This window comes from Myodes glareolus, chromosome 24 (assembly GCF_982192425.1).
Source record: "Myodes glareolus chromosome 24, mMyoGla1.1, whole genome shotgun sequence".
Taxonomy (NCBI): Eukaryota; Metazoa; Chordata; class Mammalia; order Rodentia; family Cricetidae; genus Myodes; species Myodes glareolus.
In genome coordinates, this window is record NC_142049.1 from 14,221,385 (window position 1) to 14,798,100 (window position 576,716).

A 576,716-nucleotide genomic window follows, 5' to 3' on the forward strand; every position below is an offset into this window, starting at 1 on the left:
TCAGCCGGTGAACATGAGAACCACAACTTAGTCTATGTAAGTTATCACACACAGAGCAACAATCAAAGTTGAAGTAGAAGATGTCCCCTTCCTAGAACCTGCTCAGTGGTTTCTAGGGCTGAAGGGCTGAGTATGTCCCATTGCCACCAGCAACTGTAGCCCATGGTGTGAAGTGCTGAATTAGGGTACACAGAACAATATACTGGTAAGACTAGATGCCGTAGCTACCGCTTTAATCCCAGCACTTAGGAGGTGGAGGCAGGCAGACTCTTGTGAGTTTGAGGCCAGCCTGGTCTACATAGCTACAAAGCAAAACCCTGTCTCAAAAGAAAAGGAAAGAAAGCCACATGTAAAACTAAAGGCATTCAGCTAAAGTATTTTAAGATTGATGACACATATGCTTTAGTTCCAAATATTATAAATGAAACAACTCCTAAAGAAAAATAAAAGAAGATTTATTAAAAACGATCGAATTCATTTAAAAAGTCACATACGAAGACTTTTTCTTTCTTTTTCTTTTTTGGAAACAGAGTCTTACTTTGTACTAACTAACTGACCAGAGGGCTGGGATTAAAGGAATGTATCACCACGCTCAGTGAGGACTCATCCTTTAACAGTAGATAGGGGAATGCAATGTCAAAAATAAACAACCAGGTAAGGCCATTTGGAGCAAAGGAAGAAACCTAAATGATACAGAAACAGAGGCTAAAGAGCCACAGACAGAAGGAGCAGCTAAACACACCAGCGTTCACAGAGCTCACACTGTATTGTAGATCAGGGAGCTGGTTACCTAGTGTTTCCAAGCTTCAGTCCCCGCTACGTGAAATAGCCCTTTCTCACTGGCAAGGAGTAAATAAGACCGCCACTGGGAAACATTTAGTACAGTTTCTAGCACACAGTAAGCCTGGATAGACAACAGTTGTTAATGTCATCGTCACAGCCAATGCTAACACAGGTCTCTGTGGCCCGAACAACCAGTCTTCTTATCTATGACAGCGTTAGCACTAACAGAGGACAGGAAAAAACAACCCAGGTGGCACACAACCGGCCGACATTACATCATCACAAACCTGATAACCGGCCAGGGACAGACAGTTCCATGGACATCAGTACTACAAACTTTAAGAACCAGGAGAGTCTTACGACACTTGAACTGTCTCGCAGAACATGAAGGAAAGGTACCGTAACTGTGGTTTGTTTCACACACCTCCTCCACATACAGCGAGAGATGACTCTTACTTAGCTTGCCTGATTTTTCACAATTAACAGGCAAAGTTTGTGCTGTCCTGTAAATTATTTTTAATGTATTATGGCACTGGGCTTTCTTTAGCCCAAGGCCTTACACATTGCAAGCATTCTTTTACTGAGCTACATCTGCAGTTAGGAAAGTTATTTCTTTTTAATATTAACCATATATAAGAGGTATGATATTAAAATTAGGAGAAAGTTTTATAATGGAGAACTCAGGTAAAAAGAGTCAAGGAGACGCGGGACTGAGGCAGACACGTGATGCACCAGACACAGCTGACTTTACCAGTAAGAGAGCTTCTTCAAGCTTGCAGGACAACCCACGCATTACATGCACGTTCACCCCAGTCTCACTTCTACAGCAGGGCTGCAGAATCCAGGAGTATAGCTAGCACAACTGATGACATGCATCTTATTATTTGTTTTCAAACAATTTAAATGTAAATGCCTGGCTGTAGTTAGTGGCCACCAACCAGACAGTGCAATTCCGGAAGGGGAGAAAGATGGAAGTTTCCTATTTGGTACTCTCATGATACTTAGGAAACACTGGTCAGCTGTCTTCACAATAGGATAAAAATTTAGATAAATCACCTATGTTAATCTACCACTCTATTAGAAGAATGTCCAGTGAACAATGGCTGGAGCTTTTCCCTAGGATTGCAAAGGCAACACAATACACAGAAGATCAAACACAGCTCATGACCTTAGTCACAACAGGACAGCCTCTAACACCCTGTTGTCACAGTCTGAGGATTCACCAGGACGTTCTGTCATTCCTAGGCTGATGAGAGTTGCTGAGGCTCAAAGACAGGACATGATGTCACCACCAAAGCCAGGAGCAGCAGACACACCTGCTGATATTTGCGCCCTTTATTAGCAATATGAAAGTATGAAGAAATAAGATATAACCATTACATAAAAGAAAAATTTGAAAATCATTATCATCTGTAAATGAGAAATCATAAAAATCAGGTTATGTTATTAAACGTAAGAGACTACTAAAGCTGTTGAATGTTGTTGATTAAAATATAACTCTCTCTAATCAAAAATGCTGATAATAATATACATTGTATAAAATTCTCAAAAAGTCAATTTAAAGTTTTATAACAGTATCCTAAGACTTAAGACAGAAGCCACATAATGTTGAGCTTTCCTTTGAAATAAAGCAAGTCAAGCTGTTTGGTAAAATCCTTCTAGCATTTCTTGTTTCTAGGTCACTTCACATAAACCAAATACATTCTCCCCACCCCCACACTCTCCATTCAAACCATGCTGATCCCTGATACTGATTTCCTATTGGCTCAGCAACCAACCATGGCAGAACTAGATCTGTTCAGAGAAAGGCTAATTAATATTTATTATTTTCCTTATGCTGTGAAAAGAGGAATATCATGTTTCCTCTCAGAATATGTCCCTGAACTTTTAAAGGCTAAACCATATGGAAGAGATCTACAAGAGTATATGAAAAGGCCAAGGATTTGGAATTCTAATTCAATTTCCCCTCATATTTTAGTACAAGCCTGTAGCAAGCATTTACTTTTAGAGGTATTTTCAGTGGGGAATTTAACAACGGACAATTGTGTGCTTGACACAGTCGGGTCGCTGTGGTCCCGTCGATACCAACTACACAAACATCAGGCTGGAATTAGATGACTTTAAACTTAAAATCAACTATTTCCAGACTACAAACGCTACTCCGTACTTATCAGCACATGTAAGTTCTGAAATGAGTTATGGCTGAGTTCAAATGTGCAATCTGCATTTTCAAGGGTCTCCCTAAAAGAACTTCCCTGTGGAGACTGGCTACCTGATACTGATTGCCCAAGAACGCCGTATAACGTTTTCATTTCCTCTTCCAACAAAACAATTTTCGTCCGCACTGAATGAACTCACCGCTACACAGTTTCGGATGAAAAGCAGATGGCCACCGGCCACATCATTTGCCACCATTTTCTTATTAAATAGGTCTGACATTTTCTCTAAGTGAACAAAATCACAAAGCGCTAGCTCTCAGGCCTCCGCCATCACCACTGACATCTCCATCTTCATTTGTGATGTGTACAGATGGGTCTATAAAATGCAAGAGCAAACAGGAAATTATCTGTGCACAGCAGTGTGGTTTTAAAGCACTGTCCACAGATCCTAGAGAGACCCTCATTAAAAGTGGGGGTTAAAAATACCCACTAAAACCAGATAGATAGTTCTCTTTCTTAGAATGTAGGTCATGACTCACGTCTAACAAACAGGATGTGGTGGCAGGCATGACACAAAGGTGACAGCTCTCTGAGCTGGATGCTGGGGCGCACTCACAGACACAGTTTAAGGAGAGGAACGACGTACTAAGCACAGTTCTAGAGACCGCACTCCACAGCCATTGCCTACACTGACTCCAGGCCATGCTGAGGCAGAAGATCACAGGAGAGCACAGGAAGGGGGAGGCTGCTCACCTTCCGGTCTGGAGAAAGGAGGAAGGCAGCAGTCAAGATAAACCCTTTAACGACACATCCTGGTGACCCAGTCTCCAGTGTGACCATCCCTGAGAGCGTCTACTAATTCCCATAGTAGCACTACCAATGGGAGAAACTCATTCAGGATTGGGGCTGCGGGGGTAATTCATATTCAAAGTGGGACAACTCAGGTCACCTGTAAAGTCTAGTTACCCCAGCAAGGCCGCAGCCCAGAGGTGGCATCAGCCTCCAGCGCTTGGACTGAAAGGCTCTTCCTACAACTCTAGTCCCTAGGCTGTGCGCTCCCAAAGCAGACACCCAGGGAACACACACACCACCCACACCAGGCAATGCACAAACTGCAGATGCACTGAAAACAGCCACCTTTATTTCGAGCCTGTAGGCTTTAAGGTTTCTAAAGCATCGACGGGAAACTGGAACATGTGGACTATTCTACCCAATCCAGCTAGCCTAATATTTCATTTCAAACTGTAAACAATGAAAAACGGTGTGGATACACCTGGTTTTGGTCAATGTACCCTAGCAACGCTTCATTGTTCCTAGCGACCAGCTGGCCATCCACCCACTGAAAGATGGAAGTGCTCAGCCTCCTCCTCCGGCCCCCTTGCGAGCTCTGAACAGCTGCTTTTATTAAACACCCTGGCTTAGGAACTTATGGCTGCTAACATACGCCGTCTGGGTTTAAATTAATGAACAAATGGAATTTGCCTGAAGAGGCTGTTCTAGGTTCTGAAGCTGCGAATCAGTCCACAGCGTTCTGAAGTCATTCGAATGGGTCATCAGGCCCAACTGACCATATCCAAACAGTTCCTGCTCCTTCTAATGAACACTGGAAGGGAAAACGGTCTAATTACTGAAATAAAGTTTACCTTTAAGAACCTGGATATAGTATTGTTCCTTTCCAACCATGGAGATACTGACAATCCAGGTAAAAAAGGCAAAGGCAGGCAGATCTCTTTGAGGTCAAGACAAGCCTGGTCTACAGAGTGAGCTGCAGGACAGCCGGGGTTATACAGTGAGTCCTTGTTTAGGAAGATCAAAATAAACAAACAAACAAATAAAAAAACCCTAAAAACGTCCATGATATAAATATGAAGAAGTTTAAACTGACTGCACTATGACTTGGAGTATTAGCCTGCTACAATACAACAGGAATGTCACATTCAATTTCGTAGGCATTTTATACTTTGGTTACTATTTTATGGTTACAGCAACAAAATATACTCCATATATTGCTATTTAATGTTCTGTCCTTCATGCTTTAGCTAAATGATAAATATAATAAACGAATCCACAGGACTCCATAGATAACAACGTTGGAAAACAAGCGGAGCTGTTCTGTTCCTACCAGAGGAAACAGAACTGTCAGTAACCTTAGTGACTAAGGCAGGCAGTTCAAATCATCTGTAAATCCTTAGGCCAGCAAGCCTGCGTGACTGGCTAGAAGCCAATATAACTAGTTGGTGGGAACTACGGGCAGAATCTTTGTTCTTGCCAGTTATGCAGGGAGCTCAGTTAGATTTGGAAACAATTACTGTCTGTCTCAACTCAACTCAGAGGGCAAATCAAAGAGGCCAGCCTGGCTCTGATATTCCTTCAGTGTTACATTCATAATCCTCTCGGGGGATGATCTTGCTTGTTGATGTGAAGAAACACAACTTTAACAAAGGGGATTCAGGAATTGCTAGGCAACAAGAGATGAGGGGCGAGGGTGGGCTTGGGTGGCAGTGTAAACCAGACCTCTGAAAAACACTCATAGCCCCAATATCCCTATACTCAATGATGAGTCTCCCTTGCAGTTAGTGGGGCATATGACAAAATCAGAGAAACAAGATTACACACCGAGGTCACCGGGAAAGCCCTTTTACCCCCAAATAGAAATATGAATCCTGCTAGGTGGCTATGATGAAGATCTACTTAACTGGATGAGAAATGCCTAGGTGGTTTAATAAAGCACAACCCAGGCTGCGTTTCCGAGACAGTCAGATCGTGAGGGTTCTGATCTGTGGAAGAGTTTGCCTCCTGGGAAGTAGAATTCTGGAATGGGGTGGAAGGGCAGCTGGAGATGGGCCTTTAGGGCAGTGCCCGCCGGTGGAGTTACATCTCATCCTTCCTGTGGTGGCTTCACTCTCCTCTTCCCATCCAGGCTCTCAGCTCTGCTTCCTGGGTACCATGATGTCACACCACATGCTCCTGCCTCACCAAAGGGCCAAGTTAGACGGCGAGGACTAAGGACTGAGGGAGAGTCACGCAGCTAATTAGGGTCCTAAGGCAAACAGGAAAGACACCTGGCTTTTCCCACTCAATCTACTTCACTTCAAAGTTGTGTGTCCCTTTGGCATATTCTTAAATATGTAAATGATAAACAGTATTGAGTCACTTTTACCCATCTCCTTCCACCACTACCCAATCTTTGGAAAATAAGAGGAATTTATGTATATGTACACGTACGTACACATTCCACAAGAAGAAATGAACAGGTTAGCTTACCATAGGTCTCCCTACATCAGAGGGCAGAACCATGGCTGCCTTGAAAGATGGATGAGAAAGCAATGATTTCAGTCCTTCTACTAACACTGAACCACACTGTGAACAGGACCTAGAACCCAGAAGCTAGACTCCACTGCCTGCCATGCCTAACACTGAACCACACTGTAGACAGTGCCTAGAACCCAGAAGAAGCTAGACTCCACTGCCTGCCATGCCCTATCGCTTCCACTGGAGAAGATTCACCGAGCCAGAGGCAGAGGCACCATCATGAAGGCCCTCATGCTGCCTCCCACCCCACCAAGCGTCTTCCTCTCCATGGACATCAGGCTGAGCTCTTCTAGTTATGCGGCCATTTAAAAAACAAGGGGAGGGGAGTCTAAGCCACAGTAATCCCAAAGAGGGCTTAGGACCAGGGGTGAGGTATTCCCCTCCTCCCAAAGTTCTGATGAAGTTGGCTATGGTCCCTTACAAAGCTAGGTCAACCATCAGCTACATCAGAACTTCAGTAGCATTTTCCAAAGTAGAAACAAAAGAGGGACTAGGGAGAAGCCAGGAATTCTACTAATTCCATGTCAAAAAAAAAAAAAATTTTTTTTTTTAAAAAAAGAATATATCTCAGCAGGAGCATGGCAACATATTTTGGCAAATTTCTTAGATGAAAGCCCACAAAATCCAGGCAAACCAGGATCTGCTCTAGACTAGGTCCTTGACTTCACAAGAATTTCCCATTTCGCAGTCACTGGATGACAGTGACTCTGCAGCTGGCAAGGCCCATGTGTTTCAGAACCCACGTGCACGACGGAATACAGCACTCCATGTCCCGGGTCTGACAAGGAACTCGCCTCAAGAGGAGCCTCAGTGCAGGAAGGGCAGGAATCAAGCAAGGGACAGGAACAGTATTTACAGGGAAATAATACCAACCAGTTACTTTTAGAGGCATCTCAGTGGTAAGAAGCACGGGGGGGGGGGGGGTAAGGTGTATACGTAAGGAAGAAAGAGACGAGTTTAAAGAGACCATGATAAAAAAAAAAAAAACCAGCTTCCAAAGATTTAGATTCAAACCTGCAGACCCAGAAACGTTTGGTCATCTATACTGACTCCATATGAGTAACAATTCTGTTTTAAGCTTCCAAACAAAAGGCACCCACTTAAGATAGAGCGTCACCATTTACTTAAGCAGCACATATGTTTGAACTAGACATCCAAATTCCTGACTCATATGCTGGGGACTCAATTATACTAAGTTAAATACTCCAGAAAAAATGTCAAACTATGGAAAAAGACGGGCTATTCTCTTTGGAAATGTCACTGAACGCCTCACGACCTGTTGGACAGCCCTCAAGGCTGGAGGAACAGGGGAGCCAGCAGCACCCTACCCAGCACGTTTCCTGGGGGCACTTCCTCCAAATCTTCTAGCTCTCTTCCCATCAGAAGATACAGGCTCTCCAGAGTGCAGCATGCCATGTGGGGGACAGGAGGCAGGTCCTCCCGCGGAGCAGAGAAGCCTAGTGGAACCTGCCAGAGAAAACGATGAAACCCAGGTGAGGAGAGGAGTAAGCTATCACGGGGCCCTCATGGTTTTAGTCAGTCACCTCTGTCTACCCAAAACACACAAAGCTGAAATGCTCTTTTCTATTTTCTGTGGGTTATGATAGGAAACAAGTCACACTTGATGAGTAAATCTCGAAAGACTAAAACCTCTCACATATTTAAAATGTGTCTGAGTTCCCACCTCTCAGCCCTGAGGTTAAAATTTTTCTGTGAGCTGGCAGCTCACTGGCCCAGAACCCCTGTCACTATGTATGAGCGTTATGCCACGCAACAGTTCTCCTGACTATACCATGCTTCTTTCGATATTCAACATTACAATTATTCTTTAAACTTGTCGGGACCTTCCTTCACCAGATCCCCACGTTGTGAAAAGCACTCAACAAGAACTGCGCTAGTGTCCTGAGACACCAACCGATAAAAAAACGCCAAGAAAAGCCAAGCCACGGCTTAATCTGAAAGAGAGCATATGCTGAAATACTAGGAACACTGAAGGAAAGACGGAACACACATGCATAAGAACACGAGGCATTGTCATGAATGATTCAAGGTGTGAGTTGCATATGTGTTCAGAAATACATCCACTATATCGAAGGACCCAGGAAGTGTATCAATCAACAAATGTGTGTGTGGTGCACACAGGCCCAGAGCTAGCACTAGATGGAATAAAACGTCTTATTAGATCCTACATATGCTGTCAAGACAACTGATACCATAAACACGCAGACTGATGGAAAAGGAGCAAAGCAAGAAAACTCATGGAGGCTCAGAAGAAACGAAGACTCGCGACTCTCAGCAAAGAGATGGCTTTTTGCCATGATACATCCCAGTGCCCATGTTCTGTATGACTGCAACTCTCAAGAGCAGCTCTAAAGGCCACACGGCAGCAAATCTAAAATGTAAGTAACACCTCAAGCCTGATGGCACAGGCCTGTGGTCTAGGGACTCGGGAGGCTGAGGCACAGGGACCACAGCTCACGGCCTGCCCGGGCTACAGAATGAGCTCAGGCTTTCCTAGGTAACTCAGTGAGACCCTGTCTCAAAACAAAAGTAAAAACAGACTATGGCTGTAGCTCAGTGCCTGCCATGCACAAGGCCATGGTTCAATCTCTAGTAGCACAGCACACACAGCACATATGCACACATGCACACACAGTACATATGCACATACTGCACCCCTCCCCCCGGACATTCTTCCCTAGTTAATCCTGCAAAGAACAGCCCAGTGACACCCTGGTGACAGCAGTGTAAACTCCCAAGGACACCCGGCTAAGTGAGAGCCAGCCCTTAAGTCTTAGGAAGTATGGGCTGATAAGCTGCAGTCTTCTAAACTGCAGGGTATGTTATAACCTGTAACACCCCGCAACAGCACAATAATACAGGGACTAACTTCACAGCAGGTCTGAGATAGTTCACATATCCTTTTAAAAAGCATCTCAGACTAGGAGTCCCATGGCGCTGACTCCATGGAGTCAACTGTCTTTGTGTTGCTGCGCTGCAGACACATAAGCAACCAGTCCCAACCTGCAGTCTCAGCGACAGATGACACACAGGTGGTCTATGTCAGTGCTTCACAGAACAATCCTGTTCACTGGGACAGTTCAGAGTACGTGATTCTCAGCGACAAGCTAAGATCTACCAGGCTCACTGCAGATGTGTTGCTGTAAGACTTCAGTTTCCTACAAATCACAGGCCTCCACATACCAGGTACTGTGCTCGGTCCATAGCCCAGCATGGTCTGCCCGCCCATCATGTAGCACTGGAGAATAAACTGCTAACAGTAGAGACTGGGAGCCAAATCTTACGGTGTTGGCTCAGGCAACTGTCCAAGCGGTCTGTCTGTCTGCTCTCAGATCTCAGATAGGCCTGGACAGACTTCGGGCTATGCGGGCGGCACCTCCCACCTGCTTGCTTCCTATATCTTTCTTCTGCCTGAGGCACTAAGACTTTGGCTCTGCAAACTTCTTAAAGACTGACCACTGCCTTGGCTCTAGAATAACATCGACTTCTTCCCTCTATCCCAAAGTGACTCTTACCTTGCTTGATATGCAAAGAAGGTCCGAAAAGCTGTTCACTGGCTCATATGGTTCCCAAATGCTACTATGGGAGCCATTTACACAAAATGTCACCAAGGCAACACAATAGATAACATAGGAATTGGGGTGCCTTTTGCCTATTCGCCCATTCTCCACCAAACCCAGCCAGTCTGAAAGTTACCAGACCCCTGAAATAACACCCCTGAATTTTCCTCCTAACTCTTACCCGTTGTAAAAACTCAACAGGGCTGTACTTGGGTCCCAGGACAAAAATTTTCTGTCCTCTTCGAGCAATGCCACTGAACACACGTGCAAATGCAATGAAGGCCTCTTGGCTGCTTTCTTCCTGGGGCACAGGTTGAGGGCTAACACTCGCCACATCTGGCTCGTCACCTGCCAGACACAAAAAGATATTCAGTGCCATGAAGGCTCACTTCAACTCAGGAACTGTTTGTACATACAGAAGACATAGCGAATATGAGCATTTGGCTCAAGAAGAGAAACAATATTGATAAGAACTAAGATGAAAGTCAAAAGAAAAGAACAATGTACCAAGTTAAGTGAATATTTTGCATCCAAGCCTGTTTAGTAATGCTGTACCTCTTGGCTCATCTCCCTGGGGACTTGCTAGAAGGGCCCCGCCATCCTGGGTGGAACCCTGCGGTGCCTGTCCCTGTGCTCCTGCTAGCTTCTCTGCATGTCTCTGCCGTGCGCGTTCACGTCTCTGGGCCATTTCTTCTTGAGTGAGCGGCCTACAGGATGTCACAAATATGTTATGATCTGGCAGCACCAAGTACTTCTCAGCTCCTTTAAGCAGCAACAAGTACTCATGTGGCCATAGAAGTGATGATAAGTCCCATGTCACCCAAGCAGAGGCTTCCCCAAGTTTCCTCCTGCAAAAGCAGTAAGGAGAGCAGGCTCTCTGGCCAGCTACATCCCCAGCAGCTCTGAGGTTATGAACTGCTGCACAAGTGCCCATAGCCCCAAGTAGTAGCAAGTGCAGTCACACAAAACCTTCCAGAGATACTCAATCATTCTGCTGGTAGCGGCCAACAAAGAGAAAGAAAAGAATGGCTAACGGGCAGTGATGCTTGGAAGAATGCAAAAGGTCACTATAAGGAAGGGGGCTTTCTTTTGAAGTCCTGAAATGTGTCTTCACGGATAAGACTGCTCACAAGAAGGCTGCAATGTTAGGCTGGGAACTCACAATTCGATGGCACTGAAAGGTCAAACTAAAGCTCTGAGCCACTCTCAGACACAGGAGACGCTCAAAAAGAAAAGGCAGTGTGTAAGAGGGATGGCTGTTTGCCAGGGGTCAGGCTGAATAGAGCCATTAGCAATAATGGAATAATGGAAATTCTTCATGAAAAGTGACTCTCGTTTCTATCAGGATAGAGAAAGTACTGGGAGCTTTTTTTTCTATTATTGATTTTTTTCATTTATTTTATATACCAACCACAGTTCCCCCCCCTTTTCTCATTCTCTCCACAACATCCAGTCTACCCCCCATCCACTCCGACTTGGAGCTTTAATACTGCAAAAAGCTCTATAAAAGGTAAGGTGAAGGCTGGGGATTTAGTTTAGCAATTTGGGTTTAGAAGGGAGAAACCAGGTAAGTGAAGGGTCCCCGGGACTGGCTCCCTTTCAAGCATGCATTCTCAAGACCACCCCTGCATGTCCCATCCCCACACAGAGCAGGACACTCCTGGCCCTGAGCTGTTAGAATCTGGCATATTACCATGTTCTGGGGCTCCAGACTGCCGGGACAACCCTTGAACATAGGCTTAAAGAGCTGCAGCAGCTGGCTACTCGGCCTCCCTCCCATGCTGCCCCTCGCCTCTGCCATCACCATTTCTCTTTCACTCTGTAATGGACACCATGAAACCAGCCTCAGTCTCTTCTTCCACCCTGCCTTGCCTCTTTCATCTCCTTTCTCTTTGAGCACCAGAGGCTCTACAGATAGGCACAGAGCACAGGCACTTGCTCCTTACCTTCTAAGGAGACACCCGCTCTTGGAGTTAAGGATACTTTTGGGGGTTTTAACTCACATTGTTTACTCTGCGCTCTTTAGCTACCCCCAGCTAGATGGAAACTACTGCTACCTGGCTTCCATACGGAGCATCCAGACCTAGGAGCTGGCCCTCATACTGGTCATATAGTGACCCAGCCCACTACAGGTAAAAGTGAGAAATCTCCTGGCACTGGGGGGAGCAACTGGACAGCACTGCAGGAAATGGGCTCGTCTTCATGGGAACCTCCAAACACCTGCAAATACAGGACCCGTCCAGCTTCCCCACAGCTGCTATCTGTCCTCTACAGCAGGGTCTGATTTGTCCACTTCTTGCCTCTTTCTTTAGCATCATCAACAGGCACATCTTCCATTCCTGCTCTTCTGCCCCAAGCCGCACCCTTCTGCTACACGTTTGCTTCATTTAGTCTCTGCTAAAAGAATGCCCAAGAGTAACATCCATGACTAGTTGTACACACGTGTACATGTGTACACACATCCCAGTACTGGGGATTACAGAGGGCCCCAGTCTAGTCTAGGAGGTAAGCTAGATCACGCGCACACACACACATGCAAACACACACACACACACACACACACACACACACACACACACACCTGAAAGTATGAATTAAAATACAAACATGGACCACACTATTCATTGCTATTGTTTATTATCATTAGTCTACAGTACAGGAATAGAAATAACAACACAGTGTCTGAAGAGAACTGGTCTCCCTAACGGGCTCATCACTGGTCTACACACCATGCTCACCACATCACATGTGCTACAGCACACATCCATCAGAGCAATCGACGACAGCACACAGTATACTCCACCTTACATTCAGGAAAACAGAACTTAGAAAGCTTAAGAAAAGCTGACCCAAAGTTAAATGATAATACATGAGCCATAATTTAGCTGCAGTTTCTTGGGTCCAAACTCTACAGACATCATCTTCCAGTTAGTAAAAATTAAAAATCATGACCTTAAGAAAAAGCAATTTAAATTTAGCTCTCATTAGAAAAGAAGTCCAGTTTTCACCTTTTATTAAACTCTAAAGCCCAAGTTCATGGCATGGCCCAGAATCACCATTTAAGCTGACATTCGTTGTATACACTCACAGTCTTGGAACTCAGGAGACTTGAGGCAGGAGGCTTGCCAATTTGAGGCTAGAGTTTTCAATTTTTGTTTGTTTGTTTTATCAACTTGATACAAGCTACAGTCATCTGGGAAGAGGAATCCTCAATTGAGAAAATGTCTCCGTCACCTGGCTGGCAGGCAAGTCTGTGGGACAGTTTCTTGATTAGTGACTGATGTGGAAGGTCCCAGCCCACCGTGGAGAGTGCTACCCCTGGGCAGGTGGTCCTGGGTTCTATAAGAAAGGCTGAAGCAAATCATGAGGAGCAAGCCAGTAAGCAGAGCTCCTCCATGACATCTGCTTTAATCTCTGCCTCCAGGTTCCTGCCAGAGTCCCTGCCCTGACTCCTTGCGTAGTGGTCTGCAGCACAGAGGTATATGCCAAAGAGGCTCTTTCCTCATTCTGTTGCTCAGTCATGGTGTTTACCATAGCAATAGAGAAAATTAAGACACCTGAGCTACATAATAAGAGCTTGTCAAAAATAAATAAATAAATACAAACCAGACAAAAATAATAAGCAGTTCTAGTGAGCAGTCAGTATAAAAGACATGACTGCTGACGGCTCACCCACTGAGTAATGCCTACTGTGCCCTAAACTATTACAGGCACCAGGACAATAGGAGAAGGACCAGAACAGGCAGAGGGAAATCCACAGGAGTGACTTAAGTAAGACATCCCGTATTTATTCAGAACCAAGAGGAAGCAGGGTTCTGTGGGTAAGGAAATAGCTGAGAGCAGTGAGTTAGCTAGGTACAGATCATCCCCACCACCTCCTAAGCAGAGAGTAGCCACTGTCACTACTGGGGACCAGAGGTGAGAACTGGAGACTGAATATTACGTTGGTACATAGATTTGGTTGAGAAAGAAAAAAGGCAGAAACAGAAGTCCAGCCAGCTTCAGGCTGTCATGCACAATGACCACACTCCAGCATCTGACGCCAGTGGGAGTAACGAGATGGCAGAGAAGCTGCAGTCGGTGCAGGTGAAAACCATGCTATCAGGCAGCACAGATAACAGACAGCAGGTGACTTCTGTCTGATGGAGTGGCTAGCTACCAAAGCTGGTTCTCAAGGAAGAAGCAGAGCCACAGAAAACCAGGAACAACAGGGCAGGTCTGCCTGGAAAATTCCAGTTTCTTACGAACCACAAAACAGCAAAGGCATAGAGTGTACAAAGGACCAAAGGCTGGCTGCCTGCTTATAGTTTGGGTGGGTGCCGAGTGTTGACATGCCATGGGATGCTGTGGAAGATACAGGCTGCATTCAAACTCTTCTGCAATTCCTCTATGTGACCTGGGACACATTATACATTTTTTCCTACGGCTCTTTAATTTTTTCACAAGTCAAACTGAAACAAGAGCTGTTGTGGGATCCAAGTGGCACAGTCAGTGGCGTTACAGGAATATCATAACAGCTTAATGAAGCAAAACCAACTGCAGAGTTAAAGCTTGACCTGTGACGTGGCTAACAGACGTGGGCCTCAGAAATGAACAAACAGATCAGCAGAACAGAAGAGAAAGCCCGGAACAATACCATACACAGAGAGTGCACAGAAACTACAGCTGGGCTAGCTGACAGCGAGAGCAAAGTCTGGCTGTGTTCGGCAGGTGCCCAGTGATCCTTTTCCGTCCTCTCCCCACTATATAGCATTACTTAGTGTATGCTAATTCACACTACAGGAGAAAGAATACTCTGCCCTGGCTTAGGACATCTACCAGAGCAGAGGTGCCCCCAGTGGCCGAGGTCCTTAACTCAAAGGCAGTAAAACTTATATGAAAAACATCACCCAGAAGACAGAAAGGAACAAGGTGAAGATGATGACTTTACTCAGATGTAGCTGGAAACACTGTATGGTATAAAGTAAGTATTAAAACAATATAGGTAAAGCAATCCTACGGAATACGATTGATTGCTCCACCAAAACACACTAAGATATGAAAGACTATTAAAGACAAAGACTCACAGGAGACATAAGGAAGCAGTAAAGGAATAGCTACCCTTATGTAAGTCCTAGGAAAAGATAAAGGATGAGTCACAGAGGAATTGTACGTGGTAAAAGCATGCATTGGAAGCCTCAGGAGTATGCTCTTCTATTCTTCAGTACTCTCTCCTGTCTGAGATATTCTTAGCGGCTACACATATAATCTCCAGGATATTTAAAAACTGTGCTATATGGAGTATTGACCGCTTATGTGGAGCAGTGAAAACACACAGCTACACACTCATCTTCAACTCCTCCCTTACCCACTCTCTGGCTTGCTCACTTCCTCCTCAGGCAGTACCCTTCATCCACACATGCACTCACTCATCGATTCTTTCATTTTTCTTCAGAATTCAAATTCTAAAAGAGTCTTAAGCTCAAACCACATTTTTTAAAAAAGTTAAAAAACAAACAACAACAAAAAAACTCTCTTACACAACCTTTCTCTTAAAGAATAAGCAGACTTGGGTTTGAAGAGAAGAGACTCCCTAGGATGAGGTGCAGCCTGAAGGACGAGCCAGCACAAGCACCAGAGGAAGAGAGAACGATCTACTGAAACACACTGCTGGGGGTGGGGATGAAAGGACATCATTCCATAGCGATTCCCCCAAATTCAGACACTTTATGATCTCCTCTATCTCTATATTATTTATAAAATATTTATCTAAATGGACAAATATTTTTCTTAAGACTTAAAATCTCATTGCATAAAAAGAAAAACTCTGCCACAACATAAAAAGCAATAAGCATAAATACACACTGAAAGAAGTGTGCCGACGAGAGCGGCCACTGCCCTCCAAAAGTGCGCTTTGTATTTTAGGAAAAACTAGGCGTTAAGACTCAGTGACAGTTTTTAAGCAGGAGAGCTAATCTTCAGGGGGAAGTTTTTGCAAAGATTATTCTGAAGGGGAGGGGGCGAGATGGTTCAGTGGGTTAAGGGTGCTTGCCACCAAGCCTGAAGAACTGAGTTCGATCACCAGGACTCCCATGGTGTAGGAAGGAACTGGCAACTAATTCCCCGACATTGTCCTGACCTCCACAAAATAAGTAAGCAAGCAAGTAAATAAATGTAAGATTTAAAAAAAAAAAAAAAAAACCTTTTGAAAAAGGGTCTGAGAAAGCTCACTCTGGAGCAGGGTGAGAAATACACTGGAGAGTCTCAGACAGGGGAACCAGCTTAAAAGTTGCTTCGATTATTTCCAGAGAGACCAGGGTCTCTAAGAAAGTATGCTAGGATCTAGGCTCTGCCTCTGCCAAGCCTCTTCTGGAACCGGACTGGGATATCTGAGCCAGAACCAGCATCCTTGCTGATGCTAACACATTTCATCTGGGAAGTGAATTTATACTAAGGAATGCTAGCTCCTCGTCTTCTCCTTCTCCTGCCTAGCCTTGAGCTCTGGCAGTGAACTGCCTGCTCCTCAGAAGGTGTAAGAAGAATACCCACCATGCCATACTTTCTGTCCCTGGGCCTGGGCCTGAACACTCCTCAGGGCCCTGCCATGGAATTAGTAACTCTTCTAATAAAAACTCCCCATTCCCCAGTATCCTCCTTAGTGTGCTCTTGAACCACCAACCCCATCCAAAACCTAACCGGATCTAATGAGTTGGGGAGGCGGGAGCTATGGAGAGAACACATGGGGAGCAGACAATGGAGAATGGATGGGTTTCCCAAGACTCTGAACTTGACAATCCTCTCCAGAACCTGCCACCCCTGCAGACACGGTCTACAGAGAACTGTTTATCAGACATCCAGCCTGCACTGAGGGAGACATATCTAGAGACAGGGCAGGCCGACTGCATTGTACCTGGCATGTTCAATGAAAGGCTGACTGTCGTTAATACAGCTATTACTAGCCTTTATGTTTATATCAGTTCAAGTCAATACTCCACAGTTAATTTCAACAGCTTTCTTCTACAGACGTGAGAAAAGGACAGATGAGCCAACAGATTCTAAGTGACCCCAGGGCAGGGGTGATGAAGAGCGGCAGCATCTGTGCCCTCCACCCGCACCCCAGCAACATGCCGACCAGCCAACCACAGGCCTTTGCCCTAGTCCAGCCCCACGTCCCCTTTTGCTTACCTTGGCTTGTTCTGAGGCAAGGCTTTCGCATCAACTGCAAACATTTTGGAAACAAAGATGATAACTGGAGCAGTGTCTTCACTTCCACATTTCATAAAAGCTAAATAAACAGGGAGCAAAATGTCACTGCTTTTCCCAACATTAAAAACCTTAAAGTTGTTGTGAACAGCAATTGCATTTAGAATGCAGCATCGTCTAAACGCATTAGCTCCTTACAGCTGTGATAAAGCAAGAGTTGAAAGATGCAGAAGAAGCCAAGCTGAAGGGTAGAGCTGGCAGGCTCTTCCCAGAGGCACAGCTGGTGACGGGGCTTGGCCACCTGCAGCAAAATCTAACCAAGGTTCCTCTGCATCCAAGGGAGAAGGCACAGAACAAAGTACTGCTACCAGGATCAAAGCCAACAATGGAGTTCCATAAACGTTTTTCTAATCCCTTATAAAGGCATGCTAAAGTAGAAAATAGACAAAAGTGTTGTGCCATTAGGGCTGGAGAGATGGCTCATCAGTTAAAGAGCACTGACTGCTCTTCTAGGGGACCCAGGTGTAGTTCTCAGCACCCACATGGTAGCTCACAACCGTCTGTAACTCTAGCTCCCACTTCTGGCTTCCATGGGCATCAAGCAAGCATGTGGTGCACAGGCATGCATGCAAACAAAACACTTGTATGCAAATAATGATAATATTACTAAAGTTTAAAAATAATGTATCAGAATGGTAACTGGTGTGGGGGGGTCTTTTTTTTATGTGTTCTTTTTATTGGCCAAATTAAGAAACTGTTTTGGCCTTTTGATAGGACAAAACTTAGATAGGCAGGAAAGACAGGACTGGATGCTGGGAGAAAAAAGGCAGCGTGGCAGACGACATGGCTCTCCTCTCCGAGACAGACGCTGGTTTGGATGCTGGTTAGACTCATGCCGCAGTCTAACCATTCTAACACATTAATGGAGATGGGTTAAACGAATATGTAAGAGTTAGCCAATAAGAGGTTGGAACTAATGGGCCAGGCAGTAATTTAATTAATACAGATCTCCGTGTGGTTATTTTGGGCATAAACTAGCCGGGTGGCATGGCATGGTGACAAGCAGCCCGCCAGCCAGGGCATAAGCCAGCTTGGCAGCAAAGCAGCCAGCTCCTCATACTCCAGGTAACAGAGTAACAACGCTCAGAAACATAGACTCAGTGCCATAAAGAAGTCAGCTCTTTCTAAGCAGCTAACATTCAACACAATTCCATGTCACAACCTCGGAGATACTTTTTCCAGAACCTAAACGCAGGCATAAAACCACTGATTACCAGCTTTTAGGAAACCCATTACCTCTTATCAAAATAATAAAACATTACTAAAAGAATACAAACATTAAAAAAGTTTCTACATCTTTTTTATAAAGAATAAAACATTAAAAAAAATCAAATAAACCAGGTGGTATGTCTTTAATCACAGCACTAGGGAGGCAGAGGCAGAGAGATCTGTGAGTTCAAGGCTAGCCTGGTCCACAGAGTGAGTTCCGGGAAAGCTAGGAAACCCTGTCTCAAAAAACAAAGATAAATAAATAGATAAATAGACAGACAGAAGAAAATAATAAAATATAACAAGAAAACTACAGGAAGTAAGGGTGAACAGTTTTGATCATGTTATAGCATCAGTCAAACTGCAGCTAGAGAACACACAATTGAGCTGCTTGGTCCAGAGAAGCAGGTGGAAATGTTGGGCGGTAGCTGGATTCTGAATATACTTTAAATGAAGAATCCCTAGTTCCAATAGAGTGGGTCCAGGGGTGTGAGATCTGTGTAAGAACCACAGCGGACTCCAGGACCTTTAGACTCAGAAGATGAAAGGGTGGGCGCAGCTCTAATTACAGCAGGAATTGGAAGAAGCAGGTTTGGGAGACGGAGGTATGTCAAGTCTGCAATGCTTCTGAAGCAGAGCGAGGGAAGACGGGGCTGGGGGTGGGGGTGAGCAAGTTATGCGAGGCTGGTGAGTCTGGGGCTCACAGAGCTCCTGTGCATGCACACAGATGGGGAAACCGAGTACACAGTTGTCACGGACAGTCGGAAGGAAAGGTGAGCTCACCAAGACTGCAGATAAAATGAGGTGTAAGGAAGGGAAGCTGTGTGTGACATCCAAAGTTAAAGTGCTGGGGACAAAGCAACATAGAAAGCAGCAGAGTATGGAAGTCAGGGAAGATCAGGTTCAGAGGAGGAAGCAGCAGTCAACTATGTCAAATGCCAGCGACATATGAGGCAGATGAGGATGGGAAACTGGTCATTTGAGTAACCAAGAGAGTCAACAGTGAGCCCAACTACAGCAGTTCGTGGACTGGGGATGCAGGGGTTACAAATTTCAGGATGAGAAGAACTGGAGACAATGAACACAGAGGAGGTCCAGGGTGTCCAGAACCTGGAATGCTGGTGGCCCTCATGAGGAGTGTGTACCAGTGCAGTCCCAGGAACCACTCTCTCTGTCCCTAAGAAACAGTCACAGCAGTGACTTCATAGCTCAGGGAACGCATGCTGGGCTGTTTAGGAAGAGGAGCAATGTGGGAGCATGCAATGAGATCAGAACAGCAAGCAGAAAAGAGGCGGTCAGCAGCTGCTACCCAGAGGGCTTAGCAATATGCTCTAGTGAAAGAAAAGCTTTGGAGAGGGGACATGGTCAGTTGTAGCAGTGGTTATTAGTGGAAGTGGATGTGCGGCAAACCGGGCTTCCTGTGAACTAACAGGCAGCCTGGACTGTAGGCAGTCAGTAGTGTAGTCCACCGCAATGTGCCCATCATTCCTTACCTGCTTTAAGCACAGCCTGGACCGTGGGCAGTCAGCAGTGTAGTCCACCGCAATGTGCCCATCATTCCTTACCTGCTTTAAGCACAGCCTGGACCGTGGGCAGTCAGCAGTGTAGTCCACCGCAATGTGCCCATCATTCCTTACCTGCTTTAAGCACAGCCTGGACCGTGGGCAGTCAGCAGTGTAGTACACCGCAATGTGCCCATTCCTTACCTGCTTTCAGGGCTTGGGTTTCCAGTGGAAGAGACTCAAACGTCTGTGATCCTGTGCACAGCAGTTTTTCCACACGCTCCGATGTCATGTCAAGAGGACTGGGCAGTTTCTGACACACCATAGCTGAGGCCTGTCGTCAAGGATTTTACGCTTTCAGAGTGACTGCACGGAGACAATTAAGCATGTTTATACAGAGATGCCTGGGCTGCAAGGGACACTGCTTTCTGACCCTGCTCTCAAAAAACCTGGACCTGCTTCCAAGATGGCCACTGGCTCTAAATACCGACTTCATGAGTCCTGTGAAAAGTTTTATTTATCATATACTTTATTAGATCTTTTACTGTTATTGCATTTTCTTTAAGAGGACACATATTGTTTTGAAAAGAATACTTCATAAAATTAATATTAACTCATGTTACATTAATTTTTCTAGCACTTCATATTGGTTCAAGATAGAAGAAGTAAACAGAGAAGACTTACCATTGGATTAGAATTGGTTATTTCTAGAGGGTTATCTGATTGTCAATGAAAAACTTTTTATCTATTTTATAAAATCTATCTCATTGCAAACCACTAAAATAAAGGATACCGAGAACAGCATGGGATATGGGGAGCCACTGGCTACAAATGGCATTGATCTGGACTTTAGGGTCTGAATGTCGCGCCTCCCGGGCTCCAATTCTTAATCCTAAAGAAGTCACAATTTTATCAATTTTTTCTTTGTCCCTATGGAAAAGATGAGAGAGAGAAGACATAAACAGATATGAATACGTAGCAAGGAAAATTATCTTAATTTTGACATCCTTTATTTTTTGCATGTTACTCTTCCAGAAGTAGGAGCCCTGACAAGCAGGCACTGCCCAAGCTCTACGCCATCACTCTCAGACTCCTTCAGAGTCGTGCACAGAGCCCTGCTGTACAATTTACTGAAACAAGCGACGCCTACTGGCACAGCTTTACCAACGAACGCTGGCATTCTGACTCTGTGCGCGGACTGATGTCTATATACAGCCAGCTTTACCAACGAACGCTGGCATTCTGATTCTGTGCGCGGACTGATGTCTATATACAGCCAGCTTTACCAAGAAACGCTGGCATTCTGATTCTGTGCGCGGACTGATGTCTATATACAGCCAGCTTTACCAACGAACGCTGGCATTCTGACTCTGTGCGCGGACTGATGTCTATATACAGCCAGCTTTCTTTTGCACTTGTCCAGGTTCCTCCCCCGTTCCTAAGCTGATCCCTCCCCTCACAATTACCGTTTCTTTAAACTGTGCTTACATAAAGCAAGGCCCAGCGCTTCCTTCACCCTCTGCTCTCAACACACTGCTGCTCCAGCCCTCGGTCTCCCTTACCCGAGCTATACTGCTCTAATTGTTTCCAAGCCCTATAACTGACTCACCCGTGAAGCCCTGTTCATTGTCCCGGCCAAGCTCAGCTGTCTAAGAGCAAATGACCCCACCCAAAAAGAAACAATTTTACAAGAGCCTTACTTTTTCAAGACCGCGTCATACAAACTCCAAATATTTTCCAGGATCAACTGTACAAATAAAGGTTTCTTTCCTTTGGCCTGTGCAGAAGAACATGTCAGCTTCAGTGCCTGAACATTGACACAGCCGCATCCTCACCCCAGCGCTGTCGTATCTATGCTAGAGTGCTTATTCAATGGTAAAGACAAGAGTCACGCTCTACACAGCCAATAACTCATTACCCATAAGCCACCAATTCTCTTCCTTTAGGAACCAGAGGGGTGCTGAAATAATGTGAGCGGTTGGGGGACATACCTCAGAGGCTACCCCACAACTACCATAGAAAAAGCCCACAGCCAAGCTTCAAGCTGACTTCACTCAGAGCATGGGGCTCTCTTCACAGGCTTCCATTTCCTGCGCTTCTGTTTCTTATGTTCTTAAACACGGGAAACTGTTCATAAGAACAGGACATTCCTTTCACTGCAGACTTTATTTTTTATTCATGGATACAGACACACACAGTACTTAAAACTGGAACTCCACAGAAATAAAGCTTGAGCATAAGACTTGTGCACCTTTTCCACTTCTGGGCCACATGAAGTCCTCTGTGAACTCTGCACAGGCTAAGGTCGAGATGCTTCTATAAAGCTGGACAATACAAGTTTTCTACAGCCAACAATCTAAGCAACACAGACCATCCTACCTGATCAACTTTCATAATCTTCTTAGCCTTCATGTTTATATAATAATCTCCCCACAGGGTCTTCAAAAGAACTTCCTTCCTGATGCCAATTTTTTGACTATAGATTCTGGCAAAGTGCTCAATTCTGAAAGAGAACCAATAGTGCATGTTATAGCAATAACAACGAATATAGCTGACACCTCACCCTTTCTTTGCCATATAGTATTCAAAATACTTTGTACGTACTACTAACCTAGGATTTTCAACCGTCCTACAAAGTTTGCTCATTTTATAGAAAGGGATAATGATACAAAGATATTCCACAGGTAGTGAGATTGGGATTCAATGCCACACACAAGCAGAGTGGCATTGAGGCCAGTGGCACCGTCCAACACTCCATACACTGGCATGAATCAGAATGTAGGCTGCAGCTCCCGTGTGAAATTTGACAAAAAAAAAAAATTAGGACAAGGAAGCAAAGGTGCCAGCCACCAATCATAACTCTACTAATTACAGAAATTACGTTTGGTTTTCACTGCCATAAGCACTGTTTAGATGGCTAAACACGCTCACTTGGAATGCAGCAGTCATATTTAAGTATTCACATAAACTGAAAGCATATGTCCATGAAAAACACATGCAGCACATGGATGTTTATAGCAGTTCAATGCACAAGTTCCAAAATTTGAAGCAAGCAAGCAAGCAAGCAAGCAAGCAAAGTGTCCTTTAAACAAGTCAACAGACACACTGTGGTACAATCAGAGCAGGGACAAAGACTCGGCAGTAAGCAGACACACTGAGGCAACCTAAGTGTTCACTGCTGAATGAATGAGGCCAATGAGCAAAAACTACAGCCAACTTGACTATGCGGCATTTTAGGAAAGTCTCAACTATGTGAGAGTTAAAATACCAGGGTAGCCACTGGTTACAGGGAGGCAGGAATGGATAGACGGAGCTACAGTGTAAACGTCATTGTTTTTATTGTTTTATATTTTTCTCCACTCCCCTCCCTTTCTCTCTCCCCACCCCCAGCCCTCTCCCATGATCCCCACGCTCCCAATTTACTCAGGAGATTTTGTCTTTACCATGTAGATTAGATCCATGTATATCTATCTCTCTTAGGATCTCTGAGATTATGATTTGTAGGCTGGTTTTTCTTTGCTTTATGTCTAAAAGCCACTTATGAGTGAGTACACATTATATTTGTCTTTCTGGGTCTGGATTACCTCACTCAATATGGTGTTTCCTAGATCCATTCATTTGCCTGCAAATTTCAAAATGTCATTATTTTTTTCTGCTGAGTAGTACTCCATTGTGTATATGTACCACATTTTCCTTATAATTTCCTCAGTCGAGGGGCATTTAAGTTGTTTCCAGGTTCTGTCTATGACGAACAACGCTGCTATGAACATAGTTGAGCCCATGTCCTTGTGGTATGGTTGAGCATCCTTTGGGTATATACCCAAAAGTGGTATTGCAGGGACTTGAGGTAGATTGATTCCTAATTTTCTGAGAACTCGCCACACTGATTTCCAAAGTGGCTGTACCAGTTTACACTCCCACCAGCAATGCAGGAGTGTTTCCTTTACCCCACATCCTCTCCAGCATAAGTTGTCATCAGTGGTTTTGATCTTGGCCATTCTGACAGGTATAAGATGGAATCTCAGAGTTGTTTTGATTTGCATTTCTCTGATGGCTAAGTATGTTGAACATTTCCTTAAGTGTCTTCTAGCCATTTTAGATTCATGTGTTGAGAGTTCTCTTTTTAGGTTTGTACCCCAATTTTTTTATTGGATTACTTGTTCTTTTGATGACCAATTTCTTGAACTTTTTGTATATCTTGGAGAGCAGCCCTCTGTCTGATGTAGGGTTGGTGAAGATTTTTATCCATTCTGTAGGCTGCCGTTTTGACTTGTTGGCCACGTCCTTTGCTTTACAGAAGTTTCTCAGGTAAACTTTTTCTATTTGATTCAACAGTTATTTATTGAGCAGAGGCTTTCTTTTCTGTTTCTTAAAAAAAATTTTCAAAAAGATTAATTTCTCCAAAATCTGTATTAATATTTACTGCTAATTTCTGGAGAAGTCAAACTATTCTATATGGATGATAATGTAGGGCACACGGCCACAGGTGAACTCCACAGGGGTCTCTGAGTGCTGAAGACATGTCAGTGCATGTTTACCAATGACAGCGAATGAACTCCATTGGTGAAGGATCATGGTCACAGAAAATCTACGTATAGATGACAGTGTCTGTAAAATTTGTACTTTCCTCTCAATTTTGTTGTGACCCCAAATCTGCAGGTTTATTTTTAAATTCATTTTATAAAAAGAAAGAGGAGAAATCAGAAACCAGCCATTCTCCTCACTGAGAAAGGAATCCTAAGTTAGCATACTGAACAATTTTTTTTGTTGTTGTTGTTTGTTTGTTTGTTTTTCTGTGTAACCCTGGCTGTCCTGGAACTCACAAACACACACCCACCTGTGGACCATTCTTCCCATGTCAGAGGTTAATGTGAAATGAATTAAGTGGTATTATTGAGAAGCTGCAGGAGCTGCAGGCAACAATCACGGGAGGAAGGAGAAATGCTGAGGTCATCAGGCAGTGGCTCAGAAAAGCACAAACAGGGCAGACCACTGAAAACAAGAAACAACTGACCCTTCTCGCTGAGAACAAAGGCAGAGAAAAATACCCAGAGGTCAAAATCCAAATTACCGCTCTAGCGGCTGAGGTTCTGAAGCTCTCAAGAGTCTCTTACATTCTCTGTAATTTGTCACAGTGTAAACTTCACTTTCAAAATGATCAAGTAGTTATTCATTTAGGAGAAGTTTTCCTCTTAATTTCCCTAAACTTGAGTTTCTATAAAACCCATATTACTTGTTACTATTGTTTTGCCTTTTTGAAATAGGAAACTCTTCATCGCTCTGTAAGTCCTTATCTCATTCCAGAGACCTGGAGACATCTGCAGCTTTCCATTAGAGAAACGTGGACAGAGTGCTACACGATGCTCTCTTCCCATCGAGGAATGGTAGCCTGGCTGTCCTGAAACTCAGAAAGCAGGTCAGCCCTGCACTGCCGACAGGCCACTCTTCAGCACCTCCTTTTTCTGTGCACATTTGATTGACAGCTCCCAGTCAAACCTTCAGTATCTGGCTGGACTCTGTTCACTGTGTTTTTTACATCATTATCTTTCGTGTGGCAAGTTTCTAGATGGCCTTTTCCTTCTTAAATTTAATAAAGAATATTAAGTTTTTGCCACAACTGTTTAGATGAGGATTTCTAGTTTGAATTTTTTTCTTTTATCTGCACTTATTTTTATGCTGAATTTATTCCTGTTTTTGTTTCTTCAGTTGCTTTGGAACAACTTCGTTCTTTGCATTAAGTATGGATTAATCTGGGCATGAGCTCTGTAAATTCGTCGGTTCATGTTAGGTCTTTGGTCACTGGATATGTTCAATGACTAGAGAATCTACATTAAACCCATAAGCTGAGCAATTATTCTCTGCATTTTTAAGCACATTCAGCAAAACTTCAGCAATCTTTTTGGTCACCAGTCCTGTGTTCAGTTGGGCACACCTACTGATGCCACCATTATGCCACCAGCACAGGACACATGGCTTCTTTAAAGTGACATCATTCAGAGGCTTGGTGGCATTTGGACATGCATACCCTTGACGACGTGGGTGGGTGGTTTCATGGGTGTTCTTAAAGTGAGCACAGAGATCTGAGCCTCTTGATTTGCATGATTTTGTAGGGTTTTCTGGGTCAAGAGAGTAGCGAACCATCTCCACAGGTCACCTCAGACCACTGACAGAGGAAGTACAGTGTGGTTTTGATTTCTTGTCTCCAGAATTCTAAAATATGCTAATTTGTGTTACCTAAATCAAGTTATATTTTCTTTTATATTTTAGAATATAGTCACATAAATGCACCATCTTAAATTCTAAAAGTCGGAAGACTCTATCAGCAATGCTGTCAGAACTACGGATTATAAGACACGTGCCCTGCTGCTCAGGCCACCGTCCTGACTCTTCCCGAGCCCAGCATTACTGCATGCGGGCAGTGTGAAGTCTTCAGATCATTCTCTGGACCCTCTTCGTTCAGTTTTTGTTTCATGGCAAACACAAAATCCTCTCATTCACACTGACCCATCCCCCACGGTCACTCAGAGCTTCCATCTGTTCTTTGTCACTATGGATAGACTAGTCAGACGCTTAAAATACTGATGTTCCGAACACAGCTTCTCCATTCTTGAATTCTAATTAACTTTCTCTACAGAACAATTTCAAACTAGCGCCCACAAATGCCTTCTGAACATATTCCAAAATTCTATAACCCTCTGCCTCAATGACTGACAACTGCATTATGGGACGTGACCAAGATACATCCTTTGCCCTCCAAGACCCCAGTGCATTAACACTCACTGCAGGAAGCCTGGGTTCGGCGCACAGAAACTAGCAAAACTACTAGGAAGGCTGTTTCCACCGTCTCATCTCTGTTTCTATTCTACAGGCGGTGGCCTCCATGTTGTAACCTAAAATAGCAACTCAAGGGTCCCAAGTAGTCTCCCCCAGGGCAGAGTCCCCGGATTAGGACTGATTAAAAGGGCACACTTTTAATCAGACAGCAGCTCTAAGCCCACCCTCTAGCCATACTCACCAGCGGTGCACTATTCGACACAGAACCATCCTCTAACCTCTCTGCTGTGCTCACTTCTACCTCTGCCGATACCTGGAGCTGTCAACGTTCCCACCCCGACTACAGAGGACAACTGGGGGACAAAGTCTACGCTCTCTCATTCCCAACAGCATTTTCTCCTCAGCTAACGTAACCCTGCTGAGAACAGGCGTGAGTCCATCCATCGATCTATCCAACCTTGTCTAGCACAGAGAGTGATGAGTAATACCTAAGACTGGAGAAATCTGAAAGGGATACGGAAGTTACCCATTTTCTTTCCTTTCAAGACTCTACTCCTTCTCCACCCACCTCCAATTTGTCAGACTCAAATGAGGATAAACCATGAAATTATGAAAATCACTACTGTGGACAAGCCCTCCACCTTGTGGTTCAGCAGCAGAATGCTCACAACTAGTGCATTAACAGGGCTGAGCTTGTAATAGAACTGAGTGAATCACTTTCTTTGAGTTTGGCTATAGTTTATGCTGACCTAGAACTCTCTATGCAGCTAGCTCATATGCCCTTCAAACTTGTGATCCTTCTGCCTCACTTTGCAGAAGTGACACATTATAACTATAGGCCTCTATGCCTAGCTATGGTAACTTTATTAGAAATCATTTGAGCCCAATCTTCTTATTTTTCAGAATGTGACCCCACCAAGCTATGGCACAGGCAGGGAAAACTTCATAATCCTCATTCTCTCTGTACACTCATGCCTACATTTATTTAGGTTTGCCATAGTCTTTTAGGCACAAGGACTAAGGTAACTATAATCCATAATTCGTTAAAAAGAGCCCCAGCGTGCACCAGTCAGAGTTAGGTCTCTAATCTACAGGGAAGACCTAAAAGTATAATGGTTTAAAAAGAATAAACCTAAGGTTGACTTTAATATTAATATCATCTCTGGCCCTTAGCAGCTGAGCAAATCCTCAGTGCTTCTAAACCTTAGATGACAGGATGGGTTTCAAAGACTGCTGTGAGAATTTAATCAAATAATTCAAATCAAATGCCCAGCATATGTATATACTTGATATAGCTTTTTTTCCATATTAACCTCTGTTAGCATTGGAATAAGTGTACTTGCTCGTCGATGAACAGAAGCTTTACAATACACGAAAGACGACCAAGAGGGGAACTAAAGTCAGGGTAGGAGACCAGACCATGTAACTCTGGCAAAAGCACAACAGAAACTCAAAGGGACAGCCTTTCCAACAACAACACGAGACTAGAAAAGCCATCAACTTCAATTCAAGCTGCATACGTTACACAAAGTTACTAACTCAAAATGAACCAGACTTACATGTAAACAAGAACGCCACAAGAGACATGAACGTGAAAGAGAGGCAGGTGAGAAAGGGGAACAAGAGACGGTGAATATGATAAAAATATGTATGTACATGCATGAAAATGTCAGTGAAACCCACTGTGCATAATTAACATGTGTGAATACAAACATTTAAAAAGGAAAGAAATCTTCAGGGTCTTCAGGGAGGCAGTTACTCAACTTGATAACTGTTCAAGTTCAAAGTGTAAAACTCAGAAAACGTGGTAAGTTGATTGTGGTAGTGTGAATGTAATTGGCCCCAATAATCTCATAGGGAGTGGCACTATTAGCGTGGCTTTGTTGGGGTGGGTATGGCCTTGGAGGAAGTGTGCCACTGTGGGGGCGGGCTCTGAGTTTCCTATGCTCAGGATACTTCCTAGGGAGTCAGTGGACTTCCTGTTCCCTTCTGGTCACGAAGTAGCCTGCACCACACCTGTGTGCACGTTGCCACACTCCCTGCCATGATAAAGAACTGAATCTCTGAAACTGTAAGCGAGTCACTCCAATTAGATGTTTCCTTTATAAGAGTTGCTGTGGTTATGGTGTCTCTTCACAGCAATAAAAACCCAAACTGAGACACCAATTCACCTAAATTGAAATCTTTGTTCTGTAAGACACAGCCAAGAGGATGCAAAGTCAAACCACAGACCAGGAGAAACACTTTCAAGGCACAGGTAAGACAAAGGCCCAATACCTACAGTTCACACAGAGCTTTCAAAGCTCAGCTGCAGAAAGACAACTAGACAAAATGGACAGGAAGAGAGATAAGACCACTGAGGGGGGAAATCAGCATGGGGAAAGACTGGAGTCAAACCACACCTATCGGCACACATCCCAGAGAAGGACCACACGACAACAGTGATGTCAGATCGTGAAGCAGCCACACAGGCACCGCTGCGGGAATGTGAAGCGCAGAGGCCCTTCGGAGAACTGCTTGGTAATATCTTTACAAACTACATTTCCTGGCTGGGGATGGAGCTTAGTTTGCAGAGTGTTTGCCTGGCATAGCCAGACACTTTATAATGGCCCCAACAGGAAAGCATCCAAATGGTCTTTAGTGGAAATCTATACCACTGAATGCCATTGGGGAGATAAAAAAGGACCAGCTATTACAGGCTGGGCACACCTAATCCAAAAATCTAAAATCTCAGACTTTTTAAGTACTAACACAGCACCATAGGCAGAAAATTTTCCAAGACCTTTTACATTCAGCTCCAGTCAAAACGTAAAACGCTGGAAAACGTTATGTCAGACCATGTGCGCATAAAGCAAGTGAATACCAGATCGCAGCTTCTGTCCCATCCCCGAGACACTTTGTATACATGTAAATATTAAAAAAAATCTAACTATGAGACACTTGTGGTTCTAAGCATTTCAGAAATGGATGACTCAAGCTTTAATATGTGCAACAATTTGTATCAGTATCAAGAAAATTATGCTGAGTAAAAAGGAAACTTAAAAAGGCTACAAGTTATTTGGCTCTGTTTCTATAGCATACTGTTTTGATTTAATTCCCCTAACATTCTTAAAATAGCAAATTACAGAAATTAAGGTCATCAGTGGTGTCAGTCTGGGTTGTGTAGGGCTTGGGGTGAAGCAGATGGAGCTGCACGGGACACCATGAGGAAGCTGTGAGGACGAAGAGAGGTCTCTAGCTGGCCCGTGTCCGTGCTACTGCTCGGTAAGTGACTCTCTTACCATTTCTACGACGTGAGCATGGGGCAAGGCAGGACACTGAGCAGAGGGTACAACATAACTCTATTACTTCCCGTGATATGAAGTTACGGCTACACAAGAGCAGTTAAAACACCAAGAGCCAGAGATGCGGAAGGGCTCACCCGAAGCCCCAGCCGTCTATTGCGCTGGTGAACACCACATTGCCCTGCTCAGGGGAGAAGTACAGCTGGGAGTCGTCGGCGTCCTCCAAGCCAGTGCTCCAGTCGTACACTTGATCGCCTTGTTCGGAATGGGTCTTCACCTGGGACTCTGTCTCCCTCTCTGCTCTTTCTTCTAGGACTTTAGAAGTAAAAAGAGTTCCTGTAAGTGCGTTAATCTAGGAGAGATGGCGAAATGGCAAAGTGTCATTCATATGCTTAGGACACGTGTGGGCGGGAACACGCTGCCTAGGACACGTGTGGGCGGGAACACGCTGCCTAGCGGTGACTAAGGCTAGAGCCACTGTCAGAGCTAGAGTCACTGCAGCTGACATTACAATCAACAAATACCTTACACATATTAACCTGTTCTTTTAAATTCCAACAAACCGAAGGCTTCTAATAAGGCTTCTGAAGGGCCATCTTTGGGGGTTATTTTAGTGCTGGGAGGTTTCACTAAGAACTCATCCCATTCAAATCCCCAGACTTCAGTCAATCCGTCTAGTTCCCATACCGGTGGTTTGCAGTTCCCAGCACTCTTCACCCCGCTTTCCAGTGTCTAGTCTCAAGTGAGTGATCTTACTTCCTCCCTCGGAGTGAAAGATGAAGTCTGCTACTCAGAATCCCAACCAGTCCCCATCTCCTAACCAACGCTCTGCATACATCTACAAAGGCTGTCGGCTCTTCTCTTGCAGCTCACTGTGGTGAGCAGGCTTTACGGTGTTTCTGCAAGGCAGGCAACGCCTATAGCTCTTCCTATTGTGCGGGGAGCCAGACTGGACACCCAGTCCCTCTCAATGCCCTACACTTGTCTTTCCTCCAGTTAGCAAGGAAACGTATCCATGCTGCTCTGCAAGATGCTCAAATTCCTCTGCACAACATAAGCTTCACATTTTTAAATGCAAGGCTTACATTGTTTCTGTCTTTTTCTTTCCTTTTATTTCTGCCAGGTCCCATTTTGTATCAATTTGTGCCATGTGCTCCCAACGCTTAAGCTATAATGTGCAATTTCCTTATGGAAACACTGCCCATGCCTTCTCTGGCTCCGCGACTGTGTGCCTGTGTTTTGTCCTCTGTGAACGCTCTTTCTCTAACTTTCCACCTGGCCAACACTTATGGTTCCCCAATCCCACGGTCTCACTGTGAGACTGTCTTCTCCTTTCTGGTTCAGACTGAGTTGAACAGCTCTCTTCTGTGCTCAGAAATTACATAGGGGCGCCTGGTTGCTCCCAAATGTCTCAACTGTCTGTCTCACTCGCTACACTGGGAGTGCTTTGAAAACAGGGACTCTGGTGTGCCCACCCTCTACATCCCTATACACTGATATCATCCTTCATATACGATGGACACTTGGCAATGCATACATCTACACAGACGTTTGCTAAATAAACAAATCAATGTCTAAACAAACTTTCATCTAAAAACAAAAATACCATAAAAATACATCACTTCACTTTAAAAAAAAACAGTAGCAAAACAAAATAAAAAACCAAAAAGCAAAAATTTTCAACATGAGAGCCTACAGTCCAAGTCCGACACAGATGGGTTCTGGGAAACAGAAGCAACTCCCAAGAGCAGACCAGTTCTGCCCCTCTGCACAGTTGGTGACTCCAACAGACAGGAATCTTACGTGACAAACTTTCAAATAAATGTATTTCTCCTAATACCCCCTCATATTCCACACTGCCTTACAGACTTTCAGCCCGTTTTTAAAGTACTAAAGAATACTATACCTGGGGCTGGGGAGATGGCTCAGTGGTTAAGAGCATTGTCTGCTCTTCCAGAGGACCCGGGTTCAATTCCCAGCAACCACATGGCAGCTCACAACTGTCTGTAATTCTAGCTCCAGGAGACCCAACACTCACGGCAAAACACCAATGTATGTAAAATATAAATAAATAAATATTTAACAAAAAAAAAAAGAATACTATACCTGTTCTAAAATATTCTTGAGGTGAGAGTAGGCCTCTTGGGGGGTGAATTTTAGCTCCACTATCAGGCGATCTATCTTATTAATCACTAAAACAGGACGGATGTTCTCAAGCCAGGCTTGTCGCAGAACTGCCTGTGTCTGATAAAAACAAAGCAAAAAACCCTCACGATCTGCAAAGACTAAGGCACATAAGAAAATCTCAATGACACATTCTCAGGCTGCATTATAACCACCCAGACTAAACTACACACACATACATGCTTACCAGGCGCTCTGCAAGTACACACACACACACAATTCAAAGAATCGTAGGACAAAGGCCTAGCACAGCAAATAGAGAGGTCACAAGTACAACAGTCCCAGAAGGGACCCCCACCACGGCCTTCCACGTGACCACTATTCTACTATCCTATTTGGTTGTCTTCACGTCATCCACCCTGTCAGGGGCCATGAACATTGCACAGGATAAGGCTGTACTTCTCAAGTTGAGCCCCCTGTGGCCCCAGGGGAACATGAGCAGAGACTGTATAATTAGAGCACATCTTCCTGGAATATTAAAAAAAATTATTTCCTTCCTCTATTACAAAAATTAAACCTTTTAATATTTTTTAAGCATTAAAACAAAACATATAATATACTAAGTAAAATTCAAAACTGACTTTGGATTTTGGGTTTCTGTTTGCTTGTTTTGTAAGATGAGATGCAAGTTTTAAAAAAAATCATTATGAGAAATGAATTAGCCTTTCTGAATTTTACTGCCATCAGTTACACTTTGATTCTGGCCTTAGTGGCAAATTCTTGCAACTTTGCTAAAAACAGAAACACTAGATTAAGGATGTAGAAAAACAGTAGAAAAATGTCTTCAGTAGGACGGATGCATGCGCATATTCGTGCACACACTCCGAGACCCCAGCAGAAGACAAGTGTCCTGCCTAGGGAGAACTAGCTCCATACCATGCTACCATCAGCCTTCTATGACTTGAAAACTTTTCCCATTGGAGCAGAGCCTCCAGGTCCCTCTCAAACCTATCATTTTCCCACTTTTGCTTTTAGAAGTCTTTCTTCTAAAAAGATATCCCAAACACATCTATCGAAGAGTGGTCGCTATCTCTTATGGCCTCGTTAGGATTCTGGTGACAAACTTCATCAGAGATTGGAACATTGTCAGATGTGAGATATAAAGCCCACTGTCTGGAGATAGCACAGAGCAATCGGCAGGGTCTCCTCCTCCCCACCCTCCTTGGCCAGCCACACATAAGACCATTTCGGACCATGGGCCTCACCTGTGGACAGACCCCCTCCACAGCATCCACCACAATGATGCACCCATCACAGATGCGAACCGCTGTTGATACTTCGGAGGAGAAATCCACGTGGCCAGGGGAGTCTATCAGATTTATCAGGTACTCCTCATTACCTGAAATAAAATTGGAAGACACACTTTCAGCTGTGCGGACAAACAAGCCTCTTCCTGCAAGCCTGGAAAGACGCTTCTAAGACTGAACAAAAGCTCCAGGAGCCAAAGCTTCAGTCGGCCGCTCTCCTGCCAACTGTACCACTGCACACGCGGAATCAAACAGCCTCTCCAGTGAACACTGAAGAACTTTATCAGGAGCTCAGTGTGTACCTACTATTGCACTACCAGCACATATCGCATTATTAAACTATCTATGAGATAAACAGCTCTATTATTTTATACATTAGTTAGTTGAGATGGAAAGAAACAAATGCTTAAGGGCTCAGAGGTAAAAGCTCTTCAAAGGGGCCTCAGATGCCTATTTAAAACAGGAAGTGGTTACCGAATTCAAACTCCTCTTACGCTTTCTCAAGGAATCGTGTTTGAAACTATAAGAACAGCAGTGAGATTCAGAAAACTGTGAGGAGCAGACATTACGTTCAGGCTCAACCTTCTTTAATATCCCCAACAAACGTATACTCACAGTGTGGGGGACACCTCGACTGTATCTGTCTGGTTTTAGCACTAAAATTCACGCAGCCCACCAAAGCCCCAGGAACACCAGGACAATTGGTCATCAACACATACAGAGATTCAACAGTGGCACAATTCAACAAGCCATATGAATAATACCCATACTGCAGAATACTGCACTTAACCCCATTACGGCCAAATCTGATACAATTACTCAAATGCTCTGATGTAAATACTTTACTTTTGCTCCTCCCCTTCACTCTGTGCTTATTAACTGCAACCATAGAGAATTACTACAAGACTAAACAGTATAATCTACGGACCACATAAAGACTTTTTCTGGGATATAATCCCAACAACTTAATGTGGGGTGACAAGATAAAGTACCACGGCAGTACCACAGCCAGAGCTACATCTGTGGCTCACTTATTTGTGCCTGTCGTTGTTCTAGGTCTATAATGTTTTTGTCAGCCTTCCAGAGTAGATGCCCCCTTTTCACAGAGCTGGATACAAGAGCACCTAAAATACCGATCTCTAGGACATCCAGCTAGAACCCACTCTGAGCCTCACAATCAAAACGGCCAAGCCAGGCAGGTGGGGTGGCACATGCCTATAACTTGGAAGGCTGAGGCAAGAGGATCTCAAGTTGAAGGGTTTGAGGGCTAAACCCTGACTAAATGAACAAATAGAAGCTGAGAGTTGTAAAAACCATTCCGTTTCAGAGATCATAACTTCAACCGCTAACTCGGGCAGCATACTGCCCTTCCACATGCCAAGTATCTACTAAGAGGAAGCTGCTAGGTTACTAGAACCTGACCACCTGCGGTTGCCTAAACCTTACATTCAGCATCCTTTTCACCCAGGACAAGCTTATTCCTCCTCCAGTATAAGAAATGGAATGTGCAGACCAAACAGAAACTCGCAAGAACTCATAAGCAAATTTGTTTTAAAACAACTCTTTAGTATACATAAACCTTTACTATTTATTAACAAAACGAATGTGCATACTAATGAGATAGATGGACTGATTTATTTTACATCAAGCCTGGGTGAATACTGGACAGGACAGGGCACAGAGCATCTCCAGTGCTGTCTTCAGGACTCATCAACAGTTTTATTTCATAACTGTCACTGTTGAGAACAGCACTTCATGTAAATGACTGCTATAAAATGTCAGAAGTGTTTACAGCCACTTCAGAAATACTCGGGAGTTCTGTCTACATCCCAAGCCAACACTTATTGAACAATATTTTTTGGAAACCTAAGTCATATCTTAAATAAGTGATATTTAAAATTAAAACTTCTAAGACAGTGTGATCCAAAGATGTTCTGATCTGATACTTCCGTGAGGCGGGAAGTCTCTGGTCTGGGCCGAGGGGTTCCGGGCAGCATGTGGCATGAGAGCATGCACCAAGTATACGCTGTGCACTCGGAGCCAAAGCTGCAATGATGCCACCCAAGGGAGCGCTGGCACAAACTCCTTGGGGGATCATACTTTTTGGCGTTCGGCTAATTCTTGGTTACTGCGTGTTCAGGAGCCATACTGCTGCTACCAAATTGTTCACCACGTCCATACTGAGCTGCGTCATCTCATATGGGGTCACAAGACACAACTGTGGGCTCCAAGAAAGAATCCCAAGGTATGCTGGCGCTTCAGTGGGGAAACAGAAACAAAACACGGTTCTGGGCTGGCAACAGATTGCATCCTCTGCACCGCTGCTCCCCTCGCCTCACAGTCTTCTCAGGCAAGTTTTCAAAGAGCTCTCAAATTCCCAGAGCTCTGCTGAACCTACCACACAAGGCTCCCCATACTCAGGGGCTTGGACCAAAGGTTCACTGTGTCTTAATGAAGTCTTTTACAGCCAGTGTTCTTAGCCCTGGTTCCAGTCATCATCTTAGATTAAGCACCATGGTCTCAACCAAATAAGCCAGAGGAAACTGAGCAAGCCTAGCATGGTCCAGGATCCTGGCACACAAAGCAACAGCCAGGAGACTTGGAACCACTAAGCATTCTCTTAGCCTAGCCCTTCACTGCATAAACATCCTAAAGCCCTCAAAAGTGAGAAAGTCATCCAAGGCCACACTGTTGTAACTAACGGTCAGTCTGCACATCTGTGTTCTCGACTGTACTTTGCAGGTCGGGAACTAGACACACTTGTTTCCACCTGCCAATCTCCAGACTCAAGGGTCAACAATTAACAAGCACTTCCCCATCCCTGGGTAAAGAAGTCTTAGAACGTGAGCATTCTTTCAGCTTCTTCGGAGATTCTAACAGTGGTTATGCAGCATCCTCAGGCCACCTCTGCCCTTACCCTTCAGTGGGGCTCCAGACCTTCCAGCAACTCTGAGAGAAATGAACACCCACCCAGCCATGTCTAATCATGCATCCAATTCCAGACCTTGGGAAGTTCACTCAAAGGTAGTAGACTCGGGGGCTAAAATGGCACAGAAAGCTAGTGACACACCAAGTGCTTTATTACAAAAAAGCTACACTCTGAAAAATCGGAGTACATGAACACATAAATTAGGGCAACACAGGGAGGCTCGCAGCACATAGCACACAAACATGTTAAACATCCAAAGACAGCCTGGAACAAAATAGTGTGTCAGTGTGCTGAAGCTGAAGGTTCTCAAAGGTATGGAACAGCGCTGCAGCCAGTTAACAGCCACCACAGGCAGAGCTGTGTTGAGAGCCATGATGGAGGAGGGTCATCTGTCTATGTGTTACTTTCATTGGTTAATAAAGAAACTGCCTTGCCTTTTGATAGGACAGCAGCTTAGATAGGCGGAGTAGACAGAACAGAATGCCTGGAGAAAGAAGCGGAGTCAGGCAGAGGCAGAGAGCCGCCGCCATGAAGCTGTCAGATCAGACATGCTGAATCTTTCCCGGTAAGCCACGACCTTGTGGTGACATACAGATTATCAGAAATGGGTTGAGTCAAGATGTGAGAGTTAGCCAATAAGAGGCTACAGATAATGGGCCAGGCAGTGTTTAAAAGAATACAGTTTCCGTGTAATTATTTCAGGTAAAACTAGCCAGGCGGCCCGCCACTGCTCCTACTACAGAGCCAGGACTTCCAACTCCACTTCTGATGCCTTTGCCATCCTAACCTTTTCAAAGTAACTTCAACCTGAGTTTTGTAAGCCGGGGAAAAAAAGACCTATATCCTTTAAAGAGCAGTCCACACATGCAGCTCCTGTCAGCGCCTACTCAGAGCTGCCTCTCAAACACCTACTTGTCATGTCTTCTGCTAATGTGTGGATGAGGGTCAAATTAAAAAAAAAACACATAAAATGTTATAGACTTACACATAGACACACATAATATGAAAGACAAGTCCTAATGTGCTGCAGGCTGGTCTTGAACATGCTACACAGCCAAGGACAGGCTTGAACTTCTGATCATCTTGCCCCATCTGAGTGCTAAGATTTATAGGCACACACAAACACACCAACACATGGTGCTGAAGAACAAATCCAGGGTCTTGTGCATGTTAGTAAGCATTCTACCAACAAAGCTTTATTCCTAGCCCCTTTTGCTTACTTATTTTTTTGAGAATTTTGTTTGTTTTGTTTCAAGACAGGGTTTCTCTGTAGCTTTGGAGCCTGTCCTGGAACTCACTCTGTAGACCAGGCTGGCCTCGAACTCAGAGATCCACTTGCCTCTGCCTCCCCAGTGCTAGGATTACAGGTGTGTACCACCACCACCACCACCACCAGGTGAGAATTAATTTTTATGAGAATTATAAATTAGAAGTTTCGTGTGTACACTGAATGATCTTCCCAATCTGTAACAGGAGCCTTCCTCCTCAGCTCTCTGATGCTCTGGAGCAAGTGTCAAAGTCAGGAGGATAGTCAGGACTATCCATTTGTAACAGAGATCCCTACTGTAACATTCGGGGACACACACCTTGCTGCCTTCTTGCCCAACTTTCTGAACAAACCTTCTCATGTTAGGGGACTAATCTAATAAGTGAAACACCAACTTAAAAATACAGACATTTTTTTAATGTTCCCGGCAATTGAGAAAAAGAAAATCAAACAACGTGAAGTCAATTATGGTAGAAATCTCTCAATTTCTGCTAATAGAGAGTGGGAAAACACTCTGCCATACCCTGCACTTTAAGACAGTATGGGCAATTGTTCCGGCAGTACCAAGCTGTCACCAGCACCTGGCTAAAGCTCCCCTGTGGACAGAATTCTTTACAAGGAATTCAGCAGTTTGTTTCCAGAACAGGACAGGCGAACAAACACCAGAGTACAGGAGGAAGCCTCAGAGGAAAACTTTCAACAAGAGAGAAACTCAGCATTCGGATGAAGATCTGAACCTGGTGCAGGAAAGGGATGAAAGGGATGCTGAACCTAAGTGACCAAAAGGGCAGAACTGAGTTATTTCGGGCACATTCCTAAAGATGGCACAGTAACACTATCTACAAGATTCACAAGCCGGTTGCAGAAGGACCGGCACAGTAACACCATCTACAAGATTCACAAGGCGGTTGCAGAAGGACCGCAGGTCCTCCCTCCACAGGCTGCGCTATCTCTGAATTAGCACCGTCCTTGTAGAGTCTAAAACAAGCCAACTAAGAGAGCTATCCTGTAGTCTGGAGCTGGCGTGTCTCCCAAAGGCTTAGTCCTCAGCTGGAATCTACCAGGAGGCAGTGGAACCCGGAAGAGGTGAGGCCCAGGAGTCTTCAATCATCCAGGGAGCACCCTCCAAGGGGCTGGTGGGACTCCAGTCTCCTTTTCCTCTCACTTCCCAGTGAGACGCTTCCTCGTCTACATGGCCCATCCCTGATAGGCTATCTCAACCACAGACAAGCAAGCAAGAACCAAAACCTCCAAATTCCTGAGCCGAAATAAACCTTTCCTCTCTAAGCTGATTATGTCAGATAGTAACTACAACAGAAATCCAACACACCTTATTATATAATAGAATTATAAAACATAAGACACACTCCATCTTCCATTTGTAGACATATTACATCGCATGTATTTGTATATAATATAAATTTCTTAACCTCATCCCTGCTGATGCATTCAGGGCCAGTCAGTGCCATGGCCTTGTTTCCCCAGGCACCCTGAAGTGAGAGAATGCTGCCGGATAGCTGCAAACTCGGATGGAGTGTCAGAGTGAGGTTCCGGAAGGAGAGATTAATGACTTAGAAGCAATGGACAAACGAGGTATCGCTTTGCTGTATAAACCCATCCTAAAGCCCTCTCTGGATCTGCCTCCAACCGGAAACGAACTGGACCCAGCAGTGCTGCTTATGGTCTCCTTCATTCACTCTGGTTTCCTTCAGTTAGATCCCAGTCCCTGGCAGCTATGGGGACTGTGGTCACAGCCTGAACTTCCACATCACAGAGACAGCTCTCTTTCCAAAGCTCTGCTGCTCTGGTATAAACCAAGCAGTTGGACCTCCACACGGTCATGGTTCTTTCCTTGCTGGCACCTCCCTCTGCTACATCATCGCCCTGGAAGGGGAGTCACAGACTGAGGTCCAATCCTCTTGCAAATCTCACCTTGCTAGTGTGTGTCTTTACTGTAAGATGCCGGGCCGATCAGAGCAATTGAGAGAATAGTAGTACTAAACTCAAGCCAGAGAGAAAAATGAAGGGAGACCTCGGGTAGAAAGAGCTCTGTACATGGACAACCGTGTGTCAAGGCAGACTCACAGGCCAGAGCTGGGGGAAGATAAAGACACAGAGGAAAAGACCCTACGTGGGGCGTGACTCCAGAGCACAGGGGGTAGGCAAAGACGATAGACCACTACATTTTAAGGAAAGGTGGCAAAGAGTTGAGAATTCTTTTCTGTAATACAGCCGCTAACAATGTCTGCTGAATTCGTGGGAAGGAGTTTGAGGGGCATGTTGAAGACTGCCATAAGGTTTCAGATAGATGTTGGGGAGACTGGGGAGGCCTCCTAGAAGGAGGTGGAAAGTTGGCAAGTCTGAAGAGAAGAAGTTTAGAGAACATATTTCATCGAGATGGGATTTTCTTGGGGGGGAGTGCTCCAGAGGGTTAAAGAAGCAGAAAGAATGCTGGAGGAGGATGCTGGGAAGACTGTGAGTTAATGACACCCCTGTGCTGTAGGAGGCAAAGAGAGGAAGTAACAGGCTCATGGGGCTTGATAAACTCAGAATTTCATGAAATGAAATTGGGTACCTCACCATGTGGGCAAAAGAGCAGGGAAGAGGAAGGGTAGTAAGGAAGGGAGTACTGGAATACTCCCTTCTTTGACAGCTGTTATGAAGTTTTTAACTTCTTGGTTGATCACATGTCGAACTTTCTGTTGCTGCTGAGCTGAGATCTATGCTGTCCAGGCTGCTCTAAAACCCAGGGGCTCAAGCAATCCTCCTGTACACAGCTTCCTGAGCAGGCGGGAGAAACGTACCCGGCCAGGGTCAACCACAATCATTTCAATGTGAAATGTCAGAGACGAGCAGTTCCAGTGATGCTGGAATCCAGAATGCAGCCATGGCAGCAGGTGAGGAAGCAGAAAACTAAACTGCATTGTTACCAAAAGGCCAGCCCATAAGAGAAGTCATTCTAGGGGACAGTAAGTGCTATCTTGGAGAAGTCGCATGAAAAGGGAAATTAGGATCAGGTGTCAAATCACCAGTAAACCGGGCGCCTTCAGGAGCTGAGAATCCCGAGGGAGGGGGGCAGCTGAGTGGGTGTGCCTCAGAAGGACTGGAAATACTAGATAGAGGACTAGCACTGGAGAGAGAGTCTGGGCAAGAATGGCAAACTCAGGTCCTCATTCAGAGACAGGGAGCGCAGGAGAAACATGAGGAGAGCGTGTGGCGGGAACGAGGAAGAGGGACTCCTCAGAGATGCCGAGTGTACTGCTGTTTGTCTTGGGAAGCTGCAGAGGAAGTTTCGGTAAGGAAGGAACAGTAGTAGGAGGGAGGTGTGAGAATCACAAAGAAATATGGAAAGGAGGCCATAAGAGAGGCCGAGCCATGTGGCTTACATCTTGGGCAGGGACCAAGGACAACAGGCATGCGGGCAATGCTGGCCACAAGATGTCCAAAAGTAATCCCAGGAAATCTGTGGTGGAAAGAAGTGAAGCTTCAGGAAGAATTAGTCAGGGCCTAGCCTAGCTCTCAACAGCCTCCTGATCCAAGCAAGTAGACTGGAAATGTAATTACTTGGTTCCTAGGCTCGCTACTGTTTTCTAGAAACTACTGTCCTTCATAAACTCTCTTGATGTCTGAAGTCCAGTTTGAGCAGAAGTGAAATAAGGACAGCCATCTCAGCGGGACGCTCTGGGGATAAGCAAAGCCATGCACAAGACATCTAGCTCAGAATTCAGCCATCACCAGTTTTGTCTTAAGCTTGGCATCAGTTACATGCTTCACAGACTGAAGAAAAGCCACTGTCACAAGAGGGGAAATAAAATCTGGTCTTTCAGTCAAGTGAGGGACAGGGAATCCTTCCCTCCTAGACTAACATGTGGACAGGAGGAAAGGGACACCTGTGCCACCAAACACTTTCCAGTACTCTCTGGTCTTGGGCAGCCTGGTGGGGAGCAGACGGAGTCAGTGCCCTGTGGCTCAGTCTCTGGAGAGTTAAGGCAGAGCCACAAGGCAGAAGCCACTATGAGTGTGAATCTTGAACCTTCTCACCACACTCACCCAGAGAGAAGACCCTGCACTTGGGCTCCACTGCAGAAAAAGCTGCTGTGCTCCCACCTCCCAAGGCAAAATAAATCCCGGCACAAGTGACTGCCACTTGGGTGAACCCCAAATGCCCACTTAATCAAGTTATGAGGCAGCTATATAAAAAGTATCTCTAGTTATTTTTAACTTACATTCAATAAATCATTCACCCCAACTCAAGGCAGTTTGTATCTCTGTTTCTGTGCAACCTCCAAAGAATCATGTATCTAGAACATTCTAAGATCAAGCTTCCCAAAGCCTGAGTTTAACAAAAACATGTAAGGCCACTCAGTCCCCAGGGTTCTCTGTCAGAAAGACGGTGAGGATGTGGATTGCTGAATTTCACGGTGTGCAGGTAAAACCTGAATAAAGTAGGTGAGGGCAGTGAGAGCAGAGACAGACTTGGGGCACAACAATTAAAACCGACACCAGAGGAACCTTGAAGTTAAAAAGGCAATAAAAGATTACAAGCTATAAAGTCTATAAAGTTGTACGGTTAGATCTGTAACCCCATTCTCTGAGTCAAGAATGGGACTAGAGCCCTTAAAATACGTGAGGTGGGTGGCATTAAACAAAAAAGAGCATACTTGAAATATTAAACACTGGGAATTGGTGTGATTAAAAGTTCCAAAACTAGTTTGATATAAAAATGGCTAAAGACTAATGTCAATGGAATGGCCACACTCCGCACAGCGCCTCCCTTGGTTCCAGAGATCCCATACTGTGAAGGATGAACCACAGGTCACTCCATTAGGGAAATAAGTCTTTATTATTTTCTTCAAAATATCAAAATATACAAATTGTATAAAGTGTTCTAACAGTACAAAAATATGTATTTTGAAAAGCACGAATTTTATCATTAGTTTCTGGGAATATCTACTGTGGCGGTGTAAAATGTATCCTTCCAGAAGCATGTACATGTTCATACCTCACAGAAAGACTGCAATTGGCTTTTCTGTCTCTTAACATACCATTTTCATATAATTATAAATAACTTATATAATTATAATTCTATATAATTAAGCATTCAAGCAGCATGGATGTAATAATTCATTTAGCCGTTCTCCTCTTAACATTTAAGTTACTGGCATGTTTTCACCAATACAAACCTTTTGTGAACATACAGCTCATGGCTTTTGTTTGTAATTTCTGTCAGAGAATTCCTGTGTTGCTACCAGAATGACAGATAGTACTGATCAGAGCAACAGGTGGCAGTGGTCAGAGCAAGCCACAGCTATGTAACTAGGACTCAAGCCCCATATGCCGGCCATGGAGCAGAAGCGGAATCCCGTCAGGAAAAGGAAGGTCGAGGAAGAGCCAGCCAAGTCCTAGCTCCTGACCTTCCTTGTGAAGAAATCAACACAGTCATCTGGTGGAGGGGGGCAGCTGTGAACTGCTAGTTCTTCTGCCCTCACGCCAGCGAGAGGTCCCCATCCGCATCCAGGCCTGGACAGGCTGACTCTGACAACACACCATTTGGAGTAGCCAGAATGAAATGCATGGAACATAAAGCAAAGAAACCGAGGCATCTGATTAATTCAGAAGGAGAAGGGGAGGGGCGTGAAAGATGAAAACCGAGTTCTCTAAAACATAGACAGGTTTACCTTCTGCATAGTGTAGTGAAATGGCGCTGGATTTCATGGTGATCCCTCTGACCTGTTCATCTTCTCTGCTGTCCATGTACCTTAACTAGAAAAGCACAACATATTTCGTTACTTTCCAGTGATGAAAATGCAACATGAAAATGGAGTTAGCTTTCAATTCAAATATATAAGCTACAACCGGCCCCCGTGGGTTTTTGGGCGGTAAGGAGCTAGAGAAGCGAGGTCAGCTGAGAGAACGCACAGACGGACTGAGAGGAGCCGCCACAAACGCATTCACACAACTTCCCAGAGCGCTGCTCATCTACCTCTCAGCCAGGAAGGATTAAAGGGTTCAAAACACCCACGAAGGCATCTGGGTTCTCTCTGCTCATCACAGTGCAGCCTTCTTTCCCTATCCTGAGGCCCTTGATGAGGCCCAAAAGAAGCAGAACGTCTTCAGAGGAAGAGGAGATTTACTCTTTTCCAAACTAACAGATTTTAAATATGTGTGCGTTTTCTCCTTTTTACAAAAATGAAACAGTAGAAAATAATTACAGAATCAAAACTTAGCCCATAGCTTTCCCAAGGCTTTACTGCTTACTAAAAAGTCCTACTTAGCAGTGCATCAATATTCTCTCCATTATAAATTCTTAATTTCATATAGACTCATCTCTTCCAACGGAAACCCTTGAGGACAATGCACTAATACGGGATCGCCACACTTTCTCATCCTACAGACTCCTTAGTTTTCAGGAATACTTCCATCCCCACAGCTCTGGAAAATGGTCATTTTGAATTTCAAGCTTTAAGTCTTACATAAATAAAAGAATTATATATATATATATATATATATATATATAATCACATTTTTGTTCTTCAATATTATTTAGTTGTTCAATGTTGCCCAAGTCAACCATTTGGATGGTCATAGCTATGAGTCGCTCATTATTGTAAGGTTCTCTTCACAAACCCACACTTACTCATCCACCAGTGACAGACATATGTAAAGTCACTGCTTCTCAGTGACTAACCGAGCTGTTAAGAAGTTTGCGTTGGTACTGGAGAGATGGCTTAGTGGTTAAGAGCACTGGCTGTTCTTCCAAAGCACCCTGGTTCAATTCCCAGCACATACATGGTGGCTCACCACTGTTCACTAACTCCAGTTTCAGGAGACCTGTACTGCCTTCTGGCTTCCACCAGCACTGCGCATCCACAGGACAAAGACATGCAGGCAGCAAAAACATCCACGGACATAGAGTTAGACAAGTCTAAAAATGTTTTTTTAAAAGAAGTTGGGATCATGTCTCTTAGACATTATCTAGAATAGAGATGTCTGAATCACTAAAGTCTCACATCTTCAGTGCTACCAGATATCCCCAGTGTTTCCCACTGGTTGGACCAGCCCACACTCAACAGTGACATGCTGTTTCGGTTTCTTCATGATTTCAACAATTTCTATATCAGATGAGTAATAAACAGTATTTCATTCCCAGCTGATGGGACTGATACTAGTGAGCATGCCCCATTGTTGGGCTTCTCTCCTCTGTAGTTTTTACTGTTTCAGGTAGAACTAATTTGTTCATGGGGCTGGGGAGATGACTAAGCAGTTAAGGGCACTGGCTACTGTTCCGAAGGACCCAGGTTCAATTCCCAGCACCCACATGGAATCTCACACCTGTCTGTAACTCCAGTTCCAGGGGATTTGACATCTTCCCACACACATACATGCAGGCAAAACACCAATGAATATAAAATTAAAAAAAAACATTTTTATTAAAAATTATTTGTTCTTCTACCACCATATACACAGTTAAACTAGACAGGCATGTTTAATTAAGTATTTAAGCCATCTGTGCTTTTCAGTGAATGATTTTTCCCAACCCAATACAATTTCTTAAATGATCATAGTATTAGGTTTATCGACATGAAGTTGTCTGTTATAATCTATTACTTAAATCTCTACTGCATTTCTTTCTTAGTATCATCTATTTCTCATTCTTTACCAGTCTTGCCGATAATGTCAGTTCTACTAATCTTAAGTCATTCATTGAGAAAACTCTCTCTTTACATATGCTGCACTTCACACATTTCCCAAGCACAGTGAGCCACGGAAAGTGGTATTAGCTGCTCAAAGCGCCAAATGTGCTTCAACAATGAAAACTGAAAATGAAAAAGCAAAATAAGGCTCTAGTCACAGGGATCACAAATTTCCACACTGCTGTAATTTTAATTAGTAAACTTCATAGTTTAGAACAAGTTATATCTACAGAAAGCGCAGCAAGCATGGCAGCTCTCACAAACCTCCTCCTGACAGCTTCTCTATTCACATCTTCATTTCTGTGTGGTGTGCTGCACTCTCGCAAGTGAGGGGTTACGGAAGTCGCGTTAGAGTAGAGTAGATAACCTAAGTGTGGCTCTCATTTTTACATTTGTTAGTTGTCGTCTCTGGCTTCCCTGGTGTTTTCTACACAGCATCTCTTTTCTACCTCAATTCCTTACACTTCATCTTCTTTCATTTTACTTTGGGTACTGTCCTTCTACCTCCTCAAGCTGGGAGAACATGAGTTCTTCATTACTAAACACAACCTGCTGGCTCCCACACAAATTTCCAATAATCTTCGAAGTCTCCCGGGACTATTTTGCTGACTTGATTTTGTTTCTCTATTTTCCCATCTCATTATTCCTCATCAATTCTGTTGATTACGTACTAGGTCCACTTCAGAGAGAAACATTTCTTTGAGACTACAAATCTTAAACCCTTTGAACATAAAGCTAGAACAACCTCTCTTTTAAAAATTGTATTACTTGTGTGTGTGTGTGTACATGCGTGCGTGTGTGTGTGTGTGTGTGTGTGTGTATTCATGCCCACATGCCCTGCACAAAGGTCAGAGGAAAATTTGTAAGAGTGTGTTCTCCCTTCCTATCAGGTGGATCCCAAGAATCTCATGAGGACATCAGGCCCCACAGCGAGCACTTCTGCCTGCATGACCATCTCATAACCCCTAAAGCAGTGTCTGCAACATGATCCTTCAGGCTTCCTTTGGTTCTTGCATTCCTTGGGCTAATCTTCAAGGTCTTACGCAATTTGACACGTTCTGTTGTTCTCTAAGTATAACTCAAACCAAGCACAACACCCAGAAACTGGTCTTTATTCTCGCTATTTTCCAGCACATAAGGACTTTTCTGCCTTTCTCTCAAACCAGTCAACATATCCACCTGTAAAATCTCGAGATCATGTAACTGCTGATTTGCCACAAGTCACTTCTGCCCTTATATAATATGTGATTAATACAATGTAACAAAAAGCAACATACAAGTGAACTTTTCTCAATACCTATTTTATCTTAACTTAATGGGTTGCCAGTTCCTTCTACATGTTCAGTTCACCAAAGAACAAAGCAAAGAGATCGTGACAGTATAGATAGCTAATACTCATTAATATGCAACATACCTTCCCTGCCAGGCGGCTGGAGATGATTCCATTACTAGATATAAGACAATCAGCAAGGGTAGTTTTTCCTGTTAAAATAACATTAGTTACAACACATTCGTTTAAAGGGGCTAGCATTCTATAGTGCTATATTTTCTACCTAGGGACCTCACCAATTTCACTTGAAAAGCTGTCAGGTTAATTTTAAGCCCAGACATTTTCTTAAATTGAGGCAGACTTTACAGAGTGAAGCATATAACTTTGGTGAGGCAAATCACTGCGAGACAGACCATCCTCTCCAGTGTTTATACCAGTTACTAATCTAGCCTGTAAGGAATCAGTAACTTACCAACCTTCCCACACAACTGATCGTACTGATAAACTTAGGCTCTCAGGGCTCAAAATGACAGACACAAAGACAACAATAGCAGTTACCTCAGGAAGGTAAGCTGGGTAAGTCACCACCAGAAAATAAAAGCACAGTCTTCTGTCATCGCTACCCATGTGTGACCCTCGACAACATTTGCTAGTTAAACTGTCACATTAACTTCCTAAGAAAATTCGTTTTCTTCTTGTTTGCAGTACAACCTCTGGAGCACTACACTGGAGTGGCAAAAGCTACCCAGGTTCAAAACTAAACCTGGAATCTACTTTACAATAAAAGAAATTCTTTGCATAATCAAATGTACATTTACAGTTACCTTTATCAGACTATTGCCAATCCATTTCAAGTGGCATAACCAGGTACCTGCGTTTAAAGAATAGCACAGGCTCACTCAAGTTCCACAGCTGGGTAGGCCTAACGAATGACTGGATTTTTCCTTCAATCCAGCTTTTTGTAGTCTGTGAATATATAAACTGGGCAAACTGTGTAATAGCATAAGCCAGGGACCAGTCAACAGGCCTTCTAGAGCTCTTATATAATGTGTTTTAATATATAACCCTAGAATATCACTTTCCTGCTGTGTGACAGTAGAATTCATTTTACTATGGCAAACATACAACCCTTGCAATGTACCACAAAAGAGGGGATTTCCTATTATTAAGTAAGGCGGAATTCCTTGAACAACAATGTTGGATACATACACAGTAGTGAATCTGCTATTTTGTTCTCAAAGCAAAAACAAAACAAAACAGAAACCAAAAGGAAAAAAAGAAACAAAAACCTTTGGCTAGACCTCATATCCTCCAAACAGGTGCATAAAATCATAAAACTCATGGGGTAGGTTAGTCACTGATTTTTATGCAAAACACAGTCTCAGTTGGCTCTACCTACAGAGTGATCCGTTCTCTCTCAGTTTCTGTCCCACCAACCTTCTCTTCAGAGCTCACATTAATGACAAGGGTCACCAGGTCGCTTTTCTGCCTTTCAACCCACCCAAGTACCTATACCAATCTAATCTCATCTACAATTCGAGTACTTCGTCCTGGCTTTCTTCCTCAATGGCTCCCAACCTGCTAATAAAAAACGTGAAGCAGCATTTTCACGACTAAGTATTTCACTGCTGACTAGAGATTCTCACTATCATCCTCTTACATAGGCTGCACACTGAAGCTCAAACGGGCCAGGTGATTTGAAAAGAGCTCGGGGTTTACTTCAAACGGGCCAGGAGATTTGAAAAGAGCTCGGGGTTTAAGATGGCTAACTGCAGGGCTAGAGCAGGTAACCCGTCTCTTATAGTCCTGCTGGCCTGCCAAACTCTAAGGGACAAGACCCAGCCTGCCTCCTCCCTGAGTCCACTCCCTCGCCTTTGAACGGCTGAGTAGTTTTGACTTCACGGGCCATTCTAAACCGAGTGGCAGCTACTGGAAGAAAGAGTTTCAGCTGGCGAGCAGACTCAGAAGGAAGCCATCTGATGGGGTCAAGGAGATGTCTACCTGCCTCCCACAAACAAGTGTCAGCTAACCCGGTCTTTACCGTATCTACACTGAAGTGCATCTTTTCCTCCTGTCCCTGTTCACACACTGCCACTTCTAAGGCTTGCCACCACCTATCAGCTAGAGTCCCCTCCCTCCTCGAAGGATGTATCTGACAGCTTCTCTTGGCCCAATCTGGCGACCCAATCCTCCAGTTCTCAAAACTCTTACCTATCATTCCCCCGCCTCCCAATCTCATCATGTTGCCCTGATTCGTCCCTAAAACCTCTACAGCTGGGCAGGTGGCCGCCTCAGAGATGTCTAGCTCCTCATAAATCTAACAAAACGCCGCAAACTTAGCAGATGCTCATGTGGTAGGCGATGAATTAAATATGATTCCTAGGAGATACTCTCTACCATGACCACAGATGTTTTAATATTTCAAAAACTTTCCCATAATGTAACAAAATTTCAAGTTCAAATGTAAAAGCATTAGGTGAATGAAATCCTATGCAGAGGAATGCTAATCACCAGTTAACCCGATTACTACAAACATTTTACAGTACACAGTACGCTTCTCTGACATCACACACACACACAACATCTTGGCAAGTATGACTTTCATCACTTCAATGAAACATAGGGAGACATGTCTCCTTTGTTAGTAAAAAGTCATTTTAAAAGCGTCTCACCATGGTCAACGTGAGCCAAAACACAGATATTCCTGATGTTGGCAGTGTTTTTCTGAAGCTGACTCATCTTATCAACGCCATTGAGCACCATGGTTGCTTACTTCCTGGGACTAAAAAGTAAAAGCAAATTACAAGTGATACAAAGTTTAAGGGTCAGGGTCACAACAACCACAAAAAATGGACAAACTGAGAAACAGATGCTGGTGTTCACGAGCCACCTCAGACTTCTCAACTGAGAACCCAAGGAATGTGTAGCCACATCGAATTCCCATTGCCCAGACGGGATATGGCAGTACTGGCCCAAGTTCCACTGCAAAGTCCACACACCCTTATGGTACCTGTGGAGTGCGCTGGGAGTTTCCGGATGATGAATCACGCAGCTGGGAGTCGGGTGCAGAGACGCCCAGCTAGGTGACAGCAAGCCCTCGGGCACTCTGGCCCTAGACGACCACGGGAAAAGTGGACATCTCTCCCTTCCCCATTTTAGCCCCTCCGAAAGTCTGACGCTCTTGTCAAGCTGGCTGACTTTCGTCAGACGAGAGGACCTCGGCCCCGCGACTACACCGAGAGTCCTTAAAAGTTACGGATCACGTGCTTTGGGACACAGCAGGTGCGTGACACATCGCCCATCCCACATCCCATTTAAAAAAAAAAAAAAGGCAAACCGAGGTCTGCAAACCCGTCCTCTTTACGGGCTCCGGGAGTCGCTGCCGGCGAGGGTCCCAGGCTCTGACGAGGTGCGGCTGCTCGTGCCCTGCTCCCCTAGCCCTACCGACACGACCCCCTCCCTCCGAGGGTCCCCACCACTGTCCGGTAGCCGGCCTTCCTAGCAAGCCGCCACTCACCGGCTCCACGCCGCACTCGACTCACGCTTCTAAGGCTCCAGAAGTAACTCAAGCCGGAAGTCGCCGGCGCCGGGAGGCGGGTCCTGCAGGCCTGCGACCTCTGACCCGCGCGCGCCTTGGACGCCGCCGGAAGTCGCGTCGCTCCTCCCCCCCCCCCACGGAATTCCGCGGTCGCCTTGACGACCGCGGACGCTGTGGCTGCGCTGAAGTGCCCGCGGAAGCCCTGCGGAGAAGGACGCTGGAGCCAAGGGCATGAGGAACTGGTGTCTGTGTCAGATTTGCACCTGCGGGTAAGAAAGGGCTGGCGGCTGCGGCGACGGCGGGGCCATAAGCACCACTAAGTCCTTGCTGCGAACACACACACACACAACACTCTCTCTCTCTCTCTCTCTCTCTCTCTCTCTCTCTCTCTCTCTCTCACACACACACACACACCCACCCACACACACACACACACACATTTACTCTCTTGCCTGAGGAGCGAGTGCCCCGCAATGCCCCCACTTAACCCTCTATGAAGTGCGCTCTTTTTCTCTGCTTGGCTGGCTCCTGGGGCAAAACTTTTTCTTCTTTGCAATCCCCGAGACTTCCTATCCAGAGATTTAAGGTGAAATACAGCCCGGGCCTGGTAAGTAGTATGAGCAAATATGGCTGGTAAGTGATGGAATCTGGTCAGTTCGTGCCCCCACCCACCAATTCTGCTGGTTAATTTAAAAGGAAGATAGTCAAGGTCTTCGGTTTGCAAGCCGGGGCCTTCCATCCTCCAAACTTTATTGTTATTCCTGTCCAGGCAGCGTTCTCTTGAGGTCTCTCTGACAAACAAAAATGGCAGTAGTCCCCACCCTAAACCCTAGACTTGGTCTGTAAGAGCTGCCTAACAACCTCCCACCACCAGTAAACACTTTCTTCTCTCCTCAGCCTTAGTGTTGACCCAGGGATTAGATCACCTTTGCTAAGTAAATATGAATAATGCCAAACCCTTTGTATTTCTAATCGCCTTCCAAGGGTAACCACCCACAATACATGTTGACTGAAAGCAATTTTTCCGCCTCTTTCATAATAAACATTGTATGTAAGTATGGGTGGAAACATAACTTTTAAGGTGTAAATCTGGTGTGTAAGAAAAAAATTATTTTAATCTTTATTTATTTACAGCATAAGTTCTTTTCCCATCTAGCCATTAAGAAATTCGTTATACTGGGGACTCCGCATTCTTCAAATAATATCACTATCCAAGGAGGTGGGGTACTGCCCATGTAAAAAGTCCCTTTAAGCTTTGAAGCATGGCTTGTAACATCTACTGAAATGTCACTTGAAGAAACTTAGCTCCTTCGCGAGCAATGCCCCTGCTGCTCTCATTTTTATAAACGAGGCACGAGAATCTCTTAACAAAATGAAAAGTTACTATGACTTGCGTAGTTCCACTCAGACAGTGGCTTTAAAATGTGACTGCCTCCATGGGACGCTGTCTCAGAATGGGACAAAGATTCTTCCCACCATCCCTCCCCACCCCATCTTTTCCTCCTGTCCTATTGGAAGGGAAGAGGGACAATGTTCCCTGTTGTTTTTATTGTTGAAGTTCATCTGTTAGGAACATTTGCTTCACCAAGCAGGAACAAGGGAGAAAGGTCTGTGTGGGCATACGGTTCCAGAGGGTACATTCAGTCCATCCAGCCAGGCATGGTAGAGTTCTTGTTCCTGGAACATGAAGCAAGGCTTCTTACATGCTGGCAGACTAAGAAGTAGAAAAGCCTTTGGAATCAGGGGCTAGGCTGTCATGTTTTAAGGGCTGTCATTAGTCACCAGTTTCTACCAGGTAGGTGCCAGCTTCCGAAAGCATTCCAGAGTGGTTCCATCAGCTGGGAAGCAAGGACTCACATTATGAACCTCAAATTCAGTTCCTTTGAGCTCCCATTAGGGACCTCTGATATCTTTCTTTTTTTCCCATGAGAAGAGTTTCTCTGTGTAACAGCTCTAGCTGTCCCATAGCTCACAGAGACCCACCTGCCTCTGCCTCCTGAGTGCTGGGATTATAGGTGTGCATCTCCACGCCTGGACAATTCCATCATTTCTATGAGCTGCCTCTTCAAAAAAGCAGGAAGATTTAACAACTGTAAACAGCTATAACTGCCAGCAAAACTGTAAAGCAGAAGGAAGAAAATTTCCTTTTAAGGACTGCAGATGCTCGACTCGGACGCTTTTGCTTTCTTTATAATTAATTTGTGTGTACTTTTTTTTGTCTCATGTTCACCCGCAGTCTCTGGTATGTCGCAGCGTGAAGGCAGCACTAGGTGGACAGTAAAAGCAAATTCCAGAGCTGACTGGTGTCTTGTTAATCCGTGCTGCTCTGTCAGAACCTTTATATGTATATGACCTGTGTACTCTGCTCCCGGATTTTCCTAGTCCCTGCGTGGGACAAAGTCACTTAAGCACTTTACAGCAACCTCTTTTTCAGTGGGCCTTGCCGAGTGTCTGGCCTCTCCTGACTTTAAAGAGTCTTAGACACATGGAAGAAAGATGTGTAATCAGGATGCTGCTTAACATCTCCCAGCTCTAATCTCTCGGCCTCTACTATATCCCACGCCTGCCCCCAACCACTACCAAAAGTGGATGCTGTGCTCTGCCTCCTTCCTTTCGTGGCTATGTTCTGAATCAGAGTCGCTTCCAAGTGTCTGTTGTAGGTGAAACCGAAACAGAAAGCTTGTCTGCCAGGCATCTAGGAAATTCCTTTGTTAGCTTTTCTCCTTCAGTAGCATAAAAAGTCACTAAAGTATTATGAGCAAAGCCAGTTTATACTACGTAAGGCTACACTGTAATTTGCTTAATATTTTTACAAGCTTCTATGCAGAGGGGTAAGCTGTGCTAAAGTTCAAAGAGGTGAAGTCATTGGGATCCGGTTAACATGCAATAACCACACAAGATGCTTGTAAGGCAAAATAAAGTTTCTGTTCATTTGTTTGTACAGACGGCATCGTTGTCCACATGGAACCACAAGGGTTTATGACAATTCTGGCATATCTTGCCCCACAACGGAGTATCTGGAAAAATATCCAAAATATGGCAATGTTCTTCCACCTCAGAATCTTAAACCCAAGCAAGAATTTCAAGCATACCGTGGTAAAATGGAAGGAGTAACTACATTTAAGTAAATATTGAGAAATGGTTTTTTATTTTTTGCTCAACTTTTCTGGCCTTAATAAAGTTTTCTTACTATTTTAATTTAACTATTTAGTTGAATTAAGCTGAACTAATTTGAGAAGCAAAAAGTGAATCACAACTTGAGAAAAACAGGTAGAAATTAAGTTACCTTGGCAAAGAGAAGGAAAGGGGAAATGAGGTTTTATTGATTTTTTAGTTGCCTAAAATATCCATATTTATGCAATTCACACTGTTACCACCATCTACAGGAATGCCTCTTCTTCCTAGTGTGTGTGTGTGTGTGTGTGTGTGTGTGTGTGTGTGCCCTCATACATGAGCATGCAAGCATGTGTATGTGTGGGTATGTCTATGTATATGTTCTAGTTTTTGCATCTCTGATTGGTATCTAATATATTAACCTGACAAGGCAATTTTTTAAGCATGAAAATTTAATCTTATCATGATCCTGCATTAAAGCATCTCTGTTGTTTAGCACAGACTAAGTCCCTTCTGTAACTGCTTCGTGGATTATCAAACTCTGCTTGCTTCTCTAGTTTGTTCTTCCTGTTTGGAATTCTCCCTCTTCCCCTAGCTGATACTCATCCAATCTGAAAATATCAGCTCAATTTTCCTTTGTAAATATCATCTCTGCCATCCTACCTTTTTAAATTCAGCTTTTGAGGCCAAGTAAATATCTCTCTTGTAACATCTCCTAATATCTTCCTATTTGTTATTAGATTCATCTCAGTGTTCTGCACCAGCAGGACGTATATCTGTTGTTTTCTCAGCATTTCATCCTCAGCAACCTAGTACAATACCCGTTACCTAGGTAGGTTCCCAACACTCCTCAAAGCGGGGCTTAGAACTCTCGCAGGATTTGCTCACATTGATCATATTGACTAGAAAACTGAAGGGTGATTTATCTCTACAAAGAGTGTCATTCTATACTATATGTTTCTAGAATATAGGAAGAGACTGTGTGAATGTGTGTAAGGTTTTTGATTTTGACAGCATAACTGTAGCTCAGTTAGGTGACTGTCAGGATTGACAGTATGTATCTTTAAAATAACTATGATGGACATGATAATATTGTCCAACTTTATAAGAAACTAAGGCATAGACAGGTTAACCAACTTATCCAAGGTTATGAAGCTATTAAATGACAGAACCGGGTTTTGGATTCAGGCAGTCCGTTAGCCTTGACTCTGGTTTTCCCCGTTCCATTGGACTATCTCAGCCCTGCAGTACCATCTCTGTCGCAATAGTGTTAGATAATGCACAGCGTGGCCGGATTCCCATTTCATTCTCATTCATGCCAGGGCTTCTGAGAGGTTCAGAATCTGAGTAAGACTCTTATCTGTGCTGTGAGCCAGAGTTAGTGATCATTCTAACAATGTACAGGAAGATCTTGTAGCTTCCCTAGGAAATCACTGTGCCTAAGTATAGTCTGTTGGTGCAGGTGATTTTTAACAAGTTGGGTACAGAGTTAGTCTTGACAGTCTATCAGTGCATCAAATCTTTCTCTTCTACATTAGATAAAAAAATAAAATGAAGTTACTTGAGAATTTTACTCACCAGATCAAATTGAGATGTTTCAATTTTTAAAAACTAGGATTTTTTTGTGTCTTTTCTTGTCATTGGATAGAACCTTATAAAACATTTTAATTGCTTCTTTCAAATAATCAACTATTAACATTTTAATATCTCCTTAGATTATTCAAGTAAGACAAAATTGAAGATTTCAGTACTGTAATAATCAAAACAAAAGAACAATGAAGCTGTTTCACACACACACATATGTGTATATTTCAGGTCAGATTATCGTCCCTACGAAGTAGTCAAACCACCTCGCCACATACCGGAAGAATATAAACCCAAACAGGGGAAAATTGATCTTGGTACTACCTACCAGCGAGATTTTAATCCTTTCAAAGTACAGCCTGTGCTAAAAGTCCGGCCTGTGGAAAGACAACCAACTAAAAAGGGAAAGTTGGACACTGTCCCAACTTACAAAGGTAACTTGTCATTGTAAAGACAAAGGTGCCCCGCACCTAAAACTGTCGGCTTTGACCTTCACCGTCACCTCATCATTTTCTTGTACTATCGTACTTAGCCACCAGCTAGGAAAAAGCATTCTTCGCTCTGACCAAAATAGTATTGTTAGCAAAACCCAGTCACAAGCGAACAACGTGCTTCCTGGGGAGTCAGGTGTCCTGGACTGTCCTCCACATTTCTCCCACATCTCAGAACATCTTAAAAGCAAAGGACTGCACTGGCCAAGGGTCTAGGCTGCTCTCGTCCCTTTGTCCCACACTTAGTTAGTGCTGTCTTTGGCACCCTTTCCTATCAGAGAAAGTGGGAATTGTTGAAAAGACAAAATAGCAACTGTCCTCTTGACACAAATCCCAGACCAATCTGTAAAACTAATGAATCAGTAGATTAACAAGTAGAATATTGCTTTTTTACTCTAAAGGCTAGATTAGAGGATGAAGCTTTGATCTAGGAGCAGATGATTCTTGGTACTGTAATTTGGAACAAGATAAGCACCTCCACCTCATGACAGACAGTCCTAGGTGGCAGCAGATAGGGCCTACCCCTCCAAGTCTTGCTTGCAGCAAGAAAGAGTGTGAGTATGCTTTCCCAATGTTAGCAGCTCATTACAAGAGTCGGCACTGGCAACTATATGACCACCCACCCAGAAATATCCTACAGGATGTTAAAATACTCTGTTACTCTTGGAAGTCTTCATTTAAAAACAGAGCTTCTTGATATGAACTATTCTAGGTTTTTTTTCATTAGTAACACACTTGCACATGCAGGCTTATATTCTTTCTCTTGGTTATGTGAAGTAGCTGAATGGGTGTACTCCAATATTAAACCTTTTGCAAGAGTGTTGGCATATATAGTTAAGTAGATAATAGCTAATGAATACTTTAAAAACTCTTAGCATTAAATGGGTAAGTAAAATGCAAGGTAGCAATATACTATGATCTGTTGGGGAAGTTAGGAGTAGTGCTATTTCTGATTTTGAAAAACTGAGTATATACACTGCTATAGAAAGGACCAGTTATAGAGACTACGGATGGTGAATATAATCATACATCACAAGCAAATTACTGAGATACTGATATGCATCAAAGATAATCTCAACATAAAAGATAATCTTTGGCATCTATGAAATCATAGTAATTTTCTTTTGTGAAATATATTTTAAAAACAGTAATAGTGTTTTCCTGGATGCTATGTGCATATATGTAACAAATACAGACACATAATGTTCCAGGTTTTCAGGCATGAAACAACAACCTTAACTGTAATTAATGTTGTGTGTGTAATTCTGAATACCTTCGTTAGAGCAGGTATCTATTACAGTCTAAGAGTAGAGGGTAGAGGGAAGACAGAAATAGAATATTGTAGAGAGGAAAGTACCCTTCAGTGCAGTAAGTGGATTTCTAGTTCTGAACACAAGGTTTCATAAAGCAGAAATGTGTCTGTGCTCAGCTTAGAAATTCATTCATATTAAAATGTAGATGCTAAAAATAGATTGCTGTGATTTGATAAAGGTCTTGGAACTCACTCTGCCCTGTGTTTGTTGTAGAGAATGCAGAGATATAGACTGGAGAGTTATTACTGACATTCAAAAATTTTATAGCCAGTATAAGGAAGTAAAAATCTGTACATCAAAAACTATAAAACACAAATTGAAAGAAGTGGAAAGCTGTTTTGTATCCATGGATTGGGATAAATAGTATTGAAATGTCTGTGGTACCAAAACAAGTCTACAGATTGAATGCAATCACTATCAAAATTCCAGTGACATTTTCTCAGAAATAGCAAAAATAATTCTAAAATTTACATGACACCACAGAAAACTAATAGATAAAACAGTTTGGAGAAAGAACAAAGGCTACGGTATAATATTTCCTGATTTCTAATTATTACAAGGCTTCCATAATTGGTACGCTAATAACAAGAAAATGAACACACAGATCATGGAACAGAATCAAGGGCTCAAGAATTTATATTAGCATATACAGCTAATTAATCTTCAACAAGGGAGCTATATATAAACAATGTAGAAAAAATATAATCTCTTTAATAATTTGTATTGGGAAAATTGGAGAACCCCATACAAAAATAATAAATGGGTCTTTGTACCACACACAGAAGTTAGAGCAGAGGAAAGACAGATAGAAGACCTGAAGTTGTAAATCTCCAAGAAGAAATACTAACTTGGGGATTTGTTTAGATAGGATGCCAAAAGCACAGACAACAAAAGCAAAAAAACTGGGATTACATAAAACTAAGAACCGCAAGAAGAAGTGAAATGGCAACCTATGTATTTGGAAACATTTGCAAACCATATATCAGATAAGGGGTTAATATCCAAAATATATAAGGAACTCAGCAGTTTAGTACAAAATAAATCTTATTTAAGAATGATCCTTGAATCTGAATAAACATTCTTCCAAAGAAGACACAAATGATCAACGAGTACATGAAAAAGAGAAGATTCTCAGAATCACTAAGATAGGGAGATGCAAATGGAAAACGAAGAAATATCTGTTCACATCTGTTCTGTTGGATATTATCAAAAGATAAAAGAGAACCCTTGCTGGTAAGAAAAAATAACTTTGTACTCCTCTGCATAGGAGTATAAATTAAGGATTGTTATTTAAAATGCATAAAGGATTAGCAGAATTCTAATAAAGATGGGATAATAAAAACCTGTACTAATTCAACAGAATGTAGGGCATAAGTTATGTGGGATGGGGAACATACGAGGGGAAGCTGATAGTGACATGTTCAAGCCTAACTGGCTCATTCAGTGCTTTACGTTTAAATACTTAAGAGTGGTTCTTCATATAAGAGACTTAAAATCTGATGTCAAGAATTTCTGTTTACATAAATTGTGGAAATTCTTTGAAAAAGATTATTCACCAAATTAACTTAAGAAATATAGTTCAAATAGATATCTGTTGCAGAAACTGAATTTGTAGAATTGCAGGTGTAATTTGAAATAATAAAGAATTATCTGGGATTTCCAATTTCTGAGTAAGATGCAAAAAACTGAAGAGAGTGTTCACAACCAAACATGGAAAACCTAAGTAGGTAATGTATAGAATCATAAATGCTCATGAATCCCTCAGAAAGCTGAGATCGCAAGTCCACTAACAGAGCAAAAACAGAAGAGTCATCAATGCAAAGTGAATGTTACAGCTTGGAGACAAGAGAAAGGAAACAAGCAAAACCAAAAAAAAAATTAATTCTCTCATTCATTACATCCCAACCATAGTTTCCCCTCCCTCCTCTCCTCCCAGTCCCTTCTCTCCCCACTCTGTCCCAGATCCACTTCTCTGTTTCCCTTCAGTAAAGGGCAGGGTCCCCCAGGGATATCAACCAAATAAGCAAGAGAAACTTCTTAACATGTAAGAAGAGCTGTCCCCGGAACTAACCACTGAGATCTACTATAAAGGACAGGAGCATGGCAACACTCTGCCTCTGTGATACAGGGTAGACCGAGCTGGAGAAGAACAACAGATACCCCTCCATGTACACACAGAAACCCAGTCACTGTTGGGAAAGGGCAGGATATGGAGAGACACATTCCCTGAAGTGTAGAAAGCTACAGATGGAACAGATGGATGAAAAACCTCCCCGCAAACCAGCCTCCAACCTGAACACAGGAGTTATACCAAAAACACTCTGCTGGTCCACTGAAGGTAAGCATAGCAACAGAGAGAGCCAAACTTAATTGTGGATTGAACCAAACTGCACACAATAAAGCTCTGGCAAATGAACATGGATTCATTTATGATGTCTGTTTTTTTCAAATTATAAAAGGGGGGAAGTAAGGAGGGGGGAAAGAGAGAAATTGTCATGAGACCAAAGGAAAACTCAGTCCAGGAAGGAGTCAGATAGTGGCTCTACCAGGGAATCAAAAAATTATGACTGATGGTCAGAAACAAGTGGAAAAATTAGCCAAGATACGGAAACTACAAAAAGGATTTAAAATTTAACAGACATGACAATGGCTTACATAGGTATTTGAGTAGATATGAGTACTCCCAGGGTGGGAGAGGAGCAGCGGACTTCAGATAAATCAATATAAACAAATTGTAAGGAGGGAAAACAACACAGTGCCGAAAACTGTAGAACACCTGGAAGTAGGCCTGACATACATCACTTAGAACACCAGAAGATGGAAAAGAAAATGAATTATCTGAAGATTTAAGAGAATATTTTTCCAACAATAATGAGTAACATCAAAATATTGACCCAGAAAGCTTTAAAACCCCCAAGCAGGTTACATTTATAATTTAAAACAGCATGTAGAAACATACAGACTGATTAATATGAGAGGCACTTTATTAATCCAGGCATGGTGGCACACACCTGTAACCCGGGCACTTGGTGAGTAGAGGCACAAGGATCAGAAGGTAAAGACATCCTTGGCCACACAGAGAGCTGAAGGCCAGCCAGAGCTACCTGAAACTTTGTCTCAAAAACAATGAAAAAGAGTGAGAACTAGGACCATGGAAACCAAAGGATAGCGTAGTTGCATCTTGAAATGCTGAAGGCTAGGACACAGCGGGAATCCGCCAATCATATCAACCCTTGGTGAAAATATCTTTCCTAAAGTCTTTTTTTCAGACAAGCAAAGGATTATCAGTAAATGTCATATGCAGTTTTAAGAGAAATTCTTCAGGTAAATGGAATATGAAGCAACAGAAACGTGGTCTTCATAAAGAGAAAAAAATTCTCAGAAATAGATGCAATGACAATATCATGTTTTTCTGGAGCAAAAATGCTGTCAATTTTGACTGTTTTACCAATTATAGAAGCACAAAGTAAAAGAGGTAAGAATGGAAAATGTGCTGTACCTTAGTTGTTACTCCTCAGTCATTTGATGTGTAACAAACAGACAACAGAAGACTGCTTTTATAACCGTAGTCCACTAAGATGATGTCCTAGCAAGGACAAAGACACTGTGTAATGCCAATATTCCCATAGCAAAAGAACTGTAAATCTTTGTCCCCATCAGTAAGGTGCACATCTGAGTATGTAAATCAGAACCATAACACTCAAAAGAACCAGGATTTGGAAAAATTTGTATTGTAAATTTTAAAGCAAGGGAAAACAAACTGGCCTGCAGGTCAGTGCAGCCCGCCGTTTTCTTTTTGTAAACAGAACTCAATTGACACAGCAGTTCTTTCCCATACTACCTATTGCTGCATTCTGGACATTGACAGGATTGGGCATTAGCAGTAGGCACTCCACGTTTAGAGACTTGTGTTTAAGCCTAAGACATGTCCTATTTAGCTATTACATCAAAATGTTTGCCAAAACCTGCTCTGTGGTAATCCTGTCACTGAGATTGGAAACTTAAAGTCGGCTTTAGCCTGCTTCATACTATCAAGACTTGTCTCTCTCCCTCTAGATACTCATTTCCTTTTTGAAAGCCCAAGTTGCTCTGGTATGGGGAAATACTTTCTTCGACTCTTGTTTCTTTCTCATAGTCACTGTGGCAGCAAAGACTTTTCCAAGATAACCGTGAAACTACGGATCTTCACTAACATTTCTGACTTTCCTTTAGTTACTGAAAAATAGTGCTGTAATTTTGTACTATACTTTCTCAAGAACAAAGATCCCTAGTAAGGCTTCCTGTGGACTAGAAGTGGAAAGCTGTCAGGTACAGAGGGAGCTGGAGAGAAGCGCACTGGCGAAGGTGTCCATGATCTTAGCATGATGGCAGCATCTTGCTTCATTCATCCCCCTTCTCTTGTTACTATCCTCCCAACCAGCTTCTCCGGCTGCCTATGTCTTGTTTCTGTACGAGTCTTTCAGTGTATGGCCCCATCTGCCATCGATCTTCAGCACTACCTCATGCCATTCTTTTATGTTCTTTCACCTGGTTCTTGATTTTCAACTTTAGGCTCACAATACTGGTCTAGTTCATCTTTTCTGGCCGTTTGGCTTCATTGAATTCTGGTAACGTAAAGATTGTCTGCTCTTTGACTGGGCTTTCACTCACTAAACATTAGTAGCTTAAATAATTGGTTTAAAACTCAGCAGGAACACCTGTGAATGGGGGCTTTTTTCTTCCCAGTTGATAGCCACATAGTAAGCATTCAAGGCTCAACTATTCCCTAGACTCTATTCTGTTCATACTCTATTCTCGTACTTTATGTATAAAACACTTGCCTTTTATAAATTAACTTTTGATATTTAAAAATATTCTGAGGATGCAGTAAATTTTATATTTCTTAGCTTACTACATTATCTAGTATGTAAAATACTTGTCACTTAGAAATTAATGCTTGGTGTTCTAAAAGACTTGTGTGGTGAAAGAAATTTTACCATATTTCTCAGCTTACTACTTTTCTGTCTAGAGATAGATTACACAAAGAAGCCTTCACTGAAATATAAACACTTCCACTTTCCATCTATGGTTTAAGCAAGCTGTTGGCTTTGAACTTCTAACTCTCAGCCTTAATGTTCACTTCTAAATTGCACATACAGTTTTAAACATACTGTTTGGGCTCCTGATCTTTAGATGGTACTGTATCTCTTGGGACTGTCTTAAAGCCCAATAATTCATGGAATCTTGCATCTTTGATCTTTTTACTAATAGGATTCATGGAATCTTGCATCTTTGATCTTTTTACTAATAGGATCCTGAAGGTCATACTGTGAGTTTTAAGATACTTAAAAAGTTTATCAAGTGTCTTGTAAATGTTTTGGTCTTGCAAACTTGTCTATCTCATGAGATGCATAATCAAGACATTGACTTCTTTCTCTTTGAGGCTTCTCAAGCCCTGAATCTTATAGCTGACCTTAGTATTTTGTGAGCTATAGTGAAAATGCTTGCCAGTACATTTTCTACTGTTTTCACCCACAACACAGTCTACTTAACTTTCTGTCCACACTCAGGCTCACGTGTACGATATGGCCTTGTGCGTAATCAGACATCTACTGGAAGTAGAAAATTAACTGTCCTCAAGGGGGAGATGCATAGAAAAAGACAGAAAAGAAACAAAAAATAACAAACATGATGGAAACATCATAGCTTGTGCTAGTCTTTATGTATCTAAAAGAAATCAGGATGGTTGGCAGTGAGAAAAATGAGTCAGGATTCCTTGAAGAAAGATCTTTTCCTCGGTATTTAAAAAAATGTTCTGTTTGTTCTAATTTTCAAGATGATTATAGATCTTGGGAAATTCAGAAATGTGAACTGTGTAAACCAGAGCAAACTTACCATCCCCCAGACGTGAAATTCGGAAACTCAACTACTTTTCAGGATGACTATGTCCCCCGGGAGATAAAGCCAAGGCAAAGCTTTAAGCCCTGCCCTGCGGTCAAGTGTTCTGTCGGCCCCTTTACCGGCGATACAAGTCATCGCCAAGATTATGTACCTCATCAGCTCGAAGTCAAGTTCGAAAGACCAAAAGAAGTTTATAAGCCTACTGAGCAGCCTTTTGAGGATCTCACCACGCACCGGAATGACTTTCAGGGCTTTACTGGAGAAACTGCAAAAATCTGCAGGCCCGCCTACACAAGAGTAACCCAAAATGCTCCATTCAGCGGGAGCACTGAATTCCGCGACAGTTTCCAACCATGGGAAATCCCAGCACCCAAAGTCAAGGAAGTAGCCGAGTATGTGCCGCCTCAAGGAATCATGCAGCTAAACAGCACCAGCCAACTGGACTATGTTCCCTATCAGGCCAGCCGTGTTGTTGCCATAAGGCCGGTTTCTCACAGAAGAAAAAGCAATTTTCCTTTCCAAGGAAAAAGCACCATGAAGGAAGATTTCCAAGCGTGGGAAAGTTGTCGTCAAGGGCTTATTAAGCAGCAGCAACAGATTCCCAACCCATCCGGAAAATTTGATGGGTTGAGCACTTTCCGATCTCACTTTGTGCCCCACGAGTTGATCCCAGTGGAGAGCTGCAAACCTCTAAATGCTACCGTGAAGAGCTCGGTTCCACTTGATGATGTCACCATGTATTCCATACAGTACACACCGAAGAAACAGGAAATCTGCCCGGCTAGCTATCCTTCTCCTCCAGGTTATGTATTTGAAAACACAAATTCCCAAGGACATAAGTTCTTTCGCAAGATCATTCCTGCAGTGAAGGCCTTTTAGTAATCAAATAATTTTTATAAGAAAACTAATGAGAGTTCAGTTTTTTAAGTGAAAACCTAAATTTTTAGTGAAAAATATTTTGAGAGATATATTATTTTTAGCTTTTTAAACAAGTTGGGACATATTGATCAGAATTAATTCCCACATTCATTTTGTACTAATAATTTAACCAAGAATTAAGCAAGAGCTTATTGTCACTCTTGTGTTTTGTGTTTGAGCTGGGGCCTCCCTAGTCTCTCCAGGCTGGCCTGGGACTTGCAGGCTCGCTGTGTCAGGCTCCTGATCCAAGATGGTTCTTCAATGGACGTTTCTGAAGGTTCAGTGATGCGCATGCTCACCTCCACATGCTGGCGTGTAGCTTGTCCTCCGCCTCTTGTCATTTTTACCTCTTCCTATAATTACACAATACTCTCTTTGTCATGTATCAAGTACATTGGGACCGTCTAGAACAAAATTGAAGATGAGATATGGATTGCACTTCCAAAAAAATCTAAGATTTATTCATTCATTCATTCATTCATTCTTTTTCATTCAACTTCAACATATTTGCAGAGCCTAGAACAAGCCAAGTTTTGGTTGATAATGTCAGAGACTTCTGCTCTGCTCCTTGCCTATTCAACATAGCTAGAGGCATTGTTCTTTGAAAAGGAAAGGCCCTCTGGACTGGAAATCAGAGGACCAGAGTTCAAGTACTAATATCATCAGTTTCTATTTGTGCCACTGTAAGCAAGCTGATACCTCTCCTCTGTGATTCATGTGTAAAGAATATGGGTTCTACCTACCTCACAAAAGTCAGTTGGGAGCATCGAGTCATGCAATACATTTGTATACATAAGGCACAAATGTGAAGGAGTGATTAACTAACCCTCAGCTACCTTTTGTACTTACTTTTTTTCAAATAAGGAGAGTTATAGACTTAATACTCATTACCTGGTCTACAGCAAGGATTGTAAAATAACCTGTGAGTTTATGAGTAATATGTATTTGTGAGAGGCATCTGCCCATTGTAGAGTCACAAGAACCCTGTAAGTAATGGCAGAGAATAGAGAACTTAGATTAAATGCTTTGGTATGAATGGCTGTATTTTCAAAGAGAAAACTATTTGCTAGAGCAGTTTTGGGGAAGCCTTCCAGCCCTGAGAAGATCTTCAGGAGAAACCTAGGTACCTGTGCACCCAGTGGCTACACCAACAATCACTGGTCACTAGCATGAGCTGTAACTACCTTGTTCGCCACTGAAAGTATACAGATAAGTGCGAGGAAGGAAGGGGAAGAGGTGCCAGTAAGGGCCATGGAAATAGCATACTACAGTTATAAATGCTGAAAGGCTCCAGTGAACTAAGATCAAGTGATTATTTTAATAAATGATTGTATATGGAAGAACAAGATTGACTTTAAAATGAATTTTAATGTTTCCATGGTTGTTTAAGAATATATACTGAGGATGAATTCATAGTATTTCATTCAATATTTCTAATTAATTGAAAGAAATTCCCCATATTTACATTTATTATAAATGTATAATGTCTAAAAAACTTTTTATGCGTAATTAATAAAATGGATTGATTTTCATGAAGTCATTTTTGTATTATTTTATTTGAGATACAACTTCCAAATAAATTCCTATCTAGATAAACCTATACATAAGTAGATACTCACTATTTTAAATAGAAAATATTACTATAATAATCAGAATTTAAAATTGGATAGTGCACACCATTCTCTTCACTCTAGCTCCTATGTTTAATATTCAAATCCCTCTGTAATTTGATGGGGCTGATCTCCTCTCTGAACAAAGGTCATCCTTAAGAAGTGTCTACTGGTGTTTTCTGAAGCAGTCTTCCTTAGGCTAAGGACACAATGACATACTGTTTGCCGTACTGTAACCTAATATAATAGATGTGAAAATAGAAGTTGGGACAGATCATAACCTAAGACATTCAACTGGGAGTCAGGAACATCTGCCTTAAGGAGTGCCGGCTGAGTTGAAGAAATAAGGATGAAGAGAAGTGGCAGGAACCACATCCTAATTTGCTTTCTGTTGCTGTGATAAAGACCATGACCAAAAGCAACCTTGGGAGGAGCCAAAAGCTACTCCCAGAGAGGACAGACTATACCGCTTATAGTCTACCATGAAGGGAATTCATCTAAGGAACTTAAGGCAGGAACTTGAAGGCAGAAACTGAAGGAGAAGCCATGGAGGAGCTTTACTTACGGGCTCTCCATGGCTTGCTTGCACACTTTCCTAGACCATAGGCTCAGGGCAGCATTGCCATAGTAGACTAGACCCTGCCTTGTCAATCGTTAATTAAGACAATGCTCACAGATGTGCCTAGAGGCCAATCTGATGGGGGCATTTCCTCCACTTAGATCCCCTCTCCCTCTAGGTCTCTAGTTTGTGCTATGCTGATAAACTAACCACACATTTTTTTGTCGTACTGTTTTTTTTTCTTTTTTTCTTCCTTTCTTTCTCCTTTATTCCTTTGCTTCTTTCTTTCTCTGTTTTTTATTTGTTCTCCTTCCTCTTGTTTGAGAGAAAGAAGGGGAGATGGCAAACATGAACATGAAGTTGTATGGGAAGGACTTGGGAGGAGTTGGGGACAGGAAAATAATATGAAAAAAATATACCATATGAAAAAAATTTAAACTAGCCAGCAAAACTGAACCCTTGTCAACATGACACATAAATACATCACTATCAAACTATTAAACCATTACCAGTCCTTTCTGGTTTATTCCCAAGATCTCATGTTAATATCACAATATAAAACATAGCACAGCGTCAAAAATAACTCTCTACTCTGTCTTTTTAAAAACTCAAATGGTGTCTTTAAAATAGTCAGCATCTCTTTAGAAATCCAAAGTGTCTCGACTATTGGCTCCGGTAAAATGAAAGTTAAATATTTTTACTCCAAAAGGGAAGACCCAAGACACAATTACAATTAAATCAAAGCAAAACCAACACCCATCAGTATAAGCAGCTTGGTACTCAATGTCGTGAACTCACTCATGACCTTCTGGGCTCCAAAGGGCATGGACAGCTCCACCTCTCTGACTGTTTATCATTTGCACCATACCCTGCTGGTCCCATTGGATCAGGCCAGCTCTGGCCCTTACCTGCTGCTGTCCTTGATCACACCTGTGTTCTGACCTCTCCAATATGCTGGGGTCTTCCGCGCTGTTTCACCTTCATCGATTGCCTCCTGGCCTCTATCCTAGGACTCCAAACCTGCCACATGATGCTAAACCACAGGATGCTAGACTCCTTTGATTCTGGAGCTTCCACTGCTCCAGAGGCTTCATCTTGGCCAATGGTCTCTTTGTGGACTCGCGTAAGGCCAAGCCCAGCTGTTCTCCATGACTGCTTTAGCTTTGCAGCTTCCATGTGGCCCAAACCAGCACCACATGTGAGCACTACTACACAATACCAAGTTCAGCTGCCAGCTTGAGAGGCCGCCTTGGACCTCTGTAGACTTCTTGTGCTGACGCTAAGAGAAGACTTTGAAGTTTTCACCTCAGTGATGCTAATCTCTTATTAATCAAAGCTAATTCTTCAGCCCACCTGACTCAGAAGCTAGAGATTTTTAATGAAAATATATTAGACAAGTAGTCCTGAGAGTCTTTACTTCCCTCTGCAACTTCACAAACCAGGACTCCATCATCTGACTTCACACTCTTATCTTCCAAGATCCTACAGAACAGTCCATTAAACTTTGAACACTCTGTGGCTTTTCCAGCCGAGTTCCAAAGACATGGCCAGTTCAGTTACATCAATACCATGTGGTCTGTGTAACAGTTTCTGTTCTAGTTTGATTTTTGTTGCTGTGATAAACGCCATGACCAACAGAAAATGGAGGAGAAGGGGGGGGTTATTTCATGTTATGTCTTATAGTCCATTCCGAAGGGAAGTCTGCAGACCTAGGGACCTAGAAGTATGAAGAGAAGCAGATATCGTGGAGGATTACTGTCTACTGGCTTGCTCTTCATGGTTTTCTTAATCTACATTCTTATAAAGCCTAGGACTACTTACCCAGGGGTCCTACAATGGGAAGGAACCTCCCATAGAAATCATTAAAATCAAGAAAATGACACAGGGACTGGAGACATTGCTCAGTTGTTAAGAGCACTTGTTCTCCCAGAGGATCTGATTCCCACCTGGTGGTTCATAGCCAATCCTAATCGCGTTTCCAGGAGATACAACAACCTCTTCTGGCCTTTTTTTAGGCATGCATATGGCCCACATCTATACACACAGCCAAAACCACATTCACATGAAATAAATTTTGATAAAGCAAAAATGTCAGGTTGGAGCGATGGCTCAGCGATTAAGAGCACTGAGTTCCAGAGGTCCTGAGTTCAATTCCAAGCAATCACGTGGCAGATCACAATTGGAATGTCCTCTTCTTGCCTGTAGCCATACATGCAGACAAAGGACAAAAAAATAAATCTTAAGAAAAAAAAGAAGCAAAAATGCCTGACAGATGTGCCTACAGGCCAATCTGATGAAGGCATTTTCTCAGCTGAAGTTTCCTCTTGCTCAATAACACTAACTTGTGCCAACTTGGAAAAAAACACAAGAACAAACCAGCATAAATGTGGATGCAAAGGAACCAGGTCTCTGGTAAAGTTGTCTCAGGGTAACGGCAATGGAAAGTTCACGATCCCAATTCACTCACTTCTTAAGTCTCCTCGAAATCCTACTCAGGGAAATAGATTTACACACTTTAGGAAAGCATTAGAAACTAGTAATATTCTCCAGTCTGCCTGAATCTAGAAAGAAAAGGCGTCTCCATTGATGCAGACTTGGATAATCCTGTATGGGGTGTCGGGGGAGAGTCAGAGTGAAAGTTTGCTAGGATGTTTCCACCTCTATCCTGTCTCATTTTTTAAAAATTGTGTGTCTGTGCCTGTGGACACCTGAGTTTTAACAAAGAAGCCAAAAGCACACTGAAAAAAAGAAGACAGCATCTTCAACAAATAGTGCTGGTCAAACCGGGTGACTGCATGTAGAAGAATGGAAATAGATCCATATTTATGAACCTGCATGAAACTCAATTCCAAACAGATCAAAGACCTCAACATGAGGCTAGAGACCCTGAATCTGAAAGTGGAGAATGAGGGATATAGTCTTGAACTTATTGGAATGAGAAAAGACTTTCAGAACACCCATAACACAGGCCCTAAGAACAACAATTAATAAATAGGACCTCATGAGACGCTTCTGCATGGCAAAGGACACTGTCATTCAAGAAAAGTCACAGCATACAGAATGAGGAAAGATCTTTACCAATTACTTAGCTGATAGACAGACATATAAAATATATAGAGAATTTTAAAAATCCTAACATCAAGGAAACAACCCAGTTAATCTGAGGTACAGATTTAAACAGAATTCTCAAAAGATGAAACACAAATGACTGAGAAACGCTTAAATGTTCAACCTTCTTAGTCATCAGGGAAATATAAATCAAAATAACTCTGAGATTTTATCTTACACTAGCCAGAATGGCCAAGATCAATAAAACTAATGACATCTCATGCTGGTGATGAAATACTTATCTATTGCTGGTAGGAGGGCAAACTTGCATTGCTAACTATAAAAGTCAATGTGGTGGTTCTTTGGGAACTTGGGATTAGATCTACCTCAAGATCCAGCTATACTGCCTTGGGCATATAGCCAAAGGACTCTAAACCAGACTGCAGAAATACTTGCGTGTTCATTGCTGCTCTATTCATGCTGGCCAGAACTTGGAAATAGCCTAGCGGTCAATCAACTAACGAATAGATAAAATGAAGGGTGGTGAATGTGCATGTGTGTTTATGTCTGTTTGCATGCACACACACACACACACACACACACACATATACACATACACACAGACACAACGCACACACATACACACAGAGACAGAGAGAGAGAGAGAGAGAGAGAGAGAGAGAGAGAGAGAGAGAGAGAAGAGGAAAATGTTTAGGAGTAAGCTTCTTTCCTTGCACTATGGATTCCAGGGATTGAACTCAGATCGTCAGGTTTGCAGGGCAAGTTCTTTCACCCGCTGAGACATCTGGCCAGCCCCATCTCATTTCTACAGTGTCTCTTGAGTACCGTTGTTGAGAGAATTAAGAGCACGGGCTCAGAAATTAGAAACAGAGGTTTTATAAAAGAATGATATTTATGGTCTTCGGGAGCTATATGCTCATAGATATACATGGTTGTTAAACATATACAGCCCGTAAGGGCTCCTGATGATCAAAGTTAGACAATTTGAATAACAAAATAATGTGGGAATTTCTTCACGCTTTTTACTGATGTGGAATATTTACAGTGCACAATTTACCTTTATTATTTTAATTGTGCAGTTCAGTGCTATTCACTGTTTTAATGGCATGCAACATCACCACCATCTATCTTTTTCTAATTTTAATTTTTAGGTACTTTTGTTTTGATTTGATTTTTAATTGTTTATTTTTTTCTAAAGAGATTTTTATCTTATTTTTATTGAAAAACTTTTTTTTTCATACAATACATCCTGCGTATGGTTCCCTCTCCCCTACTCCGCCCAGAACCTGCCCATCTGCCCTCCTACCCAACCCCCCCACTAGTCATCTTCTAAAGCCAAACCTCTACGCTCCTTCAGTGACGCCCCCTCACATCCCGGATCTGCAGCAATCGCTATTTTACTTTCTGCCTGTGTAGATTTGGCTAGAATAAGTCACATATGTGTAGAATCATTCTCGACCTTTCTTGACAATGACAACTTCTAAAGAGTGCTGTCCCAGGATTTTGTAGAATGTCCCTTAATCTGGGGTTATCTAAGATTTCCTTGTAAGTTTAAGAGGCTAAATTAAATGTTAGATTGTAAAGAGAGAGGTTGTTCTTCCATGTGCTGATAACATTTTTAGCTACAAATATCTAAAATCCTCTCCAAATGCCTTCACATGACCCAGAACAAAAGAGTGTTCATGTGGGTTCCAGTTCCACACATAACAAACTTGGAAGTCCCTACTCCACCCAAACGTATGAAAAGCCAAACAGACTGAACATGTGCGTCCATTTTTAGATCTGGGAGAGAGGGCAGGGTCAGGAAGAGCCCGGGTGGCACAAGCAGATTATCTCAGGAAGTTAAGACTCAGCGCAGCTGAGACGAAACCACAGAAGAACTGGGTATTTGGTCGAAAAGTCTGAAATTTAATTGTCAGCTTCCTGGAAGCTCAGTGGGCCAAATCTTGCAAGTTGTATTCCAGAGGACCCAGTTCTGAAAAGGGACACCCAATTGTTTTGAGGCTTGCCTCCAGGAATTCCAGATTCTCTCAGTAGGTATCAGAGAATAATGCCTCCATGCTTCCTGAAGGGCAGAGGAATTTATTCTTAAAACATCAGAACTCTTTGTTCTTTGTTTCTCTCCTCAAAAGAAGCGCTCCTTCAGTCATTAAATATGGACAGACAGGCATGATTGATATACCAGAAGTAAGGGAACAAAAGAAACAGAATTTGCCACAAATTAGCTTGGTTCAGTGACCCCTCAAGAAGAAACAGTGGCCCCATCATTTCCCCGGCTTCTTTGAAGGGCCAAAAAGCAACATCCGTCCCCTGTGTTTAGACTGAGACATGTGCCTAGGGTAAACTACGGCCACTCCAAGTCGCCACTGAGATTCTGGCAGAGCTTCCCAACCTTGCTGCCTTGCTGCCACCAACTCCCACAGAACTGTGGCCAGACCTGGAAGAGTAGAACGGCATGGCATAAATGAGTGTGGCCATCAAAATCAGCCACAACCGAGGGCTATATCACCACCTCTGGACACTGAACTGCCTTCATTTCTATAACGGGAATTGCATGATGGCGAATTGCATGTTGACTCCCCTAACCTTAAGAGGGCAGCTACAGCCTGGAGGCTACCACAGCCCTACATCTTAGGCAGACAGGTTCTTTTGTTATTGACCTTGCCAACGGTATATTTGTGATGTACTCAATACATTTGTCTTTTCCTATGAGAAAAACATAGCACCATCTTTCTTAAAGGACCTCCTAATGAAACATCTAGGAGGAAGTCAAGGTGTGGTTTTAAGGGTGATGTCCTTCTGTTAAAGACGACCTCCTGGTATTGAGGTCAACAGTTGATGGGAAAGAGCGCTGGGTACGCAGTGCAGGTTCAGAGAAGGGAAAGACGCAATCTGATGTCTTCAGATGAACAGTGTTATAGGGTCAGGCAGAAGAGATGGGAAAGAGAAACTATAGAACAGCGAGGGAAATCTACTGTAAAGAGGTCAGATTTGCTACAACTGCTTGCTACACAATAAGAACAGGGATTGAGCTGAGAGACAGAAAATAGTTCTTTCTCCTGTATACGCCAAGGAGTTGGGCTACCCTGTTCCAGGTCTTCAAACCCTACTGAAGATTTGCCTTGGCCAGATCCTTGAGTGCTGGGGAAAGAGGGTCTTTCACTGGAAAGGTCTGTCACAGAGGCTGTGTTCCCTACCCTTAATTACTGTAGGAGTTGTAATGGGAGACCAAGGAAGCCTTTGGATTTCACCACAGTGCTATTTTGATCTCAGTTGTTCTATTACCAATAAGGACCCAGGAGTCAGATATTAGATGAAAACCTGATAGATCAAAGAAGCAGAGGAGGAAGAAACAGCTGACCTTCCCCTTTTTACCTGAGACCCAGCAAGTGCATCTCTCATTCCACATGTCCTAGACCGAAAAGACCGTGAATCTCTATGCCCCTCCCTGCTTCTTCCTGTGTGTCTTCTCTATCCATCTCCCTAGGTCCTCCATACTCTCTATGGCTAATTCTTGTCAACCAGTTGCTGGCTCCACCCCCTCATCCCAGGTTAATTTTATTAGCACAGTCTTGGGGTTTCACGGAGTAACCAAATATCCTGCAACACCAGAGAAGTGCCCCAGCCAGAAATCATGGCCTCTGAGTCTCAACCGAGCTTCTTGGTGGTCCAAAAGGGGAGAAAGTTCAAAGAAGAAATTGGGCACATGGCCCTTCAGACAGGTAGAAGATGGTGGAGACCATGTGTCCTTTCAGGGAGACCTTTTGGTTACATAATGAGTGCTCCTAGAGCCCACACTAGACATGGTTCTGAGGATCCAGAATCCAGAGAATGCAAGAGAGGTCACTATATGTGAGGGGTTGATGGGTTTGCAAAAGAATTCACTACCCAGAGAGCAAAAGGTAACAACTATTGAATATACCGCGAGAGTGCTACAGTCTGGCTAGGACAGCGCACTGTGACCCACCATAGTAGCTTCCAGTCGCGCAATTTCTCCTTTATATAATGGCAGTTTGACGTTTGGTTTTGTATGGTGCTTAGGGTTAGAGGGCAGTAGCCCTTGGAGTGCTAGGCTGTGGCTAATTTTGATTGTGTGTGTCATTTACGCCATTCTGCCACCCGTGGCTCAACTATAACGGAACTGCTCTGAGGGTTGGTAGTGACAGAATCGAAGGATCCCTGTGGCATCAGCAAAGGGAGGCCTTGACCTTGGTGCTACCAACAGCTCTCTAACCAGAATTAAGGCCTGCTCAACCAGAGGGAAGCCAAGCCTGGCACTGAAAATCTAGCCAATTACCCAGAGCCAGTGAAGTCATGGATCTTGGAGAAGAACCTGCAACCTCCACTTTCCCAGCCCACCATAATCTCTAGCTACACTCTAAATATTTGTCTTGATACACACGGATAAGTGGAGTCCTCAACCCTCCTCGGAGAAACTTCTCTGAAACAGGCACCATTCCAGAAAACTACCACCAATCAAATGCAGACTTGTGGAGCCCAGTCCCCAGGAGATTCATCTATAATGCAACCCCCACAGTCATGGTTCAGGGACCACTACAAAAGAGAAGGTGGAAAGATTGCAAGAGCCAGAGAAACAGGGAGTTCATTGTGGGATTATGTTCCCTAGAAATGCCAGAAGCTGTCCCACGAAGTCTCACCAACATGATTGTCTAAACGTGAGCTAAACAAGGACCGAGATAGACATATGAAAATGGACAGGGGAGAGAGAGCTCACGAGGTCTTAACGCTGCACAAAGAACTATAGGCAGCTAAGAAATGATGGAAGCAGGAGTAATAGTCTTACCCAAGGAAGAACACATAAATGAATTATCCAAGATCAAATGATCAGCACTGCCTGAAAACATACATTCAAGTAAAATGAAAGGCTATATTTAGAAATCTATGTGAATATACATAAGTGCGTGTTATAACAATGATTGGGAAAGAGGCCATGAATTTGAAAAGAGCAAGGAGGGTCTATCAGATAGTTTGAAGGGAGGCAAGGGAAGAGGGGAATGATGTAATGGTGTTAGTTCAAAAAACAGAATGAGTCATTTAATAAAATGAAGGCCTTGGCCACACTGGAACAGGGCCTGCCGCTGGACATACTTGCTGGCTTTGCTGTGTGGGAGGACAGTGGCTGCCATTTGTTGCTGCCTGTGGGAAATATGAGCTGACGGGGTCACAGCCCTGGTTTTCAGAACATTTTCATGCCAGACTTGTGAAAGTTTTTGGTAGGTACGTGTCGTAGTTAGGCTTATATTGCTGTGATACATGCCACGAGGGAAGAAAGGGTTTACTTCACCTTGTAACTCTCAGATCACATTTGATGGCTGTACCTCACGGAAGGAATGCACTGCAGGAACCTGGAGGAAGGAACCGAAGCAGAGGCCGTGGAGGAGTGCTGTTTCACTGGCTTGAGTCAGCCTGCTTTCCTATACCATCCAGGGTCACCATCCCAAGGGTGGCACCCCCAGCAGTGACCTGGGTCCTCACACGACACATCAACCACTAAGACAATGTCTCAAAGACTCGCCTCCAAGGAAATCTGAGGTCTCCATCACATTAGCTGTCCGGACCATTCTGATGAGAGAAACAACAAAAACGAGCAAAAAAATCCAAAAATTTCAGAAACACGTGAGGGACGCAGTTGAGCAGCACAAGATCACCCAGGCTATTAGGGAATTATATTCACGACGACTGAAGGTAGCAGGTCCTTCTTATCTGGAAGGCCACGCTAAACGATTTTTGAAAGCCACCATTGGAAAAATCAGAGCAAGAATTAGACATGTAAGACATGACAGAAATATGAAATTGGGAGATTAAAACATCCATGACTCTAATGACGAGGTCAGCAATGGATAAAACAGTAGCAAGCAGAGCAGGTAGACAAGGAAGCAGAGATTAGAATAAGAAAGAACCACAAAGGATCTTTACATGAGGGGCACAGTGAAGGAACTCCTGACACCAACACTCCATTGTATGGTTAGAGGACAGGTTTTAATTGTAGGCAAAAGAGAAAAAATGTCCAGAGCAAAGAGAGAAAGAAATAGGCTGCGTATGGCTGACAGACTGGACAGGGCCAGGGCTATCTGCAAGAGAGAGGAGAATCGAGGGAGAATAGGAAAGAGAGAGAGAGAGAGAGAGAGAGAGAGAGAGAGAGAGAGAGAGAGAAGAGAAAATAATGAGAATATCAGGAATAGGGCTAGGCAGGAGATATAAAGAGAGCAAGGGATCTTAGTTGAGAAAGTCTAGGATGCTAGGGTAAGGGCTTTGAAATGTATGTCAAGTACTTGTGAATAGGGACTGAGGGAGATTGGAGGTCAGGGTGGCCTTTGATATGTAGCCATGAGTATATGTCAATGTGTACCCGTCAGAGGTAAAGGAAAATGACTCATTTTGGCAGATGTGAACTGGTTCACAAGTTCCTGAGGAATTCTGCCTTTATTTAAGCATCAGAAATCTCTCTATAGTCCAGGTTGAGCTGGGCCTAGATGCAATTTTGGACCAACTCAGTGGGCTTGCTCTCTGTGAGGCAAGGGGGCAGGAGAAGATGAGGTGTCCTGTGGACCTGATGGAAACACTAGGAATTTTTCAAAAAACAAAAACAACAAAACAGAAGCACTAACAAAAATGAAGAAAGCCCTTGGTGGGCTCATTAGGAAAGTGGTTAAGTGGATTCAGCTGAGGACTCTCTCAGCTTGACAATCTCTCCTCAAAGCCATGGAACTGAGAACAAAGAAAAATCCCCAAGTGAATTCCTAAGCCACGGAACTGAGAACAAAGAAAAATCCCCAAGAGCAGTGATGTAACCGCAAAAGAGGCAAAAGAGGCAATGTCCACATAGTGGGCACTGGAAGAAGAGAATGGTGAAGGACCTAGAATAGTAATGGCTGAGAATGTCTCCAAATAAATATGAGGTACTGTACCATACCACGGTCTCAGGAGATCTCAGACAACACCAAGGATAAGACATGCAAAAAGCGATAGCCGGTTGTGGTAGTGCAAGCTGGAAGGATATGCTGAAGAGCCAGAGGCGGGAGGGCCACACGCCAAGGCCAGCCTGAACTACACCTTGTTGCTGTAGAGATGGCTTGGTGGTTAAGAGCACTTCTTGCTCTGGCATAAGAATTCAGTTTGGTTCCCAGCACATGTATGGCTGGTCCTAACTACCTTTAGTTCCAGTTTCCAGGGAACAATGCCCTCTTCTGGCCTCCACAGGCATCAGATACACATGTGGTACAAAGACACCCATGCAGGCAAATGTTCGCGCACACACACAAAAAAGTAAATCTTTAAAACAACAAACCAAATAAATCCAAACAGACTTACATGCATAATTTTCAAGTTTTGAAAATAAAAAGCTAAGGCTAAGAACACTGAAAGAAAAAGCCCACCTTACCTACAGAGGAGTACAGACGAGAGTTACACTGAACTTTTCTTCAGAAATCATGCAAACAAGAAGCAAGCATTCATGCCAGAAGAAACAGACAATCTGAATAAGCCAATCTAGATGCTGGAACAAAGAAACCCGAACATCTTCAAAAGCAGACAGCAGTAGACACAGATTTGTTCACCAGACAACTCTACTAAAAACTGAAGAAGGAAATTATTCCAATTCTATATACTCTTTTTCAAAGGCTAGAAAACCTCTAAACACTTTTGGTAAAATGCCTCAACTCATTCTAAGAAGCTAGCGTCTTCTTAGACAAATATTACAAGAACAACCAGACAAATATTACAAGAAAACCACACATCGGGATGTCTCATAAGAACAAAGGCAAAAATCCTCAGCAAAATATAGGAAAATTTAATCTAACAATTTATTAAATAAACACCATGCATAACGACAGACTTTTAGTTATGATGTATCTGTGTAGATTCATGAGTTACAGCAAATACCGAGATGCGGAGTGAACACTGCTAGTGAGGTGGTTTACTCATGTTTTGAGACAAGGCATGTGTTGGAAATCTGTGCTTTCTCAAATTTTCTGTGAGCCTACAAGTCTTTCAAATACATAAATAAAGGAGCGTTAGTGTGCCCGCTGTCTATGGATGTACCACTACCTCTATACCTGCCCACTCTCTATCCTGGGATTCTACTACCTTCACTATTGCCATTTTTAAAAGTATGATTCAGAAGACATGAAGGACGGGGCTGTGGAATCGAGGTGAATTTCTATGATCTCTCAATCTTGTAACATACAAAGGACAATCTAGGATGTCAAACTCGCTAAGGGAGCTACTGTCCTGTAAGGGGACAGGCAGGGAGACAGTTACAAAGTCTAGCAAAAGCACAACCCAGAGAAGTCACCTGAGGATGCCACTGAATACTCAAAGTGAATTTATTTCTGAATTAAGGATCACCAAAGGGAAACATTACCTCCATGTTATAAAAACAGTAGTAAAATACAGTACACAGGAATGCCATTTGATGTTAACAAGATGAAAGAACAATACAACCGAAAGTTGGTTCATTTTAACCTTAAATACAAAGGTGAAGCAGTTTAATAAGAAATTTTGTTAATATGAAAAATATATGTCCCATGTCTTTATTACATACTGTACAAAATAAAATATTGCACCTTTGAGTCATATAATAAATATATACAGAGTATTTTACAAACGATCTTTCTTTTAATTTAATAAGCTCAGCAATCCAATGTGATTGGTGACTAACAGCTCAGACTGGGGTACGCTTTCCTTTGCCTTGTCCGGTCCAGACCGCCAAACCCTCCACCTACAGCAGCATCCATCCCAGTGTCGGTGAGGCTGAAGCTGGAAGGGAAGAGGCCTGTGCTCAGAGGATGGCGGAGAGGCCCAGCGAGCTTCTCGACAGGCAAATCCACAGGCACAGTGCGCTGTTCACATGTTGGTCAGGAGGTAGGTCCAAACACAACCTGCCTCAGGAAAGGTTGCGTTGTGTGCCAGGAGGTGTGGGCAGTATGTGTACGAGCCGTCGGGGACACTGAGTAAAGAAGCAGGACCGCTGGTTTGGGGGTTGTGTAGCATCTAAAGCCGTAACTGGTAAGATATTATGGAAAGGTCCCCCTAGCTGAATCAGTGCTGGGAGTTAATATTGAATGCTGAGCCTTCTTTAGCAGCAAAATCAACTTCAATGTCATGAACACCAGCATTGGCCTGAGAGACCCAACCCTGTCCTAAACTGGCCCAAACCTTAAAATCAGTTCTGGTCTTAGCCCTAATGTGACTTCCTTTCTTACTTAACTGAATCCCAGTGCTAGTCCAAGATGAATTCTTTCCAAGCACAACCCAAATCTCAACGCCAGGTCCTAACCCCAAAATTGTTGTTTCAAGCCCAATCCTATGGAGTCAGATTTACCGACAACATCACCTTCAATTAAACAATCATTTACTATAAACAATTCCTTTAACTATCATGTTTCAGATTTAGATTACTTTCTTATAATCTTTGCAAAATAAAATCATCAGGAATATTACTGTCTGCATAAATTACATCTGATCAGGCTCCGATCTCTATGTGCAAGAGAATAGTGCTCAGACAAAGCTTCATTCACAGCTCCAAAAAGGAAGCTTTGACTATACTTCAGAATCAGTAGAAAAGCTTAGCCTTTCCTCTCCTTTGATTTCCAAGATGCCTCATTTGGTCACAGAAGATTTTCTGTGTTAGGAGACTGGCAGCCATGTCTGCTGTGTTTTTCCCCACGGATGCTCCAAGAGCAAGGATGACATGCCATCTGTGGTGAAACCTTGGCTCGGCTGGTGTCATTAGCTGTTAAGGGAGATTGCCTCTTCTTCACGTAATAAACGTAGGGATCTAGAAAAATGCCACACGCACCAACATCTGAACAGCTACTGGCCAGAGCCCTTAAGTCGTAAATGCCACCCATGCGTGCTGACACTCTGCAACTGGAGAGAAACACTCAGCTGCAGAGTCTTCCGTGTGCACCACTCTCGTCCGGTCTTCAAATCACAGCAGGGGATGACGTGCTCGTGATGAGGTCCCAGGAGCAAGGGCATGGCTATGAATGCATTTTTGCTAATCCTAGAATACATTGTTTGTAGGAAACGGAATTAAAAAACCACCGGAAACGCTAACTTTACAAAACTGTAGCGAATTCCATCTCTGCTTGACCACAGACTCTAGAAACTTGAAGAAGGGTGTGGTTTTGAACCAGAGACATGGGGGAAAGAGCCTCTGTAGTTTTCCTTTCTCGCCACAGCAGCATCCCAACCCTGCCAACTTTATCCTTCTTGGCATGACTGGCAGCACCTTTGTCTGTAGAGAGCCAGGGAGCACAAGTTAAGGTGCTTTACGAACATGCAATAGTGAGTGCTGTCCGTGCAGTTTCCTGCAAAAAAAGAGAAAAGCATCCATATTATGCCGTTCCCTAGGGGATGAGCAGGGAGCTAGGTATGCCTGGGGCAACTGCTTGGCATTCTATGTCAGAAACACAGTGGACTCACTTCTCCACTTGGTCAGCCGGCTTCCCGTGGCACTCTGAGATCCCCATAGGTCCTCTGACCCAGGCTACTTCTTTCAGCACTGAAGGTAGGGCTTACTTTTTGTAGGGCCATGGGGCACTTGGAAAACTTAAGAAAGCTTCACACTTGCCCCCAGACAAGTTACAAGGAATTATATTCACCATGTAGTTTTAGGGTATTTGCTCACCTACATAAGCCCACGGGCTCGGTCTTAGCAGAGGAGACTGCTAAGGAAAATGTGTGTGTGTGGGGGGGGGGGGTGCCTCGAGAATCAGTGCTGCTGCCTGCACCCCATTCCTCCTATGTGACGTGGAGCGAGGTAGGCATATCAGTGTCTGGGTTTTGACAAGGCTTCTGGGGAGCTGGCGATACCTGGGAGGGGTACATACTATCACAGGAAGGCCCCAGACAATGCCTCCAGGGCGCTGGTTTTGTCCGCACACAATGTCTGTCAGCCACAGGTTTGCAGCTCCCCACGTGGATGCAGTCAACTTTGCGAGACTGGAAGCCCCTGCCGCAGACTGCTGTACAGGGCTTCCAGGGCCCCACACGCCAACATGCCTCACAGGACCCCGAGGTGCAGTTCCTCCGAAAGGCTGGTCTGAAATGAGAGAGAGAATGAGATAGAATATAAAATGAGAGAAGAGGTCTCTTTTTGCAGCCACCAGTCAAGCCCTTTCTCCTCCTATGAATTCCACACGCCCAGGGCTTCTTTGGAAAACTGATTTGCAGTGTCCGTGGCAGGATAAGCAGAACAGCAGGACAATGTGGCCGTAGTAAAGATGAGTAGGTACTCGAGAATTCTGACCGTTCCCCAGATGTTGGGAACGACCCCACATCTACCTATATTATCGCTGGATATGCTAGGAAGGCTCTGGAGATTGGCAAAGGTATTTGATAAAAGAAAGAGAGGAAGACTTCCTTTAGAAAAGGGGCCGTAGCATTTAAGACTTAATCTGTTAAGCACATGGGAATGAAGTAGAGATAGGTGGAAAGTACCCTCAGTGCCAAAATGAGGTTGAAGAAGTATAGGAGGAGAGCCAGCAAATGGCTGAGATGCCACAGGACGAGGCAAGGAGAGAGCGCTGGTGTTTGGGAAGTCAGTGGGGAGTGCTCACACGCAGGTGTACGCAAGGAAAAGCAACAGGGTGCGACGTCACTGCAAAGGGATCCTCACCACCAGGAAAGGTGTGGATGCGCCACTGACGGCGAGCACAAGGTCTCTGCATCCTGGAGTGTTCTATCTAAAGACCAAGACCTCAGGTGGGCCTGGAAACACAGGTTCGTAATTCCAGCTACTTGGGAGTCTGAAGTCAGAGGACTCAAGGGCCAAGTTTTGACTCAGCTACAGAAGGTCCAAAATTTAAAAAAAAAAGTTGGGTGTGTGTATATATATATATATATATATATATATATATATACACACACACACGCACACACACACACACACACATACACCCATACTATATATAAGGGTGTATGTATGTATATATAATGATATAGGTAGGATATATGGTATATATAGCATAGGTATGGTATACATACATACACACACATGTGTGTGTATGTATGTATGTATGTATGTATGTATGTATGTAGTGGTAGATCACTTAGTATGCACAAGGGCCTAAATTCAGTCCCCAACACTGCAACGCAGACACTAACACAGACACACACACACACACACACACACACACACACACACACGTATGTTCCCTGCTTTTATGCCATACAATTTAGAGTAACAACCATTACCCAATACTTATCAGCTTAGCATCTCCCCAGAAACATGACCTGACAAGGAAGGCACGGCCAAAGAGCTGTATGTTCCCAGGGACCTCTAACATCAAGTTAATGTTGATGTTAACCCTCCGACATCCAAAATCAGAGCAAGAACATACTGTAATCTGGAGCAAATCAATCCATGCAAGGAAGAGAGTTATTACAATGGCCATGATACGCTGCCTCAATTGTTAACAAGCCTTACGTTGCTGTTGATAAGTCCCCAGACACTCAGCTGGGCACAAATGGACAGGCCTGCAAGGTTGCCTGCCACTGGGTGTGTGCTCACATTTAGGCCACATGGTGATCTGCCTTCAGTGATTACAAAGATCAATTTATTTAGAAAGCGGGATCTAAAATGGAAAAGAAACTCGCCGGTTTCTGATGTTGGGCAAGATGATGACCTCAGCGGACGGCATCTCAGCAGACATGCCCTGAGGGATTTGTCCTTGTTCCCTTGGACGTATCACCGTGGGAGGTACATTTGTGAGACAGGTGTCAGACTCTGTCCCCAGAGACGACTGGGAGCAGGTCCTCACGTAAGGTGCTTCACTGGTTGTCTTTCCCTTTGAAATCTGGAAGATGTGGAACAAGAAGCGGAGCCTGGGATGACAGTGTCTGCTACATAGACCAGAGAGGTCGAAGGCTGTTTAGAAAAAGGCAGTAATAAAGCAAACATGAAAAGCTGCAGAGATGAGAGAAGAAAAACAAAGCTGCCGACTTCCTACTCTCCAGGTCCAGCCCCACTGGACTCTCTGGTCATTCCTGTGACTAGATTACAGTTTTACGGCATCTCTTCTAAGGAATGTTGAAATATCCCAGGATGTATAAGAAAATGGAGGAGACATTTGTGGAGACTTGACTTGTGAAGGGGACTGTTACACAAAGCGGGACGCAATGCTTGGATCCACCAGTAGGCGGAGACACCATCAAAGGGTTTCACTGGGAAACGCTACATTCCCCTTGATTGGTTCTACGAGGGCCAGAGAGGATTGTCCTGTAAATTTCTTTGTTTTCCCCAGATGATGTAAATTTTAAGGCCCCAAAGTTGAGTCACTTTGACAAACAGAGCAGACTGCACACTCTCTGGCTTTCTCCCACTGCAGAGGTTAGCTTCCTACAAATTCTTAAAGAATAGATTCAAGAGGTTAGTAAAAGGATGTTCACAGTTGTTAGGTGATCCTGTCTTATGAGTAAGGCTTTGCTCTCTTTGTAGAGACTTCCAAGTTGGCTTTTGTTTCTGGCCTGAGGGGTCTTAAGTAACTCAACTGTTTCCTCTTGATTAAAGAAAAACCCTTCCTAAACACAAAGGATGAGAGGACCGGGGAGCTGTTAACCAACATAGAAGTCAAAGCCCAGGACCTCTTGGAGGCTGAAAAGCAAAGACCAAAGTTGGTTTAGGTGAGGGCCTCGATCTTCAGAGCAGGGACAGAATGTCTTGGAATAGGGGACACCCAAGTCAGATGGAGATTGTGTAGACACCGACAAACTAAACCCAGTGTGGCCTCACGTGTTTACGAGTGTATGATGGCAGTAGGAACCAGGAAGTGACTGTCCTATTAGCTTGCATCAATTCTCACTCTGTTCCTGCTTCAAATAATCCCTGCAACACCAGCCAAATGAAACTATCCATTCCAAGGGCTGTCCCCGGGGTTCAAGCTTGGCTAGCTGGAAAGAACAGACAGAAGTGGACAGTTTTAAAACAGCATGAACTGCCAGGACATCTTCTGTAAAAGACTGCCTAGGATATCATGGCTCCCGGGCAAAGTTGGAAATCATCACTTTGAGAACGTATCTACGTCCTCAGCATTCCCTCAGGAACCCACAGGGTCTCGTATTTCTTCTAGTCAAGCCTGGGCTACTTCTACTCCTATGGTCCCCAGGCTTTCTACAATGCCACTCAACAGAGCCCCCACACCCTGAGTCTTCCTGTGGTTACATAAGGCACCCGAAAACAGCCCACCCACCACTGACTATCTCAGCCCCCAATGGGATATCCTGTAAAACACCATCTCACATTTACTGAGCCTCTGCTATGACCTCTGGGGGTGTCTCTGCTCCAGCCTGCTGCTCCTCTCTAAACACTTAAGTCCACCTTCTGAACCTTCTAATGCACACCTTCCTGAAACCCACAGAGAGCAAACATACCAATCCAGCAGATATCTGCAGGGAAAACAAGGTTCTCAAACTGCAGAGAAACCCCTCTTGGCAGCTCTTTCTAATCAACTTTGTCCCCTATCCACAAACTACTATACATATGAGGGAAAGTAAGAGCCCCGAAGAACACCAGGTTATGGCACAGGGTAGCCAGTCTAGCCAAGCAAAGCCATACAAAGCAAATGGAAGGCGTTTGACACCATCACATAAAAACAGCTCTGGGAAATTTTCCTTTACTGTTCTAATCCATTCTACTCTTTCGTTTCACTTCCATATCCTTTGTGTAAGATCCTATTTGATCAGATTTAGAGCCACCTGAAAGTTCCTTCCATGCCCCCTTTTCCTTCTTTTACATTTTCTGCCTCTTCTTTTTGCTGCTGTTGATTGAACCTGTAAGGTCAATCCAAGATAGATAGATAGATAGATAGATAGATAGATAGATAGATAGATAGATTGATACACACACACACACACACACACACACACATATGATTTTGCTATATCATCCATATGAAAGAAAGAGAGGGAAGAGGAGTGTATAAATATAACCGCGCGCGCGAGAGAGAGACAGAGAAACAGAGAGAGGGAAGAGAGAAGATAATTCAGTGAAGAAGGTGGAAGTAGAGTTGAGTGTGTAGCCCCACATTAAACACTTTGATTAGCCTTCGCCCTAGGAGTACATCAAGTAGTAGCTGACTAGGCTTGCATTGGGACAACCGCCTTGATCTGTAGCCTGGAGACTGTCCTGGAACAAAGAAGGATGGAGAAAGGGAGACCAACAGGATGGCTGTGAGGCTGGACCAGGTAAGAGATGATGATGCTTTGGTCAAGGGTGATGGTGGAGAAAACAAGCAAACAAAAAAAAGGAAGGTGAATTCAAGAAAAAGCACAAGGAATCAAAAATGCATATAAAGGGTTACAGGAAAGAACTCATATTTACTTAAAAATTAAAAGGTTAAAAACCTATCTAATGTTAATAAAAATGCAGATAACTCATATTGTTTAGACAGTTTGATGGTAATTTCGAAGTATGCTTATGAATTCACTTTGATTTCTAAATATCTACCCCATCAAAATGCAACTAAGCATGCAAACACATGCATTCTAAGATGTTTATTGCAGCCTTTGTTTGTAAGAACACAGATTGAAACAATATACCATCATGGACATAATGGAATATTAAATATCATACTTACATGAAGCCAATGTGTGCTGAGATAGAGCATGTTTATAATATATTCTTAAATATAAAATCAAGTTTCAGAAAAATATGTATAGTATGTTAAAATAAAAGGCTCCCTTCATATGCGCTGTTGTGTTGTAAACATGTCTTTATGACTGCAGAGGGAAACATCTGGGATGGGGCACATCTGTGTGTGGTCTCTATCTTCTCAGGAAAGTAGGAAACTGAGTTGTCTGCTGAGAATGGGGGCAGCTGCTACAGACATTTTCCATTCACAGAAAATGATTCTGGCTTGAAATCACCTTGTGGGAATAGGAAATACTGCTGGCTCTCCGCTGCCAAACCAGACTGCAGGCTCACAAGAGTAGCCAAGCCAATAGTCAAGGCCATTCCACTTCCTTCAGCAGGACTCAGGATGTGGAGCAGTAAGAAAGAATTAGACAGGAACTGTTTGCTATGACCAGGGCTGCTTAGGTGCTGATCCTATGCTCGCATTGGAACAGCTTAACTTCAGGGTCACATGCTTGACAGCATTCTGTTTGTAGACAAAGACAGCTAGTCCAAGGTCACACAATAAAAGAACAACAGAAGAAAAATCCCCTGTGGTTGTATAACTCGCAGGTTCCCTCACGCTTGCTGATTGCTGGGAGTTTGTCTCCTAGGGTAGGAGAATCGGGAGATGGAGTCGGGCCCTCCAGGTGCTCCCTTGAGTCATGTTCTACTCTACCACCTGTCCACGCGGACTTTTGTTCAAGAGACAAACGAACAGCCCCATAAAAACTGAAAAGGTTATTTTTAGTCTCTGCTAAATATTTGTACAAATATCCAAATCAGCACAGCTTCTAAATAGGAATAAATCATTCATTGAAAAGTGGGAAAATTTAAGCTGTAAACCCAAGTGAAATATTAGGCTTGAGCAAATATACATACACACACACACATATACACATGTATACACGCCACATTTTATATGTGCACACATATACGTCATATTATATACAAAACATATGTGGCACTTAAGTCATATATGTAACACATATATGTATATGAGTATACATATACACACATATATACATACACAATGCACATATATATGTGTATGTGTTTACAAATCTATTTGAGGTGCCACATTTTCCCTTTAGAGTATCTTTCTCTTTTTATTTAACATACAAATTGCTATCATTATGAATAGTGCTTATTGGCCCTATTTCAGTATAATGTACATCATCAAGGATGATATTGTATAAATTATAATTGAATATGAGTTTTCAATTATGAGAAATGGCAGAAACTAGGAATAATCCCACATCAGGCAGTCCTGGTCCCCGGAGGCGTGAGGGAAGGTGCCTGCCGCACTGGGCTGGGGTCAGTACCTCCTTCTGTCCTCACAGTCGGAGCTGGAGCCGTTGTGGGCACAGGGTGTGTGGCGCTGCTGTGTCCTCACAGTGTGGCCCATGCAGCGTCCGGGACACTGGAACAGAAGCACAGTGCAGTGGTTCATGCGCTCAGCCACCATAGGTACTGAGATCTGCACAGAGGTGGATTGACCAAGGACAAGTTGCAGGGGGTCAGCTGACCCGATGGCGAGTTAGAAGGGGTCCGACGATAGCTCTGCAGACAGACCTACCCTCCTCCCACCATTTATCCCCTGAAACTCAGACCACTTCGGGATGAAGGGCGAAGGATGGGATAAACTCTGCCTTGATTAAGCTTAAGCATGGAAACAGCTATATTTAAAACAAATAGTGAAGCCCATGTTTGATTTGTTTTTTTTTCTACCCCACAGGTCCTTTGCATTTATATATTATGACTTCCAGATTTGTGTTTTTATGGGATTCCTAAATATGCAAACAAGGGGGGTGTCACTGCATCTGCACCTGATTCTTGTGCCTTTCCTTGGCCTCTTTCCCTCCTGTTTGTTTTGTCCTAATCTGACACGCTAGTATTTGTTTTATCTCACTATATTTTATTTATTATATTACTATCCCCTAGAAGCTGGTTTGTCTTTTACTGAGAGATAGGAAGGGGGCTCTGGATGGGTGGGGAGAAACTGGAGGAAATAGGCAGAGGGGAAACCATAATCAGGATATAGGATATGAAGGAAAAAAAATCTATTTTCAATAAAAGGGAGAATACATGGCCTATCAACAATTTTAAAGTATCCACTACAGCATTGTTAGCTATAAATACTGTCTTGCATAATGGCTTAGTTGCATAGTTGCAGAACGCATGCAACTTGCACAACTTTGTACTCCTTGAGGTCATACCCTCTCTCCCCAGCCACCCAGTTCTTTAAAACTACAGACCTATTCACTGCCTTTATAGACTTGACTGTGTAAGTGGAATTACAGTTTTTGTTTTCTATGCCTGGATGACTTCCTCTGATATCATCTCAATACTGAATTCTTGTTAGATATTCTAAAACAATTCTAAAATTCATTAGTAACGAAGAGGTGATTACAGATAACACTGCCAACACCTAAGGTTACCTGGTTTCCCGGGTCGATGGCCTGTTGAACACATGGACGGACCGTACATGGTTGTCTCCCCAGAGGCCTCTCTTTGGGAGCACACGCCCTTGGGGACACCACCTGTACAGTCCCATTGGCCTTTGTCTGTGTGCACGTCACTTGCCGACTGTGAAATCCTTCGCCGCAAGACACAGAACACTCGGACCACACACTAGTAAACCACCTAGGAACAAAAGCTACAGGACCTTAGGAAGGGTTGTCACGTGAAGGATCATTTGTTGATCTTAACACTATGATGGGGTCTGGGGAGTCACATGCCTCTCCAGGACAAGGTTGCAGCGTAGGTGACTTCTAGTCTTCCTCCTCCCCTCCCCCCAGGGAACCAATGTAGTGATGAGTGTGCCCCCTACAAGGTTTAATAGAGAATTGCCACCGTGCACCAACTGTTAAAGTTCACACTTCCCTGTGGCTTCGCAGCGTGAGATTTACGCTTTCGCCAGGGTGACTCTTAGTATGATATATTCCGTTTAGGAATGACAGTAGTTACTAAAAGACATGACAGGTAGAATGTCTGCAACATTGGGAGTCCTTCCAAAGACATGCCTCAAAGAGGCTGGTGTGTCTGACACAGCAACTCCGCTTCTCACAGACTTCTGAGGCATGGGCAACCGCCTGCGGTGTGGACATTTCTATGGGAAATGGAGCTGTGCACCAGTAGGGTTCTCCTCTTTAAAACAATCTATCATTCTATCATTTTTAGCAGTGCGTACGTGTGTGTCTGCACGACTATGTCTGTGTTCACGGGTTTACATGTGTGTGTGCATGCGTGAGTTCATGTGTGCATGCATGTGTATGTGTGTGTGTGTGTGTGTGCACGCGTGCATGCGCGCTATGGTGCAAATGAGGGCATTGGACCTCCTGGAACTGGAGTTACAGACAGGTGTGAGCCCATGGACATGGGTGCTGGGCACTGAGGTTCTCTGCAAGAGCAACAAGCCTCTTACCCACTGAGACCTCTCTCTAGCCCTGACTACCCATCTTTTAATCAGAAAATTAGGGCTGAAAAATCATTCCTGCCTCACAGTTCTGAACTAAAAAATACAAAAACACCTCTTCGTTTTTAGTTGTTTTTTATTATTTATTTTTGCGTCATTGGATCAAATCCCTAATAGGCTGTGTGACACTCAGTCATTTATTTCAATTAACTCTTTCTCTGAGTATAGCTACCAAGCTATTACCCAATACAAATTACTGTGCCTTTTAAAAATAACTTTTTATATTATTTTATGTGTATGGGTGTTGTACCTACATGTATGTCAGTTCACCATGTGTGTGCTTGGTGCTTGCAGAGGCCAGAAGAGGGTGTCAGTTTCCCTGGAACCGGACTTACAGATGGTTGTGAGCTGCCATGGGGGTTCTGGGACTCGAACCTGGGTCCTCTGGAAGAACAGCCAGTGTTCTTAACCACTGAGCTGTCTCTCTAGCCCCTATTGTGTCTTTCAAAACCAGTAAAATCCAGTGTGCTGGTAAGACAGTGACTAACATACATACCTTGCCGGGCAATCCCGGGTGTTACAGGACTGAAACCCAGTCAGCGGCTTCCTGTGAGGCCCACAGAGGGCTTCACTCGCTTCCTGCCCACTGGCCATCACACACCGTGGCCTCTGAAGGCGGACCCCCAAGGGGCCACAGGTGGCAGAACAATGCGTCCAGTTACCCGGTTCCCAAAAAGGTTCTGCAGAAAAGGAAATGAAATGTCACCAACAATCCCATATAAGAAAGGATGATGCGCCGGAGGCAACAGGGCAAAAGAATACCACGAATCCTTCTGGGCTTAGCTACCTCCCTGCCTTTTAGGCAGCCCACACAGAATAGGCCATTGCACAGGGGTAGGCTTACTTTCTTTTGAGTTTCGACTGTACTTGCTGACTGGAAATAGCAATCAGAATGGGCTCCTTGGAGCTCAGCCTGGGAGATAGTCATCTAGGTCTACCAGAAAAACCCAGGAGAAAGAAAGGAGGCATTGGGCGGCCAGTGCTTCCCCAGCATTCTCTGAGCAGAGCCAAGAGGACAGGGAGGAAGGCCTCTCCAGGGGATGCCCTAACATCGTCCATTTTCCAAAAGCAGATCAGAGATGGAAGAGAATTTATCAGAAGGACCAGGGACCCGGGATTAAGCAGTCAGGTGAGATGCATTTGAGCCCCACCCTTACTTTTCCACGAATTCTTCACCCAAACATCACATCAGCCCTAACGCTGTATAAATGATTTGCTCTGGAGACAACTGGAAAGGTAAGAATGGGGTCTCCCTTAAAGGAGAAGCCAAGCGCCCCCAGTAGGCACGGCTTTTGTGTGACGCTTCCCCGCCGACACGCGGTAGACGATGAGGTAGGACGCGATGATGACAGGTTTGTGGGCGGCCACAGAGAGTGCCCAATTTCCCTGCAACGATGGTGAATAATTGATCGCTACCAGCTGTGTCCACATGATCTCTCACAGAACGGAGCGGCTTCCAAAACTTACTCTTTTCCATTCTGGGTTTTGAGTTCTCACCTTAAATTGCACATGGCATCTTTTGCAGAGCAGAACCATAAATCTTACCTCAGCTGGACTTTCAGAATCATAGTTTATTTAAAAACAGTATTTTTTTTCAATGTGGTTGTTTACTGAGACTCTCCAGGGTGAACAGGTAGTAGGTTAGACACTAAAAATTAATTTTTATTGACTCTTCCATGTTCTGTCATGAGGCTGCTAACTTTACTTTTATTTACAGGGCTGGAGAGACTGAATGAGGCTAAGTAAGTTGCCCAATGCCTGTCATGTGTCAGGGAGACTGGAACCCACATGTGCCTAACTCCGGGTCCCAGTGCAAGACAGGGTGCATGTGCCTTTCTTTAAAACAACTGGGCATTTATTTAAGGTATAATTTATGTAAAAGAAAATGCTCAGATTTCAATTTTATGAGCTTCCCAATTGCCTACACTCTTCTTCTGTGATCCACAGCAGGCGAAGAATGTTTTTTAACATCCTAAAACTTTCATTGTACCATTTTCCAATCAGCCTCTTCCCCTCTCAGGTGACCACATTTTTTTTTTAAAAAAAACTATCAGTATAACTTGACTTTGTTTCTTCCTGGGCTTTTGTATTTAGCCTCCTTTGCTTAGTATACTATGTTTGGGGATACACTCATGTCGTTGGGAGTATCAACAGTGCATCTTCCTTTACTGCTAACTAATACACCATTTCTCAATACGTCATAGTCTGCTTTCATCAGCTACCATGACAGCTCTCAAACCTTTTTACCTTTTTTTAATTTTATTTTATTTTATTTTGTGAGCATGTTTTCATTTGTTCTGTTTGAGTGAATACCAGTGAGAAGAACTTCTGGATCGAGGATGGTGTATATGTGTAACTACAAAGTGTCCAACAGTCTTCCAGTGTGCTCTCAGCTCACCATCAGACGGAAGCTTTAGTTGAAAGATCGCTCCCTGGAATTTAGTTCGTGGTTTTGTTTTCAGCTATGCTAGTAGGCATGACTTTGCATCGCTTGGCTTTGATCTGCATTTTCCCAGGGCCTCCTTGTGTAGCAATTTCCTCCAAAGCTCAGTGAGACCCAGGAGCTTCTAAAGGGACTTAAGTCACCGAAACCAAAGAGATGCACAGAATTCCTCCTTCCCCAAGTCTACATTAGCAGTAAGGGCTGCTGAGGAGGCTCACATCAGTCAGGCTGCCTGAAGAGACACTCAGACGGTTGGCCTGCTTGAAAGTCCCGCAGTGAGCTCCCAGGTCCCAGATGTCACAAGCAGTCACCCTGTTGGGGGATGGCGGGTTTCAGTGTTGTGGGTCCCTTTGAGTCATTCCTATTCCTGCAGTAGGCCTCTCCCATACTCCTGTAAGGTAGCTCTTTGGCTCACCAAGCTCCACTTCGTTGATATCCTTACTTTGGTCTCTGTCAGTTCCCTATCATGTCTCCCCAGGAACGGGGTCACACAGCACACTTGTATGCCACTTTTAATGAAGAGTCTATCAGGAGTTTTGTGTACTGTTTGGTAGTGAGGGAGTGGTGGCCTCTGTGAGCTTGAAGGAGTTTCTTAGGTTTCCCATGCAGTTCTCATCAGAAATAGGTCCCACCAAAGACAGACCGACATCACTCAGGTGGGAGATCGTTAGAATGAGGAAATAGGCTCTGCCAATGTTTTTCCAGTTGCGTTTGCAAAGTACATCACAGTCTGACACTCCCATATGAAACTCGTTGCTAACTCTTGACATTTTAACTTGACCCTTGAAGGCCTGGGTGGTTGGTTCTTCGCAATCCTTCCCCTCCTGTGCCCTCCTTACACGCATTCTCGTTTTGTTCCTTAAGCACACCACACTACTTTCCATGTGTACTGTGCACTGATTAATCCTCCTCTGGGAATATCTCTTTCTCACCCTGCTGCTCAGAGGGCTCCACCTCCTCCATTAGATCCAGGCTCACCCACCTCCTCCCCCGGAAGGCCTGTCCTGACTATCTTTCCCAAAGCAGTCACTACCAAACATTACATAACTTATTGATCTGATCATTTCCTCTGTAGTGCTTAGCTATGGACAAATAAACACATATTTGTTTACTTATTTCTTGTTCATCTTTCCTACCGGAAGGCCAAAGTCATACACGCTGTCCTGTTCAACGTGAGGACAGGGTATGCCATCTATAAGACATTGAAGCAACATTGGTGAACAAATACTTCTTAAAATAATATCCTAATTCGTCACGGAAGGGCTGACACACTTTGAAGCAGGTTCATTTAGGTATTTGTACACATTTCTGTGTAGGTACAAGTCTGGGTACAAGGTGCTAAAATGTCATAGGTAGTCCCAATAAGCCAAGTGTCGTCTACAACAAAGGCTTGGCCCTCCAGTAACATTGGTTTCGTGAACAGCTGCTGTCTTATTTGTTGCAGGGGTTCTTATGGTCTTTTTGCCCATGGCACATGCAATAGCTAAATGTTTTCTCACATTCTAGTTTCTCTTATTGGAGGGTCCTTCTTTCTCTTCCCAGAACACATGTCATGACATAAATGAAAACCTAGTTGACTCTTCCAGAAAGAAGCTGGGCCTTGCGCTGTGGCCATGTTTTTCTCGTGGTATCCTCTACACTGTCTCAGAAGAACTGTTCACATGTGTCTCCCTCTTGGACTGCAAACTTTTCAAAGATCAAGACTATAGGGCAGCAGCTCTAGGAAAAGCAAGTGCTCAGCACTTATCACAGAATGTCAAAAGAATACATCATTGACTGTAATAATGATAGTATTACATCTAAATGACTGTCTTAAGTAGCGATGTTATCAGTAACAAGTGGTGTAGTGTTGCTGGACAGCTTAACACCATTAATCCCTCCTATCCTCTCCCATGAATATCAGGAAGTATGGCTCATAGAAACTATATCTTCTCAGCCCCCATATACAAGACTATGTCCTACATGATACATGGTTCAGCCGTGAGGAACTGCTCAGAATTTCAAATTCCAAAGTGACATCATAGCTCTTACTAGTCCACATAGCCTGACAGTAGTTTTGGTTTGCCCTTGGGCCATCACAACCTATTTTTGAGAAACAGGAGCTGAGAGAATCATCAGTTTTCCTGACTGTCCTTTCTGATTTTCTTACCTCTACCTTACTTCCCTTGGCTGTCTGAAGTGGGTTACAAGCTCGGAATGCCTGGTGTAGGTTCCTTGTATCACAGACCAATGTAGGACAAGTTGAGCTGTATGGGAAATTGGTGTGTGAATTAGAAAATGAAAGAACTGATCCCACCACTCTTGGAGAACTCCTTCTCCAAGAGTTGGTATTTATTCAGGCAATGGTAGTTTGGAAGCTGGAAAATCAATATCGCCATCATCACAAACAATGACGTGTATTAAGGATATGAGCTCTGTTAGCTGCCTCATTGCAAAACCTGCTCCACCGTGAAAGGAATGGATTGAACTACCAACGGCTGAGGAGCAAGGAAAACGCTTGAGTAAATGCTCAGGAACAGACTGCAATGAGAAAATCATAGAGTCACCCAGCAAAAAAAAAAAAAAAAAAAAAAAACAAAACCATGCCCCAGAAAGGAAAGCCTGTTAAGAGTCAAAATTCCAAACCTTGAGGCAGCGACTCTCCAGTTGAGCTGTTGCTGTTTGCTCTGCCATTGGATGCCTGGAGAACACGCTTTCTCTGAGCCTTAGGAAATACAGTCTTACTGCCGAGTCCTCTCCGTTCTGAGGAAACAATGTGTAACACATCTTACCACGTGAACGCTGAGTGTTCTTGAAGACAGCTGTGAAGAGGAACTTTCTCTAACAGAACGCGCATGTGCCTGGATGCTTTGGCTCACACAGGTCTGGAAGTAGGTGGGTGTGTGCATGCGTGTGTGCCTTTATGCGTGTGTGTTCAAGTCTGCCTGTCTGTGAGTGTGTGTGTGTGTGTGTGTGTGTGTGTGCATGCATGCACACATTTCATAGGACCAGAAATCATCTTGACTAAAACAGCCCTCAGTCCAACACCCATGTACAATTGGGGTTGAGAGTTAGTCATAGAAGCAGGACATGTAAAGTCTTAATTCTGGCAGAAAAAGGCATGCTGCTTGAGAAGAAGAGCAGCTTCACGGTCACCACCTTCTGAGGACTGGTGTGACAGGGTGTTAGAAGGGACTTTAAGTAGGCAGCGGTGGCAGGGGGTGAGAACCATGAAACACTTGTGCCATTCACCTTTGACTCCAATGTCCACAAGTCCTGGCCCTGCGCTTTACATATAAAGGACCCATCAGGAACAAGGAGAATGGGACACTCACCCAGCAGGTGGAGCACAGAGGTTGACATCGCTTTCCCAAGAGCATTGACGGCTGTGCAAAGGTAGGCTCCTTCGTTCTCAAGGGAAACGCTCTGCAACAACAGGGATCCATTGAAAAGCAAGGAAACATTATCACTCAGAGATCCTCCTCTCTTCAACCAAGTGACATGAGGCTGAGGGACACCTTGGGAACAAAAACAAATATGACAAAGGCAACTCCTTTAGGAACAGGGCCACAGAACGGTGAGACAAATACCATTTAGTGTTTGGAGCACACGTCAGGAACTGGGGAAGGCATAGCTAATCGGAAATGGCTGATGGTGTTTTTATGGCATGTGCATGAGAAACCGTAGTGCAGCAAAGACTTTGGTCCATGGGGCACCTCGTCAGTTTATGTATGATGCTAGGGGATAGGAGCCAGTGAAATTCCCTCACTCTGGGAATGGAAGGGATTTTAAGTTGGACAAGTCAGTGGGGAAGTGGTTTGAAAAGGAGATGGTGGCACAGAGGATGATGGAAGACCCGAAGACATTGCTTCAACCACATCTCGAGAGTATTAGCATTTTTCTGGGCTGCTAAAACTCACAGCAATTTCCCTTGATTCTTAAAGAGTGAAGATTCAGTGGTGCCTGGGACTGAACAAGGCAGCTGGTTTGAGGGATCTCTTTCCTCCTAAAGTGCTCTTAAGGGGGATAACACCGAATGGCTTTCTGCCAAAATCATCTCACCACTATTATAATGACACATCTAAAGTACCATGTAGCAGGCAGAAGGCATGGCTCAAGATCCTGGTGGCTCTTTCAAATTCTCACTGTCACTCCTCCCCCTTAGGAGGTGGTCACTCTGTGCTCCATCTTATAGCCCAGGACTCTGTTAAGCCTTGGGAGTTCCGCATTGCTTTGTTCCATCCACTCTACCAAGCTGGCCATTCAAGTCTCTTAGGGCATCTGCTGTGTGTCTTTAGAAAAATCCGACTGACTTAGAAATGCATGTACATGAAGAAGCTACACATTGATACCTATATTGAAGTGTTGCCCCAGACCCAAGAGTTTTCCTTTTGCTTTGTATGTGTTTTTTTTTTTTTAAGAGAGAGAGCAGGGAGAGACAGTTGGAATTAGAGGGCATATGTGTGGGTGGGTGGGGGGAGGGTGGAGACCTAATGCAGTGGAAACTTCCTGGAATCCATGAGGGTAGCCCTAGTGAAGACTGCTAGCAATGAAGGCTATAGAGTCTGAACTGGCCATCGTTTGCAGTCAGGCAAGGTTGCCGGTGATGGAACTGTGCTGAATTTGGCTGAGTTGTTGGCCAAGGGGTTCCCGTGGAGATCCCTAAAGAACCCAGGATGTTACTGGGACAAAGGGCTGCTCCCCAAAACTGACAGCAGGGTTTCACTGCCAAGGACAGCATCCATACCTAGCTCATTGAACATAGAGAGGTTGAGCCGGTGCCTGCAATAAACCTTCACCCTTCCATTCTAGTTTCTTTGGCATGGGGAGGTACTGGCAGGCTTTCAAAAGAGAAAACTGGATATCAACCCCACCACAAAAACTGTGAAAGATGTGCTGGGGAAATGGTGGCCTTGAACTTGTGGGATTGGCCAAACAACGTCTGATTTAACCTGAGGCCCATATTATAAGTGGGAGCCCATGCCCTACACTGCCTGGATGTCCAGGAACCAGAGACTGGGTAGTCCAGTGACCTAGTGTAGAACCAAACACTACTGGCCAAAAAGAAAGAAAAGAAACAAAAAACCAGTGAAATGATGTTATACTCAGATCTGTGCCTTGTCCACTCACCACCAGAGAGGCTTCCTCTGGCAGCAAAGGCAAAGACCCATAGTCAGACATTATGTGAAGAGAAAGTATAAACTGGAAGTCTCCATGGTGTCCCTCCCCCCAGAGCTAGGGGATGGAAAGATGACAGGAATCGGAGGGGATGGAGGACACCAGGAGAACTTGACCCACTGAGTCAACTAATCAGGGCACATATGAGCTCACAAGGGCTGAAGTGGCATCAAAGAGTCTGCAGCAGGCCCTTGGCTTATATGCTATAGCTATTAGCTTGGCGTTTCGTGGGCACTCCTAACAGTGGGAGCAGGTATATTTCTAATTCCTTTCCCATCCGTTGGGAGTCCTCTTGGGTTACCTTGTCTGGCTTCAAAGTGATGGCTTTTGCCTTGTCTGACTGTATCTTGTCTTGCCATGCTCGGCTGTTGTCTCTTGGAGATCTGCTCTTTTCTGAAGGGAAACTGGAAAACTGGAGGGGGCAATCTTGGAGATGAGGGTAGGTGAGGGGGGACTTTGGAGGAGTGGTGGGAGGGGAGACTGCGGTCAGGATGTATTTATACAAGAAAAGAATATATTTTCCAAAAAAAAAAAAAAGAGAGAGATGCAATTGATGCTCAAAGCAGTAGGCACAGAGTGGAAAAGTTGCTGCCTGGGGTGGGAGGGAGGTCCTCCTCTCCTTCTTGTCTGGTACTTTGTTAACTTTGGACCTCACGCTGGATTCCAGCAGCCTTAAGTGCAGAAGGAATGCGAAATGGGAACAGGAATGTTATCATGTTTAGATGTAATATTTGAGGGCCTTAAAGCCCGAGTCCGAGTTGGTGGCTCTCTGGGGTTTCATCTTTAATCCTGTGGCTTTGTGCCATCTGTGTGTGACGGCGGGATTTCCAAAGGTGTTGCCTCAAGATTCTCATCCTCTGATTGGACCCCTTATGTTACAGTCTGCATCCCAGGACTGTAACATAAGTACCGGTGTGATGGGGTTTTGCAGATTTGACTAAGTTTTCAAGTCAGATGCCCTTAAAAGAGGATGCTTATCCAGATGGACCAATCCTATGCAGTGAGTCCTTCAGACCAGAAAAGCAGCAAGGTGCTTAGAGCTGAAAACCAGGATGGAGGAGGGGTGACAAGGCCAAAGGACCTGATGAGGGACACCGTCTTCCCCTGATGAGTGTGAAAGGAAGGCTCCATGAGCCAAGAAACACAGGTAGCCTGGAAGATCCGGGAGTTTCCTCCAGCTGACGGTAACAAGCAAGTGGGCCCTGGGGTCCTGCAATGAGGAGGAGCTGAATTCTGCCAACGACAGGAAGGGGATGAATCCCCAGAGCCCCCAGACAGGAATTCACCCTCAACAACACCTTCGCCTGACCTTTGATCCTCCGGACAGAGTAGTCAGCTCAGTCATACTCCACTGATGGACCTATTGATCTGTATTATAATCAATTAGTGGTGTCTTCAGCCTGGAAGTTTGTAGGCATTTGCTACAGCTGCAGTATAAAAGGAACACATTGACAGACATAAAATGGTGTTGAGAAAGCTAGGCTGACCCTAAACAGCCAGATCATGGAAATGACACGGACATAGATATTTTTAGCTTCTTCTGTACACAGATACATAGAAAAGCCAAGCTTTCCTAAGGTCACAGCTATTAAACACAGAAAATGAGATTCAGAGCCACGTAATTAGATTCAGAAAAAAAATCTCTTAACCAGCTCTAATGCATTTCTTGCTTTCTTTCTTTTTTTTATGGTTTTTCGAGACAGGGTTTCTCTGTAGCTTTGGTGCCTGTCCTGGAGCTAGCTCTTGTAGACCAGGCTGGCCTCGAACTCACAAAGATCCGCCCGCCTCTGCCTCCCGAGTGCTGGGATTATAGGCGTGCGCCACCACCGCCTGGCTTCTAATGCATTTCTTAATAAATTCTCTCTGAAGCAATTTATAGTAGTTGGAAGGGTTGGTTGTGCTATCAAACAAGATCATATGTATATATGTATACACATATGTAATACATATAGAATATGTATAGTAGTTACTGATTGCTATCAACTTAGAGGAAGTTATGAGCCTTATTTATCTTGTTTCCATCACTCTAATAGATGACTTAATTTTGGTAGGTGTTCAATTAAAAAAGGTAACAATTACCCCCAGTGCCTCTTCTCTCCTTGCCACCTGATCCTGGTCTACCTCTCTGGAACAATCCTTCCACCCCATCAGAGGCCAGGTCAGCTTCCTGAAAACCAGGTAAGCCACCATCCCAACCAACCCACTCCTGCCCCACCCAGCATCACCCCAAGTGTTCCTCTTCTCTTTGCTACCTGATTCTGGCCCACACCTTTGGGGAAACCTCCCACCTCCCACTCTAATAGAGGTCAGGCCAGAATCCTGATCCCCAGAAACCAGGCCAATTCCCTGAAAACCAGGCAGAAGCCTCCTACCCCACCAGTAGGAGCCAGAAGGGTCAAGGACACCACAAGAAAACCCACAGAAACAATTAACCTGGGCTCATAGGTGCTCACAGAGACTGAACTGTAACCAGGGAGCCTGCACGGGACCTGACCGAAGCCTTTTGCATATACGTGAAAGTTGTGTAGCTTGGTCTTGTAGGACTCCTAGCGGTGGGAGCAGGGCCTGCCTCTGGCTCTTCTGCTGGCTTTTGGGACCCTATTCTTCATACTGGGTCACCTTGATCAGGCCTAATATAAGACAAAGTGCTTAGTCCTACTACAGCCTGATATGCCATGTTTTGTTTCTGAATAGAAACGGAGGAGTGGATGGTGGGAGACAAAGAGGAGGTGGGGGAGGGGCTGGGAGGAGAGGAGGGTGGGGAAACTGCAGTCAGGATAGAAAAATTTCAAAAAGGGAACAACTCTATGGGACTAGATGGCTCAGTGGGTAAGAGTGTTTGTTTCTCTCTCTTTTTTCAGGGAGGGGAGAGGAAGAAAGAACAAACATTATTTATTTCTATAGTACATCCAAGGAGCAACACAAAATCCTTTGTGCAAAACCATGAGCAATTGTAACAATTTTCAGACATGCAGGATATCCCCAGGAACTGTAGCTACAGAAAGCTTGCCAAGGGTATCCTGCTCTGCAAGGATTTCTCCCTTGCTCTCAATGGTTCATTCCCATTTGGTTGGACATGACTTCAGTAGGCAGGTGAATGCTGGTACAGCTCAGCAGCCACAAACAATGTGTCTGCTTCTCCCCAGTAGGGCAACAAGATCTATCCTCCTGCGGGTGAGTTGTAGTTAGGGGATCCCTGGTCGAAAGTGGGCTATACAAGACCAACTTATATCTGCATTGGGCTCAAGCACAGTGAGGATGAAACTGACCTATCAGGGAAACCCTCCATTCACCACCTCTTCTTTGCATGATGGCGGGGATGGTACTTAACAATATGGGACATATGACCTGCACATACATAGATCAAAGTTAGATAACAGTCCATCTGTCAGTCGGGATAAGGATCCACCACACCCCTGCTCCGGGGAATTTTGCTTCTCCCTCTGCCTAAACTCATTTAAAGAACCCTAAACAGAGGGACCACTTAGGCTTCGTCCTGTTTCCATGGAGTGGATGCTATGCTTGTACTCTTACTTTGAATAAATCTGTACTATTACTACTCGTAATAGGGTTTTTTTTGGACCACCAGCCCTCAACTCATGACATGGAGACTCATTATTAGTTATGAAGGGTCGACCTTATCTTATGCTTTGTTTCTCTTCCAGGGAACCTGAGTTCAGTTCCCAGAACCAAGTCTAGCTGCTCACAACTGCCTATGACCCCAGCTCGAGGAGTCTGATGCCCTCTTCTGGCTTCTGAGGGCGCCTTCGCACATATATAGACATGCACAGATACATTCACATAATAAAATAAAACCAAATCTTTAAAATGGAAGAGGTGCTAAGAAGACCGCATTTTATTTTTTAAGGTAAATAATTATATCATTTACAAAGGGTTATAATTTTATCTCTCCTGATATTTACAATCCTGATTTCCTTTTCAGAATAATGCCATGTAATAACTTCAGCAGCAAGGGAATGTCTGCTTCTCCCCCAAATTCACGCACTGAAACCCAGCCCACGGTTCCTAATGAGCAGGCTAGATTACCAGTCCTTGAGTAGTTAAGAACCTTTCCCAAGGAATCCACATTCACAGTGCTGTTCCCCACACTGGACTGTGATGTCGCTGGGGTGTGGAACACTGACTTTCAAGAGGGCAAGCCAAGGTGAGATTCCTCCTAGATAGCTTTTTCTTTCAGCCATCAGATGTGGCTCCAGCTGACGGCCTCTGATTTAGCACAAAGCCCCCGGGAAAACCATCCAGATTCCCTGACCTAGGTTGTCCTGGAGTAGTGGCTTACCCACATAAGGCCTGTTAAAGCAGCCTAAGTATATGTGTAAATGAAAGGCCAGGAAAGTTCTCTGGGGCCCTGTATTAATAACCCCGGCTTTCTAAGGAGTAAACATTTTTTCCTTTGGAGCATCTTGGAAGGCGTGGGTCCTGTCTTTATAGGCAAGAGTTACATAGCAGACAGGGGAGAGGGAAAAGAGAGAGAGAGAGAGAGAGAGGGAGGGAGGGAGGGAGGGAGGGAGGGAGGGAGGGAGGGAGGGAGGGAGGGAGAATTTAGAATTTCTACTGCAATCCAAACAATTGGAAAGGGACAAGAGGAAAGGAGAGGCAGGAACAGGGACAGCCAGGGGGTGGGACACTTTTGCCCCATTCCCAGATCTTCAACATCTATTTTCAAACTGTCGGTAATGATGAAAGAATTAGTGGTATTCAATACTCCTAGCGGAAAGTAATCCAGGGTTCCTGTCCAGGTGGAGGGCAGGTGCGCCTGGACAGCTTACACAGTAGTCATAAACAAAGGGGGTCCAGGCCGGTCAGAAAGTGGGTCCAGAAGATTCTATAATGCTCAGACTCTGGAACTGTTGTAGCTTAGAAACAAGCACACTTGAACCCAAGCCTCTGGATGCTAAGGGTGTGGGGCTGAACCTGCAGCCAGGGAAACTCTACAGCGGGTAGGAACACGACACAGGAAACGATGTGCAGCCAGGCTGTAGATATGCATGGGAGACAAAAGCTCCCTTGCTAAGAAGCCAACTCGGGGACTTCACACCTAGAAACATCATGACCCTTGCAAATGCTTCCGAAGGACCGAAGAGACCAGAGGATTGCAGACAGGATTCTTCACACCGCTTCAAGATATTTCAGAGCTACAAGTGTGTACTCCATGCGGACAGCTCCAACATGTCAGAAATGACTTCAGCTTATTTATCTAACCTCAAAGACAGGCCATTCCCACAAGACTCACAGCTCTGAAATATCCGGCAGTCTGTTTCCACAGCGCTGGAATGGCTTTTGGAAGGTGAAAGCTGTGGAAAACGGCCAGCTCCACTGAGCCTGTGAAACATGTACAGCAAAGAGCCTGCCCCTCAAGGGTGTCTTTAAAGTGGTCAGTGTTTAAAAACAAATTTCCTCCATCTTTGAAAGGCCCATGAAATACTCCGCACCATAAATCCTTGGCGCATGCACAGCATTCTAAGATGCCAGCCCTTGACATAAATACATAGCATCCCTGAATGCTTCTGCTGTTTGCCTTTCTTTCAGCTATTTCACAATATTCCGTGAGTTCTTTTGTGCCCTCTTCTAGAAGAAATGAAGGCTTAAACTTGTTGGGACCATTTGGAGCCCTGGCCTCCAGCTGCTCTTCCCTGCTAGAGAGCTTTACTTTCCTTTTGATTTGAGTTACTAAAAGCTGTGTCAAAGTTGTTTCCAGCTCTGCTTCATGAGCACGTGTTGCCTTGAGGATCAGAGGATAAGGTTTTCACCTGTTGGCCCACCTGACTGTTGGGTATATAAGCCTCCATGGTGCTATTGAATAGGGGGCTTCTTACCAGTGACTAGAGGTCCGTGTCTCTGTCTCTCTGTCTGTTTCAACCTCCAGCCCCTTGCCCAAAGCTCACGAACTGTATGGTAGCACATAGAGCGCAGACAGGCAGTGTGTACTGCATAAACTCCTATGCCCTCCCCACCCCATCCCAGGAAGTCACAAAGAAATGATGCTGTAGATGTATAAAGTACGAGGTTTACTGACCACAGTGTGGGCAGCAACGAAAGGAGTTGCCACAAATAACTGTGACGATAGGCAGGAAGCACAGTGTCGGTGTCAGAGACAAGACATTAAAGTGACTGCCAGGACGAAGTTCCCAACTATAGGCCTAGGCTGCAGCAGAAGGTTGAGGAATGGCCTTTAGAGCTAACTGCATGCTCTTTTGTTCATTCTGGCATTGAAGGGCCTGACCATCACTCAGGCTGCATCCAGAACTCCAGACACAAAGCGATGGCGCTTGCCGTTCGCAGAACATTTAAATAACTGTTGATGTACACTTCCTTTTCTAGAAATGATGCCCGCAGACGGGCATAGTCAGTACCCCCAGCAATTTGTTCTGAGGCTTTAGAAATCTTTTGGATCATGCCATATATTCCCCAACTCTGTAATTAAAGGTCTTTCGCTAAGCTAAAGTCTCCTAAAAATTTCCTTGTGTCATGGAGGAGGATATCACCACGTTCCCTTCATGCTGTGGTTATCCCCGACTTCTCAGGACACTGGGATTATGCTTCATCAGAACTCGGCAGTTCTTCCTGTCAATCATAGTCTGTGAGCTGCTGGATACTTTTCTCCAGGGTCTCATGTCCAGACCACAAACTGTCCATGGCAATTATGCCACGTAATGTCACAAGGCCAGAGCCCTCCCGTAGCCCCTTGAAGAGTTAGAAGCAAGGGCTTGTGCACACCAGACACGGTGATATGAGGTGGTGTGGTGCACGCAGCATTGTACAGTTGGCATTGTGCATATGGAATTATATACATCACAAAAGCCCCCAACTCTGGATGTCGAGAACGCGGAGAAGAATCCTACACGGAGCCCAGATGGTGAGAACAGTGGGCGCTCCCAAGGCTCAACCTTATGACCAGCAATTCTGGTGACGTATTCACCTAACGCTGGACTGAAGGCGGACAAACTGCTATCACCCACTCTTTAGAAGCTGCATTTAAAATGAATGCTTATCCAGAGGGCGTATGCCATGCTCTACAGGGGGATTCTGGATCATACTCAAAACAAACAAAAAGAGGGAGAGGGTTTTTTTTGAGCAGAGGTCATTTTAAATAGACTTTATTTGACTCTAAATGTTTAGCTATTTCGAGGGTTGTAAATGGTTTTTTAAACTGACAACAAAATACAGATGATATTTATGAATATTTCAAATTCATAAATGAAGAAAAATAAATTTCCCTTAACTTAGAATATGGTCAAAAGAACCAATATGTTCAGTTCATAAAACAGAGATAAACAGGTAATCCTCAAATTTTATTTTTAAGTCTTCTGAAAACTACATTTAAATATTTGTAGGTAAATGTATTTTGGTAAAGATGATTATTTCTTTTTGCCTCCCCCCCCCATTTTATCAAAGCGGTCTATGACTTAAAGACATTTCCGAGTCACTACATGAAACAGAAACCGGTAGCCGAGGGGAGAAAGAGCAGATGGGGTGATGAGACTGTCTTTAGGAATTCAACCATATAATCCTGCTTTTCCACAAATATTCCCTCAAGATCCATTCCTGTAAGAGGCATTATTCAACCCAGTAAAGAGGGCTAGTCATCTGGCAAGTTCACAACGAAGTTCCTAGGTATATTCCAAAATATTTGAACCTAGGACGGAAAGACTGCAATGAAGAAAATACCTCTCAATTTTGTAATACAAATCTGAACTGATCGTGATCCCATCCATTAAGGGCTTTCCCTGTCTTCACTCATGAAGACAGAACACCAAGCATGAGACTTCAGCCCTCGAAGGCCCACATTTCCCACCCATTGCTCGCGCACACACCACACGGTTAAGTAGTGGGTGTGGAATTCCTACCTACTTTTCTCCTGCCCTCTTTTAACAATGGACAGCAAAAGATAATGATAAACGTACAGGGTTTAAACCTACAGAACCGATAAGCTTGTGCTTCCTAGAAGTGCAATTTGGCAAGGATGCATTAAACGTTACGTACGCTTTACTACTTCATGAAGCGGCAAGACCACCAGCATACCCACGACCTAGTAGTTCGAATCCTAGTTGGCTTCAAAAAAAAAAAAAACCCAGTTGAAATGTAAAACGCTCTATGCACAAAACGCTTCTTTCACTGCTATCTGTAATGGCAAAGAAGAACTTCCAATAGTTTTCCAAAATTGGATGGCTTACTTAATCTATACTTAAACAGTCATATACCAATATAGACACGGAGCCCACAAGAGAAGGCTAATCAATAAGATCTCCAGCTAAAACTGGAAGAGACAGGCAGGCAAACAGATGTGAAAGTACTGATACAAAAGCATCAGAACCATGGAAAATCGAAGTCACACGACTCCTGCAAACTCCTCAACTGCTGAATTCCAAAATACCGAAATGGGTAGGATGCGGGGTGAAGATTTCAAAAGTTTGCTAACAAAAATCGGTCAGTAACTTTAGAAGGGATACAAACAAGCAGACAAAATCGATCTAGGATCCGGAGAAGAAACAACCCAGGGTGTAAGTCAGCAAGATGAATAAGCCAACCAGCAGCATGGACAGAAAACTCAGGCAGGAAGCTTATATTTTTATAAAGTCATATAGCAACACTGGACATGAAAATCTCATCAATAAAGTCTGCAAAGCACAAGGGAGACTATCAGGGATGGAGGACAAGATCAAGGTCCAATACTAGTTTTTAGAAAATGGGCAGGGCCTGCCACTGTGCATGAGCTGGACTAGGATGCAGAGACTGCCGTAGCTAGGCCAGTTTTCATGTCAACACGACACAAACTAGTGCGACTGAGAGGAAAGGACCTCAGTTAAGAAATCACCTCCCTGAGGTGGGGCTGTGGGTGAGTTTATACAGTATTTTCTCAATTAGTGAGTATTCAGAAGGGCCAGCTGGACTGGTGGTCCCAGGTGCTTTAAGAAAGCAGACTAAGCAAGCCATGAAGAGCAAGCCAGTAGGCAGCAATCCTCCACAGTCTCTGCATGAATTCCTGCCTCCAGGTCCTTGCCCTGTTTGAGTTCCTGCCGGACTCCCATTGATGGTAAACAGCGGGGTGAAGTATAAGCAGAACAAATCCTTTCTTCTCCAAGTTGCTTTCGGTCATGGTATTTCACCAAAGCAACAGACCCCCCCTAACTAAGACAGATACCAAACTTAAAAATACACAGAATAGAAGCACAAGCTGGGGAGGAGGATTACTAAAGGCATAGAAAATCTGTTCAATGAAATTATAGTGCAAATTCACTCAAATCTAGAGAAAGAAATGGGTATTTCAACACAGAAGCATTTGGAATCCCAAATAGACAGGTCCAGAGAAGCATTTCTCAAGAACATATAAGATGTCAAAAATGCAAATCAAAGTGCTCTCTCTTCTCTCTCTCTCTCTCTCTCTCTCTCTCTCTGTGTGTGTGTGTGTGTGTGTGTGTGTGTGTGTGTGTGTCTGTCTGTGTGAGTCATGTCTATGTCTGTCTGTCCATCCGGGGATGGATGGTGGGAGATATCAACTTACTTAACCAACATATCAGACTAAGGTCAGACTTCTCAGCAGCAGCCAAAAAAGTCAGGGAAGCAGAGAACTGTATAGTTCAAGCCCTAAAAGTAAACAACTGCCAGCCGAGATCGTTGCTTTATTCAGCAAAGATATATTGAAGATTGATGGGGGAGAAAAAGAGCATTTCGAGACATGCGGCTCATGATTCCATGCCAATACTACAGAAAAAATTTAAAGGATCGTATACTGAGTGGGAGAAGAAAGACAGTCTCAATCGTAAGAGTACAGGAATGAATGCATTCCATGAAAATATGAGCAAAGGAGGGAATTGATCATGTCTAACGCAGAAATCTCATACTAATGAGGACAAAGAAAAGAACAAATAATAACAAACGGGAAAAGCTGTAAGACTCACTAAACACTTCTCAGTTATAATCTTACTTGTAAATGGTTTCAGCTCTCACCAATAAAGAGAATCAGACTGGCTGATTTAGATTTTAAAAAACAAAAAACAAAACAAAACAAAACAAAAACTTGACCCTTGGAGCTGAAGAAAGTTCTGTAAAGAGTTCTAACTGCGGACACTGATCCTGTAGCAGAAGACACAATGGAGGGAGTTCCTTTGTTTTAATAGCCTGCCTGCAGCAAGGTAAGACTGCAGGCAGAGAGATTTCTGACCAGCAAGTGGCACTGATCCTGTAGCAGAAGATACAATGGAGGGCCAGGAACACCTTCCCTTCCTCTCTCCCTTTTTCGGGGCATAAAATCCTCCAACCCAACCTGTGTGGGCGCCGCCGGGACGGGGCGGTGAGTGCAAACGGGCAGGAGGGAGATCCTTTGTTTTAATAGCCTGTCTGCAGCAAGGTAGGACTGCAGGCAAGCAGATTCCTAGCCAGCAAGGAGCACTGATCCTGTAGCAGAAGACCCAGCGGAGGGAAGAGCCATTGGAGAGCGATGGATGGAGACAGAGACAGAGACACACATTGGAACACTGGACTTAACTCCCTAGGTCCAAATGAGAAGCAGATGGAGGGAGAATGTGACCAAGGAAGGCAGGATCAGAGGGAACCCTCAACCGATGATGGATGGAGATAGAGATGGAGACCCACATTGGAGCACTGGACTGAGCCCCCAAGGTCCAAATGAGGAGCAGAAGGAGGGAGAACATGAAAAAGAATGTCAGGACTGCGAGGAGTGCGTTCACCCACTGATACAAGGGGACTGATCTAATAAGAGTTCACCAAGGCCAGCTGGACTGGGACTGAACAAGCACGTGATCCAGTCAGATTCTCTGAATGTGGCTGACATGGGGGCTGACTGAGAAGCCATTGACAATGGCACTGGGTCTTGTTTCGTCTGCATGGACTGGCTTTTTGGGATCTTGGTCTGTCTGGATGCTCACCTTCTTGGACCTGGAGGGAGGGGGGAGGAACTTGGACTTCCCACAGGGCAGGAAACCCTGACTGCTCTTGGGACTGGAGAGGGAGGAGGAGAGGGAGTGGGGGGAGCGGGAGGGTATTGGGAGGAGGGGAGGAAGTGGAAATTCTTATAAATAAATAAATAAGGAAAAAAAAAAGAGTTCTAACTGCTTTTCCAAAGGACCCAAATTAGTTTCCAGAACCCATAAAGACATCTCACAAGTGCCTGTAATTCTAGCTCCAGGGGTCTAGGCACCCTCTTCTGGCCTTTCTGGGCACCTGCACACACATAGCACACAGTTTCACACACATTCTCATAAAGAAAACCCTACTTGGTCATGGTGGATGATTTTTCTGATTTGTTCTTGGATTTGGTTTGCCAGTATTTTTTTTTCGAGTATTTTTGCATCAATGTTCATGAGTGAGATTGGTCTGTAATTCTCTTTATTAGTAATATCTTTGTGTGGTTGGGTATTAGGGTAATTGTAGCCTCATAAAAAGAGTTTGGCAATGTTCCTTCAATTTCTATTGTGTGGAACAATTTGAGGATTATTGATATTAGGTTTTCTTTGAAAATCTTGTAGAACTCTGCACTGAAACCATCTGATCCTGGACTTTTTTTGGTTCAGAGACTTTTGATGACTGTTTCTATTTCTTTAGCAGCCATAGGTCTATTTAATTTGTTTATCTAGTCTTGATTTAATTTTGTTAAGAAATATTCATCCAGAAAATTGTCCCTTTCCTTTAAGTTTTCCAATTTTGTGGACTACAGGCTTTTGAAGTATGACCTGATAATTCTCTGGATTTCCTCCGTGTCTGTTATGTCCCCTTTCACCCGACAGAGGGCTGATCTCCAAAATATACAAAGAACTCAAGAAACTGGTCATCAAAAGAACAAATAATCCAATAAAAAAATGGGATACAGACTTAAACAGAGAACTATTAACAGATAAATATAAAATGGCTGAAAGACACTTAAGGAAATGCTCAACAGCCTTAGCCATCAGAGAAATGCAAATCAAAACAACTCTGAGATTCCATCTTACACCTATCAGAATGGCCAAAATCAAAAACACTGATGACAGCTTATGCTAGAAAGCCTGCGGAATAAAAGTAACACTCTTTCATTTCTGGTGGGAGTACAAACTGGTACAGTTGTTTTGGAAATCACTATGGTGATTTCTCAACAAAATTATGAAACAACCTATCTCAAGATCCCACAATAACATTTTTGGATATATAGCCAAAGGATGCCCAATTATGCAACAAGGACTTGTGCTCAACTATGTTTATAGCAGCATTATTTATCATAGTCAGAACCTGGAAACAATCTAAATGCCTCTCGACAGAAGAATGGATAAAGAAAATATGGCACATATACACAATGGAATACTACACGAGGAAAAAAAATAATGACATCTTGAAATTTGAAGGCAAATGAATGGACCTAGAAAACATCATATTGAGTGAGGTAGCCCACACCCAGAAAGACAAATACAATATGTACTCACTTATAAGTGGCTTTTAGACATAAAGCAGAAGAAAAACCAGCCTACAATTCACAATCCCAAAGAACCTAGACAATAAAGAAGACCATAAGAGAGATATACATGAATCTAATCTACATGGTAATTAGAAAAAGACAAAATTTCCTGAGTCAATTGGGAGCGTGAGGAGCATGGGATATGGTTGAAGGGGAGGGGTAAGGATGGAAGAGGAATGAAGAAAAATATATAGCTCAATAAAAACAATTAAAAAAAGAAAACCTTAGTCCTGATTATCTGTCACCTCTAAGAAACATCTCATGGTTCAAAGTCAACTTATCAAGTAAGTGGAAGCTCCAACAAGCCTGGAATACCCAGCTATTCTGATACCTAGTAAAATAAAATGTAAACACAGACTAAAAGACATGAAGACCACTGCATATCAATAAAAAAGAATTTATCAAGAAGATAAATGAATTGTATGTTGGAGTCCCAAGTTTCATAAAATTAACAAGTCTGTTTCATAAAGGAGGAAAGGTTACACCCGCAGGCCACTAGGACCCGTTCGTATTTAATTTTGCATTTTGTTAAAAAAATCTCAACCACATCTTACTATTCCTCGAGAGAACTTTTTTCCCCATATTTTGACTTCATCCGTTTTTTTTTTTTTTTTTTTTAAGGCAAGATGGGGGTCAGATCCAAGCTATTCAATCCAGCCCTACTACCTATGGACATCTGGACATCTGTACACATAGATGAGTTGTGCATTCGGAGGACGTGAGACACACCAAGGCATGACACACTTCTCCCAAGGGCTGTTCAAATCTCCCCTTCCCTGCTGAAGGATTCCCCTCTGGGGTGTTATTTTGTTTGAAACAGCGGCTTTCACAGAAACGAAAGACTCCTTCCCAGATATATCAAATTCTGACTTCACTGAACTACAGATTCTTACATTATTTGTTTCTTTTCTTTTTATTACAACCAGATTTTGCAAATCATAACATAGGTAACTGGTTTCTTCACGGACTAGTAGTTTTGTTGCAAAACTTTCTACCTACCTATTCTGAGATAGTTTTCCCTGCATTGCTGGGTTCCTTACTCAGATATTTCCAATGTCAGGTGAGATCTAGTGACACCCAGCTCCAAACCAACTGGCTGGGTGTCCTCAGTTCTTTTCTTTCCTTTGTTTATCCTTTTGGTCCACATTTCTGCTAGGAACCTAAGGCCCAGGGTGAAATTTCCTTCAGGACATCCCCCACTCCAGTGACTCATTCTGTAACAGAAAACGAATGGCCAGGGAGACAGTGTTAGGGGCTCAAGGTCTCACAGCTAGGCAGAGGCAGGGCTGGTTTTTCTATTGCTATTTTTAATATAAGCAGTAGGATAATCTCTAAGGGTGGCTATAGATTAACTGTTAATATCTCCACCACGTGGGCAGCGTAGAACAAGCTGTCTAGGACACAGAATCACACCTTTGTCTAGAAGTTCTTGGTATGAGCTTTAGGAACCACGGAAAACAACTACCAGGGAATGGTTCAAGAGCAACTGGTTGTTTGGTTTTGCTTATTCATTTTTTTAATGATATATTCTACTGAATTACAAAGTTCTGAAAGCATTTGATTTTGTGAATCATGCTATATACTCATCTATGAAAAGACAGAAGACTAAATTAAATGATATCAACGTCCCTTTTACTACTAGAGTGTTTTCTGTTTTGGAGATGAAGGTAAGACAGACACATGACTCCTCCATGGTTGTCGTCTGTCAACCCACATTTTCTGACTTTGTAGGTTTCATCATCTGCCTTTCAAAAGCCGACTGTCTGTAGAAAGCCAAGCTGGCTATAGCTTCTGCACACGGGAAACACTTAAGTTCACTACAGGTTTGTTCAAAATGACACAGAACTCAACATGCTTGCCGCCCCTCCAGGGGCAGATTCACTTTGAAAGGGGAAAGACCTCCGGAGGATTTCTGGGGTCTGAGTCCCTAGCGGAGGGCTGCCGGGCACTAAAGATCGAAGGGACTGTTTCTAGAAAAGATGAATGGTGGGGAGAGGTGACTACTCCCAACTCTGAGCTTCACAAGGAGAGGAGGAGAAAGAAGAGGAAGCAGGCCCGCCCACTGGAGGAGACAGGCCCGCCCACTAGCGAAGACAGGCCCGCCCACTGGAGGACACAGGCCCGCCCACTGGAGGAGACAGGCCCGCCCACTGGAGGACGCAGGCCCGCCCACTGGAGGAGACAGGCCCGCCCACTGGAGGAGACAGGCCCGCCCACTGGAGGAGACAGGCCCGCCCACTGGAGGACGCAGGCCCGCCCACTAGTAGTATAACAGCACAGGGCAGGAGGGGCCTCAGAGCTGGGAAGGGATCAGACAATTTATATTTTCTTTGAGTGGATAAGAGACCAGGCCTGGGCTGAGTTTAAGGGTCTTCTCTGAGGTCTTTGTTTGTGAAAACGGTTCCCACTGCCTCTAGTCCCTGACTTCAGACAGCAAATAACAGGCCGCAGGCCTTTGGCGGACACCCCAACCCCACCCCGTCATTTGATTTTAAATGACCGGGAAGTTAAAATTTAAAAAGAAACCTTAAAAACGGAGGTTTCTCTTAATAGAAGTCACTTCTACTTTTCAGAATCCTCTGCAGGTGGAGGGCTACAGAAATTGGAGAAGGCTGTGGCTTGGCATCCCAACAGTTCTGTTCTGCTTTTCTCCTTGTCCAGGCTAGAGAATGCTGGACCGTTCTGTTAATGGTAGGTCCATTTTTGCCAGAAAATTCACATATTTGTGGGTGGAGCCAGTTGGGAGCCTGGGCGATCTGTCAAAAGTCTGCATAGGCCAAACAGCGCAAGGACTGCCAGGGGTTGAAAGCGAATACCTTGGAGGGAAGTGAATTTCCAGGGCGCATGGAGCCAAAGGTGTGCCTTTGGAAGCAGGGCAAGTAGGAGACCATTAGGGGGAAGGGAGCTGGGTGAGTGTGACCCCGGTCCTTTCATGACAACCATCTTTAGGTGCTACTGGGCAGCCCCAGAGGTCCCTGCTGTCACTCAGCATCTTGTTACTGGTTCTCCTGAATCCATTACCTCTGACAGAGAGAGAGGGCCGGCTCATACAACCCAGGAAGTTAGCTGAAGTTACAAGGCTCTGGACAGGACAAAAGGTTAAAAAAAGCAAAGGCTCCTCCCCAAGGTTGCATCAGCAGGAAGCAGTTGCTAGAGCAGAGGAGACTCTTTGGGAGAGCTGCTGACAAGTTTTGCAGAGAGCTTCATGGCTGTAGCTTCCGTGAATGGTCAGCCATGCAGGGATGGGCTTTTTGGTGATGTAACTGCTTGAGTCTTTTATGATCCTGTATCTGACCACCAATAAACTCATTGATTTAAACTCACACTAGATTTGGATTTTTTTTTAAATCTTTTTTTTTTAAATATAATATGGTTGGCGTCCATATTATATGGGATGAATAAACACTTTCCCACAATCCCTGTGGTGGTTTGAATAGTTATGGCCCTATAGATTCTTGTGTTTGAATGCTTGGTCCACAGGGATTAGCACTAATAGTAGGTGTGGCCTTGCTAGAGTAAATGTGGCACTGTTGAAGGAGGTGTATCACTGTGGGGGTGGGCTTTGAGGCCTTATAAGCTCAAGTCTGGCCAGTGTGGCACACAGCACGGTCTCCTGCTGCTGCCCGAGGATCATGATGTAGAACTAACTCTCAGCTCCTGCTCACCACCGTGTCTCGTCATAACGATAATGGTCTAAACCTCTGAAACGGTAAGCCAGCCCCAGTTCAATATTTTCCTTTATAAAAAAAGTTGCTGTGGTCATGGTATCTCTCCACAGCGACAGAGACCCTAAGAAAGATAAATCCCCAGTGAAAGAGTCAAAGTCACACACCATCGGATGGGTCACCATTAGAGGACATCAAACACAGCTACAAATCCTGGGGTGTCTTATTAGTCCTTGGAAACTGGAGGATATACTTGTTCAGATAGCTAAGTCACTTTCGAATTGGTAGACTCAATTTGGTATTTATGTCTAAGGAAGCGATCTAAGGTGACTCACACAACAGCCCATCCCTTTACACCTGTAAAATGTAGAAGGGTGCAGAATATATTGTCGGTCTACTCCTGGGGACTCTAGAGTCCTGGTTAAGACTTCAGAATGTCTGACTTTGAGTGGCAAAATAGTCCTTGTTCAGGCAGAAGCTGAAAATTTTACTCCTATTAAAGAATGTGTCTGGAGGACTGTGTGTAGAACTTGGTGGGGAAACACGTGCCTTACGTGAGTAAGGTCTGAGGGTGAGGGTCCATCACTAGCACCCCAAATACATGGTCTTTTATAAAGGAGCCAAGCTTGTATTAGCAAATACAGTGGGAAAAGCCACTGACACACAGGCTGCTGAGCCCCACTCAGGACTAAGTCTGAGTAGACAATACTGGCATTCCTAATCTTAGGCCTGGCTTTGCCAAGGCCATCGCATAGCAGGAAGATCTATCTAGCAATTTCCTAAAAGTCTGTTTTCCCAGACTCCACAGTCACCACACAACCTCATAGCTGAAAAGTTCTCTTTATTAAAGATCTGCCCACACACAGTGATCTGGCTTTCCCAGGATGAAGATTCCAGTGTGTGTGTCAGTCACAGCCCACATGGGAGGCAAAGTGGCAGTCTGGTCTTAAACCTCCCTCTCTCTCCCCACCGTGTGTGTGTGTGTGTGTGTGTGTGTGTGTGTGTGTGTGTGTGTATGGAATGTATGTGTGTGAGAGAGAGTGAGAGAGACAGAGATAGATAGATAGATAAATAGATAGACAGACAGACAGACAGACAGAGAGATTGATAAGAATATGCTAGTGTGTTTGGACATGAGCATGTAGGTGCTTATGTATGACCAGGTCAGAGGTCAACACTGGGTGCTGTCTTTATCACTCTTTACCTTATCTTTTGAGACAGGGTCTCCCACTGACTAGCAAGACTAACTGGCCAGCAAACCCTAGGAATCCACCAGTCTCTGCATCCTACCCCACAGAGCTGGGGTTACAGGCACATGCTACTATGCCCACCTTTTTTTTTTTTTATTGTTGCGTGCATGCTTTAGGTCTGAACGTAGGTCCTCATGTTTGCAGAGCAAAGACTTTCCTGACTGAGCTACCTCCCCAGTTCCCAGCATCAGTCTCATGATCCGGCATGAGCTCACTTCTGAGAATCAGATGTGTGGGAGAGTCCTAGACATCAGAATGTGAGTTCATCAGGATGGGGGGGTGGAAGCCTGAGATGCCAGTTGTCACCCTCTGGCTATTGTTGGCCAAATGACTTCACACTGGAAATGATAATACTTACCTTTTACAGGACAGTGGATTGTCACAGTGGCCTGAAGGGCTGCCTCCACAGTGCCTCCCACCACAACAGACAGATGACTGTGTTCTGGTTTGGTGACATTTCTTTCAATAGACAAGATGACAGGTGCCTCTTAATTCAAAGGGAGCAGAAACTATGTTAGGTTCAAGCTCTTGTTCACTGACAAGCATCTTTGATTTGCTGAAAGCAGGGAAGAGTGCTGGTCTCTTTAACCCCTGTGGTGCACAGAGACAAGCACACACACAGCTAGAGGTACTCAGTGCAGAGATGATGGGTGGATGGGTGGGTGGGAAGATGGATGGATGGATGGATGGATGGATGGATGGATGGGTGATAGGTAGATTGCAACTATCAAGTATAAAGTGAAAATATTTTATGTTCATAACCAAAATAAAGGTTAACTCCTTCTTGGTAATTTCACAAAGACTCGGTTCACAAGATGCAAAACCGCAGGGCAGAATAGCATCTCTCGCGAGCAGCCTCAGATGAGTTGATGCAGGCCTCAGCACCAGGGACTGTGACCACGTGACACTTCATGGAAGGATGGGTGTGAGGCAGGGCAATGGATCTTGATCTATCCTGTTGGCCTTGGTAGGTGCTAGCCTGGATGTAGAAGGCTCTTCAGGTCTTTCCCACTAACGTAAGAGTAAGTCAAAACTCAGCCATCACATCCAAAGCACCTCACTGTGCTCTCTGCTCAGCTGCACCAAGACATCAATAATAACAAAGCCTGCCCATGCACCAGGTGATGCAATCAGACATTTCAACAACAGTATAGAGTCCAAAAAACAAAAACAAAACAAAACCCCATATACAGTTTCTTTAGGGTCAGAGACAAGCTGACTTGTCAATCACAAAAAATATGTCAGGTTCAGGGCTTACTCAACGCTGCACCGCACTGGAAAAATCAGCTAGGCAGGAGCTCACAACTCTTGTGAACTTTCTTTTAACCACAAACATGTACAAAGTGTTTTCCTGCTGGGCTCTCAAAGGAATCTCAAAGTACTGAGTGAGCTCAGAGCCCATCAACCCTGCAGAGCTCAGAGTCAGTGTGGCACGGAGTCTCCCCTGCTCACACGATCTGAATAAATTCATGTCCACTTATTATGGGGGAGGGCTCCTTAAAACACTTCTCACACATCTCTACTCTGCAGGAATTCCTCATTTATGAAATCATATGACGCTATTAGCACTGTTTGGAGGAGAGGTCAGAATTTGGCATTTTAGCCAATGTGAAACAAACAGCCACACCAAACTTGTATTGAAGAAATAATAAGCACAAAGGCAGAGTCAGGAATTCATTCAAGGACATTTACTCCTTGAAACTGGATAATGAATGGATTCATTCCTTAACTCAGTCAGGACACATGCTTTGAACACCTACGTGCAGAATTTCTGTGATGTGGACAATGAGACCGAACACATGCACTCTTGTTCTCAGGAAGCCTGGACGACCGAAAGCTCCCTTCTTCTTTTGGAATGCCCAGGGCAGAGGAAAACCATCCCAAGGGAGGGTGCCGGGAACTCTCTTGGGGTGAAAGGGATCTTCGTTTGTCACAGCTCATCCTCTGGATCACGAGGCCCTCACGTCAGCTCCATCAGGAGTCTGGGCATGGGCTTAGGAGCACTGCTAGAGGAGAGGTCACCTATCCATAATAGGAACTACCACAGTTTGTGCTTGCTTCAAAGGAGCTAATGGTTACAGGCACAACATTCCAGGAGAAAACAGAGGCCTGAAGCAGAGGTTCTTAACTTGCAGGTCGCAACCCCTTTGGGGGTCAAACAACCCTTTCCCAGGGGTTGTCTACGCCCATCAGAAAATATGAGCATTTGCAATATGATTCATAATAGTAGCAAAATTACAGTTATAAAGTGCAACGAAAATAATTTTTTGGTTGGGGAGTTACTACATGAGGCGCTGTATTACAGGGTTGCAGCATTAGGAAGGCTGAGAACCACTGGCCTGCAGATGCTGCCTTGGGAAGGCAGCATCCTCAAGTCATCCGGACTCAGGAAACTTTCAGCACTAGCAGGTTCACCTTTCTCTGCTTGTAGATGACAAGTGTCACCACTAAGCTTAGCATCTAGGGGACCAAACTGGGTTCTAATCCCCGATGCTGTCTCTATTCTTCCTTGGTCCATTTGAGTCACAAAGAGAAAGAAAGAGAGAAGCGTGCTGGGGAGCGGCTCCCTTGTTTATGTCTAGTTCTAGAATGCAATCTTGCCACACGGAATTGCCGCCTACAACTTAAGCAACTAAAAATGATCTTCTATTGTAGAATGTATTTTGATACAGAATGACAATGTTCAGCACCTAGGAAGATGTAAACCTATATAATATTACAATCTCTGGGGTGGGGGTGCTGGCTAAGGAGTGGCAGGTATGTCGTTGAGAGAAAAGTACCAACTTTAAAGACTAATGATTCTCATTTCTTGGCTATTGGAACTTTAAAAAGTCAGTAACGTCACCATTGCCAGTGAACCTCCATCTCATTAATTCCCAATCTGTGGAAAGCGAGCCTTAGAGACCCTGTTTCCAGAGAGTTGGCGTAAACTAGGAATGTGTTTAAAAGATCAAACACCAAACACATTCCACACCTACCAAGGCAACGCCTTAGGCAGCACCCAGCAACTGACGCTTAAATAACACCAATGCCATTGTGATACACACTCTGGTTTTAGAAAGCCATCTTTCTAAAGCATTTCAGATGATAAACAAAGCAACATCGAGACCCCCATCACTCTAGACTTTGCCCACGAGCATTACCTGCGTATAACACCAATGAACTTTCCACATCTGAGCCGAGACGATCGGCTACGGAACATTCATATATCCCTTGCTCTCTCCTTGTCGGGTTTCTTATCTGTATCTCCCCAGTTTCATCCAAAATGATCCTGCAAAAGAGTTAAAACGAGGATAGACTCAAGTAGCCATGCATAATTGCTGTGTGGCCATCGCGGGTTATGGCGAATGGAGAGTGCAAACTCATAGGCTTTGGTCTGGCGCGGAGCATGAAAGGTAATCAAGTCCAGCCCCCTGCCTCGAGGAAGAAACTGCATATATGGAAGACTGGGGAAAGCTTTTCTCTTACATTAGCTCAGATTACAACAGGCTGGGATGTGGACCTACTGGCTTCTATTTTGATTTTATTAGTTTTTTTTTTTTTTAAAGCAAAACAATAGCAGGCAAGCTCTACATCCCAGCAGCTTCCTGGAAGAGAAGGGCAGAGAGAAGGAAAAGTCCATGTCACCTGATGTGAACAGACGCAGATGTCAGATTCAAGCTAGATGGGGCAGTCATGTGGCAGAGATGGGGGCTTTAGGGAAAGAGCAAAGACGTCCAAACTATCAGGGAAAATAAAACAAAACAAAACACAAAAAAACACACTTAGGTTTAGGTTCTGGCTAGCATCTGAAAGACATAGGGCACGAAATGAAAAGAAAGAAGGTTCTATCTTTCTGCATCAGACCTAGAACCTCATCAATCACACTGTGGTTTATGGAACTGTCCAAGAGGGCAGGAATTCTGGGAAGGAAAAGTAAAGTACCCACTGAAGCAATTAGTCTACCTATCTCTTTAGCATGGCTTGAGGTGAGCCTGGTCTGCTAAGGGCAGCCTCTCCTCCTTGAGGGATAGTAACCTATGTCAGGTGATTGACATATCAAACTTGAGTATTGGGTCTCCACTGAGCCAATGAGTCTAGTCCCTTGACCAGGAGTTTGTCCTTGATGGGCCTTTACCACTCTAACAATGCTAAGTGAATGAAGTTAGTCTCAGAAAGGTAAATATCCCTGGTTTTCCTTTTCTCATTTGTTGTTCCTAGATTGTGTATAGGTGCATAAAGTCTCTCTCTCACATACAAACACGTGCACACACAGGCACATGTGCACGCACACACGCATACACGTACATACACACGCATGCATGCACACATGCTCACCTGCATAACCATGAAAAAAGAAGTAAAATTGGCTAGGCAGATAAAGCACAATGGGAGGGAGCACTTTTTTTTTTTTTAAGGATGAAAAATGTGAGAATGTTTCCAAGAAAACTAGACTAGGCCACAATAAGGAACTATCAAGGAGACACTGTGTTCTGAGTTGACTCACTTCGCAGATGGCTGCAGCAATGCTCCATCCTTGGTCCATGTATACGTGGCCTCACTGCTGGGAGCAATAAGATTGCAAAGTATATTGATGACCTCCGTGTTCTTCGTGATGTACACTGTATTCCCAATCCTTGCATTTACTGTTTTGTTAAATGAAACCGAAGGGGGTAGGGTTTGCCTCATGAGGACAGGTCCTTTTGGCTTAAAAGTCAGCTTGCCTGAGTTCGCTACTGTGGGACTTTGGGGAGCTCTTGCCGTCTCCCCTCTGAGCTGAGCCTCCTCGTGGATACCCCTCCTCTGGACAGGCATCGGCTGAGCCTTGGCCAACTCAGCAACCAGCTGATAGATCATCTGGGATGCGAGGTCATCGTTGGCCTCTCCCGTCTCCATAAGCTGGCTCATGTTTCTTATGAGCTCCTCAAACTGGGCTGTGTCCATGCTGTACGCTCCCTGTTTCATAGCTGCCTCAAACTGCTTGTCCTTAAGCTCCCAGGAGTTGGTGGTCCCGGCAGAGGTCCTGCACGGCCCTAACAGAGCTCTCAGGAACGGCTGGTTGGCGATTTCCCCGTCGTGAAGGTCAAGTTCATTTCTGTTGTTCCACATCTCACGCATTTTATGCCACGTGGCTCCCAAACTATTGGCTTCCTCGCGGTCCACCCCGGAGCGGCCCCGCGTGTGCTCTCGGAGGGATGGGTGCGCAATGAGTCTGTTGTCGGTCCCAATGAGCTTGAGGACCACCGTGTCCTGTGCGGAGCCCGCGATGCACCTGTACACGCCGATGTCAGGGGTCGCCAGGCTGTGGATTTTCAGGGAGCCCGACTTGGTGATGCCAAGCTGCTTGGAGTTCTGCAGGCAATGCCCATCCTTCTCCCACTGGATCAGAGATTTCTGGAAGCGTCTTACTGGGCATTTGATGAGCACAGATGTGTTGAGCAGCAAGTAGGCTCTACTGCCGATGGTCAAGTTGATCCGCTTCTCCTCCCTCGTCTGAATATAGACTCTCCGGACACCGAGAATCTGGGGGCCCTGCTCTCCATGTCGTGACTTTGTCCCAGCTTTCACTTCTGCAGGGGAAAAAAAAGTAAAGAGATTGAGAGAAACCGCTCACAAGTAAAGGTCATTGACAGAGAATTTCTGAGGCTGACTGATCTAGGCCTACTAAGATACCTTTTGTTAAAATTCTCTAGAAATATGTGAATTAAACCAAGAAGATGTCTTACATCGACACTTTGGATAAACTTCACAGTCATCTAGTACCTAAGCAAGGATGCGTGCAAGTTTGACCATGTTCCTTGAGAATATGTAAGTTATTTTATGAAGCCCGGCTTTGGTAGGCATGAGGTTAAAGGATTCACTGAGACAGAGTGAAAAGTTCTTCTATAGTTGAGAGAGGTTTGTTCTTTGCCACAGGGGAGTAGCGTCTTGACTAGTCCCCAGTGTCTGGGTATGAGTCTCCGTCTGTAAGAAGCTTCTGCAGTACGCTGGCCACTCAACCACTGTCTGGGTTGCTCCTAGTTAGTTAGTTTGGCTTGGACCAGAATTCCACTAAATCTGAGGGAAGAGGTGAGAGAAGGCAAGTGAATATATTTAGAAGGTCTGAAAAGGAGTATGGGGCAGACAAATTTAGAATCTAGCCCAAATGTGTCCTCTAAACAACCAGAGGGGTCTGGGGGTGTAAAGGAGTGTGTTCAAAACAGAAAGGTATAGAATAGGCACTTCAAAGTCAGACATTCTTGAGTTTGAATCCCAGCTCTGCCAGAAGAATATGGCATTAAGTTTCCCTTTGTCTGCAAAGTGAGAGTGATAATAGGAATTTTATCCATCTGACAAGCATGAGAGTTAAGTTCATTTGCTTAGATCACACTTGGGCTCTCATGATTTCAACCACCTGCTAGACCACAAAGGCAGCCCAGAAGCAATGGGACAAAGTGAGAGAAACTCAGAGCTGGGGCTGAGTTTCATTTGTTCCCATTGACTATAGATTGTAGGTTATTTACCTTTCCCATAAGGTACCAGCTTTTGCCCTTGTTTTTGCCTAAGAACTCGTGTATTCTGGAGTGACGTGGGAGGAAGCCAGGTTACCAATGACGATATATGTTGGTTCCTGGGCGGGCCACAGGGTGAGCTCTGGTTTCGACTCCCAGACATTCTAATGTATGACTTGTACTTAAGGTACCATGGGTTTAGAAAGCTCCTCAGCTGACTGAAATGCTCAGCTAGTTTGAGGACGGTCACCCTTGAGCAAACCACTGGATCAGCAGGAAAAGACACTCTTGGTCCAGTTTCTTCTATTTGGTCACAGTGACCAAATAGTCACTACTAGTGAGGAGGGAGGGGAAATAAGGGTGTCCATATTGTCCGTGAGCATCCTGCTAAATCTCTGCCACACACATGTCCCTAAGATGACAGTGGGAGCATGAATGTCTGACCTTAGCACCGGGGATCGCAGCACTTTGCTTATTAAGTCGTACTTGTCTGCCATCAGGTTTCTCAGAGGTGGGCTGTGAAACCCACTTCTGGAAGGATGCGTGGGCAACGGATGGCTTTGAAGCTCAGTCTTTAAGAACAATGTCAAGTCCAAGATGGGGATTCATGTAGTGGTGTAAAATGCAAAAAAAAAAAAAGAGTCTTTCAGGACAGTAGAGTTCTCTATGCAAAGAGCGACTATTGACTAGTATGGCATAGAACCCTATACAGGGAACTGTCTAGCTGAATGACTCAGGTTGGAGACAATATAAGAGTGGTGTGGACCAGGGCCTACCAGTGGCCTTCAAGATGTACTTCATCCACGCTTAGAGTTGATAGCACCTGATTCCTTCCAAGACATGCCATGAAACCTGGATTCCCCCCTGGATGCATGCCCATTCATAGGAGACAAACCCTATGTCCCCACTCATCCTCTCCCCAGCCCTGCCTTGGCAGTTGTTCACACTGAGGGTAGAGAGCAGATCTGATAGCAGGGGAGCAGGGTGTGGATTGAGCGTATCCTGCAAGCAGACACCTGTGAGACTTGAAAGTTGCCAGGCTCCATATATTTAGTCAGTTTCCCCTTTGGTTCTTCCAGAGTCCCTTCAGAGCAGATCCCGAGAGTGTGGTATCATTGGACCAGAACTTGGAGAAAGGGGAAGACTGATCTGGTTTAGGTTTTCTGTCTCCTTTATATCCGGAACTATCCCAACATTGTAACTCTGGCCAAGCCCAATGAGACCAGGGCATCAACATCTACCGTATAGAATGGTCAGGGATGGATGGCATCTTTTTGGAGGGGCTTCTGGGCTACATGATGGTGCCAGCCCATCACTCCTACCTCTCCCACTATTGCAGGGTATGAGAGGTACCACATCTTTGGCTTTTATAAAACATGAAACCCTTTCTTCTACATGTCTTCCTTCTGGGTCTGACATAAAGGCCAACTCCAGGTGCCAGATGACATTTACAACACTTGCTTCAGTGCCTAGCATACCTGTCCTATCTCCCTTTGTTGTACCCCTGCCGTTACTCCAAGCCCTAGAAAGCATGCTGGATTTCTGCCCCATGCCATCCTGGCTGCAATTTACACTTGGTTTCTCCAGCATTTGACTCTTGACACTTCTTAATGGACTTTGATCCCTTCCTATTACCATGCTGAAACCATCAGACTCTGGACTTCAGTTTGGTCATTTGGCTGTTGCTGGTTCCCTCTCCTTTCACTAAGCGTAGGGATCCAGCAAGACAAGCTCATTTGAATCTATGTCAAGAATGCGAGGCATTAGTTTATGGATGTTCTTTAGGCTTCTTTGAGGGCTACGGATCAGAGGCTGCAGAGATGCTGTGGGTGGGACTCGCTAAATGAGTTAAGATGCTCCTGAGGCCCCATAACCATGGTATGGCCCAAATCAGTCTGAAAGAAAAGCTCCCCCTTTCTTGCTTCTGTTTTACTGTTAACCAACACCAGCCTGAGTTCTGCTCCTATCAGCACACTAATGTTCTAAGGAACAAGCCACCAGTGACCCCTAGTGACAAATCCATCGCCTTCTCTTTGGGGTTCTTACCCACACACTTCTTTCCCTACTAAGTTCTTCTCAGTTGCACTTACGTCCGAAAGGTAACCAACGTTGGCAGGGGTAACTGGCTTGAGTTCAGAGCCCAGGTCCTCCCCCTAGCTCACTATGTGACCCTTGCAACCTGTAACATTCGCCTTCTTAAAGAAACAGTGGCTGTAGCTGCCTCACACGGCTGTCCTGAAAATCATGGACGACTGCCTAGAAGTCTACAGAGGGGGCTAGGCGCAAACTGCAAAACTCAGAGATGCTAGCTAAGGGTGTGGGTTGCCCTAAAGTGAAAAGGACATCAGCTGATAGACACAACTGAGAGAAGAATTGACCTTTTAAAGGGCCATGCAGAAGAGGTGCCTAGTAGGGAGTGTTTGCCAGCGAGCAGCTGCAGTGCAGTTAGACTACATGGTGCACTGCTGGTCTTTAGGGGGAGTAACAAGACATCCTTCCTACCTGCCTCCAACCTCACTGGATCCCCAAATGGCTAAAATGAAGAGCAAGAAAAAGCGAACCTTTCCAAAACCAAGAATTTTACTTAAAGCCAGGACACTGTTCAGTGCAGATATTCTAAAACGGCGTCTGATTGAGGGGCCACACCAGTTGGGCTTGACTTATCTTGTCTAGAGACTTCAATTATAGAGAGGTTAAGCTTATGCAAGACCATATATTTTCTGGTTTGGGGAAGAAGCAGGGTGGATTTGAGGTGAAGGAAAGAGAAAAGTCAAAAGTACACAGTGCTAATACAGCCTTGCTGTTACCAAGGGGTCAAAGATGAGACCATTTGCATTGAAATGGCAGCGTGGCCACTGGAAAACTCTGCCTCTGGCGAATATCTAGTGATTTCTTAGTAAACATGGGGTGACCCACACTATCACCCTGCTTATTTTAGACAGCATAGACACGCATGCTTCACTGGCAGGGTCACACTATTTATTCTCAGAATTACCTCACCAGGCCAGGCAGTGGCGGCACACGCCTTTAATCCCAGCACTCAGGAGGCAGAGGCAGGCGGACCTCTGTGAGTTCAAGGCCAGCCTGATCTACAGGAGTTAGTTCCAGGGCAGACTGAAAAAAAAGAAAGAAAGGAAGGAAGGAAGGAAGGAAGGAAGGAAGGAAGGAAGGAAGGAAGAAAGGAAGAAGGAAAGAAATCCCAGTACCTCTAGCAAAGAAAAAAAAAGACAAGACAATCAAATCACCTGAAAGTAATACTAAGCTTAAAGATAATCAGAGACTCCAGCAGTAGGTTAAAAAAGGGCATCTACCTGGCAACAGGGTTGATCAAGTGGATGACTAGAAAAGCCAGCTAAGTGGACCGGCTTCTAATGCAGGAGTAGACGACTGGGAAGTAATAGGGATATCTGGAAGCTCCAGAGGTCACAGTGAGACATTAACTAAATAAGGCAGAACAGCAGAAAGCTTGGGTGCCACCCAGCCATGGCAACGGCGTGGAAGCATTGTTGAGGTTGGGAATGGGGTTATTACCGATCAGAAAGGTCACCAATAAGGAACTTGGTTGTCCTGTGTATTGGCAAGTGTTGGTAAGGAAGACAGAACCTGGTTGGATGTCCTGTAGGAAAGTAGAAAGTATCTTGGAGGTCTACATAGTGAACCTTGGAATGCTAAGGAGAATGGTTAGGGGCGGGGTAGGAGCAGCAGAGACAAGATGCTGGGAGAGTGTCCTGCTCATCATCACCTGGCTTAGTACTGCTGAGAGAATGGTCCATGAATGTTCAGAGGGAGCTGATCACAGCATGGCCAGACAAGTACATCAATCAGAAATGATGACCTGAGACCGGACAGGGACAGAATGGGAGGTCAGCTAAGGGTGGCTGGCTATTATTAGGAGTATTCTCTCTCCCATCGCTTCTATGGCCCGCGTGGTCAGCAGGCTAGGGAATATAGTGGGGTACGGAAAAATGCTTTGTTTGGCTTGTTTCATTTTATTCCCTAATGCTGGTGAAATTCTCTCCCCCAAATGTCATAACGATTGAGGATCCCCATCCTGTACATCACAGGTCCTGATGACCATAGCACTTTAAGGAAGCTGCTGGTTGTGACACTAATTTCTCTGTCCTGGGAGGCACTTTACAGCCTAGACGCACGGATAAAAGTCAGGTAGGCAAGTGACTCAAACAAACACCATGCTGAGCCATTTGCCGCAGACATTCCTGATTTCCAAGAGGCTTTAAAACTTGGAAGCTCGGGCTTTTAGGATGTCAAGATTTCGAAAATATGTTCTTAAAGCAGTCCCAGAAATGTTGATGTCCATGAATCAGCAGAGAGTGGCGGCTAAGACCGTGGGCTCAAGAGTCAGACAGACTTGTGGTCAAACAGGCCGAAGGGGCCAATTGGCAGACATGGAGTCTCAGGCAAAACTCAGGGCTTGTCTCAGTCCTGCATGCCTTGTCTCTAAATGAGGATACTGTCTGCCTCTCAGCGTTGCTGGGGCAACTAAATGAGGTAAACACGCAAGGTGCTTTCTGTAGTGTAAGATGATCAACAAATATCACTACTTTTCAAAGAGCTTGCTGCTCAGATTGGTTAGTTTTGCAAATTTCTCCAGAAAATACTATCAACAAACTAAGGACACGTGCGCACACCTGCACCAGCAAAATGGCAACAGTTCACCTCTGACATTTTGTCCTCACTACAGGCAAGCTCAGCGGGCTACCTGGCACATTGCATACCATTTTATAGGTGAGTGAAGACAATAAAAGGCAAAGCAGAAACTGGCCCCTGAAGCCGTTACCCCCACGGTCCCCATGGTCTCCTTATCGCCACCTTCCTGCTGTCTGCTCACAGCTGCTGCCGTGACAGTCCTGAGCTCACTGGCTCTGCTCCTCCCACATGCTACATACACACGAATGTGTGGACAAGCATCCTCCCACATACACGCAGAATACCTCTGAATAGGCTGAAAGCATGTTATTGATGTCATGGCAAACTTATGATTTATAAATATTTGGCGAGATAGCCAATCTGCCATTTGCTTAAAGTGTGTTGTTATGCCTACTGATTCTGATGTATACAGAATAAAAACCATTAAAGTACCTTTTATTAAATACTCAGCTCTTCTGCTTTCAATAATGCAAATACAGATACACTCCTGGCAAAGTAAGACAAGAAGCAATTCAGCTTAATCCCCACAAGGCACACTCTTGAGCAGACGTTCCTTAAAATGGACTTCCCTGAAAACTCTCTCTAGGGCTCCCCGATTCTAATATTCACCGCTGAAAACAAGTTGGAGCCTTGCTTGGGTTGCTTCACCCGGAACTGAGATAGGCTGAGGGCTGAAAAGGAAGAGGAAGAGGCTGAAGCATGGATGCTGCCGCCCACTTACTGCTGCACACAGGCATCTGGCAAGGTCTCACGAGGGGGAGCCCCGGCAGGCCCCTGCAGAGCGTCTCACTGAGGGGGACACGCCGGCCCTTGGCGGTCAGCCTTTGACACACCTGCTTTCTTCTCTGGAATCCAACGCCGCAAGTGACGGAGCACTGCAAACAGAGTAGGAACACGTCAGACTGAGGATGCGCAGGACAACCCACGGATAGAGCATGCGTAGGACAGTCCGTCGAGAGCAGCCGTCTTCAGGGCTGATTTTTGCTTCATGAAGAGCTTCTCACTGCATCTTCTCTCACCTTTTCCCTCATCTCCTTTCCTTTCTTTCTCTTCCTTTTCATTAATCCCCCCTTTCCTTATTTTCCTCCCGTCTTCCATCCCTTCTTTCTGAGTTTAGCAAGTAACTGACAGTAATTTATTGTCGGGGAATTTACGATTTCATTTTTGACGTTAGAAGTCATGCCTCGTTTATTTTAATTTTTGTGCATCGTATATGTGAGTGTGTATTTGTGTGTATGTGCACACCTGAACGTGAGTACGTGGGCACGGTCTTGTAGAGATCCAAGGATAAGTGTTTCCTCTACCATAGCTTTGAGACAATGTCTCTCACTGAGCCCAGAGCTCACCAGCTGACTAGACAGGCAAACACACACTCTCCAGGGGCAGATGCCTCAAACCACAGTGTCCTTGAAGTTTCCCAAATTTTGAGCTACGGAATCTTTCCTCTTCATGAATTATTTGCTTGGTGTATTGCTGTACTGAAGCAAAGCTGACTGATACAGAAGGAGTCCATTAAAGAATGACCCAAACTGCTCTACACAAGGTAACAGTAATAATCACCTAAGGTACGGGCAGTTTTAATTTAAGGCTTTAATGCAATTTATTAAGTGTATTAGGGAAAAACTGAATAAAATTACAGGATCTGTTGAAGGTTCATGTTTTTTTAAAAACCACAATTGATTTCAAAAGGAATACTCTGAAGTTATTACAGAAGATTAAAGAAATATGAAACTTGGGTAGTTATTTTAACGGCATGTCTGACTGAAGAGACTATCTAGGGACTTCCGCTAAGCAAGGCAAGAAAGCAAGCCCACGTCCAATATTCTACCACAGCTCTCCAAATGCGCGGTCAGCTTCCGTACGTCCTCCAGGCGATGCCAAGACTCCCAGCTTTTATATTCTCTTCCATACGGTAAATGGCTAATTGATTTAATTTTCTATTTAAGTGAATTTACCATTTTTTCAGTTTTGAAAAACAAATGAAGGTTGAATGAATGATCCTTTTGGTCCTCGGGGTTCACCAAGAAGGCAGATTAGCTGGTCCTCTGATCTGCTCTTGTTGCCTGTCCTCGTGAAGAGTAACCACCATGCTGAGACTACTCAAAGTCAAGCTTTCTGTCTCTCAGATCCTGTTCCATTGTCTTCTTGTGTTGGGTGCTCACGGCAAAATGTGGGGTCCATGGGTCTTTGGTGATTGGTCTGCTTACCTCTTCTGTTCTTATCCCTATGGGTTATTTAATTAAGTTAGCACCTGGGCAGGCCGTCCTCCATGCTGTATTTTCTTAGCCCATGATAGTCCATGATTTGCTCATAAACATTGATTAAAAGAAGTCAATGGTTCCATTTTATCTCAATATTTTCCTGTTTCTTTCATTCTGTTGTTGACAAACACCAATGAGCCATTGTCTTGCCTGCCTCCCATATCCATCAGTGACCCTAAAGAGCCATACCCATCCTGATTGGTGGCTCTTTTCCAAACCACTTCACGCCATCTATTCCAGCATGCGTATCATCTCTCTAATCGCAATAACTTCCTATTTTGTTGTTATTGCCTGTGAAGCAACATTTGGCTCTATTTGGTTTTTATTTTTTTTTAACTTTACACATTTTGTGCAATTTTTATTACATATACTTAGGATTAATACATATATAAAATTATTAATACATAAACACAAAATTTCAAAATATAGGCATTCCTATTAGGGCTGAGTTCTCTAAAGTCTCTAGCTCTCTGTATGTGCAGGTATGGGTTTCTGTGTTAATTTCCATCTACTGCAAGAAGACGCTTCTCTGATAAGGGTTGAGTGAGGCAATGACCTACGGATATAACAATATGTCATTTTGTTGCTATGTTCTTTTAACAGAATGATAGTAGTAGCTGGGTGGTGGTGGCACACACCTCTTTAATCCCAGTACTCAGGAGGTAGAGGCAGGCGGATCTCTGTGAGTTTGAAGCCAGCCTTTTCTACAAAGCAAGTTCCAGGACAGTCAGGACTCAGAGAAACCCTGTCTCGAAAAACAAACTAACAAAAAAAGAATAGTAGCTGTAGGCTTTTCCCTAAAGCCCATGACCGAGCTAGTCTCAGGTTCTTAGCCACCTTGGCAGTGTCAGGTATGGGCTCCATCTCATACAGTGAGCCTTAAATCCAAAAGGATGTGGTTGGTTACTCTCATAAAGTTTGTCCTACTATTGCACCAGTATACCTTGCCGGCAAGTCTTGATTACAAGCATAGGGTTTGCAACTGGGTGACATCCACGATTACTTTTCTTCTTCAGTAGCATGCAAAGCACCTTCTAGCACCATGGATGCTAGTCAGTTGGTTACCACTCGATCTCTCCATCTTCAAGGACACGAATCATGTCTTCAGCAGTGAGGCTTATCATCAGAATATGGAGAAGAACTAACCGACTTGGAAAGAGCCTGTGATGCTGGGGGAGGAGGTCTATGAGACCCCTTTGGCACTGATGTTTTTATGTCGTGGCTTAAGATGTCTCGACACCATTATATGGTGATTCCATTTGAACTTATTTCATATATGTATTAGATAACATACAAAATGAACTCTGGGTTTTTGTGAACATTGGTTTTTTAATTTATTTTTAAGTTTGTTTTGGGTTTTTGGGAGGAGTTGAGAGAGAGAATATGAAGTTTGGTAGGTAGGGAGGGGAATATGATCTGGGAAAAGTAGTGGGAGAGAAATAATATATGTTCAAAATATGTTGTATAAATTTTTTAAATAAAAAATTAGCTAAACGAAAAATTCAAAATAGGTTTTAATTTTGTCTGTATGAGTTTTATTTTTGTCCTTAACGTACCTTCTGTCTTTCCATCTCCTCCTACTGTCTTCTCATCACCACAAATCTCAGACTTCACTTCAGAGCCTCTTTTCCCCAGACCTCACGATGGAGCCTTTTTTGGGAATACAGAACCTGCCTGTCGTTTCCCCTGAGGGAATACCTTGTTTAGCTATTTGTGTGACTCTTGCTTTAGACACTGTCCCTGCACCCTGAGACTTCCTACTTCAAATTCTCCTGGTGCTTGGATGCACAGAGTTCATGCTGGCGCTCTGAAAGCATCAATCTGTCGGTGAACGGAGGAAATGTCGAGGATGAATTAACACATTTTCTGTGACTTGCCTTCAAGACCCTATCATCTATTGTTTCCTTTACCCACAACTCTGTTCAAATTGACAGCATTTGAGTGGTTGGTGGGACCAGGAAAGGAAGTTTTAGATTTTAGGTTGCTTTGTAATAACCCAGTTATTGCTGCCTCCTTGCGCTTCGCTTCCCCTTTGGCATCCTTCCTCCACCCGTAGTTCTTGGAGGACAGTCTCCATCACTCTCAGGGACAACACATGGTCCTCAGTGTCTGTATCCCTCTTGGTGCCCAAGGAAGTATTTGTCATCACTAAACTTTCCTTATCACTTTGATGCAGATGTCCACGGTGTTTGGCAGGTGTGTTTCACAACTTACACTTGTGCTGCAGCCATTTCATTGTTCACTGAAGAGTGTCTCTTTTATAGATCCTCTTTGTGGTTTGTTATTGACTTCAGATGTCGACAGTGTTTGGCAGGTGTGTTTCATAACTTACACTTGGGCTGCAGCCATTTCATTGTTCACTGAAGAGTGTCTCTTTTATAGATCCTCTTTGTGGTTTGTTATTGACTTCCAAAGGAGAGGAGTGAAAATTTTAAACACCATTGCTTTCATGTTAGCAGAAAATAAACAACTAAAATGTCCATATAATAAATGCTAACAACTTATTATTAAATACCACAGAACCAACTTTGTTCCTATAACACGGTGGTTAAATAACTATCAAACGTCTTTTCTGATATGCCTCTAATGATGGGATATGCTTGACACTGCCCCCTATTTTGTACGGCAGGATCATTTATAAGCCATTTTTCTGAGTAGAAAACTTAGAGAATGTTCCCTACTGTGGGAGAGGTGACATAATCTGTGTCCTAAGTTGTCACACACAGGACCTCAACCTTGTGCTGAACCATCTGAGAGTTCACTCAAGATGTCTGACAGGTTCCTTAGGAAGTCCTTGTGGTGACAGCATGCCCTAACCGGGCAAATATTTGTCTAAGTCTTTGCCATATGAAGGTCAGTTGGGCAGGGTATAAAATCTTTTTACATTTTTATTCCTTTAGGGTCTTAAATGTGTTAACTCTATTGTTTCCCAGTACAAAGGAGTATTGTGATATCTGATGCTAGTTGATCTTCTTTCTCTAATAAGCATCTTGATCCTCTTGCCTAGGTGCAAAAATACTTCTTTATCTATAAATTGCAGTCAATTTAGTAAGATGTGTCATGATAATGATCATTTCCCATTTTTGTCATTACACCCAGGTTTCCCATGTGTAGAGAGGAGTCTTTCAATGTGGCGATTTAAGTCTTTTGTTCTGTTCTCTTATTAGGTGATTTTCTTTCTTTGGATTTAAGATTCATTAGATTATTTTCTCTCTACTTTTTATATCATTTTCACTTGAACCATTTTTATTTCTGTCCGATTCTTTGCATACCTCTTTAATTACACTAATGAAATCCAGCTGGGCCGAGTGCTTTCTAGTTTATAGTACAATTTGAAAAACAGAAACCTCACCCCTCCTTTTTCAGTTCTTTCCCGCCCCTGTGAACTATCTTTTTGCAACACTCTATTATTATTTATCAGGTTCACTAGATTTTATATTTTCATTTGTTTCTGTAGCTTTCTTCATTTCTTCCAGCTCATTTTGTAGTTTTAAGTTAAATTTTCATGTGTTTCAAGGTAATTTTTTTTAATTATACTACCATGCCACCAATACTACGGCCTTGGGGCAATCTTTGTGTTTGCTGATGCTCCCATATAAACTCATAGTTAGTTCTCTGTGCTTGTAGAGTGCGGGAGAGTAAGGTGATAGAGCATTTCAGGCATCCATTGCCTTCAGGGTGAGAACTCCCTCTTCTTCTTTCTGGGGTTTAAATGTAGTTCACCATTTTGAGGTTTGTATTCTCTGGATGCTCTTAAGGAAGTGAACATTTTCTTATCCCTCCTCCCACATCATCCTCCTCGATGTGAGTTGCCAGCACATTCTCTCAAGGTCAGTGGAAGGCCGGAGTAGGTGTAAATTCTTCATTCGCACCCTTCCCTTGGGTTCACTGATCGACCTGCACTTACTTTGTTCAGGGTTCTAATCAGAGTGGGACCATTGCTTTGTCTGGATATGTGTTGTTGTGTCCATGTCCAATGGTTCTTGGCCCTACTTCTTCTCTTCTCTCTCACCCTCCAGTGGCTGAGTTGGCAGTCTCTGCTAGCGTGTTTGGCTTGACCTTTGCCCCTTGTGTCACTTATATGAAAATTACCCGTGTCTCTTTCCTTTTGCAGTCCTGATTGCTTTATTTTTGTTTCATTTTCTTTTTTGATCATTCAGTGAGGAGTCTGAGGATATTAGACAACACTGTTGCTACCATCAGTTGGCTTCTTCAGAAACCTATTAATGATTTAAAAGGAACTGCCGACAGGATCCATTTAGATGTCTTGGTATCTGCCATCTATGGCTGCAGCCACCCCTTCCAGGCCGGTGGGTCCTACATTCACAGCTCTGGCACAGATCTCCCTAGGCTGCGGTTGTTTATCAAGACCTTCACAGACCCTCAAGCTGTACCTGTCCCTTTCTCATCACCTTCTGAATATGTTTTCCCGTCTCTAGCTAACTTTAGAATCGACACACTGCCCATTAGCTTCCTAGGTCAAAGCTATAGAACATCCCTCTTTTTGCTCATTCACTGTCAAGTTAATGGTCAAATGTGTCTGTTACATTTCTCAAGTCTCTTTCAAAGCTGTACTTAAAATAATTTTTATTAATTTGTTGAGAGTTTCACACAATGTATTTTTTTATCACATTCACACCTAACCTGCCCCCCATTAACTCATCCCATCACCAAAGGACAATTTGTAAGACTGTCATTTATTTTTCACTAGACTTGTGGTGTTTACATAGACATCTGCCACTGTGCTGGTTTTAAGTGTGTACAAGCTGTATCAAGAATTATCTAAGTGAGTCACTTCTTATTAATGAAAGAATCACTGTCTGCTATTCTCTGTACCAACAGCTTCATTATCCCCAAGTCGTCTTAATCCAACCTCTAACTTCTAGGGCTTCTCTCTCCCATGTCTTCTTGTTCAATCACATGACTCAGACAGCCAGATTGTCTTAGCTTCTGAATATTCAAACGTTTCTGTCATACTTTTGAGGACCATGGGGATACACATGAATAACCCAAATCCTCTTGCGTCTGGTTACAGCCTTGCCTTTCCGTCTCACCTCCCACCATTTCCTTAATTTGTCCTGTTCTTGAGCCCTACGAGAGACTCATAAACTGAAAAGTCATATGCTACCTGGGATACCCTTTGATCTCATTTCCATAGAGACTGTCCTCATTTCCTCAAACTCAATATTAAAGCCATCTCTTCTAAAACCTTTCCCAGTACTGAAGTAGGAAGAGAGGTTTCCCCATTTCCCATACTTATGCACACAGGGCACCAGTGTTGGGTTCCCCTTTACGTGATAATGAGTCTTATTTCATCTACGTATCTTTTTAGAGTAGAGTGCACATTCATTTAAAACGGTGGTTTTGGTGCCTCTAGTAATCAATACAGCATTGTTCAGTAAATGTCTGTTGTTTGAATGACCAAGTATGTGAGGCTATGAAAATAGGACTATCGAATTTAGAATGAGCAATTATAAGTCAGTGTTTGTCATATTATAAATAGTTAATACATGTGGGTCAATGCCAAGCTATCCACAGGACAACACTGATAGAAAAATCTGAATCACCTATTTCCTTGACTCTATCGAGTACCAATTATAAAGGTAAAGATTAAAAATGCAAAAGAGAAGTCCAACGAAGTTTCTTGGACTTTATAATAAACAATCAAAAAGTTGGGGGTGGACAGGGCGAGAGACTGCCCAGCGGCTAAGAGGGCATACTGCTCTTGCTGAAGACCCAAGTTCTCTTACCGGCACCCATGTCAGGTGGTTCACTGAGGCCTGTAACTCCAGTGCACGGGTATCTGACACCCCTGGCACCACAGACTCCTGAACTCACACACACCCCCCACGCACATACACCTCAATTTTTTAAAAAAGCTTTGAAGTGTTTTGAGATAATAAAAGAATCCAAAAATTGAAACTTCTTGAGGGCAAGTCCATTGTAAGTACAAGCTGAGGGTTTCTCCCCTAGATTGTGAGCACGAGAGAGACACAGACATGGAGACACAGAGCAAGAGAGAGAGAGCAAGAGCGAGACTGTGAGCAGGAGAACATTTTCCACGTGCACACCGGGCTCACAACTGAAATCTGAATGACCTTGACCTGGCTCTGTGCCGGTTTCTCACTAGCGCTGGTCTGAACCTCTTCGGGAAATACTTAGCACCTGAAACGAAGGAGGAGCAGAGAGGAAGGGGTTAAGAATGGCTCTTACCTTTGACCAGTCTCCGGCAGTCAGCTGTGGAGGGCAGTCCGTCCTGGCGCAGGACTTATGAGAGGAGGCCTTGGGCCCCTGGCACAACTCATCTGACAAATTCAAGAAGCTCCCATCCGTTAGCAGCTGTCGACAGGCGACTCTCCGGTTCTGCGTCCCCCCGCCGCATGTTCTGGAACACTAAGTAAAGAGACTGTGAAGTGGTGCCCTTACTTTTCGCTGATGCAAAGCAGGGCTCCTGCCATTGCCATAAGTAAAACGGGTCATGGGTTGCCAGGCTTCTGTACCTGCTGCCACTCTTCAATGTGCCAGCTAGGCGGGCAATCGAATTGATTGCAGGCGCGTAAGGCGTGAGGTTTCTCATCTTGGCATTCCTCCAGAGGGGCTGCGGAGTCCTCAGGATGCAGGCAGTGTACGTCGCGGGTCTGAATTCCAACGCCACAGGTAGCTGAGCAAGGTCCCCAAGAGCCCACGTGCCATCTGTATCAAAAGCCAGGTGAGGACAAGGCAAAAGCAACCGGGAAAAGGTGAACCTTCAAATGAGGGGAAACCCAACAAGCATAGCTCATCGCAAGCTCCTCTCTGAATCTCTAGAAAAGCAGTTCTCAACCCTTTGGTCACAGCCCCTTTGGGAGTAGCCTATCAAATATCCTGCAGATCAAATATGTACATTACGATTCACAACAGTATCAAAATTAGAGTGATGAAGTACCAACAAAATAATTTTACAGTTGGGGTCACCACAACGCGAGGAACTGTGAAAGGGTCACAGCATTAGAAAGGTTGAGAACCACTGTTTCAAGTCTGTTCAGGCTCCACCCTGTGACATCTTCATGAATATATGTGATTGAGACACAGAAACACGACATTTAAAGGGAAGAAATGCCAGGGAAGTGGGTTAAAGGTCTCAGTAGTTTGGGAAGACCCTGAGTGACAGGGAGCAGGTTGTTTCCCCCATCCTGTCCCGCCACCGCCATCCATCAACGATAAAACCTGGACTTGGTTTTGGTTCCAAGGCAAAGATGATTTCTAGGACCGCCAAAAGAGGTTTTAAATGCTTACAAACACATCTCAGGAAATCGTCGGGGCACCTGGATTCCTTGTTTGTAATATCCTTGAGAAAAATTCCTTTATGTTGCGATTGGATTTGCAGCACATATATAATGTGATTCCTTTCTAATATGATCTCGGAAAAAAAATCAAGTTTCCTTGTGAAACAGCTGGAAAAATGAAAAAACTACAGCAGCTGCATTCGATCCATATTTCCAAGTCACTTCGACGAAGTGTACACCCCGCCTGAAGCTTCCACGCCCCATTTCCTGAAGTTCCGGGGGATACCATTTTTAAAAGTCTTTGCCCATCTGATCAGTGAAATGTTGTATGTCATGGTTATTTTACTTGTGGACATTTGATTTTTAGGGAACATGAATTCTTAACTGGCTACCAAAGAGATATGTCAAAAGCAAGCAATTTTTAAAATGCTTAAGACGTCTGTTCAAACAGATGCTGGCTCCAGGGTGTTCGTAGGGCAAAAATAAAAAAATAAAAATAATGAACTTCACAAAGTGAAATAAGATCATAGAGGTTTAAGCAGTTAGGGGAAAGCCTGTGATTCAGCATTCTAATCATTACTAAAGTGGACATAGAGTAATTACACACAGTACATTGATTGTGTGTGTGTGTGTGTGTGTGTGTGATTACATTGTTAAAACAAAAGTCTCTCACACACCAGATAAGCATATAACCATTGATGTCTGAATAATAGAATTTCTTGTTTTTGTATTTTTCTGACTTTTATTACTTTCATTCATTATACAGGCATTCACTACCAGAGAACAAGCTTACTCGAAAAACACATATATTTAAAAGTAATTCAATTTTCTTATTTCTAATTTTCTATACTAAACGTGTTTACTTTTCTATGGGAAAATGAAAAAAAAAAACCAGGAGTACTCATGGCATGATACAAAGAACAAACATTTTATTTATGGAAGGAAGTTTGCTAGTGAGGAACTAACAATCTAAGCATGGCGGTAGAGTAAGAAGCAGGCTGGAATGTCCATGTGTTAAAGGTTTGGTCTTCAGCTTGGTCTATTAACAGGTTGTGGAACCTTCAAGGGGTGGGGTTCGGCGGGAAGCTTTAGGTCACTGGGGACATGTCGGTTGTGGAACCTTCAAGGGGTGGGGTTCGGCGGGAAGCTTTAGGTCACTGGGGACATGTCGGTTGTGGAACCTTCAAGGGCTGGGGTTCGGCGGGAAGCTTTAGGTCACTGGGGACATGTCTTGGGAGGGGTGACGGCTTTCCAGCCCCTTGACCCTTGACCTTTCTTTCTTTTGCCACTATGAGGTGGTTGGGCTTCTTCTACCATAGACTCCTAGCATGATGCACTGAGCCCCCATGGACCCAAAGCAATGGCACCCATCAGTGAAGGACTGACACCTTCCAGACCGGGAAGCAAAACAAAGGTCTCCTTTCAGCAAGGCAGTTGCCTTCAGCGTTTGTTAAAGTGTCGGAAAGGTGACGAACATAATGCACATATAACATGAGCAGCTAGGTATAGGAAAAAGGGATTTCTAGTTAATGGTTTATTTGGGAAATCTCTTTGAAATAGGTTTCTAGGAAACAGCAAGGTGCTCCTTAAAGAAAAGGACTTGACATTGTTAGTTTAGCCACGGGATTCCTATGAAGTTTCAAGGACTATGTGAATCCCATTTGATGTCTAATTTTCCAAAGTAAAAAATGGAATTGGAATATTTTAACGGATACTAAGAAGCTTGCAGAAACCTGGCAGAAAGCTTCATATAGAAAGAAAAGAATGTTACACTTGAATATATATTCTAAGTCCTGCATAAAAGCAAAAATCCCAACTGCGTAGAAACATCTTAGTTAAGATATTTATGTTCCATCAAGATTTACATGTTGAAGCACTGTCTTCCAATAGGATGGTGTCTGGGATGAGGGCTTTCAGAGTTAGGGTGAGAGTGGTCACAAGGTCGCTCTTTGCTGTCGCCCCACCATCTGCAGACACATGGAGAAATCCGGGGTCAAAAGGCCAGGCAGAGCGTTCTCTCTATAAACTAGACTAGGGCTTCCACCTGTCCCTTTCCAGCCAAAGGGACAAGAAAGTTCTATTGTTAAAGTCACCCTCACAATGGTACTTTGTTCTTACAGCCTGAAGTCGCTAATATAGTAAGTTTTCTGATCAAACTGGAAGTGAGCTAGACAAGACCTAAATATTTTGAAACTATGCAATAATTTCCTAAATTACCCAGGTGCATGTATGAATTCACACGAGAAAAATGTCTGGAAAAATTATATATAAAAATATTAATGGAAGGAATTGCAGTCAGTATTTCAAAATGCATATTGATAAAAAAAATCATATGCCAAAACTTGTAGGGTACAGCTAAAACTGATTAGGAGAAAATCAATAGCCTTACACACACATTTGAAGAATAAAGATTGACGGTAACAATCTTAGTTTCTACTTCAAGAGGTAAAAGAAGCAATTAAAGTGAAAACAGTAGAAGAAAGGAGAGATAGATGATAGATGGACAGACAGATGATAGAAGATAGATAGATAGATGATAGATGGATGGATGGATAGATAGATGATAGATAGATAGATAGATAGATAGATAGATAGATAGATAGATAGACAGACAGACAGATGATAGAAGATAGATAGATAGATAGATAGATAGATAGATAGATAGATAGATAGATAGATAGATGATAGATTGAGTATAGGAATAGCAGAAATAAATAAGCTAGAAGATAAAAACATCTGTTTCTTCAAAAATCTAATCAAATTAGCAAGTCTTTGAGGAAATCTAAGGAAAAAGCACAAATCACTGATGTCAGAAATTTAGAAGACAGTCTTGAGAACTGAAATCATTAAGATGAATGTAAGTTTATAGTGAAAATTGTCAATAAATTTGAAAATCAAACCCTCCTGTTTCAGCATTCCAAGTGATTGGTGGGATCCCAGACACACACCACCACGCTAGACTTCTCTGTGTCATGGCTGTCAAAGCAGCCTTCCCTCTCACAAGAGGAGTCTGTCCTTTCAGAGACAAAACCAATGCATCTCAGTTTATGGGATGGGTATTTAGTTTTCACAGTTAGATCGCTCATTAAAGTAGGTTCTGGCTTTGCACGGATTCTCCACTCTATTCCTTCTCTTTATACTGTCCTAGGGTTTGTCAGCTTGACAGGGAAAACCTATGAAGTCAAGAAGTCTGGATTGCTGGGCTTGGCAGCAGCACCCAACTAAGCTCTGACTTCAATACTAGATTAACATTCTCAATTCCTCATTAGCTCGTTTTTATCTTTCCTTTACCCCTTTATAAGCCTATCCTATATTTCAAGTTGTTCTGCATACTTAAAGGGATTTTGTTTTGTTTTTAAGACACATTCTCATTACGCAGCCCAGGCTGGCCTCAAGCTCCCAATTCCCTCCACCTCAGACTCTTAAGTGCTGCAATTACAGGTCTGAACTCCCATGAACAGCTCAGACCTTCACCCTAAAATTCTGCCTCTACGATGTCTCAGGGCATGGACAAACATAAGCAAGGTCTTTACCACAAGGTCATGGAATCCTCACTCCCATCTGAAACTTCAAGAGCATAGTCTTTAGGGTTCATTCTGACTCACGGTGTCAGGGGTTTGAGTTCATGGTCCTTTGTGCTCTTGCTTCTAGGATTGCGGTGAGGGAGAGAGCATCATGTCAGCAGGAGCATATACATAGTAGAAACTGCTAGCTCACAGGAGATAGGAAGTGGCGAATGCCATTCTTCCCATAACTTATCTGTAGTTCACTGGCTTTTTGTTTCTAGTTTTCTAATGCTTTCTTTGTAACATGCAGCCACTCTTACTCCATTTCTGCCCATTTCTGTTTCATAACTTCTAGCTATTTCTATGGGCAATATTAATTAATTTCTATCTCCAAAGTCGTCAATAACCTCAGTCTTTTTCAGCTTTTCTTTCTGTGTGTTTTCATTTCACCCAGAATAAATTCATCTTGCAAATGTTGACTCTGTTGGCTATTTTCACTGGTGCTTTCTTGTGATTTGAAATTTCAATTTCATGTGCAGTTTGAAGGAAGTAGGTCTATTTCTCCTTTTCTCTCTCCCTCTGTCTTACCTTCCTTCCCTTTCTTTTTTTTTTTCCTCTGTCATTTGCTATAACTATATCTGAGCCTCTAGTCTGCAAAGGCCCCCAGGGCCAGCTTTCTTATCACATCACACTCTACTCATCTGTGAGCTTGTATAGCTGGTTCCCTGGGTTTGCTATTAGTGTATCCTTTTTATTTCCCCCCTCTATAGCAGACCGATCAGTCATCTGTACTTGGAGGAAACCATGAGGCGCCAACACTATTTTAACTGGAAGCTTATCAATTGGACCCTCATTGATCATATCTAAATTTTTGTAGCCTTGGTCATGAGAAAAGTCATAGGCTACATATATGCGTGCACATACAGTGTTTTGCTGGCAATGTGACTATATATCTAATTATTTAGGAAGGGTCCATTTCATTCTTTAAAAGATTCAGCTTAAACTTGTAAACGTTATAGGGAATGTCTTCAGCCTGATTACCTTTCAAATGCATGTGACTAGAAAAGTCAATTACGGTCACAAGGGACTGGAGATGGAACTGTTTTTATCCTGGCTGGGGGGTAACAGTGTCTTATCAGCTGACAAGCTGTGCGTGTGTGCATGCACACACACATGTGTATATGTCCATGTATATGATGTATATAAATTAATTTGAGAAATGAGTAGCAGGTTGGTGTGAAAAGCGCATCCCTCATGCCGGTTGCTCCTCTGCTCCCTCCCATGAGGCGCTGACTCCTGACAGAGCAGAAGACTGTCTTCAGACTTGTGGGGCCATTATGTAACCCTGCATGTTTCGACAAACTGCTGGCTCTCTCCTGGAAAAGGCAAACTCTGGAAAAATATCAGCCATGCAGCAGGACGGGACACAGGGAGCAACCTCACAAGAGCAAATAAGCATCCAACACCCTCCCTTGGAGATCCCAGGCTAATACATCAAGTGCATTTGCCTTAGGGTAAATACAGGTCCACCAACTGTCCACCCAGTCTCAGTGGTAAGTTTCACCCTGGGGTGAGATTTTACTGCTATTGCCCTTGGAGTCAGTAAATATTTATATGGAAAATATTATGCAACCCCCTGTCCCTGTTATTCCTACACCCCTGGTTTCTAGAACCTAAAACATTTTTGCAAACTTCCCTTTATTTTGGCATGGAACCTTTGCCTCCCCTGGCTTTTCTCCAACATAACTCTCAATCTTTGAAAAGGTTATTAAAGTTGCAACGTTGAAACAAGGGACAATATTTGCTTTTGTATAAAAACTCTTAGTTTTGCAGAGTGGCCAAAGTATATTGTCTGTTCCATTCTGTCCGGCTTGGAGGCTCAGGGCGTATGTTGCTGAGCACGGGGAGAGTAAGAGCTCTGGCTAAGGCAATGAGGAAGGAAGGTCACTGTGGTGTGGTCTGGTAAAGGGACAAACCAGCAAGCATTCCTCAGCAGCCTTAAGAAGCAGCTTCCAGACTTTGTCAAGCCTTGCTGTGGCTCGGAGGTCAAGTGAGGGAGGACACTGCAAACTAAACTCACCCTGCTCTTATCTCCTGGAAGGTTCTGGAAAAGATTGTCATTCTTAGAACTTGACCGGATCTGACCTTTATCACCCCTCAGAGAGTGCCCAGCTTTCGATGGCTTGATTGAATGAGTTTTGCTATGTGCCCATGGTGGGAATGGGTCACTCATCCGGCACATACTGTGTGTCCTGAATTTGAACGTTCCTTTGGACTGTGAGATGCTGGTGTCTGGTACTCTTGATGCTGAGTGGGGACTCTGAGCTGCAGCTCCTTGAGCCCCGATCACAAGGGGAGAGAGGGACTATTGCGGTGGGCAGTACCGCTAACCTCTAATGGCTAGCGAATGCCGGTTAGAATGTTTTCAACTTATTGAGGGAGGATTTCAAAGGAATCAACCACACTTCAAGCTGAGGAACATCCAACTCAGCAGAGATCACGAGTCAACGAAAGAGGTGAGCAAAATACAACTTGAAACCGTCAGCTCAAATCAAAGACTGCACGGAGCTGAGGGTGTGGCTTTAGGGGAGAGTCTTGGCTGGCACTTATGAGGCCCTGGGTTCCACTTCCAGCACTACAGAAGAAAAAAATCAATACTGGAGATCAAGGGACTTTGGTAATACTAAAATCTAACACTGTTTTCATTTTAAGATCAAGAACTAGGGTCAGAGATTCTCTCATTCAAAATCCTAAGAGACAGAAATGCCAGTGTGGAGATCCATCCATCCTATATTCCCATCCATTTCCACTTCTCTTGGTACCATCAAAAATCCCTCTTTATAAAGCATCTGAGGTCGGTTTCCTATTTATATTCTGATGACCTTCACATCACCAATGAGAAATGAGTCAGTGATTTCTTTTAAGGGAGAGAATTAACTAATGTCCTGGTAGAGAAAGACTCTGGGTCCAGAACTCAGTATAAGCAAAGGCCCAGAACTCATGAGACAGCACAAGCAAACATGGCTCACAGTAACCAAGTGTGGCTCCAGAGCAAATTCCTCAATGTGAGAGTGTGCGTTAGTGTGAGTGGTGTGTGTGTGTGTGTGTGTGTGTGTGTGTTTAGGCAGTGGTCTCAGAAAATGTGATTCAAGGGTTAGAGTTAGGATCACAACGAATTTTGATGTTACTATAAATCGCATTGAGATCCCCTCAAAATGCTGAAATTACATAATTTCCATATCCATAACCGAGAATTTCTTTGCAGATAGTTTTTGCAGTTGGTTAAGTTAAAGAGTGGCCATGAGAGAGGGCCCTAGACAACTCGAGTGGTGTGTTATGGAAAGGAAAAGTCTGGACACAGACCCGCTGAGGAGAAGTGCTACAAAACCACGGGAAGAATGCTCTTCACCAGCCACAGAACGCTGGAGGCCATGAGCATGGAGCGGGGCCTGGAAATGACTCTCCTTCCAGGGCCTCAGAAGGAACCAGGACTGCTGACTCTGTGGTTTTGGACTGCGTGTCCCCTGATTTGTGAGATGATGAGTTTCTCTTCTTCCAGCCACTTAGTCTACTGTGCTTTGCTAAGGCTGCCCCGGGAATCTAACCCTACGCCAAAGAAAGAAAGTGGATTTCAGTGCCCAGGTTAAAGAATGCCAACCAGAGGGCTCCGTATGAGAGAGTCACACTGTAGTCAGCCTACAAGTTAGAAAGAGAGAAGTCTCTCAGATCTTACCCCTGCTGCTCTTGCTGAGGACCTGAGTTCAGTTCCCAGTACCTACAGTGACCCTCTTACAACTACCTGGAACTCCAGCTGTAAGGGACCCTCCTCTGACCTCTGAGTACCTACCTCTAGACACACATATAAACATTAACTTTTCTAAATGGAGTAAAGAATTTTGTCAATGTTTTGGAGCCTCTATTCATCCTGTAAATTGCTCTCAATGGAACATTCTGGTTTACCCAGTTTTATTGGTGCCTTTCAGTGTCCTGGAGAGCACAGAGTTCTGATTTTAAAAAAAACCTAGCTTCAAGGTGCATGCCTTTAATCCCAGCACCTGGGAGGCAGAGGCAAGTGATCTCTGTGAGTTCAAGGTCAGCCTGGTCTACAGAGTGAGTTCCTGGACAGCCAGGGCTACAAAAACAAAAAGAAAACAATTAACAACAACAAACTAGCTTCCTGCCAATCTGAAGTGACATTTGAATCTAGAGAGACAGTCCCCAGTGTCGTGGGTTGTCTTTTCTTCTTTTAACTTGCCTCAGCAAACGCTATGAGAATTTCATGCTTCATCATTCTATAGTGACCATTTAAAGGCCGCACAAATGCTAAGCCATCTCTTACAGCCGTCCTCCCAGGGAGAGCGGGTGCTGGCTAGTGTAGAGAGGGGGATGGCAGGCAGCAAGTGCTGGAACCCGAGAGATGAGCTCCGCCAGGAGCAGCTTCCTTTTTGTGGTTTGGCAGAGCCTGAGCTTGGACTAGATAGCAGCTAATGAGAAATCTCCATTCTGCTGTTTGACTTTGTATCACGCAGCTTATTGACTGTGTGTTCTTGGGCAAGTTACCAACAACCTAAGAACCCATAATTCTGTTCTCAAATTCAGAAACCAGGGTTATTTGTATGTTATATGTTCATCACCACATCTCTAAACGGATGTGAAGTTATTGACGAAAATAGCAGAGAAGTGTATGATAGAACACAGGCAGTAGCTACAAGTTCATTCCACTGCTTGACAGATTTAAAGTCCATAGACAATTTCTACATGCTGTGAGATCCTTCAGACTCCTCTCCTGAGCTCTGGTGCACAGAGGAGCACAGTGTGGAAAGGAATGCACTCTGGACGTTTCTGGAGAACCCCACAGAGACGGAATTATCTTGATGGCTTCAGATACAGAAGCAGACTCAACTGCCTTCATGGAGAATGACATTGGTATCTATGCACAGTTAAAGAAAGGGTATCCCTATGGGGGGGGGTTCACAGAAAACCCTTGCTTTTCCAAAAAGATTTGATGCGGATTTCAGTACTAGAACGAGACGAAAGCTAAGAAACCCAGATAAATTGTTTGGCTCACTAAGGTTTCCCCACTCAGCACCAAGCTTTAGTATGAGCGATTCTTCCAATCGGCTTCACATCCTACACTATCCCAAATAAAGCCTTCCTTTGTACCTGTAGCAAGTGTTCCAAGACAACCTCCTTCCCCAGAAGACCCAGAAACCCATGCTTGCCCGAGTCCCTTAGATAAAATGACATTGCTTTTGTGTACACCCGCACAGCCTGTGATGGACTCTAGGTTACCCAGAGTACATGGTATGGTGGGAACAAACACTGCACAAAGAGCTTCTATATGACTACTCGGGGAGTAGCAACAAGAAATCATGAGTCTGGTGTTTTTGTTTGTTTTTCTGTTGGTATGATAGACACGGTGGCCAAACAGCAACTTGGGGGGAGGAAAGGGTTTGTTTCATCTTAACCCTTTGTAGTCTCTCATCAAGGGAAGACAGGGCAGGAACTCAAGGCAGGAATCTGGACTCAGAACCTGAAGCTGGGTCTAAACTGGAGAAGTATTGCTCACTCAGTGGGCTTGCTTCCAAGCTCATGAATCAATTACCAATCAGTTACCAGTTTCTTATAATGCCCAAGCTCACCGGCCTAGGGACGGTGCTGCCCATAGAAGGCTCAACCTTCCTACATCAACCAACAATTGAGAAAATGCTCCCCAGGTGTGCTCACAGGCTAATCTGATGGAGGCAACTCCTTAACTGATGACCTCGTTTCCAAAGTCTAGCTGATGACGAGATTAGTTATCACACTTGGATATGTCTGAGACAGAAAAAAATAACACCAAGTTTCCACAGTGCTAGAGATCAAACATAAGGCCTGACATACTCTAGGCCCTTACGTTGCCATCTATACTGAGTTATACTCCAAGGCCACTAAAACAATACTTTTAATCACGATTGGTTTGAGGGTGCAATGGTTGAACCCTTGGACACAAAGAGCTGACTGTGCTTGACTCTCACGGAAAGTTCTGGGTGCAGCAACAAAGTGCCCTGCTTGGCAGTGAGACCAGACTGCCCCCCTCCCATTTGCATCTCCTATCCTGTAATGGTTATTCTGGTGTGGACTACCCTGAAGTGCAGTCACCAAGCTGGGAATGGGAGGTGATGGGGCGAGACTTCCCTGTGTTGCTTCTGGGTCTTGGATTTTACTGCATTATCACATCCGAATCCAGAAAGATGGCTCTGAGAACAGCCAAGAAATTCTTAGTATTTCTGATGGATACCAACAAAATAAGAAACATAGGAATGGACAAAAAAAACCACTGGGTCGTCTCACTGTGGGTAAGGTTTTACCATACGAGGCAATCTGAGCTGGCCTCCTCCTGAGACACTCCAGGTTAGAGGACAAGGTTCATGCAGGAAGGACGCCCCTCTCCAAACTGTAGAGGACATGGTAACCAGACTGGCCCAACTTCCCTGGGCCTCATTCTTAAGCCATCAAGGCAGGAGGGGGTCAACATCACAGCCAACACATTTCATAGAGGAATCAAGGGAATTCAAGCATAACTCGTTTCCTGAATGCTCATAAAACACACTTATGTGCTCTTCGGATGGCAGACAGGGGACACAGTAACCTTCGTCTATCACTCAGAGCTCTAGACGTAGCCAAACCTGCCTTTAACAAGCGAAGGCAGCTCATCAGGTGGACAATATAATCACTAAGATCCCAGGAGAGGGGCAGGAGGTGATGGAATGGGCTCTCAATGTTTTGACATCTAATTTTTGTTAAAGCGAAGAGTGACTGCCATAATAAAGGGAGACAAAGGAAAAGGACACCCAGGGTCAGACTGGGAAAGTATGTGTGACAAACCAACAACCATCATCTTCTGTGGCCAGCAACACCCAGGGAGAGAGGACCCGGGTGGGAATCAGATTAACTTTTAGGGTCAGTCTTTCAAACCAGTGAGACCATAACAAATCAACCTTGGCTGTTCTGGGGGTGATGGCATTTCAAACTCCATAATCTGAGACCCGAGGCAAGATTGAAGTAAACGTGTCCTCGCCTGCTTCTTTGCTAGTTGTTAGTGTGGTAAACATTGACGGGGAGGAAAGGTTGTGTTGTGTGTGTTTCCTTTTCTTTTTTCTTTTTTTTTTCTTTCAGGTTACTGTCTATCATTGAAAGAAACAAAAGGCAGGAACCTGGAGGCAGGAACCAAAGCAGAGGCCATGGAGGAACTGGCTTGTTCCCTGTGGCTTTCTCAGCTTGCTGGGCCATCTGCCCAGAGGTTGTGTACTTCCCACCTTGTGCTAGGCTCTTCCCACCTTAGTCGCTAAGCAAGTAAATGAACCATAAACATGCTCACAGGCCAATCTGACGGAGCCAGTTCCTCAGGTATGGTACCCTCTTCTCCCGTGACTCTCATTTGTGCCAAGTTGACAGAAACTCAATGGCACAGGAAGGTAGTGGCATCTCTGTGAGTTTTAGGTGGCAAGGAGATCAATGAGTTACCCACAAATCCAGATGGAGCACCTGCTGTGGCCCATGTGACCTCTCCTGCAGATGCTCTATCACCAGACGAGGAGGATGAAGGGAACTCACTGGCTGACTTTCATAATAGCAGGCCAACTTATGCCCACCGGTGCTTAATGCAAATGAAAGGCAGGCTTAGGAGGAATTCTGCCTAGCTCTTGAATGTACTCCAAAGAAGCTGAGGTCAAAGATTAACTTGAACAAACGAGAGCTCTGAGCAGGCTCGGTTGATCTACTCTGATGAGCCTGTGAGTCTCTGTGCACAGTGAGTTTCTCATTGGTGGATGCTACTGTCCTGACAGCATTTCTCTCCTATCTGCGTAAGGCAGCACATACCTGGGCGGGCAGGGCTCTGTGTTACAGGCCTGACTCATGACTGGAGGGCGGTGAACCATGTCGCACAGGCTGTCATTGACGATCTGCTGCGTCTGGATATGTAAGCACACGGCAATGGCTTCCTGATAGCCTGGGAGGAGGGAAGAGAAGCAACCCATATAGAGAATAAGTCACCAGGTAAGGTGAAAACAGGATCTTGGGACTTGACATCCCTAGCACATTGCCCTTTGGACGGCATCAGGAACCAGCGATGAGCAATCCCCAAGACTCCAGCCCTTAGCACGCCTTCACCCACCTCTAGACTCAGCCCGTCTATTCTCTGACCTCCTCGCCTGGAGACATTGAGGAGCAGCCTACACTCAGAAGCAACTGCTTCCAAAGAATCCAAAGCTAGGTGAACCTCTCAGTCACGGGGCAGCTTTCCACCGTGTGCAACATTTTCCTGAGGGAGAACTTTACATATTCTGCTAAATAATATCTTTTTTTTCCCCTAGATGACCACACACTGATGAATCCAGTTGCACTTTGAATTGTACGATTAGAAAGCAACTAGTGGTGCTTTTAGGTACAGAAATGCCTGCCATTGCTCAAGGGTTTGATGTGCTTTTGTCTAAGTCTACAATAACCCATGAGGCCAAACAAACGGCCTTCAGGTCTTCATTTTACTTATGTAACAATAAGAAATTTGAAACTTAGAGAGAAATTAAGACTGAAATGGTGGTAAATTCAAAACTGCAGATTTGGCCTGAGGAGATGGTTCAGCTGCTAATGTGCTTGCTGCCCAAGGGTGAGGAGCAGAGTTTAGGTCCCCAGACCCAAGTAAATGCTCAGGGAATGTGGCCGTTCATCTGAATTCCAGCCTCGGAAGGCAGAGAGCTGGGATCCCCACAGCAGGCTGTCCGTGGAAACCAAATTCATATTCGTGAGCTCTGGGTTTGATTGAGAGACTGTTTCAATGAATAAGGCAGATGACGGATCAAAGATGATTCCTGACAACTCTTAGGGCCCCTATATGTACATGCACACATGTGTGCCCAGATATGTGCAGACATACATATAAACATGCACCACACACACACACACACACACACACACACACAGAGAGAGAGAGAGAGAGAGAGAGAGAGAGAGAGAGAGAGAGAGAGAGAATAGAAAGATAAAAATAGATAAATAAGTGGGGAAAAAAAACCCTGGAAGAATAAATTCCCTGCCTCTGGATTCAATGGCCTGTGTCTTGAACTCTGGGGGTTCCAGAGTGTGACATGGCTTTCACGTGCAGTGACAGCCCCTCATGTAAATGTGAACGTTCACAGGCATGCTTTCCCCTGGAGGCTAGACAGACAAATCTATGTGACTCCTAAAGCCAACACGCTCAATCAGTATCCTTCGTCTGTTGAAACAAAAGTGAGAAATTATCGGAAACTTGGAATTGGGTGAAATAAAGCTCGAACTTTTGATGAAAAATATCTGATATTTGAAATACGCAAACGCATTTGCTTTCATGCTGGATACACATTCCGCTACGTTACAAGTCTGTGGCCTGTTCTCCGAATGCCATGTTCCAATTCAACCATTTCACAGCATTTTGCAGAGGGCGGTCTAGGCCAACAGATGTCTAAGATGGCTAGTTTTCTTGTCCAGTTCTCTCTGGTAAATGCCTCCCTCTGCCTTCATCTGCATTGTTCTGCTCACTGCGATGGTGGACTGACAGCAGGCATTTTCTTGGAGTGTTTCAAACAAGCTCTGATTACCCCAGAAGACAAGAAGACATAGCTACAGCCTAGTAACTCTGACTTTTAGTTCACAATATCAGATCCCTTAGTAGCCTCACAGGAGAATGGATGTTCATTTCCTAATAGATTTTATTTGTTTATTTATCTAAGAAAACTGCAGTCATATTTCAAATACATTTCAATTTGTAATAAATTCTTTAGAGAATATATTCAGAATGTTTTGGAATTTTATGGAAACAGGCTGGGGGAAGGTCTTAGAACACCACTTGAAACCATCTGGATAGAATTTATAACACCAAGGGCATACTTTTTGTCAACAGAAAAAAGTTAAAATTCTATTAAATAATTTAGAATATTCATCAATATAGAATATATTTTCCAAAGGTGACCAAAAATATTTCCTAGACCACATTTTGATCCAACAGTGTGATGTTAACACTTCTTACTTCTGGAGTGGATTTGATCAAACAGTTATCTTTAAAACAGAAAAAGTATAAATTTAAAATTCATCAAAATAAGTTCATCTTATTCCTAACAAAATTCAGGTCACTAAATTTACATGCTTAGAACATGTTAGTGAATGTGTTCAGTGAAGTTTATAAAATAAATTCTTTTTGCTGCATGAGAATATATCCCTTATAGTTCATTTTTGCTGTGTTTTGATGAAAGTGTCATTTCTTATTTACACACACACACACGCACACACACACATGGCCATATGGCCAAGGACAAGGAAACATTCAAAGAAATATGTTACTGAGTAACTCTTTCATTGTGCAAACATACAGCACCCAAGACAGAAGTGGCATCTGTACATGGCATCATATTACGGGACTATCATCACATATGTGATGGCACACATATGCACGTGTGTATAAAAATACACACTTCAAAGTCTTCATCAAGAAATAAATGATGACGAATATAAAAACAAAGATTCTAATAGCAGAAGCAGAGCCAATAAAAAAAAAATACAGCTGGGAATGGTGGCACATTCATTCAATCCCAGCGCTTGGGAAGCAGAAGCACACAGATCTTTGCACGAGTTTGACTACACTGTGAGTTCTAACATAGTCAGGGCTACATAATAACATTCTATATCAAACAAACAAAGAAACAAACAAGAAGAATAAATACATTTTTTGTTGGTTTTTATCAGTTTGAGTTAGGTTATTGACAAGTTCATACCACACCCTCACATATAAGGGGTATGTATGTGTGAATATACATAGCTCACATGCCTGTGAGCTATGTGTATGATGTGTTGCATGTGTGATAGATGTGTATTGCTATGTGTATGACATTTGTGTGTGATGCGCATGCATGTGTGCACGTGCACTGGGGATCATATTGAAAAGATTTGCTAGTACAATTAAGTGCAGGCTACTACAGCCTTCAGGTAATAAGAAGAGAGGAAACAGAGTATGCTAAGGCCCCAGAGAAGTCCAGAGAACAGTGCCACGCTTTAGCAAATGTGCATATGGTTCAGTGTACCACACTGGTGGCTCCTTCTCAAGAACCTGTGACAACACCACTGGCAGAGATTAAAGGTGGTTGCAGGCTGTTTGACCTCACGATAGACAGACATCATAAACATCTCTGGAGCCTGACAGGAAGTGACCAGTTATATCCAGAGTAGCTGGAAAAAACTACAGCTCACGGCCTGTCAAGATTTGAAGGATTTTAGAGAGAGCCAAACAGTGCTGGCTAATGTACCATGTCAGGAACACACCTCCCTAGGGAGCATGTTGAAATGAGTCTAGAGTGAGCCGATTCAACTTTTACTGTCTCTCACTGCTTGAAGGACTCCTCAGAAGAAAGAGCCACTTTCTATATGCCAAGAGCACGCCAGTGTTAAGGTTTCCAAAGTGTGTAAAGAGGCATCCGAGGTCCCGAACTTAGAGAAAGAGAAGTTACGTTTGGGGCAAACCCACGATAGCTTTGGGGAACACTGAGACCATGCGTTCTGGAGATAAGAGACACGGCTTGTGTTTCAGGTCCAAGTGAACTAAAAAGGCTAAATTCCTAGTGAAGTGGAACAGACTTCCAGGAATGAGGGAGCCCCCAAGTGAGAGAGGGAAAGAAACGGAGGCAGCTAGGGCTCTTGTATGACACAGGCTGGCCTCAAATTCACTAGCAGAAGATAATCTCAGAAATCCTGACCTCCTTGCCTCTCTACTTCCCAAGTGTTGAGTTGACAGGCATGCCCCTCCACACTTGACTCGGCTACGGGTTCTTTCTCTAAATTCCACAAGGACAGCTCCACACACAAAACTAACTGTAGCTTTTCGGTCACCCGGAGTAGGCACAATGCCACTTTAGCTGGGCTCAGTGCCAAGGTGGCAATGCTACAGAGCAGAGCTCAGGGATGGGTGTGTTCAGAGACTGGAATAGACAGGGAAGGGACAGATGGCCGGGACACTGGAGAGCAAGGTTTGAGAATTCATCTCAAGGGTGAGGAGTTGAGTCACAGGGATTGCCCTTGAGTTCTGTCCCCTAGGGCCTTCCAAGCTACCCACTCAAGGAAGAGCCGAGTGCGCTCATGAGCCAACGGCTCAGAGGTAGCTGTTTCTTTGCTTTCTGACCTTCTTTGAGGTCAGAAGGTACTCAGGGAGCGAGCTCACTGTGCAGCAACTATCTGGCTGGACAGTTAAGTCAAGAGTTATTGGTCAGGGTGTCAGGCGCCCTGGATCACCCGGGAAACTAGGGCATGTCCTTGTTAGGAAAATTTATAGTTTTATATGTTTTCTTTTAAATCAAGTGTGTGTGTGTGTGTGTGTGTGCGCGCACGTGCATGCACATGCAGGCACGCATGACTATGAAGGTGAAGGCTAGATATCAACTGTGGGTGTTGTTCCCTGGAAGCCATCCACTTGTTTCTGAGACATGGTATCTCACTGTCCCAAGCCTCGCTGATTAGACTAGATTAGTCACTTTTGAGTCCCTGGGACCCACTTATCTTCACCATGCAGGCCACCACGCCTGGCTTTTTACAGGAGTCTGGGGATCAAACTCAACTGTGGTGGTTTGAAAGAAAATGGCCCCCAAAGCGAGTGGCACTATTAGGAGGTGTGGGTTTGTTGTAGAGGGTGTAGCCTTTCTCGAGGGAGTGTGTCACTGCGGGGTGGGCATTGAAGTCTCACGGATGCTCAAGTCACCCCACTGTCTTAGTTCACTTCCTGTGGCCTGCAAGATGTAGACTCTCAGCTCCTCTCCAGCACCGTGTCTGCCTGCATTCTGCCATGCCCCACCATGATGATAATGGACAGAACCTCTGAATTGTAAGCGAGTCACCCCTATCAAATGTTTCCCTTTATATGCATGACTATGGCTGTGGTCTCTCTTCACAGCAATAGAAACCCTAAGCTATCGGGTCTTCAAGTTTGTGCGGTCAGTTCTTTACTGAGTGATGCTCCTAGCGCCTTGCTGGTTATTTTCATTCTTCTTCTTTAAGGAGAAAGCTAGAAAGGCACCTGCTCCTGATGGAGGAGGGTCATCTGTCTATGTGTTACTATGTGTCTATGTCTATGTGTCTATGTGTTACTTTCATTGGTTAATAAAGAAACTGCCTTTGATAGGACAGAAAATTAGGTAGGTGGAGTAAAAAGAACAGAATGCTGGGAAGAAGAAGGCAGTGAGGCAGTCGCCATGACTCTCTGCTCCGAGACAGACACAGGTTAGAATCTTTCCCAGTAAGCCACCACCTCATGGTGCTACACAGATTACTAAATATGGGTTAAAGCAAGATGTGAGAATTAGCCAATAAGAGGCTGAAACTAATGGGCCAGGCAGTGTTTAGATGAATACAGTTTCCGTGTAATTATTTCGGGTAAAGCTAGCTGGGTGGTGGGCGGGCTTGCTTCTCCTTCTACATGCTCCTTGCTAATCTGTTCCTTAAAAATATCCTTAATGCTTAAAATAATTCCCAGGTTTACTTCACCCTCTAAGGAGAACCTGGCTACATTTACCAGTTATCTCCTCTGCCTAGCCTGGCCCTGCATGATGCCTAGCCTGGTCCTGCATGTCAGCTTTCCACACACAACCATCCATCCACCACAGGGGCAAACGTGCTTTGCACTGGCTCCTGATCCAGCAGCAAGCATGAACAGAAACATTTTCTCAGGATGCATCTTACTGAGCTTTGTGTCAGCTATAAGCAATCCCAGGCTGCCTAGTTCTTCGACACTGATTTTGATGTAAGAGTGCTTCAATATATCCTTTCTGCGTTTTTCTTACTTATTCCAAATTAACCAGTGAACCTCTTCCCCTCTTGGTGAAGCAGGTTCTTAGGCCAAAGGTATTGTCTTAGTCACTATAACTCTCAAATATATATATAAAGGGAAAAATATAGCTTTGCTATTTGAAGGAATTCATCCCTTTCAGACTTTTGCTAATTTACATATCTAGTTTATATGACCCAGTCATACCCTTCACAATAGACCGGGTAGCTATCCCTTAGGAAAGGGTTTGAATACCTCCCAAGCATGTCGCAGTGCAGGGTGTAAAGCCAGCATACTCCCAGTCGTAGGTCATCTCACTGTCTTTTTCCTGGAGGGGGCCACCCAGCTCTCGTGATACAGGACTCTGGTCACAGGCTTCAAGGAAGCAGCGTCGCTCAGTGGATGGTTTGAGGCCTTCACACTCCTCCTCTGGGAGCTCGGTCTCCGTCTCTGTGAATGTGAGGAGCACCCGACACCTCACCTCACGCACCTGAATGCCTGGCCCACACGTGGTGCTGCAGGCCGACCAGGGTTCTGGGATGAACCTGAGAAACACCAGAAGGCAGGAGAGAGGTCACACGTGGGCCACATGAGAAATGTTATGGTTCTGATGACTGTCAGTTATGTAGTTCATGTGTTTTGAAATCTTACAACTGACAGAATTCTTCATTAAAGGCACACTACTTTTGTGCACAAAAATCAAAGTTCTTGGTTAGGACCAGCGTGAAGCATTACAATATTGCTTGATTTTGTTTTTGTTTTCGTTTTTGTTTTCAAGACAGGGTATCTCTGTAGCTTTGGGGCCTGTCCTAGAACTTGCTCTTGTAGACCAGGTTGACCTTGAACTCACAGAGATCCGCCTGCCTCTGCCTCCCAAGTGCTGGGATTAAAGGTATGAGCCACCACTGCCCGGCACATTACAATATTTCTTAAGATGCAATAAATAAGCCATCATTTGGAGAAAATGACATGCCTTTATTCAAAGATATCCAATCTTTATTCAGCCAGTCATTGGTGAGTTTCCCCTTTGTACCAGGGGGAATAGTGTTGAATCTTCTCCAGACTTGAGAACTCAGCTGCAGGATGAGGCAGAGGCACAGAAGATGAAGCTGGGAAGATGTCCTTTCATGTTTAACAAATACCTGGGCCTTCAAATGTTCTTGAACATAGGTGGCAGTGCAAGAACTGGCCTTGGGCTGATACATTTATTCTTTACCCTGAGTTTATTCAACACATGAAGTCATAAGGGTTGTCAGACTGGGCCTCTCAAATCAAATCCAGCTTAGAACTGTTTTTGGAACCACCCATCAGCTACAAGTGACTTTTACAGTTTGATGCTGTTGGTGATGAAAGATGATAATATTTTGGGAACACATGAAAATTAAATAGAATCCACATTTTCGTCTCTGTAATGAAAACCGTACTCGGGACACAGCCACACTCATTTGCCACCCTCCCTTGTACGGCTGTTTTCCTGCTACTGGGCAGAACTGAGTGTTCACAGCAGATCATTTATTCTTTGTGAGCTAAAATATTTCCTCTCTGGCCCTCTTCAGAAAAGGTTTCTATTCCTTGTACACATTCATTAAAAAATAGGCTCAGTAGGGACATGTATTATGTAAGAGACTCTGAAGCAACTCTTTGTATCACAGGATATTAATAAATTGATAGAAGGATGGGGAGGTGGCTTAGTGGGTAAAAGTGCTTGCCATCTGAGCCTTCCAACCCGAGTGGGATGCCCAGAACCCCTGTACAAAGCTAGCTGTGGTAGTGGGCTCTCCTAGCCTTCCTAGGGCTAAGTGAAGAAAACAGAATGATCCAGAAGCCCACTTACCTGGAGTGTTCAGCATGGGGTCAGGGACAGGCCAGCTAACCTTGAGTGTGTAGCTAGGAGATAGAAGGTGCCTCCTTCACGATTCCTAAAAGTTATCCTCTGAGCTTCACACATGATCTGTGACACACATGCTTGTCCCTGTCACAGACACACACATGCACACACATAGGCACACATGCATGCACCCACATACACACATGCACACAAATAAGTTAATAAAAAAATTAAAAGAAAAAAGTGATAGGTGGAAGACTTCAGTGAGAGATTAAGCTTGGGAAAGTCTGGATTGAATAACACCAGTTAATGGGCTCCTCTACTCCAGCACCTCCCCCATGGCTACAATACTCGAGTTCACACTACACTAAGTCACAGCTATGATACTCGAGTTCACACTACACTAAATGAGACCGACACAATGTGCACCATCGCATAAGCAGAACTCAGGCTCCAGTGCGTCAGCGTCCATTCGCTAGACAGCGCGAGAAGCTGCTGCTGAGGTGTCGAGAAGCAGTTCCCAATACAGATGCCCCAAACTTACTAAGCCTCTGAACAGTGTACTTCCGAAAGCTTCCCAAGTCCTGTACGCAAGGACTACTAAGACACTTGAGCGATTCTCTCCCAGGAGCCCACAGCCATGCTGGGGTGCAGCTTACTCTGTCCTCTCGAGGATCAGTGTCTCAGTCTGATAACACCCACGCTTCCATCTATCTTGAAGTCTCCTCTCCACCCTCTCCAACTCCGCTCCAAACTAGCTGGTCCTGAAACTATGTTCTGCTGTGAAGTAAAGAAACTTGGCCTCGCTTGAGGAGCCGTCAATGAGGAGAATTGCTGCCCCTGCCTCCGACCCTGCTGCTGCAGACACCAGCGTCTCTCAAAGCTGATAGAAAAAAACAGAACTGAAAAGTTAAAATTGGGAATTGGAGAGATGATTAAACAGCTCAAAGCACTTGCTGTTCTATAAAAATAAATTTATTTTTATTTTTATTTTATGGGTATGGTGTTTGGCCTGCATATATGTCTGTGTACTGCATGTGTGCAGTGTCTACAGAGGCCAGAAGAGGGTATAGGATGCCCTGGGTACAGTTGTGAGCTGGCCTATGGGTTCTGGAATCAAACCTGGTTCATTTAGAAGAGAAGCCGGTGCTCTTATCTACTGAGCCATCTCTCTAGCCCCCGATATTATCTATTTCCTCTCTAGCTCTTGCAGAGGATCCAAGCTCGGTTCCCAGTGCCCACATGGTGGCTCACAAGTATCTGTAACTCCAGTTCCAGGGAGAGAGACACCATCTTCTGGCCTCCTTGAGCACCAAACACACGGATGATAGATGGACTTATATGCAGGCCAAACAATCCCACACATAAACAAACCTGAAAAAGTATTTCAAAGAGGTAAAATAGCTCAAATAATATGATACTAAGAATGTTAACTCACTAATGACATCTAAACATCCAAGTGGGGGCTTCTGGATTATTCAACCGTGTTCAAGCAATCATTTAATTTTTTTTAAAGAAATTAAGTTATGTTAATTTTATAAGCCACACAGTAATGTAAAACTCTCCATGAACCAAAGTTCAGGACAAAAAAAAATATTAAATGAGAAAGGATATTTTCTTCAAGGATGAGTTTTCAATGTGAACCAAATGAGAGAGAAGGCAAGCCTCAGTATTGCTGGTGCTTAGGGAAGTGGCCATTGTGCTTCTAAAAGGGAAACTCGGTGACAGAAAAGGCATTCAATGAGTCTGTCTTTTGGTCCAGAAATCTCACCCTAGTAGGGTTATCCTCCCTCGGTAGCTAGAAACACCTTACTTGAGATTTGCTACAGTTTGGTTTACCATGGTAAATTGACGAGCAGCAAGTCGCAGACAACCAGAGACCTTTAGGATGTAGAACAGTAATGACTACGCCATCTTCCTGGTTAATGCCCTTCGACTGCTACTGCCTCCAGACAAAGTCCAGGCTCTTTACTGAACCTTGGCTACTACCAATATCTGCTCCATTCTGCCATTACCAACCACCTCAATCTTGTAAGCCTTTGTCTGTACGCAGAGATCCCCAAGATCCAGAAAAGACGGGTCAGCCACCAGACGCACATCCACTGCCCCATACTGTCACACAGTATTTCTGATACCTTTGGGACATCAGAATCTCAAGTCACCAAATCATCCTTCCCAGGATGCTGCCCCTGATGCCCAACAGTTTCTAATGTCATCTATGACATTGTAGTGGTTTGAATGCAGCCGGCCCCCATAAGCTCATAGGGAGCAGCACTATTAAGAGGTGTGGCTTTGTTGGAGTACATATGGCCTTGTTGGAGGAAGCGTGTCACTGGGAGGGTTGGTTTTGAGGTCTCATACATGCCCAAGCCATGCTCAGGGCTTAAGACCATTTCCTGTTGCCTTCTTATCAAGATGCAGCCAGCACCATATCTGCCTACATGCTGCCATGTCCCCGCCATGGTGATGATGATATACTGAACCCCTGAAACTGTAAGCCACCCCAATTAAATGTTTTCCTTTATAAAAAGTTTCTGTGACCATGGCGCCTCTTCATGGCAATAGAAACCCCAACTAAGACAAACACCGAGACCCCACAATCCACTGTCATCTTAGAATCTCACAGTGTAACTTAGGAAGGAAGGAAGGAAGGAAGGAAGGAAGGAAGGAAGGAAGGAAGGAAGGAAGGAAGGAAGGAAGACACCTGAATTCCTGTCATCTGACTGGAAACTGAAGCCCCTTCTCTAGTAAAGGCTAAACCTCTCTACCCAAAATGCTTGGCACCAAAAGGTTCCTCAGATTCTGTCTGCTTTTTAAGTTTCGGAATATCTACATACACATTATCAAATATTCCGAGGACAGGCTCAGGTCTGAACACCAAATCCTCTGGTTTGCTAGATATCTTAGGCGTGAAGCCTGAAGGTAATGTGTGGTTCTAAGTGTGCGTGAACTCTGACTGCAGCCCATCGAAGGTCATCGAGTACCATGTTGTGGTCATACGTTCTCAGAGTTACGTTATTTTGTAATCTGTGCATACAGACTAGAGTTACCCAGCTCCTATGTCAGCCCATCAAATCTCTCTCTGTCCATCATTGACTAGCTTTAAACCAGGCCAGTACTTATTCTTTCAGCACCTTGGCGCACACGGCCCCCAAATGCAGACACTCATAACATCCCATATTAAATGACTGTCATCCCCACAAGCACACTCAGAACAGGATCTTCCCTTAAAGAAGCGCTCTGTGCTAGTGGGGGCTAGGAGAGCAGATTCCTGAAACACAGCCCGACTCGGTTTGAGCAAATACAATTTTCGCTCCCAGCAAAGCCAAAATAGCAGTGAAGACCGCATACAAATGTCTCCGTCTGTCCGAGTTCTTTAGTTTTCATATATGAAAAAAATGGGAGCTAGGGTCACAAAACCACGGAAACGCTGGGAATCCCAGAGACACACAGAAGGCACCAGGGAGGAATTTAAACGGGTCGACCAACGACAAAGAAACACCAATATTGACTGAGAACCTACCCCACAGCAGACCCCAGGAAGATCAGAACGACAGTTCCCTTGGCTTTCACTTTATAAGCTCTAATTTATTTTTATTTTTCTAATTAAAACAAAAGCCTTTTGAACACCCACACTCTATGTAAATTCAGAGCTCGGCCTTGGTAAACCGCAGTGGTGGGAGTATTTATCTTTTTCCGGCTGGCTTGGCAGGCTTTCCTCGAGGGAAGTGAAATACAGCTGGGATGATCCTCCCGTTTACTGTCAACAAGCAAGCATCCCAGACCGCAAAAGACAGTTGCCACACAAGGGGGAACTGGAAGCTGACCTGTGTTGCGGTTGTGTTTGGAAATGAAGGCAGTGAGTAGAATCAGGAGTGGCAGGAAACTAAAACCTTCACACCAGCCGGCCAAGGGCAGGTCAGCAAATGCCAGGCAATGCGAAAATACAGGAGGGCTTCATAGAGACCTCAGTGCGGGCGAAGGCAGGGGCGGGGTAGAGGCCAGGCAACAGGTGCAGGCGGCTCGGGGTTTCAGAAGGTGAGGAGAGCATAAGGGTCTCTTCAGGAGCAAAGAGAACGTCCGCTTTGCTTTGTGGTGGAGGGAAGGGGAACCCCTATCTAAGTCAGGTGCCGGTGGCAGAAATGCAGACTTGAAACAAACATGGGAGGAACTCAGTATAGCTATAGTGTATCCGTTATTGCTATCTACTAATTCATTAAAATGAACAGCGTTTTCTGAACTTCAAAGGGACCTGAAAGACTACCTGCCCTGTTAGCTTCAAAATTTGTATTCACAGCCAACCCTTTGTTTCTATGGCTGTGATAACACCAAGACCAAATGCAACTTGGAAAGGAAAAGGGTTAAATTTTCCTGTCCCCATCACAGTATGTCATTGAGGGACAAGTAGGGAAGGAACCCAGAGGCAGAAACTGAATCACAGACCACGAAGGAATGCTATCTACTGGCTTGCTTCTACTGCTTGCCCAGTTGGCGTTTTTATACAAACCAGGACCACCCTGAAGGGTTATCACTGCCCGCCCCCGGCAGGCTGGGTCCTTCCACATCAATTATTAATCAAGACAATGCCACACAAGCTTGCTTACACACCAATCTGATGGGGGCATTTTCTCAATTGATGACTCTAACTTGCGTCCAGTTGACAAAAACCTAAGCAGCCCACACTCCCTACTCCTCAGAGAACCCTGGGGTGCTCGTTAAACATGCAAGTGATGCCAAGTAGGACAGCACTAGAAAGCAGAGGGTCATGAGTTCAAGGCCAGCAAACGCAACAAGCTACTCCTGACCGAATTCATAGACATGTAGAAGAGAAATGAGCAGAGTCTGGGGCTGGGAAGGTAACAGGGACTGTTCCATAGGCACAGAGTGCACATGCTGAGAATGACGAGAATATTCTGGACAGGTCAGACAGTAGTGCAAGTGTTCTCAGTGATGCCGAACTGCTTTCAAGTGGTCAAAGTGCCAAGCCTTGTGTTTGACTATAAAACCATAAAAAGAGGGAAATGCATGACTGTTGCGAAAGGGGGAGAATGGTGGTGCCTCACTTCCAATACGCCTGGCCCAGAGTTTATTACAACTTTTGCTTGCTTGCTTGTTTGTAAAAGTGTCGCCCACTGTAGCTCAGAGTAGCCTTGGAACTCATTGTGTAGCCCAGGCTGGCCTCAAACTCATGGCAATCCTCCTGCTGTGATCCTTTCTGAGTGCTACGATTATAGATGGGAATCACCAGGACCCACTTCATTTAAAAGTAGCCTAAATGAGTGTAATGGAAGTGGTCTGCGGACTGCATTTTAAACTCGTCATTTCTTTTTAAAGCTTGTTTTCATTTTAGAGAGAGATGCACTGAACTAAGTGAGCGCTTTGATACAATGCCCTGTATCAGGTCAGTGGAGGCTGTGGATGCACAGTGTGGCCCTGAGGGGCTCACCATGAACGCATGGGGGTTCTTCGTTCCCTGTGCTGCCCTTCTGGGTAGGTTTGAAATTCTCTATTATTAAAACTCTTTCAAAAGAGAAGATTCACATGGAGTGTAGAAGGGATGACAAGGAAAGGCTGAGGAAGCAGGGGTGGGCAGTGTCAGCCTGTTGTATGAAGGTCAGTGTGGCCGAGGATCCCATGCAGGCATTCTGATGTCTTTGATGCTGCAACTCTGGGGCCACTCACCTGCGGCATCCACAGTCCCGTCTGTATTGGGAGTCAGGCCCGCCCAAGCCTGAGCTGAGGCAAGCCAGGGCTCTTGGCCTGCATCACCAAAGAGAGCTAAAGCATCCACATCCCTCTGGGGCTCCCTGCTGGGCTGGATCACACTCAGGAGGCACAGTGACAAACGGGAGTGGTGTGTTCAGACAAGAGGAGCAGATTGGTAAGGGACCTGGAAACCACAGCCTGGGAAAAGTGCTGAGACGCATTTAAGAATCATGGGCTTAGAAAAGACAAGTTCTTAGGCCCCGTGACAGGTTTCTCTCAAGTTAGGAAAGCACGGGATATACCATACACACGTCTGTTTCAGAAAATAGCTGTTAGAAGAAGCTATATTTTGGATCAAGAGAACACTATCTCTCCAAGTGTGGGAGTTGCGGATGGAGCTAGAAGCGACTTGAGCTACAATAAAGAATTGTGTTGTTCAACAACAGTGAGTTGTGCCTCAGCGTAGTGACCTCCACCCACCGCTGAAGGTGCTGAGTAGTTAAAAGAGTCCAGAGCGCTGTGGACTGCGAAACGGGCTACGGTACCGTGAGCACTGGAGCTGAGAGCCACCATTAGGAGCTACGGGCCTTGCACAAGGCCCTGTCTCTCCACTCGGTTCTCTTTATTTGTAAAAGAGGCAGGTTGGAGTTGACATCTCAGGGAAAGATGCCAGATGGAAAAAAGCCAGATGGCTGTTGAGATCCTCTTTCCTGTCCCATCTGTGAATCGCTCTCTTTGCAGCTAGCTTGTCAGCACTCCAGACTCAACTGCCCACTGTGGGATCAGCTGTCCTGTCCAATTACTCCGGTCTGTCAGGGTGCTGCTGTTCTGACGGACTCCTCGGCCTAGCCAGCTCAGACTCTCTGCTTCCTTCCTCTCTCCAGGTCTCTCTCTCTATATCTGCCTCAAGAACGCTGCTTTGATTTGCTCTTCATTCTGCAAGTCCATTGAGACCATTATAAGCTGGTCTCATCCCATGCCATGCAGACAGTAGCTGCTAATTTCTGACTTGGAATGGACCCTGGAGAGTCAGGCCCGACCTGTCCCCTTTATACTAGGAAGAAATGATCCACCAACACTGAACAATGGGGCCACAGGGTTCACAGGGGTGGCTCATAGGTCTAGACCACACTGTACCACACTTTCTGTCTTTCTGGGTCCTAACAGCCCTGGGATGACTTCTCAGGCCACCCTGGTCTATTTCAACATCATGTGTTTTACTAAGATTGGCCATGACTTAGGCTCAGGACGATGGGTTTATTTGTACAATACTATGATGGTCTTCAGTTAAACCACAAGTGCACATCCAAGAACTATCCCCACTCAAGAGCACAGGGGTCTGCTTTGAGTTAAAGAGCACAATCTTTTCCGTGCTTCTCACACACACTGCCAAGGCACAACTGCTGAATTGTGAAATACGGAGAATCCCTAGCCAGCCCGGGCTCTCTGGAGTCCGTAAATCCAGGTCATTTGGATACTAAATGTATCGTTGAACTTTAATGAGTACAAAAATGACATGTATCATACAAACTGGCTGTGCCCCGATTGTGTCCATAAAGGGCCCTGGACTCACTTGGGTTCCTCTGTGGCTATTCTGGTCTCTTCCAACTCTTGTGCTTGTTTCAGCCAAGGTAATTTAGCTTCCACTGGACTTTTTTCTGACAAAAAAAGAAAGAAAACAATTAATTGAATTGTTATCGATAAGTGAGAACTTTGATACACGCCTGTTATTGGCTGGAGAGTTCGTTCACTCTGGGGTTATACTTTCCAAATGCATAGTACATTTGCTTCTGGAATGAATAAAATTCCTGCTATTTTTTTTTTTAAATCAACACATTACAAAATTTAGCCAAAGTGATCCCTGTTATATAGTAGAATGTGGGTGAACATCCAAAAGTTAAACACACAAATGCCTTATATAACTCAACACCCCTTCTGCTCTTTTCATATTGAAGCTCGTATTCCAACAATATCAGAGTCTTCCTTTGCCGCAAATCCTTCTTGTCTCTTAAATGAATGAATTAATGGAGAAAAGCAAGTATCTAGAGGCCAATGAAGTGGAAAGACGAGAGCCTGTGGGTGACTTTACTCAAATCCCATTATTACCATGGAAAATGAAAGTCCTTTGAGGTTTCTACGACGGGGAGAGAACTAATCCAGTTGCGAAGTGAAGACTTTGGAGATGCTTCAGGGCGACTAAAGACACTGAGAACATGTCTATGGAAGCCCTGTTGATGAGACCGGTAGTAAGCAAAGGCTTTGAGATGGAAACCTATAATGATTGGCAACCACTGATCTTTCTATAGGATGGGCCCAGTCAGATCCATGTAGACTGATGAATTCTGGGGCTGTTTGCATAAAGAAGGAACCAACGAAGAATTTTACCATTCTGTCTGAAGTATAAAGGAAAAGTCTTTACAAAGAGGTGAGAGTAATCTCTTTCCATTTTCTTTTTATCACATCTATCTATCTATGTATCTATGTATCTACGTATCTACGTATCTATCTATCTATCTATCTATCTATCTATCTATCTATCTATCTATCTATCATCTATCTACCTACCTCTATCTATCTATCTATCTATCTATCTATCTATCTATCTATCTATCTTCCTTTCTTTCTTTCTATCCATCTATTATCTATGTGTGTGTGTGTGTGTGTTTGCACATGTTAGCACTCATGCATAAGTCAGAGAGAACCCATCTGCTTCTAGAACCACAAGGGTTCCAAGGATCAAACCAGATTGTTGCGGTTGGCAAGTACCTTTACCTCCTGAGCCAGCTCTCCAGCTATCTTTTTCTCTGTCATAAGGATAGGCACAGAGAAATAATTGTGGGGTAGGGAACAAATATCTGAGAAGTAATCAAGACTTGCTAGTCCTAAATTTCTGTGTATCCACATAGACCAATTAAGGCACACACAGAGTCACAGCTAAGTCTTCCCTTGTCCCATGCACTGAGACCATGTTAATGCCATCATGCCTCTGTTAAGGGGCACTGCCTTAGAGAGGCACCCACATCTTTTGGGAGCAATGAAGGAGGACAAGAGCTGTTCCGGGCGTGAGAACAGCAGACTCCTCCTTCCTTTTCCTCCGTTATTGATCCTCCGTCCCTTCTTCACCCTCCTCCTCTTTTCCTTCTCCTCCTCATCTTTCTTTCTCTTGACAGTGGGAATTGCATGAGGAAATATTTTATGTCCACCGTGAAATGTGAGCCTGAACCTAGACAGATGAGAACCACCCTGTGTGAACAGCGATCAACAGCAACCCAGTTTCCCCGCCAGATTATAAATCATGCTTGTCGACCTTCCTTAGTCAGATCTCTTGCAAACTGTCAGCAAAACCATCCGAAGAAAATAAGTGTGGACGGAAGCTGCCCGGTACTGAACGAGAGCTGGAAGACCCGGTCGGATTTCAACTGCAGCACACCTCGGGCTTACCTTTAGGCTTGTAGCACGGGACAGGGATGACACACTCCTCCTTAATGTGCAGCTTCATCTGTGGGTTGCAGCCCCCGACATGCTGCCCGCGATGGTTGATACACAGAACCACTCGGTAGCGCAAGCCTCGGCCGCAAGTCACTGTGCACTTTGGGGAAAAGTGGGAGAGCCCATGAGTGGGAGAGCTTTACCTGAACCAGGTGTACAGTCATCATTTTCAACATGCTGGAGGGGGGGAACTATGGCTCTGTGTGACCGCTAAGTACAAAGACCTCCACATAAGAAGGAGATGGAGGTTGATTTTCTGGGATACTTGTGTTTCAGGTTCCTCACTTACATAGTCCCCTTCTAATTTTCTTTGTTCTAATTTAATTTTAATTTTATTTCATGGGTATGGCTATTTTTCTGCCTGCACCTGGTGCCTGTGAAGGCCAGATGAGGGGGTGAAATCCCCGGGAAGGTTCTAAGCCACTTTGTGAGTGCTGAGAATTGAACCCTGGTCCCCTGGAAGAATGGCAGGTGCTCTTAGCCACTGAACCATCTCTCCAGTCCCAGATAATTATCAGTTCAAAGGTATTTAGGATGAGTTTACCACACAAGAAGAGCAAATGTGCAGAATTTCCCGTGCTCCAAATCAAATACGAAAGAAACTTGATGCTGGCTTTCTAAAGCTTAAGCTTCTCATAAGATATTACCCAAAGCGACTTGTGACATTGAGAGAAATTCTTCTAAACAATGACTGCAAGAAGATTTACTTCACCCAGGCACTGCAGAGGATTAAGTTATCCGTTCCATCTGCAGTGATCTGGCCGAGCTGTCCTAGAAAGAGACCACCAGGGATTATTTAGCCAGACAGTATGAGGCTGGGGAGCCAGCTCAGTCAGCAACGTCCTTGGGCAAGCATGAGCACCAGAGTCTGAGTTCCCAGCCCTCATGTAAGTAGCTGGGCATGCCAGGATGCACCCTGCAATCCTTGGCGGACGGGCACAGGGAGCTCCTTGAGGTTTGCTGGCCACCCTTGCTGAAGAAGTGAACTCCAGGCTCAGTGAGAGAAACTGTGTCACAAAGGAAGATGGAAAGGAACCCAGGATGACATCCAACACTGATCCGTTGCCTCTATACAAACAAACACATACAAGCTGCCTTAGATGGAACTAGCTATTGTAGACCAGGCTGGCCTTGAACTCACGGAGGTCTGGGAGGTCTGCCTGCCGCCGCCTCCCAAGTACTGGGATTAAAGGCGTGCGCCACCACTGCCTGGCTAAAAGTTAAACACAGTAAGAGATTAACAACACCGTGACGTCACAGAACACTGTGATTTGCTTTCCCCCGACTTTTCCTGCACTCTGTGTTGTCAACATCTAATGCCGCATTCTTATTCTTAATATCTATTGGCAATTTGACGACTACTTTTGCCGAAAAATGGTGTTATTTTCAAGTCACGCGAAGATCCAGTAAGACTTCTGAGTTTATCACACATGTACTAATAGCAAGCACGCAAGCACGTGCATCTTTTTAAATGGTTAGTCTTTAAAATAGTTTGCTGACACTTATTCATTGCACAAAGTGGTGGGCATTTTCATTCTTCCAAATGTGCCATGTACTTTGACCACATTCATCCCCATTACCCTCCCTGGTGGCCCCTCCTGCTTGTCTCCTTTGTTTTGCAAATAACCCTCCTTCTGCTGTGTGTGTGTGTGTGTGTGTGTGCGCGCGCACATATGCATTGTGTACATAACCATATGTATGTGTATAATCTACAGTCCACATCTGAGAGAAAACACGTCACGTTTGTCCTTCCGAGTCTTGCTTGCGGTTAGAGATCCAGGCCCCTTGGGTCCTAGGTAGATAAGGCTTTGAGCAAGACATGGAAACAAACCCCAAAGCCTGCCACCTGGAGTCTAAGGCAGTTTGACTGTAGTCATCCATCATTCCAGCCCCATCCCTTTCTCTAGCATCTCTGGGATTCTTGTGAAGCAATCTAACTCACACAAGCGCCATAAAACTGGTTACTTATTAGCAAAGCCTGCTTCTCTGGGGTGTAAAGGCAAAGATCCTGGATACCCATGAGAGTAGAGAAAGCAGAGACCTTCTCTATCTGATGGGCTAAGACCCTGCTTTTTACTAGACCATTCTCCTTCGCTTTCTCCCTACCCCCACCCTCATCCCTCCCTCCTTCTCTCCCTCCACCCGCTTTCTTTCTCCCTACGTCCCTCCTTTATTCCCTCCCTCCCTCCCTCCATAAAATCTAATACTTCACTTAAATCTAATACTCTGGGCTATGTGAGGCTCACAGAAAATTTGAGGTTTCACAGAGAACTACTGCACACCCCTTGGCCACCTTGCAAACTTATGGTCTGGCTGTTGCTATGGCCTGTCTGTACCTAAGGGACCCCTGAGTGGCCCTTTACCTGTGGCTTCATTGTCTATGCTCCCAGTGACGTGCAGTCTACCATAGCTCAAAAATATTAAAAGGAATCTTCCAGAAATAAACAATTCACATATTTCAAATAACTTTTATTAAAGTATATTATTAAAATTGCTGTTTTATTATTGATAGTGTTGTTAATCTCTTACTGTGATTAACTTTTAGCCAGGTGGTGGTGGTACACGCTTTTAATCCCAGCACTTGGGAGGCAGAGGCAGGTGGATCTCTGTGGGTTCGAGGCCAGTTCAATAACAGCTAGGGCTATTATACATAGAAACCCTGTCCAGGGGCAGGGATGGAAGCTCCCATTTCTTTTTTTTTTTATTTAAATTTTTTTATTCGTTTTACATACCAGCCACAGTTCCCCCTCCCTTTCCTCCTTCCACTCACAGCACCACCTCTCTCTGTCCCCAACCACTTCTCAGACAGGGTAAGGTCTCCCATAGGGAGTCAACTAAGCTTGGCATTTCCAGTAGAGACAGGACCCTGTCCTGGCATTAAGGCTGAACAAGATATCCCACCATAGGAAACAGGCTCCAAAAAGCCAGTTCATGCAGCAGGGATAATCCTGGAGAGTTCCTGAGCACCTGCTGAGAGATGGGCACTATCTTGAATTCCACCTCACCAACCTTCCTGACTCCTTGTAGAAGAGGGGGTCCCTCCCCCTCTCAACAGATGGGCTTCTCGGAGGCCACCGCCTAAGACCCTGGTCAAGTTCCCATGGCTCCTGAGAGACCCTGAATTCCTTCCCAGCACTCCCTGTGGCCAACTCCCAGCCTCTGCTCCTGAGCACAGACTTTCTCTCTGGCAATTCTCAGTGTTTTTCCTATCCAGCCATGGTGAATCCTGGGTAGCTCTCTGAAGGACTTTTTCAGCGTGCACACCATCACAAAGACTGGATATTAAAGAAATCTTTTACCACAGTATGTCTCTTTTTTTTTCTGTAATAAGGATCAAACACAGGAACCTAGGCATGCTAGGCAAGTGCTCTACCCCTGAGCTACATCCCTATCCCATCATGCCATTCTTGAAAGTTCCAAACAAATTCTGTCGTGAAGTATGTGACTGCACCCAGACCCTGTTTCTAGAAAATTGACTCACTCGTTCTTGAGTTTATCAATTTGAACTATGTAAGTATGTGAATAATATTGAAAACCCTCTATATCATATATTATAAAACCAGTAACAAAATGATTGCTGAATCCACATCTCATCCCACCAGTGAATACACACACAGTTTCTTGAGCCCCACTTCACTTACCAGAAAGGTTGATTTCAAGTGAAAACTTACTTTTTATGTATGATATTTTTATCATAATTTAAAATAGATTTATGTTGTTTTGATTGGATGTTAGAATGGAATTTAATAACAACTGAACTCAAGAGAACATTGACATTTAGAAACCTCTGGCCAAAGGAAACAGAAATGATTTTATTTACTATGTGCATTTTCTTGGAGAATGGGGACCAGGGTGATCCATGAAAGGCTTGAAAACAAACAAATACATTATTTTAAGGTAGAGCTTTGTAGGAAAGAAGCCCGGAAAGCGAATTCAAGAGGAGACTTACATAAATCAAATAGTCAAGGGGCTCATTCCTGCTGTCTGTAGACAATGGAAGGGACAGAAACGACCATGACATTTAGAGTCCCCTGGATATAGATTTTAAAGCACCATAACAGTTTTATTTTAAAATGTCAGCATTCACCACACGTTGGAAATGATATTCTTTGCTATTAAGCTTACCATAAAAATGTATATGTCAACCTAAATACAATGAGCAAGTCATTTTCCCTACTTCTTTTAGGAGGAGGGTGGATGCAAGCAGAGCTGATAGCTCTGACCTAAAAGTACAGACCACCTTCTCCAGGCTGACATTTCGTGTGGATATCCAAAGCCGACCGAGTGGCTCTCCACCCAGCCAACTCTCTTATCTTCCCATCCCACTGCCAAGTGCAAACTTCTTCCCGGACCCTTGCTGGACCCTTCAAATGGAGTGAATCTCTTCACCTTGTGGTCCCAAAGCATCACATACAGAAGCTGCACAACCAATCACAAAGGTCCGCAGTATTTGTAACTGTCTGCACGTATGGGCAACTAACTTCTCAGTCTTCGGGAGACGGAGGTTAGCTGTCTCTGTTTCCAGCACACAACCAAGCAGATGAATGTCTAATGTGAACATATTATAATTCCATGCAAAAGAGCTATGGAAACTTAAATCCATTATGTTTTCTCCTCTAGAAAATCGAGAGACTAACATAGTAAATAAAAGCATCTGTGTGGTTTACCTTGGACTAATCTAACAACATTTTATTTGTTCTAGAAGCCAGATCTCCTCTCTCCCTAGACACTCAATGTGACGTGAGGTCTTGTCAAACCTCTTAGGACGTTTCCCCTCTTTTCTCCTTCCCCTGCTCGGCTGCCTTGCTTCAATTTCGTAAAACATTATTTTCTCAAAAAGGTACCCAGGTTCTTTACGGTTCTTTACTGGATCAGACCCATTTCTAATGTCACGTCAGCATTTTCAACTTCACCTCCAGTTCCTAGAAACATGCTTTCTCTTTAATCTACATAAATTAGAAACATTTTCTCTCTCTCTCTTTTTTTTTTTTTAAAAAAAGCTTCTTTTTGTCAGTTTCTGGAGAATCTCATACATTGTAGTTTGAGTGTAGCCGTTCTCGTCCGCAGGCTCCTGCCAGATCCACCCTCCCTACTCTCTACTCCCCCAGCTCTTCCCCGTTGTTATTTTTAAAACACCCATAAAGTGTTGCCCGTATCCTTGGGTGTGTGACCATACTCTGGAGTCTGTCAGACCTACCAGGAGCTACAATTTTAAAGGGAGCTAACTCTCCATGGCCACCTCCCCACTCCATGCTGGATTTTGCCTGATTTGAGCTGATAAAGCTCTTTGTCCATGCTGCCACGCTGCTGTGAGCTCAGTGTACACCTGCCCTAGTGTATCTTTGTTTGTTTGTTTGTTTGGAGACAGGGTTTCTATTTGTAGCCCTGTCTATCCTGGAACTCACTCTGTAGACCAGGCTAACCTCTGACTCAGAGATCTGCCTACCTCTGCTGTCTGAGGGCTGGGATTAAAGGTGGGAGCCACCACCACCCAACTAACCCTCTTGTGTCTTAAACACTTATTACACCCATAGACCAGTGGATCTCTCCATCCTCATTAGAGAAACATCTTTTTATATTATATGATGAGTAACACAGAGATCCACAACTGGTCAAGGCCAGGGAGTGCCTATGGAGGGTTCAGCCCTAAAAGAAAACCCTATAGCACCCCTCCACCCCACAAGGCTCAGTGATCATTGTCGGAGAAGGGGCAGAAAGACTTTAAGACCCAGAAACGGTGGATGACTACACCAAAACAGTGTTTTCAAGCTACAGCTATGCTGCTTTTTTTTTTTCAACTTTTAGGTGCTCTGTTTCATACTTGTGTTTGTTTGACGTCTCCTCTTGGCCGTCAGGCCCAGCTGTGTTCTCTCTGAGCTCTGGCTTGCTCAGCATCTACTGTCTTCAAAGAGGGTTAAGCATTACAAGGACAATGACCTCCTCCCTGATAGCTTCGGCATTTTCACCTTCCCCATGTGCTACAGTCCATAATAGTAATAATCCTGACCTGCACTGATACCTGTGACCACTCTCCCAATGTCCTCTCTCTAGAACTCTTTGGATTTGGGTGTAGAAACTATGCTCACATACATTATTTATTTACGTATCTTTTTGTTCTCTATGTGTGATATGTATGTGTGCATGTACATTTGCATGTGCTAGGGTTCATATGTGTGCATGTATAGTTAGAGGTGAGAAGTTGATATGGAGTATTGTCCTTAATCATTTTCCATTTCATTTGCCGAGGCAGATTCTCTCACGAAACCCAGAGCTCACTTATTCTGGCTAATCTAGCTGTCCAGCTTGCCTCAGGATTGTTTCTCTTCTTCCCAAGTGCTAGGGTTGCAGGTGATTATTAGGACTGCCTGACTTTTTAAAGTAGATTCCAGGGAATATGAATTTTGACGCTCATGCTTTCATGGTGTGGTGGTTTGAAAGAAAATGGCCCCCACAGGCCCAAAGGGAATGGCACTGTTGAGAGGTGTGGCCTACTTGGAGGACATGATCGTTAGGACAGGCTTTGAGGATTCAGATGCTTAAACCACACCCAGTGTCACTGTCACTTCATGCTGGCTGCAGATCCAGAAGTCGAATTCTTCAACTACCCCTCTAGCACCATGTCTGCCTGCATGCCACCATGCTTTTCACCATGATAATGGACTAAACCTCTGAACTGTACGCCAGTCCCAATTAAATGTTTCTCCCCTTTATAAGAGTTGCCATGGTCATGGTGTCTCTTTACAACAATAGAAACCCTGAGAATGAAATTAATACAAGGGATTTGGGGCATTGCTATGACAGGTCTGAGCATCCTTTTGTTGGGAGGAATGTGGACTTTGGGACTTTGGGTTAGAAAAGCAGTTGAATGCTTTAAGTGGGGCTTCATGAGCCATACTAGTAGGAGCATGGAAGACAGTGCTGCTGAGGCTGATTTGAACTGTGGGGGCCTGGATCAAGAGGTTTCAAAAGAAAAGACTAGTAATATGTAGTCTATAGGTTGTTCTTGTGATGTTTTGGTGAAGAATTTTTTTATCCTTGTGTGAAAAGTTCCCCTGAGGCTAAATTGAAAGGTTTGCATTAGCTGGTTGCATGGCTATTTGTGTTCATGCTTATGAAGATCTATAATAGAAAGGAAGAATATGAGCAAGAAAAAATACAAAATACACAGTTCAGAGAGAAAAGGGGCACCAGGAAGAAGAATGGAGCTAACGCCTGTGTTCGGGAGATTAAACAGATCAGATAAAACCTGCTGTTAAATGCAATAAAGGGAGAGGTGACTCTGGGAAGGATCCTACCCAACCATGCTTCCAACTTGTGAAAGGGAATTAAAGGAAATCTTAGAACAGGATGTAAGCACTGCACATTTTTAATCCCATCACTGGTGCGGCAGAAGCTGGGGGACTCTCTTGAGTTTAAGGTCAGTCTGGTCTACAGAATGAGTTCCAGGACAGTCAAGCTTAGGTAGTGAGGGAAATCATCAAAAACAGAAAGCTGGTGAAAATGTAATTGTGTGAGAGGGTCATATTCCAGCCCCAGGAAGCAGAAGGACTTGGCAACCGGCCCTCTGTTTCTGGCTTTAGAGTCAAGGATAGAAGAAAGGGGTTATGGGATCTCCTTGCATGACTAAGAAAGGCCACTGAGGCCAGGCATGTGTCAAGGGTGTCCCTAAATGAAGGCCTAGAGAGGTCATTGTGTGAAGCTGTGAAGGGGTAGCCTGGATTTGCCTTGGAGACCCCAAGATGTTGGAGATGCCAGAGTCATGGGATACCTGCCAAGGAGAGCTGTTAACAGGGATGTAACCAGTCATGGAATATCTGCCAAGGAGAGCTGCTAACAGGAGTGGAACCAGTCCAAGAGAAAGAAGTGTGCTGCAGTCAACAAAGCCAAAAGGAATTCTGAAGAATGCTTTGACATCAGACATGGAGAGGCAGAGTTTGGAGTTTACCCAACTGGATTTTGGTCTTGCTTTGGTCCAATATTTCCTGACTGGTCTCCTTTTCCTTCCCTTTGGAACATTAATGCATATCCTATGCTGTTATATGTTGGAAGTACATGATCTTTTTTTTTTTTTTTGATTTTACAGAGGAGTATATTCAAAAGATTTCATGAGTCTCAGAAGAGACTTTGAACTTTGGACTTTTAAACATTGTTGAGACTGTGATCTTGAGTATGGGGGTCAGGGGGTGGAATGTGGTGGTTTGAAAGAAAATGGCTCCCATAGACCCATAAGGAGTGGCACTATTAGGAGGTGTGATCTTACTGGAGGAAGTGGTCACTTTGAGGCAGGCTTTGAGGTCTCAGTTCCTTAAGCTACACCCGGTGTCACTGTCACTTCCTGCTGCCTGCAGATCCAGAACTCTCCAGCACCATGTGTGCCTGCATGGCTCAAGCTTCCCACCACGGTGACAACAGACTAAACCTCTGAACTGTAAGCCAGACCCAATTAAATGCTTTCCTTTCTAAGAGTTGCCTTGGTCAGGTCATGCTATCTCTTCACAGCAATAAAATGCCTAACTAAGGCACATGGCAAGTATTTTATTCACTGAACCATCTCCTCAGACCCCTATTTACAACTTTTTTAAACCATGATCCGGTAAAGTTTCTGATCCATAGCAGTCATGAAAATCTCAGATTTAATAAAAGTGTCATGTTCTCAAATCTCACCTGAGACCACTCCATGGCCACCCACTTGGGGCAATCAAACAGGTTGCACGTTTGCATCACTTTGGGCTTGGGTGCATACATGCATTTCCATTCTTCTACTTGTAAGATCTCTGCATGCATAGATTCCTCCACACACACGAAACTCCGCCTCTGAATGCCTCCTCCACAGGACACCGAACACGCCGTCCAAGGATTATGTTCCCAGCTCAAAAGCAAACAAAGAAAATTACATTATCTATTTAATGTATGCTCATTTGTTTCAAGTATGAAAGGGCTTTCAAAAAGGGTGACTTTGTAGTACCAAGTCAAGGCTCTATCAAAAGAACACAAGACTTAAGTCTCCTAGGACTTTATATCCACCTCAGTTAGCCTTCAAAGGGCCACTATGAAGATTGAATTAATTAGAATACAGAGTATGAAAGGGTCTTTAAATGTTTCTCAATTATAAAGAACTAATCGACCGTATTACTGAAAATCATAGAATGACAAAGTCAAAAAGAACCGTACTATTTGGTCATGGCGATGCTGCCTGTGGTTCTCATCCTTGGGAGGTAAAAGCAAGAAGATCACAAATTTGAGGCAACCTCAGTCACATAGTCTGAAGCCAGCCTGGACCACATGAGATCCTGTTTCTAACAAAATAGCAAGGAATAAAGGAAGGAAACAAAGACAGGAGGGAGGGAAGAGACACTGGCCATCTAGCTAACAAAGAAGATTCAAGTTTCTGAGCAACGCCTCTAGTTCATTAACTCCCAACCTGTGAGTCATGACCCCCTTGGTGGTCAAATGACCCTTTCACAAGGGTCATATATCGGTATCCTCCTGCACATCAGATTTTTTCATTATGATTCATAACAGTAGCAAGTGTACAGTGATGAACCAGCAATGAAAATAATTTTATGGTTAGAGTCACTGCAAAATGAGGAACTGCATTAAAGGGTCCCAACATTAGGAAGGTTGAGGGCCACTGTTCTAGATCTTTTTTTATTGTTTTCTGATACTTGTTCAAGACAAGCTGAATGTCGCTGGCAATGGGCAGTAGCACGCCACATACAACTTTTCAAAGGCAGCTCGTCCCGTCTCCTTCTTAAATACATCTTTTTGTTTTTATCATTAAGCCTGCTGCTGTTTAACTTTATAAAAGGGGAAATAGCTATTCCTTCAGAACACTTAGCATCCATCCTAAAAGGGAGGGGACCTTTGACTCACCGAGGAAGAGGCTGGAAGTGGTCGTAGGGCATGATCTCCTTAAATCCATCGCTGCAAAGAGAACCAGAGGGAAAGTCACTTTCTGAATCTATCCACACGTGTGGTCATTCACTAACACAGGTTCCGTAGGAAAAACTCAATGAACACATTTGTTCTTGACTGGCCTGTGTGTGATATCCCACAAGACAGAAGTCTTTCCAATTGAAAACCCAAACTGCCAAGTGACTCATCAGCCACTCAACCAATTCCGCTCTTAAGAGAAACACTCGCACCATTGAATATCAAAATGAAAAAAGAACCAATGGCATCTTAATTAAAGGAAAAATTCCCTTCATTTAGATGTCTATTACTTTATTTTGAAAATCACTATACTGATATATTAATGCTCTGAACACAATGTCGTGTTGGCCTTCTCTTCAGAGAACCACTCTGCTTCCAGACCATCCTTTGAAAGGTCTGTTAATAGTGATGCCCATGTAGGAGTACAGAAAATGGGCATTATAGTACAGGAAATGTGAACCATGGACAAGGCTGCTTCTCCCACTTGCACACTGTGGCCTTGGCCAGCTAGACGGAAGCTGGAGGATCCAGGGGATTGATATTGGGCTGATATTTTAAGATACTGTAGGGAAGCCAGGAAACTTGCCCAGACAATCCAAGTCAGCAGGTACTAAATTATGCAGTAGAACAATTTCTGCATAGCTTTTCTGCTTTGGCATGGAAACTGCTTGCTTCCTTGCACAATGCATTATTTATATGGAATTAAATGTGAGCACTTCAAAAGTCAAGGCGTGGGAAGGGGTGACCCAGTTTTAAGCCTAAATTAGTAAGTGGGAGATATTTGTGACTGACAGACGGACTATGCAGGGATTATCCTGGCAGATCCATATATGTATGGAGCTTTGATACATGTGTTTGAAAGAATGTCCCAAAAGACTTCATTACAAAGATCTTACGGATGGATACATAATCCCATGAAAAGAGAGAGCTAGCCCAAGGAACCAGATCAACAAACATGTCTTAGATCCTATTAACTGATTATAAATATGACCTGCCACCGGGACATATTCAAAAGTCATGAAGCAGAAGCACATCACCTTGATAGACCCACTGTGCCCCAATCGGAGTCGGCCCACTTCTTTGGAACGTGCGGGCAGCGGCACTAACCTCGACGGGCACGGATCCATGCTGCATTCCTTCAGCTTCGGTTTGGGCTTCACATTTTCTGGGTAGTAATGGCAGTAGTGGTCAGGCACCACCCTTTTTAAGCGGATGTCCATGCATTCAGCTGAGTTGAGCTGATAACCTACAGATGGATGAGGGGCAGGGATGCTGCATCAGTTGGGCACCTGCTTGGCAAAGGTATTGACCACGTGCTCGTCTTCCTCTCTAAGAAACCTTGCCCAGTGGTCTCTATGGTATTCAGCTCTGCGACACACAGAGGGCCAGGTGAGAATTACCAAACATGGGTCCCAGGGCTTTTCATGGTAATTAAGGCAGAAAGCAGTGCAACCGGAGCCCAGGAGCTGGGTGCCTTCTTCGGGGAGTCTCAGATTCTTCTGGAACGGCTAAAACCGGTGGCCAAATGCAAATGCTTGAACTGACCGTGGTCTATTGATGCATATTACAGATGTCAATTTCAGGGTCTTTTAGGAACTGTCCAGACCTTGGTATGGTTTGGCTCTTCATGGTTCTCAGGCTATGCCTGTCTGTTCCTGATCACTGTGGTAGCTCCTCCCTACGTCCTGTTTCCTTGTTTTACCCCTTATTCTTCTACAGCAGAGCCCATTCCTGTCTTCTTCCTCTTGCCAGATACCTTTTCTGATTTATTGTTATATGTCCTTAAGTATGAAACTGTCTTGTATAACATTGTTTGGGGTGCATGCTTTGAATTCAATTGATATGTATGTATGTATGTATGTATGTATGTATGTATGTATATATATATATTATGATTAAATGTATAAACTTGATTAAGTTAGAAAATATATCTGTGTGCTGTGAGAGCAAATGCAGTACCTGGGACATACCAAGTAAGTTCACTGCCCTTGACCTAGCCCCCCAGTGTTGATGATGTTTAAAATGTTTTAAACCTGGTCTATTTTCCACTGAAGTTTTTTTTTTTTTTCTCTCCAGGGTAAAGTCTACAGTATTTTGAGAGCTGACTCTTGAGCATTTCCTTCACAATAGTCCCCTGTTTGCCTCTGCTCTGTTTACCCATCTGCTCTCCTGAGGTAGCCAGGGCGCCTTCCCTGTCAATCACCTTGCTGCCTGGGGAATTAGCTTTGTCAGTAGAGGCAGGACCCAAGGCTATCTCCCTACTTCCTCTACCACACAGGCTTTCAAAGGGGAAGGAATGCCGACTCACTCCTGATTTTCACAATTCCAATTTGAACCATTTTTTTTTTTCCTTTGAGGAAAGCAAACATTCCAAGGTACTGAGCATAGTAAACCTAAAGAAATAACTCAAGACAGGACTCGTCCCTTTGCCAAGAGCTCCATCTCTGGCTTTCCTGTCCTTACGTGTCATATCAACTGTTGTTTGTTTTCTCTTTAAATAAAGTAATTTTTTTCAAAGCTAAAATGAGCTCTATAAAATAAAATAAAACACTGAAGCTAATCTCTCAATGTCTGCCAATTGGTGTAAAGGTCTAAAAATACATTTCAAGTCCTGATTGTTCCGAGGAATCTGGCTTTATAAATGGCCAGGCAGCTTTCTACAAGACACGGTTGGAAGTTAGCTAACCTCAGAGGACCAGGGGACCGACTGGCAGGCATTACAAAAGGCAAGGTCAAAACCACAAGAATGAAAATTCAAGTGGCGTCAATAAAACGCTACCCTGGTGCCAGTGTCTGCCAGAAAGACTGCACTATCAGATGGCCGTGGCAGCCTCAGAGGCTTCCCAGACAATCTCGGGTGTATCGCGTGGGTAATTACAGACAAGAGCAGGCAATCCTTCCAGTACCCTCGGTGCCTCAGAGACCGACCAACTGATTTCCTTCATTATCCAAAAAAAATCTCTGGCATGCCAGTCATACAATCACATAGGTTTGATTACTAATATAATTAAAATGTGGCGGTGTGTTCTGTATGGGGGTTGATGTATTTTTATTTCCCCCAAACAGATATGGAATAAGATTACAATTCCTTGAGTCAGAGAAAAGTCTGGGTCCTAAGTGGAAACATTCTTCTAACGCGACTCGAGAGAGGTCATACAGGTGTTTATGATTAGGGAGAGAATTCCTTTTCCTCTCTAATTTTATTGTAGTTTAGAGATTTACCAAGAGTGAAGAATGAAGGCAGATTGTCTTTCAGTATCACGAACTAACGTGTGGGGCAGAGTGGGCAGCCCAAGCAGCCTCTCTGCCTTTTTCTGCCTCCCTCCCGCTGGGGCTGATCTCACTGGGAGGTGCCCCTGCGTACACTCATGCTTCCAGAAGGACGGATCGTCTTTCTGTGGGCATCAAAGTATGAAAAACAGCTCTCCCAAGAATTTGATCAATGGAACTATACCGAAACCTGTTGTAAAATGTCTCCCAGAAGGGCGTCTCCTTGGCTTTAGAGTCCAAACGGAAGTGTGTGTCTCTCTGAAAAGCTAAGTGTGAGAGACCAGGAATAAGGAAGAAAGGGAAGCCCGTGAGAGTAAGAATTAAAGAGCTCCCACTATCTCTTCGTGATCCATCATTTTGGGACCCATGAGGTACCGTTGTCTTCCCTGGACCTGCGACCACCCCCCCACCACCACCTAAGGGTGTAGGACTCAACATACTATACCACCCCGCTCTCAGGAGCTCTCCTCAGTGTCCTTTGAGTCCTGCATAGTCAGCCTTAGTGTCTCTAAGACTACATGGAAGGGCGGGGCCTCCGGGATCATTTTAGTTTTGAATACAGAACACGACTTTGAGGGTCGGAGTACCAGGTCGGCACCACATCCCTCAGCGTGTATCATTGAACCGTGCCACACAAAAAGCCATCAGGAAAAGAGAATCCCATCAGCAGGTGGGAAGTGGAGGCTCAAAGAGAGACAGACCAGGTCCTCAATCTCCACCATTCCTGAGTGCCCTAGGCCAGGCTGCCCTTGTGTGGTGGTTGGGATAGGATCAGAGACTGTCCGCATGAGGCAAAATATCCTACCAGTGCCCGCATTCCCAGCCCTGCTCCTGGCTGCCCCTCGCTGTGAACTTGGTATGCAAACGTCAGAGAACAGGCTCGACTCACTAAGGCCCAGGTTTATCTAGCTCAGACTCTCCATTGCTAAGAGTGGCTCTTCTGCACAGGCTTGGGGAGAGCTCAGGGATTCTGTGTTTCCTTGGAGCCTGGTGCAGAGTCCCTGATGGAAGATCTAAAGAAGCTTTTGTCGCCCGTAAAAATGCCTGTCTCGGGATAGATGATATAGCTTAGTTGGTACCGTGTTGATTTAGTATCATAAAGGCCTGGGCTCGATCCCCAGTCCTGCAAAAACTGATCATTGTGATGCCTGCCTATAACCCAGTACTTAGTAGGTCAACACAGAAGGGCCAGAAGTTCATAGTCCTTGGCGACATAGCAAGTTTGAGAAGACCCGGACCTACAGGAGAACCTGTGTCAAAAAAACAAACAAGCAGACAGTGTTTCAGGTTTGACAAAATCCAGAACTTGATAGTAAGCCCAGAGAAGGTTCAAGCTGGCAGGAAGTTAGTGTTCTTAACTACAGTTCTGTTTTCACTGCATTTGTCTTTGTGGTTGTGTTCTGTGTGCCCAGAGGCAACCACTCCCTATGCCGAGAGTTATGATTAAGTTATTTTTTTCTAAATATGTTTACATTTTAAAACATCGATTGAAAGAAAACTCCTCCAGCCACTTGGGGAGGTAACACATGCCAGGCAGAGATGGTGACGTCACTGTGTCTCTAGCCGATAGCCAAGGGCACTGCTCTACAGAGTAACCCTCAAAATGCAGAGGGTACCATGAAACCCTGGGGCGCCTGTGAAGCACAGCAGAGCCACCCTCGGAGTGCTGCCTAAGGAGCTGGAGGTGGGTCTGAGAGTTTACATGCTGGTGCTGCTGATGCTGGAGTTGGCGAAGGATGCTGATGCTGGAGTTTCAGACGGATGCTCTCCTGGCTACTTTTAAGTCAACTTGACACTACCTAGAGCCATCTGAGAGGAGGGAGCCTCAACTGAAAAAACAATGCTTCCACAAGACCAGGCAAGCCTTTAGGGCATTTTCTTAATTAGTGATGGATGGTGGAGGACCCAGCACATTGTGGATGGTGCCATTCCTGGGATGGCGGTTCTGGGTTCTTTAAGAACGAGGAGCAAGCCAGTAAGCAGCACTCCTGCATGGCCTCTGCATCAGTTCCTGCCTCCAGGTTCCTGCCCCTTTTGAGCTCCAGCCCAGGGTGCTTCCATGATGGACCCTGATGTGAAATAAACCCTTTCCTCCCCAAGTTGCTTTTAGTCATGGTGTTTTATCCTAGTAATAGAAACCCCAATTCAGATGCCTATAGGGTCATCACTGAGTGTCCATCACCGTGTGACTAAACAAACTGGTTGGTACTCAGAAAAATTCACTTTTTTTTTCTTTCATTCTAAGAGCCTTGACCCATTCCTAGGCTGTTACTCTTACATTCCTAAGGACACAGGCTCCCACTGGGGTCAGGGCTACCCGGTGCTTCCCCACAAGAGAGCCAGCATCTCCTTTCAGGGGAAGCTTGAGTCCAGGAAGATCTGATCTGCATATTCATGAAACCTGACACTGCTCAAAGAGTCCTCCTCCATAAGCCTAGAGTTCAGAGGAGAGAGGCCAGGACCCCCTCCCTTCCTGACTTTCTCGCAATGGGTGTTATTCTGTAACCTTCAAGGGAATAAATGATTTGGGGCTGGGCTGAGCTAAGAGCTATTCTAACGCTTGAAACAGATGCCTACCCAAGATGTGTCCTTTGCGCAGGGATAGAAGATGGTTCAGGAGGCACAGAACGGCAACATAATTAGCGCCTGATCATGCCACCTGATGAAGTGAAACCCTTGCTGAGTTTTACCTCAGTCATCCATAAAACAAATACCAAACAGACTTTCTCAGACTGTGAGGGAAGTGACCAAGTCCCCTGGGCATACAACTGGTTGGTATGCACAGGGATCCTTTCCTCATTCTTTGGGAACCCCAGTAACTTGGGGATCCTAGGCTGGCACCAGTTTAGAATCCCTACTCTCATGTTTAAAAGCTCAGTTCAGAAAGAGTCACTTTGGTATTGACTGTGGTTGTCTCCCCAACTATTCCAGGCTATTGTGTCTCCACACCTAGCAGACCAATGTCTACCGAAACCCATTTTATTTTCCATATGGGCACTTGGATTACACTTGACCCCAACCTTCTTCAACTGTCTATCAGGACCTTGAATTTAGCACACACAAGACACTTCCTTCTACCCCAGTCAGACAGTCCATCTCAATCAGCAATGTGTGTATCCTGACTCTCTGCTCTGGGTATCCCAGAATGGAGTCTGTGCCTCACCTCCTCCACATGTCACGGTGCAGGGAAAGAAGTCAGTCTGTCTCCACTGGTGGCTGATGGGCTGGTAAAAGAAGAACTGGACCACGCTGCCTTTGGCCGCAGTGTACCTGGTCTAGACAGAGAGAACGGTGATGGCATGGCATATTCCACACAGTAAGCCTTGCTCTTCCTGTCCTTGCTCATTTTAAGCAACACCCACAAGTATGACAATAAGTTCAGTTACAGAAGGACTAGGAGGGTTTTACTGGGATATATAAAAGATTACATAGGTTTATGTTTAACAAAATAATAATAAGTTCTAAAATGTAATAATGCCTGAATGGCATTTATAATAGAAGGCAAGGATGGTTTAGCATTTGAACCAGACCAAAAAGGGAAAAGGAGAAAATCACAAAAACACAGCAAGTTTTGATAAATTCCATTTACACTTGTGTGGTATAATGACAAACTCCATCAGGTAAGATCTCAGATATGCTACAGCAAACTTCATATAAACTGTGCACACAGCGAGCTCTGCCCTGCAATGACAGACACCAGAAGGAAAGCTGCTGTCCTCATGTCTGTTCATTGTATCACATGCCCCAAATAATGCAGTACAAGAAGAAAACACAAAACTACAGGAAGGGAAACTACAGCTGTCACTTTACAGATGTCACAATCCATATGTGTATACTTCAAAAGAATACCCAAATGAAAGCAGGGATGTGTGACTACAGTGAGAAGTCATGGCTATAGTGAGAACACAGTGACTACAGTGAGAACATAATAATCACAGTGAGAACATAGCGACTACAGTGAGAACACTGTGACTACAGCGAGAACATAGTGACTTCAGTGAGAACACAGTGACTACAGTGAGAACATAGTGATTATAATGAGAACATAATGATTATAGAGAAAATGTAATAACTACAGCAAGAACATAATGAATACAGTGCGAACATAATAATTACAGTGAGAACACAGTGACTACAACAAGAACATAGTGACTACAGTGAGAACACAGTGACTACAGTGAGAGAACACAACGACTATAACAAGAATAGAATGACTACAGTGAGTACGTAATGACTACAGTGAGAACATAGTGACTAGAGCGAGAACATTATGATTACAGCAAAAGCATGAGATATAAAACTCTATTTCATTTTCATCTGCTAGACACAGATATATAGAACAAGGGGGAGGAGATATTCGTGAAGACATCCAAACATCCAACACTGGAGATAGTGCATTACAAGACTAATGAGGTGCACATGCCGGAAATCCCAAATAGGACAGAAATGTTAAGTAACCAGATAAATGTGTGCTGATGCCATATTTATGAATTCTCAGGGTCTGCGTTAGAATGTGCTGATTTACACTTATTAACAGATGCAAAGAATTCTGTTTGTTTGAAAAAACTTCTGAGTTTATTATTTTATATTTAATTATTAAATCTACTCTTCTAGAATCTCATACATTATCCAGCCCTCTGTTTCTGCCTCCCCCTCATCCAAGGAGTTTTATACAAACTGACAAACTGACTTCAAGATAGTCAGAGAAATGGAAATCAAGAATATCAAAGATCATCTTCAAAAACATAGCTGGAGTCTTCAGAGCAGACATTAATGTACCGCTTGCCTGTACAACATGACATACGGTACTACTCCTGTATTGTGGCGCCTGTACTACAGGACCATTTGTGAGCCGGACAAGGGCCTGGAAATTTAAACACACAAAGATACACAGACAGAGACATGGGTCATCCTTGAAACAAGGATACCCCTTTATTGTGTCCAGGGGCAGCTTATATAGGGATCCTTAACTGATAGCTACACCCCAGCCGAACCCACCAGAAACCACTCCCCTGCCATCAGGAACTCCTGAGGGTCTTGTGCTCAGAGCAGCTGCAAGCATAACACGCAGTTTACAAGAAATTCAGGATCTTTCAAATCCAAACCTCAAACTAAACTAACAAAAAATAGCAATAACCCTTAGTAGAGACAACTCTGACATTAATGCTTTCTCTTTTTTCTTCTGTTGACAATAACCTGTCACTAGCTCACCCACCTGAATGCTACTTTTAAGTCCCCAGGGGCGGACAGGTGCCCTGACCACAGTGACAGTCATGCACACACAGAATGACAAATGAGAAATGTCCAGGGTCCCTTACAGCAGCCTAGTCCCCTGCTTGGATAGGAAAATGATGAAGTCACATCAGCCACAGGCTTGGCCGTTTTGAAATAATCCCTAAAATTATTTATGGAAATAGATTTTAGGATAAAATATTCATAGTTTACAAATATTTACGTATATAACTTAGCTGTGGATTTTGGCAATGATGGGAAGATTTTCAAACAGATTTCTTTGACACTTATTTACTTGTGCATGTGTGTATGTGTGTGAGCACACTCATGCCACAGCGCTTGGGTAACAGAGGAGATGGGAGGTCCCAGCAATTGGGCTCAAGCTGTCAGACTCGGTGGCAAGCAAGCATCTTCACCTGCCAAGCCACTCTACCAGCTGGGAAAGCAACCAGAAAATGGTTACCTACAGGAGCAGAAAATATCTGAATCGAATAAAAATGACTTCACCCAAATGACAGCTTATGGAGCTTACAGAAAGCAAATTTCAGGCCGAAAAGAAGACAAGTGTTTTTGTTTGGTTGGTTTTTGGGTTTTTTCCCTCTCTTCCCTGACAATGGGTGCTTGTTTCCCAGAGCAGCTTCTATCACAAAAACACGGATCTTCCTCAGAGTCATCTAATTGTATTTCAGAAGCTACTCCCCGTGAAATGCCCTCAGCCTGAATTTTCCCAAGCATTTGCCCACAGGTGCCCTGTTAGGTAATTTCCCACTAGGTAACCGGCACCTCTAGCAACTCCTCAGTTAGCAACTGCCCCCTAACAGCCCTGACTCAGTCAAGAGTATCTACTGCCCACTAGTGGCCAGGTACATATATTGCAGGAGCAAAATCTTCCTGTGCTGCAGGGTAAATGACCCCATTGGGACACAGATGGGACAGGAGCCACCATGCGAAAGTGTAAGGGAAAACAAGATTATATAATGAGGAACCCACAGAAAGAAGAAAAGGCACAGTGTCCCAGAACAACCTAGCTATGAAAATAGAGTTTCTTAAAGAATAAAAACCAGAATTTTTTCTTTTCTCCTGGTGAAGTATACGTTACATGTAAAATAGTTTTCAACAGCTCATTTCCTAAAAGCCCAGCGTTTATAAAATCTATGACATGAAGTATGATGACAAACATAGCCCAGAAAACCCACAACTGCTCTGGCAGTAGTGTAGAGTAGGTGACCTGTCCCCCATCCCCCGCCGCTGCCTCAGAGTTCTGTTTCAGGTGGAAGCCATCTTTATACCAGATGTTCTTTGTGGAATAAGATGGGAAGGGGTACAGGGAAATGCAGGGCACAGGCATCAGCAATCCCAGATGGACTTTTATTCCTCCCCTCCCACCCAAGGGAAGTCCAGGTGTTGCTTGATCCTGTGATGGTCCAAGACGAGACGAACTTAAGCCAAGTTCGTCTTACCTCAGACTTACCTCAGCCACAGCACAGCTGGGCAGCACTACAGCGTTCTGAACGAGAAAGAGAAAAATAACTGACACTAAAGACTATTTCCTAGAAACCCACATTATCTGGACAAGCTCTCAAGTCAGAGAAAAACATCATGGTCGTTCTTCCTTCGTTGGAAGTGTCTCTGACATTGCCAGGTTTTCTCTCCCGCCGAGCACACCGCAGCCGTGAAGAAAATGACAATGACAGTCTGTTCACACACAGTGAGTTGTGTGTGTGTGTAACACCCTCTTTGACAAATACACTTTTAAACAGCCCTTTGGGGCTTGAGGGCCCAAGTTTCTAGACAATGAAGCTGATGTCCAGAGCTGTTCATGCAGTCTGAGAGAGCCAGGGTTCAGAGACGGGGGACGAGCGGATTGCTAAAGCAGAGAGTACGCTGTCAAGTCACACGCTGTTAAGAGGTGAGTGTGTATTTGGTTAAGAATGTCAGAAATCGTCTTCATGTGTGCAAGTGATATGTGAAAACATAGTACTAAAACTGTTTGAAAACACACTATAAATGCACCTAAAGTCATTTTTCAAAAACACGTGTCCCTTTTGCAATGGTCACGGTGGTTTCCCTTTCTGATGTGCTCCTCAGTATTATGAAGGCAGGCACACATACATGACTGTCCATGCACATAGACATGTCTCAAAGAAATGCTTTGTTTCCTGGGAGAATGACTCAATTGGCAGAGGGCCTGCCATGGGAGGACCTGAGTCTGATACCCAGTGCCTGCATTTAAAGCAAAATCTTGGGATACTATACACATTAATAATTCCAGCATTGGAGAGGCAGGACAGGAGAATTCTGGGTTCCCAGTACTGACAGCCTAGACTGATCAGTGAGCCCTGGCCTACAATGAGTCTTCAAACACAGGTAGACAAGTGCTAAGGAGCAATAGCCAGGTAGACTTCTGACTTCTGCATGTATGCACACATGTGTACCCACACACAACAGCCCAGGTGGACTTCCGGTTTCTACATGCCTGCACACACACATGCACCCACACACAACATCCCGGGTGGACTTCCGGTTTCTACATGCCTGTGCACACACGTGTACCCACACACAATCGCCCAGGTGGACTTTCCATTTCTACATGCATGCGCACACACGCACCCACACACAACAGCCCAGGTGGACTTCCGACTTCTATATACATGTGCACACACATGCAATCACACACAACAGCCATCTATAGTTTATAATTATGTGTGATCTTGTTGAAAGAGTCAACAGGACCCCTTCAAGCTCTGTCCACGCTGATACTATAACCACTGTCTTGAGACACTAACCTCCGTGGACATCTCCCACATCCAATCACTGTCTCTTGCTCAGTCGGAGCCCTCTGTATTGACTCAATGAGGTTATCACTTTTTTTGTAGCAATTAAAAGAAAAAGAGTATGGTGTCTGTGTGTGTGTGAGAGAGAATCAAATAGGAACACTGCAAGAAAAGCCTGGAACCCCTGCTATAGTAATGGACCAGAGAGAGAACACATGACAGTCTCCAGGCAATGTGACTGTCAGAGAAGAATTTGGGGTTGGTGGGTTTAGGATCTCACACAGGAGTGACAGGCACCTGTGGAAGCCAGGCAGATGATAAAGACACTTGGAGCAGGAGAGATGGCAGCAGATACCTGTTCCTTTAATTCAACGTGAGGGATGCAATGGAGGAGAGCGTAGACCACGGCAAACAAGAGATGAAAAGCCATAGCCTCCTCAGCACAGAGCAAGCCAGCTACTTGTCAAATCCACTTTAAGAGCAGAAAAAAATATTAACAGCTGATATTTTTACATTTGCAAACAAATCTCTTCGCTTTCCAGCATTTTCCATTATCTGAGGCCCCATCCCTGTTGCCGTGATGTAACATGGACAAAGGGGACTTCAGGGACGGGCTTTGTTCCTGGCTTGCAGTCCCAGGGTACCGTCTGTCACAATGGGCAAGACAAGCAGGCCGCAGCTTGGAGCAGCTGACCTCATCACACTCACAGTCTGGAAGCAGAGGGGGCAAGCGCGTGTCTCTGCTCAGCCCCCGTCACCACGCACACAGTCCAGGACCCCAGAGAAGGAACACTCCCACACAAAGCAAAGCTGTGCAGGCTAACCCTGGCAGGTCACACTGCAGGCTGAAGTTGGACCCGAGGGACGCAGGTCAGCTTAGACCCGTCTCTCTGGTAGCACAACCAATGTCTCCACAAAACGTCTTCATCAAATTAATACATTAAAAACTAATAGTATAGGGTTTTGTTTTGTTTTTTAAGGTTTCAGGGTATTTTGTGATGATTAATATCGAAAGGATCTAAACTCATTGAGGAGGCAAGCTTCTGGCAATGCCTGTGAAGGAATTTCTTTCTAGACCAGGCTTCTAGGAAGAGCCCTCTGGATGTGGGTCCTGGTTAGATATAAAGGAAAGACTCACTGAGCGCGGCAGTTAATTTCTCTACTTTCTGACTGCAGATGAGGTCAACTACCGCATGACCCTGCCACCGTGACTTCCCGGCCGTGAAGAGCTGACCCTCACACTGTGAGCAGAAGCAAACCTTTCCTTCTTTCCTTCTTTCCTTCTTTAAGTGCTTTGACCAGAGATTTTGTTATTATGGCAACCAGAAAAACAACTAATATCATTTCCCTTCATATAGGTATAATTGGCAATCAGGGCAATTTTCATCCTACTAAAATTTGGAGGATTTTTCTGGAAAGAGAGGGCAAGTTCCCTCACTGGATTATCATTCCTCGGAAATTTTCTTATATACTAGATTAGTTTTAACCTGTTTTGCTTTGGAAATAGATGGACCGTTACACTTAATTCTTTTATAGGAGGGACGATAGTTCAGCTCTACCTAGAAGGAGAAGTGGGCTCAGGGACCTGGGAAGACAGTCTGAAAGGATGCTAGAGCAGGGCTCTTCATCAAATGAGACCCTGATCTCGAATCAGCTGCTGTGGTACAACAACACTCACAGGGTTGAGGGTGACAGGGACGGCCCTGTCAAAGGAAGCTAAGGGTTGACCCCTGATCTCTGTTTCTTCCCTATGATGGTGGACTTAACCATTATCCCTCAAATCCACCAAAGTCCCTGTGGATTTAAACTGAGCAGGGCACGTGGTGGTGATGAATATGAAATGATCTCCCTCTGGAAGAACAAGGATTGATTCTTAACCCTGAAAGTCTCTACTCGAGAGAACAAAACCGTTCTTGGGAGTGACCTGCTGTGAAGCAAACACAGATACACACTCTCTATGAACTCAATCATCACCGGCTTCCCGAAGAACACCCTTGCTGTGTTTCAACAGGATGCTCTGAAGATGGTCTGTCTACCTTGAAGATGAAATCAGCCATCAGGGGTCCGGGAGTCTTGAAGGTCTGTCTGTCCGCACCCTTCTGAAACTCTATCGTTGTGTTTTCGACAACAAAAACCCCGGGAGTGTTGAAGCTGTGTTCTCCTCTGTTTCCTTGAAGGGTTTTTGACTCAATAACTGGAAAGTTAAAAATAGAATTTAAATGTGAGAGTTACCCTACAGACATCTGATTTCAAATGACATTTTTACTATGCGTGACATCAGTACGTATGACCAACAAATACAGAACGATCTACTTAGTTGATGGCATTGATTTATACGGGCAGAAAGGACTTGCAAATTTTGGAGGGGCTAACAAGGGTGTTTTTATTTTGTTTTGTTTCAAATAGGTCTACTCAAGTTCTAGGAACCATTTCCACCACAGAAGAAAGAGGAAAGTTTTCTTAGTTTATGCCTTTTCATGAGGTGTCTAAAACCACAGAGCGAGGAAAGCCATGTCTCTTATTGCCCATTCAGAAGAAAGAAGCTCAGCTTTGCTTTAAAGTATTGTTTCTTCTCCAGCAAGTGTAAATTCGTGGAAATCTCTACAGAGCTCTCCTATGCAGTCTTCTCTCATCTGGTCCATGGGGATCGATGGCACAATAACCCAACCAGGAACTAAGGGAATATGTGTGCTGTGCTGGGCGGCTGAAGAACAGCGTTCTCTCTTTCCTAGGAACTCGGCAACTAGAAAGAGAGGGTGGGAATCTGGAGGCAGGGTGATCTTGGAGCAAGGGAAGACACCATCCCCTAAAGCACAGAGCAGACTTTCTATTAATTTCATTTTGCTGCCTAGGAGTGTTGCAGGTGAGTGCTTTCGTTCTCAGTTCCCACAGAGCCCTCTGTGGCATCTGCAGCAGGTAGCAAGGCAGAAGATCCCAGGAATTCACAACCACTCCACCACTATAAAGGAAGAGGATATGCATCTGTTTCTACTGTCCACAGCCCAGCTAACATCCCCACTGGTTTTCACAGTGAGGAGGGGGTGGGGTTGAGCCCAGTAGAACCACAGCCTCACACAGCGGGAAGTGCCATCAAGAACAGAAGCCTCTTCTGTGTCCAGATCTTTGAAGCTCATTTGTAATTGTCCATTTTAATATGATATTTATTTTATATGTATACATCTGTCTGTGAGCCCACATGTCAGTATCTGCACCAAGGAGACATCAGATCCCCTGGAACTGGAGCTACAGGAGAGTGTGAGCTGCAGTTCGGGCACTGAACTGGACCCAGGTCTCTCTCCTGCAAGAGTAGTAAGTTCAACTGCTGATCCATCCAGCTCTGGATGCTCTGGCTGCTCTCCAGCCCCATAAGGACAACTTTAAATATTTTAATCTGTACTAAAAAGAGAGATAAAGGAAAATAAAGAGAGAGAAGAAAGTAAGGAAGAAAAAAAAGAAGGAAGGAAAGAAGGAAGGAAGGAAAGAAAGAAAGAAAGAAAGAAGAAAGAGAAGAAACAATAGCTTTAAAGATAATGAATACATCTACTTGTTTCAAAAACTGAAAATGACCAGTTGTGGCTCCTTTGGAAAGAGGCAGAATCAGGTGACCAAAAGATGTGTTTAGACTGTGGAGACCAGTAAAACCCTCTTAGGCCAGCAAAATCCTTTCAGGTGGCTTCCAGCTAGCCCTACAGAACCAAGCCTGTGCTTACAGCAGATACATGTCTGCAGTGTGTCCTTGTCTTGTTCAGCATTGCTTTCCTTTGTTCATTATGTGTAGTGCCATGATTCTACTCACGCTCAGCAGACAGGACTTGGGGGGGGGGTTGCATTCTTCCAGTGGGTGGATATTTCAGCCTATAACATCTTGACCTTTAGGGTTCTTGTTAGTAGAACATTTGATTTAATATTATTTTGAATTTTTAAAGGTTTTTTTTTAAAGTGTGTGTGTGTGTGTGTGTGAATATCTACCACATGAGTGAAGTTCCCACAGTGGCCAGAAGAGGGCATTGTATACATTTGGACTTAAAGGCAGATGTTAGTCGCCATGAGAGTGCTGGGCACTGAATGTGAAGCAGTCAGCACTCAGACACTGAGCTATCTCTCCAGGCTTTTAATATTTTCTTTTAATTACTTTACTTATTTGTTGGGGTGGCACTGGTGTGGTGGCTCTCTCGTCCTATCGCAGAGGTCTTGGGGATTGAGTTAGGCTTGGCAGCAAGCACCTTTACCTTCTGAATCGTCTCACCAGCTGTGTCAAGCAGAGTTAGCGCCAAAGTTTTGCTATAATTCCATTGCCTTTGCATAGACTTTCTGATTGCTTGCATTTGGGGAGGGACACATGGCTGGAAAATCTGGGGCTGTGGGTTCCCTATAATAATATGGCTAGGATTAGAACATGCTAGAAATTCAGGATCTAAACAGCTCTAGGCAGATTGTAAGACGGGCATTCTATAATTAAATTCCATTCCACAACAAAGGGACTTGAAATTAACAGTACCAAACAATCTCAGTTTTCAATACTGCAGCCATTTGGAAGGCTGTAGTTACTACGGGCTCTAAAAGAATGATTTATGACTGCAAAATAAGCTTGATTTCAGAAATACAGCTCTTTTAAAAAAATGGTTATATAAAACAAGAAAACAAAACCCCTTCTGTACTGTGAAATTCAGACATGTAAACTACTCCTTTGCAAGGCAGCCAGCAGAGAAGCATGGCTTTCAGAAAGGCTTCCAGAGCTGCCTGTGGGGCTTCGGAAGGGAAAAGCTCCAAGCAATAGATCTGTCCCTTGGAGAAGTGAGAGCATTTCAGAACTCCCTCCAGAAGAGTGCCAGTCTCCAGGACAAAGCCAGGCTTCCTCTGCCAGCATGCTCTCCTAAAAATGAGGCTCTCCGGGGTTCTGTCTGTATTTGTTCTGCTTATTGGATGCTTATTCTATTCATACACCTTTAAAAACAATCTCTGAAAGCTGGCAAACCAGGCCTCAGGAGACCGAGGCAGGCAGCTTAGCTCAAGTCCAAAGCTAGCCTGGGTTACGAGCCAGCCTGGGTTACACGGGGAGTTCCAGGGTCACTTGGATAACAGAGTGAGGCTTTCTTTCAAAACAACATCACAATCTTCCAAAACTGAACTTGGGGAGCCACCGTCAGTGTCATTAGGGCAACACATTAAAAATACATTTTAAACAACTGCTAACATGTCAAGCCATAGAGCCTGCCCAGTTGCTTGCTTGCTTTCTTTGTGGTGTGTGCCTGTCTTCCCAGTACTGGGTGTTGAACCCAAGGCCTCACATTACTACTGAGCTAATTTCCAGCCCCAGGTCACCTAGATAAAAGATGCTATTTCATTATTCATTCCTGCTCAGCGTGTCCACCACAGGATACGATAGCAGCGGTTTCTACCATTCCCAAAGAAAAGCTCTTCCGTAGCCAGGAAATCCTCCGTCTATTTCTCATCTCTGCAGCTTTCTCTCTCCGGGTAACATCTTATGGAGTCAGGTGACATGTGACTTTTTGAAATTGGTGTCTTTCACTTGGTCAATAATTTCAAGCATCATCTACCTACATCAATAGCGTTCGTCAGAATGCCTTCCTTTTTATAGCCACATAATAGTCCACCTGAGTCCTGATTATCACCTCAGCAGTTGGTAGACATCTGCGTTGCTCTCTTTGAAGACTGGCAGGACTGACGCTCCTGTGGATATTCAGCATTTCATTTGTTTATTACTTATTTATGCAAATTTGTATGGATTGGGGTTTTGTGGGTTTTGTTGTTTTTTGGTTTTTGTTTTGTTTCGTTTTGTTTTGAGATAGTCTCACCTAGGCAAGGCTGGCCTTGAAGACCCAATCCTCCTGGCCCTGTCTCCTAAATTCTGGAATTGCTGGTATGCATCACCACGCCTGGTGCTTTTTAATAGTTTTTAGTCCAAATGAAATCTCACAATTTTTTTTTTTTAGTTTCTAACTATCACATTTTAATTCCTAAGGAGGAAGAATTGCCCCCACAGAGCGCTAGAGATTTTCAAGACTGTGGAAAACATGTCTCTAGAATGTTCTGATTTTTCACATCAAGAAATATCTTGCTTCACTAGTGTCAATCGCAAGGGATTGGAGAATTTTTGCTTAAGAGCTTATCACGGGGAGATGTTCGGTCAGTAAGCTGCTTCCTGCCCAAGCATAATGACCAGAGGTGGATCCTTCCCATCAGCAGCCACATCAAAAACAAACAAAACAGGTCCAGCAGCAAGTGCCTGTAAATCTAGCATGGAAGAGGCAGATGGATGGATGATCTATAGGGCCTGCTGGCCAGCCAGGCCAACCAGTTGGTGAACCCCAGGTTTAGTGAGGGAGCTTGTCTCAAAGAATAAGGTGGGCAGTGATTAAGGAAGACCCTGACATCCAACTCAGACTTTGACACGCACACACGCACGCACACACACACACACACACACACACTCACACATACACACATACTCACACATGCATGCACACACACACGCACACACACATTCACATATACACACATGCGCACACACGCGTGCACACACACACTCACACTCACACATACACGCATGCACACACACTCACACATGCATGCATGTACACACACACACACCTGTGAACACAAACACAAAGATTTTAGTGTGAGGATGACTGGAAATATCTGTCCAGGACCATTTTGTTGAAAACTTTCCTCAGGGATTATTTGTGGGTGAAATACTAGTTCTGGAGGGAGAAGCATACATACTACCAAAACTGTGGGATGCTTCAGGCTCTGAGAAATTCTTATGATTTAAAAAATAATTCTATGGTGGTGGCCCAGATTAAAAAAAAAAAGGCAACTACGCAGTATTTTGACTCTGTGACCTTGACTGTGTGGCTTGTTCTATGTGTGCAGAGCTGGCCAAATTCAACCAGTCTGAGTGGAGAGATGGCCCCGTAGTTAAAGAGAATGGACGGTTCTTGCTAGAAGCCTCCGAGTAACCATACTGGCAGCTCACAACCGCCTGCAGTAGGAGACTTCCTGTCTTCTGAACACAAGTAAGGAAGCCTGTGGCTATAAGGACTCCATGACAGACAGGAAGAATCCATGACACTTTCAGCGTCTATACATCCTAAGAAGCCAAGCACTCCTAAGGTAAGCGACGCCATCTAACACTGGCAAAGAAACACCTCTCCTGCATTCTGCAGCTTCTCTCCGCGCCCCACAAAGCCTTCACCGGTTTTCACCAACACCTGGACTGGGAGCCATGATATATTACAAGTAGTTTATCCTTCCAAGTCAGAGGTCATTGATGAGGTCTTTAAATGTTTTTTTCCCCCTTTTTAATCCCAAACTTCTGACAGCTCTAGAAGACCCTGGAATCCTTGTACAATCTTGCATACAATTTGATTTTCTCTCTCATGGGGGAGATTAAACCCAAATTGATATCTTTTCTACCCTGAAGCACGATTCATAAAAGCTCAGAGAGAGAAACTGGGGTTCAATCTGAAGATCCAAAAAGCAAAGCAGCCAGTCACTGGCTCTTACCTTGACCTTAGTCCAAAATAGAGATCCTGCCTCCAGGAATCTCAGAATGAGACTGTGTCTGAGAGCTGTCTCCTCCCATTTTATAATCCTTTCTAGTTCTGGGATTAAAGTCTCGCACCACTGGGATTAAAGGCACGCACCGCCTAGTTTCTATGCAACTAGCGTGCCTACTGGTATTAAAGGTGTGTGTTACCACTGCCGGGCTGTAAGTAAGGCTGTTTAAAAACCAGTGTGGCTGTTTTACTCTCTCGGTCCCCAGGCAAGCTTTATTTATTAAAATACAATTGAAATGCCACCACACCACCCTAAAGCATGAGAATGATTCATAGTGCACATATGCGCATGCACACACACGCACACCATTAATAATCAAAGAAGGAGGAGTGGGAGGGGACACAGGTAGGGCTTGAGAGCATCTGAGATGGGCTGGATGGAGAAAAGGGAGGGGCAAAGTGATGCATTCCAATTCAAAATATATTTAAAATATTTCCTAGAGACACAGACTGAGTATACTGGATAGAAATCTCTACCATAAACAATGAATTGGGTTTTCATTTGTTTGTCTGGTATTGCTTTCAGGAAATTGGGTAACATGCTAAGGGGAAATTCTACTTACAGAGACGGGCAGGTCCTTTCACAGTAATTCGCACGCTTCGACTGCCCAAAGGAACAGCGATCACGTTTTCTTCTTCTAGAAAAGAACACAAGGCAGAGGCAATAAAAACTCATGTTGAAGACCCATGAGTGTGAGTGAGTGCAATAAAACCCGGCAGCTTCTTGGAACACTGAATAACTGTACAGGCAAGGGTTCTGCCTCTGGGTAGACACCTGTGAGACCTGAGAGCAAGGATTCACACAAGCGTTTGCACACACATTCACAGCAGCCTTGTCTATAGAAGCCAAAAGGCAGAGGCCATTGGCCAGCCACACAATGACTCCTTTGCTGTACCTGTAGGTAAAGCAAACTCTGACGCATGTTCTCACGTGGATCAATCGGGAAGAAACTATACTAAGCGATTGCAAAGGGACCCAGAGCCAAGTTCGCACAAGCAGGAAGTAGATATTTGGTGTGGGAGGAAGAGGGCAGAAGGAGTTTTTACAGAGTGGGTAAAGGACTTCAGGTGCCAATCATTTCTTTTCAGACAGTCTCTCATTGACCTAGAGCACACTAATTAGGCTATACTACCTAACCACCAAGCCCCAGGCATCCTCCTGTTTCTGCCTCCTTAGCTCTCGGACTATAAACCTACGCCAACACAGCTGTTGTGTTTTATGTGGGTGCTGAGGACTGAACTTAGGTTCCTCATGCTTACAGAGACCTAATATATCCATCTCTCAAGCCCTTATCACCACCAATATAGTCATTTTTAAGTATATGCTTCAGGGGAATCATGGTCATCACATGTCTCCTGAACTCTATCAAAAGAACCCCCCCACACACACATGGGCACAAACACACATGCACACACACACACACACACACACGCATGCACACAAATAAAGTATGTTCTCAAGTGAATGGCTGATTCAGTGCTGAGAGACATGTCAATGTATCGGGTAACCAAAGGAACAAAGGATTACTTAAAACCATCTATATAGATAAAAAGCATTTTCTGAAATTCTGCATACACTGCTTATACTAGCCTTAAACAGCAGGGATAGAATAAACATTCTCAATTTGATAAAGAACATTATGGGCCATGGGTAGACTCAATGGTGAATAGCTAAAATGATTCCCATAGGGGAGAACAAATATTATCATCGCCATTATTTTTCCTGTAGATTCTTGTCATTGGGGCTAGAAAACAATAATATTTGTAAATATATTCTGGAAAAAGATGTTAAAATACCATAGTTACAAAAAAATAAATTCAAGAGATATTCTGATATTACACAGATGGCTTTCAAAAATTTTATTATCTAATTATATATTTAAAGATATTTATTCAATGCTATGCTATATATATGTTACAAGCATAGTGCATATTATGTTAATGCACAGCATTATGCATTGCGGAATATTGCTTTAAATATGTGAAGGTATGTTACATTTGTTTATGTTGCATTTGTTTAATTAAGTAAAGATGCATTACGGCTGCATTACGGCCTGCCTAAGGCACCTGACTGGTCTAGTAAAAAGCTGAACAGCCTATAGCTAGGCAGAAGAGGGATAGGTGGGGCTGGTGGGCAGAGAGATAAGTAGGAGAAGGAATCTGGGTTTGAAGAAGAGAGAATGAGGGAAGAAAAAAAAAAGGGAGATGCCCAAGATAGCTTGCTAGGCAATCACCAGACAGACAGACATGAAGTAAGATGTATAGATGAAAGAAAGGTTAAAAAAAAAAGCCCCAGGCAAAAAGTAGATGAAGAGAAACAGGCTATTTTAAATTTAAAAAGGTAGCTAGGAACAAGCCTAAGCTAAGGCTGAGCAGTCCTAACTAATAAGTCTCCATGGCACACGCTAGGGGCTGGTGGTCCGAGGAAGACTGCTACACTTTTGCAAGGCTGTAGGCATGCAAGCAAGCATAATATAAGCTAATGCAATAGCAGAAGCTAATGCAATAGCAGTGAGCATGCTCGCCATCAGGCTGGGTCTGCAGACACCACTTCCACTCCAAAGAATGAGGCTCTTTAGAGAGCCAATCACAGTTTGAGTCTCTACCATCACTCTACCATCATGGCACAGCAACTTCGAGAACTCAGGATGCTCTTAAAAATAACTGAGTTACGTTGAAAGGACTTGTAGTTAACCCCAAGGGTCCTCAGGTAGTCAACAATGAGACAACCTGAACATTATTAAGAACAATAATTACAGTAAAGCTAGTCACACAAAAGACATTGAAATCAGTGAGTTCCAATACTGGGGAAGTCCTGTTAGCTGCAGGCAGAACATGTTAGGAACCAGTTCTCATTTCTAAAATTGGTAAACAAAGAAAAGGAAAATGCACGTGCTGGGCCTTTCCATACAGACCTCTCTGCAGGGGAACCAGATGGTTGATGGGAGGATGTCTCTCTCATGGGAGTGTGTGAGTGTGTAAATGAGGAATAGGTAGAATGTGATCACAGGACAGACTTTCAGCAACTATAGAGCCAGCAGACCTGAACACAGGGGAGGTCTTTAGGCAGAGTCGCCGATTTCATGCAAAGAGGATACAAGACAGCCCGTGTTGAGCCAGTACTGAAATGCAGCACAGAGAACGGAGACTAGATAAATGATGATTTTCTCAACAAGAAATGTCAAGAGGAAAGAAGAAAGGAGCAAGTGCTAACCCCTTAAAAGATAGCAAAGCCAAGCATGGTGGCACATGCCTTTTAATCCCAGCCCTCACTCTGGAGGCAGAGGCAGGTGAATTTCTCTGAGTTCAAGGCTAGCCTGGTCTACAGAGTGAGTTCCAGGACAGCCAGGGCTAGCTAGTGAGACCCTGTCTCAAAAAAACAAAAAGAGAAAGATTCCAAAGAGACCCGAGGAAATTCCTGGTGTTATTTGACAACTAATTTGAAGAGATAAGAAAGCAGCAAGCAATGGAGTAAGAACTTCTGCAAAGGAGACAATGAGCAAGCATTGCAGTGACCTGCATTTCCAAAACCCTGGAAATTAACCAAGGGCTTGCAAAAGTCTGGGCAGTAATTACTCCAGAAAAACATAGGGCAAGACGAACAAAGACTCTGGGATATTAATTTGTTTATTTTTATTTTCCCCGTTTTCTACACCCATGGTAACCTTTTTAAAAAGTCTTTAACCTGAGTGAGGGCCAGCAGCTTGCCAGACCCTGCAAGAGTTGGGATGGGTTTGGAGCGCCTTAAAAGCCCAATTCCCAGTGGTCATTACTTGGCTTGTGTGGTAGTTGCTTGGAAGACCCCACTCACTAAACTGCCTGAATCTGACCTGTGAGCTTGCCTGGTGCAAACAGTCTCCTCTGTGGGAGTTTGATCAAAACAATCAGAGATTGTTTAAAATCAAGGATATATGAGGTCACTGGCAAATATCAAAAGCCCTCAGTGGAAAACCTGGAAAAACCATGTCCAATATATTCCTGGGAGTGGGTGGCCAAATGTATGTAGCACAGCCATAAGTATGTAGGGGTGTCATATGTGTGTAGGGTAGCCATATGTACGTAAGGTGGCTAAATGTATGTGAGGCGGCCATTAGTATGTAGAGATGCATTTTGCCCAGAAAGGTCCATGAGGACCTTGAGTTTTCATCTGTTAACCCTGAAGCAGAGTGAAGGTTAAAACAAAGCTGTCGACTATCTGGTTGTCTGTTGGAAACATACACACGCACACCACACACGCCCATGTACACACAAACACACACACACACACACACACACACACGGGCACACATACACACAGAGACAGACAGACAGACAGACAGAGACAGAATTTCAAAATATATGACAACAGAGCAAATAATCAGACACATCTAGAACGTTAAGCATTCTCTGGGACAACTAAAAAGAATACTTTAAAAGTCAATTGCTAAGTGTCTTTCAGCCGTTTGAGATTCTTCTGTTGAGAATTCTCTGTTTAGTTCTGTACCCCATTTTGAACTGAATTAGTTGGAATTTTGATGATCAACTTCTTGAGCTCTTTATTAATTTTGGAGATCAGTCCTCTATCTGATGTGGGGTTGGTGAAGATCTTTTCAATCGACTGACCATGTCCTTTGCTTTACAGAAGCTTCTCAGTTTCAGGAGGTCCCATTTATTTATTGTTGCTCTCAGCGTCTGTGCTAATGGGGTAAATTATATTTAGGAAGTGGTCTCCTGTGCCCATGCATTGAAGACTACTTCCCACTTTCTCATCTGTCAGGTTCAGTTTAAAACAAACAAACAAACAAACAAACAAGCAAACAAACTCACTTGTTTGCTGTCTGCCTTTACAGCCTCCCCATCCCATTTAAATAATTCTCCCTTGTGCTTTGAATTCGGTGTCTGGGTGTTTCCGGTACCGACTCTGGTGGGGATCAACCTCCCTTATAACTCCTGCCTAGAAGGTCCCACCAAAGAGATCACCGGGTAGTGATGCTTAGACTGTGATTGACCCCACAGCCTGTTGACGATTTTTGTTTCCTTGCCCGGACAGTTTGAACTTTCGGGACAAACACGTGGCAAATTATATATAAGGGAAACAGTTTTAAAATGGATTTTTAAACCCACAAAACAAAAACTTCCTTTGAATAATAATAAAAAATATTTGAGCAGATCTGTTGGAGGGAATGGAGTCACTACCAAATGCTGGCTGGGGTATCTTTGAGAAGGGTGTGTGTCACTCACCCGCTACCACACTTTTATGTAAAACTCTGTATGCAAGCTAGGGGCCCTGCCAGTTTATGCAGGGCAGGGGTGGGGCAGGGTGGCTGGGTCTCCACTGTGTTGCTCTCAGAGTGACTACAAAGGCAACAGGAGAGGTTGGAACTGTGTGTGTGTGTGTGTGTGTGTGTGTGTGTGTGTGTGAGTGACAGCATTTTATAAGGGGATCCTTCTTCAGAACTTAGTATCTTCAGATTCTAGGGAAAGTAATCTACACCTTGAAATTCTTCTAAACCAGAATCCTTCGTTTCAGTGACCGACCTGTCTGCCTCAATAAAAAGTTAGCACATTGACACATGGATTAAGGGGACAGAACAGAAAACTGAGAATTAAGCCCACAAAGCCATGGCTGCCTGACTTTGTTCTTTGTATGACAAAAAATATACATTGGTAAAAAAGCATTTTCAGGAAACAGTTCTGGGAGAACTGGATGCCCTCCTGTACCTCGCTCCTCCCTTAAGATCTTGCCCTCCCCGCTCTGTCCTCTGTCCCCCTTTCTATTTTCATCACACACACACACACACACACACACACACACACCCCGCTGCCTCCACCACAGCCACGGTCACCACCACCACCACCATTTCATCCTATGTTTGAACCACCAGGAAACCTGCTGCAGTTTCCTGTTCTCCCTCAGGGATCTGGCCCCAGTAGGGCAGGTGGGAACCAGAGGGTCTGACTGGCAGCCCCAAGGGCTGATGTTGTATCATAACACCCCACGGGGGCCAATAGCGAGGGCACATTCAAGGTCATGAGGCCTGAAGCCATGGCAAATGCTTTTCAGAACTTGTCTTCACTGACTTGTCTGAGCGTCACAGTCTAGCTCTGAGGGATGACCAAGGGTGAACATTGTGAGGCTGAAGCATTGTGGGGCGGGAAGCAGAGGCCTGAGGTATCGCCTAGAGGGCCTAAAGAATGACTTTAAAGGGCTTCAGGTGGCTCTGTACAGGGATTGTTATGAGTTTCAGAAGAGCCTTTCCATGCTGAGGAGCAGGCTCAGGCTGAGGCTGAGGTAGCGGTGGGAGGCTCTGATCTGCAGAATGAACGATGGTGGAAATGTGGAGACAGCCTATGTAAACAATGTCTCAAACACTTGGCAGAAGAGGTCGGTAAAGGATTTGGGCAGGAATAGAGGCCAGGGTGCTTGAAAGAAGTTTCTCGATATCGCCGTAAAAGAAATGAATGACGAAAACACCTTTCACACAAACATAAAATTATACACTCATATAGTTTGATATGCACATATGTACCCATCGACATGGATACAGGCACGCATTTTAAAAATTAGCCTTTAAAGATGGGAGAGACCTGGTCCCACATGAAGCCCTGACGGGAAAGGGAGGGGAGATAGAGGAGAGGCCTGAAGGGTGGAGTGAGGTCTCTGAGGAAATGGAGGGGCTGGTGTCCAGAGCCCAGATGGAGGGCTTAATTAGCCTTGGAAAGGAAGGCAGCCTTGTGTCTCTGCACAGGGAGAGGAGGAACTGGCGCAGCTGCAGGGCGAGGCCTCTGCTGTTGATTTCTGGGTTTTATTGGGATTTTTTTCGATACTCTGGAACCTAAACTACAATCACCTTTTATTTATTTTATTTATCAATATCTTTTTTAGTACTTGAAATTGAACTGAGGGTCTTCGGCATTTGCGAAAAGCGAACCTGTCTACCGCTGAGCTAGGTTCCCCGTCTTCCTCTTTTTATTGGGAGACAGGCTCTCCCTGAGTCGTCGGGGCTGTCCCTGAACTCGCGCTGCATCCACGACTAGCTTAGAACTTGCAATCTTCCTGCCTCAGCCTCCCGAGTAGCAGGGATCATCGGACCACGCCATCAGATCTAGCTTTGCAGTTGGGTTTTGCTGCATATACCGTCCGTAAAGTACGTATTTTCACATAGACCTGCGTATGTTAGTTTTCGGTCCCTGTAGGAAATACCTGTAGTCAGAAAGCTGTTTTGGCTCGTGGATTTGGAGGTTCCAGCTCATGACCCTGTTGCCTTGGACCTGTGGTGAGGTGCACCATGATACTGAGGACACAGAGGAATAAAACAGCTTAACTCCCAGCAGCTGGGAAGCAAGGAGAAGATCTCAGGGCCCCAGCATCCCCTCCGATAGCAGGGCCCAGTGTGAGGCAAGGTGCTATGTGCCTGTAATCTCAGCCATAGGGATGCTGAGCATGGCCTGAGTGCCACAAGTTTGAGGCTAGCCAAGGCTACACAGTGAGATTCTGTCACAAGAAAAAAAAAAGCAGAGTCGTGACTCCTAACCTACTCCAGTAGGCCCCACCTCCTAAAGATGGCACTATCTCACAGTAGCTACAGCCAGAGGCTGGTAACCAAGCCTGGTGTACTCTGGGACGGGGTGGGGCGGGGCGTATGACAATTGAGATTCAAACCATACTACTGAGGTTTGATACACAGCTAGTTGGACAGACAGATGTAGTGGCACTTGATACACACATTTTAGATTGTTGACGCATATAAAGCATTTGTTTTCGCTGCTTACTACCTACAAGCTGTCCACTCTGGCACAAGCCTTGTGCCCCATGGTTTATTTGTCCTGTCTGTTAGGATGGGCAACTTCTCGGCCTCCTGGCAAACTCCCCCTGGGTCTGGTGTTAGCCTAGAGCTTGGGATCGGACTGGAGCAAGGGCTAGTATAAGAAAAGCAGAAACAGGCTTGGGGAAGCCTCTCCATGATGCCTCTCCCACCATGGGCACACAGAGGAAGGTGCCAAGCAAGTCTGGGGCACCATCAAACCCTACCCATTCCATAGTGGCATACTCCACTGGCTGAAGGGTGTCCCACCGACCAGAGGCCTCCTCTGTGCTCCAAACCATCATATTGATGGCAAGAAGCCCACATCTGGGAACACTCAGATTTGGAGGCGGTGAGGGCGGCCAATGGTTCCTGCGGGACACTGATTATTTTGGAATTCTTCCCAAACCTCCTTACTGAAATTTGTCCTGTGATGTCCTCGATACTGCCAATGGCTGCGCCATCTTCCAGGGCTTTTCATCTCATTCCTTAGGTGAGAATCTGCATCATTTTTACTCCACAAACTCTGAAGAGAGGTTATAATCCCCAACTCTGCAGCCCAGCAACGTGGGCTGAAACGGCAGCTGCCTCGCCTAAAACTGGCATGTGGCCCAGGACAAGTTGCTTGTCTCCACTGTCTCAGATCCACCTGTGAAATCCTAAGGCTATTTGCGTTGGGAAGTTGCCTTCAGTGTCCAACAAGCAATACTGACGAAAGGTTCATCAAAGAACCTGCTGACACCGAAAGCTGGGGGGAGGTTGAGCATGTGCTGTGCTCCCAGGCACCAGGCTAAGAAACGTGAGACGGGCCACCATGTTTGCACTAGTGGAAATCTATCCCTGCAATGCAGAACAGTAAATCTGTTCGTGTTCCAATGTCTTGCCCAACATCATGGAGTTCCTAAACCAGAGATCCAGGGTTTGGACCACAAACTCCACCCATAACCGTTCTTCTGAGAGCCCAGCTTCCCTTGTTCACCAGAGTTCACTACAGATGCTTCTCGCGGCACCAGTGTTTGATTTTACAATCACTACAGACTTATGATTGAGCTTGCCACCACTGGTTTACACACACACACACACACACACACACACACACACACATACACGCACACATGCATGCGTGCACACATGCACACACCCACACGTCCATGCACATGCACACACACAGATCATTCTCAAACCCAACCCTTCCCTGTTATTGTTTTTCAGTCTCTAGTTTCCTGCTGTGGATCATGGTTTTGCTAAGTCACAAGATACACAGGAAACAGAGCTTGGTGTGGTGGTGTGCACTTATAATCCCAGTGTTTTGGAGGCAAGAGGGTCAGGAGTCTACATCATTCTCAGATACATGAGACCTCGTTGCAAAAATAAAAGACATATAGGAAAAATATTGTCCTCATAATTTTAAGAATTCAATAAGCATCAACTGTAACTTCCCCAGACTGTAATATATGTCAAATTGCTTATTTTCACTAAGTCCAACTAGAACTATGTCGTATATTTTTATTATTTTGTTTTTAAATAAATAATTTAAGATAACACAAGAAAAGTGCATTCCAAGGACCCTCATGTTAGTAACATCTCCATTTTCCTATTCTCTCTCTCTCTCTCTCTCTCTCTCTCTCTCTCTCTCTCTCTGTGTGTGTGTGTGTGTGTGTGTGTGTGTGTGTTTGGTCTTGTTAACTTGGCATAGACCTAGACAACATCTGGGAAGGAGTTTTAACTGAGAAAATACCTCTTCGAGATGACCTGCAGGCAAGTCTGTGGTGCATTTTATTTATTAATGATTGGCACGTGATGGCTCAGCTCACTGTGGGTGGTGCCATCCTTGAGTAGGTGGTCCTGAATTATATTAGAAGGCAGGTCCACAATCGCTTCTTGGCCTTTTGGCTAAGATCAAGTGTAGAAAGCAGGTACAGAAAGTCACTGAGATTCCCTGGGAAGCAAGCAAGAGAGAAGCATTTCTCCATGACTTCCATAACGGCTCCTGCTTCCAGGCTCCTTCCTGCGGCTCCTTCCTGCCTTGAGTCCCTGTCCTGACTTTCCTCAGTGATGAAGTGTGACTTGAGAATTGTAAGATGAAATATACTCTTTCCTCCATAAATCGCTTTTGGTCATGGTGTTTTATCACAGCAACAGAAACCCTGAGACACCCCTCCTTTATATGTTCTTTCTATTACCTAAATGCACACATGCACGCACACACACACACACACACACACACACACACACACACACACACGGCTCTCATATACGAACACAACATATATACCATTCAAAGAATATACAAGTTTCTTTTTTCAGGAAAAAAAGGTATCTGAATAGATACTAGTGTTTATCATAGCTAGAACCCATAAAATTGAAAATAATATGCTTGCCTTTACATGGAGCTAACAGGTATGAAGATGTTTGTCATCTGAAAGAGCATAGTGGTTGGTTATGCCACATATGACCTCAACCACCTGGCATGGCTTACACTAACGGTAGCATCTTCTGTCACACGGCGGAGAGCAGAGGCAGACGGCTTTTCAGAGCTACAGTCATGAAATCTGTTTTGAATTCAGCCGCCACTCTGTGGTGCTACTACTGGTTGTGTTGTATGGGAGAGAGTCAGCGAACAGACGCCCACATTCTAAATCGCGGGAGGCTTCCCAGCTCTTTTCCACAAATGGAGATAGGAGAAATGAAACGAGCCAACAAGCTGAAGCAGGAAAAAGGAGAATAAGAGGCAGATGGCATCAAAGGAGGTAGGAATTCAGCAAGGATTTGATTCAATGAGAGCAACCAGCTGCAGGCCAGAAGTGGATTCCTCTCTGCCATGCCTGGAGACACATTCTCTCATGACACCCTGAGCCCTAAGGCTACATCACATCAATGTAAGTCAAGCATTGCTGAGTCCCTGGCCTCTGTGCCAGTGTACTCTGAGCCTGAAGACATATTTGCTTACTGGCTAGAAATGCCTTTACCTCAAAAGAGCGAGGCAACAGGCAGTGCGTCTAGTCAAATGCGTGTTGATGCTTACCCTCATGGCCAGCTGAGCTTCAGGCATTAAGGTGGCGGTGGGGTGGGGCCTGTGATACTCAACCTCCACTCAGATGGCCCACAAAATTCTACTATGTCCTTCTTTTCTGCCTGAATGTGGCATCTGAGAAATTAAAAGTCTGGCAAAAATAAACTTGTCAGTTGCCTTGAGTGGGGAAATCGAGGCTGAAAAGCAGAAGTCTTAGCCAGAGGTGCATAGCAATCACCCAGGAAGTCTGGGGGTATATCTGACCCCCTGACCCATCCCCATGAAGATGTAAAATTGTAAGGCAGTGCTGAGGATTGTAAGGCGGGACAAACTGGACATGTGATCCTGATCTGCATGATGGGTAAGGACTCTTGAAGGTGGCCTCCACCAAGGAGGAACAGGGGTGGGTAGGTGGAGTCAGCCATACTCATCTCTATGAGTATCTAGATCTCCATTTCCGTTCTAGTCCCATCACTCTAAACCTTGGGTACGTTTCACCTCAGGCTCATTCGGCTGTCTTCTCAGGATAGTCTGGGAGAGCGTCTAAGCACACAGACCTGAAGCCACAGCATTCTAGCTACTCAGGGGTCATGAATCCTAAAGCGAGGCACTTCATTCCCTTGAGATAATCTCTCCATTTGTCAGATGGAGAGGCATGGTGGTAGGTGCCTGATAGCAGGAGATCAGAACATTCAGGAAAAAAGAATCGTGCCTGGCACAAAATAGACATGTAACCACCACCAGCAGCAGCAGCAGCAGCAGCAGCAGCAGCAGCAGCAGCAGCAGCAGCAGGAGGAGCAACACCCTGACAACTATTACTACTGATTAGACCCAGCTTTCATCTCTGTGGTGGATGTCATGACTCCTGGGAGGGCACTGGGAGCTGTGGGGTTTCTGCTTTATTCAGAGCCCTTGAGAATTGCTGCTACGGAGTTGGTGGTCCGTCGAGGTCAAGACAACATTCTCTCTCTGAGAATGCACCAGATCCCAGGGGTTGGAGTAGGTGTATGAAGGGGACTGAGGGAAGGTACTCACACACCGAGAAGGGAGTTCGTATACTAAGAAAAGCCCTCGCTTACAGATATTGACAGTGAACCACACAAGTACAAACGTTACCAAGGAGATTTCAGGACCAAAAAGCAACTTCACACCAACTCACTTCGGTGGGGCATAGAAATGTCCCAGACTCTTTAAGCCATCTCTATGAAACCTTTTCATTAAAATGTTGGAAAACTATTTCATATTACATGTTAAGTCTCATTTCTCCAACCCCTATTCAATCCCAAAGTCTAATTTTAAAGACAAGGAATAAGCTATAGTTATATTTTTAAGAATTCCAGCCCTAGAAAAAGTCTCAGAACTCCCCTGTGCTAATGCTGTAGATGAAAGAGCCAAGGCCCCAGTCAGTGAAGCAACTTGCCTGTGCTCGCGACTTTGTTGGCAGCCAAGCTGGGGTTATTACAACGCTCTTTGGCATCTAGGCAAAGCCTATTGCACAACACCATCCAGCACCACTGAAATCATAGCAGGAAGCAGAACCACGCCTGGCTCAGTGTAGACACTCATTAGTTCCATGTTAATTGAGCTCTGAGGGTGTGCTTGATACTGGCCCAGCACTAGGAATAAACTGGACATCATGACACGCGTGATGCTGACTCTCGTAAAGCCTCGCCAGTGGGAGGGGCAAGTTAAACACAGAGGAAAGGAAGGACTTTATGCAGCAAAAGGCTAAGCCGGAACTAAACAAAAGAGAAGGGTTGACTTCAGGCAGATTGTCTGAATGCCTGTCTGAGACGTGGCCCGACCCAAAGAGTGAGAACCAGATAGCCATGCTAAGTAACCGAAGAAGCATATTCCAGGACATGAGTGGGCCAATGCAAGAGAGAACGCACCAAGGTAGAAAAGCCCCTTGGCATTCTAGAGTCTTCCAGAAACCCAGTGTGGTTGTACCTTAAGATGCGAGAGGCAAATGGCAGCACAGGACATTATGGAGGTCAGAGGTCAGATGACACAAGCTTTGGGAAGGGCTGTGCATCTTACCAGAAGTGCAATAGTATTTCACAAACACGTGTGAAGTTTGTGGTCTACCTGCTTTGCCGTGGACACATAACCTATGATAATCCTTCTCAGCAAGGTCCACTTGCCACCTTTCTCTCTCTCCATGGGAAGCTTGGAGCTTTGCAGAAACATGAGAACTAACTTGGAATTCGCTTTGTGCCACGGGTAGGTTCTATGAATGATAGGGGTCATGCCATTAAAAATGGCAATCCCGGGGGTGGGACGGCAGGGGGGTTGGAGAGACGGTTCAGTCCTAAAGAACACTGTTGCTTTTGCACAGAGCTTGCTTAGAGTTACTGCACTCACATGGTGGCTCACAATCACCCACAGTTTTAGTTCCAGGAGATCCAACATCCTCTTCTGACTCCCCAACCAGGCACTAGGCACACGTGGTGCACACAGACATGCAGGCAGGCAAAGCATCCCCCCCCACACACACAAAAATAATTTTTATAAAGTAACAACAACTTTTGTTTGACTCTTCCTTCACCATCCAAAGATCCAGTGTCCCAGGAAGATGAACAGGGAGACAGAACGCTGAGGAGGAGGAAGAAGAGGAGTAGGAGGAGGAGGAAAAAGAAGAAAAATCAGTCTGTTATCTGTTAGCAAACCCCTAATCTCAGATTCAGCCTTCCTAGCATTGGATTGTGTTAAATCTGCAGGTTACCTCTGGAAGTGCCAATCAAAGTAGCCATGAGCAGTGTGTGGTGAGGAAAAGTCATACACATTACACTGTGAGACAGCCTCGTGGTCCACCCAGTCTGGAGTGGGAGCATCAGGATGCTGAGGGCCTGGTTATCATCACCAGTGCCCAAACTTGAGTGAGGAACTAGCATCCCAGCCTGGCCTTAGATGTCACCGTACAATAAATTTAGCTACCACTTGGCAAAATGAATGACAAGCACAGAGCAGATGAGCTAGGCTTCTTTACTCACCTCAGCGTGCCCTAATGTGGATGAGACTGAAGTAAGGGACAAACATGGATGTCCCCAAGTATGTGTCCATACTCAGGTGTCTGTGCTAGCTTCTCTATTGCGGTTCTGATGTGAATTACCTTGACTTAGTCCACATTATATACACACCTCAAAACATCAAACTGGGAACTGGTGAGATGTCTCAGTGGTTAAGAGCACTGACTGCTCTTCCTGAGGGCCCGGTGAGATTCCTAGCACCCACATGGCAGTGCACATTCATCTCTAATTCCAGTTCTAAAGGATCTGACGTCCTTTTCTGACCTCTGTGTGAACTGCATGTATGTTATGCCCAGATGTGCATGCAGTCAAAACACCCCATATACATAAACTACTTTTTAAATTTAAAAATAACTCATTATTTAACAATAAATAAACAAAAACCAAAAATTACTTTGTACATGTATAGAATTTTTAGTCAATTAAAATATCATTCATTTAGATTTTTAAGGTTGGTTTTGTATAATTGTGTGTGTGTGTGTGTGTGTAGTGTGTGTGTGTGTGGTGTGTGTGTGTGTGTGTCTGTGTGTGTGTCTGTGTCTACCTCAGAGGCCAAACAAGGGCTTTGGATTCCCTGGATCTGGAGCGGCAAACAGTTGTGAGCTTCCAGATGCGGGCGCTGGGAACCAAGCTCAATTCCTCTGCAAGAACAGCAAGTGTTCTTAATGGCCACTGGGCCATCTCTCCAACCTCATAATTTAAACCATTTTTACTTAATTACTGTTTTATACTGAAGACCACCAGAGTTTTCTCCCTTGGAATTTGAGTGGCCTCCAGCTTCTTTTCCAACATGTAAATCTATTTATGCTCGTTGTTAGTTCAGTCCCCGCCTGACTCCGGACAGGAAATTGGTGTGCTGTATCTGGATTCGTTTCTGATTTTTCTCATAGCTAAGGCTTTGGCTCCAGGCTCTTACACCTTGGGTCTGCCTCGCTGCGCCATGGAACTGATATCCTGCATGCAGCCTTCTGCGCTTTATCTGCGCTTTATCCAGCGCGAGGCTGTGCCAACAGCTTCTCCTGGCCATGTCTTGACTCAAGGAGAGTCCCGGGGAAGGCAGGAGTGATTGCTTGGCAAGACGTGGGCTTCGAGGCTGCATGGACCTTGTAGGCCTCAGGGATGCACGCTCAGGGGAGCCGTGGCTTCATTTCCCACATTTCTTTCGCACAGAGTGTGATTAAGGGAAGTGCTTCCATATGGCCTAGGGAACTCCCAGCCAAACTGGCTTCAGCTGGCCAGTTTCAGAGCCACGGCAGACAGGATGGGGCCACCAAGAGAAGGAATCAAGAAGAGGAAGCACCATGCTTTCATGCAAGCACGCCACCTTTAGCCTTAGTCTTGACACATGGGTTTCCAAGTGAATGAGATGCCAGATCTCACCACATGGCCAGCGCTCACCATAGCGCTCATTCCTTCTGGCAAAGGGTCTGCCTGAGCACCCTGGCTCTCCTTTCTGTACAGAAATTGAACAAAACCACTGGACATGTTTGGGATTCTTAACTAGCAGCATCCCAAGTGGGCAGGAAGCTCTCCGAACTTGCTGGCCAGCCAGTCTAGTGACAAAATGGCCAGCTCCAGGTTCAGTGAGAGACCCTGTCACAAGGGCACAAGGAAGAGAATGATGAAGCTCTCAGTCACTTGTTTCATGAGGTCCATAGAATGGAACCTCCATGAATTCAGCTTCCAAGCTTACCTGACCCTCACCATGATCCCTTTCTCTTCGTACTATCATTGGCGAGTTCCATCTCCTTTCCCACTAGTGACCACATCTCCCTGCCCTTATTCTTAGTGACCAACTCTTCTACCTAGTGAGGAGCCAATCAGAGCCGAGAGGATGGGACACGAGTCATTTTCCACCGTGCTCTCCAATTGGGCCCTGGATTTATCCCCTCCTTCCCCTTGGGAAACCCCTGTACCGCTCTCATCTTCTCTTCCCTCATCAGCTCGCTGTGGTCAAGCTCGTGTGTCTGAGATTCACAAACGCTGCTCTTGTGGATACTACAGACCATCCTCAAACTGCCAGAAATGGGGAAGGGGCAGTCCTGGACTCCAGCCATCTCTACAAGAGTGTTTTACTTTCTTGAGATGTGACCGGTTCCTTTGGCTTCTGTGACTCTGTTCTTTCTACGTTCTGTGTTCTCCAACCCACTCCTCTTCTCTGATTAAATGTTGGAGTTCCTCGTGGGCAATTCGTGGCTTTCCCATGTTCTACATGCTCTCTTTGGGTGGACCCAACCACATTCAGGACTGAGTCCCACTTGTAAGGGCATCTTCCCATCAGCCATGATGGGGTAGTATGTTTCTAACCAGCCTCCGGCCACAAACAACACACACTCAACAGCTATAGGAAAACAACAGAGGCTTATAAGGGGTTGACTATCCAGAGAGCCAAGATTCTTGAGAGAAGGAAAAATCCGGGGAGATGGGATGTTGCCCTAGATGAATGACTCTTTCTTGTGAATGCCTGATCTCAGAAGAAGAACAAATGAGCGTAACAAGCTGCCCAAGCTGAAAATGTTGCTTTGTCCTGTGTCTCTTCCTGTAGTCTTTACTCAAAAGAACCGCAAACTCTGATCTTGAAATTCCTCCTGCTCAGTATCTTTACGAATACCTCATCCTCCCCATCTCGGGCCACACTCCCTCAGACCAAGGCCCGAGGGTGACTTAAAAGGCATTTCCTATTTGAACTCCCGCTTCCAGGCTGTCCTTGGGGGGTGATATGTGAGTTCTCCCAAGTCACTCCACTGTCTAAATTGTTTTGATGACTCCATCTGACCCAAGATATCAACTACACCGGTGACAGGCTTTGTGGTTGGCCCCTGAACACCACTCTGTCTATTCCGCTTCTCCACGTGCATTCAGCCTTGAGTGGCAGATGAGCAGGACCTCAATAAATCCCAGCTTCTTTGGTGTGATGGAGTCTGCCTAGAATTTTAGCACCCAGAAGGTTTCAAAAGGGTCAGCCTAGATGCATGGCAAGACCCTGTCTCAAAAAAAAAACCAAAACAAACAACACAAAAACACAAACAAAATAGCAGCGTTTTTTTCTAGTGTCCATATCACACATGGAGTTTATATTTCATATAAATAAATAAATAAATCAGGAAGATTTTGTCCACCTATTCTCCATGCTTCCTGTTCTCCCTACTTCCTCTTCCCCCTTCTTTTGTCCAGTCTCCTCCACCTCTCCTCCATTCCTATAATGGTATCATTGACTGAGGGATAAATAAAATCCTAACTTTACACAACAACCAGACAGAAAAAATGGATAGGCGATTTAAAGACAGAAAGCAATAAGAAAAGCTGGGCGGAGAAACAGCTCAGGGCAGCCCTGGGAGCCAGGCTGTGCTCAGTTCCCAGTGTCCACCTGACAGCTCACAAGTGTTTACAACCCTAGTTCCAAAGGATCTCATGCTTGCCCTGGCTTCTATGACTCTGGCACACATGTGTTACATGTACATACTCAAGCATACATGTGCATAAAATATAAATAACTATTTATGAAATAGAAAGGTAGAAAAAAACATAGAAATATTGACTGGAAACTTGCATGGATATTCTCTCTTCGTCAGAGTCAGAACAAGCTCCTGAGGGATGGCTTCAACCTGGAGCTTATTTATTTGAAATTAAGTTTCCATGGAACATAGCTACATTTGTTTGTGTGTTTGTGTACTTCTATAGGACAATGGCTTTGAGTGGCTAGGACAGAGGTGTTAGGTCCCGCAAAGCTTAAAGTATTTACTAGCTGACCATTAGTACATACACAGTTGACCCCTGAAATTAAGGAGAGTCGCCTGAATTGAGAAGACAAAACATCCAAATAAATACAGCCTCAAAAGCATTGCTTCTACAAGACAAGCAGAAATAAAACCAAAATAACAAACTGAAAGCCACATTTGAAATAAGTGTGACAGATTAAACTTTAGCATTCCTGATACACAAAGTTTACAACAATAAAAAACTATGAAATGGTAAGGCAGATGGATGGCTTCAACAGATAACCAAAAATGAAAAATAAAATAAATATTACATCACTTTCTGTCTTGTTAGCAAACAAAAGAAGACAAGTAAGGTGAAATTATGACCTTAGTTTGCTTCAAAAATACTTTAGGCTATTTAATAACTAACTACCAAATGTTTTTAAAATTGCAAGATTTTGTAATGACAAAAGCTCAAAAAAGGGGGGGGACCTTTAAAGAGTTGGTAGAAGCGGCTTTTACACACTCTTTCAAAAAAGAAACTTGAAAACTAACAATGATTTTTTTATAAAGAAAGAAATCTGACTCTCTGAAAAGCGGCCAAAGTTAATTTCACCCAGACAAGTTCAACGTTAGGAACACGCTCTCTGGTAGGAATGGAAACACAGCCTGTTCTGCACTGGGTCACAAAACTTACTTTTGTCGGGAGCCAGGTGCATCTTGGCCTGACCCCGCACCAGCCTGCAGGTGGAGCCATCCCCCGCACAGACGCCACAGTTGTCTTCCTTGGCGGTACTTCCCAGCTGTCTGTCGCAGCCCACCGTCTGTGTGGGAAAGAGGGGGTAAGGCATCTCACTTAGGACGTTGTCCTGTTCAGCTTATAGGCTGGCTGTCTTTCTGAGCACACTGCTTTGTAAATGTCACTGGTGGGATGTCTTAGAGTCTGCGATCATCTATGTCATTCTTTTTTTTTTAATTTTCAAATTTCTATTTATTTTACATAAGAACCACAGCTCCCCCTCCCTTCCCTCCTTTCCCCAGGATTCCACAGTTCCCCTAGAATTACATGGTTGCAACTGTCTCTCTGCACCTCACTCTCCTTTAATTGTATTTCAGATACCTGCATAAGATCTTTCCTTCCCCCCTTTCTCTCCCACCCTCTCGCCTTCCCTTGAGATGGGCTCTCTTGTAGCCCAGACAGCCTTGAACTTGTTCAAGTGGAGCTGAGGATGACACTGAGTGTCTGGTCCCTCAGCTTCCACCTTCCATGTGCTGAGAGTCGGGCTTGCTTCAGCACATCTGGTTCCCGCAGTGCTGAGGACCCAGTTGCGGTGCTGGGCAAGCACTGGACCAACCGAGCCACATCCCCAGCTCCCCTTTCTACTCCCCCCCCCCTTTCTCTCCAACCCTACTTTTGCCTGATTCTCGTTTCTTGCACGCGATGTCTATGCCTCGGGCCCACAGTTTCTCTCTAGATCTGCTTCAACACAGAGAAGTCTAGATACATCCTTCATCTGTACCGTTCTGTCTACAATTCTTTACCATGAGCTGCTCTTACCCCTAGGCTGCCACCTCCATATAACAATATCCATCTGTCTACAAATGCTCTCGAGGAGAAAATCTAGGATTTGTGTTCTGAAACACGCTTCACCGCTATCTTCCAGTTTGCTGCGTTACTATGCCTGTGGTGTGTGTTAGTTTGAGATCCTCCTTCCAGGAGAAGGGCTGTGTTTCTTTTCGATTTCACAAATAGGACTTGTGCATAAAGATGGCCCAGCGATATTAGCCAGTCTAATAGTTTATCTCTACTTCCCACAGCCACCCAACTAGCATTGAAGTGGGGGGACTTTGGAGACAGACGGCCATGACGCATCCTGACTCACCCACCGCATCTTTCAAAATACAGGATGCTGGGCAGTTTAGACTCTCAGAGAATGATTTTCCTCCACAGCGAGGCAGAGCTAAAGATGCCAATGTGTTTCACAGACACTCTGGCAAGGGTTAAAGGTCACACACACACACACACACACACACACACACACACACACACACTTGCTCAGAGCAGTACACCGATGGACCAGTCTACGGAGTTCTGACATACGGTCATTCTGACTGCCTCTCTGTTGTCCCCTTGGACTCCGGGAGCCTGTGGGCTGCACTTGGCAGAGCTGTCAAATCACTCTATACTCCAGGTGCTGAAGAGAAAAGACGAACTGGATGGCGTTCAAACCACATCTATAGGCGAGTGTCTCCGAAATGTTGGTGTTGAAGGGAAGGCGAGAGGGAACGAAGGTTTCAGAGCAAGGCAGGAGACGTTCCAGGGAAATGGGGGACTCGCTGTGCTCTGGGATGTTTGCAGCCTCGCCCCAGAATGTCGGGAGGGAAGGGTCTACACTTGCTCTGTGCGATCACCACCAGCGAAAGCTACCGCCTTCAGCATTCTTTACGCAAACGGGAGAACGTCTCCAAGCTGGGCTCCTTGGTGGGAAAGCTGCGGTGGGCATTAAACTAGCAAATGGATTAAACTAGCTGCTGGATTCAATAGCTTTTGCATCCCTTCCATCCCGATAAGATCACTTTAAAGAATGTATTGAGAAAAGCTGATATATTTTTTTAATTTGTATGTTGCATGCATGTTAACATATGAGTCTGGAAGCACACATATCAGGAGACACATGTGACATTCAGAAGAGAATCCTGGGTGTTGGTCCTTGCCTTCCTTACCTGGCCCACGAACTTCCAGGAATCCTCCTACTCCTGCCACCCCAGGGCCGAGCTTCTAAATCCAAGGTGCCAGATCCAGCTGTATGTAAGTTCGAAGGATCCAGACTCAGGCTCTTGGGCTTACAGGGCAGAGCTTCACCCACCAGCCCTGGAAGAGTGAGCTGGTTTTGACTGGATGTTTACCCCACAGTCTGGCACTGTGCCACAAATGTAGCCCCTGATCTTTTCTCTCCTTCCTTACATCGATCTTAGAACCTTTCATCAATGGGATCTTTTATCGTCATCTTACAAATAAGGAGTCTGTCAGCCCATGGCTGAAGCTGAATGGCTTGTCCCCACGCACAGAGAGCACACGGTGCCAGCAACTGTTTTAAACCCCGATCCTTTAAGCCAGTGGTTCGCAACCTGCAACCTTCTTAAAGCTGCGACCCCCCCCCCTTTTTTTAGACAGGGTTTCTCTGTAGCTTTGGAGCCTGTCCTTTAACTAGTTCTTGTAGACTAGGCTGGCCTCGAACTCACAGAGATCCACCTGCCTCTGCCTCCCGAGTGCTGGGATTAAAGGCATGCGCCACCACTGCCTGGCATTGCTGCGGCCTTTTAATACGGTTCCTCATGTTGTGGTGATCCCCGACCATAAAATTATTTTGTTGCTACTCCCTAACTGTAGTTTTGCTACTGCTACGAATTGTGATGTAAAAATCTGATATGCGGATATCTGATATGTGAGCCTTCCAGAGGAGTCAAGATTCATAGGTTTAGAACGGCTGACCTGAGCAGATTCCCAACAGTGTGCCACACCTTCACGCACCTCTGCTCTCGGCAGAAAGACAGCGAGGATCCCTGTTCCAGAGGACTGTATGTGGATATTTACAGGCACATGTGGAACCGCTTAAGGGTGATGGATTCTGGAAACATACTTGCATGGTTGGGATCGGACCAGTGAGTAACTGCGTTCGTGAAACTTTCCCCATGGGAAATAATTCCGCCATGAAGTTATAGACACCGTCTTCCTGGGCCAAGCTCTGTCCGCACATGTCGCTGTCCCCGAGCGCTTATGCGTTTCGTGAGGATGAGAGCCACCCTCTCCCTGCTCATCCAGGATGGGCGTGTGCTGAAAAGTGAGGATGGGCTTATTTTGAAGAGTGTTTGGGGCCTTGCAAAATCTTAGGCAATCGAATCCCTCCCGAGCACTTGTATTTGCTTCCTGATTTTTTTTAAGAGTTAAAATCCATCCAGATCTCACAGCCAAACAAAGCATGTGAAAACATCACAGAAAAATGATATTTGAAAAGGTCTGATCGCCTGTGATTCATCAAGTGCAAGCCAGAGCCCTTGACACTGAGGCCGGCCGAACCCTGGCTCTCTAGATCCTCCACAGAGCACAACAAGCAACTCCTACAATATTATCTGAAGTGTTCTCAACTTCTGTGACATCTCCTAATGCCAAGATACCTAATTACAGTGATTCATAAACTACTAACTGATAAACCCATCAAGCACGTTAGCATCAGTTACATTATCCTTTACTATAATGTCAAGCATAAAAGTATAAATCAATAAGACAAGATTCTTATCTCGTAGGGTAGTTAATGAGGAAGTTTAAAGTTGCAGGACATAGGATAACATAAACACAGATTTAAAAATATGAGCAGTGGTTCTTGGAAGCCATAGTCATCTATAAACAGAAACTCAGCAAAGACCGTTGCAAAGTTCAGGCATATGGAGCTTGAGTCAGTGTCATTAATCCAAAAGAAGCAAAATGTGGATTTTTCCAGATAAATCAAATTTAATTCTTCAAGAGCCAAACAAATTTTTGAATGAACTTTTTGTCTGATACCTCTGAAAATTGGGTATTACTTTAGAGAAAATTTGAACTTGAGCTGGTGCCTAACTGGACGCTTTATCCCGACAGACTAGTGACCATGGTCCTGGAAGGTATTCTGTATATACTGTTGGGGAAGAAAAGCAAGCATCGCTGTCACACAGCTACAAACCATGGGACCTGCAGCAGCAACCTGCCTACAAGATATGCTGGAGCAATTGTTGCCCAAATGTCATGGAAGTAATCACCCAGGTTTTCAGAGCAAATTTAAAATCTGCCCCATGTGATGGAACCCATATCTGAAGCTGCTAAATGGCCAAGAACCTGAAACCAGATAGGTCATGGCCCTAGGGGAAAACCCAATACTATTATTCTGCTAAGAGAACATAAAATGACTGCTAATGACAGATGGCTCCACCTGTCACCGGGTAGATCAGTGTCTCACTCAACCCTCATCCGAGGAGCCTCTTCTTGCATGGAAATGAACAGAGATCCATAACTGGACAATGTGCAGAGAGTGAGAGACTTTGGAACACCCAGTCCTAAATGGAGTCTTCATCAAACCCCTCCCCTCAAGGCACAGGGATCTGTGCAGAAGAGGAGGAAGAAAGATTGTAAGACCGGGGATGCTGGATGGCCCCAGGGAAACAGCCTCACCCAGACACAAACAGGACCGATGAACATAGACGTTACGGAGACTGTGGCAGCATGCACAAGTCCTGCGCAGGTTCAAGCCAGACAAAATCCCAGCACGAAGAAGAAGTGAATGCAAAGCTCCACCCCTACCCAAGAGGCTGTGTGCAATTGATACCTGCTGGGAAAGGGGAGTGTCGCCGGGTCTATCTACCACACTCCAGGGCAGGCTCATCTGAGTGCTTGTATCTGTTTAAAATTCTAAATGTTTTGAAGTCTTGATCCCCAAGGTGATAGTGTTTGGGGTGGGGCCCCTAGGAGGAGGCTGGAGCATGCAAGTAGAACCCACTAGAATGGATTAGTTACTACCCTTGGAAAACAGACCTCGGAGACCTCTCTTGTCTCTTATAAGTGAGGGCCCAGCTATCTGAATAAAAGGAAGCGGGCTCCCGTTAAACAGTAGCGGTTCCGGTGCTGAGATCTGGAACATGCGGCCTTCGGAGCTGTGAGAAGCACATTTGTGGTGTTTATCACATCCACTCTGGAGTACTTTGTTATAGCACAGACAGAGGAGACACTCTGGGGGTTTACTTCCCTCTGGACACTCATTTTCCTTATAAACAAAATGTCTTGTCACTAGTGAGCTTGTGAGTCAGGTGCTTGGATAATGTCCAATCCCCAGAAAACACCCAGGGTTACTTGTTATTCTTTTCATAAATTCGATCGTAAATTTTTATAACAAATTATTTCTTACTTTAAGAGTTATTATTTTGTGTGGGTGTGTGCTTTGCATGTGCGTCTGTGTACTTCCTACATGGGTACAGTGTCTGAGGAGGTTAGAGGAGGGTATCAAATCCCCTGGCACTGGAGTTACAGACAATTGTCAGCCACCATGACCATCTGGACTCAAACCCAGATTGTCTAGAAGAGCAGTCAGTGAATTTAACTACTGATCCATCTGTCCATCCCCTCATAAATTATTTTATCACAAACTCTAAGGGATTTCATCTAATTAGCTGCCAAGAAATTTGATAAACAAAAATAAGAAATCAAACATGGTGCTGAAGAAGCATCTCAGCAGTTAAGAGCATGCGTTGTTTTTGCGGAGGACCCAAGTTTGGTTGCCAGCACCCTTGTCAAGTGGTTCACAAACACCTGCGACACTGGTTCCAGAAGGTTCGATGCCCTCTTCTGGCATCGAAGGGCACTTGTGCACGCATGCACAAACACACACACACACACACACACACACACACACACCCCAAGAAGAGGAGGAGAAGGAAGAGGAGGAGGAAGAAACAATCAAATTTGATCCGCAGAGCTGGCCTGGCAAGCAATAGAGCATTCAGCGGGACCCATGGCGAGGCCTGTGACTGTCTCCTGCTGCCTGCTTTTTCAGGCTCATGCAAGCTTGCTCCCAAGAGCATTGTGACATGCTCCTTTAAATGAGAAAATTGTAAACACACTTGCAAAAATTGTTGTCTGTGCCAGATACTCATCAGGGCTCCCTTCAGTGATCCCGAGGCCAGCAGAGTGACTCACATAGTTGACTCTCTCTCCCTGACAACTGCTGACATCCGCCACACTGGACAAAAAGGGAGTGTTTCCCTGAGGAAGGAAAGATGCTGCATCCAACAGGGAAATCTCTACATCTTTCAGTTCAGATGGCCTGCATTCACCTTGGAAAATGAAAACAGACATTACCCCTTCCTGCAGCATAGATTCACAAACGCATAATGGGAGACGCTCATTAACAGGCTAATCCAGAACTGGAATCTGCTAGCATCCTGCAGACCTCGTCCAAAGCTGGGAGTCACCGGAGCAAACAAGGATGCTGGATTTAGATAATAAAGGGAAGGGCTTTGAACAGTGAGGACCAGAGGAGGCCAGGAAACGTGAAGTTGGGTTGACTGAAGGCCCCTTGGTTACAGCTATCCTGTTGGGCACATAGAATGTTTCTGGAATTGAACATTTTTTAAAAGGGCATATAAGAAAGGCTGTATCTCATTTTTTTCCCAATGAAAAGGCCAAATCTTGGTGACACTAAGGGAGAGGCCACATGGCCATCAGCCAGCTCTGTGCAGATGACATCATACATTACAGGAAGTGAGCTGCAAGTCTATGCAACTTCAATTTAGAATCCTGGGATTAAATCATCCTGGGAAGAATAGCAGGTGTCCTGATTTTGTTTTGTTTTTATTTTAAAGGAAGACATAGAGATAGATGAGAAGATTAGGTGAGGACAGAGGCCAAGGCTGCCACAATGGATTCACAAGGAAGGAGCATGGAGACTGATTATCAACCACAAGAGGCCAGAAGCGAGAGGGATGGGCTGAGCTTTCTCTTTAGAAGGAACAAATCCTGCTGAAGCTTTGATTTGAGACTTCTGGCTTCCAGGATATGAGAAAACACATTTCTATTGTTTGAAACTATCAAGTCTGTAGCAATGTGTTGTCGTACCCACGGGAAACTAATGAAGTCTGCTAAGCACCAATGCTTTTTCTCACCAGGTCACAGGCTTTACACAAACCGAGGTCGCCAACTAGCTCTCATCACTCTACCTCCCGAGCCTGCGAATCCCCTGAAATAACAGGCACTGTTAACCTTCCTTGTGCAATAGTCTCCCAGCCTTTCTTCTCTCGCTTCTGGTCTTTACACGACACATAGTCTCTCCCATCCAGTTGGCATCAGGGGCACTTCCCTTGTCCCCTTCAGTGACAAGGCCAGTCCTCTGCTCTCCTTACTGAGTACCCAGGGGCATTAGGTTAGACATCAGGACCTTAGCATCACCCTGATGCGGGAGAATTGTCTGTATTCTGTCAATCATATTTTAATAAAACGCTGATTGGCCAGGCAGGCAGTATAGGCGGGAAAACAAGACAGGAAGTAGAGGTGATGCAATGAGAACAGGAGAATGCTGGGAAGCAGGGAGGTTCCTCTGCCATTCCCGCGCAGATCACCAAAGAGGCAGCATGTAACTTGCCCAGCAGAGAAAGGTACTGAGCCATGTGCTAACATAGATAAGAATAATGGGGTAACATAAGTTATAAGAGCTAATAAGTAGCCTGACCTAATGGGCCAATCAGTTTATAACCTTATGGAGTCTTGTGTGTGATTTTCCTTAGGGTATGCCGGTTGTGGGGTACCAGGCGGGACGAAAACCCCAACAAGCCGGCCCCCTCACACTACATAGCTAATGGGTCAATCAGTTTATAATCTTATGGAGTCCTGTGTGTGATTTTTCATTGGGACTTGCCGGCTGTGGGGTACTGGGTGGGACAGAAACCCCAACAAGCCGGCCCACATGTTACATCACCCCCCCGCCCAGATCCAAAATCTGAGCCAACGTATCTATTCACAGGTGTACCAAGCTCCTCCCATCTCGTTCCCACCCAACGTTTTCTGTCTTCCCAATGGCCTCACTAGTTTACCAAGTGACCCCCTTCTGCTCCCCACATCCGTTCACACTTTCAGTCCTAAACAATCTGCTGTCCCTTCCTAAAGTTCCCTCCTCTTCGCCAGTCATGCTACCCGCTGTTGGACTTTGCAGCCTTCATGTGTCCAAACTTGACCTCCCATTCTTTCCCCAGATCCTGCCCCCTCCAAATATCCGGGCACGCTACCAGGGAGCTAACCTTTCTACCAGTGAGCCCATCTGAGCTATTTCTTGGAAAATTCCTCAGGGGCTCTTCCGACAGGTCTCGGGAAACGTTAACAACATGCTTCTTTTCACTCGCACACGCAGTCCCAACTTCCATCACTATCGCACGACCACACATTACCTCTCAGCCCTGTAGAAGATTAGATACCCTTCCACACACCTGACGCTGCCTCCTGGTTCTGCATGCCATATGCGCCCATGCCTTTTCTTTGTATATCTAACTCGTTCTCAACTTTCTAACACCTCAGTGTCTAATATCGCTGCATTCAGAGTGAAGAAACCCTGATGAATTCTTCCCTCATTACTGATGCTCAAACACAGGGCCTTGCATATTAGGAAGGGGCTGTCCCACTGCGCTCAGCCACACCCCTCTACATCACCTTTACTGATAACAAGCTCATTTTGTTGCACGGCATTGACAAAATGTTGGAAGGAAACAAACATAATCCCACGAACTGGTCAGGAGTATGGTTAAGCAGTGGACAAGCCCCAGGGCAGACTGGTTGCAAGAGAGGGAAATCCTGGACGGCTTATAATGCAAAAGAAAGGAACAGCAAGCGTTGAGCATGGGAAGATTTGGCAACAGGGAGTGTTAGGTAAGACAGAGCAGGGCAGGCAATGGACAAAGAGAGGTCGGCAGGCAGTTAGGGGAGGCTAGATGCTGCGGTGTCAACTTCAAGAAGACTTTCCATTTTGCATTTGAATTTGTGATATAGTTGAGTTACGTTTGGTGAAGGAGGCCAATCTGTGTTTAGAGTTCTGGGATGGCAATATCCGGTTCTCCTAGCACAATCTGTCAGCTGTCCTCTCTCATTGCTCCTTCCTGGGTGATCACTTGGCTGGCTATGGACTTATTCCTAGGCTTTCTACTACAGCCCACTGGCCCGTTTGTCTCTTCTTGTGCTGGTTTCTTACTGCCTTGATTGCTGTCGCTTTATAAGGAGACTGGAGGCTGTAGAATGCCGGTCCTCCAACTTTGCTCAACTCCCTTAGGGGATGCTGATATAAGTGGAGTTGTATTTCCTTGAAGTCATTGACTTTTGTACAGCTAACCTGTTTATATACACTGTATTATCTGTAATCAGTTGTTAGTTCCAGGAGGCTTTATTTTTTTTTACTCAACATATGCAATCAAATCATGTATACAAAAAGATAATTTTGGTCTTTTCCTCAAACAGCATATTTTTCTTGTCATTTATTCCCAGTCTATTGAAAGGCAGTGGCGAGAAAGAGGAGGGGTTGGGGGATATCTTTGCCTTGTTCCTGATCTTAGCAAGCAACTGTCTAACTTCTTACTGTTAAGAATGATATTAAGCCAACTGTGGTGGCACACACCTTTAATCCCAGCATTCAGGAGGTAGAAGCAAGTGGATCTTCATGAGTTTAAGGCCAGCCTGGTCCATATAGTGGATTTCAGGACTTGTCAATGTTACACAACGAAATCCTATCTTGAAAACTTATGTTGTGCTCGCTCTCTCTCTCTCTCTCTCTCTCTCTCTCTCTCTCTCTCTCTCGCTGTGTGTGTGTGTGTGTATAATCAAGCAGTGGAAATACTCCTTGAAGTTTTCTGAAGGTTATTTTTAAACCCTTTCTGTCCTGAATGAGTGCTGGATTTTGTTAAATTCTTTTTTTTTCTGCATCTGTTCCTATAATTATAACTCTTCTTTTTTGTTGTTGTTGTTTTTCAAAACAGGGCTTCTCTGCATAACAGCCCTAGCTGTCCTGGAACTAGCTCTTATAGTCTAGGTTGGTCTTGAACTCACAGAGATCCACCTGCCTCTGCCTCCCATGTGCTGGGATTAAAGGCGTGCACCAACACCACCACCCGACTATGGCTCTTCTTTAGTCTGTGGATATGATAGAGTATATTAATTGACTTTTTGAATGTTAAATGATCTTTGTACACCCAGAATAAATATCAGCTGGCTATGTTTCTGTATATTTTCGGGTTTGATTTACTAATATTTGTTGAGATATTTGTATATGGGCTCATGAGAGAAAGAGTTTAGAAGATCTCCCTCTGCTACTTTCTGAAAGAAATCGTTAGGAATTGGTGTAAAATGGGGTGTCTGCTGTGAGAGTGTGGCTCTTAGCAATGTTAGACACTACACCTGTGAAGTCTCACCACCATGACTGCCCAAACATGAGCTGAACAAGGCCAATAACAGTAGAGATTCTAACACAGGCAGGAGGAAGCCCATGAAGCCTCAACCGTACAAAAAGAACTGCAGGCAGCTAAGGAGTACTAGGGCAGGAGACAATGCCTTCCCCGGGAAAGAACACACCAGCTGGTGATCCAGGGTGAGATGGTCAGCCCTGAAAACATACATATAAGTAATTATACAAACCGGGATGGTTGTGTTTATGTGTCTAGGAAAGTGTGTGTGTGTGTGTGTGTGTGTGTGTGTGTGTGTGTGTGTGTGCAATTAATGACAAAAGAGGCCGTGATTTTAAAGAGAACCAGGAGTGACTTATGGGAAGGTTTAAAGAGAGGAAGGAGAAACGGATGTAATTACATTATAATCTCAAAACTAAAAGAAATTAAAAAGAAAACTGTGGGAGAAGAAAAAGAAGAAGGAGAAGGAGGAGGAGCAGAAGAAGACTTGGTATAATTTCTACCTGATGTGTTTGAACATGAAGAGAACTCCTGAGGCAGAGGATTTACTCTTTTGGAAAGTTTGTGCTCATTGGTCTGAGTTCCTTAATTTTTATAGGGCATATTCCAGTTGTCTGGTGGGGGAGAATTGTTTGTAATCTGTCAATCATATTTTAAATAAATGCTGATTGGCCAGGCAGGAAGTATAGGCGGGAAACCCAGACAGGAAGTAGAGGTGATGCAACTAGAACAGGAGTATTCTGGGAAGCAGGAAGCTCCCTCTGGCACTCCTGCCCAGATCACCGAAGAAGCAACATGTGAGCTGCCCAGCTAGAAAAGGTACTGAGCCATGTGGCTAATGTAGATAAGGATAATGGGGTAATATGTGTTATAAGAGCTAATAAGTAGCCTGAGCAAAGGGCCAATCAGTTTATAATCTTAAGAAGTCCTGTGTGTGATTTTCTTTGGGGCTTGCCGGCTGTGGAGTACCGGGCGGGACAGAAACCCCAACAAGCTGGCCCTCATGTTACAGTTGTCTGTGTCTAAGTGTGCGGAGTCTGGCAGACCTGGCCTTTCCAGGTGCAGGTCATTTCTTGATCCAGTCTGCGAGCACAGGGCTACTCTTACTCCCTCATTGTCCTTCTAATGTCCACTGGGTCTGATCTGAGTAGCATCTCATGCTCACTTCTGATGCCATTTTCTTTCTGTCTTATAGCTATAAAATGCTACTGATGTTTTTAAAAATCTAACTTTAGCCACCTTTATCTCTTCATTTCTAATTCTTTTTCATTGGAATTTTTTCTCTCATCTTCATTCGTTATTTTCTTCTGCTTGACTCACATTGAACTGTGCTGCATTTCCAGTTTCCTAAGGCCTAGATGCACCGTCTTGGAGCCTTCTTTGGGGTTGGAAATTTCCCTCTGAGGGTGGCTTTCATTGTATCACACACATTTTATCACGTTGTATTTCTATGTTCACTGAATTCAAAATAACTTTTCTTTGTTGTGAGATTCTTGCCTATGTGTTATTTGTAAATCCGTTGTGTCTAGGTGTTTGGAAATTTTCTGGTGGTTCCCAGCAGTTGGGGGGACATAGGAATGCAAAGACAAAGCACGCAAAATTTTATGTTGGTAGAATGACTCAGATAATACTAGTGAGTACATTATAGCCTAAATTCCCAGTACTACAGAGGCTGAGATAGAAGGACCATAGGCTTGGTGCTAACCTGGGCTACACAGTTACTTTGAAAACAGTAACAATTATAGGGCAAAACTTTGCCTAAAGTGGAAATAAAAACAAAGGGAGGGAATGGTGACTATAAATCCTGCTCTGGGCAATGATACATTAACTCCATGCAGGCTCATCAGATGTAACATCTGTATAATTTGCATGGGATATTTGAGGAGTAGGAAGGATGAACATGCACAAGAGCAGGAAGGGGTGTGGAAACTATCTGTCTTACACTAAATTTTTCTAGGTACCCCCCTTAAAAATTATGTTAAAGCAGCTGAGGAGTCAGGTAGCAGAAAACTGTGTAGGAAGGTCCTGGAAAAGTTGGCAAGATTCCTGGATTTTAAGACAGCCCATCATAAACCACTGAGGGGGGCAGAGAGCACAAGTATGACATTTATAAGGAAGAAGAAGAGGAAGAGGATAAAGGAGGGGGCAAGGGACGGAAAGAGGGAGGGAGGAAGGAAGGGAAAGAGCAATGGAGGGAGGAATGGAAGAGGGAGGGAGGAAGGAACCTGAAAGTGGAAGTGGGTGATTGGAAAACAGAAGGAGGCAAAGGAAAGAGGAAGAAGAAACATGAAAGGCGGTGGGGAAGGAAAGATAGATATCGTGTTTTCTCTCACGCAGCTGGGCTAATTGTCATAGTTACTGTTACTGCCCAGAACCATCTAGAAGTGATGGAACACTAGAGATTTGCTGTTTTATATTAGCATTTATTAAATGTATGAATTAATGGGTTTCATTATGCATTTCACACACACACACACACACATTGCAATCATCTTCAATCTCCTGTTACCATGTCCTACCCCTTCCCACTGCTCCCCTCCTCTATTTCCAAGCCTTCCTCATACTTTCATGTATTAACTCTATATTTTCCTTTAAAAATTTGTTCTTCTGGGTCTGGGGAGATGGCTCACTTGATAGAGTTCCTAGGACCTTGTGACACACACCTATAATCCCAGCCCTGGTGATGGTGGGGGCACGCGGAGATAGGCTGATCACTAGGGCTTGCTGATCAGCCCAACTATGTTCAATGAGAGACTCTCTTAAAAGATGTGAAGGAAAATTGAAGAGGATGCCCGATGTCAGCCTCTAAGCCTCCACCTATTCTCATGTGAGCTAACATATCTACACATGCTCTCTCTCTCTGTCTCTTTCTCTCTCTCTGTTTCTCTCTTTGTCTCTCTCTCTGTCTCTCTCTCTCTCTCTCTCTCTCTCTCTCTCTCTCACACACACACACACACACACACAGAGAGAGAGAGAGAGAGAGAGAGAGAGAGAGAGAGAGAGAGAGAGAGATCCTTCAGAGATCAAAGGAAGAGGAAGGAAGTCTATGATGCCCCCTTAGTCCTCAGACTGGTTCTGGAACCTGCCTAAATTCTCAACTATTGCCATCCACTGGCATTGATGACTCGGTCCCAATGCTCTCAGTTCCCTCAAATCTCCTGGCCCACCTGCTGGACCGACTTTGATCCCAGAGGTCAGCACTGCCTGCTCAGAGCAGTGATCTCAGAGTGTGGTCCTGGAGCCCGCAGCAAAGCTTCGGTAACTCTGAGAACTCAAGAGAAACGCAAAGAACTGGGCCTCACTCCCACGGACAGAGTCAGAAATTCTGGACGGGAGTGGCAGGTTACACTATCTCAAACTCTTTGGTGGGCAGGCAGCGGGGGAAGGGGCTGTTTGTATGCCCAAGTTGGAGATTTCCTGATCCCAGAGAATTTAAGGAGTCATACATTTTGATTCTGCACAGGCAGAAAGCCATACTGCATTCAATAAGGAAAACATGATCGGAATGCCGGATATCCAGGATTTTGAACACCCTTCTCAGGGATCGGAAGAACAGAGGGAGAAGTCTATCATTTCCCTAAAGCCCGCATTGTACATTCTCTCCCAGGGAATACACTTACACTGAAATGATCCAGACCTCATTACTGAAAATGAACATGGACCGTCCCCAAACCCAGGCCGTGTGTGGCAGGTATGGCTTACCTGGCAGATGCCACTTATGCACATATCCAGTGAGTCAGCATTGCAGCGAGTTCCATCCAACACCTTGGGTGCCAGCTCCACCACCAAGCTCTGTCCCCGAGCATGACACTTGAGCGCGCATGGGGCAGCAGGGTCATTGTATAGTGGAATCCATTCATAATAGTGGCCCTGGTACTGCACGTCATTGTAGGCTGAGCACTGCTGGGCTCTGAAGTCTTCCGAATCTGCTGGGCAATCCTGTAGGTAAACGTAAGGAACTGTGTGGCACAGGCACATTAACCAGCCACGGGGGCAGGGGAAGGCTGAACCAGACCCTACCTGCCTCCCCTAAGACTCACCGTATCCCCTCACCCCTCTCAACACCCTGAGATCACAAACTCAACCTGCATTTCTACACTTCTGGATTCCACAGGGGTCTCTGCAAGGCTGACCTGCCGAGGGGAGCATTTTATTAATCCTATCCCTTTTCCGACCAGGTGTTTTCCCAGCTAATGAAGGCATATCTGGTGTAGGTGCTAATTTTAGTCTGTTTAGCCATCTCATGTGTAAACTACCAAATGAATAGCAGTCTCCTTTTTGAGTCACAGGGGGAACCAAAGGCCTTTATATTCAAGGTGATTCAAGGTCTTCATAGGAACAGTATCAGTATCCTGGCCCGTGGGAGTCATTGCAGCTGGGCCATTTGCTTCCATTTTAGCCCCAAACTGGTGTGTGTGTGTGTGTGTGTGTGTGTGTGTGTGTTTTATTAAAGTAGTTTAATTCTATGTAATAATGAGCTTAATCAGGATATTTTCATGCATGTGTATGATGTATTTTGATTCTATTTACCCCCATTACCTTCTCTTGCTCCTCTCCTACTGAACACTTTCCCCTGGCCAATCAGCTGTCACTCTACTTTCCTGTCTTATTTTGTGTTCCCCCAGACACCCCCACACCCACCCCTAGCAACTGTTAACTGCCTATAAATCCCCAGGAAGGAGTGTAGTCTTGTCCAAACATCTGTGTTTTGTGAAAGTTGCTGGCTGTGTCTCCATTGCTATTCGACGTGCCTGCCTTTTCTTTTCCTCGTCTCCCATTGCTCCTCACTGGTACCAAACATCTGTCCTCAGCAAGCTAGTGCAGAGTTCTGTGTCAGAAGCAAAGAAAACCCAACACCCTAGGGCACCCTCCCATGAACAGTAAAAAGTACAAGTGCTGAAGACTCAGGGGAGGCCTTTTTCTTACGTTATGCATTCCTCCTTCTAGATAGTTCCAAGGCAAGATGCTGGATGAGACAAGTGGGCACTCCCGAAAACTGTTTCTATTATGTTATACTTTCCCTGTTATGAAGATAATTAATGTTCATTCTGAGGACTTTGGAGGAAAGTTTATATTAAAATGAATAAGCTACAATTTACAAAGATTCCTCTACTTAAATATTTATACAAAGCTTGACTCTTTCCTAAGGGTTTATTTTTGAAAATAAAATTCTCAGAGTGCAAGTGTATGCATACTTTATGGACCACTCTAACATCATGACATGGCCTTCCAGGAAGGAATTATCATTATCCTTGCCCTATACAGGTTGTCTTTCTGGTTCCTTCTTCCCCATTTGGATATTATGATTTCTAATCAGACATGTATAAGGCAATTTCATTGCTTTCAATTCCGTTTCCTTCTTATTGTTTAGGCTTCATAGGTAGTCTTGTAAGTTTGCCTTTTTATACCCGGTCTTTGAAAATGTGGTCATCAAATTTGGTCATTTCTGCTGGAAACCTCTTCACTATGCCGTTTGGCTCTGGGCGCCTTGTGAAGTGGAGAAGGCTTAAATGTTTACGGAGCCTGCACTCTTAGCGTTTTTTACCCTGCAAGACTTCTTCCATTTTAATGAACTACAGACTCTTTTCTTACCCTGCCCTGAGGACAAATAAATATGAAAGGTATTTGTCTCGTTCCTTTATAGGTTGGCAGTTGCACTTAACTCTTTGAGCTTGGGGTTGGGGTTTTATGTGTCATTGTTGCTCTGTTTTTTTTTTTTCCATTTTATTTTTGAGGTAGGGTCTCTGCAGCCCAGACTAGCTATGCTTACACTTTGAATTTTCGTTGATCCTCCTTGCTCTGCCTCAGCCATGTGCCACTGTGACCAGTTTAACTCTGTTCTAGCTAGAATGATTCAGATGAATACTGTGAGGTAAAAAAAAAAAAAATCTCACCCTATTTTCTCAAAAAAAAGAACATGTTTCAGCATGCTTCTAAAACATAGTTTATTTTGTGTATCACTTTTCCCCATATTAAACCCATGTTTTACTGTTACAATGCGGCCAGACCTCCTAAACCTCAATAGAGCGACTCCATTTTGCTGCAATCCATCGTTCAGCTGTTCTGCTTCCTAGACAGAGAAAATCAAGCTACCTTTCCTAGGGTTGGATTGCGTTGGCCTACACCATTGCCATCTTTGGTAGAAGTACGTGTCAGCATCGATTTCCCAGAGGCTAGCTTGGTGTGTGGGTCCGCCGTCACATCCATTGCCCCACTAAGTATCACACTGAAGCCGGATCTGTATCATCAATTCGGCTCTAAGCTTAAAGGCATGCCATATGAGGGGTGTGTGTGAGACTTCTCAGAAAATGGAACTGTCTGTAAACTCACTTACCCATAAAGCTTAACTTGAACGAGTCATTCTTTTGGCTGTTGATGCTGTCCCAGTCTAGGGAGAGTTGCTCACCTTGCATTTACACACACAATGTTATGCACCAACTGGATTGTGTCTTTGGTCTTTGCAAACACTCTCAAGTCCTTTGGAAATAGTTAGGGAAGGAGCAGACTATGCTTACCAGACTTTCCTGAGGGCTCACTTGTACTACATTGGTGTAAAACATTCGAAACTCCCACAGTGTATTCATTTTGGTTGTCTTAGCGACATAAAATCTTATCTCAGGCCATGATGAATGAAGCAAAGCAAACCAAAGCAGACTGAAGTTGACAACTTTTCTCTTTAGAAATGGGGACTCTGTCTTCTGTGTGACCACGAGGAAGATCGATGACAAAATGACATCACCTACTTTCCCACAAGCCATGGTCAGTGTTCTCTTTCAAATTCTTCGAAACCAAAGGAAAGTGTGTAGGAAAGCTGGGAACAGATGTGGCCCCTTAATTTGGGTTCACGGGTGTGGCAAATACTCTGTAGGGGCTGAATGGTCTGGCAGGCTGAATTCTATAAGCCAGTAAAGTTTTTAAAAATGCAGTGAGTGCTTGCTAATGTAAGTGTAGGATGTCTGCCTGAGCTTAGTCCTTGCCCAATGGGTGGCCCCGTTTGTCATCCTTGGCCAGGACTGACTATCCAGAGGCACATCTGGTCTACACCAGGTCAAACTTCCCCAGGAATTTGAAATTAGACCAAAAAGGGGGGGCAGAGATGAGAAGTCACATGAATCTGGGGCAGTTCGCATCCCAGAGGAGGACGGATGGGACATGGAGGGAGAAGGAAAAGTGGCAAGCCATACATCTCAGAGGAAGGAGAAAGTCGCCTGTGTTTCTCACTTTTGGGGTTCAGGTTCTCGAAACCTGTTTCTGCTTAAATAATATTAAATGTCACATATTTCCACTGAGGGACAGTGTTGCAGTGTGTTCCTTTGGGTTCTCTGGAGCATATGACCTAGGACAAAGGTCATCAAGTATGTTCAGTAGAAGCATATTGCCTTGAACTTAACTGGTCAGAAGAAATACCTCTCAGGGGAAGAGACTTAGAAACACTCTGGGCATTAAAGTTTTCTAGTGAAGACTGAACTATTTCATGGGTTCCACTTTCTAAGCACTGGGGGAGACATAGGCAATCAGTTACTTGCTTTCATTTACTTTACATTGGTACAGCCTCAACTCTAAGCCTGCCCAGCCTGGCTTAGCTAAGCGCAGCTCAAGACATTGTAGGGATTATTTATTTATTTATTTATGGTATTAAAATAGCCTAGTCTAGTCTCATAGTTGAAGACATATAGGAGAGGGAACAGCTCCTTCTTAAAAGATTAATATTTCTTTAGGGCTGTGTGTGTGTGTGTGTGTGTGTGCGCGAGCGCGTGCGTGTGTGTGTGTGTTCACAGAGGTCAGAGGGAACTGTTGCAGCCCCCCTGGAGCTAGAGTTACAGGAAACTGTGAGCAAACTCTAGTCCTCTGAAAGAGCAGCAAGTATTGTCTACCACTGGGCCATCCAGCCCCAGGACATGGCTCTAATACAGAGCAGAAACAACAGCAATAGCAAGAGAAGATCCCCCAAGAGAAACACCTCGTGAAAGACTGGTAAGAAATTAGCCACTCATGGGCTCTACGGCATGAAATAAGGATCCTGCGAAGGCCACATCAAATGTCGCCTTTTCTGGAAGCCATCAGAAAGCTCACTGTGCAGAGTTAACTGATCGTTAAAAATCTGCCCATGTTGCAAAAATGTTCCTGCCAAGTTGTGATACACTGTTCAGTTTAGAAGGCATTCCCCTTTGCTTCTTCTAGCATTGCCTTTAATCTCATAAACCCAGGATTAAGAAAACACAAGGAGTCGATGAATTCATGTATTAGAACTCCTGACCGACATGCATGGCCTCTTCTGAAATCTCACAATTGCTCTGATAGGCTCCTGATAATTTTCTCTGTAGGGACCTAGGCTGAACATCAATCAGAGCTTTTGCCTAAAGACTGAAGTCATAGGCTTCACCATGCTGTACACAGACGTGTTCTGCTCCCTAATTTTTCATCCCAAGACCCCATCTCTCTTGACAGAGAACCCAGGAGCTCCTGAAACCACAGCCTCATATCCTGGAGAGAACGCTGCGCCTGACACCCTGTTGGAGTCCGCTGCAGAATATCTGTTTACGCTCTGAAGATGTGCCTTTGACCAGGTGCCTTCTGATTGGTTTAATAAAAAGCTGAATGGCCAATAGCAAAGCAGGAAAGAGGCTAGGTGAGCCTTCTGGGAAGAAACAAGGCAGAGATGTCAGGAGACCCTGAAGAAGTTGAACATACAGTACAGAGTAGAGATAACTGAGCCAAATGGCGGAATGTAGATTAACAGACGCAGGTTAATTTGAGGTATAAGAGCTAGTTAGGAAAAAAGTTTAAGCTAAAGTCAGGTTTTCATAATTAATAATTAAGACTCCATGTCATTATTTATGATATGGTGACCCAAAGGAAAGTCTGACTACAGGAGTCTCCCTCTCTTGCCATCTGAAACACAACTGATCCCCTGTACATGAGAGGAGAGAATTCTTCATCTGTGGGTTCCGAATGTATTTGCTATTGCCCTAAGCTTCTGAACAAAAGTCCATCTGTGGTGGGCAGAATTATGAAGCGCAGCTGTGGGGATGCCTTCCTCAAGCAGGGTCACCCCTTATATGGAGGATCGACCTGAACAAGGAGCAGAATGCAGACGGACACAGGGGACTTCATGTCTCTGATGTGGCTTCAGTGGCTTCTCATCCATTTCCTTCCTTGCCTGCATTTGCCTGACCTTGGTTCACTGAACATTCAGGCCTGTGCTGCTCACCCCGGGCTTGTCCTATAGCAACTCTTGGGATCATGGTGTTGCAAGCTATGTGCTTCTGTTCCCACTGTCTCGAGCATCATTTCACCTCTCACAAAGCTGGAGACACTGCTAAACTTCTTCCTAAGAGAGCGCCTGCCTTTCTCAGAAGAGCTTCCCGGAGTCTCTGCACTTCATCTGGAGCCCCACTATTTTGATTCGAGTATATTTTGCTAAAGAAGGAAATGTTTGGAATAAAAAGGAGTGGTCGTTTTTTTGATGTGTGTAGTAAGCATGTGTGCACGCCAAGGAACAAGTGTGTGTGCATGTGTTCGTACATGTGAATGGAGCCAGAGGACAACCTTGACTGTTATCCTGAATGATGTCGCTGACCTCCTTTGAGACAGAGTCCCTTATTAGCCTGGAGTTCACCAATTAGGCTACTGGTCAGTGAGCCCCAGGCTCCTCCTCTCTCTGCCTCCCTAGTGATGGGATTACAAGCCTGCCCCCATGCCTGGAATTTTTACATGGGTTCTGGGGCTTGAACTCAGGTCCTCCTGTTTGCAAGGCAAACTCTTTACCAACTGAACTACCACCCCAGCTCCTAATTTTGCATATAATTGCAAAGCAAATTATTCTAATTCGCTTTAGTGCTGACTCATGTACCAAACAAAGAGGCCTGTATAAATCCTTCCTTCTGTGTGACCTTCTGAACTACCTAGCAGGGGGTAAAACAGGCAGTCTGCTGTAGTGGAAACACCCCAGACCTGTTCCCATCTGGAGTCTTCCTTTGAAACTCTCAAAAAGAATTTTACCCCCTCAGCCTCACTCTGTCTTCATGTGTCCGTGTGTCTGTCCCTCAGCCTCACTCCCTAATTGTGTGTCTGTGTGTCCGTCCCTCAGCCTCACTCCCTAATTGTGTGTCTGTGTGTCCGTCCCTCAGCCTCACTCCCTAATTGTGTGTCTGTGTGTCTGTCCCTCTTCATGTGTGTCTCTACTTTGTAGAAGAGACTAGTTGAGATCTTGACATAAAAGCACTTGGGGCCTTGAAGGACTTTGAAGCTATTGTGTATGTCACTTCTATGGAGTCATAATTACATACTTACCAAGTTCCACCATAAATGTGAAATGCCTACAAAAGAGCACTGTGGATGGGAGGTACTTATATACATATAAGACTTCTATACATTATAGACTGCCATCAACCAAACAAGTGTTTAAAATTAACAGAGCAGTTCTCAATATAGTGTTGGTCTCACCGTCCACTGTAAGATAGGGTATGATCGCACAACATATTCTCGGACTTACGTGATTGCTGCATGTCTTGTATCTGATGTTCTGTCCTTCGCAGTTCCTAAAGGAAGAAGGGAACAATGGTTTTTATAGAGGCGGCCGGCATTAAAATGATGCAAAGACAAGGTGCTGGTTTCCTGTAAGATTTTAGTGCTGCGCACTACTGCAAAGATTCTAAGTTGAAACTCTGAAGAAGCAAACGTCCAAGGATCAGGGAACCAAAAACATCTCCAGGAGGTGTCCATAAAATAGAGGGTGACTTCTTTAGTGAATGGTACAATGATCATCTAGCTGTGTTCTTATTCTAGGGTCTACATGATCTCTGGAATTATGGTGTGTGTGTGTGTGTGTATGTGTGTGTGTGTGTGGTGTTCCAAAGAGATCAACACGTTTCTCTAAATTATCTGTTCTATAATGACTACTCTGTATATTACTGGACCTGATACCCTTCTTGTGTTTGTTGGCTTGTTTGTTGTGTCTTTGGAGACAGGGTCTTGCCATTTAGCCTGGGCTGGCCTAGAACTGACGATGTGGCCCAGTTCATCTCCCATCTCACCAAGTACTGGAATTAAGGCTTGTGCCGCCCTGCACAGTATGTGGGGTTGCTCTATATTGCTGAGTCTCACTTTTCTTGCTTTGCCACCCTTGAACTCACACCTCTCCATTGACACGCCAAGCTACCTTCACTTTATTTATTTATTTATATTTATTTTCATAGGCAGGGCCATGCAGCCCTGGCTGACCTGTGATGATCTTCCTATCCCTGCCTCCCAAGTGCTGGGATTACATCGCCACGTCTGTAGTCTGGAAGGGAAGCTTCTGTTCCCTTACGGCATGCACCCCTCTGTGGGAGGTGCCATCCCCAGCTAGATTTAGAAGGCTTAGGGACAATCAAGTTTTGGAGTAAAAGGAGCAGGGTAATGGTTGCCTCCCAAAGCATGACCCCTAATGCTTCTAATGCTTGACTCTGAAGACAGAACGTGAACCCATTAGTTGCTCCTTCTAAACTTGTGATTTAGAATGTCTTCCCAGATTACAGTCAGGGGTTGGCTAAGTCTCCATTCTCAGGGACCAAACCTCCCCATTGTTTCCCTTGTCAAGAGTCTACTCCTAAGGTTGGCTGCAGCCTTCACGAGAGGAAGATGTAGGAGGCACCAAGCCAGGAGGCTGGCAGAAAAGCTGTGCTAGGCTGGAAGACTTCGTTCTTCTGGGAACCACAGCTGCCTGATGGAGAAGGCCATTCATTGGCCAGGCTCACGACACTTTCCCTTTCATGTGGGTAACAGAGGAAAACAAACAAAGGGGTGAAAGGGCCATTTCAGTTACACTGTTAATTTTAGGGACGTGGCTGCTAGATCAGGGAAGTGCCATCCAAAGGCCTCTGTCATGTCAGTTTATAACCCTAAAGGGCTTTAATCCACTTAGAATTTGTTCTTTATAAGAACTGATGTCCTCTGATATTTTCCGTTGGCTATTCATTTTCAAAAACATTTTTACTATGGTTTATTCTTTTTACTCAATCAAGTTTCCTAATTTCAAGGAGAAAAAAAATTAAAGGGAAATGGCTCAAAAGAAAATCAGAATTAATATAAATATCAAGAACTAAAAACCTTTGGAGTACATAAGGAAAAGAGATTTCTTTAAAAGTAATTAAAAACTTAGAAATACTTTTTACATGAATTTTAATAATTATTTAATTTTACCTATTTAAATAAAAAACTTTTTTTTTCCAAATAGAAATTTAACCTAAAAGAGAAGAAAAGAGTCAAGTGTCTCATGGCTGTGTCTCAAGTCAGCTCTGCCAGCTACCTAGCCAAGGTCCACACCCAGCTGTCATCCACGATGTCCAGGAGTCACCTGTGTGAACATAGAGCCCCCAAATCCAAGCCTAAAAACCAAGCGCACCCCTACCACACATTCCACTTCAAGGGCTTCAAAGGGGACACCAGAAAACACAAATTTCATTCCAAGAGTTCTCCAAATAAATCACTGTGCTGGACTTTCTTCCTCATCCACAGAGTCTGTGGTGAACTTACTGGGGACCAGGATGTAGATAGAAAGATACCAGGGTGTTAGTGCTCAGTTAGCTTTACAAACCAGCCACCGGGCTGCCACGTTTAGCATTCTCCTTCATCCTCCAGCCTGACACACACTCCGCCCACAGGCGGCCTCTACTGATGTGGCCGGCTTGGGTTGCCGTTTAGTCGGAAAATGAATGGCTGCTTTATGAAACAAGCATAAAATGAAATGCAAGTTATTTTAGAGTTAAGGACGCGAGGGCCCTAATTCCCCAAGCAGGAACCTGCCAGCTTATTCTGGAAATATTCCTTTTGAGCTGCAGAAAATATTACTTGTGTGTTTTTAATACCACTATAATTAGCATATGAAAGACCTGATGCTTATCGGGAGCATAGGAAAACTCAAGAACAATGTTTCGACAGCAAGGTTTCTCTGCCCATTACAGAACTCATAGCACCCTAGAACGGAAGATTTTTAAAGTCTGAATTTATGACTGTCTAAAAAACATGCTGGTGTCACATGAGAATACATTACAAACATTAATAAAGTTTCCCTGGAGTTTGTAGTACTATAATTTAATATTCACTTGGTGATAGATTGATTCAAACACTAGTGTCATAAAGGTTCAGAAGCATATGTTTTGAAGAATAAAAATACATTAATTTTAAAATAGTAGTGGGGCTGAACCTGTGGTTCCTGGTACTGGCACTTGGCCAGAGGATCAACTCACGGTTTCTGCAGAAAAAAAAAAAGAGATGTGGTTGGTGCATGGTTGGTCGTGCAAAAGAACTGACTGGGATATTTCATTGGAGCCAAGTTCTGAAATAAATAAGAACTATCCATGGAGAAATAAATAAGCGAAATGGCCGCGCTCCTCTCTTTCCCTGAAGTCTTCATTTGAAGGAGCACACTGATAAGAGAAGCCGCTGCTGGGATGATCTCTAAAACCTCAGGGAAGGTTGTCTGTTTGGCTTTGTACAGAATCACCTCTAGCCTCCTCTTCCAAGAAAAACTGACCACAAGTGCTCAAGATTTATGGAGTCTTAATCAGTCTCTGTGGCTCTTCACGGGGAGCTGATAAGCCTTCCAAGGGAAGTGGGTTTCCTCCTTAATAACTCGGAGTACTTCAGGGTACTCCAGAGTGGCAACGAGAGATCTTACTGCAGGGCGGAGTCAAGAAGGAATAAGGCCTGTGAGGAACCAAACGGTGGTGCGAAAGATGGCTTGAATTCTTTAAAAGCCCACTATCCTTCTCTCATATGAATCCGATCCAGTTTGTGTGCAAGACGACATTACTGTCCCTTTGTGGGGGGCGTGGAGCAGGTGGCTGCGACTCGGGTTTGGCCTCATGCCTAGAGCCATGTGTGAGAGAGGAAATACACTGCCATCCATACACCTACTGGAGACACCAGCACAAGCTGGGATCCCAGCTGACCTTCTAGACATTACATATATGGAACACATAATTCTGCACACAGGCACGTATTTTATGCACATATATGCACACCAAGTTTAGGGTGTCTTGTAGGATCAAATCAGATCAATTCAGGGAGACAACAAATTCAGAGGCTCACAGGCTTCATAGCATATTTCAGAAATGGAATGAAATTAACATAGAAACAGATTCGGGTGCACTTAAGGCTCTTGAAATGATTGTATGTGGGTGAGCGTGCATCTGTATGTGCATGCATATGTATATGTAAACTCATGTGCATCTGCGCGTAAACATGGGTGCACATGCATATGGAAATCCATCCTCATTTGCAGGTCAAGGTCTCTCAAACCCAGAGCTCACCGATTTGGCCACTCTCACTGACCAACTTGCCCTGGGGATCCTCCGTCTCTGCTTTAAGAAGCCAAAATTACAGGTGGGCTGCCACACAGCCCAGAATCTGCAGGCATTATGGGAATCTGAACTCCACTCCTCAAACTTCCTTGGCAAGCACTTGAATCTCTAAGCTATTTCAGAGTCCCTGGGCATTGTTCTAGAGAGTCTTTGTGTTCACAAATGTAATTCAACTCATTGTCATGACATTACAGCAATCTAACTTGTAACTATTAATAAATGTCAACGTTTGCTTTATAAGTTGGGCTTTTATAACTTTGCTAAAGAATTTTTCACTACCCAGAAAGCATAGTGGTATCCATCTATATTATTTCAAACTTTATAATCATCGATGGACTTTAAGCCACTTGAAATTTATTTTTATATGGACTGACACACTCTAATACTTGTCCATTGAATACTGTTCTTCCAATTATAAAATGTTTTACCACAATTTATTTATGGATGATTTTGATATGAATCAATTGTTTTTCATCAACATTGATGATCTCAGGTAATTCTGCATTTTTAAAGGGCATCTGTAGTTCCGCAGTGAGAAATGCCTATCACCACAGAGTAACCTGCAGTGTCTGGGGGACACACGTCAGCATGTCTGTGGGACACACATCAGCACAGACCGTCGGACACACATCAGCATGTTCTGTGGAGCAGACATCTGACAGGCGCTGCAGATTGCCCTCTAAATTCTCTCCATTTCCTCTGTACTGCTCAGGATGTGGGTGGTTGTTTTCATTTTTACACACTGAGGTCAATAATTGGGCATTTTAAAATTTTGTAAATTTTCCTAATCTGGAGAACAAGGAAGCTCGTCACACCCTTTTTGTTGGTGGTGGCAGTGGTGACTGAATATTTTCTTTTGTTTTTCAAGAACGCAGCTTGCATCTCTCCGTTTCTGGTTCATATTTCTGTCTCCACCTATTTACTGTGGGCTTTGTTTCCTGGTGAGCAGGTGTTATCTGAACGTCTCAGATGCTAACTCACCGATCTTTATACTTATTGCCCATTGTTAAGATTATTACCCCCAAGAGTTACTGGCCTTGAGTTTATCAATATTTCCCTTCATAGATTTTATATGATCCTGATGGGGAATTAATTCTTTATATGGACCAGCAGCTCTAATACATTTCCACTGAATATTAACAAGGTAGCTGAGTCCTGTCTCCTCTGGGCGACTACAGCATATTCAGTACATACCACGCCCCCAAAGTGTACACTTCTCTGTTCATTGTGCCACTGTGATCTGCTTATTCCCAGTCCACTCCTATTAAAAGGTAAGTTTGGAATCTGGTAACAGGAGAGATGGCTCAGAGGCTAAGAGAGCTTGCTGGTCTTGCTGGCTTGCTTTCATTACCTTGAAACAAACTAGAGACACTTGGGAGGAAATAGTCCAAGGAACTGGCTCTACCAGAATGACCTGTGGGCCTGCCTGTGTGGCATTTTCTTAATTGTTGTTAGATGTCAGAGGGCCTAGCCCACCGTGGGCAGGTGTAGGCAGAGACTGTTCATTCATTTCCTGGCTGCCCGGACACGAATAATCACATAGAAACTATAACAATCACAATCCTGTTTGGCCAATAGCTTAGGCTTATTTCTATCTAGCTCTTACATCTTAAATTAACCCATTTCTATTAATCTGTGTATCTGCATGAGGTTGTGGATAACTGCTAAGGGTCCAGCGTCTGTCTCTTTTGGCAGCTACATGGCGTCTGTCTGACTCTGCCTATTCTCTCTATATATCTCTTCCAGCCTGGCTATATTCTGCCTTGCCATAGGCCAAAGCAGCTTTATTCATTAACCAATAAAAGCAACACATAAACAGAAGGGCAACCCACATCAGGCAGAGCTACTCCATGGCAGGTGGCCCTAGGAGGTATAAGAAAGGAAGTCGAATGCCACCCAGGAAACAAGCCAGTGAACGGTATTCCTACGGGCTGCCTTGACTCACATTTGAGGCCCCGCCCTGATTTTCCTCAGGGAAATGTAAGATGAAATAAATCCTAGGGTCTGACCTCAGCAACAGAGAAATGAACTACACTGCTGTTTGTCCGTAAGTCCGAGTTTCATTCCCATCTTCCCCGACAGTTAGCACACGACTGTAGCTCCAGCTCCAGGGGATCTTTCATGGTCCCCCAGCCTTCATGGGCACCGTGCACAGGTGCCACGCAGTTAGACTGGCTCGGACACACAAATTTTAAAAGTAAGCTTTGTGCCTGTTCATGGCCTATTTGCAAATTAAGGACTCATTGGCATTTTTCTGATGCTGAGATTTTCTATTTATTATCATCTGTTAGAGAGGGCTTACACATTTTTCATAGGCGTCATTGCAAAATATTTTGTAATTTCTTAATAGGTCACATGTTGCCTTTCGGAATGCTGCTTTCTAGCTCCTCCCACAGAGTCAGAGCCCAGCCGTTTATGCATTAGTCTTGCCTAGAATTCTCCAGCGGATTTTGCAACTGGCCCCCTTATTTGTATACAGGTGCTCTGAGATTCACTAGCTACTTGAGCTGTGAGTCCTGAGAGTTACTTCTTCCTTTCTAGTCCTTAAACAATGTGTGTTCTTGTCTCCCTACTTTGGCTACACCGGCTAGGACCCCAAGCACAACACTGAATATAAACAGCGACAGCAGGAAGCCTTCCCTTTACAATCATTGCTAAAGACCACGTGGCTTCCACTCATGATGGGCACCTCTGGGCCCATCAGGTGTCAGTCTCTACATCCAAGTTGCTAGGATTTTGCGTGTGTGTGTGTGTGTGTGTGTGTGTGTATGTGTGTGTATGTGTGTGGGGTGTGTGTGTGTGTGTGTGTGTATGTGTGTGTGTATGTGTGTGTGTGTGTGTATGTGTGTGTGTGTGTATGTGTGTGTATGTGTGTGTATGTGTGTGTGTGTATGTGTGTGTGTGTGTGTGTGTGTGTGTGTGTGTGTGTCTGGGGGGTTCAATCGTTCATCGGATGAATCACTGCCTGACTTTTCTCCTTCAGTCTTGGAACTGCTGTTGACACCTGGCTGTGGCTAATGTTTCCTCCGCGGTTCTGCACTTCAGGACTGCAAACTTGTGCTGCAAGAGCTCTCTTGGTGGGAATCCCTCTCCAGATCCCTCCCCGCCGCCAGGCATGTCAGGGTCACTTTTTACATCTGGCAGGTCCTCAGTGCACATGGTACCGGGTTCCAAAAGGACATTTTTCTACAGCTATGCAATGTACTTTGAACATGTCCAGCCCCTGTGCTTCATACCCTCCCTTTCTCGCCCACCACCCTCTGGTCTGTCTCCTTCACTTCCCGAGATAGATCTTTTCATGCCATGCGTGCATACATGATTTATATATCAGTGTAAAATCTAGAATACACACATGAGAGAAAACACATGACATTTGTCTTTCGAGTCTGACTTAATTTGATTAATACGATAAACTCCAGTTGCATTCACATTCCTGAAAATGACATAATTTTGTTCTTTATGGCTGAATAAAATTCCATTATATATATATATGTAACTCACTTTCTCCACTCCTCTGTTAACAGGTGGATTCCATAGCTTAGTCCCGGTGGATAACAAGGCCACCTTTATGCTGACTCTCCTTTGCAAACCTCCACAACCTGCGGGCTATACGCATTCAGCCTTCTTACCATACACAGTGTAAGAGGCCAATAGATGTGCCCCCGGAACTCTTGGGAGAACAGCAGCACCCGTGTTCTACAGTGGAAACTTTTCCCATTCATAATTAAGATCCACATATCTAAATTCCTTAGACTGGTATACAAAACTTGTTGAGGAAGTGTGTGAACCACAGAGGTCCTTTCTTTAAGCTAAGGTTGCAGTTCCTAAGCTGTATCTCACATACTCCCCAGGCCTGGGCTCCTGTATTTATGGTGGAATGAACCCTCTGAAAGCTGAGTTCCCACCTCCATCACCAGGACAGGCAGAGAATCGGCTATACACTCGCTGTCCTGGCCTTCAGTTTTCCCTGTGGATTCTCCCTTAATCACCTATAATTTTAGTTTGAAAAGCATGCATTTCTAATTTACTGGAGTTCCTGGGGAGTGGACAAATGAAACTTAGAGTAAAATTTCTGTGAACCACACACTTTTGTCAGAAATATTTCAGAGGTTTTGTCTACTGTCCACTCAGTTTCTCTTAAAGGTGACATCTTAAGGGAGTCTAGCACAGGGGCACACCCAGGGTGTCGCCACTCACGCAGTTAAAGTGCAGGATGTTCCCGCCATCACAGGGCTCCCACAAGCCTCCTTTAGTAGCTGTACCTCCTCTCTCCCCTCTTCATCTACCACTTGGCAATTACTAATCCGTGCTCCACTTCTAAAAGTTTAATCATTCAAAAAAAGTATCTCATGAGCAGGATGATGCCGAACTTTGGACTTATTTTTCAAAAGGTCATCTGAATTCCCTGAGATTTGCCCAGGTCAGTACATCAATGATTCATTTCTTTTAATGCTTCACCAGCAATTGGGAGGCAGAAGCAGGGGAATCTCTGTGAGTTCGAGGTCAACCTAGTCTACAGAGCAAGTTCTAGAACAGCCAGAGCTACGCAGAGAAATCCTGTCCTGAAAAACCAAAAAGAAATAAAAAAGAAACTGTATTTCGGAGTAACTAGACCAAGTTACACTCCCACCACCAGTTTGCAAGCAATCTAGTTGCCTGCATCCCTGGCAGATGTTCACCTGTCTATGAACGTTCTAGTCAGTATGTGATGGTGTCTCACTATGGTTTAGTTTACCAGAGCCAGCCGTGCTGAGCTCCCTCCCATGTATGTATTGACTATCTCTGTATCCACTTCACTCATTTTCTGATTAGATTTTTCTGCCCTAACAGTCGATTTTTAAGGCTTACAGCCTGCTGTTGCAAGTCATCCCCATCAATCATCTCATTGGTCGCTCTGCCAAAGCCGCTCTCTTGATTAAGTCTTCATATGGCATAGGCTGATTGATTTACTCTGTTCTTATTCCCACTTATTTCACCTACTCCAGGGCCTATGCTTTTCCATCTAAATTTTACAATAATCTCATCTCCATCCACACACAAAAATATCGTTTGTATTTTAGGAGAAACATAGTTAAACCTATACATCCACTTAGGAAAAATGATATATTTACCATATTGAGTCTGGCAACTTGTGGACAAACTATCTCTCCATGTATTTATAGTTTTCATTTGTTTTCAAGATCCGTTTCATTTTATTTACACATGTATCTGGGAGGGGGAAAGTCAGCGAGAGTCAGAGAAGTCATTGGATCGCCTGGAGTCTGAGTTACAGGCACTTGTGAGCCATTTGATGTGGGTGCCAGGAACTGAGCTTGTGGGCTCTGCAAAGGCAGCCGGTGCTCCTAACCGCTGAACCATCACTTCGCCCCACCCCCATCTTTCATGCCTGTCACTAGTACCTCCTAGTCCTCTATATAGTTCAGATAGATTTATGCTTAGGTTTAGGATGATTTTAAATGGTGTCATTTGGTAAGAGAAACACCATGGATTTTTGTATGTTTATTCTGCATCCCAGACCTTGCTAAAGTCACTTTCTAGTTGCATAGATGCTTCATCAACTCCTTGAGATTTTCTGTGTAGACAGCAATGTTCCCTGCAAGCAAAGGTCCTTCTTTCTTTCTTTGCTTTATTGACGGCACAAAAGTGCAGCCTTCTGCTGACAGACCAAGGGAAGAGCAGCCTCCCTCCCCCAAGGGCTTCATTCCTGATGTTAGGAGATTCCAGCTGCTAAGTCTCTGCTAGCTGCAGGCCTTTGGTGCTCTTTATCAAACTGAGGAAAGTCCCTTTTAGTCCTTGTTTCTCCAAGAGTTCCCTGTAATAGATTGGTGTGGACTTTTGTCAAACACTTTCTTTGCATCAACTGATAGGACCCTATGTATGGTTTCTTTACCCTGTTAAGATTACAATAACTGACTCTGGAAGATTGAGCCAGTCTTACTCACTCTGTAGACCAGGCTGACCTCAAACTCACAGAGATCTGTCTGCCTCTGTCTCCCCAGTGTTGAGATTAAAGGTGTGTGCCAGCACTGCCCAGCCCAGCCTTACAACCCGGGACTAAATTCATCTTGATGCACAATTCTCTTAAAGATTTGTGAACAATAATTGATCTATTTAATTTATAACTTTTATATTTTATATTTATGGCCTATATTGGTCTATAGTTTTCTTTCTGTATACGCTTTTTCTGGTTTTGGTATTAGTGTCATATTTCATTCACAAAAAGAATTTTAATATATTATATTTTCTTATTTTTTTGGAAAACTTTCTACAAAAATGTTGCAAATTCTTCTCTCAATGTCTTATAGACCTTGCCTGGCTAGGAAAGAATATTTATATTACAAATTCAAATTCTGCAATGGGGGGCTGTCTCAATTGTCTATTTTATACTAAGAATATCTTTGGCTTTGGAGAGCAGTGAAAGCTAAATTCTGATGCAATGGCCTGGGATTGCCAGAAATGACTCATTTTTTTCTGCAGAACTCAAAAAAGGCTGCCTGTGGTCAGGGAGGCTTCTGTTTTCAGTGAGCAGCAATGAGTGCAGAGACTCACAACTGGTCACGTGATCAGAATAAGTGACATCAGACCCTCCGTGTGCAGGGGACATCGCAGAAGAGGAGCAGAGAGAACACACGAGCCAGAGGAAGGGGTGGGGAGCATCCAAAAGTGGGATGCTATCTTCCAGACACAGCACAGACATTACACTACAATGAACTCACAGCCACCGTGATTATTTGTGCAAGACCTGCACAAGATTGAGTCCATCCGGTGGGGGGGCAGGCACAAGGCATCATCCACCTGGAGGATCTATAGCCAGTCAATAGGTACCGGAGAGAGAAAGACATATTCGTCAGGGGTGCAGCCCTTGGCGAGGTATCATGCCCCTATAAGCAACATTGATGACACTCATATGCCTGTCCAAAATGCCCTGATTAAGTTTCTTTATATATATGTGTGTGTGTGTGTATATATACATATATGTGTGTATGTATATATATGTGTGTGTGTATATATATCATATATACAAAATTAAACATTAAAAACAAAGAGCAGGGACATCACAGCATGGAGTAGTTAGCCCCTAGCTTCCTTCCCTTGCTGCAGCAGAAAGCTTTGAGGGTTATAACAAACCCTGACGTTCTCTGAAAAAGCCAGGTGGGAATCTCCTATTGCAGAAGCTTCCTGAAATATAAACGTGTATATGTGTTTATATTCATAAATGTATTCATAAAGTTTTAATGAAGGAACCCTATATGGGGGCAATGCCTCTCCCTGACGTTATAGGCTATCCAACAAAAAGCCTAATGCCAGATGTAGCTGCCCTCCCTTTGTGCTGTTGGTCACTGGGATCCCAGAAACTCCCAAACAATGCAGGCTGTAGTCATTGCTCTGGGGTATCTTCTAGAATGGATGGGATGGGTTGGAGAGGGGAAGTGATTAAAAGACACTATATTCATGCATGAAATTTTCAAATAATGAAAAAAAAAGGTTGTGGGGGATGGAGAGGTGGTTCAGTGGACCAGAGTTCAAATCCCAGCACCCAACCCATTACCATCCATACTCCAGGGTATCTAACCCTGTCTTCTGTCTTCTGGGGGCACATGTATGCATACACACACACACACACACACACACACACACACACACACACACAAATACACACACACACCACAAATAAATAACAAAATAAAATTTTACTTAAAAACCAGAGTTCAAACTAAAAGTGTCTGAAATGAGAGATAACTAAACACCAACACCCACACTGTACTGAAAACAGTAAGTTCTGAGGACTCCAGCTATCTGCCCATTTGCTTTCTAGATAATGGAGTCAGATGAGCCTTCTCTGAAAAACAGAGGGATCCAAAATAAAACCTCCTAGATCTCCATAACCCTTAGAGAGGTCTCTAACATGATTTGTGATAATAAAACAAGTGAACACACCAGAAAACAGCACTTTGGAAGGGACTGGGACCATGCAAGAAGGGAGCACCCTGCACATGTCTAACCTTGCCCTGGAGATAAAACAGAACCTGGGACAGAACACCTTTTATTTTAATTCAAGGAAGAGAGAGAGAGAGAGAGAGAGAGAGAGAGAGAGAGAGAGAGAGAGAGAATGAATAAATTTCCCAGGAAGCAAAGAAGCTGAGCAAACAGACAAAAGGAAAGAATATATATGAATAGGGTTAGGGTTTGGGGCCATAACAAGCCAACAAAGAAATTAAAAAAAAGAATTGGCTAATGAAAGAAGGGGCCTGAAGGGACTGTTTTCTAGTGAGCATCACAGGGGCATCTCTGTGTGTTTAGACAGGAAGAAAGAATAGAATCTGGACTTCAGATTTCTCAATCTGCCGTTTGACCTCATGGAATGGTGTGGTAATACCTTCTAATTTCTCATGAGAAATTATATCTATACCATCATATACCTGGGGAAAATTTACCACTGCAGTTCAAAAATAAAATGAAGACGGTTTTAGATGCCTGGGAATCTCTTGGAGGAGGAAGAACTTCATAAAAACGCAAGGGATGGATGCTGGCACTGGGCCAGCACAAGAGTGGGCACAGGGGAGAAAGATCTAAGCAGCCCGACCCTGATGGCTGAAGTATTTGTTACTGGGAGATTTCAGCATGAGGGAGTCATTCTCTCAGTCACCCCCTTCAGCTTGATGCTCACTAGTGCCCCCGCCAGGCTTCTGTGTAAGTTCCCAGCCTGCGCTCACGCAGACCGTCCTGCTTAAACTAAAAAGGGCCACAGAACAAACCCCAAATCTTTGAGTCTGGGAAAGGAAGTGGCAGAGAGGATGGGGGTTGATGGGGATGAAAGGAGGTTAGAGAAAAGGAAAGAACTCTGGGACAGCACCTGAAGAGTTCATCTTGGGTCCCTGACTGTTGGTTGATGTGTAAGTCACACCCAAGAAACCGAAGGGTGTAGAGACCAGCTGCTGCAGCCTGTCAGGGTGAGTTTTGTTCACCTGTGTTCATATCAGGATTTCCTGTGGGCCACATGAAGAGAGAGTCAGAACGAGGTATGCCTATGAGCCCATGAGGGCAGCAGTGAGGGTAACACAAGTAGATAAGTTCGGCAGGTACCCACGGGCCCAATGGTTGAGGGAAAGTCGTATTACAAGACAAGGTGTACTGGATAACACGCATCAGGGAAATGGGAGACAAGAGAGCTCAGCCGACTGGGGTCAGAGATGGGCAGGGGCTCAGAGAAAAATCCCAAAGCCCTCCTAGGAGCCAGCTTTAACCACCTGCCACGCCACAGAACACTGTCCCCTACTCACAGCAGTATGGTCCCTTTCCTCTCCTGCCCACACCTTCAGCAGGAAAGCCGGAAGTCGAGCCGTGCTTTGTTTACCTGCACACAGCCCACTTAGGGTGAAGAAGCCACAGCTCACAGGTTTCCTGAGATGCATCACATGGCAAGATTGGTTTACAAGCAAGACCAGAATAATTTCAGGTGAATCAAGAATATATAAACATGTAAATATTTTGGATCTATGGTGAGGGAATGAAAATCATCATCCATTAATATATTCTTCTAAATTCTTTTGAACAAACGTTTTTTTAAGGAAGACAATGGAACAAATATCACTTCTTTACCATTACAGCTATCATTAATTTAAAATTATTCATGTTCCTCATATTTGGAAGTTACATAGAGACATCCAGGCTGCTCCTTCAGTTTTCAAGTGGACCCTTCTCCTCTTAGTGACGGACCAGCAGTGGAGAGGAACTTGTCCTTCACCATAGAAGTCACTGTCCTCCCCTTGTGTGGACAAGGTATGTGGTCCTCTGACAAAGATCTCTGTAGGATCTACAAATCTATATTCATATAGATATACCCTGATATTATAAGATACAGCATGATTCTTCTGCATATCACAAGGTATTTAGATTAGTGGAGCCTTGATTTCCCAACAAAAATGAAAGAAAAGGGAGGGGAATCAAGTATAACCCTGATCGTCACTAAACTAAGCCGGGTTTCAAGTCTGTATCCATTTACCTAAGCTGATGTTCTATCAAAATTTTTTTAGATGAAACTACAACCATGCTCCGGCAGCCTTGCCATGCCTTCCTGGGTGGACCAATGTGGTGTCCTCCTTCTCAGAGACTCTGGCTCTTCATCTACTAAACCCTGTACTGTCTTGAGGAAACTGAAGGGCATACTTCATCACTGTCTAATATACCTGCACAAGATCTACGTGAACCACAAACTGAACAGAAGGAAATATGCTCCCCTTGTGTCTCTTCTCCGTAGCTGGAGATAAGAAGTAAAAGCCAGTTCACTCCATCACCCGACAGCATCGTACTGTGAAGACAGCTGCCGTAATCTAGGAGATTTTTGTCTGGGACCAGAAGATGAGAGTCCATCGACCTGAGGTTGTGCCTTACCCAAGAATCATGGTTAAAACTCTTCCATGGGTCACAGCCTCAAAAACAGCGAGTGCAGAATTCCCAGAGACTAGTGGGCTATTAAAATTAAACTGATGTGATATTTTAGTATAAATGGATCGAAGAGGTGAAAGCAGAACATGTATTATCTTCTTTATAAGACTTTAAAAAAAAGTATGTGTGTGTTGTATGCATTTGAATATGTGGGTGAGCTCACCCATGTATGCATATGTCCCCATAGCTCTCTCTTAATGTTTGAGGCAGGATCTCTCACTGAACATAGGTTCGCCACTTTGGCTAGACAGGCCAACCAGCAAGCCACTGTGATCCACGTGTCTCTGCCCACCTTATGAAGTGAAGTGAAACATACCCCCAGCAATGCTGAAACATGCATGGGCAGTCTGTTTATATTGGGTTTCATGGTCTGAGTTGATGAGGACAACTGACCAGGTCTCTTCCTTGAGGAACAGGTTCCACCGAGATACGAACTCAGATCGCTGAATTCATAGTCCAGAACATTAACCAATACACCACAGGAGCGGGTGTGCCCATCTTACACAGGGTCATAAGTGTGTGCCACAACTCCTGGCTTTTCTGTGGGTTCCAGGGACCTGAACTCGGGTCCTTACGCTTGTGAAGCACACACTTTACCCCTTGTGTCGGCTCCCCAGTTCCTACATCACCTTCTTAATCCATGGTGTGTTCACAGAAGAAAGAGATCTCAGTGGCAGCCTTGCAAGGACTGCTACCAAGACGACATAACATTTGTCACCGAAATCTGATAATACCAAGCTGGCAACTGAACTTAACAGGCCTTCACTTCTTGGGACCAAAGTGCCTGATTTTTCTGAACCCTGTGACCATCATGTAAATAGGATGCGGTGACATATCAGTAAGTAGGCTCATTCTCATTTAAATATGTTACCTTGAAGTTGACTGATGTTTATGGTAGATAGTAAGTCACCGAATAGGACACTTCAGAGCCACAACCCCTCCCCTTCTGTGTCACCCAGAGGCAGTGGCCCCCCAGGAGTGGCCAAGTCCTCACTGACCTTCCTGTCAGACACCTCCGCAGAGAATAGGAAGCTCCTCCGCCACAGGTCCGGGAACAGTCGCTCCAGTCGCCCCAAGCATCCCAGTTGCCATCTCTGTCTTCCTCGGAATGAGTGTTCCTTGAGGTCTGGGTGGAGAGGGGAATGCAGCCAAGTATAGAAGTCAATTATCGCCTAAGTCTACTATAAAGCACTTTTTATTTTATCTACTAAAAGTAGCTTGAAACTGTTTCAATTCTGGAGCAAGCAGTTCACGACGTAGCTCGAGCAGACGCTGCGTTTATGTGCACCCCAGGCTGCTCTCCACCTCACCATCTCCGTCTCCTAAGTACTAGTATTAAAGATTATTTTTATAAATAGGTAAACTCTTGGTTGGGAGAGACTTTGCAGCAGTTAAGAACACGTGTTGCTCTCCCAGAGAACTCAAGTTTGATTTTCAGCACACACATAGTAATTCATGACTGTTCATAACTCCAGTCCCCGGAGATCCCATGCCCCTGCTGACCTCAGCAGGTACCAAGCACACATATGATCATAAACACACATACAGGTGAAACACCCACACATAAAACAAAATGAATAATAAATCTAATAAAAAACTTTTTAGAAAAAAATCTATAAATTCTTAAAATATGTCAAAATGAATTCCAGATATCTTAGGAATTTATATTAAAGCACTGAAACCATAAAATACCAAGAAAATTATATGCCATATAAACATTGATAGTCTTATGGTTAGCATAGGAAAGACTATCTTGTATCTATTAGCAGAGGTAAAAAAGTAGAAAAGGCTGATGTGGTTTGATTTCTTTAAAATGAAAGCACAAACATTTTTTTCTCTCTGTCTTTGTACAAAGACCGCTTAGTGGACACACAGGAAAACACATCAGCAAGAGTACAGGAGCATGGGCTGCAAGAACGCACATCAAGTTGCCTCTGTCCCTGAGAAAAGTCACAAGAGGAATGGCATTGCTTTGCTTTCCTTTACCCTTTGTCTGAAGCAAATATGCCTAAGCCTTAGGAATCCACGTCGAGCCAGGTGGGCTTTCCTGGGTGATGTTTTCAGTGGTTTTAAAATTTCTTTTCTTTTTCTTTTTTTGAAGTATTTTAGGTCAAAATACAATCATTAGATGATAATTTCTTATTTAACATGGGCCAGTCTGCCCGTGGATAGACCAAGAGACGCCCAGAGAAATACAATGTTATGGTGAGAGAGCGGGAGGGCTTTGAATGACTTAGGCAACATTCTGTGTTGTGTCTCCCTGTTCTGGAGCATATTGAAAGGGTTTCTTTTTATGCTTAGTTATATGTATGCCTGTCTCTGGGGAGGGTTAGTAGTGTACTGTCATGAGTGCAGGCTACTTTGAAGGGCAGAAGAGAGGCATTAGATCGCCTGCAGCGGGTGTCACAGGTGGCTGTGGTCCTCCAGAACGGGTGCTGACAACTGAACCCCAGCCCTCTGCAAAACAGCACGTCTGAGCCACTGACCCATCTCTCCCACCCCTTCTACCATATTCTAAAACATAAAAACAATATGTCTTACTTAAAATCAAGCAGGTAAGCAAGTGAACAAAACCCAAAACCCTATCACTCTTGAAATGTGGAAATAAATGGTCAAGTCAGACAGAATTTAACAGGTAGTTCTTAAGGCAGAGAATGGAAGGGCACAGAGAGAAACCAGGACATAGTAATGAACGACAGCATGTGCCTGAATTAGATATTGCTCAGGTTGCCCTAAGCCCTCAGGCAAGTTACATCATAATTCCCTCTCCCAAAAAAGTTAAATTAAGAGGGGGATTGGTAGGGAAGACCTTCAAAACTAAAATGCAAGAAAAATAATGACAGGGCACAGAAAAGGTTTTCCAATAACTTTTACTCCAGTGCCCCTGGTCACCAGGTCTGACAGCTATTAATAGCATGGTGAACAGCCCCATAGAACAGTACTACAGCCTCAACAGAGAGACAGAAAGAATAAACATTGGGCTGCTGACCAAATCTGTCATCAGGAACGGGAGTTAATTAAACCCATACTATTGACTGTTCTAATTAAGAACACTGGTCAGGTCAATTTTCTGCCCTTAAAGTCATCAGACACAACTGTACCCTGTCTATAATGTAGTATAAAATATAAAATTCTAATTCATAGAAAAATACAATTAGCAGTTTAATGAATTCATCTGGACTTCTCGACGGGCAAGTCCAGACCGCTTAGGCAAATGCTTAAACTATACACAGCTGAAATTGGCTTTTCATCCTGTCACTCGATCTATGAATTGGTCGAATGTGAAAAGTTGAAAAATATCATCATATATTTTTTAGGCGAAAGTTGAGAGCCCCCTGCAATATTGCTTTAATTTGTTTTTACTCCCGCCATCCCATCTGTTCCATTTATAGTCAGACTCGGGTTTCTTTCCATAGCTCCTCCACCTTCACTTAGAGAAAACATCTTGATTCTAAAATAATTAAAACGGGCACATTATAAAATGAAAACATCTGGTTTCTCTGATTGGATCCGTCAGATATTTTTTTCCTCTTAAGAAAACAGAAAGCAAATGGCATCTCAAGGCGTCCTGGTGGTGTTTCCCTTCTGTTAGGATGGTTGGGTTCCACAGAGCCCAGAGGCATTTTCTGCCAACCACTGGCCCTGTTGCGCTTTCTTCCTAACTACAAAGTAGCAACAATGTCCTTGATTTTAGCCACTTCTCTCTTTTGGTCACTGTTTCCCAGAATTTCCATCCCTCTAAAGAATCCAACAATGAGCCCCACTCCCTTCCTCTGGAAGAACCCTCCTAGATTTTTCCAAAGCCTCCATTACCGGGCTAATACCCCAAACGCCTTCTGCTTTCGTGACTGTGTTCAATCTCTGCACACAATTAAGGATGCAAATTTTAAATCTCAAAATGTAGTGTCTAGACTGTGGCATTATATCTAAAAAGAGCCTAAGCCAGGTATTACCCCATGATCCATATTCCCATGTGTTTGTGCATGTATGCTTGCATGGGTGTGTATGTGTGTGTGCGTATGTGCACACATGTGGGTGTGTGCAGTGCATGTATGCACAGATGTGGAAACCAGAGAATAACCTTGGGTGTCGTTTCTCAGGAGTAGTCCACTTTGATTTTTAATTCTAAAACAGGATCTCATATCAGTTTGGAGCTCATTTTTTGACAGAGCTGGCTCACCAGCCCAAGAGAACCGTCTGTCTCAGCCTCCCCAGTGCTGGGATTACAAGCACAGGTTATCATATTTGACTTTTTTATGTGGGTTCTGGGAACTGAACTAAGCTATTTCCTTAACCCATGCCAAATTTCCTTTGATAAAGTTTCCCTCCCTTTTCCCCTCCATCTTCCCTTATTCCTTCTGTCTTTTCTTCCTTCCTTCCTTTCCTTTCCCCTCCCTACCTTCTCTTTCCCTTTCTTCTTATTTCAGACACACCATTTATTGGAACCCCCTTTGGAGACAGAATTACATAATGATTAAAGCTGTTATGGTAAGCTTTTAACCTTCATAACACTCAGGTTAAGCAGCTAGTCACCATTGTTCACACAATACTTAAAACACACAGGGAGAAAGGAAACCGTGCAGTGTCTCCATGTAGCTGATGGGTGTGTCACAAATGTCAGCGACTGTTGTTCTTAAAAATAACATCATCAAGATAATGATGGCAGAGCCAGCTCTCCAGGCAATGCTTATGCAAGATTTAACATTAATCACCAATGAATCTCTTCTTGGTGCTTTAGGCTTGGGAGATCAGTCTGCTGAGGTCTGTTTGGATCCTGATTCCAGCATCCATCTCTAACCCATGCTCCTTGATCTTGTAGCTTCCATGTGTCCCCCAAGTCGTTGATAAGCATGCTAGATGTGGCTTCTGAACCCAACTGAATTCCGTTAATAACTATATCTGCTTTTCTACAACAGGAAGCAGATCATGTTGCCCACTCATCAGAAAGGCCTGTGAAGATAGCTTAATATTACCACAAAAATAGGAAATAATGTCAATCGCCATTGTCAAGAATCAAGCTGCAGAAGAGAACTGTGGAGGATGGAGAGACAGTCATTCATGGGAACTGGGTAGGGCCTTACCAGGCTGTGTGGTGACCACCAGCCACCTGAGAGAAGAGGTATGTGGTAGCCTCACTATGACCAGCCCAGTCCCTAAAACCCAGGGGCCACAAAGACAGATAACCAAGACCAGGCAACTTTTGTTTACTAGTGGGCACCACTTCTCCCAATTCCCCTTCCCAGCATCGCCTTAAACTGGATGACACAGCTATTTAGACTCCGTGTGAACAGTCCTTTGTAAGGCAAGTTGTTGAATGAACCCAATCAAAGTCTGACTCACCCAACATCACATTCGTGCCTCTGTGGTAAGACCTAGACAAAGACCTGAAGAATCGTGTCCTTCCCAGGGCAGCTGCTGTTCATGCAGACAGTGGCCATGGGCCTGTCCTTGGCTTGGCTTTCATCCTCTCTAAACCCCACAGCCTCTCTGGTAAATATTCCCAGCAACATCTTCAGGAGAGCAACATTTTCAGAACCCTATGTGTCCAAGGAATGATGGGGCCACGGCAGAACCCCTTTGTCAACCCCCTCAGGCTAATCCTGTTTTCCTCAGTGTGACTTCTCACTGATGGTCCATTTCCTTTGTGACCGGGAATCCGGTCAAATTCAGGCACCGAATTACCATCACTGACAGCTAGCATCCGTAGTGTTGGATCCACTCCATCTGCAGCTGTGACCCACTGGACCACAACACTGTTTTGATATCTCAATGACGCCTTTTGTGTTTTCCACCAAACCCCCCCCACCTTTATTGCAAGTGGAGCTACACTTCTGGTTTTCCAAAGCCTGCCATATTATCTTGGGGATCTCGTGAGGGATGCGTGTTCCTGGCCGGCATTTGTGGGCTCCCCGACATCTGCTGGTTCAGTTATCCAAACAGACACCCGAGGTCAAGGTTCTGCACTAGGTGCCCTGAGAGGACAGATATGGATCCAGGTACTTAAGCTGCTCTAAATGAGCAGGAAGGGAGAGAGGTCGTGGGATTCAGGGGTGTGGCATTAAGCCTTAATTGTCGAGAAAAACAAATGCATAAACTATTTCCATGACCTTTGTTAGCAGAGGATAGACCTTTGTTAGAGCAAGGTCAGTTCTTTTCCATAGAACGAGGCGACAGTTCTGTGGGAACCATAGGCCCCCATCGTCTCCAACAGGAGAGTCTGTGATGCACATGAGCCCTATTTTTACTTGTCTCTATTTCCCCACTGCTAATGAATTATAAACACTTTTCAATCTGCTAATTATTTGCTGGTGACTGTTTTCTAGTATGATACAATGTGTGTGCATGTGTGTGCATGCACAATAAAACATTCAACTTAAGTTTTTTTTGTTTGTTTGTTTTAAAGAGCAAAGAGAAACACCCAAGGAAGGCCTATGAAAGCACATCTTAAGGAACAGTGTGCACTTTGTGTCATTTGCTTCAATCCATCAGGCTTAATGATTGCTTAGGAAATCATATTTTTCCCAAGTAAAATTGCAGCTTGGGAATAGGCTGGATGAAGAACAAGCCCCCAAGATATTGTTTACTCGTTATATAATCGTACTTGGCCAAAGCCTGGACTACGGCGGGAGTGAATGTGCTCACCGTCTCATAAAGCCTTGAGTTTTGCTCGCTCTTCTTGGATCCCCAGGCATAAATCAAATCATAAACTATTTCCCTGACAAGTTCTCAAATCTCTTGACTTCTACTGAATAGCCCTGTTCTGCTGGTCTAGCTCAAACACGAGTAATTAAACACAGATTGCACATCTAAGGCCACTTATTGGAAATGCCATATTAACAGCTCCGTGTTAAACACAACTCCAAATGAAATGAGTTCCAGTGGGAGATGACTTCCCAGGCATCAAATAAAGGTTCATTCCAGTGTTCCCACAAAGGTTATTTGAGGAGATCTCAGACCACTCAGATTCTGTTAACAGTAGATACATTCTTTCAGGTTAATACCACCTTCGGGTCTTGAGCAACAAACCTTTAAAATTATGAATGGGGCAGATGTCATAAAAATGTCAGTCAAATTGTCATGGAGATCAACAATTCAATTCAACCAGGTTTATTAAACACTAATATATTTAAACCCATGTGCTAGGTACCAGAGATAAATTCCCAGGACTCTGACACTTACCCTTCCTTGTCCAGTCCATACTACTTTCTGCTAAGATTCACTGGCTGGAAAGCCAACAGCCTGGGGAATTTGGCCAGCCTTTTCCTGGCCAGTTCTGGTCCCTGGTCATTTTTACCACCATAAGAGAACTTCTTTTTCCCTAATTCACTGGAACACACTTCATGCTAACAAGCATCTGCCTGTCAGACACACCTTACTCTGTAGCTTCCTATCTCATGGGTCCTGTCCAAGCTGCATCACAAACTCCAGACACAGTTCCTATTACTTTCCCAATAGAATTGTGTTGGTTGAATCCTGTGTGTGCATGTGTGTGTGGTGTGTCTATGTGTATGTGGTGTGTGTGTGGTGCATGTGTGTGTTATGTGCATATGTGTTAATCTGTGTGTGTGTGGTGTGTGCATGGTGTGAGTGTGTCTGTGTGTGTACTTGTTCACGTGAGTATGAACCAATGTACTTGACTAAGGAACTCAGCAGACGTCCTCATGCTTGAGTGGCAGGCACTTTATTTACTGGGCTTCTTCTGAGCCTCTTGAGGGGTATTTTATTCTATGTGTTTATATATTAACATATTTCTGAAGTATTAGCATTTGTTTTTGCAGCACTTGAGATCAAACTCACAGTCTTGGGGATGGGAGGCAAGGCAAGTGCTTTGCCAATGAATAACACCCTTAGCCCCTGAGGAACATTTTTTGAAACATGTCTTTGAGTGGACAGGGTACAGAGAAGCCATGAGACCTGGGCAGCAGTTTGGGCTAGTGTGAGCCAAACTCTATAAATCTCAGGATTTTTATCTTCATCTTTCTGTGTAAAGCATGTTGGGGGGGGGGTAAGGCTTTTGGTGAGAAAATACAGTCAGAGAGAGAGACAGAGAGAGATACAGACACAAAGAAAGACACAGAGACACAGAAAGAGACAGAGACAAATGATAGACACAGACAGAGAACAGGCATTCCTCTCTTTCCCCTCCAATCACTTGTAGTGTTCCCCACTGGCAAGAGAGAACTGAGGCAGTGCATGCTGATCATATCCCGGCCAGTGGGGAAGAGCGGCGAGCTTCCGCCATGCTTCCACGCCCATTCATGGAAAGCTTCCACCAATGCTTGCACACTCATTCATGGAAAGCTTCCACCAATGCTTGCACGCTCATTCATGGAAAGCTTCCACCAATGCTTCCACGCTCATTCATGGAAAGCTCCCATGCTCATTCGTGGAAAGCTTCCACCAATGCTTGCACACTCATTCATGAAAGCTTCCACCAATGCTTCCACGCTCATTCATGGAAAGCTTCCACCAATGCTTCCACGCTCATTCGTGGAAAGCTTCCACCAATGCTTGCACACTCATTCATGAAAGCTTCCACCAATGCTTCCACGCTCATTCATGGAAAGCTTCCACCAATGCTTGCACACTCATTCATGGAAAGCTTCCACCAATGCTTCCATGCTCATTCATGGAAAGCTTCCACCAATGCTTGCACGCTCATTCATGGAAAGCTTCCACCAGTGCTTGCACACTCATTCATCAGCTCACTGAAAATTTGCAGAGCAGAGGCAAGACTTCAGCAGACTGGGCTTTGGAGAAATTCTTCTGACAGGCAGAAGCGTGAGGAGGGATCTTAGAAGCTGAAGCTCCACTGAAACACTGCATGCAAGAGTCCAGCGCTCAGGTTCATCACATCATGTATCCCAAGGAGGAGGGCACAGATGTGACACCTGAAGGCAATGGGCTCAACGGGACCAACAGTGACAACTTACCACACCCAGGGGATAGGAGATGCCAGGACGATTCCCAGGTGTCTGTGTTCAGTTGCACATGGCAATCACATTCAAGGGTCATGACCATTCTCAAGCCCACCCTGTGGTAAGATTCTAGTGCCCGTCTGTATAAAATGAAAGTGGCTATGTCAATGACGTCTAAAAAAAAGGGCACGAATAGGAAACACCCCTGCAACTCTAACTTCCTTAATTATAACAGCACAGCCTACCAAAGGTGATTGTGAGTGTGCATTCGTGTTGGGGAGTGGCACTCATGTGTGTGCAGGTGCATGTGTGGGTGAATATATGCGGAGGTCAGAGGTTAACCTGAAAGACACCAAACAGGCTAAGTTATTTGTAAGGAAAGCGCTGTACTGATTGAGTCACTTCCCCAGCCCCTAAAGAATTTCACAAAAGAATTATTTGGCCAAGACTTAAACATACAAAGACTTCATACAAAAATCAAAATTTCTGGCTTCTGATGAAAAACGAAAACCTGTAACTAAGGTTCACATTACCACACGGTAATGATACTTGTACTGGGTGGCTTTTGTGTCAACTTGACACAAGCTGGAGTCATCAGAGGAAGGAGTCTCAGCAGAGGAAATGCCTCGTTGAGATCAGTGGGGGAGGACCCAGCCAACGGTGTGTGATGCCAGCCCTGGGCTGCTGGTCCTAGGTTCTATAAGAAAGCGGGCTGAGCAAGTCAGGGGAAGCAAGTCAGTAAGCAGCACCCTCCACGGTCTGTGCATCAGCTCCTGCCTCCAGGATCCTGCCCTGTTTGAGTGCCTGTCCTGCCTTCCTTTAGTGAAGAACAGTGATGCTGAAGTATAAGCCAAATAAACCTCTCCTCCCCAACTGGCTCTTTGGTTATGGCATTTCACTGCGGCAATAGAAACCCTAACTAAGACAATATTGTTAAAGGAAACAAGTGTGGCCACTCAACTCTAATGGGCAGAGCAGCATCTCTCCAGCCCTTCGGTTTGCAGTGAAGGCCACAGGCTACTATTTTTCATCTACTCAGAATGACTACTGGAAAACACACAGTGAGAAAGGAATGAGCAAGGCCAGACAACAAAGAGCAAAAACAGCAGCGTGTGGAGGGATTAGACCCCCGCATCATTGCTGGTGGGAATGTAAAGTGGTACAGTCATCGTGGGAAACAATATGGCAGTTGCGCAATAGAGTGTGTGTTCACCAGAAGACTCAGTAATTCTCCTTCCAAGTACATATCTCCCCAAACATTGTGCACATGGACTCAGACAGCTGGATGCCAATCTCTGCTGCCAAAGTAGTCATTAACAGTAGTCAGAAGACAGGAAAACCAAATGTCTACCAACAAGAGAACAAATAAGATAGGAATGTATATTTGCACATATTATTCAATATAGAGAAAGGATAGAATTCTGAAATATGCCACAGCACAGATGAAACTGAAGTCATGATACAAAAGAAGTCCGACATAAAAGAAATATGTCTAACCATTTATGAAGCACCCAAGTCATCCCATCCACAGGCACCTGTTAAGGGCTGACTGCCAGGAGCTGGAGAGAGCAGAGAACGGTTAAAAATGCTAAGTGTTGTCATGTATGTTCTAACACACAGGGAGACAGAGACTAGGACAGAGATGGAAAGACAGACGGACGGACGACACAGGCAGAACACCATTTTTAAAGGTAGAAAGGAAAAGCCTCGGGAAATGGAAACTTTTAAAGTTGGTGATGAAATCCAATCAACCAAAAGACGATGCAAAACTTTGGAAAAACAGAGTTGTAAAAGTCAAGGAGAAGGAACGGCGGCGAGCACTTGATCCACTTCAATGTGGAGCCCCTCTCAAGCCACAGGGCTGCCTTCGGGGGCTGTAGGAGAGAGCACACTCCAGCAAACTAGCTCCTCTGATGTGGCTGATAAACACCAGAAGGAGAATGGGATAGGGCTGTAAGGATGGCGTACGATATTATCTAAGATTTCAGGATCAGTTTCTAAAACATAGTAACTCCAGACTCCTAATGCTGTATGATCTTTGGTCATATATGTAGAAATACTACTGAGGAACTAAGTTGTTCTACTATGGTTTTAAATTCTGCGGGTTCCTTATTGTCTCTTTTGTGTCCCTGTTAAATTCTCATAAAGTAGGGCTGGAGAGATGGCTCAGTGGCTATAAGCACCTGCTGCTCTTCTGGATGACCTGGGTTTAGTTCCCAGCATTCACACCAGGAGGCTCAAAACCATCTGTAAGTCTAACTCTGAGGGAATCCACAGTTCTCTTTTTGCCTCTGAGGGTACCTGCACTCACCCGCACATATCCACACAGAGACACACACATATACACATCATTATTTTATAGCAAATAAAATGAAATGCTCTTCACTTAAGATGACTCTCATAGCATGACAGCATTTTCATGGCACCATGTCTGTGTACTATCCATGAACATGCAAGAAAATGTTCAGAATGTTACCATAGAAATTCTGGTTATTTTGGGAGGTGGATGATGAGTGGGTTTGTGGTTTTCATTGTAGCCTTTCTGAACTGCTAGATTTATTAACTAACAAGTGCTACACTTTCAAACTTATTATTCTAATATATAAATCAGTCCAGCTTGGGCCCAAGAAACAGCACCCATGATATCTTCCAAATCCTGGGCAATGCAAGGTCTGCCTGGCAAAAACTGGTCAAGAATTTGGGCCTGGTGGCTGGCGCCCTTAAGAGCATTTACGGAAACTGCCTTAGGACATCTCAAGCCCAGTTGTACAAGGTCTCCAGCCAGATATTTCAGATTGTGAGCTTCCAGCCCCACACGTATCCATGATGTCCTAGAATGTTGCTTCTCAGCTGGAAGTTTGCAAGTCCTGTGGAACACTTAGTAATGTCTGGAGACGTTTTGGGGTTTTGCAACCCCGGGCAAGGGGGACTACGACTAAAATGTTAACACATTCCAGTCCCCAGGGCAGCCTGAACAGCTACAAAGTATCTAATCTAAAGAGTGGCCTGGGGAGGAAACCATCCTAGAAGGATGCTGGTCATGTGACTAACCCTCTTTGCTCCCACAGTGATTTATAACAATTCACGCAAAGATGGTTATTTTCTAACCCGCTGTAACAGCCACACATCAGGAGGCTTTGCAGCTCTCAGATGGATTTTGCCTTCACTCTGCTCATCACCATGGATGAAAAGAGGATCCCTGCAGAAACCCAACACCTCCCATCCTCAGACAGACGCTGTCGAATGCGCTTGGTGCACTCTTGCCCATTAAAAACCACAGAACAGCTGTACGGAGCTCGTAATCCCAACATACCCTAAACCACATTCAAGTCTCTCACATTTGACAATCCACCGTGGGCTTTTCTTTCTCTGGAGTGGGGGGAAATACAGGCATAGTCTTTCCAGTTTCATGATACCAAGGTTTTAGGAAAAGCTTCTTTTTAGACTTTTCTTCCTGATTTATTTTCATTCACGGTTAGCCATTTTCACATAGAAAAGCACAGGATTTGTGCCAACGACTCATCAAGAATATTACCCAGACCACAGGCGAGGGGCATCGGCTTTAAACAAATTCCCTCAAGAAATATTATTTGACAGTTAGTAAAGTGAGTTGTGAAAGAAGCCAGCACGCCGTTTCCATCCCTGGCCTCTCTTTGCACATGCTGGGTCACTGCTGGGTGGAGTGTTACCCTCGGTGAAGAGAGAAAGCTGGCACAGAGAACTCAACATACCTGTGACCAGAGCATAAAGACAGGAAGAACCAACACAAAGCCTCAGCGCCTTAATGGAAAATGTTCCATGAGTCTCTCGGGTTAGATACCATCGGTCAGAGTGGACCACCAGGTGGAGAGGGTTCAGAGTCATCATGGCTTTGGCCAGGGTCTTTTGAGTTAAGCAAAGTTAAAGTTCCCTTTCCCCCTCGATAACATTCCCCAGATTCCATTTAGTCTCTGCCCTCAAAAATCTGGTTAAATCATTGGAAGCCCGGAGAAACATGCACTGAGCTCTAAAGGAAATGGGAAGGAAGCCATTCTCAGTTTGGTTACTTGGGGGGGTTACTTGGGTGGCAGATACAAGAGTCTTGATAGAGGAGTCAGACTACAGCAGACCGAACCCTAGGGCGGATGACCACACAGCGTTCAGTGTAGGAGGGCAGAGAGAAAATGTTCCATGTACCTTGACCAAAGGTCAGAGAGTTCAGGCCTATTCTTGCTCCTTCAAGGTTATGGACAGGAGGTTTGACCCAGGGTGTGGTTACTAACAGGATGTTTTGACCTAGGGCGTGGTCACTTGATGCTTTGGGTATTTGAGAGGATGAAGGATGGGCAGTTTGTTTGTTTCTTGCATTTTGGTAGGGAGGTCTTTTGTCTTCCCCTTCCTCTTTGGATTGGGAATATAATATCTATGGCAAATATACATGGGGGTTGCCCTCCCGACTCTATCCTGTGTCTGTGTCTTTTCTTTTGTAGTTCTGTTTTTGTTTTTTTTCTGCCTAACATTTCTGATCCACACTCACCAAACCTGGAATGTATGAACCCATCGAGGACGGACCCCAACAGATGGTGCCCAGCACTGGGCTCATGACAGTTTGTATCAGCACCCATGGATTGGATATAGTCACCTAAGAGTGCGGAGACCAGACAGTGGTGTCTGGGTAGTCTGACTTTTATCCATCTTCATCAGTTGACCTTGAACTTATCGTCGTCACCTGTGAAGCACTTGCTAAGCTTGGTGGGCGATGACCGCTGTGCCAGGCAATGAAAACCTAGAGACGTCTATGATGAAAGAAAGTTTCATTGGAACCATGGCAACGATCACTGTGGGAAAAAATGGCCCCAAAGTTGAAAGCCGAGCCAAGGAAAGAGAGCTTACGTGTACGTAATTGTGAATATTTATATAAGCACAAAACATAGGAACGTGTAATATACCCAAATATTAAATTAATAATTTTCAATTATACGTTTAGTAAACATTGAAAATCCCCAGTACAGAAAGTTTTAAAGGAGCAGCAAAAATTTCAAGGGCAACAGAGGGAAAAAAAATTAAAGCAAAATGTGTTCTAGACAATACAATATCAAAAAATAAAGAAAACGATGGGACTTGATTAAAAAATAAACATAATGAAAAGGATTAAAAATTAAGGAAGTTAGAAGAAACACAAAGACAACAGGACATGGGCTCCTTTCAGAATGTTTATAGCATTGTGCTCTGTGTTGTTTGCTCCATTTTCTACAATGTAATTGTGCTCTTCCTTGCTTCTGACAAAGTCTAAACCCTTTTATTGCATCATTTGTTTACATGTTCTCCTTTATTTTATTTATTTACTGGGACACACTATTTGTCCATCTTTATGGGGTACATTATGGTAACCTAATACATGCATACAACGCATAGTAAGAAAATCAAGGCTATAAACATCTCCACCCCTTCAATAATTAATCATTTTTATGGGCTAGGGATTCTGCACTCTTCTGGTCATTTTGAAATACATCATCTCACGTTGTTTTTCAGATAATCGGCGTTTTCTTCGATTTCATTGATAGCCAAAACAAATGATAATTAGAATCCACATGCTTCCAGCCCCTTCAAAACTTCATTTCCTTGACTGTGTTTTTTAAATAAGATGCAGAATATCTTCACATTTCTACTGTTATTATTAATGAATTGTATTCCCTACAGAAGGAGAGATCTATTCCAGGCTTTTATTTGTTCCCCAGATATTAGAGATCCTTCCTGAAAGGCTGGATTCTTACTCCTCACCTGGGCCCCCTCAGCAATTTCTTTATCCCTTGGATTAGTGATTAACCAGGGATACATACTGAATAAAAACAGAAAGCCATCCCCCACAGATAGGATCACCTCTGCAGTTTCTCCTGTGTGTTTATTGGCACTGCCTCCCTAATGCATGAGGCTTCTGCATGCACTTCCTCTTGAGAGCAGTCTCCATGCCCTGTGTAGTCAATTTCCCCAGCAGCCACCCACCTTCTTAGAAAAGACCCAAGCACACTGTCAGAACTCTACTACAGAGGAAAGCACAAACACCCCCAAGAGTGTGTGTGATGCCTTCCCCATGCTCCTGATTCAGCTAGACAGTTCTTCTACTTAACGTTGGCCAGCAATGCACCAAAAAGAACTGTATCCGTCTCTGTCATGGAGACTTAAACTCAAAACCACCGTGTGTTTGGCCTTGCCGCTAATCTGTGCATGACTCCAACATGTGGATAAGTCAATAAGCTTTTGCCTCTTTTTGTCCATCATAAAAGAGTTGCCAGACTCTTAGAAGCCTTAAAATTGTGTTCATTCACTGAAGCCACAATCCAAGGTCACCCAGTTAACACTAAGTTTCCATCCTGACATTGGCATCTCCATCGTCCCTTCCTCAGAGAAACCTCATCTCAATTAGAGGAAAGATTACGTGGCCACACAGTTCACATCTTTCTCACTGACTACCTGCAAGCCTCATGAAGCTTGGTTTTTTGTCCAGTTTCACTAGGACATTTCCAGCAATTATCACAATGTTGGATATAAGTGTCTGGTGAAAATATTTATAAAATGGAGGCATGGAGTCAAATTTCATGAGCAAACACAACTATAGAGTTAAGACTTTGGGTAATAAGCGAACCTGGGGAGAGTCATCTTCTGGTCAGTAAGACCAGGGTATAAAACTTCTCTGATTCATAAAATTTTCTCTATGAATCATCTTTAGTTTGTTAATATGTTTTTAATTGAAATAGAATTACATCACTCTCCATCCTCCCTTCCATCCCTCCAGGCCTTTCTAGCTACTCACCCTGCAACTGCTCCCGGGCCCCTCTCTCAAGCTGATAGCGTCTTTTTCTCTGATTGTCACTGTTGCTCACATGCATAGACGTAATATATGTGGCATGTGGATGCACAAGCACAGAAATACAACTTGCTGAGCCTGTCTTTGTTGTCTGTGTGTCTGTCCCAACAAGTACATCAACATCACAGCTCCTGCATCTAAGACTCAGGGAACGTGGAGGAAGAGGAGGTAGAAAGATTGTGTGAAAAGAGCGAGATGACCAGGAAGTCTGCTACGAAATAGTCTCTCCTAGAAACTGCTGCACTGTGGAACAATGGCAACAGCTACAGACGTGCTGACGCAGAAGGGGGAGATTTTCTCCTCGTCCCAACCCTAGACAAAGAACCCCAGGCAACTAATGATGGTTGGGATAGATTTTCAGCCTTTCTCTGGGATGAGCCCCTTTATTGGTTGTCTCATGCAGAGCCGTCAGCACGAAAACCGTACACAAATCCTCGTCAAACAGAAAATGACCAGTGTTCTGGGGAGTCAGCTTACCTCCCTTACTTTTCGTCTCGGTTTTGTTTTGGGTCCCGTGTTAGCTTTTCGTTGTGGACTTGACACCACACCATAGCGCAGAAGTCACGGAAGAGAAAATGTGTACCTTGCTTCAGTCTTGACGCATCTGGCCTCACACTGGTTCGTTCTGTCATTACCAGTGTTAATCCCCCTTTTCATTGCTCTTTAAGCAGAAGCTTAGGGGAAGACATTCCATCACCGAGTAAGGAAAGCTAATTCTGTCTTCCTTGTAGCTGGGTTGAGTTACCGGATATGTTGTAATTGATTAAGAAACAAAACCCTCAGGCTTGTAATAGCTGCTACACGATTCTGGTTCAGCTTGAATCCATAATCCGCTGGCTACAAACTTTATGTGGAAATATAGGGAATTGGAAGGCCATGAGAGCGGAGGAATCAATTAACATCCAAACATCCAAACCAAAGTTTCCAGAAGTCTGGTTTTACACTAACCCGGCCTTCAACATCTTTCCTGAGGACACAATTTGAAGAATGTAAATGAGCAGATAACTTTAGCATAAAGTCACAAATTGTTAGAACTAGATAGGGACTTTAGCTAATCATTTTTACAGATGGTAAACCAGGTCCAAGAAGAAGAGTTTGGATGGGACCTTGCTTATTGCAACTTGCAGTCCAGGGCTCTTTCTATCAACAGCAGTATCCGCCCCCACCCCTCTCTCTTTCTCTCATCCTTCTCTTTTCTCCTAGTGCTAAGAACTGAACCAAAGATAAGGCTTCATCACCAGACTACATCTCTAGCCCACCTTCCATTTTCAGGCAGAGTTAACCAGGCTGACCTTTGAACTCACCTGTACCCAAAGCTGAACGTGAACCTGTGATCTTTCTGCTTCAGCCTCCTGGGCAGCCAGGTTATCAGCTCTGCTCACCATGCCTGGCTTCAATACTCTCTTTACTCTTTAGGAGTCTCCTTCCCTTAAGCTTCTAGCACTTCCTGTTCTCCTACATGCCTAAGCCAGGTCCTTCCCTCTAGGACACAATTCAAACTCATCACACCTACAAGATGCTCAGACTACTTAGTACGTTCTGATGCCCGCAGGATGAAGTTCACAGACGTTTACTTGGCAGTCAAGATCCTCTTCCTTCTGCTTCCTACCAATGCCTGCATTATCCTTGCTTACCTATGAACACCAAAGCCACTGCATCCCAGGCTAGGTATGCATTAGCTCATCTCATTCTCCTTCTGACACAGCCTGGAAGCTCCTTCAAAAGCATTCTTGATTTGGCTGTGAAAGCGTGTTATCAAACAGCCTTCAGCTTTCTGCCATTTGCTGGAATTAAGTCAGTTGCTAGAGGTGTTTCTCTTAGGGTCACACTCTGGTCCAATAGAACACCTAAGATCCAATGCCCCTCGAGGAAGGGTCATTTCAGCTACTGCCAAGAAACAGTGGAACACATAGTGACTGACTCTTCTCTTAGACTGAGGCTATGTTCAGTAGCATCTCAATGTGAATCCATAAGGACACAGCTATATTAGTCCGGATAAGGGCAACTTTGTTGGCCACTTGCTTAAATGTAGATGGAGATCACTCATTCATTTCCTGGCTGCCTAGACGTGCATAATCACATAGAAACTATATCAATTACAACACTGTTTGGCCAATAGCTTATGCACATTTATAGCTAACTCTTACATCTTAAATTAACCCAGTTCTATTATTCTATGTATCGCCACAAGGCTGTGGCTTACTGGGTAAAAATTCTGGCATTTGTCTCCTCCGGCAACTACATGGCATCTCCCTGACTCTGCCTTCTTCTCCTCTAACTCTGCTTGGAATTCCTACCTTGCTCTATTCTGCCCTGTCATAGGCCCAAACACATTCTTTATTCATTAACCAGTGAAAGCAACACATATACAGAAGAACTTCCCATGCCCCTTAAAGCTTCTTGTAGATGGGACAAGACTGTCTTTATAGGCTCAGCTTCTCCCTCTGTTTACTCTGTTTACTTCCTAACTCTATGCCCACATCCATTTTGGGAGAACACTAGCATTTGTATCAAAATTCGTGAACATCCTTCTAGAAAAATACAACATGCAATACTCTTTACCCAAGAGAACTATTTTCAGTGTCTTTCAGAGTCTTTGCTCCAGGGCACTCACTCCTCTTTAGAAGGTCCATACCATACAACAATCCCTTCCTTTACATTCTATTGGCATGAACCATCTTGTCAATATCAATTACTCAGTTCCATGAAATTACCATCACCTCATGAGTCTAATACATGTGATAATATTGACAGCAATGAGTGTGGAACAAACCATGACTCAATCATCTGTGTTAACTCCATTCTCTTTCCCCAATTAGCTAAGAAGGTGTTCCCTAAGCACAGCGCACTCTGGTCTCAAAGGTTCCACATGGCAGACATTAGGTTAGCGATCAGTAGACCTTGGATGTGCTATTGCCTTCAGAACAAAGAACATGATGGTGGTTGTGTTCTCAGACATAGTAGAGGAAGTGAGAAGAGCAAGGGAGACAGAATAAAGGTTTTGTTTGTGGAGAATGTCATATGAGGAGTGTTGTACAAGGTCTTTCTTCCATGCCAAAAAGACTCCAGAAGGTGCCAAGTAGACACTTGGTGAGAGCCATACTGGTGCCAAGGAGTCTGGACCTGCCAGATCCAGTGATGGCTCCACCCGAGCTGCCTTCATCCATCTAGGATGACCCATGTTCTGAAATAGAAGACCATCACCATCCTCATATACATAACCAGGGAACTCAACTGCTTTTGCTTCTTTCTCACAGAGAGCAGTGAATGTTTGGGCAATCTAGGTTGACCTTGATTAAAACAAACCTGGGTCACATTTATGCTTACCATAATAAATCAACAAGACTACACCATGAACCGTGAGGGCTAAGTTTTAAATTTCGTGCCATGTGAGCATGCTGTGAATGAGAATGAGAAATTTCCTCAGACTCAGGGAAAGAGTTTAAAGGTTAATCGTGGAGGACATCCCTCACCCTGGGTCATTTCTGAAAAGGCAAGAAGCATAAGCATCCTGCTACCTCCTGCACCCAGGGACCTAGCAGGTACCTGACAGGAAACCTAATGAACGGGAAGTGGAAAAACTTACGGAAGTTTTTCTCTACCAGGAAGCAAACAGTCAACAGCAGGGACTCTATGGATGCCTGCTGATACCAAATAATGAGACACTGTTTCAGCACTCTTTGGGAGCAAAGAGGAGCCACAAGATGAGCGTCAGAGGGAAAATAGAAAGGAGAGGACTCCGTGGACCTGGAAAGCAAGAGAGCTCAGGAATGACCCAACCTCGCTGTCAGCTGAGGGATTTTCAGAGACTTGCAGCCAGAGGGCAGCCAGATGCTTCCTGACAGAGCTTCCCAGGAAAGCATCCGCTCCACATCTTGTGGGCAACTTCCTCTTTCACCTAACCCACTCTCATTTCTGCTAACATCGTCATTTTCTTGCTGTCCACATAAAGGAAGCTAGGAGACAGTTTAGTCCGTTGATTTCCTCCAAGAACAATCTATGGATAGTGTTTGCCTTACATTGTCGAAGCTTATTCCACAACAAGGAAAACCTCATGTTACTGTACTTTAAAAAGAGGTAGAACTTGCTTTGTAGACCAGCATGGCCTTGAACTCACTGAGATCCTTCTGCCTCTGTCTCTCAGGTACCGGGATTAAAGGCGAGCATCACCATCACCCAGCAGGCAAAAAGAAGACAAAATCTCCTGAGTAAATTGGGAGCGTGAGGGTCACAGGAAAGAGTAGAAGGGGAGAGGAAGGGATGGGAGCAGAGAAAAATACATAGCATAATAAAAACAATAAAAAATTAAGCACATAAAAGAGTTAGAATTCCCTTCAAACCTGAAATGTTCTATCTTCCCATGACACTAGCTTCAGCATGGCGCTGTTATCATAAATATCATCCACATGGCCCAGAGTCCTTATAACATGACCAGGGTTTGCAGCTTAGGAATCAGGAGCATGAGCAATAAGCCTTGGCTCCTCTACTCACTCCTCAAGAGCTGGTGACTTCGGCCTCTTAGGATTCTCCTCCACCTAAAATCCATCACGAGTAAGGACAGTATAGCACTGAATTTGTGGTAGACACCAATGGCTGACCTCTCCTCGCTTTAATAACGGAATCCTCTAGAGACTAAATTGAAGTTCAATATGCAATAGGGTTCTTGCTTTCCCAACCTTTCTTGCAATCTGAACAGTCTATGATTTAGGGGTGCTAAGTGACACAGAATGGAGCATCTTCACTGGCTGCAAACAGTACCCCCCCTCACTTGTGCTTGTTCGTGCACACAGATACGTGCGAGTGTCTGTGTGTGGAAGTCCAAGATCAGCCTTGGGTGCTGCCCCTCAGGAACCAAACACCTTGTTTTTTTGGCAGCACCTCACACTGGCCTGAAGTTCGCCAAGTTAGTTCGATTGGCTGCCCAGAAAGGACCAGAATTCCTGTCTTTAACCCATCTGCCTCCAATGCTGAGGCAACAGAGATGAACTAAGATACCCAGCTTTTTAGAGGTTCCAGGGGGCTGAACTTGGGTCCTCGTGTTTGTATGCTGAGTACTTTACCACCTGAACTACATCCCCAGGCCTCGGGATCAAATTCTTGACTAATTGGATGTCTGTAATTACATGCCTCTTCTCTCCCTCCTTGGACCTCAGTGTGGTGCTTGAAGCTGCAATAGTCATTTTGCAACCACAAGAGAAACAGCCACATACAGGGTACAAAGAAAGGAGCCAGGCCAGGATGTTGAATAGCGTCACCTAGGCACCATACCAGGCCTATTTATTAAAGCAACAACTGCTTTACCTTGCATTTGAAACAGTCATACCCAGTGCAGGGCTGCTGTGAAGGCTGAAGAACACGCATCATGGAAGTCAGCTGTGCCTCACACAGCTTAGCTTAGTCTGGCTCATAAGCCTGCCGCTCCTTCCTTGACAATAAGTGACCATTGCATTTACTAAGAAGATTGTTTTTCCCAGTGACACTAAATAATCCAAACGTCTCTTTAAGCACAATTTGTCTCATTTTGTGAATGCAGATAGCCCCATAGAATAAACACGCTGCTTTGACATTATAGGAGAAAAGAAGGAATTCCCAGCACCTGGTCCTGCTAAGAAATCAGTGAATGAATGTCGGAGCTTGCGGAGTAAGGGTGGAAGAGATGAGATGGAGGAGCCCAAGGGAAGCCAGATTCCACTTAGGAGTACGTTCAAGGGGTCTAGTACCCAGCACAGAGCTTCCAGTTACTAACATCACAATGCATGTGTAAAATCTCTGAGAAAGTGGTAAGGGTTCCTCTCTCCAAAATTAATAATAATAATAATAACTAGCTAGGTAATATGTATATAGTCAATTTGACCCTTCCATACCTTACACATAATCTAAAACATTTTAACTGATACCTGTCATTAAGATTAATTTTTAAAAGAAAGCTATTGTGCAGAAATAGCACTTGTATGTCTGTGAGGTGAACATACAGAAATTCCTCATCATAAAAACGAATGGCGGTAGAAAGAATTGTGCTCCATCTGGGCGGAAGTTAGGCCATCTCAGGCGTGAAAATCTCAGCAAAAGTGTTTTTGGGGATGGAGGCATATTGGCATACACCTATTGCCCCACAATTCAAGAGCTAAAGCAGAAGAATATCAAGCTTACGGTCAGTCTGTGTGAGGACAAGAGAGACCAACAGGCAGACCAACAGACAGACAGGCCAACAGACAGACTGCTAATGTCTTTATTATATACATATCACATTATATACACATATCATATTATATACATATGTATGTATATATATATATTTTTTAATTTATATGTTCATTCTCTTGGTTCTATTCTTCCAAAGAACCTAATGAATACACTTCCCCTCCTCATCATGGCTCTCATCACGTAATTTTACTGAACATATTGTGGATGGTTGTTATATTTCTAAAAGACATTCATGCAAAGGTCATGTTCAATATATCCAAACAAAGTAGCATAACATGGTAAATTATAAAATACAGACAAGCATCTCTGGAGCAAAACAGCGCTGGTGTTTTCTGAGGGTCGGGAAAGGTGTTTGGATGCTTGTGGAGCACTAGAAAGGGAGGAACGGGAACACGGCCTCTGCCTGACACTGTTGCTGAACTCAATGAATCTTGGCTTTTATAGCCCAGCTCCTTGATCTGCTCAGCCTTCAGAGTCAGTCTCTTGAAATCTAAAATAGGTCGAGCTCCATTTAGCCTCATTTTTGCTGTACTTGAGCTACCCTCAAAATGCTTTAAGTTTGCTGTCAAATTTTTCATGAAAATTACTGCCACAACACAGAAGGATTGGCTTCTGACTCTGACAGGACTCTGAAATATCTTTACACACCACCAGTCCCAAACAGAACTCTGAAAGGATGGCTTTACGCACCACCATTCTGGATGGGGCTCTGAATGAATGGCTTTACACACCACCAATCTAGACAGCACTTTGAAAGAATGAATTTACACACCACCATTCTATATGGGACTCTGAACGAATGGATTTACACACCACCATTCTAGACAGGACACTAAAAGAATGCATTTACACAGCAACATTGTCATTAGAAAAGTAGATGGAGCCTCTTCCAGATGAGGTTCTTCTGGTTCAGCAGTATAATCGCTGCCTGCTTTGAGGGTCTCCCCAGAGCAAGTCCAGGGGTTTCTCACTCTCAAATGTCAGGACAGCAGTGTATTTTCTCAAGAGTCCCTCTTGCACGAGCTGGTATCAGGCCCAAGTTTGTCATCATGTCCCTGGAAAGACGTATTAATTTCCTCGTCTACCTCCAGCTCTGTCGAGAAGCCAGAAAGTTTCCCCGGGACACCAGGGTTTCTCTAGAAGTAATGAGAACCTCCCTGGGAAGACACAGACAGCCTCTGGAAATGACAGGGGTGTGCTTCTATTTCTTTACTTCAGATTGCCTCAGCATACTGAGCAGTGTGCCTCCAAATCTGTGAGGCTTAGAATCTTTGTCTTTGACCATAGAAACTCTTGATATTGGTTAGTTCTGATAAGCAGACCCAAGGAGGGATTAGGAACTTGAATCTGATGTCATCATTTTCTGAAAGGGAACCAGATTATGTACTCTAAAGTGGTGGTGAGAGATCAGGGTGCCAGGCCAGACACTGGAACTCTTGCCCTTCCTATTGGCAGAGGAGGGAACAGTAAAGATTCCTCCACTGTTTCTCAGCTAAAAGTGATCCCACTTTTAGATCCTCTGGGATCTAAAAAAAAAAAAACCCTGGGGTCACTTTTTAGATCCTCTGGAATCTAAAAAGGTGACTCATTCTCCTAAGCTCCAGCAATGACTTTTGCTTGGACACCTGATAGTCTTTTAAAGCTTGTGTTGTACCATGCAGCATCCACTAGACAAAGACTAGAGTTCCCTGCATCCGCCAGGCAGAGGCTAGAGTTCCCTGTCCACATCCGCCAGGCAGAGGCTAGAGTTCCCTGTCCACATCCGCCAGGCAGAGGTTAGAGTTCCCTGTCCACATCCGCCAGGCAGAGACTAGAGTTCCCTGCATCCGCCAGGCAGAGGCTGGAGGTCCCTGTCCACATCCGCCAGGCAGAGGCTAGAGGTCCCCGTACGTATCCATACCCCTCTCAGAAGTGGCTGCACCGTCTTCGCTGGCAGGTAAAAGCGAGCAGACAGTCTCACCAGACACAGGTCTGACGTAGAAAAAAAAATCACTACTTGGTAAGGAAACTTGTGTATGTTCAAGGCAACAAACAGGATCCTAGACAGGTAGCCCGGGCAGGAGCCTGACACCCCTTGATTCTGCCAATAGCAACTTCGGGACAGAAAGAGGATGATTTTTTTAAAATCAGCCCAATATTATTTTAGGTCACAAATCACAATTAGCATAATGGGCAAACCAATAAAATCCTTACAGCGGCCGTATTCACTTAGACGCCAAGTGCTCCAGAGAGAACGAATCGTTTTTATTTCTTTTGTAATGTGGAAAGAAAATAGTGCCGAAGAGTTTTCCCTTCGAAAGAGCCCACACAGGTGCACCTTAAACTGCTGTCATGAACACTGCTGTCTGGATTTAGAGCTACTATGATTTCATTGTCTACATTCTACGGTTAAAATGTTTGAAGCTGTCCAGCATCAGCTTAAGACCTGCACATGCCAATACCGGCGTTGATACAGAGCCTTCCCCCCACTTATGCTCAGGGCCTCCCCACACTTGCCTCCAATAGGAGCACCAACCTTTAATGAAATGTCCATCAGTGACGCCTGTTATTCATGTCCCATTCCAGATGTCCACCCAATGGGGAAGGGGCTTCAGGCCCACTTTGTGGTTGATATCAACGTTCCTTTCCGCTTTCCTGGGAACTAAGCCAAGCAAGTGAGCTAAAGCATTCAAAATAGACATCAAAATTAATAATTTTTATTCATATGAAATTCGGGGTCATGTGCCTTATTTTACGAAGTACGAACGCTGTCAGCAAGCTAGAGGAGGCTCTAAAATCAAGTCATTTCCCCTGTAAATTTAATAAACACTAGTTCCTGCAGACAGCAAGGAACTTCCATCCGACAAGGCTGAGCAGGCATGGCCCAATCACTTGAAAACGCCGCTCTCCCATGTAGTGCATTACAGAGCGAGCTGCCTTCCAGACCTCTAGACCCGCAAACTTTCTCTGGTGAATTTCAATGATGTAAAATTCCATCCATGTAATGTGCACAGCCACAAAAATGCCCAAGAACAATTAGCCCCGGAATTCCAGTCACTCCCGAAGACGATGACTCACCATCTCCCCGCGGCAGGCTCGGGACCTAAACTGTAGACACCCATGACTAAGTCTCACCCCATAGAGAGAGCCTCCTCTGTCTGTCGACTCCATCAGCGCCTCTACACCGGCATCGAATGGCACCATATTGAGGTTCCTTGGGCCCATTGTCTCCTTGGCTGAGCTGCGAACAGTTTGAAAACTGAAACTGTCTGGTTACTCACTTTGCCCCTGAGGCTTGGTATGTGGTAGGTTCTTGACTTGTCTTGACTGAATGAATGATTCTGTTCATTTTTTTTTTCTTCTCGCTTAGGAGGCTGGAGAAGATATTTTTCATTACCTTTCCCATATCAATCTCGTGATTGCACCCAGACGGTAAAGTTAATGAAACACAGAACACAGAAATGACGTGGCGGGTTGTAATAAATGTGTCTTAGGCAGTCCTCAAAAGTACGTCTCCCCCAACACAGTGCAGGACTGTGCTCTTTCCGGGGGCCACAAGTCACCCAACTCCTGGCTTGTTGGGGTTTCTGTCCCTCCCAGTACCCCAACAGCCGGCCCTCATACTACACCGTGTCATTAGGACAACATCCATGGCCTACACTCACTTTAGTCTGACAGGGATCAAGAACAACTGTCCTAAGTGGACAGTTTGAAGAAACCTTCCCTCCAAGGCAAAGAAAGAGAGGCATGCACATGAGATGTTCTGATGAAAATCCAATACCATCTAAGGAGGAGAGGGGCTAATCTAGCTACAAACGAAGAAAATTCAATAAATTCTATTTCCATGAAACGTCAGGGGAACACAATTCATGGTTTTGTGGGGTAGAGTGACCCGGCTAACACAGGCAGACACGGTTCATGCAGCTTCTGGCACAGCTGAAGAAGGCTTCTTATAACCCCAATTCATTAATAAATGTGACAGCAAAACCCTGCCATAAATTATGATGCCTCGTTATTCAAACAGAACATAATTTTTCCAGGACAGTTAAAATTCTAAAGAGTCCTAAATAGCCACCCCAATTTGTTGCTCTGACTGTCCTTATCCATGCCTGATGATTAGGCAGAGGAAAAGCCCCTTGAAACAGAAAACAGAGGTGACTCATCCATCTGGCATTATGAGGGAAAGTCATATTTTCCAGGTGATGAAGGGTGTGCTCTGAGCAGCATTTTTACTTTCAATCCTTTAAGATAGGAACCCCATAAGTCAGCCTTTCGAGAAGAGAGCCTGCCGAGGACTCAAGAAGCCCTTAGTGCTGGGGACTGGGAACACCAACTGCTAGAAAAAGCAACTGGTCAGTTCTCTGTGGTTCTTTGTTGTTGTGACAAAAGTTACATATATTTAAGATGCACCGCATAAGGCTTTGGCATACATGTACGTCCTGAAAGGATGGCGACGGTCATGCTAACGAATGTTCCCCTCTCCACACATGGTCACTGGCTGGCCAGGAGGCAGTGACAGGAGCTGGAAGCCATTCTCACAGCTTCACACCTCCTCCCAAACACACAGTATTTAAAGCTAACCTGATGGGCTCACCATTGGACCTTCGGCCTTTTTGTCCTATGCCATTGCAACCGAGTGTGCTCTGACCAGCATCTTCCTGTCCCTTCCAGCCTGGTGACCATTCTCCTGTATCACCATGCATTACCTCCCACATGTAAGGGAATTCATGCTGGGAATTCATCCGTTGTCCTTTGGCCTCTGTCTTACTTCCGTTGGGACAGTGCCCTCAAGGTATACCCCTCATTTTACAAATGACATAGCTTGCTTTTTTAAAAGGCAGAACAGAACTCTAATGTGTGACTGTGTTGTTTTCTCGATCTGCCCCCCACCAGTGGACACGAGTTCTCTTTATATCTTGGCTGTTGTGAGCGGTGCTTCAGTGAACAAGGGGCACAGAAGAGCTGCCGTATTATATGGGAGCTCTGATTATGATATTCTCAAGCGACTCAGTACCAATATCATGATGGCCGCATGGGTTTACACTCCCATTGTTGGGACTAATGAGTCCTGGCCTTCAGCTGTTCTTCCCTGTCTAGAACCTTCTAATGGAAGTTATTAAAAGCTGTGCTTAGCTTAGAGGATCAGGGGATGAGATTTTTCACCTGTTGGCCATTGACTGCCGTGCATTTAAGCCTCCATGGTGCTATTAAAAGAGGGCTTTGGTACCAGTGATTGAAGGCCTGTGTGTCGGTCTGTCTCTGTGTGAGTATTCTCAACCTCCAACACCTTTCCTGAAGCTCACGAACTGGGGTATAGCACAAAGAGCACAGACCAGGGCTGCAGTACGCAGCATCCCATCAATATTGCTCTGAGATTTTCTTGTCTCTTTGTCCTGATTTTCTCATGAAAATACGATTACATCTCTATAACAACTACCCTAACAGGTAAGGTAAGGCTTGCCATGGTTTCATTAATATTTTCCCATTGGCTGGTAATTTCATTATTTCCATATACCTGTTGACCCTTTGCATGTCTTCTTCTGAGAAATGTCCTCTCCCCAGTTTTTAAAATCTGGTTAGTTGGAGATGGCTGACTTCCTGATCTCCTATTGTTTTGGCAAATCTACACTAACCAAAACAGGATTGACCTGACATGAAGACAGGTATGTAAAACCATGGAATAGAACAGATGGCCCCAAAATAAATCCAAAGATACAGACAAGTAATTCTTGACAAGTGGACTAGGAATATATAATGACAAACGGGTGACCTAGGGAACCGAAGAGTTAAACACAAAGAGATGAAATTGAAATCTTAGGCCATAAACCAAAATCAACTCAAAAGCTACAAAGACTTAAATATAAGATCAAAAATACTTAGAAGAAAATGTAAGAAAAAAACCTCCTTGATGGTGATGTTTCTAATCTGACTCCAGATAACATGCAAAGCAAGCGGGTTACATCAAACGCAAAACCTCCACCCAGCAATGCAAACAGTCAATGGGTCGAAAGACAGAACAGAGGCAAGAGAACATTTGTAAGTTACACACAGGATAAGAACTGGATGGCCAAAATGTGCAAGGAGCTGACACAGCTCACTAGCAGAAAACAGATCTGCTGTGATTCTAAACACTCTCAAGCTGCTAAGCTTTGGGGTCCCTGGGGATAGTTCTCCCTTGCTGTAAAATGTGCTGTGTCTGCTTTGAACAGGTCCCTGCCCTATCATCTCACTCCCTGGTCCCTACGCTCTGCTCCTCTGCACACAGAGGGAACTGGACCCACTCCGTGGAGCAGCCTCCAGACTCAGACACTCTTGGGTCTGCATCCCAGACCTTGGACTTAGTTTCCGATTCGTTCCTTTGCTCTTTATCCTATCATTCTCCGCTTGCAGAATCCACTGGTTCAACCCATCTCAGAGGCCAGGGCCACCAGTCCTATTCACTAGCAGGGCTGGAGAGGAAGCTCAGCAGTTAGTGCACTTACTGCCCTTCCAGAGGGCCCAAGTTCAGTGCCCAGCACCCACGCTGGGCAGCTCATAAACAACTGTCAGCTCCGGCTCAGGAGATCTGATGTCCTCTGTCCTCGGACACCTGCATGTGTGTGGCAGACACTCACACAGGCATACACAAACCCACAGATAAAAAGTGAAAAAGATACTAAAAGCTCCTGCCCACTTGCACCTTCTCTGGGCAATCGGTACTTGTCCTTCGCATCGTTCTGTGGACTTGCAAAAGCACTTGACTTATGAAATCATTTTTAGACATCATTCATCTCTGAAAGAAAATCTCAGGTCCTGCAAGCCAGATACCATTTCACTTAACTATCTATTTAGGGACCATTCTGTCCCCACCCCACTCCCCAGGACAGAAAAACACAGTTCCTGATAATCTTTTTAAAGTTGAGATCTATAAAGATGCAGACTTTATTACCCAGTGGATTTTTGTTGGTTGGTTGGTTGGTTGATTTTGCTTTGCTTGCCTCTAAAAGGACGGCTCTAGCTGTTCTGGAACTCACTACATAGACCAGGCTGGCCTTGAACTCAAACTTTAATTCCAGCACTGCCTCCCGAGTGCTGAGATTAAAGGCGCCACCATGTCTAGCTTCCCAGGGGAATTTTCAGGTTTTGATTATAGTATAGCTTGGCTTACCTGAATGGTGACAGTGTGTGAGCTTAGCCTCTTTTCTTGCTGACTCACTAGTTCGCTAACCTCTCATCTCTATGATAAAGAAACAATTAAGGACAGATTATTTGTCTCATTATTTACGAGGGCCCCAGCTGTGGACAGCTGGCTCCTTTGCTTTTAGGCTCAAGGTAGGCAGAAACACCATGGCGGCAGGATGCGTGCTCACCTCACGGTGACCAGGAAGCGAAGAGGAGAAACAGAAAGCAGCCAAGGCCAGTATGTCCTTCACAGGCACATCCCCAGTGACGCACTTCTTCCAGCTAGTTCCACCACTTGCCCATAGTCTATCCAAACCTTTAATCTGCCCATTAAATATGAACCCTCGGGACCCAGTGGTCTCTGGCCATGCCTGCACAGATGCACAGGGTGACTGTTCCTCCCTTCCTGAGCGTCTCCAATCCAGTTGTGCTGGCGGTCATGAGTAACCATCTCCAGCCCCTTCTAGACTACAACATCCCTTGCTCTCTTTGAACTTGTGTTGAGGGCCCAGCACATGACTGCACTCTATTTTTAAGGTCGTCATTCTGGAACTGGGGTGCCAGCTCTCATGCAGTGTGGTGAAGGAACATCTCTAGGTTGTTGGTTTTAAGGTGCCGCCAACGTAAAGACTTTACACACTCTGGTTGTCACCCTGCACTCCAGGTGCTTACATTTCTGCCCCCAGCAACATCATGTCTCCTCACAACTCGCCAAGACCTGTGAGCCTAAATAATCTCACGCATATGATACCTTCACCGCTTCCTGCGGCTTCTCATCTACTAATACACCCTAAGATTGACTTATTTTACCTATCATCAAAGCTTTGGGGAGCCAAGTTCTTTGTTTGGCTTGCAGGTGTACTTCCTGAACCTGGGCCGTAACTGACACCTAAGTAACACTGGCCTAATGAATGAACATTCAAACCATCATCCCCCTTCTAGAGGACACTTCCCTGCAGCCGCCTAGGATGTAAACTGATCCCGACTGGTGGTGTTTTATACCAGGACCATTAGATACATTCCTTAAAGGCAGAGACCATGTCTTACTCATCTCTGTATCCCCAAATCATCAGTGAGGCTCAAGAATATAACCCACTAATTTAAAAAGATGGAAAAACAAACTTTACACAATCTTTAATCATGAAAACATTCTATTAAATGATTTAATATCAACAATCCTAAGTAGGAAAGTGGATTTTTTTTATCTCAAACCAATTATTATGCTTTTCTGTTTTTAATAATGACGGATATTCACTTTCATCTGACAGTACAGTTTCAACCAAACCAAATAAAGACGAGGAGTAGGTATGTATGGGTCTCTGTAGGTGAAACCAAACATACAGAGTTCTCCCAAGACTGAACTCTGGAGATTTATCTGCTCTGAAGTGCAGGTCCGAGCAGCTCAGTGCAGGCAGCCGGAGTTGCCGCAGGAATGTGAAGTGTCTCTATAGAATAAAAATGGAAACACAAACTCTTCCGCCTTTTAGCAAAATTATTTCATAAATACCAAAGAGAAAAATTAAAAACATAAGTAAATATAAGTGAATCTTCTTAAGTAAAGCTTGGCATTCATGTCTCCAATTCTTTCCCTTGGTTAAAGTGACCTCTAACTTTCAAAGTAGCCCAGTATTATTAATCACGTCCCTGAATGCTCTTCACCGCTATTTAAGAGGAATATTGATCAAGCTTTAATTATTATGGTATTGTATAATTGTTTGTTCTAAAATGAAAACGAACTTCTTGGTTAATAATTATGCGGAAAGGGTCTGTTTCACTTATAATTAATAAAAGAAAATTTGAGAAATACATGGAAAGTGCTTTTGAACTTTAAATACCCATAATGCAACAACTTGAAGTTATCCATAATTAACACCTTGGTCTTTCTTTCTAGTCCCCCAAAAAAAGAAACTGGAGATTTGTTATCTGATTTCATGAACTGAAACTGATCCTCAACCTTAAATACTTCATTATAGTATTTTCTAAAATTTTAAATATATAAATATCATTAAAGTTTGTAATATCCCATCTCAGAAATCTTATAATTACCATTTCTCATTTTTGATATTTATACATATTTATATCTATACATTTAATATTTTGCATATTTATTTACATGTTTCTTACATATTTATATTTATATATTTAATATTTAAGATTATTCCTGGGCTTTGAATAATATAAATAAATATTTCAATAATATAAGCATTTTTTTACTTATTTACTATTTACAATTTACAATTGCTTTTATGAAGTCTCAGAAAAGACATTTTTTTAGGCCGCAAAGTAAAGATAGTTGATCAAAAGTACCATGCTAGTCAGGGGCATGGTGGTACATGCCTTTAGTCCCAGTTCAGAAAGGCAAGCAGATGTGTCTCTGTGAGTTTAAGGTCAACCTGAGCTACATAGCCAATTCCAAGGCAGCCAAGGCTACAAAGTGAGACCTAGTATTCAACAGTACCCAATAAGCCTGGTCTTTCCCACAACAATCACTGGCCTTAGATGAGCAATTCTTTTTGCTTCATGGAGCAATGCCACGACGGAGAATGCTGATTGGCCATTGCTTGGATTTAGACTTCACTGACTATAAACAAAGCTGCGGTTCCTGTATGATTGTTCAGAAGGCACGTGAAGTCCCTTTGGAACAGCACATTGCTGCCCTTCCCCTACGCATTAAGTCCCGGTACTTTGTGTCTGTTTGCAAATTTAAATTGGATTGTAGGTGATTTTACTTCAGCCTTTTATTTCAATGTTCTTTTGATAAATTCGCATTGTTAAGCACCGTAAGCAGACAGTCATCAATACTGCCCACTTATTTTAAACCTCTTCACTAGAAATTTGAGACATTTATTTAATAATCTTTTAAAGAATAGTCTTATTTTTCTTTAACTCCAACTCATCTGGAGTTTATTCTGGAATCTGATAAGGATTTCAATTAACCTTTTCTCACTAGCCAACAACTCCTTATAATAACAATAAGTGGAAACTTGCTGTACATATTAAATGTTTCTTGAAAGCATCTGAGGCAATAGTGTTGCTTTTTAACGTGGTATTTTGCCTGCATGTGGGCACCATGTGCAAGATGTGCCCGAGAAGGCCAGAAGAGGGCATCAGACCCACTGGAACTGGAGTTACAGACAAATGTGAGCGCCCCTGAGGGTACTGGAAACCCAGCGCAGGGCCGACTAAGAGCAGCCAGGGCACTCAATGGCTGAGCCATCACTCCAGTCCCTGAATTACAGCTTCATGGCTCAGTATAATTTTTAGTTAGCTACACAACTTTAGATAAATATTCTCATTTTTCTTTTTCTCAACACAGATATAATTGTGCCTTTACCTCCTCTTTTGTCAATAATTGCCTCAGCAGAATGTTCTGAATTTTCCAAGTGTTTTTAAGATTTAGCTTAAAACATCTTAGTACTTATTTGGGTTATTTGGATGCAGCATGTTGCTGGTATTAATCTGTATACATCTTAGTCTTTTTCCACTTCTCCTACTTTCTAATTATTTTGAAATCAGGAGGTTAAAAAATATCTTGTAATTGATACATATGCTTAATGATGGGGCTTATTTCACAAAAGCCTCTGACAAACTGAAGGCATCTTACAGTGTCTATTTAATTTCCTTTTCTCCCCCGCCTCTCCCATTGCCCTTTCCTATAGGTCAGATCTGTGAGACCTCCCTTCCCCACCCTACACTGACAACTCCAGTCCTTTACCCATCAATTTATTTCCACCTCACTTTCTTCTGTGCCCAAACCATTTGGGGTCTTTTCTGCCTAATTCCATTCCCTGATGAGTCCAGAATGCTCCAGCACCTTCTGGGTCTTGATTTACTTTGGAATCTACACCTTCATCTCTTTTAGCCTCTGGTCACCTGCCCTGTGTTTTCCCCTGAGTCGAAGCCAGTGTCCTCTTAATGCCAAGCAACTGATGCTCCACGTTTCTCTTGTTGCTGGTTGTAAATCTGGGTTAGAAAGAGGTAACATCTAAGAGTGTTTAGGGAATGAGAGTACCCTCTCTCAAGCTAGAGAACATTTTGTAGGCTTTATGATATATATACATTTCCATAAAGTTTAAATGCCTAGAAGTAGGGGCTGAACGGGGGTCTTGGGGGGGGGGGGAATACCCCCTGCACCCAATCCTTCTGTCAGTCTGAGCTGTCAGGATTCTTCCCAAGAGGAGAGAGAACATCAGGACCCCACACTCTAGCGACACTGGTGCCCACACCAGGTGTTGACACAGCTGATAAATGCCTCCTGGTGCCAGCAAGGCTTCCTGTGCTGTGCAGTGAGGGCTGGGGCTAAGGAAGAGCTCTGGAACACAGCCATAACAGGCTCACACCTGGCAGACTCCGTGGAAACTTGGGGCACTTTCTTCAACTCTGCCAAGGGTTCCGAACCCAGGTAAGGGCAGCCCTGGCTGGCTCAGAAAGCACAGCTGCCCCTTCTAAACAAAGTACAGGGAAGCAGAGAAAAAGAAACAAACAAAAAAACCCAGCCAGCTAAACCCGCACAGGAACCGAAGTCTTCCGACAATGTCAGATGAAGCCGGGAGCGCTGTTTGAAAGCCTTGTCCTAATATTTTACAAGGAACTCTCTCTCTCTCTCTCTCTCTCTCTCTCTCTCTCTCTCTCTCTCTCTCTCTCTCTCTGTGTGTGTGTGTGTGTGTGTGTGTGTGTGTGTGTGTGTGATATTTTTTAACAAAAACTCTCAGTGAAACAGCTTGTGAACTAAAAATTTTAAATGCTGTTTTAAGTATTTCTGTTAAAGGCTTGCACCAAACTCAAGCCATTATGAACCCCTGTGCTAAAGTGAGTTGAATCGGGGACGCGCATTATATTCTAGGAGCCAGGGCCCTAGGACAGGGCAGGAAATGAAACCAACTGCTTCAAGCTCGAGCACAAAAGAGACTCAACTTGTAAAATATGCTAGCAGTAACACTCTCACTGCCAACATTAGTGCATACTGCTGTCATGAAAATATCCTGGGGCTTGACATGGCTATTCAGATTGTAATATCCACGGACATATTCTAACCTCATATGCTCTAAAAACGCAAAGACCCTTTGTCGCCAACCTCTGAATCAATCAGTGTCCCTCAAGTGAGCTCTACTGTCAGAACGCAAGAAACGTCCAGGATGCTTTGGCAGAGCCTAGCAGAAGACTAGTTATTGGTGGCTCCTGTCTCCTGGGAACACTCACCTGCTCCCCCAAGAGCAGCTTCCTGGTTAATCCCCTGGAAGAAGCCAGTCCTCTTCACAGCAGTGCTTGGTTTGCTTTCTGCTTTGTTTTCATGCTGTTGCTGTTTTATGGTTATCACTTCTGATTAAATAAGATTTTTTTTAACTGTATATGAAAGTAGACAAAATAGCAAAATGCACCTCCAAGTGCCCAGGACCCAGCCCCACCACCGGTCATCAGGGGTCAGCCTGGCACTGCCCATACCCACCTTCCCACACTATTTTGAAGCAAATGAGAAAATCCTATGACCTCACCAGGAAGTACTGGTGTGTATGTGTGCAAAGAGGAACTTTCTGAACCCTGCACAGCAACCCCTTCACACCTCAAAGGCAGCCGACAGGGCATTTCTTCAGTTTTCTTAGTCATGATATGTTAACAGTTGATTGTCTGTCTGCCTGCTTTCTTAAACTAATATTTAAACAAGACGCCGACATAGCAATTGGTTAACATATCTTCAAGTCTTATTTAATCCCTTTTGCAGCTATATCCTGGTATCTTTACTTTTCTTTTTCAACATAGTCGATAAGGAAACTGTTATTTAGCCCAGAGTTCTTCAACCCTTTTACTCTCACGAGTCCTCATTGCGTGCTTCCACGTCCAGCCTGGACTAAGCTATTTTGCAGAGTTCTGGTTCTTCCAAAGCAGGCAATGGAAGTGGTAGTCAGAGGCTACCACTAGGCGCGAGAGGCCTCACCAGCACTCAGATGCCCGCTGACTCGCGTTTAAGCCTTTTCCAGGGAAGAGAACAAGAAAATCTGTCCTATTGCTGACTTGAGGCAGCGCACTGCAGGGTGTTCGCCAGGACTTACTAATTCCACGTGGGCACCACCGAATTTTACTTAAGTCCCTGTTTTACATCAGCCATCACCTTTCTCCTACACCAAGAATATGTGCCCTCGTAGAATAAGTGTCCTCAGAAATACCAGGCATTCAAGAGTAATCAATATACACACATCCCAGTGAGCCTTGGACCTAATAAAAAGGCAAAAGTTAAGTCTTAAAAAATCTGACTTTCTTCATAGGAAATTGTGTGGCAATTCAGAACTCTGTAGAATTAAAAGTGATCTTCCATTAAATCCCAGTTGGAAAGGAACAAGGGACTCACCCAAATGGAGGAGGGGGGTCTCTCCTCCATGTCTGTCTGTCCCATGGAGAGAGTTGAGCCTTAAGGCAGAGCAGTCAGGATGCAGAGACAAAGGCCAACCCTTTCCTTCAGCCATGCCTCTATGCTAAGTGTTTGGAGAATATGATATCATTTCTTCACTTTTGCATGCAGAGAATTAGAAACAGAACCTAACATATACATACATAGAAGAAGTCAGATATCTTCCTTGTTAGGAAAAAGATGAATACAAGATTTGAAATTTTCATTCACTCCTTAAAGAGAACTCAGAAATAGTTTTAGTCCGTGCATCCTCTGGTCTCATCACTAGGTATTTTGAGTCTCAGGAGCAAGCAGAGTAGTTGCATGGGCCAGCTAGAGAGTTGTCTTTACCCTAGTAGAAGCTAGCAACAAGATCTCTATAAATAAATGCAAAACAGGCAACTGTTTCCCAAAGAGCAGGACACCACTCCCGATGGTTCTTGGAGAAGAGGGAACCTCAGCCAAGTACTGCAGGAAATGCAGACTTCCAAAGAGCCTTGGTAGCCAATGGCCGGGCATGGGCCAAGGTGGGAAGGCATAAGATATGAATCTCGGTTTGGACACAGCACTGGACAGAAGGAACCGTGAAGAAAGGCAAGTCAATGCTAAGTCCTGTAGGCCTGAACACAGTCTGTGACAGGAGGAAATGGGACTCATCTAAGGATCTCATGTTTACCCTTTGACAAAGGCTATAATCGCCAAGAAACCAATATTCATGGAAAACACAGTCCCTGCCCCCAAAGAGGCTAGGAGCCTAACGAAGGAGAAAGAAGGAAAGGACCACTGTGCTGGGAACAAAGAAGAAGGAGAGGACATGAGATCAATAGGGATAATGGAAAACTTACTTGATGGAGAAAATGCTGATGACGTCAATGCATCTCAGGGGAGAGAGGGGTCTCATAGATGCTAATCTGCACACAGCTCAAATGTGCTCATGCAAGCCGCCACCCATTATTAACTAGAAATGGAAACCTGTCCAGAAGGGCTATGCATTTGCACCTACGCAGAATGAGGGACATAAGCGAAGTGGTTTCTGGGAAGAGGCAATGGGAAGAGACCCTGGGGGTATGAGGCTCAACAGAAAGCCACCCAAACTCAAATCCTAATGGTGTTTGCTCAGGGAAGTTCATAATGCAGATCCTTACAGAGTGTGCGGCTTGGATGAAGAAGTCCCAAGACTCACTCCAGACACACACACAAAAAGATCCCACCTTCCGTCTTCCCACTCCCTGCATCTGCTCTCCATGAAGATTTCAAGGCTGGGAGGCAGGCGATGCCGGAAGGAAGAGAAATCCTAGAATGAGGTGGGTCAATAGAAGAAGGAAGGAATGAAGGGGTTAAGGAAAGGAACATGGACAAGAAGGGAGCAAGGAGGAAGACAAATGAGAACGTGGGCCCTGTCTCACCTGGGAGGAGGCATCACACCCAGAGGTGGGAAGCAAAGGTGAGGGTGGTATCAGGGACGAAGTCCCTGAAGAAGAAATAGTGGAGCAGAAGGGTCAGCAAACATTGGCCTGTAGCCATGGGGGTGGGGGGAGCAGAGGGAAAAGACACTGAAGGCGGCATGCTGGGTCTGCAAAGAGAACACCTGACCTAGACATGTGCTGGTCGACACTGCAGAGTGCTTAACAGCAGAAGAGAGGGGGTGTCTTCAACAGTCACATACCTGTGCCTCATGTGTCTCTGGGATGTCTGTCAAGCACCGTGGCCAGACCTCAGAACCCCGAGCTCACTAGAGGAGCACAACTCAAGAGTGGACCATGAAGTCCAGGCCAGAAAGTGGCACAGAAACTGAGACATCCATAGTATAGTAAGACAAGGCATGGAGCACTGTCTAGAAATGCAGGTAAGATTGAGATTAGAAGCATCCCGAAAGGTAACGAAAGCAGAGAATGATACAATCGTCCATCGGCATCCTTCCTCACTCAACCTCAGCATCCTCAGTGTCCCCAGTACCAGAAGAGCCCTCAAGATATTTCTGAACTCCCTAAATTCCAGATCCCAGGAAACAACCCGGGGTGTTAAAACTCTAAGAATGAGCAGACTGGGGCACCCCCTGGAGGATCTGGTCTCCAGAGCCTTAGCTACCAGGACACTCATTGAAAGCTCCGCTGGTATTTTTGCGACATAGGCCAGAACTGGCCACAGTAAAGGAAATGTTTCTAAACTCCAAAGAAGCCAACCCAAACAATTCCTCAAATCCCTCGTGATGGGGAAAATTCCATTATGGCTTCTACACCTAGTCCTTCCAAGTTCAGCTTGGAGAGACTCAAAGATGTCCTTTCTCGCCTGGCGTGGCTCCTTCTGGCCTGGGCAGCAAAGGGACTTATCTTCATTCTGTGTCTCTGTTGATCTTTAAAATCCACTCACTTGGCTATTCCTGAGAACAAAGCATGGCAGCCTGTGAGTCTGGCACTCTCTGGAGAGACTAATAAACTCAGCAGCAGGAATGTTGCTGACTAGGAGGAGAGGATCAAAGTGGCCAAAGAAGCAGAGACAATCAGAGGTCAGAGGAAAAGCATCCACCCCTACCAAAGGCTGTCCTCCACGGTGCAGTTACTTCCTACAACAAAGCTCAGAAGACCACCTGAGTACAAGACAAGAAAATGCCCAATAAATGGATCTGTACAATACTGACCCACTCACCTGACACCCCAGGAAATGTACACATATAAGGGTCGTCTTGGCACTGATGAGTAGGAGACTCTGATTGTCTGAGAGAAGGTGAGGGGTAAGAAAACTGGACCTCTCTTGATATAAAAAAAAATTAAAAAGTTGGTGGTTAGTAAGAGTGTCTCCTGGAGGCTATGAAGGGGGGCAACTGAAGTTAGGGAGCGGGCAGTGTTATCTGAAGCATGGCAAGGCCCAGGCTGGACACTTGGGAAGGGTGGCTGAAGTAGAAGCTGAGTAAGGGTCACTGGAGCTAGAGAAGACCAGAAGTGATGGGTGTCTGGGGAAGCTTGGGTGTCTACAATCCCTGAACAGTATTGGCAATGTGGCAGAACTTCCGAGGAAAGAGATGGGGAATGAGGCTTTGCTAACACTTTGGTGAGTGCTCAGGTGCCACCCAGCGGGAAGGCACTGGTCTCCAGTGGGGAAGCCTTGAGAGGAGAGAAGTCTGGCTAGGTGGGGACTCGGGAAGGGCAACCGAGGCATGAGGAGTCACAGGAGGCGAGCCGTCTCAGCACCGGGAGAAGAAAATAGGACGATGGGACACGGACTTCTTGGTTATGAGAGGGCAGTGGGAGGCACTGGGAGTGCAAGGTCAATGCCAACAGGTAAAACAGGAGAACTCAGAGCAAGGCATGAAGAGGGCTGAAGAGAGGAGAAGGTGGAGAAGAAGGGAACACGTCCAGCAAGGACTATGGGGGATGGAGCTAAGTTGCTCAAAATGACCTTGTCTTGGAGAGTTTTAAAACTTGGAGAATCTTCCTGTAAGGACTGACTGATCTCAAAGAGGAGGGGTAATGGGGAACATGGTTCTCTAGAAAGGACGTGTCTCCCGGCATCTGCAGCTGGAAGAGGCGGGAGCTACATTTGGATTTGCCATGACTGACCCTACCCAATGTCCGCCATTTCATCCTCAGGCAAAAGTGTAAAGTAAACGAACACGTGAACAAACAGCAGTCCAGTGTCCCCAAATGAGTCTAGGAAGAAGAGAACAACGCCTGTGCCGTTCAAGAACCAGATACTGAACTTCAAGGTACAGATGAATCCATTGCTTCTTAAGAAATAACTAATTTGTGAAAACCTCTGAGATAATGAAACTCAGAATCCACACAGGCCAAAGTCAGTCACAACAGCGTGTTGCTCACGCAGGGTTTATGTGTTTTCTCTGTGCCTGAGTTGGGACAGGACACACAGCCTTCTAAATAGTGCATCTTCCTCGTCCCCTAGCAGAGAGCACAAGCTCGCTTTCCCATTAGATGGCTAAATCTTTGGAATATTTAAGGAGCATGGTAACGTATTCAACCAAGATTACTCATCAACAAAAGAATGAGCCAGTCAATCTCTAACGGCTTGCTGCTGTGTATAGACCTAACGCCCAGCAGCCAGGAAGGACATGGAAAGTCGCCCCGGCAGAGCTGATGTAGGTGACTCACTCTGATCAGCGAAAAGACGGCAGAACTCTGCAGACACAAGAGCAGGGTTCATCTTCTTTTACCAGAAATTTCAGAAGTGGCTATAAGCTTTCTGAGCTAAAAAACTATTACAGAAAGAACTTGAAAATCCCAAGCGACAGTTCTGAGGCCTGCCAGCAGCTAAACCACAACGCAGCTCCCGGCCAAGATGTCCATGAAAAGTTGGGAAGGAGTTGCTCTGAGAAAGATGTACTTGTAGCACACAGGCTTCTCCTGAGAAAGAATGCATAAATCAATAGTTAAATAAGGGAAAGTAAAATTAGGTCTGGCATAGTAGCATCAGAGGGATGACATTTAAGAGAAGTTTGGGGTAAGACTATACAAAGACTTCATTATTAATATACTGTTGTTATTACTAGTTTTAAAAATTCATTCAAACATTTCTCTCATACTTTTCCTGCCCACAGATTAGAAGTAAGAAAAAAAAAGTCCCAACTGTGCTTAAGGGCAGAGAACAGGCACTTGGCTTTGCTATGTCTGGCTGTACGATCCTGGACAGGATGTCCTTTCTTCCTGGACCTCGGATTCCTCACCTGAAGAGCCAGGTCACTGGGCTCTCTTTCAACTCTGATAAGCACCTTCCAGAGACCTGTCAGAGCCACACATCCAGCCCTCTGGGTCCCCAGGGATGGGGATGTAAGAAAATACAAACTGGCCACACACTGTGAATGAAGACATCACATAAGTAGGCAGGTAGTGGCATGCAGGAAGAGAGAGAGAAGGACCAGCCAGGGTGGTGACTAAGATGCCATGGCGGATGGGGGTGTGCCCTGGCTTGTTTTCTGTGGCTGAGAGAAGCATCGGGGCCATTGGAGAGTAAACGGTTCATGTCACCTTACATTTCACAGTCCCCCATCTAAGGAAGCCAAGGAGGGAACACAGGGCACGAGCTTGAAGCAGAAGCAACAGAAGAACATTCCATAACGCCTCACTCACTCCGGCTCTCTCGGCTAAGTCCTTTCTAGAGCCCAGGCCCTCCATCTATCTAAGGTGTATGGCCCACAATGGATGGGCCCTTCCATACCAATTATCGATCAAGAAAATGTCCTACAGATTTGCCCACAGGCCAATCTGATGAATTCTTAGACTGAGCTTCCTTCTTCCTACGGATGTCAAGTTGTGAACCAAGAAAAGCCTTAACAGATGTCACGAACACAGACTGTTTTTCAAATGTAGGATCACATGCAGTAGAACGGGCGTGTGACTTCAAGGAAATTATTGAAACTTAAAACAATATAGGTGGAAGCAGGGCCTGTTTATGACAATTTCGCAGGCTTTTGGGAATCTATTCCTCATATTGGGTTGCCCTGTCTGCCTTAATACTAGGGGAGGAACTTGGTCCTACCTCTACTTGATACACCATCCTTTGTCAAAACCCATGGGAGGCCTGTACCTTTCTAAACAGAAACAGAAGAGGAGGGAAGAGGGGGCAGAGAAGAGGTGGGGGAAGGGAATAGGAGGAGAGGATGGAGGGGAAACTGTGATTCAGGTAAATAAATTAATAAATTTAATAAAAATATTACATGGAGGCAATTTCAAATATGAAAGAAAGGTTAATTCACTCAGACACGGCCAGGATGAAGCAGCACAAAGGCTAAGTTAGTCGTGGATTCCGTTCCTGGCGTCTGCAGTAGACAGAGACACATTTACAGGTCAAGAGGGAATGGCAGCGTATACAGACAAATAGATCTAAAAGGACTGCCAGTGTGAAGGAGACAAGGTTGTTTCTTTCCACGTGGCTGAGTCTGAATCCGTAAAGCAATCCGTGAATATCCAAGTGTTGTCTGCGGATTCCTTTGACCACCCCCCCGCCAAAGCTCTCCCTGACCATAATGGTGGGCTCAAGGTCTGGAAAGTAGTGAAGGTCCCTGGGCAATCTGAGATAGCAGCGGGAGAGAGTCTGGGATGGCAGGCGCTGCAATGTGGAGGGCACTGACCTTCATTTCGCAAGCAGCCTGGGCGTCCTTGACTAAGTCATTTGCACACTTAGAGTCCCTGCTTCCCTGACTCGTGGAACGAGGTGTCGGGACTGGTCTCCACCAGCTGTGCAAACTCCCTAATTCTCTAGGTAACAGTCTGTCACTCTGCTGGCCGGACGGCCTCAGTAATCAGAAGGAACCAGTTCACGCGGCAGCTGGGAGACCACGCTATTTGTGGTTTCAAGACTAGGCTCTTTTACAGCGTGAGGAGGGAAGATCGCGAACCCCACTCGCTCTGTTTTGGAAAACAGTGAAAGGATCTGAGGTCTGCAGATGTCAAATCACTGTTAGATTACGAGCTCATTAGACGGAAGCAACTTGAAGGCTGCCTGGCTCTGGTCCTGCCTGCCGCGCAGTGGGCAGCCGGCTAGCTTCAGGCTGTCCTTTCCCTAGGAGCTGCTTCCACTCCCGAAAAAACCACGATGCGGCTTTTATGTGGATCATTAAACACAGCCTACATCACAGCTGTGCTTTATGGGCCTACGGGTTATTACTTTTCCAGGCACCTAATCCAGGAGACATTTTGGAAAGTGACCTGAAGGTCGTCGTGAAAATGGGCCCAGGATAGAAACACTTCCAAGAGTCCCGAGGGAGTGGTCCGAGAAAGCCGACATCCACACACCTACCACCTGCTTCCTACTTTATCAAATGAGTGTTTGGCAGTGAGGAGGAGCCTCGTGAATGCACCTCTGCCCCAGCCACGTTACGGTCCATGTGGCAGCCTCCTTTGTACACGCCATCTGTCATTCTGGCTTCAGGAGGTGAGAGCGAGCTACCTCTAGCACAAACACTCACATGTGGCCGGTAGGTACCCAAGTCACCTGGCAGTACAGAGCTGTCCTGGGTAACAGCCACTGATGCCACACCTCTTTGGGGCTGCCCCGCCCCTTCCCCAGGTATGGAATCCTTGCACTGACTGCCCTGGAGAACATTTAGGAGCTGTCTGGGAATTCCCACGCAGGAACAGTGGTGGAGCGCCACGCAGAACGCGGTAGTTCATCTCATCTGAGACAGTCTGTTACAGTGCTCCAAGCGATGGCCAGACACTAAATCTTGGGTGAGACTGAATCCAAAGCCTTGGTCAAAGCTCTCGGAAACATGATGAGTGGAAAAACCCAGACACCAAGGAGTACTTGCCATGTATGCTACCCACATAAAATCAAACTGAAAAGTAGGCAAAGCCAGCCTATACTAAGGACAGAAGTCAAACGCATTTGGAGCTCTTGGATGGTGGGTGTTGATTAGAAAAGAATGCAGGGACCCCTTATGGAACTCAATGCTCTATTTCTTCATTTTGGTGAAAAAAAAGGTTCTGAAAACTCCGTCAAGTTCTAGAGTCAGATACGTCTTGCTTTTGCCATGTGAGGTTATGCCTCGATAAAAGTTAATTTAAGATTTATCTGCATTTTCAGTTGGGGGGGGTAGTGTAGGCACAGTGCAGGTGCAGGTGCCAATAGAGGTCAGAAGAGAGCATGGACTTCCTGGAGCTTCTGTAGAAGGTAGTCGTGAGTCATCCCCTGTGGATGCTGAGAATCGAACTCAGGTCCTCTGCAAGAGCAGCAATGCCTTAACCGATGAGATTCAGCCCCAGGAAGATTAAATTTAAAATGTTATATGGGAATCCTCTGACATGAGAATATACACTTCTGTCTTTTCCTTCAGCGTGAGCTTATCTGAGAGTCTATGAATTGCATGTTTGTCCATCATATGACCGGCAGTAATGATTGTGAAAACAGGATGCTCACATGGGCCAGGAGAAATGCGTACATGGGCACCTTGAAGTAGTCAGTCTGTCTCCAGAAAGAGCTGTCACCAATGCTTCCACTCCAATGAAGACAAACCAATAGGCAGAGAAGCCATGTGCCTAAAGTCACACAAGTAAAATGGCCAAAATGATACTCAAACGTGAACCTAGATCAGTCCAGCTCCAGAGCGTTCTTCCTAACTGATCTTAACGTTTGCTCTTGCAGCCGCAAGACAACGGTTTGCGTTTGTGTACTAGGAGGTTCTGGATCAACAGGCAGTCTGCTGTGTCACAGCCCTGCTCCTCCTTCCTCACCCTGGGTGTAGAACAAAGGCCACCAAGGGTAGGTAGTTCCATAACAGCCCCAAGGATTCGGGGATATAGAGGCCTGGGCAATGGGCTTCCCTATCTGCCCCCTCTGCTCCAGGCTGTCATTTATATTAGTCTGTCAAGCTAGGTGAGACCTCAGTTCCTACTCTAACCAACAGCTCAGTGCAGGTCCAGCCAGCTCTCGAGCTGATCCTGTTCCAATGGTTGCACAGTATACGCACCCTTGTCAATAGATTAAGTCTGTCAAGAGTTGCTCCTCCTGAGGGATGTCGATCTAGGTGCTGGCCTTTGGCCACACAGCGATAGACAAGACAGCTGGTCCCAAAACATCAGCCATCCTCTCCCACGCCATTGTGTGCCATGGCATGGCTGGTGATGGTGACCAGTTCCTCACCTCTACTTGGGCCTTTAGGTAGCCAGAGCTACCCGGGTCCTATGTTGGTATAAATCTCCACTCACTGTTTTCTGCCACTGCCCCTGGAATTCTGGTATTCATCTATCAATCTCTACATCTTGTAGAGCTGGCATTGCAGGTCACAACTTGAAGATGGTTCCAAAGAACTGTCTACTCTTACCTGTCAACGCTGCAGACTGAGACTGAAAGAGAGTCATGGTCCTAAGTGCACAGTTTACACAACATAGCCAAGCATGGTTCAATTCTCTGGTTAACTTTTGTGAAGTGATTTCACATAACACACACACACACACACACACACACACACACACACGCACGCACGCACTGCACACATTCAGGTGCTGGTGCTCCTGAAAGAATTTGTAGGGAGAACCGAGGTCCATGAGCTCACAGGTAAGCACCAGAGAAACCAGGAAATGGTAAAACCTGCAGGATTGTCTCTTCAATGGAGAGATGCATAACCTGCTTTCTGCCCAGAAGGCTGGGAATGCGGGTGGCTAACAGCCCAGTGATCTGCGTTATCTATAACCCCAGGCCATACCATGCTTCTACAGGCCGGACAAGAGATGCCTAATAGTCCAGGTGACATTTGCATTATCTGTATGGCCAGGAGCTCCCTCAAACTCCCATACCCAGGACTGGAGGTGCTAATAGACCACATGACTTCTATGTTATCTGTATGACCTATGTAACACCTGATCTTCCCCTGGGCTCTTAAGATAACAAATGTACCCTATCTGTTTTGTAGACCCCATCTTCATGGAAGAAGTAACATGTACTTTGAGAAGTATCTCAATGTGATTATGCCTCCTTGTGCCCGGGGCACTGTGTCACACCAGGGAACTTTTTTCCACATTGTACTATCTTAAATGTGCCAAAACAAACTGCCCGGGGCCAGACCCTAGGAGCTTGAGCCAACACAGGTTTGAGCCTTGCCTCATCCACCCTGCTGGCTGTGGTGCTCGCAGAGACCCCCATGAGAAGTGAAGTGAAGGCTCAGAGGGCAAAGAAGCCAGTCCACGCAGTCAGAATCCGTAGATCATTCTCTCTAGGAGAGTAAATTTAGCACAGCCATAGCATTCCTTCTGGGCCAGTGTTCCCAGCAGAGCTGAAGTGCACACAGATCAGGTGTTGGGACTAATGTGTCCTGGTCTTCAGCTGGGTGTTGGGACTAATGAGTTCTGGTCTTCAGCTGCTCTTCCCTCCTAGAACCTTCTAATTAAAGCTGCTAGAAGCTGTGCCTAGTTTAGAGGATCAGAGGTTGGCCATTGACTTGTATTTAAGCCTACATAATGTGAATAAAGGGGGCTTTCTGAACCAGCGTTTGGAGGTCCGAGGGTCGGTCTGTCTCTGCGTGTGTCGGTCTGTCTTTGTGTATGTATTCTCAACCTCCAGCCCCCTTTCCCGAAACTCGCGAACTGGGTTCTAGCGAACGGAGTGCAGACACGGGGGCGCGGTGAGCCACAATCAGGAAGTCACTGCAGCCTCAGACCCCAACAGGATGTCAAGGGTCTGTTGTGTTAGTCCTGCCCCGAGGAACACACTGCTGGATTAGGCAGATGCTGTGTGTGCAGTGTGCATCTATGTGTGCACCTGTGCACCTGTGCACCTGTGCTCCTGTGCTCCTGTGCACCTGTGCTCCTGTGCTCCTGTGCACCTGTGCACCTGTGCACCTGTGCACCTGTGCTCCTGTGCTCCTGTGCACCTGTGCACCTGTGCAGGCCAGAGGAAACTGGCCGCCCACCTCTAGCACCTTCTATCCTATTCCCTTGAGACAGTGTCCCACTGAATCTGGAGCTCAGGTTATACCTTCTCTGGTGCGGGTGCAAGTCAACAAGCCTCACTGATTAGACTGCTCTGCGCTGGCCTTCCAGGCACCCGTAACCGCGCACAGCTTTCCGTGCAGACACTGCTGACGGAACGCGAGTTCTTCTGCTCACACAGCACTTTCCACACGGAACCTCTCCCCAGCCCTTCGCCAGCATTTCCGGGGTAGAAAAGGCTGTGGTGGGGCTTTCTGCAGAGGCCTTACCTGGTCATCATAGCGATATGTGAGGAACTGTTCCCCCGTGGTGTCTTCAAGGAAGCTTCCCTGAGGAGAGAGCGCGAACTCGGGAAGAAAGTAGGCTCCAGGAGACTTCTCTGCTGTGGCCTGAAAGGCAAGGTCACTTGGTCACAAATAAGACACCAGGAAGGATCCTCTAAGAGACAGAGTCCAAAAGGATCCCACTACAAACCCTCTCCTAGCAAGAAGAGAGAAACGGCCTCTGAGCAAGGAGCAAGGTGAGGCACATGGGACATCTGTGCTGGGACACTTTAGGCCAGGATATCCCAAATTGGCACACATGGCCCCTTTCTCCTCCCTCCTCCGTGTTCCACCTTCCAGCAATAGAGACACATAACAATTACTTGCTCAAGTTTTATGATTGCAAATCCATTGTTTTAGGATTTTCTTTTCCTTTAAAGACAAATGTGTTTTATTTTTATCTATGTGCATGTCTCCTGTTTATCTGTATGAATGGATACCACTCTTTTACAGGTGCCCCATGCCTGTCTGTCTGTTTGTATGAGTGTGCGCTATGTACCTGTGTAGGTACTATGGAGTACCTATGTGGTACTCCAGAGCCTGTCTGTTATGCCACGTGTACGTAGGTGCCTCAGAAGGCCAGAGGGGGCATCAGATGCCCCTGGAGAGGGATTTGTCAGCCCTGTTACTGACATGGAGCTGGCAGCTGGGCTCAGGTCCCCAGGAGAACTGCAAGAGCTCTGAATGCTGCTCCATCTCTCCAACCCCCTCGAATTCATTCTCTTTCATCCTTTTGCCCCTTCCTTCTTTCTTGCTTTCCTTTATTCCGCCTTTTTCTCTTCGATGTGAAAGATTGGGGCGGTTTTTCCCCCACACTGCAAACAAGATGTGTGTGTTCATGACAGGAATTTTTAGAAAATGCAGACGGCTATCAAAGACAATGAAAAGTCACCCACAATCCCTGCAACCCATAATGACAAACTTTGTTATTTGACCATATTTTCTTGGAAGTTTCTTTTTTTATTTTATCACAAGACTTTACATGTTTTCGTAAAGACCCGTGTTTAAATAAACCCCTTTCCCAGGCTGATTTGTTTACAAGTTTAAGGCTCCATTTGTTCCTTGGAAAGCTCATTCATTTGCATGCAGCTCATTGATCTGAAGCACCGATGATTGGGGTCTTCACCAGTAAAGACTTCCGCTGTGCAATATTCCTCAGATAATATGGGCCTGGATCCACGCCCATCTCAGCACCCAGCACGTGCCTGCAGAGCCAGTCAAGAGTGGCCGCAGGGTGTGAAATGTTTCCTTAAATCACTGCCTTGGTTCAGTCAAGGAGGGATTTGACAAAGGAAATGGCATGCCTCGTGCTCAGTCTTATCCAGGTAACACACGCGGAACAATGATTGCGCACACCCGGACTGGGGCCCCTCCCTCTGCTTGGGGTGGAGTGAGGATAAGACAGAGGAGGAGATCTCAGGGACCACCCGGGAAACTGCTTTCTGCAACAGAGAAACTGCTTTCTGCAACAGAGCAGCGGGAGACAAAGCACTCCTGATGGCTCTGTTGCCCCAGGGGTCACCTTTTCATGGTGCAAGGGGACTGGAGATTGAGCTCTGTTGGTAAAATGGTGCCTAGTTTGCATAAAACCTTGGGTTTGATTCCCAGCACCAAAGGAACCAGATTCAGAGGGAACATCTTTAATCCCAGCACTCAGGAGGGGAAGGCAGGAGGATCAGAAATTCAAGAATATTCTTGCCTATATAACGTAGTTGAATGAATCAGTCAATCATTTATTTGAGTAATAAACTGAAAAGAAAAATAAGCACATAATAGTTTAGTTAAAGGACGGGGAGCGGATAACTCTACTAAACTGGCCAGCACCAGACACAAAGAACTGTAAGATTTTCTTCATAAATTTCGTTTTAAATGAAATTTAAATTGTTATTAGAGCTCTAACCCTACTCTCCTAGTTTGCTTTCTACTGCTCTGATAAAACATTCTGACTAAATTCAACCTGGAGACAAAAACATCAATTTAGCTTACGTCAGAGTCCCTCATGAAGGGAAGTCAGGGCAGGGGCGTGGACGCAGAAACTGATTCGGAGGGCACGGCTACTTACTGGCTTGCTTTGCACAACTTGTCCAGGTTACTTTCTGATACACCCTAGGACCACCCACAGTGGTCTGGGCTACCCCACATATATATCGGTTATAGGGTATTCGACCACACTGTGAACCCCAAGTCTGCATTTGGAGTAATTGAATAAAATCAACCTTGAGTCAGGGGGCAGAGCCAACAACTAGTAGACAGGAAGTAATCATAGAGAGTCAGAGGGAGTCTGGAAGATGGATAGAGAGGCACGCCAGAAGTAGTAGGGAGGGACTTTGAGTTTGGTGAGTTTGTTGGTTTGGGGGAGCAGAAAGATGTGCTCTCTCTCTCTCTCTCTCTCTCTCTCTCTCTTTCTTTCTCTCTCTCTCCATTGAGTCTTCACTCTACACAGTCAGCAGTCTAGCCTATTTGGTGAGCTCAAGGTCAGTGACAGACCATGTCTCAAAGGAAATGGACTACATTCATGAGGATGACACTCAGAACTGTTCCTCATACATATATGACACATGCACACATACGTACATGTATATGTACATCATATATTCATGTGTGCATAAATGAATGCATGCACACATACATGCGTGCATACACACACATTTTTAATTATGAAGAATGAGTTTTTAGTGTGCAGCAAGTTGCAATGCATGAATTTCAGGCCGACTTGTCAAAGCCTTAGTGTGTTCTCCAGCAACAACCTTAGTCAACTCAATAGCACCCTTGGCTGATATTCAGAATTTAGGAAATGATTTTTTTTTAACTTTCAAAGGCGTTATTTTCTAGTTCATGGCAGAAAGTACTCTCTTTTGTGTCATTTAATAGTAGGTCATTAGTAGTCAGCTGTATGGTAGATACAGAAAGTTCTGTACATCCATGCTAAATGTAATACAGCCTTCCTTGCTCTTTTCTCCCCAAGTAGAACAGAGGATGAGGGTAATCAATGATGATGCAGAATGAGTTTGTTGTTTTGCAGGTGATTTGCCTCTGATTTGGGGGCCCGAACTCACATACAAACATCACTAATTAATTATAAAGATAAGTACCAATCATTGAGGGCTGTGTCTCATTTATTTACTATTTTTAATTGAAATAAAAATTTAGGCAATATACTCTCAACAGACTATTTCCCTTCTCCAACTCTTCCCAGATCCTCCCCACCTCTCCACCTACCCAACTCTACACTCTTTCTTTCTGTCTCTATTTAAAAAAACAAGCAAACAAAGTAAATACACACACACAGAGCCCACAAAAACTATACTGTACAAGCAAAATAACAATAACAACATCAGACAAAATTATCTCAAACAAAGCAACATGAGACAAACCTCTAGAAGCATCCCTCCACGTTGGTTTTGTGTTGTCCACCTGCTGTTGGGCGTGGCAGCCTGACCACAAGTGTATTAACACACCAGAGGAAGACGCCTTTGGAGAAAACTCATTTTCACTTTGCATGCAGGTGTCAATTTGTTTAGCTATTTGGTTAGGGATAGGAGTCCATGTTCACATCTCCTCTCAGTGTTGGGACCTCACTGGTGTGATAACAAGACAGGACAAATACACCTTGCAGGTTAAGAGTTCTGTTTGCCGTGAAGAATAAGGTCCTGTTTTCCTATGTTTGTTTATCTGCACTTAGTGACTTGATCACGAGTGAACAGGGGGTACATGGCAGAAATATGTCAGGATGCACGCTTGCCCCTGATTGGATGAAGGCAGGAGATACATGGGTAAGAGATACATCAAGATATATGCTCACCCCTGATGGGACCTGATGGGAAATGTCATGAATTATGGGGTTTGCCTCTCTAAGATCTTGCAGACATGACTCCTGTCTATTTCCTGGGACCCCAGAGAATGCCAGCCTGCTTAGTATTTAATTAAGGCTTTCTTCAGAATTGGTTTTAAATGGTGGGCGTGGTCTTATTCCCAGCCAGTGGGACCAACACTGACTTGACCTTGTGCGGACCCTGTGCGTGCTGTCTCGCACAGTCTCTCTGAGCTCATTTGTGTGCCAGTTCTGTGGTGTCTGAAGAACACTGCTTCCTTGAAGTCCTCCACGCCCACCAGATCTTACCAACCCCTCCCCTCAGGGCTCAAGGAGCCAATCAGAAGTGGAGACACAAATACGTTTTTTTAAAGAAAAGAGGGCAGAAAGAAAAAAAGCCATGCACGTTTCTGAGAATCTACTATGAACTAGGATTTGTCTTCTAAAAAATAAAGTCTCACTAGGCATGGTGGCACACACCTTTAATTCTAACAGTAAGGGAGCAGAGGCAGGAAGGTCTGAGAGTTCGAAGCCAGCCTGGTCTACATAGTAAGTTCCAGGCTAGCCAGAACTACATCGTGAAAGCATCTCAAACTTAAAAAAGTCTTCTCTTTGTCCTCACAGCTACCATGTGCGTGGGTATTGTTAACCTTGTGTCTACCTAAGAAGCAGCACCATTTAACAAGTGACAAAAAGCCTCCAGTACTGAAGGGAACCTCACCTCTATTCTATCCTGCTTCCTCCCTTGCCACTGTTGCTTGACCTTAGACTGATTTCATAAACAAAAACTGAGCTACTGAAATATCAGATAGAGACATCTTGCTTTTTAAGCAAAGAAAAGATTACAACACAGTCTCTAAGGTTGTTCCAAAAGAGATAAGGGCGTATTGTCATTCACGTCGTGATGACAGCAAGGAAGATGGGTTTTGTGTGTTCAGGAAGCAGCTTCTCTGCGTCTGCCCCGAGATCCAAAAGTGGATCGCTCAGGATCCCGCACCAGTTGAGCTGTGTCTCTGCCCGTGCGTGACAAGGTTCTCAGGAGAGCTGGCCCATCTTTCAGGAAAGACGGTCTGGTCCGCCCATGGCTTCGGAAGGCCCATGCCTCTGACACTTCCACCCAGAAGGGAGGCGACTACTTAACTGTCAGGGAAACTAAGCATGTGGCTTCTTAGGGGATGAGGAGACCAAAGAGGTCAGGGCATCCAAGTAGCAAGAGCTGGAGGCCAGGCCAGGGAGAGAGGGCCAGATAGGAAGTGTGAGAGCTTCCCAGGGCGTCGAGCCAGGGCCAGGGAAAGGCGCTGCCAAAATGCATCCTCCACACCAGCCACTGTCCACAGCTGCTGAGTCACTAGGGACAGATGTAGCAGGAATCCAGATGAGATCCGGGGAAAGGGAATGGGAGACTTGGGGGTACAGCTGGGTTCCCCGCCCCCAGCCCAGCTGAAGGTTGTAATTCTCACAGGAGGAAATACATACAGCCCAACAAGAACTAGATGGCCGCCGCTGATGCCTCCACTCACACCCTGGGAAGGACCATGATGGGCTTGGAACGCTGTAAAAATTGTGACAGGATAGATATTTGGTCTTCAACCGCAGTTTCTAACGTAAGATTCCTAAGACTGTTGTAAATTCTGGGGTAACAGAAGACACATCTTCTGATGCCCCCCACTCTAGGGGGGCTCTTGGAAAACGTCAAGTAGGAGCTCGTACTGGTGGCTTTGTGTGTTAACTTGACACAGGCAGCCATCAGAGGAAGGAACCTCAGCTGAGGAAATGCTTCCTTGAGGTCCAGCTGTAAGGCATTTTCTCATTTAGGGGAGGGCACAGCCCACAGCGTGTAGTGCCATCCCTGAGTTGTCGGTCCATTGTGTACGGAAGCAGACTGAGCAAGCCATGGGAAGCAAGGCAGTAAGCAGCTCCCCTCCATGGCCTCTGCAGCAGCTCCTGCCTCAGGGATCCTATTCTGACTTCCTTCACTAAATAAACAGCCGTGTTGTAGTGGAAGCCAAATAAACCGTTTCCTCCCCAACTTGCTGTTGGTCATGGTGTTTCGTCACAGCAATAGAATCCCTCACTAGGGCAGGGCTGGTTGGGACCAGACATGTGGTAGATGATTGAAGCTTCCATCGCATTCCAGCCACTGCGGAATGGGGGGAAACTGAAGCTACAGCTGACATCAGAGACACCATTAACTATATAATAAAACTATATAATAAAATCTCCATAAAAAACTCAGGTGGGGCTCAGGGCGCTACTGAGTTGGAGCCCAAGTCTCTTTGCCCTTAGGACCATCTCTGACTTATCCCGTTTCTCCTCCTCCGATTGTTCACTTGTATCCGTAATTGTATTCTTTCTCGTGTATTTTGTTTAAGTGACTTGTTTGTTTGAGACAGGACCTCATGTTGTAGCTCCAGTTGGCCCAGAACTTGCTTTATAGATCAGGCTAGCCTCAAACTTGGAGGTGATCCTCCTGCCTGTACCCCCGGATCTTGGTGTTAGGACTACCTTCATGTGCCATCAAGCTTGACTCTGAATTCTTGATTAAAAACAAAAGAGATCAGTAGCTATAAGGGAGGTATTTCCAAGAGTTCCATGAGCCACTCTATCCAGTTAGAGAGAGTCTGGCTCACTGCCAGCGTGGACGTGTAGCATTTCTCACCAGTATCAGATCTGAACTTGGAGAGAGTAGTTTTGTAGGGCTGCACCCTTAACCTTGTGGCTCTGATGTTACCTTCAGAGAGACAGCTCCAAAAAAATGGGGGACACCCAGCCAGTGGCTGCTGGAGGACTGTGTCTAGTACTTACACCTCCTTGCTTTTTATGCCGGCAATATTGTGTTGACTGACGAGCAGGGTAGGAAAAATCACGCTAGGTGGATTTTTTGTTTTCTGTCTTTCAGGATGCTGTCCTGAGAAGAGAGGGCTATGGAAGAGAAGAGGGTATTCCTATCTAAACAGGACCTAAGGCACCTCTAAAATCAAGCAGTCAGCAGTTAATGGGAACACAGTGTGACTTGCCACTGAAATTCAGCAGGCCGATTTGAACATTGCTGGCTCAGTCTGAGCCCTGTAGGTGGGATACTCATCTCTCTCCGGAGTGTGAGCTCAGCCAAGCACCACATCACTAACTTACAGAGCCATGGTCAGTCGAGGCCCCCAAGTCTTTTTCCCATGGGCTGCTGTTGAACCACGTTAAACCACGTCCTTGCACTCTGGGCTGAGACCGGACTGTCCAGCTTCCTGTTGTTCACATTCTCTTTCCATCTGGCTCGTCATCCCGGCCTGTCAGGACTGTTTTGGATCCCAGCTTCACCCCTGTCCATGCATCGCTTTCTCCTTGTTTCACTTCCGCCCAAAGGCGAGGCGTGTTCTCCATCAGCATCCTTGTCACCAATACACACCCTGAGCAGGCACAGGCTGAAGCCTGGACCTTTGCCTGTCTCCAGGCCCACGAAGAATCCACCCTGGGAGAGTCTCCTCACTCCCTTCAGATGGTTCCATGATGGTCATCAGTGAATCAAGAAAGAGGTCATCCAGTACTCATATCTCGTGATAAAGGTGTTGAGGAGGGTATGATGCTCGATGGAAGAACCGAGATTCCATCATTCCTGAGAATGCCTGGAGCACAGGCTAAATGCCAAGAAGACAAAGCCCGAGCCATGACTGCCGAGTTCTGCCCGTGATGCCAGGGCACTGAGGAGGTCTTCCAATGTTGCTGTCAGGAACAGTGGGCCAGTTCTAACCAGGGCAGCCACACTCTGCGGGGGAGACTTCATCTTCTGGATGGAGGGGACACTCCTGCAAGTGGAGTCCCCCGAAATGATGGCATGCCACAAAGACAGATAGGTGCAGGGACAACAGAGAGAATCTCAGACTCTCGGCCAGCATCAAGTCAGCAAGGACCACTCTCTGAGAATCTCAGACTCTCGGCCAGCATCAAATCAGCAAGGACTACTCTCTGAGAATCTCAGACTCTTGGCCAGCATCAGGTCAGCAAGGACCACTCTCTGAGAATCTCAGACTCTCGGCAAGCATCAAATCAGCAAGGACTACTCTCTGAGAATCTCAGAATCTCGGCCAGCATCAGGTCAGCAAGGACCACTCTCTGAGAATCTCAGACTCTCGGCCAGCATCAGGTCAGCAAGGACCACTCTCTGAGAATCTCAGACTCTCGGCCAGCATCAAATCAGCAAGGACCACTCTCTGAGAATCTCAGACTCTCGGCCAGCATCAGGTCAGCAAGGACCACTCTTTGAGAATCTCAGACTCTCGGCCAGCATCAGGTCAGTAAGGACCACTCTCTGGTCCCCTCTGGCCCTTGAGCCTCCTGGCCAGGATGGCACATGGGACTCTAGGGTTTGTCCCTTTTAGGACCCAGAAGAAAAATTCAAGCGACTAACAGTATAAAAACTCAGTCCACACATCTTTCTTCCAGAAACCACAATATGCATCTTGTTTCTTGAACCTGAAATGAAGGTTGAAAAAGAAACTTTCCAGATAATTTTGGTTTTTAAGGAGGATTTCATCATTCTGAGACATTTAAGTATTTGGTTCCGAAACATCCTGATGAAATATAAAACACATTTGTTCTGGCAAAGGTTGGGGTGTGGATTTTTTTTATTTTTTTATTTTTTTTAATTTTTTTTTACAAATTAACTCCAGGACCAGGCATGGTGACACACGCCTTACCCTAGCCCTTGAGAAGCTGAGGCAGGGGGATCTGAGTTTGAGGCCTTCCTGGGTTACATAGCAAAACCCTGTCTCAAATACAAAAACTAATTAGGATTTTAGTATCGCGCATCTCTGTTTACCATCAAGGAACCACATCTGATAGAGAGCAAGCGAGGCCTGGTGTCTTAAACAGCATCTAGGTACAGCTTCAGCTCAGCTAAAATACTAGGTTTACACTTGACCTCCTTTCTAGGTCGTGTGTTTTTAAAAAGTGTGAGTAGCAAAGCAGGTGGGGAAGGGCGAGGCGGGTGTTCCAGAGAGAAGGTTCCAGAAATGTAAATAAGTCACATTAAGACCCTAGCAAATTGTAATTTAGATCTAAATGGAGTTCACCATGTCCACATCTCTCTCCCTCCCTCTCTCTCCCTACCACCTCTCTCTCTCTCTCTCTCTCTCTCACACACACACACACACACACACACACACACACACACACACGCATCCTTCACCAGCAGAGCTCTGAGCAGTCAATAAAAAGATCTTGCTGAAACATGTTGGGCCTTTCAGTTTCCTGAAAGAACAAAAAGTTGAAAATGGCATCTTCTTACTCCTCGACCTCTCCAAGAATCCGGTGCTCAGCACCAGGCATCATACAGGCTCCTCTGATAACGTCGTTCTTTCCCAGATGCCAACCCAAGCCGCTGACGCCCCAGCATGGAGCCCCGTGTGTCCCTTGCCTGCACGCTCCCTCTGCGACGGGAGTGGCATAGCATGAGGATTCTAAGACTCATCTGTGACTCCAAACGGAAAGTCTCCCCGCCAATACACAGCCCTCATCCCCTTTTCCCGGGTTCTGCCTCCCCACCCCCGCAAGCTTAGTGAAGAGTCCATTTCTCAAGCCCTTGAAGTAGGCTGCCCCTTTCGGAAACGGCTGTAGCTTGAAAAATGCCACAGGGAACTGGGTCTGCCTTAGAACACCTCAGGAAACTGAACAGGGCGAGCAGGGCCCCCCAACTGAAGAAATGCCTGAGGTGAGAGACCCGGACACCTAAAGCCCTGGTTCCGCTCTTCCTCTTTCTAGTCTTCCCTTCCTGGCCCCATTGCCCAAGAGAGGGAGACAAAAACCGCTGCCAAGGAAGTCAGTGGAGAAAGAAATGTGCGTAGGGGGATAAAACTACTTGGGGAGAGTCCTGTGCAGGAGTGGGGGACCAGGGGTCCCCTTCATTCTCACCCTGGAAGGACTGCAACACCCCTGACAAGAGACCAGAATTCTGTGCTGAGGTGAGATCCTACATGGATCCGAGCAGGAATTCCGTGCCTGTGATGAAGGAGACTCTCCAGGCCCTGACAGGAATGCTGTGTGAAGGGACAACAGTCTCCAGGCTCTGGCAGGACAGCTGCATGAAGAGGGATCTTTGTACAGACCCTGACAGGAATGCTACGCAGAGAGACCACACTGCAGGCCCTGGAAGGAGTGAAGTGTGAAGCGAGACCATTCTGGGGACCCTGGAAGGAACAGTAAACTGAGGATGAGCCGTACATAGGCCCAACATGCATTCCATGCCGAGAGAAAATGCTCGCTCTTCGTCCTGGATTCTGCACTTTGACTCTGAAGTGAAACTTGTATTTTCCCACAATCTATCTCTCTGGCAGAGGCAAAGCATATTGACCTTTTAGGTGAAGGATGAATAACTATTTTATTTTAGCCAAGTGATAAGAAGGAGAGCCCTGAAAGGAAGGGGTATCCCAGGTAAATCTGGAGGTCTATAAGGCCTGTTACATCACTCAATCAACACATGTTCATTATAACCTCCTATGGTGCCTCACACCTGTGATTCCGGCCCCGGAGAAGCTGAGGCAGGAGGATAAGCCTGAGTCTGAGATCAGCGTCAACTATAGGATGAGACTTTGCCTCACAAAAAGACCTAAGTAAATAAATGCTCGGCATGTGTCTTCCGTGTGTCCAGTGGTGTTTCTAACACTGACACCTAGACAGTCAACAAAGCAGACAAGAATCACAGTCCTAAAGAGTTCAGAGTCTAAGTCGGCGGAGCGGGAAGTAAATAGAGAAGCCAAATGCACGTGAAATCCTACAGGAAGTGAAGGGGCGGGGACAGAATGCCAATGACAGTGGAACATTGCGAGGTCAAAGCCAAGTAGGTGGAAAGTCCCTAGGGAACCGCCTTCTTGTCTGAGTCTCTAAACTAATAGGAGTCTCTTGCCCTTTTCCTTGGGGATCCCAATATCTCTAGGCTTTGTTGTCTGCTCTACCTACAGCCCCAGGAGCCCTTTGCTCCCTGGCCCATGTAGCTCCCTGGCATCAGGTTTAGCTTCCTGCTCCTCAGGCCTTCTGCCTGCTATCCTCTGTGGCCGGCCACACCTGCCGTCCATCTGTCCAGAAAACCACAGCCTGGCGCTGGTCACGCCCTCGTGACACAATCCCAGCGTGTGCAAATAAGGCATGCTAATCAGTAATCACCCACACATGGTACTCTTTGCTGGCAGCATGGTGACGTTACTGAGTGGCATGCAAACCTGCACGCAACCCTCATATAACCCCATGCATGAATCTGTTAATTCAGTAGCAAAGGGGGGAAAAAGCATCGTAGCTGTTCTCTTTGGCAATGAGACACCTTCCAACCTGACAGCATCCAGAAACCCACTCGGGACATAGTCATATTTATTCTAGGCCTTCCTCGGCCCTACAGCTGTATAGCTTTCAGGAAACAACACGTCTGTGGGGGCTGAAACCATACAAGCTTTCAAAGTGAAGCAAGTCTCCCAACTGAAAGACAAGATGGAAACCGGCTGTTTGCACACACTCTGAAAGTCGCTTGTGTTCACCATAAACTGGTTTGTTTTTCTAGGTTTTCAAGGCAGGAAGTGTGCAGAGGAGCCGCCAAAACTGGACGCTCAAACCTTTCAGAGCATTCTTAAGCAAGCAAGGCAGATAACGGTTTAGACTTGGGGTGTCTGTGCTCTGGGTATAAACGGCAACACTCCAAGCCCCACGAACCTCAAAATCTTGAAGTTTGGCATCAAAGATATAGGACTTCCTAAAGATAAAAGGTGATGCTTTCATAACAAGATACAAACATCCGCTTTTGTAGCCCAGTGGCCAGAAAGGCACACTGGCGTTCTAAGTCAGCAATGTACTATGTCCTTGGTTAAAAGGGCACTATGTTATAACATTATACAATCTGTTTAACAAAAAAAGGGGGGAGCATGCTAACTATAGTCCTTGATCAAATTATATGTTAGAGGTGATACACATCTCTGGATTTAAATTGACATACTTTTAAAGTATAATTTTTAATTTCTGAATAATGTAATTAAATTTATTTTGGGTCTCTGAAGCAGAACCCAACTGGGATGTATTTGTTTTGACGTGAAACTGTCCCTTAGTTTTGAAACCCAAGTAAACATTGCGTTCGCTGAAGTCTGTGGTCCAGATATATGGGAAATCACACTTCTAAACCAGACCCACGTGGAGATACTAGACACCTGTTGCAATGAGTGACGGAAACTCTGGTCCACAGAGGGCCAGGGTAGCCTGCGAGGCCAAGCCACCTCCGCAAGAAACAGAGTGTGTGAATCTCTATGCAGAGCCCCAGGACTTTTTCCAACATCACTAAACAAAGCCAGGTGGACTCACCAGCACCCCAGGCAGGCGGGCAGGCCAGAAGATGCAGGTGGAGTAATGTTTCTTTACTATGTCTTTTAATTATTAAAGTAATATTATTGCCAACTTTTTTTTTTAATCCACTGAAGAGAAACCAAACAAACTAAAAAGAACGCCTCTGGTGCTTTTGTCATGGGTTATTGCATTTTCTTTCATCAAAATCAGGCCCAGGAGAGAAACGAATAAAGATCCTCCCTGGGTCGAAGGGCCTGAGATGCAGCCACGCAAGGGTCAATGATGGGAAGTAGAAAGTTAACTTCTAGACAAGGAGGCGAGCTCAAAGAGCTCCTGGGTTGCTTGCCCTCGCTGCATCCAGGCCGGTGTTGTGTTCCCAAGGAGGCAGCTTGCATATTTTGAAAAATCATACATCCTCTTAAGATCTCGGACTTCTCATTTGGTAAATGGATTGAAAGCCGTTCCACTTCCCACAGTCGCTGTGCCGCTGTAATTCACGTGGGAGAGCTCCGTCAGCCAAGGGGGCCACGCAGATGATCAGTGCTATGCTTATTGAGATCCTAGGGTTCCAAAAGCAAGTTTTTAATTTGCGAGTTAATGCAAGCATGCACCGAGGACTTTCCATGGCAGATGCTGTGCTATCCGTGAGAGCAAGTATCGCACGCCATGCTCTCCGACTGCTCACCATCTGGGTTGGAGTGCGGACTGAGAGTCAAGCAAACCGGCGATTACCAAGTCACATGATACCAGTCATACAGTAGAGGAAAAGATGGGGCAATTCAGCGGCACACAAGGGTGTCACAGAGGCGGTGACCACCAAGGAGAGATGTGAAAGATAAGCAGAAATCACCCAGAAAGGCGGAGAGCGAATGGAGAAACAGAACCTTCTCAAAAGCATGTGCCAAGGTGGAAGGCTGGAGAGAACAGAGCAAGCTGGATGGAGTGGAGCACAGCCCTACACAGCCGGAGCACTGCGTATAAGAGGAGTGGAAAGAAGAGAATGTGGCGAACCATCGGAATCCCAATGGGGAGTGGACAGCAGGTCATGAAATCCATGTTCTCCTTCAGAAGACTGGGGGAGGGCATTAAAAGGTGATATGATTATAGACAGAAGGAGGGGTGAGTGACAGAGGCAGGGGAATCAGCTCAGGGACCAGTAAATCCTCAGGGGTGAATTCATGGCACCAACAACTGACAGAGGAAAATTAGTCATGATGAAGTAATATCCCAGGGCAAAGGGTATGAAAAATATTATCCCACTTTATATGGCATACTGGGGAAAACTGTAAATAAAAACTGACCAGGAAGGAAAGAAGGAAGGAAGGAAGGAAGGAAGGAAGGAAGGAAGGAAGGAAGGAAGGAAGGAAGGAAGGAAGGAAGGAAAGAAGGAAAGAAGGAAGGAAGGAATATTTAACATTCTTCCCATGAATAAAAAAAGAGTCACATGGACTTTAGAGCACCACAAAGCCTTCGAAATATAAACAACTCTCAACTTTTAAAAACCCTTTCAGAGCAGAGTAAAAAGTAAAGAATACCCAGTTACTCATTTTGTACATTATCAAAATCTTGCTAACAAAACCAGACACAAATGACGTAAGAATGAAAATCACCTATCAATCATACTCTTAGGAGCAAATGAATCAAACCGTACAAAACGAAGCCACGGACGGCAGGATAGATGGGTGCGCTGTGGTGTATTCGTAACCCAGAGGACAACAGTAAAAGTGAATGAGCTCAGCTTCACACATCACTCGAGATAAAACTTAAAACCACAACAGTGAGCAGGGCTGATACGGTATGATTTCATGTGTATAGAATCCAAAACAGGATAACACCAAATAATACGTTATTATAAACGCACACGAGGGGCTAGACTCTAATGACAAGCAAAGGAATTATGACGCAGCCTTTACCTTTTGCTATGGTTACTTCCAAACAAAGAAGGATGCAGTAAGAAAAAACGCTCCACTTAAGGACCCATGGCGGGTACATGAGCGAACATTAGATCACACTTCCGGGGTGGCCTCATGTACGGCTGTACAAGCTGGGCGCCCCACAAATGTATATGGTCACGCTGTGGTTTGATTATGCAGCGTTCCTCATAGGCTCCTGAGTTTGGACGCTTGGTCCCCCAAGCAATGGTGCTGTTTGGCACGCTCCTGGAGGCTGCAGAGGTGGCGCCTGTCTGGAGGAAGTACGTCACTGGAGGCGGGATTTGGGATTTGATGGCCTGGTCCCATTTCCTGCTCGCTGTCCACTTTCTGCTTCCAGACTGTGGATGCAGCGTGACAGGCTGGCCTCACTATCCTGCTCTCGAGTTTTCCCTACAATGATGAGTTTTATCTGCTCTGGACCTGGGAGCCAAAGCAACCCTTTTCCCTTGACTTGCTTTTGGTAGACTATTTTGCCTTCCTTTAAACAATGTATCACATAAATTATCTTGTGAATTTATGTGTGTATAGTAAAACCCATTTTAGCTAGGATTATATGTTTGTAGGTGTAAGGTTATCTAATATTAAATATTAGATAAGCAAAGCCCTCCTGGTGAATGGCAGATTAGTCAATAAGTTCTTTAGTACAATAGGTAAAAATCAGAGGGAAATAAGTGAACACAGGTTTTTTTCTACATCTGTACACCAAAATCAATCCATGCGGATAATATATAATATTTCACATATTATATATACATGTATATGTATATATAGAGAGAGGGGGTGATGATTTCACCATTTTCTAGACTCTAAGACCTGGGAAAGAAGACTCCACCACCAATCTAAACTGATTTTCTACTGGAAGCTATGTTTCTTTCCGAAGTTTTTAAGCAGATCTGTAATCACCAGTTTAAGGTATTTACCTGATACGTCGGACACCAGACGAGTGGCTTCCTTTCACATGTGTGGCCATGGTTTTGAAGTGTGCTCATGTGTTTCCTGAGGCTTTGTCAAACCCAGAATTTTAAATAACATGGCAAGACACCTGTTCTTCATCATCTTCCTACTTCTTCATCTACATCCAACCTAAGTGTACATCTCTGTATACCCCTCCATTCCCGCCCACAACCCAGTGAGCCCAATGAGTCTTTCTCCACTTTCTGCTGGTCCCTCTTTCTTCAGAAGTGGCCTCGACTCCTTCCATTTCTCTTTCTCCTTCCTGCTCTGTCCTCTGGGTCCCTCAGCTCTTCCCTCCTACTTCTTATTCTGTGGTTTCCCTCTGCATTTCCCTCAACTCCTTCCCTGAATTTGCATTGCAAAAATAAATCTCATTTTATTTTAGCGCAAGAGGGATGTTGTGGATGTAGCGAACTCTCCTCAAGTGCCGGTTGCTTGCGGTGGTTCTGTTTCCTCTACCAGTACCACACCTGTGAGAGACATTTGACCTAGATGTGCAGTTCCTGGCCCAGAAGTTCCTAGGCTCCCTTGAGTATAAACACATGGGCTCCTTTGCTTATTTCTGTAGCCAAACACCTCACAAGAAGCCACCTGAGGGAGCGAGTGTTCACTGTCTCACAGTTTATAGGGCACAGACAGCCCATCACAGTGGAGAACGCATGGTCGGGCAGGCCCATGGTGGGCATAGGGTGTGGCCAAGACTTCTCACTTCCAAACCAAACAGGAATCAGAGAGAATGGACAGGAAATAGGACCCGTCTATAATGCCTCAAAAACCAAACCACCGTACCCCGCTTGCCCTTGTGAGGATCCGCTAGAGTTCTACCACCTCCCCAAGCAGAATATTCAAGTGAGAAACTAGCATATGAGACCATGAGGGACCATTGCACAATCAAAACAGGATCAGAAAGTTTTAACTCTATACAGAAATCATCATCTACTGAGAAGGGGACATAGAAAAGTTGGGCATTGGGGGAGGTACCTGTAATTCTAGCACTGGGGAGGTGGAGGCAGGAGGATCCCTGGGGTTTGTGGACCAGTCAATCTAGAAAATTAGTGGACTCAGGGTCACTGAGAGATTTGAGATTTGTCTCAAAACGAAGAAGAAAAAGAAGAAGAAGAAGAAGAAGAAGAAGAAGAAGAAGAGGAGGAGGAGGAGGAGGAGGAGGAGGAGGAGGAGGAGGAGGAGGAGGAGGAGGAGGAGGAGAAGGAGAAGGAGAAGAAGAAGAAGAAGAAGAAGAAGAAGAAGAAGAAGAAGAAGAAGAAGAAGAAGAAGAAGAAGAAGAAGAGAAGAAGAAGAAGAAGGGAGTAGATGAGAAAAATACCCTGGCCTCCACATATTTAAACATACATGACCATACACACACACACATGTACCCACACACGTACACACCATTCACAAGAAATAGTAGAACACTGGTGCAGCACCTTTGAGTATGTTTATAAACTGTTCCCCAAGAGGATTCACTGAGAGAAAATCCACCATGAATGTGAGAGGCACCATCCTGGAGACGGAGGTCTGGAAACAAATGCCAGACTCCCCTTTCTCTGCTTCTTGCTGCACCCAGCGGTGAGCAGGCGGCGTTTACTCCTGCTGCCTAGCCTCCCCACCATGACTGACTTTCTCCTCCAAGCACGAGCCAAAATAAACCTCTTCTCCCTCGAGCTGTTACTTGTCATGTATTTAATGGCAGCCATGGAAAAACTCGGCGGGTTTAAAAATAACTGGGAGGGAATAGTGGGGGGGGGGGTAGGGGAAGAAGTGTAAGAGAGGAAACGGGCAGATTTTGATCAAAACCACACCATGTGCACATATGAAATTTTCAAACAATAAAGACACTTTTAAAAGTAACCAATGCAGAGATTGAACAAATGATAGGAAAGAGGCTTCATGAGACGTGACTAGGACCTCATGGCTTAGACGCCCTGCCTGAGGGGTGATCCCACTACGCCTCACTACCAGGTCAGACTGAAAATGACAACGTCCGAAGCCCCCAGTGGACCTGAACAACTATGTTAGCCCACGATGCCAGAACATAGAGTTGAACCAAAATGCTGAATACAGCTTACAACATGCAACACCTTGCATTTTGGAAGCTGCTAGCCAAGAGTAAATCAGGGTTATTATAGTTACATCCTTTTTTTCCCTCTGTATAACAGTCCTACCTGTCCTGGAACTAGCTCTTGTAGACCAGGCTGGCCTCAAACTCACAGAAATCCACCTGCCTCTACCTCCCTAGTGCTGGGGCTAAAGGTGTGCACCACGGCCGCCAGACTCTATAGTTACATCTTATACCTAGATGATGTCTGATGGTCACTGCAGACCTGCCCCGTGCCTAGCAAGACACTAGTCACAGCTGAGAACCACCAGAGCAGTCGGCTATAGACAGGAGGAATGGTGGGAGGCAATCACAAACCTGGGAGGAAACCAGTCCCTGGCCTGATTTGAAGGCAAATCTGGTCTAAAGGAAAGTGTCTGCTTGCTCAGGAGAAATGGTGTTGCTGCTCAAAAGCTGACCTGCGTTCACTCAGAGGTCCCTGACAGGTTATAAAACAGAGGCATCTGCTGCCTGGCTTAGCCAGAAGCCCAGACTGGGAGGGAGAAGGGGAGAAGAGACTGGAGGGAGCCCATCGTGGGGTGTCTATGTGTACTCGGAGAAGTCAAGATAAAAGAGGCATCCTCCTTACTAGGGCTCCCTGTGAGGGAGGTGAGGGAGGGGGCGCCCCCATGGTCAGAGCCTGAGGTATCCTGGCTCATAACTAGACGCACACCACAGCTCATTTGAATAGCTCCAGCAGCCCCAAGAGGTATTGGAAATCATCTCTAGCACTTTTTAAAATTAAGGCAGAAAGCCCGAGGCCCCAGAGGTCGAGGTCTGAGTGCTATCTAATAAAAAACAGAGGCTGCCGGGAAGCCCCTCCATTTCCTTCTCACCAAAGCCACACAGGGTGCAGGATGAATCTGCTGGGGAAGAAGAAAAGACTAGACATTTAGGATGAAACATTGAGGAACCAGGTGGCATCAAGTTAAGAAGGGATATTTTTAAATGGCACACGGCAAAGGCACACTATAAAAGACGAGATGGGTAGCCGCTCACATTCTCATCCAGCAAACATTTCTGAGCCTCTGCCGCACACCACACTTCAGGAACTTGGATACATCAGGGAACAGCGGGGACTCGAAATCCCTGACGACACTGGAGAAAAAGACTACACTCAAATCCAAATGGATGCTTTTGGCCACCACAAAACGGTCAAATACGGGCTGTAATATGAGGAAAGATATCAAATCAGGAAAATGTCAGTTTGTTAATGCTGACTACTAATTGAAAAAGCACAAAAAGCATTCATAGAACATAGAAGTCAAAAACCACAAAGTGGAAATATGGAATGACAGAAATTTCACCAGCCATGGGAAATACCGATAGCAACACCAGAAGGATGCTATCTTAGAACCGTGAAATGGGAACACAAGACCCAGTGGTCCTATGTCAGGGGCCATGTGGTCATGGCAATGGGACCCTTTATTTAGCAGATAGACCACAAATTAGTATCACAACTTTGCACATTTATATTAGCGATCACTAGTAAAGTTTAAGCATTTTTGCCTGCCAAATTTAGTTCCTTAGATAAGATCTTAGACAGATAATACACGCAAAGATGCTCAGAGCAGTTTTCAAAGTAAATTAGAAAGAATTCAGCTGAAATTGGCCAAAGGGAAAATAAAAATAAATTTAGATGTCCTTTGCTGCCAAATATTGTAGTACAGAGAAGAGAGATTACTTAAGGCTATGTTTAATAATATGGATGAACCTCGCTAGTGCTGAGAAAAAAAAAAAAAAAATCAAGTTGCGGGATACGCTCATATAATTCCATGAGTTCTATTTCTATAAGGTTTTAAAAGGACAATACAGCTGTGCAGGTTTTGTTTGGGCATATAGCAAACGTTCAAAATTAAAGAAGAGAACTAGAGGGCTGGAGAGATGGTTCAGAGGTTAAGAGCATTGGCTGCTCTTCCAAAGGTCCCGAGTTCAATTCCCAGCAATCACATGGTGGCTCACAACCATCTGTAATGAGATATGGTGCTTTCTTCTGGCATGTAGACATACATGCAGGTGGAACACTATGTACATAATAAGTAAATAAAATTTAAAAAATATTAAAAAAAAGAAGAGAATTAGAAACTCAAACTTTAAAATAACCATATCCTCCGGGAAGCGAGGTGGGGGGAAAGGAGACGAGGCCGAGCTTTGTGTGGACGGAGTTTTATTTCCTGAGCTGAGAAGTGGAGCAGGAGGGTGTGGTGTACTGTTATTTGACCTGCTTCAAGTATTTTTACATGCGTGAGCATTTTGCTTCTCTCTCTCTCTCTCTCTCTCTCTCTCTCTCTCTCTCTGTGTGTGTGTGTGTGTGTGTGTGTGTGTGTGTGTGTGTGTGCCACATGTGTATAGTGCCCACAGAGGCCAGACAGGTGTGTCGGAATTCCTGGAACTGAATGGTAGTGACTCATCAAGTAGGTACTGAGAACCTGAACCCAGGGAACAGCTCAGCAAGCTCTCCAGTCCCTGCTTTAATTCTTAAAAGAATTACCTAATGTGATGTTATTTTGTTTGTGCTTTAACAAATAAACTTGCCTGAAGATCAGAGAAGCAGAGCAACCGGCCACTAGTTCTTCCCTCTATGAAATTCTTAGCCCGGATGTGCTGAGCTCCTGCCTTCTCCCACCTTATATTCCTCTCTCCACCCAGTCATATCTCTTCCTGTCTTCGCCTCCCTAGTGCTGGGATTAAAGGTGTGAGCAACCACCGCCTGGTTCTGTTGCTTTTCGAGACTGATTTGATCTCACGTAGCTCAGGGTGGCCTTGAACTCACAGAGATCCATCTGCCTCTGCCTCCCAAGTCCTGGGATTTAAGATGTGCGCCACCACGGCCTGGCCTCTATGGCTAACTAGTGGCTAGCGCCACACTCCGATCTTCAGGCAAGCTTCATTTGTCAGAGCACAACCAGAATATCACCACGACATAATTATTCCGTTCACAATTAAAAGGTTCGCATCATTTCCATAGTAAGCCAATTCAATAAACTAAGGCAACATTTCAAAAACATGGAACAGCTATCAGACATAAGCAGGGATGCCCAATGGTTAGTGTAGAGCCATCCTTTATAACTGTGACTTAGCAATTATTGCTTTAGACTTCAACTACACTATGAAGCTCTGAAGCGGAGCTTCATGAAGGCTATGAACAACATGAAGTTCATAGCCTAGAGCTTGTGTTGCCTGAGATACTACTGTATGACGGAGGGATTTTAGGTAGTTTTTCTAAAAGCAGATTAAGAAACCCCCTGAAATCATAGTGAACTGTCCTAGCAGCTCAACAGTACTCCAGAACTTTAAGATGTCTTGAGGCAAAACCCAGAGCTGATTCCATCGTTTCCTCTGGAGCTGCCCCTTCAGGGAAAGCTTGGGTTTTGAACATACGAGATGGGTGTGGAAGGGCCGTGAGACAGTCAGCCGAGCAAGCGCTGCAGGGCACAGAGGCACTGAGTAGACTGCCAACTCAACCTGAACTTCTTCCAGGAAGACAGGGAGTGACAAATGAATCCTACTGTGTCCCAGGACCTGTGCAGGACTGAGGGGAGTGACCATGACCAAGGGGTGGAGAAGGAAAAGTCAGACAAAGCCCAACAAGGAAGAGAAGGAATTTCCGTGTACAGAAAGAACCCAGCTGCAAGGAAGACTACTGCGAGGTTGGTACTGTCAACCCGACAGGATCTGGAATCACCTGGGAGACGCACCTCCCAGCATTGCTCTAAGGGATGAGTTAGTCCCTGGGCACACCTGTGAGGCAGTGTCTTGACTAGGTTAATTCATATGGACTGTCTTGGTCATTCTTTTGCTGGGTAGAGACATCATGACCACGGCAACTCTTATGCATAAAAACATTTAATTGGGATTGACTTATAGTTCAGAGGTTCAGTCCACTATCATCATGGTGGGGAGCATGGCAGCATGAAGGCAGACATGGAGCTGGCTGCATCTTGATCAGAAGGCAACGGGAAATGATCTGCGGCACTGAGGGAAGCTGGAGCAAAGGAGACCTCAGTCTGTCCCCACAGTGACACACCTGCTCCAACAAGGCTGCACCCCCTGTGAGTTTATCGGGGAGCAATTGCATTCAAACTACCACAGGACCTGCATCTTCACGTTCACTGCGGGCAGGGATCCTGGACGGTATAGATGGCAGAGTGAGTTGAACACAGCATGTGTCCATTGCTTTCCCCATCTTGTCTGTGAGTGTCATGGGACCAGCCGTGTGATGCTCCTGCCTCCTGACTTCCTCACCATGGAGGACTGCACCCCTGAACTGGGAGCCAAAGAAGCCCTTTCTCCCGGAAGCTGCTTCCCTCCGGGTGTTTTGTCATAGTAACAGGGTCAGAACTAAGACAAACACAATGAGGGGGGACTTCCTGGCAGCAGGAAGATTGGGAAAGACTTTGTAGATGACTTAAATCTTAAAGGGTAACAAGGAGGGGGACAGAAGAAAGCATGGGGCAGCAGAAGCCCAGCGTGACTCAATGGCGGGTTCTCAACCCACCACACCATTCACAGGAAGCAGTAATTCCTGCTCGAGGGCAGAGCAGGGACTCGGGGACACGCCTCCCGACCGTTACAAAAGCAGGTCTGAGGAAGCGTGTCCTCTCACCTGTCCCGCTAATGCCTTAAATGAATGCGTAGCCAAATGCCAAATATTTCCAAGAGAGCATCCTGGTACTCATCCACTTCCAGAAGAGATCAGGTATGTTTTGAAGGCATTCTTCCTCCACCGTGAAACAAGTGGCCCACCTGACACCAGGCTGTAGGGCCGTGGTTCTCACCTTCCTGATGCTGTGACCCTTTAATCCACTGAGTTCCTCGTGTGGTGGCGACCCCCATCTGTAAAGCTATTATTGTTGCTACTTCATAACTACAATTTTGCTACTTTGATGAATCATAATGTAAGTATCTGATATGTGACCCCTGCGAAAGGGCCTTTCAAGCCCCATGGGGGTCACAACCGACAGGCTGAGAACGGCTATTCTAGAGAATTGGGGGGAAGTGAATGAGAAGCAAGCCGTGTCTATGAGCGAGAAACAATGTTTTTGTAGCCGAGGAAGTAAAATTAGCTCACCTCTAAGAAAGCCAACATTTGTGCAAAAGTCACTAGATGACATCTGTTCACTTACGGAAAATCTGAGGTAAACAGCATAGTCCGGGCCAAGCCAAGGGAAACACCAATTAGTATTATTTAGACTACCACACTGCCGTACTCCCCTGTACAGTAAACAAACACCAAATCCCTCTCCCGTTTGACACTGCTGCTCAGTAAAAACACACCAAGTTCTTTTTCCTTCCAGTCCACTGGTCAGGGCAGGAGCCAGTCCCCTGGATCAGTCCTGAGGCTTCAGTTTCCTCTCGCCAAATTCAGTCTGAAAATGTTAAAAGCAACGTTCTGAAAGCAAATAACCTCGAAGTTGAAACACCGTGTCAGTCTGAGAAGTATGACAGACACAGAGTCCTGAGCACTCTGTCACCCACAAGAAGACCAGCCCTTCTGCCAGAGCTCACCCACTATGTGCATCCCCGCCCCGCGAGTCAGCACCCTCTCTCGGCTATGATTGGCGGTCATGGTGTCACGGTGCTCTGTTTCAAGGTACCCTTCAGTGGGAGCCCAGCGCTGTGCCAATGCCTATGTCTTTAATTTCACATCATCTTTGTGGGCTTTGTAGCAACTAGGTCATCCCAAGAACCAATATTTGGCAAAACAAAGAGACCAAAATCATGTAACTTTGAGAACCATGTCTTGCTGTAATTATTCTACATCATTGCCGATCACCATTACTTTTCAAGTGTGCCCTCTACAAGTTGGACTTTAGCATGGCTATACATACACTGACACGGGGGCGAGGGTTACTAAGTATGTACTAAGTATGTACTGATTATGTACTGACCTTGACATTGGCTCCAGCTCTAGGCATCCGCCAGATGTTGATAATGCATTCTCTGTGTGCCAGGGGAGGGGGTGACTGTCACGTATTTAGTGCAAATATTGGCAGGCTCTTTTGATAGGGCTGACATTTATCAGTTAAAGAAAACAAAAAGGGAGAGGAACGTGGAAGGGGATGGCAGGTGAGAAAGACAGGAATACAGGAAGATGTGTGGAAGGAAGGGGTGGGTAGAGTAACTCAGCTGCTAAACACGGGCCCTGATGCCACATGCTGTCCAGAGCCAAGTCTGTAACTTCTGTTCCAAACACCCAAGTGTGCAGATCAAAACCAGAGGCTGGCCATGTTCTAGAGAAGGTACCGAACACCTCAAAGAGACAGAGGAAGGATGCTGGATTGCGGACACAGTAGGTGAACAAACATTCGTGCCCCTTCCTCTAAGTCCGTGGTTCTCAGCCTTTCTAATGTGTCACCCCAATACCGTTCCTCATGTTGTGGTGACCCCCAACCATAAAATGACTCCACTGCTGCTTCATAACTGTAATTTGGCTACTGTTATGAATCATAGTGTAAATACCTGATAAGCAGGATTCTGATCTACAACCCCCTCGAAGGGGTCCCAACCCACAGGTGGGGGTGGCAGAAAGGAGTTTTAGCTTTCTTGGTGTTCTAGGATTCCTTTTATAGGATGGACTAAGTATGGGCTCACGGTCTGAAGCTTGGATTTCCATTTTCTCATTAGCTCCTCTAAGCAACACAAGTTTCCAATCAGAGACTGTCAATCAATGCATTTGCTAATTGAGCTTCTAAATTATGTGCTAATCCCAGCCTTGTAGAGCAAAACAGAGTTCTGAGTGTGGCGAGTACTTCCACATGGCACTTATAAAAAATGCCTACGCCCCGTGTGCCATGCATCTTTTGAAGTACACGCCTCCCCTGGTTATTCCTAGAGTGGAAAAACCCTGTGAAAGCTATCTAGGACATCGCTGTGGTGCTGGCGAGGGAAGTTTCTTGGGAGCCAAGGGTTACTCAATACACTCTCTGAGTCCTGGGATGGACATCACAGAGGAGCATCTGACAACACAGAGAAAACCCAATAATGAGGCCAACAGGGCCGCCTCCTGTCCTGTTCTGCTCTAGGAACTTGCAGGGCTATACTGAGGAAGAACCCGTGGTTGGCTTAGTATAGCATCGGCATTTCTCGGCACGTACACAGATATGCCTCAGGGTCTTTTCAGTGGGTTTATCAGTAGGACTACATAATAAACAGTGGTGAATTCATCCCACTATAGCTTGGTTCATTGTCCTCTTGTAAGCCTGTTTAGTAATCTTCCAAGTGTCAGGCTCTAAGTACATTGATAGGGACCCACCAGACATCAGCAATCGTAGGCCAGTCACACAGTGGGAAACACTGAGAGAAACAGACCCTCTCACAAACAAGTCTGAGCAGAGCTTGCTAGAGTGTAGCCACCAGCCACTCCAGGCTTCCCTTTCCTGCTCAGGGCATGGAAACGCTCTCCTGGCTCTGATGCTGGAAGCCGTGAATGCATCCCAGAAAGTGTTTCTAGAACATTCAGCACAAGTGCTCCTCCTCCAGAGCTGTGAATGGTGATGCCTGCCACATGCTAGGCCTCCCAAGAGAGGGAAGCAGGGTTCCAGGGTCAGGCCAAAGCCAGCAGGCTACCCTCAGAGGCCAAGGTCACAGGGCCTGGCCTGAGAAGGGAGAGCAGTGTGCGGACCCCCACATACACAACGGAGTCTGGGAGGGTCTCCACGAGGGCGCCATGGCTGGAGGGAGGGTTAATTGCAGCTGTGCCCCTAACCAGGGCCCCGCGGATGCTCTGCCTTCTCTATGTGAAGTGTTTGCTCTGGAAGGAATTTGGTTTGAGTGTCCACGGGGTATTGGATTAACTTTGCTCTGCCCTCCCCACACACCCCGATCTCTCCCCACACGAGTAAATGGTTGCCAACAAATAGGCCATGTCCCCTCCAGGGCGACCATGCTAGTCACACTCAGGTTGACTTTTTTTCTAGCACCTTCTTCGGTTTTCAGGCCCAGCAGATGCGTGGGCTGTCTGCCGAGCTCACAAAGAAAAGCAAGCTTGCAAGAAGAAAGAAGGAATTTGCAGGCCGTGCCTTCACACCAGCGACACATCCCCATGATGGTATCCTCCTTGTCACCTAGAGTCCTGTCTTCCAGACACACCCAAGTGCCAGCAGGTCTTGTTTCCAACCACACCACAGTTCCCTTCATTGGTTTAGTCGTTTTGAACTCTAGCGTGTATTGGTCTCTCGTTCATAGACTACAGATTCAGAAGATTCATTTCATAGCACGGTTTAAAACAGGCTCCGCCGTGAGCCACACCGGTCCTTAGAGCTCCACGACCTGGAAGCAGAGAAGATGGCGAAGTGGGGAAGGCGCTTGTCGCACAGGCAGGACAGTCTGGGTTTGAATCCCTGGAACTCGTGCAAAATCAGGTGCCTCCTTGCACGTCTGTAATTCTACAACAAGATGGGAAGGTGGAGTAAAAGGAACTTTCCAGAAGCTCTCAGATCAGCTAGCCCGGAGAAACGGAGAACAACAAAGAGACCCTACCTCAAACAAAGTAGAAAGTGAAGACTATGTGCGAAGTCATTTTCTAACACCCACAACCACACGCACAAAACACGCAAACAACATTTATGCATACACATCATACCCACGGAGAACAGTAAAACTTCCCTGGCTCTGTTGGTAGCAGTGCCTGATTCTATTTGGATTTGAGGGTGACAGAGATGAACATGTCCACACTAAAAGCTTTAAGAGCATGACAGCAGTGCTCCCTGGGGCTACTAACGGACAGTCTGGTAATAAAGAGAGTCTCGGGAGTAAAATGGCTCGAGGGCCACTACTAGAAATGCTGGAACAGCTACCGAGCAACCCAGAGACAGGAGAAGTGGGAAGGGCAATGGAATCCCGTCTTACCTAACAGCTTGGCCTGCTTAACACTTTTAAGCAGAGTGTTGTCTTTGTTTATAAAAACAGCCAGGCCAGCAAACGGCGAAACTGAGCTCCTAAGGCTAGGACACAAGGAACTAGGAGACAGATCGCTCCTCAGTGTCAAAGTACACAGAAAAAGGAAGAAGGAGGGAGGGAGAAAGGGAGGAAGAAAGGGAGGAAGAGTACCATGAAGAAATGTGGAGAGAACCACCTGCTCTAATTCAGAGGATTGTAACTAATTGTCAAATACAGTAATTTATAAAAATGTTACATTTCTAAATAGCTTCAGGGTAGAAGTGACATTAAGTCTTTTCATACAATCCAAAAATTAAAACATCAAGGCCATATCCTCAAAAGAGGAAGTAATTCAGAAATCCATAGCACGATAAGTTAATTATTTTGAAAAACTTAGAAAATATTCTCTTTTGCCCCACACTGTCAGCTGTTTCATTTCTGGCCATACGAAAGTCTCTGGGACACAAAACCTTCCCAACTTGATCTGTGAGGCACAAGAAGTTAGATACTTGTGTAAGTTAATAACTATGGAGAAAGCAGTTGTCCGGCTAGAGAGACGACACGGTGGTTAAGAGCACTTGCTGCCCTTGCGGAAGAAGCACCCACGCTGTGAGTCTCACAACCTCCTGTAACTCCAGTTCCAGGGCCTCTGACTCTGACGTCTGTTGTCTGGCTCTGTGAGCAGCTGCGCACACACACACCACACACACAGACACAGACACACACACACACACACACACACAGAGAGAGAGAGAGAGAGAGAGAGAGAGAGAGAGAGAGAGAGAGAAACTAAGCAATTAAGCAATTGCCAAAGACACACTTCCCCAAAACATTCTGTATCTTTTTTATGTCACTGGTAAGTTCTTTTCAAACTTTCAAGGGTTGTTTCTCTGCTTCTCACGCTGAGTGGACAAAAAGGGGAAATGATGTAGTTTACTCCCGAGACTCTCTTTATTACCAGGCTGTCCACTAGTAGCCCTAGAGAGCACTGCTGTCATGCTGTTAAAGCTTTTAGTGTGGACATGTTCATCTCTGTCACCCTCAAATCCAAGTAGAATCAGGTGCTGTCATCAACAGAGCAAGGAGAGTTTTGTTGTTCTCCATGAGTGTGATGTATATGCCTTTGATGAGGTTAGCAAATCCTTGATATGAAAACTCGAAGCACACCGTGAGGACTAACATCTCTTATGGATTCAGGTGCAGAAATTTTGACTAAAATATTTTCAAGTCCAATCCAACGGAACATTAAACCCACAATACCCCATAGCCAATCATAGCTACTGCCAGGGACGCAAGAAAGTTTCAATATTAGAAAAGCTACTAATATGATTCCATATGTTACAGAAGAGTTAAAAGGGAGTGTGGTTATCTAAGCAGCAATGAAGACCTCTGATGAGCGAGCATGCTGGGAATTCCAAGTTTACACGTCCACCACTGGCAACAGGTGGTTCTCTTACAGCTAAGTAGTGGTCTTTCAAAATCAGAGCTCATTCTAGAGTCTTGAAATCTTGCAACACACACTTGTAAACAGAGAACAGGGTCAGTTAATGAGAGAGCCCCCAGGCGGGCCATGAGATAAACTGGCTACGTCTTAGCCAGGCACTTTTTCATGAAATCATTTGAACTGGAATAAAGTAGAACGAAAAAAAAAGAGAAAAAATATCAGGGCGAATGACTCATAAAATGGCGATGTTTTCTGAAACCTTGTAAGTAACATGCAGGGAAGAATCTTAGTCAACAGTGCATTGGACTCAGAGGGCTCAGGTAAGCTGCTTTCTGCGTTTTCACTGCTACAGAATTTGTTTGAGCTCAATGTAGGGATCATGTGTGAGACAGGCAAAAAGACTCAAAGCTTCTACCGATCTGGTATGGAAATCTGTCTCGTGAAACGAAGCTCAGGCAGATTGCAAAGCGAGCCCTGACTGTAATCGTCGTCTACTTTTTCCAAACCTGGCAGCAATAATTTCCAAAAGTCTTGACCACGTACGTAGTGATTAAATGAAGCTCTCTGGACCTCAGTGGAAAACCCCACAGTAATGATAGTAGACTGTTTTCAGAAATTGTCTAATATTTACTTCTCACCTTTGCCCCATATGTATGGTCTCTCAGAGCAGAGCACGCTGAATTGGACTTGGTCACGTGACTAGCCTTGAGCTCAGAGAAGGCATCCTGAGTAGCTTCAGTTGCAGTGTGCGGCATGTGGGAAGTGGGGACCTCAACTGACAGGTTGTCCATATCCGATTGGCCTGTGGTTGTGCCTGTGAGCCAGTTTCTTGGTTGTCAACTGATGTAGAAGGACCCAGCCTATTTTTGGGAGGTCCCATCCCTTGTCAGGTGGGACTGGGCTGTGTAGGAAAGTTAGCTGAACCAGTCAGTAAAAACTGTGATCTCTATGATCTCTGCTTCAGTTCTGCCTCTAGGATCTTGCCTTGAGTCCCTGCCCCGATCTCCCTCGGTTATGAACTACTATGGCCTGGACATCTAAGATGAAATAAACACTTTTGCACCCAAGCTGCTTTTTGTCAGTGTTTTCTCACAGCCATGGAAAGCAGACTAGGCGGGCAGGTGAGGGCGCTTCCCCAGCCCCTCCTTTCCCTACAGTTATATGACATCCGCAGAAATGGCATTTGAGGGAGCCTGGCTGACCAGTGTGCATTCCCATCAGCACCGAGAAAAATGAGCATCCTCTGGCTAGCCTCCTGGTCCCAAGAGAGAAGGTGCATAAAGAAAAGAGAGGAGGGAGGAGAAGAAGAATGTTCATCAGCACAGAACCCTGACAAAATCAATATGCCCAGATGTTTCGAAATAGGAAGGAAGGAAGGAAGGAAGGAAGGAAGGAAGGAAGGAAGGAAGAAGGAAAGAAAACAAAAACGCAGCCATCATGACTTGGATATAAAATATTCCCTAAGGCTCTTGTGTTGAAGCCTTGGACACCAGACAGCTATTCAGAGGTGGAGCTTTCTGAAAACTATCGGTTCATGGGGTCTCTGAATGTATCAGTGGGTTAATATATTAATTACAAATTAATATGTTACAAATTAAATATAAATTACAAATCTATTACTATATTAAATTTGGTGCCATTATTGGGAACCGGTGAATCTCTAGGAGGTGGGGCCTGACTGAAGAAAGTAGGTCACTGGGGACACGTCCTGGAAGCCTTTATCTTGTTCATCCTACCCAGCCCAGCTGCCTGGTCGCCATGAGGTGAGCAGCTTTTTCTGCCACATGTTCCCACCACCACCATGTCTATCCTGCTTCACCTCACGTCCAAGGCAACAGAACCATTTAAAACCACGAGGCAGCGTACGCTTCTCCTCCTTGATTTTCTTTTCTGCGCGTTCACATGTTTCCTTCATTCTCAGCAATAAAGACATGAAAAGAATTCCTAATCGAACCTATTAAGAAAAGACAGCGTTCTCTCTCCACCCCGTCCCTTCCACCCATCCCAGCCTCCAGCAGTGTCCCTCAGTGGCAGACCGCAGTATACACTGAGCCAAAAGAACTTGCCACAAGGGCTCCTCTCCCAGCCCATGAACCTTGTCATATCTTGGCTTCCATCTGGGGCCTCTCTGGAGGCACTGAATGCTTCTTCCAAGAACCACTCCGGGTTCCCAATTTCACCAAATAATAGACAAACCTGGACTTATCAGATGTCCAAGAAGGAAGAGAGGCCTTGCCACAGAAGGCTAAGCACGCTACAAAGCGGCCACAGCTTTCCAAGTATGTGTTAGCACAGGAGGCCGCTGAGAGATTAAATAATTGAACAGATTCTGAAATGTTTCGATACTGAAAAAGAAAATAAGACCAGAAGGAAACTCAGGTCTGCATGTATTTCCTCTCAACATGATATTAATTCTGAATAGGATGCAAAGGCAGGGAGTTCAAATGGACTCTTATGGCAGACTGTTTGAAAAGTTTCAATGTTGGTACACCAAAACCACGTATAAAATATAATACAAATGATGTCTTGGTTAGGGTTTCTATTGCTATGAAGAGACACCATGACCACGACAACTCTTATGAAGGAAAAACCCTTAACCTTTATCATCATGGGGACATTCAGGCAGACATGATGCTGGCTCCATCTTGATCAGGAGGCAATAGGGAATGGACTGAGACACTGGGTGTGGCTTGAGCATACATGAGACCTCTACAGTAGCAGACTTCCTCCAACAAGGCCACGCCCACTTCAAAGCCACACCTCCTACCACTCCCTTTGGGGTCCATTTTCTCTTAAACCACCATAAATGACAAAAATTGGGAAACTATTGGCAATATGTAAATGAGAAAGGACTAATCTTTGTTCATGAAGAATACTTACAAATGGATAGTACTTAGAAACGGATTTTCTACTTCAAACGCTGCGTGTGTGCTGTATATAAACCTGTGTGTGTGCACGTGTGCATGTAGATCGAGGCCAGAGATCAACATTAGCGTCTTCCTCAGTGATTCTCCATCTTAATTGCTGGGACAAGGTCTCTCATTGAACCTGGAATCCACCAAATGGACAAGACGAGCCAGAGGGTGAGCTCCAGGGACCCCTGTGTCCCCACTTGCCCTGCTCAGTGCCGGGATTACAATGCCTGGCTCCATGTTTGTCTTTATATGGGGGTTGGAAACCTGAACTCAGTTCTTATGCTTGTACAGCAAGGACTTCATCCATTGAGCCATCTTCTGGCCCCAAGTTTCTTCTGCCTTAAAGATAAAATCTATAAAAGCAATAATACAAACGGTCCAAATGTTTTTTGATTTCTGGGTTTTGTTTGTTTGTTTTTCAAGACAGAGTTTCTCTGTAGCTTTGGAGTCTATCCTGGAACTCGCTCTGAAGACCAGGCTAGCCTTAAACTTTCAGAGATCCACCTGTATCTCCTTCCTGAGTGCTGGGATTAAAGGCATTTAATCACCACCACCACCCAGCCCAAAAGCATTTTTAAGAATATCTCACTAAGTCAAGCATGGTGACTCATGCCTGTAGTCCCAGAAATTGGGAAACTGAAAAAGACGGGCACCTGATCAAGACCAGTCTCCACTGTACAATAAATCCAAGACCAGTCTGGACACTTTTAGGAAGGTAATATGATAATATAAATCGAAAAACTTAAAATTTTCATAATAGAGTTAATCCCAAAACAATGTCTAACCAAGAACCTTTTTCTGTAACTCTATTTAAATCAAATAATCCCAGGCATACACAATGGATTTGTGTGTTTGAGGATGGTTTTGCAGGCACAGCTACAGCCAATCTTTGCAGCCAGCAGGAGAATCTGGGAGAGTGTGCCTAATGCTCAACATAGAAGACCTAGTTAATGAACTCTGATATATTCAAATGAGGCAACATTATAACACGGTAAATATTATCAGAGTAAAATACTCCTCACATTGTTCAAACTTTTTAGTTATCAAAATGAGTAATATGACTTCTTTTCATGTGTTTGAAAGTATGTATGTGAGTGTGTGTGTGCGTGTGTGCATGCGTGCACATATGTGTTATTGCATGTGGAAGCCAGAGGTTAATCTGGAATATTGTTACTCAGGCATTGATCACATCCCCTTCTTTTATTTTGAAGAAGAATTTCTCATCAGCCTAGGGCTGATCAAATAGTCTAGACTTGCAAGGCAGTCCCAGGGATCTATCTGCCTGTCTCCCCATGCCCAGAGCTGGGGGGCATTGCAGGCATACTCTGTCAGGCCTGAAATTTTTATGTGGGTTTCGAGTGTGAAGCCCAGGCCCCCATGCTTGCTGCAAATGGCAAAACACTTGCCAACTAAGCCATCTCTTCAGTCCATTATCACTTCTTTAAATAAACATATACGCTAATATTCCGGGGTCAGAGATGCGTACAGGGAACTCCTAAGAAGCGGGTACAATTCAGGTCTATTTGGCTTAACCTTTGTTCTTTCCTGCACTTCTCACACTTCCATCCTGAGTTCTAAAACACATATGCACACATGCACACATGTACACACACAAGCATACACATGCATGTGCGTACACACATGTACACACAAATGCATACACACACGCACACAGGTAAGTTTAAAAGAGGGGACTTTACTAAGCTGTAAATTACTTTTATTAATATGCTAGCTTGTCCTCCTGATTTTAAAAGCACTTGCAAAGGAAAATTCTATCAAGGGATTAAATAAATACTTGGAGAACAAATGGGTTTCTGCGAATCTGGCCACAATAATTTATAGCATACATTGGCTGGAGCTGTTCAGCACTGACAAATTCCAGGAAGTAATTGCATAAAATACTTGGAGAGGAAATTGCTTTATGCTTCCATGCTATTTCTGGAAATTAGCATCTTTGTAAAAATAAACCAGGAGTAATCACAATCGTAAACCCTGAACCGTGATTTCCAAGCTGCTAGGCCTGAGCTTTTGGACCATTAGGGACAGTGAGAGAACACGGACTGTTAATTTGCCCGTTATGAGGCAATCACATACAACTGTGGCTCCCTTCTTCCCCTTGTATCTTCACCGTCCTGCTTTCTTTCGGAAGCATCCCATGTGGAGTTCAGATATGCTGACGTGCAGTTTGCTTGTCATTCCGTTTCCCTCCCAGAAACGGTTACATAACCCGCGTGCTGCATCTCCACCTTCTTCGATCCCCATCAGCCCCTCAAACCTAGACATTTCCCAGGACCAAGGTGAACTTCCAAGTTCTTGTCCTAAGCCTAATTCAAAACTTGAGAGGATTTTCAATCTTTTCGTTTTCTCTCAAGTTCGCTTCATCTCTTACCATGTTCTGTCCCCTCTAAGGGGTTCTTAAAGGTTCTGACCTTCACCTCGTCTTGTTGACAATTAGTCCCCTCCACCTCCACAGCCTAGGACCATAGTGCCAGGACCCTCCCAGGCATCATCTGCTCCAGCGAGGCCCCCGTGAGTCCCCAGCAGCCCCACCGAGTCCCGATAGTGCTCCCCGCCACCTGCACGATATTCCGAAGACTGTGCTTCCTAGTGCTTACAAAGCTCCTCCAGCTCCTCCCCATGGCAGCCACAATCTGTCCCTGTTTCTTTTTACCCCTTTGCCCTTCCTCTCATGTTTCTACACCTCACGTGCATCGTGTCCATGGAAACCCAGAGGAGGAAACAGATTTGAGAGATACTTCTGAGCTGGCAACTCATGGCCAATTGGGTACAGAGCACAGACAGCAGAAAAGGCATCTGGAGTATTCCTGGGGATCAATGGCTAGTTGATGATGAACCAATGGGGGGAGGGGAGAGGAGCTAGCATGAATATGAGCAGCTGGGGCTGAGGTGATGGCTCGGTGAGTAGATGCTCCCTGTGCAAATGTGAGGACCTACCTTCAGAGCCTCAGCCCCCACGAGAAGAGCTGACTGTGGCAGGGCCTGCTTACAACCCCAGTCCTGGGAATGTGGACACAAGGGGGGATTCCCTGGCCCGCCACTCTATCCAATCGGCAACCTCCAAATACAGTGGGAACTCCTATCTCCGAAAATAAGGTGTAGAGTAATTGAAGAAGATACCTGATATCAACCTCTGCACACACACACACACACACACACACACACACACACGCACGCACGCACAGCACCTACAGAGAGTAGGGAGAGAGAGAACAAAAACAAAACATGTATGTACATTTGTGTGTCTATAGTTCTACTAGTTGTAACCTGAAATGGAGTTTTTATGAACTGAAATCCAGGTTCTGAAGACTCTGCCTCTCCTTTATCCTGGGTCCCACTCAGGAGAAGCGCTGGCACAGCCTCCCCGATCTCAATATCTTTACCTGCACAGCCAAGTCCTTTCATCATGCACAGAACATTGATGGGTTTCGGTACTAGGCCGTGGACATACTTTGAGAGCCATTATTCAGCTTACCGCACTTCCCAGAGGTTTCTATACCCTAGACCCCGTGGTTCCTTCAATATTATAATGATTAAAACAATAGAGGCTTGGGGTGGGGGAGCAACTGTTGTCTTCGCTGGGAAAATCAGGTGCTAAGGAAAGACCCAAAGCAACAGCAAGCGCCCGGAGCCTAATAGGCAGGAAGCGGAGGGAGGGTCCTCCTGCTTGAATGGGAGGAGCCTTCAGCTTCACTTGGTCAAGCCCCGTGCCTCCCACAGTAACTTGTAGCCAGCAAATATAAGAGTTCACATTTTTCATGGTTTAAGAAGGAGAATCTCGTTTTTATTAATTAGCTGAAGCACCCTAGACAGCTGAAATACCCTTTCAGCTGAGCCTCACACATCTGTTCGTCTCCTACTCACTACCTTGTAGCCTACTTACGAGGCAAGGAGAGCAAAACTGAGGGACACCTACAGTCCCATCCCAACATTAAAATCATAATACAGATGGACAACTTCTTACAAAGCTCAAATGAGCCTGGCGGAAATATCAGAGGCTACCCTGTCCACTTCTTCAAGAACTTCCTTGGAGACCAGCCCCACCTAGAACAGTTAGCAGCTTCTCGCCTCGGCTCGTGTCTTTTGAGCGCCCCCTACAGCTCCATGGCCGAATATGCAGGCACAATGCTAATTTCAAACCTCTAACAAGCAGCCACATTAGAGTTGATATTCATTGCCCACATCCTTGTTTTGTTCCCCATTTTTCATGTCGCCATGGATTGCCTCCTGAAAACAGCTCTAAGTGCTGGGCACTGCTGTGGGCTCCTCTCTACAAGTGTAAGGACAGATGGGATGCACAGGTGACTGACCCCGCCATACATAACAGTGGTGGTGTTGGGATTCCAGCAGTGGGTAGCATGGATGGCTGAGACTCCTGCCCGGGAATCGTATGTCATGCCCTTCCATGTGTGCTACACTGTTCATAGAAACAGCACTGCCACAGGCACACGGAGAAGGGAAAATCCAAAGAGGTCACTGAGTGATTCAAGCTGGGCAAACGCTCCCTTAGAACAGAAGGCAGCAGACAGATTCAAAGCACACAGAGATGGTCTAGAAGGGAAAGGGACAAAGAGAAATACTCTGTCTTGGAGGTTCAGCCCCCTTGGCCAGGAAGAAATATCTCTGAAGTTCATGGATTCTATTTTAGATCCTTTGGTGAGATGGAAAAGTAAACCATCTTGTTCTTATAACTGCACTGCACCATGCTGTCCAGAAAAATCCCTAAGCCATGCCTTTCAATCTTAACTTTTTTTAAGATTTATTTTATTTTAAATTATATGTATGGGGGTGCAGTGCACACGCATGGCGCAGTTGCTCCTGGAAACCAGAAGAGGGAGTCAGGGCCTCAGGAGCTGGCAGTTACCCCAGGTCCCAGGAACTGAACTCAGTTCTCTGCAAGGGCAGCAGAGATCCTGACTATTCAACTTCTCTCCATCCTCTTAGCCTTTGTTCTAACAAAAATATATCCACTTAAAATATGGCGACAGAGGAGTACCGTCAAATGGGATAAAGGGGATGATATCCCTTGCTAACCAGTTGTGTATAAACCGCAGAATCGATGGAGTACTGAAAGGGGCTTAAAGGCAGTAAATCCAAGAGAACACAGCAAGGCGCAGGGGCCTCTACTTCGTTTACCCGGGGTATAGATTTTCATCCATGCCTGCATGCTTGTTTAACAGACTTAAGCCCTTAAGTACTAGGCTGTCTGCTAAGACCATGAGGGCTCACAGACCACAGCCAGCAGTGAAATCCGCAGGGAAGCGTTGTCTTGTTCTAAGTCACAAAAGACATTGCACGGGATTAGCAGCCACCCTCAGGACATGGTATTAACTGAAATGTTCCCCTGCATTTGGAGGTCAGGGCCCACACACTTTCTTGGCGGAATCTGGCTGCAAACATATTTGTCTGGATTTCACTTTGTTATAAACCAAAGGGTTGTAGAAGAAACCTGGATGTTCCAGCTATCCTGAAACGGAAGAAGGCCCAGCAATCCTGGGTTTGCATTCCAACTTAACAATGACAAACCGGAGGGAAGCGGGGACTGCTCTTATGAAGGGAAACCGAGTTCCATTTCTCGCCATCTCTACTGCTCCCTACTGTCTCTTCGGCAGTGCCAGCTGCTCTCCTTTGAGTTTGCCAAGTAGAAAAATAACTATGCAATCTATGAGCTCAGTTTCTCAGGCTGGGTGAAAAAAACAAGAGTCTAGAGCAGTTTCTCATCCTGTGGTTCGAGACCCTCTGGGGGGGGGGGTCGAATGACCTTTTCACAAGCGACTAAGACCATCGGATATGCATTACATTACAATGCATAACAGTAGCAAAATTACAGCTATGAAAAAGCAATGGAAATAATTTTATGCTTGGGGGTCACCATAACATGAGGAGTTGTTAGGAGGACTGAGATCCAGTGTCCTAGAGAGAGGACCGCACCATAGTGGGCTGTGTTAACGGAGTAAATCCAGAATACTCACTTAGTGGCTAACCTAGTGTAGGCATCAGCCTCTTCCTGACCTCTAACCGTGTAGCCTCGCTGGGCTCATGCACACAGCCACCGTAGGCAGAAAAGACGGGGTTCACCCAAGCCCCAAGTTGCAAGTGGTACGTGGGTCCGCAGTGGTATCAAGTTCCTGGTCTCTGAACGATGCCTACAGAGACACCAACCACAACACTATCTGCGCGAGATTCTCCCGACGCAGTGTTAACGCTGGTCCTATTAACATCTTACACGGCCTGGAATCATACTGCTATGCAAAGACAAGCACGCTCTGCATTCTCAGTGTCCCCCATCCTGTTACCTGCAGATGGCCGGGGCACATGAAGATCACCCATGCCAGCAGCCACCGGGATCCAGTCCAGAAAGACAGAGGGTCCAATATCCTAGAAGCCTCCCTCACCGCCTACAAAAAAGAAAAACAGAGAAGACCTAATTTCCAACCAGCTCTGGCTCCAGAGATAGTCTGTGAGCTGAGAGACCAATCGGAGGGCTGAGACCCTGAAGCCAGGCAGTGTCTCGGGAAGGTTTGTGTTGGCCCAGGATGGGACTGCCTGCGGCAGAATGGAGACAATATGGAGCTCCCTTTAGGATGAGCCCTCCAAGACTGGGGAGGATGCAGGAACTGTCCCCACCCCCAGGCAGCAACTCATACTCCCAGCGCTCCAGAAGTCGAGACACCCCTGCACCAGCCACCTCCCGGCCTGATTGTCAGCACCAGGGTGTGGCGTTTGGCGTGTCTAGGGAAGTCAACCTACAGCCAAGGGTCCGGGCACCTGCCATTTTAGGCTCCTTGAGGCAAAAATGAGTCCAAAGCCACCTACACTAGGCCAGAGAGAGGAAGGAACCTGCCTACGGTCACACTCTTAAAAACAGTGACTCTAGGAGTGGACCGCAGATCAGATAGTTTGAGGCATTTCTCACTATACATACAATGCCCTCTGCTTCCACGCCTGTGGCTAAAAGAGCTGGGGTGGGGGAGGACAGTCCTGTAGAGTGAGTCTCTTAAAGGTGAGGAAGGACTAAGCCCAGGAGGGCGATGGGGAACTTTTTTTTTCTCTCCAAGTGTGTTTTCCTGTCAATTTACAGAGGACTGAATTTGAGAGGAGACTGGAAAAGCCGAGGTCACACTCGACTCCCGCTTCGCCTCGCGGGCGCCTTGGCGGAGTCGGTGTCCGGGGGCGGGTCGGTGGCTTCTCTCCATCTGGAGAAAGCATTAAGGCCTGGCTTAATGCGATCCGCAAATGTGCTGCTGTTTCCGACCTGAGGCGGCAACTCTGGGACGAAGAGAGGCGGCCAGGGCCGGGCCGGGGACCACGCGCCCCTCTCAGCTGGCTCGCACACTCCAACGCCCGCCACCCTCACGCCTACTATTCCTGGCGTGCATCTCGCCTGGGTTCTCTGCGCTCCAGGCGTACGAGCTTCAGTACCCAACCCGCAGGACCTTCGGACTCTCCAGACTGCTATCAACCCGCAGTCCACTGACCCTGCAGGGTGTCCCGTCATCGAGAGCGCCCCTCGCTCTCTGAGGACCCAGGAAGGTTCTGCCCAAAGTTTCCGGACCCGGTGGTGTGCGCCTACCCAGATCTATCTAAGTCCCATAGGGTGGTGCTCAGGTTGTGAAGCCCCGCTTAGGACCAGCAGAGGACCCTACTTGCCAGTGTCATTCCCATCAATTTGCTCAGCCTTACCATCCTAGGAGAGACCTGTCTCTGGATCTCCGTTGGTGTCCCTTCTCCCAACCCGGCGCCGCAGCAGCGTCTCTGGGTGCCGCGGGGATGTGCGATGCGGAGACGGAGATGAGCAGCACCAATTCGGCTCGGCGACACCTCGTGCGCAGCGCGGGATCCCGATGGTCCCCGACGCCGGCCTCCAGCCCGCGCCGCCGCCAAAGTTAAATGGGGCTGGGACGCGGCCGCCCCGCCTGTCCCGCCCCTCCGGGCGCGCGGAGCGCAGGGCTGGCCCCGGCCCAGAGGCGGAGGGCGCGCGCCGCCACCTGCGCCGTCAGTCCCGCAAGTGCGTGTCGCGCCCCGGGGCCGGTCGGTCCGTGCCCGCTCTTCGTCCTCCGCTCGAATCCCCAGTCGCTGGGAACGCGAGGACGAGCTGGGCAGCCGAGCCGCAGCCGGGCGGCTCTGTTCGCGCGGAGCCGCGGCGGCGGCCACGGGGAGACTCGGCTGGAACGCTTCTCCGCCCGCTTCCTGGAAGCCACTCCTCGCCCTGGGCCTGCAGCCAGGCCTGGTGCCAGGAGCCCCGGCTGCCGCCGCCGCCGGCAGCGCGCTGGGGAGAGGCAGCGGCTGTGCCGCGGGCCAGCCGGGCCAGCCGGGCCAGTGCAAGGATGCCATCCCCTCCCACCTCCGCTGCCTGGCCCCGGCGCCTGCTGAGTCGTGCCCCGCGAAGGGCTGCCTGGAGACACTGGCTCGTGCATGGAGCCTTAGGAGCTTGACCAAGACCCATCAGCAGCCTTTGCAATCCAGGGACTTTCGACTGCAGGGGACCCTGGGTGACCCAGCAGGAGCACCTAAACCTGCTATATGAAGCCCAGGGTATGAAACTGGTTTGGGTGACCCGGAACTCCAGACCTGTTCGAAAATAAATTCAGCACCAGAGCCTAGGGTTTGGAATGAAGGCATCTCAGTCGGGAATGGAGGCAGGGTTGAGGTTGCCTTGGGCACTTTTGAAGGGAAGAAAAGTCAGGGAAGACACACAAGAGCCTCGGCTTCATTCCAACAACAGGAGTCAAGGGTCAGGGTGTTCCTTTTAAGGTCTGCAGCGCTGTACCACCACCCTTGGTTCTGCCGAGCGGTGTGTGTGTAGTCAGCCATCCCCAAAGCAGTAGTTCCTAGCGTTATCTCAATTTCTGGGGAAATAGCTTGCCCGCGGTAATCAGAGAGGCCAGGTCGGGAACTGGTCCCTACTTCTCTCGGGAGTCTGAAACACTTACATCCCAAGTTGCTCTCTTGACCGCTGGACTGTTGGTGCTTCCAGACGGTCACAAGCATTGCCAAGAGTTTCCCCTACCTGCCTTCCTCGCCTTTTCTTCCCCTCCCCAGTCAGATTGCTTCCTCCCACCAGAGAAGCCTCTGGTGTCCCTCCACTCCAGGCAAGAAAGGGATTGGAATCCTAGGGAAAATGAGCAGGTGGCGACGGATGAGGAGAGATTCAGAAGGAGTCAAGAGAAGAGGACAGAGCTAGACTGTGACTGACTCACCTAGAGACGACTAAGTCTCTCTGTTCACCCCAGTTTAGCTCTGGAACGTGGGGCAAACAATGTATTTATGAATACTGGGCTTTTACTGTGGTGGGGAAGACAGGCTCAGGTTCCCATGAGCCTCTGGTTACATTTTGTCAGCCAGTTGGCACAGGGCCTTATTTTATAGACGTTTCTGTGTTAAGACACCATAACACACGTTCACACGTTCACACTGACCTGAGCACCTGTCCCTCCCCTGACAGAGACTGCTGCTCTCTATTCAACTGTGTGTCACAGCCTCTTGGGCCCTGGGGACACACAGACAGCACTGTATCCAAGGGTGGCTTAAAACAGTGAAAGCGCAAACAACAAAATGTTGCGATGAGGACTTTTAGGAGAACAGTGTACACAGGAAGAGCTGAAGCAGACACAGGGAAGGGTGTCTTGTGGGACCTTCGTGGTGAATGTGCACACCGGTGAATTCACAACCTTCAACTGGTCTTCAGATGGCTTCAGAAATGCTCTGTGCATTGGTTATAGGGTGACAGGTGACGAGTGTTTTAGAAAGACATCGCAGAGGAGAAGGATCCATGGTGTGCTCATCTATGTCAGTGAGTCGGTAGAGGAACAGCCGTGTTTACATTTCAGAACATCTTTGACACATCACGTGGTGGTGTGAGTGAGAATGGCCACCAGGGGATCACATATTTGAATCCTTAGTCCCCAGCGGATAAATGGTTGGTGAAGGATGAAGAGGTGTGGCCATGTTGGAGGAAGAAGACCTGTACATCAGCATGTAAAGCCCTCAGCTACTGCTCTGGCACCAGGCCTGCCTGCCGCTGCCACGCTCCCCACCTTGATAACACACTAACCCTCTCAAACTGTAAGCAAGCCCCCAATAAATGCTATTTTTTTTAAATAACAGTCTCTTTGGCCATAATGTCTCTCCACAGCAATTAAACAGTGACGAGGACACACCAGTATCTGTTCGAGGCATTCGACAGGTATTATTGATTCAGCCACTGGGGTAGCTTATTGGGTGGTGTCTTGCTTTGACCCAGCATAAAACACTTAAGAGATTTCTTTTGCCTCACAGGTTCAAAGGCGCCAGTTTATTGCGGCAGAGCAGACATGGTGAGACAGAGCGAAGTTCTCATCTTGGTGGTCAGAAGGCAGAGGAAAGGAAAGGGACCTGAGACCTGCCAACCGGTCTTTAAAATTACAGCCTCAGTAACCTCCCTCCTCCAGGTAAGACTCTACTCTCCCAAGTTTGGACCACCTGCCAAAACAGCACCATGGGCTGGGCAGCAAGCACCCGTGCAAGAGCCTGGGGGGAGCATTTCACATTCAAAAGGCAACAAGTGAATGTTTTTATTCCTCTTTTACAAATGAGGCCCCAGAGTAGAAAGATTTAAGCACCATATGTTCTTAGCAACTAGGCCGATCTCTCAAACCATTCGCCTTCTAAACACTGGCCTTCAAGTATCATGGAAGTCATTGGAAAACTCGCATGAATATTCAAGGAGAAATGGAGAATTCAAAGAACTATTGTGTGTATGCCTTGGCAGCTGCATCAAGCTCGACTCCCTGTGTGCACGACAGAGCAAGGCCCTGAGGATGCCTCCCGAGATGGGGACATTGCTGGGAATGTTTAAGTGGCTCTGCTCTTAGGTATTAAAGTCTCCACAGAACTTCCTGTCTCCTTTTCCCTCGGGCGCTTTTGATTCCTGAGGTGGCCTCCAAGGAATGTGTCACACTGTAAACTGGGGCCATAACAGGCTTTATTTCTTCGGGTCCCATCTAGAGTCAGGCTGTCCTTGCAAAGAGTTGACTGAGGGAGGAAACCAGAAAAATAATACCACCCTCACTCTTACGGAAGTTCCGCCACTCTGGTAATCCTGGCATGTTGAGGCATCTCTTATGGGTGGCTGAGGCGCTGTGAATTAGGATTACAAAGGGTTATAAAGAGCAGACTCCACCTCTCTGCACCTCAGAAACGTCCCAATGTGACAGTTAACCTTACCGGTCACCTTGACTGGATTCACAACCACTGAGGACATTATAAAGCATATGCCTGGCGTCATGTTTCGAGATGTCTGGATCCATCCTGATGTGTCTGACCTAATGAATGCATTGGTCCCTTGATGGATTCATAATGCAAACACATAACTGGGAGTGTTGAAAGACAGGGGTGGACCTACTCAGAGGAAATAGGCTACTGGGGGGGGGGGGGCGGTGTTTAGAGGCTCTGGCTTCCCCTGGATCCTTCCTGTATTCCCTTTTCTTTGCTTCCTGGCTGCTGTGGTGGGGACTGCTCTGTTTTCTCACGCCGCTCCCACCATGATAGAGTGACATCTCTGAGACTGTGGAAGTCCCAGGATGTTGGACACAGCAGAATCTGAGACCTTCGCCAAGGAGAGCTGCGAATAGGAAGAGTAGTCAGATAGAGGGGGCGTGGATCACAAACAGCAAAGCTGGAGGGATGGGGCCCTCCAAAGCCATTTAAAACTGAAGCCCCAGATACTCGACGGGGAGCTGTAGGCTTTGATTATTTACCTGCTGGGTTTGGGGCTTTTTTAGAATAGGAATTTATTTTGTGTGCTATTGTATGTTGAAAGTTTGTAATGGCTTTTTATTTTTGGCAGGGCGGGGTGTCACAGTTAAGAGACTTTGAAACTGTGTTGAGATTATTAAAGACTATGGGAACTTCTGGAGTTATATGAAATGCATTTTGCATCATGAGGAGGTCATGGGTCTCTGGGGGACAATGGGCTGGATGTGGTGGTTTAATGAGAAATGTCTCCCAACAGCTCACGTATTTGTACATGTGGTCCCCAGTTGGTGGGACTGTTTGGGGGGATTATGGAACTTTCAGGAGGTGCATGCTTGCTAGAGGAAGCACATCACTGGCAAATGGCTTGAGGGCCTATAACCCCCCACACACACACACACCCTACCTCTGCTTCCTGTGTGTTTGTAAAAATGTGACCACCCAGATTCCTGCTCCTGCAGCCACGCCATGCCTTCCCCACTATTGTGGACTCTCCCTCTGGAAGAGAGGTCTAAAATAAACCCTTTCTTCGTTAAGTTGCTTTGGTAGTGGTTCATCGCAGCGGCAGAGAGGTTCCACTTACCGCATACCCTTACTCTTGGTTCTGCTCTCTGCCTGGACTCCAACCCCATGGAATTCCTGGGGGATGAGGAGGTTGGCAGTCCTTAAAGGTAGGACAGTACAAGAAAGACTAGGGCCTCATAATGTTTTCTGAAGGATGAAGTTAGGTTTGGTAGCCGGGAGATTCTGTGAGCCACACCCCAAAAGGTTAACTTCTGCTGGCTTCTGGGGCGAGGAAGATGCTGGCCTGGCTCAGAGGTGTTTGCAACTCACACCTTGAGAATGCTATACATGTACACAACACAGGTCCTCAGAGACCCTGCTGTGGACTGTGGACAAACACAGACGCCTTGCAGAGTGTCTTCATCACCTTAGCATGCCCGCCCTGCCCCTGAGAAGATCCTATCCCTGCCCCCAGGGGCCGCAAGATGACCTAGATTACCTACACCAAGAAGTACAGGTCAGGAAACTCAGTGCCGGCCCAACATGGGCCATGAATTGGGAGACTGAAGGCAAGTCATGTCACTGTCTGAAGACAAACCTTCCAAGTCCACGAGTTAGAAAGCTGCAGCAGGTCCTACCTGAGCACACTGTGGTCTGTTTTCTCACTTGCCATGTGGACTATAATACTGCTCACTGTTTGGGTGTGACTTGTTGCCCAAGGGTTCAGATGTTGGTAGCTTGGTCCCCAGTGCAGAAGTGTGAATGGGAGGCTCTCGGGTCTTTGAGCACCACCCTCAGAAGGGGCTAAGGTATTTCTCGTGGGACCTGATTTAGTTCTTAAATTTGTTATGAGAGCAAGTCTATCCATAACACCGAATTCTCTCCTCCTCCCTTACTAGATACTTAAGCACTGTGGCTATTTGGATTGTAGCTTACACATCAAAAGCTTCAAAACTAACATCCATATAAGAGAACACATACAATATTTTCTTTTACTTAGGATGTATTATTTTATTTTAGTTTTGGTTTTTCGAGACAGGTTTTTGTGTGTAACAGCCCTAGCTGTCCAGGAACTAACTCTTGTAAACCAGACTGGCCTTGAACTCACAGAGATCCACCTGCCTCTGCCTTCTGAGTGCTGGGATTAAAGGTGTGCACCACCACCACCCAGCTAGGATATTTTTTATAGTTCCATTCATTTACCAGATAATTTCATAATTTTCTTTTTTTTAAGAGCTGAATAATATTCCACGGTATACGGGTGCCACATTTTTGTTATCTGTTTGTTAGTAAATAGACATCTAGGCTGCTTCCAGTTTCCGGCTACAATGAAAAGAGCAGCAACAAACACCGATGAACAAGAATCTCTGCAGGAGGATGTAGAGTCCTTTGGGTATATGCACGAGACTGGTTTAACTGGATTTTAAGGTAAATCTGATAGGGGAGTTCAGCCAATCACATTCTGTTTTGGGGGCGTGCCGCCCTCAGGCTAAAGCCTGCCTATAAACCTAGCAAGCCCACTCCTCTAGCCCCCTTTTCGCCTGGCTCCTGAGTCCGGACAGATCGTTTGAATTCTGGTGTAAGCTGTTGTAAGTCTTACTTCTGTTTATTAAAGATGTATATTTTGTATCAAGATAGTCTGGGGACTTTTCATTACCAGTCACCCTGCGGCTTCATAAATCCATTCCCAGCTCTCTGAAGAACTGACACACTCATCTCCATAGTGGCTGTTGCAACTTGTACTCCCACCAGAAACGAAGAATCGTACCCCTTTCTCCACATCTTCACCAGCATGAGCTGTAATCCATTATATTAACCTTGGTCCGTGTCTGGGGTAAGATGAAATCTCATAGTTGTTTTAATTTGCATTCCCCCGATGGTTAAGAATGCTGAACACTTCCAAGTGTTCTCAACCTTGTGTTCTATCTTTTGAGAGCTCCCTATTTAGTTCTGTGCCCCATTTTCAATTGGGTTATTTGTTTGCTTGGTGTTGGCTTTTTTTTAGTTCTTTATATATTCTCGATACTAACCTTCCATGAGATGTATAACTGGTAAAAGGGATTTTCCCATTCTGAACGCTGCTGCTTTGCAAGAGTGAGCCACAACCATAGTTCAGTCCCCCACTCATCCTTGCCTCCTCGTAGGAGATGGGAATGAACACAGAGACCCACAATGGAGCATGTGTAGAGTGAGAGACTTTAGGGTGCTCAGCCCTAGGTGGGATGTCTTCACCCAAGTCCTGCCCTTAAATCTCAGAGATCTGAGCAGAGTAGGAGGCATGAAGACCGTAAGGGAGACAGACAGGCTGGATGACTTCAACGAAACAGCATCTTATACATGTGTGAACAGGACTGTTACACATAGGAACGCACAGAGACTGTGGCAGCATGCACAAGTTCAAGCCAGACAGGGTCTCAGCTCCGAGAGGGTGAAATGGACACGGAGTAACCAAGAAGCTATTTGTAATTGATAGCCACTAGCAAGGGGAAAATGAGTTTCCTCGAATGGAGTGCCTCTGGGTATATAAACAACATGGACATGGACTGAGGGCAGGGCCCATGTACAGGAATAGTTGGGAAAAACAAAGCAAACCAGCAAACAGAAAAACATGGTTTCTGTGGACTTTTTGTTTTGTGTTGACACTTTTTCCTTACTGAATTTTTGAGATTTTTCTTTTTAAAAAGAGAACAAAACCAAAACCAAACAAACAAAACCAAACAATGTGTTATGGATATGTATACATTCTTAGAAGTTCCATGCATCTTTATGTCCCAGTCAGTTATACATTTGGCACTTCATCTTGAAGTACTGCCTTCTAAAGGAATTATCCTGAGATGCCAAAAAATATGATGAGGAGATTTTTAAGCAATTGTGGTGTGTATGTGTGTGTGTGTGTGTGTATGTGTGTATGTGTGTATGTGTAATGTGATTATGAGTTTTTAGGCTATGACAAGTATGTGGAGACCAGAAAACAACTTTGTGGGGTCTACTTTATTCCATTTTCATATGGTGATCAAGAGGAGGTGATCACCCTTGCACACCAGAGACATCGCTCACTAAGCTGTCTCACTGGTGCCCAAATAAGCCTAGTTGGAACATTACATCAGTAAAATATTGTCTTCTTTTTACATTGCAAACATATTTTCATTGTAGGACAGAAAAAAACAGGACAAATTGAATAGTAAATCCTATTTGCAAATAAAAAAAACAAGCTTGGTGGTGGTGGTGCATGCCTTTAATCCCAGGACTGGGGAGACAGAGGCAGGGGGATTTCTATGTGTTTGGGAGAGAGAGAGAGAGAGAACATAAAGTTGGTTAAGTCGAAAGGTGGAGAGGGTCTGGGAGGAGTTAAAGAAAGAGAAACATGATCAAAATATATCGTATGAAAAATTTTTCATTGACAAAAGAGCAGGCCTAATCCTTCTCTTTGGTGTCCTCTCTGGCAGTAGAGATTTCTCATTCCCACACAAGCCCCCTCTGTGGTGACAGGACTCACTATGAGCCCTGGATCTGAGCTGATGCCAGGGGTAAGCCCTTGAGCATCTAGAAATGGGGTCTACATAAATTTCCTTTCTTTGTAAAGCTATGCATCCTCAATAGTGTCATCGTGATGAGAAAACGGACCTTACCAGATCTCTAATCCAGAGCTTAAGTCTAGGAAGGGACCCCTATCACAGCCAGACCAATAACAGGAAAGCAAACCGGCACACAGATTTAAACATTACACACCAGCAAGCAAGAGTCTTGCTTAAGATTACCTGTGCTTTCCCCTTAGTCCCAGTAAGTTTGCTCAACTGATTTTTCCAGAACAAATTTGAGGCTATGAATTAAGGAGAGGCAGGATGTCCAAGAAGAGGCATATTGACCACATAAAAGTAAGGCTGAAAATAAATTCCAACACTTTAGTCTGTTATAACTGGGTCATCTCACTGGAGCCCGAAAGAGACACCCAGGCATGGCATAATGCTGTGTTCTTGTTCATGAATTCAGGTTACCCAGGGACATATTTGAGTGTTCAGTTCTGTCTACAGATATATGGAAATAAATGCTACTGCTTACAAAAGTATTTGCTCACAAAGGAAGGGACAACAGAATCCCAGTTATCTATTGTAACATGAGGGGCCAGCTTGTTGGGGTTTCTGTCCCGCCCAGTACCCCAACAAGCCAGCAAGTCCCAAGGAAAATCACACGGAGTCTACATTAGGTTATAAACTGATTGGCCCTTAGCTCTGGCTACTTATTAGCTCTTATAACATATATTACCCCATTATCCTTATCTATGTTAGTCACACAGCTCAGTACCTTTTTCAGCTGGGCAGGTTACATGCTGTCTCTTCAGTGATCTGCGCAGGAGTGGCTGAGAGAGAGCTTCTGCTTCCAGAATACTCCCAGTCTCTTTTCTCCACCCCTACTTCCTGTCTGGCTTTCCCACCTATACTGCCTGCCTGGCCAATCAGCGTTTTATTAAAATATGATTGACAGAATACACACAATTCTCCCGCACCAATCTATGGAAAGCGATATAATATAAGCGGTGAGGTTAGCTATGTTGCTCTGGCTCTCCTCCGGGGCCACCGGCTCACACCGCCACAGCACAACCGTACTGTTCTGGAGAACACATTGCTTTATACTGGAGAATACACAGACAGAGTCAAAAATCATTTTTTTCAGTAAGATCGCATATTGTGCTTAAACTTTCTCACTTAAAATACTACTTTCCCTAAGGAAAGGAGTTACTTATTAATCTTAGTACTTCATTCTTTATCCTTCACTTTCTAAAAGAAATTCCGTCTGGGATTCCATCCCTAACAACTCAGGAACACCATGTTTTCCTCTGTGAATGATCCGTTTGAAGGAAAAGAGTGGCGTGAAAAACATTAAATCGCCCCTACACCCTACACTAGTGAACCCTTGATGGTCATTTTCTGACATGCCACCAAGTGTTGTAAACAAAGGCATCTTCCCTGAGGTTGGGCCACCTTCACTGGTGACCAGCACGAGATAGGGCCACATGCTTTCCTTAAGTCCCCTCCCCCGAGCTGAAAGGTCTTCCCTCCCCTAAAAAAATAAGTTCAATAAAAACATTTCTACGTATTGCATTTTGCTGAGCACATTAACTTAGGCAGGATTTTGTTAGCCAGTTAAGTGTTTTCCCTTTTCTTTTACACAGATAATGTTGTGTGGCTGAGGGTGAAGACCCAGTTTCTTCCAAACCCCTCAGTTTAGGAAGGGTCCGGTCAGCGTGATGCAGCAAGAGGCAGTACACGGTCGCTGACCATCTACCTCCTGTCAAATCTCTGCACGGACTTAGAAACACGGTGGCCACACGTGCTATGCAGAAGTCAATGAGATAAATACACCCGGGGTGAAAGAACAGGAAACTACAAACTCCTAAGGCAGTAACTAGCTCAGTCTCTGGACTGGTAGAGGGTTTATTTTGTTAGTTTATTTTAGGGTAAGTAATAATTTGGGTTAAAAGTATAAGCATAAGTACTAGCTCTTGCTACAAAAAAATCACCTCAACGTTTCGCTCTCTGTGTATTCTCTAGCGCAAACAACCTGTCATATCAAAGGTGTGTTTCAGGAGAGTGTAAGGTAGACGTGGTGGCAAAGGCCCCTGGCCCTGGCTACTAAAAACTGGGGATGGACATCAGGAGGTCAGAAGGTTGAAGGGAGCCTGCACAACATAGCACACCTCGTCTCTTATATTCTATCTCTTGGATATGACTTACAAAATAAATAATACAAATGGCTGTGAGGTAGATCGAACAATGAAGAACTTTCTCACATATTCTAGAACAAATCCTACTGAGGGAAACAATGTTGCAAGCTTGAATTTATTCCAAAGGACCAGGAAACCTGCTGTGGCACTGTCTCTCCCAGAAATGACACTGAAGCTTTGCGCACCTCAGCAAGGGGGAAACTAACAGACGCACTGATGTGGACGGAAGGTATCTCTTCAGGACTCTGCCCCTAGATCAAGAAAGAAGGGCAACTAAGGGATGCTGAGAGCAGGAGTCTTCCTCAGGGATGAGCCTGGAACTCATATACACACAAGCAGTGACAAATGGATCAGCAGGCTATATTTATATATTTATGTATGTGTGTAAAACAACAACAATAACAATGATGATAATAATAATAATAATAATAATAATAATAATAATAATAATAATAATAAAAGGGACCATGAATTTGAGAGAAAGCAAAGAGAGGCATGGAAGGAGCTGAAGGGAGGAAAGAGAAGTAGGAAAATTATGTAAGTATATTTTAATTTAACTAAAAATTTTTTCAACATAATAATGCTGAGAAAATGATGTCGACATGTAAAAAAATAAAATTAGATCCACATCTATCACCGTGCACAAAAACTGACTCAAAATGAATCAAAGACCTAAGTGCGAAACCTGAGACATCCAAACCGCTAGAAGAAAACCCAGGCAGTGCCCCACATGGCACAGGGGTAAACATTGGCCAGGAGCTGAGGCCAACAGGTGACAAACGGAACCTCATTAACCTAAAGAGCTTCTGCACCGCTAATGAAGCCACCAAGTGAGGAGAAAGCCCACAGAAGGGGAGAGAGTAGCCGCCGGCTGTGCAGCTGAGCAGAGGACTGAAATCCAGAATACAGAGAGAACTTAGGGCCTGCAGAGAGGGCTCCGCGGTTCAGAGCACTGGGTGCTCCTGCAGAGGACATGGAGACGTGGTTCCCAGCGCTCACATGGTACTCACAATCACCTGTAACTCTAGTTTCGGCAGATCAAAAACCCCCTTTTGACTTACATAGGTAATAGGCATGCACATGGTACACATATACACATGAAAGCAAAACATTTGTACACATAGTAAGTCTCAAAACAAAAAAAGGAAAGAAACATTAAACCCCCCCCCCCAAAAAAAAACCCACAAAAGTTCCATTAGAAAAACGGGCCTGGGATCTGAGAAGAAAGTTCTCAAAACAAACAAACAAACAAACAAATAAATAGAAATAGCTAAGAAATATCCCCCAAAAATGTTCATTGCCCTAACAGTTAGGGAAATGCAAATCCAAACAACTTTGAGATCCACCCCAATCCAAACGGCAAAGATCAACAACCAACAAGCAATGCTGGAGGAGGTGGCCGAAAGGGAACTCTCAACTGTGGGGGCTGCAAACTCTCTAGCCACACTGGAAATCAACACGGAGAAACTCCAACAGCTAAAACAAATCTCGCACATGACCCAGCTAACCCATTCCTTGGCATGGCCTCAAGGACTTGAGAGCCACTCCACAGATAGCCGCTCAGCCATGTTCACGGCTGCTCTGTTCTCAATAGCTGAGAAATGGAAACAGCCTGAATGTCCCCCAGCAGATGACTGGGTACTGAAATGCAGTACACATACACTATGGAATATCATTTTGCTGTAAAGAAAACTGAAATCAGGAATTTTCCAAGTAAACAATGGAACTGGAAGATCATACTGGGGAAAGGAACATAGATCCGGAAAGACAAATGTCCCGTGTTCTTTTCCACCTGAGATTCCTAGCTCCGAGGCTTCAGATGTGAGTGCTTGTCCTGGAGTTACTACAAAACTGTTAGAGCCCGTGGTGACTCCAACACATCCACTGGATGCTTGGAAGCCTCTGATCTGACGGTGCTGTCTTTGCTCAATCACACAGCTCCGATCAACACTGCTGTGGAGCCATAGGCTCCTGATTTTACGATATTTTGCTATCTGATGCTTCTATCTGTAACTGCTATCTGTTCCTTTACTTTCTCTTGCTATCGATTTAAGAAATGCACCCAACCAAACCTAAAAGCTATCATAAATCATTCTCTATATACAGATCAGCATAAAATGAAAATCTTCTCCAGTCAACCTTTAGATTCCAATAATATATCTGCAAATCGTATTTCTGGCAAGGAGTTAATAAATCATAAATGGAATTTATACAAGTCAATGGTAAAAAGTAAAATAAAACAAGAGCAAGGAGCCCAAATAATGGTCAACAAAGAAAGGTGCTCAGTATCAGCAATCAGGAAGAAAACAAAACCACAGTGGGTTGCAGTGAGTGTGCTAATCTTTGGTTTTTCTTTCCACGGTTTCTAGTGGGTCACTGCAGTCTGAAAATATTAAATAGAAAATTCCAGAAATGAGCAATTCCTTGTTATAACTTACAGACCACTCTGAGTAATGTATTTAAATCTTACACTGTCTTGCTCCATTGTGCCCAGGACATGGACCATCTCGATGTCTAGTGTGTCCACACTGTATCCACTACCTGCTCACTTAGCAAGGTGTCTGCTGTCAATCTCCTGCAGTGGAATAGCAGCACTTGTGTTGAAGCAATATTTACTGTACTGCATATGCCCTTCCTAATACATCCTCAGTACGAAGTTGGAGATGCCAACTCCAACTTGGGAAAAGCTGTAAGGTGTTTGATTTAAGCAAAAATTAGGAGCTTCTTAATAGGTAAATTAATCATGTGCTAAGGTTGATAAAAATCTGTGGTAGAATCTATGAAATTGTGAAGACAAAATTACTTTACCATCCCACCACAGACAACAGACGTGAGAGCCACAGTACATGGAAGATGCTTAGTTAAGATGGAAGGGCACTAAATCTGTGCACACAAACCACATAGGCAGAATCTGTGTGTGTGTCTGTATTTCTGTCTCTTTCTCTGTGTATGTGTATCTCTGTCTCTATGTCTCCGTATGTCTCTCTCTCTCTCTCTCTCTCTCTCATGTGCGTGTGTGTGGGGTATATCCCCTGCAGTAAGGGGAAATGACTGTCACCTCACATTATCAGAGACAAGTGATAAGAGGTGATGAGGGGTTGGAAAAGGGGGGGTGCCACGACACTCTAGGTGGTAATGTAAATTGACGTAATGTCATAGAAAGCAATATGGAAATGTAACCAACAGCACAGTCATACAACCTTCAGGAAATAGAGGTACTTTAATAATTTAATAATTAATTCATACACCAAATCAACATAAATCCAAGTTCAGTCTGCTTGTCCTTTTAACCCATTTAAAATAAGTTTAAAATTGACCAGGAAACTGGAAATGTGGAAGAGCAGAAACCTAGTTAGAATTTATGCACCCACACAATAAATTATTATATAGCTAGTTCAAGGCCCTAGGTCTTCAATTAACATACAAAGTTGAAAACACACTACACACTCCCATTTGTGCACACACATGAATCCAAAAATGTACAAGGGCAATATGGGAAGAACACAGTGAAAACCGCCACAACAATAATTCTTTTGGGGTTGTGCACTCCAAAGTAATTTCCCTCATAACTTTAACGACAGCCTGAAATGTCCTCTAATACATCTGCATTACCTTTCACAATTAGAAAAATAATGCTATTTAATGTTCAAACTTGTTTAGCCATCTGAAAGGTCAGGGACCCTTTTTCCGATAGAAGAAAATTCACATGACCTTCTTAATGATGAGAACAGAAAACTCAGTGCAAGCCGGGCTGTGTGCTCCTTACTTTGTCAAGCTGACACAAGCTAGGGTCATCGGGAAAGAGGGAGCCTCGGCTGAGAAAATGCCTGCCGATGGCCCTGGGTTTCTATAATAGAGCAGACTGAGCAAGTCAGTAAGCCGCCTTCCTCCAGGTCTCTGTGGCAGCTCCTGCCCCAGGCTCCTGCCCCAGGTTCCTGCCCCAGGTTCTTACCATGATGAACTACATAGTCCGTGGGATAAAATAACCCCTTCCCTCCTCAGCTTGCTTTTGCTCACTGTCTTTACTGTAGCATTAGGAAGCAAACCAGGAAGGCAGCAGAGTCCAGAAAGCTGCGAGGGCCTTGAGACAGGAACTCACGAGGAAAGGCTCTGACAGCTGGATCGAAGCAGCTGGTGGCAAGTCTGTGCCAGCCTTCTCCACTAACATCATGTAGAGAGGGGACCCTGCCAAAGAGCTGAGGCCAAAAGCCCGTGGAAGACACCAGGCATATGACACAGGCACAGTCTCTGCCCCTTCCTCGGCAGCTGTCTGGCCATTAACCAAGTTCTATTTTTAATTGCTTTTAAATGATCTGATGTAAATTGCTAAATTCTTTCAGTTATTAGAAATTAATCTGTAGCTCTCAATTAAGTTCAATTATTACTTATTTCCCCTAAACAAGCTATTCCAGTCAATTACAAGCATGGGGAGTGCCGCTGGGTTTCTCAAGTAAATTTCTAATAAAGCAAACCAAGAATAACAGCCGGGTAGGAAAACAGGCTTGTTTGTGACTTTACACGGAGAAAAGATATCATGAGAACCATTCTGGAAGGGTGAAGACCATGGGCGTGGGGAACGACTGTGAATTAAAAGTTCAGCTCTGACACTTGACTGTGTGGCCAGAAAAGTGACCTGGCCCTCTGTGACGTAATCCTAGTATCTGAAGAAGGGCACCAAGGGGACAACATAGGACAGTGTTGTGGCCACTTCACAGATGCTGCTTAGAACAGATTTGCCAGTTAATATCCTGTGAATGTTTAGAATTACCACTCCCAGTAGACACTGAATGTACAAGGCACATGTGTGTGTGTGTATGTGTGTGTGCGCGCGCGCACGCACACGAACCTGTTAAGAAAGGGAGCTCAGGAGACTAGAAAACAACTTAGGTCACCTTGGGGGACCAATCTGGCCTCTGGGCTTTGGTTACAAATGCCGGGGATCAACAGGGCAGGTCCCAGTGACTGACGGACACTCAGGTGCCAGAATCCACTACAGTAGTCAGAGTTCAAGCTCTGCTTCTGCCACGGTTTGGTTGTTGGACCCTGGGTGAGCCACTCACGACTAACCTTCTCTGCAAGGGGGAGCAATGGCTGCCTCTTCTTTGTGTGGCAGGGTTGTTGTGGGCTCCACTGAGCCACAGCACATGACGAAGTCACACTCAGGGTAAGACCTAGGCTGTTCCGTAAACCTAAGTTATCGGACACTCCGTCCAAGAGACCATGCTCCTGCCTCAGCATCCACAATGGTTCGGCTTGAAAACATCCCTGACCACGTGTGACAGCAGACAAAGCTGATGTGGGCTGTTTTATAAACTTAACACTAGGCGAGGAGGTTTACTAGTCTTGGGCTGAAGAAAGGATGAACCACGTTTAAATCGGTGGCGGATAAAGGGCCACACCATCATCTAAGGACCCCGTGTGGGACCGGGTCAGTCGAGGGGCACAGGAGGGATCTGTGCTGAAGTCCATGCTTAAAAAACAATTTAACATAAAAAACAGCCGTAGTCTTTTATGAACACAGTGTGTCATGTTTATTGGGCTGTTCACAGGTAAGCTTAAAACAGGAAGAGACGGGATGCCATCAAAACCTCAAGAAACAAACTCTTTAACTTTCTTAGCTGCAAAGGGTGCGCTCCATTGCAGCTAAGGACCAGACAGGCCATTTGTTCACATGTCTGTAATGGGCGCAATTTACTTTTCTTAGCAACAGGAAGCACATACATTTAACCAATGACTTTTTAGAACAAGAAGAAAACTATCTTTATGAGTTAGGACAAAGAAATCGATTACACAAATTAAATTGATACAAAATACATTTTAAAGAAAACACACATACAAAAGTGACTAAGTGGGCCAGAGAGGGAGGGTGTCACAGAACACACTGAAGAAACACGGGTGCAAATTCATTTCAGTTACGAAATCAGGTCCAACAGACACATTTTACCGAGGTAAAGGCACAATGACTTCCACATAATTTATGGGGAAGAAGCCGGATTCCCCACGCAGCATTCCTTCGTACCAGTTTTCATCTATCTGATTGGTTAGTGTAATGACGTCCCCTTCTTTAAATCCTAATTCTCCTTGGTTTTCTGGCTCAAAGTCATAGAGACCGCGACAGCAGGGTTGGTCCTCGGGAATGTGAGTACCTGTCCATGTGATACAGAGACAAAAAGTACAGGTTAACACGACAATCACCCCGGAAACAAGAAATGGGGAGGAGCCTGTGCTCGCTCCCCTGCCCACCCCAGTGCTGGTCACCGTTGCTCTCAGGTACTGTTCGTGGTCCCTCCAGCTTCCTCAGCTCTCCAGCTGCCTCAGGCAAGCCTCTGTCCCCAGTGCCTGTCTTCCCAGTCCTCTGAGGGAGCAGATCCGAGTCCACCCCACCTCCACTCAGCTTGACCCAAAAGCTAATCACCAGGCCCCAGTCCTGTCTCAGGAATGCTCAGACTTTCCTTGTGGTGACGGATGGTACTCGGGAAAGCTAAAGGGCAAAGTTGAGGTGGTGTGTGACACAAGTCTAGGAATTCTGAGGTGGTAACACGGGACAAGAAGAGAGCAGTCAGAACAGGAACCTAACATCCACAGAGTCGACGGATGTGGCCAAAAATCTAAAACATGGTCACTGGAAAAGAGAAAATGTGTACACGGATTTGGGTCAGGTCAACTCTAACTCACTGACTCAGAGAAAACCAGCATGAAGCCTGTGAATACCAAGGGTGTGTTTGAATATATATTTGTCAATATATTTCCATGTATTTGCTTCCATTAAATAATATTCTTGGACTTAATGCTGCGGACCTGGCCCCCCACACGGCTGCTGGCCATTGTCACCTGTACTAATTTCCCTTTTTTATTGGCATCCATCAGCACACCTGATCTTAACGATCCTGTAACTGGACGTTTGAGGCCCTCTCGTCCTTCCTCCCTTCTCTCCTTTCCTTCTCCCTCGCCTCTTGGCCTTGCCTCTGCATTTTTTCTCGCCGCTCTCTTCCCTGTTCCCGTCCTTCACTCTTACCTCCCACCCTCTTCCTTCTTCCTGTCTCTTTTAGTCTTTCTCAGCTTTGAGAGATAACTCTGAAGAAAGAAGCATCTCATGACATAATCACACACACGAATGTCTGCACTCTTTCCTGAGAGTAACTGCCTAGAACAGGATTTGATCATCATGAACATGAAGTTGCCAAGATGTTTGACATTTGCCATTGACTTAATAGTCCACCTTTATTTTAACAAATTAGAAGCCCTCATATACTCCAAACACTGGCCTCCTATCTGCCAAGTCTGGTACAAACTATTCCCAGCTTCTCATCTGTCTGTATTTTATTTTTGCCGTCTGCGCTGGCAACTGGACGGTAGGTTTTCTATTTTGCTTTGGAATATATAATTTCAGGACAATAAAGGAGGGTAAATGAGGCTTTTCATTCATAGTTTATCCTCCACAGTCATGTATGGTTATTGAACAGAATTTTTTAAATAATCTTTAAATTTTATGTGCACTGGTGTTCTGCCTGCATGTGTGTCTGTGTGAGAGTGTCAGAAAACCCCTAGAGTCTTAGGCTGCCATGTGGGGGCTGGGAATTGAACCCAGGTCCTTGGGAAGAGCAGTCACTGCTCTGAAATGCTGAGTCATCTCTCCACCCTCTTTGAACAGAATTTTATTAGAGAATTTCAATTAAATCTTTTCATGTTACAACTTTTGTTTTTAATCTATTTAGATGTTAGCAAAAAGAGGAAAAAAATATTATGTTTTAATAATGCCAATGCAGTTATAAATTTTAAAACGATCCTTTCTCTTTATTGATTTGAAACACTGCTTTTATATCTTATTGTTGAGAGTCTTCCTACATAGCCCAGACTGACCTTGAACTCAAAAGGAACCTCCTGCCTCCACTTCCCAAGTGTTGGGATTGCAGGTGTGAGCCAGCACACCTGGCTTTATCACTCACCTATCATGAGCATGGGGTCTATTTTGAGATTTTTCAATTTAGTTCAGTTGATCCATTTGGTCACAGCACCCTCTCTTTTCATATTACAGCTTTGAAGTAAATGTTAATAATTAGTACAGCAAGCTCCTGTATTCCATTATAGAATTTCCTGGCTATTCTTATAATTGTAAGAATAAACTTTAATGTCACTGTATAATTTCCATTTTGACTGGATTACACTTCGTGTTTTTTTCCTTTGAGTTGTAATAAAATTAATTTTAAGAGATTTTTTTTAAATGATTGGCCATTTGAAAAGGCCACAGTAATGCAAGTACCACATTTTGACTCTGTGGCAGGATCACACTTGCTACTATTTTAAGATTTCTATGCCCATACTTAAAGGTGAATGACTTCAGCAGGCTTTGGAAACACCATTGATTTTACTTTTTGGAGGTGACTATTTCTTCTTCGTTTTCTAGATATTCTAAAGATTTTCCACAAATTCCCCCAGCCTATAAGTTGGTGAACCTAGGGCATTTTCCAGGCTAGTTTAAGATAATGGACTTAGCATATCTAAAGTTAGACATGTCTTCCCACTCCAGCTCTCGGGAGTCACTGCAAAACCTCAGAGTTTCCCACAGTCCCCTGTGAGGAGCTGAAACTGTAATGACAGGCAAGCACTGAAGGGCCTTGACCAAGTAAGATGATGGAGAAAGGCTAGGAATATGGACCACTGGTGAGACCAAGGCTGTCTCTAGGGATGGGATGGAAGGAAGCTTAACCCCAGCCCAGACTGTGCACACAAAGAAAGGCCATAGGCATTAGATGGAAATCAGCCATCCAAAAAGAGATTGGGAGACTCTGCCACCAACAGCTGCCTCCCGTATGAAAGGTTCCCCTAGGCTCCTTCCTAAACATGGAGCCAGCAGAGATCATTCCAGAAGGAAGTGCTGGCTCCTAGAGCAAAACCAATTTCCAGTATCCCAACTGAAATATCTGACAAGCTTCTCTTCTGCCGTTCAATTTTATGGTTTCCATTTTTGTTTCCTTTTCCCGTTGCTGTTAGGCCAGTGGTGGGCTGAACGGGGCTCATACGGTTGAATGTCTGGTTCCCAGTTGGTGGACCGTTTAGGAAGGACCAGGAGGTGTGGCCTTGCTGCAGGAGGAGCATCACTGCAGGTGGCTTTGAGGTTACAGAAGTGCCTGCCAGACCTAGTCTCTTTCTCTCTGCTAACTGCCTGCAGATCAGGATACAGTCTCTTAGACAGTGTCCCAGAGCCATGCCTGCTGGCATGTCACCACGTTCCCCTCCATGGTGGTCATGGACCAACTCTCTGACATTGCAAACAAGCCCCAAATGTTTCCTTTGACAAGTTGCCGCGGGTCGTGGTGTCTCTCTACAGCAATAGAGCAGTGACCTTGAGACTGTGCAGGAGAGTTGAGGCTCTGTAAGAGGCTGTATTTCTTCCTCACATATGGGGTTCACATAAAGTCAACAAGAGGAAAAGCCGGAGAGAAAGAATGGCAATGGATGATCCGGGTACTCCTGTGGTTGGCCAAGGAGGGCTCCCAGACCTGTTTAAGCAGGTCTAGCAATGTAGGTTATCTTTTTCAAATTTCCAGATCCTGCCAGCCTGGGGGAGGGAACTGAGAACCACGAGCGCCATAGCTTTCCCTGCATGTTTGGAAGTGGATGGAGCTTCAGCTGCTGGGGGGAAGAGAAAGCAGAGGTGATGAGGCCTCTCCATCTGCTGAGAGGCAGCCTCCACCCTTCAGGTGACCTGTAGGCTGACCAGCCTCTTGGAATCCGTGTCGATCCCCACAGAGATATCCTGGACCTTCCGGATGTTCATGGCGCATGGATGGCTCCTTCCTGGAGAGACCTGAGCTGGCTAGTCAATAAATCCCTTTTGTTACACTGATGGCAGCCAGGGAGACGAATGGAAATGCTGGGGCTTAGCTTCACTGTCCTAAGCTTTAAAGAGTAACGTTCAGTGATGGCAAAGCACCAGGGAGCCGAGTTTCCAACAGGGGATGCTCCACTTTGACTTTGGTCACACAGTTCCTAATGAAGGTGGACAGGGTCGCACACCAAGAACCTGGGGCTGCAAGTCAAGGTCCACATCACTGAGGAACAACCGTTTCAGGGTGACACCTAAGAGAGCCAGGTTCTTTCCATGGCCCTACCACTAGTGGACCTGACTGAGGAGGAGCAGGAGGAATAGACTCCATGGGCTCTGAAAGCATCTCCTCAAACACTGTCCAGGCAGGAGGCAAGCAGCGAGTTCTGCACCAACCTCCTCTTTTGGAAGAGGTCACGGGCCAGATATCAGGCCAGACAGAAACACCAAGGCTCCAGACCCCAAACCATGGCCTACCTTACTCTAGGTCACCTTCCACACAATGTGATGCTGCTGTGATGCTGTGATGCGTGGGTCCTCACACCCACTGTGGGGCTCACTATCTAGTGGGGTTCACTACCTAGTGGGGTTCACTATCTAGCTCTCCCTTCCACTTACGCTATCAGCCACTTGCAATGACCAAAACACATTCTGAGTAGGAGACAGCTGTCCAAGCCAACTTGTAAGAGCATACATGTGCATGCTCACACACACACACACACGGAACTCATCAGAAAACAGACACATGACTCACTTCTCACTTCACACATTACATACAGGCAAGGGCCACGGCCATGTTGCCCACTTTGATATTCCCAGAGAGGCAGCGACCGGCATGCATATCACTGCGCCAATGGATAGGCACTACACAAGGTGCATCATGAGACTGCGAGGAAGACCCCATGAAGGAGTCCCTTTGCGCCCTTTCTGCACTGCCTTGCTACCAAGCACACTCCTTGGATGTAGACAAACTTGTCGATGAACAACAATCAGAACTCGGGCTTACCCTCATGGCAGTACGACACTCTGAAAGGCTTCCTGACACATTCTTCATCCTGGGGCATCGCTGTTACCCGGGGCCCTCTACCAAGCAAGCCCCACTACTGCAGAGGGAGCAAGAGCCTGGATGTGAACCAAGCGGTCCATGTCAGCTTCTAAGTTCTGAACACTGCACTTTCAGATGTGAAACACTGAGAGGTCAAGGTGTTCAGGCTTCTGTGCCGGAGGCTAGGGACATTTTGCAATATTTAAGAAACAGGCAGACTCTGGTTCCGAAGAACCAGGGCTACAAGACCTCAGAGCCCAGAGATTTTATTCAATTTGTGGAGATGGAGGGGTTTCGTCTTGTCACTTAGGAAAGAGATAGAAGCACTTCCTAGAGGGGAAGGACCTGGAAGAGAAGACAGTGGCCCACAGCGCAGTAATGCTCCCTAGATTACACCCAGAGGAAGACGTCAGCCCGCCTTTCCACTGGAACTGTGGGGCAAGGCAGGCTCCCAAAGTGCTCTGAGCCAGGGAAAATGTGGTGGAATGAAACCAAAGAGGGGCTTGAAGTAACCACCACCTGCTCCCCACAAAATGTAGACAGATCTCCCAAGTGCCGGCAGGAGTGAGGCACAGCTGGGACCCCACAGGCCACCTGCAGGACATCACAGATGCTCAGCACACACAAAGCTGACTTCTCAGAGGTGGACTGCAGCCATCCGCAGACCGCCACCTGCGGAAGCAAGTCTCCCCACAGGCGACCCTCACTTTCAACAGCTTGGGAAGGACAAGGGGTCGAGGACATAGCTAAGGAAAACCACCAGCTCCAAGAAGGGGTTCATCTCTGAGCCAAGGGCAATTATTTCCTGAATCTGTGAGTAATAACCGGGCCATCGGTGCTCTTCACTGGAAGACACTGAATTACCTTGAATGGCAAGATTACATCTTTTTCCATTAAGAGAAATGGAAAAAAGATTAATCTTTCTCTTTTTTTTCCTCTTTCCATTTTTGGCAAAAAGTGGAATGGAAAAATGATCAGGCTGTTTCCGCCGCTGGTCTAAATGGAGACTCACACCAAGGCCAGCTAGAGAAATAAAATTTCTGCCCACCTGAGAGAAAGTGGCTGGGCCTTCCAGGACACAAAATCCACATCACGGAAGCTGGAACTTGCAGTCAGCCAAGTTCCTCAGTGCTTCCTCAGTGTTTGGGATACCTATCTGAAAGATGCCTAAATGCTTGGCTTCCCATTGCCAGACAAAGGCAAACAGCTCTCCCGGCCAGCATCCCATTTCTGTCCCCCATGGTCTCAGAGACCCGAGCCCCCCCTTCACCCCTGCTTTTGCATGCAGTTGTTGGTAACCAGAACCGTGGATAAAACGTGCACACGAGTTTGTTACTGGCGAGCACAGGGTGTGTGCTCTAGTTCAGGGAATAGATACCCAGGACCCCATGGAGTCTACTGGGGAAGGCCACAGCCCCCTCCGCCCACTCTCAGGAGGCTGTGTTTGTTGTCTCTTGCTCCTGAGACCTGGTTTTAATGTAACATGAGAGGAGAGGGGCAGGGTCAGCTGGAGGACCACTCTACCTCATGCATCTCTGAGTAGCAGTGGGAAAGTTTATCCTGCTCCATGTTTCAGGCAGTCTCAACTCCTCTCCTTATCTGAGCCAATCCCTACCCTTCAGCTGAGATCCTCAGCCCAACATGTCCAAGGGAGCTCTGAGGCCTGGGAATGCTGAAGACACACCCTGTGCCCGAATCCTACCCACCCTCAAGGGACGTTCTTCCCTATAGGGGCTTCTGGGCTCCCTTCCTGTAGCTGGAGCCTGCCATCTGCAACAGCATCCACTCCTTAGAAGCTAGCACGGACAGAGCAGAGCGCCTGATTCGCTCTCCCTCTCCCTCCTCCCTCTTCTCCCTCCCCTTCCTCAGGCTGGGAGCTGCTCTCAAATGCTGTTTCCACACTTGGCTTTGAGGGCAATGAAGGCTGAGGGGGCGGTGGGCAGCTGGAAAAGCGGAAGCTCGTCCATCACATCTCATCCTGACTGTCTTCCAGGTCACCAAAGGAGCTCTTCTCCTCTGCTGGCCTTCATTCCAGGGATTCCAAGTCCCAGAAAGCACTCCCTCCAAGCACCTTGAATGAAGGCGCACTGGATCCCCTTCACACACACCTACTTTCTGGGAGTCAGGGGAGTGGAGAACAAGTCACAGGGCCCACTGTCAGCATGGGTCCTGCGGAGGGACAAGGCGTGGGGTCTCCAGGAAGCTACTGACCTGAGGAGGGAGGACTCTTGGTCTCTTAGTAAATGCCCCAAACTCTTGTGCCTTTTGAAATTTTGATCCCGTTTTGTTTTTGTTTTGTTTTTTTAAAAAAAAAAATATATATATATAGTTTTTTTTCTTGCCTCCCTTGTAGCCGGGGTTGCGACCTGTCACTTTTCCCGCTGCCAGTGGACCTTCCCGAAGCAGTCCCTCAGGCCCTTCTAATCTGCTGCCTTCAGTCTGTGGTAGGCTGGGAAATCAGACAACCGATTATGTAGTATCAACAGTGGCCGTGCTGTGGGCGCTTATACTGTAGCGAGTACCACGCTTTACGTTATCCTTAGAACAACTCTACCCCTGCTCTACATACAGAGGACAGAATCGGGACCCGGAAGTACGACGCGACAGAGATGGGATTGTAGTTCTCTCTGAATCCCAGCCCCCTTCCTCCTTGGCTACAACTGCGGGGAGGGGGTTGAGGGTGTGACTTGTCTTCTATTCTCTCCCATTTCTCGTGGCCAAATGCTCAACAGTGTTGCCGTCACCTAAGCTACGCTAAGGCCCAGAGGAGGAGCCTGGCCAGCAGAGGGTCAGCATGGTCAGCATGGCAATGGGGAATGAAACCCAAGTATCCAGGAAGCTTTGTTTCCATGAGACGGACACCATATAGATCTGACTATACCTGAAGAATCTGACTCAATAATTTATTTCCTAAACATGTTGGGGCAAAACCACAATTCAACATCTTCTTCCTCTCCCCTTTTCTTCTCTCCTCACTCGTCTCCCCCTCCCCCATCTTGTCTCCAGGTCAAGCTGGCCTCAAACTTCCAAGCTGAGGATGACCTTGAACTTCTAATGTGCTAGACTCTACCTCCCAAAGTCTGGGTCCATCACAACATATCACTAGGCTCCGTTAACACAGTACTGGGGATCCAGCCCAGGGCTTCAGGTAAGCAGCATGAGCTCCGCCTTCTGAGCTCCATACCTAGCCCCACAGTCTATCTCTAGCTCAGGCTCGTGCATGGTCACCAAGTGTGTGCTCAGTGTGTGCTCCAGGCCAGGCACCATGCTCAACCTGTACCAATCTATTTCTTTTGAGTTAGGAGGTGCATATTTGGTTCGGGCTTTCTCTCCAAAACTTATAATCTCTGAGTTAAATTCTGGGTTCTTTGGAGGCTAATCCTTTTCCCATGGCAGACTATGATGCAGCATTGGTGTATAACTCTGACACACACACACAAGTTTGTTTTCACCATGCCTAAATTACAATCTGCATCCATCAGACTAGACAAAAACTAGCAGTCCCCGGGCCCTGGCCCTGGCACAGGTCACCAGGGTTTCCTTGAAGCCCCGCCCCCACCTCCAGGGAGTCCCTATCCCAGCCAGCCTTAAACTCCCTCTGTTGACCCTCTGGTCTTCCCAAGTGTTGGGATTATACAACTTAAAATTTAAATCTTAATCTCTAATGAATCAATTGTAAATTGCTAAGCCTATATATATATCATATATATGTATATGTATATATATATATTTAATAACAGCCCACTATTTATTACAATAGGTGGTGTATTGAAATGCCTAATGGGGGAATGCAAGTTTATTCATTACCATCGTCACATCATAAGGCATGTGATTTATTCTAACCTTACACCAACCTTCAGCATCCACACAGGTTCGTCACTTGGGGTTAATGAAAAGACCTTGTGCCCTATCGTGACAAAGGTCAGAGTTGTCTATTGGGATGACTGGTGCAGATTCTGCAGAAGTGGCAATCTATTTAGTTACCCCATGACTGGTGGCCCCTCAACTAGAACCAGGTCCAGTGTTTATGAGTTGTTTTTGCCAAGACATGGGGAATGGGAAAGACTGGCTGGCATCAAAGGTGGCTTTCTGGAGACTGGTACAGGGACCAGTCGGCAAATGTCCCCAGGCAGAGCTACTTCTTGCTTCATACAGCATGGGTTAGTCACTAATGCGGGAAAATCAGAAGACTGCGCAAATAAAGGGCTTCGGGTGTTCCTCTAAGAATCATCAAGACTGGCCTGCTCATCCTGGGCTCTCATTCTCCGGGAAAGGGAAGTGCCACAGATCACCCCTTCAGGGTGTCAGTGGTGTACATTCCTGTGGTCCCCTAGAGCTGTTCCACACAGCCGCCCTGCTCATAATCCCCAGAGACAACGGACTTCTACACTCTCTCTTAAATATCAGCACCTACCAATATTTGGATTATGCCATTTGAAATGTTAGCTTGTAGCTTAGCCATGTTGTTATAAAATACATAGGTGACTATAAGGTACTCGACATTTGAGATAATATCATACAGCCATTTCCACTAAGTTCTATTGAAATTCTCAAAGCCAAGAGAGAGGCTATGTCTTGTGGCTCTCAGAAGCTTCTGTGGCAGAGAATATAGATAAATTCTGGGAACCTATTCTGTACAGTGAGGAAGCCTTTCCCTTCCATCGCCTCCTTCAGCTTGGGAAAAACAACAAAGGGCTTCAGCTACTTCTCCACGCCAGCAGCTACTGACCAGCACACATACCACCTTACAATCTGCTTTCTAATAATGACTTCTTAATATAGGAAATGTTAACTGCTCAACCTGGAAACAGTTTAAGATGTTGAGAATGCCAGGGACTCAGAGACAACATAGCAGATGCAGCATTCAAAACTAATAGCACCTCAGCATAGGAAGTCCAATGTCTTCATTCAACACAAGTCCACATCCGTCTGGAGATGGTAAGAGACCTATCCAAAGCTGGCCCTGATTGCCAGCATCTGAACTACAGTGTGGGACTCCTGTCCCTGGCTTATCTGGCCCTGGCAATGACACAAGTCACAACCACCACTGAGAGCTACAGAAATGGCTGTGGAGGAAGCTGGGAGGGGGTGACAGACCTGGTAACTGAATGAACTCCATCCTCAGGACTCTGTGAAATTTTAATTTCCTCTTCGGAAATTTAGGTCAATAAATGTGTGTGCTCCTATTGCAAAGTGCGTGTCTTTTTTAACTTGTAAGCCCTGCCTTTCCCTTTCAAATACATGTTTATTTTCCAATGTAATCCCGGGAGATTGGCGCCCATGAGAGGAATGACTTGGGCTTGAGAAGCTATTTCTGAGCAGCCTTTAAACTGTCGAGAAATTTATAAAAGTCTCTTTTATACCTAAGGAGAAGTAGAATGTCTTAGCACAAGTCGTCGGAGAGATTTATTTTGCCTGTTCTGACAGCCCATGGCACACATCTGTTAACGACCCTCAGCCTTCTCTGCACACATGAAGCAGGTCTCAGCCTGAGGCCTGTTAACCCTTAGCTGTCACAGTACTCATTAGGACCTTCAGGAATCTCAGAGGAGAAGGGGGGAAAGAGCCTCATGAAGAGATGCCACCAAAACCCCAAATCGTAAGGCTGTGACAGAGAAACCTAAGCCTGTGTCCGAGGTGTGTCTCGACCTTTCCGCAAATGCCTCTCTCTTAATGTCTGCCCTTCGTGTATTAAAGCCTTCCCCAATGCCTCCAGCACAGCTAAAATACATACGCAGGGAAAAGGTGAATTACAACCTGCTCTCTACTTTACTGTAGAGCGAGTTACAATGCAGAGCCTCACACAGGGTTCCAGGGGTGAGGAAGGTTCTGGAACACAGGTCTCAAGGGCCACACTGTTTTCTAACCCATGACCTTCAGAGGACTGCCCAGGTACAGTTAGTTCAGCTCAGGCTTTCCTTGGCTTCCGTTTCTCTTCGGGGACAAAGGGACAACTTGAGCTGATGAAACAGTGTGGCCATGTGCACGGGAGCTTGGACAGACCCTCCTTTCTCCTGGCCAGGGTCTGAACTTGGCCTCCTTCCACAGCGCAGGTCCCCTCCTCCACCCTGGCTCCACCACTCGCCCCTTTAACTACCTAGCAATGATGCTATCGGCGACTCCATCACCGTTCCTCGGTGGCGGCTGCCTAACTGACCTACATCCTTTCATCACCCCCTGCCCTTTTCCCTTCTCTAGAAAGAAGAAATGATGAAGAAAATGTTCTTGGAATCCATTCCTGGCAGAGTCTTCAGAGCTTTGCTTAAAATTGTTACTGAAATGCTTGACATTTTTCCTCTCCTTTATAAACATTATGGGCAAATCATTCGGAACCCTAATGGAAAGTAATTTCCCATTAATGCAGGCTGTAAAATGCTATTTTCTTTTGAAACTGTGCCTGGGAAACAAACAGTACGGGGCCCTTTTACACTCAAAAATTCCACCTTCAAATCAGCAAAGCTCAGTGATGGGTGCGTGACACAGGGGTCCCAAGGGAAACTTCAAGGCAGTGGCTCACACAGGCACAGGGCCACCGTGGCACTAGGGAGACTCCACAGCCTCAGGCTTCTGGAGACAGGCTCAGAACAAATCATTCCGAATGCTCTTAAACATTCTGCTACATTTGCCAGGATTTCCTGTATGTGTGTGTGTGCGGGGGGGTGTCTATGTGTGTGCACATGTGTACATGTGTCTATGTGTACTTGTATGTATGTAGTCTGTGCATGCTTACAGTGTGTAGGTGTGTGTACATGGTCTGTGCATGTGTATGTGTGTGCCTGTACGTGGTCTATGCACGGTGTGCGTGTGCGTGTGTGTATATGTGTGTGTATGTCTGCATGTGGAGGCCAGAGATCAATGTCATATGTCTTCTTCTATCATTCTCTATCTTAACTCTGAGGCAGGGTCTCTCACTGAACCAGCTTGGAGTTCACGGATTCTGCACACCTGCTAGCCATTCCTCCCATCTCTGCCTTCCCAGCACTAGGCTTACGGGTGCACACGGCTGCGCCTGTACTTTCATGTGGGCACTGAGGATCTGAACGCGGGTCCTCTGGCCAGCATGACTAACATTTAACCAGCTGGGCCATCACTCCATCCCCAGGCATCCCTTCTTGATGGTATCAGACAGGACATCTGTGAGGGACGCTATCTATTCCTGCTGCCCACCGACTGGGTGACCGATAGAGAACTCCCACGTGACTCCCTGAGCGTCCCCTTATATCGGTAGCAGAGATGCATGTGTGGAGCAGACTGTCTAACCTGACGCCATATGCGGTTTAGTTGCCACCATCATTCCTGCTACTGTGGCTTTGTTGCCATTAACACTCTCTGCGACACTGTATGAGAAAGAGAGGAGGCCCATGTACAAGGCAACAAATAATGCGCCGGCACACTGCAGGCACCACAGTGCCATGTCCCTACCTGTCCCTGACATTTGATCCAAATACTTTACTTCTCACAGAATTCAACAGTCTCCTTACTGCCAATCTGTGACCAGGACAAAAGAGAGCCAGGTCTGTCTCAGGGCCAGGAAGAGGTGGTGTTCTGGGGGAATTTTATCTAAGGTTCTAGAATCCTGTCTCTAAGAGCAAAGCCCTTGCTGGGTACATGCTGGACAGGAGGAAGGGGAGGCCAGGACTAGCTTGAGGACTGGGGTCTGGTCTGCTTTACCCAAAGCTAACACCCTGGAAGCGGAGGCTGGGATTGTACTCGTTTCCAAAGTTTAAGTTCATTTGTTTATAGCCACCATTTTTATAAACAGAAAGCTTGAAATGGCATCTAGAAAACTCTGGATTCAGAGTAAAGGTTTGCTTCAGGCCAGAAATCGGCAAATCATAAAATGTACACAACCTGTACATTTTCATCCAAACAACAGAGTTCTGAGACAGGGAGGTGGGCACTACTGAAAACTGGTACTAGGACAACGGACACACAGTGAGCGGCCCAGCAGAGCAGGCTGCAGGTGACCCCAGCAGACAGCCCGAAGGGCAGTGAGCTTCCCAGCAGCCAGAGAAAGCGTGATGTTTACACAGGGCACACAATTTCCTTAAAGCAGCCATGCCGATTCTTCAAAGCCACTGACTTTCCCAACGGAAAGTTTGCATTTACTCAAATATGTGTCACTGAAATACAATTTTAAAGATCTCTTCAAAACAGATAAACATTGTCCATAGCTTCGCTTAGCCTAATGCAGCTGTGTTTATGGCCAGGCAGTCATGGGGTCCACTTAACTTTCTTTTCTACTGCACTTCATACTTGCCCGTGGTTCCGTATAACCCACACACCACGGTATTTAAATAGATGCACAGTATCTTACTTAATCTGCCAAACCCTATTTATCCTTATCCAACGATCAACAAAATGTCCACAAATAAATAACTAGCCACCAGATTGTTTCTGCATATAACTTCTCGGAGATTATTTACCAGCTATATAAGAACACTCCGTGCTTAAGTTATTTCTTTAGAGTGTATTTCAAGGTGTGAAGCCAGTGAAGCGCCAGACACTTGAAAGACAGAGCTACTAAGATTTCCCATGAGTCATGTCAGGGGTTGGCAAACTGTGAAAGCCGAACAACGTGAAAGCCGGTTACGCTCATTCACTCCTCTATGGACATGCTTGATATCGTAACAATAAAGTTCGGTAGTTGTTACGAAGACCACACGGCCCTGTAGAGACCATACGTCTAACATATGTACTGTCTGGCCCTCCACCAAAATGTCTGCCCACACCTCAGCGATTCTAATGTATGACTCCACAGCGCTTGTGAGATTGTGCCCGAGTGCCACATTTTAACAGAAATGGAGTCTGGAGCCCCCAACAGAAGGCCATGAGAACCAGAACAGATGGTTTCTTCCAGAACTTTCTAGGGTGTGCACATGGAAGCTGCACACTGCCTATCGGACCCTTCCTCTTCCTCCTCCATGGTGATAGAACTATGGGTAAGATCCGGATCTCCAGCTGGATGTGTCATATGACTAAGCCCTGGCCAGCGGGATGGAAGGGGGGTGATGTGAGTCACTTGGGCTCAGTTCTTTAAGGAGAAACTCTGCACCTAGATTTCTATCCATTTCTTGAGTCTCTTGGGAAAGGTGGCTACTATTAGCTCAGGCATTGGCACAGTAAAACCTGCCACCAGAGACAATGACTCAGACGGCAGCAAAGGAGAGAGCGCGTATGTAAGAGGTCTGAGAGCCCGTGATGCCAATGAGGTCACAGCAAAGCATTTGGTCTAAGTTTTATATGCGACAACCTTGGAGGCAGACTACACCCAGGAACCCTAAAACAGAAGACGGGAAAACTAAGACGCTCATGCATGTTCGTTACTCCTGTTGAGGCTGGAGAGAGCATACGAGGCTGAGAATCACCGAGACTCTGAGAAAAGATATCAGGAAAGAGCGGGGGCTGAGAGTCTGATGCTAGGAAAGCCTTTGCTTCAAGAGTGTTGGAGATCTGGAGGTAGGCAAACTGCTGCTGCAAATACTTCTCAGAGAACTGGCCCAGAGGAAAAAGGCATGTGCCCATGACATAATGGTCTGTCAGACATGTGCCCGTGACCTATGGTCTGTCAGACATGTGCCCGTGACCTATGGTCTGTCCTCCATTCGTATCTGCAGCTTCGAGCAGCCTCAAATCAGTCTCTATAAGCTGAGCGAGGGAAGCACGGATCTCACGAGCAGGAAAGACATCAAGCTGTCTGAGGTGCCGTGTCTAAGAGGGGACTGTGGTCCGGGCATCCACAGTTGCTGAGAACACACGGGGCAGAAGTTCACTGTGGTTTCGATGGAATCAAACTATGACAGGCTAAGCAGTGGTGGTGCCTGCCTTTAATCCCAGCACTTTGGAGACAGAGGCAGGAGGATCTCTGAGTTCGAGGCCAGCCTGCTCTACAGAGTGAGTTTCAGGACAGCCAAAGCTACACAAAGAAACACCCTCCTCTTGTACTATTCTCCCCAGTCATTATACAACGCGAACGCCTTATGATGTTGCATGTGGCAGTCTTTTTTTCAGTTTTGTTTGTTTGTTTAATGGGATTTAGTGTTAGCCTAATAGCAAAATCTCGACATAACTAGTCTGAGAATGATGCTCTTAATGACTCTTAAGGGGGTAAATGCCATTTAAATCATTGAAATTTACATAATGCATTACATCACAATCAAAATTGAAAACTAGCAGGACATTCTGTAAACTACAACTTCAGACCAGAACTCAGAAATAAGTACGATGGGAAAGAGACAGTTCAGTTCAAATACAGCTAGGCACCTTTGCTGAAGGAGACTTTTAACTGGAGGCTCAGTTGCTATGTTAAAATTGGACATTAAAAATATTCCAGGGATCGGAAGATGGCTTTGTGTGTAAAAAGGGCCTGCCTGCTGGGCAAGCATGAGGTCCTGCGTTCAGATCTCCAGACAAATAAACACTACGCCTGCAAACCCCAGCACTGAGGGACAATGACAGGTTTGGGTCCCAGTACCCAGGGAGGCCCTCTTCTGGCCTCTGTGAGCACCTAAACACAGGTACACATACCTCCAGGGAGATCTGGTGCCCTCTTCTGGCCTCTGTGAGCACCTACACACAGGTACACATACCTCCACACAGACACACCTCTATATGCACAATCTTTCAAAATATAGTTAAGGGGCCAGGGACACAGTTTAACTGGTAGAGTGCTTGCCTAACATGCAGGAAGCCTTTGGGTCATTCCCCAGCACCATATAAACCTGGCATGGTGACACACGTCTGTACTCCTGGCCAGAGTCAAAGGGAGATCTGAAGTCCTTGGACAATGAAGTAAGGGGCCACAAACCAAGGAATGCACGTGTCCTCCAGAGAATGGAAAAGGCAAGACATGGGTTATCGCCTAAACCTTCCATTAAAAAATGCCAACATCTGGCTGGATCCCCAGAACTGTATGATAAGAAAGAAACATGTCACTCTATGTCACAGAATGCAGAGCACTTCTTCTGGGAGCAGGAAGTGAGTCTGGGGACAGAGAGGGAGCTGCCAGTCATGGCTGTAACCCTCGAGTGCCATTTTCTTTTAAAGCTATATGCAGATTACCTTGAAAGAAAAGACCTGTGACCACGTTGGAGAAAATGCAGGCCTAGGCTTCTCTAGCTGTGTGTGCTCCAAAAAGAACACCTGGACATCCAGGAGCAAAGCGGACGAAAGCCAGCCCAAGTCTCACACCTGTGCAAACAAACTCGCTGTGGACTGTGGGCTTCAGAAGAAGGATGGGGGAAATGTCTGCAGCACCCAAGGCAGAGAATGCTCAACACTCCACACCAAGTGCACAGCTTATAGGAAAAAACAAACAAACAAACCTGAAACATGGGGTTCCACAATTAAAAGTTCTGATCTGTGAAGATCTCATTAAAAGAAGACAAAGAAAAGATACAGAGAGAATGTGCTAAAACCTGTATGTATATCTCAACAGACTTCTGTTTGGCCTATGTAAAGAACTAACAAGGCGCAGCAGCCGAAATAGAAATAATTCAACTGTAAAATGGGTGAAGATGGGAAGAGACGCGTCATCCAGAAAAACACAAGCAGCTTGCTTTCTCTTGGGCCACCAACCAGCTCCCAAATCATGACACACAGACTTCTATTATTAATTATGAATGCACAGCCTTATCTTATGCTTGTCCCACTAGCTCTGATAATTTAACCTGTTTCTCTTCATCTACATTTTGTCTTGGGGTGTTTTGCCTTTTTTCATTCTGCATGTCCTACTCCATGTCTAGCTGGCTGGTCCAGGTGTCTCCTTCTCTTTCTCCCTCATTTTCTCTCCTCTCTCCCTCTCCCTCTCTAGCCTATAACACTTCTTCCTACTTACTCTCTCTGCCCACCAGCCTCTCCTACCCCTCTACTGCCTTGCTCTTGGCCATTCAGATTTTTATTGGACAAATCGGGCCTTAGGCAAGCAAGGTAAAACAGCAACACATCTTTATATCATTAAGCAAATGCAGCATAAACAAATGTAACACGCCTTCATGTAGTTAAAGTGATAGTCTGAAACAAACAAGTGTAACACATCTTTACAGAGGTAAAGTGCTATCCCCCAGCAAACATGCCAGCAGGCAGATGCACGACTCCATTCATCAATGTGGCTGAGATAAGACAGCAGATGCCGGCACAGACGAGGAGAGACAGCGGGGGAGAGACAGCGGGGGAGAGACAGCGGGGGAGAGACAGCGGGGGAGAGACAGCGGGGGAGAGACAGCGGGGGAGAGACAGCGGAGGAGAGACAGCGCCACACACATTGCTGGCGGGAACATAAGATGGTTCAGCCACTGTGGGAGCAACGACAGTTTCACTGAATTTGCAGAAATAAGCCCCGGATGACAAAGACCTAACTTAAATATTAGGGAACAGGCTTTTTTAAAAAGTAGCAGAAAACCATAGCAGAATAATCCGGGGGACAGGAAGATTTCTCAGCAGGTCACAAAATGTACATACAAATCATAAACAAAAATATTGATAAAGTTGGCTACACCCAAATAACAGTGTCTCTGTCCTTTAAACAAAATTAAATGGCGCAAACAAAACAAAAACAAAAACAAAAGCGTCTCCCAAAGTCTGAGCCTAAGTGGCTCCCTGGGGAAAAGTTATTAATAACCCATATGTAAGAGCTCCACAAATCACGAAAGCATGACAAATTTTCTAAAATAAAACAAATGATAACTTAGATAAATACTGATCAATTCAAACAGAAAAATCCAGAAAGGTTAAAAGGGAGACAGAACACTATGTTTTATGTAGAAATGCTTGACAGAAATTGAGGTCTGGCACACGCTGACACGGTGCGGCCATTTTGGCGTGTCACTTAGCAACGTCCACCACATTTAAACACTAGCACATCCCTGCCGCCAACCCTTACTGCCTCACTGACTTGGCAGTTTCATTTCTAGAAAGTCTTGCTCAGCTGTATATGGAGGCAGATAAGGGAGTTAGGGTGGTCACTGTCACAGTTAATAGGGGCCACGCAAAAGTACGAAGTTGCTAAACACAGTGGGAGAAGCCTATGAACAAGATGGAAACCACCACAAGAAAGCAATGCATTTATAAAATTATAAAACAATACAGTTGCTTTTGTTTTGTATTTACAAAACAAAAACATTAAGACTCTGTTACATGTGAAATACATGTGCCAGCCACAGGTAGGACAATAGCCATACTCCGTCCTTAGGAGAAGCGAAGTCTAGGGAAGAGATCTGATGCGGTTGGAAATCATGGAGAGACTATAGGAAAATAGGCATCATTTGAGTTTTTCTTGGTTTGTTTTACTCCAGATTCTACTTAAAATCTAACAGTACAGTACTTGAGGCAGTGTCTGGTGCATCTCAGGTGCTCAGAGAATGCTAATTAAACCTTCCTAACAGTTGAGAAGCTATTTTGAAGGTGTTGACCTTTAAACATAGAAGATACCATAGCAGCTATGGGCCTTTGGTCAAGGGGCTGTCAAAAGGCCACATTAGAAGGCATTAGTACACAAAAGTACAACAATAATTCTTCCCGGTGCTGGGTTTCAAAAATCTGAACACTTGACCATTGGAATTGGGGAAGCAGGAACTCATCAGTCAGCCAAAGAAAAGTCCACCCGTTTCTCAGCCCATTCCCTCCAAGAGCCTCAGCAACATACAGGACTGAACACGCCTAACTGGAGACCCCGCTTGGCACGCTTCGGACGGCTAACTTACCTGATATCTTTGAGGAAGTGCTGGTGGGGACTCCATTGATGTCACTGGGGCTTGTGTTCACAGGCTTTGGCACGTAATCTCGCCTGGGGAGTTTGGAGGCAAACGCTATACTGCAACACACATGGGAGGCCAAGTCAGACCTTTGTCCCAGACAGCAGAGACTCCCTAGTCCACAGGCCTTAGCTTTTCTTGAGGAGGACCAGACCCAGAGGGATTGTGAGAGCAAGGATTGTGTACCCTGAATTCTGAGAGCCCAGAGTGTCAGGGACACAACCCACGTGTAGTTCTTTCAGTCTGTACTTTAGTCTCTAGTTGACATTCTTCTGGAAAAATGTCCTCATAATGTCCCTGAGGCTTAGCAAGAAGACACTGCCCTAGGCTAGCTGCCTTCTTTCCTCTCTGACACCTCAAAGAAGGCCACCTGTCTACAGAAGTGGATGCGTCAGGAAGGCTCCCCTCTGTAACAATAGCACCAATTGAAGCAAAAATCTCGCTGAATTTATTCATTACCGTAATCCCATGTAAAACCATGTTCTGCTATAAAGTCTAGTCAAAACGCAGGGTAGGTTTAGCCCAGTAACTCGATCAACGGGATTGCTGTGCAAACTCTAAATAATATTACTGATTTGCAGAACGTCGGTGGTGCACTGACTGCGAAAGTCCCAAGGCAGGGAACAGAGTTTATCACTCAGAAGCTACCACTGAGTCTTTCGGTGTCCAGGGTATCGCAGCCCGATCACATTTTTCATGGGCTTTACAGGGTTCTGAGTGTCACCTGGCTCCTTCCATACCCCTAGATGTTGGGGGTGGAGCCTGCACTCCACTCCTCAACAGGTAGACAGAGAGTGAACCCTTTGGCAAGTCAGCAAAGAAGCCACAAGAGTTACCTCTCAGGCCACCGCGCTTGTATGCTCTACACATGGGTCACAAGAAAGAGGGTGGGGATATCAGTAAAAAGAAAAAGGAGAAAAGCAATGCCAGCCCTTCACCCAGTTCGGCCCTCTAATCCCAAGCTACATATTCATTATCTTAGCCTCGCCTCATGCCCACCCTGAAGGTCAGCTAGAGAGAATTCCAGCCAGGACGGCAGGAGGGACTGGAGGGCAGACGCTGGCTGCACTCGGCAGCCCCCTGCCCTAAGCAAGGCGAAGGTGCTTACCGATACTCTAGCTTGTTCTGCAGCTCCTGGAGGATCTCTGTGGACTGCCTGTGATAGTCTAACGCTGCCTCTACAAACACGGCCAGCTGGCTGACTTGCTCTACCTGTGGCAGAAGTGCAAAGTTACTCCATTTTGGCCAGAGTCCTCGGGACGTCCAGAGCAAACAGGAAGCCTGGTGACAGCAGCCTGGCTCTGCCAGGCAGCTTGGCAACTGCCTCAGCCCTGGTCCAGCCCAGCTCATCCTATCTCGGAGAGAATTTTCTTACACAGCATCTGACCAGCTCTGGGCACAGTCTGGCTGTATCCTCATCCCGCCATCTCTTCTCTCCCGGCACAGCCACCCGAGGGTTCGCTGGCTTCCGCAGATCCGTGTTGCTTTCACGTACCGTTGCGAGCTCTTTCAGCTGCCCGCCCTTTACTACGGTCGCCCACTTATTCTGAACCTGGGTTTACTGTGCGTTTACAGTCTACATGGATCCCACTCAAGCCAAGAATGCCATGGGCACATGACTAAGGCCGGCCCTGGCACTGCATATACTTTACCATGCTCTGTGGCTAGAAAGGCGACACTCGCCTTCCATTTCCAAAAACACAATAAACAAAACAAAGACAGCCTGGCCCCTGCAAAATCCTAAGGATTTCTTAAATTTCATCTCCTTGGCTTTTAAGAACACGTTTGAAGAAGGCCCGCGCCATAGCCTGACATGACCGCAGTGGACTCTGCTGAGGAAACAGTGCTGCCTCCCTGTGACACTGGAGCTGCTTGCTCACTGAAGACTGCCGTGACCTGCCTTACACACAGCAGTCTGCTTTGCAGCCACTTTGAACTAAGCCTGCCATTTGCAAACTTAAAGGACAGCGAGAGGCAACCAAAGGAAGAACCCTCAAGCACTTGGGAGTGCAAATCACCCACTGTTTCTCTCTGGACAGCTGGAGCTACATCTGGAATGCTTCGTGATAGCTGACTTTGGGGAGGCAATGGATCCCAGGGCCCCCAAACGCTTGGGAGACAGCGCAGCACTACCCATGGTGCCTGCAAACAGGGGATCCCCAGGGAAAGCCCTGAGCATAGTCGCTAAACTCAGCTCCTCCTGCTGAGCGCAAAGGCAAGTCAGACCCAAAGTGGATTTGTCTATCACTGTTGGGAACCAGAAGCTTCCAACATTCCCCCCCCCACACACACACACACCCTCACCCCAGGATGTAAGCTGTGTGCTGGGAACCAGCAGAGATAATCTCTGCTTCCAAGGCTGCAACTCAAATGAAATGCCTAGAAAGACAGAGCCATGCTAAAGCAACAGACTCAGGCCCTGCAAAAGCCAAAGGCTGCCCAGGTGAAAGACCTCCTCCATTGGCCACACCAAGGAATCTGAATAGCTGCTTGTAGATATCACTGGAGGGTGAAACTGTGTTAGGCTGCATTGTACAGCAGGGCCCCGTGGCAGACAGTTTACATTAGGAATCTTGAAGTGAGGTGGTATCCTGGACTTTCAGGGTGGTCCCGATGTAACTATAAACTGCTTTGGGGCTGAGAATACAGCTCAGCCAGCAGAATGCTGGCCTTGCATACGTTGAGCCTCGGGTTCAAATCCCAGGGTTACCTAATCCGGAGGTAGTGACAGTAATGCCAGCGCTTAAAGGTAGACACGGGAGGGCAAGGAGTTCAAGGTCATCCTTGTGGCAGAGCAAGTTTGAGGCCAGCCTGAACTACACTAGACTTTTACACACACACACACACACACACACACACACACACACACACACACACACACGTGCGTGAGACAAATTTTTAAGAGGGAGACAGGAGGCACAAAACCAGAGTAGAAGACAAGACCACCAGAGCGGGAGGCTTGAAGGAAGTCTGCTGCTGGGTTTGCAGATGGAGGAAGCCAAGCTAGGAGCATGAAGCTAAGGAGGCTGGAAAGGGGGCAAAGCAGGCTCCTGTCAAGCCCCCTACCCCATCCCTTCCCTGCATCACCAGATTTCCAGTCTCCAGACTGGAAGACAACGGACTGATATTCTTTAAGCCACGGTGCTTACAGACGCTTGATACAGGAGCCGTAGACAATGAACAACACTGCTTTCTCCTCTTCTCTAAACGCGAGAAATCTAAGGGGCTGAGCAGCACTGCTAGGGACTCCATTTCCTGGGAATGGAAGCTGTGGCCTTGAGACTCATGGATGCCATGTGCCACCTCAGCTCTGTGCTATGTATCCTTGGTCTGGGGGAAGCAACAGGCAGTACGGACTCACCCCGTCCCATGCCAGCAATGAACGCTGCATAAGAACCCATGCCTCCTATGCACACATCTAGTTCGATGGCCTCTATCTGGCTGCAAACCAATGCATAAGTACTAGACTGTGAGACTACTTGGAGCGTCGTGGCCATGGGGATGGAGGCGAACCATAGATGCCAGGGATTTGCATCACCACGAGCTGTGGAAATCTCAGGGACACTCACATGGGGTCTGAGCATGAGTCAGGCCATTTGAGCCAACTACAATGGACCTGGGTCTACCCAAAGGAAGAGGGGTCAAAGGCTATAGCTTACAAAAGGTCTTCTAGCTCGACTGTCTGCAAGAGGACCACAGAAATGGGTCGCTGAGAAGAAACCCAGATGCCTGGGAGCCACAGTATATTGGCAGACATGGATAAAGAAACACAAGTCTTTGGAAGCTGGCAAGCAAGCCACGCTCACCATGATGGCCATCTTCTGTTTCAGATGGGATAACAAGAGAGTTCTCACTGTCGGGCTTAAGACTGCCATTCTTCTGGAATCCTCAGAGTGGAAGGAAGGGAATGTCTGGTCATAAACAGAGATGCCTTATCCAGTGAACTTGAGCTCAGATCCACAGAGTCCACATTAAAAATGATAACAAAATAAAATAAAAACAAAAACCTGACTGCAATGCTGTGCACCTGCCATCCCAGCGCTGGAGAGGCAGAGACGGGGGTGGGGGGTGGGGGGTGTCCCTGGGGCTTGCGGGCAGCCAGAATAGTCAAATCGGTTAAGCTCCAGGTTCAGGGAGAGACCAAGTTTCAAGAGTAAGGTGGGGAGTAACTGAGGAAGACACCCAAAGTCAACCTGTGGCCTCCACCTGTGCACGTGTACACACACACACACACACACACACACACGCGCACGCGCGCGCGTGCACACAGAGACACAAAATACACAGAGACTCATACGAATGCATGCACAGAAACAGACACACACATGTATATCCACAGTGACAGACACACAGTCTCACAAAGAGACAGACAGACACACACATGCACAGAAACAGACAAACATGCACAGAGACAGATAGACACACAGGCACACATATAAACACACAGAGAAATAAACAGACACAAAAACACACACACACACAAACACGCAGAGACAGAGACACATAGAGAGAGAGACACATAAACACACACAAAGACCTAAAGAAAATACTATTTCTCTGGACCAATGAGAAAAAAACTAAGGAATCTGGAATCCAGTAGTTCCATTGGTTCTGTGGATGAAGGGAGGCCTCTGGCTGGAGGAGTTGTCAGCTACTGAATGTTGCAAGAGCCTGGCCTCTCTGAGTTGGAATCGATATTTTTAAATGTAATGTGTCTGGTTTCTTTTAAGGTCAAAGGCTGACATTTAATCATGTCAAGTTGTACGGAAGAAACTTCTCAGAGAAGAGTTCAACCTGTGGGTGAGGTGGCATCTCCAAGAAATGGCAGTGGACCCTCAGAACCACCCTTCTGCCGGCTACAGCTCCACCGAGCATGAAGTGTGGTGGGCACACTTCTCCAAAAGGCGTCCACTCTGGGTGCCAGTCACAATCTGGCACACAAGGAGGCAGTCGTGTGCCTGGTCTTAAAGGTCCCTGGGAATCGAGAGAGCCAAAACCACTACTCCATGGTTTAAATGGCTGCCTGAGGAGTAATGGAGTTGCTTGGCCTCAGCTAAGAAGTGAGGTCCTCCAGGCCTTGAATCCAGTCCTTCCCAACAAGATCAGCAAAGGCTGGGATGTGGGGGTCAAAGGACATGCTCCCCTACTTTCCCATCCTCCAATCTGCCTGGAATAGATGAGTAAACCAGGTGACGTTTGTTTAGGGATGGTGGAGCAAACAGTCTCATACCATCCTTTCCTTTGTTCCACCCCAAAGGTAGTTCCAAACGGCTACTGTGGTGCCTACAGGTGTACAAAGTGCAAGCTGGCCTCAGGTGCCCTCAGTGTTGAAAGGGCCTGTTACAGAGCCAAGCTGCTGCCATCCTGGCTCCTCTCTGCTCTGCTCCCCCTCACCCCTTCCCCGAAGCTCTCCAGCCCAGGGCTTGGCCTCCCTTCCCCAGCTCCTCTTTCCTACATCACCCAGCCATTTTGGCCACGAGCTCTCTTGGTCTTCCCTGTCTCCTCTCTCTCTCTCTTCTCTTCCTTTCTCACTCACTGCCCCAACCTCATGATTAAATTCAATCTGGACTCTTGCAGATGCCTCTGGCTGTACTTATCAGATTTACAGTAAAAACCTTCTCCTCACCCACACCTTGGAACAATAATGTCCTCCTTTGCATTCAGCGTCAATGCTGAACCTGTCTGAGGATGGGGATTCAGGGGAGAGGCCAGGGGTAGGACCACCCAGCGACGTCTGGTTGGCAAGGCAGAAAAGGGAGGTCCCAGCCTGCGGCTAGGAATTTCTGTCCCTTTAGTTCGGCTCCACTTTACTACTGGTGACAACAAACAGTCCACCACAGTGCTGCCGCTTCTAGAAGGTGTGGCCCTAGCCCTTCACAGCCTCCAAGCTCATAAGCACCAGTGTGAGCCAGCCAACATGTCGGCCAGGCTTCTCTATCCTGGTAAAAGCCTCAGAGGGCTGGAGGGTGAGGCAGAGCTTCCAACATCTGTCCCAGAGAGCATCTGTCAACCTCAGCTCCAAACCACAAATGCTGGGGCCTTACACGCAAAGGCTGGTCTCCTGGGCATCTCCTGGGACAAGGCCACCCCCAGAGATAAGCAAGTCTCCCGGAGGGCTTCAGTCAGGGTTGCTGACTATCTCTACGGCAGGAGGTGAGAGCTACAGAACATTCTAGAGCGGCTCCACAATTAAAATCTTAGAGTTTCTCCACACACCAGTCATGCTCACACAGCGATGGTTTACTCATGCACATTAACAGCTTCTGTCTGCTTTAAATACTTACATCATTCTCTAAAAAATTAAACATGCTTCTCTCGGCCAGCTCCTTTGACTCTTCAAACTTTTCTATCGCTTGTCTGATTTCTTCCTCGGGTATCTTACCTACTCGCCTCTTTTTATAATCATAATCCAGGCGGCGGCCTTCCAGTTTCCTCAGGTGGTGCTGGAAAGAGAAAGAAAATCCCTGCGGACACTCACACCGTGGCGGGCGGCCACATGCGCGTGTCATATTCCTGATCTCTACAGAAATACACAGTACTTCCCAGCCTAAACTCTACCTGTCGCTGTTTGAGAATTTCACACATGTGTACACGTTCCTCAAAGCCACACCCCCATCTCTCCCCTCCCCTGCACAAGTGCCCAGCACTGAATGGTCTTCATGGTCTTGGAAAAAGAGCACATAAAGTTGGGGAGGGGAAGTGGGGGGGGGGATTGGGGACATGCTTTCTTTGGGATGGAAGAGGTAACACAGGTGAGCAGACTCAGGGGTGTCCAAATAAGGAGGGGGTACAAAATAAAAAGGTTTTATGTCTCATTCGGTCTTCCTGGATCCTTGCCTCATGTTTTTTGCTCTTAGAATAACGCTAAATGCAGATAAAGGCATCTGAGGCTCCCCAGGACTCCTGCCTTCCCACCATCTATAGTCCCCTCCTTGGTTTTTGCCCTGTGCTCTAGTCTCCTGGCCATCAAAGCCCTGACCCTTCAGCAAGATGTGCTGCCTATTTACCCAGCCCAGTCTGCCTGGACGGCTCCTTGGAGGCCTTCCCTCCCCAGCTATGCTGAGGAAATGCTCTCCTCAGGATCTCCCTGCTCTTCTTGCCTCTCCGCCATCAGCAACTGCTGGCTGTCCTGCCACCGAACACTTATGTGCTCCCGAAGGGCACACGTTCCATCTGTTTGTCAGTAAATAGTCCAAGCTCTCCTTGAACTCACGATCTCTGTGGCTACCCTATTAAGACTCTCTGGGCCTAACAAGAGGAAGACAGACCCAAGTTTCAAATGATATAGCCACTGAAGGGAGACCTGTCTATCACGCTGGACGGCAGGCAGTTATTCTCTACAATGCCACAAGAGGGCGCCTGGACCTTCAGGGCAGAAGTCTGGCCTCCGGGATGGCTTGGAGTCATTGCGCACACCTGCAAAAGCAGCCAACCTGAACATGACCTGGAAGTTCCCAGGGACACTCTGGACAACCATCTCTTGCTGGTTTCCAGATGAAACTTTCAGTTCCTAGATAATGATTTCCTTGAGAAAGAACGGAAAGTTATGACCGTGAGTGCAATGGAGCCAAGTGTACAATGGATAGGATGTGATATTAGCAATGAAAACCACACCCCGGAGAATGGAGTCTTTGTGCTCTATGAGAGGAGGCTGCAGGAATGTGATGCTGCGTCTGGTGTGTGGATGGCTGCAGAGAGATGAAGCCCTGAACGTGGCAGCCGGCTCGCACCTCCCCTCCAGAGACGGTGGATCCCAGTACTCTCCCGGGAAGCCTTCTAACAAGTCCAGTTTTGTGCAGAAGCCTTGTCACGGGTTTAAGTCACGGTGTCACTGGGCAAGGACAGAGGGGAAGACTTACCCCAATCTCTTTTAAGTCTTTTTCTTGCAGTAGCTGCAGGGGGTCAATAAACGTTTGCTTCACATTAATATCCAGAGAATCTTTCACCTCAGCCATGAGTTTCATGGATTCACCAACTTCTACCAACGCGTTGCCTTGAACAAAACAACACAGAACTTCCTCTCAGAATCATACTCTAGGTTAACGGTGATGCATTGTGTACAACGAGGCTTCACTCTAAGGTCTCTACTTCCTGACTCAGAGAGAATAGGAAAAAGGAGAAAGTTCGCCTGTTTTCCTCACGTGTTCCCCTGCCAAGAGAGCTGGTAGACCAAAGCACTTCCCACTTTGGCCACTAGATGGAGATAAAGATCTTTGGTGGAAAATCGGGTTTGGAACCTGGCACCAGGGGTTCCTTAGAGTTCAGGGATAAAATCTCTTTGTAAACAGTGAAGGGATTCATTCATGGGGATACATGTTTAACCAATACAGATTACAATGGAAATAAGGCCTCGCTAGTCCTGTTTCAGAAGCAGTAAAGTATCACTGCCTGCAGACAGTTCTAACCTTCTGGAAACCTCCCTATGCTCTCAGGTGTCCGGGATGCCCTGTGACCGTAGGGACCAGCATGCTCTGGGAAGGAATATTTCCTGGATGCGGACAGCATCTTTAGTGGGTTCTCTCTGCCGGAAGGGCTCTGCTCAAGCCTGACCTTTGACTCAATCGAGAACATGGACAATTCACTCATGCATAAGACAGGGAGAGCAGTGGCTGCTTACTCAATTTTTTTTTTAAAAAAGTAAACTCATAGCTGGGTCCTTGCCAGTTAGAAGCAGAAACCATCTCTGGAAATTAAGGTTGGCCAGGATGCCAGTCCAACCCACTGAGTACCACTGCAGCTAGGGGGTAGGGGGTCTGAATTGAGCTGTCTAGAATTTGATTTCGGGTCATTCCTACACGGAGGAAGGAAGTCTCTTCCTCACTTGGATACTCTCCTTCCTGTCCAGCTGTGTGACCCTGACATTCACTGTCACCAGAGCCCAGGTATTGACTATGGCAGAAGCGTTTGAAATATGCCTCTTTTGGGGGACTGTGGAGATGCCCGTCAGTAACGTACTTGCTGCGCACACTTGAGGACTCAGGTTTGATCCTCAGAATCCATGTAATAAGAAGAGCCAGGCCGGCAAGTGCACTTGGAATGCCAGTGCTGGGGAGGTGGAGACAGCAGGACCCCTAGCGCTGGCTGACTGGCCACGGTAGCAATCAGCAAGCTCTAAGTTCAGTGAGAGACCAGGCCCCAAAATACACAGCGGAAAGATACTGAAGAAGACCTCCAGCCGCCACACGCGAACGGGCGCACCTGCGCATGCGCACACACATGATGTCCTGCGCATTGGCCGTCTCTGACTCACAATCTGCCTCCCGCTCCACACGAAGAGCAGCACTGTTCACTATCACGGCACGCCCTCATTCCTGCACTTAGAAGGGTCAGGCGTAGGGCCCCAAGCAAAAGACCCAAAGGAAAGAACCTCCGCAGACCAGACTCTCCCTGGGGACAGCAACCGTCCACTTGTCACAGAGCCCTGATGAAATCAGCCCTCTTCACAGGAGTCCCAGTGGCTAGCTCACTGGGTTGTCACAGGGCCTGTCACCGTGACCAGGTGACAGCATCCTTGTAGCCCAGGGTCTCACCTTCACGGTGGGAAAAATAGGGCCCCTTGTTTCCACTAAACCTTGGAATAAAATAAAAGCCACATTTACGCGGCTCTAAGGATACTACACCCTCTGTCAGGAATTCAGTAACTACCTTTGGGGCTTTCTGAGACAAGGCCTCCCAGTTATTTCAGGCTGGCCTCGAACTAACAATCCGCCTGCCTCATTCTCACAAGTTCTGGGATTCTAGGTATCTAACACCATACCAGGGGTGACAGTGTATACTTGTAACCCCAGCACTAGGGAGGTGGAGATAAAAGGGTCCCCAGGACTCCTGGCCAGTCAACCTAGGCTAACAGTTCCAGTGAGATCTTATCTCAAAACACGGTGGCAGCTCCTGAGGAATGACGCCAGAAATTTATCTCTGGTCAGTCTACGGTACACGCGCATACACACACATACACACAGATCCTCCCTATCTGCAGGGTTTTCAGAGCTTGTGAATGACAAGGCAAACAAAGAAGTGTGTATCAAAACAAAGTACAGAGTTCGAGGTCACCCTGGTGGGGGTTGCAGGCCAACCAGGGATGCAAGATGAGATCTCGTCCCCAAACGAAACAAAACCAAACCAGTCTCTCCGGATGGATGGATGGATGGATGGATGGATGGGTGGATGGATGGATGGATGGGTGGATGGATGGATGGAGAGAATATAGTGTGTGCACACAATGGAATTCTATCAAGCTGGAAAGGAAAATGAAATAATTAATTTTGTGGGGGAAAATGGTGGTGCTGGAAAATATTATATCCATGGAAATTAGATTCAAAAAGACAAATATGCAGATCCTAGGTTTTTATTTGTTTTATTATAGATGTGTGTGTGTTGTTTGTGTGTAAAAAGAGAAGGGGATGGTTTGGGGTCATGAAATTGTAAAGGGACCATAGAGGGGACAAAGAGATCTCGAGTGGGAAGGGTGAAGACCGTAACAAAATGCATGGTAGAAACCACACTCCAGGAGAGGATGGAGAAGGACCAGAGAAGAGGGGCCGGGGGGGGGGGGACACTGGGGGAGGGAGGATCAAAAGGCTTATCCATATCACGCTGGTGGAGGGGTAAACAGAGGGGGGATTTAGGAGATATGTGTGCACATATATGTGTGTGTATATACATACTGTGTTTTAATCTTTAAAATTAAGAAGGATGAACAAGAGATGCAAAGGCTATCTAACAGTTTACCTAAGCCTAGCACGGAGATGGGAGTACAGATACTAGCATTTTCCTTACCTATGCTTTCTAACCTCCCCCCTGTAATGAATACATTCTGGTAGTATCTAAAAACTATTACATTGCAAAGATACAGGTTTTGTGGACAATCAAAAGCCAACCCAGGTGTTCCCACTGTGCCAGCTGAGCTGGGGGTACCCACCAACAGCCCACCCCGGTGTCCCCACTGTGCCAGCTTAGTGTAGGAGGTCCTTCTTCTCTTTGTGTGTTGCTTTCATTGGTTGAATAAAGAGACTGCCTTGTCCTTTTGATAGGGCAGCCCTTAGGTGGGTGAAATAGACAGAACAGAATGCTGGGAAGAAGGGAAGCGTGGCAGACGCCATGCTTCTCCCGCCCAAGATGGACGTTGGTTAGACTCATGCTGGTAAGCCACAACCTCGTGGTGAACAGATTAATAGAAATGGGTTAATCAAGATGTGAGAGTTAGCCAATAAGAGGCTAGAGCTAATGGGCCAGGCAGTGTTTAAATGAATATAGTTTCTGTGTAATTATTTTGGGGCTAAGCTAGCCGGACAGCGGGACACAGCCTGCCACTCACCTTGTACTACACCACCTGAGCTGTGGTATCCACCCAAAGCCCACCAGGTGTTCCCGCTGTGCCAGCCGAACTAGGGTACCCACCAAAAGCCTACCCAGGTATGCCAGCTGAGCCAGGGGCACCCACCCAAAGCCCACCAGGTGTTCCCGTTGTGTCAGCTGAGGTACCCACCGAAAGCAGATTCTTCTCCAAGCTCCTTGCCATACTTCAGCATGCAATCCCCCAACAAGCCTTCCGTCTGCGGGTAGCCGGTGGTCTTCACCTGCCCTCGGAGCTTCGACATAGTGTTCAGCATTCCCAGCTTAGCTCTGTAGGCTTAAAACATTATTATTTGTCATGCCTTAAAGTCACAAGGTACAAGGACAATCACATTGCCTTTCACAAACACGGCTACCCAAACTGGGGTCCTCACAGACAACACACCAGCAACTCCAGGCACACACCAATCCACCTTCATTCTCTGACACAGTTTTCCAAAGCCTTTGCAGGGGGTGGGAGCGGGGTGCGGGGCACACTGGCACAGTCACAGCAGCCATGGACATTACAGACCCTGCTATGTTTAACAAGCACCTGCCGTAAGGAAAGGTGGCCTCCAACGCGGGACAACACTGACACCTGTGCAGCCGCTGTCCCCACTTGTGCTGGGGACAATGTCAGTGAAGACTGGAAGGACTGTGGTGGCAGCTGCCAAGCTGCCAGTTGGTGATCAAATCCTCATTCTGCTCCCAAGAAATGACTCAAATGGAGGACTCATAAGGTCAGAAAGGAGGGCTGGGGCATGTAGACAGGTGACAGATGACACCACAGTGAAGTCACCTGCATTGCTGCCCCCTCTCCCAGGTGTGACTCAGCAACTTTCCCCGGGGAGGCAGTGGGCAGTTGTGGCTTCTTACATTCTTTTTGTCTCTAACTTAAGGCACTGAATATTTCTTATTTTTAGCATGATGTTTTGAACAAGAACAGCCCCCACAGGCTCAGACAATTGGTTATTTCCCCAGTTGGTGGAACTATTGGTAAGGATTAGGAGGTGTGACCTTGCTGGAAGAAGTACATCACTAGGGTGGGCCTGGAGGTTTCCAAAGCCATTTCCAGCGTGGGCTCTGCCTCCATTATGCAGTTGTTGAGATGTGAGCTCTCATCTGCTCCTGCCACCAGGACCTTGCTCCACCAGCCTCAAACTGGAACCCTCTGAAACTGTAAGCCCAACTGAAGACTTTCTTTTCTCAGTTGCTTTTCTTATGGTGTTTAACACAGAATTAGGAAAGTAATTAATACATCTGGGCCACATGCTGTGTTGGTATGGGAATGTAAGAGACCCCCCCCCCCAGAAAACATCTGCCCTTCCTGCAGCTACTGAGTGGCAGAATACAGCGGGACTCCAATCAACTCCGGGGTGATGCCAGAAAAGAAAGATGCTGCAGGAAACTTCAGGATACCCTTAAAAAGCCCAAGAATGTCTATCAAGTAAAGTACAGCAGAAATTTCTACTGTGCAATCAATGGACTGTGGTGGGCCGGTTGACAAAATGGCAAATGTCTTTGGGAAATGGAGACTACAAACTGAACACCACGCTAAGGATCCAAGGCACCAGCTGTGGTATCTAGGCCATTTATATTTAATATAATCCAGACAAGTGTTTCTCAAGCTTGACCACTAGCAGGCAACTCGGGCATCTTGCTGAATGCAGAGTTTGATTCAGTTGGTCTGGGGTGAGCTAGGGCTCAGTGTGTCCAGCCATCTCACAGCTGGTCCTGCTGGGCTGCAGGCTACACTCTGAGTAGCAATCATGGTATCTGTCTTTCAAGCCTTGACAAGCTCAGCCTTAAAGCCCTTATCATCCAGGTCTCCAAATCTCCAAACCCTAAAGCATCACCCAGCCATATAAATTCAATCACACAAACAACACACACACACACACACACACACACACACACACACACACACTGGTTCCACTTTCCACACTGTCAGAGTGAGTGTCCTGTATGTGGGGGTAAGGACCATTACATGGGATTAGAGACTTCTGGTACATCAATCTTTATCTTCATGATAACCAGTAGATTCTGCCCAGGGTAGCCAGCTGCTCCCTCTTCCATTTCAATGTCAGTTCTTAGAGGGTGGAATCTGACTGTGCATTCTAGAACCCAGAAAGCCTCTCACATAGTGACAATGCTTATGGAATTTTATAAGCTAATACATCAGGAAAGGAACTCATCACTCTAGTCACTGATGAGGCTAGACAATGAACTTGTCATTGGGAATTTTAAGGCTTTAAAGCCCTGTACACACATTGCCCCAGGATGATCTGATTGAATGCATGCTCTTAGATGTTCAGAGTGTGGGTGTGTCTCTTCTGATTCCTACGTAAAGGACTCACAATGACTCCTGCAGCAAATCCTGAGAGGAAAGGCTCAAGGCTTGTGTGTCCTCTGCTGGTTCTCATCAGCCTGTGGAAACCACTGTCTAGGACCCAGGGATGAAGGCCTGTGTAGAAACTGACGCTTGCATTTTCCATACCACGCCTACTGCTGGTCATGTGAACATGCCTGGACTTCAGCATGGGGCTCACTGTGAGCCCCTTTAAGATTAATATACATATCTATTAGGACAAGGTAAAGGACTTTCTTGTTAATTAAGAAAAGATAACTAAAAAACATTTTTTTAAATGTGCAGCAGGGTTTTGAGGGATACAGATGTCCAGAGATGTCCACTGAGGGATGCCTGTGCTGAGACCAAAACTCCATCCTAACCATGTGCACCAAAACACATCCAAGTGGCTGCTTCCCCATTAACCAGGGCTCACTACAGCCACATTGTGTTCTTGGAGGTTCCCCAATTGAACTTCATTATTTGAACACAGGCATTGTTTCCAATTGTGTCAGCCTCATACAAAGGAGTCGGGGTCAAGAGAGTCCATGAACACAAGTGTGCAAGGAGATGTTTCAAGACGTGCTCTGACATTACCTGGATTGGGCTGCAGATATTCGGTGGCTTTTGACAGGATTTCTGCAACAGCCTTATTTGTAATATCTACTTTCTTTAGAGAAAGACAAAACAAAGGCTAGTGAGTTTTAACAGAACCAACAAAAAAGCATTTACCCCCCATTTACCTTCTGAGGCTACTGTGATTCTTTTTTATTTCTTTTTATTTTATGTGAAGTGGTGTTTTTCCTGCATGGATGTCTGTGTGAGGGTGTCGGACCCACTGGAACTGGAGTTACAGACAGTTGTGAGCTGCCATGTGCAAGTTGGGAATTGAACCTGGGACCTCTGGAAGAGCAGCCAGTGCTCTTAACTGCCGAGCCACCTCTCCAGCCCTACTCTGGCGATTTTAACACGGAAGTTCTCAACATCTTGGGGAGAGGTGTTCTTTTCTCTGTTGTGACTCTGAGAAATCTCCCCCTCTTGGAGACACTGGAGAACACCGTACAATTCTTCTTCTGTATAAGAGCTAGAAATATTCAACACATTATGACTCTACTTGATGCACAGAAATACTTGGAGAACTTGATACTAAGACTCACAATGAGCCTGCAGGGTGAACTTGAATAACCGTGCTTCAAGTATCATAATATAATGATATATATATCGGCAATAATATAATCTAATATGCTAAAAGCTGCCCTGGCAATAGTGAGACAAACACACCATCATAACTAAACACAACCGCCATGCCCTGCCAGACATCAACATAAAGACTGACCCTGTCCTTCTGCCATCCCTGCACTGCCGGTTGCTAATTAACATAAAGTTAATAGAATATCCAGGAAAGCCATGTTACAGAGTTCATCCATATTTTATAGACCATCAATAACCCGCAAAAAAAAGGAAAAGGAGACACCATTCACAAGAGCAATACAAAAACTGTGTCCTAAAATATAAAAAGGGATAAACCTCATGAGAACACAGACTATTTAAAATTTCACATTCCTACATGAAAAATCTAGTTTTAGAATGATGTAAACCTTCCCACAAATTAGCACATCAAATCTCACCACGATTATCAATTTTTGGTTAAAACATGGTAAGTTGATGTGGTGGGCTTGAATAGGAATGGCCCCCCATAGGCTCAGAGATTCGAATGCTTGGTCATTAGGAAGTGGTATTACTTGATAGGGATTAGGAGCTGTGGCCTTGTTGGAGGAAGCACGTCACTGAAGATGGACTTTAGGGCTTCAAATTCTCAAGTCAGGCCTAATGTCTGTCTGTCTCTCCTGCTGCCTGCAGATCTGGATGTAGAATTCTCAGCTACCTCTCTAGCACCATGCACGTCTGCCTGGGTGCCACCACGTTTCCCATCAAGGCAATAATGGACTAAACCTCTGAAACTGCAAGCTAACCCCTATTAGATGTTTCTTTTACAAGAGTTGCTATGGCCATGCTGTCTCTTCACAGCATTAAAACCCCATCTAAGACAGAAGCTAGGACCAGGAACCGGGCTGTTGCTGTGCTAGGCCTGGCCACACTTTCATTTGGAGGAATATGAAACACTTTTGGGCTTTGGATTAAAAGGTGATTGAACATTTTTGTTTTGATTGATTGATTGTTTTTTGAGATAGGGTTTCTCTGTGTAACAGCCCTGGTTGTCCTGGAACTCACTTTGTAGACCAGGTTGGCCTGGAATTCACAGATATGCACCTGCCTCTGCCTCCCGAGTACACCACCACCACCCAGTGCTATTAGATATTGTAAGTAGGACTTTAGTAGGATCATGGAAGACAGTGGTGCTGAGGGTGATTAAACTGTGGGGGCTGGCTCAACAACTATCAGAGAGGAAGACTATTAAAAAGTGGCCTCAAGACCATTCTTGTGGCAGAATGGCAAAGAATGTGGCTGCTTTTGCCCTCGTCTGAATAGTCTGCCTGAGGCTAAGCTGAAGAGTTCTGGATTAATGGCACTGGCAGAGGAGATTTCAAAACAGCCTGGTATTGACTGTGCTGTGTGATTATTAGTGGTCAGTCTAATGCAGGTCTATGATGAAAAGGAGCAAGCCAGTAAGCAGCACTCCTCTGTGGCCTCTGCATGGGCTCCTGCCTCCAGGTTCCTGCCCTGTGTGAGTGATAAACAGGAACATGGAGGGGAAAACCAAACAAACCCATTCTTTCCTAACTCGCTTTCTGGTCATGGTGTTTACTTGCAGTAATAGTAACCTTAACCAAGACAGCTGACAATATAGTGAGATTCATAATTCACGCTATATATAGGATTAAAATATGGAGCATGTTGGCAAAGATAGGCGGTCAGAAGAAAAACTGAGAAGAAATAACTTACAAAGTTTAAAAACAAAAAGCCCAAACGCCTCCCCGCTGAGTAGCTGGGATGTGTGCACAGGAGGGCGTGTCTGCACTAACAAACCATTACACAAATATCTTTGGCAAAACTCGGGAAAAAAATAGAAGAAGGTGGAGATGCAAGCAAGTTGGGGAAGGCTGTGTTATGAGGCGCGTTCTCCAGTTGATTCAATCTGGGATCCCCAGGCCTGAGTCACTAACTCTCCCAGGCGTAGCCCAACACAGGGGCTGGGAGGCAGAACAGGATTCTGAGGATACCATGGGCTCAGGGTCATTGGTTAAACCAGGAAGACTGTCTCTGGGGGCTGAGAGATGGCTCAGCAGTTAATAGCACTGGATGCTCTCCCAGAGGACCTGGACTTCATTCCTAGCACCCACATAGCAGCTCACTATGGTCTGTCACTCTAGTTCCAGGGAATCTGATGCTGTCTTCTAACTTGATGGATATCAGACACACACATAGTGCACAAATATGCACACAGACAAAATATAAAACAAAATAAAATATAAACATGAATTAACACTAAAATGATTTCAGACTATCTTTTGGAAAGAGCATTTGTACTTTCCTCCATCCTCCCTCTTGGTCATAGCCTGCACTTTATGATTCCGTAGCTTTTCATTAAAACAAAACAAAAATATCACTTGAAATTTGGCTTCTTTTTGTTATTTTCTGTCTTATCCATCTTTCTTTTTTTACCTGCATTGATTTCATTTTTAAGATTTCTTTTATTTTTTTTTTTTTGATTTTTGAGACAGGGTTTCTCTGTAGTTTTTGGTGCCTGTCCTGGAACTAGCTCTTGTAGACCAGGCTGGCCTCGAACTCACAGAGATCCACCTGCCTCTGCCTCCCAAGTGCTGGGATTAAAGGCGTGCGCCACCGATTTCTTTTATTTTTAATCCTGCACATGAATGTGTCTGTGAGAAGGTGTGCACCCATGACTACAGGTGCCCTCTGAAGGCGGAGGCACGGGATCCCATGGAGTTGGACTTACAGGCAGCTGTAACGTGGGTCCGCAGAACTGGTCCGCATTCCTCTGCATGAGCATTTCTCCACAGCAATCGCTGGGTCATCTCTCGAGCCCCCATATTATCTCTACCCTCTGGAGTGATGTCATTGGCTGATATTTCCCAGGTTTGGACTCTGTGATGTCCTTGCTTTCTTTCAACACTGATTTCCGGGCTAACTGCCCTTGAGATGTCGCTATTGGTCACGGGTGTGGAATGCAGAGTTCTGTGCCTTGTAGTAAGTATACCTAATTCCACTTTTCATTAAATCATCTTTAAATGAAGAAATAATTTTGCATTTTAAAAGGAGATTTATTTTTATTTTATATAAATAGATGTTTTGCCTGTGTATGTGCCTGCCACCCTTAGAGACCAGAAGAGGGTGCTGGGCACCCAGGAACTGACGTTACAAAAAGGTTGTGAGCCACCACGTAAGAGCTGGGAGAGAAATCCTGGTCCTCTGCAAGAATAGCTCGTACAGGCTGAGCTATCTCTCCAGCTAGTTTTGAGGATCTAAACAGGCAAATTTGGGAGCTATCTTCCCAGTGATTCCTGCGTTCTCTGATTTTACTTTGAGAAACTTCTCCCCTGCAGCCCAGCCCATGGTTCCTTTTAACTGCAGCCCAGAACCTGGAAAGAACGAGGAAGGCAGGTGCCTACTTTCTAACCGCCAAAGTCATTAGCATTTTGCTTAATCTTCCCTGAGTCTATGAGAACCTTTGGCCCATCTGTTACTAGCAACAGAGGCGGGCAGGGTCTTCTCTGACTTGAATCCGTTCTCTGTGTATTCCTGACAGCTTTTACCTTACACATTTAGAAGGTGTGTCACATGGTACAAATTAATTTATAATTCCCATACTGCTGATAAGTCACACTGGCTTCATTTTTTATATAATTTCTTAAGTTCTTTTGGGGGAACTGGGGGAAGGCGGAGAGAGGAAATGGCAATAATTAAGACACAAGTACGAATTTTTCAAAGAATGCATTCTAATGACTAATTTTTTAAAAAAAGTTTTCTTTTCCATTTAATACATTTTTGGTACCATGCTGTACTCCTTTATTTCTGCGTAGTTGGCATTTGTTGTGGATTATTTTTCCTGCTACTTTGTGTCATGTTTTAGGTGAGTCTAATCTCCTCCATAAAGTCCGTACAGTCCTTAGTCTCATAATGTATAGTACAGTCACATAACAGCCCACTTCTCTATATGTATATATCATAATAATATTATATATTTGTTATACTTATATATATTAATATAATATGCTCTATTATTATAATAATATCTGGTTATCAGAGTACTGTCATTTCCCAGGATGCTGTGCTATGGAGGAGGAGTCAGGGAGGACCCCCATCTCTAGGCAGTGGTTTCATGCTATCCTGACAACTGAAGATCCACCTTGCAGAAGAGACCGAAGCAGAGAGAAGGTCAGAGTGGGGCCACACCCAGAGCAGCCCTGCCCAGCAGCACCACTGAAATCGGAACCACACTTCACACAGAGCTCCTGGTGTGCTTCTCTTCCTGGTGCAGATGCAGCTACACAAAGAAACCGCTTTCCCCGCTTCTCACCGTCTCTGTCTCTTTAAGGGGCTTGTTGAGAACAGGTGCATATGTGATTCTGAAAGCCTCACGGTTACAAACAGATAAAACAGCTCGTCTGAGTTCACCCTGGCAGAAAAGCATTTGCTGTGCGGCTGCTGAAACAGATGGGCACAGCACCCTAGATTCCTGTGTGGTTAATAGCTGCTCTCTATCGGAAGAGCCCTGTCCCAGAAATCCTTGACTCTCCAAGACACTTGAGCACAATTACTTGGGCCCAGAAGTCGCCACCAAGGCCCACCTTCTGTGCATTTTGACTTCTGGCCCCTAGAGGGAGCCCGTTAGTCACATCACATTTCCTTCCTCGCCAGGCCCAGATTGGTTGTGGGTCAAGCCAGGGCCTGACTAGAGCTGAGAAGCATGGAGGCCCCACCTTCCAGACTGGGCATCCCACCCTTGTCTTTGAACATTCTGTATTTCCACTCCAGGTAAGAACCCTTACGGTAGGAGGCTTTCTCACGTGGCAAGGACAGCTCACGTCCCGCCAGTTACAGGCGCAAACAGCCTTACCTTTTCCATGTCCAGGAACTCCTCATCCAGCTTCGTTCCTTCGGCCCCGCTAATTTTTTCACTAAACAGCTGCAAAAAAGCAAACACAAGTACTTTCTCTCACTGAAGAGAGTAAAACAAAACACCGTGAAAGTATCTTGGCTCTGTTGTTTCAATTTTAAACTAGGTCCTTTTTGGAAACCATTAGGGGCCAACAAGACAGTAAAGGGGCTTGCCGGACAAACCAGGCTGCATGCGCTCTAGCCCCAGAGCCTATGTAAACAGGGAAGGGGAAAACCAACCCCACTAAGTTGTTTCCAGACTTCTATATGTGCACTGTGGTGTGCACGCACGCATGTGCACGCACACATGCACACAGACAGCCACTCACTCTCCAGAACCAGAGCCACCTAGCTGACCCACAGCTGAGGAACACACCAAAGAGTCTCATCAGCTGCCCATGCCCCCCCCAAACCTGGAGACCCTAAGCCCCAAAACAGTGCTGTTTTAAACCACTAAGTCTGGGGTGTTTCACAGGAGAATCCACTTGCCAGGGTTTCTCTTTTCAGGCTGAGAAGAGAGGTCAGACAGCCTCATCCCAACCCTTAATATGAGACGTGACCCTCAGAGGAATACGTGAGACTGTGCTCTACACCAACAGCGGGAAGCAAAATCACCTCAAGTACTGGTTCCTAACCCGGGAGGTAATATCTGAGTCTCTAATGGAAGTTATACAATCTCTGGCCTTCGAGCTTGTTGCCATGGGAGACTGCAAAAAGTGGCCGCCCGGCTTTGTAGTTCTGCCCATTGAGAAACAGCGGCTCCCATTCTGCCTCCGTTTCCTTGGGTCAAAAGATGGCATCAGAGCTGCGCTGTGGGCTTCAGATACTCCAGCAGCGGCTCTCAGCCTGTGGGTCACGACCTCCTAATATTACAAATCTACCCGGCATATCAGATATCTACATTACAATTCATAACTAGCAAAATTAGTTATGAACCAGCAATGATAATGACTTTATGGTTGGGGTCACCACATCATTAGGAGCTGTATTAAAGAGCCACAGTGTTAGGAAGATTGAGAACCACTTAAAGCAGACACCTCCAGGCATTCTCTGAGATCCACAGTGATCAAGGCCCACCCAGCCTGTAGGAGAATGACCACATGGGGGAGCGGAGCCATCATAGACTACCACCCCGTTTGGGGTGAGCCTCTTATGCAGTAATAGGTGACTGGCCTGGAACTAGAGAATCCCATGCACAGCTCCTGATCTATCGCGTCTATTAGCGCTGAGAATTAGTCCTGACCCTCCTCAGTCAATTCTCCTTGGCTGTTACCAGTACATTGGCTCTATCAGAAAGCATGGCGGGACATACATAAAGGGAGTATTTCTGTTTTTTTTGTGTGTGTGTGCCTTTTCGAGACAGAGTTTCTCTGTAGCTTTGGAGCCTGTCCTGGAACTAGCTCTTGGAAACCAAACTGGTCTTGAACTCACAGAGATCCACCTGCCTCTGCCTCGCAAGTGCTGGGATTAAAGGCGCGCACCACCACCCAGCATATTTCTACTTTTGAGACCAGAAATGAATATGATTTCTGTTCCTTTCTCATCTGGAAATATATAATGCCTGGTTTTGTTTTCAGTTGCAGGTTATAGTTGTGACAATTCGCTTGCTTTACCTGAATTCCCCCAGGACACTTAGCTATTTTGAGACATTAACTAGGAATACACACATGACCTTAGATATTTAAGACACTTGACCGCCGAATGAGAACTTCTCCCATAGACTCAGGTGTGTGAACACATAGGGTCCTGGTTGGCAATGCTGTTCGGGCAATGCCTTGGTGGAGGAAGTACCTCACTGGGGTGGGCTTTGAGAGTTCATAGCCTCAAACTACCTCCAGATTGCTCTCTCCACTCCATATTTGTAGTTGAAGATGTGATCTCTCCTGCTTCAGCCACTGCTGCCATTCCTCCCTGCTGCTAGGAACTCTCCAGAACCATAAGCCAGAGCAAACCCTTGCTTCTCTAAGTTACCTGAGTCCCGGTGCTCTGTCCCAGGAACAGAACGCTAACCACTACAGCCATACGCAGTATGTCATCACTGGACAGCCTTGAACAGTCAGCACCCGCTGTACGCTGAGCACCCACTGTGCGCCGAGCACCCCACCCGCCACATAAACATCCTACAGGTCACCTACCCTCACTGTAGGGAAACCCTGCCAGACTCTAAATATTGATATTCAAGCAAACCTAAGTTGGGAAGGTCTTTAACTCCAGCATTTAAGAAGCAGGGTATTTTCTGTGAATTCCAGGTCAGCCAAGACTACATAGTGAGTCATAGGTAGATTATAGATTAGATAGATAGATAGATGGATAGATAGATAGATAGATAGATAGATAGATAGAGATGCATACATACATACATACATACACTAAAACATGTGGAATGCAGCAAAGGTCATTTAAAGATTAAACACAGAAAAAAGTACTTTAAATCAATGCAAACCAACAAAACTACAGTACTGCAACCTAATGTTTCAAACTTTATCTAATGGCCCAAGCTAGGTAGTCTGCCAAAAGGTACCAATGTAGTATGTTAGAAACACTGTGATCAAGGCATAGATAGCCATATAACACACCAAGACAGCAGACATCCATGACAGACATATGTAGATATAGTATGTTAGAAACACCGTGATCAAGGCATAGATAGACACATAACACACCGAGACAGCACACGTCCATGGCAGACAGATATAGAACTTGTCACTAGAAGCCAGATAGAAGCAAAGGATAGAAAGAGGATCCCAGAAAGTCCCAGGAGAGAGCCTAGGAGGAGGATGTGGTATTTCTGGAAGAGGGAAGTATAGACAAAGCCATGACATTAATTTTTCTAGTACAAAGGCAGAGAACTATTAACGTGACTATACTAAGGACTAACCCCAAAGGAGAAGGGCCAGATGGCCAGGTAGGCAGGTCACACAGGTAGGCAGGTCACACAGGTGGGCAGGTCACACAGGTGAGCAGGTCACACGGGTGGGCAGGTCACACAGGTGGATCACAGGGGCAGACAGGTCACACAAGCGGGCAGGTCACACAGGTGGGCAGCTCACACAGGCGGGTTACACAGGTGGCTCACACAGGTGGGTCACAGAAGTGGGCAGGTCACACAGGCAGGTCACCCGGGTGGGTCACACAGGCAGGCAGGTCACACAGGCAGGTCACACAGGCGGGTCACAGATAGGTCACCTGGGTGGGTCACATAGGCGGGCAGGTCACACAGGCAGGTCACACAGGCAGGCAGGTCACAGAGGCAGGCAGGTCATGTGCCACTCCTAACCATGAGCAGTGCAGAGTTAAGCAGGTTAAGTGCAGGAACAGATCTGAATTTCAGAATTACAGTCAAGTGGATCATAGGGAAGGCCCCTGAAGAAGAACCAGACGACAGGCCAATCCAAGAGCTGACAGGTAGCTATGTAGATCTGCTGAAGGGACAGTTCTGGAATTCCAGTCTCATGTGTCCCCACCATAAATCACGTATCTCACCGGGCTCACTATTGAACACTGTAACCCTGTCAACCAGACCTGCCTCAGGAGGCCCGGGGCCATCACCAGATGGAACCGTGCCCAGCTCCAACTTGGCAGCACCAGTCATATCAGAAATAGGAAAACCAAAGCTGCTTTCCAGGACCAGAACAGAGTAGTGACGCTGGGGAAGGGACAGACCTGGGAAAACCAAAGCTGGGGGGCCTCCAGAGTCCCTTCTATACGCACGCACGAGGGGCTAACGGTAAATACCATCACAGCCTCGGCGCCCTCTGCGCATAATATGTTTTCAGAGAAATCTGACTTCTCCATTTCTTCCATTTCTTTAAAAGGATTTATTTTTATTTTGAATTGGGGGGCAGGTTCTGAGTCCAGAAGAGAGCACTGGGTCCCCTGAAGCTGGAGAGCTGACACGGGAGCTGAGAACCGAACTCAGGTCCTCTGCAAGGGCGCTGCTCACTTCTAACTACTGAACCATCTCTCCGGGCCTCGCTTCTTCATTTTCTGTAAGACTAAACAGCAATAAAGCCAAAATCTCAGATATATATGTATATGTATGTATACAGCCAAACGTCTACGTAGGGACTTTTGAAATTTCTCCTGCATCATGTGTTTCCCTGCATCATGTGTTTCCCAGTGTGTGTGTCTGAAACCAGAGTTCTGTGGAGAAGAGGCAGGAGAAAGGCTCTAGGCTACACAATCGTAGACAGGAAAAACACAAAAAGATTTCTTTACAAAAACACATCAGGAACTTTTAAATGGGCACTTCCAGACATGCAAGGGACATGTTGGACAGACCTGACAGTGTTTGTCATCTAATGTAAAGGTTAAGCCTCCTTGGTGCTCTGGAGACACCCTGGCCTCCCCAGGGATGCTCACCCTCCCTGCTGCCTCCGTCTTTACTGTGTGCCTTTTAGCTGCCATGAGCTGCTTCCAACCGCTTAGAAAACACGGCAAGATCGGGCGCGTCACCAGCAGGGACAGATGAGCGAGAGGGGTGTACGAGCTCTTCTAACTGTGGCCCTTGAAGCTGTCTGTGGGGGCACCGGAGCAGAGGAGGCTGAGGGGCCAGGAATGGAAGGAAAGAAACGGCATGGGGGAGGGGGTGTGCAGGGGTGTGTTCAGGGGGGCGTGTGGGTGCGTCTTGGTTTGGGGGGAGGGTTCCTGTCTTGTAACACAGGCTAGAAAATGGGAGCAGAAAGCTCCAGGCTGGAATAAGCAGCCATCTCTCTCCCCGTGAGGTTACAGAGCACACGGTAACCAAGGAAACCAGGATCTAAGAGGCCAAAATTCCGGGAAAAAAGGAAAAGCGTAAAGAAGCAATCCTGACAGGCTGTTCCCTTTCCTCTCGGTGCTTGGAGTATGTCCTCCCTGGCGCCGAGGCGAGGCTTACAGAAAACAGTACAAGGACACGGCTAAAGGCTAACCATCCAGGCGGAGACTTCACTACCACAGTCATCGGGAGACAAACACCGGAGCTGAGGCTTGTCCAACGAGACGGGATTGTAAAGGGGATGGGAAAAGAGGCATCTCCTCAAAATGCATATAAAAATCGCTAATGTCCAGTGTGGTCACATTAGAAGGTGGGGTCATGGGGATGAGTGGGTCAGGAGGAGGTGCTAATTGTGTAAAACCTCTCGGATTGGGATCTGTATCTCTGTTAGGAAACCCCAGAAAACCCTCTTCTCTCCAACCACAGGCACACACAGAGAGCTGGCTCTTGTGAGCCATGAGGTAGCCCCTGCCCAAACACTTCACCTGCCTTTGCTATGGACTCCACAGTCCACAAAACTCAAAACCCAGTGTCTGTCTAAATCGCCCACTGTGTGCTATTTTTGCTGCGGCAGCTCCAGGTACACTAAGACAATATCCAAATGAGTAAAGGGCATATGACAATATTCCACCCTTGCTATTATGGTGGCAATGCAAAACACACCTTGATGAGATGCCACTAAATCACTATCAGAATGGCTAAAATCCCTTTAAGACATGAATATCAGTACAAGTGTTTCCTGCAATTAACGGAGCAACTAGAACGCTCACGCATCACCGGCAGGATTACACATTGCCTGAACAGCTTTGGAAACAGTCTGGCAGCATCTACCGGAGATGCGTATATAAATCCACAGATCACTACAGCCTGTGACTCAGCAGCTCCCCTCTCAGGAACTCACAACAGAAACTCCCATACAAGCAGCAGTGTTCAAAACACTTAGCCTAGAAGCAAGGCCAATGTGGACAAGCCAAAGGACAGTTGCTGTGTCTGCAACACAACACGACACACGTGCTTAAAGACACAAGGACTCAGGCCTCGAGTCAGCTGCAAGCAAATGTCTGCTCAAGGGTGTGCATTGTGTGGTCTAGTTTTCATGGTGACCTGACACAAGGCAGGGTCATGTGGGAAGAAGGAATCAATAGAGAAAATGCCTCCATGGTATTGGCCTGTAGGCAAGACTGCAGTTCCTTTTCTTAGTTGATGACCGATATCACAATGTCCAGCTCACTGTGGTGGAGCCACCTCTGGACTGCTGGGTTCTACAAGACAGCAGGCTGAGCAAGCCATGAGGAGCAAGCCAGTAAGCAGGATCCATCCATGGCCTCTGCACCAGCTCCTGCCTCCAGGCTCCTCCCTTGTTTGAGGCTCTGTCCTGACTTCTCTGGGGGTCCGACTGTGATATGTGGAACTGCAAGCTAAAAACCCTTTCCTTCCAAATTGTTTTTGGCTGTGGTGTTTTCTCACAGCAACAGAGCCCTAACTAAGACAGAAATGTGGGCTGAGTCATAAGGCGTCACTTTAACAGATACGATCGTGTTTTTGGAAGGATTGTGGTAGCCTTTTAGCTTTGGGCTAGAAGGCTGTTGCGGGTTTAGAGCCCAGTGTACTGTTCTATGTGGGATATGGGAAGAGGAAAAAGGCTGAGAGAGAAGCAGTTGGTGGAGGCCTGGATTGTGACGTTTCAGATAGAAGTTTGAGCTGGGCGGTGGTGGCCACGCCTTTAATCCCAGTACTCAGGAGGCAGAGGCAGGTGGATCTCTGTGAGTTCGAGGCCAGCCTTGTCTACAACAAGTCCAGGACAGCCAGGACTAGACAGAGAGACCTTGTCTTGAAAACACATAAAAAATAAGAAGTTTGAAAGTCCCTTAAATACTCTATCAGGGCCATTTAATATTTTGAATTAGAAATCCGTGGTGTCTGGTTGGTCACCTGGAGGTGAAGAGGCAGCTGTGATTAACTAGAGCCCAGAACCACTGAAATAAGACTTGTTTTTCTGAGACAACTGATACTGGTCAGCTGGGACGGAAGAATCAGTTTTGATTAAGAGGAGGCCAGCATCAATGAGTCAAAATTTTCCGAGATGTAGGCCTGGCAAGGGCAGCGAGTGGCATCAAGTGGCAAGAAGCCAGGCATCAAGCACAGACTTCTAACACTGTTGAGTTTCAGTTTTGATTTGATTTGATGTGACCATGACCTTGTTCTTCCCTTTTGGAGCAAGATAATATGTAACGTTTATTTATTTTTACAGGAGCCCACAGTTAAGAGACTTCGGAATTTTACAGAGACTTTGGATTATTTAGAGAAATGAAAGACACTTTGGATGTTTCAAAGAGACTTTAAAGATTTTGGAATGTTTATGCATTCATTTATCTTTATTGATGTGGATGCGTATTTTCATATTTCATTCACCAGCTATAATCTGTTGCTGTCATTACTCCAATGTTGAAGATATTAATGACCTAGCCTGTAGAAGCCCCTTTAAATTGGTTTTTATGTGATTTAGATACTCCTCCATTAATATTTGACCAATATTTAACTTTCTGACATAGAAGTGCCACATTCATCTTTTTTATCAATTATTTCATTGTTTTTATTGTGCTATGCATTTTTCTCTGCTCACATCCCTTCCTCCCTTCTCCGCTCTACCGTGACTCCCACACTCCCAATTTACTCAGGAGATCTTGTCTTTTTCTACTTCCCATGTAGATTAGATCCATGTATGTCTTAGTGTCTTCTTTGTTGTCTAGGTTCTCTGGGGTTGTGGATTGTAGGCTGGTTTTTCTTTGCTTTATGTCTAAAAGCCACTTATGAGTGAGTACATGTGGTAATTGTCTTTCTGGGTCTGGGTTACTTCACTCAATATGATGTTTTCTAGATTCATTCACTTGCCTGCAAATTTCAAGATGCCATTATTTTTTACCACTGTGTAGTACTCCATTGTGTGAATGTACCACATTTTCTTTACCTATTCTTCGATTGAGGGAAATCTAGGCTGTTTCCAGATCCTGGTCATTATGAATATATTTGTTCACATGTCCTTGTGGCATGACTGAGCATGCTTTGAGTATATACCCAAAAGTGGTATTGCTGGGTCTTGAGGTAGATTGTTCATAATTTTCTGAGAAATCACCATACTGATTCCCAAAGTGGCTGTACAAGTTTGCACTCCCAACAGCAATGCAGGAGTGTTCCCTTTACCCCCACAGCCTCTATAGCATAAGTTGTCATCAGTGTTTTTGATCTTGGCCATTCTGACAGGTGTAAAATGGAATCTGAGTTGTTTCGAGTTGCATTTCTCTGGTGGCTAAGGATGTTGAACATTTCCTTAAGTGTCTTTCAGTCATTTGAGATTCCTCTGTTGAGAATTCTCTGTTTAGGTCTGTACCCAACTTTAATTGGATTACTTGTTCTTTTGATGTCAAGTTTCTTGAGTTCTCTGTATATTTGGTCACATACTGGGGATCCTGCATATCAGATTCATAACAGTGGCAAAATTACAGCCATGAAGCAGCAATGGAAAGAACTGATGGTCAGGGTTGCCACAACAGGAGGAACTAACTGTATTAAAGGCTCACAGCATTAGGAAGGTGGGGGACACCGGCCTAGAAGGAAACATGGCAAGCAAGGCTGGTCTGTGTCATCCTCCTGTCTCAACAGCTGAAACAAGACCCCTGCCTGGCAATTCAGAGAGGGTTGTCTCTGATGGGTAAACTTACATGAGCTCAGTAAGGGGTTTCATCTTTACCGCAGGAGCCGATGTGCTGTGCTGTGCGGTGCGGTGCGGTGCGGTGCGGTGCGGTGCGGTGCGGTGCGGTGCGGTGCGGTGCTGTGCGGTGCTGTGCTGTGTACCCTGAGCCCTGACAGTTACTGCGAGCTTAGACACCATCGCAGCAGGGCGAGAGAAAATCAGCAACCCTGCCGCGAGCAGACATAAACACTGCAAAATTGAGCCAAGATGGCAGACAGCTTGCTTATTCTCAGCTCGACCAGGTGTCTTTAAGTAAATGTGTAAATATGGAGAGAGGCAGAGGACCCACCCATATCAGGGCTGGAAAGCCAGGAAAGGTGCCAGCGACAATCCATGAACGGTGTGAGGGCTCCCCGAGAATGGAGAGCAGATGGGCTCAGAGAGAGAAGAAAATCATCACCAATATCCGTGGGGGGTGCCGGAGGAGGGCGGACAGAAAACAGCTCCCGAGATCAAAGTGAATACGGGGAAATTCCAGGCCTAAATTATGTAAACATCAAAAGAACAGGAGTGATCCCCGAAGCACAATATGGGGATCATTTAAAAAACTGCGTGGTGGCTTAAGGAGACAGCTCAGTGTTTAAAACGCTCACAGCAGGAGCCTGACAACCTAGGCTCAGATCCCCAGAAGTCATGAAGAAGCCAGCAACAGCCTATAATCCCAGCACACCCCTATCAGGAGAGGAGAGGCAGAGAGAAGGGAAGAGCTGGAAGCTCTCCCTCTGGGTAGCCAGGCTGCAGACAGAACAAGAGACACCTGTCTCAAAGTGGAAGGTGAGGCTCAACACTGAGCTTGTCCTCTGACCTCTGTGCGCAAGCCATGGCACATGCACACCAGCGCTCATGTGATCACACGCACTCATTACTAAATAATAAATAAACGGAAGACAAGAGGACCGATGATCCCCTCCCACTCCGTGGCCACATCTCTCTCACAGCCAAAGGCAAATTCTGTAGTTACGGCATCTGGGTTCGAATCCCCGCTTCACTGGTAAAGGAACTGACTCTGGGGAAATTACCAAAGCCGAAGCGCTCTGCACCTTCAGCTTGTGATGTGCACACTGTGGGTGATCATAGCTGCTGCTCCATGAGGCTTAACGTTTGGGAAGTGCTTAGAGCAACATCTCCTACTAGACTTCACTAAAGAACAGACATTAACAGACCTGCTATGCAACAGACACCCTGGGTGCTTGTGCATGCCTGAAGTCTGTGCTCATGCTTGGGTGAACTCCCCTGATGCTGAGTGGGCTCTAGAGCAATGTCAGGATCAGGGAGAAGCGATAGGTCTTTCCAGACAGTGCTATTGACAGGAGTTAAATATGAAAGCAGCCCGCCCAAGAGCGATGCCCTGCATTTCCAGAGTGGAACCCTTCTCTGCAGCCTTCCGCTGGTCCGTACAGATATGGTGCAAACTCCTCTGACCACCGCACCCACCCGAGTTCAAGAAAGAACACAATTGGGCAAAAAGGCAAAACCTACCCCAGCCACTCCCACATCTCAGCCTAGACCTCCAGTCTAATGGCAACCTGGAATCAGAAATCTGAGGAAAACCAGACGTGAGGAAAACATGTCTACAAGGAAGCCAAGGATGAACCAGAAGAAACGGCTGGCCACAGCATGGGGGTTGAGGCCTTTTCATTAATATTTGGTCACGAGTTTAGATAGTATACTCAGGAAACAAGAAAAGGCTACTGTGGAAAAGAAACCATCAGAAGAGCCAACTAAGAATGGTTGAAGCTGAGATCGGAAGTGCTCCCTAGGAAGACAGATGAAAGAGATGAGAAGCAGGAAGAGGTCTGGCTTCAGCCCCTCTTAGCCGAGGCTGCTCTGGACCACCCAGTCCCTGAAGGCCTTGCCTACGATACCAAGAAAGGCTGTTCTCGGGCCTGGCGCGGGCTTGTTGCAGGAACGGATTCTGAGTCCGTGTGGACAAAGTCAGAGGACAATTCTGGGGGTTGGTTCTCTCCTTCCATTGGGTTCCAAGGTTGGCACTTGCGTTGTCACAATTGGGCAGGAAGGACTTTCACCTGCTGAGTCAACATCATTTTTATATAAAATTACATATAGCCAGTCCTGGACCTAAGATAGTTCTTTCAACATAGATGGTACTTTATGGATTTGAGATAATACTGAAAACTACAAAATGTTTCTCTTTTGGTTTTGGGGTATTGTTTGTTTTGCCTTGTTTTCTAAAATAGAATCTTGCTATGAGACCTGGCTAGCCTGGAACTCAACACCAGGCCGATCTCTAACCCATGACTCTCCTGCCTCTGTTTCCTTACTGCTGGGATGACAAAAATGAGCCACAATGTTTTTATCTTCTATCTAAATCAACAGAAAGGAATGCAGCCCTTTTATAATATGAAAATAAGTTGAACATACTGGTCTGAAAGCTTTCCAGAGGGAGGCAGTTATATGTCAGCACCTGCTTCACAATAATAAAACCAAACAATAAAATAATAACAGAAATTAAAACTATTAATATCCTCTGTGCACCAAGCTAAGAGTGTTTGATTATGGCTCCTCCTCTATATTCTGGAGACCTTGAGAGTTCTACCGTTTCCTGGCGTTTAATGTTGCTCAGAACAATTATGGGCGGCGGGATTGTAGTCAGCTGTCTGAGTCTTTTATTTTTATTATTTGGAGCTAGTGTTTAATTATTTTTCTTAGACCAAAAACTTAATTTCTTTCTGAAGTCCAGTGGATTTTATTTCCCCATTCAATTTGCTTGGCCTGCCCAAAGACCCCATGAGCATCAGAAGCAGGCCAGTAGATTGGCAGAATATTAAAAAATCTAGCGGACTGGTTTAAAAATCTCAATCTACAGAGACAAAAGTACAATGAGCCCGAGGCTCAGACCAGCTGGAGGAAGAGAGGGAGGGAGGAAGTCTTCATGCCCACAACACCAAGCGAGAGGAGTAAACCCTGGGAGCAGGTCTCAAGGTGTTAAGAAGGCTGTCTGTCATAAAGAGCCTCGGCAAGGTCAGCTCCACCCCAACACTTGAAAGGCGTCCCAAACTGTTGCCAGAGGCTCAGCAAGGAAATGGGAGGAGTCCGCTCTGCACACCTGCCAGCACAGGGCAGCTCAAAGGCCTCTGGCACGGGAATCAAACAAGTAGAAACTTCCTGCCCACTCTTTCTCCCCACCCCACCACTGCCACCTCCCCACACACCCAGAGGGCAGGAAGGGGGAGAACCTCAGGAGGACCAGCCCTCCCCACGGCAACAGGCTGCCTGAGGTCAGCCCCAGTTGAGGAAGGCGCTCACATTGTAATATCCTATGAAACTGATAATCACGTTGTCCTAGATCGGGTTCTGTCACTGTAACGAGCACCATGACCAAAAGGAACCTGAAGAGGAAGGGTTTATTTCATCTTATAGCTTCCAGCCCACCACGGAGGGAAATCGGGGTAGGAACGGAAGTGGAGAGCGTGCAGGAACACTGCTCACTGGCTAGCTCAGCTTGCTTTCTTAAAGAACCCAGCACCACCTGACCAGAAGGGGCACCGCCCACAGTGGACTGGGCTCTCCCATTTCAGGCCAGTCTGATGAAGGCATTTTCTCAACCCATGTTCCCTCTTCCAGGTGATTCTGGTTACTGGGCAGGTTGACATGAAAGCAGCCAGCATGCATGCGGAACTACGCCCGCGAGAATGGTCTCTGCAGTGTGCTGCAAAAACCCTCAGAGAGGACAACGTGACGTGAAGGTGGGTCATCTCACGGGAGTTCTTCCATGTCCCCTGTGTGCACGCTTTCCTCTGACCTCTTCCCCAGAAGGTTCCCTAGTCAGCCCAAGGGCGGGCTCACAGGAATCTTACTTGACCAGGTGTGACCCACATCCTGCACAGTCTTCAGGGCCACCTCCTATTAGTTCCCACAGCCTACTGGCTACCAGTTTGTCCAATCCACACCTATTGGAGCTGCCTCCCAAGGAGACCAGACACATACCCCTCCCCCATGCTCTCACTTCCCACTCCCTCCTCAACCCAACTAAAGTCAGCTCTGTCTGCTGCCCACTCAGTGATGAGACTCTCCTCTTCCTTGTGACAGATTTCATTCCAATCTGGGCAACACAACGCTACGCTGGAACGGTTCGTGTTTCCCCAATGCCCCTTCCAACTACCCGCAGTCATGTTTCATAGCTAATCAGACCTAAATAGAAGTCAGCTGGGGTGGGAGTTTCTGGAGAGCCTTTTGTTCCTTAGCATCAAGTGCCCCCTTTGTTCTTCTCCCCACATTGTGCATGAGATGTCTTGAGGCGGCGGCAGTCAGCAAAGATGGAGCCCCTGACATTACCAAATGTAGAACAGGCACTGTAGCCTCCCACTCCTGGGTGTCAGGAGAAAAGCATGCTCAGGTCAATCAGCTCTGTAGCTGCGTTTTCTGTCACGTGTAGGCACTCCTGAAGGCACCCTGCACAGCCTGGCTCCACGTGAGCAGCTCTACCAACCACCCAACTTCTACACCCCCAGGGTGAACACCTTCCGGGGTGTTCTAACTCTACTGACCGCTCCTCTCCTAAAACTCTTCTTGGTCTCCTTCCCTCAGTCACCAGGGCAACCGCTCTTTGCTCAGCCAGGATGGCGTCATTTGCCTCCTGCATCTCCTTTGCCCTAAACAACCTTCCTGTTGCTGTGATTCTATGACCACATATAAGCTAACCACTTGCATATGCTACTGACTTGAAAATCCTCAAGTCTCTTGAATGTCAGTATTTTCACACCTAGTAGGCTTTTGGAAATGTTCTTGGAAAATACTCCCACACACTTGTCCACGAGCCAATCTGGTAGAGGTATTTTCTCAAATATGGGACCCTCTTACCAACTAGCCCCAGCCTATGCCAAGTTGAAAAAAACCCAACACAACTAGAATCTAGACTTCACAGAAATGTTAAGGGTGTGTGTGCAGACGGATGGATGAATGGGCAACAGGTAAACAGGTGTGTGTGCAGACGGATGGGTAGATGGGCAAGAGGTAAACAGGTAGGCAGGCAAGTGGGTAAAAAGGTAGATTGGTAATCTTCCTGTTTAAAGAAATTAGCCCCCAGAGAGTCATAATTGGAAAGCATGGATATATTTGACTTGTCTTTAAAAAAAAAAAACAAGATGTATCCTTCATGATCGAATAAAGAGTTTTGTTGGAAAATGAGCAGTCATTAAGTGGGTCCCATGCAGGAGCAGCGCTCAGAAAGAAAAGCTCTTTGACCAACACAATCAAAGAATTGGGGTCACAAGGACCGCACAGAGCTCCCGCTCTCTCTCTGATATAGCTCTCAACACATACACACACACTCATGCACACACGCATACACACATACACACACACACAACCTATCCAGTCCACTTCCCAACAACTCTGGGTCCATTTTTCATTCCCATGAATAAATGCTCGGGCTAGCTCACCGTCATCTCACCCCTAAGCTTCTGACAGTCTCCACCTGAGGTCAACTTCCTACCCGGAACCTCTGAAACAGCTCCTGAGAGCTGCCCTTCCCAAAATGGTTCAGTGATTCCCCATGAGGCCTTAGGCAGCCTTGGGACTCAGCCTGGTCGTCACCAGCAAGAAGGACCTCACCAGATGTGACCTTTTGACCGTAGCCTCCAGAACCATGAGCTGAATAAATTTTCATTCTTGATAAATTAGTCACCACTTATAAAGCCTTTGTAAACTTCTGCATTCTTCATGGCCACAGAAGGCGGACTAGGATGCATGGGCTAGATGCGCAGGACTGGCTGCTATGGGCGGGGTGCCCCTGGCCTGCATGGCGTTAGCTGTACGATCTCTAAGCATATGGCCTCCTGGCCTAGGAGCCACCAGCGAAGTGAAGAAAGTGAAAACAAATTTCTCACCATTCAATAAGAAATGGTTAAAAAAGAAAGAAAGAAAGAAAGAAAGAAAGAAAGAAAGAAAGAAAGAAAGAAAAGAAAGATGACTGATTCATTATTCGTAGTTTAAATAATTTTCTTCTAGATCACTCTATAAGAAACATGTTGGGACATAATATAATAAAAGTTTAAGACAACTCTGGGGGAGAAAAAACCTGAACAGGATGTCACAAGAGAAACACTTGATCCATCTGACTTTTCTTCAACAATAAGATGCATCCTTCACACCAAACAAAGCAAGAAAGAATACAGATCTAGGTTTAAAGTCAGGAACTTGTAGATAGCAAGGCCTGATGGAGGAGGGGCTGACTCAGCCAAGCCTTGCAGATTATAACCCACACAGGCAGCCTGGGTAGCCAGAGCTCCCTAGCTCCAGTTTCTCCCCTCACTCACTCCAGAAAGTCAGGGTTCAGAGGATCTTCCTGCAGGAGCAGGGGCCAGGAGCAGTAGAAATGGCCACATAGAATGTATGAGCCATTCTTCTTTCTCCTGGGATTCAGCTTCATGGTCAGTTGGCCGCAAGAAGCTGAGAACCCCATGAAGACTGCCCCTCTCTCCACCACAGGGGCTTAGTGCCCCAGGAGACCCTCGAGGTTTCCACCACACAATGGCCTCATGGGAGGGAAGAGTTGCTAATTTCACAGTCATCATTTTTGGAGGTCTGAAGTAGCTAGGAAATAAGAACAAGAATAAAACAGGAAGACAAAGAGGGCGAGAAGAGAGGAAGACGTGGCATTTCAGGCTAGCCCCAAACTGAATCCCCATCTAGCCATAAAGGCCTTTCCAGGCTTTCCTCAAAGTCCCCAAACTCAGCCTTGGGGAACCCAAATCCACTTAGGAGCTACATCAAATCTCCGACTCATATGCAAACGTCCTTATGAAGCCCAGGATTATGTACAGTGAACACACACCAATTTAAGTAAAGACAATGCAAAACCAAATGTTCTTCAGCTTAAAAGAAACTTTAGAAAGCCTGGGACGCAGGAAGGAAGGCAAAACATCAGAAATTGTAAATATCGAGGGTGGGGAGCTGTTTTGGAGATCTTTCTGCTCTGTGAAAGGATAGGGAGCTTGCTCCCCTCAATAGGAGACCCCATAAGAGAAGTCAGACTCAGTGCCCTCTAATCCCTTCCCTGCCTCTTCTGCATGCTCCCCTCCTCTCAGGGACCAAGGCTCCCCAAGTTCCCAAACAGAGTCTCCCCCAGACTGCAGCCCTTCCAAACTCCTCCAGGGCCTGTCAGGCACCAGGACCACATTGTTCGCTTGTTTGTGCCAGGTCATCTTATCTCAAGGCTAAAGGATCACAGACAAATGAGATGCCATCGACACTGTAGTGAAACCAGCAACAATCAAACTTACTGTTGGTCTATTTTGAGATACGATAGGAGGGGAGGTAGAAACAGACACTATATTCTTTACTTCCTGGGAAAATATCCATGGCCTCACCTAACACTTCACAGCAGTGGAAAGTTCCACGCCAAGCTGCTTTCCACCGTCCGAGACGTATTTTAAACTTCTTTTAGAAACTGGCTTAATTTAAATTGTCATCAAAGAATTCCTAGGTAAAAAATAATGGTGTTGGTTGCAGAACCACCCTTCATAAGTATCTGACACATGAATGCAGATTTGGGGACATCTACACCTCTGGGAGAGTTGAAGCCTTAGGGAGGTGACTAAGCGGTACACAGCAAACAAGACCATCTCATCGTTCAGTCACATTGCAAAGAAGAGAGAAGCAACAGCCGTGGCCCCCAGTTACACTCTGAAAGAGGCACGTGGGAAGCAGGGAAGGGGCAGCCTTTAAGCCCCGCCTCTGAGCTTTAGGCTTCAAGTGGTCACCTCTCCGCTTCTGTCCCCTGCACCTAAAGGCAGGAGGAGCTCCTGGGAGTTTCTAATCTCGGGCTTACATCACCCATTTGTATTTTTTTCAGGGTGCCAACATCCACATAGACAAACTCTAATACAAAGCCTCTTTTCTACGGGATGCGGAGCGTGGCTGCTCTGCTCTGATGGAGCCTGGCTTAGGAGATTCACCTTTGCCCTTGGTGTGTTTGCATCTGTTATACACAGTAACTGTGCTCCCAAAATACCACAGGTTGCTCTGCCAAAGACGCCGCTCAGTCAGTCACAGAAGGATAAACAAAGCAGAAGGAATCAGCAGTAAAACAGCTGGACAGGCAGGAATGCCAACACTGGGTCACTGACATGTGGAACCAAGTTCTCACCCCAAATTCACTCACGTAGTGAATGCTCAACAGTCAGCCAGAGAGATGGTACGGTGGGTAAGCAGACTCACTGGACCAGAGAGATGGCTCCACCACGCCTGCCACCTGAGTTTGATCCACTGAACCCACACAGTGGAGAGAGTCAATCGTTCAGCGTTGTCCTTTGACCGCCATGCACGCACACTGGGACACAGTCCACACCGGGACACAGTGCACACCACACCCCCCTCCTATGAAACAAATACAGCGAATGTTTGGAAATTTTTAAATACAGGCCAGGTATAACGATACAGGCCTTTGATTCCAGCACCCGGAAGACAGAGCTCAGTGGATCTGAGTCCTTCCTAATCTACATACCAAGTTCCAGGCCAGACAGGCTAACACAGTGAAAGTCTGTCTCAAAAACAAATTAAAAAATAGAAAAACTACATTTCTTTGGTTTGGGATTTCTGCGTAGATTTGTATTGCATCTATTCAGGCAGTCAATACATTGTTTGACAGACAGATAATTTCTACAGTCAGGCCAGCATCTATTACCTCAGAAACACATTTTTTCTTTGCAAATGTCCATTATACAATATATGGGTACAAAAGATTGTCTGTGTGTGAGTATGGGCATATGGGGGGTACTGTGTGGGGGTGGGTGAATGTGTGTGTGTGTGTTTGTGAGTATGTATGTATGTGTGAGAGTGTGAGTGTGTGTTACATGTGTGTGACCATGTGTACAGATGGGCAGTGCTGGTTGTGAGTATGTGTGTTACATGTGTGTGACCATGTGTAAGGATGGGCAGGGCTGGTTGTGAGTGTGTGTGTTACGTGTGTGACCATGTGTACAGATGGGCAGTGCTGGTTGTGAGTGTGTGTGTTACATGTGTGTGACCATGTGTAAGGATGGGCAGTGCTGGTTGTGAGTGTGTGTGTTACATGTGTGTGACCATGTGTAAGGATGGGCAGGGCTGGTTGTGAGTGTGTGTGTTACGTGTGTGTGACCATGTGTACAGATGGGCAGGGCTGGTCCTCCTCTACCGCTCTCGTTCTCTCGCTGCACCTGGAGCTCACCAGTTCAACTGGACTGACCGAGATTCACTTTTCTCTCCCCACCCCCACCCCAGGTTATACAGCACAGTGCCACACCCAACTTTTATGTAGAGCTGGGGATCTGAACTCGGGTCCTCAAGCTTGTGAAGCGGCATTTTAGCCACTGCGCCACCCCCCTCCCGCCCCCCCGCCCACCGCCCCAACATCATATATCCTAAGACCCGAAACCTCACTCCTGGCATGTCTTCCTCCACCCTCTCCCTCTCTGCCAGCCAGAGAGCTCTGACAGTTCTCTCTGCAGTCTGTACTTCAGGGGCCTGTAGCTCACCTGTCCCTCCGCAGACAGCATTCTCCACCCCACCCCCAACCCCTGAAGCTGGGATAACTATGCATTAGTATGGAAATACAACGAATCAATAAACTGTCTTCAGCCACACACAAATTAGTAGCAAGTAGATTAGACCTCTGGGGAAATCACTGTCCCTGGGTCTCAGGTTTCTGGTCCTTTTATTCTAGACCATTCAGGGACATTTATATAACAAATAGGCTTAGAATATCAGTGTCTCTCCCCAAAGGAATGCACACACAGGTTTGCTGACTATCCAGTATAGCTGACAATGTTTCCCTTGGTGGCAAAGGTCAGGTAAGCTTACAGCCCATTATAAACATCCAGATCCCTAGGCTCACACTTCCTAGCCTCCCACACAATCCACCTGGGGCTCAGCTCACTGGGGCCTCTGAGTGCTGAGGATCAGGACCAGCATAAGGCGGTGCTGCCCAAGGGAGTGATAAATCCATTTGCCTCTGAGTGGGAAGTCCTGGGCCTCTTGTCAGCATTCATGACACTAGCAAGGAGGGCAAAATCTCAGAATTAGCTCTTGACTAACTGCAAAATAAACCATAAACCCAAGAAGAGTAAACAAACAACCATTTCATAACCTGGAATCAGGAAAGAACTGTTGGACAGAATAGGTAAAAACACAGCACAAAACAGAAAATTCTGATAGACTTGACCATATTAAAATTAATCCATTGATGAATGAAGTTCATTAAACAAGGAAAAGAATCAGGCTAGAGAGATGGGTCAAAAGATGTTTTCACACAAACACTATGGTCTGAGTTTGATCCCCAGCATGCACATAAAGTCAGGTTATGATGGCACACACCTGTAACCAAAAACCTGGGGGAAGAGACAGGAGGATCCCTGGGGCTTGCTGGTCAACTAGTCTAGCCAAGTCAGCAAGCTGCAGGTTCAGTGAGGGACCTCATCCCCCCCAAAAAATGAGAGTCTTTGGGGAGGACACCCAGCATCAATCTCCACCCTCCATCCCCCCACACACATGCACACACAACACAAATATGTCCACATATGCACACACAAGAAGGTATTTGCAATAAATAATATGTTGCCAGACATAATGACAAATGCATGTCCATAATAACCATGAAGCTTATAAGTCAAAGAAAAGAAGATAATTATATAGAAAAATTAGCAGAGGAGCTAAATGGGCCCCCCACAATAACAGAAATCAAAGTGCACACCAAAGTGCAAAAGAAGCAAGGGACACAGCTCTCAACATCACTCAAAAAAACCTCAAGAAAATGCAAGTTGAAATTTTCATGGAAAGCCATTTCTGCAAACTGCACAATGCATGCCACACAACACAACTGTTCGACTCCTAGATCCATGTCCCTAGGGGCAGTGGGAGACTGTCCATTGCAGCTGCATTTGTAACAGTCAGAACCCTAAAAGCAGCCCAGAAGTCTAACCACAGGGGAATGGACGAGTAAAGCATGGGATGGCCATGCGCTCCTCCCACAGGTGGCAGCAACAGGACTCTAAAACCCCAGGAAATGGGTTGTTTCACGTGCCCCTTGACGGCAGGGTACCATTCCAAAGGGGAAACATGGGGAAAGGAGCCCCCTGATAGGGAACCTTGGTGATGCGTGTGCCCTTGTTTTCCCTTCTGGGTTGGCAGGCCAGACCCTCTCTGAGAAGCTCTCACCTCTTCCGCCCCACTTGCCTCTAGCCCCAGCCCGTCAGGCCACCTGAATCTGTATAAACCCCATGGTGCAGCCTGTTTCTCAGTACAGCTCTTGACCAGCAGCAATGACTGGCCAGTGCCTAGTTCTTAGGGCTGCACACGTCACTAAAGGAAAGCCGTGCCTCTCTCCAGTGAACCCTCTAGACCTACCAGAGGAGGAAGGTCTGCCCCACCTCAGTGCCAGGACCAACGCTCCTGATACCCACTCTGGTGACCTGCTCTCCCTAGGCTCCTTCAGACTCTGCTCCTGGTAACACCCCACCGCACCAAGAGCTCACAATGGCAACACCAATGAATGACCTCTCTCAGTTCACATCCCAAGGGCTGCACAGAGTTTAACAATGTAGCACTTGCCCATAATCACTCTCATTTGGTACCAGGCTTGAGAGCTCAGAACTCTAACACCTGCTGGCAAGCCCAGTCTAGCCAGCCTCCCAAAGCACAGGGTAAGTCAGCTGGCATCCCAAAGGTTGCTCGGGGTTCAGAACTGTAAAAATTCCCAGTGCCGCCCCCATCCCCGCATGGCATCCTGCCAGCCACCAAGAATTTGGATGTCCACTTCTCCATTCAATCTGTCACAGTGTAAGTAAAAGTCCTCAGTTCTCCGCCCTGCTCTGTCCACTTCATTCTCTGGTGGAAGAGAAGAAGCCAGTAGTCACATGGCAGATTCTACACTGTGATGAAGAAACCATAGCTTCATAGAATACCGCATCAATGGAAAGTCTAAAACAAGAGTGATACAACATGGTGGTGATCTTGCTAAGTTTCAGAGGAGACAAATTAGCCCCTGGTATTCAGGAACGCTGTGGCGGCTGGAATGAGAAAGGCCCTCATATATTTGCATGCTTGGCTCCCAGTTAGTGGAACTCTTTGGGAAAGATTAGGTGTGGCCTTGTTGGAGGAGGTCTGCCACCAGAGGTTTGCTTTCGGGTTTCAAAAGCCCATGGCATTTCCAATGACTTCTGTCTCTGCTCGTGCCTGTGGATCAGATGCAAGCTCTCAGCTACTGCTCCCGCACCATGCCTGCCTGCCTCCCACCATGCTGTTTGCCATGAGGGTCATGGACTCTAACTCTCTAGAACCATGAGCCCCCATTAAATAATTTCTCTCATAAGCTGCCTTGGTTATGGTATTTCGCCATGGCAATAGAAAAGCTAACTAAAACAATGTGTTGTGGAATATTATTTTAACTATGTAAAGATGTGTTACACGTTTATGCTGCTAAATATTTAACTGTATAAAGGTGTGTTACATTTGTTTATGCTGCATTTGTTTAACAATATAAGGAGGTATGTTTAATTATGTAAAGATGTGTTACATTTGTTTCACCTGCCCTTCCTAAGGCACCTGATTGGCCTAATAAAAAGCCAAACAGCCAATAGCTAGGCAGGAGAGGGATAGGCGGGGCTGGCAGGCAGAGAGAATAAGTAGAAGGGGAAATCTAGGCAAAGGAAAAAGAGGAAGAAGAAGGTAAGGAGAGAAGGAGGAGAAAGAAAGGGACACACCTGGGGCAAGAAGCCATCACAAGCTTATCACATGATAAGCAGTGAAAGTAAGATTAAGATATACAGAAGGAAAGAAGAGTAAAAAGCCCCAAGGCAAAAGGTAGATAAAGATAAACAGGTGAATTTAAGTTAAAGGAGTGAGTCAGAAACACGCCTTAAACTAGGCTGAGCATTCATAGCTAATAGTAAGTCTCCATGTCATGACTTGTGAGCTGGTGGCCCAAAAGGAAAAGCCTGGCACACAAACGCTTAAGTTCTACAATATAAATAAAATTAGTGTGTCAGTGTCACACAAGGTAAGAGAGGAGAGGAGGCACAATCACGAAGACCACTAAGGGGGGGGTGAAGGGACTTGTGATGTCATGTGTCCTCAACGGGGATACACTAGCATTTGCTTCCTAATAATCTACAGGTGTGCTGTATGCCCCTAAACACTGTACAGGAGAGAAAAATCAGACTCAAGAAATGCCTGAGGCAGGAGGCTCACTTTGGGTCACAAAACACTACCAACAAGGCAGAGTACCTCACCGGCTGCCACCACCCTGACCTGGACTCCCACACTGGGTCACCAGCCACTCGTTTACCTAATTTTTTATCTGTATATAAGTGGACATGACTGAGTAGTGACATTAGGGCCGGGAAGCTGTGCTTAGCAGAGCGGCTAACTGCTGAGACAGGCATGCGTCCTTCAAGAATCATGCCTTTCTGCATAAAATAGACACAGTCCAACTGAAACCAAGCTAATGCAGCAGAGCTTTGCCAGTGTATGCAGACAACACTAGGAGCTCAAACTGTCCACGGCATTAACTCCAAATTAATTATTCGGAATTTTACTGGATCTGTAATTTCATTTGTACTTAATGTTAAATAAGTTTGGAGTTTATAATTGTTGTAGAGCTGTGATTACAGTTAGCACTTTGTGTTCATGCATGTTTGACTAACATAACAAAACCAAATTCAAATTAACACAAGCAGTCTCTGAGAAAGGGGTTGAGAAGGCTCCGGAGGAATCAGCGCCCACTCCTGCCCCTCCCCCTTCTCTTTCAAGAACAAGCCCACAGCTTGCCATTCCTGCAGGTACTTTCGAGAAAATTTATGCCAACTCACAGAGGTGATCAAAGCTGGGGACCATGTAAGACAGAGAGGGAAGATCTGGGCCTGGGACAGTCCTTTGAAATGCAAATGGCTGTGACCCAGGGCCCAGGCTGGGGCAGCACTGGGGCACAGAAGCGCCCAGTTCCTTGTCCCCAGCAACTGCTAAAATGAGTCGCTGAAGACTCATGGCTGGAATCAATATGAAATAGTTTTCCTATTTCAGAGACGAATCTAGACGTTATCACGGCTGTTCCTTCTGGAGGCGCCACAGGAGGCAGTCCTGAGCAGGCTGCTCCAGAAACAGAGGGAACCCATTTGTTTTCCCAAACGGCCAGAGGTTCTCGGTTAACCATATACATTTACAATGTATGGCGGATTTGAATGGCAGCGCTTGACCATAGATCCCATTGTCCTTGATAGTGCTGGTCAAGGAAACACAGGCCCTTTTGGTCCAATCTTCATTACTAATGTCACATCTTACAGAGCACACCGTGTTTCTATCTCTCTGTATATATCTGCGAATGTGCTGGGTTAGGAGGCCACAGGAGAGTTCATGAGGTTTTCACAGGTTTGAGAGCAAAGCTGTAGACATGAGTCTTGATGGTGAAAAGGCAAGCCTGAGTCCAGACAGCTGAATAAACAGACAGACAGACAGATAGACAGACAGAAGGCCCAGATGGGCAAAGAAGACAGGCAGAGAATTTGATGAAGCCTTATTAGCAGCAGGGATAGAGTCAAACCAAAGCCCCTGAGACAGCAGGGGGCTCTCTACCTGTTGGTCTCTCTCTCTCTCTCTCTCTCTCTCACACACACACACACACACACACACCAGTGGTCAGGTGGCAGGTTGGAAAGGGCCCTTCCACATCTTATGAGGTCCAAATGAGGGAGTTGCCCCTCTTTTTCAAGTTTAAGTTCGCAGGCCTGTTTTTCCTGCTATGATTTTAACACACTCCTGTGCCCCTGGAGTTCCCATTTCTCCCAGGATTTTTATAGGATGGCACCCTTCATGCTTCCAGAATTAAGCTATCTATGAGCCTGGGGTGTATGGGCAAACCATCAGGAGCCCTCACCCTCCATCTTCAAAATGGAGTCCATAGCAGCTTGTAAAATTAAGACCCTCAGCAAGGACAGTCTGGAAAGAATGGCTATTCACACAGTGTGGAAGAAACGGAGCACGGCACAGCCTCATGGCCACAGCCTTTCAACTTCTAGAAACCCCTCTCTCCTCCTTCCCACGGAGGCAGCTTAGGCAAAGCCTCGCCCATGCTGGGGTGGCACTCTGGTGATACGGCACCCATGCTCCTCCTGTAAACTCTCTGGTTCAGGAAGCTGTAGTAGGGTAGAACAATTTCTTCGGTTTGTCTCAAGTTCCCTAGTGACAATGAACAGACACCTGTTCATGATGCCCCAGCCACACACTCCATCTTCACCTTGGTTCTCTCCTTCCATCCCATGCCTGTCTTAGAAGGACCCACCACACGGTCCAGGATAACCTCTCTTAAGAGCCTTGATCCAACCCCAGCTGCAAAATCCCACCAAAAACAAAACAAAACAAAAAAACCCTAAAGGGGTCTGGCCAATTGGACATAGACACCTTGGGGGACCATTGTGCAGACCTCTGTGCCCAGGCCAGACAAGTCCGGCTTCTGACAGCTGTGATTCGAGATGATCCCAAGATTTAGCCGAAATGTCAATAAGTCCCAAGCACATAGACCCCCAGCCAAAACACAGCTCACGAATTGATCAAGGTTGTATGGTACACTGTGATTGGTGCCCACACCAAAGGGGAATGCCGTTTTTAAAAAGCACGTTATTTTTTAAGGAGGACAAGAATTCAATTAATCAGGTTTATTTAAAAAAAGTTTTTCAGTTGTTTTCTGTGTTTTGGATTTCATGAGATAAGGTTTCTCTGTGTAACAGCTCTGGCTGTCCTGAAACTCACTTTGGGGACAGGTTGGCCTTAAACTACACTAAACTTAGCATCTATCTCCCTCTCCCTACTTAACCTCCCTGACCAGAAGACACCTGTGTCCCACTGGCCTCTGAGCATCCCTCTGTGCACTCCTAATAAGATTGGGAGGAATTTTTCTAAGACAGACATCCTTCAGAGCAAAACTTTCAAAGGAGACAAGTTGTTTTGTTTTGTTTTGTTATGTTTTATGTGTGTGTGTGTGTGTGTGTGTGTGTGTGTGTGTGTGTGTGTGTTTTAAGAGGGGCGGGGAGGAGCCACTCTCATCATACTGCACAAAAGGGTTACACATTATAACCCAAACTCCAGAAACTGAGATTTTGGCCCCTGGCCTCCTGTGATCCATCACACACAGTCCCTGCTCACAGGAAGAGGTCCAGGGCATTGAAGTTGAGGGGGAAGGGAGAATTTCTGGGCAGGAGATACGACTTGCCAAAGGATGGGGTGGGAAAGACACTCTGGCGAATGAACAGCACCTGGAGCCTACAGAAGCAGGAAAGGCCTGAACTACTTCCTGGTAGTCCGTGGTCTGTATCTCAAGTCATGGCCAGTTTTGCAGAAAACAAGTTTTCATTGCCAAGTAATTAACATTCCATAAGTTTAACATTAAAAATCTTGACCTGGTTCTACCTCAATTAAAGTTTCCCAAAGAGCCCTCCCCAACCCAGTGCCTTCCCCCCACCCAACCCCAGGCTGACTCCAAGCTATGCTGAACTCGGCAGAGTGGGAAACCAGAGGGAAGACCTGCAGATAGGTTCAGCAGGAAAAATACAGGTTTCCAGCAAGCAAGGGAAACTGTGATCCAGCTATGATGAGCACATCATGCAGCCCATGAGACCATTTGAAGACGGGGCATCTGGATTTGTCACGTGTCTGTGATTCATTCTAAAGGATTCTTCTTAAATTGTTCTAAGGAGGAAAGAGATGCGGCCCTCTTAGCCTGGGAACGGCAGGGGAAGTGACGCTAGCAGCTCCTTCTCTGACTGTACCCTCCCCAGTGTTGTCTGCAGAACACCATCTCCTGCTTAGAGGCAGCTGGTAGGGAAATGGGGGAGGGAGGTGTCAGTCAGGGTAGTGAGAAGACGCACAGGCTACACAGAGATTGAGGCTGAGAGAGGAAAAGGGAGACGAGCTTCAGATGAAAGCTCAGCTCAGCAGCTTCCCGGAGCCAGGACCAGCTTTGACAGCTGACAGGCTCTGAGGCTAAGGCTACTGCCAAAAACTAACGCTTAGAAGCATAAGGGGTGTGTGTGTGTGTGTGTGTGCACATGTGTGTGTATATGAGTGTGGAGACCAAATGTCACACTGCTACTGAACCATCCACATTTCCCTTAAGATGAGGCCTCTCCCTGTCCTGAATTCATCCAAGTAGGCTAGGCTGGCTGCCCAGTGAGCCCCAGGGACCCACCTGTTCCCACAGGCTGTGTTCCAGCCACTGGCATGGGGTTTATGTTTCCTGAGATGTTGGCAGAGTGTAGCAGCTAAGCATCCTGGCCACCATGTAGCCCCGCCCACCATCCCTGTCTCAGTTCCTCTCTCCAGCAAGGTAGTCTGACAGGTTGTCAGACTGTGTAAAATCCTAGCATCCTCTCTAGCCTGCACCAGCTGTGAGGCTTTCCCTTCTGTAAGCATGAGATTCCTGGGGGATTTTCAGTTTCTGGAAGTCCACAGTGTCAATGGTGTGACAGCCACGGCGGGTAGGGACAGACATCTCTTTAGAATACCTTCATTCATGCCAGGACAGATACAGAGGAGGGGACAAAAAATTAGAGGCATTGTGATCCCAAAACTGAGAAGCCGGTAGGGCTTCAAGACCAAGAAAATAATATCTGTGGGATTTACAGACAGCAAACACCAATGGCAGGCATGACAGCACTGTGTAGGAATATATATATCCACTTCTTCATTTCTCCAGGAAAATGAGAACTAGGCCATCAAGATGGGTCATCAGGTAAAGGCACTTGCTGCCAAGCCTGACCACCCAAGTTCAGTCCCCAAGACTCATGCAGTAGAAGAAGAGAAGACTGACCCCAAGTGTCTTTGGATCCACACACATGCACACGCACATGCACACTCACATGAGCACATGTACACTCACATGAGCACACGCACATCCATGCATACACACACACACACACACGTATAAGTGAATAATGGCAAAATACCTTATTATTTCCTTAAAATAAATGTTAATGCTTGAATTACAGGCACAGCATAATACCTACTATCAAGTAGGTTCAGAGGGGAAAGACCCTGCCTGCCCTTTCTCACTTGCTGAAAGCCAGTGAGTGCTTGAAGGCTCCAGGCACCTCTGGAGATGCCTGAAGATGCAGATGTCAGCCACTCTGCCTACCTCTGCTTCTTACTCAAAATTAGATTGGCAGAATGCAGACCTGTATAGTTAGCCACAGACTCCAGGGTGCTAGAATCCATGGTAGGCCTTTATCTAAACCACTCTTCTGATTGGTCAGTTTTCTCTTGGGGAAACCCAGCTGTACCCCTGCTTAGCCCTTTGAAGAGCCAGTGAACAGGTGAATCAGCGCCTTCTCTCTTTTCCCCTGGGCTGTGAGGAAGCTCAGCATCCAATGTCATGACCAACATTTTATTTGCACACATCTATATGTGCGCTTACTCCCAGGTCCCTCCCAGAGCCTCAACTTTTTCCTAAGCTTATTTATATTTTCTCTGCTCGTGGCACATTATACTTACTTAAATTTTATACTTGGAGAAAATTTCCACCAAGCTACTTCAAATATAAAGATGTTTACAGTGTAAATTAAATGTTGCCAAAAGCATCTCACAGACAGACAATGGTTACCATAAACACAACATCTCTTAATAATAATAACCAGGGGCTGGAGAGAAGGCTCAGAGTTTAAAAGTACTGGCTGATCTTCCAGAGGATCTGGACTCAGTTCCCACATCCGCATGGCAGCTCACAACTGGCTGTTAACTCCAGTCCCAGGGGAGCCAATGCTATGTTCTGGCCTCCAAAAGCACCAGGCATGCACGTGGTACACAGACATGTACGCGGGAAAAACACCCACACAAATAAGATAAATAATGATGATAATAAATAAAATTTGTAAGCAAGAATCATTTATGCCACCAGATTGGGTATTCAGTTCCAGTCTCCCAGAGCATAACTAATTTTCCCCCTAAAAGATATGATACAGTGGGCCCCAAACCACATTTAAAATTCATAGAGCTTCTAAACAAAGGCGCTTTTCCATGAACAAAGACATTGCATTCATATGTGCATAAAGCAGAGATTCTTTTTGCTCCTCAACACGCTGGCTACACGGATGAGGTATTCCGAGCCAGGCAGAGCCACACCACAGAACCGATATGCGTTCTGCATGACGTCCAATCATGGCCCATGCTCAGGGCGACAAAAAGCACTTTGTGTGGCCAAAAAGGAAAGAGAAACCCCGCGACTCTCCTCTGACACTCTCTTCTGTTTCCCCAGAATACAAGGCATTGATGGCAGACGCATACATTAATATATTCATTCTGAACCCAGCCCTGTGCATGCCCCACATAGATGCTCAGTGTAGGGGGTGCGGGGCTTGGAGACAGGACCAAGTAAAGGAGATGCAAAACTCCACACCAAGGGGAGCATCTGAGCAGAGGTTTTGGGTTAAAGTTTTTCCGAAACAGTGAAACTTTAAGTAGGTCTTGTGAAGTTAATGGGGTCAGGGGATCTCCAAGAAGTAACCGAAACCCCATCAAGGCCCCAAAAGATACTGGAACTACTCTGAGGCCAGCTTCCTGAATTATTCCTATCTGTGGGTAGCTACAGAAACAGTACAAACACGGTGTCTTTGCTGAGCTTCTCTCTCTTCCCCTTCTCGCTTTTGCTTCTGCTTTGATGTTTTAAACAGGGTCTCACTTTGTAGCCCAGGCTGACCCAAAACTCAAAGCAATCCTCCTGCCTCAAGACTTCTGAAAAGCTGGGCAATGGTGGCACATACCTTAAATCCCAGTACTCAAGAGGCAGAGGCAGGCGGACCTCTGAGTTTGAGGCCAGCCTGGTCTACAGAGTGAGTTCCAGGACAGCCAGGGCTACACAGAGAAACCCTGTCTCAAAAGAACACAACCCTGAACAAACAGAAGGAGTTATGAGGATCACAGGAAGGAACCACCACACCCGGCTCCCTCTTCCCTTTAAGCAGTAAGTGTTTTATCTTCACATTTATACCACAGCTATGGACTGGAAATATAACATTTTTAATTCAAGGGCTTTCATTTCCCCCCTCTGTTGAGTGGCACCGTTCTGAGAAGTTCTGACCCCCACCCACAACAGAGAGCCCCCCAGCACCCTGAACCCGCTTCCCTTAGCTCTACTCTTTCTTACCCCAAAAGAGTTTAGCATTTACCTGACATATCATACGCACATCAGGGTTCCTGACACATCCATTCTAGGAGTCCAGAAACGTAAAAACCAGAGCAGGCAAATCACTGGGGCTACAATGAGGCCAGCTGCCAAATCTGTAGCTGCACCTATGGTCGGGAAGCCCCAACCTCAGGAAGGAACCCACGCACAGTTCTAGGGAGGGTCTGTGGCTCGAACCTGTGATTACACAGCTAACGTCCAAACATTTGGTAAACTGAACATTCACGAGAATGGTCCCGAGCATCCAGCACATCCACAGCAGCAATGCGAAAAGGGAGAAACTACATTTCGAGTGATCATCTGGGGACAGCCATTTGCAGCAGTGTGACACCGTCTGGAGAGATATGGTTCTTGGAAAGCGGAGACAAGTGGTACAGTCAACAAACAACGCAGAAAGTAACTAAAGTCGCTGTTGTGTAGGAAACATCTGCAGTCTCTCTCTGATGTCAAGAAAAACTGGGGAAATGGGATCTCTCTCTTACGGGGAAATATGCTACATTTATGTTCGTGGGAGAGATGTTCTAGAACCCTCCAAATGAAGCCATTTTACCACAGCCCGCTTCTCAAAGGGCCCCAGGGACGCCCTCCTCCCCCTCTTCATGTCCATCCCCAGGCTTCCATTTCTGGTCTACAGCACACAGCGCTGACTCAGCAACCACACTTCCAGTTCGTTCTCTCCCCTAGAAATTAGCCAAAGACTCGCTCACTGCTGCTCACGATTCTAATCAGGAATGTATACTGTGAATCCCAGCTCCCGCCACCGCCTTGGAGCACATCACTGTGTGTCTCGGTCTCTCGCTGGTGAAATCTGATTGCTAACATTATTGCTGGCAAAATAATTGGAAATGGCTTTAAGATCCAAAAATAAATTATTGAAATAAATTACAGTTTGCCCATATTATATATTCAACAAAAAATTCTGTTGTGTGTCTATGTATACGGATGAGGGCGCACGCTCACGGCACACTGCTGAGTGAGAAACGAGTGCAGGGGTTCTCAACCTGTGGGTCACAACCCCCACGAGGGCCAAACAACCCTTCACAGAGGCCACATACCAGGTATTCTGGATATGAGATATTTACATTATGACTTATAACTATCAAAATTGCAGTTATAAGGTACTAATGAAAATAATTTTATGGCTGGAGTCACTGAAACTGGAAGAACTATATTAAAGGGTGACAGCATTAGGAAGACTGAGAACTGCTGAGCTGCGTGCATTATTTTTACATCTTGTGAAAATATGCAATATGATAACGAATACACACCCAATATTCAGAGTAATCGATATGGCAATGGGATATTGGTGACTTTTTTCTTTGAATCTTTTCCTAATGTCTCTTCTGTGAATAAGTTAGGACCTGAAATATGTGATTCATTTTCAAAGAAGCAATTCAAACCAAATACAATTCAGTGCCCTGTCATATTTTATAAAGGGTTGTATCTGTGTGTGCCTGTGTATATGTGAGTGTGTACACATGTGTGTATACATGGAGGCCAGCAGTTAGGATCAAGTGTCTCCCTCAATTTGTTCTCCACCCCCTTTTTTTGAGGTAAGGTCTCTCACTGACCTTGAATCACCCATTAACCTAGACTTTCTGGTTAGCAGGTCCAGGGATCTTCCTGTCTCTGCCTCCCAAGAGCTGGGATTACAGGCATGGGCACTGAAGGATAACACACCCTGCCCCTAACCAACTCAGAAACTGAAATTCAACCAATGCTTGAGCACAAAAACCAGCCAACCCCAGAGCATGAAACCAACCAATCTCTGAGTACAAAATCCAACCAATCTCTCAGCTTGTCCCCAACTCAGGAATGAAGATCCTACCAATTCCCACCCTCAAACACTACCTTGGAAAGCCCCGCTCCTTTAGGAAGCCTATATAAAGTCTGTACCTGCTCAATCCGGGGCTCCCCCTTTCCACCCTGGCAGAGTCTGTCACTCTCTTGGACTCCTCCCTCCCAATAAATCTCTCGAGTGAGGTTTGTGGTAATAACTCTCTTTCCCTGGAGCAAAGATGTCTGTGTAACAAATGACCAGAGCAGAGCGGAGGCTACGTTTCTGTGGGGCTCCCTCAGCACGGCAGGCTGTAACGTTGACCAGAGCAGAGCAGAGGGCTACGTTTCTATGGGGCAGCCCCCTCAGCACAGCAGGCTGTAACATCTTTCACTGGGAGCAGAGCAGAACTGTAACCCTTTGACTGGGCAAACTTTCCCTCACTGGAGAATTGTTACTCTGGGACAACTGATGGGAGCTATAACATTTCTCTGGAGCAGAGCAGAATAGAGCCATGACAGCCTCACTGGGAAAATTCTTCCCTGCTGGAGCAGAATTGTTACTCTTACATTAAAAAAACCTTTCCCCGACAAGGAATGGAACACTTTGTTGGGGGAAACTGTCACCCACAGGGACAGAGCTGTATTTAATTCTTGGCTTTCAACTGCCAGGATACCATTCCCTTCCCAGACGGAGGTATTCCTTGGTTCCTCACTGCCAGGATACCTTTCCCTTCAGAGCTATAACACAGGCACTATGCCATACATTTCTACACGAGTGAGGAGACTTGAACTCAGATCTTCAAGCCTAGGCATCAGGCATTTTACTGACTGAGCCATCTCTCCATCTCAGGGGTTGTGTTTTTTAAAAGAATACATTTATTGAGCTCCGTTTATACAGCGGATGTGTCTCACACAATCTCGGCTACCTCACACTGTCAGGACACAACATACAGTGAACTCTTACACTGCGGTCATGTTCTATAGAATTGTCACAATCTAAATTAGCACATAGCAAAAAAATCATCCTTGGAGGAAATATACCCTCAAAGTCACTGATTCCATAAACGTGTGTGTGTGTCTCTGTGTGTGTGTGTGTCTGTGTGTGTCTGTGTGTGTCTGTGTGTGTCTGTGTCTGTGTGTGTCTGTGTGTGTCTGTGTGTGTCTGTGTGTGTCTGTGTGTGAGTCTGTGCCTGTATAGATCCTGGAAGATCCCCCAAGCTCTTAAGAAAAATATTGATGCCCAGTAGTTAGGCAAAGGTAGTACACAGGTACCCAAGACAGGCAGCAAACAAAGCCTCCCCATTCTCTCGCACCCACCTGCCCGTTCATTCACTCATGCAGGAATGAACATGTCACCAACGTGCAGAAGCCAAGTTCTGCAAGGCCTGGACATAAGCTTTAGGTCCCTCTCAGCTGGTTGATGTGGGAGACAGACACCTACAAAGCAAGGCCAATGAACTCAGGCCAATGAACTCAGGATGTGCGAGCAATTGGGTGTGGAGGTGGTGGCCTTGCTGTGCCTACACTCAGTACTCCACCCTGGGCAGCCACGGGTATAGATCCTTACCTCGGGGCACCTCAGACACCACAGGTAACCCCGAGATAGATGCTATTGGTTATGACGACCTTGCTCAGGAATTCACTCCTGAACAGGTCATTACACCCTCTGTGAGAAGATTATCATGTAGATATACAGTGGTCCCTGGGTCTTAAAGCATAACCACACCTTCCAAGGCCTTGAAATCATTTTTCAGAGGATAAAGCTTGCATCATTCCTAGAGAGAAGCCAAGTCTCCCTGTATGTATCTGCATGGGAACTAATAAAATTAACATTATTTTCTCTAACAAATCATCCGGCTTTTAGATAAAGCATATGACCACAATAACCACCTCCGAAGATACCAGACTAACAGGATGCTCAGGAAGAGCTGTAGGAATAAGCTTGACCTCAGAGAAGACCGTGGAAGTGATTGAGGAGCTCCTATGGCTCAGCAGAAGGAGTCAGTTCTGGCTTTCCCCATGCAGCCCTCAAGAAGCAGGCCACACCCTTGACATTTCCTCCAAGACCAGAAATGGAGAGAGACTTGACACTTGAGAGTGCGTAGCCTATGGGGCCCAAAGACCTCCTTTACCCAAGACTGAATCTCTGACCTTCAGCCTACAGAGAGCCAAGCAGGGTACAAGGGAGCATGCTCATGAATGAGAGGCTCACACAGATGCAGCAGAGGAGAGAATCTCAGGAAATACCCACATTGTTCATCACTTTAAGATCTGAAAGAAGGAACACCCTGTTCACCTGTTTGTCACACTTGGCCTTCACTACTAATAATTTCCGTCCTGCTCATTCGCTCACAAACACACACAGAGGTGGTAGCGGCAGTGACCTAGGACAATTCTGTCCAGCAGTATAATTCCAGTCCTCTCAGAGATCCAGATCTACTCCAGGAAACAGACAGAGCACCAAACCTATGCTCCTGGGTGTTGCATGAATGTCAGGCTCTGCCCAGGATCTGGAGACTCTATTGTCAATAGTCAATAACATGGGCAGAGGATATTAAACCATGAGAACCCTAGCCTAGCAGCTGTAAACCTGAAGCAATGAAAACTATGTGACAACTAGGCAAAGCGTGTGATAGCCCATCAGTACAGAGCATTAGAAAAAGATAGACACATATAATACATACGAAGACCAGACACAGAATGGGAAAAACTGAATTCTGGAAACTAAACATAGACCCTGAGAGGTCAGCATGTCCTGACCATCCCATTGGTATATGTCTCAATCCTAGGGTTCAGGAGGCAGAGCCAGGAGGGTTATGAGTTCCAGTCTAGACTGGGCTACATATGAAGTTCCAGGTCAATCTGGCAGAATCTCAAAACAACCACACACACACACACACACACACACACACACACACACACACACACACACCCCGTCCCTTAGTTAGCTGAGCTGTCTGGGGCTAAGGTCATTCATTAGATTGCTGGTGCTGATGTTGCTGTCTGGGTATAATGATCACAGTAAAGTGTGCTGCTAAGAGTAAGCTCTTCAGTCATGCGCATATGTGCATCCTCTGGATGCTTTTTAAATATATTCACATCTTACAAGGGTCACACATTGAACTTCTGAGACTCTGAGTGTTGAAAAAAATTATAAACGGCACTGACGGGGGAGGGGTTTAAAGTCACCAACAGGAAAGAACAAGTGAAATGGGCACTTTCTAGTTTGCTTAAAAAACACACTCGTGTGTGTGTGTGTGTGTGTGTGTGTGTGTGTGCGCATGCTTGCACACCCTTATCAGTCCTCCCCTTCTACTTTGAGACAAGGAGGGTCTCTCATTGGCTGGTGTATACACTAGGCTGGCGGGGCTTTTCATTTTAACATTACTAGATTTATAAGTGAGCATACAAGACTCACAGATTGTTTTTATAGGTTTAAGGGAAAATCTGTTTTTATATTTATGGCTTCAGAGAATTAAATATTCAATAAAATACTGGTAGTCATCAATCTCCCTTCTGAGCCACCAAATATTTAAAACCAAGGGTCAAAGAATGGGTTGGAGAGATGGCTTGCTCAGAGGTTAAGAATTCTTGCTGATCTCACGGAAGACCCACACCCACAACTGCCTCTAACTCCAGATCCACTGGATCAGACACTTTTCACTGACCTTTTAGAGCATCCACATACATGTATGATGTTCACACATGTGGATACACATAAAACACATAAAAAATAAAACAGCAAAGCACAAGAAAATTAGAGCCCTTGACCACTAATGGTCAAATATGCAATAAACAAGGAACTGGGCCAGATAACTTCACCCTCCTTAGCAGGGCAGCAAGGAAACCACAGGAGATGCATCTAAAGCAGCAGGTAACATTTCAGCCAAGAAAAGTACACCACACATGGCATGACCCAGCTGGGCACAGTCTGGAAAGTGCAGGCACAGGTGATCCTGGCAGCCGCGGCTTAGGTCGGCAGTCATGTTTGAGAGGAGCCTGGCAACCATCGGTAGCAGCCTGGGTTTACCCTGAAGAGCACTGCAGGGAAATTTTAGTGGTGACCTGAGGAGATTTGTGTCCTAGGAAGACTCCTCTAGCAGCAGGGGAAGACGACCTGAGGGAGGGGGTGGGGAGCACAGGTAAAGAGGTGGCAAGAGAGGGGACAAGCACTGAGACCGTGCAGGACACAGTGGTTTAGCCAGCTCAGAGCAGTTCGGAGGCAAGGTCTCAGAGTGTGACCCTAGTGTCTAGCACAATGTCAAGGAAGCAACTGGTCACGGGGTGACCTGAAGGAAAGATGAACAGGACCGTGGCATCCACAACAAAGCTCCGTGTTTGGCAGAAACTATGTGCCGAGCCCTTTGCCAGGAGCTTAGCGGTTATTCTGTTTGTCTGTCTGCCTTTAATCTACTCTCATCTCCACGTCGATCCTTCAAGGCAGGTGTGTTTATTTCTAGAGCCTGAGAGACAGGAAGGTTAGACCATTTGCCCAAGTTCACCCGGCCTCTCAGAAGAAAAGCCTGGATTCAATCAAACCTGGGGAATCCAGCCCAGGGTTCCTGGCCCAACAACCACAGCAGTTGTTCTCCTGGTTTTAATCATCAGAGTGAGGAAAAGATTTGGATTAATGAAAAATTAAGTGCAAGTTTTGGGGTTGGGGTGACAGCAGTCAGGAAAGGCATGCCTCATAAGCATGCACACCAGAGTCAAATACCCCAGAGCACACTTTAAAAAGCGGTGGGGGGTGGTGGAAGAGAACACGCCTGTAATTCCATCACTGTGAAGGCAGAGAGAAGTTGCGAGGTGCACTGGCCAGCCAGTCTGAACCACTTCGTGAGTCCAGACCAGAAAAACAAAACAACCTGTCTACAAAAAAAAAAAAAAAAGGAAAAACCAAAGGTGGACAGCACTTACACTTAAGCAACAAGAACCAAGATGATCCTCTACACACACACACACACACACACACACACACACACACAGAGTCAGTGAAACATTGATCATCCTATCTGAAGTGGGGAAAGGCTGTCAAGAGCTGAAAAGACATGCTGGGAAACAGAAATGTAGCTTTGGGGATTGTGACAGATGACAAGCGTCCCAATGACAGATGACAGGCGTCCCCATGACAGATGACAGGCGTCCCCGTGAGAGAGGACAGGCGTCCCCATGACAGATGACATGCATCTCCATGACAGATGACATGCGTCCCCATGACAGATGACAGGCATCTCCATGACAGATGACATGCACCCCCGAGTACAGGTCGTGTGAAAGGACAAAGACTGTGAACCAACACCAGGTGGTCATGATTTGAAAAAGGTGACAGAAAGAGGATGGACAGACAGACAGACACAACAGACAGCAGAGTCCAGAGCTTTCCCAGCAGAGTGGAGGGGTGGGAACCACACCAGATGTTTCAAGGAGATGATCACATGCGACAAAGCTACAAATGCCTATGGGTTCATCTTGTAGGAAGACACTGGAGACCCTGACTGAGCTCCTCACGGGATGAAGGAGAAGACAAGTGACAGCGAGCATGGTATAGGAGGTTCTTCTGTATTTGTGCTGCTTTCATTGGCTGAATAAAGAAACTGCCTTGACCTTTTGATAGGGCAGAACTTAGATAGGCGGGGAAGACAGAACAGAATGCTGGGAGGAAGAAGGCAGTGTGGCAGACACCATGCTTTTCCTGCCTGAGAGGGACGCTGGTTAGACTCATGCTGATAAGCCACAGCCAAGTGGTGATACAGATTATTATGAATGGGTTAAATCAAGATGTGAGAGTTAGCCATTAAGAGGCTAGAGCTAATGGGTCAGGCAGTGATTTAATTAATACAGTTTCTGTGTGGTTATTTCAGGTGTAAGCTACAACAGTGTCAGTCACTGTTGCAAGCTTGAGGACTTGAGTTAATCCCCAGAATCTACACTTAAACAGCCAGGCACAGTGGTGTGTACATAATCTCAGTGCTGAGGAGTCAAGGACAGGAGACTCTGTAAAGACCTAGAGCCAATCTTGCCTATTTGGGGAGCCCCATGTCCCATTAAGAGACCCTGACAAAATAAACAAATAAGGAAAATGACTCCTAAGAAATGACAGCCAAAGTTGACCTCTGGCCTCTAAATACATGTATACATGTGAGTGCACATATACAGAGGAAAATAAAGTAATATGAGCTATGCTTTATAAACTCTGACAATCAAGGTCCAGGACAGAGTGAGACACGGAAGACTGAGGGAAGCATCAGGGGAGGAGTCCAAGTGGAGTCAAAGGATTGTAGACAAAGAGGCAGAAGGAGAAGACAGGGCGACTGCTGTGCAGATGGGGAAGAGCCCCCCTGAAGAAAGAGTGGAAGCAGAAGCCATCCTGAGACACAGATGACCTATCTTCCCGACAAAGACTGCTGAGAGGTCAGCATGCCGGGAGGTTCTCTCCAGCAGCAGGTTTTCCATGGGTTGGAAAAATAAGAAACGACAGGTGTCAGATTGTTCCAGAGTATATAACATGCACAAAAGACACCAAAAAGATGAGGAAGATGGCTCGGTGGAGAGATGGTTAGGTTGTCAGTGATGTGGGATTCCTCTCTGTATGCTGTAAATACCATTGGTTAATAAAGAAACTGCTTTGAGCTTATAGCAGCACAGGGAAGAACAGAGCTTGGGGGGGGGGGGAACTAAACTGAATGCTAAGAGAAAGGAGGCAGAGTCAGTGAGAAGCCATGTAGCCCCGCCAGAGACAGACACTGCCAGAACTTTACCTGGTAAACCACAGCCTCGTGGCGATACACAGATTAATAGAAATGGGTTAAGTTAATATGTAAGAGCTAGCCAGTAAGAAGCTAGAGCTAAAAGGCAAAGCAGTGATTTAATTAATACAGTTTCTGTGTGGTTATTTCGGGACTGAGCTGTCTGGAACAAACAAGGGGCCTTCCTACAACAGGTCAGGAATACATGGTGCTTTTCCTGGGGACCTGAGCTCAGTTCTCAGCATAGGCAGCTCACAACCACCTGTCACTTCAGCTCCAGGGTATTCAACACGCTCTTCTACACTCACACACGTGTGCACACACACACACGTTTTAAAACCAAATTAGAAAGATAAAGGGTGGGCTTTGTGAGAGCAGGACAAGCAGGTAGGAAGGGACAGGGAGCCCTAAAATGCCCTAAGATAAGCAGCTTTGGGAAGCGGAAGCAGGGAGGAGGGTTCTCGAAAGGAACCCAGTCTCTCAGCAGAACTGAGCTAACAAACAAGTTGAATGGAACCTTACTGTTCACCACGAAGCCCAGTAAATGTCCAAAGCGGAGAGTCAAGACTTGCAATCTCCCCATCCCCCCCCCTAGAGTCACCAAGCTCCCACTGTGACACCAGCTGCTGCCACACCCACAGGACCTCATTTAGCAAGAAATGCCAAAACTGCTCTGGCCCCTATTGACCGCACTGCCTCCCACGTCAAGAGAGGACAGAGCATAGGAAGAGGAAGGTCCTTGGTGGGTAGGAGGAGCAACACAGAAGACCCAAAGCCAGAGGGCAGAGTAGAAACCCCAGTTCTATGGCTTGCAAGCTTTGTGGCCCAGGACAATACATACAGGTCTTCGAATTCTCCACAACCAACCTCATGCTACCTGAGCGGGACACTCTGTCTGTTGTCCTGCTAACAGCAGCCCAGGACACCTGTGCTGGGCCTGAGCAGCTGACCCACCCAGAGGCAGACTCAGTGTGTGGACTGGCTTCCTTTCTGTTTCCTGGCTGCATCCCATTTCCTCTGGGAAAATGCAGACCTTTTGGCCAGTACTTCAATAATTCATGCTCCTAAATCTCCCCCAGGACTAAAGACCTGTCTTGCGTCCTTCCCCCACCCCGTAAGTGTTTCCATTCTTCCTCTTGTTATATCCCTTTGTTAAATCCCTTCTATTACATCCCTGTTGCATTTGTCCCACATCAAGATCACGTTGGAATGGTGGGCCATGTGCTAAGGGAAAAAACCCACCACCTTACTGTTATCATTCAGAAGGGGGAGGGGAGAAGAGAGAGAGGCAGAAGCTGCCTCTCCAGAAGAAGGGTGGAAATAGTTTGGGGTGGGATGGGGGACTGCCCAGTAAAACCAGGAGGGGAGTGAGGAGGGAAGGCCGCTCAAAGAGCACTGTCATGAGTGGGAGGGCTCTGGGTGATGCGGGAGGCACCTCCCAGCTTTTCTTACTAGCTCCCTGTCCATCACACTGGGGAATCAATAGAAGGCCAGGAACTCCCTGACAGCCTCCTTTGCTGGCCAAGAATAATGGAAAGAACAGAACAAATGTCCTCAAGCGACAAGCAGGGGTCCCAGGTGTCCCCAGTGCACAGCCTTCATCCAGCAAGCCACAGAATTAGACGTGGTAGAACAAAAATAATAGAACCACCACACAATTCAGCCATTCCATTATCGGGGACCATCTGGTCCACAGAAAGGACAGTGATGACACGCTAGAGACACGGTTGCACTGCCAACATCATCTCAGCCCACATCACAACAGCCCGGAAAGGAAACAAGCCGGGTGTGCATTTGCTGACAAACGAATAAAGGAAACAGGGCACAACGGAATACTACTCATCCATAAAAAAGAATGAACACGTGACTCCATCCATGGTGTTAAGTGAGATAAGCCATACAGAAAGACAACTGTTCCATGACCTCTTTCATGTGGAATCCAAACCAAAGGGTGGTTGAGAGGCTGAGAGAGTGGGGACAAGGTGAGGAGGAAAGCTGGCGGCCGGGCTCTCAGGACGGCACTGCAGTATGCCGTCTCATGGCACAGTGACCAAGGACAACAAGGTGCTGTGTGGGGCTTTAAGCTGGAACAGAGAACTCCGGGTGTTTTCATCATAAACAAGGAAGAGAAACAGTGGATAGATGAGTGTAAGTGTGTATGTGTGTGAGATAGCATGTGTGTATGAGAGTGTATGAGTGTGTGTGTGTGTGAGTGTGTGTGAGAGTGAGTGTGTGAGAGTGTGTGTATGTGTGTGAGTGTGTGTGTGTGAATGTGAGAGTGGGGGTCTCCAGTGATGTAAAAAGGGCAAGAAGAAGGTGGTGGGCAGGAAGATAGTGCCACCTGCAGACTTCCTAGAAGCCCTCTCTCTCAAACTTCTCTTTTTCTTGGTGACTTTTTATTCAGAAATTTGTCTGTGTTCCCTTAAGCAGCACATATACTAAAACTGGAAGAAATTTATCATCTATCATAATTTCTATATCAATCCTGGTAGAATACATTAGCATGGTGTTAATGTGTTCCACTAGCACCTATATGTGTTTGTATGTGCATGTATGTATTCATGTGTGGACATACTGTGTGGATGTATGTGTTATGTGTGGAGGTCAAAGGTCATTACTGAGCGTTTTCTATCCCTCTACAATATCTCCCACTGAATCTAGAGTTCACAGTTTGGCTACACCGGCTGGCCAATGAACGCCAAGGATCCTCCTGTCTCCCCACTGGGGCTTTTTACATGGGTATAGGATTGCAAACTCAGGTCCTCCTGCTTGTGTGGCATGCATCTTACCATTGAGCCATCTCCCCAGACACTATCCTCTGGGCTTTATATAAACTAAATAAAAGATTGACTGGACCGTGAGTCTACTGTATATTAACACCATTTCCTTCCTCCTGCACCTCATCAGGAAAATGGGCTTAAGGGCCTTGAAGCAAGCTTTTCTCCCCTCCCCCAGTTGTTCATGGTAGTTCAGTATATTCTCCAACAGACCAAGGGCCTCAGAGGCCAGGTACATAGGAGGTGGAAAAGCCAGACTTCCTGTCAGTCCTTGTGGATACATTCCCAGCCAAGTTTGCATCCTAGAACACACGCCTGAGGTCATAGACCACCTCCCCCTCCACCCACACACACACTCCTCAGACCCCACCTCAAACTTGAAGCTTGGGGAAACGACTTAAAGAGCAAAAGTACCACACAGATCTCCAACTTTGAGTCTGGCCTATGTGAACAGAGCCACGCTTAGCTCCAACACCACAGCAGCCCACTCAGCCTTCAAAATCCATCCACAGTGCCTCCCTGGAGAAGGCGGCCTTGCTACACTGCAGTGCCCAGACAATGCTCACCCATCAGGGCTCTTGGTGGAATGATAAAATTAACTCCCAAACGACACTGTCTAACATTGCTTCCTACGGGGCCGATGAGGTGTGGACCTTACCCAAGGTCCTTCTCACTTGTTCCCATTAGTGTCCACCCCTCATTCAGTAAATGCTTACTGACCTTCCAGGCCCACGTGGGGCCTGTGCTGGCCATGGTGGGCAGGGCTTCCTCTTCATCTCCATGGTGCCAATTTCCAAGTATCACCCGGAAGGAATTGCAGCCCTCAAGAGCTCAGACCAGCTGAGACTGGCAGTTGCCTCCTGACCAGCTGGACTAAGCCACAAAGAAGACATAGCTCAGCTATTCTAAACATAAACAAATTCCCAAGGACTTTGGGATTGCTCTGACTGGGTTTCCAGGGGCCATCCCACCCAGACAGAAAGCCAGGAGTGGCGTCCCTGCTTGGCTACGAGAGGCTGGACCAGGTTACAAGTGAAGCTGATTGTGACATCACAGAGACAGTGAGCACGCATTCCTTGCTTGCCTTCAGAGTGCCCCACCCCCTACCTCTTCTGCCCAGAGTAGATATTTCCAGGCCACAAACAGCAGTTTCTACCCACTGCATTGATCAGAAAAAAAGTGGTGACCCTCACACTTACCAGTGAGCAACACAGAAGCCACCTGGGAAAGTGAGCATGAAAAGCATCCCGCTAAAGAGCATTGCTGCCATAAAAACAAGCAAAAGACAGCAAAGCAAAGGCAGCAAAAACCCATGAGGAGATAGCTCACGTGGCCAGGCGTGAAGACCCCTCAATGACGCTTCTCTCCCTGCCTGGATAAATACATTTGTTTAAAATGGTACAGAGACAGGGTATGGCTCCCTGCTGTCTGTCCATCTGGCTCCCTCTGAGCACACCCACTGGTCACCACCGCCCCCACGCTGACCTAGGTGTCTGCTTCCCAGGCAGGCCTAACTCCCTCTCCTTGTTCAGCTGGAAAGGACAGACCGACTTAGCCGCTACGCTTTAAATGCCACTGGGTTCTGACGAGGACGTGGCTGACTTTCTCAAGATCACACAACAGTCTAAACTGAAGTCTTCGGAATGCCACGCGCACCACCACCCCCACTGTCTGAGGTCAGGTGACGTGAACTAGCTGAGAGGTGTTTGCCTCAGCAGCAGAAGCGGTGAGCACCCTAGAGAAGTAAACTGACTGACAGGTGGGGAGTGATGGAGGGGATAGCTGTCATAATAAAGGAAATCTGAGGCAGCTTTCTGCCTCTTCCCTTTGACTTATGTGCACCTTCACCAGTGGGTAGGTCCTGAAGGAATGAGGGAACAGACGGCTGGGTCTGGACAGGAGTCACATGTGACAGTTTGGTAGTTTTACCCTTAAAAAAAGTAGTTTGACTGTGCCAAATATGATGATTTGACAAATAAAATACAAGCTTTAGAAATACATACAATTACTGATAAGATACAAGCCTTAGAAAGACTTACTAACAAAAATAAGAATGTTTTGGCTGATGCAACACAAGCCTTAGAAGGACTTACTATTGATGAAATACAAGCTTTCAAAAGACCTACTACTAATGAAAATCAGACAGGGGAATTTAGAGCAGAACCTATCACACCATTGCATTATGAAGCTGAAGGGAAGACCTAAGGTTAATAGAACACCACTGACCTTAATTTATCCAGTTACCATACAAGAATGTCCACCCGATGACAGGCACCCTCAGAGCTATGCAGAAGTTAATGGGAATCCTGTAGACTTGTTAAGAGTTGAAGAGATTTAAGGAAGCAGTCGTTTTATTTGGTTTCCATTCACCATTTGTGAAACATGTTAAATTCATGGACCGCTAGGAACACATTACTTCACAAAACTGGAAAGATTTAGCTACAGCAGTAGTGGAAGCTGGTCCTCAGTTACAATGGAAAACACGGTAGAAGAGGAAACTAAGGTCATAGAACAACAAGGTAGGGCTAGAGATCTTGAGATTTCCCAAGACCAGCTTTTACATGAGGACCAGCATGTCGATTTGTAAAGGCAGTCTCTGTTTATAATAACACCTTGATACTGTGCCGTAGAGCTGCTTTGAATGTGTGGGACAGGGCTGATGAAGAGGAGAGAGGGATGAATCATTTACTAAAATTATACAAGGCCCCAAAGAAGCCTTCACTGAATATTTACAAGGATTGACTTCACTTGTAGATAAAATGTTATCTGATCCAGCCAGTTGTTAGACTAATATTAATTGAAATTTGTCTTTTAAAAATGCTAATTCAGAATGCAAAAGGGTGATTAGACCTTTAAAGGCAAGATCAGTACCCAAAAATGAATGGATGTGAAATATACCTGATATTGGATCTCACATTTATGATGATACTTTGATAGGAGAATTGATTTCTAAGAATTATAAGAAAAATCAAAAGGTTAGATGTTTAATTTGGTAAATTAGGTTATCTGGAAATGGACTGTAGGCAAGGTATTCCTAGAAACAATGTTTGTTCTAGGGATAATCCAAACAGAAGGCCCCAACCTTCTGGAGTATGCAGAAGGTGTGGCAAAGACCAGCACTGGACTAAAGAATGCAAATAAACAAGAGACAGGTAACCTTTGCCACTGGGAAATGCTTTAGGGGACCTTTTGCAGACTCCAAAGTCAATTTTTTTCAATCATTCCCTGTCAGCATTGGGGAAACTCTACCACAGAGCAATTAAAAGACTTAATGCCTGTTGTTAAAAACCATACTGCTTTGGATAATAGAACAGCATCAGTAGATAAAACTAAATTTTCAGGAGAGGCCATAAAACAAGTATTTTGACAAACTTCTATAAATGATCAAAGACCAAAGCTAAAAATACAAATAAATGATATTATGATTGAGGATTTCGTAGACACAGGTTCAGATATAACAATAATCCCACCAAAGTCTTGGCATCCAGAGGTATCTCTTCAGGAAGTAAATGCTCAGCTTCTAGGGTTTATAACTTTATCTCAGGTAAAACAAAGTGAAAGATAGGTCGAGTGTATTGGGTCAGAAAAAGACAGGAAATTTAAAGTCATATATGGCTAATATAACAAATATATGGAGATGTAATTAGATGCAGCAATAGAAAACACAATCCTCCAATCTCAGAAACAAACTGTAAATTAACATATGCTTCTAAGAAAAATATTAAAGGTATTATGAAGGGCAGTCACCAAATGTTCAGGTTGTGCATAGGCAGAGAAAAACAGCTGCTGATATTTAAAGGGTACTATCAATGCTTCCTTTAAAATAGTTAACTGATAAATTTGTGTGGGTGGAACAATGGCCTTTGACCCCAGAAAATTGACAGGCATTAGAACAGCTGGTAGCCAAGCATTTAAATGCTCAATATATTGAAGAATCAACCATTCCTTGGAACTCTCCTATATTTGTTATTAAAGGGAAAACTGGAAAATGGAGAATGTTAACAGATTTAAGAGCAATAAATAATGTGATTCAGCCAATGAGTTCTTTACAGTGAAATTCCATTGCCTTCTTTATTACCTAAGGGATGGTCTATTATAGTGATTGATTTAAAAAAACTGCTTTTTTACTATACCTTTACAAGATCGGGACAGAAAAAAAATTGCCTTCATAATGATTACTTATAATAATTCCTAGCCCGTTAAAAGGTACCACTGGAAAATTCCTCGACAAGGAATATTAAACAGCCCTACCTTATGTCATTAGAACTAATTCATAAAGTTTCCTCAATCTATAATTTACCATTATATGGATGATATCTTACTGGCTGATTCAGATACAGATACTTTATAAAAAAAAGTTTGATGAGGTTAAGAGAATTTTGCCTTGTTGGTGATTACAAATTGCTCCTGAAAAAAAATATAAAGAGCTGTTACTATTAATTATTTAGCATATACAATAGGTTTACAGAAAACTCAAACACAGAAAGTACAAATCAGGAAAGATCAATTACAAACTCTTAATGATGTTCAAAAATTGCTGGGAGATATGAACTGGTCCACAATTGGATTAACAACTCAAGAACTAAGTTATTTATTTCAAACCTTATAAGGTGATGAGAACTTGTAGCCCAAGGAAGCTATCAGCTGAGGCTGAGAGAGAATTGGCTCTGGTAGAAAGGAAATTACAGGATGCACATGTAGACTGGATCCAGAGCTTCAACTGTATTCTGAGTTATTTTACTTCTGCTCACTCTCCTAAAGAAATTCTTATGCAGAAAGAGTATAATATCATTGAATGAATATTTTTACCACATAAACAAAGTAAAAATTAAATACCTATGTAGAAACGTTTTCTTATTTGATTCTGAAAGGGAAATTGAGAGTTCATCAATTAATAGCAATAGAGGTACCCAGCAGAAATTGTGTACCTTTTTGCCAATGTTGAAATTGTCCCATTATAGGCAGAAAATAAACATTGGCATGGCAAAGAACTTGCAGTAATTTCCTGGAAAAGATTAGGAACAAAAATCCCAAAAGCAAGAGACATCAGTTTATGAAAAGAACTAATTGGATTCTCCCTCATATAATAAAGGGACCACCAATATTTGGAGCTCCTACATTCCATACTAATGCAAACAAATCAGGAAAGGCGGGCTCTAAGTCAAGAAAATTAAGTAGAATGGCTCAAAGCCCTTATGAATCAGTTTGGAAATCAGAATTATATACTATTCTCATGGTATTATTAGATTTTCTAGAATCTCTTAATATAGATATTGACTCTCAATATGCAGAGAGTTGTTTTACATATCGGAACTGCTGAACTTATTCCAGATGATTCAGAATTAACTTTGCTATTTATTCAACTACAACAAGTAATCAGAAACAGAAATCATCCTTTGTATATAACAATATTAGATCCCATCGGGTCTACCAGGCCCTCTAGCACAAGGTAATAATGAAATTTATCAGCTATTGGTAGGAAATGTGTTAGAAACCTCAGAATTTCATAAGAAACACCATGTCAACAATCTTTTTATTTTTTATTTATTTTTTTAAATATTTATTTATTTATTTATTTATTTATTATGTACACAATATTCTGTCTGATTGTGTGCCTGGAGGCCAGAAGAGGGCACCAGACCTCATTGCAGATGGTTGTGAGCCATGGTTGCTGGGAATTGAACTCAGGACCTTTGGAAGAACAGGCAATGTTCTTAACCGCTGAGCCATCTCTCCAGCCCTCAACAATCTTTTTAAAAAAGATTTTGCTACCACTTGGCAATAAATCAAAGAAATTATAAGGAAATGTCGTACTTGTTCTTTGTTGTAGTGGCATTTCATTTGTCTTTTAATAAATAAAACTTGCCTGAATATCAGAGAGTAAACAGTCCCACTGGTAAGACTTACAGACCAGGTAGTGGAAACACACATCTTTAATCACAGTAGCCATACTAGTTGCCATAGAAACCGGGAGGTGCAGGCCTTTAATCCCAGCCCTAGAGAGGATTATTAGATAGGAGGAGACAATACTCAGACACAGTCTCGATCTGAGGTTTCCTAGAGACAGGATCTCTATTTTCAGGATTGAAGTCGAGGTAAGAGCCAGTGACTGGCTTTTCTTTTTCTTTTCTGGTCTTCAGGTTGAACTCCAATTTCTGTCTCTGAGTTTTTATTAATCATGCTTCACTTTGTATAATCAAACTCTATTGCCAGCAGGAAGTAACCCAAAAGGTACTCAAAGAAATAAAATTTGGCAAAAGGATGTGTTTCATTTTGCAGAGTTTGAAAAATTAAGATATGTGCAACATTTCAAAGATACATATTCAGGATTTTAATGGGCAACTGCTTTAAGCTTTGAAAAGGATGATTCTGTAATTACACTTTTATTAGAAGTCATGGCCATTATGAGGATACTTATACAAATTAAGAATGACAACTTTCCACCGGGGCGGGGGGGGGGGGGTCAGGAGCAAAGACGGCAGATTGGCTTCTCTTTTTCGTTTTCTTTTCTTTTCTTTCTTTCTTTCTTTTTTTTTTTTGAGACAAGGTTTCTCTGTAGCTTTGGTGCCTCTCCTAGAACTAGCTCTTGTAGACCAGGCTGGCCTCGAACTCACAGAGGTTCACCAGCCTCTGCCTCCCAAGTGCAGGGATTAAAGGCCTGCACCACCACCCCATGCTTCTCCTTTTCTATACATTTACATTTTTCAATTAATAAGGTGAAGAAAAAATAATTTATAGAAAAACTAAGTCTGTAGTTCATTGGTAGAGCTCTTGTCTCCCATACAGGAAGCTCTAGGTTTCAAGGTCTCATGCTGGAAAAAAAATCCACTAATTCACTGAGTAAGCAGTAAAAATCAAATTCCAGATTGCACAGTGCTAAATAGAAAGGAAGGAAGATACCCTCCAAATTGGGAGGGAAAAGACTTAAAAACAAAAGGATAATGGAGGTGATTTTTTTTTTCCTATGACCCATACTCTTTCAGATGAAGGATGAACATCACTTCAGGACTCTCAAGAAAGAAACCGCGGCACTGACAGCAAACAGCGCTTAGTGCAGGAACTTCCAGGATGAAAGCGGAGCAGTTTGGCTTGGCTCAGCATTTATTAGCAAAACTAACGAGGGAAATTCGGCTAGACATACTCTGGTGGCCTACTTTATGGCAATAATAAGTAAGGAAGGCAACACATGAGAATTCAGAGAGGAAGACGCCAGGTGTGGTGACACGCCCCGGCAATAGCAACACCTGGGAAACTGAGGCAGGAGAATGAAGAAATAAAGGCCAGCTTTGGTTGCAAAGCGAAACCTAAAAAAAATTCAGAAGCAGAAAGTTTCTAAAAGAGAGAAAGAGAGAGGGAGGGAGGATTATGGGGCAGGGAAGGGAAGAATACAGGGGAGGGGAGAGAGGGGATACAGGGGAGGAGAGGGGATACAGAGGATGGGAGGGGGATACAGGTGAGGAGAGAGGGGATGGGAGAGGGGTATACAGGGGAGGGGAGAGGAGGGATACAGGGGAGAGGAGAGGGGATATAGAGGAGGAGGAGGATATGGGGTGGGGAAGAGGAAGGTAGAGAGAGAGGGAATATTGTAAAGAAGATGAAAGAATGACTTCAGTATTCAATGTTTTGTCCCCCAAAAAAGAAATGTCACAAGAAGGCAGAGGTAGAGCATCTGCCTAGCACACATGTGGCCCTGGGTTCAAATCCTGCATCTTACTTGAGGAGGTTCTCAGAAGGCAGCTTGGCAGGAACTACTATATTCAGACACATGGTCGTTCATGAAGAAGGCAACTGAAGAGATGTTTCAAATATGCGAAGTCTCAGAAAACACACGGCAGAGCCTTCAGGAAGCAGACACCTGAAGGTGGGCTTTGTGTCTCAGAAGAAAAATCAGCTCAAAAAGCAAAGCAAGCTTAATGGAAGTGTAAGGATAATTTTAGGAGGGGAGAGACACAGAGAGAAGAGGGGAAGCCATTAGCATGGCTTATCAAAGCACAAACTGAATGACACCGGATTTAACGGCCATGTTGGAGGAAAAGGGTTACCAGTAAACTAGTAAACCAATCAAAACCCCTAAAAGCAAAAAAGGAAATTTGAGACTGTGTACCCAAAAGACTGAAAAGGCTATTTCTTTCCTTGATTTCAGCAAATGTCATAAATATTTATTAAAGATTTGAAAAAACTAATAAGAATCCATTACTCAAATTAGAAATGGTGTTAACTGTGATCCAATGAAGTGGCTGATAACAGGGGACAATGGGAGGAAGTGAGGCAGGAAGACAGCTACACTGACAATAGCTTCTTCAACAGAGAACAGACAAGGACCATCCACACCAGCCCACCACAAAGGACCCGCTTCTCTAAAATGGCGCCATAGCTTCGCACTGAGAACTAAGGCCAACTTTGGGGTAAATAGTAAACCCGGAGGCAACACTACCACCAGCCTGGAAGGAAATTAGGCAGAAAGGGGATGAGAGAGGTGAGCTGACAAAGCTGAAGGGGTTGGGGGGGTCAGGAGCAAAGACTTGGGGAAAGTGGAGGTTTTGAGTTCAGATCTCCTAAGCCCTGGAAAGGGACGCAATGTGACAACGGGGTCTTTTCAGATTTCTGAGTCCTGTTTCCCTGCTCAGGGCCAACCCTCCCCCAGAATGACCAGATGGCTATAAAATCCGAGTATCTAGATCAGATTTGAAAGTGGGGCAGCTCACAACTGCTTGGCAGCAGCTCTGACAAAGTCCTGGAAGAGATAGGGCAGGAGAGAATTCCTAAGGGACAGGTGGGTGTCACTGGCCAGAACAGAGCACAGTCAGATAATAAATAAGAAAACTGAAACAGAGGATGTGTGAGACCCACAGACACCCTGGCAAACACCATTCGGGAGGTCCAGGGAGGACTGGTGCCTGCTCCAACTCAGCAGACTCACAGAAAGTGACCCCATGGCCCAGCAACGTGGGGAGACCCTGCCAGACACTTCCTCCCTCTGCTTCCACTGTGTAAAGTGCCTACAAGGTGTCAGGTGCTGGGCATGGGCACACAGTAAACCAGATGCATTTGACCCCTGGACTCACAGTGACTGTGTGGCCTGGCACAGCTAGTGGCCACAAATGGTCATTTAAATTTTAATTCCAACTTTTTTGTTTGTTTGTTTTTACACCCCAACCAAAGTTTCCTCTCTCCTCTCTTTCTAGTTCCTCCAAAAAAAAAGTTCTACAAATATTTTTAATTTATTTTTTGTTTTCAATATATCCCGACTCAGTTTCCCCTCCTTCCACTCCTCCCAGCCACCCCCCTCAACTTTCCCTCTCCCCTAGATCCACTCCTCCATTTCCTTCCCAGCAGACCTGCAGGGCGAGCACAGAACACAGCATGTAAGCTACAACAAGGCAAGGCACCCCCCGCCCCATGACAAGGCTGGATGAGGCAACCCAGTAGGAAGAAAAGGGTCCCAAGAGCAGACAAAGGAGTCAGAGACACCCACCCCTCACTGCTGTAAGCCGCACAAAGACACCATGCTACACAACCGGATCACACATGTGGAGAACCTAGTGCAGACCCATGCAGGCTCCGTGCCATTAAAACTTTTAAAGCTAAGAACAGTTTCTCAGCCGCATGCTCCACGTTTTCAAAGACCCAGAACAGCTATGACTGGCAGTGGGGATGTGGCCGTTTGACTAAGAATGCCCCACATAGGCTCCTATATTTGAAAAACCCTATCTCAGAGGGTAAGGGGGAACAAAGGGGTGAGATGGCCCTTTTATCTCTAAACGCCGTCACACAGTCCTGGGACAGATGTGTCCACTGAGAACCAGGACTAGACTTCAGGCTGGCGTTACTTCCCCTGCCAGCCTGAAATCTCAGGTCTCGAGAGTTTCTTCTGCCTTAATGTGACTCAAGGCAAATACAAAAGAAGTCATTTCTAACTTCAGAGACCTGTATGTAGGAGTGAGGAAGTTGTTAACCAAGGGTGCCACCTCAACACAGCAAAACGGGCAAATGGTCGAGATCTGGAGTCACCTGGCCTCCAGTTTAACCCCTACCCCAGCTCCCAAAGTCACCTGCTACAGTCAACTTATCCCTAGGCCTAAGCCATCTCAGCCACAGTGAGACACCAGCAGAGAGAAATCTCAGCCAACATCCCCGTCCATGTGGGGGCCTCAGAGTGCCACCTGTGCCATTTTAAAGTTACACAGTGTCTACGTGCCTCAGTTTCCCCAGCTTCAGAGAGAAGAGGAGCAGTATCTTTAATGTGGAGTTGGGAGTGATAAAACCAGGCGCAGGGTGTCTCCAGCCTCTTTGCAGTAGAAATGGAGTTTGTCACTACTTGTCAACGAAGAAACGCCAATTTGCATCAACAGACATCAAAGGAACAAAAAGAAAAGGCAATAGCTACCTTAAAGGTAAGAGGATTAAAGGGAATTTTCAGAAAGATGAAAGGCAAATGCTGGCAAAGATGTGGAGAAAGAGGCTCCCAAGGCCTTTGGTGGGAATGGACCAGTTCAGCCACTGGAGAGAACAGTGTGGAGGTTCTGCCATGGCACACCCAAAGGAAGAGAAGCCGGCATGTCAAGGAGTCAACAGAATGCCCATATTTATGAAACTGTACTCACAAGAACCAGATAGGGAATCAAGCTAAGTGTCCGGCCAGCGTGGTACCAACACCCCATGGAACATTATGCCACCCTAAGAGGCAAGGCATGCTGTCATTTATGACAACATGCCTGGCTCTCAAGGACATTATGTTAAGAGAAAGAAGCCAGGCACCAAAGACAAACACTGTATAGCGTCCCTTGTGAGATGGATCATTGATCTCATGCTATGAGAATAGAATAATAGTTACCAGACACTTAGCAGAAGGGGGCTGGGCAGAAGCAGATCAATGGATGCAAAGTTATTTAATAGGAAGAATGTGGTTTTTGTTCTGTGGCCCGCAGGGTGAACATAATTAGAACCAATACTCTATCTCAAAAACTTAGAAGACAGGAATTTGAATGAGTTCACCTCGAAGAAACAATGAAAGAATAAGATGATGGATGGATGTGTTAATTCCCTGAGCTGATCTCTACCCAGGGGACACAAACATCAAAGAAAGCATCAAAGAGCCTCCTTATATGCACAAATGTGTCAATTAAAAAATTAAAAACTCTGATTTTCTATTATAGCAGTTTAATGATAGGCATGATAGTTTTAAATACATAAATAAAATAACTTGGGGAAATAATTTTCTGCTCAAAGGAATAACAATTTTCATCTTTTAAAGTCGAACACATCCCTCCTGCTATTTTGATACAGTTCACAACACTTAATAACTCTGGTAAATTTAATCACAAAGATAAAAATCTGACGAAACTTGGTAATTATATAATATAAATTCAGATTTGGTGATAGAACAGAGCAGGACCATCAAGTACCTCATCTCACATACTAACACAGAGAACCCACATTAGACACAGCAGGAGAGGGACTTACTATCTCCATTTCAAAAGTGAGGGAAAACAGGCACAGCAGTGCACTCAAGGTCACTGAGCAGAGAGGTAACCAAGGAGCATCCCCTTGCTGAGGGAAGCTGATGGCACCAACATCCCCAGCAGATGCCCGGTCCCACGGTGTGACTGACATCCCCAGCACCTGCCTGTTCCCACGGTGTGACCGACATTCCCCACAGCTGCCCAGTCTCCCACGGCGTGACCAACATCCCCGGCGCCTGCCCACCGGGTCCCACGGTGTGACCAACATCCCCAGCAGCTGCCTGGTCCCACGGTGTGACCGACATCCCCAGTGCCTGCCCACCCGGTCCCGCGGGGTGAATCTACAAGCTCGGGACGGTTTACTGCCAGCGCCTGCCACTCTCAGCCTTCAGGCTTTTTTCTCCCGAGCCAAAGCAACAGTTTGAGCCCACATGCCATGGCTGCCAGTGCCACTAACTCAGCAATGACAGTTAGGGCAGTTGGAAGATCCATGACCGCCTTCTACCTGCCTGTAACCCTCTCAGGGTCCCAGCTGTCTGTCTACCCCTGCTCCCTCTGGGGAACAGTGCCAGTCACTGTGAGAGGTAACTAAATAGAGCACCTGTGTGTGCTCTCCAGTCTGACTCTCCTCCCAACCTGACTTCTGGCCTGAGGTCACCTTTGAAAGTAATACAAACAAACAAACAACTCCTTGGTTCAAAGTCTGTTTACTGTGAAACTCAACCAAGAAAGCAACTGACACACTCAGTTCTATACCACACCTCCAGGGAAGAGCAGGAAGAAAACCCCAGGGTGTCCTTGATGTCAAACCTGCATCCCCGTCAACCCTTAGAAGGGGCTGAAGAAAATACACCTTGCCTTTAACCCACATATTAAGCAGAGATTCTCAAATGTGCAATACAAAATGTTATCGTGTCTTAGAGGGTGGACAAGAGCTGAGAGACAAAGCCACCATCCCACCAGTGTGCTCACTCTGCATTGCCCCCTTGACACTCAGTCCATCGCTACCTCACTGACTCCCTTCTGATCTCACCACCCAAAATGTCCCCCAAGAGTCCTAAGTGAGCAAATCAGACAGAGCCTTATCAGAGAAAGACTCTGTATTATAAGCTAGGCCTTGTTTGACCAAGACTGTGACTTTTTTTTCTGGGAAAGATATTACATACACCCACTAACAACTGATTCTTAAACACCTGTGCCCTGGGCTGGAGAGATGACTCCGTCTGAGGACCTGCGTGAGGAGGCTGACAGCTGGACACAGTAGCACATCTGGGTCTCGGTGCTAGGGAGGTGACAGGTCGGTCCCTGGAGCTGGCCCCCCCAGCCTAGCTGAATGGATGAACCCTGGTACAGTAAGACCCTCTCTCAAAAACTAAAGTCGATACGGTAGTCTGAATGAAAATATTCCCCACAGGCTCATGGTTTTGAACAACTAGACCTCGGTTGGTAGTTTTGTCTTGGGGAGGTTTAGGAGGCCCGGCCTTGCAAGCTTCAAGAGGTTAAAGAGTCTCCCCACTTCCGGTTTACTCTCTCTACTTCCTGCTCAAGGGTTAAAGATGTGAACTCAGGTGCCACACCTCTGCTCTGCCATCATGGACTCACCCCCTGAAGTTGTATGTTGAAATAAACCCCTCCTGTGAGTTAAAGCAATGAGGCCTTTGCCTGGAAAAAGCCTGATCCAAAACACCAATCTGAGCCATTGGAATCCAGCTGGGATAAAGTTCAAGAACATTGGTTAACTTCTTTAAGCAAACTGAGCCATCTGAAACGAAGTTTTGCCGCACACACATCACTTTCACTTCTGAGATGCTAATATTTGAAGGATCAGCCAGAGTAGCATTATGGCCTCAAGAGAAACTACTCCCCATCCTTGCACCCTATCTCAAAAGATCCCTGAATGGGTCACTGAGCAAAGCCGTTGCTCTACTTCTTCTCTTGTTGGCTTTTGCACAGTCGGGGGAGGCTGCCCACTCAAGTCAAATCCTTCCTCCCACTGGTCCACACACACAGGACTGTCAGGCCAACAGCTCTCTGCCACAGTCTTTGATGGCTGCTGCCAAGCTCTTCCTATGGGCAGATGCTTAAGTCAGCTCAGCCCATTCTACCTCCCCGTAAGTTTTCCGAGAACATCTTCCCAGCAGACCAAGAGCCATCTCTGCAGGGACCATTTCAGCACCTGAGCAAAAGTGCTGGCAACGCCATGTGCATCATCTGCCCGAGCCTGACAAAAAGACATTCTGTGGGTAAAGATTCAAAGTCACTCTCCTCTCCAAGCCTAAAAGATGGAAGCCTGGCACACGGCAATGGACCACGCTAGTTCATCACACTTTGTCTTTTAGTACCTGTTACTTTTCAGAAGTTTAATTATTGATATTTCAAAACTAGAAAATCCCATCTAAAAATCAAGACTTTGAACACCCCTCCCAAAACAAGGAAGACCTCAGCAAACTGTAGGCCAGAGAATCAGAAGCAGGTCGGTCATCGAGGCCCCGCTTACTATCATCGCTGTCTGCTGGATGTCCATGAACACTATCAGATAACTCCCCGTGTGTCAGCCACGGGAGGCTTGGGACACCATAAGGAGTAAACAGGACAAAAAAAATGATGCAACAGTAACATCAGAGAAGAAGGGGCTTAAAATCGGAGGACACGAGAATTTCTGCTTCGGAAAGACAGAGCAGCTGTGCTTGCCAAATTCCTCCCAGTGACTACTGCTAAAGCTCTTGTCTACAGCTCAAACCCAAGAAGACTCAAGAGGAGACAAGAGGCAACCTGGTCAGAGACACTGGGCATACCCCCGCAATGGAATGTTAGCAAGTTTCCTAATTACTGGAGCTGAAGGAACGAGCAACCTAAAAATGGCCGCAAACTCAGAGAAACACTGTTCCAAGAAAGGCCTGCTCTCTCTCAACCATAGAGCAAGCAAGTGGCCAGCTAGAGAGGCAAAAAACTCTTAAGCTGCATTATTCGGGCCACACTGTACAGAAAGGAATAAGGTGAATGATAGGTAGATGATAGATAGATAGACAGACGGACAGACAGACGATAGATGGATGATAGGAGTACTGACCAACCCCGTGGCCCCACACAGTTCATATCAGCAAAGGGTGAGAGGGAGACCAGACTTTTGCCTTTGGCCAGACTGTGACAAGATGACTTACCCCGGCCCCTCCTTGCCCACAGGATGGTGTCGAGTAGACATATGACACTGTCATCTTAAAGCAGAGTAAAAAGCCACTTTCCCAACCTTTAGTGTCAATGGAGGCCATGTGAGGAGCCTAACTTCCATTTTTGACTGACAGTAATGAGGTTCCTGCGGTCCTGTCAAGAGGAGTATGTCAGAGTCTGGCAGTGGTGGTGCACGTCTTTAATCCCAACACTTGGGAGGCAGAGGCAGGCAGATCTCAGTGAGTTCAAGGCCAGACTGGCCTACAAAGTGAGTACCAGGATGGCCAGGGCTGTTACACAGAGAAACCCTGTCTCAAAAAACAAACAAAGAAACAAACAAAAAGTATGTCAGATAGGTTGAGCAGAGAGTCAGTTCATCCACCATGACTACTGATAATGAGGCCACCCCTTCCATGACGCAGGGTGAGACCAAGTGGGAAGCAGTAGCAAGGTATTTCCACCCCTCCCAGATAGAGAGGCATCATGGGCACCTGGTGGCCATCAGAAGGCCCAGTCCCTCAGCAACAAGGAGCTATTCCTCCTCCCAAAGCCAGCCGAGTCTTAGACAGGAATCTCGACTCTTCCTCCGCCTGGAAGGAATGATAGGGACATCCCCCCCTGAACAGAGCAATGCCAAATACAACTAACAAATCATGACCATTTAAGTAATATCCGGAGTCTCATCCTAGCAAAATGCCCAGATTTCAATTGAAAAACCATTCATTCCAAGAGCCAGGGAGATTTCGGTTGAATGAGGAAAGGCAAATGGTGGATGGCAACACCAGGGTAACAGAAACATTGCAGCTGCAGCATCGATCTTGAAGGGAGCACCAGGTAACTGTCAGCATGCCTTAAATTATTGAGCAAAGAAGGCATCTCCACAAAGACATACTAAGGATGCAAGCGAGATGCTAGAATTGGAAGTTCTAAGGTTGGAACTTAAAGTTCTGGGTGCAGCTCACCCAGAGTGCGGGAAACAGCAAGGAGGTGTGGACTGGAGACAGGGTCGTGTGAATTCCTCTGCCTGAACAACAACAACAAAATGAGCTGGGAGAAAAGGGACATGGGAGATGATAGTGAAACATCCAATATTCATGTCACTGGAGCCCCCAAAGGAAAGGAGGAAGAGAACAGGGCTGTTAAGCACGTAAAGAAATAGGGAGTGAAAACCCCAAATTTGGCAGAAGACACAACCTACTGACTCAAGAAGCCAAGGGAACAACTACAGGGTGAGATGAAACCCACACTGAGATACACCATAGTCAGACATCTAAAAACTAAAGACACTGACAACGTCTTGAAAGCAGAGACAGAAATGACATCTACCCTCTTGAAGAAACACGACTCAAATTATAGCAGATCAGAAAAAAAGATGAACTTGACACAAATGGCCAATAAACAGATGGGACGGATGCAAATAAAACCTACAGGTAGCTTCCACCCACTCCAGTCAGAATGGCTATTACCAAGAAAACAAATGAACACAAATGCTGAAGAAGGTGTGAAGGAGTGGGGAGTGAGCCCTCACACACCATGGGGGAGCCCTTACACACCATGTGGGAGTCCTTACACACCACGGGGGAGCCCTTACACACCATGGGGGAGCCCTTACACACCATGCGGGAGCCCTTAAACATAGGGAGTGAGACTTTACACACCATGGGGGAGCCCTTACACACCATGGGGGAGCCCTTTACACACCATTGGGGGGCCTTGCACAGCATGAGGGGGCCCTTACACACCATGGGGGAGCCCTTAACATCATTAACAGACACATAAATTAGTCCTGGTACTACACAACTCACTATGGAGGTTCCTCAACAAAACTGAGTTTCTATATGATCCAACTATACCACTGCCAGATCTATATACACATGCCCTCTGAGCCCACATGCCACAAAGATATCTGCACTATTCACGATAGCAAGATACACAGAACTAGCCTAGGTATCCAATGACGAATGATACAGGAAATGTGTCACACACATCCAATGGGTTTTCCCCACTTTGGTTTTTCAAGACATGGCTTCTCTGTATAGCTTTGGAACCTGTTCTTGAACTCACTCTGTAGACCAGGCTGGCCTCAAACTCACAGAGATCCACCTGCCTCTGCAGTGTTGGGATTAAAGGCGTGCTCCACCACCACCCGGCATCCAATGGAGTTTTATTCAGCCACAAAGAAGAATGGAATTGTATCAGTTGCAGGAAAGTAAACAGAGCTAGAAATCATCATGGTGAGCCAGACAGTATAATGCAAATCTCTCCTATCTTATTTTACAAGCAGAAGCTAGGTTTAAAGAGGCACGAAAGTAGAAGAGACCATTGGGGTGAAGGAAGGATATTGGCAGGAAGAAAGATGGGGGATATGATTAAAGCACATTGTGTATGTATCTGAGAAATCTCACAATGAAAACTATCATTTGTGTACAATTAATACATACAAATGTCGAGAAAAGACAAAAAAAAAAAAGCTTTGAACCAGAAACAATGGGACAGCACCCAGAACCAGGAGAGGTGGTGCAGAGACCCTTGCCAAGCAACATAAGCTCCAGCTCTCATAGGGAAACAGGGACGCCGTCTGGAGAAGTCAGACCAGCAGCTTCCTGCTTTGGTGGTGGGAAGTGTGACCGGCTGAAGCCTGCTGTGTGTTATAGCTGCTGGTAGATTTGGTGTAAGCTGTAATGTTGGGGTCCGTGTGGGAATGCAAAGTGCAGCCTCAGCTGATGACCTCCTGCTTATTTAATTGAACATCATGGAGGCCAGAAGAATGTGCCACGATGGTCTCCAAGAGCAGGAAGGAAAGAATTGCCGCCACAGGCCGTCCGTCCACAGCAGAAATCCTTCAGCAGTAAAGGAAAAATGAAAGCATTCTCGGCTGAGAGAAAATTAAGACTTTGCCACCAGCCCCATATACTGACAGAATGGCTATAAAAACAAGCTCTCAAACAAAAAAGAATAATAAAAGAAACTTGGAACATTGAAAAGGAAGAGAGAACACAGTAAGCAAAACCACAGACACAATACACTGCTTCCCCTCATGAGCTTTCTAAATAATTTTTGACAGTCAAATCACAGATTGTAACACTGCTTCATGTGCATCTAGGTGAGTGGAGGGGATGCAATTAATGTAATTAGATTGTAAACAAGGAGGAGATGAGCGATAAGGGGAAGTAAACTTTCTACATTCCTTTTAACCGTTAAAATGACAGTACTAGTAAATTATGATGAGTTGTACATTTATCATAATACCTAGAATAGCCACTGCCAATCTGTATAAAAACATTCATATGAAAACACTACATAGAAGTCAAATAAGCTTCAACTAACACACATAAAGGTGGAGTAAAAAGAAATTCAAAACAGAACCAACAAAAATCAATTAAAATGGCAGCCGTTAGCCCTAACATGCCAATAATTACATTAAATGTAAATGGCCCAAATACAACACTTAAAGAACAGACCGGAAGAGTGGATTAATGAAGCATGGTTCACTTTACCCCCCAATTGTAGTATTGTTTGGAAGACTGTGGCAACTTTAGGTCAGGCCTGGCTGTTAGAAATGGGTCGCTGGGGGCCTTTGAAAGTCCCATTCATCTACGGTTCTGGACCTACTCCTGGTCAGTACCATGTGAGTGGCTGCCTTCCACGGTGTCTACCATGACAGATGGAACCACTCCTACCACCATGCTTGTCACCATGACAAACAGAAACCCCCTAAGACTGTGAGCCAAAGATTAACCTTTCCTTCCTTGAGTTGTCTCAGCCAGGCCTTTTGTCATAGCAAAGCAATCAATATAAAATCTGACCACACTTTGTCCAAGTAACACTCTTCAAACATCCCAATATAGGCAGGCTGAAATCAAAGCAAAAGTGATTAGCTATATTAATATCAAATAGACATTAAAGCAAGGAAAACTACCACAGTGGAAACTAACTTTAAGTTTAAGCCTAACTTAACTTTGGATTTTATTTTTATATGCAACTAGAGGCCAGTGAAGACCAATCACTAGAGTAAATACATTTTTATTTTAATATGTATTAACTGTACGTATTAATGGAGTTTGCATTGTTTTCCAATAGATACATAAAGCATTCACTTGGCTTCCTCTATCTGGCTTATTTCACTTAACTAAATATACTATAGTTAGGTATTTTTTAACTACAGTTGACAAGCTCTCCTTTCTTCTTTGTGTCACGTTTTCTTTAGCCTTCCATCCACTGAGAGGCACCTAGGTTGGCTCTTGTGACAATAAACATAAACACAGGTGTGCAGTGGCTCTTAGGCACACTGCTTCCCCTTCCTTTAGTTACACACCCAGGAGAGGAATAGTTGGATAACTCGGGCCTCCACACTCTTCTTCCACCAGGGCTTTTTAAATTTATAATTCCAAAAGCAACCAATGACTGAGAACTTCCTCTCCTCTCCAGCATTTTTAATCTTTTGCTTTCCTGAGCTATATCTTTTGAAAAGCAACCGGCCATGGTAAGTGAACAGATTGTGTGTAGGAGGGCAGGCTCAGAGGTCTGTGATGGATTGGGAAGCTACTACGGCCATGGGGGCCGGGAAGATGGCCAGGGCAGACCAGTGCAGCAGAGTTGGAGAGTGCCCACTGAATTAGGGAAACACTTTCGGAGCAGAGCCAGGAGGAGGACCACACCAATGAACTGGACATCAAGGCCCAGTCCTGGGCTTTGTTTTGTTTTATTTTATTTTATTTTATTTTACTTAAGGGGCTGAACAGATGTTTGAGATCCACGGTAGAAAACCGCAAGAGGATGCAGGCAACTTCCTGTCTGCACATCTCAACTGGAAAAGCTGAGCGGAAAGGTAGAACTGATTTATGTCTATATCTAGGAGGAGCAGTTGAGCTAGAAGTACAGTTTTGAGATTCATCAGTGCATATGCTGTACTTAAATGTGGGTAAGCCTCCTCGAAAGAGCGCAAGTCTAGAAAACAGGAGTCAGAGAGCCAGCGTGCTAGTGCGCTGTGCAGTCAAGGGATGGAGAGCCATTAACAGAGCCCGGAGGAGCAGCCGGCTGACCGAGCACAGAGGAACTCTGGCAGATGCTGCACTCAGACAGAGGCGGCCGGGCCAATGTAGCTGAAGAGTTCACATGGGGAAGTGGCCATCAGAATAAAGGACACTGAAGACCCACACATGCGTGGCCTCAAAGTACAGGAGAAGACTCAATTTGAATGGGTTGAAAAATCAAATGGCTGACAGAAGCCCATGAAAGGGTGCTAACTTCATCAGTGTACCTGCTGATAAAGGAGAAGTCTAGAGGGAGGAACAGCCAAGGGGGTTCTCTCTTTGAGAGACAGAGAACTCATAGCTACATGGGGATGGGAATGAGAGATGCAGCCACGGGGGCAAAGGCTGAGACAATGAGAAGGGACAGGCTTGGAGGCGCCATGGAGGAACCAGCCACCTGTATTTTGTTTCTTGGGCACACCAAGAGACGCAGAAAAAAACAGCCACACGTAAGCAAACAGGGGCGCTCTGCAGTACTGAAGCGCAACCCAGGGGAGAGGCATGAATGAGGAGTCATGACTCAAAGATCAGATTCACCACAGAGAAAACAACAGGAGTCATCATGAAGGACCCCAACTAGTTTTAACCACAGTCATACCGTTCTTGCAAAGGATGAACAGATAACAAGCCTAGTCAGGGCCTCCGGAGTGCTGAACAAATAACAGGCTTAATTCAGGACCTCCGGAATGCTGAGCAAATAACAAGCTTAATTCAGTGCCTCCGGAATGCTAAGCAAAGATACCTGAGAATTAGAGCAAGGACAGCCTTATCTGGCTGCAAGACAGGGATTTATGGACTGGCCATAGAAACAAAGAAAGAGGATTGCGAGGCCTGAGTCACGTATAAAGCAGGGCTCGTCACGAGTCAGAGGCTGTGCAATCAGACATCTGGTCGCCAGCCGGGAAGGCAGAAAGAGATAAGAAAAACAGGTAGTACAAACCCCTCCTTGGTATCCAGGTGGGTCTGGACAACCCCCTCCTTGGTATTTAGGTAAAAGGTCAAGAATGTGCCACTCAGCTTAGCCTTATTTAAATTGACCAATGAAATGAATCCCCGTTACCACCCTGCATCTTGCTTCTGTAAACCTCGCTTTTTGCTCTCCTATAAGAACCCCTCACCCCCAACCTGCAGGCGCACAAGTCCTCCGAGAGACTTGTCGTCCCCAGGTACCTGTGTATCCAATAAACCTCCTGCTGTTTGCATCCGGCTGCATGTTTTCGACTGATCTTTGGGCACGGGGTCTCTCCCAAAGGAAGACGCCCACGGGAGTCTTTCAATCAGTGCTGAAGAGGGGTGTCCCCTGAACCATCCAAGATGGCGTGTGCCTATAACCCTAGCGCAGGGGAGGAGGAAGATCAGGAGTTCAAAGGACATAAAGAATTAGGGACCAGTTGTCTGGAAAAGAGAGAGAGAGAGAGAGAGAGAGAGAGAGAGAGAGAGAGAGAGAGAGAGAGAATGAACATGAATGAGGAGCTGGGAATAGGAACAGCTAGAGGCTAACACCACCCGTGATGAACCCCTCCCTCCCAGACTGATGCTGCTCTTGCCAGACTTTGAGAACTCAGACTCAAATTGCCCACACCCTTCTGAGTGCCAATGTTCACAACAGGCTCACCTGCTACAAACTAAAGTACCACATCCATTCTGTTCACTAACAACTTGATTTCCCAGCTAAAACCTGCCCGTCATCATGTCTCCGATATACGTGACACACACACCTCCACATAGTCAGTGCTGGGCAATACAATTTGCACTCCGTGTACTTAATAAACCTAAAAGCCGATCTTAATAGGAAGGAACGCTGCTTTCCAATGTGCTCTAAAAGCAAATCCCAAGGGACTCCTGAGTTATAGCTTTACTTTATAGAACAAAAAGTAAGAACTGTTTGGGTTAGATCCTTTCAGTTATTAAAAACTCCAAACCAACTCGTTGAACATCTACTCCAGGACCCTGGCTTTTAAACCAAAGTACACAGATTTATGGATTAATTTGTCAAACAGTCTGTGTGAAAGACAAGAATGTTTTACCTTTAATATATTTTTCCGATGCTTCTAAGAGGAAAAAGAAATAAATCATTATAGATTTTGCAAAGTGTGTTTTTATCTTTTTTCTCTAATGAGAAAGTGAAACAAAAGACATTCATTGTCTCCCTAGAGAAGCTCATCATTTATGAGGGCCATCTTTCCCTGGGCATTTGTCCATAAATGGCCAGCCTGCTCAGTCGGTATCTGTCTGCAAGGGCATTTCTCAGGGCCCCTCACGGCCTCTCAGCCTTTTTCAACTTGATGCATTAAAAGAGAAAGAAGGGGTTACCAAAAAGCTAAATTAAGGACTTCCCCATTCCCTACTGTGTTGTCAGGTCATGTGACAGAGGCTGTGAGCATTGCCACATAAAAGCACAAAGTAAATTCAACATGGAGCCCACAATTTGGGTGGTTAGACTTAGGAGAGGAAGAGGGAAGGAATGATACTGGCCCCTGGACTTTCATGGAAATATGGCACCAGACCCAAAGAAGTTAGAAGGTCCTGGGATGAAAAGAATATGTCTGTTAGTACAGCATCCAGGCTAGAGCATCCATCCACAGTAGGGTCTGAACCTCCCTCGTCAACAGTGACTATTGTCAAGAGAAAGCGCTATAAGATAAAGCATAGCCAATCTGGTCAGGGAATGTCCAAAGTGGATCTTTACTGCTCCTGTGCTATGCTTAAAGAAGCCACAGTGGCCGCTCTCCGCTAGCTGAATTTACTTCTAGCAGCTCCACCCTCATCCCTGCAAGAAGAATAACTGGTTCTATTTAAAACTCTTTTTAAAGTGTTAAGTAACTGGGTGGTGGTGGTGCACGCCTTTAATCCCAGCACTCGGGAGGCAGAGGCAGGCAGATCTCTGTGAGTTCGAGGCCAGCCTGGTCTACAAGAGCTAGTTCTAGGACAGGCTCCAAAGCTACAGAGAAACCCTGTCTCGCAAATCAAAAAAAAAAAGTGTTAAGTAAATCACTTAAGAATTTCAGCCAGATAGTAGTGCACACCTTTAAATCCCGACACTCAGAAGGCAGGCGGCAGAGGAAGGTGGATCTCTGAGTTCAAGGACAGTCTGGTCTACAGAGTGAGTTCCAGGATAGCCAGGACTACACAGAGAAACCCTGCCTCAAAAACACCAAAACAAAAAAATTCAGAACTGAGACATATACACAAACTAGATGGATGGAAGGATAGATGGACAGATACTCCTCCCCACCTCTATATTTGTGTATGTATTTACAACTCACACACCATGCAGTTCATTTAAAGTGTACAATCCAGGGCTAGAGAGATGGTTCAATGATTAAAAGCATTACTGCTCTTCCAGAGAACCTGAGTTCAGTTCTCAGCACTCACACTGGGCGGCTGACAAACACCTATAACTCCTGCTCCAAGGGATCCAATGTCCTCTTCTGGCTTCCTCAGGTACACAGTACATAGTGTGCATACACACGCATACATACACACACACACACACACACACACACACACATGCATATACACACACACCAAATAATTTTATATTAATAAAATAGTAATAAATCTTTAAAAATCAGAAGTTTACAGTCCAATGGTTTTTAGTATACTCCGAGTTTTGTGAAGTTTAGCAACCAAGTTTAGCACAGGGACCCAACTTCTGAACCCTCTTGCCATTTGTCATGCAGAGAGAGAAGTCAAGGAGGCCCAGATGGGTTAAGTCCAAGGTCACAGAGCTGATTGTGGCAAGGAGCCAGCCCTGAATCCCTGGGAATTACTAGCTACTGACATCATCCGGGACTCCCTATCCTTGCCCTTGGGAAAGCTTGGAGTGAATTAAAACCCACTGTGAAAATGTTGTTTGCGAACATCTGGCATTTCTTACTGCTCTGCTCCCTCATATAAATTAAACACAACCCAATTTCTCCAAGCCAGCTACACTGCACAGTTTCTGAGAAAGACGTCTAGGACTGAACGAGGGATGCAGCTCCGGCGGGAAAGTGCTTGCCTGGCAAGCATGGAGCTTGGGGTTCAGTGCTCAGTGCTCAAAAAATTGCTCATGGTGCTGCCCTCCCGTAAGCCCAGCTTTGGAAGGAGAGAAGTAGACCTCAGAGGCTTGCGGTCATCTTAGCTGCGTGGTCAAGGCTAGAGCTAGACTGGGCTACACAAGACCTGGGCGAGCGAGGGGAGAAGAGGAGGACAGAAACATCTAGAACAATATCTAGACCATACTTTAACCACAGGATGCAGGTAAGTTCAGCGAGAACCTGGGATGTCTCTCTTTTCAATGAAGTACAAATAATTTCAGAGAAAGGAAGGAGGGATTTAGAGCAGTGGTTCTCAACCTGCCTGTGCCGCGACCCTTCAATAGGGTTCCTCATGTTACGGTGACCCCCAACCATAAAATGATTTTTGTTGCTACTTCCTAACTGTAATTCTGCTACTGTTATGAATCGCAATTTAAATATCTGATATGCAGAGCGTCTGATATGTGACCCAGAGGTTGAGAACCACTACTTTAGACCCTAAGTAGGCACACACCCAGCCCAAGGACAACAATGACTGAATGTACTCAGATTCCTCCAAGGTCTCCTTGAAGGGGGAATGAAAAGTAAAGGGGCTCATTTCCTGCCAGGGCTAAGGAAAACAATGTTACAAGTGTGGCCAAGAGTGTGACTCAAGCACTGCCTTGCCGGGACTCCTGGCTGCCCCAGTTAGCTGCTCCAGTGTTACTGCAGAAGGAGATGCTAACTGCTTCAGCCTTTAAATGCCTATCTGCGCTCTCTCTCTCTCTCTCTCTCTCTCTCTCTCTCTCTCTCTCTCTCTCTCTCTCTCTCTCTCTCTCTCTCGCAGTTAATCCTTAACTTCATTTATTCCTCACTTGTTACACACATATTTATTGAGCTCAGCAAGCACCCGGCTAAGCAGTGGTCAAGTGTGGCGCCCCCTTGAGTTTTTATTTAGACTGTTGCGTATGTTTCCACTTGGTTCAGCTCTCCCATTTTAAAATGCCCATTTTAATTGGAATTTCCCCCAAATCAATACTTCCAGTTCCACACACACCCCCACCCAGTACTGGATTCACCCATGGCCAAAGGCCAGTGACAACTGAATATCCGGCAGACTTCTTTAAGTACTAGAGATCAAACAGAGGACCCACCATCTTTGCCCTCACCCAAACGGCCCCTCCTCCAGGATTTCTACCACCCTGAATAGCACCACTGTCCACCCTATGTCCCCCGCTGGGAACAGCCATCACTCAGTTTCCTTGTGGACCAGCTGGGACTGAGGGGCTAGCCGCGTCTTTCCGCCTGGGATAGAGAAGAAAAATTTTCTCATGCCAGCTGCAATCTCAAGATCGATTTGTGGGAGAAGGAGGGGTGGGGCATCGCCACCGACAGGGACTTTAAATGCAGTCTGTCCACCTGGGTTCTGGCAAAACTGAGGCTGGGGATGGGGTAGGGGCATGGCAACAATTCCGCAGGTGCTGGTGAGCAGGTTTTAACGCCGTGGGCTCTACCACTGCTAGAAAACCGTAGTGTGAGAATACAAATTTGCTTGTCACACACACACACACACACACACACACACACACATCTTATTTTCTGTGTCCCTGTTTCCAGCTTCCTCTGCTCAAAATGCCCTCCCTCCCACAGCCCACAGTCACAATTACTTTTCGTGTTTAATCTCCAAATGCCTTGACTTCACCTCCTGGCAGCTTCTCATGAAGCCCCCACCAGAGTCACCTGCCATCCTTCCGCGCGGAGGTGTGTCTACTGTGGTTTGTTTACGTGTGTGTTTTGGGTCTCCCCATCACCAGGGCAGGAGCCTGGTGCCAAGCTCGAGCCCAGTCAGGGAAGAGGGCCCACAAGGGAAGGACCACAATGACGAGCCCCAACCCCAGGGAAGCCAAAGCAGAGACTGGCGGGCCCCAGCCAGGGGACCAGTACAACGTCCTGAGGAGCCCCTCAACGGAAAGGCTGGAGATACCTGGGCAGGAGGGATGCCTAGCAGGGTCGTGGTCCGGGTGACGCTCCTCCCTGTGCTCATCCTGCCGCCTACCACCTCGGACCTCTCCACTGCCAAACCGCTCCTATTTACAACGGCAGCCGGAGACCCGAGACTCAAGGGAGGAGGCACCACCGCGCGCAGCACAGAGCTCGCGACCGCTACCCGCCCCCGCACCCTCCTAGGCGACCAGAAACCCAGCCCGAGGGAGGCCGACCGGAACCCCGAGTCCACGGCCCGCGACCCCCGTGGGGACACCGCCTCCAGGTCCCCTTCCCGCGCGCCTCCCTACCTGGCTGGCTTTGTGGAACTGCTTTTTGAGCCCGGCCACCGACATCGCGGCAGCGCCCCGCCCGGGGGTGGTCTCGGGGCTCCGTCGGGCCACGCGGCCGCGACGCTGAGCGGAGCGGGCACCCCGGGCGGTCCCCGCGCGCCCCACGGCCACGGCCACCGCCACGGCGCTGTCACACTGGCACACGCGCGCGCGCAGATAGCAACACCGCGTTTCGAGGTTTGGACGCAGCCCATTGGCCGAGCCTCGGCGGCATGCAAATGAAGCCGCTGGGACCGCCCACGCCTCATTGTTGCATGGCGACCCGGAGCGCTTGAGCCAGGAAAGGGACTAGTGGATGAACGTCCCCGGGATGCGGAGAACCTCTCCGGATTGCTTTAGACCAACATGGGATGCAGCTGGCTCTGAGACTGTTCTGGATCCGAGGTCTTCTCTCTTCTTTTCTGGGACTTGGTGTGAAACTCGCTTTCACTCACTTGGCAGCAACATCATCTCCCCTACACACACACACACACACACACACACACACACACACACACACACACGCACACACACACACCTGCCCCGCGAATTTTGAATTGCTGAGTGATATGAGGAAGGAACGCTGGGGTGTGCATCTCAGAAAGAGAAACACTACAGGAACCGGGCTCTGTGCTTAGCTGGGCGGGAGCCGGTTGTGGGGGAAGCTAGGGGGTGTGTTCTAGCAATTTGGGGCCCCTGGGAAGGAATTACTTGGTAAGGTTTACTAATAAACTCACACTAGTCTCACAGATGACTGAGCCCCTTGCTACACCACTACAAGATGCCAGAAATAGGGTCTTCCATTCCACTCTTTACCGGAGAACTTGCCATATTGGTCTCCAAGTGTGTCTTACAAAAGACCTTTTCACAGGATCTAGAGGTTGTTGTTGAACAGCGGGTGCCCGGTCACAGAAACAGAGCTTTATGTTAATGCATGTGCCACCAGCGAATCTACTACTTTACTTGAACCTGGCCTTTCAAAGACCCCGTGGCCCCTAATGCCTGTAATCCACTTCAGCAGAGTTTCACACTGAAACAAGCTCCGCCCAACTTTCACTCTCTACCTAAAAGAAAGGTCACTACATGGACCCTCCCCAAATCTGGCCTAAGGTTACCAGCATTCCGCCAGCTTCTATTTGACTCTTGCATTTCTCCGGGACCCTTAGCTCTGGGCTTCCAACTCCCCTCCACCCCCACCCCCGCCTAAGTCCTCATAGCTTCTCGCTGCTGAGGCAGGGTGAGTACCTACAGCTCCCTGTGCCTAGGTTTGCTCGCAACGGCTGGGAAGTGTACAGTCCATAGTGTTCTTCCTTCGATGCTGGGAAATGTGGGCATCTTCTTAATGGGCATCTTAGGACGAGGTTAAGGAGTGTGACTCTGCACCTAGCTGGCCAAGGACTAGCTAACACCAGACAATGGTAGAAGGTGTGATGGTGTTGACCACTGGATCATAATAGCCCAGCAAGATGACAGGTCCTCATTGCTATCCGAGCCCAAGGTTCTGGGAAAGATGGTCCTCCCTTGTCCTGAACTAGTCTATGGTTGGGTAGATGCTCGACTGCTGACCCCTTCGGTACCCAAAAGGAGTTTAAATAGCACAGGCTCAGCCTGTACCCTCTGTGGAGTCAGGACCGTTTCAACGCTGGTGAAGGGGGTTGTTGAGGAGTCAGGTCCGGTTCAACGCTGGTGAAGGGGGTGGTTTTATTTTGTTCTGTTTTTAGGGGGAAGTCACAATTTGAAGGAAACATTCCACGGGGTGGGGGTGCAGACAGTAGTGGGAGCCATGAGAGCAGGAGGCAGTTGATCACACTGCGTCTTCAGTGGGGAAGCAGAGAGATGGACATTGTTGCTCAATCCCAGGCATGAGAGTGTAGCAGCCTAATTGGGAGGGGTCTTTCCCTTCTCAGTGAAAGCTCCCTGAAAACTCTCAGGTGCACATCCAGAAGTGTGTCTCCTAGGGTATTCCAAATCCCATCATGTTGACAATGGGAATCCACCATTGCAATAAGTACATGCAAGTTTCCTTCTGTGGTCAAGTTTAGTAAATCCATCTCCTTGGTTTATTCAAGTGCAGACTTGTAGATTGTTTCTCATGATTTTTGAACTTTGGGATCTTTCATATATAGTTTTCTTCACTAAAAGGATTTACGTGGTTTATTCATTTTATTCTTTCTTGTTATTACAGCACATATAATACCAGCAATAGCTTGGATTTCATGCCTTGTTCTCATAAACAACACACATTTTCTGTGTTTTATAAGCACACGTTTGGTCATTTATTTCTGTTTCTTCTTTGTAGCAGTGGTGTACATCTTTAATCCCAATTATCCAGGGAGTATGCAATTTCCTCTAGATGCCCTGTGTGAAAGCAAACACTGTCTGATCCCAGCATCTTTTGATTGGCATAAAAATTTCCAGTTCCATTCATGTTTCTGAAAAGGATGTCACTTGTAATTGATTTTTTTTTACTATTTATTCTTTGGGGGTCCTCCACCCAGCTCCCAAATAATCACACGAAGGTTTATTATTACTTATAAATTCCTGGTCTTAGGTTGACTTGTTTCTAGCCAGCTTTTCTTAAATTATCCTGCCTACCTTTGCTCTGGACTTTTATCTTTCTCTTCTATATTGCCTTCTTTCCTCCTTACTCCATGGCTGGTTGTGTAGCTGAGAGGCTGGTCCCAAGTATCCTCCTCTCCTTTTCCTGTTCCCCGATTCTTTCTTCCAGATTTCTCCTCCTCCTTATTCCCTCTGCTTGCCAGCCCCACCTATCCTTTCTCCTGCCTGGCTACCGGTCATTCAGCTCTTTATAAAACCAATCAGGTGTTTTAGACAGGCAAGGTCAGAGCTTCACAGAGTCAAAAAAAATGCAACAAGAGCAATGCACACATCTTTGCATCATTAACAAAAGTTCCACATCATGCACAAATGCAACGCATCTTTAACTAATATTCAACAGCAACCGCTTTGTTCTTTATGTCATGCGCTCTACATTTTATCTGTGTGATTAGTGTGCGATTTGGGCAGGAGTTTGGGGAACCCACATGATGATAGAAATGTGGACAGTAGACACTGTGCTCACAACGCTCTAGACAGAATAGGGGCACTACTGGGAACTGGACTAAAGGGTATTCACGTTGCACGGTGGCAAAGACTCAATTTTACCATATCCTGAAAACATGGGTGAGGTTCAAAAGCAATGAGCTACACTATTGGGTGGAGTAAGTTACAAAGCCGGATGGCCTTCAAGCTGTGGCATAGTTATTTCTAGTGACCTTTGGTCAGGTTAACAGTGAGGCTCAGTAGAAAAAGAAAGGAAGAAAGAAAGAAAGAAAGGAAGGAAGAAAGAAGGGAGGGAGGGAGGGAGGGAGGGAGGGAGGGAAGGAAGGAAGGAAGGAAGAAAGGAAGGAAAGAAGGAAGGAAGAAAAAAATAGTAAGACATGGAAAAAATGTTTAGTTTGGGCAGAAAAAATACAGTTCATTAACGTTTCAGGCAAAGGATTCATAACTGCTAGAGATTGGTGGTATTAAAAAAGAAGAAGAAGAAGGGGTTAGAGAGGTGTCCCAGAGCTTAAGGGCACTCACTTACTGCACTTGCTGAGGACCTGGGTTCAGTTCCCAGAACCCACATCAGTCAGCTCACAACCACGGACAACTCCAGTTCCCGGGAATCTGATGCCCTCTTCCGACCTGTAAGGGCCCCTGCATGCACATCGTATGCATAAATTCACACAAGAAAACACATGACATAATTAAAATTATTTTTTAAATAAGAAGACAAATATGTTACCCTAGAACAGTGGTTCTCAACCTTCCTAATGCTGTGACCCTCTAACACAGTTCCTCGTGTTGACCCCCCCAACCGTAAAATTATTTCATTGCCACTTCATAACTGTAATTTTGCTACTTTATGAATTGTAATATAAATACCTGATATACAGGATATTTGTTATGTAGCCCCAAAGAGGTTGAGGCCCACTGCCCTAGAAGAAGAGGAAGACTACATTGAGGGCATGTGAGGAACTGTTGAGCTCTCGTGCATCAGAGGAGCTAGGGTGGAAGACTGTAAACTCACTTGAGAAAGAGAGAGAAGGGAAATAAAGGGAGAGAGGAAAGGAGGCAGGGAGAGAGGGAAGGAGCCTGTAAAAAGCTTGTGAGGTCAGACAATATACAGCAGAGTCATATTTCCTGAAGAAGTTCCAGAAAAATACTTGCATGAAGCTATGTAGTTGAAACCTAAGTTGGAACAGAGACCCCAGGATGCTGGAGACGCCAAGATTGTGGGGCACTGAAGAAAGGGGCAGATGTCAGCTGGATCTAGAAGGGAGAGAATATGCGTGTTGTAAATGTCAAGGTCACAGATTGACATTTGGGTCACTGCCCCAAGTGCTTCGGAACCCACGTTACAATGTCACCCGCTCCAGGTGCTGGACATGGCATTATGGGATTTAACGTTGGCCCTGCTGAAATTCAGGTATCCTTCTGATCATTCCTTTTGGCGTAGGAATAGTCACGCCGCTGTATATTGGTGATGTGTAGCTTTTCTATTTTATAGGGGTTTATGGGTAAGTGATCACCTTGATTCTGAATAGAGACATTGAATTTTTAAATAACATTGGAACTTCTAAGGCTGTGGAAACTCTGAAGTTTGACCAAATGCATTTTGCATTAAATAGTGCCCTTAAGGCTTGTGGGGGGGGGGCAAGAATGCAATGTTATGGTTTGAACTTAAAAAGCTATGGAACTATTAGGAGGTGAAGCTTAGCTGGAAGAGGTAGGCCGTTGCAGGTGGTAATAGCCTGACCTTTAGCCCCAGCCAGAGTCTCTGCTTCTTAGTCTGGCCTGATAGAAACAGCCTCTGCCACATTCCCCAGCTGCCGTGTGCCACCCCTTCCCCACCATGATGGACCAACCTCATGGAAACACAAGTCAGTATCATGTTTCCCCCTTTGAGCAGTTTCTGTCAAGCATCGTGATCACAGAAATTTGAAAACAGCTGAAATAGTACATTCTGTTTTAATTCCTTGGGGAACCTCTGAACCCATCCCTGCGGTTACTGGATCAGTTGGTGTGGCTTGGTCCCTTCCCCCACATCCTTCCCAAGAGTTGCTGTTGTTCCCCTGGTAGTGACCATTTTGTGTAGTTTTGATTTGTGTTTCCCAGATGCCCGAAGGGGTTGGATACATTCCCATGTATTGATCAGCCATTTGTGCTCCGTTTGGAAAGGGTCACTTCAGTTCATTTGTCCATTTGGGGGGTTCAGATTAATTCTTTTCGAGCTCTTCACATATTTTAGATGGCAATCCCTGGCAGCCAAGAGACTGTCCCCGTGTTGTAGGCCACCTTTTATTTTGCAGCTGGTTTGCTGTGCAGAAGGCCTCTTCATTTGGTATCACAACAGTTACCAGTTCTTGTCATTACTAACTGGGCGACTGGAGCCTTGATCAGAAGGTCGTTGCCAATGCTCAGATGCCCAAGTGTTTCTCCTACGTTTTCCTCTAGCAGCATCGGAGTTTCAGACCTTACACTTAGGTCTTTGACCTGTTTTGAGAGTTTCTTTGTTGTTGTTGTTTTAACTCTTTGCATATGTATGTGGGGTGTGTGTGTGTGTGTGCACTAATGGCGTAGAGAGAAGCTAATGCTTTGCTGTTGTTAGTCTCTATTCTGCGACTTTGCTGGAGGTTTTGCTAAGACTAAGCATCTGTGGGGTCTCTGGGGTCTTTTCGGCAAGGATTATGCCATCTGAAAACGGGGATATTTTGATTTCTTCCTTGACGAGAAATGACTTTCCTTCCTGTTTTGCTCTGTCTAAGAAGTCATGTGTTAGACTGAACAAGAGTAAAGAGGCGACGCCACTTGCATATTTCTGAGCTCTTCATTTTTCCCCATTTAATGTAGCATTGGCTATAGGTCTTCATAGAGAGCTCTGATCGTGTTAATGGACGTTCCTTTTATTCCTACTTCTTTCCAGTTTTTATTATGAAGGGATGTTGACATTTTTCAAAGGCCTATTATGTATCTATTGACATAATAAAGTGATTGTGTACTTGGTTATGTTTATATGATGTATATTATCTATTTGGGTAGGTGAAATCTGCTTTACATTCTTAGACTAAACCCAATTTGATCATAGAGTATCTTTAATATACTGCTTAATTCAACTTACAATTTGTGTGCATGTGTGTTTAGAGAGTATGTGTGCATATACAAGCATATAGAGGGTATATGTGCATATGTACATGTGCATAGATGATATGTGCACATATATGCATGTGTATAGATGACATGTGTGTATATGTACGTGTGTAGATGGTATGTGTGCATATGTACATATTCATGTACGTGCCTATGGAAGCCAGAAGCCAAATTCAGGTATCTATTGATCTCTATATTACTGTTTATATATTTTATTATTGTATGTATTCGAATGTGTTTGCCTGCATGTATTTATATGCACCATGTGTATTCCTGGTACCCATGAAGGTCAGAAAAGCATTTTGGATCCCCCAGGGACTGGAGTTACAGATGGTTGTGGGCTACCATGTAGGTGCTGGGAATCAAACCCAGGTCTTCTGCAAGAGAAGCAAGTGTTCTTAACTTGTGAACCATCTTTCCAATCTGTCTACTACCTTACTTTTTGAGACAAGATGTCCCACTGAAGCTGAGCTCACTGATTGGCTGTAGGAACTAGCCCCAAAGCCTTAGCAATCCTCCTGTGCCTGCACCACACCACTCTCCACCAATGCTGTGATTACAGCCACACACACATAAGTGCTTGAGGTCCAAACCTCATATGCGTGTGTGCACCAGTATGTGTGTGACTGTGTGCATGTGAGGCTAGAGGGTGGTGTTGGCTGGCTTCTGTTAGTCCCCATCCTTTTAAGACATAGACTTTCACTGAACCTAGAATTCACCAATTGGCTAGACTAGCCAACCAGCAAGCTCTGGAAATCCATCTGTCTCCACATCCACTCCCAGCACTAGGGAGACCATGCCTGACCTTTTCTCTAGAACAGGTGCTGAGGATCTGAACTCAGGTCCTTATGATATTTGTGGCAGATACTACACTGACTGGGCCATCCTCCCAGCCTCATTTTGTTAAAAATTCAGTATTTCATTTTACAACTGTAAATATTTTTGCATGTTACCTTGATTTTCCACATTATATTTCTATGTTATAGTTTATATGGCTTTTGAGGTATATGAATAGCTCTCCTATTTCAGTTTTAATTTTTTTCCTTTATCTTTATTTTACGTGTACGTGTTTTGCCGGCACACATGTCTGTGCACCATGTTCTTTCAGTGCCCATAGAGGCCAGAAGAGGGAATCAAATCCCATCAGACTGCAGTCACAGATGATTATGACCGTCCTGTGAGTCCTGAGAATTGAACCCAGGGCCTCTGGAAGAGCAGCCAACGCTCTTAACCACTGAGCCATCTCACTAGCTCCTCTTCTGCTTTTGATGTGAGTTGTCTTATTGAGCAGTCTTTTCTTGAGAGCTCAAGACCTAGTAAGACTCAGGAATGAAAACAAGCCACAGTGACTCCATCAACGCCAAAACAACACAGGTAAGTTTAAACAACGACAAACATCCGCCATACCCCTATAAAACTGAAAAGAAAAGGCAGAAATAACATAGATTAAAGTAAGAATTCTAAAAATTAGTAAATGTAAAATTAGTATTAATAAGGTAATTTTCAAGTGGGGGGAGGGAACATCAAAATAGAAACAAGCTAGAAGTGAAAGGAAAAAGAATATGAGGTAGTGCAAAAAAATACAGTATTTCATATTCAAAACTAAACTATTAGTCAGGTGAGGAACTCAAACAGGGCAGGAACCTGAGGTCAGGAACCTGGAGGCAGGAGCTGATGCAGAGGCCATCGATGAGTGCTGCTGACTGGCTTGCTCCTCGAGGCTTTCTCAGGCTGCTTTCAAATTGAACCCAGGACCACCAGCCCAGGGATGGCATCACCCACAACGAGCTGGTCCTCCCCCACCCATCACTAATTAAGAAAATGCCCTACAGCCAGATCTATCAGAGGCATTATTTTCAACTAAGGTTCCCGCCTTTATATGATGTTAGTTTGTGTCAAGGTGACATGAATAGCCTGCATAATCTTAAAAAGTAGTTAAACATTTTGTAGGGGAAAAGCCATGACTAGCATGTACTAGGTCCCCACATCTGAGCCAGGGTCACCCCACAATCTCCTTCTGCTCATACAACCTCCTGTTCTGAACCCCAGACTGCAAAGATCCCAGAAGATTCCCCGCCCCCAGCCTTGAAGGAGCCCAGAATCATCAGCTTCTTGGGTCTGAAACAGCAAACACAATAGAGACTGGAGTTCAGGGAATTAGTTTTAAGGCTGAGAGACAAAGACGAACTTTAAAAGAAATTTTGAAATAGAGGAATTGTTAAGTTGTTTTAAATCTAAATAGATGTTTCAGTAAGTATTCATTTTCCATTCTAAACTACTTAAAGAAAATGTAGATGGGCCAGCCCAGTAGATGCGTAGTGGGTAAGGGGTTTGTTGCCAATGAATGAGGACCCGAGTTCTATTCCAGGATTCCATATGGGGGAAGGAGAAAAGTGACTCCCAGAGTTGTCCTCTGTCCTCCACATGCGTGCTATGGCACACACACACACACACACACACACACACACATATATGTAAGCTAGTTTAAAAGAAAGTTTAGAAACTCATCAAAAATGGAAAATTACCTTTGGAATTAGATTTAAACAACCACCCAAGACTTTGTAATGTTTTCCTTTTATAGTCTCTACTGAGAAAAATTCAAACATAACTATCACCACTGAAAGGTAGCATACGTTTTTCTTCTCCGTTTTCTATATCTGGGTGATCCCTGCCTACATTATTTTCACGACAACCTAACAAAACAATTACATGTACATGATAAATGACAATCATTTTCTATTAATACATGGCTAAAGAGCTCATCCCCAAAAGCTCATCATTTAAGTAATACTGTGTTTTAAGCATTTTTAAAATATATTTGTTCTGTACCAGGTAGAATTTCTTAGGTTGGAGTCTGAAATGTAAATTAGGACAAAGTATTTGAACAATTCTAAGTTTGCTTCATGTTCCATAGATGTGTTGTGCCATTGTAATAGCTTCTCATATTACACGGTCATTTAGAGAAGAAAAGGGGCAATAAGTGGGTTGGGAAGAAAGAAACACGGATCTAAGCACTCTGGAGGCAGAGGCAGGAAATGCTCAGTGAGTCTGAGGTCAGCCTGATCTACATAGTGAACTGAATTCCAGGACAGCCACAACTACACAGAGAGAACCTACCTCAAAGAAAAAGAAAGAAAGGAAGGAAGGGGAGAGAGAGAGAGAGAGAGAGAGAGAGAAGAGGGGAGGGGAGGGGAGGGGAGGGGAGGGGAGGGGAGGGGAGGGGAGGGGAGGGGAGGGGAGGGGAGGGGAGGGGAGGGGAGGGGAGGGGAGGGGAGGGGAGGGGAGGGGAGGGGAGGAGAGGAGAGGAGAGGAGAGGAGAGGAGAGGAGAGAAGAGGAGAGAAGAGGAGAGAAGAGGAGAGAAGAGGAGAGAAGAGGAGAGAAAGAAAAGGAAAACAGTTTTGCCTTGAACTAAATTCCAAGTCACTAAAAGACTGGTCAACCTCTGGCCTGATATATGTTCTGGATTTCTGCTCTTGGCCACAATGGAAAATTGAGTTCCGATACTGACGTCTTAAATTAGCCCTACAAAGCTAGTTTAACCATGACCTCTCAAATCCTAGCTTCGTCTCCTTTTCTCGCTTCTCAGGAGACATCCCAGGTCTTTGATCCACCACCTGCCGAATGTTTAGCTAAATCAGGCGGAGAAGCATTCTCCCGGGTCGAATGTCTTCACATGTCTAACTGCAAACCAGCTCCGAGGGCACGGAGACTTCGCATTCCTTGAGCCTTCATCCACCGCGTGCCCCTCTTAACACAGCTGGGAAAGACGTGCGCCTATCAGTGAGGTAACAGAACTGACATGATGAATCCCAGATGTTGAGCACGGCAGCTCGCCTTGAACTTGCAAGATCATGACTAGGAATAAACGCGTAGATTTTTCTTCGCTTATTGTTCTACATGGAGCTGAGGGGGGAAACAATTGATCAGCCAGTGAAAGGCCAGAAGGCGTTCTCATTTTAAAAGGTAGAGAAAACACCTGAAGGATTTTACTTCATCGCAGCAGTAAAGCAAATAAACGGGCCAGTGTAGCCATCTGTATATAACACAGGACTTCCGTCCCCTGAACTCTGTATTCAGTTCCAAGTCTGTGACCTACTGTAATTATAATTGCCCTCTGTCCGTTAAAGGTGATATTTTATATTTCCATATTGCTATGGAACAAATAAATACTTACAGTTTGAGGTAGGAGCCATACTGATGGCGTTCGTAACCTGCTGCTGCCATCTGGTGGTCGTTCTGGGAAGTGACAGCCGCAAGTGGGAACCCCAATCATTTGGATACTGGGAGTTTCAAGTCGTTTGTGGTTCACAGGTTTGAGATAGGGCCCCATGTCGCCCCGGTTTGCCTTTGTATAAGCTATCTAGCAGAGGATAACCTTGAACTCCTGACATCCCAAGTGTAGTGCGGGCCAGGAGTTGAGTCTTTAAGAACACTCTAGCCCCTTAGTTTGACACAGTAGCTCGCTTGAATAGTGTTGACCGCAAACGTGTTGCTCCTGAAATATTCAGTCATTACAGGAAGAACCTGGAGGGCTTACATGTCGGTCACTAGGCAGAGGAGAACCATACACGTAGAGAAGGGGTGTGGTGCCAGAGGAGAGGCCGCTAGAACCGAGGGAACAACAGCGGCTCCTGCTGCCCAGTCCCATGACCTCCTATCCCTTCCTCATCTTAGTCCCGCCCACAACGCTTCATTCAGGTTTTAATACTCATGATAGACAATTAAAAAAAAAGTCTCAAGGTAGCTGTACTTTAAACATATTTTTAATTCCTCCTTTGAAAATGTCATTTGAAATGAGGGTGGTTTTGATCAAACCCACCCTCATTCCCCTCCCCTGGTTTTCCCACATCATTCATAAAATTAGTGCTGCCCATGTATACGGGTGGGATCATTCTTTGGAGCATCCTACCTGAAGCCACATCCAAAGAAATGACTCCTTCCCTCCCCCCCCCACCCCCCCCTGCACCATCAATGGCCAACAGCTCCTCCGCTAATGTGTGAGAGCTTGTGAGCAACAGCCGTACCCTAGCCAGAGAAGCACCGCGTGGCTCTCCGGCTCTTACATTCTCTCCGCCCCTCTTCCACCACGTTCCTAAGCCTTAGGGGATGAGATGATATAGACGTCCCACGTATGACTGAGCGCTCCCAGTTACGAGTCTCTACATTAACCACGGCTCCTGCAAAAGAAGCTTCTCTGACCAAGGCTTGAGAGCAGCACAGATCTATGCAGCACGAGCTCTAATAGCTCTTAAGAGTAAAATTCCGGAGCCAGATACACGGGAAATGCTGAAAGATCAGAGAGACGAAGAAGCAAACCCACAGCCAACCTCTCCACGTCCCTGCCAAAAGACACCGAGCTCCTGTTTCATCCCGCCTTAGCTCCGCCTCTCCACCCAGCCATATCACTTCCTGTCTGTCTGTCTAGCCTTCCAGATCTCTATGGTTAGTTGGTGGCTTGCTCGGCCCTCTGATCTTCTGGCAAGCTTTATTTATGCAAAAACAAGGTATCACCACAGATCTATGGGTGTAGACAAAGATTTAGAAGGCAGTTTGATAAAAACAACCATTTAGTAAAATAACAACAGTAGATTGCCCTCCTGAAGTCTATGACCTCCCTAGCCAGGGACTTTTATCCAGCTTTATAGTACCAGACATGAATTCCCTAGTTCTCTCCTGTGTAGCTGACTGGCCTCAAGTCCAGGGAGAAGATGATTGGTTAGCATCCTATCAATCATATAGCCAGACAGCATCAGAGGACATACTTTACCTGGCAGGTTAGTATTGTAGCATGCAGGGTCCAATCCTGGATAATGCCGTTGACATTCTTTATTCCCCAGCACCTCCCAGCACTATGAAGCTAGCCAGCGGGGCGGAATTGACTTTCTCTGTGGTCCTACAACTAAATAAAGTGTGTAGTCTTACCATCTAGTTATGGCGGTCACCCAAGAGCCATGGAAATACCCTGCAGTGTTTTGGGAGCTTCTGGGACCTCCTTGACTGATAACTCACAGGCATATCCTATGTATGGCACTGAGCTGTTCCTCTAATACCCCATGTCTTCTAAGAATAGCGCTAAGCACCCACGCCTCTGTGCAAACTCCGTTTTGAATCTTTTTGTTTCTTACTTAACTTACAAACTAGTAGGCTTGCACAAGACTTAATAATCCTTCGGGTTTTGTTAACCTGCCCTCATCTCTTCCTTTGCCCCACCCCCACCCACTTCCCAGCATCCCCCACTTTCATATCGCATGTACCCTATGATCCTCTTCGATTATAAGCGGGTTGAAAGGCAGCAGACGTCCACAGCTTTTCCGACACCCATGTTTGGTTCACTCCTCCCCTGCCCTCTCACTCCCATCTCCCACCCCTCCCTGCTTAAGCCTTTCTGCCCTCAGTATTTCCCCCCTATGTTCCTTTTACCTATATTACACCATCTTTCCTCGGTGCACACCCATCACCCCTTTATGGCATCCTGACATCACACTCTAAGAATAAAAACAAGGTGCAAAGCTGGGCTCCACGTATGCGTGCCTATGACGTGTTTGTCTTGCGGATCTGAGTGACCTCTGTGTGATTTTCCAGCTGCATCCATTACCCTTCGAATTTCATGATTTCGCTTTTCTTTACAACCGAATGAAATTCCACTGTGTGCGTCTTCTCCATTTTCCTTATCTGTGAAGAGGTTGGTTCCATTTTGATTCCACGGACTCGGTTGACTCTGAAGAGAGCAGCAGTTAACGTGGACACTAAGTGTCTCTGTAGTAGAATGCAAAGATCTTGGGGTACAAGCCCAGCAATGGTGCAGGCTGGGTCGTATGGTAGTCCTATTTCTAGGTCTTTGAGAAGCACCTAGACTGATTTCCGAAGTGACTACCCCAGTGGACACTGCCACCAATAATGCATCCCCTCTCCACGCACCCACGCCAGCACGTGTCATTGGTGTTGCCGCTGACGGCCATTCTGTCCGGGGTGGGGGCAGAGACGGAAGACTGAATCTTAAGGAGCTTTGATCCACATTTCCCCGGTGACTAAGGAGGCTGAACCCCTTCCCAAAGTGTTGAACTGTCATTTATATTTCCCGAGAGCTTTCTCACTGGTCCTGCGGTCCATTTTTTAATTGTTTTCTTGATGTTTAATTTTGGATAGACATTCTCCTCTGTCTCCACCCACCAGAATGAATAAAGGTTCCGGGGTGGTACTGTCTAATAGAGCTTCCTAGACAGCTGACAGGGTTCTCGTCTGTCTGGTCCTGTTAGCCACTAGCTGACCACGGCTGCTCCTCACAGAAGAGGTAGGGTAACTGAGACTCTACACTTTTAACGATACATTATTTCAGTCAATTAAGTCGAATTAGCTACACGTGGCCAGTGGCTGCAGCTGGAAAGTTCCACTCCAGATGGTCAAGGGGTCAGGGTGCTTTATTTACCACAACATTCCTTTCTTTGTTTGTTTGTTTTTATTCCAAGACAGGGTTTCTCTGCATAGCTCTGGCTGGCCTGGAACTTGCTTTGTAGACCAAACCAACCTCAAACTCGGAGATCCACCTGCCTCTGCCTCCTGAATGCTGGGATGAGAAACGTGCGTCACCAACTGCCCAGACTGCAGCATTTGTGATACTAAAGGGTACCAAAGTCCCTAAACTGCTCAATAATCATAGGTGTTCTTCAATAAATTAATAAACAACAGGACAGGGGGGACCAGAAGTAATAGATAAGATTTATTAGGAAGTCGGGGTGCTGCTTAAGGAGAAAAGGTAAAAGCGAATGGGGCAGCAGGCCCAGCAGTGTGAAGTGCGACCATCATGTTGTTTATTAACAGTAAAGAGAACAGAGGCCCCACGATTACTGACCCCCATGGGATGATGGGAGTTGGCTTTGCAGCCAGAGGTTGGTCTAATCCTGCCCTGATGGCCAGCTGAGTGTGGAATTCCCACAGACACCCCTGACAAGGAGCTCACAGCAAGTGTTAATGGAGCTAGGAAACTCTTGCCTGAGTATGTGTCTGATCGCATGGAAACCCTGACTCCTTGCGGGAACTACTGGGTTGATAACAAAGACCCCCCCCCCCCACAGCTGTGCAGGACCCAGGAACGAGTTGTCGAATGTATGAGACTCGTCCATTAGTTATCCTTACTATTCCCAGCCCAGTTGTGCTTCTTGTCCCCAGCCCGGGACATCCTTGGCTGAGTAGGTTCTGTCCTCAGGCCCCTCAAGGCCAGGTTGGGCCTTCGTCTTGCCCCTTTCTCTATTCCAGTCTCGAACTGGAACTGCCAGATTCCATGCATAAAACAGGCTAGCTGGACACATTCAATACAGTAGTTCTCAGAGTTTAAAGGCCGTCCTTCCAGAACTATATTTCTGAATCATTCCCAAATTAGTCAGAAAGGATGGCGTGGATATTCATTTTGAGACAAAAACAAAACAACAACAACAAAAAAAAAAACCACATACCTGACACTGAGACACTTGAGAAATGAGACACAAATGAGAAAAGAATACTTTCTCTACTCATTTCTCTGAACTATAAACAAATAAATCCTCCAACTGGTATATTGGTTGGGAGAAATAAAAAAGCTGTGGTTTCTTTAATTACAGGCTGTGGCTGCGTTTACAGATGAAGCAAAAAGGTTAGGCATCTGAGGTGTAAAACCCTTCAACTGCATGTGCTTCTAGTTACAAGGAAAAAAGACAATGTATAGGATATCATTCCCTAGATCGCTGTGTAGTTTGTCCACTGCTGTAGGATTCAGTCCATAGGGGGCAGTAGAGGACCTTAAGGTGAACCGGCACACCCTGCCTCTCACTGCTGAATGGGGGAGTCCACAGAGACCAAGGCAGTGCTTGCTTCGCCAGCTTTGCAGTGCGGATGACTCGCCTGGAGCCTGGTGAGGTTGCAGGTTCTGGTTCTGATCCCCCTAGGTCCACTTTAGGTCCAGGCCTGAGGTTCTGCAGTCTCCAAGCTCCCAGGCCCTGCCGCAGTCGCTGGTCTCTGTCCACTCTTGCTGTGGTGGTAAAATGCAATTCCTCCACAGTCTCCCAGAGGTTCCGCTGCAGCTAGATCAGCGCACGTTCGCTGGACGGCTGGTAAAAAAAAAAACGCTTGTCCTCCTGTGTTCTGATGACAGAGCTAAACTCTGGGTCCATCTGTCCTTTGGTCATGGGGAAAGACTCCCTGTGTTCCAGGATCTCTGCTGGTAAACTTTAGAGGGTTAATATTGTTTGTTATCATCTTGACTCAAGTGGGCATAGGATTCTGAACATGAATTTAGCAGATTCTGCACAAACAGTAAGATGTATCATAAGATAGCTAAGAATAAGCTGGAAGGGGGAGGGTCTCGCCACATACCTATGGGGTATTATCGCAGTGATATTAACTGATGTGTGAAGATCCATCTTAACTGTGGGAGGGGACTGTCACCTGGGCGAGGACTGTGTGAAATGGAGAAAGGGAGCCGAGATCTCGCATTTATTCAAGGCTGTGTCCTGGCTGTCGGTGGGATGTGACAGCTGCCTTGACTCTCCTCATGAGCCGTGAGCTCAAATCAACTTTTTCTCCTTTAAGTTCTTTTCTCAGAGGAGTTTGTTCCTTCTTCTGACCTCCACGAACAAGAACCAGGAAGAAAACGGAGACAGACCTCTACCCATATTGAAATGATGGTTTACAGTCACCTTCCATGGCCTTGGCCACATTGGCCTCCTGGATTCCAGAGTTTATTCAGAGAACACAGAGCATGCCAGGCCACTGTGTAGGCTTGTGGTAGTTCTTTGAGATACATGTGACCAAGTCAGGAATAAACTCAGAGATATAAAGTGTGTGGGATTTGAATATGAAGCATCTCAGTAAACTCATGTGTCTGAATGTTTGACTTATCGTAGGGTTTCTATTGCTCTGAAGAGACACCATGACCATGGTGTAACATGAGGGGGCTGGCTTGTTGGGGTTTTTATCCCGCCCGATACCCCATAGCCGGCAACTCCCAAGGAAAAATCACACACAGGACTCCATAAGGTTATAAACTGATTGGCCCATTAGGTCAGTCTACTTATTAATTCTTATGACTTATCTTAACCCATTATTCTGATCAATGTTAGCCACACGGGCTCAGTACCTTTCTCAGTGTGACAGCTTACATGTTTCCTCTTTGGTGGTCTGCACAGGAAAATGGCAGAGGAACCTCTCTGCTTCCCAGAATTCTCCTGTTCTCATTGCATCACCTCTACTTCCTGTCTGGTTTTCCCGCCTATACTGCCTGCCTGGCCAATCAGCGTTTTATTAAAATATGATTGACAGAATACAGACAATTCTCCCGCATCACCATGGCAACTCTTAGAAGTAAAAACATTTAATTGGGGTGGCTGGCTTACAGTTTCAGAGATCAGCCCATTATCATTGTGATGGAGAGCATGCTGTATGAAGGCAGACATGGTGCTGGGGTAGTAGTTGAGAGTCCTTCACCTTGCAGGCAACAGGAGGTCGACTAAGACACTAGGCCATATCCTGAGCACGGGAAACCTCAAAGCCCGCCCTCGCTGTGACTCACTTCCTCTAACGAGGACACACCCACTCCAACAAAGCTACTGTGCCGTTCCCTTTGAGATTTTTTACGTCCAAACTACCATAGTTCCCTAGCTGGTGGCACTGCTGTGTATGGCTGGGTCACCTGAGAGGTATTTATAGCTGGGCCACTTACAGTCTGCTCTCTCCAACCTGACTGTGTTAGTAGTGTGACCTGCTACATTAGCTCCCAACCGCCGCCCGCTACATCATCACGCTCCCACGGCCACGCCTTTCTCAGCAGAACGAACTGTACCCCTTCCTAAACTGTGAGCCACAAGAAAACCTTCCTACGTGCTTCTGCCAGTCCCCAAAACAAGAAAAGGAACTATTACAGAAAGCTGGTACTGAGGAGCTGGGCTGTCGCTTTGATCAGCTTGGCTGTGGAGCCCCTCGGAACTTGTTTGTGGGAGGAGTATGAAAAGCCCTCGCAGGTTGTAGGCGGAGCTTGACGGACCACGCTGACTGGAACTTCAAGCGACAAGGATGCCAAGAGAAAAGCAGACAGTAGAAGCCCGGCTCGTGAAGGTGGGAACAAGAGCTCTCCTGGGGACTGGATCAGAGGCCATTTGGGCTTTCGTCATGGCAAAGAATCTGGATGACTGCTGCGACGTTCTGCGGACTTCAGTGAAGTTAATTAAAATAAGCAATGGACTTGCAGCTGAAGAGATGGCTCAGCAGTTAAAAGCCCTTGCTGCCTTTCTAGCTCAGTTCCCAGCACCATGTCAGGCGGCTCACAAATGCCTTGGGTCTCCAGTTCCATGGAATGCAATGTCTTCTTCTGACTTCCATAGACATGCGTACACATGACATGCATTCATACACACACACACACACACACACACACAAGACAGAGAGAGAGAGAGAGAGAGAGAGAGAGAGAGAGAACACAAGCCAATAAAAATCATTTCTTAAAGCAATGGACTAATTTGGTGGAGGAAATTTAAAGACACATGATAACGTTCAAGCTTTGGCGTGGTTACCACTCTCTTCTTTTATCCAGGACTACAGAGAGGGAGGTAGGGACATGGAGAGAGAGAGAGAGAGAGGCATAAGAGCATGAAAATGAGTTATTTGGAGTGGAGAGGAATATAAGCATGTTTAGCATGTTTAATGTTGTGGGCAGGGTGGGCGTTATGAAGCAGCTGGGGTTGTTAAAGAAATTAGCCCCACCAAAGAGGAACCTGGTGCTCTGCATTGGCAGGGGAAAAAACTGGCTTCCAGTTCCCTGAGGACAGAAGCCTAGTGAGGAGCTCACTAATGAAAGTGCAGATTCATTTGGAAGGAGAGAGTTGAGCCGAGCATGACTTGGAAGGAGACCCCTGCCTAGGAAAGTGCCTTCCGAGCCCCAGCTGATAAAATACAGAAAGGTCCCCACAGCTGCAAAGCAGGGCCAGCTCTATCTGGAGCCAGCAACGGAGTTTGGCAACATTTCAAGAGCGAGGGGTTCATGGAGATTTGCACCAAAGTTCCAGAGAGTCACTGTGCCCATGCAATGTGTCAGTGGCCTGGGTTTCCCACAACGAGGTCCTGATAGGTGTTGCTTGAAGCTGGGAAAGTGGAGACCCCTCCCCAGGGTGACACCCAAGAGAAAGACTTAGTGTATCCTAGGTAACAGAGCTGGAGGGCCTGGAGTAGCCAAGACTTTCGGAGCCCAGATGATTCCATGATAGCTCCAGATGCCAGGCATGGAACTGGAGGGTTTGGTGGGTGCTGGTCTTGCTGTAGCTCGCCTTTTCCTTGCTATATGCCCATCCTTTCCTTTTGGAATGGAAATGTTGACCCTGTGCCATTATCGTCTAGAGGTGAGAGATTACCTCTAGTCCCAGAAGGCTGCAGAGATGGTTGGAAGAGATGAATGTTGCATGACAAGGTAGCCATGAGCCCATGGGGCCCAGGGACGGAATGTCATATTTTGAATGCGAAATGCCCCCCCATAGGCTCATGTATCTGAACATATGGTCCCCAGCTGGTGAGGTTGTTTTGGAAGGCTGTAACACATCTTAGGGGGAAAGCTTGGCTGTAGGGAGTTGTTCACGAAGGAGCGGGCAATGGGCTTTGGTCGCCCAGCTCTATTTCCCGCCAGCTCTCTGCTTCCTGACTATCTAGGGATCATGATCAGCTTCTTCTACCATGCCTTCCCCACCATGATGGATTGTGTCTCTTCTTAAACCACAGGCCCAAACAAGCCATCCTTCCTTGTTTTTGACAGGTATTTTGTCAGCAATTAAAAAAAAAAAAACCTAATATAAGCATCACCAAGTGAAATATGATTAACCCACTTTTTAAAACTCAGATAACTTGAGAAACCTTTGATATAAAATATGCCAGGGTCCATAAACACATCTGTTGATTACCTGCTATGTTCTTCAGGCTAGGCTAGCAGAGCTAAGCCTTATGGTGCCGTTAACCTGCGGAAGCCTTCAATGGCTTACCACCAACAGGCTAAAAAGCCAAAGCCTACAGTCGTGGATGCCACTGGCGCTGCTCTCTGAGTAGACGTACATAGAGCTATTCCTTTGGTATTATCAGATACGTAGCTGGTAACTGGAGTATTTTATGCCTTCTTTCATGGCTTTCAAGGCTTTGTGAGAACATACTGTCTCAACCCTTTCCCTAACATCTGACCCTCGCTTCCACACTCCCTCTGCTTGTCCATACAGAGGAACAGGGGCCAAGAGAGCAGACATAACGGAGGAGGGGCAACAGAAACGCTTGCTCTCCCATCCAGCCTGTGAGTTCCCTCTGCTCTCCCATCCAGCCTGTGCGTTCCCTCTGATCAGGCTTCTGGAAAGCAAAATTCAAAGCAAAGACCCAAGATCTTACCCAAGCGTTTTCTAGTGGGAACAGATTAAAGTTCGTTTAGTTTTAGGCAAGGAAATTGTTGGAGGTTGTTAGCAATCAGGACACAGGCTTCCCCTGGGAGGGCCTGGTGAGAATAAAGGAGCCACGGTGAGCTCTGGATTCCGCTGAGAATCGACTTCTCTGCCTGGGTTAAGGGGATGCACAAGGGAGCGACTCTGAAGGTCTACAGAGCACTTCTCAGGATGCAAAGAGGAATTTCACACCACCCCTAACTCTGTACGATTGTTTTACTACATGTAGCAGCAATTAAAAAACAAAAAAGCCAACATTAAATCCCAATGCTTAAATCCATGGCAATGAACGAATACCTTGAATTTTCCCATTCGTGGGTCTTTCTGCTGAAAACAAACAAACCCTGGCCACCCCTGTGTAGAGTATTTAAGGCTAAAAACTTCAAAAACAGCCGTTCTCTCCTGGTTTCCATTCTGTTCTTGCCCCAACCCCTCCCACACACACGCTCGTGGGATGACCTCACCTGATTTTTATATAGAAAATTGAGTCCATCTGGTGTTGACTCCCTCCAGCCCCCTCATCTCTATTTGAATGCAATCTGGGGGCCCTTTGTCTCCCCTTTTCCTTCCCTCTGATGCTAAGGAAAATGAGCCCCACCTCCTCTTCCCCTCTGTTTGGTCTCTGTCCCCAGGGACACAGGAGTGCCCTCTTCACCCACAGACTGCTGTGGGGTGGGGGGAGAAGCTGAGTCTCTTCCTGCACCCTGGAGACACCTTGAAGAGAATGTTGTCCCCTGGGGTCCGAGTTCTCACTCTACGCAGTTTGACCCTGGATTTTTGTGTATTTTCTCTTAGTTTCCATGCATGGGTCTGACTTTCAGTAATTTTCAAAGTTAGATGTTTCGACTTTTACAAATGATGGAATGGACTGACATCCTCAACTACTTCTGACTACCTAGAACCTTCCAACCACAAAGTAGATTCTCAGAGTGCTAGTTCAGTCATGGCTTTCTCTCCTTTACAAGACTCCAACCCCCCCCCCAAAAGTAGCTAACCGGGAAGTGCCAGGTGCTACCTGGCTTGGATTCTACATGCTGGAGGCCCAAGACCAGCCCTTAATGACAAAAGGTCAATTTACTTAATGATACATTTTCCTAAAATTTATAATCGTACACTTCACTCTGTTCACACGCTGAATGAGCCTCTGACCTTCGAACTGCCCCAGCCCTTCCAGTGTCTGTGGGATTCTCATGAGCACTTCCCTGAGGAGTGGAGCACAGCCTTTTCTGAGGAGTGGAGCACAGTCTTCTCTGAGGAGTGGAGCACAGTCTTCTCTGAGGAGTGGAGCACAGTCTTCCCTGAGGAGTGAAGCACAGTCTTCCCTGAGGAGTGGAGCACAGTCTTCTCTGAGGAGTGGAGCACAGTCTTCCCTGAGGAGGGGAGCACAGTCTTCCCTGAGGAGGGGAACACAGTTTTCCCTGAGGAGGGGAGCACAGTCTTCCCTGAGGAGGGGAATACAGTCTTCCCTGAGGAGGGGAGCACAGTCTTCCCTGAGGAGGGGAACACAGCCTTCCCTGAGGAGGGGAGCACAGTCTTCCCTGAGGAGGGGAGCACAGTCTTCCCTGAGGAGGGGAACACAATCTTCCTTCCTCAGTGGGGCACCTTGTCCCAGGCACAGCCTACACGAATGGTCCCCATCCATTCCTCCAGAGATACTTTGGATAACTTTAGAGGCATGTCTATTTGCATGCTTTTTATAGCATCCTTTAGCTGTTTCCCGAGGTCCCTCAACTTTAGTTTCATGTTTTCAGGCCAAATTGACAAATTCTTAGGATTCACCCAAGGTATCAAATTTATGTCTTTGAAGTATTCCCCCCCCTTTTCACTGTTTAAAATTTGATTTATAGAACATGATACACTATAAAAAATTATAGCACACAAAGGGTTTGTCAAATTAAGGAGACCTGCCCAGATAGTTAGAAGAGACAAAAGGAACCATATGGTAGAAGGCGAGAACCAATTCATGCCAATGGCTTTGTGACCTCCACATGCCCACTATGGTTCCCCATAAATAAATGTAAAAAAAAAAGTTGAAATATAAGCTCATTTCATGAAATCATGGGGGAGTGGGCACAAAATACTTATCAATATAGCCAATCTTATTTGTTTGCATTTTTAAAGTTTTATGATCCCCGCGTCTTCCTGGGACCCACACTCGCCAAAGGCTGAGATAACTGAAAAGGCTGCTGGTAATAGAAGTGTCTTCTTCTCAGAAGAAGACAGGCACTCCTCGGGATAATAAGATACGGGAGCTGTGCCAGCAGCGCAGGCTGGCTGGGATGTCTCGGATAACCCACCTGGAAGCCATATGGCCGCAGCGGCTACTTCCCTCGCTATCACATGGGTCTGAAGCTCCCGTATCTCTCTAGCAGCCCGGATGGGGGAAGCAGGGAAGTCCACTCCAGAGGTCCACACCACAGCCTGGCCATGCGGGCAAGGTCATGGCTGAGGGCTACTGATTTAGAGAGATGGAGGGTAAAGCATTTATGACTTGGGAATTCTTTCTATTCATGGACAGCAGACAGGCATGGGAGAGCTGCTGAGGAGACCAAGAAGCAGGAATGTCCAAGAAGTGTGTGTAAGGAGCTGAAGGAACCAGGCAGTGGTGGTGCATGTCTTTAATCCCAACACTTGAGAGGCAGAGGCAGGCGGATCTCTGTGAGTTCAAGGCCAGGCTAATCTACGGGGTGAGTTCCAGGACAGCCAGGGCTACACAGTGAAACCCTGTCTCGAAAAACCAAAAAAGAGAGAAAGAGAGAGAGAGAGAGAGAGAGAGAGAGAGAGAGAGAGAGAGAGAAAGGAAGAAAGAAAGAAGAAACTGAAGACTCACAAGTGATCCTCCTCTGGGCTGAGGGGAAACAGGGCAGACACCTCCCAGCTACCTTCTACTTCAAACAGGTCAACTTCATCACTCACATGATTAAGATCCTTCTGGAAGAAGCTTTCACTTGAACAAGAAAATGAGATAGACCAGCTTATGCCTACAACCACACAAAGGGTGCTAAAGACTAAGACAGAAACCAAGCGAAGAGATGACAAACTAGACATGTCCAAAATCATCTGAGAAAGGAAAAGTGGTTGGCTGTATGGTGCCAGCATAGCTGAGCTGCTGAAGCCGTAATGGCATGAAGGAAGCTGAGTGTGTTCCAGAGCCTGGGCAAGGCCTGCATTGGGGGCACAGGCACCTGCAGAGGGAAGGGAAAGGATAGGTTAGTTAGGCCATGCAGAAGTGTGGGCAGGGCAGGATTAAAGCCTGGGCACCACATAGATGTGCTCCAGTGTCGGAGAGCAGCTTCAACAAGGATACCACTCACCAGGGTAGGGGCGTGGGGATCAGAAAAGTAGTAAGTAGAACAAGGAAGACACAGTGAAAATAATAAGACAGGAACATAGGACAGTACCGGGAGGGAGTTCCAGTGAATACTGAATCCGCCTGTGCTTAATTTTCCGTACACTTTCATACCCCGATACAACGGTGTGGGGGGGGGGGTTGAGGGGGCTGGGGAGAAGACAAAAGACGGCTTTAACACGATACAAAGGACAACTACAACAGTTACTTGCTTCAATACTTTGAGACATCAAGTCATTAGCATTCTGTTGTTTAGGCAGTGAACCCACCCTAGACCACGTATTCTGGAAGCAGCCATTCCTATGGGCAAACTTCCTATTTCAAAAGAAGGACCAAAGTATGCTTGAATATCCTGACCATTGGTCAGGGTGGAGTGGATCTACCTGTAATGTCCAAAACACCAAGTAACCACACCCTAGGTCAGGGTGTGTAGTCACACTTGTTGTCAACAACTTTGAACAAGCTAAAACTCTCTGACCTTCAGACAAGGTAGAAATAGGCTCACATTTTGGGACTTCCACACTCCAGGTTCTTGGTCCAGCATGCACAGCCGGGGAATGACCCTCCCTCACTCTTCAGAAGACAGGAAGGATCCTGGCTGGGAATGGGTTGGCAAAAGTCAGCCAGATGTTCAGGAGGAGGGTCCTCGTCCATTCTCCATGTTTCAGTCTGAGACTACGGATAGCCGTTCTCAAGGAAAACCACTGAATGCATAGTTCCTGATGACTGGGTGTCTGTGGTGGTGAAAGAGGGATGACAGAATTTTTCCAGAATGCCTGGGGCTAAATGTGTGGCAGTTTCTATAAAACTAAGTAAATATGAATTGGGCGATTACTTAAAGGGTATGTATGAGAGGAGAAATAAAATTATAACATGTCTTAGCTGTGGACAGTATCTGCATTAATCATAATGACAATATAAATATTAATGGGGGAAAAGCCCTGATTATAAGGCAGTTGAGAGTATAGGGAGGAGTGTATGGTAGTTGATACTATGTAACAGACAGTCAAGGGTGATTTCTAAATTTTATGTTTTTCATTTTAATTGAAATCATAAAGAGTAATTGCATTGGTCACTTTTCTCATTGCTATGACAAAATGCCCAACAATAGCAATTTAAAGTGTGAAGGGCTTGCTCCGTCCCACAGAGTAAGAAAGGGCAGAGTCTACCGTGGTGAGGAAGGCTCGGCAGCAGGAGTCGAGGCAGCTGGCCACAGCGCACCCCAAGTCAGGACGCAGAGAGTGGGGTGGGGGACTACTCTAGCAGTGTGAATGAGAACTGTCCCCATTTGAACGCTTGCTCCCCAGTTGGTGGTGGTGTTTGGGGAGGCTCTAGTGCAGTGGTTCTCAACCCTGCTAATGCTGGGACCTTTAATACAGTTCCTCGTGTTGTAGTGACTCCCCAGTCCTAAAATTATTTGTGTTGCTACTTCACAACTGTACTTTTGCTACTGTTAGGAATCATAATGTAAATATCTGATATGCAGGATATCTGATGTGTGACCCGAAGGGGCCGAGACCCCCAGGTTGGGAATCACTGTTAAAGAAGCTTTAGGAACTACAGCCTTGCAGAGGAAGTATGTCACGGAGCGTTAGCCTTTGAAAGTTTAGATCCTTGGCCCACTTCTGGCTCACTCTCTCTGCTTTCTACATGTGGTTAAAAATGTCAAATGTCACCTCTCAATTCCCTGCTGCAGCCACCTGCTTCCCTGTCTCCTTGCCTTCTCTCTCTCTTTCTCGCTCTCTCTCTCTCTCTTTCTCTCTCTCTCTCTCTCTCTGGAACTATAAGCCAAAATAGATTCCTTCTCCACAGAAGATCACTTTTAGTTACAGTGTTTTGTACAGCAACAAAAAAAAAATAATAATAAGTACAGCTCTAAAGCCCAAACCCCGCCCCCCACAGTGACGCACTTCCTCTAATGAGACTCACGCTCCTATATGGTCCACATCCAGCCAAAGCAAGGCCACCAGCTAAGGACCAAGAGTCCAAGCACACGAGCCAGCAGGGAACCTTCTGTAATCCAACTGCAGAAGTAGTATGAGCACACTGTGCAGAAATGTGGCGTACAAGAGAGCTTGGGCAGCCTGCCTCCTGAGCCGTGGGAATGGAGAACAGAAACCGGCTCAGGAAAGCGAGGCTACGGAACTCCTTCCTTCCCTGGAAGCCACAGCACGTCATTTGACTTTGAAAATTATACACATAGATTACTTCAGCAAGAATAAATTACATTTTGAAAAGGAATTTGTCCGACATTCCTGAGTATTAAGTGTTTGGTGCATGTGTGTGCTCTCGACGGAGAGGGCCTAGACCACGGCTTCGCTCCTGCTAATTGCCTGCAGATGTGAAAGTTTCTTCAGGGTAGACGAGAAGGATGGCAGAAGCCACAGCGTGTGACTGGCTGGAAGTCGCCCCATCCTGCCTTCCAAGTTGAAAGGGCACAGCTGCCGGCGGCGACTGTGGAGCCAAGGCGCAGGATCTTGCTATGCATATTTGTATCCTAGCCCTGAGCCAAGAGGCACCTGCCTTCCTGCTGCTCCGACCGCTTGGGGTTTGCAGGCTGCCTTTGGGCCAGTCATGTCTGTCTTCTCAGCAGTGTGATCTTTGCGTTGGCACATTTACTGAATTTTCTACACATTTTTTTCTCAAGATATGGTTGGTGGTGATATTTTTTCCTCCATTTTTATTTGTCTTTCAAAATATTTTAATGAGAAGACAGGAGAGACTGCGTTGAAACTTCCAGATAGTTTTGAAACAAAATGTAGAAATTTCCAAATCTGCTCATTTAAAAAATGTATATATTCTATTCAGTGATTGTTTAATGTATAGAGATTTTTTGGTTTTTTGAGACAGGGTTTCTCTGTATAACCCTGGCTGTCCTGAAAGTCACTCTGTAGACCAGGCTGGCCTTGAACTCAGAGATCCACCTGCCTATGCCTCCTGAGTGTTGGTATTAAAGGCATGTGCCACCACGGCCCAGCTAGACTTTCTTTCTTTTATTTTTAGTTTATTTATTTATTCCGCCTGCATGTATGCCTGCGGGTCAGAAGAGGGCACCAGATCTCACTATAGATGGTTGTGAGCCACCAAATAGTTGATGGGAATTGAACTCAGGACCTCTGCAAAAGCAGACAGTGCTCTTAACCGCTGAGCCACCTCCTAATCTTTCTGTTTAATTCCATTTTGCTATTTGTATTCTGGATCCTTCTCAATTTTTCTGATATAATTTCTCCATTATTTCACTAATATTTTAATATTATATCATCCTTAAGCTGACTCCTGTAAATAGCACCAGATATATTTTATGTATTCAGAGAACACCTTTAAACAAGAGGCTGAACCTTTAGTTTGACATCTCCGTGTATCACAGCTGAACTACTGGGCTTTAGTTTGATCACCATGTTCCGTGCATTCTGTCCACTGAATTTCCTCATTGTTCCCTGAAATATTCAGTTCGTTTTCCCTTCTTTTTCTCTGGTTTTCCTGTGGGCCCTTCTTGCTTCTGTCACTCCCAAAATGAGAAATCAAGACTTCCCAGAGTGGGTTCTATGTTTTCATTCTTTGAGACCATCTATTCTATCTCCAGGCCTTAATTATTCTACATTCACTGTGCACTGTCAAATCTCTGTCTACTTATGATCATATGTCTTCAACATAACATTTCTCCTTTTGAAATGTATTTATTTAATTTTATGTATGTGAATGTTTTGTCTACACACATGTCTATACTTTCTCTGTGTGTTTGGTGCCCTCAGAGTCCAGAAGAGGGCATCAGATCCCCCTGGAACTGGCATTATGGGAGTTTGTGAGCCACCCTATAGGTGCTGGGAATTGAACCTGGGTCCTCTGCAAGAGCAACTGTGCTCTTATCCACTGAACCATCGCTCTTGTTCCTGTTTAACATTTCTCATTCTTGTTCTTCAAAACAAGAATGCTAGCCTATAGAGACATCGAAAGGGTTAAGAGAATTTGTAAATTATTACTAAAGATTTAACATTTTAAAACAAAGAAAACTCATGCTTACTTTTAATATCCTGCATAATATTATTGGTGCCCTAAATGAGTTCCAGACTTCTGTGGAGAGTTGCACATGGCACTGTCTACAAACATCACATCACCCATTTTGGTGAGTCTGGCCACATAGGCTTTGGGCAGGAATGGCTTAGAGAAGAATTTGTCCTATGGAGAAGGAATCAGTAAAGCTCAAAAAGTGGAGTCGGGGTAGAGCCATTAAAACACTGTTTGAAGACGCTCTTTAATTAGAATCTGTACGCAGACCAGCCACCTGTGTGGCTGGTAGCGTGGTCATCATGAACTACTGAATCGTCACTCTGCCATGGGACAGTGGCAGTGAAGGGCCTGGCTTCAGATTGTGCCCCAAATGAGGACTGAAGGGAAAATTGGCCCTGGTTTAATGCTCCTCGCTCAAGTGGGAAACAGCTCCAGAAGAAACTTTAGGCTGGAGTGGAAAATCTAACACCTAGAATCCACTGTGAGCTGGCACGATTCTTCTCCTCTCTGCCAATAGTCAGCCAGTCTTCCTCCCGTCTCAGGTCTCAGAACATTCCCAAGCCCTGCTTCTCCCCGTTTCAAGGGGTTCTGTCCACTTCCCCAGGGTTTAGTAGGATCCAACTGTGGGGAAGGGGCAGAGCCTGTTGCTTTTCTATTAAGGATGTTTGTTCATTGCGGAAAATATAAACTTATAAAACCTAACTACCACATTGCCAAGCAATACCACTACCTTGTAGCTGTAAACAGGTCAGCCGTCTCCTTCAGGATGGGTTCTTCTTCTTCTTCTTCCTATGTGATCCCCAGTAGCCATGGCCTCTTCATTTCTCTGGCAACTTAGAAAAAAGAAATATTGTTGGCTGGTGTCCTAGAGAATTTATTGACCCAGTGTGACCCTCATACTGCAGATGGCAGCGATATCCCAGCACAGGCTCGGGTTCTCAAAGAGGGGAACTTTCACAGAGATTTTTATTAACTAAAACTCTGCCCAGTATGAAGTCTGCTCTCAATTTTCTACGTGTCCTAAATCTTTTAACGATGATCCAGATCCCATGAGCAGAACAAAGGGGAAGGAGTACTTGATTTCCCCAAGTGTCTTCTTTAACTTTTCATGGCAGGTGTACCCACCAGACTTCCTCCAACATGTTGGCAGCCTACATTCCACAGCACAGAAGAAATTCATCGGGGCTGATCAGGAGCCAACCTGATTAGCCAGGTGGGGAGAAAAACACACCGCCAACAGCAATGGTTAGCTTCCAGAGAAATTACCATAGTTCGTCAGTAAGGGAGGAGGCCAAGTTCACACACCTATGTTGATTGTGGTACTCAGTACAATTACTCCAATTCTGAGAGTGTTCCCCGCCCCTCACAGGCCATGAGGATGCCCTGCATTGGGTGAGTGGTGGTATCTGAGCTTTCTCTGTATGAGTCACACGCCCACAAAAGGAAGTTTAGGAAAAGACAATACTTTTTCCTCTTCGAGGATGCTCCCGCCTCCAGAGGAAGTAGGGAGTGATCCAAGGAAGGAGGAAAGCCTTCTGGACCCAAACCGGGCTCTTTCAGATGTCCTGTGAGAATGTAGAGTGGAAAGAATATTCGGGTTGGACCGAGGAGTCAAAGAAGGCTTGGTGGGAAATGAGACTGAGGAATAGCTAGAACCCGACATGAAGGCCCTAGCGTTATGGTTAAATTAAAGATCTGGGTCCGAATCCTAGATCATAGTGGAAAATCTAATCAGCAGGCACATGCTTCAGCCTGACCCCTGGTCATATTAGCTGCATCTTCTGAGGAACTTTGGCACGAAGTTGGAGGGATCCTGCTTGGGAGTCAGCAATTCGGAAAAAAGTGGGGTGGCTCTGGGAAGTAGAGGGAAGCAAAGAGATTTCGGAGAGATTCTTGGGTAAAGATAACAGGCTTTATCAGTTGGCTGAACGACAGAAGGGCATCAGGCATGACCCTTCACCCCTGAGAGGCCAAGAGCTTACTTTTGCTTCTCAGATGATTTATCTGGAACAGTCATCAGATGAATGAGGAAAAGGATCCCAAGGGCTGCTCAAGGCTAGGTTTTCCTGCAGCGGTTCCCTGACTTAGCCACTTAGAGGGCATGCAGTCGGGTAGCCCTGGAACTTGCTGAGGTAAACACTGTAGAAACATGGCCACAAGCATGAAAGAAGACGAACAGAAAGCACACCTTGACATGAGTCTCCGCAGAACATCCCATGGGACAAAGCCTAGCATCCCATCAGCTAATAAAGGGGAAATGTTCACACATTCCTGCTCCAGTGTCAGGACAGAACATCGAGGGTAGGAACTGAGAGGAAGGCAATGAAAAACCGGCATAAATGCAAATCAAAATCCAGAATGGGATGTGGTCTCCCCTCTGGCAGGGTGGGACTGCTGAAGGGTGAAAGGGTACATGCTGGCAACGACACAGACAAAAGGGGCCCATGCACGCTGTTGGTGGGAATATAAATTGATAGAGCCACTGTGGAAACCAAGGGGGAATCCCTCATAATAAACAAATAATAAGTGAATAAGTAAATAACAAACCATTCTGTGACCAGACTATCTTACTTCTTGTCCAATGTCTGGAAGACATACAATCTTGGTGTGGACAAGTCAGCCTCTGCAGCCCTATCACACGATACCCGTCACACACAGAAGTGGGTGGGATAATTTACTCAGCTCACAGCCTCAAGGAGTTTCCGTCCATGGTCCTTGGCATCATTGATTCTGGGTTCATGGTGAGAGAGAATGTCAGGGCAGTAGAAGCGTGCAACAGAGGCTACTGACCCTGTGGCAAACAGGGTAATCAAGCAAGAAAGGGTTCAGAACAAGATCCAGCCCCCAGAGAAAGTTCCCGGACTTTCTTATTAGATTCTTGGTCACTGTTCTGGATAGTTTTATGTCAGCAGTACACAAGCTAAAGTCATCTGAAATGAGGGAACCTCAATTTAAAAAATGTTTCTGTAAGATCAGACATTAGTGGGAAGGAGATCCCGAATTAGAGATCTCCATTGGGTCCCTTCCCTGGGAGCTTGGGAAACCCATGATGAAGAGAAGAGGGGATCGTTGTAGGAGCCAGGGGAATTGAGGACACCAGGAGAATATGGCCCACAGGATCAGCTAAGCAGTGCTCAGAGGGGCTTTCAGAGACTGAAGTGACAACCACGAAGCCTGTAGGGGTCTGAGATAGGTCCTCTGCATATACGCTATGCTTATGTAACTTGATGATGTGGGGCTCCTAATATTGGAAATACGGGTGTCTCTGACTCTTCTGCCTGCTTTTAGGACCCTTTTCTCCTACTGGGCTGCCTCACCCGGCCTTGCTATAAGAGTTTATGCCTAGTCTTATTGTATCCGGTTATGTCGTGTTCGATTGAGATCTCTGGAAGGTCTGCTCTTTCCTGAAGGAAAATGGAGGAGGAGTAAAGCTGGGGGAGAGGAAAGATGGGGGGACACTGGGAGGTGTGGAGGGAAGGGAAACTGTAGTTGGGGTGTATTATATGAGAGAAAAAATTTTAAAAAGTCATTATACACCTGCACAAAATGGCCTTATGTAGCTGTAGAATAATTTTTTAATATAAAAACAAATTGCTAGGCAAAAAAAAAATCAGGCTACAGACAAGTTTGTAGGACATTTTCTTAATTAGTGATTGAGGGAGGAGAGACCAGATCATTGTGGGCGGTGCCATCCCGGGGCTAGTGGTCCTGGGTTTTATAAGACAGCAGGCTGAGCAAGCCATGAGGAGCAAGCCAGTAAGCAGCACCTTCCATGGCCTCTGCATCAGTTCCTGCCTCCAGGTTCCTGCCCTGTCTGGGTTCCTGGCCAGACCTCCTTCAGATGAGCAGTGCTGTGGGAGGGTAAGACGCGTAAGACTCTTTCTTGTCCAGTTGCTTTGGTCACGTGTTTCATCACAGTGACATCAGTTCTAATTAGGGCAGTCACTGTGACAAAAACACCTGATATACAGGAGAAAATATTTATTTCGGCCCTCAGAGTCAGCGGTTCCAGTCCATAGTTCTTGACTCTGCGGGTCTTGAACCCATGTAAGGCAGAGCGCTAGGCAGAGGTGATTCAGCCTGTGGTGGACAGGAGGTAACCTGTAGAGGGAAGAGTAGCAAGTTAAGGGAAGTTGAAACAAAATACGGTTCCAAGAGAATATCTCCAGTGACCTACTTCCCCTACGTAAGCCCCACCTCCTAGGCATGTGTCAATCAAATTGAGTTGATAATCGCATCTAACCAACACTCTCACTTCAAAAATTATCTCCTATTTTTATCCTAGCACTATTTATCATCATAGAAAAACGTAGGATCATTGATGGGCAAGTGGATGATGGAAATGTGGTACACAGACAATGGCTATTCAGCCTCACAAGAAGGCCATCCTGGCATCTGCAATGATACAGGTGAACCCAAAGGGTGTGGGAGTAAATGAAAGAAGTCAGGCACAGAAAGACAGATGTGGGGCTGTTCAACTTAACATGTAGAATCTTAAATAATGTAAAAGCAGAGGGAAACTTCTTCTGTGGTGGTTTGAAGAAAACGGTTCCTATAGGTTCATGGGGAGTGGCATTGTTGGGGGAAGTGTATCACTGGGGATGGGCTTTGGGATTTCAAAGCCTCAAGCCAGACCCAGTGTCACTCACCCTTCCCACTGCCTGCCCATCTGGATGGAGAACTCTCAGCTCCTTCTCCATGTCTGCCTGCCACCGCCAACATGCTTTCCACCATGTCAGTAATGGACTAAACCTCCGACCCTGTATGCCAGCCCCAATTAAATACTTTCCTTTATAAGAATGCTGCGGTCATTGTCCTTCTTAAGAGCAATAGAACACTGACTAAGACAGGACTGACAGTCAGTAGAAGCTGGAGATGGTGGGAATCAAGGGGATTCATAGGATGATGCAAACTTTCAGTCCTAAGTTCTGGGACTTAATGTAGGTGTTGATTTTAATTAGCAACACTGTATTCGATATGTAAAGTTTAGTAAGTCTCAAAGGCCTTCACCACACTAAAAAAGGTCATTATGTGGGGTGACTGGTAAAATGTTGGCATGTGGCACTTGCTTGTAATTGTAGCACTCAGGAGGTGGTGGCAGGAGAATCAGAAGTCGAAAGTCTTCCTCTGCCACATATTGAGTTAAAGAGCAGCCTCTACTAAGCAGGGCCCTCTCTCAAAAGCAAAAACAAAATCCAAGCAAGCAAACAAACACAAAACATAAAAAACAAAACAACACTTTCTTTTTAATTCCCTATAACTGGGACTGTTTGAGAGGCAACAGCAGTCACCAAGTCCAGTGGGTTACTTTTTTTTTTAATTTATTTACTTATTGTGTATACAGTGTTTTGTCTGCACAGTTGCCTGCAAGCCAGAAGAGGGCACCAGATCTCATTATGGATGGTTGTGAGCCACCATGTAGTTGCTGGGAACTGAACTCAGGACCTCTGGAAAGGCAGCCAATGCTTTTAACCTCTGAGCCATCTCTCCAGTCCCCAGTGGGTTGTTTACTTTTTAAAGACACAGTTTTATAAACACTGTCACAGCGTGTCGAGATTTTTTTTTTCTCTTTACTCTTTCATCAACCATGTCTCTTCTTCCTAAAAGGAAAAAGCAGTTGAACCAGAGATGGCTGCGGTCAGGATCAATCTTCCCCACTGAGCTGGGCCTGTCTTCGAGAACAATACACTGCAGTCAGTTTTACTCAGAGCTGACGACCCCAACAGAGGCTGGCGAGGAACTAATGGTTTCTCTGTGGATCCTTGCTTCCCTCCCCAGTGCCCACTATTATGGGATCTGTGTCTGAGGTCCCCTCAGACAGACAGAGAAGCCTAGCGGGCTGTTAATAACACACTTCTTCACGAAGTGTGTGCCCCCTAAATTTATATACAGAATTCCTGCCTACAGAGGAAATTGACTTCAATGTGTCAATAGCAGAGGCCCTAACCCAACATGGCCTAGGTCCTTGTGAGAAAAAAAAAACTGGCACAAATATACATAAACAGCCATCAAGATGCCACAAAAAAGACCTCAGGGGACACCAATCCTGTCTACAATGTCAGTCTTCTAGCCAAGAAGACTGTGAGAAAATGCAGCTGTTATTTAAACTGTGGTACTTGCCATTGAAGTCCTAGCCAATGAATACAGCCCGAGGCAGATCTGTTTGGCCCATAGAATATAGACTACTGTTCTGGAACCTTCTACCTGAATGTTTCTCCTGATTATTGGCTTCCTTCTCTCTGTTCCTGGAAACAGGACCCCCAGCCAGTTTCGCGTTGCAGGGAAGGATGTCCTACTCCCATTAGATTAGCATGGACATTTGTGCAACTTTGGATCACGAGCCTGAGAAACTGAGACACCCCCCCCCATGTGGGGATTCTTTGCGTGTCCTACAGAGCCTGTATCCCCATAATGAATCAGCCCCTTCTCTGATTTACTTTTATATTTGAAACATAATCTTACTTGATGAATTGTTGAATTGCCAGATCAGAGTTTTAAATCCAGGAATACGGAAGGGGGTGAGTCCAAGTCACAAATGTTTGCTCCTTGAAGGGAACCAACTACGTACTTATTCAATATAGGCAGGGATCAGCTTCCCTGCCGTAACACTAGGCCCAGTCCCCAAATCCCTCAGGATGAGCCAGGAGCTCCCGATGCCAGAAAAGTGCTTCTACGCCATCAGGTGAGCTGTACAAATGAGAGGTAATTTGACAAGTCAGTCAGCACGAAGCAACCAGTCAAGTCAATGCAGAGTGCTTTAATGCACTTAAAAGCCCAGAAGCAAGCCCGGGCTGGGTAATAATGGCCTACACACCACCAGGGACTTCCCAAGTCTAATTTCCAGCCCTGATGGCCATGGTGTTCCATCTCCATTGGGCTAATTAAGGCACAGTGGAGTCAGAATCTGACAGAGAAGCTCACCCGGGCCTTGCTCTAGATTTATGGGGACGAGAAGTTGCCAAGAAGGTAAATTAGACATCAACAGGGCTTCCCCCAGGATGATGAAGCCTCAGCGGCATTAAGACCATGAGATTTAAAGTGAATCTAGATCAATGTTAGGCCGAGAGACTGGGAGACACGGTGAGAGCTAGCCACGGGGTCCTGATTACTTCATCATTCAAACTATTGATTCCTTCATTTGTAAGGTTACCTAGCTCAAAAAGCCATTGTGAGAAATGAAATCTATTCACTGTGTCCTACACCAACAAACGGCAGCAACTTCTAGATTACGTCATTGCTCTTGATAGTCTCCGCTATAGTGAAATAACCTCAGAGACCAGCCTTGAGAAGTGAAGGTCCAGTACCTTTCAGACTTGGAGTCTGTGCCCAGTCCTGACAAATGCACCTCAGTGCAGAGTTTTCCATGGGCTGTGTCTCAAAGGCGGCCGTTTTCCTACCAACTTTCAAGATAACCAAACTTTAACCACAATTTCCGTAATTTATCTATCCCTCTTGCATTCTCTAATTTTAGCTCTAGGTATTTCTCCCTGCTTCTCCCCTCGATCTCTGCTGTCATCCACCATGCTGGGTCAGCATCCCAGAGAACCGTGTTCTAGACTGCCTACACATAGAGAGGAACCCTCGGCCCTCGACTGATCAGCCTAATAGTTAACTCTTCCCAGGATTATCAAATGCACACACCGTCCTGCTCACAATTCACTCCAATTTCCAATGGCTGAAGCTCTGATATCAGCAAAATCCAATCTTTAGCACGCACACACAATCATGAGAGAGGACGCTAAAGGGTTGCACCCCAAGTCTATACTCTGGGAGCCTTGTTACTGTTGAGATCTAGTTCATTGGTTGATCAGTAAATTAACTAATCAAAATCTGTTCTGTTACAGAATCAGATGAATTATTCTAAGACATTAGCAGAAACACAAAGGACCTAGAAGAGCGAACTCAATCTTAAAATGCAGAACAACACTGAAGCACACACTACCCAGTTTCAGGTTGTCCTGCAGAGCTAAAATGTTACAGGGATGAAGAAAATTTGGTAGTGGTGTAAAAACAGCAAAATAGGGTAAGGGAAGAGAAAAGAGTTCATAAATGATCCAAGTAGTTCACTGATTTTTTTTCAGCTGCGGTACCCAAGTCAATGGGAGGTAAGAAAACCTTTCAATCAACAGATTTGAGACAACTGGATAAACACACAGGACTAAACAAGTCTCAACCCCTATTGTTCACGCACACAACGTTAATCTGGGATGGATTACATATCCAAACATAAAAGCTAAGGAAATAACTTTGCTAACATAAGAGAAGAGGAAGCAAAGATGTGGAAAACACTAAATAAAAAAGAACGTTTTTGATAAATTGCATGTCATCAAACGAAAAATGTTGTTCTTCGAAGAACACACCATTGAGAAAATGAAATAGAAGATGAATTGACTGGGAAATAGTTACAGCACACCGGTCGGGCTTGGGTTCAGAATAAAGAACTCCTCTACAAACCTACAACAAAAAGACAAACACCCCATTTCAATACACGAAAACCATTTGACACAAACCCTCAAGACTCAGGGAGCATCATAGGAGAGGGGGTGGGAAGACTACAAGAGCCAGAAAAGGGGGACGAGTGCTGGGGACCACTGTGTCATGACGCTACTGCGGCTACCCTTGTAAACTCACAGCCGCAGAGGCTACCCGCACAAGACCTTCCCAAGAGCAGTACAGTCACAGTTGCAGCATGGATGGCAGAGGGGCTCACGAGCCACGCCCCCCCAGCTGAGAAACCACCGGAAGTTGATGGAGTCTGGAGAAGGGGTAGTCATCCATTTTCCGATGGGGTTGTAGCCACTAGCAGGCTGCCCATGCTCCAATGAATGGCTTTACATCCACAAGCACGCATGTGGGTATCACTAGCTGGATACAGTGGGATATTTTACAGTTTGAGGGAGAGGACGTGAAGCTGGAAGGAAGATCTATTCAAAGGGTCTGGGGGAGCTGAAAAGGGAAATGGGGGGGCAGATATGAACATAATACACTGTCTGCACAGGCCAAATTCTTGAAGAATAAATTTGTTTTAAAGTCTGTAAAGATCATAACAAACATGAAAGAAGATCTCTAATGACTGCTAACGGTGTAGAAAGATAACCATTGGCATTCCTCAGTGGGATGTGCAAATCAAAGCCACATTTGGATGCCATCTACCGCTGGAGCAGCTATACAAGTAATACAATAGTAATACAATTTTTACAATCCAATAGTAATACAATTTTTACAGTATCGGATGCTGACAAGAATATGGAGCAGCTGGAACCCTTCTGTGTTGCTGGTAGGAGTGTACGACAAAACAACTACTTTGAAGAGAGTTTGGCAATTCTACCAGGTGCCATATATTTGCCCAAGAAAAATGAAGCCATTGGTCCTTGAAGAGACTTATATACAAATGCTTATAGCAACTTTACTCAGAATAAGTCCCAGACAATCAAGTGGATTTGCACAGTGATTACGTCCTAGCAATAGAAATTAATGTTGCAACCAAGGCATGGCACAATATGAATAAACCTCAAAGTATTACAGTGCGTAGAAGCCAGACACAAAGGAGCATGTTCGTATATTCCTCTTACGTGAAATTCAAGAACAGGCGAAATTAATCTGTGGTATTAGTAGTCAGAACGGTGGCTGCTTTCATTTCATAGGCATTTACTGAGAGGAGGCAAAGGAATATGTGGGCTGGTGGAAGCATCTCGTATCTCAATTATAACGGTGGCTACATGTGTATATATGCTGATCAAATATCAATAAACTCTTAAGATCTATGCATCTTATTGCATGTAAACGTCACCTAGCGAACTAACAAGACCAGGTAGTGAGATGGGTCTATGGGTAAAAACGCCTTACCATAGGAGCTGGCCAACAGCCTGAGTCCAACATGGTAGAGGAAAGAACCGACTCCTATGACTTCCACATGCTTGCTGTGGCACATGCACAGCACTCACACATACATATACTCACACATACATACACACTACCCGCATGTATGCACATACTAATAAGAAGAATTTATTAATTTAAAACAATAATAATACTTTTAAATTCAAACAATTCTGGTTAGTGGATGATGTGGGATTCCCCTCTGAATGCTGTGAATACCATTGGTTAATAAAGAAACTGTCTTAGGCCTGCTCAGAGCAGAATAGAGGTACGGGGAAAACTAAACTGAATGCTGGGAAAAAGAAGGTGGAGTCGAGAGAAGCCATATAGTCCTGCCAGAGACAGATGCCAGAACTTTACCCGGCAAGCCACAGTCTTGTGACGATACACAGATAAAGGAGATGGGTTAATTTAAGATATGGGTTAGCCAGAAATATACTTAAGCTATTGGTCAAACAGTGCTGCATATAATTTGGTTTCTGTGTGATTAATTTGGGGCTGAGCAGCTGGGAACAAATAAGCAGCCTCTTATTACAAGCGGGTTTGTTTTTTCATCCTGGGATAGCTCAGCAATTCAAATGTTATTTTCTGTGTTCTAGGCTCCAGAAAATAAGGAAGTCCATTCAGACTGACTAAATACACACAGACACACATGGGACAACTAATAAATGTATAAGAGACCATAGCATTTTTTAAATGTTAGTGGACATGATTAATGCATAAGAGTTCGATAAAATGGGCTGGAGAAATGGCTCAGCAGTTAAGAGCACTGCCTGCTCTTCCAGAGATCATGAGTTCAAATCCTAGCAACCAATTGATGGCTCACAACCATCTGTAGTAAGATCTGGCCCCCTCTTCTGGTCTACAGGCATACATGCAGATAGAACTCTTTAGATATAATACACAAATCTTTAAAAAAAAAGTCTCAAAAAAAAAAAAAACAAAAAAAAGAGTTCCAAAAGAAATCAGGATATATAACATATTCTTTATATGAATCATAACATGAATGTATTCCCCATATTATTTATTAACTACAGAAAGAAACAGTGATGTTAGAGAGAAGAGACTTGGTAGATACAATTTTATCCCAGTGATCAAAATTAGCATTATCACAATGGGGTCAAAATGTTATCATGCCCCTCCTAAAGCAACATACAAACAACACGAGGCCTCTGCTCTTGCGTGTCTGCCCCAAATGAGAATTCTGAATCCAATCGTGAGGAAACAAATTCAGATGAGGGACATCCTATGAAATAGCTGCCGCCCTAAGCCCTTGGCAATGCCAAGGTCAGGGAAGGCGAAACAAGACTGGAGAACTGTTGTAGAGGAAAGAGATAAAGACTCCTGAAGACAAAATACAAAGAATGTCCCGGGGTTGTGTTTGGAACCAGAGGTGAAGAGCCACAAAGGGCCTGGTGGGTCACGTGTCAATACTGACTATAGCCCTTGGGCTGACAAATGGTGCCCTATTGATGTGAATCTTCCATCCTGAGTATTAAACAGGCAACGTCTTGGATCTGGGCAAATACACGTTGAAGTACTCAGAGATCAGAAAGCACTGTCCGTAATGTCCTGACAAGGGCCTCACTGCTAATTGGGAACACTAGAGTGGAAATCGCCCTTTGGAGGTGTCCCACATGCCCAAGGGACGGCTGGCTCTCTATAACCACACACCCTATGTGAGTTTCTCTAGTAAGGAGCACAACATTGTCAACATGGCTTTCTCCAGGTAAGGCAATTCAGTAAAGGAAAACCTATTCCCTCCTTTTGTCCTGAAGGGAGACTGGATAGCAGGTTCATTGTAACTATACGTTCTGAGCAAACAGGCTCCAAACGTCCCCCAAAGTCAGTGTTGTTGCTATGGAAACTCCATAGGGGCAGAGTTAAAGGTCATGGATCATTTCTACTCCTTAACGTGATGGCTTAGCCAGCTAGGGTGATATTCCAGAAGAAAGTAGGGCAAAAAGAGGGTTGGTAACAGTGGTCAGGTCACTACCGAGGGATAATGGGACTTGCAGATCCATCTGTGAGTGGCAGCAAAGACGTGGGTTCCAGGGCAAGAGGTACACAACAAAACAAGCAAGTTAATAAGAACACTAGAAACAAGACACATGGTGGTGGCTCATGCCTTTAATTCCAGCACTCAGGAGATAGAGGCAGACAGATCTCTGTGAGTTCAAGTCCAGCCTGGTCTACAGAGTAAGCTCCAGAACAGCCAGGGCTACACAGAGAAACCCTGTCTCGAAAAACCAAAAGCGAAAAAGATGAAGCAGAGCCAGCAAAATAACTTATGGGTAAAGCCACTTGTCAAGCCTGACACCCTGAGTTCAGTCTCTGAGACCCACACAGTGAAAGGATCGAAGCCAATTCTACAAGTTGTCCTTGGATGGCCACGCGGGTGCCATGGCAGGTGCACGCCTCACATACACACATCTCAGGACTGGCAGCCTCGTTCAGTATGTTTTATTAATATGCTTTCTCTCTCCCTTGCTGTGCAGTCAAGACGCTCAAAACAAATTGATCTGATCAGAGCCAGCTAGCAAGGAAAAGTGTGATTGGAAGGAGCTACATCATTGAGCTGTAAAGGCTGCCGGCCTGCGTGGGTCAGGCCGGTCTCCTCTTCTCGCTCTGTCTCAAAGGCAAGTCTTCCCGCAGGAGAGCAGCTTCCCTCTCCCTTCCCCAGCAGGTCCAGCCTCATGCTGCCGGCTACACATCCTATTTCAAAGAGTTGTGGATTTTTGTCTTTCACGCAGTTTTTCTTTCAAGCCAGCATTCCTCAACCCTGGCACTATTGACATTTTGGGCTGGATGATCCTTTGTGGTCATGGGGAGTAGCAAGAATCTGCAGGTTGGAAGATGTTACCAGCCTCTCTCTCTCTCTCTCTCTCTCTCTCTCTCTCTCTCTACCCCCTGCCAGTTTTAACAATCAAACATGCCTATAGTGTCAGACGCCCCACGGGGCCAAACATGGTTAAGAACTATTGTTTAAGATGGAATTGTACGAAAGATTTCAAGTATTTTATAACTGCTCTGCTTCATAGACCAATCTATTTGCTCTCCATTCAAAGCCTTTACAAAAACCAGCTCAAGGTATAATCCATGTCCAGCTGCCTCTTGGAGCATCTGCCTACCTCTGTATTTGCGCATTACAATGCCTCATTGATCCTCCCTTTCATAAATCCCATTATCCATTCATATTTTGACTCTAAGAGATGTTTGCTCAGGTCACGTCTGCTGTGTCTAATGGTCCGGGGAACTTAAAAGCTTCCTGCCAGCAGGCACTTCCCACTATCGACTGTGGGCTTCTGGAAAAAGTATGTGGCTTTCTCACAAGTGTGGTTGGGTCCCCCACCCCATTCCAAAGCTTCAGGTGTCACCTTGTCTACAGACAAGATCACTGAGCTCTGAGTGCTTGTGCCCAGCTATTTGTAACTTGAATCTGGAGACACCAACCAGAAGGCTGCCCCTGCTGCAGCTACTGCAGCTTCCCTTGGACAGAGAGCAGCAGGAGACCCTGCTGCCAGTAGGAGGGATGAGCCATGCCCTTGTCTGCCTCCCCCTTCCATTCTGAATAGTTTCTGCTGTTTCATTTTGACACAGGACCTTGCTATGTAGTCCAGACTAGCCTTGTAGTCATGAGCCTCCTGCCCCAGCCTTCCAAATGCTGGGATTACAAGCCTGCCCCAGCACATTCAGCTTGGGTTTTCTTTCTTAAATCTTGAGGATGCTTCTCAGTTTCAGACAAGTTTTCTGTGCTGGTAGTGCTTGGAGGTCCACGTTGTATTTCACCCTTACCGGCCAATGGTCATTTTGAGATCTGGAAATGCTTGTGTGGCAAGTGTTGGGCCACTCAACTTTGCCTAGAAATTAAAAATAAAAAAGATTAAAGTCAGGTCTGGTGTTACAGGCCTGTATGGCAGCTACTGGAAAGAATGAAACAAGAGAATCACAAGTTCAAGACCTGCCTGGGCTACAGAACCAGGTCAAGGTCATCTTAGCCATCTTAGCCAGAGCCATCTTAGTCAGACCCATCTAAAAATCAAAACACTTAAAAGGGATTGGGAGTAAAGTTCAGTTGTAGAGTGCTTGCCTACGAATGTGTAAGGTCTTAGGTTCAATCCCAGTGCCAGAGAGAAAGAGAGAGAGACAGAGAGAGGCAGAGAGAGACAGACAGAGAGAGAGAGATTGCATGCCATCAGCTAATTTACCCGTAACAAAGGCCCTCCCTCTGAGTTGACTGTCTCTCTATTTCTATTTCTTCTACCATAATTCCTACCATAACTCCATGGCATGTGCTGTGTGTCCCAATCTTACCTACTAGACTGTTCTCTGTTTCTGGTGACTTTAATTTACCATCATCCCTCAAAGAAGATTAGCCCTCACGCAGACGCAATACACACCTGTCAAAACGCACACCCATCTCCGCCCTGCCGCATGCTTTAACACACTTTTGGATCTCTTGCTGTTTCTTCAAGCTGACCCACAGAACCAGACCGTCTCCTCGTTCCTCCTCTCCAGCCCACCCCTGCCTCAGAAAGCCCTTCACATTCCTTCACAGGATCCCCACTCCTTTGGGCTCCTCATGCACCACCCACCCTTCTGTTTTGGTCTCTCCTTCCCAGATGGATACCACTTTCCCTTTAAGCAAAGATGCCTGGCATTCATTCTTAGGGTTCAGCTCTAGTCTTCCCTTTCCTGGGGGCTTCATTGGGATCTCTGTTTCTTCCCGGCCTTCTTTACTGGCCCGACCCTTGCCTTCCATTCACACTGGTACTTCTGCCTCCCCTCCTAGATTATAAATCTCCCAGCGGAGGAGATGGTGTCTTACACATTATGACAACACCCTGGGATAGCATAGTGTGTGATCCACAGTGTAAGCTGGATATACATTAAATAGCAAGGCTACCAGTGAGGGCCAGAGAGAGAAACTAGCTTTTCCAAGTTCCTGGACAGAAAGGAGCAGAGCTAGGATTCAAGTCTATATAAATAGGATATAGCATTTCTTTATTTTTCCCCCCCAGAGAAAATAATTAAGATGAGGATCCTGTTTTGTGGGCAGGGAACAGAAACCCCAGAAGAGGTTAATTGATCTCTTCCTGGAACTGGCATTGACAGGCAAGGCAAAGGCTGGGAGGAGTCAGGTGTCATCTGCCAGGGCGGGTGGGGCAGGAAAAGCCTGGATGGAGGTGAGGCGGTCTGGAAGGGACATTTGGCAGCACTAGAGGTCCCAGAGCAAGGTCCTGGGAGGGCAATGGGCCAGACAGCCACCTCGCTGCCTTTCCTGAGCCATCAAATCCCGGAGGAAGAAACGGGTGGGGTGTCAGATAGCTCGGGTAGCCGGGTAGCCGGGGCTTCCAAGGGTCCTTCCGGGATCTCCAGCATGTGCGGTTCTTCCCAGAATCTTTCGAGCACATCTATCATGCCAGACCGTGTCTGAGGCCTCTCCCCTCTCAAAAGAAAACAGTCCTGCGGAGCTGCAAGAAAAGAAGATGGACTGATTTCCCTTCCACCGTGGCTGGGCAGCCAGCAATCCAACTGAAAATTATGTGGAGGCCACTTGTATATCTGTCTTTACCTACAAGGATGCTGTGTATTATAGATATAGATAGATAGATAGATAGATAGATAGATAGATAGATTGATAGATGATAGATTGATAGATGATAGAGAAAGAGGGGAGGGAGGGAGGGACGGAAAGAGAGAGAGAGACAGAGAGAGAGGGAGAGAGAGAGAGAGAGAGAGAGAGAGAGAGAGAGAGAGAGAGATTGTGTGTATAGAGGAGGGAGGGAGAGAGGATGCATGCATGTCCCACAGTGCATATAGAGGTCAGATAACTTGCAGGAGCTGATTCTCTTTTTACCATTTGGGTCCCAGGAGTTGAACTCAGATCGTCAGGCTTGGCAACAAGTCCCTTTACCCTCTGAGCCCTCTCGCTGGCCCTTGGAGGATGAGACTCCCTAGCCCAAGAATCTCTGCACATGAAGACGGTACTCCTGTGCGGATTTGTGAAAAAGTTATCTCAGGACGTTTTGTTTTCTTTCCTAAAAGCTGCTGGCTACGAAGTCTCTGCCATGCGAAAAATACGAGGTTTTTATTTTAAACTTAGATCCTGGGGTTGATTTCCAAGAGTATGCCAAATCTACGCTCCAAATCCACTCATTCCATCTGACCTGCAAGAACACATCTGCCCCGGGCTCGCCCCACCCGACTTCTGACGGTGGCATATGTCTGGTGCTTTTGATTAAAGAGGAGGGTTTGTTAGCATGTCATGTACAGTATATCAAAGGAGATCAGGCACCCGTCTGCAAGTCAGATGACAAAGGGGTGATCCGCCTGGGTACAGCTAAGCAGAGGTTGTGAAGCGTCAGCGCGAGGGATGAGTCATAATTTGGAAGCGTTCATTAGCAGCGGTTGAGGTAATAATCATGTAGGAGTCCCAGGGTCTTCGGCGTTCAGTGAAGCAAAGCGATTTCCCCAAACATCCATCTGTCCCGAGCACAGAGGAATTCCGACTAAATTGGAGAACCACCACGGTCAAGGAGGCTCTGCACATTTGGCAATCATTTCCTAAACTGGGATTTCTCCAGCTGCTCGGTTTAGATGGATCTAGGTTAAGATCGGGGCTTACCTTTAATCAATTCATGATGAAAAGCTTTTGTTTCTGAATAGCGAGTCTGCCCCCAACACGATGTCCTTTGTATTTAAATCAAAATATACATCTTACACACACACACACACACACACACACACACACACACACACACGTAGTTACATACGCTCAGAGAGAGATCAGTGGGGCCAGCAGGAAAGCCAATCTCTTTAACTGTTAATGTATGAAATAATTGACTTCCTCCCTGGCCCAACCCTTATATTTTCTGTATGTATCTCATGGGATATCAGCTGTCCATCTTGGTGCTGAGACAGGAACAGAAATGCAATTTACTTCATGGAGTTCCTTCTAGACCTACTAAGTCCTGATGACCCACAGTGCACGTTTCAAAGTGCCCTGTGAGAAGCTGCTAGAATGCAGCCTCTAAGACCCCACTCACTGATCAGGACCCCCATCCTCAAGAACCGATGAGGAGGTCAGCTCTCTCAGTTCGACGACTGGATTTTCTCAAGCACACCATTCTTTGCCTATTTCATAGTTCTCCCCACCACTACCACCCAGTTCTCCCCACCACCACCCAGTACTTCCCACCTGCCAGTGCTGCCCCACCCCCACCCAGTGCTCCCCACCATCACCTAGTGCTCCCCCACTACCAGTGCTTCCCCACCCCCACCCAGTGCTTCCCCACCACCACCCAGTGCTCCTATCACTACCCAGTACTTCCCACCCGCCAGTGCTCCCCCACCACCACCCAGTACTTCCCACCTGCCAGTGCTGCCCCACCACCACCCAGTGCTCCCCACCATCACCTCGTGCTCCCCCACTACCAGTGCTTACCCACCACCACCCAGTGCTCCTATCACTACCCAGTACTTCCCACCCCCCAGTGCTGCCCCACCCCCAGTGCTCCCCACCACCACCCAGGGCTGCCCCATCACCACCCACCCCGTGAAAATGACTGATTTCCCTTTAAAAATAGTTCAATGAAGACTCTTTGGAACTGTTTGTATTGACCACTCTCATCAGAGCACCTGTTGAGTGACCATGATGGCAAAAGGTTCTGCCTGACCCCTGGGTACTTAAAATCTACAGTAGATGTATCTCAGAGGAAGTCTTCCACCATTAGTCTTCTGTCACGTGTCCAGTGTGTCTCCTGGTCTGGCCTCCTTTAGTAAACAGTCTGCCAGGTGGAGTGGCAGGTTCACAGGGGAACTCCCTTGGGCCCAGTGAGGAGGGGCTACAGAGCAGGAGATGGAGGGGTGCTTCCTACACTGGCTCCTAGACAGCCCTGTCCCCTCCCCCCAGCAGTATACAGAGGCTCCATCCGGCACGGCTGGGGATAAGCTGCCCTCTGCCCCCACAAATGCAATATTGTTTAAAACCAAGTATAGGAAAGCAGAACAGCTTCTGGGGTTGAATCCATTCTGTTCATGGCGCCTTGGGGAAGCTGCAAGGAGAGATAGTTGCAAGCTGACTCCTGTATCTCGGTGCTGGCAAGGGCCCATAGCACAGGGCTGCCTTCCCTCCACCTCGGCGATCTCTGACAGGGATGGCTGGAGTGCACTGAGAAGCTGAGACCAGGCACTGCCAAGAAAGCTCGGTCAGTCCGTCCTGCTGCAAAGCCCAGGGTGGGGGCCAACAGGGATGCCAAGCCTGCTTCTCACTTACTCAGTGTTGTCTTACACCAAGAAGCCCGGAGGAATTAGCCACTAATCCAGCCCATCAGAGCTGCGCTTAAAACCTGTCCTCCCATCCCAGGCTCTGACACGCTCCCTTCCCATCCTGTGCCTCTAGCTGGCACCGATTATTTTTCTATTTGCAATTCTTCATGGCAATTTAACAGAAAAGCAGGAGCGGGGAGCCGGTTGCTCTGCCTTTACTCTGACGATCTCCACTAGATCAACCGACTGAGTTTAAAGAAAAACGCTAGCTCAATTTGGTTAGAAACATTTTTTAACAATTTAAAGAGCTTCCAACTTTTGTGGCTGTTTTGTTGTTGTTGTTCTGGGGAGAGATCTATGGGGTTGAGGGGCATTTGGTTCATGTGGAGGTCAAAAGTCAACCCTGTGTGTCTTCCCTCAAGAGCCATCTGCTTGGTGTTTGAAGCAGGGCGTTTCTCTAGCCTGAGGTTCTCAGACTGGGCTAGATAGGCGTGTCTCTTCTCATCCAGTGCTGGGATTATACACAAACTCCATCCTACCTGGCTTTTTCAGTTGAGCATTGAGGGCAGAACACAGATCCTTGTGTTTGCTGTTTGTGTGGAGAGCGCATTAAAGACTGAGCGGTTTCTTCAGCCCTTGATTTTTTTTTTTTTTTGAGACAGAATCTGAATAACTAGCCCAGGCTAACCCCATGCTCAAAATCCTCCTGTCTCGACTTCTCGAGAGCTAGGATATGTGTGTGCCATCACAACCTGCGCTAAGAGCACCCACCTTTAGAAGTCAAAATCATATTCAATGACAAACTAGAAGTAACCCTTCTAACAAGGAAACGGGGTTAGAGACCCCTGCTTTCTCCTCTCCTTTGGTTCTCTATCCCTTCCACAATCCCTGAGCTTCTACTACAGGTGGGACTCAACGCCATAAACAATGAGGCCCTCCCTAGAGGGGTTTACTGCTTAGCAGTTACCATGGCTACCAAATTAGGCTGTTTCTCCTAATGCAATCAGCGTGAAGAGAGCAGCAGTAGAGACCAGCACACCAGTTTGTGTCTGTCATAATTTTCATCTCCTCCCCACCCCCGCCCGGTGGTGCTTTTGATTAAACCCAGGGTTTCAAATCCACTAGGCAAACGCTCTTCTGTGGGGCCACTTCCCCCAGTGCAATTGGTCCTTGTTTTCAAGGTGGTTGAATTGCACTCTTTGATTGGTCCGTGGGGTGAGGCACAAACTGTGACAGGCACTCCTGACAAGTACTTATGATGTCTCAAAGACTTTTCCTCACAAGACATACGACAAGTCAGGTAAAACCAGCCCCTCAGCGGGTAATTTGTAATCTCTAAGTCCATCTGAGTCCCATAGGGGCTAAAGTAGCGGTGGGAGGGAAGCCTCCTCCCAAACACAGTGCCCTGGATCCGCTTCTGTTGCTCTGATAAAGAATCATGGCCCAAAGCACCTTAAGGAGAAGGGGATTCCTTCAGCTTACGGTTGCAGATTATAGTGCATTGCTGTGGCTAAGTGACAGTGGCAGGAGCCTGAAGCCGCTTGTTACATCACAGCCACAGTCCGCAGCGGACAGTGAAAGCCTGCTCCTTAGAGCTCACCTAGCTTTCTCCACCCTTATGCACTCCAGGGCTCTGGATCAGGGAATGGGGCTGCCCACTTTGAGGCTGGATCTTCCCACATCAATTAAAGCAGTCAGGACAATCCCCCCCCCCCAGAGACATGCCCACCTGACCTGGACAATCCCTCACTGAGATTCTCTTCCCCAGGCTGTGTCGAGTTGGCCATCAAATTAACTGTCACTCATGACTATGCCCAAGGCATGTCATGTACAAAAGGGACAGCCAGGCTGGAACCACAAATATCCTACGGCAAATATCCTTCCCCTCTGGGGGTTTTATCCGTCTCCTTGTTGCAGCCCCTGACCTTGGAGAGTGCCTAAGAGTGTGGTCTTTTTGATGTGAACCCTGCAGAAGGCAAAGAGGGAAGATCAGCCAACTCCTCCGTGATCTCTGAAAAGCCGTTCTCTCGTCCTCCTTTGCTCAGTAGGAATAGCTGTGCTTGCTCCATGAGGCACCGGAGAAGGGAACAGACTCTACTCAGGCAGTTTCGTGCCACACACAGACACACACAGCCACCCTCCAGCACCGTGCCTCTTCCTGAGGGCCTTCCCATCCATCCTAAAGACTGTAAACTGAGTGACCACCTGCAGCGTGTGCCGGGGAGGGTCTGGTGACGCCTCTGTTCCCACTCTCGTCGGTGTAGCAGCCTTGGGATCTGGAATTCTAAGTGTGCATTCTTTGGTCCAAGACAACCAGGACAGCCACGCTGGCTGACTGATCCAGTCCCCTCGTAACACTTCTGGTGTCACCCAATTCATTATCTGGGACGCAAAGTGAGAGGGGCTTCTGGAAAATGCAGATACTTTTCCGCCACTGTGCCAGGACTCTTGGAAGAGATCTCACCCGTCCTTCAGAGGCCTGGCATGCATACACGAAGGTGGCCGTTTTGTTACCATGAGAGAGAGAGCAGGTTGGCTTTGCGGTGGTGTTTCCAGAGAGAATGGAGTCAGAGCAGAGAGACTACGAACGCTGCTCATCACGTGCCCGCGTAAGCCAGCAAAGCAAAGCCCCTGCACAGCCCACCCGCTACTTCTGCTCTTCAGATCCTAAGAGTTCGTAAATCTCATTATCTGAGGTCTTCTGAGTTGGGGCTTTCTATTTCTTGACCCTGAGCAGAGATTAAACAGACAGCGTACCTTTCCTAGTACCTTTCCTGGAAAAGGGAAAGAGGAGCCAGTTTCTCTCTGGGGCACCACACACCTCCAAACCACCCCCCCTCCTTTTTTTTTTGCAAAATAAACACAATGAATAAAGATGATTGCTGCTGAGCAAACACATTATGAATTTAACTCTAAATTAGGAAGTTGAAATAGATAGTCAGACCCTATGGACACCAGCAATCCCTCTCCCAAATACATAAATCACTTAAAGGACTGAACGAGGCCAAGGACACAGACAGAAGGAAGCAGAGGCATGATTGTGTTAGCCTGGGCTACCTGATCTTTGGATAAGTTTATTTTCCCAGCGTTTGACACTCCCACAACAATGTTCCATTTGCTGTAAGTTTGGTCTTTTTAGCAACCGCCCTCCTGTCACACGGGGCACCCCAGCTCCTAACGATGAGGGAGGATCTCAGGAGGCCCACAGTCACATGAGATGACTTCCCACCCCGGTACCACAGCCTACCCACCACGTGTATTTTCCACACCACAGTCCGTGCCAGAGCCTCACAGCAGACTTAAAACATTTAAGCTCCAGGATCCAAGATAAGTCTTTTTTAAAATAAATAAAGATAAGCCAAGACATGACTGCCCACTTGGATGTTTCTCCGGCCTGGGTTCTTTTATCTTCTTTGGCCGCGAGAATGAGCTGCGTCTTGAACCTGAATTTGAACCTGAGTGTGCTTGGTACGGCTCCAGAAACATCGGGGCCCATCGGTCCCCCAGAGGCATGGAGGGGTGTGTTTCCCTGACAAGAAGGAATTCCAGGGGTCCTCGGGAATCCTGGGGTTATCAGAGGCCTCTGCAGTCACAGCAGGGGAGGCATCCAGATAACTTCAGCCAGCTCTGTGCCTCCCCAGTCCACACTTGCAAACTGGAGCTAACATGGGGCTCCCAGGGCTCATCCAGAAAGTTCTGAGGTGGAAGTGCTTGCAGCAAGACAGACATACGAAAAGCCTCCATTAGACTGCTGCTTCAGGAGAGGCACACGGTCACACGTCCCTGTCTACAGTCCCCAGAGTCCCTTCCTTCTTGCAGCCTTGGGTTGGTGGGTGTCGCAACATTTACGCAAGACCCAGATGCCTTTGTGCTACCCCCCAAATGCCTTCCATGATTAGACAACTGGTCTCTCTGGAAACCTGTGAAAGCTTTGGAAGGTGGGGTCCACTTGGAGGAAGCGGGTGACTTGGAGGAGGTGGGCTTTGTGGTTTATAGCCTGGCCCCGTTTCCTGCTTTCATAGAGATGGGAGTGAGCTGTCTCATGTTCCTGCTTTGACGCTACTCTCACACCATGGCAGCCCGCCGTGATGAACTGCACCTTCAGACCAGGAGCCAAAATAAACCTCCCTCCCTGGAGCTGCTTGTCAGGTATTTTATCATCGACAGCAGCAAGGACTGCGCAGGGCTGCTCCTTCTCAGAGAGCATTTCCAGCTATGCCCCAGCCTCAGCTCCATCTTCAGTTTCTACTCTGCAACCAAAACCATCCAGAATATAACGGCACAGTGTGGTGCTCTGTGCACAGGAAGATGGCCTACTGCCGGCTGCTCCTGCCGCCGTATCTGTGTCCTTCCCTGGTGGACCGGCACAAAGCGCTGAAAACCACCGGTTCTGCACGATAGTTATTCCCAAGAGTGTGGCCCAAGCAGTCATCGTCAATTCCCTTCTTAGTCTCTTCCATCGATGCAGAGAGGTGTGAAGAGGCTCAGAAACAGTGATGGGAAGCAGTCTCCGGTCAGGTTTCCGTGTGATCCCTAATCTACCCACATCTCTATCCGGTAACTCTGGCAAGGGTCTCGTCGTTTAGTGGCGGTGTCCTGCTCTCCTTTTGTGGGAGTCCAGTTGTTGGGTTCAGACTGGCAGCTGCTGTGCCCAGGGCCTGGCTGCATCTGATGGTACCTCCCTGCTCCCTGCATCTGGGCCAGGTGAACCAAAAAAACTTCGGGACCTGCAGACAACGCTGTGTAGCTAACTGCCCAAGGCAAGCTGTCACATAGCTAGTTCCTCAGAATTGAAACAAACCTGCGTTCATCTCTTCCCTGCCCTGTGTTCATCTCTTCCCTGCCCTGCGTTCATCTCTTCCCTGCCCTGCGTTCATCTCTTCCCTGCCCTGCGTTCATCTCTTCCCTGCCCTGCGTTCATCTCTTCCCTGCCCTGCATCATCTCTTCCCTGCCCTGTGTTCATCTCTTCCCTGCCCTGTGTTCATCTCTTCCCTGCCCTGCGTTCATCTCTTCCCTGCCCTGTGTTCATCTCTTCCCTGCCCTGCATCATCTCTTCCCTGCCCTGTGTTCATCTCTTCCCTGCCCTGTGTTCATCTCTTCCCTGTCGCTGCACTAATGCTTTCACAAAAGCGACTTCCGGGGGATGAGCATGTTTTTAGGTCACAGTTCCGAGTTACAGCCCATAATGAATGACAGGGAAGTCAAGGCAATGGGAGCCAGAAGCAACACTACAGTAGCAGAAGAAGGGGTGAATGAGTGCTCAGCTCAGGGTCCCCACAAAATAGCTGAGGATCTTCTGCGAGGGTGGGGCTACATCACATCAACTAAAGCAATCAAGATAACACCCCCCATGACATACACTATGGCCCTTCTCCCTGATGATCCTAGGTTTTGTCAACAATGAGGCACCAAGCATCACGATTTACCTCCTGGAGAGAGGGATGCTCCTAAAATTGGGGAAGCTAGGAAAGTTAAAGGTTAGGGAGCTCGTGAAAGCGACTAAGATTCACAAGGCTCCTCCCCACAGCTACTAAGCAGTTAATCACTGCTGGGGGGGGGGGAGGGATACAGCAGCAGAGCCACCTGCTGCTGAGCTCCAGGGATGCAGCTTTTGTGACCTGTCACTCACACTGGAGCAGGCCTTCACGTCACTCATACTCCTGTGAGTGACTCAATGAACTCATGAGTTCCCCACTGGAGTTGCGCAGAATCAAGTCTGTCCTTAGGGCCCTATCTGGAATGAAGAGGTCTGATCCCATTCTTCAGGGGAAAGTCCCATAAGTTCCTTAGAGTCCCCTTTGTGTGGCCAATCATGTGTTCACGGCTTCAGCGCCACGCAGAATGACTTTGGATGCTTCGGAATCTCGCCCCCGCTCCCACCCGCGTGCTCTCGCTAATACCTTCACGCCTAGTCTTTAAGATCCACTCCCATGGAGCTACAATCCTCTTCTTTGGCATGACACGCGTTTCTGAGTGATTCTTTTTATTAAATTCTGTTGGCATCAAAAGACCTGGAGACCAGGCCTGACTTTGCTGCCTCCTATTCCCTGGAACAATTCTAACACCTAGAAGAGGCCCCATTATCTGCAGACCGGTTAACTCGGTGAAGAAATGGATGGTTTTCCTGCCGCATTAGAGAAAATTAAAACAAGACATTTTTTAAAGAATGACGCAGAGATGTGCTCAGCAACCTGGGGTCCGAAGGAACCATCAGGGGTCAAGTTTTAGGGCTCTGGGACTTCTGGGACTTTCAGGCAGATTGCCTGTTATCTGAGGATAAAATTAGGGTCCACTACGCAGGGGTATTGTGAGGATGAACCACTCGCAAAGTGATCTAGGCAGTGCCTGGCCCCGGCAAGCACTCAGCCTCCAGTAAGAGGCTCTTTGGTAAGAGACGCCTGATAGGAGGGTAAAGTTGAGAAAGTTCCAATAGAATTTCTATTTTTGCTTCAAGAACACAGTGAGTTATCTGCAGGTGACGGGAGAGAAGATTGAGATCACGATTACAAAACAAGAGCTGCAGGGCCAAGTGGAAGGTCCAGCTGAAGCGGACCATGGGTTTGGAAGAGCACCAACTGGCAGAGTCGAATTCCTCCAGCAACGGTCAGCAGCCAGCGAAGAGAAGGGGTGGGGTGAGGACCTGGGTTCATCCAGGACTGGAGTTTGCAAGGAAGCACTCTCAGAATAAAAACTAAGCAGGATGCTGGCAGAAAACTTAGACCCGGTCCACGCTACAGATTTAGGCGACAACGAAGACAACACTTCAAACAAGAACCTAATTATTCTTCAATACACAAGAATGAGGTTATTGCCCAGCTCTTAAAGGGAAAAATAAAATGAGTTTTTGCTAGTTTAGACTCACCAGTGTAAATTATGTATTCATTAAAGTTGAGGGTGAGAGAAAATGAAGCCATCAGTAGAAGGCAATGCCCATGACCTTGGCATCAGGGAGGACTCTCTGAGCGCAACGACCAGTTCAGAAACCATAAAGCAAAGTGACAAGAGAAAGCTTAAAACTCCAGTGTGCCAGGAAAAAAAAAACACATGGAAGTACGTCCTGAGAGAGGGAACTGGGAGAAGACATTTACAGCAAAATTCACAAAAAAGGATTTCTAGCTTCAACATAGAAAGTGTTCTCCAGTCAGCGAGAGATGGGATATACAGAAGCATTTACTAATGAGCAAACGAAAATGGTTAGGAAAACCAGCAAAATATTAATCCAAGCAGTCCAATTTAAATCTGTGAGGAAAGGGTTAGTTACTCAATAATGCTGAAAAGCCCAGGGTGGTATTGTACACCTTTAATGCCAGAGTTCTGGTGGCAGAGGTAGGTGGGTCTCTGTGAGTCCCAACGTGGTGTACCTAGTGAGTTCCAGGCTAGCCAGGAAAGCATATTGAAACTCTGTCTCAAAATGATGAGGATGGTGATGATGGTGATGATGGTGGTGATGATGGTGATGATGGTGGTGATGATGGTGATGATGGTGATGATGGTGATGATGGTGGTGATGATGGTGGCGATGATGGTGATGATGGTGGTGATGATGGTGATGATGATGATGATGTTGATGATGATGGTGGTGATGGTGATGGTGATGATGGTGATGGTGGTGATGATGATGGTGATGATGGTAATGATGATGGTGATGATGGTGATGATGGTGATGATGGTGATGATGATGGTGGTGATAATGATGATGGTGGTGATGATGATGGTGATGATGGTGGTGATGATGGTGATGATGATGATGGTGGTGATGATGGTGGTGATGATGATGGTGATGATGGTGATGGTGGTGATGATGATGGTGATGATGGTGATGTTGATGATGATGGTGATAGTGATGATGGTGATGATGGTGGTGATGATGATGATGATGGTGATGATGATGGTGATGTTGTTGATGATGATGGTGGTGATAATGATGATGGTGATGATGACGATGATGATGGTGATGATGTTGATGATGGTGATGATGATGGTGGTGATGATGGTGATGTTGTTGATGATGATGGTGGTGATAATGATGATGGTGATGATGGTGATGATGATGATGATGATGGTGATGATGATGGTGATGATGTTGATGATGATGGTGGTGATGATGATGCTGGAGATACTAGTGATGATAAAACTGAACCGACTGTTGAAAATTTTAATTGGATTCTTCATTAATATTGCAAGAGAAATGCAAGAATTAAGGGTTTAAGTTTAAATGAGGAAATTACAGAAGTTCACAGGGAATATGTATTTTTAAAAGTTGATGCTACCCATAAGGAGACAGCCACAAAATTTTACTAACGGAAGAGTCCACTTTCCTGAAATGCCTTAAGAACAGTCAAAACCAAAGGCCAGGGGAGTGGAGGGCAGAAAGTTACAGTGTTGAAAGTTACAGTGTTCCAGTCCTACTGAAAGAAGACATGTCAAGACAAACGATATTTATGGCTGTGTGACATTATAAATGTGTTTGAATATCACCCAAAAGCTGGGAATGGTGACACACACTGCAATCCAGCACCTGGGAGGCTGAAGCAACAGGACGATGAATCTGAGGCCAGCCTGAGCGGCAAAGTGAAACCCTGTCTTAAAAAAAAAATCAAAGCAAACAAGTGCACACACTTAAACCCACACATTTACACACGGCATAAATAAATACGTTCTAGTTAAAATCACCAACTGTACACATAAACGGTGAGAATGGTAAATTTTGTGTTCTTTGTATTTTACCACAAAGATATTGGGGAATGGGTAGAGGTGAGACAGAAAATTATGTTTTTATGGTCGGTACGGGGGAAATCTTTCAAGTTGTGACTCACACAACTTTGACTATAAGAAATCTAAAACTTCAAAAGATAATATATACTCAAAGTCAAAAGACAAACAAGGTTAAAATTTTTACAGCATAGTAAGCAGGTGCTCTTAATAATGCACAGAGAACTACAGCTTTCATGACAAGATCCTTCCCTTTTTTAAAAACATTTTTGTTTTGGTTCTTTGCTTTGTTTGGATTTGGGTTTTTCTCTTAAGTTCGATTTTGTTTTAGGAGGAGGCTGCAAGGGCAGAGAATGGGTGGGAGGGGAGAGGGAGATAAATGGGATCTGAATCCATAATGTGAAATCCACAAAGAATCAATAAAAATTTTAAAAAGAAAAGAATTTCAGAGAAGTAACGAGAAAGACGTCATTAGGACCAAGCACAATTAGGAAAGACACAAAGGCTACGCAGAAGAAATTTATGTAAAATGAAAAGATGTTCAGCTTAGTCTTGCTAACAATCAAGAGATGGGAATTCAAATCTTGCTAAAAATTAATTAAACACTCTGAGAATAGCAAACTTGGGCATGGGTGTGGGGAGATGGAACCTGCCACGTCTCATGGGTGGGAATGTGATTTGTATAATTTACCTATGTATATCAAAAGCTTTCAAAATGCCACCGTTTGACCAGTCATTTTCTTCCTAGAATTCACCCCAAGAAAGTCATTGCGTCCCTCTCCCCAGAGCTGTTAGCGGCTGCTTGAGGACCTCATAGCTAACGGGTCTGAGCGACCTTTATGTCGAATACACTGATTGGTCAGACGGTTGTTGGCAGACCTGCAGAGAGGAATGCTCAACTGGGGGCTGGAGAGCTGGCTCAGCGGTTAAGAGCATTGTCTGCTCTTCCAAAGGTCCTGAGTTCAATTCCCAGCAACCACATGGTGGCTCACAACCATTTGTAATGAGGGCCTGGTGCCCTCTTCAGGCATGCACGTAGACAGAATATTGTATACATAAAAAATAAATAAATATTTTAAAAAATAATGTCAAAGAGTGTTTGTTGGCGTATGAAAAGATTCACAATATACTTTGAAGTGGCTAACGTAAATTCCGAAATAGTTCGAGTAAATACATCATGTGGAGAGTGGTCCCCTCTGAGAAGTTGCTCGATGCAATTTCTCTAAGTTGCTCAAAGCTTTTTCATAAACAACCACAGTCTTGCAATCATCAGACACATAGTAAGCGCTGTTTTTAAAAGACTGATGTGTTTATCTTATGTGTATACACATGGATATTTGAGTATGTGTGTGTGTGTGTGTGTGTGTGTGTGTGTGTGTGTGTGTGTGTGCACCACCCGTGTGCAGGTGCCTTTAGGGACCAGAAGAAAGTGTGGGACCCTCTGGAAGAGCAGCCAGTGTTCTTAACCACGGAGCCATCTCTCCAGCCCCTGCCCTTTGAAACTATCCATATTTTGAGTTGAATAAAAACTTTTAAGAACAAAATACCATACTCTTCAGTAGTCCAGATTTCTCAGGTCTCTCTCCCACGCATCTCAGGTGCACTATCAGCTACTGCTCCTGCCTCAGTGGCTCATGACCACTTGCCCAGCCTCTCTTCCTGACTTCCCACAACCTCACTATGCTATTTCTGGGTACAGAGACCAATCACATAGGGGCTCATTTTCTTTAACCCTGCCCCTCCCTCTCCCTTGGGTCTGCTACAGCCAAGCCACTTGAGGGCTCATCCCCCACTGTGGCAACGACACTGTGAACACAGGGACCTGCCAGATAGAATGCAGGTGCCAGGACACCATCTCCTGGAGTTCCCATTATCAGTTCCCCTAAGTGGGGCCCCTATGTCCAAACTATATGTCCAAACTCATCTGAAATGTCCCCCTGCATGTCCTATTCTGGTTACACTTTGATACTGACTTGGATCTCTTCTGGATCAGGACCATACCTCACCACCACAAGGATGTTCTTCATACCTACATGTAGCCTTCCTATGGATACACGCCATTACAGGGTCCTGACCAATCAGAGCATACTGTTCCTGACACCTTCATATCCCTTCCCCCCGGAACCCTATCATCATCCCCTACAACTTTTAAAGACGGCCCTCCAGAAAGAGGAGAGCAGGGCCTCTAGGGTGACGCGCATCAGAGGTCTCTCCCACGTGTGACAATGTACAAAAGTTGATTGTTTTCCTGGTGTGCAAAGGACATGGATACTGAGCAGCAAATGCCCTGTAGTACAGTGTCCACCCCAGCTCCTCTCCCAGCAGATCCCCTTGCATAGGGGTTCTGCTCATCCCTCTCCACTATGGAGACACCCATTTTGTGGCGAATACTCATATTCTTGACCTCGGAGTCACCTGCTAACTGTGTCTTCAAATATGGTCAATTTTGCTACCGGAAGCTGTGCACTCCTGTGGGTGGCCCCAGGACACCTTCTGGCCAGCAGGTCTCAGTTTCAGCAACAGTTCTGCCAAACCCTGAAAGAGAGGGAGCAAGGTGGAATGTGTAGGGACCACTCTTCAGAAAAGCAGGCTTGCCTGCTGCAGACAATGCTGCCACCACATAAGCTTGCGCTGCAGAAGATGGTGACTATCTGGGCTGTCTGCGGTGGCGGTCACGAAGGGCAGGGTCTGGCACTGCCTGGCAGTGACTGCCTGAGGTATTTGGTGAGTTCCAAAGCCCAAGGACTGGGGAAAGGGCGGGGATGTCTCCAGTTAGTGTTTAAGGGACAGGAAATTCCTAGTGGCAAGATGACCTCATGCTGACAGGGCTGGGGCGAGCCGACCTGCCCCAGGCTCATCTGGGATGCCATACCTTGTCTCAGGAAGAACCAAGTCCACAGACCACCGGTTCTTCTGAGAAGGGCAGGGCCCAGGAAACATCTTCAGATTCTTAGAGAGAGAAGAATCTTTCAGATCTGGGAGCCCGATTCCCACACAAACAGGCAGCCCCTGGTTCAGATTTCCCTCTGCACCCTTGCCCCGTGGATACATAAGAAACCAGACCCCAGTCCCAGGTGTCTATCTATAAGACTACCTCCCATTCCAAGGCCAAATTCACTTCATCTTTGATAAAGAGGTGAAGGGGAACTCAAGCAAGTTGGGTTGGCTGTCCTTAGGAAAGAGATTTGGACTGGAGGCACCGGAAGCAAGGCAGAGGGAGGGGCGGGCGGCAGTAGGTAGCTCTGGTCAAACTGACTCATTCCCTTACCTTGGACCTGGATCAGGATGTGGGGGAAGGCAGGCTGCAACTCTGGAGACCCTGTTTAGGACATCTTTGGATTGGGGATTCACCCTCGGAGACTGAGGGCTGCAACCACATGCCGGGGCCAGGATGGATCCTTAAGGATCTTGCTCTGCCTGGGACAGAGTGTCCTAAGGATCGCCAAAGGGAAGAGGGCTCCTGAGGGGGTGGTTAGCTCTCTGCTGAGTGTAGGCTCCTGGCGTTCATTCCCTCCGCACAGGTGCCATTCACATTCCTTGGTCATTAATTAAAAAAAAAAAAAAAAAAACAACCACTGATACCTGCCATGCAGCACCAGGTGGCGGAGAGAACACTATGACTCAGACAGAATCTATGCCCTCAGGACACTCCCAGCCCATTGGGGAGAACAGACAAAGAGAGATGTCATCCCCGGAGTGAGCTGTGTAGGGACAGGATATTCACACAGAGGAGAGGCATAAAGGACAGGGCTGGGTGAGCCCAGGAGACATCACCCAGGGCTTAAAAGTGGAACTCAAGTTCCAGGCAGATCTGGGCTTGAGTGTCAGCTCCACCCTAACATAACACTGAGAAAGTCATTTAACCTGAGCTTGGGATCCTGGACCTCCAAAAAGACACGAGAATGCTCTTCCGGTGATGCGGTGTGGAGGTGACATTCCTGGGCTTTCCCTTAAACGCTCAGCCAGGTGCCTGATGTCAGCGAGGGGCGTATTGCTAAGGTGATAGAGAAGGCTATGTGGGACCAAGTGGCGGGGGCAGGAACTCTTGGCGGTGGAGGTAGAGGCTAGTGTAGCAAGGCTATGTATGCAGAGAGGGAAACCCACACTGTCTCTTTCACAACTCACAGAGTCTGTCTCTCACAGAAAGGGAAAGGAACTGTCTGGTGAGAAAAATGGAATCTGAGCAGGTGAGATTGAAACCATTAGGAACCATCATGCTGGAGGTGGGCGCAGAACCTATCAGGAGGAAGTCCCAGAAGTGACAGGTCTGTCAAAAGACCACCGGGGCAGATGTTGAGCTAATATTCTGGGGTGTGTATGTATACTCATGGAGCAGGGGTTCACATGCACACACATGTCAATGCATGCAGAGACCATAGGTCAGAGCCTTCCTCAACCACTCTATTTTTGAGCTAGGGTCTCTCACTTAGCCTGGACCTCCCCATCTCAGCTAGACTGGTTGGCCAGCAAGCCCTGAATTCACACAGGGACTCACCTCCCAGCTCTGGAATCAGTGTGCAATGTCACATCTGCCTTTTTTTTAAGTGCTAAGGATCAAACTTCAGTGCTCACACTTACGTAGCAAGCACTTTGTGGACACATACACACACACACACACACACACACACCCGACACACACACACCCGATTACCTAAGATTTTAGTGGGTCAGTCAGCAGAGCTGGTGGGGGCCTGGAGGAGATGGACTGAGGGAGAATCCTCCTGAGCCTTTTGTCAAGGAAGTTGGCCATCAGCTCTCACACTTGGTACCCAGGCTGGCACGGAGATATCATCCACTAGATAGTCTTAGTTCTTTCTCCTTTTAGGAATTCCACTTCTTTATTTTTTGCTGTGGAGGACAGGAGTGCCACGGTACACATGCAGAGGTCAGAGGATAACTTCCAGAGTCAGGATGAACCCCAGGTCATCAGACCGGGCAGCAAGGACACACGAACGCTATTCTTTAAGTGCGCGAGTGGAGGGACAGGAAAAAGAAGACCAAGTTCTAAATTCGTGCGGAAAAGTGCTGGGAGAATGCAGCAGGTTCTAGACATCACTTGCTCTACCCACCATCTTGTTCTTAGAGATGAAAGGCTCCGGTGCAGCCTTGACCTCAGGACAAGAACCATGACTGGCCTAACCCACTTAGAGCAATCCAGCCCCCTTTGCTTTGGTTGGTAAAAAGATGCAGGGTTTTGCTTGTTTGTTTGTTTGTTTGTTTGTTTGTTTTGGGGGGGAGGTTTTTGTTTTGGTTTCTGATTTGTTTGTTTGTTTGGTTGGTTTTGCCATCCCTCTTTCCTTCTACCTTCAGACACTGGTGTTAAAGATGAGCAGACCAGCAGCAGCTGTCAGTAGTGAGGGGCAAAAACCCCAACATGTGAGGATGAGGATGGGAGAGCACAGGCCCAGAAGGAGCCTGTGTCGTCCACGGCACGGGTGGGCTGTTTTCAGATTTCTGGTTATGTAAATGATTGGCACATCAGATTGAGCCATCGGCCAGTGTACTGTCGCTTCCAGCTGAACATGTCCTAACTGGCACATGTAGAGCTGTCACGTGACATAGATCACACGACAGTCAGCGTGAAAGGACTTCGGGACTGTGGAGTGTGACCTCTTGTTAGCTGGGGAGGCTGACAGCTTGGGGAGAGACCTGAGGTCTTTAAGTTTTTGAAATATGGCTTCTGAGGATTTGAAAAGACAGCATTTCAAGCCACAGAGGTCCAGGATGTCCCTCCAGGGGACTCTTACCATCTCCATTCCTGCTCCCTGACAAATTCCACCCATGGTTTTTGTTGCTTTGTCATGGGAATTCCAGAAGCCAGTCCTGTTTCTGGTTAAGAGTCTGTAGTCTTGACCAGTGATGCCTACTTTCCTGAGTCTCTCTCTCTCTCTCTCTCTTTCTCTCTCTCTCTCTCTCTCTCTCTCTCTCTCTCTCTCTCTCTCTCTCTCTCCTCTCTCTCTCCCCCTCTGTGTGTGTGTGTGTGTGTGTGTGTTGTACAGCACTATCCTCCAGGCCAAGGCCAAGCAACCAGCATCTTAAGAATTCATCTGTGCCCACTTACAAAAGATCATCCCAGCTGAGTTTTGTTTTGTTTTGTTTTGTTTGTTACTTGGTTATTTTTGGTTTTGATGCTGTTGCTATTGTTCTGAGATAGGGTTTCTTTGTGTTACAGCTCTGGCTGTCTTGGAATTCACTCTAAAGACCAGGCTAGACTCAAATTCACAGATATTTCCTGACTCTGCCTCCCAAGTGTTAGGTTTAAAGACCTGTGCCACCACACCCAGCCCAGCTGAACTTCTTGACTGTCATTGTACCCTCATGAAATGGTCCTATCTCTCACTTGAGCATTCAGCTGCTCCTCCCAACCCCTTGTGGTCAATTCTATCCTAATTGCATTGGCCTTGGATTCAAAGTGGAACCAGAGAATGTAGGCTGGGAAGGACTACTGTACATCTATGCATGCTACTATACATCTATGTATGCTACTATACATCTATGCATGCTACTATACATCTATGTACGCTACTATACATTTATGTATGCTACTATACATCTATGCATGCTACTATACTTCTATGGGGGAGTTTATTCATAAAGGGTCCACACTTTCTAGTTGGCTGTTTAAAGCCACCCCTCACCCATTGCTCTGTAAGTAAGCATAATAAACCCCTTGTTTTCCCAGGGTGAATGGTAATATAATTGAACTTTGGTTTTCATTGGAATCATTGAAAAGGGGAGGCCATGCTTATTGGTCCCCACTGTGAACACAAGAAAGTCTGTGTCTGGGCCCATGTGTATGGAGGTGAACATGAAGGCTGGGAGGTTGACATCAGGAGTCATGGGTGACACTCCACTTTATTCATTAAGACAGTGTCTCTCAGTTGAACCCAGGGCTCACTAAGAAGGCGACTGTGGCAGCTGGATCACTCCATATCGCCTCTTCTACCCTTCCGAGCAGTGGAATTACAGGCAGAATGCCAGCCCCACTGACATTTACATGGGTCCTGGAGTCCGAACTCCATTCCTAGCATTTGAATAGAACTGAGCCATCGCCCTATCCCTTCACTAGTGGTTTTCTAGAGCTTCAATCACTCATCTGTAGGAAGGCGCAGCGTCTCCCTTCCACGTGGACAAGGGACTGTGATGGCCAGTGATACCACACTGCCATCAAGGGCAGCAGCCATTAAATGCCATATTCTTTTGAGGGTACAGGGGAAGGTAGGGAATTATGAGCAGTTTGTTCCTTGCACCTCCCAGTAAGCCTTGCAGATAGTGGCTGCTCTTGCTGGGAACCCTCTGGGCTCTCAAGATTGAACTTCACATTGATGGGACTACTGCTACCAGGCAACAAGGAAAGTGTAGACAGAAGTTTCTGTCCTGCCCGGTTACACAGCCGTTCAGTTCCCAACAAAACACACAAAAGCGTATTTTAATTATAAACTGTTTGGCCTATTAGCTTAGGCTTATTATTAACTATCTCTTACAACTTAAATTAATCCATAATTCTTGTCTATGTTAACCATGTTAGCTTGGTACCTTTTATCAGTGAGGCATTCTCATCTTGCTTCCTCTGTGTCTGGGTGGCAACTGCAGACTGAGACTTTCCTCTTCCCAGAATTCTTTGAGTCTGGTTGCCCCACCTATACTTCCTGCCTGGTTACTGGCCAATTAGTATTTTATTAAACCAATACAAGTGACAAATCTTTACAGGGTACAAGAGTGTTATCCCACAGCAGGAAAGTTCTTTCTCTGTCCTCTTACTCTCTTGATTAGTTATCCTTTGTACCTGAAGGTACAGTTTTAGATCCATACTGGCTGCATGTTCAGCCTTCGCTCCTGTTGAACTTAGGAAACATTAGCATTGGAGAGGGGATGCACTGTATTTTCTGATTATTCTAGTATTTGGTTCAAATTTCTCATATATACACATGCTATACATACACCTCAAGTCCCCTAATCATTCCAAACTTTGGGAAATTGCTGCCCATCTGATCATTTTAGTTGGACTTTGCCAATGTCTGCCAGGTGTGTGTGTGTGTGTGTGTGTGTGTGTGTGTGTGTGTGTGTGTAATGGGGAAGTACATTTGATTGATTTAACTTTGTGAAGGACCAAAGTTCCCAGGGACCATCTATCAGTCCAGATGAATAATGTACTTTTAGGAGGAGCAGCTGAAATCCTAACCACAGAGTACTCCTCCCAAGGACTCTTGGGACTCTCTTACTCCCTTCTCATAGAGTAGAAAGCTGCCTTGATGTCTCAAGCCAGCCCACCATGGCATCAGCAGGACACAGCACGGTGACAGACCTGGTGGGGTCCTCAGCCACCTTTAAGGGGTGGATAAATGTTGACCTCAAGTTTATTCAGTGACATTTGAATCTGTGGTTAGAATCCCTTGCTTTTAGCATAAAGCATATTAATGATAGCTAATAGAGCTGTAGACAGTGTGCTTTGACTAAGATAGACGAATATTAATTATTTAAGTCCATATAAAGAACTACAATCAAGCCAAGTAGAGTAGGAATTGGAAAGCATCTTACAGATGCAGGTCAGTGCTGACCTGGGGGAGGCGGTTTCAGTTGAACTTGAGAGAAGCCCAGTAGCTAAGGGCTGGCAAATAAACGGAGAACCCAAAATGGAGAGAGCCCTTGATTGCAACGGGACAGTGTGATGTCTTCAGGCACCGGGCAATGTCTTACTGCCCAGTCCCAACCTCATACCTAAAATAACAGTAAAATCGGTCTATCACAGTGCACCCAGAGAAAGCACCCTGGACCAGCACTTTCGGCTCAATTGCCTTCCATCAGAGCAGGAAAAAAAAAATCAGCAAAGCAGCGTACTCTATATTCAAACCCCAGAGTCTCGGAAAGGAGCGCCGTCATCCTCCCAAAGGCTGTACCTGACAGGGTCTCAGAAGTACAAGGACAGAGGTTTTCTGCCCGTTAAGGACCCTTTGAGAGCCTAGGACCCTGTGGAGCGGAAAATGCAAACGAAATGCAGACGTACCATTGCAGGGGAGGTGTCAACAAACATGTCCTTACCTCACAGAGGATACCTGCAGACCAGAGTAAAGCGTCCCCCGAGTTTTACGTGGTGAACCCCGAACTTATCAGACATGACGGAAACATTAGTGAAACGGCTGCAGTTTCACCAAGTCGCCCCAGCATGGGTGACAGCTTCCCAAGGCTGTAAGGTAACCCTCCACCCTCTACATGCTTTAGGAAGGAGGTACAGGAGGGAATGGCTGGAAACTCAGGTAAATGTCCAATACTTCTCCCACTTTGCTCTCGGAAGAAATGCTGCCAGAGGCCAGTCTGAGTGTCTGTTTTGGACGATCACATCTGATTACGATGACAATGGCTTCTATGCTTGGAGGACAGTATGCCACCAAAATCACACATTTCCAGGGGGGCTCCATAGACACCCCCCAAGCCCATGATGGAGTGTCATGAACCTCGGGCCTATAGTCCCAAACTCTGGGGCTGAGTGTTTGGTGATGAGGGGTTGTAAAAAGAGGCCTTAGCTCTCACTACCTGGGGATTCCTGACAGACCCATCCAATGCCTGACGAAATGCCCATAGGAACATTATAAGGTTTAGTCTGATTTCCTCTTAAAATCCAGAGGGATTCTGCTGAGGAAGGAATGTCCTAGCACTCTCAATTAGGCACAGGTGCGATAAGGCTCAAAGGACCCATCCTGTTTTCATAGCAATATGGGTGGAGCCAATAGAAAATTCCCTCCTCTCCTCACTGAGATGAGGCAGCCAGACTGCCAGGATGCCAGAAGTCTGGGATCTGATCCTGGAGCAGCAGCTTGCCTGGGGCAGCAGCCTACCTGGGGCAGCAGCCTACCTGGGGCAGCAACCAACCTGGCAGCAGCCTACCTGGGGCAGCAGCCTACCTGGGGCAGCAGCCTACCTGGGGCAGCAGCCTACCTGGGGCAGCATCCTACCTGAGGCAGCATCCTACCTGGGGCAGCAGCCTACCTGGGGCAGCAGCCTACCTGGGGCAGCAGCCTACCTGGGGCAGCATCCTACCTGAGGCAGCATCCTACCTGGGGCAGCAGCCTACCTGGGGCAGCAGCCTACCTGGCAGGCAGAGATCCCAGATCAGACATGAAGGAGAGGCACGAGCCATTGTTGATCCCCTCTGATCTTCACTTTGGCACCTGCAGAAGCTCTGTGTCACAGCAATGCTCTAATTCTAGCTGAGGGGAGCCTGAAGGGCCCACAGTGTCCATTTGAAGTGTCATGCCTTCCAGTTTCCCTATGTCTAAGTTCAACTTCTCTAGCCTTGGGTCTAGTGTTTTCCACCAAACATGCTCGGCAGTGGACACGGGTCACATGTCCAATCAGATTTCCCCCCTCAGATAGAGTGCCATGTGGCTCAGAATGGCCTTTAACTTTACTGTGTAGCCAAGAATAACTTAAACTTCTGACTGTCCTGGGGCAGGGGCTGAGACTGCAGGAGTTCACCGTCACATGAGGTTTATGCAGTGCCAGGAACCCAGGGCTTCATGCCTGCTCTTTAAATACCTCCTTGTTTAAATACGAGTGTGTAAAAGCACAAAGAGACTAACGGGAAAACCTTCCTGGGAATGTGTGAGATAGCAGATTTATCATTTAAATAAAAGTCTCAGAACAAAAGGTACCTCACCTAGCATTCCCGTTAGCATCCTTCTCAGACCAGCCCACCTGGGAGACAGGGGCATTTGCTGCTGTGAGTTCTCCCTCGTGCTGGGAGGCCGTATAGTAAGGTGGTCTTAAAAGGTAGCTAGACCTGGGTTGAGTCCAATCTCCAGCACACACACACACACACACACACACACACACACACCCGCGCGCCAGGCAGGTGTCCCTGAAAGTCGCCTCATCTTTGAGGTGGTTGCTGCATTGTGCAATGGTGTTGACAGCCTCCAGTTTGCAGCTGGGTGGCTTACCTGAGATACCATAGCGGTACCCACCACAGCGTCTAGCACTTGGACAAGGGTGTTAAGTGGATGTGCTTTCGCTAAGCAGAAAGGGGCTCCGATGGGTGGCTGGACCACACACGAGGCTGACTGGGCATGCTTCTACACCATGGAGCAGAGGCGGAGGCAGATGGCAGAGCAGAACAGAGGGGGTTCTGGGAGGTGAACAGCGGGCTGTTTCTTTTGAGGATCCCATGGGCTTGTGAAGGGAGAGGGGCAGGAGGAGACGCTGGCTTTGCCTTCCAGATGGCAGAAGCTCCACCTCCATCAGGGAGAACTGTCTGGAATGTGGAAAGGTCAGGAACTTTGTGGGGGAAAGTGGTTGTGTCCTTTTGGATTTGGTACTGTCTGGGCGGGTAAGAAGGACTAGGTGAGTCAGACAGAAGCAGGCTTGGCTTCCAGCCGGAAACTTTACTAGCTGAAGGGTAGAGGCCATTTCATACTGAAGGATGAAGACAAGGACATCTACCAGAGGGATGCTTGTGAGACAGGGCAGAGGGGACCCCTGCCCCAGTCATACCAGGGTGTTGGGCACTATAGGGACAGGAAGCCGTTGGGTCATGAAAGCAGGCACCCAACACTTCAAGAAAACGTTAGCTTAATCATGGCTTTACCCAGAGTGAAAAGGGAACATGAAAGGCGGTGTTTTCACCGATCCTGATGAGCACAGGTTCGAGCCAGCTGTTGTGGTAGCTCCAGCAGTGGAAGCCGACAGACCACGTAGAAGGGAGAGTTCCGGTCGTTCACTTTCTACCACGCTTCCCACCCAACTCCCCTTCTTCATTGATGGTCACTCAGTGTCTATGTTTGTCTTGTCTACACGTCAGTCAGCCGACTATGCTCTGTCCACTTCTTCTCCACCGGGGCTGCCCTGGCCGAGGTCACACAGGGACCCCAGCCTCTTCACACATGGCTCTCCCCTTCTCTGGCCAGGGTGGTGTTCTTGTCTCGTTCGGGAATCATTTATCACACACCCGCTCTCTTCAGGTGACGACGATTTTGTAACTGCTTCCTGGCTCCTTCAATTTCCCATCCCCTCTTTTTTTCCTCTGAGTCTCTCACTGGCTTCTTTCCTCCGGTCCTTGCTAAAATGGTGTTCCAGCTCTGTCCCCGTTCTTTCCTCGGAGGACAGATTCCTTCCAAGGCCACTGATCAGATCCAGGCCAGCCCTTTCTGCGCTCTTGAGCTCATTGTCTGCTTCTGACAAGGGTTTTTAGGCAGAAGCCCAGGTGCTTCTCACTCCATCTGTTCAAAGCAGAGCTGCTTCATAAGGGCCCAGGACTCCAACTACAAACACAGTCATGCCAGGACCTCCTCGGCCTCCAGGTCTGCCCCCTAGCCTTCTGCCTCCTCTCCAGCCAGGGCTTCTTGAGCAGCTTGTTTCTGAACAAGCGTCCTCACTGTTAAGCTGAATCCTACTGCTCCTCGTCCCAGGATTCAGAAAGAGCTTCAGAGATCCCCAACTACCTTGATAGAAATGAAGACTCCTCTAGACCCACCCGGAACAGGCTAAATCAGACCGTAGGAGGAAGGCCCTGGGACTGTATGTGCCTGTGGATTTCTCCAGGTGATGGGATGCCCTCTGAAACTGGGAACAGTAAAAACATTCTGGACACATTAGGAGCAACGGTTGGCAAGATTTAAAGATCGTCTGGGGGTGGAATGCAGGAAGCAGGGAAGGAGAGCGCTCTGCAAACCAAGCCCGGGGATGGCATAGCAGGCAGTGAGCCTGGAATGGAGGTTTGCGGGCGAAGTAATTAACTCAGTTGTTAGGGCTACAGTTTGACTAGCAAAAGAGGCTGGAATCAAAACACAGGAGTCTTTTCTGAAATGATTTGTTTCGGTTCAAAGCTATCTTTTATTCTCATCCTTTAACAGGATGTTGCAGCCCATCCTGTTAGCGCTGTAAACCCAGGGAAATGATCTTACAAAAGCTGGGCCCCTGTCAGCGTTAGCTACTCAAAAACGGGCGAGCATCTGAAGGTAAATTAAACCCTGGGCTTAAAAAAGACCGCTGCTTAATTAGCTCGCCAACTTATCAGCACATCTCTTTCTTTAAGTATTTTCTAGAACAATTATCCCAATTTATATTTTGAATATGAATGGGAGAGCTACCCCTGAACTTTCACCTACCTCCCACTTGCCAGAAATATTCGAGTCTTCTGGGAGAGTCTTTTTCAAATGATTTCTTACACAGACACCGTTCTTTGTATTTTTAAAACCACACAGCACAGCGCGTAGGAGATTTCCACCTCAGGTGGAAACAGGGCCACTGCCTTTGAAATGCAAGATTAGAGAAAAGGGCTCCGCTTCTTAATTGTTTATACTGAGTTAATCCGATGAAATCCGAACCTTGAAATTAAAGTTCAGACTCACCACAATCTAGCAAAATAAAAAAGCATCCCGGAGCCCAAGGTGTGAAGTTCCAAAAAAAGAATTAGAGATAAGTAGTAACCGAACCACTGATGATTAAAGAGCACTCCATTGTGAGCAAGGAGCCAACCCCGCTGATGTTAACATCTGTATTTCAAGACTTACGCCTCATAGATATGAAAGTATTTAAATTTGCTGTCACATTCCGCATAGCCTTAAATCAGCAGAGCCTGGGGTTTTGCCATGACCAAAACCAAATGTTATTCTCAAAAGCAAAGAGCTGCAGGATCAGGGAAGTGTCAGGCCATTCATCAGCAGGAGGAGGACACCATGCAAAGACAAGCCGGTGATGCTTCAGGGCCCACCGGGGACTTAACCCTTTAGGTGGAAACTCTTTCTTTAGGTGGAGAAAAGAACATCCCTGGATTCATACCTTGTCCTCAGTTTGAGGAACACCTGGGGTCCTAAATTGTAATTTAGCAGCCAGAGATTGACAAACTCTTCAGAGTTAGCCATTTAACAGGTTTGGGGGGGGGCAGGGAAAATGGGCCTAGGTCAGTGGTGGTGCTAGAACACTTCTGGCACCCCAGGTTCCTCCCCCGCCCCCCCAGGGTGAGACCTTCTGCTAGAGTCTTCCATGCCTGTGAAGACTTCGAAGTCAAACAGAAGCAGTGCTAACTTTTGAAATCACTAGCATAATTTAGTGCAATACATGCCCAAGTCCAAAAAATTGTATCTATAATCTCCAATGTTAGGATCAACCAAAATTTCAATTTTTAAACTAAAAAAAAAAAGCATCTCACAGATGCACAATTTCCATTTTGAAAATTTCAGCTGCGTGTGTGGGTATGCGTAGATGACACAGTTCATGCCAGTAGGATGTAATTCACTAACGATGTGTATGCGTGAAGAGAGCTGAGGAGATGGCTCAAGGGAGAGAGGGCTTTCCTTGCAAGCCCCAGGAGTTTGAGCCCTAGAACCCACTTCAGAAGTCAGGCCCGTGGAAGGTGGTGGCGCATGCCCTTAATCCCAGCACTTGAGAGGCAGAGGCAGGCTGATAACTGAGATTGAGGCCAGTCTGATCTGCAGAGTGAGTTCCAGCACAGCCAGGGCTACACAGAGAAACCCTGTCTCAAAAAAAAAAAAAAAAAAAAAACCAAACAAACAAATAAAAAAAAACTAACAACAAACAAACAACAAAAAGGAAGTCAGACCTGGAGCTGCTCATGGTGCCTCTGTAATCGCAGAGCTGGAGGGGTAGAAACAAACAGATTCTTAGGGCTCTCTGGCCAGCCAGCCTAGCAAAACAGCAAGCTGTAAGTCATGAGAAACCCTGTCTCAGAGAACAAATCGGTTGGCACCAGAGGAACATACACAGTTAACCCCCAGCTTTCACGTGTGTGTGTACCCCACACACACACTTGAACACATACACACAAGCACAATTTTTTAAATTTTGTGTGAAAAATCTTTTCTATGTGGATCTCCTTCTAGGTGGAGGAGGGCAGACAAGCCGACAGCGGAAGAGCTTAGATACCAGAACAACCGTGTGCTGGAGCGAGCCCGCCGGAGCCTCTCTCTCTTCCCAAGTACGGCTCTCTCTGGCTCTGCCTTTAGCTCAAAACTGGCCACGCTGGCAATGTTTATACCCCAGACACCGGCATCTGCTGTAAATCAGAGCCCTGGGGGAGACTGCTGGAGACTCTTAAACACCAGTGCCAGGTGTCACAAGGCTCCCTGCAGTCCCAGCACAAGGAAAGCAGAGGCAGGAAGATACGGGGTTCAATATCAGCCTGGCCTACGGAGCGAAACTATCTCAAAATACAAAACACAGAGACCACATACGTAACACATACTACACGCACTATACAATCACCACATGCACAGACCACAGACATAAAACACAATGCACTATACATATATACTATATACTACAGACATAGTTTACATATGTAACATATAACATGATACACATACTATCCCCATACACAACACACATACTACCCCCACACAGACTACATAACCACAGATGACACACAGATTACATGACAAACTAAACACGCAGCACCCACACACACCACCTTCTCATACCACACATACACTACACACACAAGCACATGAACAAACGCCAAACCCCCATCATACACACACAGAACACAAAAAAAACCTTATATGTCACACAAGCCACACAGAACAGACACAGAAGAACCACTATAACCCACATATGACAATACACCACACATAGATCACACGACACACATGCCACCCCCAATACCCACACAAAACCAACACACCACACAGACCATTTCCATACCACACAAACACATACCACAAACACACACGTACCTGCACACACCCTGAAATGAGAACTCCCTTTGACAGTGTATATTCCATATGCACTCAGTTCATAGATTATGTAATAGGGGACAGTTTGGCCATCCAAGTTCTACAGTCATTAGTCAGCACTGACTTTCAAAGACAGGAGACTAAATGAAAGAAGCCGGATGCAAACGACCACTATCCTGTGACTCCATTTGTAGACAATGCCCAGACACGGCAAATTTACGGGGACAGAGGTAGATATTGTGGCTACCCGCGACTGGGGGCAGGGTAGAACAGAATGACAGTGGCAGAGGAGGCTGGGGAGGGGTAGATAGGTGCTCTAAAAATAGAATGCGCTACATTCTATAAACATCAGCCGCATGGATAGAGCACCTGCTTAGAATGCATCCAGGCCCTGAGTTCATCCCCCAGCACTATACTCGCTGGCTACCCATGTGTACGTATGTGTGTGTATACATGTATATGTGCTTATACACATAAATAATCAAAGTTCTTAAATTACACCAGTAAATGAATTCATCGTTGTGTAAACTATATGTAGTTTTAAAAAGCAACACAAAAAATTGTCAAAAATTTGTCTTTAAGTGTTTCTCCACCTTGTAATAAGCTCCTCTAGGTCAGCCCCCTGCATAGTTCCTGGGGCAGAAGTGGCACCCAAACCAGCTCCCGGTCCTAACGGGAAAGTCTGTTTCCCTACTATCTGTGGTCTGAATTTTTCATTTCTTCAAAGGATCTTAAGCCTGCCAAACAATAAAAAGAGGAGACATGGGAAAAGAAAGTCGTCCCCCAAAAAAGAAGCAGAGCCTTTAGTGGTCTTAAAAATACCTCAGCAGGCAAGAGAAAGGGTTAACCCCCAGCCTCAGAGCGAGGGCGTTGGCAGAGCCCAGCCGCGGTACCAGTCTGTACAGGGGAGCTGTCCTGCCTGCTGATTTATCATTCCCTAATGTCACGGGGATGGGATGTTGAAATTGTGGCTAGAATGTGAAATACGAAAAACACGAAGATTATGATTTAGCGTCTGGGCAAGCTCAGCGCCGGCTCTGGAAGAGCTGGTCCCCGGAGCTTCCTTGGCTCTGGCCTGTGGTTTCCCACTCCAGCCCTTGGAGAGGAGCAGGAGGAGGTCAGGGCCACTGTGTGCTGGGTGCAGAGCAGACAGGCAAAGGTGGGATGAAAAACACCTAAACCACTTCAGCGCGGTGCCTGCCAGCAGGACCAAAGTCAACTTTAATTAAACGGAGACCTGATGTTGAAGGATAAACAAAACAGCGTGGGGTGTAAACAGCTTAAATCGGGATTCAGATGACACCTGTTGTGTCTAGACTGAGGTGCGTCCTGTTAATTTGCAGTCTCCTGAGAAGATGCAGATGAGTCGGGATAATATCCCCAAATTTTGCTCATTAGTAAAAATAATAGCTTGAATCTTAAGGAGGCACCGGGGTTAGCGGGAGACTGATTCCAGCAGTTTCCTGCCGAGGATGAGGCAAGCTAAGAAAGGACGACCTGCGTGAATGTTGCAATGAAAAAAAAAATCAAAGATCACACTGCTCAGTTTGATTCTTTTTCCTTCCTCCCTCCCCTCCCCCTTTCCTGGGCTTTACATATTGTGCTGAAGTTTACTTTGCATCTCCACTCGTCAGTGTGGCCCCACTCGCAGGGGGAAAATGCCGCTTCCACGTTGTTTGTTGGTTATCGAAATAGGCGTTGACAACCCTTCCCTCTCCGGGATGGTTTGTTTTAATTGCTTCCTGTCATACCAAATGCATCGACAAACATGGACTCTGAGAATTGGCCTCAAGACATGGGTGTGTGTGTGTTAAAAAGCCAGCTAGCATAGGGAACCACTGAACCTTGAGGGCCATTCATTTGTTCTTTTATTCATTCATTCACCCAGAAAGGAAAAAAAAACAAAACGCCTCAGGCACTGTATGGAAATAAGTCAAAAGTGCCTTCACAGAGTGGCCAGTCGGCATAGTGGAATGAGGTACGGTGGTGTGCTGGTGTGTGCCTGTGTGTGTGTGTGTAGCTGCTAGCCACCCAGAGTTCTGAGCCCATTTTGCAGCAGGGAAGGTTTGATTAGCTTTTTGTTGTTGTTGTTGTTGTTGTTGTTGTTGTTGTTTTCTATCCAGCAGCACTAGGCAATGGAATGTAGCTAGAAGTCAGTACTTCAGCCGGGTGGTGGTGGCGCACGCTTTTTATCCCAGCACTTGGGAGGCAGAAGCAGGAGGATCTCTGTGGGCTTACTTTCCAGGAGAAACCTTGACACTGAAAGAACTGAGAGGCCTTGACCAGGGGAGGGGAAAGGAGGCAATCTGTGAGTGAAAGGTGGGTTAGAGGTGAGTCAAGGAGGGGAGGCAGAGGCCTCTGGGAGGAAGCCACGCCACCAGACAGGAAACCGAACCACCAGGCAAGGTGTTTGTCAACCTAGCTATTAGCTAGCAGTTATGACTTTGCTCCTGAAGTCTGGGTGGGTTTCTTGTTTTTGCTGTTTTCTGTCCCACCTCCCAGTTTTCTTTGGATTCTGAACATCATGGAGTCATGTTCTACACTATTATAAGTTATCGGGTAGCCTCTTAATGGGCGAGGTACTGTGTAGCTAGTCCCTTCTTTTTGAAGATGAACCTATTCAAAGTTCTTACAAAAAAAAAAAAAAGGCCCGATTCTCCTTACTTTGCCTTTCCCTCCTGGTTGTTCTCCAAGGTCTCCAGGTAACGGCAAATTAGATGTAGTCATGCTGTGGCGTGCCAAATCAGAACTTGACCATCACCCAGAACCCGTTCCCTGCAGGACTCCTGGCAGCAGCCCTCCAGTTCCCTTCCAGAAGGAGAATCAACATGGCTTTCACAGCCTCCGCCAAATAGTCCATTCCTGTGTCTGAAGATAAACTCACAGAACCAGTTTCCAGGTAGTACCAAGTCCCTTCTTCCCTCTCCCCTCACTGGGCACCCCTCAGCTGGGGGGGGAAAAAATCCAAGTTGCTTGACAAAATGCCAATCTTTTATTGAACGAAAAGCTTAGAAAGTAAGAAACAGCTCAGACAAAAATAGTGTTTACAGAAACATGCTTTCATTCCTCCTTAAGCCCAATATCCATCCATCCGTCTGTCCATCCATCCATCCATCCATTACAGAAGAGAGGCTAAGGCTAACCCGGATGTCACCACCTTGGGGACCTTATAGTGGAGAGTCACATTCCACGGATAAATCAGGAAGTACTATATGAGCCACAATGCTAGCTGCTGTGAAGATGTGGAAGGAAGGGACAGGGATGGGTGGGTGTGAGAGGGGACCAATGTCAGATAACAAATGGCTTCAGGGCTCTTACTGCTGCTCCCCCTTTACACAGCCAAAAGGTGTCTCGGGAGTGTTTACAGGTTCATCCTCAGGGTGGGTGGGCTTGGCCCGGGGACAGGCAAACACACCCTGTTGTCCTCCGTTCACATTTTTATTTTCTCTGATCTTTGAGGCACTAAAGATCAATAGCCTGGTTAGAAAGATAAAAATCAAAGTACTAAAGTCATACATGAACAAAGAGGTTCTCTTGATGTACATGTCATTTACATACAGCTCATTGATTGTTCATTTATTTTTTTTTTTTAAGATGGAGTCTCAGGAAGCCCAGGATGGCCTCAAACTTGTTATTGCTGAGGATAATTCTGAACACCTGATCCTCATGCCTCCACCTCCCAAGGGCTGGAATCACGGGCATGAGTCATTAGGACAGGCTCACTGCTTGCTTTTGAAAAGAAGAATGTTCTGGGGGCTGGAGAGATGACTGCTCTTCCAGAGGACCCAGGTTCAATTCCCAGCACCGGCCCAGTAGTTCACACGTGTAACTCCAGTTCTAGGGGATCTGACACCTTCACACCAATGCACATAAAATAAATGTTAAATAATTTTAAAAAAAAAAGATCTTACACTGGCAGATTTTAGAAGAATATGGTAGTTGTTAGTCTACATTACTGATTTAATCTGCCCAACCAAATTAGAACTTTGTGGTTATCAGTAACCGAAAATTGAACCATGGCTGGCTTAAGCCAGTTTATCGGCTCCTGTGACTGGACAGCCCTGGCAAAAGCTAGATGTCAGGCACATCCTAAGAGAGCGACCAGACAACTTATGCACTCAACAGAGCTCTGTTCGCCCAGCACGCTGACTTTGTTCTCAGAAGCCATCTCCCCGCAGGGTCAGAAGGCAGCTGCAGCAGCTCAGCCTGAAATCCCTGCAGGGAAAGGGAGCTGAAGCTCAGGGCCCACCCTGGGAGCCAGAGGCGGAGCTAAGTGTGGGGAGGCAGAGGCCCCCACAGAGCATGTGAGATGCTGCACACACTCTCTCTCTCTCTTTTAATAGAAGAAAGATAACTAATCACAGCCTCCCTGACCTCCCTCCCCAAATCCCTAGGCTTCAGACCTCACTTTTTTGATGGGACCCATGTACAGGACGGAACAGAAAGAGGGCTGAGAGATAATGAGAAGAATCACCCGCCTGGGTCCCTGTCTTTTGGCGCAGGACCCGTCCAGATCTTTCCAGGCAGGTGAAGATGTGTCAATGTTTCCAAGGAGAGAACTGAGCAAGGTGCCTGGCATCAGATGTCCTAACTGACAGCCACCCTTTCCTCCTCCCCCTTCTTCCTTCCACCCCCTCCTCCCATCAGTCCCCAAGAAGAAATGTGGCCCATTTTCCCTCTCCAAGAATTAATTCCACTTGGTGCCATCCTTCCCTCTTCAGATTCCACCTTAACAGTTTAGGGTCACATCCTTTGATCATTACATCACCCAATCACCCAGCTTCCTTTGGGGTTTTTCTTTCATCCTAATTCAGGTCCCTTCTCTTGAAAGCATTCCTGAATTTTTATGGAAAGAATAAAACCGATGCTATATAAAATGTATTTTTTTTTCACAGTAAATATTTTCCCAGAGTGTTCTCCTCTCTCTCTTTCTCTCTCTCTTCCCACTCCCCTGGCTTGTTTTTGCTTTCTTGAGATGGTTTCTCTGGCTGTCCTGGAACTCCCTCTAAGTCCAGGCTGGCCTCGAACTCATAGAGATCCACCTGCCTCTGTCTCCTGAGGTCTGGAATTAAAGAAAGGCGTGCGCCATCACCACCACCACCTGACTACCCCGACTCTTTTCAAGTTTTCTATGCTGTACAAAATGCCTGAACTATTCTGAACCTCCATATCTGTATCTATAAAATGGGATCATCACCCAATAATAAAGCTACTTCGGATGTTTGGTTTCCGTGGTGACAGAAGCATTTAGAACTCTATCTGGTACTACTGTCTAATGCATTAGTCACTGTCATCCTTTTTTTGGTTGGTTGGTTTTTGGGTTTTGGTTTTTTGAAACAGGGTTTCTCTGTGTAGCTCTGGCTGTCCTAGAACAAGTTCTTGTAGACTAGGTTGTCCTTGAACTCACAGAGATCCTCCTGCCTCTGCCTCCCCAGTGCTGAGATTAAAGGCATGCGCCACCACCACTGTGCTATCATTCTACTCCTTGGACTCCTGGCATAGAACTCTCTGGAAGATTCTCATCTTCATTCAGTAAAATTATCTTCAGATCTGTTTCCTCCATCCCTCCCCCCAATACACAAAAATGAGTGCCGAATTTTTCATGAAGTCCACTCCGAGCTCACGCGGTGACTGCTATGAAGACAATGAACCACAACACATGTTAGCAAAGATGTAGACAAAACACAGACTCTCCCATATTCCTGGTGGGGTTGTGAACGGCCGGCTGCCTTGGAAAATAACTGTAAGTACCTTAAAAGGATGAAGCCTCGAGTTCCTAGGTGACCCCTCAATTCCACTCCTAGATGTGAGTTCAAAAAGAACTGAAAACAGTTTGTACACATGAGCGTTTGTGCTCCTATCACACCTGCACATAGCAACACTAGTCTCATCACCCTGAAAGGCTCCAATAGCCCAAATCATTGCCAATGAGTGGGTGAACTGATTACAAACTGCGGTATAAAAGTAGTTATTCCAGGAAAAAAAAAAGTGAAGGGGGCTGGTGAGGTGGCTCAACAGGTGTAAGCTTTGCTACAGAAGCCCGAGGACCTGAGTTCAGATCCCCAGCTGCCCTATACAAAATCTGGCATCGTGCATGCACCTGCAAAGCCAGTGGTCAGGGAGGGGAGTGCAGAGACAGCAGGATTGCTGAGGCTTGTAGACCAGCCAACCTGGAGGGCGGGGGAGGGGGGGTAGAGCAAACACAAAACAAAACCAAAGTCCAAGTTCACCAGAGATTCTGTTACAAGGGAACAAGGGAGGAGAGTGACAGAGGCATATAACAGGCACCTTCCCTTGGCTTCTGCAAGCATGTGTGTTGTCAGGCACACCCACAAGGATGCATGCACGTGCACGCACACACACACACACACACACACACACACACACACACACACACACGAAGTACTAGTATATGCTACAAACATTATAATAAATGGACAAATTCCAAAACATGCTAAGTGAAAGAAGCCAGACATAAAAAGGGCACAGATTCTATGACTATATTTATATAAAATGTTCTGGCTAGAAAAAGCCAGAGAGACATCAAATATATCAGTTACCTCTTCTTATCTCTGTGGCAAAGTGTCTGAAGGAAAAAGCTTTAGGAGAAAGGAGCATTAACACAATTTCAAGAGATTTTTACATAAGATCAGAACAAACGGGACGCAAACTGTTGGTTCCAATTTCAGCCCTGGGGAAAGTGAATGGGGAGTGAGTTTAGTAAGTGAGGGGTTTGCTTTGCTGACAGAAATCTTCTGAAACTAGGCAGAGTATGACAGCCCAGAGTAAATGTGCTAACTGCACTGTTCACCTGAAAGTGGCTAATCTTACGTTTGGCAATCAATGAATTATTATTATAAAAGTTATTAAAATTTTATTGTATGTGTATTGTGAATGCCTGGATCTATGTCTGTATACCACATGAGTGCAGTGCACACAGAGGCCAGAAGAAGGCATGGGATGGATCCCTTGGAACTAGAGTTATAACCAGCTGTGAGTTGCCATGTGGGTGCTGGCCACGAAACCTCTATCCTCTGTAAGAGCAACAAGTGCCCCTAACTACAAAGCCACATCTCTAGTCCTGTAAAACTTTATTTAAACAAACAAAAAATTAAAGAATGGGGTTGGGGAGATGGCTCAGCAGTTAGGAGCAGAGGCCACTCTAGGACCCAGGCTCTATTCCATGCACCCACATGGTACTGGCCACCATTTGTAATTCTAGTTCCGGGAGATCCCACGCCCTCTTCTGGCTTCCTAGGCACCAGGCATACCTGTGGCAGAACACTCACAACCATGAAATAAAATAAGGAAACAAACAAACCCAAACTTACATTTAATGCTCCTTGACTCCCTACTCTGGCTGGATTTGGTCCCATGCAGCCGTCAGACTTGTCTCCAATATAATATTAAAGCATGGGCAGTTCTCTAATGCAGCCACCAGTGTAGATAAAGATAGCAGAGATCCCCGCTTTGTTGCTTGTTGTTGCTCTTGTTTTGTTTTGTTTGAAACAGGATCTTGTTGTTTGTTTGTTTCAATACTAAACCAGACTGGCCTCAAATTCAAGAATTCCGCCTTTTCTACCTCCTGGGCACTAGGACCAAAGGCGTGCACCACCACCTGGCTTGAGACAGGATCTTATAATGTGGTCCAGTCTGTCCTTGAACTTGGAATTCTCCTGCCTCAGCCTCCCAAGTACTGGACTTTCCAGACATCACCTACCAGGTCAGGCAGGACCTTTCGATCTCTGCATCTCCACCAAAGACTCTGGGCCTGATGCAGAGATGATTCTACACCCTCTTGCATCTTCACCTCGCCCGGAGACTTACTAGCAGTCACCTCCCCACCTCCCCGCCCACCCCCCACCCCCACCCCCACTTCCACCCCCCAGCTAAGCCACCTGAAGGCTAAGGCTGAGCAAAGTCTCAAGATAGCTGCTTTTGCCTCCAGAGGCTGCTGGAGGTGTGTGAAGAAATTATCTTCCTTTCTGGGCTCTCTGAATGCTCCCAGGACGTCAACTTTCTGCTGACCAAACCCTCAGGTCCCAGCCGAGTCTCCTCCCCCTAAACTGGACACCCAGGGTCCGCTAGGCTTCTCCCATGAGGCTTTGCTGCTCTCTCAGGAAGTAGAATTCCGCGAGCACGTGCCTTCCATTTTGTACCATTTGTCCTCATTCTCAGTGGTTTTGCCGAAATTCTCTGACACGTGTTCGCTGCCCTCCCCCAGCTTCTAGAACAAACCCAGACTTACCTGATTGCTATGTGTCTCTCCTAACTTTATTGAGGGTTGAACCGAAGGACCACATTGTCTGGTCTTCTAACAAGCCGACTCCCTCCAGAGCGAAAACCATTACCTTGGAAGCGTCTCTTCCTGCTCAGAGTTACCGCTGTGGGGAGAAAACTTACATTCAACATCTTTTGCGGAAGATTTTCGGATGTTGAAGCCTCAGTTTCCGGCATGCCCCGCCCCCAACCCGGGAAATTGGGGAGCAGTGATTAGAAAAAACCAGGAGGAAGAAAGGCTCTCAAGAAGATGAAATGTGGCTTCCCCTCTCTGATGCAGGGTCCAGCAAGTCAGGGCTTCTGAGTTAGACAAGGGCTCGGACTTGCCTGCCCTGGGGGCCAAAACCTACCTTGGCCACAGTAGTTTACTATGTCCAGACGGAAAAAAAAAAAAAAGACACTTGCGAACAGAGAGAATGTCAAGTGCGTGACCACTGCCAAGAAACAGAGCCAGAATCCCCTGGTCAGGCTGCGACTGGCTACCTGGTCTTTCTGCTTGAAGGAGGGTGGAGCCAGGCCAGGCGAGCTCACCTGACCACATCTCTGCGTGCCAGCCTGAGCTTAGCTTTAGAAAGTGTCTCCTTGCTGGGCTCCTATGGATCCTTCTCAGCTCTGCGCGTGGATGCTCACGGGTGCTCACCATCGTGGAGCTGGGAATCTGCTCTAAGTGTGTCGGTGCCTGGAGACAGTGTCTTCAGAGATGTGCCCTGCAGAACTCGCACCTCTGTGTATCGTCGGGGCTCCTGACGATCACCTCTGCACGTCATTTCTTCTATATGGTATATTCTAGCTCCCCCACCCCCTCACCCCCTACCCCCGCCCTGCATGTTTTCTCTATCTGACAGCCCGGACTGTCCTGAAACTCACTTTGTAGACCGGACTGGCTGTGAACTCAGACATATGCCTGCCTCTGTCTCCCGAATACTGGGATGATTAAAAGGGTGCACCACCACGCCCACCTTTCCTCCTTCCTTTTCTACCCTTCCCTGCCTCCCTTTCTTCCTGTGTGGCGTTACTGACCACTTACTATATCGGGCAGGAGTTGTGCTAGGAATTGAGCATATAATAAAGCAGGGTTCCCGCCCTTTGTGAAACACTTGTGGTGTTCTTCCTCCAGGAAGCCTTCTCAAACTGCACCCTACAATTGTATGATACCTAGGGGCACAAAGATCTGCAATTGCTCTAGACTCCTGGAGATCTGAGGAGAGGAGGAAGGGCTAAGAGTGACCTGCCTAGAGCAGGCTGAGGAACTCCATTCCTTCCCACTTCCTATCCCTGGGAGTGCCCCAAGGGCATTTTTATTTTATTTTATTTTATTTTTTAGCCTCTCATTAGAGGAGCAGCCGTTAAAGCGGGGCCCAGATCATGGCTTCTGCTTGCCAAGAAGGCCACAGAGCTCCAGAAGGTCCCTGGAAGAAAAGGCTTACCACCCAGGCCTGCCTCCCGGGGTGCAAAACAACCCCTAATGAGTCCTCTCCAGGGGAGGGTGAAGTCACCTGCAGAGAGGCAGCTGAGCCTAAGGTGTTCTCCAGGAGGCTTAAAATAGCCAGGTTCCCTCCACAAACACCTTCCCCACACTGTTTAGGCAGGTGAATGCCAGGAAACTAATGAATCGCAGCTTAGTGAATTAATTGTTGATGAAATAATGCGGATCGTGAGCTTCCTGTTCATCAGTCCCTACAGAAATTAATTAGCCCTGCTTGGCAGCAAGCTGGATCAAATTTTCAACTTAATTTATGAATTTGGCCAAATTGTCTATGGGAAGTCTCGCCCGGAGGACCTTCTGTGGCTGTGTCATGTCCCAACAGGCCCTGCCTTTCACAGAAGTGATTGCCTTAAGAGAGGCCCAACCGGAGAGCAGGGTGGAGGAGGGAGGAGGGGACAGGGGCTGAAGGAGAAGCTGCCGGGAGGCTCCTGCCAGACCCGTGCCCGGTGCCCGCTCCTGTTGTCTGCCTCAGCCCACCCCCAAGGACTCTGCCCCCAGAAGGGGATCCGCTGGCTAACCTAAGGGAGGATGAGTCCAGTAGATGGGCTGGATGCAGGCTTCGGTTTTAATTCTAATTAAATTACACTAATTCAGATTGCAAGAGGTGAGAAAGACAGATTAATGAGAAGCAAGAGGGGGTTAAAATAGGAAGCGGAGAGCGCTTGTGTAGTCAGAGACACCAATTTGAGAAAGGGACTTTTATGGCAGTGCAGATTAGCACCTTGGTCCTATAGACCCTGGGACGGGCACAGAGGATGCTGGCTGCTGAGGTGCCAGTCTGACAAGTCCTTGAACCGCTTCTGTGAGAGTGTGACCATGCATCTATACATCTACACAATCTCTTTATATCCTGAAAATGTCAGCGTTTTTGTGGAAAGCCCTGTGAACCGAAGTTCACAGTTAAAACCAAAATGAAATTGCTTGTGGAGTATGCTCCGGTTTAAGAGTCCTAACCAGCCTCCGAGTCAGAAAAGAGCATCCTAGGGCCTTGTGGTCGTTTTTTGTCTACTTAGAATTATTTGCTAATTCAGACAATCATTACACAGGGGAATCATGCCGAGAATGCACTCAGGAAGTTTGTCTCTCTTGTGGACGTATGCCAGAAGCATCTGGTCTCTGACACCAACTGTTTTGTTTTTAAAGACAAGGTCTCTAGCCTAAGCTGGCTTTGAATTTTCTATTCAGCCAGAAGTGACACTGAGTTTCTCATCCTCCTGCCACCTCCTCCCGTGAGCTGGGATTACGGGGGTTTGTCCTATGCCCAGGATATATGATGCTAGAGATCAAACCCTGGGCAACTGAGCTGCATTCCCAGTCTTTTCTATTAAAATGTTGACTTCGTGGTTTCTCATGGAGAACTCCTCTTTTCTCAACTCTGGGTTCTATACTCGCTCGTTTTCTAAATACAGTGTTCAAAGCTTGTTATATAACTGCACTATTGCCTCTCTCGCGCACATGCATGCATGAGTGTGTGTGCGTGCGTTCGTGCGTGCGTGTGTGCGCAGTGCTAGGAATCACATCCAGGACCTTGGGCTTGTGCGTGCTGGCCAAGTGCTCGACTACTAAGCTACACTTGTGTGCGTGGTGATTTAAATTAGAATCTGTGCAGATGACCCCAAATTTAGTTCAGAAAGGTCCTTGTCTTCCAAGGGGAGACTGAATAGCGGCCATTTCAGGGAACGTCAGTGTGGGAGGAAGCCTGTTTGCTCAAGATTGGTCTTTTGTAGATGCCTGTAAGCCTTGAGAGGCATGTTTTTATAAGTTTCACTTGTGTCCGTGTGTGTGTACAGATGTATGTGTGCGTGCACGTGTACACGCATGTGTGTGCATGTGTGCGTGTCTGTGTCTGTGTGTCTGGCCGTGTATGCCCATGTAGAACCCAGAGAATGATGTCTTCCTTCATCCCTCACCACCTGAATTTTGACACAGGGTCTCAGTTCACTGATTCAGCCTGTCTGGCTGACCAGAAAGTTCTGAGGTATCAGCCTGTCTCAGCCTGTTCCAGTGCTAGGTTTACAGGTATGTACCCCTGCGACTGGCTTTTGTGTGAGTGATGGAGATCAAACTTGGGTCTTCGAGCCTGCACAACAAGCGATTCATCCACTGAGCCCTGGCCCTGTTGGTTGTACTCTTGACGGAGCTCTCAAATCTGACTATGTGGAGGGACCTCGCTGCACACCCAGATCTGCCGCTTCCTCAGGAGCGGATTAAATGGAGGGAGTGTGCTGGAAGTTCTTCCCCTCCTCCCCTGCCCTCCCCTCCTCTCCTCTGTGGGCGTAGCGACTGCAGCCAGACTACCCTTCCCTTCAGGAATTTGTGATGTTATTACCAGCTCACCCCGTGACCTCGGGCTGTGTCTGCCTTTTGTTTACCCTTATTCTCAAACTGCCAGGTACAGAATTCTATGGTTCCCTCAGGTAGCTTCTTGAGAGAGGATGGATTGCAGAGGGGTGTGTGTGTGTGTGTGTGTGTGTGTGTGTGTGTGTGTAGCACTGGGCAAAGAGATAGCATGTACTAAAGCCCAGGCATGTTTTAGCCCAGCTTCCCAGTTAATCAATGTCCCTCGCTCTCTCCTACCTGGCCCCCCAGGTCTTTACAAAGGGGACTGCAGTCCAAGCTGTCATTTTCCATCCTTCTTCAATGAAATGCTTGGGGGCCTGGTGCACATGCTGGCCGCCCTCCACAAGGGTGCCCTGGTGGTGTTTTCTAGAATTTCTTCTTTTTTTTCTGGTTCCACACCATTCTTGAACTTTCGCAGCTGGTACACTATCATTAGATTTAAAGTCCCTATGGGGAAAACTACACTTCCATTCCTCTCGGAAAACTATGCTTCCATTCCTCTCTCTCTCTCTCTCTCTCTCTCTCTCTCTCTCTCTCTCTCTCTCTCTCTCTCTCTCTGCCTGCATAATGTGAACACTAAAGAAAGACTGTGTGTCTCTGTTCTGTGTCTGCTCTCTCCTCCACCATGGGAACATTTGAGGAGAAATTACTGTTTACAGACTGAGATGAAATCTAATGAAGGAGGTCTTAACGTTAAGACCAATCGTGCTGAATATCCAAAAGGTTTTCCCCACTGAAAGTGGATCAGCCGAGTAAGTCTCCTTGATGCCCATCACCCAGAAGTGTCGTTTAGTGTCTCCTGTCTGTCCCTTCTGTCCCTTCTCTCCCTTGTCCTTTCTATCCTGCCACTGAGGCCTACAAAACAGACTGATTCAACAGTGAGTGCCAGGAAGCCAGCTGCCTCGCCATCTCTTCCTAGCCAGGGATCCCGTTCAAGCCATTAAACTAAGACGATATTATGAGTTTTGCCTCCCTCCCCCTGGGTGGAGGAGGGCGGTGAAGGTTAAATGAGATGGTGTGTGCCCTCGAGAGGGAGGGTTACCACAACGATGTTAGTACATTGTGCTTTGGTAGACAGTTTTTGGCAAGGCAATATTTTGCACGGACATTTCTGGTTGTCTTATTCTTAAACAGCTGAGAGGGGAATGAACGACTTGTTTGGGGCTGACTGGAAGTCAGAAGGAGGCCCCTGAATGGATACTGAGTTTATCTTGGGGACTTCATAGCCTTTATCATAGCTACTGATGTGCACCAAGGCAGCTCCTGATTTTGATCCCTGCTATTTCGCAGTTCCCCGCTGTTTAGTTCATTTTGGTGTTGTATGCATTAGGTCTCCGCGGAGTCACCTTTGGGTGTTCTGGGAACTCGCATTTGAAGTGAGCCTCAGGAGTTTTCGTGGAGAAGCACATGATGGATCTAAGGATTCTTTCTCTCAGTTGTATAAATGTTATCTTCAAATGGGGAGCAGAGAAAAAGATATAGCTCAATAAAAACTATTAAAAAAAAAAAAGAAATGCCAGACAAAACAGTTCTCATGGTATCTGGGAAATAAGATCTAGAGTGATTTCTTCACCCCATACCTATTAAGAATGAAATAGATTTCTTAGATAGTTGATGATGGCTATACCCCACATTAAAAATATCAATACCTGTTCTCCCTAAGAATCCTAACAATAATTCACATAGTAAAATCTGGTTTGGACCAAAAAAAAAATTCCTGACTGACATGTGTGAACTCTTATTTATTTGCTGTTCATTAGTCCCTCACTCTATAGACTCAATATATTGCATGACGCCTGGTCACTCACCCCACTTCCCTGAGACTATGGGGACACCAAGGGCTTTCAGTGCTACAAGTCTGAATTCCCAGGCAAGACAAGAGAGCTGACCGTGTCACTGTGAGGTGGAGGACATTCTTGGATTTACAGAGAAAAAGAAGGCAGGAAACCGAGGAACGAATTCTTGGTGCCACAAGTGTCCTTTAAGACTTTCTAAAACCATCTGTCCGTCATGTGTAAAGATTACACTTCCCAACCCATATTTCAAAGCAACCACGCTCGCTGGGAACAGTGATGAAGTAGAAAGTGCTTTCTAAGAGCTGTTGCGTGGCAAATGCACATCGTGAGGTCTGTCGACAGAGTGGGATTGGGGAAGCTACACACATCGCTCTCACTGTCCCTAGCCTCGTCTCCTGGCTAAAGGACTCAGCATAGGGCGAGCTATAAACGGGGAGCAGGTGCTGTGGAACTTCGCTATGATCATGTGCTATTAAATTCCCAAAGCAGAATGTGGGATTAAGGTTTTCTTAATTCCCTTGTGTAAAATGGCTTAGTGTTCACACATTACAGGGATAAGTTCTTCTATGCTCATTTTACTTTTTGTTACTTTTGCTATTTGAGTTTCCTCCCATGGGTTCCATATAGTTTCTAGGTTACTAATAAGTCACTACCTAATCAAATATAAATGCTATGAAAATAGTTGTATATTGTTTAAGAAATACACAAGAAGGAGTCTGTGCACATTCAATGTAGTGTGCTTTAAAATACTTTTCTGGGGCTGGAGAGGTGGCTCAGCAGGTGAGTATATACTATGCTCCCAGAGGACCAAGGTTCGGCTCCTGTCACCCATATGACACCTCATCACTCCAGTTCTAGGGGCCAACACCCTCCTATGAATCCTTTGCACTTGGAAGAAATAAAAACTTGATTTTGAGCCAGGCAATGGTGGCACACACTCCCAGCACTTGGGAGGCAGAGGTAGGTGGGTCTCTCTGAGTTCGAGGCCAGCCAGCCTGGTCTACAGAGTGAGTTTCCAGGACAGTCAAGGCTACACAGAGAAACCCTACCTCAAAAACCAAAAACCAAAACCAAACAAACAAAAAAGGAGATATTTCTAGATCATTCTAGGTAGAAGGAAAGTCATGTGCCAAGGGGTGGGAACCTGTGAGTCCATCAGGTGGCCCAGAAACAGCACTAGAGGGAGCCTGGTGTAGCAACACTGGGGGAAGGTGTAAGGAGAGCAAAAGTGACCAAGCAGGGGGTTGGAACCTCGCCTTGGTGGCCAATAAAATTTCCCCTTTTCCGGGTACTGACAGGACAAGGGACTGACCAAGGCAGGTTTGCCTGTTGCCGAAGGCTTTGGGGCTCTCTTCAGAATTAACCGGACTGATAATTGAGCAACGGGAAACTATTCCACAGGACCTAACCTCCCATTCTCCACTCAGACCCCTCTTCTCCTTGGAAAACCATTCTTGCCATTAGACTCCTTGAAAATCAATATTTAAGTTGTGCTTAAATTGGCACAGAGAACCATGAACATTCTCATCAGCCTGCTAATGAGAGTTCCTGAAGAAGTCTTTATTAAGAGAAGTGAAATTAAACATGAACTCGGGCCAGTGTTCACGAGCTGAAGAACTAAATCACGTCATGCCCTCATACTAGATGGAGTGGCTCCCGAGGAAACACATGGATCACTCACTGTTGTCAGCATTATGAACTCTAGAGCTTTGATAACAGAGTGTCATTTCTTTATATGCTTTGTGGAGAAAATTAGGTTAAATTAACATCTTTTTTAAAAAAAATAGTGAAGTCATTATCTTTCTCAATTCTTGCTTCTTCCCATTGGTACTGTCCTACATGTTTCTACTCTCCCATCCTGGATCCAAAGCAGACATCACCAGTGGATCCTGAGTACTTCCCAGTTGAGTCACAGCATGGCCTTAGAGATGCTTCACACCCTGACGCCTAGCCATTGTCATCCACGGACTACATCTGTGCGATGAAATCATTTGTTGCCCCCTTTATGGATTCTTCACTCTTCCCTCTCCTTTTTCCACCACGATATTAGAATCTTATACTTCAAACAGAACTCTCTGATTCTGTGTCAGCCATGCCTTTCTTCCCTGTTGTGGACCACAGTTACAGTTTCATTTTATTTATTTATTTATTTATTTATTGCCTCAGTTTTAGTGACAGGGGACTCTCCTAATGACCACATAACAGAGACAAGACTGACAGAGTATCCAGGTCCCACACTAGCAATGAGTCACGTGCATACTGGGGGAGGAGAATTCTGAGTAAGAACTGGAACAAACTATCTCCTTTCCCTACGTAACTGGAATTTCCAAAATAGATTTTGAATATAAATGATGGTAAAGATTGGGTCTAGAAACGTCCCCAGCCTTCTGACTCAGAAAGCGTTCCTTTAGAAAGCTTCTACGTAGGCTCACAACAGACTAAACCCAGTCACCTCCTGAAAGACTACCTCAAGTACCCTCACACCGGGGGCCAGGGCTTCAGTACAGGAGCCCAGACACACACAAGGATCCATCCACAGCAGTGGGCGCCTCTGTTTTCTCACTCGGGAGGTTATCCTTTTGCCCTTAGATTAATATTCTTTTATGTTGACAAGTTAAGTTTTGCTGAGTGTTTGTTTCTGATCTTTCTGCAAAGTTTGGGATCCTCTGCTTTATTCTCGTGGTATGCTCTGTGTGGTCATTTCCCTTCTAGGTACTTCTTCAGCTAAAATCTACAGTTATATATTTACTTATTTATAGTTAACATTCACAGGGTCAGAAGGCAGCCAGTTTGTAGGGCCCCGTTCTTCAGTGATTACTCCTAAACTAAGGGCAATGAAATCGTATTTAATAATGGAGAGATCAATGGATAAAATTCTTTTTTGGTTACTTTTTTTTTTCCTAGACACGCTCAGCAGACATATATAGTATCTCTTTTGTGGCAGAGGGGACTTTGGGAGACAGAGTCAAGTAAGAGTAACAGGCTTTGGACTGGAGATGGGTGCTTCTGCCTCAGAAGTACAGGGAATCCTCAGATCTGATGAGTGGTTTGTCAGAGACATTTAAATAAATTAAATTTTATTTTAATTAGTCACCATGGAGAATTATGGTATAATAACAGTCAAAAGCACCCAAGTGGCTATGGTAAGTAAAGCCTTCATAGCCCAAAGGCTGTGAACATCCCATGGTGGACTCAGCATCTTCATCTCAGTTAGGGTACCTATTGCTGCGATGAAACACCATGACCAAAGCATCTTGGGGAGGAAAGTTTTATTTGGTTCACACATTCACATCACAGCTCATCATCAAAGGAGTCAGGGCAGGAACACAGACAGGGCAGGAACCTGGAGCAAGAGTTAATGTCCGCCATGGAAGCGTGCTGCTTACTGGTTTGCTTTACTCCTTGTGGCTTGTTCAGTCTACTTTCTTATAGAACCCATGACCACCAGCTCAGGGGTGGCACCACCCACAGTCACTAATTTAAAAAAGAAATGTCCAACAGGCTTGCCTGTAGCTCCATCTTATGGAGGCATTTTCTTAACGGAGGCTCCTTCCTCTCAGATGACTTTAGCTTGTAGGAGGTTGACCTAAAATTGCCAGCAAACACAATTTGTTTCATGATTTCATCCAAACACCACAGGCTAAAGGCAAATAGACCAAAAGCCGTGCAAATGACACGAAGAAAAACAAAAGATTGAAGTGGGATGCACATGGCTTGGAACACTTGAGAGTGGGCCTAGCCCAGTCCTGCCCCTCACTTGCCAAGGGAACCCTAACCAAGACAGGGAATTAGCTACCTTTTTGTTGTTACTGTTGACTGTGTGATGAAGTTAGGGAGGAGAAACATAGAAGGGAAATGGTCCCTAAGCCAGCTATCACTGAACAGCAGGTATTGCTTAGGCTCGTTGATGAACCACAGGAAGAAGGTCTTTCTTGCCACCTGTGGTCAGCGTTCTCTTAATTTTGTGCATTTTAAATTCTCATATATGTCCTTAAAGAGATGAAAACAAAGAGCTTCCCTTAGAAAGTTTCCACTTCCCACGAGAAGAGGGAGTAAATGCTAGTCCACTAGAGAACCTGGGCAGGTAAATACCGGAGGAAAAACACCTCTCTAAATCGAGCAATTGCTGGTGAGGCCCAGGCTGAGGAGTCAGACTCCTGGAGAGCAGGCAGACCTGGGTCGGGGGTGATCCTGGAGGAGCCTCCACTCTGCCCTTCAGGTTTCTATCAACTCTCTGGCACTGGGAAGCCCGAGGGAGCAACTCAGTAGCAAGGAGCTATCAACCAGGGCTGGGAGGAAGAAGCGAACATACCGGCACCCTCACAGAAGATGACCGATACACCCAGGTTTTCATTTGAAATCCCTGAGACTGTGACTCCAGGAACAAGGGAGAAACTTGGAAATGGAGTCGGGGGTGGGGGTGGGGCATTCACAGAGACGAAAGTTCAGCTTTGCCCCTCAGTAGGAAATACAAGCACACTTCTCATAGCAGCGACTGAGGAACCAACAATAAGCAATGGTGTTGGAAGGTCTGAAGGCATTCGATTGGAGGACACAAGTGCACACACACACACACACACACACAACGTTCAGTCTCACACCTGGAGGGTGTGTGTGTGTGTGTGTGTGTGTGTGATAGGCACATGTGAGCTACGCTGCACACGGGGAGGTCAGAGAATAGCCACCCCTGGCAGTCCCCACCTTCAACCGTGTTTAAGACAAGATCTGCTGCTTGTCATAGCATTCGCCAGGCCAGCTGGCCTGCAAGCTTCCAGGGTTCCCTGTCTCCTCCCATCTTGCCAGCGGCATCGTAGGACCACAGACAGACAGACAGACGTGTGCTACTGCACCCAACCCCATATGAGTGAGCTATGTCCAAATTTGGGTCCTCACCCTTGCGTGGCATGAGCCATCTCCCCAGGTCCCAGAGTGTATATTCTTTTCGAGGATACACAGGACACTTTATCAAAGTTGATTATTCGACTTTACTATAGAAATGAAGCGGTAGGTCTAAATGAATCTCAGAAGTTTTGTTATATAGGACATGTTCTAATACCACAACAAAGTAACTTATATGTCTATGAAAATGTAACAATAAAATCCTCAAATGCTTACATGTTAAATAATATACTCCTTATTTCTTATTTTTTTTAAAGCAAGATCTCATTCTTGCTAGTCTTGAACTCTTGAGATCAAGTGATTTTCCTGCCTTATTTTCCCAAATGCTGAGAGTAAAAGTGCTTATTACCCCACAAATCACACACTTCTGAAATTACACATACATCAAAGAAAGGTCATAATGGAAATTGCTAAATATTTTAAGTGATATTGATGCATGCTACCACGATATGTGAGCTACAACTAAAGCCACGGTTAAAAGGAAGTTTACAAATTCAAATGCATTCAATGGAAAAGAAAAAAGGGCAATTACCTGAAAGATCACCACATAAAATTAGACAAAAGAACACACTGGCTCACTGTCCCTTAGCCTCACGATTCCATTCTATGGGAACCAGGCTTAGCCTGATTAACAGCACGAGCCCCCATCTGGCCGTGTGCTGTGTGAGGACTTCAAGTGGGATCTGTTACCGTCATTGCCTTACAATGTATAATGTCCCCTCATATCTGATTATGAGGAGGTATATTTAGAGTCCCCCTACCTTCCTCCCATTCATAATGTCACAAGGGGACCTCTACTGCCTGGGTCTCCCCCTTCCTCCCTCACTTATAACTTATCTCCCTTGCACTATTACACCCAAAGCATGCTAAAATCTACCCCGGGCTTCTCTCCTGCATGTCCTTCACAGAACTCAAGGCTGCAAGCTCAGACTCTCAAGTCTAACTAACAAACTTCAAACACGCAGCTCCCCTGCTTGCAGGTGATCTTGTGACACCCTGCTTCCTTGTCTGGGATTGGCAGGGTGCAAGTAAGATGGCAGCTGCTTGCCATGGTGGCTCAAGTGGGTGTGGCGAGAGCTTTAGGACAGGGCCAGGCGGGCACAAGGCAGGGTTCACACGTTTCGCTGTGACTGTTGTCAACTCCCCCCATTTGTCCCTCCCGTTGTCATGTCCACCTCTTCCGTCTTTCCAAAATAAGACGGCATTTGGAACTTTCCAGAAAAAATAGAAGACAGTTGTCATTGCACTTGACTCGGGAGAGAAAAACTCTCCTCCTGCGTAATAACACACTATCCATAGATTTGATGCCAACGGGCGTCGCCTTCAGTCCTTGGACTCATGTCTTTCTTCCCCAAATCTCAGACTCTTCCTTCATGCCTCTGTCCACACTCAGTGGAGTTCTGGGCTCCCAAACTCACCTATCCTCAGATAACAAAACTCAGCAGTCAACACGATACTCTGGAATTCACCTTACGTTCCGATTTAGACCACAACTCCAGTCCAAGGACCAGATAACAGGAAGATGGGCCCCGTCCTCTCCCCTGACTGCAGCCCTACCATGCAGCTTCCCTCTGCTGGATGTTGCTGCATCAGCCTAGGTCTAGGGCCTCACTGGCTCTTAGATAAACCAAGACTATATAGAACCTACATCCTAGCTTGACTCCCCTTGTGGCCTCCCTGCTTTAGAGAGAAGCAACTCCCTTCACTGCCCAACAGGCCAACTGTGTTTTCCAACCCCACCTCTACTTGTCTTTCTTCACAGCCAGGATCCAGGCTGGATAGAGGCTAGTGTTGACAAGTTTTCCCCAACAGCCCGTGTCTTGGTTCCCTGGCCCGAAAACATGGAATCCTTAATCCTTTTACTACCTGTGGGCCTCAGTTACCTATAAGTATATGTCAGCCAACATCATTCTATGATACACGATCTTTAGATGGAATTAGCATATTGTTTTAAAGTACATTGAATTAATTAATGAAACAGGTATATTAAATATAGATAGATAGATAGATAGATAGATAGATAGATAGATAGATAGATAGATAGATATAGTAACAGGGTCACAAACTAAGTGACAATATAAGTGCTAAAATATTACAAACATGATAATTATATAAAAGGTATTTATCACTAAACAAATACTACAATGAGGCAGGTAAACTTTTGGCTTTCCATGTAAAAGTGAGGGTAGATGGTGGGGATTTTATGTGACCAGCCTAATTCTCAGCTCTTAGTGTGGATCACGTATTTTTGCAGACGCTTTACAAATCTTCAGCTTCTGAACTCTTGAGAAGCAGAGGCAGAAGGGTATCAGGAGACCTAGATCACCTGAGCTCCATGGTGAGTCCAGGACCAGACTGGGCTACAAGATGCCTTGTCCAGAACAATAGTAGATGCAATCAAAAAAAAAAAAAAGGTACACAGATAATCAGCTATGGTGAGCCTAAGAGAAAGTACATACTGTTGTCAAATCTCCATTAGAGATGAGGAAACTGAGGCACAATGCCTTCCTGGGAATCTTGCCAAGACCCACTACTGCTAAGCATCAGAGTAGAAACCCAGGAGGCCTGGCTCTGGAGGCAGGAATCTGACAGACGCTTAACTGCCGATGTATGTATGACTTTGCCACTTGACTCCAAGTTCAGGGGCAGATGATGGAATCAAACCCTAGAGGGCCAAGACTTTGGGTTCCGTGGCAAACACAGCCCACAGGCAGAAACCTGGAAGAGCAGTTCATCCTGAGCAAACACGCTTGGACAGATGTGGCATCACCACCTTTGCAAACCTCTGCCATCTCTCCTCCTGTCAGCCCTTCCGTCAGGAAAATGGGCACACACACAATGTGCACCCACAGCAATTAGACGCAAGAACTAGTTGGTGCCAAAAATGTGTGTCGAGCTCACCTAGAGATGTCCCAGTGGGGGCAAGGCAGTCTCACATAAACTCCAGTTTTGCATCCTGTGGCCCGTTCCTCTGTGGGCAGGAGGTGGTGCCCCGTCTTGTCGAGATCTGATTTCTAAATGCAACCATGTGTTTCCTTTCATCCAAATGACTGTGCTCACCTCGGGAGCAGCCTTTAATTTTCTTCTTGGAACCGAGGACCATCCTTACAGCAACAAAAGGTCCCTAGGACGGTGAGGTAAGATTTGAATTAAGATACCTTGGCATGTTGCACTCCACAGCAATTAACGGGCAACAGGTTTTTAGCAGCACCCACTCTCTCAAGGGCAGCCACCCTTTGTCTTAAGGGGCCCTGTCTCTCCCACTTTCAAGCATTCTGATGAAGCAGCCCCCAGCGGCTGGCTCTCTGCAAGGTGCTAAGTGAAGTGGGTGTCAGAGACGGTCCTCTTTTGTGGGCCGAGCTGGAGAAGCCATGTGGTTATCAAGTTCTATTAGGTGACTTTGGTGTGGGCAAGGCGACTTGACGCCAAGGAGGCTGGCCATCGATCTGGCCCATTATCGAATTTCTTCCTTACTCTCAGTCTCACCTGCCTTTTGGGCTTGGCTACTCATTAGTATCTCTCTCCTGAGGAGAGAAGAGAAAAGGGAGCAAGAGCCAAGTTTGGCTTGTCCATTTGGCTCCTTGTCAGCAACTCTGCTCCATGTGTAATCTGATGGAGCCATGGTCCAAGGTGGAATTTGGCCTCTTTCCCTCTCCAGCCCCTTGCCAGGCATGTGAACTCCTGTTGGTCCCTGCCTTCCCAAAGGCCCCCAGGCAGTCAGAAGTTAGTCACTCCCTCCCTGGTTCCTGGAGCCCCCTCCAGGACTGAGAACACTCACCACATTGTGTAGTAATTATCAGGGCCCTTGTCTTGTCTGCTATTGGATAGGTGCTCCTGGAGGGTGGGGCTGCATTTGTTCCTCAGCTCAAGTCCCAGGGGTTTGGGGGCCAGGGCTTGGCTATGACTGCTGGGTAAGAAATGAATTCAGGAAGAACAAATATATCCCAGTAGCTTTTATTCACTGTTTCCTCAGAAAGTCAAAAGTATTAAAATTAATACTTTTAAGGGTTTGAGGGATGTTGGTTTTATTTTTGTTTTGTTTATTAATTGCTTTTAAGGAAATCATGCCCAGGACTCTGAAACCGAGAAGGCTTTTGTAAGAGATGTACCCCTACATTTGTTCAGTGAAGTTTATCAATACTATGCCATGTACTGAGATCTTGGAGAAACCAAATAGGCAAAACCCCAGCACTCTAGCCACGGTGTCCTCTCTCGGGTACCAACTCTCTTCTATAAGTTCCCACCTTCTCTTTATCTCTTGAGGCCTCTTCCCCCCAATCAAACAAACCACTTCAGTTGTTTCCACCAAATATGCACCAAGTTTAGAATCCAACTTTGAAGAAACACTGGAAATACCAGGTTCCCCTTTAGGAGAAGCTAGGTATTAAAGGGAAGCAGGGGTGGGCATGGGACTTTGGTACTTCCATCAAAATCTGATCACCTCCTTAGTTTAGTGGCAACCAGAGACACTTGGACCACCTGAGGACAGCCCTGAGAGCCTTCCTGGTATCCGGCTTTTTCCCAAGGGCACGATCCTCATCCTGTGTCGTTTGGGGCTAGACACCGCCATCTACGTCTCCTGGATATTCCTCAGAGCCATGTTCAGATGGACACTGATCCCTGAAAGGTCACTCATGGCCCAGCCTATGAGTGAAGTTGGGCTAAGGGAAAGAACTGTCCCAAAAGTAGACCTTGGGCTTTCTTAGGAAGCAGCGGAGACCCTCTGCCACACGTGAATTTAGGAAGGGCTGTGCACATGGCCTCCACGCAGCTGAAGGAATTAAACAAACTGAGGGAACAGGACTGTGGGCTGTGTTGGATGTCGTGGGTCTCCAGAAAAACAAACCAGAGACAGGGAGGAGGAGAGAGAACATGAAGAGATTTACAATGCAAGGAAACTGGCTCACCCACTGGGTGGAGGAGAGGTTCAGCAAGCGTCTGAAAGCTCACGACTCCAGGAAAATGTATTGTAAGGTTTTGGGGTTTTTTAGATTATTTATTCTCATTTTATGCACATTGGCATTGCCTTTGTGTATGTCTGTGTGAGGGTGTCAGATCCCCTGCAGGAGTTACAGACAGTTGTGAGCTGCCCTGTGAGAATTGAACCTGGGTCCTCTGGAAGAGCAGCCAGTGCTCATAACCTCTGCATGAACCTCTGCAAAACTCTCCAGCTCCTGACTAGGAAGATTTTTCTCAAGACAGGATTTCTCTGTGTTGTCCTGGAACTCACTTTGTAGACCAGGCTGGCCTTGAACTCACAGAGATCCACCTGCTTCTGCCTCTTGAGTGCTGGGATTAAAGGCATGCACCACCACCCTCTTGCCAGAAGAGTCTTTAAGATAAAATTTCTTCTCTGGGAAATCACAGTCTTTGCTGTTAAGGCCTTTGATTGACTGAAGGAAGGAAGGCCTCCAGGGTATCGGCGTAATCTCCTGAAATCCACTGAGTGTGGCTGTTAACCCCATCTACAACCTTCCTCCCCATCAGCCTCTAGATTAATGTTTGACCAAACAAGTGGTCCCTGTAACCTAGGCAAGTGGATATATTCAATTTGAAGTCACAGGGCTGAAAACCAAGTCAGGGTTTATAGTATTTAACAGGATGTGAAGGCATCTTGGAAGATGAGAAGGAAATAGGATGTGTTTGTGTGTGTGTGTGTGTGTGTGTGTGTATACATTTGTATGTACATGTGTGTGGGGATGGAGGTGTAAAATCCTCAGAGGTAGGGATCCATGGAGTAGCCACCAGCAAAGGAAAAGTTAACTATAACCTCTTCACTTCACAGACTAGCCAAAAATCTTCCAAGTTTGTATTTAGTTTAAAGTTCTTAGGTAGTGGGAAGCTCATTTTAGGCTAATGTCTTGCTTCTGGTTCTTGCCTCTGAATCCAGCCTGGTTCCGAGCGGGTGGCAGAGCAGGAGACAAACGGTTTTGCCTGAGTCAGGTCTTTAAAGGGAAGATCATTTAGTTTATCTAGAGTGCTGTGAATTCCCACAGCCTTAGGCAGACCCATATTCCAGCGTAAGCACAAAAACAAATTCTAAAGCCAAGCAAATGACTGGTGATGAGCCACAGGTATGTATTATCATGACCGCTGTTCTCCCCGAGAGCCCTCTCTGCCAGGCGAGCAGAATCCGCTCCACAAACATGAGGCGCGGCCAGCTTCTTTGGCGACTGCTTTGTGTGTGTGGTACTGAAGTGGCGCTCAGTGGGTAGGTGGAGGCACACAGCCTCCACATGTGTTCTTCCATGACCTAAAGGAACGCGAGACGTCATGCATAACAGAGCTTCCCTGGTGCTTGCCCTTCTGAGGATCGACTGTTAGGCAACCAAAGCCATGATTATACAAAGTAAGATCTTTCCGTGGACAGGAAGGCCGTCGTGATGATTGAAGGTGTTTTTGGCTTTCCTGGTGTCTGGGTGGAAACACAACAGGTGTGTGCCTTTGCCAAAAGAGACGGTGGAGCATGCGGATGGTTTCCTCAGCAGCACCAGGGAATCTGATGTTGGAGGGTCTGCAGGTTAAAGCAATGGGGACATAATTTGACACAACCAGGTTGTTGAGCAACTGGGGAGCAGCAACCACTGAGAAGCATCTCTCTATCTGCCCAACTGTTTGCACCCATGCAGACATGCCAGGATACAACATTGCTAGCCCACTAAGGTGTTGTGAGCGCTTATACTACCCTGTAGTGTCATGTCAATACCTCTGAGTGACACTGGGTGCCTGTGTCCTCACTGATACATAGAAAAGTAGTGGAGGGACATTTGCACATATTTACACCCCTTACACCATCAGGGAAGGCGGAACTCTTGCAAAGTCAGTGTGAGTGAGTTTAGAACATTTGTGTAAATTCATCCCTCGGTGCTTCCTGCGGAAGGGAGGGGTGAGTCGCCTTGCTAGAGAGAAGAGAAGGTCATACCTGCAGGCAGCTGGGGCCTCTGGAGAGCCACACTAGCAAAGGGAATCCAGTCCCAGCACAGCTCTCCCAGATCAAGGCCAGCATGTAATGACACTCCCGAGTCCCTCAAATCCTGGGTTACTGAAAGACACCTGCGTGCCCTGGCAACCGGCTGAGATCTGCGACACAAGGCTGCACAGAGAAAGGCATTTCTGCCACCCCACGTGGGTTAAGCACATGTGCCAAGCAGCCTTGGGATCAAGCTGACAATCATCCCGCAGCCTGACGAGCGCCGCACCAGGTTCTCAGGAAGGGCTGAGTGTGTGCATGAGGTCACTGAGCTCTGCTGCCATTTAACCAGCCCCGGCCTGTGTCGCGGTGACACACATCTGCTGACTGGATGCATCGGTGCATCGCGCCGTGGGCTGGCTGGTGCGCCATGCTTGAAAGACTCCTGGCATGTGGCCCCGCCTGCACGCCTCACTCTTGACTGAAAGCATGTGTGCTACACAATCGGGACAGTGTTAACACGGAGGTCCAAGGCGCTTCCTACACATCTGGCTGAGGCCGGCTGAATCACTTCCCCCCAGGAGGGTGGCTTCCAGCTCTGTGACATCTGTCAAGTGGCAGGAAGTGTCTGGATTCATCCCTGAGTGATTTTTATCTCCGCATGCTTTTCTAATTTCATCAGGGCCTCCATGCCCCATTCCAAATGACATGTCCACATTTGCCACGGACAAAGATGACAGATGGGGAAGAATCATCTCTGACCCTTAAAAGTCAGTTGGTCGTCTTTTATAAGGGAAGAGTTTGGGCACGAAAAATATTCTATGAAAGGGTGTAGAAGTGACTTGAAGTATCGTACACGTTACTCGTGGTTAGCTTATTGAAATGAATTCTCCCTTTCCAAATTACTGATTTATCAAAGCATTTAAAATTGGTATTTTTTGCAAAAGTCTAGCTTACATGGAATAAAAACCACAAATATCATGGGTATATCTTGATGACTTTTCCCCACCCCCAGCAGCCTCAGCCTGTCCCGGCCTCTGATTTCATTTATCCACACCTCCATAAGAGTCGTCATTTAGACCAAGGTTCCTTGTGCTCTCCCCTGTAGGACACAGGATGTTCCCACTAGTTCTTCATGTCGGCATATGACAGTTTATATCCTTTGTGCACGGTGAAACATGTTTGAAACCAGTGAGTCCCCAAAATAAAATGCCATTTCCATCTTCTATGTTGATAGAGGCCATAACAGTGGCTAGGAAAATGATTTTTTGTTTGTTTGTTTGTTTTAGTTTTTTGAAACAGGGTTTCTCTGTAGCTTTGGAGCCTGTCCTGGAACTCACTCTGTTGGCCAGGCTGGCCTCGAACTCAGAGATCTGCCTGCCTCTGCCTCCCAAGTGCTTAGATTAAAGGCACCGCTGCCCTGCATGAAATGATTTTTTTAACACCCGTATCTTATAGCATGCAACTATGTGGGGTTGGGGGAAGGTGTGTTTCTCTTCCTACTTGATAGCTAACGTTTTGCAGTCAAGGAAGAACATGCAACTGCTTTGTCTTTAGTGCTGAGGGAGAAGCCTGAGTTTACTTTTGTTTCTGACACGTCTTAGAGTCTTGCAGTCAACTCCAGGCATTTTCAAATGCCCAGCCACCTGCCTTCAGAGTCCCTGCACTTTGAAGGACACCTGGGCCCTGAGTGAGAAGCCTCGCTCCCATCCTGGCTTGGTCCCTCCCTGGTCTTACACACATCCAGGAATGAGGCCCCCGTTGCAGCTTGCTCTACACCAGGAAAAAAAAAATGCTTAGTCAGACCCAAAGCTAGTTGCTGCAGGCCCTACTCTGTCCTTAGGAGATGCCAAGAAAAGAGGCTGTGGAAGACCAGATTAACCCCCCAAAGTCTTCCGATGCCCCATGTCATGTCTGGCCCCCGTTGTGATTAGACTGAGTGAACATGAATCCCTCCTGGGCTTATCCTGGGGCACACTAACATCAACATCATGGGCACACCTTTCTGGGGGACTTAAACTCTTTGCTGCTCTGATTTATTTTTAGAATGGAAAGTAACCACGAGAAAAGATTTTTGGCTGAATTTGGAGAGATGGGGTAAGAGGCCTTTGCCACCGGATGGAAGCAGTGTTAGCAGGAAACATTTGGAGGGGGCAGGAGCCGTGGCTGCCTAGGCATGACGCAGACCCTCCAAGGACCACTGGGCAGGTCATCGCTTCTGTTTCCAGGTTCCCCTGTGACACTGGGCTATTGTATGGAAAGACTCCAAATGGTTTATCTACCACCTGGGGGGTGGGGGTGTTCAGCACTTCCAAGAGGACTTGGGCAAGGCAGGGCTCTGCAGAGTACTGGGAGCAGGGGGAGAGTTTTCCATATATACGAAGGGGTGGACTTCTGCTTGTTTCTCTGCTTTCCTCTTTCCCTTTCTTGCTTCCTTTTTTCCTAACACCTCCCCACCCCTGTGAACGCGATATATTTCGGTTTGTGTGCGTGAGTGTATGTGGGGTGGCGGTTACCCCACATTTACACACATTTACCTCTGTGTGTACACACGGAAGCCAGGGGTTGGCGCTGCCTGGCTCCCTGATTTTATTACAACTTTTAAAAAACTTTTGTACGTACACGATGTGTGTGTCTGGGAGTGTAGGTATGTGTGTTTGTGTATCTGTTTATGAGTACAGGTACACGCTGCAGCGTGTACGTGGAGGACAGAAAGGCAGCCTTGGGTGCTGGTCTTCACCTGCCATCTTGTGTGAGACAGGTTCTTCTTGTCCCACTGGGGTGTACACAAGGCTGCTCCTGAGGGATCTTTTGTCTCCACCTCACATCTCACCAACAGGTGCCCTGGAATACAGATGTGCACAATGCAGGTGATCTTACCCACTGATGTATCTTCTCAGGCCCTTCACTGTATTTTCTGAAGGGTCTCTTACTGAGTCTGGACTTCACTGATTGACTAGACTGTCTGGCCTCCCCACACTGGGATTACGGAAGCATGCCAGCATGGCCAGCTTTCTGTGGATGCTAAACTGTGAATTCGGCTTCTCCTCTTTGTAATGCCAGCCCTTTACTCACTAAGCCATCTCTCAGGCCCTGATTTCTACTTTTCAGTGGTCAGGTAATCTCTGTCTACCAGTTGCCCGCGGAATAACATTCCACGGGCTCATGTTGTGTGAGGGCTGGTCTAGTTTTGACAGGAGAGTATATACCTGAGATAGAACAATCAAAGGTACTCTCTGTTAAGGTATCACGAACCTTCACTCTGAAGACCAGCGCACCCTTACAGACGCTGCAGCCTGAACGGCGGGCTCTGGGCACTGAGAAGAGACTGGTTCACCCAGGAATCCACTGAGACAGAGCATCGCTGGGGCACTTAGGACAGCACAGTCCAAGTTAGTCTCTGCTGAGCATGTCTGAGTGCGGAGAACTGAATTAATCTTACACAACGTGCCCTTTTACAGCTTCCAGAATAATTATTCTCGTGTGTGTGTGTGTGTATTGTACAGTCAGAGCCATCTGAGGTTCTGGTGTTTATATCCACTTCAGTCCTGATGGAGGTCCTTGTAGAAGCCTCTCACCACTGTCTGAATATTCTACCATTGGCTTAGATTTCTGCCACTACCATGTCCTCTTCTGGGCTCTATCAGGCCATATAACACATGGGTTGCTTGGAAATCTCTCTCCTTGACCTTGACCTTCGTGTCAACCACAATAGGTCTCTGTAACTATGAGTGCTCAGAGATTGCACTTAGTGTACATCCTAACCAATGCAAGCCCCACAACTCCGTGTAGGTCTCTTCCTACTGGCTACTGTCCAGACCTGGACACTCGGCATGAGTTCTGGTACATCCATTGCTGAACGTCCACTGCATGGTTTTTGGTGTGTATCTTGACACCAAACACTCTATGCCTCATAAACGCCAGTCTGCGTCTCTGATTACCACTACAGTTGCAAGAGAAGTTTTACAACATCTGGCGTTTCGGGATGAGGAGAACAATCTCCAGGCCGAGAACAACGTGAAAATATCTCCCCCACCATGAAGACATCATCAACTTTACCAGGCAGGCATTCCCAGGATTCTCAGCTTAACCATTTCCCAACCACTCTATACAGGCTGCAGGACTTCACCATCACTGACTGGCTTTGTCTGGGGCTATCGTTCATTCATTTCCATCCCCAGGGGTGTAGGCCAGTGACTTACACATGGGACAGACATTCAGTGGATGAATGGGTGCTCTATTTCAGACACGTTAATCTTTAAGGAAATAAGCCTTGGTGAGAAATAAAAGGCCCACATGAAAACTCCCATCTTCTTTAACAATTGGTAAGGAGAACTTGGAATAGACTGGGTTTTTTCCCCACACTTTGAGAGTCTTCAGGTCACTTTTAAGGTGGGTTAACCACAGGCCATGACCACCTCTGTGAGTTTCTTACCTCCTCCCCTAGATGCTCCTATTTTATCCCCAATATGAGAATTGGCTATGTCTTTTAGCCAGGTTCCACTCTCCTGGGGGCTCTCTTTGTTTTTCTTAATTAAGGCATCGTCTTTACTTTTATTGAGGACTGTCCTATGTCTCAGCGTAGAGCTGTTGCCCTGTCCTTACCTTGCCCTGAGATGCACCTGAAGGATAGGGTAGCCCCCCAACCCAAGTCCAGCATCCAGTACACAGGTGGTGCCTAAGTGAAATAGGTTGTCTCTATGTGTTGCCTTCTAGATGCGATTCAAGTTAGCTAAAGGGAACGTTCATTTCCCTTATTTCTACAACAAAGTTTCTTCGTTGCCATGCCTGAAAGGTAAACCGGGGAAGGTAGGCTAACACAGTCATTTGTAATCCTTAGACATTGTTATCATAAAACTAATCTTTACATGTTCATAGTTAGACTATTTGTAATAGCCCCGAACTGGAAATTGTCCAAATGCCCATCACTAGTTGACGGATAATAAATAAATTGTGGTATTCTGCACAATAGGATAAGGCAGAGTAATTACAGTGAGTAGTCTACAGCTACATGAAATGATTTCGATAAATCTCATTAACACAATGCTGGGTATTAGAAGCCAGACGCAAAAGCGATGATTCCATGTTTATGAAAAGAACAACACCAAGCATAACTAATCTTTGCTGTTCCTAGTCAAGATAGTGGCTTCCTGTGGAGGAGAAATGCCTGGTTGTGGGGCTGTGTTTTTTATTTGGGAGCTGGCAACACCAATATTTGGTTTATAAAGAGGTATACTGCTGTACTTTTGGAGCAAAGACCTATCTAAGAATTCTGCCCCAAGTGCTGTCTCTGAAGAGACCTTGTTCAGGACCTTTTTCTCCAGAGCCACGTCTGAAACCAGAGGTTGAATGTTGGAATGACGGTGTGTGCGCACACTAATTACCTAGTGCTGTATCGCAGAGCATTCCAGAACACAGTGGCTAAAACACCAGGCATTCATTCTGTGATTGCCTTTGTTGATCAGGAACCTGGAGCATCCAAACCGAGTAGTTCTAGCTCAGAGGCTCTTAGGAAGAGGCGGCCAATGTGTCGACGGGGGCTGCCGTGATCTTCTGAAGACTTTACAGGGTCCGTCAAATTCATTCCCATGGCTGTGGACAAGAGGCTAGTGGGTCCCCTATGAATTTCCCCAGAGGGCTGCTTAACAACATAGCATCCAGTGCCCCCCCACACCGAAAGAGGGAAAAGGAGGGTGTGGAAGAAGCTAGACTACATGTTCATGACTTAGTCTCAAAAGTCGCATGCCATCCTTTCTACCATATTCCATTCATTAGAAAAGAGACACTCAGTCCTGGAAACACTTGAGTTGGAGGGAATACAAATGCACCTCTTGAAGAGAGTAACAAATAATTTGTGGATGTATTTTCAAAACCTTGGAAGTTTGCCATCTGACTTCAAATTATTTACCCTTTTCTGCCTTACTAAGGAAGGCTCTTCCAAGGCCCCCTAATGCGGAGCGCCAACTTGAAGCTCAGAATCCTCTCATCTACATCAAGGCCAGATGCTGTGTGTATGCACATCCTCAGCTTAAGCGAAGCTACCTGGGTAGGTTCTCCTCACACAGAACACGCTGTAAATGCTTCTATCCACAGCTAACGGTAGCAGGAACTGTCAGGAAAAGTACTTTGGATGTTTTTCTGCTCATGAAGGAGGCCAGAAGTTGGTGGTCAGGGCTAGAACCTTGTTCCTAAAGAGTTGCTAGCCTCCAGCATTTGGAAAGCAAACTGGGAAGAGGCCCAAGGCACCTTGACTAGGATTCAGTCCTATTTTGCTCTAAAGGGATTTTCATTGGCTCTGACTTCTGGCATTTCTCCTTTGTCTGTGAAGGCAGCCATCTTGTTATCTCACTTGCTTCTCCCCAGTAACATTCTGGAAGTTCAAAAGTTATCTTCGTTTTATGCTGTCTCTGCTTCGTTCAGTTCAAGTGTGATCTTTAAACCAAAGTATCATGGAAGCGAGGCCATGCCTCCCTCCCGAACCCAGGACAAAGGCGCCCTCGCTCATTCCCTGACCACAGAAGGGAAGAGGTCTCTATGGGGGCCACCTTCATTCCTAGAATTATCCTCTCAACGGAAACCATGAGGAATGCCTTCTCGATTCATCTCATGTTGGAAACAAAGAGTTTAAAACATACGAAATCTTGACAGAATCGATACGAGACTTACGGCAGTCAGAGAAAAAAAAATTCCTTAACTTTAATTTTCAACTACATGGAACAAACCGAGACCAACAAAAACGGGAAGGAAGATATTAGCACCTTCCCTGTCATCGCCGGGAAAACAAGTACCTTGCCCTGCCTCCACCCACGCACCCAGGAGAACCATCTCTGCACCCATCGAGAGAAAGACCACCCTGGCAGTAAGTGGCTGACATGATGGCACATGCTGTACATCCTAAGCTGTGATCTACACAGGTGAGGCAGTGGGCACACTAGAAGCTGCAGCAGTGCAACCTGGGAATTGTAGTTTTATGCTTTGTAGTAATTCGGAACTTTTGTAAAAAAGGTAAGGGCCTGAGAAAAGGAAAATTATACTGATCTCTAAAACCAGCTAAAATAGAGGCAATTCTGAATAAAGTGAAAAAATGTAAATGTGAATGTACTCCTTTTTTTGGTCTCTTTATCTTTTTGAGACAGGGTTTCTCTGTGTAACCATAGCCCTGTCTGTTCTGGAACTCACTGTGTAGACCAAGCTGGCCTCAAACTCACAGAGATCCACCTGCCTCTGCCTCCCGAGAGCTGGGGTTAAAGGTGTGCCCCACAACAGGCTGGCAAATTTACTTTTCTTGAAGAGAGTCTACCTCTTTCAAACTAACCCTAAGAAGCGCTAGAAAGGGGCAGTGTGCTGGCTCAGGAGGCCATGGCGCTTGCTGCGCAAGGCTGGTGGCTTGAGTTCAGTCCCTGGAATCTACTTGTTGTGGTTCAAATAGGGGAACATCCTCCGTAAGCTTACGCCTTTAAACACTTGGTCCCTAGCTGGTGGCGATGTTGAGGGAGGTCATTGACCCTTTAGAGGAGTAACCTTGCTCTTTGCACTGGGGTGAACTCCAGGGTTGGATAGCCTGCCCCCACTTCCCGTTTTCTCTCTGCTTCAGGACTGCTGACTGCAGTGTACGGCCGGCCTCCTGGCCTGGCCTCCTCAGCTCCCCTGGCCTGCTGGACTGACTGTATAGCCTCGGAAACTGTTAGCCAAAATAAAGCCATTTCCACTCAGGTTTTCTGAGATTTCTTCTGACAGCAATAGAAAACTAAGTCATCAAGTAGCGGCAGAAGGAAACACCCCACTCTGACTTCAAACATGCCTGCTGTGGCGCATACACCTACACACAGTCACACGCATACACACACATGTCATACACACAATAGTAATAATTGCTTTTATTCAAAATGGTGACAGATACAGCTCAGGGGTAGACCACTTGCCCAGCATGCAAAGGGCCATAGCTCTAAGCCCCAGCACTGCTTAGTAATAATAGCAACAAGGCTCGGGATTCTCAAACTCCGTATTAAAGCCATAACTAAGAGTGTACAAAGACAAAGCAAAAATTTTAATACCTCAGTTGTTGACACTAGTATGGAGAAAAGATGTGGATAAAAGAAATGACCAGAGGCATTTGTTTTTTATTTGTCCTTTAGGCTGTTTGTTATGTCCATGTTTCTTGGCCTCGGCTGGCCTGGATAGCCCAGCTGGCCCCAAATGTCTCAGCCTCCTGAAGGCTAGGACTACACCTATCTAAGACTGTTTTATTTGTTTTCTTTTTGGTTTTGTTTTCCAAGACAGGGTTTCTCTGTAGCCCTGGCTGTCCTGGAACTCACTCTATAGACCAGGCTGCTGACCTCGAACTCACGGAGATCTGCTTCCCAAATACTGGGATTAAAGGCATGCACCACCATGCCCTGCTCCTTCTAAGACTTTAACCATACAAAATTAGTATATTAGATTTATACTCCAATACACTAGGCTTCAGTTATAGTAACTGATGAGTCCAGAAGAAACAAAACAATCCATGAGAAAATATTCCAATAGTTTGGCAACTGTGGATCAGGGTCGGCAAAAGGCTCCATAAGATGCCCATCCAAGCTCCTCCCCAGGAATCACGGTAATTCAGAAGATCTTAGGCGAGCCCTAAGAATGTGTATCGCTAACCTGCTCCTCAATGATGCTCATGGTCCATGGAATACAATTTAAGAACCACTGAAGTCTTCTGTTCTTCACTAGGAAATGTATTACTGGTGTGAGGCAGTGGCCTGTAGTCTGTCAACTACATTGAAACGCCATAGAGTTATGGCAATATATTACAAAGTTATAATAACTGATGAGTGGACAGATGAAATATAGCATCTCCATACAAGGAAACAATTAAAAGAAACAACATTGATGTATCAGAGAGGGGCTCTGGATGTCTCATGCTACCATTTCTCTGCCTATTCCTTTGAATCAAGGTCTCTCACTGAACCTGGAGATAGATGGGGGCCAGTGAGCTCCAGCAGCCCTCCTGTTTTCAGTCCAGCCCCAGCATACACCCATACCTGGCTTTTCCATAGGTACTGGGGATTTGAACATGAGTTCTCATGCATGTGTAGCAAAGCAATCCTACCTGTTGAACATATAGGAAATAAATTTTTCCACATCTTTCCTAGGTGATAATTTCAATGATCCACAGGACCAGGAGGACAATCAGGTAATATAAATACCAAACCTTTGATGTAAGCATAGTCTTTGATTGCTGTAGGACAATGGTCTCTTATCCTGTCACTTGCATTATTTTTAATAAAATGCTGGCCAGTAGCCAGGCAGCAAGTAGAGGTGTGACAATGAGGATGATGAGAAGAGGGAAGTTTCAGTTTGCAGTTGTGACCCAGACGCAGAGGAAGTAAGATGTGACTGCCTCGCCAAAAAAAGGTACCAAGCCACGTGGCTAACTCAGACAAGAATTATGGGCTAATATAAGAATATTAAAATATATAAGAATTAGTTAATAAGAAGAGCCTGAGATACTGAGTCAATCAGTTTATAATTGATGTAGACCTCTGTGTGATTCTTTGGGACTGAACAGCTGTGGGACTGAGCGGGGCAGAAAACCTCGGTCAACCTTTGACTAAGGGAATAGTTAGGGATGGACGCTACCAACAGTCATCTTCCACATAGTAGACGCTTGTAAAGATTCTGCAAATTGGAAAGGAACCACATGTTTAAAAAAATATTTTCATAAAGCTAGGCAGTGGTAGTGAACACCTTTAATCCCAGCACTTGAGAAGCAGAAAAAGGCAGATGTCTGAGTTTGTGACCAACCTGATCTACAGAATGAGTTCTAGGACAGCCAGGAGAAACCCTGTCTCAAAAAAAAAAAAACAAAACAAAACCAAAATCCAATAAATAGGTAGGTAGGTAGGTAGGTAGGTAGGTAGATAGATAGATATATCTGTTTATCAAGTAAAATACTATCTAATCACTAAAGATGATGTTACAGATTTATTGCCATAGAAAAATGCTCATGATATAGTTAAGTAAAAAATACAAGTTAGAAAATATCCTTTGAAGAACGAGGAAATGGCTCCGTGGGTAAGAGTGCTGCCTGTACAAGCCTGGTAACCTGAGCGTGGGTCTCCAGAACTCCCTTCTATCTAATCCCACCACAACTACAGGAACTGGGGGGAGGAGATGAGAGACCTGGAAGCTTAGGAGCCAGCTAGTCTGGCTTACACAGCAGTACTGAGACCTTGTCTGAAATTAAATGGACCAGTGATGTGGGAGGTCCTTCTGTTTATGTGTTGCTTTCATTGGTGAATGAATAAAGAAACTGCCTTGGCCTGTTGATAGGGCAGAACCGAGCTAGGCAGGGAAAACTAAACAGAATGCTGGGAAGAAGAGGCAGAGAGAAACACTATGGATCCATGGTCGGAGGTAGATGGCTGAAATTTTGCTGATAAGCCACTGCCACGTGGCAATATATAGATTAATAGAAATGGGTTAAATTAATATAAGAGTTAGCCAATAAGAAGTTAGAGTTAATGGACCCAGCAGTGATTTAATTAATACAGCTTCTGTGTGATTATTTCGGTTCTGGGCATCCGGGAACCAAACAAGTGGCTCCTTCTCCTACAGATCAACATGGACTGATACCCCAAGGCTGTCCTTTAACCTCCACGCATCTTGTGGCATGTATCCCCTCCCCCTTTCTGTCCCTCTCTCTTTCTTTCTCCTCTCTCTCTCACACACAATTCTTTCTCTCTTACACACACACCTCTCTCACACATACAAACACCTCTCTCTCAAACACACACATACACAAACACAAACACACACACACACACGAAGAAAAGGAAAGAAGAAAATGTGACCCAACATACACTGCTCACGCAGTGTGAGATAGATCCAGAAGATGGTGAGCTTTTAAACTTTTTTCCTCAAGCACTACATAGGGTCTTTGTAATGCAGAAATAATCACCTCTTGCTTTAAAGGGGAATATAACATAAAATGCGGCAAACATTTCTTTCTCTGAGACAGCACTCTTAAGTACAGAAAACAGAAGCCAAGGACAATGCTATAAACCATAGAACGAAGCAGGGCTGGTCACGGGAACCCGGGTCTCTGTTGTATGACTCTCGAAATGTTTACTGTTGCCTTCCGTACAGCAGTAATGCATGATTCTGTCCACCAAATATGCTCTGCTCCCCAGAAAGTGTATCAACTTCATGAAGATACTTTCAGAAATATTTTTGTTTCCCTCACATCTTATATAGAATTTAGAGACCCTAGGTAACGAACAAAGTTGCCGGTAAGAGCAGGAAACAAGCAGCTTTTTCCACGAAGATTATTTTTGTCTTATGGACACAGTGTTGGTCTTTACGTATGTAGGAGTTCCAGGTGTCTGTCCCTTGAGAGCCAGAAGAGAGCATTGGAAGCCCTGGCTTGAGTCAGTCTTTAGAACCAACTCTCTATTCTAGGTCCAAACACCACACCCTGCCCACTAGGGAAAACTGTCTGTCTTCCTCAAGGGCCAGGATTCCTCTGATTACAATGGCCCTACAGAAAAGTCCAGCATCATTTCACTTGATCTGATCCTGATTCTGGAACTATGAGACTCCCTGAATCACTGGTCTCTTTTTCAGTTCCCCAATTCATTGCCCGTGGTTTACATCTGGAGGGCAAGGCAGCATTGGCCAACTGTTGGCTTTCGGTATAATGAACCTCCATGGTACTATTTCCCTGGGGGAGGGGTCAAGCTAGGCAGATCAAGGCCCTGGTATCTCCCACCAGTTGCCAAAGACCATGCAGGTTGCAAACCAGAACTTAATAGAAGTTCCACGCAAGACTTCAACATTTGTGTTTGTCTGAATCTACAGAAGGTTAGTATGTCCAGTGACAGCAGGACAAGGGACAGGGGAGGGGTCTAGCCAAGGAAGTAAGAGAGTTCGCTCTCCATAGAGCATTCCAGAACGACGAAAGAACTAAAAGTATACCTGCTTTTGAGCATCACTAACACAAACAGCTCCAAGCAATGGCAGTGATAAGAACTACTCTAGCCCGGCGGGATGGCCCACTCTCCCTGGTCGCCTCAGGCCTGGGCACAGTACCACCCTGGCTCCTAGTATCTCCGTGTTCTACCATTTCATTATAAGTGTGGCTATCAGCACCCAGGACGCTCCCACCGGGATCCTCTGTCCCAAGTATGATGTCTGAAGGCAAGCATATTTCAAGAGAGGGAAAAGGAATGATCTTGAACACCTGAGACCTAAGACCCCTTTTGTTCTCATGAAAATGTACAACTGGAGGACAGACCTGGGAAAGATGCTGTCCCCAAACACGGAGTCAGCTCATGCTGGGAAAGGGAGTGCCTTTGAAGCCCAGCCCTGATGTCCCAGCTTCTCTGAGACTTTCCCAGTGCCCCAAGGCAGAGTTAGTCATTTCCTTCTTGTGCTCCCACATCACACTGTGACACACACCTCTTTGTCAGAGCACTGGCGGGTGAGTCTTTCTGGAGCACCCGGCTCTCCTGAGGGCAGCAGCTCACCTGCTCATCTTTGTCCTGGTCCTGACATCTGAATGACACTGAGACTCCATTGAGACATCACTCACTCATTTATTCATTCATTCACTCATTCCAGGTGTCCTTGTTTACTACGTAACTGGCTTTAGGACACACTGCCCATCACTGTTATTAGCCTAAGCGATTCTATTAGGTCAACTGAAAAGTGGAGAGATAAGCAGCAATTCCACACCAAGCAGGGAAACTTCTGCAAAGAAATTTAGAGCTGACAAACGGGACGTGGCATTAAGTCACCTCTATGTGACCGTGGGAGTGGAAGAGGAAATGAAGCTTGGGTCATCGTCACCGGGGGACAGAATCTGATGACAATGGCTGCGGCCCTGTGATAAGGACTTTGCTGAGGTTTAGGTGAAGTAAGGGAATTACTTACTAATAACGGGCGGGGATGAGCTGGAAGGAAAATGTGACAGGACGCGTTCAGCCTTGCCCAGGCCACACCCAGTTTAGTCAACGACTTCAGAACCCTAAGAACAGTAAAGGAACACAGTAAAGCCTGTGCTCTAGGGACAAGTGGCAGGTAGGCAGGAGGCGGGCTTAAGGAAAGATATCCGCCTGTCCTGCAGTAACTGTGATGAGAACCTCTCAGCCAGAAAAGGGACCTATGGGGGCAGGGCTGGTCTGGAAAAGCAAAGGTTCCCAAGAACACCTAGGGGTTGCTTCAGGAATGTGCCCCAGGCCTATTCTGCTTCCTCCCGGTGCACCAGCAGGACCTGTAGGCTGGCTTCAGTGAGCGCCATGTCAGCAGTAATCACTGTGAAGAACTCTGCCAAGCTGAAATTCCACCTCTGAGAGTGTGTGCTCCGGTGGCACCGTAAGAGGCATTTTCGGTGGCTCCGTAAGAGACATTTTCAAGGCATCCAAAATGTAAAAGTGTGTAAAATTAATAAGTAAGAGCCAACAGACAATAGCGGTCTGGGAGCTGTCGCTTGGGGAAAGAGAATGGAACGGAGGGGAACTCCTCGGGAAGCTCAGGGTTGATAGCTTTGGCAGCATAGTCTGAGCCCAGCCTTTGACCTAGGCCGAGACCTTTCCCTGGCCTCACAGGCAATATTAGCACATGCAGGGTTTGCAAATCGATGGCCCATGGGCTAAATCCAGCTGCCAGCTGTGTTTCCCTTGGCTCGAACAGCGAATTCGAATTCGTTTTCTAAAAGTTGGAAATCCTTAAGCAGGATGTGTGGCTTCCAGTTTACCGCGGTCCTCGCCGGTCCGTGTTGTGTCGCACCACACTGACTCCTTCACAGGAGCTGCAGAGCCTCAGTGGGCTTTTGGGAGCCTCAGTGGGCTTTTGGCTGCTCTGGCCTCCAGCTTGACTGCTCACTGGGATCATTCAAAGAGGCTTCAGAAGACACCCACGCTTGAGTCCAATCCCAGAGATTCCAATTAAATCTGCCTCGAGATGCCCGGCAAGGAGGAGCTAAAAACATCTACCATGATCCTACAGCATAGCAAGACATGAGATGCAACATCCTTGGAGAGAGCAAAGTAGTTAAAGATTGCGGGGCCAGGGTGCGTTGCACCCGCCACTGGCTGGCTTCCATTTGATTTCTCTTTACCTGCTGCTGGGCCGCCTGAACAAGGAAGCGACCACCTACCTCAGCAAGACTGCTGCATTCAATATTCTCTGATGGGCTCCGGCGTACCCTTCCCGAACCATGCCTGATAGGTTGATAATAGAATCTCCACTGAAATGAGAGTTCAGTTTGGCTACCAGCACAACCGCTCAAGTTGAATTAGCTCAGGCACTGCATCTAAGTCTTTATGGACAGATAGCATCCCATCTCCTTCCCCGTTTTAAAGACAGGAAAATGGTGACACTGGTCCTGTGGTCATCAAAGCCCCAGGGTGTGCTCAGTCACTCAGGCACCCAATACACTGATTACGGTAAGAATTCACACCCAGTATGCAGCCTATGGAGGGCTATGTTCTAGCATGGCCCTGAGGATAGCCAGTAGCCAGCATCTGTTCTGGTGGGTCCTTACTTTGCCACACTGGCTGGTGACTACTTGGATTCTTGGTCAAATGGGTTTACATAAGGCACCAGAAACAGAGATACATTCATCTATAGCTCAAGCCCTGAAGAGGAAATAAACAGATGCAGAAATGTTTGCGGTAAGACATGATGCAGAGTGACAGAAGATGGAACACACACACACACAAGCACATACATGTAAGCACACACATGCGCCGCCTCCACCACCATCCCACCGCAGCTTTGTGGTTACATTGGAGAAGCATCCTCAGCACCATTGAGGAAGGCTGCACAGAGCAGAAAGTGTTAGCATTGTAAGCAAAAAGGTGAGAAGGAGTGGTCCAGGCCGGGAAGGATGCTTGGGGGTGGGCCAGCTCTGGCTGAGTAAGGGTGTGGCTGTGACCACTGCACAGCAGACATTTGGAAAACTCAGGGTTGAGTAAGAGGAGTCCTGAAGTTTTCCCTTGAGGTTTAGTTTCTCCTGCTGCCTATAAACCTAAGGATTATGAATGGTCTTATGTTTTTTTCATACTTGGACCCTCACATCAGTTGGAGATTAGTTTCCTAGCTACAAAGACAGTGTTTGCTACGGCGGCAAGAACCCTTCTCTATCACCCAGCACCTCTTGCCTCTCAAAGAACATTCCAGAGATCTGAGTGTGGCCCTTACTTATCTCTAGAAGAAAGCACCCCCCTGACACACACACACACACACACACACACACACACACACAAATGCATTAAATGCAGTCACAAGTCACACTGGCGTTGTAAATTACTTTACACTGACTGATTCCAAAGGCAATGTTGTTGTAGAAAAATAATCACAGGAAGAGTAGAAACCACAGAGACAGGGTACACGGTGTGTCACTGATGCTTTGGATATTTGTTTGAAGTTGTTTGGAAATATGCATAGCCTAAACCATTGATAAGGACACACCGGTATCTTCACTCTTCAGTTCGTCTTTACCGTGTGTGTGTGTGTGTGTGTGTGCGTTCGTGTGTATGCACAAGCGCGTGTGGTGCATGTAGAGACCAGAGATCAATGTCAGCTGTCTCCTCAGTTCCTCCTCACTTTTGAGATGAGGCTCTCCCACCGAATCCAGAGCCTAGCCAGACAGCAAGCCTCAGCCATGTCTTTATATCCCTCAATGCAGTCACTTCTTGTGGATAGCTTCCTAAATGCCATTGACTATGGAGAGCATGGATGTTTAATATTCGATCTTGGTGAGTTATCTAAAGGCTCTCATTTGATCTAATTGTGGTTACGTCTTCCAAGGTGAGGGCATCCTCAGGCGTAACACTGTCCAAGATCAGCCAAAACATCTGTGCACAAGCCTGCCCTTCTTTTTGTTCACGTGCTTGGGTTTTAGCCCGGGGCGGGGTTCACGACTTTGATATTCTTCAATATTTGTAAGGGGGAAGGCCTGTACAAGATTAATTACAAACCTAGGGCCTGGTGTAGCTCAGACCCTCATTATCATTAATGAACCTTGTCTTCTGTGCTAAGAAGGAAGAGGCCTCTAATTGGGTTTATTTCTTCGAGCAGATATATAAGTAGCCCTCAGAAGTGTACTTTTTGCCAACCTATTAGGCGGAGCAAACCTGCTAATCTATGCAAACTGGAGGCTCCACAGAGAGTAAATGACTTTTGTGACCGAGGCTGGCTTGGGGAGGAAGCCACAATGAAAGCCCACTGCATCACCTCGTACACATGGCTCATTCATCTGTGAGGGGAACTCAGCCTTAATTATTCATGATAATAGCCCTTAATATACTAGTTTGCCGCAGCGTATTTTGTAGCCGTAATGGAGGTCTCCATCTCTTAAAACTTATGACAGTTCTCCACACTCTTAAATCTTCCCTGAGAGGTGGGGTAAGAGTCTGACCAAGATTTTCCTGGGAATGTCATGTTTGTAGCATAATAATCAAGCTTTACAATTCCCCGGAGACTTTCATCCCAAGGATCTCAAAGCACTTTATGAGCCTTCATTAGTGCCAGGAATACCCGCAAGGCACCAGGGTTTTACTATCTTTGTTTTATAGGTGAAGAAACAAGACAGGGGCTGGTGAAGTGACTTGCCCAGGGTCACAGAACCAATCAGCGGGACATCTTGGAGACCACAGACAGGTTTTCTTCCATCTTGGAAGATGCCATTTCTGTGGTTGGGGAGGCCAGGGAACTACAGCCATGACTTCCAGTGTTTGTTGACCTTTGGATATTATTCCTGAAGCATTCAGTGCACATCACCGGTCCTTGGTGCTTGCTTGGGGGGGGGGGGGGGGGCATGGGAAGCTCGCTAGGGTTTCCAGTTCAAAAGCCTCGGTTATCCAGACTCTTATTCCAAGTTTCTCGTCTACTTGGGGAAAGACATTTGTGAGGTGTGCTGACTGACACAGTCAACTTTCATGTGTGTCTTTCTAAAGAAGAATCAAGTATTTGTGGATTTTGATCTTTAAGATTGTGTGTTTGTGTGTGTGTGTGTGTGTGTGTGTGTGTGTGCGTACAAATTCAAGCACCCACAGAGACTAGAAGGTAGTTGCAGGTGAAAGTATAATCTGTTGGGAGCCACCCCATAACAATGATTGGAACTGAACTCAGGTCCCCTGGAAGAGTAGCAAACAGTCTTAAGGGCGGCACCATCTCTCCAGCCCTGTGTTTTTATGGGAAAAAAAAAAAAAAGGTTTCTATAATATTATGGGATTTTTTTCTCCATATTATTGTAACATTTCAGTAAGGAAACTTTGCTTAAGTTAGAACCGGCTGTTGTGCTGGGAGAAATTATAAATAATTAAGTGATGTGATTCTCCTTTTAAAATAGACTCTAAACCCTCAAGCTTTAAGAAAATGGGGGGAGGAGCCTTTTAAAAATTATTTTATGGCTAGTGACATCTATGGTCTAGGTCCTACTTTGAGGTGGACGGAGGGGGATCTTTTCGTGTTTGTTTTGCTTTAAATGTGCGCATTTGATCCCAGCTCAGATTTACATTGGGGACATTTTTAAAGCGTATGCACTCCCAACCGTGTGGAATGCCAGGAAACGGGTTCATTCTGGGAGGAGGGAGCTTTCAGCTCTGTCCTCTGTGACAGACTCCAGAGCAGCTCTACCTTAAGGCGAGCAGGTCACTGGGCCGCTTCGGTGACCCCCCCTAACCTGTACCAGGCTGCCGGCAAGCACTCCTGTCAGCTCTGTTTACTCTGACAAGACTGATGGCATCCAGGTGGGTTTCTCCACACACACACCCCCGCACCGCGCAGCCGCCTCCTCCTCCTCCTGCCCCCGCTCTTCTGTAGCCCGGGACACCAAGTTTGCCCGTGGAATGGTTCCACCCAACTCCAGGCTATGGAAGCAGCTGCTCTCCTGAGTTAAACCACTGGTTTTGCTTCTAATCAGCGCATGAGGTTCACCTGATGATTCCCTTGCCACCCCGAGGAGTATCCCTGATGGGCCTCGGAGCTTTGAACTTTAGAAAAATGCGCCTCTTCGCCTTTTCTAGCGTCTGCATCTCCCTCGATGGAGCCGCTGGCCTGGGAAGCCTGCACTGTTAAGCAGATAAGAGTGTTAAGAATCTGGAGGGCCTGGTCGGGAGATGTTCAGCTCAAGAATGTCAGGAGTTGCTGGAGCTGGATGGGGGCAGTGCCGAGGGTAAACAGGCTGCTTCTCCAGCGGTCAGCAGCCTCAGAGACTTCCAGCTCCCCAGGGCTCGGTCCAAGCTCCTGGTCATAGGGAATAATTACTAGTGGGCGCCTGGTATGTGTTAAGGGTTATTGGCCCCTTGAATGTGCCACTAGGCAGCAGGGACTCAGGCATGAGTAAGATGAAGTTCTCAAGTAATGTGTGTAAGTGGGGGGGAGGGGAGGGGAGGGTGAAGTTAAGGGATGAGACAGTCCACACAAAATGACGAGCTACAGAAATCAGAAAGAAAATGGTCCTGGAGGACTGGAAGGTGCAACCTGAAGGAAGCAGCGGGACCAGGGCCTGAGGAGAAGAGGGAGTGGAGCCTTGCAGGGAGATGTTACATAAGCAAAGGTGTTGAGGCAGGAACTAACAGCCAGTGTTTGGGGAACAGTGATAGAGGGATAGAGCCGGTGCAGGAGTTCACACGGGGGAGTAACGGAAGGGAGCCAGGGTGGGGCCAGGTGAAAAGGGCTCTGGAAGGCTTAGCCAGGAAGGTGGGAGGGCGACACGATCCAGGTGGCGTTGTGAGGAAAAAAAATCAACCTGGCATCAGTGAGCAGACAGAGACGGAAACTGTTTGACTGCCATACAGGATCTGATAAGCGCTGAGCAGCGGCTGTGTAAGTTAGTCACAGCCCGCAGCCTTGCTATCTAGAGCCGCCTCTGCCCTTCCCTTCTGCGCCTTCTGGTTGATTCCATGCCCTGCCTAGGTCTTGCCTTACGAGGCTCGTCCTCAGGGGTGCTCGCCTTGCCTATGCCTGGATTAGGCAGTTTTCCCTGTTGCAACCCCACAGAAGCCCACTGGCTTTGTCGTAACATGCTATTGTGTTGTCTTGGTTTTTATTTTTTTCTTAATTCTGATAAAATGTTTTAAGATTTAAAACATTGATCGTTTGCCGGGCAGTGGTGGTGCACACCTTTAATCCCAGCACTCGGGAGGCAGAGGCAGGAGGATCTCTGTGAGTTTGAGGCCAGCCTGGTCTACAAGAGCTAGTTCCAGGACAGGCACCAAAAACTACAAAGAAATCCTGTCTCAAAAAAATCCAAAAAAAAAAAAAAACCCAACAACAAACAAACAAAAAAAAAAAAACATTGATCGTTTTTAAGTGTCCAGTTCAATGAAGGTCAGTGTGATCCCTCCGCTGCATAACCCATCTCCAGGAAACCTTCATCTATACCCACTGGACAACTCCCTGTGACTGTCTGTACTCTCCCTTGTGAGTGTCTGTACTCTCCCTTGTGAGTGACTTCAGCTGCTATAGGGATTTATATAGAGTATTTGTCTTTTTGTTAAGTAGCTTTTCCCCTGGTAGAACATCCTCAGGGTGGATGCATGTTTACCACATGACAAGATCTCCTTCCTTTTTAAGGCCAAGGCTCCACCATATCTGTTGTGTGTCCCCACCTGAGAGTTGATATTCCAAGACGTTTTTAACTTTGCTATGCTGGGCATGGGTTGGACGCAGGGCACTGTTCGTATTAAGCAAGTGTTCTGCCACTGGGAAATATTCCTACTCCTCTCTGTGCTTTTTCTGCTGAGACAGAGTCACACTGGGTTGGCCAGGTTGGGCTTGAACTCATTCTGCAGCCCCGACAGGTCTTGGACTTAGATCCACCCACCTAAGCTTCCTAAGTAGTTCTGACCACATGCCTGTACGACTGGGCCTGGTTGCTATCAGCAGACTTTTATAAAAGAAAAGCACTCTGGTAGAAATTGGACGCTAGAACCAAATAAGAGAGCAGAATATGTTCTTATAATATTCTTAAAAAGAGACAAGGAGATGTAGGAAGGTTGGGGAAAAGAAGTCAGGGGAGAGTAATAAAGAAATGCACCCAGTGCCCACCTCTCACCTCTACATACTCATGTGTACATGCACATGCGCACACACACACACACACACACACACACACACACATACACAGTTAATAGGAAACAGAATTTAGGGAACCCAATCCCATCTCTGTGCTGCACGTACTGCACAGTGCTCACGGTAGGCACTGATTAATAATTAATTAATCTATACCTGGCTCATCTCAGCTTAACACACCAAAATAGGAAATGGCGGAGAATTGTAAAAGTACCGCTCCTTCTGGCCACATTTTCCACGGTATCCTCCATTCGCCTGCATTAGTTGTCTCAGAATATGCACCAGCTGATTGGGCAAGACTAATCGTTTTGGCCGCATTAGCTAGGTGGCTGAGGAGAAGGGCAAACTTTTAGGCCAGTCTTGGTTACGTAGTAAAACCCTGTCTCAGACAGACAGACAGACAGACAGGCAACAGAATGCCGTGCTCTGCTTAGCTTCACTGTCCACTGGAGCATGCTGAGCTCCCACTGTGAGCCAGGAGCATTTCCTCTTCAATGCCCTTCAGCTCTGCGCCCCTCATATTCAGCCCTGCTCAGGAGCCCTTCCCCTAGAGCAGACCAGACATTGCTCTGAAGACATTTTACCTTGTAACTGCCGGTAGTCCAGTACGGAGGACACACGCCTTCACGTCTGTACACACGCTTCACAGGCACAAAGACAGCTTGGCATGAAAGAAGCCAAGAAGAGGGGTCGCAGTTGCACCTTGGTAGCTGTGGAGAAGGAGAAGCAAGCGCCTGCGTGACCATTTTCTCAGATCCGCCGCCTGGTCATCCACAAGAACACTTCTGCCCCATTGTGTTCTTTCCATTACACTGAGGAAATTGTGTGGCCATCAGACTAAAAGAGTATATCCAGAGCCTCCTTGTGTGCAGAGGGGCCTCTGTGGACCTATGTCACCACGCTTGGTTGCCCCAGGCTCCAGCGCTGTCCTTGGCCAGGACCTAAGTCATGAACAAACTGCTCTGCCTGAGAGACTTCACCAACTTTGTATGAACAGATTTAATAATAATCATCTACTGGAAGCTGTATAACATCGTGGCCCTGTCCCTTTATATATCTCCGAAGTCAGACTGATAACCCATTTAACTTTAGATAGAAGTAGTGGGTGAGAAGACAGTGTGTAAAATAGTTACGCTAATTTTAAATATAGCTATAAAATAAGACTTCAGTATTAAAGAATCTGGTCTAATGTGCACTAGAAATGAATTTTTAATTTCTGTTAGAAATAAAAATACCTTATTGAAATGTAAACACTGAAGATAGGCAACGGGTACTAAATCTCTAGTGTAGATTATACATTTGGAAAAAGGATTTAGAGACAAAATTGAGTTACTACCCAGAGCCCCTCTCCAGCTCTGAACACATGACAGGGATGGATACATGTAAAAACTGAACATCATTCATATGTACTTATGCTCAACCATGCAATAAGCACCATACACTTCAGCAGAGTATCTGAGAACTGGGACCATGGCTGCTACCATCACTGAGCAGCATGGAGTCAAATACTCAGAAATGACATGGTTTTTCTTCGATCTTGATTACATTCCTGGTGGTGCTTCCCCCATCTGCCTACAAATGGGAAATAAGGAAAAAATAGATCCAGGTATCAGTGGGTTTTTTTTTTCTTTTCTGAGTTCGTTAGTGGGTAGGAGAATCCCTGACATAAGCTCAACTTTACACGGTGATCTTACGTCTGGTCTCCGTCTTTTAAATCAACATTAACAGATTAATTTAGTCCAGATGAAATGACAATAGGATTTTCCAAAAACATTAAGATGACTATTTTAGGGTCTTCAAATAAGTAAAAGAACAGAAAGTTTTCAAACTAAACTCAGACAAAATGAAAATAAATAAAGAGATAAAAGAAAATATTTAGTAAGCTTTAGAAATGAAAAATCATTCATTGATGATAAACATGAAAAGTAGCAAACTAGGGAAAAAATTACTAAGAATTTATCCAGAATCAAATATAGAACAAAAAAGACTTTAGAAAAACAATGAGAGTCAGGCTGTGGTGGCACATGGCTTTAATCCCAGCACTCAGGAGGCAGAGGCAGGTGAGTCTCTGTGAGTTTGAGGCCAGCCTGGTCTACAGAGCAAGTTCCAGGACAGTCAGAGATATACAAAGAAACCCTGACTCGAAACACAAACGCCACCACCCCCCAAAAAATAACAGTAATAATGAAAAAAGAGAAAAGAAAAGAAAAGGAAACAACAGCAATTCAGAAACTCGGACTCTAACACAGTTTCCACTGTTCATCTAAAACAAAAAAGATAAAGAGAATCACGGCAAAAAAAGGACAGAAAAAAATGCAAAATAAGAATTGTCCCTCATATTGAAAGGATGTATCCAAGGTAACAGAAAAGAAATCATTTCCAGATACAGTCTTGGAAACCTTAGGACAGATTAGGGACAAGAGGATGCTAAGATCACACCTCAACACTTCTGGCCAGAGACCCTACAGAGTATCTCCAAGGCGCTAAAGATGGGGTGGGGGAGAGCGGCTGCACCAGTGCTTCACGTGGGCAAACTTTGTTGGCGTTGAGAACAGAAACAAAGCCTTTTCACATTTATGATACCAAAGAGTATTGGCTACTTCCAGATCTTCGCTGACAAGATGACCAAAGGGTTTGCTTCCGCAAGAAGAACAATGAATCTGGGAGGATAAAATGGGAAGTGAAGGAAAAAAGGCAGAAAATCCCTATAAGGGGAAATGAATTGATAGATTAAATATGAGCTGTAAATCTGGACCAGCATCTGCCTGAAGAAGCATAAGAGAGAGAGGAAATGCCCAGACATGTGCCAAAACAAAGAAATAATTCACCAGCATTAATAAAAGTGAGCTGGTCTCCCCTAGATCCTTTCTGACCAGCACTCAGCAGAGGAGAGATGAGTGACCGGCATGTATTGATTGATTTATAGTCCAGTATTATTCCAAGTAAGATTTAGATTAGCTAACCTGCAGCTATTCCTGGTCTACCCTTCATTTTCAAATCCAGGAACTTCCTAAGGGAGCCGTTGGCAGTTTTTGATTGAACCTTTGGCACTAGTCCCAGGGAGAGCTCTCCGTGTTCAATGAATCATGGGATGTGGTTGGGTTTTTTCTTTTTTTTTTCAATCCAATCACTCGGGTATTCTAGACAAACATAGTAAGAAACTTTTAGCAAAAGCGCCAGACTCAAAAGGAGAAGGGGTGTGGTAGAGGAACTATTATAGCACTAAAGATTTTGTAAGATTTCCCCAAAGGAAACCTTCTCCCGACGTAGGTTAATATGAAGGCCGATCTGTTCTGTGCTTCTAAAGAGATTCATTGCATCATCAGTCAGTGGAAAAGTCAGCATAGAAGGGGAATATGACAAAATTATAGCCCACCTCCATGAAAAGGCACATGAAAGTTACCCAAACCCATTCACCCACATACACGATAGTGTCAAGTATGACATACCAAATTAAAATAAGTCGGTAAAATACCTGAAGGGAAACAAATGAAGACAAAGATAGGAAAGAACAAAACTTGCTCGACAGGTAGACTGTGAGCAAAATCTGTCTGGCCAAAAAAGGAACAACTGGTCAGGACCTAATTACTGTCGCCCCTAATATTTCAGACCGACTTAATCCAAGAAATGATAGTTTAAACCCTGGTGTATTCTTACACCCCAAGGAAAAAAAATGAATCAAGGAGTTGATAACAGACTGAGGGGGAGGGAGATTGCCAACTCGGTTAGAAATCAGAATTGTAAGCCCAGCTTGGTGGAACATGCCTATAGGGCCAGCATTTGGTAGGGGCAGGGCAAGCAAGGCACAGTGTGAGTGTGAGGCCATCCTGAGCTTCCTGTGGAAATTCTGCCTTTCAAAGAGAAGCAGGTACGCTTTGGGCATATCTTCTGAAACTATGAAGGTTGAGAGAGAGAGAAGCCTCTTCAGATCGCCAGAGCACAGAGGTAACCCCAGAATTCTGTTAGCCGTGAGTGGTTGATAGATAAAGGCAATATTATAAGATCTCCAAAGACTAAAACCATTCACACATCAGGATTGTTTCTGCAGGTCAAGTGAATGACATCATTATGGTCAGAATCAGCTTACAATTGAAAAATAAATCGTGATTAACATTGGGATTAAATGAGCTACATTGTGTTTTAAAGTAAAAGGCAAGGAGAGTTATATTGTTATATAGTGTATATATATATAATGTTTATATAATATATACTTCATAATGTATGTGTATACACACACTCACATATGTATTAGAACAAAAGGGAAATGCAGTTTTGAAAAACCAAAGGGGAAGTTTTCTGCTGAGCTAGGCAGTTTCCAAGCTAGTGGCTCCTGGGGCCCCTTCCTCCTGATGTTTGGGTTTTTCCCCAGCAGGGTGGGCTGTATCTTTGCTCTCTTTTAACAAATAAAATAAAGCAAAGGTGATGGGATGTCACTTCTGAGATTAGGTTACAAAACAGTTATGGTCTGGCTGTACATCTCCTGCCTTTGCCCTTCCGTTTGCTGTGAGCACTGCACTGTTGGAGCTTCTCTGCGGACAGGACCTCTAAGGCAGCCACTGCGGTCTCTCCCAGCATCTGAAGTATCCCAGTGGGACCCGATGCCTGCCAACAGTCACATGCGGGAGCTTAGTTAGAAGCAAATCCTGGCATGGTTGGCCCTTAAAAAGATGAGAGTTCCGACTAATACCTTCATGGCAAAAACAGCTATGATCCCTAGCCGCAGAGCATAGCTAAGTCACACCCTGACGCATTAAAAAATCATTTTTAAAATAAATTTTTTATAATTTTATGATCTTTACTATAAGAAGCCTTGCAAATTAAAAACAGCACACACCCAATTTAAGCAGACTCAAAGTCAATGCATCTCAGCGAACTTCTGTATTCTGTATTCTACAGTGTATTCTGTTGAATAGCTGTTTGGAATGGAAGCTATATCACAACTTACACCTTTAATCCCAGCACTTGGAGGCAGAGGCAGGTAGATCTCTGTGAGTTCAAGGCCAGCCTGGTCTACAAATCGATTTCCAGAACAGTCAGGACTGTTACACAGAGAAACCCTGTTTTGAAAACCCAGGCTGGTCGGTGGTGGTGCATGCCTGTAATCCCAGCACTTGGAAGGCAGAGGCAGGTGGATCTCAGTGAGTTCCATGTCAACCTGGACTACAGAGCGAGTTCCAGAACAGCCAGGACTGATACACAAAGAAACCCTGTCTTAAGAAACCAAAAAGAAAAACCAACCAACCAACCAACAACACAAAACCACCTTTCGCTGTTTTACAACACTCAACTTTTGGGTAATTGGTGGCAATACATAACTAATATACCTGTCGTCTGATTATATTATATAAACATTTTGCCATGAAAGTGAGTCAAAAGACGTGTTTTGATTCTAGAACAAAAACAGAAAGGCCTGCTGCTTAATGAATATTACTACTTTGCTTAACAGCGTGGTGATAGCCTTACAAATTGCTAAAAGTCAGGAGAGTATACTTCAAATGTCATATGACAAGAGAAAAGAAAGACTTTGAAAATGACCATGACGCCCCTCTGTGCAACAACCAGACCAGGTTCCTCTGTAGAGAGCTAGGACTCCCAGGTTCATTTCACGAAAGAGAATCCAGGGACAGTTACTTGTTCAGTGGCACGTGCCTGCTGGGATCGCAGTGGTACCGCGACAACAGTGAGGTCATTTTATTCTCTGCTACTAAGCTGTGACAAAGAATATCGCTTCCCCCGTCACTTTAACACACAGCTAACACACACTTCATAAACACAAATACCACTTCATTTCTTGTAAGACCCCAGGAAGCTCAAACAAGTAAAAATTATGCTGGTTTAATCTGATCGGAGTGCAATAAAATGAAGAATCATAAGGTTTATGAGGAAAGGTTATTAATACACTGGACATCCTTATATGACATTTAGTTCAGAGAAGGTATTAATAACATAATAAGACATCATTGAGAAAAGCATGGAGACATCCCATAAACAAAGAAAATGTGGCTAATAACATTCTCAGAGCAGAATGTATAAAGTGATTCTTAGAGAATTAACTCCGTGTTTCATCTGAGCTTCCCTGAGTAGCACACAGCAGAACCCTAAGCAGGGAGAATGAAAAATGTTGCTTTACTTAAAGAAAAATAAACCATCCTCCTACCTCCTCCAAAGTTGGGATTGCAGACACGTGCCCCATGCCCAGCCGTAGTAGCGGCTCTAATTGAGAGAGGAAGCAAAAAAAAAAAGTGAGAATTATACACTAATAACTATATTTTCAATTTTTTAACTATACATAATTATGTTCTTAACATTTAAAATAGCAATTAGGCAAGTACTCACCACTGAAAACTAAACAAATAATTGAAAAGGCTAGATACCAAAAACTTGAGGAAAAAGTTTTTTAAAATTATAATTTTTAAAAAACTGCACCTACCAGCAGGTAATCTCCAGAAATGTGGGGAAATACTATCGCTTCTTAGAGGGACTAGTACTTTCCATGTTAGAAAAGTAATTCTGTGGTACTGGGGAAAGTGAGGAACTACCAACTGATTGTTCATGTGTAGGGGGTGTATTTATGGTGAATGTGTGCATGTGCATGTGTGTGCAGGTATGTTCATGTGCAGGGGGTGTATCTATGGTGAATGTGTGCATGCGCATGTGTGTGCAGGTATGCTTCCCACCCTGTGCCTGTGTGGAGGCCAGAAGTTGTTATTGTCTTGCTGCAGGATGCCTTACTTCTGACCCAGCGTCTCTCGCTGAACCTGGAGCTGGCCGTTTGACTAGACTGGTTGACCAGAAAGCCCCAGATCTGCCTTTGTCTGACTGCTGCCACCCTGAAGGGTTGAGATTACTGATGTGTGTCCCCATATCTGGTTTTCTATAGAGGTTCTGGGGATTTGAACACAGGCTCTCAGGCTTACTCAGGAAACACTTTACCCCCTGAGCCATCTCCCCAGCCCTCCAGTTTATAAATTAAATATATTAGTAGAGTCTAAACTTCTTTGATTCACATACATTCAATTATAGACCAATTTCCCTTGTAAAAACACAGACATGAAAAGTACCAACTAGGCTAGTGGAACTCCATAGAACCTTGAGAAGAGAGTCCGTAAGTCTGTCCTTCGACAGTCACCTGTTGAGCACCTATGACGGGGCACAGGAGACACTGAGCCCTGTGCTTACGCTCCCAGAAGTGCTCATTAATAACGCACCATCCTTGCACCCAGCAAGCTCAGAATTGAATAGGGAAGAATGCATTTAAAATAATTAAAATGTAATATACGCTAAGACCATTTATGACCAGAACACAGCCATGAGATGGGGATGCCTGGCCCCACATGGGAAGAGAAATCGAGGCTCTCAGCAAAAACATCTAAAGGTGAGTGTGCTTGGAAAGGAACGCGTGGGAGCCACGTGCTACAGGTGAGCAGCACTCTGGATGGAGCAGATGAGACTGGAGCCACGGGACACAGGAAATGGCCTGGTGCATACAGAAAACTAGCGCACACTCCTTGGTCGGCGCCTGTTTTTCAGATCGTCTAACCTAACGTCTAGCACCTGGACATTGGGATCGGCAGCCGCATATGGTTACAGTTGGGATCGTACAGCAGGAGATCATCCAGGCAGAGTGCGAGGTGTGAAAAAGAAAAAAGAAAAGAAAAGCAGCTGGCCGAAAATAAAGCCCGAGGATCCGAAAAGGGCGGGCGGAGGAAGAGGAGGCCGTAAGAATAGAAGATCATGCGGGGTGAGAGGAGAACGAGGAGAACCTGGAGCTTAGGAGCCCCAGACACTGGGCAAAGAGTGATCCGTGAGGTGCGCACAAGAGGAGTGGGCCGGTTCTGAAGAACACCTCTTAGGTTAGAAACCGAGGAAATTTCACACCACATGCAGGCTGCTCCACGAAGCTTAGACAAGACGGAAAAAAAGCGTGGAGAGGGCGGGTGTTAAAGGAGCTTGGGGATTGTTCGTTTGTTGGTTTTTAGGGTTGTTCTCCTTACTTGCTACAAGTCGCTCTGAAGCTTGTGGCTTAAAAGAATGCTTTATTATTCCTCAATATCTTAATATCTGAGTCGTTCTTCAGCGAGCTCTCCTGTGGCCACCCTTAGGTGTACTTCCAGCCAGCAAGTCACATGGTTGGCCTCACTGGGACTCCGGCCACCCAGATGCTCTCAGAGCCTCTATCCCTCTAGTCCAGCCAGGCCGTTCATGTTCTAGTACCTCTTCCATGTGGTTGTTTTTGCAATCACAGCAGCACGGGCTTCCTTACAATATGGAAGCTGGACTCCAAATAGGACTGATTTAAGGAGAGAGACTTGATGGGAAAGCACTTACCAAGACTTTACTTGTATCTCGCCTACTAATGGCCTCTTACCAACAAGAGCTGACTCTGGTCAAGTCTACAGTCCCTAGATGAGGGTGCCCCTCAAGGACACGGATACGGGGAGAACTGAGGAAAAGGGGACTGTCAAGATAACAGTTCACTACGAGGGTGGGAACTTAAAATAGAACTTAAAGTCTTTGCAGGCGAGCCCAAAAGCAACAATTGGAAAGGGGATGGTGAGTTTACAGCACAGAGTGTTACTCGACAGAGACTCAAAGGGTCTCTTAGTCGGGGGCATGGGGAGAGACTCTGGGAGAGTAGAGAAATAAGAGTGATTCAAAACGCATTTGCTAGCAGTGCGGTGGTGGCGCACGCCTTTAACTCCCAGCTCTCAGGACGCAGAGGCAGGCAGAGTGCTGTGAGTTCGAGGCCAGCCTGGTCTACGAGAGCTAGTTCCAGGATAGCTAGGACTGTTACACAGAGAAATCCTGTCTCAAAAAAAAAAAAATGCATTTGCTGGGCTGCCGAGGTGGTTCAACAAGTAAAGGTAACTTGCTGCCAAGCCTAATGACCGGAGGACCTAAATCCATCCCTGAGACCTAGATAGTGGAAGGAGAGAACTGACTTCTGTATGCTCTCCTCTGACCGCCACACTTATGCCGTGACAGACACTAAATAAATTAACAAAAATTTCAACGAGTACTTGTGTATTTTTATGGAATCGCTAAGGAAATGCGAGCAGTGGTCCTAGAAGTGTGGAAAGATGACTAGAGCTTGTGGGAATCCCATCAGTCAGGAAACTGAGGCCAGAGGATCACAAGTTCGAGGCCAGCCTGTATGATATAATGAGACAAACAAACAAAACAGAAATGAGGCCCTGGCTCCATACGCATAGACAAAGGAGCCTAGGAGAAGAAAGACAGAAGAAACGGAACCTGCAGAGAAAAGTCCCTCTGTGGGTTCAACACACGCGAATATGAATAAAGATTGAGGAAGATGGAAGGAAGAAAGGGAGGGAGGGAGGGAGGGAAGGAAGGAGGGAGAGAGGAAGGAAGGAAGGAAGGAAGGAAGGAAGGAAGGAAGGAAGGAAGGAAGGAAGGGAGGAAGGAAAGGAGGGAGGGAAGGAAGGAGGAAGGAAGGGAGAGAGAGAAGGAAGGAGGAAGGAAGGAAAATAAAATGTTGGAAAGCAAAGAAGTCAAAGAACTGTTGTGTAAGTTACTGGAAATTAGTGAAGACTAAGGCAGGGTGGAAGGTTCTAAGCCAGCTTTCACGTTGATGTGACATACAGCGTCCAGGAAATAGCAGAATTGCCGAGAAGTGCTACTCATGAATACAGGAGCCAGGACTGCTTCAGTCTGTACAGTGTAAATATTTGAGAAATTAAAAAAAAAGACTTGCATCTGTCTCCTTCATCCTCCAGACAAGTCTACGAGGTTCCAAGAGGTGAAGTGTGCCTATGAAAGTCACAGCCTAGTGCACAGTGAGCCAGAACTTCCTACCTTCCTACAAAGCCACACCCAGTGGGATCGCCTTCTCAGTGTTCCCAGAGGCAGCTCGTTATTTTATTATACCACAACTACGTTAAATGACATTTGTCATCCTGGGGATGATGGGATGAGATGCCCTAAAGTTGAATAAAGGGCGTGGTTAGAATCTTTCTGGAGGCCCAGAAGGACTTACTCACGTATTAGAGATAGTCTACATGTCTTTTCAACATACTGCCAGGAAGCCAGTCCTGTAGCCATACCCTAGCCAGATTGTCAGAATCTCATTGTTCTCTCCTTCCTTGCCTGGTACTGTGGTCTCAGTTTCTTTAAGACTCCAAATATCAGGAAGACACACCAACACATACACACACAAATACACACACACACACACACACACACACACACACACCCTGCCTGCCATAGTCACAATGGACTTTTTTCACAAGCTCTGGAATTAAAGAAATTAACTTCCCACTACATAGGTCTGAGGCTGTTAAAGTCTTACTGGCTAATATCCTTAAAGAAAAAAAAAATGAAAACCTCTTCCCCCAAAAGCTACGGAATTCAACTTAAGACGGAGGGTGGTGACATGTTCCTCTTTCCCACTGGACCCAAATTTCAAAGCTTCAAATGTGTGGTAAATCTAACCAAAGATAAAGATTTGCAGGTGTTTTTTCCATAAAAGCAAGAAGGGCAGATGTATCTGAAACGTGCTTCTAACCAAACGGGACATCTGCAAGCCATTAGCGATGTCCTGATGAGAGAAAGTGAGAGGAGAGGCTCAGGCAGAGCCTGCCCTGGAGAAGCGCCAGCCTGGTGTGGCCCGACCTCTCTGTCAGGCTCTGGGACAATGGGGCTCTGAAGAAGGGGACCTCCGTGGGGCTAAACTTCCATCCACGTCAACTCACTCGGTCCTCTTCTGGTCCTGGCTTCCCCCAAGTTATCTCTGAAACATTTGGGTCTTCTCTTTACGCAGGTCCACCTACATGCCGTAGGGTTTAAGGCTTGACAGCCCCCTCAGGTAAAGAGAACTACTCCTTGCTCCTCGGACTGTGTGCACTTTCCCAACCCTTGTGGAGAGCAACCCGAGTCCCGACTAGGCTTCTTACTCTCCCAGGGAACAAAGCAAAGTTGTCACCACGGGCATGACTCGCAGGTTACTCACTGGCTATTATGCGCCCTGTTTTGGACTCCCAAGGAAACCACTAACTTTTATGGCAGGCATTTGCAGCAAAGGCTGTTGCAAAAGAGCTGCAGCTGTGAAAATGACCCTGACGCGTGTGATTCCTGCAACTCGACTTTGTTCCTGCCCAGGATTTATGGCCAATCCTGAGCTTCCACAGACTGGCCCTCGGAATGAAGCAGAACGGAGAATCGGGGTGCTCCTTAAATGAACTCAGTGAGCATGCCAGATCTGTTTCCTGTATCATGTCTCTTGCTTGCTTACTAGCCTTTTGATAAACCATTAGTGCCGTGGCATTTTGTTAATTGCTGAACGCCTGGTGACAGACTGAACCGGCTTGTTGGAACCTGTGTTGCAATTTGAGGATTAAAAGCCACACCTCTGGGAAACGGAGGCATCAGAACTGATTTGGTGCTGGGAGACGAGGTGTCAGAAGCCACCATTTGACAAGGTGGATTTCCAAGCGCAGTTAGCAATTACATTTGTAGAAGTCTTCCATTATGCCACAGCTAAGAATGAACTATGAAGAGCCTACAAGCCAGGAGTGTGTGTTACACTCATAGACGCATAGGTAAAGCCCACAGTTCCCGAAGCACCTACTTTGTATCCGGCACTGTGCTGCGTTAGTTACAGTAAAGGTCAGAGGTCCTTACCCATCATAACCTCAAAATCCAATGAAGAAAAGGATAGGTTTAGGGTGCACGTGCTCCTGGAAGAACCTCACCTGGCCTCGGGTTTGCAGACCATGAGTCTGTGTCAAAGACTCCTAATCGTCTAACGACAGTGCTAGTTAAACCCTGGACAAAGGATGTTTTCTGGGACGCTGGTGTTTTGCTTATTCTGCCCAGAGCAATCTTGCGGCCAACCTGGGCGCAAGTTTCCGCTTTTTGGTTTATTGAAACTAGAAAAAGAATCATCTCTGTTTAGATGATGGAAGTCATTGAATTTTGCATTTCTCCAGGGCCCGTAGACGTCGGGGATTCTTTAATCGGAGTTTTACCTGATTTCCTATCATGCTCTCAGTCCTTGTCTTCACCTGTCAGCCGAATCGCCAGACTGCTCCTCCTTTATTGTTCTCAAGACAAATGACAGTGGCAGCAAGAGCCATGGAGTCCCTTCTTCACGCCCATGGGAAAGAAGAATTTGGCTTCTTAAACTCACCGAAGTCCCGCGCTTTAAATTGTGTGGGTCACCTAGAACTGACTCCTGTTGTGAGAAAATTAAAAAAAAAAAATCTCTGAGTGCTGATTGGTTAACAGGTAGATTCCTGAGCCAATCAACTAGGATCATCAAAGATCAAGTAACGATTGAGAAGACATTGCCCATCCATAACCTGGAGGGATAAAATGGAGGCAAGGGGGCTATCATGGCAAGTTGCTGACCCTTTCCAAGTGTGGACTCAAGATTGCTAACTGACTTTTATTTAGTATCAGAGATAACTGCTAGCAAAAAGCATCTATTTGAGATAAACTTGCTAAGTTAGACGTTGAAGGGTGGTTTTACTTCTTAAAAAAAATAATATATGACTAAGTGATTTTGACTTTAGATTTGTTTGAGATAGTCTCACTGTGGTAATCCAGTCTGGTCAGTAACTCACTGTGTGACCCGGGCTAGCCTCATTCACATTATTCTCTGCCTCTTGGGAATATAGGCATTTGCCACCAAACCTGGCCTTGGGGTTTTGTTGAATTTTCTTTTTTTAGTAATTCTCTCTCCTATTAATATACAATGATACTCAAAAGACATTTCAATACTTTGAGTAATCGAGACTGACTTAAAAAAAATCTGTCCTCTTGCTCATCTTTCCTAACTCCTTCATCCCAATTTCCAAAAGCATTATGACTATATTTCGAATTCTCACTTAAGGTAGCCCAAATATTTTCTCCCTCATCTTGAATAGCAAA

General features: G+C 45.6%; 4 protein-coding genes across 11 annotated transcripts; 1 reads left to right on the forward strand and 3 right to left on the reverse strand.

Annotated features, from left to right (window-relative positions):
• Positions 1–7,544: 7,544 nt before the first annotated feature.
• On the reverse strand, positions 7,545–50,058 carry LOC125401042 (elongation factor-like GTPase 1). Its single transcript, XM_087901209.1, has 15 exons — positions 49,955–50,058; positions 49,110–49,219; positions 46,582–46,649; positions 43,152–43,236; positions 33,236–33,369; positions 31,953–32,090; positions 29,984–30,198; positions 22,168–22,291; positions 21,489–21,565; positions 20,582–20,718; positions 19,993–20,115; positions 17,000–17,099; positions 10,391–10,542; positions 10,017–10,183; positions 7,545–7,721 (listed from the first exon to the last, which is right to left on the reverse strand). The coding sequence occupies exons 2-15, from the start codon at positions 49,198–49,200 to the stop codon at positions 7,545–7,547; spliced, it is 1,788 nt and encodes a 595-aa protein (XP_087757335.1). The 5' UTR covers positions 49,201–49,219; positions 49,955–50,058.
• A 39-nt stretch (positions 50,059–50,097) lies between these two features.
• On the forward strand, positions 50,098–64,811 carry Saxo2 (stabilizer of axonemal microtubules 2). Of its 3 annotated transcripts, XM_087901514.1 has the most exons (4): positions 50,098–50,244; positions 52,920–53,099; positions 54,905–55,107; positions 62,293–64,811. In XM_087901514.1, exons 1-4 carry the CDS (start codon positions 50,207–50,209, stop codon positions 63,234–63,236), a joined length of 1,365 nt encoding a protein of 454 aa, XP_087757640.1. In that variant the 5' UTR covers positions 50,098–50,206; the 3' UTR covers positions 63,237–64,811. The 3 variants fall into 3 exon arrangements, with proteins under 3 accessions (XP_087757640.1, XP_087757641.1, XP_085539172.2); XM_087901515.1 differs by lacking the exon at positions 52,920–53,099 and having other exon boundaries at positions 50,099–50,244; XM_085683046.2 differs by lacking the exons at positions 50,098–50,244; positions 52,920–53,099 and adding an exon at positions 58,606–58,815 and having other exon boundaries at positions 54,976–55,107.
• Positions 64,812–76,840: 12,029 nt separating this feature from the next.
• On the reverse strand, positions 76,841–328,665 carry Adamtsl3 (ADAMTS like 3). 3 transcript variants are annotated; one of them, XM_087901260.1, is made up of 30 exons: positions 327,907–328,665; positions 326,520–326,621; positions 289,809–289,928; positions 244,677–244,804; positions 229,383–229,428; positions 222,590–222,826; positions 208,629–208,755; positions 190,971–191,045; positions 184,864–185,021; positions 177,985–178,096; positions 172,659–172,797; positions 171,492–171,542; positions 170,283–170,487; positions 161,571–161,718; positions 159,703–159,787; positions 150,851–151,140; positions 144,643–144,772; positions 132,509–132,701; positions 132,222–132,401; positions 124,469–124,622; positions 117,096–118,158; positions 115,753–115,880; positions 112,968–113,096; positions 93,386–93,568; positions 92,697–92,813; positions 88,125–88,308; positions 86,592–86,796; positions 85,476–85,573; positions 79,370–79,581; positions 76,841–78,847 (listed from the first exon to the last, which is right to left on the reverse strand). In XM_087901260.1, the coding sequence occupies exons 1-30, from the start codon at positions 328,555–328,557 to the stop codon at positions 78,741–78,743; spliced, it is 5,757 nt and encodes a 1,918-aa protein (XP_087757386.1). In that variant the 5' UTR covers positions 328,558–328,665; the 3' UTR covers positions 76,841–78,740. The 3 variants fall into 3 exon arrangements, 2 of the variants coding, with proteins under 2 accessions (XP_087757386.1, XP_087757387.1); XM_087901261.1 differs by having other exon boundaries at positions 79,353–79,581; XR_015736267.1 differs by lacking the exons at positions 76,841–78,847; positions 79,370–79,581; positions 85,476–85,573; positions 86,592–86,796; positions 88,125–88,308 and having other exon boundaries at positions 93,386–93,476.
• Positions 328,666–343,689: 15,024 nt separating this feature from the next.
• Sh3gl3 (SH3 domain containing GRB2 like 3, endophilin A3) lies at positions 343,690–448,641 on the reverse strand. Of its 4 annotated transcripts, XR_015736415.1 has the most exons (10): positions 448,182–448,308; positions 382,523–382,591; positions 377,080–377,152; positions 374,290–374,433; positions 370,664–370,797; positions 369,089–369,247; positions 363,913–364,016; positions 362,754–362,863; positions 351,396–351,502; positions 344,217–344,328 (listed from the first exon to the last, which is right to left on the reverse strand). XR_015736415.1 is itself a non-coding variant. In XM_087901560.1 (9 exons), the coding sequence occupies exons 1-9, from the start codon at positions 448,534–448,536 to the stop codon at positions 344,123–344,125; spliced, it is 1,044 nt and encodes a 347-aa protein (XP_087757686.1). In that variant the 5' UTR covers positions 448,537–448,641; the 3' UTR covers positions 343,690–344,122. The 4 variants fall into 4 exon arrangements, 3 of the variants coding, with proteins under 3 accessions (XP_087757686.1, XP_087757685.1, XP_048291233.1); XM_087901560.1 differs by lacking the exons at positions 351,396–351,502; positions 448,182–448,308 and adding an exon at positions 448,492–448,641 and having other exon boundaries at positions 343,690–344,328; XM_087901559.1 differs by lacking the exon at positions 351,396–351,502 and having other exon boundaries at positions 343,690–344,328; positions 448,182–448,306.
• Positions 448,642–576,716: the final 128,075 nt, after the last annotated feature.

What these genes read in the sequence shown, in the direction of transcription:
- LOC125401042 (XM_087901209.1), bottom strand. Translation starts at nt 49,200, where the DNA reads ATGGTGCTCAATGGCGTTGATAAGATGAGTCAGCTTCAGAAAAACACT. An exon ending in TTCACTACACTATGCAGAAG is followed by an intron (nt 33,370 to 43,151) that starts GTAAACCTGTCT and finishes ATTTTATTTCAG; the next exon opens with GTAATGAGGAGTACCTGATA. An exon ending in ATAGACGGCTGGGGCTTCGG is followed by an intron (nt 22,292 to 29,983) that starts GTGAGCCCTTCC and finishes GTTCTCTTTCAG; the next exon opens with AATTGAGCACTTTGCCAGAA.
- Saxo2 (XM_087901514.1), top strand. Translation starts at nt 50,207, where the DNA reads ATGAGGAACTGGTGTCTGTGTCAGATTTGCACCTGCGG. An exon ending in GAAGGAGTAACTACATTTAA is followed by an intron (nt 53,100 to 54,904) that starts GTAAATATTGAG and finishes TGTATATTTCAG; the next exon opens with GTCAGATTATCGTCCCTACG. An exon ending in CACTGTCCCAACTTACAAAG is followed by an intron (nt 55,108 to 62,292) that starts GTAACTTGTCAT and finishes CTAATTTTCAAG; the next exon opens with ATGATTATAGATCTTGGGAA.
- Adamtsl3 (XM_087901260.1), bottom strand. Translation starts at nt 328,557, where the DNA reads ATGGCATCCTTGCACTGGCCCGGCTGGCCCGGCTGGCCCGCGGCACAG. An exon ending in GCACCTGGCTCCCGACAAAA is followed by an intron (nt 191,046 to 208,628) that starts GTAAGTTTTGTG and finishes GTTCTTTTCTAG; the next exon opens with AAGAAGAAAACGTGATCGCT. An exon ending in CCATCGACCCGGGAAACCAG is followed by an intron (nt 85,574 to 86,591) that starts GTAACCTTAGGT and finishes CTTCTGTTCCAG; the next exon opens with TGTCCCGGACGCTGCATGGG.
- Sh3gl3 (XM_087901559.1), bottom strand. Translation starts at nt 448,241, where the DNA reads ATGAGCACAGGGAGGAGCGTCACCCGGACCACGACCCTGCTAGGCATC. An exon ending in TAGGCATCCCTCCTGCCCAG is followed by an intron (nt 382,592 to 448,181) that starts GTATCTCCAGCC and finishes GCTTTTTTGCAG; the next exon opens with CTGTTTAGTGAAAAAATTAG. An exon ending in AAGACTTAAAAGAGATTGGG is followed by an intron (nt 369,248 to 370,663) that starts GTAAGTCTTCCC and finishes TTCTCTTTCCAG; the next exon opens with CACCACCTGAGGAAACTGGA.